The 576,716-nt window shown below is 44.1% G+C and overlaps 1 protein-coding gene across 2 annotated transcripts; it reads right to left on the minus strand.

Annotated features, from left to right (window-relative positions):
• Positions 1–65,860: 65,860 nt before the first annotated feature.
• On the minus strand, positions 65,861–344,349 carry LOC104297025 (follistatin-related protein 4). 2 transcript variants are annotated; one of them, XM_054168333.1, is made up of 16 exons: positions 344,249–344,349; positions 338,176–338,311; positions 322,202–322,235; positions 256,525–256,773; positions 194,124–194,314; positions 188,357–188,477; positions 114,411–114,577; positions 97,969–98,089; positions 88,126–88,287; positions 86,705–86,839; positions 85,063–85,089; positions 80,144–80,262; positions 76,404–76,553; positions 75,651–75,758; positions 71,297–71,406; positions 65,861–67,679 (listed from the first exon to the last, which is right to left on the minus strand). In XM_054168333.1, exons 2-16 carry the CDS (start codon positions 338,302–338,304, stop codon positions 66,977–66,979), a joined length of 2,526 nt encoding a protein of 841 aa, XP_054024308.1. In that variant the 5' UTR covers positions 338,305–338,311; positions 344,249–344,349; the 3' UTR covers positions 65,861–66,976. The 2 variants fall into 2 exon arrangements, with proteins under 2 accessions (XP_054024308.1, XP_054024309.1); XM_054168334.1 differs by lacking the exon at positions 85,063–85,089.
• Positions 344,350–576,716: the final 232,367 nt, after the last annotated feature.

Below are 576,716 nucleotides of genomic sequence, written 5' to 3' on the forward strand. Positions count from 1 at the left end.
TTAGGAAGAGACTGGATGGGGTGCTTGGTGCCATGGTTTAGTTGATTGGGGTAGTGTTGGATGATAGGTTGGACTCAATGATCTCAAAGGTCTCTTCCAACCTGGTTAATTCTAGTCTAGCCTAGTCTAGTCTATCAGCAGAAAACCCTCTTCATGTGCATCACTCTCATTTTATATTTCTTTAGGGCTTGCTCCTGCCCTTTTAAGTATTAAACCTTATTCTGTAGAAATGTTTAGATGGTGGACCTCTTTTAGGGCTCTCACCTTCCTTTTGCACAAAGGAGATCTGACGTAAAACTCATGAATTATCAGTTGTCAGTCCCAAAGGGAACATTCACTGATGAGCCATGCTGGACCAACTATAAGACCATAGAATCATCATAGAATCATGAATGGCATGAATTGGAAGGGACCATCTAGTTCCAATCCCCCTGCCATGGGCAGGGATACCTCCCACTAGACCAGGTTGCTCAAAGTATCACCCAGCCTGGTCTTAAACACTTGAGGGATGAGGCATCCACAACTTCTCTGGGCAGCCTGTTTTCCCACTCTCATAGTAAGGAACTTCTTCCTAATGTCCAATCTAAATCTGCACTGCTCTAGTTTCAAACCATTGCCCCTTGTCCTGTCACCACATGCCCTTACAAAAAGTCCCTCTCCAGGTGTAGGTCAAATGATTATGGGGCCTAATAAGACTGTGAGTGATAAGATGAACAGATAATTAGGAGCTCCCTCCCACACACCCACCTGTGTCTGAAGTGGGTTTCAAGAGCAATAGCTGAAGCTAAATGAGTAAGGTGGAAAGCATGTTTTTCCTTCTCCATTTTCTGCTCAGGATTACATTACCTGCTCACATCTGCTGGAAAATGTTGTTCTCCTCATCTCTGTGCAAGTGCTAAGCAACTTTTGCTGGAGCTGAAAGGCAGCAATCCAACAGTGTACAAAGGAAATGGTTTTCTGACCCCAAATATATCAGAATGAATGTATATAACAATATGAAATGTCTAATCCCCCCATTGGTGCCGAGTTCTTAGTCTAAATGTTAAGTGGGAATGCCACAGCGAGGCATTGAGGCTGAGGACTCCAACCTGATAGAGGGATTAGCCACCTGATATGGCAAAGAAAAATATCCAGAGTGATGAGAGCTAACAGCAACAAAAACTTGCTCATGCTCCTGAATTTAAAGCAGCATTTCCCCAGGCCAGCAAATGCTGTGGGCTTGTCCTCACCAGCTGGTGCAATGAGATGTGGTGCTGTGAGAGGATGAGTTGCCTTGCTCTGTTATGCATGGGCTTTGAACCTGTCTCCTGGAGACTGGAGATCTTTCCTAGGAGAGAAGCATCCCACATTGGCCTTTTTATATCTTGCTTATAAGGAAGGGGTTCTTTTTGTGCTGAGGATAGAATAGAATCATAGAATGCATTGGGTTGGAAGGGGCCCTCAAAGGTCACAGTATCACAGAACATTAGAGGATGGAAGGGACCTCAAGAGATCATCAAGTCCAACCCCCCTGCCAAAGCAGGATCACTTAGGGTAGTCTGCACAGGAATGCATCCAGATGGGGTTTGAAAGTCTCCAGAGAAGGAGACTCCACAACCTCTCTGGGCAGCCTGCTCCAGGGCTCTGTCACCTTCGCTGTGAAGAAGTTTCTCCTCATGTTGAGTTGAAACCTTCTGTGTTCAAGCTTGAACCTGTTGTTCTTTGTCTTATTAGTGCACACCACTGAAAAGAGCTTGGCCCCCTCCACTTGACACTCACCCCTCAGATATTGATAGGCATTGATCAGATCCCCTCTCAGCCTTCTCTTCTCAAGATTAAACAGCCCCAGGGCTGTCAGTCTCTTCATAGGGGAGATGCTCAAGTCCCCTAATCATCCTTGTGGCTCTTTGTTGGATTCTCCCCAGCAGGTCTCTGTCTCTCTTGAACTGGGGAGCCCAAAAATGGAAATGGTATTCCAGGTATGGTCTCACCAGGGCAGAGTAGAGGGGGAGAAGAACCTCCCTAGACCTTCTGGACACACCCATCTGTGTGCATCTGGGGTGCATCTCTTGATGCACTCCAGGTTATCTCATCAGAACTCTCCCCTGCCTCTCAGTGAGCAGAGACATCTTTAACTATAGCAGGTGAATGGATAGCAAATCCCAGACTCCCAGACTCATAGGGATGGAAAGAGACCTCTGGAGATCCTCCAGTCCAGCCCCCTGCCAGAGCAGGGTCACCCAGAGCAGGTTGCACAGGACAGTGTCTAGGCAGTTTGGGAGTGTCTCCAGAGATGGAGCCTCCATCACTTCTCTGGGCAGCCTGTTCCAGTGCTCCATCACCCTTAAATTAAAGAATTTCCTCCTCATGTTTAGGTGGAACTTTCAATGTTCAGGTTTGTGCCTGTTGCCCCTTGTCCTGTCACTGGACACCACTGACTAAAGGCTGGTTCCATCCTCCTGACACCCAACCTTTAAGGATTAATAAGCATTCATAAGTTGCCCTCTAAGTCTTCTCTGGGCTAAAATGCTTCAAGCCCCTCAGCCAGGCCCAGGTTCCCTGCTGGGAAAGGAGGGACTGCCTGATGCTAGGAGTGAATTCCAGATGTGTTTCCATCCACCCACAGGTTTCCATTGCTGCTGGCTGGCTGGAGCCATCAGTACAGGGCTGTGTGCCCTGCCCTGTGTGCTCGCTGCGCTGACCCTTGTGAGCAAATTCTCTGTCTGGCAAAGGCAGGGTGAAGGTAATTTTTCAGCAGTGATTTGGAGCTACCACAGCATCATTACCAGACTGACTGTGACACGTCAAGGCCTCCCATGTGCTAAATGTTTTGCTCTTTTGCTGCCAGAAACAAAGTTAATGTCAAAATACATTTTTTTGATGCTGAGGCACGTTCCAAGCGCCCACCAGCAGCTGACTGCTACATCTTAGCAAACAGAGAAAAGCCATTTATAGAGCTGTAAGCAGAACTGTTTGGGGAACACGTTTTATCTGTTATTTCCTACAACAGAGAGAAGCTTCGCATGCTCTCCACCACACTGCTCTGTTCTGGCCACTCCAGGGCTGCCTGCCCAGGGTTTGGCTGCCTGATCCTGACAAAACCAAGAGGAAATCTGCTTTTAAACCCAAATCTTTATTTATGGCAGCTTTGCAAGAGGCTTTGGGGGGCTGTTCTGTGGTTGGAGGCTTCAAAAAGCCCAGAATCAAAATTATCTTCCATTTACTTCCATTAACATTAATCAAATTATGTGAAGGACATGGTTTAGTGTTGGTTTGGATTTTTATGCTGTAAAGGCTCCATGCAGAAATCTCTAGCAAAGAAACAAATGTTTCAGCTTCTTCTGTAGGTGAACATCTGTTCAGTACCTGCACCAGTACAGGTGAGGGATTGACCTGCTGGAAAGCAGCTCCACAGAGAAGGATCTGGGAGTGCTGGCAGACAAGTTCACCATGAGCCAACCATGTAGCCAGGAAGGCCAGTGGTCTCTTGGGATAAATTAAGAAGAGTGTGGCCAGAACATCAAGGGAGGTTCTCCTTCTCCTCTATGCAGCCCTAGTGAGGCCACATCTGGAGTATTGTGTCCACTTCTGGACCCCTCACTTCAAGAGAGAGACAAGGAACTACTGGAGAGAGTCCAGCAGAGGCTGGATGATGAATGAGTAGCTGCAGGCTGGACCAGGTTGGTGGAAATTGTTTGAAGTGTGCTCAGCAATTGTTTTGCAAGCCTCAGATGTGAGGAAAACCCTCTCCCCTGGTGGGAAAGGTTGTGCAGGGCATCATACATTGGAATAAATATACATATTTTTATGTGGCTCCTGAACACCACTTGACCCCAGGCAGAGTTTGAGCTGAGAACATCTACCATGGATAGTAAGTTTGATCTTATACTTTGGAGATGCATCACAGCACAGCAGGAGCTCAGGTGGACCCAGAAGACCTTTTGCAGCCTCTACCCTCCTTGAGGGCACATTGTATGGGGCAGAGATCTGCATGTAGCCCCCACTCATGTGCTGCAAGGATTGCCTGGGAGCTCTCCTGTCATGCACTCCCCTGCTTCATCCCTGCAAAGGCTGGAGTAAAGTCCTTTAATATCTCAGGCTCAGTTTACTCAGGCACAGGATGTCTCTAATGCCAGTTTGAGGAGGTTAACACCCAGCATCAGGAGTAGCTTCTGCAGCACTCTGAGATGAGAGGTACCGTGCAAGTGCCAAGTATTTCGATTATAAAGCATTAAAAAGTAAATTGTGCCTCTGGGAGGGGAAAAGCCAAGAATAACTCTTTGCAGTGGAGAGGGCACTTGGGGTTTTATTGCACTCACTGCTCACTGAATACCCCAGAGAGGTGTTTGAAATGAGTGTGATGGCTTCCAGGGAGATCCATGTACTTCCAGAGGGATTTTGCTCAGAAACCTATGAAGCTTCTCTTCCTACGACTTTTGATGGCTTATAGCCTCCTCTATTTCTGTCATAATCCTTCATTAGGCTTTGTCAAACTGCTCCAATTGCTATGGCAACTCTAATGAAATCTTGCTCCCTAAATAGCCATGCCAATTTCATCAGGTCAAAATCTGCCCTTTACAGCTAATTCCCTACCTTTGGACTCTACCTTTCTTTCTTTTTTTCTTTTTCCCCTCTGAGCAGAGACTTTGCTAGGAGAAGGAGCCCAAAATTATTAACTCAAATATTTCTTTCTCCTTTTATCAGCTTAAACCAAAGGGCATCTTTTGAAAATCGTGTGTGTATCCAACTAATGTGTGCAGGAAAGACCAACTCTCTGGAGGTGCAAGCTGAAGCCTGCCTCTTGCTCCACTGGATGCTCTTGTTGGCTGACCTGTGTATTTACAGCAAGGTAATGAAAGCTCATCATTGTCACCAAACAACAAGCATGAGATTCCTCTAGACAAGGGGAAATGGCCTCAAGTTGTGCCAGGTGTGGTGGACTATGCCCATCCTGAAAACAGCGGGGGGAGGGCTTGAGAGAGTTTTTGCCCTTCCTGGAGGGTGTTTGCCCACCCTGGGAAACTGACTTGGTCTGTTCCACTCCCCCCCTCCTTGTCCAGCATGGATATAAAAAAGGAGGACATTGCAGCCATTAGCAGGCTTGAACCTACAACCTTGACATTAAGAGTCTCATGCTCTACCAACTGGCCAGAGGGTGCTAACTTTGGAATGCTACCAGAGCAGACAGTGACCTGTGCTGAGGAGGCTCCCCCATATAACAACCTCCCTGACAACGAGAAGGGCTATGCTCTATTTACAGATGGGTCCTGCCGGCTTGTAGGAAGTGAGCGGAGATGGAAGGCAGCTGTCTGGAGCCCGACAAGGCAAGCGGCGGAAGCAAGAGATGGAGAAGGGGAATCCAGTCAGTATGCAGAGGTAAAAGCTGTGCAGCTGGCCCTGGATATAGCAGAACGAGAGAACTGGCCAGTGCTGTACCTCTACACTGACTCCTGGACGGCAGCCAATGCCTTGTGGGGGGACCAGTTAGCTCAGCTGGTAGAGCATGACACTCTTAAGGTCCTGGGTTTAAGCCTGCTAATGGGTGTAGTGTCCTCCTTTTTATACCCCTGCTGGAATAGGTGGGGGGGCGGGAATGGAACAGACCAAGACAGGTTCCCATGGAGGGAAAACACCCTCCAGGAAGGGCAAAAACTCTCACAAGCCCTGCCCCCCTCCTGTTTTCAGGATGGGCATAGCCCACCACACCAGGAAAGGTTGAGGATGGGCATGAAGAACAATTTCTTCCCAAGAAAGGTTGTCAAGCCCTGGAACAGGCTACCAAGGGCAGTGGTGGAGTCCCCATGCCTGAAGGGATTGGAAAACCATGTAGGTGTGGAACTGAGGGTCATAGTTGAGTAGTGGACTTGGTAGAGCTGGGTTAATGGTTGGACTTGATCTTAAAGATCTCTTCCAACCAAAATGATTCTACAATTTTATCATTCTAAATAATGTGTTGGGAGAAAATGGTGTAAAGAAGGCTTGGTCAGAGCTCTGTGGCTGTTCCCATTGGTACTAGAGGGCTCTTCCAAACAGAATGATTCCATGACTTCTTTCAAATGCCCTACAAATCTGGGGAGAGGATGTGGTGTGCATTTTTGTGATAGAATTTCTGCTGCTTCATTGCAGTGAGATCCGATCAGGCTTGAATTCAAGCCCCCAACGAGCCAGTCCATATTATGTTGGCAGCACCCCAAAGCCCTCAATCTCCCCTTTTGCCCAGTGATCCAAGGCTGCATTTTGCAGCCCCTTTGTTGGCGTGTGAGCGGGTCTGCAATTGAATAGTCTCTTCCGCCGCATCCCTTCTGGAATAATATCTTCTCTGCAAGCAGGAAATATTCTTCTGGCTGTTGCCAGTGAATGAGCTCTTTAGGATGGTTATTTTAAAATAATTTGTTTAACTCTCTGTGTTGGAAGGGATTAAGATGAATATCAAAGATGGGTGGCACGCTCTGCCCCGAGTCCCCAGCACCGTTGGATATTCCCCAGCTGGACAGAGATGAAATTATTCTCTTTGGCTGGACAAAGGGGGTTTTTGCTAAATGAATGGCTGAAGTCAAACCTATAAATGACAGTGCTCTAATCATAAAAACACCACATTTCACAAGTTTTGAGCAGAAAGTAGGGAAAAGCAGAACAAATTCAGCAGCTGAAATAGTCTTGCCCTGTGTGTATTAAGGTGCTTTGAAAGGGTATTGTGAAACTTCCATTATATCTTCCTACATTTTACATGAACTCAGACCTTCCTCTTGCCTAGATTGTATATATTCCCCCACAAAAGGAAATGAAAAAAGCATTTTCCTTGCTGTTGGAGAAAAATGGTTAAACCCCCCTCGAGGTAGCACATATGTCCCCAAATCAGAGAACTGCCTCATAAGCACAATGCTGTGGAGGCTGGAAAATGAATATTTCCCTTTTGCTTGCAGATCCTCATCAATTCCAGCACCTCAGTTTCATTAGGGATGGGATTTTTAAAGCTATTTGAGCAGTGGAGAGGAGACAGACGGACAAAAACTGCTAATACTCAGTGCAAGTTTCATGCTTAATGTTATGCTCTGTTGGGTGTCATGCCATGCTCCTGGGAGTCTTCCTCTGGCACCTTTGGTGGTAGGTTGTGTTTCACTGTCCTCTTACCCTCTGTGCTGGGAAACAGCTCTCAGCATGATGGATTTGAGAGTATTGGTAACAACAGATCTTGCAAATAAGATCCAAGTCTCTTGGGACAATGTTTTCTGTGTGAGAAAACTGCTAGAAAGGCAACAGAGGTCTTGCAACCTTCAGTTTGTGCCACCATTTACATTATCTTTGGCTTCTTCACAAGCCCAGAGGGTGGCATAACCCAAAGTTTACTCCCATCCTCTCTAGAGTCTTGCTTTATGCTCCCAAATAGCCATGAGGACTTTGGGAGGCAGGAAGAACACAGGCTTTATAATTACAAAGCAAGATCAGAAAGCAGCAGGGATGTTTCTGTGCTGGACTCTGTAACAAATTCTGTTGGGTATGAGAAGTGTGGGAGTGTCAGTGGCCTGATGGAAATGGGGAATTTCATGGTGTAGCCACTTGATCTATCTGGTCTAGTGGATGGTGTCCCTGTCCATGGCAAGGAGGGGGTGGAACTAGGTGATCTTTATGGCCCCTTCCAATCCAAACCATCCTGTGAATCTTGCCTGACTGGAGGGAAACCCCCAAACTGACCACTCGATAAAGGTGCTCTTGGCAGGGCTCTCACTCACCCACAGCTATTCCCAACTCCTTGCACTGTCTGAGGAGATTTACATCACCTGCCCACAGTCCCATATGGAAATCACAAACTGAACCCACACTTTCTGGAGATGAGGATTTTACCTCTTTGGGGGACACGCCAGGTGAATACTTCACAGAAGCAAAGTCTCACTTCACGCAAGGTGGTGAATTCAGTAGGAAGATGATGCAGGTGAACTCTTTGTGTTTTGTAGAAATCAACAGTGTGAGAATTGCTGGAAACAGTATTATCTTACATGGCAGGCTGGTAGCAGCCACATCAAATGAAATGGGAAGGCTGGAGGCAGGCATGCTGAGAGCTCTTTGAGAGGCAGCGGCTGCAGAGAACAAGGTCTGCAAGGCAAAGTCAGGAGGAGAGTGTTTGAAATCAAAGCAGGGTCTGATTAAAGTGGGAATATTATGATGCCAGGGGAACTGAAGTCTGGTAGATGACAGAAAGTCCAAACACCCTCAGCTATCTCCAGAAGCAATGTAGATTCAAACAGTGATACTTCAGTGGCTGGGAAACAACATCCGCAGTGGAAGAAGAGAGGCTGGTTCCAACCTCGGCAGCATTGCAGTGCAAATAATTATTGGCTTGGTTAAGCCAAATTGAAATTCTTCTCAGAAAGGAAAACACTCTCCTAAATTATTCCCACCCCCTACCCCCCCAATACTCATGTGTTCAATTAAATGCCTGTTCACTTTGTAATAATCACTTTATGATAATCTTGTGTCACCTCTGAGCCTTACAGGAATATTCTGGTACTTAGGAACTCTCCTTCCCCACATTACAGAATTTTGATTCCCTTTATCAGTTGCCTGAGCTCATTATAAATTTAATAAGCTGCTGTGGCCAGCCACATTGTCTCAGTTCTCTGCAGTTAGCAAATGCTGCTTTGCTTTAGCTTCTGCTAATCACGACAACCAACCTACTCACATTACTTAAATCACTAATCCCATGAAATAACTTTAGTGTCACTCTCTGGAGCAGATAAAGAACCAAAACAAAACTCTCATCTCAAAAGGAGTGTCAATCACAGAGAACAGTTACACATTAAATGTTAGCTGCAGGGAAAGCAAAAGCCCAAACCTCTCAGTTTTGTTCATAACAAAAATCTCTTTAGTTTTAGCTTTTCACAAAATCTTGCCTAATTCAGTGCATTCACTAAATCAAATTGCCATTTACCTTTAACTCTCTTACTACCCAGCATAATTAAAGCCACCTCATCTTATGCCAGCCTCAGCTGGAAAGAGGCAGGTAGCAGATCTTGATCTGTCAGCCAGAAAACAATACCTTCTTCCCCCACTGTTTTTTTTTTGTTCTGAGAAAGATACCATAGAAGAATTGAGACATTTCCAGTATTGAAGACTACCTTAAACTAAACATTTTGCCATCTAGAAGAATTCCCTTGATATTTTCCCTTTGCCAAATGCCATTTACATTCCTAGCCCTGTTTACCCATCAACTTTCCCACATCTGTTCTGGGAAATCAAGGGTTCATGTTCTTGAAATTGTACTTCTGGAAGCAGCTTCCAAAATGAGGAACCTCACCAGGCAGGAGGATTCTCCCTGCTGTGCACTACCCTTTCTCTCCAGGACTCCTTTGGGATGTAAAATCTCCCTGGGGACAAGTTTCTCACTAGCAGCATTTCAAGGGACTGGTGTTTAGCTTTTTTCTCCTTAAATGGTAGCAGCTGAGCACAGGTGTCTGGACTGGCAACAATTACGAACCCAATTAACCCAGTTAATGGCACCACAGCCTTTTGTGAAGTGACAGATTATTGCAAGCAGAAGTGGTACAGCCACTCACCCCTGTCGTGTGCCCTTGTGTCACTGAGGAAATGAGTGGAGGTAGGAGCCACCAAGTGATTAGCCCTTCTAATGTTGTTAATTAAGCACCAGTAGGAAGTTTCCATCAAAACAGAACTAATCTTCTTCATCTATTTTCCCTATCCTTTGGCACTGTGTTATTAGATCACATAAAATCATCTTAGTCCAGTATCTGGGTGGCAACTTCAGAAGAAAATGTGAACTTGGAGCAAAGTGAGAGACTCGGGAGGCACAATCCTGCCATGAAGTATTCATTGAAGTGAATGAATGAAGCAAATTTGGATCAAACAACTGAATTTCACTGAGATCACACATTGCTACATCCTTCTGACAAGGCGTAGTGTGTGTCAGGTGATAGAGTAAGAGGGAATGGTTTGAAATTGTGCCAGGGAGGTTTAGGTTGGAGATTAGGAACAATTTCTTTGCTGAAGGAGTGGTCAGGCATTGGAACAGGCTGCCCAGGGTGGTGGTGGAGTCACCATCCCTGGAGGTGTTCAAGAAATGTGTGGCCATGGCACTTTGTGACTTGGTTTAATGGCCATGGTGGACTTAGATTGATGGTTGGACTTGATGAGCTTAGAGGGTATGCTAAGATGCAAGCTTACAGGTACAACCTGCTTGTACAACCTGCTTTTACAGAACAGGCTGGATGAGGCTCTGGCCAGCCTGATCTAATGTGGGGTGTCCCTGCCTATGGCAGGGGGGTTGGAACTGGATGATCCTTGTGGTCCTTTCCAGCCCTGACTGATACTATGATAGATATGTTATGAACATCTTTGGGACTGGACATGGCACTTGGTGCCATGGTTTAGTAGTCATGAGGTCTCGGGTGACAGGTTGGACTTGATGATCTTTGAGGTCTTTTCCAACCTTATTGATTCTATGGTTCTATGATTCTATGGTTAACATGAATGGTTTCTCAGCTTCACAACTGCACAAAGTGAATGCAAATAGCTCATTTTTTAGGTACGTCTTCCTGGGATCTCTTCTGTCTCTTGCCTGGTTAAAAACAACAGCAGCAGCTTGTGTTTGTTACTGGTGAGTGGATTAAGATGGTGTGGTCCAGCAGCTTGAGGGAGGTATTCCTACCCATCGACTCTGCCCTAGTGAGGTCACATCTGCAGTACTGGGTCCAGTTTTAGGCTCCCCGGTTCAAGAGAAACAACTGGAGAGAATCCAGAGAAGGCTATGAAGATGCTGAGGGGGCTGGAGCTTTTCTGTGAGGAGGAAAGGCTGAGTCCTGGGGCTGTTGAGCCTGGAGAAGGGCAGCCTGAGGGGGGATCTGCTCAATACTCAGCAAGAGCTAAAGGGTGGGGGGCAAGAGGATGGGGCCAGACTCTTGTCAGTGGTGCCCAGTGGCAGGACAAGGGACAGTGGGTACAAACTGGAACCCATGAGCTTCCATCTGAACAGGAGGAGAAAACTGTTTGGTTAGAGGGTGCTGGAGCCCTGGAGCAGGCTGTCCAGAGAGGTTGTAGAGTCTCCTTCTCTGGAGAGATTCCAAACCCACTTGGACACTCTGATCTTGTGCAATCTGCTGTAGGTGCCCTGCTTTAGCAGTGGAATTGGATTGGATGACCTCCAGAGGTCCCTTCCAACCCCTACCATGTTGGGATTCTGTGATTTTTGTGGATCTCACAATGTCTTGCACAAGTAGCTCAATTTTCCTCAAGTTAACCAGCTCAGGACTTCTGCCACCCAGTTCACCAGCTCAGTTTCTCCTCTGAACTAAGCTATTTTTGCCTGGGCTCTGTCACAAGCCATTTCTGGAGAGGGTTCAACCAAGCAGCAGAAATGGCACAGCTGGGGGGCAAAGCAGCCAGTGAAGAAGGAAAAACTAAAGCTGTGTTTCAGGGCAGATTTTAAGGAAACCTCAGTTAATATCCTGGGCTGTGTTAGCCATTCAGATTAAATTGAGTATTATCCCTACCCCTATCACTACACCACTAAATGCACTGAAAAATGGAGATTTAATTCCCCGCCTGTTATTCTCCCTTTCTCCTCTCTTGCACTCCATGCTGTTTAGGAGTTCACAAACAAATAGCTTAGCATGAAACTTCTGCACTCTTTGTCATCCCTGGGAAATTTCTGGGCTAATGTTCATTTATTTCAAGTCTGTCTTCCTCCCCACTGCTATTACAATTCAGGACTTCAGGGATCCATTTCGTAGGCAGACTTTAAAGGTTACTCTTTTTAGTACCTTAATACCTCTTACTCTAAGGTTATTCTGCCATTTTTACCCTGAGAAGTCCTCATATTTTGTTTTAAATGACAGATGTCCCTTCCTTTTGAAGACAGCTCCTCATTTTGTGCTGCCCTTCCAGCTCTTTGTCTTAGCCGGTCCCATTTTTGACTGCAAATAACTGCAGCAATTCTCACAAATTCTCTGGTAATTTGCAGCCAGCAGTGAAGTGGTGGCCACAGCCATGGAAACATAGAGCCATAAAATCATAGAGCCATAGAGCCATGGAATCATAGATCCATAGAGCCATAGAATCATAGAATCACCATAGAGCCATACAATCATAGAGCAATAGAACCATAGAATCATAGAGCTATAGAATCATGGAGCAATAGAGCCATACAATCATAGAGCCATAAAATTGTAGAATCATAGATCAATAGATTCATAAAGCAAGGGAGCCATAAAATCATGGAGCCATAGAATCATAGAGCCATAGAATCATGGAATCATAGAGCCATAGAACCACAGAATCATAGATCTATAGATTCATAGAGCAATAGAATCATGGAATCGTAGAGCCATAGAACCACAGAATCATAGATCCATAGATTCATAGAGCAATAGAGTCATAAAATCATGGAGCCATAGAATCACAGAATCATAGAGCCATAGAACCATTGAATCATAGATCCATAGAGCCATAGACTCATAGAATCATCATAGAGCCATAGAATCATAGATCCATAGATTCATAGAGCAATGGAGCCATAAAATCATGGAGCCATAGACTCATTGAATCTTCATAGAGCCATAGGACCACAGAATCATAGAGCCACAGAGCCATAGAATCATAGAGCAATAGAACCACAAAATTATAGAGCCATAGAACCATAGAATCATAGAATTATCACAGAGCCATAGAATCATAGAGCCATAGAGCCATAGAATCATTGAATCACCAAATGGTTTGTGTTGGAAGTGACCTACTATCGAGTTCCAACCCTGCTGCCGTGGGGGTCTTTCTGCATTGTTGTCTGTCTGAATTCAAGAGTGAGTCTAGGCATGACCTCATTCTCGGTGTTCTGAATTATTTTGGGGGAATAGGTGGGAAATTGAGCCTTGCCAGGACAACCGTGCTCATTGTGCAAATTCCAGCTGAGAAGAGGCAGTGTCATTTGGATTTTGAGTTGACATGTTTCTCTGCTTCTTCACTTTCAGGACAACCTGACCCTGTGCTCCTGCTGAGCTGAGCTCTCTGTATCACTTATCACAGTCAAGAGGGCAGGATGTGATGAATTCATTATTTAAATCCATGATTTGTTGCTTAGTTACTTACACCATGAAGGGAAAGCAATAATACGACATGATTTATGTAACTAACTGGCAGTCCAAATTTGAAGGCTTGAGCGCTGAATATTCATACTGTGTTTATGCAGGTTATTATCTACAGGGGAGAAATGTCAGCAATAGACCCAACGTCTTCTCTTGAACATTCTGAAGACAAATAAAAGAAGCATGACAAATAAATTATTGGTTAGGCTGAACACTTGGGTGAGTTTGACAATTGCATCTCTTAAGTAGGGCAGTGCAGAGGACAGCTCTGTCCCCAAAGGTGGACAGATTTTGCTCCTTGCATCCTGCTGTAACACACTGTGTGTCTCCATGAAGGTTTGCACATGCTTCAAGAAGGGAGAGACTTAACTACTGAAGCATAATGCCTCCGGTTCCTCAGGGAAAAGTGAAAATGCATTTCCCCTTGCCTCCACCCTGTACAAAATATCCCTAGGACAGTAAGAGACTTTCTTTTTTTTTTTCTATTCCAGAAGAGGCTATATCTGAATGAGAAATGCCTTCCCCCTGACAAATGTACAGCAGCATTTAAACAGTGCTGTCTAGTGAAATAAGGAGATTTGCAGAGTAAAGAATAAATGCATCCCTCATTACTTCAGATGAAGAGGTACTAAGATTTTCATTTTCAATTGAATGTGATAAATTCCTCCTCTTAAGAAATAATCTATACATTTAAAAGATTTAGACATTTCTCTGAAATGCACTTTGCCATCTGTCCTGCCTTAAGCTGGACCAGAGCTGATTCTGTTCAGTGCTATCACTTCCCAGCTCAGCCTCTGTTCAGGGAGGCACTTGCTGCAGTTCAGGGCAGGTTTGCTCAGCCAGGCGCTGCTTCCAGCAGGGAGCTGATGGGGAGAGTTCCTGCCAAGGGCTGGGCTGCAGAAAGGCTCTGCCTGAGACGTGCTCCTGTGTAAACCAAGGGCACTGCCACAGCATGTGCCACACCTTGGGGTGCAGGAAGCCAGAGAAGGCACTTGCAGGGAGGAGCAGATGGGACAGGTGACCCTCAACTGCCCAACAAGGGATTGCAGCCCATGGATGGCATCTTCAGGAGCAAGCTGAAGGATCCCAGGGTCAAGCTGCTTCTTCAACAGCCAGTGTGCCCGAAGGACTCTCTCTGTTCTGCCTGTGATCCTGATCCATGTGTTGCTAAATCCAGTTCCAGAATGCAGCTTCTGAATCTCATTCCCTTCTGCCACTGAGTCAAATCTGGGACTTCCCCAGTGCCTGCTCCCCAGCGTCCATGGTGGCAATGGTGACATCATTGTCCTTAAGGGTTGGGTCCATATTGGTTTGTATCTCTTTGTACCTATTTCATTGGATTGTTCTTATTTCCACCCCAGCTGATTTAGTTTCTTTTTCAGCCCATTAGTCTCTCTCCTTCCCTTTCATCTTTGGGATGGAAAGGGGCTCACAGTAAGCCTCTGGCACTCATCTGGTGGCCAGGCTAGCCCTGACCCTTGGCTTTAATATGTGTGTTCTGATCAGTAATCAGAGATAGAAGCAATAGTCCAAGGGCATGATCCAACATGTACCAGAACAAAAGGACACAGCTTCAAGGCTTGAGGTGAGGAGAAAGCTCTTCACAGAGAGAGCTGTTGGCCATTGGAATGGGCTGCCCAGGGAGGTGGTGGAGTCACCATCCCTGGAGCTGTTCAAGAGGGGATTGGATGTGGCACTTGGTGCCACAGTTTAGTAGTCATGAGGTGACATGACCTGTCATTGGGTGACAGGTTGGACTTAATGATCTTTGAGGTCTTTTCCAACCTTATTGATTCTATGATTCTATGAAGTTAATTATAACATTCCCATGAAGTCTGTAGCAGGCCTTTAAACACTAAATACAGTCTCTAGAACTTTGGGCATTTCTTTTTAGTAATGTTAAGCTTGTTCTGTCCTGCATATTGAGAAGGGATTTACGCTAATCTGACACGTACTGAGTGATCTGGTTTAAATTATTGGCTTCTGTTGTCAGGGCTGGAAGGAAGACAAACCATGTCAGCATTGTTCTGTCATGGAATTCAAAGTCTGAAATTTAAGCAAAGTCCCACCACTTTTGTTGTGATTCTTCTGTGTTTGCAAAGGAAAATACACCAGTGCCTATCTGCAAATGTAGAGGGATACAGCACAAAAGCTTCTCTGAGCCAGGTCACCAAAGAGATTTACTTCATTTGTATTGCAGGGTGATGCCTTGAGCTTTTTTGTGCATGAACTGGAAAGTGTGTTTTCAGACAAATTTCATTTGAAGAACTAAGAGTTCTACAACAAAACCCAGAACAGGGAGGGAAAGATGGAGGGAGGGAGGGATGGATGGATGGAGCGAGCAATGGTAGTTAGGGAACCATTCGTGGCCTTGAATGGGCACAGCCTCCAAGCCTTGTGGGAGCAGTTCTGATCTTTCATCCAGAGTTCACAGGGAGGCCTGAGGTCAAGTAGCTGCATCAAGGGTGTTTCAGAGATCAATGGCCAACTTGCTTGAAGAGTTAAGACCACAAGAATCAGACTTGATATTGACTTTGTGATAAACAGGACTCTGTCATGGGAGTGTAAACAATCTAGGAGCTGATTTGAACAGATGAGCTCCATCATGGCTCAGCAACAAGAAAATATACTTCACCTGTCAAAATATATCTTTGCACAATTTATGAGCTGAGAGCATTCAGTATGAAGGAAGATAAACTTGTTATAGGGGCAATGATCTGCCCTCTGAGAGCCAGAGGAGCTGGGGCTGGTCTGCACTGCTCAGTCAAGCGGATCTTGAGCATGATCCGTAGCTGGGTTGGAAGGGAACTGGGGAAAGGAGATGGACTCTTTTTACTGGTCTTATGGGACAGGGAGGGAAAGGAGGGGTTGCTTTTGAACAGCAGGAGGTAGGGAGGACAAACACACTTTGGGTGTTATAACTTGTGGTGGCAAGATATAGTGGTAAGCAAAGTCCACCCCAAGATACTCATTCATTCCCTGTCCATCTGAGGGATATTGCTTAAGGCTTTGAATCAATGGAATTTCCTGTGAGGTTTCATTACATGGAACAAGTTTCAGATAGCTAGCCTTGAGCCTAGAATAAAGACATGAAGAAAGTGTAAGTGCACCCAAGATTTCCAGTCTATCCCTAAACCAGCTGAAGTGACTGTCATACAGAAGAATGTTCTGGGCACTGTCAGTCAAACTTTTCAGCCTTGTTCTGTCCTCTCTCAAAATAATTGCTTGCAACATGAAGATTCCTGTTGTGCAGCTATCACCTACTGTATGCTGATGAAGGACTTGTTAGGGTGTCAGGTAATGATAGGACTAGGGGGAATGGAACAAAACTAGAAATGGGTAGATTCAGAATGGACGTTAGGAAGAAGTTCTTCCCCATGAGGGTGGTGAGACACTGGCATAGGTTGCCCAGAGAGGTGGGGGAAGCCTCATCCCTGGAGATTTTTAAGGCCAGGGTGGATGTGGCTCTGAGCAACCTGATGTAGTGTGAGGTGTCCCTGCCCATGGCAAGGGGGGTGGAACTGGATGATCCTTGAGGTCCCTTCCAACCCTAACAATTCTACGATTCTATCTGTGTGCTCTGGATACAAGAGGATGCTTGATGCTGATGTGGTGATGGAGGAAAGCTCTTTAAGGAACATTCATAGTCATAATGTATCATGAAAAACATTTCTTCTTCATCTGGAAGTGAAAGACTAGGCTGGCTTTGCTACACTATTGTGAGATTCTGGGTTTAATTTCTTATGGGGAAATTCACTGTCAGTCATGGGAGATGGAAACTGGCCTCTGTGGGATGTTCCTTAGACAGTTCAGTATGTGTTTTACTCCTGTGAATGAAAAAGCCAAGGTCCAGCTCCACAAAGGAAGTTTGCCATCATGAAGGGCTCCTTCACCTCTTGTGCTGGAGACAGTGTTCAGCTCTATCTCCTCAGGGCTCAATTCTACCTTCTCAGAGCTATCTCAGGGGCACTCTAAACTAAAGGGAAAGAATGCATCTGCTTCTAGAAAATGGTGCCATCTGGATCCCACATTTCTTGGGCTATGTCAATGTGTTAAGTGCAGCACTTTCTTGTGGAGACAATGGAAATCCCTTTAAAGACAGAATTTTTTGGAGCAGAAGCAAGGCAGAAATTCTTCAGGAAGGAAGATCAGAGAAAAGGTTCTTTATTTCACCAGTCTCCTGCCATATCAAAGGTGCTCTTGAGGGAGAATTGGTATTTAAACCACATTTTTGTATTTCAAATAATGTCTTTCCACCTAGGGAAGAAGTCTAACCAGAACACAACAAGACAACAGAAGACAAGGCATTTTAGCATGTAACTTCTGGATGACAGATTGTCAATAGCCATTGATGCATCCAAAATGAGGGGTTTGAATGTGAGTTGGTAGTGGATTTAGTACTTACAAGGTTTCTTCTGTAACCCATTGCTGTTCCAGGAAAGAATTGATCATTTTCATACATTAGAAATAGCTAAAATAGCTCTTGCTTCACACTTCCATTAACAATGAATATATTCAACATACCTGATTTCATGAGGCTTTTCTCAGTAGTATTTCAGCCATCATGAGAGTCTCTGTGATCAAGGTCTCTATTCAGACCATTAGTCTCTAGTCCTTTTAAGGTGACATGGATAGTCTAGACTTTGTCTCCAAAAAGTGACTACTGATATATTTTATTTCTTTTGGCATCTGGGATGTAGAAGGGTGAGGTGGACTAATGGGCTGGCTCGCATTCAGCTGCCTGTCAATTCAAACTCCCAGGTCCCTTTCTGCCAGACATCTCCCCAGCCACACTTCCCCAAGCCTATAGTGTTGCTTGGGGTTGTTGTGACCCAAGTGCAGGACCTGGCATTTGCCCTTGTTGAAGCTGATCCTGCTAACACTGGCCCAGGGATCCAATCTATCCAAGTCCCTCTGCAAAGCCTCCCTACCCTAGTGCAGATCAACACTGCCACCTAACTTGGTGTCATCTGCAAACTTACTGATGACACACTCTAGATCTTCATCAAGGTCATCAATAAAGATGTTAAACAGAAGTGGTTCCAACACTGAGCCCTGAGGAACGCCACTTGTGACTGGCTGCCAGATGGATTGAACTCCACTGACCACTACTCTTTGGGCCCTTTTGTCCAGGCAGTGCTTTATCCAGCAGAGCCTGCGCTCATCGAAGCTGTGAGCAGCCAGTTTGTCCACAAGAATGCTGTGGGAAACACTGTCAAAGGCTTTTCAAAAGTCTAGGTAGACAATATCCACAGTCTTTTTCTCATCCAACAGTTGGGTCATCCTGTCATAGAAGGGATCAAGTTGGTCAGGCAGGACCTGCCCTTCATAAAGCCATGCTGTCTGGGCCTGATCCCCTGGTTGTTCTCTATATGGTGTGTAATAGCACGTGAGACGAACTGTTCCATGACTTTCCCTGGTGCTGAGCTCACACTGACAGGTATACCGTTTCTTGTCCAGAAACCTCCAGAGTTTCCTACAGGGAAGGTTTAGACTGGATGTTAGGAAGAAATTCTTCATAGAGAGAGTGATTGCCCATTGGAATGGGCTGCCCGGGGAGGTAGTGGAGTCACCATCATGGGAGGTGTTTAGGAGGAGACTTGATGGGGTGCTTGGTGCCATGGATTAGTTGATTAGATGGTGTTGGATGATGGGTTGGACGTGATGATCTTGAAGGTGTCTTCCAACCTGGTCTGGTCTATTCTATTCTATTCTATTCTATTCTATTCTATTCTATTCTATTCTATTCTATTCTATTCTATTCTATTCTGTTCTGTTCTGTTCCATTCCGTTCCATTCTGTTCTGTTCTGTTCTACCTCACCAGCTGTACTTTCCATTCCTCATGCCTCACTGCCTTATGCTCTTTGGGCTCCTGTTGAAGCTCCATTCCTTCCTCTCACTCAACCCTTTGCTGCTCTCCCTCTTCCAGTGCTTGATTATCAGGGACTGAATTTGTGAAGTATATTGAAATGGTTAAACCTTTTTTTTAAAGCACCTGACTAACTTCCTTTTCCCCCCACTGTGATTAGGATACAGGCCTAAATGATTAATCTGTCTTCTTGAAGAATGACAAAAACATTGCATCAGCACGAGAGGATCTAACCTTTGACGAATTCCCCCAGGAACATCCTTTTCTGCTGGGGATTTCACTGCCAGTCAGAGCAGTTAATAAAAAAGGGAAAGCCAATAACACTGCCAGAAGTTTTTGCCACATAAAAGTCAGAGAATCAGTCAGTGGCTGTCAGATGTAATGTATGACATTATTAATATGAAGGATTTCAGATCAAAATGGGACTTACTGTCCCAGTTACTGGGTCATGTGGAAGTGGCTGAGGAAAAGGGGAGTCTTCAAGTGGAACATCCAGAGGAGAACACTTGGGCAGACTTTGAAAAGTCATTTATCTTTGTGTTTCAGGAAGATGAGAAGATAAGACAGAGCAGAGGAGATATCCCAGCTGTAGTTGGGTGTGTTTTAGCCTTTGGTCTCAGAGCCCTACAAGATGTGGGAAGCCTTTCCTTCCTGGTAGGCAATGAATGCCTGGACAATGCTGAGACATGAGAAAGGAATTCATCCTGTTGCCCACCAAGTCATCTTGGCTGGTCACAGAGACCTGTTCTGGGCTCCCTAGTTCAAGAGAGACAGTGAACTGATGGAGAGAATCCAGTGGAGACTACAAAGATACTGAGGGGCTTGGAGCATCTCTGTGAGGAGGAAAGGCCAAGAGCCCTGGGGCTGTTAAGCCTGGAGGAAAGCAGCCTGAGAGGGGATCTGCTCAATGCTCAGCAAGAGCTAAAGGGTGGGGGCAAGAGGATGGAGCCAGACTCTTCTCAGTGGCACACAACACCAGGACAAGTGGCAACAGGCACAAGCTAGAACCCAGGAGGTTCCATCTGAACATGAGGAGAAACTTTGGTGTGAGGGTGCTGAATCTCTGGAGCAGGCTGTCCAGAGAGGTTGTGGAGTCTCCTTCTCTGGAGAGACTCCAAGCCTACCTGGACGTGGTGCTCCTGGGCAATCTGCTGTGAGTGCCCTGCTTTAGTAAGGGGGGTGGGCTGATGCCCAGAGGTCCCTTCTAACCCCAACCATGCTGGGATTTAGTGAGGCACTAGCACCAAAAAAGGTAATCTTCTCAGACTTGCCCCAGTGCTTTTTCTCCTCATTTTTAAATGTCACACTCTGCAAACATCAGTTCAAGCCATGCAGGAGCTCGCAGTGCCTGGGAAGAAATGATTATGCAGTCACCATGTTTTCATAAAACCACAGGCTGTTTATTTGTTTAAATATTTGTCTCATTTGTTTCATGTAAATGATCACAACTCTGATTATCTAAACACACTATGCAAATTCCACTCACATCTAGCGGGACGATGAGCTGGTACAGCTGGGTGGAAACCAGGCTGCTTGGAGAAATATTCATAAGGCATCCAGAGCCTACAAATGGTTTGGTAACCAACAGAAGCCTTTTAACAGCTTCTGTTTGAGTGCATGATTTGTTTGACAAATCTCATCTTCCCTATTGCTTGTTAATTATCCATCACAGAATTTGCTGGTTTTAGGCTTCCATTAGATTTAAATGATTCCTCAAAGCTGCATAGACTTTCCCACGGATGCCTCATTAGAAGGCATTTCTTTGAGTGAAGAAAGGAGATGTTGGGCTCCTGGTAAAGCTTCAATCCTCAACTGACCATAAGCGTTGGAAACAAACTTCTACTGCCTCAATGTGGCTGCAGAAATGTCTTTGCATGAAGCTTTCAGCCTAAAATGTCTTTTCTTTGAGCGTATCTGTCAATAAACAACTTTGCTCAAAACCTGACAGGTAATAAAGGCTATGAGGTTGCAGGCGGTGCAGATTGTTGGGAGGCTGTAGAGAGGTGGGGGTTGTTCTCTTCTCGCTAGTATCAAGTGATGGAATGAGAGGAAATATCTTGAAATTGTTCCAGGGGAGGTTTAGGTTGGATATTAGGAAAAATTTCTTTCTTGAAACAGTGGGCTGGCATTTGAACAGGCTGCCCAGCGAGGTGGTGGAGTTACCATTCCTAGAGGTGTTCCAGAACCATGTGGGTGTGACACTTGGGGATGTGGTTTAATGGCTGTGGTGGTCTCTGTTTGACACTTGGATTCAATGATCTTTGAGGTCTTTTCCAATTGAAAAAAATTCTATGAACCTATGGCAGTCCTTGACTGAAAAGCTTCTCAAACAGTGCAACAGGAGGTGGTTGAATCCGGTCCCTGGAGGTGTTTAAAAGAGGCAGAGATGTTGCGCTGGAGGACATGGTTCAGTACCAGCCTTGGTGGAGTTAGAAAATGCTTGTATTGGATGATCTTTAAGATCTCTTCCATCTAAAACAATTCCATGATTCTATGACTTTATGATGTTATATAGACAATCTCTCAGCAACTGATGGGTACTACTATGGCCTGCATGTGTGTCTCAGACCATCTGTCTTAACCCTTTCTTTGCAAGGGATCATTTGTAAGATAAACAAGAAAACTTCCTTCTCCTGTTGGAAGTTTCCCACCTCCTATTGATGAAATTTTTTCCTCATTGCCTATCATAAGCTGTTCATCAGCTCCTGCCTGAGCTGCAGAGTGATCTTGCAATGTCTCAGTGACTTGCAGGCAGCATGCCCTTGTATCAGGGGAAATCAGGGAGTATTTACTTGCTCAGGTACTTTCCCTCAAAATATAAATGTGGAGCTTTTTCAATGAGGATTTAAAACACTTGTTGACACGGCAGAGAAGGGAAGGTCTACTCTGCTTCTCATCCTAGTGGTGTTCACTGTCTTTAGGGACCTCTGTGTTCCTCTAAACTTTCAAGTAGTGTGATTTTAAAGCTCTTTGCACAGATAATATTTGTCTTACAACACTATTAAAAAAGGTGAAGGTGAAACATTGTACATGGGAAAGGTTGTGCCTGGAAGATTGGTTCTGCTAAGCAGCCAAAGTACTGCTGTTCTTCATGGTGTGAGGACACAGAACCAAAGTCTGAGGTGGCATATTACATTAGATTTCCTCATGCAGCAATGCTTTTTGTGATGTCTTCCTTTCAGCAGCATTAGAGCATCACAATATCACTGCCTGCTGATAGTCTGATAGGAAATAACCAAATTGCTTCGAGTGAGAGAATATGGAGTGCATGGAAATGTTCCTGTTTTCAGCAAACTCTGCTCATGATGGAAACACTAATTTGGTTACTTTAAACTTGCCTTGCACTTTTTGATTGCAGTGAGGCTTTGACAGAAGACCTGCAAGGACCAAGACAAGGTGCTTCAGAGGACTTATGCTTATATTAAAATTTATGTCTTGAAGTAATCTTTCTACAGACACCTACCTGTGGCTCAGGTATTTGATTTGCATAGAATTTTGGGTGCAGTATTCTCATAGGCGTGGGTGAGGGAACTGGGGTTGTTCAGCCTGGAGAAAAGGAGGCTGAGGGGAGACCTTCTGGATTTCTACAACTCCCTGAAGGTGGCTGTTGGTCTTTCCTCTCAAGCAACAAGCAACAGGGCAAGAGGAAATGGCCTCAGGTTGCCCCAGGGGAGGCTTAGGTTGGACATGAGGAGCAGTTCTTCCCCAAAAGGGTTAGCATCAGGCTTCCCAGGGCAGTGGTGGGATACTCATGCTTGGAAGGATTTAAAATCCCTGTAGATGTGGTGCTGAGGGATGTGGTTTAGCAGCAGACTTGGTGGTACTTCATTAAAGGTTGGACTCAATGATCTTAAAGGTCTCTTCCAGCCAAAACAGTTCTATGATTTTATGATTCTATGATTCCATGATCTGCTCACAGTCTTTTCAGTTAAAAACAGATCAGGATATTGTACTTCAAAGTGTACTGCACCACATAATAATTGTGTTATCTTCTCCAGAGAAAACATGTGGTGAGGATGATCCATATTCTGAAATCCTCATTCTAGGGAAAAGATTAAAACCTAATTACTGATAGCATTAATAAATGAATACATTTCACTTTTCCTAGTTTAGAAATGCACATTTTGCTTCAGGCTCTGCTGTTTCTTGGTGTGTCTTGGCTCCAGCCAAAGGATGATCACTCTCTGCACAAGATGGCTCTCATGATGTGAGTCCATTCACTTCAAGATCTCCATCTGAGTTTTCACCTGTGACAATGGCTTAGGTGCAGGACTGAGCTCATCTCCCCTGGTTTGGCATCAAAATTATCTAGATGATGTATGAACATGTGAGTCCTCAGGGGCTGCAGACTGGCCTAACTTGCACAGGTGATGTGATAAATGGGGGGGCATCAGGGTCTGCTTGCTCAGCACTGTCCTGATGCTGAGCTGTGTAAGGAGCTCGTGTGGGCCACTGCCACATCAGCAGTGAGATGCAAAAGCCAAGAACTGAGTGGTGGAGAAGCTGCTCTCCACACCTTAGGAGGACGCTGATGGTTGTAAGAGATCTCCACCCATGTGCTGTTTGCTGTGGTGGATGCTTTGTTTTGCTTGCTTCTTCCAAAGCCCTCAAGTTTCATATAGTGGACAATAAGAAACAGATATTTAGGGATGTTGCTGCTGGGACACCATCCCTGGAGGTGTTCAAGATTGGGGATTGGACAGGGCACTTGAAGCCATGGTTTAGTTAGTCAGGAGGTGCTGGGTGACAGGTTGGACCTGATGATCTCTGAGGTCTTTTCCAACCTTATTGATTCTATGATTCTATGATTCTATGATTCTGTGATTCTGTGTTGGGTCAGCTCAGAGCTGTGTGTTAGCCTGGGATGGCAGAAACAAGACCACCCCAGGTGGTGTGAAGAACCATGACTACAGACTGGGTATGTTCAGCCTGCAACTGGTAAGAGCTGTGTTTAAAACAGGGGGGTTGACAACAAGGATTGCTTGAGCTTGAAATAAATATTGGAGCCATGACTGGAGAAATACCTGAAAAAATATCTCTGGTGTGACTTTGTGTAGGTAGAGGATAATGCTCAGAAACAACAGGGATGTCTTTTTTGTTTTCATTGCTGTTCTTCCAGGTGTTGTGGAAAGCAGGACCAAGAAACCCAAGATGGAGCAATTAAGGCTTTTGCAGTTTATGGAGCTCTACAGCAAGGGATGGAGAGAAGCTGTTTTCAATCCTAAGGTAGAATACCCCCCAAAAAGGTAAAACCTGCCCTCTGAGCACAGTGCTGAGGTCTGGATCTGTGCTGTTACAGTCACAGCACTGCCCACCACTGCAGCAGGTCACAGGCATCCTCAGTTTGTTAGGAGAAGAGACAAATTGCAGGATTTTTTCAAATCCTTCCAATATATCTGTGAGAATGAATGGCACTGCCTTTATCTCACTGTGTTAACAGCACTGCCTTGTTTTGGATCTCGTGGTTTTCAACTGCATCTCTTCCTCTGAGCAGAGAAATGTTTCCAACACAAAGGTATGCAGAGATAAACCCTCTGTTTCTCAGGCCTGTATGGATCCTGGAGGTCCTGGTGCTGCTGGGAGCTTTCTCTTCCTTTCTAATGTGCAAGCTCTATTTTGCTCTGAAGGTGACTATTTTGGTTAGATATTAGGAACAACTTCTTGCCCCAAAGGGTTGTCAAGTCCTATGACAGGCTGTCCAGGGCAGTGGTGGAGTCTCATCCCTTAGAGGGCTTTCAAAGCTATGTACGTGGAGACATGGTAGTGACCTGGCAGTTAATGTTTGAACTTGATGATGTTAAAGGACTTTTCCAACCAAAACCATTCTATGATTCTATTTAGAAATCTGAATTAACATGTGCTGTGCAGGCAATCAGCAGAGGAGGGAACAGAGTGGCCAGGAGGGCAATGGTATCCTGGTGTGTATCAGAAGTGTGTCTAGGAGGTCTAGGAAGGTCCTCCTCCCCCTCTACTCTGCCCTGGTGAAACCACACCTGGAATTGTGTATCTAGTTTTGGGCTCCCCAGTTCAAGAGAGACAGGGACCTGCACTAAAGAATCCAGTGGAGAGCTGTAGGGATGATTAAGAGACTTGAACATCTCCCCTGTGAAGAAAGACTGAGAGAACTGGGACTGTTTAGTCTAGGGAAGAGAAGGCTGAGAGGGGGTCTTATCAATGTCTGTATCTGAGGGGTGGGTGTCAGGATGAAGGTGCTACTCTTTTTTTCAGTGGTGCCCAGTGATAGGACAAGGAACAATGGGTACAAGCTGGAACACAGGAAGTTCCACCTCAATATAAAGAGAAACCTCTTTCCTGTGAAGGTGACGGAACACTGGAGCAGATTCTCACAGAGAAGTGGATGCACTTCTGTGTGACCTGCCCTAGGTGACCCAGCTTTGGCAGGAGATTGGGCTGGATGATCTCTGGAGGTCCTTTCCAACCCCTAACATTCTATGATTCTATGATTCTCCTCCTTGGAGGTAATGCTTCAGATTTGGAGAAGGGAGAAGTTACACCCATAGCAATGGAACTGTGACCCAGTGTGGTTCAGCAAAGAGGACTGATGAGGCGGCTGATGTGAGTGGGCAGGGGACAGGAGTAAACAGTCTTCACTGTGGGCAGCTCCAATGCACAGACTTGGTTACAGGCTGGCCTGGTGGTCAACTTCTGATGGCAAAATATCAGGATTAAAAGAGGGAGCAGAATTAACTCCAGATCAAAATACCAGGCAGCAAATTAATCAAGGAAGCAAACGATCTGGATTGATTACACTGAGCATAAATTCCACCTGGCTGGTATTGCTGAAACCAGATGAGGAACTGGGTATGACTGGAATGCTAAACTCATGTTTTTGATGATTTATTTAGCAAGTTCTGAACAGTCCAAAGGAGAGGGGGAGTGACACTGTCAGACATGTCATTCTGTGCTGGAGCTGGTGACAGCTCAGATAGAAGTGACCTTCTGGGACTACAGGTTAAAATATGAGCAGATGAAGTGCAGCATCAGGTACTTGTTAGAGCTGCTACTGACCCCAAATTATACCCTCAGAACAAGAGGAAAAAAAACTAGTCACATCCTCCTGACACCCACCCTTTAAGTATTGATAAGCATTGATGAGATTCTCCCTCTCTCCAGACTAAAAAGCCCCAATTTTCCCAGTCTTTCCTCATAAGACAGATGTTCCAGTCCACTAATCATCTTTGCAGTCCTTTGCTGTACCCTCTGTACTGTGTCCAGTTCTGGGCCCCTCAGTTTAGGAAAGAGGTTGAGTTGCTGGAAGGTGTCCAGAGAAGGGCAACAAATCTGGGGAGGGGTTTGGAGCACAGCCCTGTGAGGAGAGGCTGAGGGAGCTGGGGTTGCTTAGCCTGGAGAAGAGGAGGCTCAGGGGAGACCTCATTGCTCTCTACAGCTACCTGAAGGGAGGTTGTAGTCAGGTGGGGGTTGGTCTCTTCTCTCAGGCAACCAGCACCAGAACAAGAGGACACAGTCTCAAGCTGCACCAGGGAAGGTTTAGGCTGGTTGTTAGGAAGAAGTTCTTCACAGAAAGAGTGATTGGCCATTGGAATGGGCTGCCCAGGGAGGTGGTGGAGTCACCATCACTGAAGGTGTTTAGGAAGAGACTGGATGGGGTGCTTGGTGCCATGGTTTAATTGATTGGATAGTGTTGGTTGATCAGTTGGACTCAATGATCTCAAAGGTCTTTTCCAACCTGGTTAATTCTAATTCTAATAATTCTAATTCTCTCCAAAGATTCCCTGTAATTTTTAACAGACCTGAAGAATTTGATCCCCAAACTGAGATTTACCACTGGCTGAATATAAATTGTGATATTTTTGCTGGATATTTTTGGTCAAAGCTGGAGTTTATGGCATGAACTCAAACCCAGCAGCATACACACATGTGCATTCACAGCACACATCTGTACCATGGATACAGTGACACACAGCACACGTGCACACACACAGAGTGTATTGGCATAGCCAGACTCAAGCTGGAAATGACCAAACCAAATCAATGAGAAGGAATTTAAACCGCTCCAATTGTCATCATTCGCCTGCCTTTGATTTCAAACCCATTAGCAGACACCAGGCAAGTAACAATTAGGTGTTAAAAGACTGAAGGCCAGGTTAATTTAGGAAGAAACAGGTTGATTTTCCAGCCAAAGATATCAATGGAATCTCATTTAATCCAATTCAGACATTTCATTTTATTAGAGGGATATTTGCTGTGGTACAGATCTTCTATTAGCCCTGTCAAAGCCACATTAGGGGCATTTAGCTGTTAAGTCCCTAAGGGAGGATGAAATTGAGACTAAAATCCAGGAATGCCCTCTTGGAGTTGTTTCATAAATCCCAGATGTCAGTTTATATATGCCAGGAAGATTAGTTATTCACGTGGCTATGAGGGATTGGGTTGGACGCAATGATCTTGAAGGTCTCTTCCAACCTGGTTTATTCTATGTATTCTATGTATTCTATGTCCACAATTGCACCTGATGGAGGCAAACACTTAGGGAAGGTTTCAAGCTTTGGTTTTAAGTTAAGAGAAATCAAATGAAAGCCAATAAGAGCAAGGATAGAGTCCTGCATGTGGAGAAGAACAACCCCGTGGACCAGTATACGTTGGGGGCTGAGCACAGCTGGTGGGCAGCTGTGGGCAAAAGGAACTGAAGTCCTGGGGGACAAGATGGCCATGAGCCAGCAATGTGCCCAAGAAGGCAAATGATATCCTGGGGTGCATTAAGAAGAATGTGGCTACCAGGTCGAGGAAGGTTCTCCTCCCCCTCTACTCTGCCCTGTTGAGGCCTCTTTTGGAGTACTGGGTCCAGTTCTGGGCTCCCCAGTTTAGGAATGACATGGAACTGCTTGAGAGGGTATATAGCAAAGGGCTGCAAAGATGGTTAGGGGACTGGAATATCTGTCTTATGAGGAAAGACTGAGAGAATTTGGGCTTTTTAGTATGGAAAAGAGAAGACTGAGGGAGATCTCATCAATGCTTAGAAATACTTAAAGGGTGGAACTCAGGAAGATGGGACCAGGAGGATGGTGCCCAGTGAGAGGACAAGAAGTAATGGGCACATACTTGAATGTAAGTAGGAACTTCTTTCATTTAAGGATGGCAGAGCACTGGAGCAAGCTGCCTGGAGAGGTGATGGAGTCTCCATCTCTGGATACATTCAACCCCCACCTGGATGTGTTCCTGTCTGACCTTCTTTAGGTGAATCTGCCTTGGCGTGGGGGTTGGACTGGATGATCTCCAGAGGTCCCTTCCAAACCCTGCCATTGTGTGTGATTCTCTGTGTGATCAGGAGATCAGGTGGGGAGAATATAGGGAAATATCTGTGTGTCCTCCTGTGGAATTCCTACATCTGGACACTCTCGGGTATTATCTGAAAAAGGGAGTTCTTGGATCTGATCTGAAGATTTCTCTGTGCTGTATCCAGTGGTCTCTCTGCACATTGCCCACACTCAGGACAGAGCAAGCCAGTCTGCTGTGATATACTGCTGGGTCTTGGGCAGGATCTGGGCTTAGGGGCTGATTGCTGGAGGGTGCTGTTGGTCTTGGTGGTACCACTTGGTGATACCACCTTGACTCTCACCATGCAAATCAAGTAGAAAAGGTAATGAGGTTGGTTCTTTTGAACCTACAGAGTGTCATCTCTGGGCTATTTCTACACAGGCAGAACCAGATCTGGAGAGGAAAACATGCTGCAGGGCCAACGGCAAAGGACAGTGCTGAGCTTTACAGTTTCCTACAGGTTTTAGGAGGCTGGGGTTTTTTTTGTTGGGTGTTTTCTTTTTGTTTGTTTGTTTGGCTTCCCAATAACAATATCTTCATTTCCTGAAACATGTTTCTGCTCAGTGATCACAGTCAGCAGTGTGCTGCTGCAGTCAGGCTCTGGCAGCCTTCCCTTCAGGTTATTGTTTCAGCCTGAGCAGGTTTGTGTCGACTCTGCTTGCCTGGCCCAATGGCTTAATTGGATTTCTTATCATGCCTGTATCTGCTGCCAATACATGGGTGAAGATCATTTGTTCCTCAAAGTGGGATATTGTGTGGGAAAAATCTACAATAAACACAGTTGCCTTAGCCTCAGGAAGGGCTATAGAACCATAGAATTATTAAGGTTGGAAAGGATATCTAAGATCATCAAGTCCAACTGTCAGTCACCATGCCCACTAAACTATAACCTGAAGCATTGGGATGGAAGGCAGAAAAAGGAAGAGGCTGAAGATGATGACAAATCCAGGAGCCTCAAGAGTCTGCTGGTAATAACAGTTAATGAGCAATGAGTCTGTAAAAGTATTGTGGTTGGAGGTGGTGAGGAGCAAGGTTCCATCCCCTTTATGCCAAGTGAGGTTGGATGACATGATCCTTGAGGCCCTTTCCAACCTGGTGTTGCATGGTTCTATAATTCTGTGATCTGCTCTGGCCCTTCTCCTGGGCTGGCAAGATCTTAGTTCCTCAGTATCTTTCATGGCTCTGGAAGTTCTTGTTCCCAAGAAAAGTGTCCTAAGAGTAGTCCATGCCTCCCATCATTGTAAGCTGGCATCCTCATTTAAGGATTTCCAGCAGACAGATCTCTCTGAATCACTCTGCAGCCTGTGGAGGTCAGGGGGAGGTGCAGGATCAGACCTTGCCCCAGTTAGACTGTGCTTATGGCTCTTCCATAAGTAAGACTGATGGTAGCAGCTAATTCAAGGGTAGTTTCATGCCAGAAAAGAGTTGTCAAATCAGAATGAAACCAAAGCTGTGTGGATACACAGAAAGGTATATTTACTTTAAAAGGTCATATATAAAAGGGATAGATGGATGGATAGATGGATAGATAGATAGATAGATTAGGTAAATAGATAGATTAGATAGACAGACAGATAGATAGATATGGATAGATGGAGAGGGAGAGAGAGAGAGAAAGAGAAAAGGTTTTGTGATGTTATTGTTATGGTTCTCTGCCCAGTCTTACTCCTCCAGGTCCCACCAGCTCCCTGAGCAAGCTGGGATGTGATTACAGCCCTTGTGCTCAGCTCAGCCCCCCTGGGGCTCAGCCATGGGAAATGTTCTCATGCACTAAAAATTGGATTTTATGTGACATTTATTTCAGTTGTTTGTTCTCCTTGTCCTTATTTTCATTAATGAGACTACACACATGAGCCCATGTACAGTTCTGCATCAAATGTGAGCTGGCAACTTGGGAACATAAAAGACTTTCTAATGTGTTATCAGTTTCTCAAGCTGGCTATTCCTGTTTCTATCTTAAGCTTTAAATATTTGCATTAAGATCCAGATTGCAAGTAACTGCTCTCAGAATAGCATATGAAACAGGAATTTTAAATGGCACTGTGGAATGGAAAATGTGGCATTCCGGAGCTGGGCTTATCTGAGCGCGCAGCACAGATGTGGCAGCTAAAGCAGCTCCCACCACTCAAAAGGACATTCAGCAGGGCAAGTCAGGTGGTTATTATGTTTTTTTCACCTGATGTGAAAATGCAGGCTGCCTTCCTGCCATCATTTTTTTCATAATGCATTTTAATCAAGTCACAGGACAGAGACTTTGCAGTCAATCCAAGCCAGGAATCTCTAATCTCATCCTGAATTACTGTATAAATAGAAGCAGTTTAATACTTTTGTATAAATTTATGTCCACTCTGTGGTTTGGGTTTAATATGAAATGTGTTTTCCGTGCACCTGGATCCAAAGTGCATCAATAAAAGCTGTGGGAATGGTTCAAGTTCTGCTTTCTTGGTCGTGCAGGGTAGGTTAACCCTGTTGATTGCTGCTCGCGGAGAAACCACTTAACAAAGAGTTTTCTCTCACCTTCTCCGCAGCAAAATCACAGGAGTTAAAACAGCTTGCACACACCTAGTGGTGTGTCATAAATAGCGAGGAAAGAGAAGATCAAAGGTGCTGAAGGGTCTGGAGAACAGGGCTGGTAAAGAGCAGATGAAGGAACTGGGGTTGCTCAGCCTGGAAAAGAGGAGGCTGAGGGGAGACCTCATTGCTCTCTACTGCTCCCTGAAAGGAGGTTGGAGTGAGGTGGGGGTTCGTCTCTTCTCCCAAGTATCAGGTGATAGAATGAGAGGAAATGGCCTGAAATTGTGCCATGGGAGGGTTAGGTTGGAGATTAGGAAAAAAATTCTTTCCTGCAGGAGCAGTCAGGCATTGGAGCAGGCTGCCCAGGGAGGTGGTGGAGTCACCATTCCTGGAGGTGTTCAAGAAATGTGTGGACATGGCACCTGGGGACATGGCTTAGTGGCCATGGTGGTTTTAGGTTGATGGTTGGACTCAATGATCTTAGAGATCTTTTCCAACTGAAACAATTCTATGTATTGCAACAGAGGAGGTTTAGGTTGGACAGGAGGAACAATTTCTTCCTTAAAAGGGTTGTCAAGCCCTGGAACATGCTGCCCAGGGCAGTGGTGAGATCCCCATGCCTGAAGGGATTGAAAAGCTGTGTAGATGTGGTGCTGAGGGACAGGATTTAGTGGTGGACATGGCAGTGCTGGGTTAAGGATTGGGCTTGACAATCTTAAAGCTCTCTTCCAACCAAAATGATTCCAAGAACCTATTCTGTGATTCTATTTTGCCTGTGCGATCTGTGTGTTTATGATGCAAGCTGCAAAGTTTTGTGCATGCCCACATTTCCTGGGAGCATTTTCCTGCAGCCTTGCCAGGGGTGATCAGTTGCTCCTGCACACTGGCACTGCTGATGGATGCAGACATGCACAAACCAGATTTGACACAGAGCACATCTGGCCAGGAGCAGCAGGACCTGCTGCCACACAGCACCTTCCACTGCAGCCTCTCAGAGTCAGATAAATTTATGAGGGCTGTGGAAAGCACAGAACATCACCGGTGAGTTAAAGGTCAAAATTAGGGCTGGGGATAAAGGATGGGAAACTCATGGTAAATAAAAGAATTGCTGACAGCAATGGGAAATGAGCAATTTCCTACAGCAGCTATTGCTCAGGGCTCTTCCAAAAGACTTAGGGAATTACTCACTTGATGCTAATTCAAAGTTACCACCCCAAGCCCTGTCAAATACTGATAAGGATAAGATTACCACAACTTGCTTCTTCATGAACACGGTCAAAAGAGATGCAGAACAGCAACGAGATTTAGGACATCCTTGGAGATGTTCAAGGTCAGGCTTGATGGGGCTCAATCTAGGTGGGCATGCTGCTGCTTACTGCAGGGGGGTTGGATTAGATGACTTCTAGAGGCCCTTCCAGCTCAAAGAATTCCATTATTCTCTAATTCCATGATCATTTGATTCTCTGATTCTAACACTGGTTCAAACAGCTGTCGCCCTCCTCAGTGGCAGCACGGTGCTGGGGGTCAGTGGTTTGGTTGTACAGTGTGATCCCTTGGATAGTTCCTTCATGGGTTAAGTCACCTGGCTGGCAACTTCTCTTTGTGCTGCTTTTGGTAATGAAGATCTTCAGAGGAAATGTCCAGCCTGTCATTGCAAACAGCTCCATGTTATCACGCTAGATAATATCTTTAGGTTTTATTTAACTGATGTAGGTATTATTTAACTGGTTTTAGGTTGCATTTAACTGATTTTTTAGGTTGTATTTAACTGATTTGCTTATGTTTTGGCAAGTTTTCCACTGTTCTTTATCAATAGATAAGTAAATTTATCATATCACAGCATCATAGAATGGTAGGGATTGGCAGGGACCTCTGATGACCCCCTGCATGTGTGCATGTATATCTTTATGCATTTGCATGCACACATTTTATGGAAGCTATTTTGAAGTGGTACATAACAGATTTTTTTCCCTGTTATTCATTTTTCTTAACAACACAACTCAGACTGCTACTGCAATCCAGTTGAAGATGTTCCTGCTCACTGCAGGTGGCTTGGACTAGGTGATCTTTAAAGGTCCCTGCCGACTCAAACCATTCTCTGATTCTCTGACTCTGTGTTTCTGTGATTCTGTGATTAAGGAACTTAACAACAGCAGGCAATAGGACAAGAGGAAATGGCCTCAAGTTGCACTAGAGGAGGCTGGGGTTGGATATCAGGGAAAATTTCTTCCCCAGAAGGGTTGCCAAGCCCTGGAACAAGTTGTTCAGGGCAGTGATGGAATCCCCATCCCTGGAGGGGTTTCAAAGCTGTGTAGGTGTGGTGCTGAGGGACATGGTTTGGTGGTGACCTGGCAGTGTTGAGTTAATCATTGCTGCTCTCAAAGGTTTCTTCCAAGCAGAAGGATTCTATGAGTACAGTTCATTCTGCACTCTGGTTCACACTATGTATTAGTAGATACTTTAGTATCATAGTATCAGTCAGGATTGGAAGGGACCACAAGGATTATCTAGTTCCAACCCCCCTGCCATGGGCAGGGACACCCCACACTGGATCAGGCTGGCCAGAGCCTCATCCAGATTGGTCTTAAACACCTCCAGGGACAGCGCCCCAACCACCTCCCTGGACAACCCATTCCAGGGCTTCACCACTCTCATGGTGAAGAACTTCCTCCTCACATCCAGTCTGAATCTCCCCACCTCCCAACTTCATTCCATTCCCCCTAGTCCTATCACTACCTGAGATCCTGAGAAGTCCCTCCCCAGCCTTCTTGTAGCCCCTTTCAGATACTGGAAGGCCACAATTAGGTCCCCTCAGAGCCTTCTCCAGACTGAACAGCCCCAACTCCTTCAGTCTGTCCTCATAGGAGAGGTGCTCCAGCCCTCTGCTCATCCTCGTGGCCCTTCTCTGGACACATTCCAACACCTCCATATCCCTCTTGTAATAGGCGCTCCAGAACTGGAGGCAATACTCCAGGTGGGGTCTCACCAGAGCTGAGTAGAGGGGGAGAATCATCTCCCTTGACCTGCTGGCCACACTTCTCTTGCTGCAGCCCAGGATCTGATTGGCTTTCTGGGCTGCAAGTGCACACTGAGAGCTCCTGTTGAGCCTCTTGTCCACCAGCACCCCCAAGTCTCTCTCCTCAGGGCTGCTCTCCAGCCAGTCTCTGCCCAGCCTGGATTTGTGCCTGGGATTGCCTTGACCCAGATGCAGGACCCTGCACTTGGTCTTGCTGAACCTCATGAGGTTGGCTTGTGCCCACCTCTCCAGCCTGTCCAGGTCCCTCTGGATGGCATCCCTTCCCTCCAGCATGTCTGCTGCACCACACAGCTTGGTGTCATCAGCAAACTTGCTGAGGGTGCACTCAATGCCACTGTCCATGTCACCCACAAGGATGTTGAACAAGACTGGCCCCCTGAGGGCCTCCACTGGGACATGGACCCATGGACAGCCACTCTTTGGGTGTGGCCATCAAGCCAGTCCTTTATCCATCTAGTGGTCCACCCATCAAACCCATGTGTCACCAGTTTGGAGACCAGGATGTGGTGCTGGACAGTGTCGAAGGCTTTGCTCAGGTCCAGGTAAACAACATCAGTTGCTCTCCCCTCAGCTATTAACGTTGTCACGTGTTCATAGGAGGCCACCAGGTTGGTCAGGCAGGATTTGCCCTTGGCGAAGCCATGCTGCCTGTTCCCAATCACCTCTTCACTATTCTTCTGAGTCAGCAGTGCCTCCAGGAGGATCTGCTCCATGATCTTTCCGGGCACAGAGGTGAGATTGGCTGGCCTGTAGTTCCCCAGTTCCTCCTTCTTACCCTTTTTGAAAATGGGGGCAATGTTTCCCCTTTTCCAGTCTGTGGGGACTTCCCCAGACTGCCAGGACTTTTTGAAATATAACAGTAAAATCAGGTATTGTGCTTGCAAAGACAGAGGCTGTCAGAGCATTTTGCAGTTAAAGATGCAGGAAGCCCAGTGTACAAAGGCAGAGCTGCTCTTTCCCTTTCATGTTGTGTGTAGATACTTATTTGCTGAATACAAAGAAAGACGTAGGCAAAGCTGCATTTTGATTTAAAGCAAATACAATAGCAAAAGCTATATTCAGACTAAAAGGCAAGCAAGGAGGAGCATTTCTTTTCATCTGAAACACTATAGAAGCCTGAGGACATCTTTTTGGAGGTTATGTCACCCTCCCCACATTTAATCAAGGATTTATGAAATGGAGCAGGATTGGGGGCAGAGCTTTTGTTTCATGTCTTCGCCCTGGCTCTTTTCATCCTTGTTCATGCTTCAGCAACCTAATTTTTATTTCATTTTCAGAGCAGTCAAAGACAGAACATGGATTAGAGCCCTGAGAGCAACTTTAAATGCAGCTGAAATCTGCACTTGGGCAACTGCACTGAGAGCAGAAGTGTCCTAATTGAGAAGATTAGGTGAAATCTAAGTAGACACCTGTGAAAAAATAACAGCTCTGCAGATGATAAATCAATATTGTAAACGTTGGTTAGTTTTAATTTAGGTTGTTGGCCTTTCAAGGGAACTTTGCCACCTCAAGCTGGATGTTAGTAGGTAGTGCTATGTGGAGGAGGTGTGATTGTGAATGAGGTTTGATTGTATGGGAGTTATTATACAGGAAAATTTGAAAAGCATATCTAAGGTGCACTGATTTTCCTTCTTCTAACCAAAAATTGGTATTCATGGCAAGATGCTGTCATTACTAAAATGATCTTTGTTTACCTCCATTTCCCGTGATGTACTTAAGGATTCTGCAAAGATGATGAAACTGTAGATGCTTTCAAAGACAACATTAATCCCCTGCTCAGTTAAAAGAAACCACCCAAAACAAAAACAAACAAAAAACCCCAACCAAAACAAAAAGAACAAGAACAAATAAAACCCCATAGATAAATAAGAGATGTATATCTTTGTAGTATGGTTAGGTTCTGGCTGGGTGCCTCTAGGCTTTGCTATGGGGAAACACACAGAATCCCAGCACAGTGTGGGTTGATAGGCACCTCTGAAGACCACCCAGTCCAACTCTGCTGCTAAAGCAGGGTCACCAGCAGCAGCCTGTCCAGAACCACAATGTCCAGGTAGGTTTGGAATCTTTCCAGAGAACGAGACTCCACAACATCTCTGGAAAGCATTCTCCAGGGCTCCAGCAGCCTCATTCCAAAGAAGTTTCTCATGTTCAGGTGGAACCTCCTGGATTACCCCTTGTCCTGTCACTGGGCACCACTGGAAATAGTCTGGCCCCATCCCCTTGCCCCCCACCCTTTATCTCTTGCTGATCATTGAGCAGATCTGTTCTGAGGCTGCTCTTCTCCAGGCTCAACAGCCCCAGGGGCTCAGCCTCTCCTCCTCACACATATGCTCCAGGCCCCTCAGCATCTTTGTTGCCTCCATTGGACTCTCTCCACTAGTTTCCTGTCTCTCTTAAAGTGGGGAGCCCAGAACTGTCCCCAGGACTCCAGATGTGGCCTCACTGTGATGGTTTCCCCAGAGCCTGAGCAGATTACCTGCACCCAGGTTTGACAGTGGGTGCGCTTGTCTAGTAAATTAGTTTGGCAAGTCTCTAACCTTCGATTTTTTTTTTTAAGAACACTTCTCTTCATTATCTTCATCACCATCAGACCAACTGCATTTGCATTTTGGCCTGGGAATAAACTCTAGACATTTATTTTCATTAGGAGGATTATGTTGTTCTTGTCCAAAACAACGCAGCAAAACATCACCATTACTCCAAGTGATCATTGCGAGTGTAGCCAATAATTAGTGACTCATTGGGGAAGAGGGGGTGAACAAAACCCCCACCCCACTTGGGAAGCATGGTAATTACCCACATCTTTCTTCGGGGTCAGGCAGTCATGTTCCATCAAATGTTAGCTTTAGTCTTCCATTTATATCATTTTGAAGTAATTAAAAATTGTGTTGTGCATCTGACTGAGCAGATCCCGAGTACCAAATCATACATCTAAATTAGGAGCTGGCTGGAACATTGCTAGCAAACATGGGAAGTGAAATATTTTTCTTCTGAGGAAGAAGAAAGAAAAAAAAAAAAAAAGAGGAGTAAATATGTATTTTCTACATCACCATACTTCAAAATAATTATGTTTTGTTTCCATTTGTTTTTCCTGTCTCTGAAAATGTGCTAAAGGGAAAGGAAAGTGCTAAAATGCAGCTCCAAACAGTATTGGGAAGGTTTCAGCATCTCTAGCTATGCTCAGAGATAATCATTCTGCCAGGCACAGCCTTGACTGACTGTAGCACTGCATGAGGTTTAGGTTATTAATATTAATAGATATAATTTGATATTAATATCAAAGCAAGGCTGGATTCCTATTGAGTGAGAGCTGCCAAATATGTTTGGGCTCATACAGAGCTTCTGTATTACCAGAGAGCATCCAGGCGTTCTTGTGTCACCTCCCTGAGCACGAATTCTTAGGAGTAAAGTTCTATGGGGTCTTATTTCTGTACTTCCAAGGGATAAACCCGTGTTAAACTCAACAAAACATTTTCAACCCAACACCTCCATGACCAGCAGCCCATGTCCCCAGGTGTCACATCTTCTCGTAGTTTGAACACCTGTTGGCATTAATTTGACATCACTCTGGAATGTGTCCCATATTTCCTGCATAAAGAACACCCTCTTTACTATGAGGGTGGTGGAATACTGGAACAGGCTGCCCAGGGAGGTGATGGAGGCACCCTGGAGACATTCAAGATCAGCAACCTGATCTAGTTGGGGAAGTCCCTGCTGTCTGCAGGGGTTTTGGACTAGATGACCTTGAAAGGTCCCTTGCAATCCAAACCATTCTATGATTCTGTGATTTTCTTCTGCATTTTCTTCCCCCTCAATATACAGTGGATCATCAGAAGATGGTTCTGTAAAATATGTATTTTATTGCTGGGTTACATCCAAAGAGCTGGAAGCAGCAGGTTTTTGTTTTGCATTGCCTTCAGTGGAGCTGGTATCAGTAACATTGGCAGCAGAGTGCATGCATAGTGCTTAGGGTGTTGTAGTATTTAATTGTTGTTCAATGATGGTTAAAATCATTGGGATGGAAAAATTAGGGATTTGCAAGTGAATGAAATGGAATGAAAGAAAAGTTGAGAGGAATGTGGTTGCTTAAAAAGTGGCAATTTTGTGCAGAATTTGATGATTTCTCTAAGGATTGAATATGATTTAAATTACTGCTTGTAACGTGTGTGTGTTGACAAGTGCCATTGGTTGCATTCCAGGGCACACTCTGGCTTCTCCCCTCAGTGCACACACAGCTTTAACACTGGAGATCTTTCCATGGAGCACAGGGAAAGGAGGTTTCTGCAGCCCCAGGGGCAGAGTCACCTTGAGGCAGCTTATCACTGGTTTTTCTCCTTTCAGTGAAAAACTGAATAATGAGAGGAGATCCAAACAGTGGTCCAAGAACTGCAATGCTTTAAAGGAGGATGATGAGACCCTAGCTGAGCTATGGGAGAGACAGGGATGGCAGGGTGCTTTATTGTTATTTATTGGCATGGAATTAGACTCACATTAGAACCGTTGAGGTGAGAAAAGATCTCTAAGCATGGTAACCCAAACCATTCTGTAATTCTATGCTTCTATGCAACAATCATTTTTTAAAGTTTATAGAACTCTGTTGATGGGGTTTAAACCATAGTGAATTTTCCTTTGTGTGTGGACCTGAGAGGAAGACAGCATCTCCCTTGGAAAGCTGCAGCACGACTCTGGAGCAGCAGATAAGAGGTCTCCAGGGATAACAGCTGCTGAGGGGGTCTGGGTCTGAGCTCAGTAGCCCCAGCAGCCTCCAAGTCAGGAACCTTAGCAGGACTTTTCTTCAAGACATCTGAGCTATCTTTTTCTACTTTCTGTGCCTGCATGGAAATCTTTTCTGCAGGGCATCAGATCTATTTGCATGAAGGCGGTGGACAGGACTCGCTCTGCAGCACACAAACCTTACTGCTATTCTATTTCATTTCTCCCTTTATGTTTGAGTGAAGCAGATTTACTGCTCACAGAGAAAATATTGGTTCAGCTCACAGAATGTCAGCATCTGGCAAAATATTTGCTGGGAGGTGATGAGAGGGGGCTGTATTGGACAAAGCCAGAAGAATCATAGAATCATACGATGGTGGGGATTGGAAGGAATCTTTGGAGATCATGTAGTCCAACCCCCCTCTTAATGCAGGCACACCTAGGTTGCACAGGAAGGTGTCCAAGGAGGTTTTGAAAGTCTCTAGAGAAGGTGGCTCCACAATCTCGCTAATCAGCCTGCTCCAGGGCTCCAGGATCCTCACAACAAAGAAATTTCTGCTTATGTTTGTGTGGAGGGAACAACTTTAGCCATTATGACCATAAAATCAAACCTATCTTCAGAGCTTTTCTTCAGAACCTATTTTCAGAATTAATTTAAATTAGAGAAGAGTAGATTTAGGTTGGAGGTCAGGAGGGAGTTCTTTGCTGTGAGGGTGGTGGAACACTCTAACAGGTTACCCAGGGAGGTAGTGGAGGTCCCATCCTTGAAGATATTCAAGGTCAGGCTCAATGGGGCTCTGGGCAACGTGATCTAGTGGAGGATGTCCCTGCTCACTACAGATGACCTTTGGAGGTCCCTTCCCTTGTCAATAGACAAGCAAGAATCTAGGCAGAGGGATGGTGTGATGAGAAGCAAAAGCCAGCACACCGCTGCTGGTCACCACAACCAATCTACACGTGTGTCCCCCACCAACGACCTCTGTGCTCCCAGGTCTATCCAGAGAAAGGCACAACACATCCTGCTCCCAGTGGAAGTATTTTGTGGCTTGTTTCCCCCCTTCCCAGTTTCTAGCAATTCCACTGTTCTGCTTCTCCAGGATTTTTTGCTGACAGGACAGAACTGCTGGTAGCAAACACATTATTCATTGTGATTGAGTGCCTAGTAATTACTTGATATATTTTTTCAGTCCTCAAATTAAAACCATTTACTAGTCAGAACAGATGTTAAATTCAGGAATCTTGTTGATTGTTAGTGTGACACACACATGAAATGTTTTAAACGAGAGGGCTGATTGAATTTTAAATGTGCTGATCATACTGGTGGAAATGAAAATAATTGAAACTGGGAATAACTGAAAGGCTTCCAAGAAGAGAAGACAGAGGTGGGGTTTGGCTTTCAAAGCCCTGATTGCATAAATCATGGCAAATTCTGCAGACTAAAGACAATAATTTGCTGTATGTTAGAGCAGCAAACAAGAGACTAGCAGGGTTGTTACTGCAAAACGGCAGGAAAAAAAAGAATTGGGGAAAATGAGGCAAAAATCTGTTCACAAATCCATACTTCAGGTGTTTTCCACACACTTCTGGAGCTTGAATTTATTGTTTGCTTATTGAGTAAAATTACATTTTTCAGGACATCTGACATTGTTGCTTACCAAGGGACCATAAAGGCTGAGCAAATCTCTTGCAGTCCCTTTGCCTGTGGGAAGCTCCATGGCACTTTCCCAAACTGGAGAAGGTGATGGTTTCATTCTGTGGTAAAAAAGAAGTGGGCAGCATGCTGATATTGGGTTGTGATTAGACTCAGTTATCTTGAAGGTCTTTTCCAGTCAAAATGATTCTATGCTAAATGATTCCAAAACACTCAATGGAGGATCCAAATCTCCAGGTTGGAGTTAAGGCAAATGAATCACTGCTGAAATGAGGAAGATTTTTGTGTGTGTGTGTGTGTCTGTGCCCATATTTTGCATAAGAAAATAAAACCTCATCAATGTATTTATGAGAAAAATGTCTGGTTTAATTAAAATAGAAGGCTTTACAGTGCTCCATTTTCTAGTGACCGTGATGACGGCCAGGTGGGCATCTCTGGGATGCTCCCAGGAAGTGCTATGTGAGTTCTGCTCTCTGCTTGCTGTGAAACCATTGGGAGTCTGAAATGAAATCTGCTATGTCAGCTCAACCAGCCTGTAAAGTGGGTTGCTTTCCAGATCTGTGAAGGTGTTGAGAGACTTAATTGCTGTCTGCAGGACACTTTCCTATACTTGAATAAGAGAATATATATATCTTGTAAGTAGAGTGTGCATCTCTCTCTTTCTCTCTCTCTCTCTCATCTCTCTATCTCTAACTCATCTATGTAATCTATATATCATCTATATCTATCTGTATATTTTTAACAACCTGACTTTGCAGGATTTATGGCATACAAAGGATGAAAATTTGCCCTTGGAAAGTAACACAATCACAGCTGCAATTAACCCCCACAGCCTCCAGGTAACCCCCCCGCCAGAGGTTGGGTTTAAATCTTAAGGCTTTTAATTAACTTTAGTGGTCAAGTACTGCTTGTTCTAAACCATTTTACTGGCACTTCTTCTGCGACAAAACTCTTTAAAGCCTGACTGTTGTGCCAGCTTGACCCTGCGTGAACTGATGCCAAAAGGCAACGACGCAGGGACAGGAAAGACAGGTTGGAAAAAGCAGTTTCTGAGCAGGTACAACTTTTATTTGTTATAAAACACTTCGGTGTATATGCACTTTCCTCTTCTGTCTGGTGTAATTTACAGATTTATAACACTGGCTGAACTTCTCAAATTGAGAAAACTCCCACGGAGGCAGTAAATTGTTGTTGCGTTGAGTGATCCTTGACAATCTATTGTCACAATATGTGCCACATGAAAGCAGCTTGGCACCGGGGCTGGAGAAAGCCTCCTGACACACGGCCTCTTCTGGGGCTGTCATGCTTTATTACTCTCATGATCCATGGAGGAAAGGTTGCTAATAGCAGACATTGACCCACACTGGTGGTAATTGCTGTGAAAACATTATTCAAGCTGATTATGTTAATGACAGAAGGATGAGGTGCTTCCTAAGAAGTTAGCGTGGCATCATCCAGAGATGCTATATTTATTTAGCTGATTGATCTTTTAAAGGTTTATAAAATGCCTTCTCTGGATAATAGCACAGAGTAATCATGTACAGACAAATCAAACAAGCCACAAAGCTGAAGGCAGAAGGGCTGTTGCGGAGCTGGTTTTCATGTAAGAACTCAAGATTTTTATGGGCTTATTTACATAACAAGTCATGGTCTGGTCTCCTTTACCAGCCATGGAGTTGGCTTCAGCTGTAAATGTTAATGTTTTGGAGCTAGTGGAATGTAAGAGAATGGTTTGCATATTTTAGTGAGTTAACCTTCCCCCCCCCCCTGCCTTTTTAATGGAAGGAAACAGTGTGGATTTCTTCCAGCAGAATGAGCTCTTCCCTAAAATCTTGCTGTTTGCACACTTTCCCAGGGCAAAGTTAAGAATTTTCTCCTCCCAGTCAGAGCCTGCATCTTGCCCCCTCTGTGTGTGCTCTCCTCTCTACCAGAAACAAATCTGCTGCAGACCTCCAGGCCTAATCCTCTGGAGCTGGGAGAAAGTAGAGCTTATCCTGCTTTCTGACTGGTTAAGACAACATAGATAAAAAGATCTTCACAATGATGAGATGTAGGACAGACTTATCCTACAGCTGGAAAAGTGCAGCAGAAATAATTGAAATGGTATCAATTTCTCCATTTAAATGGTCTAACTAAGGGATCCTGAAGGTCTGTACAAATTTTGATGACAGTGATCTCTAAACCAGCCATGGCTGAGCCAGTGAGGAAATAGCCAAGTGGAAGCTCCAAGACATAGTCTGGAGGCTGATGATGTTCTGTCAGCACAGCAGAAGGAGAGGTGGCCAAGAGCAAAATGATGGCCAAGTCTCCTCTGCTCTTATTTCTGGATCAACCCTCTGTATTTCCTCTAGGCTCAGCCTTCAGGCTCTCAGCTCTCCTCACTTCACAATGACTTGACTTGGACTCAAGGGACAGTGATAGCTATTTCATTTGTGTCATCTTAAACTCATTTGACCACAACCAGAAAAATGGATTAATAGATATTCACATTCAGAAGAGGCCATTTCTCATTTAAGCCATTCATCTGCTGCTGTGGAATGTCACATCTTTGGAATCTGCTTCAAGACTTGGTTTAATGGACATTTTAGTGTTAAGTCAATTGTTGGACTTGAAGATCTCAGAGGTCTTTTCCAATCAAAACAATTCTATGATTCTGTGAAATCTGACAAAATGGCTAAATCCAAAGTCAGCTGAAGAATTCCTTCTCTCTTTCCTACCTTCCTGTGCAGAAAGATGCACTTCTGCTTCCTTTTGCTCTGCAACTTAGGGCAGTTTTTGCGCTTGCAACCCATACCAGGCTGCATAGAGGATGCATCAAAACACAGCCCCATTGGACAAGCTCATTTGTCAGCCTGCATTAAATCAGTCCTGTCTTAGCATTTCTGATTTTGAACCTCTACATGAAACAGAAACACCAGCCCCTAACAGGAGAAACACATAGCTAAATCTTTGCTTACACATCCTTCAGACAAACCAGGGCGTTGCAAAGGGTCCCTGCTCACAATCCTCACTCATGTAGTAGTAAAAAAGGTTAAAAGAAAAGGACAAAGCCAGATGTTTGCTGTGTATTCAATGGCTGGAAGAGAGAGTAGCTTTACTGCCCTGTTTTCCATCTTATTTTTCACTGGGTAATTCAAATTAGGGGCGGGGGGGGAGTAAATAAGAAAAGCCCCAAACCAAACCAGAAGAGAATGTTTGGACATACCTCAATTCTCACCACCTTCCCAGCATCTGTGTTACTTAATTAAAAAGCAATCAGCTGGACTGATAAGTTTCAATGGCTCTTTTTGTTCTACAGCCTGCAGGGGGTAACATCTGTTTCTCCCCACCCTTTTCCCCTCCATGAAAGGGAAATTAAATCCAAATTACAAAATTAAAGTAACCTAAGGAATTAACTTAATTTAAAACAAGGATGTTGAGTCTTGAGTCTCTTCACGCTCGTCCTTTCGAAGGTGATGCTGGAGATGAGCCGGTGAGATGCGGTCCCCTTTGTGACCTCGCTGATACCTGTCATTCTGACTTTGCATCTCCAAAGCTATTCCAGGGCTGTCAGCTGCTGGTGCTTGAGCTGCTTTTGATCTTGCCGGTGGTAGTTGATCGGTGCCAATCAACTTCATTGCTGGCTTTGAAAAGTCACCGGTATGGTTGCAGCTTCCCCAACCAGACCACTGCATGAATACAGATAAAGAACCCTCATCTTAGGCAAGAGTCATTAAAAGAGCAGCTGAAATGTTACTAATTCAGGTATTTCTGGGGAGAATGTGCTGTTCTGAACATCCCCGTGTGAGCTTCTGATATTCAGAGCACACAAATCATCTCACTGGATAGAAATTCAATAGCTCTCTCCAGAACTACCTGTTAAAATTCAGACAGTAGATTAAATATTTACTTGTTCCTTCTTAGGTATTTCTGGTTCACCAGGAGAATTTAAAGTGGTACTAAATGCTGAAGAACAGCAGGAGGGAGTCCGGGACTGGGGCTGTGGGCATGGTGGTAGCGGTGGTCCTCAGCTGAGCACCAAAGGATCAAGGCACCCACATCCATGAAGCCACTGGAGCATCCCCTCATGCACTCTTTGTGCTTAGACATTGTAGATATTGCTTAGACACTTTCCTGGGATTTGACACTACAGCCTGTGGATGTCCAGAAGTTCTGCTAAGAGCAGAATCAAGACAGTGAAGAAGCCTGTATCTAAATTACAGTATCACAGTATCACTAAGGTTGGAAGAGACCTCAAAGATCCTCGAGTCCAACCTGAAATTCTCCTTAAAAATCACTGCAACATGAACGAATGCTTGGTGTTCAGGATATTACAGGACCTCTGTGATGAATGGGTTTAGGTTTGAGCAGGGAGATATACCTTGGTCTGAACTGCTTTGAATCACACCCTGGATAAGTTAGGTTTTTATAGACTTGAGACATGAGGAGTGTGCTGGCAACTGAACTAGCAATTTTGCTATTTAAAGATTAAATGAACCAGGATTCCAGGCTTTCATGCTTTTCCTCACTTTATTCCTAAGTAATCTCTGTGCAGCCATTGGACTTGATGGCCTTAAAGGGTTTTTTTTTTGCAACAAAAATGATTCTGTGATTCTATAATTCTCCCATTCCATGATTCTATTATCCATTATTATATTATTCTATGTTTCCATAATTCCATGATTCCATAATTCTGTGATCCTATAATATTTTGCTTCATTTAATTTCATTAGGAACTGATGCAGCCAAAAGTCTTCTGGTTTTGCTGTTGGTCTCCAGCTGATGTTTCCTTTTAGTTCATCATTCATTCCATTCACTTGGCCTGAAATAGATGCTTGATTGTCATGTAAACTATGTTGCAAAAGCACTTCTGAACTGCAAAGATACAGGAGCAGTGGGGACAATGTATTCCAGGGATGTCAGTCCGGAAGACATGACAGGGTGGTTGTTAATGGGGTAGCCTTCAATGGTAGCCCACTCAAGTGATGCTTTTTCTTTTGTGCAACTTGTAAAGGTGGATTCTAAACACATCCAGCCACAGTTAAAAAAAGCAATTTAGTCACAATGATCTTATTTCACTCAACCATATGGACTTTATCTCTCTCACATCCTTTATTCCACGTACAGTTTTTGTCTCTCCTGAATGGCTGCTTGTTCTAACAGCTGTGCAATAGATGGAAAAGCCTGAAAGCTGAGCTAGGCAGTGCCCTGAAAGTGTATTTCCAAATAGATAGGAGTTTACTGCAGGAGCAAGGGATAATTGTTTTGAGGTTTGGAAATGACTGGCAGAAGGTCAGTGAATATATGGGGAGGTAACAGGAGAGAACTTTGGCAGATCTGCTTTGCAATTTGTACTTTTCACATATTCTATTTCATAAAAGACCAAAAAAAAAAGAAGGGGAAAAAAAGGAGCTTCAGTGCAATTTACTTGGGAAGTTAATTGGAGCAGACATCCAAGTCTTAAGTAAATCAGCTCTATATCATTTGACACACAACATTACTTCAATTAGTATGACTTTCACCATTATCTAGACAGAGGAAAAGATGTACCATGCTAATCAGGATATTAAAGTGACACTAGCATTTATATATTATGAATATTTACTTAACAAATGAATGCATGATAAATGAGATTGGTCCAGAAATCTCTTTCAGTGGAGAAGACATGAATTTTTCCTCCCCCCCAGGAAATTCTTTCTTGTATCTAATCCAGTCGTCAAATTTTCAGTGCATCTTAAACTGATGCCTCCTTCCCCACACAGAACAGTTCGTGCCACAGCTTGCACAGGGTTTGCTGCACATATGGAAATTCTATGCAATTTTCTGAGTGGCCTATGAGGCTGAAAGCTATTTTGAGGAAGTTCTTTGACCTGTGTTCCTATGCCAGTTAACCCAACCACTCATGATAGCTCCAAATCTGGAACAAGAAGCCACATACTCAACCCAGCTGTCACAGCCAAAGCACTGTGATCACAAGGGTCAGAGGTTAATATGTGGACTATCTAAAGCAGAGCAAGTTCCAGGTCTAATGTCAGTACAGATGGCCCTGTGCCCAGGATTATGGAGATACATCTTCTCTAAGACTCTCCCAGTAAGACCCCATGTTCCCTCATGGTTATTTTTGAATCATGCAGGTGAAGCACAGATCAACATCTGTATGTAAGCCTCAGCACACAGCTGAGATGAAGAAAGGCTGAGAGAGTTGGCTCCTGGTAGAACTTACTGTGCACTTTCTGTACTTAAAGGGACTGATAGAAAGCTAAGGACAGAGTTTTGAGCAGTGCCTGTTGTGACAGGACAAGGGGTGATGGTTTAAACTAAAAGAGGGAGATTTAAACTGGATAGAAGGATGAAATTTTTTAGCCTGAGGGTGATGGGCTCCTAGCCCACGTTGCCCAGAGAGGTGGGAGATGCCCTATCCATGGAACTATTCCAAGTCAGGTTGTTCGGGGCTCAGAACAACCGGCTCTAGTTGCAGATGTCCCTGCTGACTGCAGGATGTGGGACTAGATGACCTTGAAAGGTCCTTTCCAACCCAAATGATTCTGTGATTCTATGTGCACTGAACTTTAAACTCATGGTCAGAGTCAAAGTGAATTGTGTAAATGTTCCTCCATCTCCTGTGACTAACTGCCTGGAGAAGAGCATAGAACACACAGACCCTTCCCATCCTCTGGCAAAGGGTAGAGAATATACAGTCCTGAAAGCCCTGGAATTGTTAATATCTCCTCATCTAGGATGGAATAATCTTCAGGAAGTAAGAAAAGAGTCTTTTTAAGACCTCATTGCTGAATATAGCAATGAGGGGCTCTGGTACGTCAGGGCTACACCTTCCAAGGATTCAGAGCCTCTTTCCCTGCTCTTTTGGACATCACAGGGCCTTGTGCTACCTGTTTGAGATGCATTTAGCTCCAAGGCTGGTGTACAGCAATTCTTACAGTAACCTTGTACTTGCATTGTTATGATCATTTCCTGGCCATCCATCATGCCAGTATCTCTATGTCCTTATATAGAGCAAGTGTCACCTTCCAGCAGAGAAGGAACTTTGATTGCATCTTATCTAGAGCTCAGAAAGGAGGATAGCTCTACAACAGCTCTCTCTGGAAGGGTAAAACAGCAGCAGTCCCCTCTTATGAGGGGACTTTGTTGTGTAGGTGACTGTGATGTGGCTCCTGTGTTAATTTACTTTGCTTTATTTCATGATGTTCAAGTTCATTCTCCCCATTCTTCCCTCTTTCTGGAAGGAAGATGTTGAAAGAAGAAGACAAAAGCATTGACACAAACCAACCCTATGCCCAGTGATCCTCACTGAGTCTTGCCCCAGACTCTAAAAAGAAGGAAAGGGTGAGTCTAAGAGCTTACAACTGCTTGTGACAGTGCAGATATGATGCTCTTTCTTCCCAAAGAACCTGCTGTGCGTCTCCCAGCAGTTTCACCCACAGCAAGCACGTGGATGATGCAGCCTTGTGGTGGTGCCAGGAGCTGGCTCTCTTTCTCACCAAGACAGATAAGCTGTGCTTATTACCACACTCCTGCCCATTAATTCTACCTTGTTGACTTCTCCTTAAGCAGAGGAAGTCAGCAACTACAGTAGCAAGCAAGGCTCTTGGAGTGTGTTATGACCATTGACAGGGTTTCTATGTGTGACTGGCATGGTAGATTAATTTACAATAAAAAGCCAACTTCCACCCAAATGACATCAGGAGATATCTTCAGTGTTATGCTCATCTGCCTGCAGGGACAATGTGGTTTTCCATTACTGCTGAGATGCACAATAGCACTGCTCAGCTGGTTTGGTTTGATTTTTATGTTGTGCTGCCAGTTCAATTATGAACACAGAGAAGCTGCATCTGTAGCAAGAGAGCATCCATCTTCCAAAACCCAGGTTCCTCTCCCTGGAGAAGGTTCCTCCACAATGAAGCTATGAGGATGACTAAGGGACTGGAACATCTGTCTTATGGGGCTGTTTAGCCTGGAAAAGAGAAGACTGAGAGGAAATCTTGTTAATTCTTGCAACTATCTGCAGGGTAGGTGTCAAGAAGGGGCCAGTCCCTTTGCAGTGGTGTCCTGTGATATGACAAGGGGAAACAGATGCAAACTGGAACCCAGGAAGTTCCACCTTGATGTGAAGAAAAACTTCTTTACTGTAAGGTTGTTGTTAGCCCTGTAGCAGGCTGCCCAGAGAGGATGTGGAGCCTCCTTCTCAGGAGACTCCCAAGACCTATCTGGATATGTTCCTATGTGAGCTTCCCTAGGTGATCCTGCTTTGGCAGGGTGGTTGGACTCAGTGATATCCGGAGGCCCCTTCCAACCCCATTCCATGATTCTATGAAGCCACCAAACAAATCACTGGTCACTTTGGAAAGTGTGGTTTCACTGTAACTGTGAAGGAGACAGGTGCTTGTGTTGATAGAGTCCCTTAAATATATTATTTTGCCCAGTTGAAATATATTTCTTGAATGTTCATAGCACTCTTCAGGTCTGGAATAGACATGTTGTGGCATAAGTGCTGATTTCTTTACCAAGAAGATCCCTTTCTGTCACTTCTATTTGCCCTCTTTGTCAAGTTTACAGACCTTTTGGAAAACTTTTGCACATACTCAGTTGAGATAGTTGAGCTTTTTTAGAAGCCCTGTTAATTCAGGGTTTGGCTTCCACTGGGCAGCTGTGGCCTGGGACAGCCCCACCAATTGTAGCTCTGCAAACAATTTATACTCATAGAAGGCTGTATGATGAAACTGTTTGATTTGTTTTTAGGGGTTGATAGGACCACAGAATCATAGAATCATAGTTAATAAAGCAGTCTAAGTGCATTGAGTCCAACTGTCAACCTAGCATCACCATGGCATGGCCACTAAGTCATGCCCCAAAGCACCATGTTCACATGTTTCATAAACACCTCCAGGGATGGTAACTCCATCTGGGCAGCCTGTTTCAAAGCCTGACCACTCTTACAGGAAAGAGATTGTTCCTAATCTCCAACCTAAACCTCCCCCGTTGCAGTTTCAGGCCATTTCCTCTCATTCTATCACCTGATACCAGGGAGAAGTGACCTACCCCCCCCCCCCCCACTCCAACCTCCTTTCAGGGAGCTGTAGAGAGCCACGAGGCTTCCCCTCCACCTCTTCTTCTCCAGACTAAATGTTCCCAAGTCCCTAATGACTTTAATGATCCTCTTTCAACACAGCCTCTGCCTTTGGCCGTGCATAGGGCTGAAATGATGTTTCCTTTGCCATATGCAGAAGTGGCCTCACTCCCACACTCCATCTCACCCTTTTTATTAACATTGTCTTGCCACGGGACAGGGGCTGAATGCAAGAGGAGCTGAGCACAGGTTGATTCTCCTGCTCTCTCATTGTCTGCAGTACATAAATCTTGAAAAGTGTGCTTGGAATGGGGAAGGAAACCAACTTAATGATACATTTACTCTAACTACGGCAGGGTGTGCACAGCATCCTAATGCCTGCTGCAGCCCCTGCATGGGAGCAGATGTTGCTCTCTGCTTATGCTGTAAGTTTATTGCATTAGCTGCCCGTAAGCAGTTTTCTCTCTAGAAGATTCATAAAGTAAATTAAAATTATCTAATTATTTGTTATCTAATTTAATAAAGAGATGGTCTTGATCTTCAGATATTACACGTAGATTATTATATTACAAGCCAGGATGGCAGAGGACCCTTTCTGAGCCCTGAACAGCTACTGAACATGAAGACAAACCTCTACTCCCATGCCTGGAGATGGGCTGCAAGAGCTTTACCAAGGACAACTCCCTGGACTATGACTTTTATTTATAGATACTTTCCTAGGGATACTTGTCCCTCTATCTGCTCACCTGTCACCTTGCAGAGTCCTGCTGCTCTCGGCAGCTTGCTCTGTGGTTGAGCTGACAGCTCTGCTGGGATGTCTGTGATTTGTCCTTTCTTGCAAGGTTCATGTTCTGCTAGGTCCCCTGTGGCACAGAGCAAACAGGAATGCTCCAGGAAGACCGCACTACTTTGTAGGCTTAGCTGATAGCTGAAACAGTATCTATTTACTAATCCTTAGTTAATCCTTAGGCTCTTCTCAGTTGCACTCTGTGACAGGACAAGGGGCAATGGATACAAAGTACGGCACAGAAGGTTCTACCTCAACACGAGGAGGAACTTCTTCGCTGTGAGGGTCACAGACCACTGGAACAGGCTCCCCAGGGAGGTTCTGGAGTTTCCTTCTCTGGAGTCTTACAAGACCCATCTGGATTCTATGCTGGATTCTATGGTCCTGCTATGGCAGGGGGGTTGGACTCAAAGATCTCTGGAGGTCCCTTCCAATCCCTAACATCCTGTGATCCTGTAATTGCCCTCTCCACACTTAAATGACCATTTTGCTTCCAAACCTGATGAAATGTTACCTGCCTCCTTCTCTCTGAGCTCCTGGCTTCTTTTTTTCTCACTAACACCTTTGACCTCAGTTGTGTTGACCCTTTTACAAGCTTTACAAACTATGGCTTGGCCCATTGCTTTGTGTTTTATGTTCAGCATGGAATGAGAAGGGCCTGGGTGTGGAGCTTGAAGGGAAGAAGTGAGCCCTGCTTTTATTGCCATACTGATCTGTATATTTGATGCTGTAATTTTATGAGTCATTATGACAAATTGCTCATGCTGATGTCACTCATCTCCCCACAGATCTCTCAACTCCCAGCTCAGCATCTAGCAAGCTGCAAATGGTATTTCAAAATGAAAAATCACAGGTGTTTTCTGGATGTCATCCAAAGAAAAAGGAGTGTGGACTTCAGGCAGAACATAAAGAGAGACCACTTGGAAAGATCTCCTTGAATATCTCAGACAGCAGAATACAGTTGTGATGGTAAGAGGCAATCTTCTCACCTGGGAAACTCATGGCCATGAGCAGCAAAAATATACATTTACATTAACTCTTCTATAAAAAGCTTTCAAATAAGGAAGGGCTGAAGCAGCAGCAATGCCACATCACAGGCCAAGAGCTGGGGGAGATTCATAGAACTGTAACACTGGAAGAGAGCTTTAAGATAATCAAGTCCAACTCCAAGGCCTGTAGGATCGTGACGTTTATGCTGAAGGGCAAGATTCCCCCTCTGCTGTCCCTTTTTCTCTGCAGTGACTGCAGCTGAATTCCTGAGATCTGTGTGTCAGCTGGGAAAGGAGTCACAGGGTGTCCTGGCTTTAATACTCCAAGAAACACAGATCCTACATCTGTAGGAGAACACTTTGTGTTTGAGTTGGCAAAAAATAGCTGCAGGGGAGCTGTGGTGCTGGGTTTTAATGTACCATGTTGGTAATGATAACTACTTAATATTTTACTTGCCTATTCCTTAGGGTTCCGTTAAGCAGCAGCTCTCCTAAGCACTGCAGAAAGATGTAAAATGATAAATTAGGCTGGGTCAAAGAGGAGAAATTATTTTAAATGAGTACAAACATCTAATTTGTCTGGACTTTTAATGAATTGAAACACCAGCATTGCTAGAGATGACAGCCCTGCAAATCCTATTTATCTCTACTAACATTTCCTTATTTTTCCCCACTCTTTCTTCCTGCACTCATCCATCACGTCAACAGAGTGAGGCTTGCTCTACTGAGCTGGAACCACAGGTCACAGTTTCCACTCCACCTTTGGGCAGTGCCTTACTGGGCCATACTGGGATTGTGCAGCCTGTGGCACTGGAGAGTGTGGTTGCCGAAGTGTTCACTGGATTTATTTACATTTATATATGGCTATTTTGAACTGGTGATCCTGGACTGCCTCTCAAAGGGTACCACTCCAAGCAACCCAAAGATGAGCCAAGCAACCATAATCCAATCTTTGTAGCAGTAAAGGTACAAGAGGAATAATTTCTTGAGATTTTAATAATCATAGGATGTTTTCCACACATTCTTAAGAGCATAAATTAATGCATGTGATCCATATGACTTCTCTGGTCCATCAGTACGTGGTAGAGGCTGCTGCAGTGCCCTGCCATCAAATGATTAAATCATGTGATGGTACAATCAATATTGTAGGAACTAAAATCACAGTGTCATAGAATCAGAGAATGGTTTGGGTTGGAAGGCACCTTTAAAGGTACTCCAGTCCAACCCCTTGCAGTCAGCAGGGATGTCTGCAACTAGAGCAGGTTGCTCAACAGCCCAAGACAACATGACCTGGAATGGTTTCAGGGATGAGGCACCTCACACCTCTTGGGCCAATGTCTCACCACCCTCACTGCAAAAAAGTTCTTCTTCTTATCTAGTCTGACTCTCCCCCTTCTAGTTCAAACCATCACTCCTTGTTCTGTCAGGCACTGCTCAAAAGTCTGTCCCCAGCTTTCTGATCAGACCCTTTAAGCACTAGAAGGCCACAATATGGTCTCCAAAATGGGACAAGTGACTAAACAACTAAAAATTTGCCCTGTAAGATGTTTAAAACATCATCAGTTTGTGAATATTTATCATGGGAATGACTAGTTTAATGAGGATTTAGACATCACCTTCACTGAACTGATGCTACTTAGCTGAATTACTTGCTCCTGGAGGAAGATGAAATTACATGCTGCATGTAGTGACCATAAGCCATCTGAACTCATACTGGTTGAAATGGATTGGTTTGCAGTTAGCTACAAAGTGGTGCAGAGCTGATGCTCTTTGGGTTCAGCAGCACATTCCAGGAACTGACTCACCTCTGAACCATCCAGGTCTTGGCTCATGGGGCATTGACACTGTCCAGGAGCAAGATGTTTGCATCACATCTGAGCAGGGGTTTACCTACCCTGCATCAGCTTCTCTTTGAAGAGAATTAAGGGCATCAATCCCCTTATGCTGGATTGAAGCCGTCAGTGCTTAGATCATTAATGTTGCTAACAGCCATCTTAAGGCTTGCAAATAGAAATAGTTTGTCTTTATTCTTCCATGTTGAAAACAGCTTCAACTTTACCAGTACCAGAAACACTGGCACATACAGGATGTCTGTCGACTGCTCCATGTTCAGACCACCTCTGCTCTTTCCCTTGACTTTTTTTTGTGCCAGTGGCCAGTCAGGGCTCTGATCCTTTGTGTTCTGCATGCTGCACAGAGAAGAGAAAGCAGCTTCTTGCCATGAAACATTGCCCAATGAGGCAGAAGGTGGAAGGACCTCTGTGCTTTGTACATGGAGCAGCTGGAGTGGCAGATGCCAATCCTGCAATGAGCATCACTGCTGCTGCTTGTTTCCTGCTTCACTTTTCCCTGTGGCTGTAGCAGGGATTAACAACTCTTGAGCACTTTTGCAGCAGAGGTATGACCTTGTCCCTCCTCCTAGCCCACTGAAGTCCCTCTGTGAGGTGGCATTACTCATGTCAGCTCTCTTGTTGTGGGATCCAGTCCTGAACCCAGTCAGCAAAGGGCTCTGATGGGTGTTTCTCATGTGAAGGGACACCTGCAGTGCTTTGCTGCCTGTGGCAAATTCTCTGCTGCAAGTCCTTTGAGGTTGAAACCTCGATTGTGTGTTGAGTTTCATCCTACAAACTTTCTTGCCTTCCATGAGCCATCTGGCACTTTGACTGAATCTAACTTCAAGAGCAAAAGTTAATAAGGGAACAAAAAAGAGGGGTTGCTGAAGAAGCTTGCTGGAAACCATGAAGTATGGTCTGGTCTATATAATGAGGATTATAATGAGGTTCTATTAGATTCTGATAGGATGAGGGGGCAACAGCCTCAAATTGTGCCACAGGAGCTTTAGGCTGGACATGAGGAAAAATTTTTCCCCTAAAATGGTTGTCCAGCCCTGGAACAGGCTGCCCAGGGCAGTGGTGTAGTTCCCGTCCCTGGAGGGGTTTCAAAGCCATGTAGATGTGGTACTGAGGGACATGGTTTAGTGGTGACCTGCAAGTGTGGAACGATATCTTCTATCCAAAACCATTCTATGACCCTTACAGCTCATCCTCTGTTCAGCACAGCCCTAGCAATCAGATGGTGTCCTGTCCCTGTCCCCTGCACAGTCCCACCCCAGGTGAACAGTGTGGTTCTGGGGTCCCTGGAGAGGCTGTGCTCCCTGGTGACAGTGCTGGGCTCTGGTTCCACCCTTGGTGCTGGAACCACTTCCACAGCAGCCCCGCTGGTGGGTGCTGCCAACATGTTCCACCCCTTCTGCCCACTTCTGCACCAGAAGTCTCTTCCTCACACAGCCAAGCAAACAATGCCAGTAAATAGTGAGCGGAAGGTGTCCACCTGTGATGGAGCACCAGACACAAAGCACAGGGCAGCCCAGGCTGCTGGAGCCTCAGCTGCATGCAGCAGCCTCCAAAATTCCAGCAGCTGAGGCTCCCCTGCTCCTCCAGCTCCCACCTCCAGACCCAGCAGACAGCTCACTACAGCCATCCATCAAGTGCACCTAACAAATGTTTTCCCCTCTGACAAGAGGAAGGACGGCAGGTCCTTGAAGAGGACGTATTCACTTTATTGGAGAGCTGGAAACCAGCAGCCTGCACCCAGGGCTGGGTGACCCAGGGTTGGCAGTGAGTTTTCAGCAATCTTGCAGCACGTTCTGGACCATCCCAGCCTTCCTGAGGAGGTGTGATAGTGACTGTAAATCTTCCCAGCTCTCACTCGCTCATCGATCGCCAGGTGCTTGGCAGCACTCTGAATGGCTTTGTGAACAATACCTGCTACACAACCACCATCCATTACCTGCCTCTCTCCTCCAACACCACAAATACATTATTTGCCCTTAGTGAGCATCTCCTTCCAGCCTTGCATCAACACCGTTGCCACCAGAGCCCCTAATTTATTGGCCAGAGTGTGGTTTCCAAGCATATTTACAGCCTGCCTTCATGGTGTGTCTGGATTTTGTTTGCTGCAGAAGATAATTTAGGGATTTGTTTGGCTGCCTTATAGACACACTTTGAAACAACTGCCAGTGGGGTTGGTGTTATTATTGGAAGGATTTAAATAAACACAAATTTAACTTGTTCTGGATCATCCCTTAATGGTTTATGAAGACTGGATCAGCCTCTATCCTGACAGGAGGTTGTAGTGAGGTGGGTGTTGGACTCTTCTCATTTGCATCAAGTGATAGAATGGGAGGAAATGGCCTCAAATTTTGCCAGGGGAGGTTTAGGTTAAATATTAGGAATTTTTATTTTCTTCCTGCAAGAGTGGTCAGGCACTGGAACAGGCTGCCAAGGGAGATGGTGGAGCCACTATCCCTGGAGGTGTTCAGTAAAGTTGTGGACATGGCACTTCAGAATATGGTCTAATAGTCATAGAGTTGTTGGATGGACTTGATGATCTCAGAGGTCTCTTCAACCTTAATGATTCTGTGATTCTGTGTTTTGAAAGGTTGTTGGGCACAAACCTAGTTATAGCCCCCCAAGGCTGTGACTTATCCAATCCATTTTATCTGATACTGTGGCCATTGGACTCTATGCCAGGAGACCTTTTCCTGGTGTGCTCACTCACAAGGTGTCAGAAGAAATTGCTGATCAGTGTAAGCCAAGTTATAAAAGACCTGACTTGCAGCAGTCTGGCTTGTTGGAGGCTCAGTGGCCAGTTCTGCTTTCAAGAGCACTGTAGTTTCAATGCCAGGTAGGTGCCTCTGCTAATTGTCCTTCCCCCCACCCCCCGTAATGGACAAGTGCACTTCTCTGGTCTTGCCTGAGCAGGTCCTGCAAAGCAGCTGGATTCACACAGCTCCCATTGCACCCTGAGAAACTGTGAGTGAGAAGCAGAAGTTGGGAGTCAGCCTGGAGTCAAATCACAGAATGGTTTGGGTTGAAAGACACCTGTAAGATCATCAGGTCCAACCATTAACCCACCATTCCCAGGTCACCTCTAAACCATGTCCCTCAGCACCATATCTACATCTCTTCTAAACCCCTCCAGGGATGGGGACTCCACCACTGCCCTGGACAGCCTGTTCCAACCCTCTGTTACCCTTATTCTTCCCACACTTCCCCAAACCACCCTGCCTCGATTAAAATGTGTGTCTAGAAACTAGTGGATGACCTGCTGATGGATAAATTGATGTGCCTATTAATATTGACCCTTTTTTGTCCCTGCTGACTTCCAAACATTGTCACATACCAACGAGCAGGAGCTTTAGGGTGTTTATTAGAGCATCCTTCAGTATCCCAGGCTGCTGCACCCCAGGGTCTCCAGCGGTGAAGCTGCTTTTGTTGACTGTAACACAAATTGACTGCTACTTGTGCTGATGTTTTCAGCATAATTCATGGCAGCTTGAACACATTGACTATCTGCATAATTTCTCCTTGACTAATTTTACTGCCTTGTGGGACACTGCAGACCTGGAGCTGCCAGCTCTGTGTGGAATCCCTCCATGCACTAACGAGTCTCACTCAAGGAGTGCTGCACAGCAACCATGAGTCAATGGATTTGTCTTGGCTTAACTAGACCAGAACTAACTGTGCTCAGCCTCTGCTTCAGAACTTTCTGAAGTTCAGGGCAGCTTTGCACAGCCAGGGGCTGCTGCTGACAGTGAGGACACTGATGGGGAAAGTTTCTACCAAGGGCTGGGGTGCAGAAAGGCTCTGCCTTGGACTTGCTCCTGTGCAGATCAAGGGCACTGCCAGAGCTTGTGCTCAAAATTGGGGGGCACAAAGTCAGAGATGGCACCTGCAGGGAGGAGCAGACAGGACAGGTGACACTCAACTGACCAACAAGAGATTGCAACCCATGGATGGCATCTTCAGGAGCAAGCCGAGGGATCACCAGGGTCAAGCTTCTTCTTCTATGGCTGGTGTCCCAGGAAGGAAATGTCCATTCTGCCTTTGAACCTGATCCATGTGTTCCTGAATCCAGTTCCCATCTGCTGCTGAGTCCAGTCTGGGAATTCCCTATTTCCTGCCCCCAGCATCAATGGTGACAGTGGTGATGTCATTGTCATTAGGGCTTGGGCTGTCTGTGTCTCTATTTCATTGGATTGTTCTTCTTTCCATCCCAGCTGGTTCATTCTCTCTCCCACCCCATCAGTCTCTCTCCCTTCTTCCCTTTCTCTTCCCTTTGGGAAGCAGAGGGGTTCACAGAGAGCTCCTGTCACTTGTCTGGTGGCCAGCCCAGCCCTGACCCTAAACAGGTCTCTGCCCATGTCCAGTGCAATACTGTCCGGCTGATACAGTTGCACAAGGGATGACTTGCCAACTCCCATCCTGATTCAAGAAGCACTCAGGAGTGCTGACAGTCCTTGCTGGCACCACAGGCTGCATCACTCCAGGATGTCAGGGCTCTGCACACCTTGGGGCAGAGCACGCAGATCATCTTTTTCTGCTGAAATGAATTTTTAGGGTACAGAGAAGATTTTTAGCCTCCAAAGCTGTCATTTTGATCAGCACTGATCTGAGCTTCTAAAGTAAAACAGTGTTCAAGAAAAATGGCCAGCTTAGCCTTGCTACACAGGAGAACTTCAGAAATTCCTCAGCAACTTCCTGTCCTTTTCCATTTAGCCTTTATGCAAAGCATAACCTCTGGCTGTATGTGCTGCAGTTAATATTGTTGACAAGCTAGGATGTCTTTCAGCCCAGACTTCATGTCTTAATTAAATGGGATTTGTTTCAGCAAATAATGCTTGTCAAAAAGTGGGGTTGGTTTTTTTGCCTTAGGACAATTACAAAGATGCTATTAGACACTTTGATAATCAGCCATCTGTGTCTCAGGGTTACAATAGCTCCATGTAAAGACAGGCTCATATTTCCCAGGTCAAAATTCTAATTATAAATTAAATACACAGCCATGGCAGGCTAATTCTCAGTATGAATCCACAGAGCTGTGCAACACTCTGCAGGAGAAAACCAGATCACCTGTTCAGGAGTCTCAAACACTGGAACAGGTTCCCCTGGGAGGTGGTTGAATCACCATCCCTGGAAGTGTTTCATAGTAACAGAGATGTGGTACTGAGGGCCATGGTTTAGCAGCAGACTTGGCAGAGTTAGAGAACAGTTGGACTTGATGATCTGAAAGGTCTTTTCCAACCAAAATGATTCTGTGATTGTATTCCTGTCTTACTGCTTCTAGGGCAAGGTTTGCCACCACAACACTCTGCAGAGGCGCCAGTGCCACATGCTTGGTTGTGCATCGCTCTCTCTGCAGCGTCAAGGAGAAGGGCTTCTGGAGAAGTGTGTAGTAAGGTGCACAGTCAACCCAGCAAGACAGATTGACATCTTTGAATCAATCAGCAAGGGTGAAAAGCTGCCCTGGTTTGCACTCTTCACAATCCCATAAACTGATGGATTGCACAGGGCTCATGCTGAGTTTTGCAGTGAGAACACCCTAAAATCATAGAATCAATTTGTTTGGAAGAGATGACCATAGAATGGTAGGGGTTGGAAGGGACCTCTCGAGATCATTGCGTTCAACCCCCCTACCGAAGCAGGATCACCTAGGATGGGTCACACAGGAACGCATCCATGGGTCTTGAAAGTCTCCAGAGAAGGAGACTCCACAACCTCTCTGAGCAGCCTGCTCCAGAACCCTCACAGTAAAGAGGGTTTTTTCTCTGTGTTGAGGTGAACTTGCTGGGTTCCAGTTTGTATTTATTGCCCCTCATTCTATCACAGAACACAGGACCCTTGAAAAGAGTCTGGGGCTTTCTTCTTGATACCCACCCTTTAATCTTTCATCAGTTCTTTTCTCAGTCTTATGTTTCCAGACCAAACAGCCCCAGGTCTTTAAGACCATTGAGTCCAGCCATTAATTCAGCACTGCCGGGTCACTGCTGAACCATGTCCCTCAGCACCACAGCCACACATCATTTAAAAGCCTGAGTAACGTGGGGCATGGGACAACGATGGCATCTTGCGTGCCAACGGTTGGCTGCTAGAGCCAGCCAGCTTCAGAGCTGCAGTGGTGATTAACACAGAGCTGACTTTGTGCTGAGCAAGCCTGGGAACTGGAAAGCTGCCGAGGGAGCTGGGCTCACTGGTGCTTGCTGTCTGTGTCAGGATGTGGTGTCTTCCTGGAGGGCTTCAGCTGCGCTCCCCACAGCAGGGAGGTTTATTTGCATTAGGACTAGATGTGATGATGATGTGGATGAGGAGAATGGCCTGAAGCTTAGCTATCAGGTGGGATGTGGACCATTTCTAATCAGCCACTTCAAAGCAAGTGATGCTAGAGAAGGTAATTAATACATATGCCAGTAGTTAGCCACTGTGATCCACCTATATTTTTGACACTATAGTTTAAAGGAATTATCTTGGATTAGATGTAAAAACAAGATAGGAGTCCAATGCTAGGCTCCAAATGGAGGTGAACATAGCTGTTCCTATTGAATTGTCTGCACACCAGGGTGTTCAGGGCTGATCTTAGGAAAACTCTGCAGTCTTAATGCTCAGAAACATCTGACAGCAGCAACAGTAGGTCCTGATCCACAGAGTGCAGCTGTGCTAAGAGATCAGGCCTCCCTGACAGGAAATAATACAGTTGATTGAAAATAAAGGTTACTAGTAGATACCTTAGTACTCCTTTCTAGCCTGGTTGGACCTGCCTAAAGAAAAGTGAGATGAAGTCACAGAATAACAGGGTTGGAAGGGACCCTAAGGATCATCTAGTTCCAACACCCCTGCAATAGGCAGGGACACCCTAGATATAAACTACAGCATGGGAGGTTCTATCTCAACATGAGGAGGAACTTCTTCACTGTAAGGGTCACAGAGCACTGGAACAGGCTCCCCAGAGAGTTTTTGGAGTCTCCTTCTCTGCAGACTTTCAAGCCCTGTCTGGATGCATGCCTGTGTGACCTGTGCTGGATTCTCTGGTCCTGCTCTGGCAGGAGGTTGGACTTGATGATCTTCAGAGGTCCCTTCCAACCCCTAACATCTCGCACACAGTCTCAAGCTGCGCCAGGGGAGGTTTAGACTCAAAGTGAGGAGAAAGTTCTTCACCGAGCGAGTCGTTCGTCATTGGAATGTGCTGCCCAGGGAGGTGGTGGAGTCACCGTCCCTGGAGGTGTTCAAGGGGAGATTGGGCATGGCACTTGGTGCCATGGTCTAGTCATGAGGTCTGTGGAGACAGGTTGGACTCAATGATTCTTGGGGTCTCTTCAACCTTAGTTATACTGTGATACTGTGATCTGTGATCCTATGCTCCTGTGACCCTCCACTGGATGAGGTTGCCAAGTCCAAAGTGTCAGCCTGGTCTCCCTGCCTGATACACTCAGATCAGGCTTTGAAAACCCTTGAAGCAAAACCTCTGCAGAAATGGTGCACTTTGCTATGCAGAGACTTCCTGGAAGTCAATTAACACTGGAGTTTACTATGGCCTTACATAAAACATTAACAGCTCTCCCTCCACAATACTCCTTGTAGTGGAAAAGACTTCAGGTGATGCTCCACTCTCTGCTCTGCTGTGATTCCAGGGTGGTTGAAGTGCCAGCATCATTGCACACTCTTGTTGTAAGTGAAAGGTTAACTGGAAAGCACATCCCTCTTGTGATGGGCATCTGATGGCCAGCAAACCATGCACAGCATCACACACATGCAGCTGTGGGGAGAAACCTTTGCTAGTGCAGGGATTTGAGTTTTATTCCTGGAAATACCAATGCTCTGACCTTTGTAAACTGGGATGGGCTTCTTGTTTTATTTAGTACTTGTCTTGTTCACCAGACACAGCTGGCTGGCTGCTCTCTGCTGCTCTGACTGCCTTTAGCTGATGGCTTTGGACAAGTGTCAAAGGCACCATAGAGCGCCAAGGGTTAGATGCTGAAGCACTTAATTAAACAAGCCCCTAAGCCATGGCAATTTGCATGGGAGAAGCATCACAGCAGGGCTCTTTTTTGTGTGTGCTGTTGTTTAAAGTTAGTATTGGGAACTATCTAAAAACATAATGACTTTAATTTGGTCATGTGTTTTGCACTGCAACTACAAGGGTTTGGAAAGTATGACCCACAATTCATGGGGATGATTAGAGGGCTGGAGCACCTCTCCTATAGAGACAGACTGAGGGAGTTGGGGTTGTTCAGTCTGGAGAGGAGAAGGCTCTGAGAATACCTTCTTGTGGCCTTCCAGTATCTGAGGGGGCTACATGAAAGCTGGTGAGGGACTTTGTAGGGCATCAGGAAGTGATGGGGGAATAGAAAAAAAGCAGAAATGGGTAGATTCAGTTTGGATGTTAGGAAGAAGTTCTTCACTATGAGGGTGGTGAGACACTGGCACAGGTTGCCCAGGGAGGTGGTGGAGGCCTCTTCCCTGGAGGTTTTTAAGGCCAGGGTGAATGTGGCTCTGGACAAGCCGATCTATTGTGAGGTGTCCCTACCCATGGCAGGGGGGGTTTAAACTAGATGATCCTTGAGGTCCCTTCCAACCCTAACAATTCTATGATTCTATGTTTCCCAAATGAAGGTGGTGGAACACTCCCGAGGTTGCCCAGAGAGGTGGGAGATGCCCCATCCCTGGGGCATCAGGTTGTTTGGGGCTCTGAGCAACCTAGTGTAGTTGCAGTAGTCCCTGCTGACTGCAGCAGGTTTGGACTAGATGACCTTTAAAGGTCCCTTCCACCCCCAAACATTCTATGATTCTATGCAATAAAATCCTTGTTCAGCTTTGAGTTTTGTGCCACTAACAGGAGTTTTCATCCCCTTTTCATTTTCCCCCCCCCTCACAGTAAGGGACAAATAAAATTACAAGCAGGAAGGAGATTAAAAAGAAACCAGAGATTCATTATCTGCCAGTGACATCTGTGAGGACTGCAAATCAGCCCAACCTTCATGTGAAGGTGCTGAGGGTTATTACCAGCAGTTTGCAAAGGCACTGGGCCATCTTCCAACTAGGTAGGTTGTGTGGAGCTGGCCTTTGGTACCATACACACCACTGAACTGACTTATGAGCATCAATTCAGCTGATGCAGAGAGTAGACTGGGCCAAGAACACAGCAAGTTGCGCTGGTCATGCTCAAATCATCCTGCCCCATTTGTATGGACTGTAAATTCTACCTCATCACACCAGGCAGCTGTGGGATTGCAGCACCTGAGGTGTTTTAGATGAAATAGGCTGAGCTGCCACAGCCATCTCACGTCCTGTGAAGGCTGAAGCTCTGGATTTGCAGTTTGTGTCATCCCACAGCCCCAGCCTGGGCTGCAGCTCAGTCCCGCCACTCAGCACAAGCCCCGAGCCAGCATCTTTGCATTTTGGCAGCATTCTGGTTTTTACCAGATGTGAGCAGAAGTGAGATTCCTGCCTGCCCCTTTCCCCTATTTTCAGGGTAATTTAGAAAACTCTCATAGCCTTGTGATTCCATTCTTTATTTTCAGATACCAGTGTTAAAAAAGAGCCAACCCCCTTGTTAAAAAAGAAAAAGGTGACATTTCAGGTGTCCTTTTCTTTCTCTAGCAGATGGGAGCATGACATTCCTGGGCTTGCTGAGCCTGGCTGGGAATTTGTCCCATCCTCAGCACCAAGTATCATTGAAGCTTCTCTTACCAAAAAGAAACACAGAAATTATTCCTAGTCTTTACATATATTTCCCTATGTGTTTAATGTTTGGGCTGGAAGGGACCTTTAAAGGTTATCTAGTCCAACCCCCCCCAGCAGTCAGCAGGGACATCTGCAATGAAAGCAGGTTGCTCTGAGCCCAAACCAACCTGACCTGGAAAGGTTCCAGGAATTGGGCATCTCCTGTCTCTCTAGGTGAGCTGGATCAGGGTTTCACCATCCCCAATGGAAAGAATGCCTTCCTCATCTCTAGTAGAAATCTCTCTTTTACATCCTTTCCAGGAATCCCCATTCTCAGTTCCTCCCCTGGGCAGCCTTTCCCAGGTCTTTATAACCCTTTTGAGGAAAACATTGTCCCTAATGTTCAACCTCAACTTCCCCTGGCACAACATGCAAAACAGTGAATTAGGCAACAAATGCAGGTTTCAGATGGAAGGCAGAGTGGGAGCTGTAATCCAGTACGGAAAGCAGGAACTGTGGGATGCTCTTCATTAGAACAAACAGGATTTACCTTCAGGTTTTCTAAGGAAGAAGTGATCCAAGCATGAGGTGGTGAGTCCTAGGGTAGGAAATCCCTGGGGCTGAGTGTCTCATCCCATGGGGTAGATGAAGAGAAGCACCAACTGCACCAGGGACGCTCACTTAAAACAAAGCCCTGATGCGGAGAGACCAAGGTGGTCTTAAGAAAAAACAACCACCCTCTGCAGGTATCATGGCATGCCTGGATCTTTGCTGAAAATCCAGGTTACTGCACTCATGTCAACTCTGACATCTTCTCCAGCCTTCTGTTCCCACTTTCCTGATCATTTTGTTGACCTGCTGGATGGTCATGGGGGGCATTGGCTGTTATCTCTTTACAGAACTGAGACCTTGGCCTTTCTATCTGTTTGATGCAGCACCTAACACACTGCTGGGAACTGCAGCAATTAAGGCCTAATCATGGTATAAATCAAGTAAATAAGTACTTGTCAACAGGTCATCTGGACTCATGTGTCTCCCAGGCAAAGCTACGTTTGTGGAGGTTATGGCACTGAATGGCCCAGCTCCTCTAAGTTGGGTGCAGTGTTTTCTGGTGTTCCCCATTGCCAAGCCCCTTCTGCAAAGGTGACCCAGCAGCCCTGCCAGGTTTCTACCTCCTACCCACCCTCCAGGCAAGACCACACCTGCCTACTGAAATCTCTTAGGATTTGTGTTCACAGAATCCCAGCATGGTGGGTGTTGGATGTGACCTTTGGGGATCAACCAGTCTAACCCCCCTGCTAAAGCAGGGCACCCACAGCAGCTAGCCCAGGCTCACAATGACTGGGGCGTTTGGAATCTCTCCAGAGAAGAAGATTCCACAACCTCTCTGAGCAGCCTGCTCCGGGACTCCAGTTCCCTCCCAGTAAACAAGTTTCTCATCATGTTGAGGTGGAGTTTCCTGTGCTCCAGTTTGCATCCACTGCCCCTTGTCCTATCACAGGGCACCACTAAAAAGAGACTGGCATCATCCTCTTGACACCCACCCTTCAGATCTTTATAAACATTAATAATATCTCCTCTCAGTCTTCTCCAGACTAAACAGCCCCAGGTCCCTCAGCCTTCCTCATAAGACAGATGTTCCAGTCCCTTCATCATCCTCATAGCCCTAACACAAAGGGAGTGGGGAAGAAACTGCAAAGAAGGAAACACTGACAGAGTTGAAAGGCAAAACTGAGTTGAAGCATTTTTTGAGTATCCACAAAATTTCCATGGCAGAAAAGAAGTAAAATCAGAGTAACAAATGTGCAGCACTTTAATGGCAGGTTTGACTGTCATTGGAACTGTTCACAAGGAGTGTGGACAATCTAAGTTGTACTTCCATTGTTCTAAGTATGATATATAACCATTAGGATAATTTAGAAAACACATCACCAGAACTTGGGCTGAAGAGGGAAGAAAGGGAACATCTTTGGAAGGTTCCAAGTGGGGTTCTTCAAGTGAACACTATTCCAATGGTTTGCAACAAAGAGGAAGAAGTGAGGTCTGTTACACATCTTTCACAGCCTATATATAAACCAGCCTCAAGGATATTTACCTGAACAGATATATACACCTCTTTTTAATACCCTTAAAAAAGTAGTATTTGCTTGATCTATGACACAATGAACATCTCTACAGGGAAACTTACCAGAGGCATAATAAAATATTCAAGAAGTCATAAAAGAACACGAGAGCAGTGTTTGGCCTTGGTAAAACACATTTAGGATGGCCGCGATGGATGGACACAGCGTTGTTCAAGAAAGGAGTTGTGCATATTTAAAGGTACTGACAAAGCTGGTCTTCTCCTTTCCTTGACGTGGGTTATGTCTCCTAACCAGATGAGTAGAAAATCATGGACACCATGCATTGCTAAAGGAAGGCTATGCCAATCTGATTTCTATGTCTCTGTTGCAATGATGGGATCGTCTCTTCTAACCCCTATGGCTCATAAGTGAAAGGAGATGGAGGTTTCAGCCTATGGGTGTGGAAGGGCAATTTCAAGGACTCCATGTTTCATGAATTCATAGGATTCAGCTCCCCTTCTTCATCTGTCTGAACAGATCTGTATTATATTTTCGACAGAACCAAAATGGTTTCAGTGACTTCAGGTCTACAGCCGTGGCAAAATGCGACTCTTCTGGTAAAGTTTAGCATTTAAAGCAAAGATTACCAGTGTTAGTCTGCATCCTTCTCTCTCAACATCCCTCTGTGTGCCTTGTGAAAGGGGTGGCTTTGAGCATCCATGCTGGAAAACAATGAACGTGCTATTTCATGTCAGTGGATGCCTCCAGCAGCTGCTGTGATACAAACCTTGGGCAATCAGGTCACTCACAAACAGAACTGGGTCTTCTGAAAGGATGGTGGGTGGCTGGCTCTGAAGTGAGATATTTACCTTCAGAGAGAGTCTTCACCCACATCAAGAATACATTTTCCAAGCAGTGTGTGAGATCCAACTGCCTGGGTGGTGGCAGTGGTGCTCACCTGATTTGCATCAATCTAGGAGTCAAAACTGTTCTTGCCCTGATTCCTTCCTGGTGATGGATGTAGGAAGTTACAACTAGAAAAGTTTTTATCTCTTCCAAATGGGTAAATGCATCTTTGTTGTTTGTTTTGTTTTTTTTTATGGGAACTCAACTCAAATTTCTCCAAGCCAGCTGTTGCATTCTAGGGTAATTCAGCTGGTTTGACATGAATCTCTTTGCTCATAACTAAAAGATAATTGTCTATAAACAAGTGAACTATAAACAGGAAGAAGAAAATGGCAAAGAAAAATTGTTTCCCAGGATGTCTGGAAAGAAATAGGCAAATTAAGGCTATGGCTAGAAAATGAGTTTTCTACTAAAAATACCCTCTGCCATTGTAGCTATTAGTTTATGAAGAACCAAGTGACTTCAGTGCCACTAAATATTTCATGAGAGAAACCAACAGTCTCTAGAAGTGTTGCTGTCTCCTATGGGAATAACCATAACAAATTCTCTGCCCCTGAAGAGCAGATTTTGCATATTGTGCCCAAGCCCAGGGCACTCACAAGCTGCTGAAAGACTCATGCCCCCTTCCCAACAACATTTTTACAAACTCTGAACACCCCTCCAAGTGTTTCCTGGCTTTACCCCCTCTAATGGCCTGGATACTTCACACCAAATTTCTCAGATGCAATCACACAAATATTCAAGAGAAGGGGAGGACGACTCAGAACGTTGCCTTCAGTAGTACCCAGAGCAAAATGAAGCACAGAAGACAGTGAGCTGACAGTTACTATTTCTGCTGTGTCTTCCTCCTGAAACCACATCCCTGAATCCTCCCAAAGCCATCCTGCAGAAAAAAAGGATCAGTTTTCATTACATCACTCTCCTCAGTTTCAGAGGGTTGAAAACTGCTGGCTGATCTTGGTTTCCCTCCTCATCCAAAGGAGGATTTAGCTGCGGTCCCCACTGCTGCAGTCCCTCTGGGTTGGGGTCGGGTAGTAAGCACAGCTAACAGGCAAGGTAAGGACAGCAGAGAAAACTGACGGCTTGAACAGAAAGTAAAAACTCCTCAGGATGGAAACTCGAAATTGGGTTTGTTCTAACAGGGTCACTAGGTTTCGTGGCTTCTACAATATCTCAGTGGAGATATTATTCGCTTCCCAGTGTTTTATTCCCCCTCATATCCACGTATCATCCCCACAAATAAAAAACCTCCCTTCAAAACCACTTCCTATTAGCAGAGCACACCTTAGCTTAAAAAACTTGCAAGTAGACCAGTGTTGTACCATGAAGCCTGTACAGGGGATTTTTGTTTTTGCTTTGCTTTTTTTTTTTTTCCTTTTTTTTTTCCCTTTTTTTTTTTTTGTTTTCTTCTTCTTTTGTTTTGTTCCCAGTGTAAAAATATACAATGCTACTGCTCCTTTGCTGCAGTGGAAAGGTCCGACTGGTACTTGCCTGCTGAAGGCTCTACTGCTCTTGCCTTTTCATACCTCTCCAACCCACACCACTGTGTTACCCCTCCTTATCCCCGAAACCTCACAGCGTAACGTATTTTGCCTCCCATTTATAACAAACAATGAATCTTTAGCTGGTGTAATGAGATACTGTCCAAATAATCCACTGTCCTTCACAATTCTGTTGTAGCTGCTCCAGGGCCAGTCTTTGGATGTGATAGGGTCCTTTAAATTCTTCAGTACATTCATTTTCCCCGTTGACAGCTCTACACAAAGCACATCTGTTTGCAAATCTGAAGTAGCATATATATAGTACTGATTGCCTTCAGTGAAAGAGGGTTGAAATGTCAGATCAGATACGTGTACGTTTGTTTGTAAGTCATAAATCAACTCGATTTCCCCTCGGACAGTCAGAGCCTGCACTTTGATCCTGCCACTGTCTTCATCCGTGCTGACCAAGTAGCGTCCGTCCGGCGAGACGTGAGGTGTGCCTGACACCTCCCCGTTGGGGCCGATGACAGCATCTGTGACACTGTCGATAATCAGCTGTGGGGACACAGCCATTGACCTGCTCCTCCTGCACTGGACAAAGAAGTAACCCCCCAAGTGGGTGTAGGCCATGGTCTGTGGGATGCAGCTATGGTTCTTGAAGTTGATAGTCTTGATGTGGGTCACAGTTTCCAGGTCAATTTTGTGAACTGCAGGTTTCGATTTGTTGAAGATGAAGCCAAACCTGAAATAGAAAACAGGACACTGAAGTCATCTCCAGAGGCACCGTGATGTGCTTGAGAAAAGACAAAAGTCAGCAGAACTGGGGAGCTCCAGCCTGCTGCTTTCAGAAGTGTGTGCAATGATGCTGTCTGCTTTCTGTAAGAAATCTCTCCTTTTACTGCTTCCAAAAGGTGCTAAAAGAGATATAGCTCAAATCAGCAACCTGATCCCGGAAGCTGGAATCATAGAATGGCTTGAGTTGGATGGGACCTTAAAGATTGTCTAGCTCCAGTTCCCACAGGGTGTGCTTGGGTATTTGAATAACATTTTCAAGAGCTGAAGCCTTTTGTCGGGAAGAACAGTTTACAATGGGAATAACACCATTTCTTGGGAAGACCAATTTGCAATGGGAATGCCATCAAGTCTCGGGAAGGTCAATTTACAACAAGAATGCCATCAAGTTTTGGGAAGCTGTGTTTACAATAAGAACACCATAAAATCCTGGGAAGGCCAGTTTACAATAGGAATGACATCGAGGCTTGAGGTGTTCCATAGCCCACTGTTGACCAGTTTGGTATTTAATCTGTTTCATGTCTAGAGAGATGTAATTCAATATTTAATCAAGACTTTTTCAAGTCCAAAATAGAAAACCATTCAAAATAACTCCCTGCCAGGTTGGAGCCAGAGAGCAACGTCAAGCTCTGTGTGTTATAACCACTGAGTGAAGGCCATGTCCAATCTCATCTCTTAAATTCTAGCATCGGGGGGGATGCTAGAAGCTGTGATGTGTGTTTGTTACCCATAGTGCCTGAGGAGCACTGCAGGAGCTGGCAAGGCTGGTGTGGAGAGCAGACTTTGATAAGCACCATGCCACCAGCCCAGGGAAAGTGTAAATCATTTCTTGAGGAACACAACAAGGCAGGATGCTCCAAAAAGGGGTCTTTGTTTTCTGTCTTCAGAGAGGACACACAGTGAGCAGAGCATGAATGTTCTGTAACAGATATTGCAGCACATCTGACCTTTGCTGAAGACAAGAAAAGGTCATGAATAGCCAGGAAAGGTTTCTGCTTAATTTGAGAAGGAGCCCATAGAAGCAGCCTGTTTGCGTTCCCCTGGATTCACAGGTCACTGATACTGACTTAGGAAAACTCATTTCACATCGAGCACCTTTTCATCCATTCAATGCAGCCAGAAGGAAACAAAGGGAGTGCTTAGTTCCGGACCTCTTCCCTGAACGATGCCAAATTGTTTTCTGCAACGCAGAGGACAACCTGCCTGCGTGCAGGTGATAGGTATTTTGCTTAAAACACCAGGGTTATTGCTTTAGCCTTAATTCACCTGTCAATTGGAGACTGAGCAATGATTTCATCCCTAAAGAAGGAGCCAATGTAGTGTGTGATCCTATGAAAATCGCTGGGATAAGCCTTTCATTTTCCCATTACGCTCACATCCATTAGAGACGTGAGGAAATATCTGTAGCGGAGGCTCATAGCATGCCGTGTGTGGGGGAATTGGATATGACACTTGGATTGCTCCTGGATGAATGCATTTTAAGTACACTTTCAAAAATGCTCTTCCTTACAGCATTTTTCTTTTCCCCAAGACTTCCTTAATACTTGGCCAAATGCCTGAGGAAGTTAAAAAAATGGTTCTTATCATCAGTTTAATTGAAAGAAGTGGGTCAGGATGGGCTTTATGTGCACGGGAGCCACAGAAAAGGAGCAGAGCTCGCATGAAATCTGTGATCTGCAATCTCAAAGAAAACCTTGCACTTGGAGAGGCTTTAATGGACAACAATCTACCCTGGGAACCAATAAAAATGGATGTGTTCCTAGATATCCATCTGAAATAACAGGCAGCTGAAATGCATACACGGGGACATTTGCATACAAATATTTTTTGGCTCGAGGAAGAGCTCGCTTAAACATTCCCCTTTCCTGGGCAATGCTGCTGTTGTCAGTTACTGCTTCTGAGTGGAGAATTTCCAACATGATCTCACTAAGCCTCATTAGACTGTGAGCAATTATTTTTCTCTGCTGAGGGTGAGAGAGTACGGACCAAGATCTGGCCCTGAACAAATGAAATCGGAAATTAGGCACAGCACTCTCTGCTCTGCACGGGGGAAACTGGAGGCAATTACCCACATTTAATATTTCTTAGGAAAGATCATCTGTATACAGTCGATTAATCACACTGAAGCAAAAAGACAATAAAACAACAACAAAAGAGTGTAACTGTTCCACCTTCCTGCCTTTGAACCCGGACCAAACCTTCTCACCTCAGCCTTTCACACCCTTGCCTCCTGCCACGACTATTAGTCACAGTGATACTTTGAAAGCAAAGGGGAAAAATGAGGTAGGAAAAAATTAAGAATAACAGCCCTGAAGCATGTCTCATTACTTTGTGTTTCAGGAAGCACAGTTCTTTATTTTGGATCAGACTCAACACCTAATCATTTAAGTGTGACACCCCCCCTCCCCATCCTGGTTGCTCACTGCAGGGAACTTAAGATTAATACAAGGAGTTACATGAAGATTTTTGGAGCGTTTGACTTGGTTAAACTACACCGGGGACAGAAGATGGTTAAAGACTTGTTATGTTGTGGTAAGAATAAAGTGCTGTGCAGTTATCAATTTTGATAATGTTAATGGGAGGCTTCTTGTGCCTGCTGGGAAGCAGCCAGCGTTACTCCGTGTTATTAGTACATTAGTGATACAACCTCATTAACCACTTCATCACATTAACACTCAAACCTGATGGTTCACAAAGGCCATTTTTTTTTAATATACACTGCATCTCATTTTTCTGCTCCAACCATACACCTCACACAGAGATCCAGTCCGTGAACAAGTTGGAAACATGTAGAAGAACCACGTGTTGTTCAGGCAGCATGAACTTTTACCACTTCTGGCAATAAATCTTTGACACAGCATTCTGCCCAGATTCATAAAGAGATTTTGAGGTAGAGAAAGAACTTTCTGGCCATCAAATTCCCAGCACAAAGAATCCAGGCAGCGTGTCATACTTTGCTGACCAAGCTGGGATTGGAATGCCCACGCATGGTCTCAGGCAAGGTTTGTTTCTTTCTGTCTCATTGCTTTGCTGAATGATTTTTGGTAATTTGCTCAATTGACCACTCTTGCAGGAAAGCAATTTTTCCTCATCTCCAACCTAACCCTCCCCTGGCACAATTTCAGGTCATTTCCTCTCATTCTATCACCTGATACTAGGGAGAAGAGACCAAACCCTACCTCGCTCCAACCTCCTTTCAGGGAGTAGTAGAGAGCAATGAGGTCTCCCCTCAACCTTCTCTTTTCCAGACTAAACATTCCCTGTTCCCTCAGCTGCTCCTCAGATGACTGACTCTCTAGATCCTTCACCAGCTCCAGCAAGTCCGTGTCCTCAATTTCTGCATTTCACACACAAAGATGGGGCTAAGAGTAGTTCCCTTGATCATGAATTGATTTATTCACATTTATAACATGCTGGAAGATGACTAGAAGGATGCCCCCTGGAAGAGAGCAGCATGGTCACGGAATCACAATATGGTGGAACTCGGAAGGGACCTCTGGAGATCATGTAGTTCAGCCCTCTTGCCAGAGCAGATCACTCTTGCTATTTATTAAGACAATTTCTTACCTGACATGATTAATAATAAGATTTGTAGGTGGTATAAAAAAATCCTCCACTCCTTGGAAGGGCGTGCGGATCACACGCTGCTCTTCCCCGGTGCTTGCCTCTGGTATTACCTACGACAAATATACACAAGGCTGAGTAGAGGAAGAGCAGTGAGTCAGGCAGAGAGGTAAACACAGATTACACAGTCAGACGTGGCACTGAGTGGCTTCTCCCAGGGATGTGGTAGACTCAGATTGACTGATGTCTACAACATATTGTTTGGTGTAGCTGCCTTGAAGAAGGTGTGCTAATAAATATTGTTTGAGGCTTGACATTTGTAAGGTAAGTACACAACTTGGCTTTCATAAGATGTTTTTATCTCCAGGAACAGCAGTCATGCAGGAGCTGAGGCAGTGTGACAATGCTAACACCATAGTAATTTATTCCTCTCTGTCTAAAACAAACATTTATTTCATGGTCATATTTATTAATCTCACTTAAATGCACAGAGTTAACTTGCCAACTTGAAGGATCAAACACTAACTCACAGCAGTTAATTATCACCTTGAAGGAGAAGAACTCTTCATCCATCCACTGTACCATGGATGTTTCTCAGAAAGAAACAAAGGCAGGCCCCCCAGGTGCTGTCCTCCAGCACAACACAGATCTCCATGTCCATGGAAACTCAGCTCCCAAAAAGGAGAGGTGCAAATTCTCAATAATTAAAATGTTAAAAACTCAATTTTGTTTTGTTGTTCACAGAATCCCAGCACGGGGGACATTGGAAAGGATCTCTGGGGATCATCCAGTCCAACCCCCCTGCTAAAGCAGGGTTACCCACAGCAGTTTGCCCAGGGTCACAAGGTGAGTTTGGAATCATTACAGAGAAGGGGACTCCACAACCTCTCTGGGCAGCCTGCTCCAGCACTCTAGCACCCCCACTACAAAGAATTTTCTCCTCCTTATCTTCATAAGGAACCTCCTGGGTTCCAGTTTGTGTGCATTGCCCCTTGTCCTGTCCACTGGGCACCACTGAGAAGAGTCTGGCCCCATCCTTTTGTCCCCCAGCCTTTGTTCTTGCTGAGCCTTGATCAGATCCCCTCTCAGGCTGCTCTTCTCCAGGCTAACCAGCCCCAGGGCTCGCAGCCTTTTCTCCTCACAGAGACGCTCCAGGCCCCTCAGCATCTTTGTAGCCTCCATTGGATTCTCTCCAGTAGTTCCTTTTCTCTCCTCAACTGGGGAGCCCAGAACTGGTCTCAGTACTCCAGATGTGGCTCTCCAGGGGCTTCCCAGGTGCAGGACTCTGCTCTTGCCCTTGTTGAGCTTCATGAGGTTCACCTCTGCCTGGCTCTCTAGCCTGTCCGGATCTCTCTGAATGGCAGCACGGACGGACAGCCACTCCTCCCAGTACGGTGCCATCAGCAAACTGGCTAAGGGTCCACTCTATCCCTTCACCCAGGTTACTGATGAAGATGCTGAACACGACTGAACTCAGTTCAAAATTACTTTAGTCTATTCATTATAAACTTCTGCTGCTCTAATGTGCAACAGTAGTAGCTTTGAATTTATAGCTACATAATTCATTAAGGAAATGCTAAAAGCCTACAAGGCTCAGTTCAGAGAACTCTTCTGGCTGTGCCATTTAGATTTTTTCCAATTAGATCAGTCAAGAAGGATGTCCACTCTTGCAAGCTGCTTTCATGAGGACAATCATTTGCTTCCCACAAGCCTGTAATGGCTAAACAACAGCACCCCATTAGTTGGCTTCTTGATAAATCCCTGACTTCCAGACAATGGCTGGAAATTCAGCTCAACCTCTGCAGCTGCATCTGTGTTCAAAGAGATATTTTACTGCATATCTGCAACTAACCACCACAGGCTGGAAGAATCAACTGTGCCAAATTAGTCACCGGCCACCTTTCGGGAAGGAGGTCAGAGGAAAACTAAGATCTGCTGATGCTGATGCTAATCTCCCTCCTTACATGTGTAGCTGCACTTCATAAAGATAACAAAAAGGACTATATCTGAGAGCTGGAGCATTACAAGAAGTCTCCAGCTGTGCAGATGGTGTGTTCTTCTTCATAATCACATGCTTGTGCCATCTCTCCTTTAATTACAGAAACCTCTCACAGCTGGAGGGCAGAAATTAAGTCAGAAAGGGTAAAGAGAGCCCATTTAGTCTCCTTATAGCCTGTACAGCAAACTGCTTGTCCCCAGGCGAGACAACCTGCCTCAGGAACCTTTGGTTATTTGCCCCCATTCTGTTTCTGGAATCTATTCCTGAGAACGCCCAGGTTGAGTCGTTGTTTGTTGGTCCATCCCTGATCACTGAGTCTGCAGGCTGAAGCTGTTACCTTGGATGGAGCATATGCCTGGTGTGGATGGCTTGTCCCACCATCACAGGACAGCACCTCCAGTGAAGCCTCGGGCAACCCCATGACTACTGTGGCCTCCAGCTTTGTAGGTTTTTAGATTAGACATCTAAAAGCCATATGGCCACTCTTCCTCTCTTCCTGCTAGGGAATGCTTCAGTGTAAACTTAGAAGCAAACACTTGTGGTAGAAGGAGTACTCACATGACACCTATGTTTCCAGAAAGGCTGGGCAGCAAGTGTCAGAAAATAACTGCTAGAGAAGGCTATATCTGGGTGGATCAAATCAGCTTTGGTGTCAGCTCTGTTGTGTGACATACAACAGCAGCAAAATGCCCAATTAGATGCCTGCACTTACTGTTTCTGTACCATCAACAGAAGAGCAAATCCTGCAGGGCAATCCAGAAATGGAAGCTAATTTAATTGTCCTAACTTTACTGTGCCTTAGAGAGCCCAGTATCACTGGGGGTCTGATGGTGCTGAGCGTGGAAAAGCTCCAGGGACTTCACTGGCAGCCCTCCAGAGAAGTCACTGGCACCTAAAACCAGATTTGTCCCTGAAGTTTTACTTTTTCTGCTTATGTTTTTATCATGCCCTAGAGAGCTTTTTTCTGCATTTTACTATGAAAGGATCATTCTACCACATTATCATAGAATCACAGAATGCTTTAGGTTGGAAGGGACCTTTAAAGCTCATCTAGTCCCACATCCCTGCAGTCAGCAGGGGCATCTGCAACTAGAGCAGGCTGCTCAGAGCCCCAAACAACCTGACCTGGAATGGTTCCAGGGATGGGGCATCTCTGGGCAACCTGGGCCAGTGTCTCACTACTCTCACTGTAAAAAAAATGTCTTCCTCATATCTAGTCTGAATCTCCCCCTTTCAGTTTAGGCCATCACCCCTTAGAATCATAGAATCAATAAGGCTGGAAAAGACCTCATCTCATGACTAAATAAACCATGGCTTCAAGTGCCATGTTCAATCCCTTCTTGAACACCTCCAGGGATGGTGACTCCACCACCTCCCTGGGCTTGTCCTATCACAACAGGACCTGCTAAAAAGACTGTCCTCCATCCATCATCACCCAAAAGGAGGATGAAGGCTTGTGAGACATAAATGACAAAATGGGTTTAAGGACAATAAGCAGCAATTGCTGCACTGGCTGAAAACCTGGACTTCTCCTTCGTGGAAGACAGGGAGAGGTAAATGACTTTACCGAGTTGGAGAACAGGTTGTTTTTGCTTGCTGCACAACAGTAATTGTGACAGTTAGGAATCTTGAGGCACAGCACAATTCATCCACCTTTTAATGTTTCTTTCATAGGCAATGTCAAAGTCTCAGTGTGTCAGTGTCTTGACCCCTCAATGGTTCAGTGCCTCAATGTCTCCAGTTCTTGGCACACAGAACAATTCCCAGGTCATTAACATCTGAGAAGGGTGTGCTGCAGCTCTGCACTGAACACACGCTTAATCCCTGCCTTAGGTTTATCCTTTAGTGTGTTGCTTGGCCTGACTTGCACCTCTGTTGAAACACCACCAAAAACCTGAGGAAGCAAGAGATCTCCACACAGAAAGGATGATCTCTGTGGCTGCCTGGTACCCACTGCTTTGAGCCCTCAATCAAGTTAAAAAGCTCACGCAGGCTGCACAAATGTCCAGGAGCATCCCAGGCTCATCCTGCTCACAGTCAGCTGCCAGCCCTTGCTGTATGACTTTATGGCACTTGGCTCTGACCTCAGCCTTAAAACAAACCAGAGCTTGGCAGCAAAGCAGTCCTGCTGCCTGCCAATGGCACAGTCATTGCTCAAAACCAAATTAAACAGCAGGAAAAATATGTGAGGAGGGATGGAGGAGGGTTGAATAAAACGTGCTGGATACACGAATGGGAAAGCATCTTTATATCCAGACCATTAAATGCTGTTAATTACCTGCAACCAACCAGCCACCAGCTTGCTACTGATGATGCCAAGCTAAGCAAAGGCAGAGGCTCAGGCAGCTAAGGACTTACCTGCAGTGTTGGAGAGGACTTCTGCATGTCACCCCAGCTAAGCACCCAGACTTGGTCGTGGGACTTGTCATAATGTAATTTAGTTGGCAATGGGTCAACATCCAAGGTCTTAAAGAAAAGCAGAGGTGGGTATTTACACAGAGTTCCAAATGCACAGGAAGAATATTGTCTCATTTACTGCAGACATTCCCACCACCACCATCACATCCCTTTGTGCAGTGTTGCACAATAACCTTCAAACAGAATAGAATAGAATAGAATAAACCAGGTTGGAAGAGACCTTCAAGATCATTGTGTAAATCAACTGGACAGCAGCACCAGGACAGAAAAATCTGGCTGCTCACTGCTGTTTCCCAGCTAAAACATCACTCCATCTCATGCTGTTACTTACAACCAGGAGATCAGGGGCCAATTTCTGCTTGAGTTATACCCACACCAGTTCACTCTTCCCAACCTGCTTATAACAGAGGTCAGGCAGCAGGTCAATATGCCTAAGCCAGAAATTTGTTGTAGTTTTATTTTACCACACTGGCTGCAAGCCTGGCTGCAGGTACAGCCCCGAGATGATGATAAACTGGCTGCAACAGAGTTTTTTTCCCTGCCAGTGAGGTTATCAACAGTGTGACCCCACGTGTGAAAGTGACCCAGACCCAGCTTTTTAGTGCTGTCAGCAAATCCACTGGGCAAAGCGCTGTTTTGTCCCAGATCAAAGTCTTTTGCCATCACTGGATAAAGCATTCCCCTTGTCAGTACCTGCATGGCTTTCTGAGTCTGGATATCAATTATCATCACTCTGTTCTGCTTAGGCTGTGTCACATAAATGTACTTGTCTCTGACATTGACCGCTGAAGCCCAGAGGCAGGACTGAGTGCCTTCCCCTTCCAGTCTAGGACAGATCTCTTCCTGAGGGGTAAAAAAAAAAAGGAGAATAAGTTTAATTTCTACAAATCCAGGGTCTGAAGCAGCAAGAAGCTTGGCCTTGGAAATCAGAGAGAAAAAAATTCCAAGGGGATTCTGTTAGGATGATTTCGGCCCTCCTCCCCACTCCCCCTTTTATTCCCTGGAAAACATGAAATCAGTATTTTATCAGGTAGCACACTGCAGCCTGGCTCTAGCCACTGACATTAAACAGCTGGACCTCCTGCACAATCACATGGAATTCAAATAACCACACAGGCTTCAGATCTGTCTTTTGAAGCACGCTGTAGTTCATTACTTGCAGTGCTGTCAGCATTTATTAGTGATAGAAATATCACTCTGTGCTTGGAAAAAACAGAGATTTACACTAATTGAATCACAGCTTTGTATTTTTAATAAAGTCTTCACTTTCAGCTCAGGAGAGCATGCTCCAAGATGCTTGTGCACAGGGGAACAGTACCATCATAGAATTGTTTAGGTTGGAAGAGATCTTTAAGATCACTGAGCCCAACCTTCAACCTCAGACCACCATGGCCATTAAACCATGTCCCCAAGTGCCATGGCCACATGGTTTTTGAACACCTCTATCACCTCCCTGGGTAGCCTGTTCCACTGCCTGACCACCCTTGCAGGAAAGAAATTGTTCCTAATATCCAACCTGAACCTCCCCTGGCACAATTTCAGACCATTTCCTCTTGTTCTATCACTTGATAGTAGGGAGAAGAGACTGACCCCCACATCACTCCAACCTCTTTTTTAGCAAAACAGGTAGGGTCCTACAGTCTACTGTTGCAACACAGAGATTTCCTCCTGTTCCAAAGGAACCAAATCCTGCCTCTTTGCACCAAATTCTGTTTACAACTGTTTGATGCTGTATTTTGCCTCTGATTCTCCACTCCCAGAGTGAACTTAGTGACAAACTGTATTGACTTTAGCAGGATCTCCCTGGTACCCTGAGTTTGAAGAGTCAGACGTGAGCTCACCCGCAAGCCTCTGTGTGTGGGCTACTCTTCATCACTTTTCCTTCTGTCAAGTTTCTTTAAGTGAAAGAGCATTTGTGTGGGACCAGGCTGTGGTGTGGAACAGAGGGGGAAGCTAAATTAACACAGTGAGCAAAACTGGAGTTTGTCCATATAACAGCTGGGACACTTTAAATATCAGTTCAACCTCCCTAAAGGAGGATATCAGTTCAACCTCCCTAAAGGATTCAAGCAGCAGAGGTTGTTCAGGCTAAGAGGAAATACAAGCAAAAGCAATGCCAACACTAGGTCTGCATCAGTGACGGTCATAGATTAAAAGATTTCACCTCTTAGCAGCCCAGCACTTTGGTAGAGACCACATGTAAAGTTTGAAGATACAAGACTGAAGACCTTGGATTAATTTTCCTTTCTGGCCCTTCAGCTAAGATGGGGATCTATGCCACTACTATCTAAAACATGGAATCAGAGAATTGTTTTGGATGGAAGAGACCTTTAAGATCAAGTCCAACTGTTGATCCAGCACTGCCATGTCACCACTAAACCATATCCCTCAGCACTACATCTCCATGGTTTTGAAACTCCCCCAGGGATGGGGACTCCACCACTGCCCTAGGCAGACTGTTCCAGGGCTTGACAACTCTTTTGGGGAAGAAATCGTCCCTTGAACCCAACCTAAGTCTTCCCTGGCACAAATTGAAGCCATTTCCTCTTGTCTGTGCTTGTTCCTTGGGAGAAAAGACTGACCCCCCACCTCACTCCAACCTCCTTTTGGAAAGTTATAGAGAGCAAAGCCTCCTCTTCTCCAGACTAAACAGACCCAGTTCCCTCAGCTGCTCCTCACCAGACCTGTTCTACAGACCCTTCACAAGCTTTGTTTCTCTTCTCTGGACATGCTCTAGTATTTCCAATGCATGGCCCAAAATCCCAGCCTTGGGTTTCCAGCAGCTGACAACCTCCAAACTGCCTTCCTTGTCCTCAGCTCTGTGCTTTCACAACAGCCTTTCACAACATGAAACTACTCAAAGCAAGAAGAGCAGGGAAAGGTCATTGGCCTTTCTGTTACCATGCTCAGTTGTGGCTGCTCAATCTGCTTTTGTGTCCTCTAACAGCAAATAAGGAACCCTTACTGTTGAAACCTTCCTAGACTTGCAGGTGGTATTACTGTATGTGGCAAACATTCCAGGTACTAAAAGGGAAAAAAGGAGGAAAAAAACCAGTCAGTCCTCCCTACACCAAGGCAAAAAGCCCTATGATGTCCATAGGAAACCCTTAAGAGGTCTCCCTGAAAGGCAGCCAAGTTAACAATGTTCAAAATCCCTTTTATGCCCACCACTGTGCTGACATTATTTCCTTAAATGCCCTCTCTCCTTTGTTCTCTTCAAGCTGTTTCTCCAGAACCACCTCTTCAATATTTACAGCTTTTTGGTAAAGAAACACAAGATTTCTGTCTTTGAGTAGCAACAGCTTAAGTGTGGATTAATATTATTAAGTCCCAGCTAAGGACAAGTCCTGGGTTGAGCATCAGTCTGGATTTCTACTGCAGTATATCCACTGGGATAAAAATAGACCCAGAATCAAAGCAAAATTTACTGAGATTTAAAAAATACTGAACACAGACTCATAAGAAGCTCTTGACCCATGGCAGCAGAGCCTAACTCAGCCTTTGGGACTCATGACAGTGATTCTCCCAGTTTAGTCCTCCCCAGACTGAAAGCAAGGCTGAGAAAGAAGCCATGCTCTCAGCTTGCTCTTATTATAAAAGCTAAATAAAGAAGTGACTAAAAAAGCAATTCTGGACGTCTTGCAGAACCTGAGTTTCAAGAGTATATACATGGTGTATGCTACCACTCAGGAGTACACAACACATGCCACTGCAAACCTTGGTTTCACAGGGCCTCCAGGCAAGTGTTATCCCACTTGCCACATTGAGCTTCACCACCTCCAAGCCAGTGCTTTATGTTCACTGACACCTGGACAAATTTTCCTTGTGATTTCCTACAGCCAGGGTTAGGTAAACACAGTGCTGGCAGCAAATGACAGAGAGAAAACAAGGACAATGCGGATCTCCCCTTCAGTGGCAGAAGATGCGGAGGACCAGTATGGCACAACCATCATCCATGCATTCCTATTTGCCTCCCCTGCTGTGGTTTAAACTAGGAAACTATTTCTGAGAAGCAGAAAGTAGCCCACTCCACTGTCTATGAAGCCATCAGTGAAAGGGGCCAGTTAGCACCAGTGAGTGCTGTGAGCACCTCTCTACTGTTGACTGTTGTACTCCCTCCCTACAGCTCCGTTAACTTCTGAGCATGGAAACAGTACCACAGAGAGTACAAGTGGTGATCTTCGCCTTCATTTAGACAGGATAAGTAGTCAGATTCTCTGCAGCATGTCAGTAATCCTCCATATCAGTCTTAGAACTTCTGTATCCCCCTCAGTTTTCAAGAGAAGAAGACGATACACCTCGGGGATGCCACGTGAAGCCCACCAAGCTCTAACATCACTGTGCCAAATGGGTCCTTTAGCAGTAACAACCTTTGAAGAGATTAAGAGAAAGTTTCCCAGCTGTCAGCTATAGCTGCTGGGTTTAGGACTTACATAACTTGTGAAAATCCTCTCTTCAGGCCTGATATGTCTCCGGATTTCACATTCATTTGGCTGAAGGACTGTGATCCCATCATCAGAAAAGACATAGAACATATTCCCAACACTCAAGCCTTGAAGGGGGATAAAGCAAAAGGAGTAGGAGTTTTAGTTGGTATGTATCCAGAGCTGTTAGGGCTTCTTTTAAGAACTCTCCCTCCTCCCCCAGCAAACAACATCTGCCTTACATAAAAGTTGGTCATTTGGATGCAGTCAGTGCATTCACAAAATCAAATCTCATGTCACAACAAGGGCTTCAAGGAGTGAAGAGGTACAAACACGTTCAAAAATGCATTGCCTTGGTGGCAGCAGTTGTGGGCAAATAACTATGTCCAGGTCTTAATTGTTAGCTCCCTAAGATTATGGCTGTGTTTTGTCTGTGATTTCATTAAAGATAATTGAAGAACTGAGAAAGAACTTCAGTGAAAAGTAACCTGAAGGTTGTTGTGTTACAGGTGTCTTGAATTCTTGTAGCTGGGATGCAGAATGGGAGTGTTTCACATCTGTTCCATGAATAAAACTACAAATAATTCTCTATTTTGTTCAAACTAGGGGGGTGAATGAACTATAGCCACCAAAACAAACACATTTTTGAAATCTTGCAAACTGTAATTCACAAATGTGGAGTAGTTTAGCATCGCAACAGCACTCATTTATCCAACTGGGGCATTCCAGGAGATTGGAAAACTGGCTGGCTGGCATTGCTTTGCTGTGAGGAGGTTGTATTTTATCGTTTCTGTCATGCAGAAATGCCTCAAAACGCTGAGAATTTAGTTGTTCTTCAGCTACATGCAATCACAGTAACGAGCGTTGTTAAGAAATGCTCAGGATCTTCTCCAATGCTCTAGTCAGAAAGATCCAAGCATCATTTCATCTTTGTCATACCACCACCAGGACGCGTTTGCAATGACCACTGTCACCCCCAGTAATGCTGATAGTGTACTAATCTGCCAACCACGTGGTGATGTGATAATTTGTAAGCTCTAATTAATGACATTTTACCCATGAAGAAGTAAGGTCCTGGTTCTACAGATCTGAACAATGTTCAGCATGACAGTTCCCTCAGTAGCTGCTGTGGTGGCAGCTAAATGCTGCTCACACCTCAAGCTTCTCACATCTCTTAAGGGTCTAAATCATCACAAGACAATTTCACACTAGAAGCATCCATAATTTGGATAAATGCATTTTGGGAAAAAATTTGTACAATAAAGCATGTTTAGTAAAGCTAGAAGGGGTTTTTTGTGGGTGTGCTAAAAACCCCTCTTTGGGTGCCAAAACAAGTGGCTTCAGAGTACAACGACTCAAGGCATGGTGTTTGCTGCACTGACAATGTTCATGTTGAGTCTCTCTAAACCATAGCACAGAAATACCCCAGTTAGGGCATCAAGTGGGTACAGGAGCAGTGAACCTTAAATGTGATGCCACAGTGAAGGAGATCATGCATGTAGGAAAGAAAAAGCTTCCAAACTCCCATAGGGAACTACATTATCTCTACAGACTAAGGGCTGTTTTGAAGAGTATATTGTGACAACATTTCATTGGGGCACTTTGGACCAAAATCTGCGCTCGCAGCACGCACACAACTCCCACCTGCTCCAGTGGGATTTGAGTGATGACCTCAGAGGGCAGAGTTTGACCCTGGCTGGAATGAGTGCATATATTGTCATGAGGAAAAGGGGTTTAATCCTAAGAAGTGGAAACAGGCAGGCAACAAATTATGACCACTGAGAAGATGCTTACTATTATTTTCATGCACAATAGCAGCGTGATTTTGTCTGATGATCCTACTACAATGAGGGTGTATTTCAAAACTAAAGTCCTTAACTAGTGGTAAAAATACTTGGATAATAATTTTACTCCAGCAGGTTTAGAGCCAGTGACTTGGCAGGTCCCACAGCCTATTTTACACTGAGATGCGTATTTTTCTGCTAACTGGTTAAAATATGATGCAAACAACTAATAGCATTCAGGCACTCTCCTTTTAAAAGCAAAGTTTACCAATTTAAATCAAAATGCTTCTTCAGAGAGTAATCTTCACACTGATTTTTGGACAAAGCAGGTGTTTTTACTAGACAAAGTAGGTGTTTTAATGTGACTTATGAAGTATTTGCAAAGTCTTGATGAGGGCACACCTCTAAACCCCTCATGGGTGTTGGTAAAACAGACTCATTCGTGATTATATTGCTGCAACTCCTCAGTCTGGATATTACTGCAGTGCAGAAGTGCAAATGGGGAATTTTGCTCAGTTGTGTTATTTATATGAGTGAGGCAGGAGCTAGACTGGGAACTGGAGGACTAATGGGGTGTGTGTGTGTGTTTCTTTTTCCCCTTTTTAAGTGAAGACATTTCAGGTTGGATGACACAGCCAGGTCAAAAACTAATTATAAAAGGCAACACACCTCATCTGTGTAACAAAAACCTCTAGTATAACAAAAACTCCATTAGAAATGGGAAGGGTCTCCTAAACATAACAGTTATTAACTGAACCATTTCAGATGAAGGTGATTCTAACATCTTAATTCATTTTTTTCCTAAATCTTCAGGAGGACCCCTGATGACAAGAAGAGTTTTCTTTATTTGAGGAAGACAGTCTCCATCTGAGCATACATTTGTATTTCCCTCCTTGGAGATCAAAGGGCAAACTTTTCATGGTGGAATACTCTGATCTGCTACTTGAATAAATTTCCTCAGTTTAATCTAAATGCCTGGAAGTATTTTAGAACTGGAATTTGATAAAGAAAAGGCTTTTTAAGTGCATACATTCATGTAGCTGATGACTGCCTGCTGGCATGACTTGCTCCCTTTATGCAGATATAAAGAAAGCAACTGGCACAAAACCAAGATCTCTAGCTCACATTTGTGCTACTTGTAGTTGTTCTCTGTGCAAAATTAAGAACTAGTTTGTACATGGAGTAAATATTGCATGTGGTTCCAGTTCATGGTTAACTGGCTGGTCATGCTACGTATACTTATTTCTGGAGGTTCCACTGGAAGGTTTGAAAGGTTTTGAGGAGAGACCGATAGAGTGACTTTTAAAATGACCAGCTACTCGTGTTAAAACTTTGAGTTGTTCTACATAATATTCTGCCAAGGCATTTCCCCAACAGCTTCAGTTACTACAGACTGTGGGCAGCAGGATATGGTCATTTTAAAGGAGCTCAAGTCTACATTTATTGATGTCACTACTCACACATAAACTTTCATTTTAATGGAACTGGAAGAACACATTCAAATACACCCCCCCCAAATACAATTCCTCTCTTCTCCAGCTTTCACTGGGCCAAGACTTCCCAGTCTTAAGTATATTGGATAGATTAGTTGTGTAGAATGAATGTGCTGATCAAACACTATAGAACAGCAGAGGCAGTGGAATAAACCTTCTCTGAAGATATCCAATTGCTTAGGGACATCAATAGTAAATCTGCTTTTCTTGCCCATGTTTTCCCCTGTACGTTGCTCATGCTTTTATTTCAAATGTGCAAGGCTGATAAGCTGTAAGCCCATATAATTTAGCAGAATTAGAAGAAGACTTTCTGCTACCAACTTCTTAGTAGTTCTTTAAATGCTCTACATCTGGTAGGTTTATCCAACTACCTTCTTTAAAAAGGAGCATAAGGGATGAAGCATATAAACAGCCACATAGCATCATGCAGCTGATGCTGGACTGATGCAATGCACTAGAGATTTAACTTCTGAGCAGAAGGGAAATAACAATTCTTAGTGCCCATAATGCCATTTATAGGAACACCAGCAGTAGAGAGGCACTGGCAGGTGGAACTGGGAATAAGTGCAGGAGAACTTTCTTAGGTGGCTGTGAATATCTCATGACCTCCAGCAAGCTGCTCTTGCTGTGTACATGTCTACAGCCAAGAGTGGATACTTTGTATGGTCACAGAGACCTTCTCCATAAGGCTGGAAGGACACTAAGGTCCCAGCTCCCTCATATGCAACTGGTAGCTGTAAGAACTGCTTCATGCCTGGACCTTCCTCCAGTGAGCTCACAGTGCCAGGAGCCCAGAGCTGAGAGGTTCCCTATCCATGCAACCATGTACCTAAAGAAGCTGATGGGCAACCTGCTCAGAAGCTCCCTGGGCCTCTGCACCATGTGTCTTCCTGTGAATCTGGGAAATTGTGACAGAACGAGTGCACACAAAATCAAATTAATTATCATTTCAGGAGCCTCCATAATATCTTCGAGTCATTTCACTCTTTAGGATGGCTTGGGTTTTTGTTTTATTTGGCTATCAGGATACACAGATGCTGACCTTGTGCAGGGCACACTATAAATTTGATCAAACTGGAGATCTTAACTGCCAGTTACAACACAGAGAAATGGGGAAACCTGTACCCTGCATTGATTGAAAGAATTGAGGGAAGCAAAACCTGTTGTGGGTGGGGATTTTTTGCCTAACAGTCAGGAAGACAATTTTTGTTGCTCACCTGGTAAACATCAATATGTGCTGCTGAGGAGGAAGAGCTTGAATTGCTTGCTTAAAAATGCAGCATATTGAATTTATGTCTGACTTGGTCAATTATGGTAATTTGGGAGCACTTCTGACATTTGTTAATGCAGCGTGAGAAGGCTCAGGCTGCTCACACTGGTGGCAGTTTATAGAAAATTCTCATTTTTATACATTTTATGTTCATCTATTATTTCATAGGGGGAAAATGTGAGAAGTTATAGGCACAATTTGTACTACGAGAGTGACATTTCTTATTTGAATAGTTTAGCTTTTAAATGCCTGGTCTGTGCTTAATCAGATAACTGTGAAAGTTGATAGAGTTAGTGGCAAGTCAGTGGAGAATGGCCCATCATGGAGTTATTAAAGCAGACAAGCACATTATCACTACACAAAAGAACTTTACTGCAGTACCTTCCTCTCGCCACAGTATGTTTGCAACTGCAGCATCAGAAAATTGGGGAAGCCAGAAAACACCCAGGAAAGGAAAAAAAAGAAAACAAAACAAACACAACAAAACAATGTCAAAACTTCCATTGCAGCACATCAGTGGATTAGCACTCATGTTTACACGAACTAATTGGTGAAAACCTTGTAACAGTCATTAAAATGAAATATTAGAAAAGATAGATGGTTCTAAACACATTTGCTCCTACTGCAGACCATTCCGAAACACTGACATGGGAAAAGTCCTCCCTAAAATAAAGCAAACTCCAGCCTGTGAAAAGACCAAAGTCTTACTAAAGAGAAGACATTACTTCCAAAGGCAATTTGAGTTATGGGACAGGCTGTGATTTTCTCTCCAGGTTCAATCAGAAGCCTGAGACTTGCAGTTTAGAGCAGCCACAGGTTGTGCTGCATTCCTTCTTGGATTTTCATGTCACTACATTCTCTTTTAGGGTTCCAATCCCCTTTGAAAGTGCATCTACATTTGAATTTCATTTTAAGATACATCCAATTATTTCTCAACACTGTGCAATTTCCCTTGCTGAAGAATTCAAGGGAAAATGACCCATATTAACAAGAGTACATAAATCTGGTTAATGAGGAATAGAATATATTTTCCAAAGAATCTCCATGAGAGCACAGATTTATGGCTAACATCCTTTTCAATTCTTGCTCTATATTAACAGCCAGAAAAGCAGCAAATAGCCCTTTTACACCTAGCCTTTCCCTATCACCATCTACCCATGCAGTCTTCAAGGTAGTTAAGACAGCAAATTTAGGAAGCATCAGGCTTCTGAGAGCTGTTCCACTTGAGAAACTAGTCACCTCCACCATTAATTGTGTTTTGGGGACACTGTGGTCACTGCTGTATCCTACAGGAGGCTGGGAGAATATTTGTCTTGGAAGCCAAAGATAATTTCACACTGAGGGAAACCCATATTGCTAGCTAGTGATGCAAATACTGGTAAAATACTGAATTCAGCCACTATTTTTCAAGCATCTACTTATTTGAGAACTTCACCTCGTAACTGGCTTTAAAAGAAGAAGTCTTGGATAGAAATCAGTGACATTTGTTTCCTAAACCCACATATAATGCTGTGAAATATTAGATTTGGGATTCTTTGTTATCTAAAACTATCACAAAGTTGTAACTTTAGTAAAAATGTTACCTGTACCATATCCAGAACACTTCTGACACATAGAATCATTTTGGTTGGAAAAGACCTTTAAGACCATCGAGTCCAACCATTCTCTAACTCCACCAAGTTTGGCACCAAACCTTGTCCCTCAGCATCACTTCTCTGTGGCTCTTAAAGGCCACCAGGGATGGGGATTCAACCACCTCTCTGGGGAGCCTGTTCCAGTGTTTGAGAACCCTTTCAGTGAAACAGTTTCTTCTAGTGTCCAGCTGAGGAGATTTTACCATCCTCACATGACTCCTTCCCAAAATAGTCAATAACCCTCTGGTTAAAGTGCAGACTAAACTGCCATTTCCTTATGAGTAAGAGCCCAACACACCACATGCAGTGGACTGAGCTACAGAATTCCACACGTACCATCAGATTTAGATTCTCTTCAAAGAAATAAATAGGTGGAGAATGGAACTTACGGGTCTTTCTTGCTGAATCTTCTATGAAAAGTGAAGATATGTCCTCGTCCACTCCCACTTCATTTTTAGCAATGCAGGTGTAGGCACCGGTGTCTTCATACCGCACACTACTGATATGAAGCTCGCTTCCATTTGCTGTAAGAAAGACACCCACAGTGTTCCTCACTGTTGCTAATTGCTTTTCCTGCCCTTAATCACCTTCCATTGCCACAAAAGGGTGGCTTCACCACACACAGTTTCCCCAAACATAACTAGAGGTATATGGGGGACTCTCATGAGAGCTGATGTTTTGTTTCTTTCCATTAGCACGGACATGCTCGGTGCCACAAACAAACAAAGAACAATCCCAAGTGCAAACAATAAATTACATTTCATTTAGTTGTTCTTGTTAAATAAATTGCTTTGGCTTTAGTGGAGAGAAAAATAACTTCGATTTTGCAAACTGTTTCTCATCAGATCACCAAAATCTTTGGGTTGGGAGGGGTCTTTCTACAGTTCCTTCTGTAATTTTATTTCTTCAGCTTTGCTGCTTGAGCCCTTTGGAAGCTTTGGAGATATCATACCCAACTACACAGGGACACCTGTGTGGCCAACTCTGGTTGAGTGCTGCAATGCACCACAGCCAGATTTTGGGGCAGGTGGGGAGGTTTTGAATATTTTTATGCAGAAAATTGCCAAGAAATGTTTTTGCCTTTCATTGTGGCTGCTGCGCCCTCATTGGAACAAGGACCAAGAGAAGTGAAGAGCTTGATTCCCTCTGCAAAGGTGGGTAAGAGGAGAGGGGAATCACAGATTGATTCTTCACTGACCTGCATCCTGTATAGTGCTTAGACCTGAACAAAACAATAATAGAATCATAGAATTGTTTCAGTTGGAAAAGACCTCTAAGATCATAGAGCTCAGCCACCAACCTAAGACCACCACGTCCATGAAACCATGTCCCAAAGTGTCATGTCCACATGGTTCTTGAACACCTCCAGGGATGGTGACTCTACCACCTCCCTGAGATGCCTGTTGCAATGCCTGACCACTCTTGCAGGAAAGAAATTGTTCCTAACATCAAACCTAAACCTCCCCTTGTGCAACTTGAGGCCGCTCCCTTTCATTCTATCACTTGATACCAGGGAGAAGAGACCAACCCCCACCTCACTTCTTTAATACAGCCATACTCAAGAGGCAGTGGAGAACCAGCCACTGCCTGTGTTTTAAGAGAACACCATTACCACGATATCAATCAATACTGTGTTTCCCTAGAAATTCACAGGGGGCAAAAAGATCAGAAGACAGACCAGAGGGTTTAGTAACACGATTTCCAACAACCGCGGCTTAGTGCGAGTACAAGAACTTCTGGTTTAAAGTGCAAAATAATCCCCCTTAATCCCTGACTACAATACTTTAATTAATCAGAATTCTGCTCTTACCTAGCAGTGTGAGTTGTTTGGAGAGTTTTGGCATGATATCAATGCCGTTCTTCAGCCAGCTAATCCGAGGATTAGGGATGCCTTCGGCATGACATTTCAGGCTGGCCGACACACCGGGCTCCTGCGCCTGCGTCTCGGGGTAGACACGAATCACCGGCGGCACTGTGGAAACAAGGAATTGGTGCCTTGCAACTCCCCTGGGAAACAAGGAAGTGGTGTTTAAAATTCCCTGGGAAACAAGGAATTGGTGCCTTGCAACTCCCCTGGGAAACAAGGAAGTGGTGTTTAAAATTCCCTGGGAAACAAGGAATTTGTGCAACTTGAGTATCAACTCCAAACCGTCACTGAATCTAGTACAGAAGGGACTGGCATTCTTGCCCATTAGAAGGAGCAGAATATTCACCATTTTAATTCAGTACCCATCAGGAAATAGCCTGAACATTCACTGCCTGCTGTTCTGAACAATAAACTGTTTATATACTTATCAAGAGCTAAAGGGTGAGGAGCAAGATGATGGGGTCAGATTCTTTTCAGAGGTGCCCAGTGAAAGGACAAAGGGCAACAGGCGCAAACTGAACCCAGCAGGTTTCAACTTATGGAAAAACTTTGGTGTAAGGGTGCTGGAGCCCTGGAGCAGGATGCCCAGAAAAGTTGTGGAGTCTCCTCCGGAGAGATTCCAAACCCACCTGGCCATTATGATCCTGGGCAAGCTGCTGTGGGTGCCCTTCTTTAGCAGGGAGATTGGATTGGATGACCTTCAGAGGTCCCTTTCAGCCCCAACCATGCTGGGATTCTGTTTATAAATTCCTCTTCCATTTTTCTCTGTGGCTTTCAAAACATGACTTACCTTGTTTCAGGAAAGCCCCTCTGAACTATTTAATACACTCAATTGGCAGAACTACTCATTATAGTACATTTACAGACAAGTTAATTGATTTTCAATCATGTTGCCTTCATTACTCAAATCAACAAGGCTTAATATCACCTATTAGCTACTTCCTAAAAATTTACTCACATAACTTAAGAGAAAATTGGCAATATTGCAACATCAGTAAAAATTCCCAGTGGCACCCTCCTTCCTTTCACCTCAAGGTGAAGAGAAAAGAAGATGTCCTCTCAAGGAAAGGACATACATAAACAGAAATGTGAAGGTGTGCTGTATCATGACTGATGGTATTTGAAGGGTGCTCTGTTTCAGAACCAAATGATCAACTTTTCTACCAGATGAGGACATTTTGGGACTCATGATGTAACTGTTGAAAGGTGTAAAGCTTTGTAAGACCATGGTCAGAGTCAAACCTGGATGTGATATGTGGGTGTTCAACTTCCTCCTCAAGTAAAATGAACAACCTCTGCTGTCACTAGTGTAGGACTGAGGAAAATTTGTGGTGTTTTTTCTTTCAAGAAAGTCTGAATGAATTAACAACAAACTTCTACTGGAAATCACTCATTTAAGGTAGCTAATCCACTACTGTGGTTTTATCTAGTATGCCATTAGGTGGGTGCAGTGAGGTGGGGGTTAGACTCTTCTTCCTAGTATCAGGTGATAGGATGGGAGGAAATGGCCTGAAACTGCAACAGGGGAGGTTTAGGTTGGAAATTAGGAACAATTTCTTTCCTACAAGAGTGGTCAGGCACTGGAAGAGGCTGCCCAGAGAGGTGGTGGAGTCACAGTCCCGGGTGGTGTTCAAGAAACCTGTGGACATGGCACTTGGGGACATGGTTTAGTGGCCATGGTGCTGTTAGGTTGACAGTTGGACTTGAAGATCTTAAAGGTCTTTTCCAGCTGAAACAATTCTATTTTTCTGTGACAAGACTGGCAAAATTAAATTTTCTTAACAGTTGCTTTAGAATAAAATGAAATCTGTGTTTGCAGCTTGCTGTCTATAAATCCATATGGGGACAGTTTAAATAATTCCATTCACTAGCACACACTTTCCATCCTTCTATTTCTATTTTTTCATGAGCCTTACCAGAGAGAGCTGGATTTTACTTCTGCTTTACCTAGCAGCTGCCAAGCATTAACCAGAGCTGAGTCATCAGCTTGGAAGGAAATCAGCCACGACACAAAGCCCTCAAGACTCCTTGCTTTTATAGCTTTAAAAGCAAGAGATTGTTCAAGTGTAATCAGAGAGGAAATGCCAGAGGCAACTGGAGAGACAAAGAAATGGGAACTTCTAGCAAAGGAATGGTTTTAAACTACACCTTTGCACTGGACATGTTGTGGATTTATATCCTCATCTTCTATTCCCTTTACTTGAGAAGAAAATGTGTTGTAAGATATTGGAGGAAGTTCACCACTGAGGGTGGTGGAATATTGGAACAGGCTGCCCAGTGAGGTGGTGGAGGCTCCATCCCTGGAGACACACAACAGGGAGGACTAGATGAGCTTTAAAGGTCCCTTCCAACCCAGTGCATTCCATGATTCTATTCTTTGCAGGGCAGCAAGTAAAAAAACATCCAACAGCTTTTTAACCAGGAGATTGCAAAAAGACAAGGTTTGCTTTATTAAATTGAGTTTTCATATTCTCCATAGAAGCATTCACCAGCTTTTTATCTTATCTTCCTTCCATTACTGTTAGGGTTGGTGCTCCTCCTGATTTCAGGAGGTGCCAGATCAAGCAGAAGGCAAGCAAAGGCAGTGATCTGCTGTTGGAAAGGGCTGGCAGCTGTCAGAGCCATCCCTGTATTTATTTAAGAGACAGTGCCCAAGCAATTCGGGGAGTAAGGCTGAGAGTCAGGAGCTTCTCATTCCATCTGCACCTCAGAAAATTCATTTAAATTTCTCTGAATCAGTGTTTCCAGGCACGATAGGATAAAGATAGTAATTTCTGTCCACTTTGACAGAATGCTATGAAGGTCCTGCACTCAGTGCTTGTCTCACCTATGATTTGCTTGCTACTAGTAACATTTTTAGAATGATTTACAAACTGAGGTCCATTGACAGCCTGTGTGATTTATTCTGACTCAGAGATGAGAAGTGGTTTGTCTCCTACAAATACATAGGGAAAAAAGCACAATACCCAAGGAGGTTAGATGCCCAAATCCTGGCAAAATCAGCTGACAGGTAGCACTTAGTGTCATAAAATCACAGAATCTTTTTGTTTGGAAAAGACCTCCAAGATGCCAGGTCAACACTAAACCACATCCCCCAGCACCACATCTACACAGCTGTGAAACCCCCACAGGAATGGGGACTCTACCACTGCCCTGGGCAGTCTGTGCCAGACTTTGACAACCCTTTTGGGGAAGAAATTGTTCCTTGTGTCCAACCTCAACCTTCCTTGGTGCAACTTGAGGCCATTTCCTCTTGTGCTATTGCTTGTTCCTTGTGAGGAGAGATCACCTGGTTCCAGCCTTCTTTCAGGGAGTTGTAGAGAGCCAGAAAGTCTCCCATCAGGCTCCTTTTCTTCAGTCTGCACAACCCGAGTTCCCCCAGCTGCTTCTCAGCAGACTTAAGCTCTGGATCCCTCACCAGCCTTGTTGCTTTTCTTTGGACCCACGCCAGCACCTCAAGGTCCCCAGGCACAACCTGCCATCCCCTTGCTGGACTCAAACCCTTCTCTAACATGTTCTAAACAGACAAAGCTATCAGAGCCATTTTACTCCAAGCTCAGTGGCTTTTTCTCACCCACCATCTCTTAGAGGAGACAAAGCCCATCCCAGACATCCACTTTTTAAGGCTCCCAAAACCAGTGTGAGTTGATATTTTCTTATAATGGTCTCCTTCAGAGTTTTCTTTTCCTGTGGGCACTCATGCTAGCGCTCCCGGTGACTGCCACAATGACCATGTTCCCTAGAACAACTCTAGAGAGCAGAGTGGTCTCTCTCAGCTTTTTGCCTCACCCCATGTTAATCTGCATGTGAGCAATCCCCATATTTTAACTGCAGGGCTGGAAGAACAAAAGATTTATTCTGCAGGAGGTAGCTCAGGGGTCCTAGACACTGAATCAATGTTCTGCATGAAAATTAGCTTAACGTGAAATTATAGCAAGGTGTCTTTTCAAGAGTGATTAATAAGGGATCTGTGTTTTCACCCACAAAAATATGTGTTGCACCTCCACTCCTGCTCTCTTATCATTTTCCTGCTCCTTCCATTTTTAAACTTTTTATTTCTCCTCCCCTGCCTTACATAATTCATCGCACAGGTAAATTATTGCATGCAACTGCCTTGTGATCACAGCAAACCGCAGAATGCATTTTTATTGTCCTTGCTACAAATTAATACATTCCAAGTAAGCACATTTTACTTTACACTTGCAAAGGTTTCAGCTCCAAGACTTTGGAATATATGGATTATCCTTTGCTATTGCCCTTGGTGAATATATATCATTGCTAACCATTAATGTGCCTGCAGCCAAGGGCAATATAAAAATGCTATTATCTTAAGCAAAAGAGGAAAAAAGAGGCATTCAAACAAGTATGAGATGGGGTAGATTGCCTTCCACTGCATACTGAGCAGCACCTTCTTTGTGAGCAGACCAATTCATTCCAATAAACCAGCTCAGGTGATAAAGCACAGATGGTGGAGCCAAGCCCCAAAGACATACATTGCTGCTATAGGACCTATATCCTCCAGAGCTTAGTGATGATTAATAGATTAATCATGTCCTTCAGATGCTTTAATCTTTCCATTTATGAGTTGAAAGCAGCTTGCAGCACTGTACTTTTTCTCTTGAAAAGCCACACTAACATAACATCTGTGTCTAAACCATCTCTCTGTTACTGGGAAATGTGTCCTATTGGACCCTTCTAATTGGGCTGAGGATTGAACAGCTTTTAAACACTGTTTTTAAGGAATACAATATTCTGATTTATGCTGATGTTTTCCAGAGTGCAAGGACCAAGGAAAATGATGTCCTACACTCAGCAGTCTCTTGATTTCCACCTATCAATTTTCATAGTTGATTACGATTTTATGAGATTCTTTATCCTCAGCAACTCTTTTTCCTCTTGAAAGTGACAAATTGCTTTTCCTCCCTACAGTTAGCACATGCTGTACACATTTCCCAAGCAATATCCATAGGTAGGAGAGAACATAATTTTCCTGCTGTTCTTGGCTTCTCCTGATCAAAGATACCAGAAAGATGAATTTTGCATTCTTCAGCTTTGTGCTGCCGTTCAGCACGTTCTTTTTCTCCAAAGACATTAAGGGCCAGCTGTACAAATACACGGACTTAAATTTTATCACAGCTGTGCATCCTAAGGCTGATGAGCTCAACCCAAACCTACCATGTCAAGGGGCTGGAGAACAGGTCTTGCAAGAAGCAGCTGAGGAAACTGGGGTTGTTTGTTCTTTTCCTCTTGTCCTGTCACTTGTTCCTTGGGAACAGAGACTGACATCCCACCTGGCTCCAGCCTCTTTCCAGGGAGTTGTAAAGAGCCAGAAGGTTTCCCCTCAGCCTCCTTTCCTCCAGACTGAACAACCCCAGTCCCCTCAGCTGCTCCTCCAGACCATTCACCAGCTTTGCTGCTCCTCTTTGGACTGTCACCTAATTGATGAGCTGTGAGAAGCCAGTGTCATGGTCTAAAAAGAGACAATGGAGGAAGCAAGATAAAGAGAATATGTTCGATAAAAGTATATAAAGAGAGTGCATATAACTAGCAGCAGATTCTTTTAAGGAGAAAAAGGCAAGAAAAGGGAAATATTTTATAAGCTGGACTGATGGGAACTGTAAACCTTGGCCCACGTTTAGAGGACACTGGAAGAGCTACTGCAGCTTTGAAAACACTGAATTAACTGAAACACAGTCTAAAACTTTGGACCTGCTTGTATGCAAACAGTGAGTCTGGGAAGGGTTGAGGATAAACCTTTTTACTTTCAGTTGGTTCTTTTCTCCCTACTCTTTCCCAGTAGAGAAATTTGGAGGTCTGTCTGTTAAAAAGAAAAGAAAAAAGAAAACCAACACACAATTCTGATTGCTTTCATAGAACAAAGCTCTGTGTTTTTGATGTTAGAAGTGTATCAGTGTCTCTCTGGAGGAGGCAGGTGAGCAGATACATCTGAGTTCTGGCTGACTTGGTTCTGTCACATTCTCTTATCATTTTAGTCCAACACAGAAAGCAAAAGAAACCCTCCCATTCTGAAGATGGAGTTTTCAGTTTTACATAGACAGACAGAGACAATCCCCAGCGCTGAACAGAGCCCATCAACTACACTTGGATTCTCGGCATGCTCACACAATTCAGCTTTCTTCTCTCTATTCCTGTCAAGAGAAATTCCTCAATTTGTCCTTTAAGTTACTAGAAAACAAGAAGGATTTCCTGAGCAGGTGGAACCCCACCATGCAGGTGAGGGTAAGCAATGCTGACTTGTCATGAGTGCTGTAGCCCCAGCATCAGTTGCTGCAGGAAATCATGACACAGGCAGGGAAGAAGAAAATTTTGTGCTGTTTGCAGACAGCCAGCCATGTCAAGAACTGCAAATACCCAGCTGTGCAAAGCCTAATGGCTCACAGGGGAATATCAGATGCTATAAGATGAAGATTTCAAGACCCATCAGTGCTTTCTAGCAGGTCAGGTTTGATACCAGAAGACAGGGAAAGAGGGGGAACTAAAGAGAGTCCATTGGAGGCTACAGAGATGCTGAGGGGCCCTGGAGCCTCCTCAGTGAGGAGGAAAGGCTGAGAGTCTTGGGACTGTTGAGCCTGGAGAAGAGCAGCCCCAGAGGGAATCTGATCAATGCTCAGCAAGAGCTAAAGGGTGGGATGCAAGAAGATAGGGCTAGACTCTTTTCAGTGATGCCCAGCAACAGGACAAGGGATAAAGGACACAAACTGGAACCTACAAGGTTCCATTTGAAGATGAGGAGAAAATTCTTTGGTGTGAGCCTGCTGGAGCAGGCTGCTCAGAGAGGTTGTGGAGTCTCCTTCTATGGAGAGATTCCAAACCCACATGGATGCTGTGGGTGACCCTTCCTTTAGCAGAGGGAGTTGGACTGGATGGTTTCCAGAGGTCCCTTCCAACCCCCACTGTGTTGGGATTTTGGGATTCTATGACATGGCATTTTTTACAGTATTTAGTGACTATGTAGCAACATTAAAAAGCCAACACTGATAGTGAGGGTGTTTTGCACGTTCTCCTATTACTAAGAAAAACCACATACAGCTGTGGTGTGAAACTTCCATTTAAAAAGAAAATGGGATCTTTCAAAAACAAGTTAAATCTAAGTGGCAGGCACGAGTACAAAACAAATCACCCCCCTCTCCACACTCCCTCTCGCTTTGCTTTCATTCTGGGTTTAGTTTCAAAGCCTTTGGGCCTTCTATTCTCAGTGATGATCAAGCCTACATTGCTGTCTGCCAACTAAACTCCATTCAGACCTCATAATATATCACATAATATACACAGGATTAAGTTGTTAGCTCCCTTTTCTTTCAACTGCCATTCATCAAACAAATAGCACTTTGAGGAAGGAAACCTATTTTCCCAGCTGCAGCACACACAATCTAGTTATCCACATTGCTGGGACTTTGCAGTTTACTGTCTCAAAAGATGACAAATTATTATGTAGAAACATTAAGTCACTTTTCCCTCAAATCAGCTGGATGCTTTGTGCTCTCCCCCAGGTACTTGCTGCGGGTGGGGAGCACTTAGGCAAGTCCAGAAGACCTGAGCTGCAGTCAAACCTAAACCCCACATCCACCATGGCACTTCTAAAGTGCATAAATCTCCCTTTTCACTCTTTCTCTTTGTGTCAGCCTCAGTCTGTTCAGCTGTGTGTAGTGATCTGCTCTTGCCAGCTGAAAGCTCTTGTTTGTAGAGGTCGGTGTGAATCAAGAGAGAGAGGTAAACATTCATTTTCCTTATAACACTTTGAAACATGAGCCAGCTTGTGCCCAGGTGGCCAAGAAGGCCAACAGCATCCTGGCTATATCAACAGTCATGTGAGCAGCAGGACCAGGGAAGTGATTTTCCCTCTGTACACAACACTGGTGAGGCTGCATCTTGAGTACTGGGCTCAGTTTTGTGCCCCTCGCTCCAAGAAGGACATTGAGGTGCTGAAGCATGTCCAGAGAAGGGCATCAAAGCTGGTAAAGGGTCTGGAGAATAGGTCTGGTGAGGAGCAGCTGAGGGAACTGGGGTTGTTCAGCCTGGAGAAAAAGAAGGCTGAGAGAAGTCTCCATTACTGCCTACAATTCCCTGAAAGGAGGTTGGAGTTAGGTAGGGGTTGGTCTCTTCTCCCTAGTAACAAGTGACAGGATGAGAGGAAATGGCCTCAAGCTGCACCAGAGGAAGATTAAGTTGGCTATTAGAAGAAATTTCTCCACTGGAGGAGTTCTCAACCACTGGAACAGGCTCCCTGGGGAGGTGGTTGAATTCCCACTGGAGGGACTGAAAAGCTGTGTAGATGTGGTGCTGAGGAACATGGTTTAGCACCAGACTTGGTGGTTGAATATTGGTTGGACTTGATGATTTAAAAAATATTTTCTGATCAAAACAATTCTATGATTCCATGATAATAGATCCCCTGTAATAAAAAATTAAGGAATTTGCCTGTAAACCTAAATATTTTCAGAGCAGGATACATCATAATCTGCCCATAGTGAGCAATGTGTTACCCTGTTCCCTAGTCTGGAGATACTGCTGGTCCTATTAGCATGTGTAAATACGGTCAATTTAAAGCTGGACAATTTGCTGCTGAAGAGGTGGATGCTCTATGGGCTCATTCCTCCATGAAATGCCAGTTTAAGTTAATGCAATTTTGAACTACATCCAGCTGACTGAGTTTGAGGTCAGAAGAAAGATAGCAAACGCCTGAATATAAGTTCCACCAGGTGCAAATGTGGTCCAGAGGACAGAGGTGAATGAGAAGGCTGGAGGCCCATCTGATTCTCTCACCTGTAAAATGGTTTGCCCTCATTTTGCAAACTAGTGGGTCATATCCTCATCCAGTATAAAGAGCCCTCAGCAAACAGAATGGACTACAACTGGGTAATAATCTGATATGCAGCTGGGAGTGGGGGAGCTGCCTTTGGAAACTCTGCTCTGTTTATTTAAATACCTTTGGCTATTTCATGCAACAGATATGATTTCCTGAAGGAAGACATTATTGAAGCAAGACTTCTGTTGACAAAAGTAGTAGTAATTAGTCTAAGAGATGCTTTGAAACACTGCTCTTAACTGGATGGAAATGGTGCTGACAGCTTGGTCTCCAGTTAGGACACTTGCAGAAGCCCAGGTAATTATACACATTCTTTCTTGGGTCCCTTCCTTTTTGGTTGCCTGTGTGATGGAATGTGTGAGCAAACCCTGAGCTCCATTCTCACTCAGTATGGTCCAGTGGAAGATGTCCCTGCCCACGGTGGGAGGGTTGGAACTGGATCTTTAAAGTCCCTTCCAACCTAAACCATTTTACAATTCTACGAATTCTATGGCTCTATGCATCTGTGAATCATATTCTATGATTCTGTGAATCATAAAATCATAGAATGGTAGAGGTTGGAGCTTACCTCTGGAGACCATCCACTCCAACCCCTTGCTGACACAAGTTCGCTTAGATCAGGTTGCAGGGGAACATATCCAGGTGAGTTTGGAATCTCTCCAGAGAAAGAGACTCCACAACCTCTCTGGGCAGCCTGCTGCAGTGCTCCAGCACCCTCACAGCAACAAGTTTCTCCTTAAGATCAAATGAAACCTCTTGTGTTCTAGTTTGTACTCACTGTCCCTCAGCCACCACCAAGAAGAGCCCAGCCCTATCCTAATAACCTCCACCCCTTATATGCACTCATGCAGAGACACTTAGGTGCATGGCTTTTCACATCTCTGCGCAAAAAAGAGGAACACACAGCATTGCTTACAGGAAGGTTTTTACATGGATTGTCACACATGTCATTTACTAACCATTCACCTGAAGGATGTGGGTCTGATACAGCTCTTCATAGCCATAGGCATGACAGGTGTAATTGCCCATGTGAATAGTTGTTACCTTGGTGATGTAGAGGGAATCATCTTCTCCAAAATCCTGTATGCAACAAAAAGACAGGAAAGGTGCCTTATTAGTTAGCAAAGAATCCTTTTAAACACCCACCACATGAAGGGAGGCAACCTGCCCAGTGGTTCTGAGAGCAGTACAGCTTGGGAACACAGCTGGAATTGTGAACAGTCGGTTTTAAAGTGCATAAATCGATGTGTAGGGAGAAAATGAGCAGCAATTGGAGAGTAAAGCAAAGCAACTTGTCTGAGAACAGGAACTTTTGTGCTGGTTGCTAACAAGGTGCTCTTTGCACACACACACACATAAAGATGGCAATTTCCAGCTGTTTAATTTATGGGGGAATTTAATATCTACCAGCTACACTCAGATGAATAAAATGCTAACTTCTGGGTGGGTGATGGCTTCTTTTATCTAACCCAGCTCTCAGAAAATGCACTCTAACCTTCAGACTTGATGGGAAAAAACTGAAACTGTTTGTCACTTATCTCAGACAATATCCAAGGCAGGAGACAAGGAAGAAGACAAAAAGCTTTTTCTCCAAGAAACCTCTTTTGATCTGTAACTGCTTGACAAGTATCTTCCTTCATCTTCCCACATCTGCTCTTGCATTACTTCAATTTTTGATTACAGGTGGGAAGAACAGGACTTAGAGAGGTTTTGGTACTCGAATATGCTGTGCATGTGGCCTGCTTAGGAACTGATTTCAAATTGTAGTTAACAGACCCATAGCACTGATAGGTGCACAAAGCAGCTTCTCTTGCTATTCTGTTAATGTTCAGACTTCTGCAGCTCCAGAATGTTTGTACCTCTATGCAAACTCAGAAGGATGCACATAAAAAAAACCAGTTCATGAACTCAAAGAAGGTTTTTCTTTAATTAGCTCCATGCATGAAGCAAGCTAAACTAAACTCTTTGCAGAACTATGGCAAAATTCAATGTACACTCAGGCTCTCTACAACTATCTGAAGGGAGGTTGTAGACAGGCGGATGTTGGTCTCTTCTCCCAGGCAGCCAGCACCAGAACAAGAGGATAAAGTCTCATGCTGCACCAGGGGAGGTTTAGGTTGGATGTTAGGAAGAAGTTCTATACAGAGAGAGTGATTGCCCATTGGAATGGGCTGCCCGGGGAGGTGGTGGAGTCACCATTATTGGAGGTGCTCAGGAGGAGACTTGATGGGGTGCTTGGTGCCATGGGTTAGTTGTTTAGGTGGGTTGGATTGGTTGAGGGGTTGGACACGATGATCTTGAAGGTTTCTTCCAACCTGGTTGTTTTTTATTATTATTATTATTATTATTATTATTATTATTATTATTATTATTATTATTATTATTATTATTATTATTATTATTGTAATACCCAAGTGCAACAAGGTGAGTTGTTCTGCTCATGAAAACCCAAGGATTTTGTTTCAGATTTCCAATGTGGAGGTAGACAGCCAGGTGTGGAGGAAAAAACCCTTTCACAAAGCCATGCCTCCTGCCAGCCTTGTCCAGCAAGGCTACCAGCAGTAAAACTGGACATGCAGCACTGTAGTGCAGTCAGGAGGTGAAAACTCACAGCCAGGGTCTTCCAGCACAACTTGATTGAACCTATCAGGGTGAATGGGAATCCACACACAGAGGTGCTGCTGCTGCTCCCTTTCCCTGCTGCATCCTGTTACTGCCAACCCCCCTGCCAGGTGCTCAGAAATTACAAGCAGAAGTTGTTTGATCATAGGATGGGCTGCTTTCTAAACTAAAACCATTTGGGGCTCCTTATATCTCACATTCCTGCCTCTTCAGGGTGCATCTGCTTTACAGTTTGAAGCTTTTCTTTCCAGCCACGACACTTTGAACATTTTTTGAAGGAAGCTACGAAACTGAAGCAGACTGGCAATGCCAGCTGGCACCCTTCAAGAAAAGCACAAAGTAGCCCATCTCTTGCAGGATGGGATTGATCTGGCACTACTTTTGCTGGCTCTTAAAACTTCTCCAGTAACTTCTGTCTGGCACCAGAGAAATGTTATCATGTCTCTCCTCTCAGTGGCAGACCAGTACTGTCTGGGGGAAGGGAAGTTTGAGTTCTTGTCTGGGCTTTAGACACATTAAAAGGCAGACTGAGATGAGCAGTGAGAAATACAGAGTTTACAAGCAGGACAATAACCCTTCCCAAAGCATAGATCTTGACCTGGGAAGGTATAAACATAACCACTCTGGTTCTCTCTGCTACTCTAAGGCATGTGCTTCCCCAGCAGCAAATCATAGAATCACAGAATGATTCTGGTTGGGAAAGACCTTAAGGATCAGAGAATTATTGAGGCTGGAATAGAACTCTGAGATCATGAAGTCCAGCCTGTTGCCTAACATCACCACACTGACTAGACTGTGTCACTAAGTACCACATCCAATCTTTCCTTAATCACCTCCAGGGATGGTGACTCCACCACCTCCCTGGGCAGTCCATTCCAGTGTCTAATTACCCTTTCCATGAGGAAGTGCTTCCTAACATCCAACCTAAACCTCCCCTGTTGCAGCTTCAGGCCATGCCGTCTCATCTTGTCTCAAGTTATAGAATCATAGAATCAATAAGGTTGGAAAAGAGCTCAAAGATTACAAAGTCCTGTCACCCAAGACTTCATGATTACTAAACCATGGCACCATGTGCCATGTCCAATCCCCTCTTGAGCACCTCTGGGGATGGTGACTACACCACCTCCCTGGGCAGCACATTCCAATGGCTAACAACTCTCTCAGTGAAGAACTTTCTCCTCACCTCCAGCCTAAACTTCCCCTGGCACAATTTGAGACTGTGTCCTCTGTTGCCTGGGAGAGAAAGTTGCCTGGGAGAAGAGCCTGACCCCCACGTTACTACAACTTCCCTTCAGGTAGTTGTAGAGTGTGATAAGGTCCTCTCCCAAGTCTCCTCTTCACCAGGCTCAACAACCCCAGCTGCCCCAGCCCCTTCTCATAAGACTTTCCCTCCAGTCCCTTCATCAGTCTCGTTGCTCTCCTCTGGACTTGCTCCAGCACCTCAATAACTTTCTTGAAGTGAGTAGCCCAGAACTGCACACAGTGCCTGAGGTGAGGTCTCACCAGTGCTGAGTACAGGGACAGAATTACATCCCTAGTCCTGCTGGCCACATTATTTCTGATACAAGCCAAGATACCATTGGCTTTCCTGACACCTGGGCACACTGCTGGCCCATGTTCAGCTGGGTGTCAACCAGCACTGCCAGGTCCCTCTCTGCTCGGCTGCTCTCCAGCCACTAGTTCCTGCCTCCCTGGCATGGGCAGGGCCACCTTCTACTAGACCCGGATGCTCAAGGCCCCATCCAGTCTGACTTTGAACACTTCCAGGGTGCAAATGTATGAACAATTATAAAGAAGAGTAGTAAATCCATAGATTACACTGAAATGCATTATCTATAATCAAAAGCACCTCTGATAATGCTGTCACCTTGGGCATCAGGCAGATTTGGCATCTACACCATGGGATAAGTTGGTTAAGCTACCCAACACGTGACAAATACCTGCTCAGAAATTCCCATGTCAAGCGTTAGCCTGTTTTCTGGCCAGCTACATCTTTCCTGCCCCAAAGCACAGAGGCATGAGTAACTGCAAATGGAAAAGATATCAACCCTGCTCAAATGATATTTGCATGAGATACAGAAAATGCTTGCAGTGGAAGGGGACTTCATAACAGTTTTTAAAGTTAATCCCAAAGCAACTCAAATTGAGTTTAGATCAATAAAAGCGGGATGGTTACTTTTATGGAATGATTTACAAGGAGCTGTGGAAAAACAGGACAATAAACTCTTCTCTCTTTTAAGTATGATGCTTTCTTTAAGATATCTCAGGGAAAAAAAAATATTATGAATGCTTGGTTTGTGCTCTGTAATTGTCTTTTTATGGGCGATCTGTTTTTTTCCAATGCATACAAATGTATTAATATAAGTGAAGCCCCTTGCAAAACCCAAACTGATGCAAGAGTCTAGGATTATTCTCCCCCCTCTCCTCTTTTCTTGTAAAGAAAAGCTTATATTGGTAGAAGCATGGTTTATGACTTCTGAAAACTATTTTCTGGCTTCTAGCACTTAAAGAAGACTATCCAAGATAATTTAGGTTAACACTGTATCATTTATGTCAGGCATAGAAGGAAATTATCCACCTTGGACTGAAACCTGTGCACACCCAGTAAATTCACATCAGACTACAACATTATTAGGAATGAAGAGTATGGGATGTGGGAAAGAAAAAGGGATGATGACATTTAGACTCAGACTGATCCTTTTGTTGCTAGAGAAAGGATACTGAATTCTCTAACAAATGACTCTTGCTGTGTGTTTACAGCAGCTCATGGCTTACCCCTGTGTTTCCCTGTGGATATAATTAGTACATTAAGATTTCACAGTTACACTTTATCTATATGCATACAGTGTTATACATAAGCACTTTCCCTCTGTATTTTACAGGGGGGTGTTTGGAAGTGCTGTAAACCCCCAAGCCCTAGAGCATTAGGAAATGATGAGTCTTTGATTTCTTGATAGCTTCTAACCCTACATCTTACACAATCCTACCATGGTGGGGGTTGGAAGGGACCTCCGTGGATCATCCAGTCCAACCCCCCTGCTAAAGCAGTGACAGCAGCTTGCCCAAGATCACAACGTCCAGATGGGTTTGGAATCTCTCCAGGGAAAGATCATCCACAAGCTCTCTGGGCAGCCTGCTCCACAGCTTCAGCCCTCTCACACCAAGGAATTTTCATCCCTGGCAAGTGTCCTGCAGCACAGTGGGAAGCACCCTCCTCTGGGAGCTCTTAGGAGTTGCTTCAGTGCATGTCATGCCAAAAACTTTTATCAGGCAAGCGGGGGCTCTTTGAACAAAAGTTCTCAGAAACTGCTTAGTGCAGAACATTTTTAGAGACTCAAATTCTGAGCTCCATCCCTCCATCCAAACAGGCACACATAAGCTTGCTGGAAGAACTGGCAGGTGAGAAGCTGGGCTAGGAAGTGGGAACAGGAGTAATTCACAATGGAAAAGGGCAGAGGGAAACATTTCATGTGTTTGACTTCTTTCAGATGTTTTTGCTTGCAAAGCCAGGTTTCCAAATCATCAAGAGCCTAAAATCAGAGGGAACCATAAACATCAGTAAAACTGATGCAAGGAGAAATCTGTTTGGTGTGAGGGTACTGGAGCCGTGGAGCAGGCTTTCCAGAGAGGCTGTAGAGTCTCCTTCTGAGATTCCAAACCCACCTGGACACTGTGACCATGGGCAAGCTGCTGTGGGTGACCCTGCTTTAGCAGGGGCTTGGACTGGATTAAGGTCCCTCACAACCCATACCATGGGATTCAGTGATTCTGCAATATAATTCCTCTCTGCCCTGAACTATCCCATCTTTAAAGCAGAGATCTAAAGACTATGCAGGACTCCCAGTGAGTGCTGCACCCCACCAGGGACTGCCCTACTCCCCATCAATGGCCAACCATGACCTGGAAAAGGCATTTTTCTTTGGCATCCCATGAAAAAGGACAGGGAGCTGGGATTGTTTAGCCTGGAGAAGAGAAGGATCAGAGGCGACCTCATTGCCCTCTACAACTACCTGAAAGGTGGTCTCTTCTCCCAGGCAACCAGCACCAGAACAAGGGGACACAGTCTCAAGTTGTGCCAGGGGAGGTTTAGACTCGAGGTGAGGAAAAAGTTCTTCACTGAGCGAGTCATTCGTCATTGGAATGGGCTGCCCAGGGAGGTGGTGGAGTCGCCATCCCTGGAGGTGTTCAAGGGGAGATTGGACGTGGCACTTGCTGACATGATCTAGTTGTGAGGTCTGTTGGAACAGGTTGGACTTGATGATCCTTGGGGTCTCTTCCAACCTTAGTTACTGTGATACTGTGATACTGTGAAACCAGAAGAGAGGCAAAAAAAAAAAAAAAAAAGGTAAATCTGAGACATGGTTTTCTTCCATTACCACTGGAGGTGAATTTTCCTGTGAAGAGGAAGCAGGAAAAGTGATGAAAAGGGAGGCAGAAACTTCTCACCCCACAAACTGATGAGCCTCTCATCAAAGATAAGGATAAGGTGTTTATCACCTCTATTTTATATCATTAAAAAATAATGTTATGCTTTTAGGGGGGAAAAAAAAAATCCAGCCAACTATGCTTCTAATTTCCTGTAATTGATAAGGTCAACCAGCAGCAGATGATAAACTGACTTCTCCAACACTTTGTTTCCTCTTTTCGCTCCCTTTTTCAAACCAAAAGTTCTCTGCCCGTCGCGAGCTGTTTTTATGCCTTGCAGTTGCCCTTCAAATAAAGGACTGATTAAGTGACCTCAGTGTTTTAACTTTTCAAGATTGAAATATGCACCACGTTGCATTTTAATTAGAGAACAGCTCAATAGCCCAACAAATAATAATAAAATAAGTTGCCACCGCAGCCTGTCAGCTCCAGAGCATAACAAAGCAGATCCTGGAAAATGGGTATGGACCTTTGTTTTGTGTGCTGTGTCTCCTTTCCATCACTACTGATTACTCAAGGCATTGATCTTTCCAAAGAGCAGATTTTTCATATTTATTTATCCCATTTCTCCCTTTAATGCATTCCCTGGTCGTGCAGTCTGGAAACATCACACTCAGAAACGTGTAAAAAATTGCAGATTGCCTGTAAATCTCTTCCATGTTCTGTCTCAAGTGAAATCCAAGATGTGATAGGAACATCACAAATCTCCTGCACTGACACCCACGGATACAGCTGGTGTGAAGGGAGCCCACAATAACCTGGGGTGATGCTGGATTGTGTGAGGCACCTGCTCCCCCCCCTTTTTTGCCCTTTAATTAGATGGCTGGGGACTAGAACATCTGCCTTATGAAGAAAGTCTGAGGAACTTGGGGCTTTTTAGCTTGGAGAAGAGAAGACTGCACCAGGGGAGGTTTAGGTTGGATGTGAGGAAGAAGTTCTATACAGAAAGAGTGATTGCCCATTGGAATGGGCTGCCTGGGGAAGTGGTGGAGTCACCGTCATTGGTGGTTTTCAGGAAGAGACTTGATGGGGTGCTTGGTGCCATGGGTTAGTTGTTTAGGTGGTGTTGGATTGGTTGAGGGGTTGGACGTGATGATCTTGAAGGTCTCTTCCAACCCGGTCTGGTCTATTCTATTCTATTCTATTCTATTCTATTCTATTCTAAGAGGGGGTCTTCATAATGCTTATAAATACTTAAAGGATGGGTGTCAGGAAGGTGGGGCCAGGCTCCTTGCACTGGTGCTGAGTGACAGGACAAGGGGCAACAGGCACAAACTGGAACACAGAATGTTCCATCTAAACATGAGAAGGAAGGTCTGTACTTTGAGGGTGGCAGAGCACACAAACAGGATGCCCAGAGAGGTGGTGGAGTCTCTATTTCTGGAGTCATTCCAAAGCCACCTGGACACTGCAATTCTGTGCAGCCTGCTTTGGGTGAATCTTCTCTGACAGGTGGGTTGGACTAGATGATCTCCCCTTCCAACACCCATTACGTTGGGATTCTGTCATTTCAGATGGTTTTCCATGAAGCCTTCTAGCACATCTTGTTCCAACACAGATTGGAAACATGTTTAAGATCCTTTAAATATTTGGCAAAGTTTCTTGTTTTCCAGGAATTTTGAAGAGCAATTAGCATCGAGTAGATTCAGGGGGTTTATTTTTCAGGATCACTTCCAATTATGTGAGAAATAAAAGGATTTGCCTTGGAGCTATAAATAGAAAGAAGCAAGTCCCACAGGTGACACAAAACCAGACAAGCTCCATATCTCTCCAGACACCATCAACATGTCACATTGTATTGCGGCATTATGGGGTCTGTGTTCCCCAGGCAGCAGCTAGTGCCCAGCCCATGGGATTTTAAACCTACAGAGTGATTTCAAACACTCCAATTAGGTGCTGGAGGCTCCTCAACTATACTTTTGGTGTGAGTCCCAGAGGTGGTTGAACCCCCTTACTCTGCTGATTTAAAAGCATCCATAGCTGAAAAAATGACAGAGGAAGTGTTGAGGAACAAAAGTTCACCATGAGCCAACAATGTGCTCCCGTGGCCGGGAAAGCAAATGGTCTCCTGGGGTGCATCAAGAAGAGCATCAGGTCAAGGAAGGCTCTCCTCCCTCTCTACTCTGCCCTAGAGACGCCACATTTGGGCCAGTTTTGGGCTCCCCAGTTCAAGAGAGTTAGGAAACTAGTGGAAAGAGTCCAGAAAAGGCTATAAAAGATGCTGATGGGCCTGGAGCATCTCTGTGAGGAGGAAAGGCTGAGAGCCCTGGGACTGTTGAGCCTGGAGAAGAGCAGTCTGAGACGGGAACTTTCCAATGCTCAGCAAGAACTAAAGGGTGGGGGGCAAGACTCTTTTCAGTGGTGCCAGACTCTTTTCAGTGGTGCCCAGTGACAGGAGAAGGGACAATGGGTACAAACTGGAAGCCAGGAGGTTCCATCTAAAGATGAGTTCAAAATTCTTTGGTGTGATAGTGTTGGAGCCCTCGAGCAGGCTGTCTCGAGAGGCTGTGTTGTCTCCTTCTCTGGAGACTTTCAAAACCTGCCTGGATGCATTCCTGTGTGACCTGCTCTAGATGATCCTGTTTTAGCAGGGTGGTTGAACTGAATGATGTCCACAAGTCCCTTCCTAGCCCCACTGTACAGGGATTCTGGGATTCTGTGAATGGAGAAGAAACCACTCTGAAAGAAACCACTTCCCAAGTGTTTTCTTCTCTTGGGAGAATCCTGCTGGTTGCTGGGATGCCTTCCTAAATAATAATAAATGATAATAAAAATAATAACAATAACAACAACAATAATTTGCTGTTGCTGTTATTCATATAATTGTAATAATAACAGCAATAATAACATTATCAACAACAATAACACTATTAATAGTAGTAGTTATTGTTGTTGCTATTATTATTATTTCACCTCACTTTAGGATCCTTTCCTTCCAGCCCTTTCCACCAAGGGCAGCTGGGAGTCTTCCCCATGTTTCAATGCCTACTGCCAAAACCAGTCTCAGCCCTTGGGCTAGCTGGTGTCACTGGTCAGAAAGAAAACCACCATCACAATTTCATAGTTACCAGCACACAAAAATGTATGAAGCAGCCCAGGTTAACAAAGCCTGCCTGGTCCTCAAAGTGGTAGAAATCTTTCTCTGATGATATTTACAGGATTTTAAGACAAAATGTACTCAAGCATTTAATGAGATCATTATTATGCAGAATCTACAACAATGGCTATCACTTTGGAAATGATTTCTCCTCACTAATCAAATGTCTCTGCTCCTTTTTTGTGTTCTTTTTTTCCTTTTTGTTTTACAATAGATTCATGAGTGATTCATATAAAAATAATAAAAACTAAATTAGTCATGGGCTCTTAAATCACTTTCTTTGCTGCTTTTAATAATTCATTTCCAGAGACAAGCTGAGAACTTATGCTTCATTAATATTATTTGTTCTGGGCTTTACACATGCTATCACTTTAGTGATTTACATGGAGGAAAACTCAGCCTTAAGCAAACACAACCTGATGGGGTGTTCATTTATCTTCTTTTTCTACTCAAAGAATTTAGCACAACATTAAGACTTTGCTGGTGAGGGGGGAAAAAAAAAGTTTTGGGGTTGACAATGTGGAAATGAACTTTTTAGATGGTTGTGCCATTATAATATAGATAAAAATGGATGACTTTTGTACCTTGTGCAACTCAAGACACAACACAACAAGGAAAATCGATGGGAGGTCTTTTGCTGGAGCTGTTGGAAGGGAAGAATTGGAATCATAGACTCACAGAATGTATCAGGATGGAAGGGACCCTCAAAGGTCATCTTGTCCAACCCCCCTGCACTGAGCAGGGACATAGAATCATAGAATTGTTAGGGTTGGAAGAGACCTCAAGGATCATCTAGCTCCAACCCCCCTGCCATGGCCAGGGACCCCTCACACTGGAGCAGGCTGCTCAGAGCCCCAACATGTCTCATCTTGAATGTCTCCAGGGATGGGAACTCCACCACCTCTCTGGGCAACCTGTTCAGTAATTCACTAACCTCATTGTAAAGAACTTCCTCCTAATGTCTAATCTTCCTCTTGATGTCCAAGTCAAGATAACACAATGGAGTGAACGAAATGTTTCCATTCCTCGGCTCTAAAGGACAATTCAGAGAAGCACACTGACCATGACTAAACAGGCAAGTACCTATCTTGGGAGGAAATTACATTCATAAACTCCAACTTTCCTCATACAGCACAGAGGGAGGTAGCTGAGGTTGGTCTGCAATTCAATTATCAGTTCCAGCAGTCAGAGCAGGTACAGGAAAATACAGCTGATTTTAGACCCTAATTTACCTCCTTCTCAAGTTCTTTTCTAATGCATTTTTAAGTGTGTCAGTGTACCTGAACACCCCACAGCAGGTGGGCTGACTCCTTTCTTCTTGTCCATTTGAGAAGATCCACACTGCATTCATAGTTCTGCTTTTCTGCTCTAACACCCAGACTGAGCACCTGCAATTCACCTGCATCTAACATAGGTGGGGGTTACATCTGAAGATCTCCAGAGGTCCTTGCCCACCCCTAACTTCTTGTGATTGAATCACAGAATGGTTGGGGTTGGAAGGGACCTGGATGATCATCTCTTTCCAAGGATAACACCTTCCTTCACAAAAACTGGCTGCTTAGGATGATGAAGCCTAACCCCCCAGCAGCTACTTAGGACCAGGTGAACAGAGAGAAGAGCTCACAAATATTTACTGATAGCTAAAGGTTGGGGGGCAACAGGATGGGTCCAGACCATTTTCAGTGCTGCCTGGCAACAGGACAAGGGGAAATGAACACAAACTGAAACCCAGGAGGTTCCATATAGACATGAGAAAAAACCTTTGCTGTGAGGATGCTGGAGCCCTGGAGCAGGCTGCCCAGAGAGGCTGTGGACTCTCCTCTGGAGAGATTCCAAACCCCATTGGCCACTGTGATCCTGGGCAAGCTGCTGTGGCTGCCCTGCTTTAGCAGGGTGGGGCTGGACTGGATGATGTCCAGATATCTTGTCCAACCCCCACTATGCTTGAATTCTGTGATTCCATAATATTTGTCCTCTTATGGTACTATTCCCTGTTGTCTGTGTAGGCTCTCACCACACTTCTGAAGGAATTACTGTTGTTTATATATTTTCCTTATAAATTTATGCACATTTCTCAGGAGATAATGTCAAATCATGTGAAACAACATCCCATAAATATTGTATAAAGACATTTGACTCCATGAGGGGTTTATTCTATCTTCAAACTGAGGAATGTTTTCATAATCACATCTTTGGGAAAACAACCTGCCTGTTCCTAGGGGGCTAAAGTGTATTATTTTGAAAGATGACACATTTTAACCACTCCACTCTTTGTAGTCAGAAATCAATTTAGAGCCATCAGAATCTTGCCAGTTGCAGCTACATTATAGTAATTTTCTGCATGAGAGAAGTTGAGGTGACTTTTGTAACATATAGCTGCCAAGGGACTTGTAATGGAGAAATAATATGGATGGGTAATTTATGGATAAATAATATTTTTATGCTAAAAACCATCTTAAATGTTTGGAAGAAAAATTGTTTAATTACATGTACCATTCAGATGGCTCTTTTGCAGTAGCTATGTGACAACTCATTAACAGAGTCCTTCCCAGACAGGACAAGACAAATTATCACCGTGTCGCTTATGAAGGCGTCTGATTAAGTGAGCAAGGAAAAATTATTAATATTTTGTTGCCAATCAAGATATCACATAAAAATGATTTAAGTAATGCACTCAGACAACCAGGCTTTGTAGTACTCTCCAGCCTTTGAGCTCTGCACAAATTTAGGATTAGCCAGCTTTTTGTTGACCATCTTCGTAAACTTCTTGCGTTAATCTGGGCCACAATCGACCTTCTCGCTGCACATTTGTCAGGACTTTGGAGAGAATAAAGCCAGGAGTGGCTGAGGGAGCTGGGATTGTTCAGTCTGCAGAAGAGAGTGCTGAGGAGAGACCTCACTGCTCTCTACAACTTCACAAAAGGAGGTTAGAGTCAGGTGGGGGGTTGGGCTCTTCTCTCAACTAAGAAGTGATAGGACAAGACCGAATGGCCTCAAGTTGCACCAGGGGAGGTTTAGGTTGGATATTAGGAAAATTTTCTTTACTGGAAGAGTGGTCAGACATTGGAACAGGCTGCCCAGGGAGCTGCTGGAGTCACCATTCCTGGAGGTGTTCAAGAAACATGGAGACGTGGGACTTCAGGACATGGTTTAGTGGTCATGGAAGTGTTGGGTTGACAGTTGGACTTGATGATCTTAGAGAGCTTTTCCAACCTCAATGATTCTATGAATAATTGTGCTGCTCTCATACCTAGTTGGAAGGATTCTGTTTGCCTTCCCCCCACCGCCCCGCCAAGAGCTGGCTTTCTATTTTCATCTGATTCCCTGAATTAGCATTTAGAAGAGAAAGAGTTTAATTGAAATATAATACAAGGATTTTTCCAATCCCGTAGTTTTGTAGGTGATTACCATTGTGCCAGGAGCAGGGAGGATTTTCTTGAAGTTAAAAAGGTACAATTAATCTCCTGTTGCACTTCCAATTAGCCAAATTGCTAACCTTATTGTGAAAAGCAGAAATGCAATCGAGTTCCTGCTCGAGGCGCACAAAAAGAAAACTGAAGTAATTTAATTAACTGACTTCAAGTATATTAAGAATCACACTGCCTTTACTTTCCTGCTGTCAATGTCTTTAAATAGATTATTGGTTAATGTGAGTTTCTGCACACATGAAAAGCTGAGGCTTTGAACTGCCTGCTGCCACCACCCCCACCCCATGCTGTGGAGATACGTGGCTGCATGGATCTCCACACTGCACACCTCAACATGAGTGTTGATGCTGTTTCCATGCTACATGCAAGCATCGATCCCAAACACAAGTGTTCATGTTTCAGGTGACCATGGCTCACACACCAGTACTGCAAGACTTTCAAAACTTGTAAAAAGACTGGCTTGATCAGCTGAAGGACCATCTCTTCCTCCCTGCTACAAACAAGTGTTTCACAGAATCTTAGAATGGGTTGGGTTGAAAGGGACCTTTAAAAGTAATCCAGTCCAACCATGTGCAGTCTGCGGGGACATCTGCAACTACAGCAGGCTGCTCAGAGTCCCAGACAACCTGACCTGGAGTGGTTCTAGGGATGGGGCAGCTCCCACCTCTTTGGGCAACCTAGGCCAGCATCTCACCACCCTTATTGTGAAAATTTTCTCCCTTGTTTCCAGTCTAAATCTCCCTCTTTTAATTTAAACCATCGCCCCTTGTCCTGTCACAACAGGCCCTGCTAAAAGGTCCACTCCCAGCATTCTGATCGGCCCCTTTTAGCACATAAAAGCCACCAGGTCTCCCTGGGACATGCAGTTGCCTGCCCTCAGTAGCCCTAGAGGAGACACTCCTGAGCTCAAGAGTCCTACAGAGTGCCCAGAGTGGAAGAAGGAAAATAAAAAGATGGTAATCCCCAAACTGTGTCACCTCAAGTAACCAGACCAGGATACAGATGGCAGTGATACATCTAGAACATTAATACTTTAGTGTTTAATTAAAGATGAAAAAGGTGTGGAGGTGTTTATTAGATTAAAAAAACAGCTGATGAGTGCTAGTATCATATGACAAGGTGATACAATTCATAAAGTGACATGTGAAACACTGAAACTGAGGCAGAAATCCTGGTTTTCCTCCCTGTAAGAATCTCCTTTGATAGAGTTTCTCAGTGGTATACTAGTTCACACAGATCAAAAAGGGATGACTTTTTTTTCTTGCTGTATTGCATGGTCCTGTCCTAAGGGGTGTTGAATCATTCAGAAACCAGTCAGTCTACGTGCAAGGACATAACTCTTCCTCTTAACATTTAATAGCCAACGAGAAAAGAGAATTACTTATAAGCAAACCAGAAATCCACTTGGGCCAGCACTAAATTAAGGAAGAATTGGAATTTCAGCCTGAAAATGTACTCCTCCAAAAATTCTATTTCAAACAGTAGGAGTGGCAAACAAAGCCTCAGAGCCATGTGGTATATCTGACCTTCAGGGGTGTATTTCTACTCCAACTCACAAAATCACAGAACGATTGGAAAGGACCTCTGGAAATCATCTAGTCCAACCCCCTTGAAATTCCTGGACTGTTTTTCTGTGCCCACTTCACACATGAACTTTGATCAAAAGATGAAGGTGACCCTAAGAAAATTTCATAAAGGCATAAGAAAAATATGGAATTTTCATTATTTTGGGCCCCAGAAAAAAATTCTATGACCATTCTTGAACCTTCAGAGTGTGTGGAAATAAGATTTCAGAAACTCTTTTCTAACCCCACCTCAACACCGAACCCAACAAAACTGATCCTAAAATCAGCATCTTGGGAGTACCCAAGGAGCAGAACTGCCAAAAGAAAAGGTTCTTTCTAGACTCTGGGCACACAAAGCTGTTGAATTTGCTCACTACAGAGAAAGTGTAATGTTTACTAAAATTAATATGAGTCAAGAAATAGAATCCTAGAACCACAGATGCATGGAATTGTTTCAGCTGGAAAAGACCTCTGAGATCATTGAGTACAATCATCAATCCAACACCACCATGCTCAATAAACCAGGCCATAAAGTGCCATATCTACACATTTCTTGAACACCTCCAGGGATGGTGACTCCACCACCTCCCTGAGCAGCCTGTTCCAGTGCCTGGCCACTCTTGCAAGAAAGAATTTTTTCTTAATATCCAACCTAGCCCTCCCCTGGCACAACTTCAGGCCATTTCCTCTCATTCTGTCACTTAATACTAAGGAAAAGAGACCAATCCCCACCTGACTCCAAACTCCTTTCAGGAAGTTGTAGAGAGCAATGAGGTCTCCCCTCAGCCTCCTCCTCTCCAGACTAAAATAGATAGAAGAATACGGAAGAACATTTGCACAAGGTGGTACAGGCAGCAAGCTGCCAGGTCAACCACCTGCCTGGTTCATCTGCCACGCTCCTGCTACAGCAGGGAATGTCTGACTTTGTGCATTGCAGCTTGGCAGCTTTCCCTGGATTTGTAGTGCCAGTGACCTGAAGGTCATTATTCCAACCCTGTCTCTAAGAAATCTGGGCAGGTCCAGCAGCTTCAGGCTGGCTGTGCAATTCTGCACGTCCCCATCACGCTTCCTGTGCCAGTCCTGCAGTGGGGTGTTTGCTGGTGCTGTGTCACATTTCAATGTCATGCTCCAAATGGCAACAAAAAAAAAGCATTTTAAAAGGGTAATGTTGGCTTTGATGGAAAGAGATAAGGGTTTGGATGGTTCTAATTACTGAGTTTGTGCACACAGTCATCACCTATAGACAATGCACACAATTTTCCAGCTATAGTAAGAGTCAACAAATCCCACACTGAGCTGCAGTATGGATTTCTGTCCCATGTGCTGTGATTTTCATGCACTAAGGCAGAGGAGTAAAACAAAGATAATTCACATATCAGCAATCCTGGCTGCACAACAATTTAGGGAGCACCAGTACTGACTGTAACAACCATGAACTGAGTGCTTATCAAATTAACAGGAGCCCAACAGAAAAATAAATCAACTCTTGCTGTAGTGTAATTAAAATAAAACCTGATTTACTGTGTACTTTAATGCAAAGAGAAATGAAATACAGACCATATTTTTGGTACACTATTTCCCACTCTCTCAGTAATTAAATGTTATTAAATCAATGAGTAAGTTTATACTATTATTCAGATATTGTCTTTACTACCAGCTATGAATCACACATCAGAACCAGTGCCGCGAATTAAAAGAGATTCATCTTTCTTCAAGCAAAGGCATCGCCCCACCCTGCTGAACAACCCCATATTTTGCCCTGCTCAGAAACAGCAGCTGAGGAATGAGAGATGAGAAGTGAAACAGGAGGAACTGAGCTTAAAAAAGTATTATTTGATTTAGACAGAGGAGAGATTTCATTGCAAACCGTAAATGCGTTGTTCCATGCTTTCGATGAACTGGCTTCTTTCTACCAGGGAAGAGATCCCTGAGGAATTAGTGGTCCATAGAGCAGCTTTCTCCTGGGTTCCCAGGGCTGTTAGCCATGGACCACAGGATGAACCAAACTGAATGAGCAACAAGGGATGAAGCAGCAGTGCTATTTAAGTGCTGGGGTATTATATCACTGAGTTTTAACTTAATAAGATATTCCAAGTACCTTGCTCTCAGTTGCATGGATGTTGTTTTGCTTTTCCTCCTGAGACATACCCACAGAGACCCAAAATATCACACCAGCTTCCAGTTTTCCATGGAACCATCACCTGTTAAATGAAGCCATATTTGATGCCCTAAAAAGAAAGTGGTGTGAGTAATCCAGGACTTACATTGATGTCCTCCAAGTCAAGGAAGTTGAGGATGACTCCGTTGCGTTTCCAGATGATGGGAGGTCGCAGTGCCCCGCGGATGCTACACGTCAGGACAGTGCTGAGGCCAACAGTGATGGTGGTAACACTGATCTTCTGGTCCTCAGGAAGGCTCAGCTGAACCACCTCTGCAAAGGCAACAACACAGGAATGAAAACAAATACTACAGAGGGAAGCTGTTCCATTGCTCCTCTTCTCCCCTTTCTCCTTTCTTCCTCATTCCAGGAACAACCCTGAAGAATCAATGCTGATCAATACTGATCCCATGATCAGTCTTTTTTTCAGTGGTGCCCAGCAACAGGTCAAGAGTTAAGGGACACAAAGCTGAAAACAAGAAATTCTATCTAAACATGAGGAGGAACTTCATTACATTGAGGGCTGCAGAGCACTGGTACAGGCTGCCCAGAGAGGCTATGGAGTCTCCTTCTCTAGAGACATTCAAAACCTGCCTGCACACAGTCCTGTGCAACTTGCTCTGGGTGAGCCTCCTCTGGCATGGGTGCTGGATCAGAGGATCCAGAGGTCCCTTCCAAACCCTAACATTCTGTGATCCAAACGAGAACATGGATTACCTGTGCTATAAAACTTCCCTAAACAGTAAAGTAAGAGACACAGATGCAGGATCTGCCACAATCACATCTGCTGTATCATTTCCTGAGGAATCCAGCAGTAGCTGTGGCATTAGAAAAATAAAATGGGTCCTCTGGCAAGCAATAGTTAAGTCTACAAAGCAGTCAGCAGCAGAAGGACAAGTAAAAGCTCTCCCTGCTTGACACCATCTGGGTTTGTTTCTCTAGAGGATTCCTGACAAGGTCCTTTGAAAAGACACAAGAATGAGTCAGGTTCTTTCCCTGAAAAAGCAGAATTAAGCTATGACTGCTCTCACTGAAATATAAACAAACCCAATTTTAAGTTGTCTCAATAGTGGAAGTCACCAAGCATGAAAATTCCTTTATGAAATGCAGCTACATATGGCATCTAAGATAGAGATGTTGTAACAAGGACTGAGACTCTTCTCATATTTTATTTAAAGAAAGAAACAAACAAATCAGTTATTTTGTCTTAAACGTACCCCACAGAAGAAACACCTGAGGCAGCAGTCCTTACCAAAAATCACACCCCCATCTCCTTGAGTTCACACCACCATGGCCTGAAGTGGTCTCAAGTTACATGAGAGGAGGTTTAGATTGGATATTAGGAAAAATTTCTTTGCTGCAAGAGTGGTCAGGCGTTGGAACAGGCTGCCCAGGGAGGTGGTGGAGTCACAGTCCCTGGTGGTGTTAGAGAAATGTGTGGTCACGGCACTTTGGGACACAGTTTAATGGGCACGGAGGTGTTAGGTGGATGTTTGGAGTTGATAATCTTAGAGGTCTTTCCAACTGAAATAATTCTATGAGTCTGGTTTCTTCTCTATGTTCCTTCTGACCCATGCTCACAGGATGATGTCTGTGTATCTCATCACATGTGGCCACACAGACAGGTAGGATATTGCGTACCAGAATTACTGTGAGTGCAGGTTGTCATTATGAAGCGTTTCAGCAGCAGTGAGCCAGTGACAGGGCAATCAGGCCACACTGCCAAAGCTCCTGCATTCACCATGTCATCATTCACATGATGGGTTTTGCTCACTCTCGGTCCCAGGCTCTGCAGCAAGAAAGCTCTGAGACTATGTTGTATCTAAATGCTGAAAACTGCTCTGTCAAGGTAATGGTCCTTTGAGATGAATGTTCACAGCACTTTGGTGTTATGTCGCTTCAAACAGCTCAAAACATGGACTGGGGAATGAAACATGATCTCCGGGCCCAATCCCCCTCCTTCCCCATCACCACTGGAAATAACTGAGGTGCTGGAGCATGTGCAAGAAAGGACAATGACACTGGTGAAGGGTCTGGAAAACAGATGTTGAGAGGAGCAGCTGAGGGACTGGAGTTATTCAGCTTGCAAAAAGGGAGGCTGAGGGAAGACCTGGCTCTCTACAACTCCCTCTAAAGAGGTTGGAGCCACGTGGGGGTTGTGTTCTTCTCCCAAGGAAAATATGATAGGACAACTGGAAAGAGACTCAGGTAGCACCAGGAGAGGTTTAGGTTGGACATAAGGAATTGCCCAGGGCAGTGGTGGAGTCTCCATTCCTGGAGGGAATGAAAATCCATGTAGATGTGATGCTTAGAGACATGGCTTAGGGGTGACATGGCAGTGCTGGGTTAACAGTTGGACTTGATGATCTTAAAGGTCTCTTCCAACAAAGTCAATTCTGTGACTCTGCCTGCTGGGGGAAACCAGACAAGACCACTTGGAACCAGAGACAGTGGCCCATAGGAGTGCTGATGTCCCATCCTACTACCCTCACCCAGCTGCCTGAGCATGGAACCAGCACCCAGGGGCTAACAGCAGAGTTATTTTCTGCATAACAGAGAGCTCCTTTTAATGAATAAAATATTTGGAGCGCACTTGACAGGAAGAAGAACTGATAATTACAATAATTTGTAGCATGGAGCAGGGCTAATGAGGACATCTTTTCTTGAGAAGAAGTAAACAAAGATTCAGTCATTTACAAGAGATTTGTTGTGGGATTTTTTTCATCTTTCTGTTGTTTTTCTTAATTCCTTCTTCTGCTGCTCCTCATACAGTCTTCAGCTCCCTGGCTCATGCTGGGCTCCCATTTTTTTGAGTGTCTTGTGGCAGGCTCCCTACTCATCTTCCCAAGGACAGCTAAAGAGGCTTTGGTTTTAACATTTTAGTAGCACACTAATGAAAAATATATTAACTTTTAATTAAGAAGGCACCTTACATAGCTGTCAGTCATGGATGTACAACATCAGGCCAAGAGATGAGTTTTTATGTTAAAGCATGTAATTGGTGCCGACTACCTTAAATGCTCACTCTGCCCCAGTGAGGTCATATCTGGAGTACTGGTCCTGTTTTGGGCTTCCCAGTTCAAGAGAGATAGGGAACTACTGGAGAGAGTCCAAGAGAGGCTATGAAGATGCTGAGGCCCCTGGAGCTTATCTGTGAGGAGGAAAGGCTGGGAGCCCTGGGGCTGTTAAGCCTGGAGAAGAGCAGCCTGAGAGGGGATCTGCCCAATGCTCAGCAAGAGCTAAATGGGATGAGACCAGACTCTTGTCAGTGGTGCCCAGTGGACAGGACAAGGGGCAATAGGCACAGACCTGAACCCTGGAGGTTCCACCTGAATGTAAGGAGGAAAATCCTCAGTGGGGTGAGGGTGCTGGAGCCCTGGAGCAGGATGCCCAGAGGTTGTGGAGTGTCCTCTGCAGAGATTCCAAACCCACCTGGACATTGTGATCCTGGGCAAGCTGCCCCTGCTTTAGCAGGGAGGTTGGACTGGATAGTTGCCAGAGGTCCCTCCCAAATCCTACCATGCTGGGATTCTGTGAACACACTCCTCAGTGTTTCTATGAAGTATATTTGAGGGCATCTTATTAACCTCTAAAAGTCTTTTTACTAGTACAGGATTATTTTCTGTGGCTTTAGCTATTGCTGTATTGTTACCAATAGAAAAGATTTCCTCACACAGCCAGATGCATTGAGGAGGAGACAGAAACTCCCTAAGAGGATGCAAGGTCTGGGCTTTAAAAAAAATCTTACAAATCCCTCAAAATCTTGTAGCTAAGTAATAGAGCTTAGACACAGTGATGCTGCTTGGATTATATGCCCAAATGATTGAAGTCACCAGGATGGTTTTTGTGTAAAGCCTCTATATTCGGTACTGAACCCTTCTCCCTCAAGTTTTAAAAACCTTGAGGAGATGAAAGGATTTTTAGCATCTATGTAAAACTGAACAGAACAAATGGGTAATATTCAAGGCGCACTCACTCCCAGAACACAGCCTGCAAATGGAATCTGGTCCTAAAATTGAGCAATTTGGTGTTCATTTGGAAATTCTGCAGGATGATGCATGCAAAACAGCTTTCTATATTCAGCAGATTCAAGCAGTATCAGTCCTGGCTGATTGTATTTATCAAGTCATGTCAAACCTGGGCCTATTCTTGGGGTTTCAGTGGCACCGACTCCTCAGTCTGTTCCAGCTGGAAAGTAAAAAGGCTTCCTGCCAATTGCTCTATTTTCAGAGAGGTGCTGTCATCAGGTGCTGGACTAGATGACCTCTAGAGGTTCCTTCTAACCCAGCGTATTCTATGAGTCTATAACCCTATAATTCTATGAATGGGATGCCGTCACTGTTGACTCAACTTGTAACTGTTGAAGATGGTGGGGTAAAGCTCCCATCAAGAATATATTATGTGTAACCACCACCTTTAAGGAGGAAAGGGGAGAGACGTGTCTTCCTGTTAGAGGTCCAGGAGCAGAATCATAGAATGCACTGAGTTGGAAAGGACTTTCAAGGTCATCTACTCCAATCCTCCTACAGTATGCATGGACATCTGCAACTAGATCAGGCTGCTCAGAGCTCCATCAAGCCTGACCTTGAATAACTCCAGGGATGGGGCCTCCATCACCTCTTCAGGCAACCTGTTTCACCCTCATAGTGAGGAACTTCTTCCTAATGTCCACAGTAATCTTCCATCAGCTACCTTACCAAATACAAACAAGATCAAGCTCAGCACTGACTCTGGAAACCCTCCTTTGGTGATGGTAGCTCCAGAAAACTGTGTGGCTTTTCAAAGCCAACTCCCCCATCCAGAGAGAGGCCAAGGGGTCACTTCCTGTGTGCAATGCCTGGTGCCAAGAGGTTCTTGAGGGCAAGGATCTTTCTGCCCTGTCTCTCACATCTTTTCTCTCTGCTGTTATATTCAGTCCGAGAGAGATCTGTGGACCTTAGGTGACCCTGGTGTAGCCATTCTGATGTTCTTACATTAAATTTCTTGCAATGCCAGGTCCCACAGTGGCACATTTGAGAACGTAAAGTCTGACTAATTCCTTCTCTTGTTAAAAATGTCAAGATCTTGTTGAACATTTTCCTCAGCCCCTCTGCTCCCATTTTCTCTTCTGAAGGCGCTGAGCTGGCGTTGCTCTGCACCTTTGCAGGCTGTGCATACTAATACCAGCGGGTATTACTTGTTGTGCTGGTTTATCATGGAAATCTTCTCCTCTGCTGTCATTTGCAGCCTGCCAAAGGCAATCATAATTTCCCAATGAAGACATGTATAATTGAGGTCATTACAGGGAGCAACCTGGAATGAGCATCTATGGAGAAAACCTCATTGATTTAGCACTGCATGAAGATAATTTACATAGTAAATGTCGGTGCCTGCCTGCCTTTGCTCATGCTACACTACCTACTGAAACAGATTTCACACCTTAAAAAAGGGCTTAATATCATTAATTAGATCTTTCCCCTTCAGTCTAAAGAAAACATACTTTGCAGCATATTGTTGTTGCCACCCTTAATCATTGTTACATTTCTTCATGGATATCTTGCCTTACTAAAACTGGCTGTATTGCTTAGGTTGTGCTTAGGGGACGAGGCCATACCTTTTTAATCATGGCATAGAACAGAACAGAACAGAACAGAACAGAATAGAATAGAATAGAATAGAATAGAATAGAATAGAATAGAATAGAATAGAATAGAATAGAATAAACCAGGTTGGAAGAGACCTTCAAGATCATCGTGTCCAACCTATCATCCAACACCACCCAATCAACTAAACCTAGCACCCTATCAAGTCTCCTCCTGAACACCTCCAGGGATGGTGACTCCACCACCTCCCCGGGCAGCCCATTCCAATGGGCAATCACTCTCTCTGTGTAAAACTTCCTCCTAACCTCCAGCCTAAACCTCCCCTGGCACAGCCTGAGACTGTGTCCTCTTGTTCTGGTACTGGTTGCTTGGGAGAAGAGACCAACCTCTGCCTGTCTACAACCCCCCTTCAGGTAGTTGTAGGGGGTAGTTGTAGAACTATAGGTTATGGTTGGAAGAGAGCTTTAAGAACATCCAGTCCAACTGCTAACCCAGTACTGCCAGGTCACCACTAAACCATGTCCCTCAGCACCACATCTACACAGCTTCGAAACCCTTCTAGGGATGGAAACTCCACCACTGCCCTGGGCAGCCTCTTCCAGGGTTTGACATTTAGGGGAAGAAATTGTTCCTCTTGTCCGATCTAAATGACCCCTGAGGGCATTTGCCTGTAGCTTGGTCTCTGTGGGGAGACACTGAACCCAAGTAAGCCCTGTTTGAAGCAATGGGAGGAAGGCTTCGAAGAAAGTCTGAAGCACAGATTCTTGTCCTCGAATTAATGTTTCAAGGACTCACTCAGCTCTAGCCCCAAAGAGTATTGCTCACCTAAGCCCAAGGACTGTCCATCACCTACCTCCAAAGACTATTCATTGTCCAGCCACAAAGCTCCATTTTCTGAACACCAAGTCAGAATTACAGGAAAGTCAGTCATGCTATTAAAAATGTTTATGTTATTAATTAACAACATTAGAGCTGTTAATGAACATGATTAAAATTGTTCACAATTAATTAACTCAGAGAATTCCTACAGCTCCCACATCAGCTCAGAGCAGGATATTGGAAGGCTTCTGACTTCATAACCTATGAATAACACCATCAAGAGCTGGCTCTGCCTCAGTCCACCTTTGGTGTCACCCACTGCTGCCCAGCTGTCCTCCATGGGACATCTCAGGAGTCTGGTGTCCCTCAAAGAGAGGTACCACAATGCAGCATTCCTCTAAGGCTTCTAAGCTTAATTAATGTGAATAATAAAACGATTTTTAAAGCTAGGTAGAAATGTTCATCTCTCAGCTTTATTTTGTGACTACAATAATTCAAGTTCTTAATGTAATTTATACATCCTCAGGACCTTGGGCATGCTAGTACAGGAAGTATTTTATTGTAAATTCCCTGCTAAATTAATAATGCTGTTTTCTAAGTCATAAAAAGGCATAATGATATTTCTAGCAGTATGAAAGAATTTAGCACCTCAAGCCTTCTCCTGTCATTACTCTTGAAGGCCACAGGCTATGACTCCCTGAGGTAGGTCCCAACCTTCCAGTGAAAGCAGCTATTAAAATAACTAAAAATTACAATGTCTTTTCTTCAGCAACTGAGACATTTTGTGCATTCATAAGATACTATCACTGCTACACCACTACACAGGTCAGGCTGGAAGGGGCCTTCATGGATCACCTAGTCCAGCTCCCTGCAATGGGCAGGCACATCTTTCACTAGATCAGGTTGTTCAAAGTAGTTGATTATTTAGATCATGAGGATACATAGAATAAATCAAAGCTTAACTTGAAGGGGAAAAAACAAACCACCTCATGTTAGAGTGTGGTCAAGCATCTATGTAAGAGGGATTAGGACTTCAAATGCAGACCAAGCTGCCCTTCGTCCTGTAAACACCTAAGGACTCTCCTGAACTCCCTGGAAGAGTGAAGAATTGCCCTCAGGGAGGGTGTTCTATAGTGAGTGTCTTTCCCGGCTGCTGGATTTGAGAGCAGCCAAGAACATTTCTTTCTCATTTTGTGAGGATGGAATAAGAACTCTTAAATTTCAGAGCTCTGAAGGCTGGTACTACCTCAAAGCTGGTGCCTCAGTCCCCTCCAGAGCCCACACAGCACCCTGGGTCACCATGTTTGTCTTGGCCATGGTGTGGGATGCGGTGATTTAGCCACAGGGAAGACCAGTTCCTCACACTGACTATAGAGAAACTGCAGGTGAGTAGCTCCAACAGAGCCACCTGCATGGAAAACTCCACATCTGGCAAAACAAACTCTGCTCAAACAGCTGCTTAGATTTTTAGCTAAATTATACATAAATTCCACCCAAAAATAATGCAAGAAAAGGAGCCCAGCTTTTCTGTATGAATTTGTCTGCAGAATATTCACATAGCTGATAAAGTTGCTAAAAAATCACTTTTATTGACTTTTAACCAAAGGCTGCTTCTTTATGTACTGGAGTGTAAAGATCAATTTCTTGTCTGTTTTGTTTTGTTTGTTTTTAAAGAAAAGAAGCAACATTTCCCATCACAAAATCCCATCACTGCCCTCCTGTTACTAATCAGGACAACATTGCATTGTGTGTGCAGAAAGGGATAATTCATTCATTCTTGGAAGTACATGAATAAATATAAGTTGTTCAGTGCTTAATTATCTAATCTCCTGAGGGTGATAAGTGATGGATTCATTATGTAAATAGGCATAAGTAGTCTGTTTGAGAGAATAGTTTACATAAATGCATTTGTTTTTATTTTAAGTTCCCATTTCCCACGGATTGAGAGCAATGTTGGTATGATTAATTTCTGATAAAATATTCCCATGTTGTGGCAACAGTGTCCTGCCTGGATTGTGACAGTCACATGTTTTCCCACCCAGCTTACACATTTGTTAAGCAAAATCACTAATGGTCTGATTGGCTTTTGCAATTGCTGCTGGCAGTCACGCCAGTTAAACATGGGACTCAGAAGATTTGTCTCTTTCTCTTAAGACGAGTCAAAACTGTACTCCTATTATCACAGAATCCCAAAATCTCAGCATGGTGGAGTTGGAAGGGAGCTCTGGAGAGCATCCAGTCCAAATCCTCTGCCAAAGCAGGGTCACCCACAGCAGCTTGCCCAGGATCACAATGTCCAGGGGGGTTTGGAATCTCTCCAGAGAAGGAGACTCCACAACTTCTCTGGGCAGCCTGCTCCAGGGCTCCGGCAACCTCACTCCAAATAATTTTCTCCTCATCCTCAACTGGATTTCAGTTTGTGCCCATTGCCCCTTGTCCTGTCACTAGGCACCACTGAGAAGAATCTAGCCCCATCCTCTTGTCTCCCACCCTTTGTCCCTTGCTGAGCATTGATCAGATCCCCCTCAGGCTGCTCTTCTCCAGGTTCAACATCCCCAGCTCTCTCAGCATCTTTGCAGCCTCTCTTGGACTCTCTCCAGTAGTTCCTCGTACCTCTTCAACTAGGGAGCCCAGAAATGGACCCAATACACCAGATATGGCATGACTAGAGCAGGGTAGAGGGGAAGGACAACCTCCCTGAACCTCTTGGCCAGGCTTTGCTTCATGTATCCCATGAGACAATTTGTCTTTTTGACACCAGAGCACGTTGCTGCCTTGTGGTGAACTTGTCCACCAGCACTCCCAAGTTCTGCTCCACAGAGCTGCTTTCCAGAAGGTCATCCCCACACCTGTACTTGTGCAGGGGGCTACTCCTCCCCAGATGCAGGACCCTACACTTGCCCTGGTTGATTTTCATGAGGTTCCCCAGTACCCAACTGTCCAGGCTGTCCAGGTCAATACAAACTATACTATATAGATACTACATATATATACACACTATACTATATAGATACTATATACATATATACACACTATGCTACAGTGTACATTCTTTGCAAATAACTATGGGGGTATCAAAATCTCTTAGTGAATGCACAGAGATGTGAGGTGTTAGAGCTGCTCCCTGTGTTTCCCACTCTATCCTATTGGAATGGCAAGAATTAGTTGTTCCACTGACACAAAAGCAAGAGTTGTCTCTTCCAAAAGCTTTCATTCAGCATTTCTAGGGCTTTAAAAGTTTTTCTGAAGGAAAATACCTTGGCTTTGAAATGGAGAACTCTTCAGCATGGTTCTTTCAAAGCAATGAAACTTTTAAGAACTGTATTTCAAGTACCATATTTCAGAGTTTCTGAAGCTCCCAAATCCATATGAAACCCTAAACTATATATATAAATAAATAAATAAATCTCTATATATAATTTTTTTTCTTGGTAACTCCTGTAAGTTACAGGAGCTGAAGTGATTTATACCTGATTTAAGGCAGAAAAAGATAGCTTCTGGTAGAGGCTCTGGCATGCCAAGTTTCTCCCTGGAGTGAATTTTTATGGCTGCTCTATAAACCCCTAGGGTTTATCATGGAAATACTGTCAGACCATTAAGTCCAGCATGACTTGTGGGAACTGCTGTAATGTGTACGTAAATTACTTCAAAAATAGAGACAAGCCAGGCCATGGGGGTATGTGGGGTTCAAGGAGCATTCACATATAGTTTAAAACCACTGAGACATCAAAAAATGGCTGCATCAAACCACTCCAACCCCTCACTCCCTGTTCATTTCACTTGGAGCTCCGGGCCAGCTTCATGCATTGAATGCAATGCACTGAAAAATGCATGAACCAGGAAACAAGGAGCTGACAAAACAGCCCCACATTGCTTCTAAACCTCAAATGAAGGGGTTGCAAAAGACACAATCCCAAGCACTTAACATCAGGTGTACTTCTTCATTTCATATTCCCACATCTGCTGCGTTCACAACCACCCAGCTGAGGGCCAGCACACCTTCTGAGCTGTAAATAAGCACTAGTAAGGCTTTTCATGGGGCTTTCATTCCTCTTTCCATGGATGACTGAAAATTTAGCTGTGGCAATTATACAGATGTTGCACTTTTTCTGACTGTAGCTACTCTCAAGATACTTAATAAATGGAAGGACTCTGTTTTCCTGCACTCAAACCATCCCAAGCCATGAGCTACTCCATCCTCCACCTTCATCTTCTACTTCAGTCACTTCACAGTTGGGGTTTGCCTTGTTAAAGGAAGAGTTCAGCCTCTCTCCAAGGTTTTTTGGTGATTTTCTTTACAAACAACTTCCTGAGTCCCAGGCCAGCAGTATCAAACCAGATTAGATTTAATTGTAGATTAGAGTTATACAAGCAGGGGAAAAACAATGCAATAAGAAGTGAGTGGCTCTAAGGCAGCTCCAGATACTCCTGCCATGTAACCCTGGCTGCATGTGGGACTTGCATAACATCATTCAGAAATCATGGAATTGCAGAGTGGTTTGGGTTGGAAGGGACCTTTTGAGGTCATCTAGTCCAATGCCCCTGCAGTCAGCAGGGATATCTACAACTAGAAGAGATTGCTCAGAACCCCAAACAAGCTGACCTGGAATGGTTCCAGGGATGGGGCATCTCCCACCTCTCTGGGCAACATGGGCCAGTGTCTCATTGCCCTCAAAGTAAAGGAGTTCTTCCTTCTCTCCAGTCTAAATGTCCCTCTTGGTTTAAACCATCGCTCCCTGTCCTGTCACAACAGGCCCTGCTCAGAAGTCTGTCCCCAGCTTTCTGATTGACCACTGTAAGCAGTGAAGGCCACCAGAAGGTCTCCCTGGAGCCTTCTCTTTTCCAGGCTGAACAAGCCCAACTTTCTGAGCCTGGCCTTACAGCAGAGGGCTTCCAGTCCTTGGATAACTTTTGTGGCCGCCTCTGTACCTGCTCCATATTCTGCCTCCTGGACTACAAAGCAGGATTATCGATATAAATTCCAGTTACAGAATCACAGAATCATAGAAACAGAACTGTTGAGTTTGGAAGAAACCTTTGAAATCATCAAGTCCATCCACTTGCCTAGAGCTCACAATCCCACAACTGCTCAGCTGCTACCATTAAACCATGTCCCTCAGCACCACATCCACACATCTTTAAAATACCTCCAGGGATGATGACTCCACCACCTCCCTGGATGGCCATTTCCAATGCCTGACAACCCTATCTGTGAAGAAATTTTCCCTAATGCTGAGGCTCAGCTGAACATGCATTTTGATGATATATTTCCCAACAGTGCTGCTGGTTCTGCCTTGGAGGGTGAGGCTTTGGACAGATCTGGAAGTGGCGTGGAAGGTGCAAACTTGGCTGGGGCGGGGGGATCACGGACGTCAATATCTTAGAGGTTACAGCAAGGTTGCTCTGCAGCAACGTTTATCCAGATAACATCTTGTATTTTAAAAATACATCAGTTGATAGAAACTTCTGCATCAGCACTCTTGGCCACGTCCTTCCCGTATTCAAAACTACCTAAAGTTTAGGAGAAAGTCAGAAATGTGCCAAGGAGCAGCAGCAGAGAAAGACACAAGTGAACTGCAGCTCTTGCTGGAGAGGGGGGCGAAGTGAAGGCAGAAAGCGAAGAGCACTACCTCAAGCAAATCCCCTGGCTGGTGCTATCAGCACATCAATTGTTGTAGGCAGGTTTTCTGCTGGTTAAACCTTTTCAAGCCCAATCCCCCGCAGTTAAGAGCCTTTTAGCAAGGGTGCAGAAGGCACTGGGTAATTCATCAGCACTCTGGCGTGGTGCCTGGCAGGCAGCTGGCACTTTGGAGTAAAATTTGGGATCAGCACTTCAAAGCTGGCATAGTTTGGTGCTTCTGTGGGTTTAGTCTCAGTGGGGAATTGCAGAATGGACAGCAGAAGGATGGGAAAGAAGGAGCAGGGAAGGGGTAAGTACAGACTTCATATGGCTGCCAAAGCGGCTTCTCTGGTGGACTGGAAACCTCTGCAGAGAACTTCAGAGATAGGGACAAGCAATGGTCACAGCAGGAGAATCCCAGAATCCCAGCATGGTGAGGTTGGAAGGGACCTCTGGAGAACATCTAGTCCAACCCCTCTGCTAAAACAGGGTATTCACAGCAGCTTGCCCAGGATCACAATGGCCAGGTGGGTTTAGAACCTCTTCAGAGAACAAGACTCCACAACCTCTCTGGGCAGCTTGCTCCAGGGCTCCAGCACCCTCACAACAAAGAGATTTCTCCTTAAGCTCAAGTAAAACCTCCTGGTTTTCAGTCTATACCTACTGTCCCTTGTCCTGTCACTGGCCACCACTGACAAGAGTCTGGCTCCATCTTCTTGACCCCCACCCTTTATCTCTTGCTGAGCATTGATCAGATCCCCTCTGGGGCTGTTTTTTTCCAGGCTAAACAGCCCCAGGGCTCTTGGTCTTTCCTCCTCACAGAGATGCTCCAAGCCTCTTCCTCAGCATCTTTGCCACCTCTCTTCAACTCACCCCAGTAGTTTACTGTCTCAAATGGGGGAGCCTAGAACTGGACCCATTCTGTCTTGAACTGGGAAGCAGATTTAAGTCCTCACCCAGAAGGACAGTGACTCCTACTCTGCCTCAGTATCCCTCATGCGAAAAACATGTCCAGGTCATTCCACGAGTAACATGTTTGAAAAGGTTTCTCAGCAGCCATGGAAACAGCAGGCCACACAAACACCCACAGGTGTGCTGTGTCTGTGGATTTCTAATTAGAAGCCCTCAGAGGCTCACAGATAAAATCCAAGTATAAAACCTGAAATTTAATTACACAAACCCACTTTGACGCAGAGATTTGCTGCCACTGCTGTGAGAAACTTAAATTCCAGCCCTACAAGAATGATAAATGCTGCATCCTTGAAAGTAACAGGAAAAACAAATCACCCAGACTATCATATTAAAAAGCATATTGAAAAGCAAGATATGCTGGCAAAATCCAATGGGGCCAGCCGCACTGCGTGTACCTGCCGATGGTCGCTTCTCCAAACTTTTAAATCTGCAGAGCAGCATGATTTATAGAAGCTGTTCTTTATCATTCAGCCTTATAAGTCTTATGTCACAAAAACCCTTTGGCATTAGAAGAACGTTCAGCTTGCCAAGGGAAGCAGGAGAGAAGAGCATAGAGAGCCTGCACCACTTGGGCTGCATGCACGCCCTTCCTCATTCCATCAATGCTGGGCTATTTTTGCACGGAGCAGACAGGACTTATTGAGAGAGCAGCTATCCAATGTTTTGTTTTTCTTATCTTATATCCTCAACCTGCTTTTCAGACAGTCAAATGCAACTCTGAAGGCAGAAATGATTCATTTCCCCTCAATTTTCCTGTAACACCCTTCACCGTTAAATCGGCATCAGAAATGCTAGTGAGCGGAATACAGAATACACAATTAAGCAGGTTGGAAAAGACCTTTGAGATCGTCAAGTCCAACCTATCACCCAACACCATCTAATCAACTAAACCATGGCACTAAGAGCCTCATCCGCTCTTATTTTAAACACTTCCAGTGATGGTGACTCCACCACCTCCCTGGGCAGCCCAGTCCAATGGTCAATCACTCTTTCTGGGAAGAATTCTTCCTAACATCCAGCCTAAACCTCCCCTGGCACAGCTTGAGACTGTGTCCTCTTGTTCTGGTGCTGGTTTCCTGGGAGAAGAGACCAGCCTCCACCTGGCTACAACATCCCTTCAGGTAGTTGCAGATGGCAATAAGGTCTCCCCTGAGCCTCCTCTTCTGCAGGCTAAGCAACCCCAGCTCCCTCAGCCTCTCCTCACAGGGCTGTGCTCCAAACCCCTCACCAACTTTGTTGCCCTTCTCTGGACACGTTCCAGCAAGTCAACCTCCTTCCTAAACTGAGGGGCCCGGAACTGGACACAGGACTTAAGGTGTGCCCTAACCAGTGCTGAGTACAGGGGCACAATGACTTCCCTGCTCCTGCTGGCTACACTATTCCTGATATAGGCCAGGATTCCATTGGCCTTCTTGGCCACCAGGGCACACGTTCAGCCTACTGTCTACCAGTACCCCCAGGTCCCTTTCTGCCTGGCTATTCTCCAGCCACTCTGACTCTGCATGGGGTTGTTGTGGCCAATGTGCAGAACCCTGCACTTGAATGTGTTAAATCTCATGCCCTTGGACTCTGCCAATCTGTCCAGCCTCTCAAGGTCCCTCTGCAGAGCTCTCCTACCCTCTGACATGCCTGCTCAAAGTGAGGTGTATGACCTTGGAGAGGGATTATTTGGCACAAAATACTTCTGAGCCCTTCTGGTCCCAGCTGCAACCTGTCTGAGACCACCTGTCCCTGCCAAGCTCCACTCATTCTATGCAGGGCTGGGCCCAGCCCCCCTTGCCATTAGAACAATAGAGTAATTTTGGTTGGAAAAAGACATTTAAGATTGAGTCCAACCATCAACCCAACACTGTCATGATCATTAAACCATGTCCCAAAGTACCACATCTACACACTTTTTGAACACTTCTAGGGATGGTGGCTCCATCATCTCCCTGGGCAGTCTGTTCCAATGCTTGACCACTATTTCAGGGAAGAATTTGTTCCTAGTATCCAACCTAAACTTCCTGAGGTGCAACTTGAGGCCATTTCCTCTTGTCCTAGCACTAGTTATTTGGGAGACGAGACCACACTTGTCACAGTACAGCTCTTTCCATCACTTACAGACTCAACATCTACCCTCTTTGAACCTCCCAGGTCTGGCAAAGGCTCATGGGGACAAAATGTGGCATGGTCCTGCTTCTGGCTCTGCAGGAATGGCCTCCACCACTGCTCACTATACAGAATCACATAGAATCTAAGCATGGTGGGAGTTGGAAAGGACCGCTGGAGATCACCTAGTCAAAGCCCACCACTAAAGCAGGGTGACCCAGAAAAGGTTGCACAGGAACACATCCAGGTAAATTTTAATAGTCTCTGCCAAAACCTGAGGAATATTTCCCCAAATCTCTGCAAACTGCACCTCAGATTGCATCTTAAGGCTCAGCCCCACTTGAGCTGCTCCTCACCATACAGGTCACCCCACCTCTGCTCTCCTGCCACGCCAACCTGCCGCAATACATCCTCAGTCAACCATTCCAACCAATGGTAATTAAAATAAAGGACACATTTCCATTCCCTCTTCCAGAGAAAATGACCTTTTTCCCTCCCCTACTTTTTTAATTGTTCCCTTCTCAGTTTCCACCATCCCTTTGCACACGATGTTAAACGTCTCCATGCTAGCCTCCGCTGGTGATTACCGATCACATCTCAGAGATTTCTCTTGTGCTAACAGAACACAATCTCAGATATCACCATTTTGGTAATGGCTGTTAAATATTGACTCTTCTGGGGGCTGATTGCAGCAGGTACATGCCCTGTTTACATCTAATGATCACAAATTAAAACCAGCTCAATAAACTGAACATCTGAGGCACGCAGGTTACGCTACAGAGAATGAATTATTGCTGCTCAAGTCTATAACTTAAGCACAATCTTTAAACATATATTTCATTTAAAACAGCTCAGAAATTGAGGGGGGCAAATGAAAGCTTGTTTAAGGCTAAATTATTTGCCAGCATGGCCACCATATGCCAAGTGCCACAAACAACAACATTCATCGCAATGAGAGTCTGGGGATGGTTTCTTTTTAAGATCTTCAGCATGCTGCTCATCACAAATATTATCAAGCAGATGCTGTTTTTCTAACCAGCAGTTCACTCTGAATTGGAACAAAAACTCCACAAATTCCCTCAGACTGCAAGTCCATGTGCACATCACAACCACCTCATCACAGAAATGGATAAAGTCATCTCCCTCCTCAACAGATGGTTCCTCCTTCAACAAAAGCCTTCATCTCCTGCTGCAGGCAGACCTTCCTCCCCCTCAACTTTATGCAGCAGACACAGAAACAACATCCACAATGTATTCATTAACCCACTGAAGGTCAGGTACAAATTAGCACATCATAAAAAGCCACTATTTTGAGCAGAGCATCAGCTCTGATGGCTCAATTGCTACTGCTAATATCTCCCCTAAATAATAACTGTAAGAGGAAACCTGCAGAAAACAGGATGAAAGTGCAGCTATGAGAGCATCTCTGTAAGGAGGGGCTGAGAGACCTGGGGCTGTGGAGCCTGGAGAAGAGCAGCCTCAGAGGGGATTATCTCAATGCTCAGTAAGAGATAAAGGGTGGGGGGCAAGAGGATGAGGCCAGGCTATTTCCAGTGGTGCCAAGTGACAAAGACAAGGGGCAACAGGCACAAGCGAACCCAGGAGGTTCCATCTGAACAGGAGAAGAAAGTTCTTTGGTGTGAGCAGGCTGCCCAGAGAGGTTGTGGATCCTCCTTCTCTGGACAGATTCCAAACCCACCTGGCCATTGTGATCCTGGGCAAGCTGCTATGGGTGACTCTGCTTAGCAGTGGGGTTGGACTGGATGATCTCCAGAACTCCTTTCCAACCTCCTCCATTCTGTGATTTCATGATATTGCCCATGATGATAACACCAAAGTGAAAAGTGTTCAACTTAAAACCTGCAGTCAATGTAAGTAAGATCAGCTGTTGGCTTGTCCAGGCCAGTGTCCACTATCCAGTGTGTAGATCACAGCTTTGATAAGGAAAGGATTCTCACAAACCTAACGTAACAGTCACTCACCAAGATAGAACACATACCTGCAAGGCATTGACTGACAAGCTTCTGCAGTGTTGTAATTGATGCACAGTCCTTTGTGGCTTTCACCCCTTCTAAGGAATCTCAAATTCTACAGTTTTAATTGGCTCAATTGTGTTATTATTAATTTGGGTGAATAATTATAATTTAGTTGGTCCCAACACTGTGGCAGCACAAGACACGATGCCTGACAAGGTTTGGTCTGGATTTTAGTGAGGCAAAAGCCATCAAATGATGGTTCCAGACTCTTCTCAGTGTTCCCTATTGACAAGACAAGAGGTAATGAGCATGAACCTGAACACAGGAAGTCCCTTCTAAACATGAGAAGGAACTTCTGTACTTTGAGGATGACAGAGCACTGGAACAGGCTGCCCAGATAGGTGGTAGAATCTCCATCTCTAAAGACTTTCAAAGCCCACCTGGATGTGTTCCTATGTGATCTGCTATAGGTGACACTGCTCTGGCAGGGGGATTGGGCTTGATGATCTTCAGAGGTCCCTTCCAACCCTAATATTTTGGGATTCTAAGGGATTCATGGGGCAAAGCTTAGTTCAAACATACACTAAAAAACCCAGTTACTGCCCTGGAAAGGTATGGTGGAAATTATTGTGCCAGAAGATGGCATGGGATACCAAAGCATAGTTAGATAACATGACTTGTGTCAAGCAGAGCAAACCTTGTCTCCCTGCTCCTGAGTGGTAGCACCAAACTCCCTCAAGGTGTCATAAATGACTGTGGGAAGAGTAGTTTGCACCTTATCTGTGACTTCTGCTGTCAGATGTTTTCACTAAGGTGACCAGCTCAGCCACAAGTATTTGGGACTTCTCTGTCTCTGGCAAGACCCCAGGTGCATGAGTGAATGTTTCTGGCAGTGATTAATCCTAGGTGGAAGGGATTTAATAAGCATTAGCTAAATGATGCCATTTGACCCAGGTGACATGGAAACTCTTTCATTTCTTTTACAGTTACACTTCACCTTTTGCCAAACCTCTGATTTCTCCAGCTTTTCTCCTGTTTTCTCCTTTCCCTTTACTCAGGCAACATTGAGCAACTCAGCAAAATGCCAGTTTGCAGAATTGAGATTGCCTCTGCTCCTATAAAAAGAGCATTCCACAAATGAAAATGCCTCTAAGCAGTGCCAAAAGCCAGGAGACACCTTTCAGTCCAGGTCAGATCAAGGAGGATGGTAATTTTCCACCTCTGTTGCATTAAGAGCAGAGGACAGCAGTGCTCAGCACTGCCATGAGCGAGGCAAACCTCACCTCCAACCACAGGCAACATGAACTCTGCAAAGTGGTGATGGGTTGGCTCCTTGCATGGGCTTACGGCACAACAAAGGCCATGGGTGATGAACCTCACCAAACAGGCTGAAGCAGAAATATAAGATCAGGTCCTGCAACTATCCAAGCACTCTTTTAACTGAATCCTACATCCATGCTTTGGCTGTCCTGCAGCAAGCCACTGACTGCACCTAAGAACAAAGAACTTCAGTGGTGTTTCAAGGTGGGCACCAAGGACTAACTTGCACAGGCATCTCCATTCTTTGTCCCAATTTAAAGCTACAACTGTAGTCTTTACCTGCCCCCCCTCCTTGAAGAAAGGGCTATCTCATTATACTTCATGCACTGCAAATCATTAACTCTGTTGAAATCAAGAGTGATGCTTATATAGAAATGTCAAGGATGAAGTACTGAAGTCAGGGCCACACTGTGAAAAAAGGCTCTTAATGACTCACGGTAATATATTTCAGATGTTTGAGCAAACAAAGCATTCATAAAGCACTGCAGAACAGCTCCTTTCAGACTGAATGGAGCCTTTATTCCCAAGCTACAGAAGGAAGGAGAAAAGCCAAGGACACAAAACCAGGAAAAGCAGTGCTCCCTAATATGTTGCTACATCCCCAGAGCGTGGGCAGCATAGGCAGGGAGGGGATTTTGTCCTTCTGCTGTGCTCTGCTGAGACCCCACCTGCAGTGCTGGGACTAGCTGTGCCCTCAGCACAGCACAGACAGCGACCTGTTGGAGCAGGGCCAGAGGAGGCCACAGCAATGCTGGGAGGACTGGAAGCCCTCTGCTGTGAGGCCAGGCTGAGAGAGTTCGGTTTGTTCAACCTGGAGAAGAAAAGGCCCTGGGGAGACCTTCTGGTGGCCTTTCAGTGCTCAGAGGGGCTGATCAGAAAGCTCCCCAAAAGGGAGATTTGGACTGGAGAGAAGAAAGAAGTTTTTTCCACTGGGGGTAGTGAGACACTTGCCCAGAGAGGTGGGAGATGCCCCATCCCTGGAAGCATTCCATGTCAGGTCGTTTGGGGCTCTGATCATCCTGCTCCAGTTGCAGAAATGTGCCTGCTGACTGCAGGGGGTTTGGACTAGATGACCTTTAAAGGTCCCTTTCAACCCAAACCATTCAATGATTTTATGATTCTATGATATTTTCAAGCAAGGAGGCACAGAAATATTTCACATTGTTCTGCCCGCTGCAGTGTGAAAGCTTGCTTAAACTCTTTTTTCCTAGCTTCTTCATTTAGTAACACCTGAGGGTATGGACTGCTCCTCAACATTTATGCTACTTGTTGAAGGGAAAAGCATGCTATCTTCTGGAAGGTTACAGATATTGGAAGATAAAAGTCAGGACAGCTCTTCTTTTGAACTACAGCAGGAGAGATTTAGGTTGGACAGAAGGAGGAAGTTCTTCATAAGGAAGTTAGTGGAACACTAGAACAAGTTGCCCAGAGAGGTGATTGAGGCCCCATCCCTGGAGACATTGAAGGTCAAATTTGATGGGGCATTGAGCAACCTGCTCTAGTTGGAGATGTTCCTGCTCACTGCAGGGGGGGTTGGAGTAGATGACCTTCTAGGGTCCCTTCCAACCTGCTGCATTTATGATTTTATGGTACTTCCTAGTCTCCCATGCATACTTGGCAAACCTGCACTTGAGGCAGCAAATGTCCAAGCAAGCAAAAGGTATTTCATGGCAGAGGAGGAAGTGAGTAGTTTACATCTGGTGACCACTCCAGAGTGGGAGAAGCTGGCAATTGTCCAGGATGTCAAGGTTAACAACAACCCCTCTATTACAATAAATGTTATGGGTGAATCTTAAATGACTACAGATGGTCAGGTGTTGATTTTGCATGTCCTTTGAAAGACAGTGCTGTCAGCAAAACAGTGCCTTCTAACCAAATTTTGAAGTTCAATACACTGTCAGCAGGAAGAGTGCTGGCTCTTTAACTGACTCATCAAAATACTGCACTTTTAGTTGCCTCCAGTGACTTTCCATTCAAGCACTGCTCTGTGGCTCCTTCTCCAGGACAAGAATATCTGCACGATTCATAGTTGGTTAGGATTTTTTTCCCCTCCCCAGTAATAGTCCTTTTATGGCAAGGATGTAAAACCCTTTGCTTTACAGATAATAAGCTGAAGCAGAGGCAGAGGCAGAGGTTGTTTAGCTGCAGTTACACAGGCATACCTGAACCAGAACCAGATACATGCCTGCTTTCCCAAGGTTACTCTTCCAGCCTCCTCCAGATTACTTTATAATCCCATTATGGGTGGAATAGCTCCATACACACAGCTGCCTTCTTGGAGCACTGGTCTTAAAATGTGAGCAAAGTTTGAGGTCTCAGTGGTTATCATGCCTTGCTTTGATCTTGGATTCTGCAAGGGTTTGTAGAAGGGCAGAGTGTGGACAGATTCAGATTGGATTGGGTTGGAAGGGACCCTCAAAGGACATCTTATCCAGGAAAAGAAGTTACCTCCTTGTCTGTGCTGGCACTTTCCTTGCCTCTTTTCTACTTCAGCTAGAATCATAGAATGGGTTGGGTTGGAAGGGACCTTAATGATCATCTGTTTCCAATTTCCCTGCCATGAGCTGGAACACCTTCCACTAAACCAGGCTGCTTAAGGCCTCATCCAGCCTGGTATTGAACATCTCCAGGGAGGGACCATCCACAACCTGCCTAGGTAAATTGTTCCAGTGTCTTACCGCCCTTACTGTAAAGAAACTTTTCTTCACCCCCTTTCCTGACAGAGAAGATGGCCCTGTGTCCTAGTCAGGGCTGGGGTGCTGGTAGCGCTGCTGCCAGGTGCTCCCCTCCTCCAAAGCTCCCTCCCAGTCTCATCATCCCAACATTGCTGTCACATTTATCATCAGGCAACGCAGGCAAACAGAAAATACAATAGGCTAACTCATTTATTTCCACTTGTTATTGATGACCTTTCATGACTTTCATAACTCCGCCTCGCTCCACCACTCATGAGTTATGAGGTCATCTGTAACTCAGGGAAATAAATGAAGTTTCCCATCAGCCTATTGTATATCCCCATTTATTACCTTTTTATTACCAACCTTTAAAGTTTTATCCCCCAGTATCTTGTTTTACAGTGGCATAACATTCAGATGCAGGGATGTAGATGAATCAGACCAAAATCGGTTCAGTTTGTCGGGTTTCTCTGGAGGAAGAGCTATGCTGACCCACAGATACAAATGCCATTTTTTTCCAAGTCATCAGACCATGTCTGAGCTTTTACAATAAAATTCTCACAGAATCATAGAATCATAGCATGGTGGGGGTTGGAAAGGATCTCTGGGGAATATCTAGTCCAACCTCCCCGCTAAAGCTTGCCCAGGATCACAATGTGCAGGGGGAGCTGGAATCTGTCCAGACAAGGAGACTCCACAACCTCTCTGAGCAGCCTGCTCCAGGGCTCCAGCACCCTCACAGAGAAGCAGTTTCTCCTCGTGTTCAGGTAGAACCTTCTGGGTTCCAGTTTGTGGCCTTTGTCTCTTGTCCTGTCCCTGGGCACCACTGAGAAGAGACTCAGGATCTTGTGTTTGTACTAAATGAGGTATAGTATTTTCTTCTAATTCATGCTAACACCATTTGCCATAAAAATAAGACTTGACATAAAAATCACTGTCTCAGAGGTCTAGAGAAGCTGTCTGAGGGCCAGTTACTGGAGGGTATGATGGCTGTACAGCCTTGCATATAACAGGCTGAATAATGATCCTTTAAAAACCTTCAGCTGCAGCATTTCTGAGCAAGTGCCGTGCTTAACGGAATCACTTTTGTCTTTGACCTGTCAGTAAAATGCCAGAAGAGTTACATCAGACAGAACAGTGAGCCTCCAGGTAACACTTACATTCCTTGGCTGTATTTATTGTGGGAGCTCCCGAGCTCCAGATGCTTTACTGACTACTTTTGCAGGTCACAGTGGCCCATGCATGCATCTCCACAGTCATGCTGCTTCTCGTGGAACTGCTGCAGCTGCCTTGAGGGCCTCAGCTTCACCAATCATGAAATGACCCACGACCAATACTGCCCTGGGGACACCTCTCTATGGGCAGGGGAGAAATATTGACCTCTATGCTAGGGTTGGGGAAACTGTGGTGCCTCCTCATAGAGTCATAGAATTGTTTTGGTTGGAAAAGACCTCTGTTCAAGTCCAACCACCAACCCAGCACCACCACGGCTGTTAAACCATGTCCCAAAGTGCCATGTCTGCACATTTTTGAACAGGGATGGGGAATCCACCACCAAACTGGACAGCCTGTTCCAATGCCTGACCACCTTTGCAGGAAAGAAATTTTTCCTAATGTCCAATCTAAGCCTCCCCTGGAACAATTTAAGTCCATTTCCTCTCATTCTATCACTTGATACTAGGGAGAAGAGACTGATTCCCACCTCACTGCAACCTCCTTTCAGGTTCCATGCAACAGAAAATCATAAAGAGGCTTCCTGGACTGTAGAAGCAAAGCAAATCATGAAGAAGGCTAGAATTGTCTTCCAGAAGTTTTGTATGACTCAGGAAAATGCAACAGGAGAAATCAGCTGCTGATCAGCATGGACAAACATGACGTAATTATCCCACGAGCAGAGAACTTACCAAGGGAGCAGCTGCTAACTGCTGCAGGCACGTGCAACACTCAGCAGGATGTGAGCATTAATTTATTCATCTATTTATTTTGAACAGAAACCTTTGAGACCACCATATAGTGTGCAGCAAGAAAAACAAAGCAAAGCTATTCTGCCACTAGAAAACAAACAAACCATCATGACTTCTTGCCTTGCTTACTATACCTAGTTGCTTGTGGCAAGGAGTAAAGTGTCACTACCCTGTGAAAGGGCATCCTGCAACCCCAGAACTGGCCCAAGAGCAGAAAGGTTGAGGGCTGGGCATAAAGTCTTCTCTACTTTTAAGAGGAAAATATTGGGATTACTCACTGAAGCTTTCAAAGTGCAAGAGGATGGGAGACCTGATAATAGTGACCTATTGCCACACTTGCATGGAGTAAAAGAGTGGCATGATAAGGAAAAGCAAGCAGGCTGGAGAACTCAGAGCAGCTTCATAATATAGACCAAACAAGTATTCAAAAATACATTTGTCATGTAATTAACTGAAGCCAACAAGCAAAGAACTGCAGAGTCATGGTGCCTTTCCTGAAAGGATGTTCAAACCCATGCAAATCTGCTCTGGACATGGAATAACCTGTTTAAATACCCGCTGCTCTTGGGAAATAAGGAATATGACTCTGCTCTTCACAGAACAGTTTCCCATTGCACATCACACTTGGTTTTATTTTTAATGGGATGCCCAAGTATCCCTTCTTTCCATAACTCTTCCTTGTTTCATGAACCAGCACCTTCTCAAGTAACTTTTCCCTGCAGGTCCTGGTAAGAAGGGCATGGAGGAGCTGAGCAGCAGAGTATACAGCCTGCAGAAGACTTTATTTGCAGTAGGGTAGAAATCTTTCACAATCCTTTACAGGTGAATGGGGAAAACTCAACAATGTTCACTATCATTATTGAGTATAGTTATCAGCTTTGAACGTTTGCTAAAAATAAGCCTGTCATTAAGACAAACATTTTGTTAATGGGAAGAATTTCCCAAATGAAGCATTAAAAAAACTGCAGTGCCTGCATCATTAGCTGCCTCAGAAAGCTCCTCTGCTCACCCCAGCTCCATGTCACAAGGACCAGTGCCACCTTCTGCTTCAGTCAGAAAAGACCCTTCAGACCATCAAGTTCAACCATCAACCCACCACCACCATGGCCACTAAACCATGTCCCCAAGTGCCATGGCCACACACTTCTTGAACACCTCCAGGGATGGTGGCTCTACCACCTCCCTCAGCAGCCTGTTCCAATGCCTGACCACTCTTTCAGGCAATAAATTTTTCCTAATGTCTAATCTAAACCTCCCCTGGTGCAACTTGAGGCCATTTCTTCTTGTCCTGTCACTTGTTCCTTGGTAGAAGAGACCAATCTCCATCTGGCTCCAATCTCTTTTCAGGGCATTTGTAGAGAGCCAGAAGGTCTCCCCTCAGCCTCCTATTCTTCAGGCTGAATGACCTCAATTCCCTCAGTCGCTCCTCACAAGATCTGCGTTCGAGACCCTTCACCAGTTTCATTGCCCACCTCTGGGCATGTTCCAGCAGAGGTATGGCTGAGACTCTGCTCTGACAACAGCATCTGGCACCATCAAAAATCACTCTGCACTTGAAATGACCTTGGCAAAGCGACTTCTATTGGAATAGCTGAGCTTCCCCAGTCCTTCTCAAAATAATAGAAATACATCTTCTGTAATGTAATTTAAGAACCAGCTCCCAGGCTGAGGGCAGTTTTGATTTTATTGATATTAGTTTAGTGAACGCTGTATATTGTAAAACTGATAGAGTGGGAAAATGACTTCACTAGATAGCAAATTTGATGGAGCTGACTGCAAACCTAAGTATGGGAACCATCACCTGTGGAGGTAACTCAGTATTGCACTGTGGATTTTGCAATGTTTCATATTCAGACTTACCTAAAACAGTGGCCCTGAAAACAATAAAATATGCTTGTGCAAGGCTGCCATTTATGTGCTGTTCCACTTCATTATCCCTGTAATCTAACATGGTGGCTCAAAAAGGAGAACACGAACGTTTTCTGAGTGATTTAGCAGGATGCTTTAATGATCTATTGAAAATGAACATTGACCCTATGTAATAGGTGCTAAACTGACACTCTTAAAGCACTCCATCCGTTTCACTCAGGCTGCCTAGCCTTCTTAAATCATCCCTGTGTCACTTTTATGATGCAGACCCATCTATTGAGACTACAGGACTGTGAAATGTCATTAAAAAAAAAAAAAAGAGGCAATAAGAAAAAAAATAAAATTAAGTCACAGGTGGCAAGTATTAGCATTTCAAAACCGTTTGGTTGCATTGCACTGTTGTTCCAGCTCTACCAAGGGGCAACAAGATTCAGTTCTCCCCTTCAAGAGCCTGTGCTGCTGAACACATTAGCTCAGGGTGTAAGGAGCTTCTGTGCAATTGAAGGGCATTTCACAATAAAGATAAAGTATATTTAGACCTAAATTTGATGGGACACAAGGGCCAGCCTGCCCCTCAGATGACAAAGCCACGACTGCTTCTTTTCTTCTCCTTTGAGCTCCTCCACTCCCAGGCTTCTCACAAATTAAGCTGTTGCAACTTTCTGCCCACCAGAGGAGCAGAAATTAAAAGCAGGGAGGTGAGGGAGTTAATTGTAACCCCAAAAGGTCAGGCTCTCTGAGCTGGCAGGGCTCCTCTGAGTGCAGCCTGAGCACATTTTGTTACAGAAACCAGCATGAAAATGGTTCCCTTCAGCTTATTTCTAACTCTAGAGCTTTAGAATCAATCATAGAATGCTGGGTGTTGGAAGGGACAGCTGGGGACACTCTAGTCCAACCCCCTGCTTTAGCAGGTTCAGCTATAGCAGGTTGCACAGGACCATGTCCAGGAGGGTTTTGTGTCCCTCCAGGGAATAAGACTTTGAAAGTGTTTGGGTCATGTCACTTTCTGAGACAAGGATATTTGAGTAGAATTGTGTTTTGGGGTACTGTGTGGGAATTTCTTTGCTTTTAGAAATTGAAGTAGGCTGCTGAGATCCCCTTTCTTCTTCTTCCCAGGGTATAGTAAATACACACTAAAGTTTATGAGGTGGTCATATAGAATCCCAGCATGGTGGGGCTTGAAAGGGAGCTCTGGGAACCAATGTCCGTGTGGGTTTGGAATGTCCCCAGAGAATGAGATTCCACAACCTCTCTGGGCAGCCTGTTCCAGGGCTCCGGCAGAGAAGTTTCTCCTCCTGTTCAGACAGAACCCGCTGGCTTACAGCTTGTGCCCACTGCCCCTTGTCCTGTCACTGGGCACCACTGAGTTCCTGTCTATATGGATGCATATAGAGTTAAATGCCCCTAAAGCACACTCCAGTGTACACGCTTCCCTCCAAACCCATTTCATTCCACAATGAAACTGCACAAGAAATACTTTCTCTCTGCCAAGCCCGATATTTGTGCAGTGAGTGGATTGGGAGTGAATCACCCCTATGGTAAGGAATTTGCAAAACATACTCTAACTGTTTACTGTATCAAACAGTTTAAATGATGGCTGCATTTTATCTTTCTCTTCACAGAAGGCTGGGTTTTTTCTTTACAGGCATCCATCTAATGGAATCCTGCCTGTGCCAGTTTCCCCTGGGACTGGTAGCTGCAGTCTTCACTCAGCAGTTTCCTGCGTGCAATAGGTTTTATTTCAGTGGGTTCTGGCATATGTGTTGCTGGGTAATAAATAAATGCTAACCAAGCCGGGACGATTAAAGATCAATTAAGGCATAATAAATTTTATAATAGATTGTGGCAACAGAAGGTTGTTGTGCTCCTGCATCAAAAGAAGTGTGAGCAGCAGGACAATTGAGGCAATTCTTGCCCTCTACTCTGGTCTCCTGAGACCCCATCTGAAGCACTGTGTCCAGTTCTGGGGGCCCCAGCACAAGGACATAGAAGTGTTAGAGAGGTCCAGAGGAGGCCATGAGAGTGATCAGAGGGCTGGAAAGCCTCCCCCTGTGAAGACAGGCTGAGAGAAAAACCGGGGCTATTCAGTCTAGAGGAAAAAAGGCTCCAGGCAGATCTTAGAGCAGACTTCCAGTACCTAAGAGCTGGGGAGGGACTTTCCACAAGGACTTGTAGTGATAGGATGAGGAGCAATGGATTGAAGTTTGAGGAGGGCAGATTTAGACTGGAGATTAGGAAGAAATTGACAGTGAGGGTGGTGAAACACTGGAACACATTGCTGAAGGGAAGTCATGGATGTCCCCTCCGTGGAAGTATTCAAGACCAGGTTGGATGGGGTTTTGTGTGTCCATATCAGGGGGGCTGGAATGAGATGATCTTTAAGCTCCCTTCCAACCCAAACCATTCTATGATTCTATATAATTCTATGGTTCCCAGCCCAAGGACTGAACTTCATGCCACTGGAAAAGCTAAACGAGGGACAGTTTCCCTGCTTTTCCAGGATTACTCAAGGGAATTTGATCTTTTTGGCTAAAGACTGGAGAGAATAGGGAAAGAAGGAAGATGGAGGGTGGGAAGAAGCTGGGATTCACCATGCCATGTCCCCAGCAGGGCATTGTGTATTGTCCTTGAGTTACTTAAAGGTGGAGCTAAAGTTGTGTTGATTATAAGGGTAATGGTTTGAAACAGGAGCAGGGTAGATTTAGGCTGGACATCAGGAGGAAGTTCTTCACAATGACAGTGGTGAAATACTGGAGCAGGTTGCCCAGAGACGTGGTGGAGGCCCCATCCCTTGACATCAGGTTTGATGGGGATCTAAGCCACCTGTTCTAGTTGGAGATGCCCCTATGCACTGCAGGCTGGTTGGACAAGATGACCTCTGAGGGTCTCTTCCAACCCAAATCATTCTATTCCTATGGAAGCTAAGCAGGACAGTCCATGCAAGACTTCATCTGTATACTTTATATGTACTTGGCTTTGCAGGCTTTGTTGCTTTTCTGCAACAAAAAGCAAGCTGGCAAGTAACTAACACCAAGAAGGCTCCATGGGCCAGTGAGGTATTGTTTCTACCTGCAGCTTTCACAGTGAATGTTTTACTTGCTAGCAATTAACCTGATGGGTGATGGGATTGGATGAGTTCTACAGAAGCATAGGATGGATCTGTTTGTGATTCATCAAATCTCCAGGCCAAACAAAAGTAATTTATATCACACTGGAGTCAACCTGCTCCCTAACCATGCGTCCCATATATGGTGTTTAGGAAAGCCACCCAATCTTCAAGGCACATAAACTAGCTTAACTAATTCACCAGCACCAAAACAAAGCCTCTCACTTGCTCCAGGGGACTTTAGCTCCCACGTCAAGCATCCAGTCCTCTCCCAGAGGAAATGGGGAAGAAGCTAAAGCTTTTACACACAGATATTATCCACATATTCTGACATATGCAAAATAGATTTTAGCTTATGCTTGCACTTAAGGGAGCCCCCTGGTACTGCTCTTGTCAGGATAAAACATTTAAAACTGACAACAAACAGACCTCAAGCACAAATCAGAGAGGAAATCTATGACAGTGCAGAACCAAACTCCATCAAATTACTTGCCTGCTTTTGAGATGCAATGAGCCATCATGTTCAGAGCAGGGCCACGTGAAGAGGACTCAACAAGTGCCATATGAAGAAAGGCTGAGAGAACTGGGTTTGTTCAGCCTTGAGCAGAGAAGGCTTAGGGGAGACCTTTTTATCATGCACCAATATGTGAATGGTGGATACTCTTTTACAAGGAGACCCAGGGAAAAGACAAGGGGTGATGGGGACAAGTTACTGCTGGGGAGATTCCCACTGGACTCCAGAAGAAAATTTTTCATAGAATCAGTAAGGTTGGAAAAGACCTCAGAGATCATCAAGTCCAACCTGTCACCCAACACCTTATGATTCACTGTGAGAATAGCCAGACACTGGAATCATCTCCAAAGGGAAGTGGTAGATTCCCCTACATTGGTCAGTTTTCAGACTCAGCTTGACAGGGTGTATCTCATTTCAACTGTACTATTACCTCGAAAGGCTGGACCAGATGATCCTTGAGGCTCCTTGCAACCTGGCATTCTGTGATTCTATGACCTATACAGCTTGTGCCTCTTACCCAGCATGGCGTGTCAGCACTTCAGTTGGCTCAGGCTTTAAATATATTTTAATCATCCTAATATTCTTATTATTGTAATCTATTACTGGGATATTAGATTGCAATTCAATTAAAAAATGTCATCTGCAGAAAATTTATTCCATGGATTTATTAATTCCATTTATTAATGGAATACTGTAGCCTTCCCATACAGTGACATAACTCGTTGTACTGCTCCAGACAGAGATGAATTATATTCCATCCCTTAACAGCCACTTGAAAAGGGAATTACATCTTCCTTTGCATTTTCTCCCCCTCACTGCTGAGGGTAGCTTTAGACAAGGTTTTGTCTGTAAAACCAGCATCACCTCTTGGCATAACTGGTGATGCACCCAGGATCAGCATAAGGGTAGAAGCAGAGCAGTTTACCTCTGGGCTCTCTGCAGTCAACTCACATCCATAATGACCTGAGGGAACTGTATGTGCAGGCGATAATAAGAATATTAGGATGATTAAAAGGTATTTAAATATTAAATGCTTAAAAGCAGGGTTGGACAAAAAGCCTTCAGCAAGTTATTCCAAGATTTTCACAAGTCTTCTGGGTATAGAGTGGGCTGAGGGACAAAGTCTAAACTGAAGCTAGGCTCCTGCTAGGAGAAGTCTGCTGACAGGTCCAGCAATGATAAGCTACAGCAGCAAATCTGCCTTGTCCAGATGCCATTTATAGGGGCATAAAATGAGCTTTGCTGCTCCAGCTTACACCAGCCCTCAATGAAACACCTGCTCCAGCAAAACCCCTGTGTGCTGAGTCCAACACACTGGGGTCATTTCAGGTATAAAAATATTACAAAAAGCCTTCCACCCCCACAACCTTCTCCAGAGCAGCTCTGTTCTGCTGTGTAGAGCTGCAAAGCAAGGTTCAGTACATGTCTACCTGGCAGGGACATGTCTGAGCTCTGCCTCCCAGCCATGGCTGAGTTTGGCAGCTTCACATGGCAGACAGAAACAAGGATACCCACCACACTCACAAACTACTGCTTATTCCTCACTGGAGTACAGATATGTTGTCAAATGCCCCTTGGCATTGCAGGTGGCCCCCAAAGAGGGGGTTAAAGTGGTGTTTGTAAGGCCTGAAGCCCTCAGCAGTGTGTGTGAGGCTCTCTGCTCTCATCTCACACAGGGATAAGGCCAAGCAAAGCTTAGTGTGAGAGGGGTCCCCCATCTTCCTCATCCCACACCACTCCCTGGGTGGGACATCCATTGGATCCCTCCCTTGCTTCTCCTAAAATAGGGAGTGGTGTCAAAAAGAAGTGCAAGCTTGGCTCATGTCCCACCCCGCTGATCCCTTCAGTGCAGCTGATGTTCAGTTTGCTAAAGCACACCCTTGGGTATTTTTTCTCCTTATAGTTATGTTGGCTGAAATAAATTAACAAATCAAATCCTGTTCCAGGAATCTCTCAAAATATTTAAAACCCTACTGGCTCCTGTGCTTCCTTCCCATCTGAGCATCACTCAAGCCTGCTCTGCTCCTTCCAAATCCAAGTGGACACAGGAGTGCCATTTCAGGAGCTTAGGTTTTGATCCCAGGTAAATGCACAGCTGGGTGCTGGATACACAGGGCTTTAAGGCAGACATTTTAATGCCTTTCTGAATTGAATTCAAAAGCTGTTTCCTTCCATAGTCTCATGGATAACATCTATTTTAAACAGCTGTTAAAACTCCTACTTTGACCTTAGGAAAGGATCTCCAGCAGCACTGCTGCTCTGTTCTGATGTGAAAGCTTCTGCTTCTCTCTACATGGGGAAGTCATTACTGACATGGCTTCACCCACTGAAATGAAAGAATTGGTGGTGAGCCAACCAACACCACGGTAAGCCTCTCTCTGCACACATGAAGCCACAGAATCCCAGCACGGTGAGGGTTGGAAAGGACCTCTGGAGCAGGGGCACTCAGCCGTTCGCCCAGGATCACAATGTCAAGGTGGGCTCGGAATCATTCCAGAGAAGGAGTCTCCACAAACTCTCTGGGCAGCCTGCTCTCTCATGGAAAAGCAGTTTCTCCTTATGTCCAGATGGAAGCAGAAGGCATGTCTGCAATGCAGGACACCATGAAGATGCTTCCATGACAAGATGTTGCATGATGCTGCAGGCCATGCTCGCAGCAAGACACCTGCTCTTACTATCATTCTCACTGCAACAAAAAAACAAACAGAATTAGTTCCTGTACCTAAATGACTGCACAGCAATTACAGGTAGGAAGAAGCAAAGTGCTGTTTCTTATTCTCCTTGCAAGTCAGTGGCATCAAGGTCAGGATGGATGGGGCTCTGAGCAACCTGATCTAGCTGAGGATGTCCCTGATTACTGCAGAAGAGTTGGATTAGATGTCCTCTAGAAGTCCTTCCAACCCAGTGCAATCCATGATTCTGTTGCAGTGTGTCACTCCACGTTGAAGATTAGGAACAGGCTGCCCAGGGAGGTGGTGGAGTTGCCATCCCAGGAGGTGTTCAAGAAACGTCTGGACATGGCACTTGGGGACACAGTTTAATGACCATGGTGGTCTTAGGTTGACTTGACAATGTTAGATGTGTTTTCTAAACAAAGCAATTCTCTGATGCCCTGCTGGTGGACAGAGGGGGACAGAGGGGAATAAAAATGTCTTTTGCCTCCAGGAGAATTTCAACATTACAATCACCCAATATTTCCATTTAGGCAGCAGCAACACAAGCAGCCTCTTGTTCCTGGAGCAAGTACCTCGTGCAACCACTATCTTGCTGGCATCAAAGCCTTGGGGAGGAGCAGAGAGCCTGGATTGTGCCACAGCCCTTATGGAGACTTTTCCAGAGCTTGAGTAACAAGATGCCCACACTTACTGTTTTTAACTGATGAAGAAACTTCATGGTAATTTGCATCAGAAATTTACCAAACTGCATTTTAATGAGTTTCTGTTTGCTAGCAGGTGTCAGGAGAGAGTCATTCAGACTGAGCAGGAAAGTGATATTTCTGCTGGTAGGGTTTATAGGAGAGGTTAACCACCACCACCACCCCCCAGCTCACGGTGGTGATTGAAAGCCATTAGATTCCTTTGCTCTTTCCTAATTAGAGGCAGATAATCACTGTGACAGTGACAAATGATATTGCACACAGTAAATTTAATATTACAAATATTACTGTGCGGTTTTTTTCCTGCGGTGCCAAAGCCCTTTGAAGCAAATTCTCAACACTTAGATTATGAAGGAAGGTTTTAAAGATTTCATATTTTTTTTTTTCCCCCTTGTAAAAACCTCCACAAAACCCCCAGCCAAGGTTACTTCAAGGCTCAGAGATTTAATTAGCAGACTGCTGCTTGGGCAGAGCATGCCCTGAATTTTCTGGTTATGGGTCGTGCATAGTGTTTAAATTCCAGCAATATATGGAAAGCAGCAACCCAGCATTAATGCTCTGCTGGATATTACAGCTTTATTTTCATTTAGTTTGTGTGAGTAGAGAGAATCCCCCAGTCCAGGAAGGAATATTGCACATTGCTTGGTAGGTAAATTACAGATTTTAGACTTCTCCCCCCGCCCCCATTGCAGTCTTGAATAAAATGGTTTTGCAACAGAAAGAGATCTAAGATCCCATAGTGTGAGAGTAGCACTGATGGTGCTGATGGGTTGCACTGGTGTTCTACACCCTGTTTGAGCCTACCAAAAGATAAACTTGAAGCAGACAAGAAGGGCAACAAAGGTAGTGACACAGGGGACTGAGGTTGTTTAGCCCTGGGGAGAAGGAGGCTGAGGGGAGACCTTCTGGCTCTCTACAACTCCCTTAGGTTGGAGTGAAGTGGGTGATAGTCTCTTCTCCTTAGTAAATAGTGATACAAAAAGAAAAAAACCTTCTCCAGGTCCTAGGACACAAAAACAGCCAGGCACAGGATTGCATAACCCAAAGGAGACTGTACAAAGTGCACATCAGAGCAAAATGAAGCAAATCTCCAGAGTAACAGCAGGATATGGCACCATGGGACATGGTTTAGTGGCCGTGGTGTTGCTGGGTTTGATGGTTGGACTCAGTGGTCTTAGAGGTAATTTCCAACCCAAACAATTCTAGAATTCTATGGAATTATCACCAGGCATTGTGCAGTGTGGATGGGAATGGGACATGGGAAATCACATAAGGAAATCATCTCAAACCCCTCCACAGGATACAGAAAACAGGATAAAAAATGGTGTTACTTCTACAGAAGCCTAAGACCCAAACTTGCACAGGAAGGATCACTAATGTTTTGTTAGCTATTCAGCATTAGAACTCCAGAATTATCAGTTGAGGTTTGCCTCTAATTTTGGGCAAAGTCATTCTCACAGGAGTGCAACACTGCACTGCTTGATGTTCCCAGCTTAAATGCTCACACTTAATACTGCTAAATATCCACTTTTCCATTAAAATCACTGGGTACTGTTGGACAAGAAGCTGAGCCAATGGGGTGCACTTGCAAGCCAGAAGGCCAATGGCATCCTGTGCTGCATCAAAAGAAGCGTGGCCAGCAGATGGAGAGAGGTGATTCTGCCACTTTGCTCTGCTCTGGTGAAACCTCACCTGGAGTACTGTGTCCAGCTATGGGGCCCCCAACACAAGAGAGACAAATACCTGTTGGAGAGGGTCCAGAGGAGGCCACGAAAATCATCAGAGGCTGGAGCACCTCCGCTATGGGAACAGGTTGGGAGAGTTGGGGCTGCTCAGTCTGGAGAAGAGAAGGCTCCAGCAAGTCATTAGAGTACCCTTCCAATACCTGAAGGGGATTCACAGGAAGGCTGGGGAGGGACTATTTAGAAGGGCTTATGGTGATAGGATGAGGGGAAACTGGAAGTTTGAAACTGGAGCAGGGGAGATTTAGGTTGGACATCAGGAGAAAGCTCTTCACAATGAGAGGTGTAAAATATTGGAACAGGTTGCCCAGAGATATGGTTGAGGCCCTGTCCCTGAAGACATTCAAGATCAGACTTGATATGACCCTGGACAGTTTGATCTAGTTATAGAGATGTCCCTGCTGGCTGGAGTGGGGTTGGACAAGATGACCATTAAGGGTCCCTTCCAACCCAATGCAACCTGTGAATCTGCAAATTCCACCTAAGCACTGATTAGGGGAACGATGTACTCTTTTTGTACCACGCTGTGCCATGTATTAGACCCTGGGAAGAGCAAGGAAAGTTTGCTCAGCATGTCCTCAGACTCTGCAGATCCTAAATGCAATTTTGATTTCTGAGACCCTGAGCAGTTAATTTCCTCTGTCCAGGACTTTCCACTAGGTTTAGCAGCAGACCCCTGAAAAGGTCTAATGAAGGATCAATAGAAAAACCACATAAAATCTTAATGCTAATTTCCTTTCTCTCTGTAGTTACATGATTAGTGTCACACTCCTTGGAAAGGACCATAGATGCTACTTGAATGGACAAGTAATAAGGTAATGAAATTAAATTAACAGCTCTGTGTGTGGCTCTAATAGATTAGAATAGTCTCATTTTAGATTATTATAATTTAATCTAGATATCAACCAAGCAAGCATCACATTTTATAGGCATCACTTCACCTTCAATTACTGCAAGGTAGCGTGTGGAGATGTTAACCAGATGCTACATATAACAAAACATCTGGATAAAGGGAGGAACAACCCCCTGCAGTGGTACAGTTTAGGGGCTGATCTACTGGAAGGCAGCTCTGTGGAAAAGGACCTAAGATTTCTGGTGGACAACAAATACACCACGAGCCAGTAATGTTGTGCCCTGGTGGCCAGGAAGGCAAATCGTCTCCTAGAGTGCATTACAAAATCTGTGAGACAGTCAAGGGAAGTTCTCCTTCCCCTGTACTCTGCCATAGAGAGGCAACATCCTGGAATAATGGGCCCAGTTCTGGGCTCCCCAGTTCAAGAGAGACAGGGAACTACTGAAGAGAGTCCAGTGGAGGCTACAAAGATGCTGAGGGACCTGGAGCATCTCTGTGAGAAGGAAAGACTGAGTGCCCTGCGGCTGTTGAGCGTGGAGAAGAGCAGCCTGAAAGTGGGGAGCAAGATGATAGGGCCAGATACTTCTCAGTTGTGCCCAGTAACAGAACAATGGGCAATGGGCACAAACTGGAACCCAAGAGGTTCCATCTGAATAGGAGGAGAAACTTCTTTGGTGTGAGGGTGCTGGAACCCTGGGGCAGGCTGCCCAGAGAGGTTGTGGAGTCTCCTCTGGAGAAATTCCAAACCCACCTGGACATGGTGCTCCTGGGCAAGGTGCTGTGGATGACCCTGCTTTTAGCAGGGAAGTTGGACTGGATGCTCTCGAGAGGTCCCTTCCAACCCTTACCATGCTGGGATTCTGGGATTGGAATTATGCTTTGCATTTAAAGATCTAACTCATTTCCCTGTTAAGCCATGCACATTTAAAACACCAAAACCACATGGCTAGACTTTTGGAATGAAAGACAGCAGTGAAACCAAATTGTGGCAAGAAAGCTAATGCAATTAAAAATAATGCCATATAATTACTGGTGGAAATTCAATATTCTATCCATGCCTTCCTTACTCCACTGGAAGTGTTTTGTTTTGTGGTTTTTTTTCTGGTGGTTTTTTTTTTTTTCTTTTCTTGTCTTTTTCATTCAGATCCAGGTGGCAGGTTTGTAAATCAGCCAGAATACCCAGCACTGGTATTTTGTTAAATAGCATGATACTGAAATACTGCTCTGGGACCATTATTAGTGTTGAAACAATCATATTGATGTTGGAGTTTCATTAACTTTTTCTAGATTGTGTTAACAATTTCAAGGTTGTCTGGGGTTTTTGTCTTCCTTTTGGTTTAACTACAGCTGTGCCACAGGGTAGATCATACACCTACCCCTGGTGAAGTCCCTGCCCAGCACAGAAACATGCTGCAGAGTTCATTTAGGATGGAATTTTCCTTCCACTGCAAAAGGAGCAGAATGGCCAGGACCATTCTCAGTCTGAGGCAACCTCAGGACAAGAGGTAATGGGCACAAACCTGAATATGGGAAATTCCATCTGAATGTGAGGAGGAGCTGCTTTATGTTGAAGGTGGTAGAGGACTGGAACAGGCTGCCCAGACAGGTTATGGACTCTCCATTTCTGGGTCATTCAAAATCCACCTGGAGGCTGTCCTGTGCAACCTGCTCTGGGTGAACCTGCTCTGGCAGGGTGGTTGGACTAGATGATCTCCAGAGGTCCCTTCCAACCTCTGCCATTCTGTGATTCTGTGATCTGGACTATCTCAACTCAGAGTGTCATTTTTTATCCCATCACTGACACTGGCAGAAACTCTCTCAAGTTTACCCCATCTATACTGATATAAAGATGATGGATACTGTTCTAACTTCTCTTCTTTCCAATGTTGCTAACTCATACCAATATGATTATTCTAAGACAGTGCAACTCCATCCTTTACTTCAAATATATCCTTGAAGAAGCAGGAGTTTCTAACAAAGCAAATTGCATCCCAAAGATGCATTAGGGCATGATGATATAAACAGCAAGAGAGAAAATAAAGTGTTGTGATGTGATTTGAAGAAGTTTGATTACCTCAAGCCAGATTTTACTCTGGTTTGAAGAGATTTTACAAACTGGATATAGGAACCTTGACATGCTGGAGAAATGGGCCAAGAGGTATGCTGTGAATAAACTGAGCAGAGGGAAATGCCAAAGATGGGCAAAACCATGTTCATTCCCCCAGCTATGGGCTCATGGCAGCTGCCTACCAGCTCTGATGCCTTGTGTTCCTATTCCTGCAGGCAGCTCTGCCCAATATGACCCCTCACTTCACCAGCAGAGAATGATGGTTTTGTCCAGGCTTCTAGTGAGCTGATCTGGTTAAAAAAGAGGGGACTTGTATCTTAATGTCTCTGCACGCATTTCAGATGTGCATTAAATCTCCCATCAGTGACTCCATCCATCTCTCACTTGCCATGGAGCACTGGGGATTGTTTACAGATAAATGAGAATGAAATGTAAACGCTTTCCAGATGAGGAAGATCTAAAGGCCGTGTCACCAGGGCTCTGCAACACACATTTATATCAAACAAGAGCCTGTGTGCTCATGGAAGAGCAGCTACTTCTATTTCATGGGGACACTCATCCCAGTTTGATACAGAACTGTCATTACAGCTGGCCCCAGCTGAAGCCCTTCATAAAGTGCAGGGGTTTATTTCAAGTGCTCCAGTCTAATTTCAGAGATGTACACATGAGTATATGAATTTCTGCAGAGGTGCAGTGTGAGCCTGATGATAGTGTGTTTTATTAAAGAGAGGCTTGGAGATTGCAATTTCATTACTCCCATTTCTGCAGGAATGGCAACAAATTTTATCCACATGGCTGGAATCAGTCAGTTGATCTGCAGGGTTTTTGCCTACTGAAGAATCAGGGAAGAAAATGAAAATGTGCATCCTCACCTCATCTGCTGGGTTATTTGGTCTCCTCTGCTTAGCACCCACTTAGCACCACCAGATGAATGGACTGGGATGTGGGCAGCTCCAGGCACTCCTGGTTTGGGGAAGATAGGTCTGGAAAAACCTGGGGGAGGAGAGCCAAGGCCAGGGAGTTCCTCATCAGAAAACAGGATGCTGGGAGAGCGTCCAAAAAGGAAATGCCAGGATGACCAGAGGGTGTTTCATGGCTGGGCTAAAGAGAATACTCTGAATTCATATAAAATTCATAAGGGGTGAAGACAAGACTGTTCCTACAGTCCCACAGTGTTTGGTTAACCTTACTGCATGCTAACTTGCATGTGTAGAGATTGCCACTGAAACAGCCACTGCCAGGTGGACTCTTCTTCCTTGGATAGGGAGAGTTTAAGCTGGTAATAAATTTTTCAGTCCTATACCTTCCTGCCAACATTATTCTGTTCTTCAAGACAGCTATGGGGGGCACAAAGAAGTGGAGCTCTTGTGGTACATTTTCTCTGATCACAGAGGAAAAATTATACAATGTAATGCTTTAGATTCTGTGGGATCATCCAGTCCCCCCAAGCTCTCTCCTCTGCCACCCAAAGCTTTCACCAGTGCTGACTCTCCATTCAGGCAAGAGGATTTTCAGGCTTTCCAGTAAAGATCAACACTCTGGAGCACAACTCCAATAACCAGCAGTCATGTTCTTCTCAGAACTGCTGAAGAAAGACAGGCAGGGCACTAAATAACCACACTGCCATCTTCCCACTCTTAGAGTTGCAAATTGAGAGCTATCCAAGACAGCCCCATTATTAATGCTATAAATCTGTTACACATTTTATTCAAACATGCAGACAGGGATCCACGACCCTCTGACAGGTAATTTACTTTAAGGGACTTAGAGGAGAAACCTTGTAAATCAGTTTGCCGGTTTTTAAAAGGTAAAACTCTCAGCTTGAGATGAAATAACTTGAATTATTTTTCTTGCTGTGTAGGTTGGGGAAGAACCATGGTTTTAAGAAGAATGTTAAGGTTTTACCTGGGGGTAAAAACAGCTTCTGGCTCTTACTTGAGCGCTTCCTCTGCTTTGTGAAAAAAACGATAGCTGAAATAATTTATCATCTGCACTGTTTACACCAGGCATTTGTTCTCATTGATCCCTCTCTTGCACAAATGAAAAATAAAGATGTGAATGCATTTTTCTGACATGCACATTTTTTTTCCCTCCTACCCCTGAACAAAGAACTCTAATTCCTCTTTTCAGCCTGCAGAATAAGCCCCCTGAACACCCGGATTTCATGTCTGAAGATGACACGGCTCTTTATCACGGGCTGGGTGCAAACGCTGCCCAGCTCTGGGTTTGTTCTCCCAGGACCTGCATTTGATTTGCAAATTCGATCAGTGAACACACAGCCACACCTCTGGGCCCATCTCCAGGTGTGACAAAGCAGAAGATCTCTATATTAAACCCTACGCTGGGTTTTATGAATTTGCCACAATTCATCAATAGCTGAAATATGGGCAGGACTTTGATGAAGAGTTATAAATTAGGAAGCTCTAATCTTTCTTCTGTTCTGGATTTGGTTGCTTATTCTCATTTGGTTATTTATTATTATTTATTTTTCATTTCTTAACATTGGTGGGATTTATAAATATTTGGACAAAAGCCTTCTATGACCTTGAGGGATGGTCAAGCAAATCCTTACCTTTCACTGACAAGCCACTGAAAATCTCTTCTTGTGCTTCTAAACTCTCACACCCCACGCTGATACTGTTCACTGCAAAGTATTTCTGTCCCCCAAACAACTCCCAAACGTGTCATCAGCCAGCACCTAAGGTCAGGATCTGTTGCAACAGGACGAGGGGTGATGGTTTAAACGAAAAGAGGGAGATTTAGACTAGAGAGAAGGAAAAAATTTGTGACACTGAGCGTGGTGAGACCCTGTGGCAGGTTGCCAAGAGAAGTGGGAGATGCCCCATCCCTGGAACCATTCCAGGTCAGGTTGTTTGGGGCTCTGAGCAACCTGTTCTAGTTACAGATGTCCCTGCTAACTGCAGGGGATTGGTCTAGATGAACTTTAAAGGTCCCTTCCAACCCAAAGCATTCCATGTTTCTATGGTATCTTAGTTCAGGCCACTAGAGAGCATCCTTTTTTTGCCCCCGCTACATAAAACAGAAGGGGTAGGTACACTTCAGAATCTCAGCCAGAGAAATGCAAAGCATCTCACAATAAATGAGAATAATTTTCATTTAATTCATTAATTTTGCATGTTTAAATGCAAAATGAAGAAGTGAAACCTGCCCTAAGTTGGTGTGTGCCAGCACACAGCTCTGCTCTCTGCAGTGTCATTTCACATTCATGAAACAAATGAAATATGTAATTGGAAAACTCAAAATTAATTTTAAGCCCATTAGCAACAGCATAGTATTTACCCCCAAATGACAACATTTCTCATGAGATAAGAAAAACACACAGGGTGCTACAGCAGCTGTACTGTCCTAGAATCAATGAGTAGCCTCTCACTATCAGGGCTCGGATGAGAAGGAGAAAAGAGGTTGCAATCTACACCTGGCAAAGAATTCTTACCAAATAAACTAACAATTTCAGCTATGAGCTCTACAGCAGTCAACTTATGACAGTGCCTTCAGACCATCAGAGAGGGCTTTGAGGAGAGTGTTTCAAGTGCACAGTTCTTGCTTCTACAGCCCCAGAGGTTTTCAATGGAGCAGACAGAATCATAGACTTGTTTTTATTGGAAGCAGAAAGCCAGAAAGCATCTTTCCTAAACCTCCAGTCCCATGTTTACTCTCCTACTGAAAGCCACATGATGAAGTTCTCCAAAAGTACTGCATATATACCCTCATCTTCCAACACAGAAGTCTTCTGTGAATGTCCTGTGAGGCATCACCTGGTTCCCTTTGCAGGTCCCAGTGACACACAGGTAACACTGAGTCCTTTCAGTGATGCGCTGAGCATCCAGCTTCCCTTCTTCCCCTTCACACTCATAAATCCCTTCACAGTTTGCAAAGAATATGCTCCTGCTGGGACTTCCACTAACCACCTTTCCTTATTCTTAGGAGATTTCTCACACTATGCAAGTTACTGCCACAGCATTTATCTTCCATAATCATTAAAGTGTAAAAAAGGATGGTGTCATATTGAACGAGCCAGGATTTGAATCTGTATCTGGTTTTCAGGTGCAATATACAAATCCTTCGAAGATGCCTTCCCTGTAGCTTCATAGCCATCTTCTTTCATGTGAAATATTTGCACAAGAACCCCACATGCTGCTTACTAAATATTATCCTCCACTGAATCAAGGCATTCAAATAAGTCTTGTGGTGTGTGCTGCATGGTCGCTGTGATCACCCAGCTCTGAAATAGCTTCCATTGTTGTCATCCAAGGAAGGAACTCACAATCCCACCACAGATTAACTACCTTATCTAAAAATATCCACAGCTAAGTACTGTGGTGTTTTCTTTGATGGTCAGGAGGCCAGATCACCTGGGAAGCAAGGGAGGATATCTTTGCACTTACTGGGAATGCTGGCATCACCTAGCTGGTGCTGAATAATAGAATCATAGAACTGTTTCAATTAGAAGAGACCTCTAAGACCTCTAAGATCCAGTCCAACTGTCAACACAACACCACCATGGCCACTAAACCATGTGCTGAACTGCCATGGCCATACATTTCTTGAATGCCTCCGCAGATGGTGACTCCACCACCTCCCTGGGCAGCCTGTTCCAATGCCTGACCACTTTTGCAGCAAGGAAATTGTTCCTAATCTCAAACCTAAACCTCCCCTGGCACAATTTCAGGCTATTTCCTCTTGTTCTATCATCTGATACTAGGGAGAAGGGACAACTCTGGGAATGGGCTGCCCAGGGAGGTGGTGGAGTCAGCGTCCCTGGAGGTGTTCAAGAGGGGATTGGACGTGGCACTTGGTGCCATGGTTTAGTCATGAGGTCTGTGGTGACATGTTGGACTCGATAATCTTTGAGGTCTCTTCCAACCTTGGTGAAACTGTGATACTGTGAACTCCCACCTGACTCCATCCTCCTTTCAGAGAGCTGTAGAGAGCCAGGTATCCCCTCAGCCTCCTTTTCTCCTAGCTGAACAACCGCAGTTCCCTCATCAGCTCCTCACCAGACCTGCTCTCCAGACCCTCCACCAGCTCTGTTGCCCTTTTCTGGACAAGCTCCATCACCTCAATGTCTTAATAAAACAGGGCACACTTAGAGCATGCCACTGGACCTGCCCCTCAGTATATCTCTCCACACACCATCTCACACCATGAGAGGGAAGGTCTCCAAAAGGTGTGTGAAAGGATGAGTCAGCTCCAGCAATGCCAAATAAATGTTAATTGAGCTGTGAATCACAAACAACCCTGTGCCACCTCATTACCAGCACCCCAACCTGCAACTGGAGGAACGCTCAGCTCTGCCTTACAGAAGTGAAAGGTGGACCAGTCTTTATGTGAGTCTTTAGGTGGCTATTAAGTCATGTAGAAATGACACTTCTCTCTTTTGAAAAGAGCATTGACCTTTTAGAGGAAGTTTGGTTGTTTAGGATGGATGTAGAAATGAGGAGACACTAAGTGTATGTTTGGACTAAGAGCTATGGATAGCAGAGAAAAAGGGAAAGGTTAACAGCCACATTTGTAAAAAGAAATGGTTATTTTAATTAAAATATATATATCTTCATCTTCTAAATTAAATGTTTTATGGGTGATGGGCAGTCAGTGATGTACACCCATAGTAACAAATCGTCCGTGATAATCATGGAATCATTAAGACCTCCAAGATCAGCAAGTCCAACTGTCAATGTAACACCACCATGGCCATTAAATCATGTCCCAAAATGTCACATCTACAAGTTTTTGAACACCTCCATACTCAGTGACTCCACCACCTCCCTGACCACTCTCTCAGGAAAGCAATTGCTCCTAGTATCCAACCTCAACCTCCTCTGGCACAACTTGAAGTCTTATCCTATTGCTAGTTATTAGAGAGAAGAGACCAACCCCCACCTCACTCCCACCTCCTTTCAGGTTCAATGTTTAAAGAGAAGGAGGAACACAGGTGCTCTGTGATTGGATCTGGATTTCTAACATTATTTGAGACCAATTCAGTTGTATGTTTACAGCAATCGACTCTTTCCTGGAGGGACAGAAGTGTTCTGCTAAACTACAGCTGACACACATAATGAACAATCTCATTTCTTGACAATTCAATAAACCATCATCTGAAGGGTGAAGTTCCTTGGTGCTGACAGCTGCCAGGTGAGAAAGGAGATTTGTTTTTATTAAAGACACATAAAGAACCAATAGGTTTTCAGTTTGCTAGGTTGTAAGCAAATATATGCTGACAAGTTCAACAGTTTGGGCTTTTTGTTGCTGTTGTTGTTAGTCTTTGATTATTATTTCTTTCTGTGAGGTTAGAAAATGCCTCTGCTGCTTCTAGTAATGAGCTGCTGTGCACAACAGATCCCACGGCATTCGCTACAGGTGTATGACTTGGATCTGTCATATTTAATATTGTCTTAAAATGGAACTGTAGCCATTTCCACACAGGTAAGCCCATTCCAGGTCTACAGAGAGCACTGCTTTTATACAACCAGGAAACACATGCAAGCAGAATAGTTTTCATATAACTGTTTTGGTTGGAAAAGACCTTGAAGATCGAGTCCAACCATCAACATAACACCGCCATGGCCATTAAACCATGTCCCAAATTGCCACATCCACACAGTTTGTAAATGCCTCCAGAGATGGTGACTTTACCACATCTCTGGGCAGCCTGACCACTCTTTCACTATAGAAATTATTCACAATTTTCAACCTAAACCCCCTGGCACAATTTGAGGCCATTTCTTCTCCTACTATCACTTTATGCCAGGAAGAAGAGACCAAGCCTCACCTTACCCCAGCCTTCCTTCAGGGAACTGTAAAGGGCCAGAAGACCTCCACTCAGCCTTCTCTTCTCCACACTAAACAATCCCAGTTCCCTCAGCAGACCTGTTCTCCCTACCCTTCACCATCTTTGTTGCCCTTCTCTGGACACACTCCAGGAACTCAATGTCCTTCAAAGACTTCCTATCTCTCCATGGCCATTCTGGAGAAGTTCTCCTTCACCTCAAATGGCTGAGCACATCCCTGCTGAGCCAGAGACCTGCCAGCTGTGCTGCTGCCAATACCCACAGCAAAGTAATAAAACACCATGGTGATGGGCAATGTTAAAATCTATTTTGCTGTTATACTAAGTCCATGACAAATCCATGAAGTCCTGTAAAGCTCCATAAATGACTTGCCATGCTGGAAGTAAGAGCTGCTACCTTGTGCAGTAATTTTAGCTCCTATAGAACAGATTTTGTTTTGTCTATGTGCTCAGCCTGCAACTAGAATGATGTAAAACTGGGTGAGAAAATAGTGGATGAGAAAATATACTATGTTCTTCCTATTCCAGAAGGACTAAAAATCATGTTTATAAAGGTGTTCATCTCTAAGAAAGCAGGCAGATCTTTCAGGAGCTCTCCAGCAAAAGCTGCTTCTACAGCAAATGAAAAAAGCCCCACAATCAACCAACCAAACAACCAACACCAAAACACCACATTGAAACTCTAAATATATAAGAGCTGGAAACTGGCCCTTCGTCCTTTTACTCAAGATATTGCTGGATATCTGGAAGTTATTAGGTTCTGTAATAATGTCTACTTTGCCTCCAGCCTGCATTTTCCCTCTGGGCCACTTATGAAACATTTTAAATCCTGTAAAGTAGAAAACTAATTCAAAAAGCATTGATTCCAGGTATTGGATAGGGATAGAGAGCAGTCCTGAGGAGAAGGACTTGGAGTGCTGGTGGGTGAAAACCTGGCCACAAGCCAGCATCGAGCGCTGCCAGCCCGGAGCCAGCCATGTCCTGGGCTGATCCCCAGCAGTGTGGGCAGCAGGGGCAGGGAGGGGAATCTGCCCCTCTCATGCATGCTGCTGAGGCCCCGCCTGCAGTGCTGGGGCCAGCTCTAGAAGCCCAAACATTCTAAGAACATGGAACTATTAGAGCAGGTCAAGAGAAGGCCACAAAGATGATGAGAGGGCTGGCACCTTTCCTATGAAGGTGCTGGAGAAGAGAAGGCTCCAGAGAGACTTTAGAGCAGCCGTCTGAGATTTGAAGTGGACTACAGGAAAGCTGGAGAGGAACTTGTTACAAAGACATGGAGTGATAGGACCAGGGGTAATGGCTTTAAACTGGAAGAATCTGGATTTAGATAAGGCATTAGGAAGAAATTATTTCCTGTAAGGGTGGAACAAGTTGCCCAGAGAATTTGTGGAGGCTCTAATCCTGGAAGTGTTCAAGGTCAGGGGCCTTGAGCAACCTGGTCTATTAGGAGGTGTCCCTGTCCAAAGTTGGAACCAGATGATGTTTAGAATAGAATAGAATAGCATAGAATAGAATAGCATAGAATAGAATAGAATAGACGAGGTTGGAAGAGACCTTCAAGATCATCGTGTCCCACCTATCATCCAACACCACCTAAGGTCCCTTCGAACTCAAACCCATCTATGATTCTATGATCTTTCTATCTTTTGGACTTCAAGCTCCCTCTCAGCTGGGTTGATTGATCTCAGATGCACAAAACATTACCCATTTATACCACCCCAAAAAATTAACTTCTCTGAATTATCACCCCTTAAACAAACATGGAGGTAACCTTTCACAGCCACAGAAATATTTGTTAGAAGGTAAAATTTAAAGGTTGGAGTCACAAAAAAGTCCTATGGCAGTTTGACTGTATCAACAATGAATGAAAGGCAGGACATCATCTTCTGGATGAATGGAGAACTCAGGTAGTTCTCAATCAAGTGTAAATTTTAAAAGTCTCATAAATCTCTTCTCAGTCCAGGTATAAATTATGGCTACTTGGCCAAACTCCAGCTTAGTTAATTACAATCTCACATAAAATAATATCCTGTCCAATTTAATTGGAATATGACATAATAGGGGATTTATATTAATCAGAAGTTTCCTGAATAATAATTCATTTAAGGAGCAATTTTATTACAGACATCTACCTATTAGTGTGAGTTTTCACTACAAACGTTAGCTGTAACCACCAGCTTTAATATATATTTGCAGTGATCTCTCTTAGGGTTGTATATGATTGGCATCATTGTAGTAGGTGAGCATCTCCTGCGTGAAATCAATAGCAATATCAAAGCCCATAACAGGATAATGAAGTCTCTAAATTGACAATGGAGCTGAAATCCTCTTCTCTCCCACTTTTATTCTCCCATGCTGTCATTTTAATTTCAGGGTTCTGCTTGCAGGAATGGTTTTTGATGTTGTTGGGTTTTTTGTTTGTTTTTCTTTACAACCACGCAAACACTTGTAAAAGAACTTGCAGAATCTGACAGCAGATCTGACACCTGGAACAAGTTGGGGTTTTTTGTCACAAGAGCTTTCTACACGTGTATCAGATCTTTAAACCAAGTCTCAGCCACTGAGCCTGAGAACGGAAGATGCTGGAGTAAGAGAAGAACAAATATTGATGACACAATACTGGAAATCAGCTCACAGCAGCAAAACTAATTTGTGCAAGAGGCTGTCTGGCATCACTGCCTGTGACAGTGGTGGCTGTGGGGAGCACAGCAGCCCAGAGTTTCATTTTAGACATACACTGGCTGTACATAGCACTTTTAAGTCATGGTTTAGTGGGCATGGTGGCATTGGGTTAGCAGCTGGACTTGATAATCTTCGAGGTTTTTTCAAAACTCAATGATTCTGTGTTTCTCATGATTCTGCATTAAAAACATTCCACTAACTCCACTAGTGTCACCAGCTTCACTGATGTGAAATGCTCCCTTTGCATTTCACCCTTTCAAAGCAGCATCACTGCACCAGTGGCAACCGATGCTCTTTGGGCTGGAGGTCAAAGAGATGAACACCAGCCTGGCCACAGGGGCAGAGCCTGCCCAGAGTATTTGACTTGCTGACATCAACTCTGCTGCTGATCTGCACATAATGCACCTAACACACACACAACTAGGTCTCCAAGCTTGAACTCTGATGCATGTGAGGTTATTACAATTTAATATACTTGGTTAGGAGGCACTAAGTGCTCTTGGGCAGTTTGGTTCTCGCTGTGCTCAGCACTGGCCATGGCATCCAGTCTGAATGCTGCGCAAGCCACAAGCTGGGTAAGAAAATTGAAAATAGAATAGAATAGAAGAATTGGTTTGGCTGGAAGAGATCTTTAAGATCACGTCCAACCACTAACCCAGCACTCCTGGATCACCACTAAAACACATCCCTCAGCACCTCACCTGCACAGCTTTCAAATACCTCCAGGGACAGTGATTTCTGGGCAGTCTGTTCCACAGCCTAACAGCCCTTTCCATGAAGAAACTGTTCCTCATGCCTAAACTAAACCTCTGCTGGTGCAACTTGAGGTCATTTGCTTTTGTTCTGTTGCTTGGAAGATGGGACCAACCCCCTGCATGGCTCCAACCTCCTTTCAAGGAGTTATAGAGATCCAGAAGGCCTCCCCTCAGCATCTGTTTCTCCAGACTGAGCAAACCCAGTTGCGCAGCTCATACAAATAAATGCAACCCAGAAGAAAATGCTACCCCAGACAGTAATGCAAACATTATGGGAAGGTTAGAGGTGAAAGGATAGCTGGTTGAAGCAGGTGTCAGCAGGGAGCATGCTGGGAGTGGCACATCTCCTGCCCCAGACACCCATCCTCCCCTTTTATGTAATACTGGGAAAATACATTTTATTGTATCAAGAAGTTTAGATAATTTCTTCAGTGAAGGTAGATGCTTCTTTGACTATGCTGACTGCTCCCTCCAGCAATAATGCCTTAAATCTCCCTAGGCAAGGTTTGATGGCACAGTAATAAAAATGTCTGTGCCCTGTTTATACCTTAGATGCTTCTCCTGCAGCAGCCATGATGAACAACGTGCTTGATTTCTCCTACTATGGAAACACCCTTGCCTGTCATCCCTTTTTGCTCTCAGTTTCTCTCCTCCTGTTTATTGCAAGAAAAAACAGATTCCAAGTTTTCCTGGCATCTTTCAGAGGGTTTGCTCATCAGCACTTTTGGGTCACCTCTACAATACTGGTTGCATTTTTGCTCACCTAAGGGCATTCAAATCATGGCTCTCCAGTGAAGAATCCGGCACATCATTTCTCCATCTTGATTACACAGCTCAAATGCCCATCTCATTCACATCAAGTGAGACAAGGGGCTTCTTGCCCACAGGGAGCACAGAGCCTTAATTTCATTTCATTTAGCCTGCAGTCACAAGACTACTTTTTCTGATGAATTATTACTAGATAGCTTTAAGATGTATGGCCTGCCAAATGTGTTTAAATGACTTTTTGGTCCCCATCATCAGCCGGAGAAAGCTAACACGATCTGTCCAATCTATCTAAATAGAGATGGGAGGGAGCTGGGAGGAGAAGGTGGTATTTAATGAAGCAGTAAAAGAACTGAGGCTTTCAAAAGTGATGATAGACCCTAAATAAGGGAATGGAAAATGGTAACAGTGGCTTGATAGCCTGTTTTCACCATATGCCTCTTCAAAAGAGTTGTATCACAGTATCACAGTGTGTATTTATTGTCTCTGGTTTCTAGGCAGATAGAAGCAATCCCTAAATGATGCAATCCTCTGACTAAAACAACAGCAAAAAGGTATTAAAACCATAAAAATCCACAAACAAAGCTGCACAGGCACACAGGCTGCTTGCTATCTGCCATCAGAGCAGAATGGTTCATCTAGGACACATGATGGAGGACCTAGCAAAAGAAATCCCACCTCAGCCTCAGGACATGACACATCTGCAACACATTGCACAGGTTTTCACCATCTTTTTCATCATCTCACGAATCTCACCCTCATGTCCAAAAGCACAACCAGAAGGATTTACTTTATTTTTTGGCAAAATGTATTCCTCAGGTGAGGAGTAAGGGCCAAAAACTTGTTTAGCCTGGAGAAAAGGAAGCTGAGGGAAGACCTCACTCTCATCACCTAAGAGGAGGTTGGGGCAAGGTGGGGATGGTCTTTTCTCCTTAGTAACAGGATGAAAGGAAACAGCCTTAGGTTGCACCAGGAGAAATTTAGGTTGGAACTTCTTCACTGAATGGGTTCTCAAAGATTGGCACAGTCTCCCCAGGGAGCTGTTGAATCCCCATCCCTGGAGGTATTTAAAAGACACAGAGATGTGGAACTGAGGCACATGGTTTAGCACCAGACTTGGCAGAGTTGGAGAATGGTTGGACTTGATGATCTTAAAGGTCTTTTCCAACCAAAATGATTCTGTGATTCTAAAACCTAACTGGGAAAGCTGTTACAGTTTTGGAAGGGATGATTGGAAGAGACACAAAAGATAGAGGAAATACTAATTCCTTAACATCTACCATTGATGGAATTCCTACAAGTGATCTAATGAAGAAGGAATATAGGAAATGCTCTTTTATTTTGATGTGAAACAGTGCTGCAGACTGTTTACACATCCATTTAGACAGACTGAGTGTGTTCTTTACCAAAACATGGGCTGAGACTCTGTTGTTAGAAAAGGCAAGTGGGAATACCTGCAAACGGGAAAGCACAGAGAGCAGGTTTACCTGAAATCATTCCAAATGGCTGGGTTTAGGGGGAAAAAGAGCTTCAAGCTGTGAGGACATCCCACACTCTTACTCAACTATCTCAGGCTGCGTCAGGGGAGGTTTAGGCTGGAGGTTAGGAGGAAGTTTTACGCAGAGAGAGTGATTGCCCACTGGAATGGGCTGCCTGAGGAGGTGGTGGGGTCGCCGTCGCTGGGGGTGTTCAGGGCGAGGCTTGACAGAATGCTTGGTTGCATGGTTTAGTTGATGAGGTGGTGTTGGATGATAGGTTGGACATGATGATCTTGAAGGTCTCTTCCAACCTGGTTTGTTCTATTCTATTCTGTTCTGTTCTATTCTAATATAAGCAAAGCAAATAATTAAATAAGAACTGCATTATAATAATGTAGATGAGTTCTTGCAGCCAGACAAAAATCTACCTGAAAGGTTCAAGGAACCAGATTGTAAATGCATTGCTAGAGACCACAAACAGTGAACAAATTTAGATGACTCAAAAATGCTTTGACTTCCAAGAACACAGGATAGCATCTGATTGCAATGTAGAGTTTATCTGAGCACCACAATATCCAAAAATCAGCAGCTTTTCCTAGGTCCAAACATCCTATACTCTATAGGAACATCTCATAGCACAGTTCTTGCCCCCAGGATCCTATGGTATGAAAGATCTTGCAGCAGTTTAACATGATTCTGTTGGGTTTGATTTTTCTACTGCTGTCTTTGAGGAGAGAAAAATATGGAAAACAGCACCAAGGAAAGAGTCTGAATGGTATTTTTATGCAAATACAGTAAAGATAAACTTTGTGTCCTCTTTTAACATATTTCTGCTTGCCCATAGATGCCATAAAAAGCAGCCTACTGAAAGCTTTTCATCCCTCCAAGAAAAGAATAGTCTACAAGAAAAATGAGTACTGCAAACAATTCTAAGCAGCCAATTTGTTAAGCAACCATGCAAGTTACTTCTGCTTGGAGCAACGAAGCAACACCAACAAGAGTTGCAAGCTGCCACGTGAGCTGCATCAGGATTAATTATTTGATATTGCAGTGTCTGCAAGGAAGGAGAGCAGAAAAATGAAATGAAATTTTGCCTGTTTTCAGCCAGCAAGGAACCTGATTAGGCTTCTTAAAGGCATATCAATCAAGTTGCTTCCCACCTTGCCAGATGCTGATTTAACCTCTTTGAATCTGAACACTTAAGGATGAACACAAAGCAGAGGGGAATGACTCGAAGTTGGTGAGAGAAGTTTAAACGGGGCTGGGTGAATTGCTTCAACTATTACTTTTGAAAAACATTCATGAAATAAGGGATGAACCAGTCCAGGGATGTGATTTCCCCCTCTACTCAGCATTGGGCTCAGTTTGAGGCCCCTTGCTGCAAGAAGGACATTGAGATGAAGAGCAATGAAAGCTGGTGAAGGGCCTTGGCTTGGCTAAGGGAACTGGGGCTGTTTAGTCATCAGAAGAGGAGGCTGAGGGGAGATCTCATCACCCTCCACAAACTACATCAAAGGAGGATGGAGAGAGTTAGGAGTCAGTCTCTTCTCCCATGCAACAAGTGACAGGACAAGAGGAAATGGCCTCAAGTTGTGCCAAGGGAGGATCAGGTTGGATATTAGGAAGAATTTCTTCACAAGAAGGGGTTAACTCTTTAGTGGCTGCAGTCAGCTACCAGATGTGCCTGGAGCAAGTCTCATCCCCAGTTCTCAATGGTATGGTCCAGCTCTGATCCAACACATTCCTGGTCAGCTGTGGAGCCTAGGATCTGCTGCTTTGCCTTCCTCCACACAACCATCCTCTCCATGCTCCTATCCCTGTCTTGCGTATGTCCCTTGCCCTACCCAGAAGGTTGGCTTGGGTTAGAAGAGACCTTTAAAGGTCACAGACTCACAAATTGCATAGGGTTGGAAGGGATCCTCAAAGGTCCTCTTGTCTGATGTCCCTGCAGTGAGCAGGGAGACTTTCAACTATATCAGGCTGCCCAGGACCACATCAACTATGATCTTTAATGTCTCCAGGGATGGGGCCTCAACCACATCTCTGGGCAGCCTCTAATCCGAGCCCCCACAGTGAGCAAGGACATCTTCAACTAGGGCAGGTTGCTCAGATCCCTGTTCAACCTGACCTTGATATTTGAAGGCAGCAGCTCCTCCTCCTTCCCCTCAGCTTTCCTAATCAGAGAGACATGCCCTAACTCTTGGTATCCACCAGCCAGCACCAATCACTCCTTATCTTTTTGCATGCTCAGGAAAATAGTAGTAAGTTTCATCTGTCCCCCCTGCCAGTATCAGAGCTGCTCAAACCCAATACATGGTGAAGAGTCTGTTCTTCACTACAAAAATGAACTTTCTTTCCTGGTCCAGGATCCTCTAATTTTTAAGACCACAATTCAGTTATGTTTCTATATTACAGTGGAATGCTGGGCTTTGAACCATGGGAAAAATGGGGCATCTGTGTCCTACGGTTTCTTTCTCTTTCTGGTGAGAGGAGGGGGACTTTGAATGAAACCACCTACAGCAAACACATCACTTTCAAAATCCAGAGCGTGATCCTTAACACGCTTTGTCAATCACACACTGTTGCAGTCATCTCAGCTTTCAAGTGACTCCAGTCCTTGAGTGTGATACACAAGGGTGGCTGTCTCAGACTGCTACACTTCAGAGAAAGATAAATAGTGGCTAGTGGCAGCGATTCCCCTGGACCTCCAGCTCACAGAACAAGAGCATCGGGTGCTGACGAGAGAGCGGTAATGGCAAGGTCACATTCTGGGGAAAAGCCACCCTGAGGCATGTTGAAAATGAAGCAAAGGTAAAGTTTTCTTCAAAAGTTTCCATTTGAACTAGCAGGCAGTTGGGTTTTTTCCTAAGAGGGGAGAAAAAAAAAGCGATGTTCAGCATGAAAACCCTTTGCAGCAGCAAGCAGCAACGGTGTTGTGTTTGCAAGGGCCATGCCCGGCACTGAGAAGTGTAGGCAAAGCTCTGGCACAAAGCTATCAAGATCTTCAGGCGCTTGTATGGCTGCAGGTGTAATGTGAGGGTCCTAACAACCATCCATCTGATGCTGGCTGTAGGAAAAAGGTCTTAAAAGACATAAAGTACCTAGAAAAGTGCATCTCTGGAGGGTAGACAAAGCAAAAAGCTGATCACTATTAAAAAGCTCCACCCAAGAAATTAAATCTTAAAACCAGAAAGCAATTCTAAGGAAGTCACCCAGGTAGGTCTTGCTTTTTCCAGTTCTTCAAACTCATTTCAATGTATTTGCTCAACAAACTCAGCCTCTGACCAATTTTTTCAGCTGCTGGGTGAAGTCTGAAGAAATTTCCTGTCATTTTGATTTAACTAAACCCAGGGATCCGAGGAGATTATGATGTTGACATTGTAGCATTGTTCAAGCATACGAAATCGTGAATGCTTTTGCTAATCCATGGATGGTTCTCTCCTTTGCCTTGCAAAGGACACACACACGCTCCTGGGGAACACCATTCCTACAGCTACAGCTCAATTAACACCCTGGTAAGAGAGACCTCATTGGCCAGACCCATTTCCACACAGGTACCAGCAGTCCCCAGGCAGCACTGGACACACTACCAAAGTCATGAGCAGTTAAAAACAAAATGGAGACGTGAAATATGGCTCTAGATCTTGATTTATTGCTCACCAACAGGAGAGAAAAGAAACTCCTGAAGCGCTATCACGGCAGGAACATGTTCATCACAGACACCTCCCATCAGCATCCCTTCTTTGGTGTCTAGAGTAAAAGTTCTATGAAGTTTTTCAGCCTGGAGAACAGGAGGCTGAGGGGAGACCTTCTCTACAACTCCAGGAAAGGAGGTTGGAGCCAGATGAGGGTTGGCTTCTTCCCTCAAGTAACAAGCAATGGAACAAGAGGAAATGGCCTCAAGTTGTGCTGGGGGAAATTTAGGCTGGACATGAGGAACAATTCTTCCCCAGAAGGATTGTCAAGGCCTGGAACAGGCTGCCCAGGGCAGTGGTGGAGCCCCCATCCATGAAGGGGTTTCAAAGCTGTGTAGATGTGATGCTGAGTAACATGGTTTAGTGGTGAACTGGAAGTACTGGGTTAATAGTTGGAATCGATGATCTTAAAAGTCTCTTCCAAACAAAATTATTCTATATTCTAAACCAGCAGAGCTTGCAATATCTAATTCACTCAGAATTATACCATTATTTCCACATCTCCACCTGCTACAATAGGAAGAACTAATGGACATGTCTAAGAAGTTTGTAGCACAGGAATGAGTATACCTGCAACCTTTTTCATGCATACTACTAATGCATTTCATCCTGCTCTGGAGAGGACAGGGACATTGGGGACTGCCCATGATGAGAGGAGGAGGAGGATGTGGCAAGTCCTGCAACAGATTGGGTTAAGAAGGGTTTAAATGGTGAAGAAAATGGTTTCTTTCTTACTCTGGCTAGCAACAGATCTGTGAGGGAAAAAAGGCACACATTATTTTTCCAAATTTTCAGTGCCTATGAACTGAAAAAAGATGCTATAGCCCCTGACAGCTGAGACCCATCTGCTATTGACCCAGAATCATTTCTAAGCATCAAAAAAAATTTCTTGGGAACATCTCTTAGACACTGACAGCCAAATTTGTCAAGTGTTATGCAAGGAGGAGGTTTAGAAATCCCTTAATTTGCCAGTGTGGGAATTGCTCATGTTCCTCTGGTGCCTTCATTTGAAAACCTTTCCCTTTACTCCTGCCAGCGTACAAATAGGAAGGTATAAAAAAAATGGACATAAATGAAAAGAAGAAATCAGCAAGTGAGGCATCAAGGTGGAGAGTCAGATCACAGCTGAAGGCAGCCACCTTCCCACACTCCTGGGGCTGCTGGAAACTGGGGAGGCAGCAGCACGGCTGTGGTACGCAGTGGAACGACTCCTTGTTGCTGGACTTCAGTAGGCTGCTGAAAGCAGGGAGGGATTAAAAATAACTAAATTAGTAGCTTCTGTTACTCCTCGTGCTGTTTTCCCTCCCAGGCTGTCACTGGCTTATTTATTTACTTATTAATTTCTAAGGTGGGCTGCCCAGATGAGAGGTGTCTAGGTGATTTTATGGAGCAGGCAGAAGAAATGGATCGAAAAGAGGCTTCTTAGCACCTGAGGCTGCAAATATTTATGGCGAGGTGTGTTGTGACACATGGGCAATTCCACTTAAAGTAAATGAGCTTTTTAAAAAATGATTTAAATTTACAGGCATGTGCAAGGGGAATTGGATAGCCAGAGGCTGTACCAGCTTAAAGCTGGAGCAGGCAAAGACCACTGGAGTATGCAGAATTTGCATTTCACACACAAACTTGATACAAGAGATAGCAGATTTACAAGAAATTACATCCTTTGAAGTTGGACACTGCTGGCTTTGCAGGAGACTGGGTGCTGGGCATGTCACAGAGTCACACAGAATCACAGGATGGTGGGAGCTGGAATGGAGCTCCAGAAATCATCCAGTCCAACCCCAGTGTCAGAGCAGGTGCACCTACATGGGGTTGCACAGGTCAAAGCTGGGCGCAGCAGTGCAGCCCTGCGTAAGCTGGGGCTCACCCTGGCTCCGGGCAGCCAAACAACCTCAACGGCTAATGAAAGAGCACTTCAGCACAGCAAAATCTTGGTTATTTTGATTGATTAGTAGGCAATTCTTCACAAGATGATTGCTAGAGAAGCAGTAAAGCTAGGATACCACTGCTGCTGTCTCCATCCAGCTGTCACAGCTCCTGTAACGTGTACTCAGCTGCAGCACCAGTCACCTCCACCACATCAAATCTAATCTGGTATTGCAAGTGACTTTAAATGGTTCTCATCCGACAACTTTTGAAGGTGGAATTTGAAATTAGCTGGGCCTCTGCAACCAGCTCCTATGGGACACTGTCCACAAAAACTAATAACAACAACAAGAGCAGCAATAATAACTACAGGAAACCAACCCCCCCCACCAGTGGTGTAACTGCTTCATCTGATATTTCTACCTCTTCTATTGTTGTAGTTTGAGCTGGGTGCCCCCCTGGTGCATTCACTTCCTGTGTCCAGAAGTCCAGCCCAGAGGGATGGACACAGGAAATTGTGTATTCCCTACCATAATTCTTTGCACCACTATAAGATCCAGTGCGGGGTCTGGCACTTCCTCTTTCCTTCCCTCTCCGAGACTTGGTAACTGGGGGAGAGATCTCCCGGCCATGGGCCTGATTAGGCCCAAGGCCACAGGGGGATGGGCAGTCTCAGGCCTGGCCAGCTGAGACTAGCCCAGCAGAGGGAGGGGGAAGAAGGAGCCCTGGGGGTTTTGCATGCACCCTCAGGTGGGGATGGGATCTTTCTTTGTCACTGCGCTTTGGGTTTTCTGTAACATTCACTGCTTTCTATTTAAACTTTCATCACTTTTGCAATCCGTTTGCCTGAGTCATTATTTCTGCCTGTGGTGGGGAGGGGATCTGCCCCAACCCATTACATTTTGGCGCCCCAACGTGGGGCCAACTGCAGCTTGGATTGCAAAAGATGGAGAGTTTAAATTTAGTTCTGGGCGTCGGTTTGGGTTTGGAAAGTTGGGGCTCAGGTTTTGTGTTACCGGGGCGACTGTGTGAACTCCTGTGGGCTGCAGAAGGATAGCTGGTGCGTGGCTGATGGCATGGAATTCCCTCCTGTTGTTTGGGAACAGCGAGGGGTGGTTCTTTCTGTGACTTTCTGCCCAGGGTAGCTTAAGAATGCTCGAGTAGCCTAAGAAGGCGAGACCTGCCTTCTCCTCGTTCTCTGCGGAGCGGCAGGGAGCGGAGGAGGGGCAGCGGCAAGCAGAGTGTGGTCGGCCCGCGGCCGCTGCGGGGAGCGGACACCCGCGGCGAGCGGGCAAGCGACTGCTGGAGGTGACTCGGACTCTGCATCGCGGCGACAGAGACGGCGGCGGCACCGCCCGAGCCGGGCTGCGTTCAGGCGGCGGCGGCAGCTGTAAATCTTTCCCTGGCGTTTTCGGACGTGTTCCGAAAATGGCGCCGAGCACCTGGCTCCGCCTCCCTGCTTCTTCAGCGGGCTGTGGCGCAGCTCCTCCCTCTTCCGGGGGTGGAGGTTGTGCAGCCGGATGCTGTCCTGCCTCGGTACGCGAGCGCCCAGCCGGGGGGTGCGGAGTGCCTCTGACATGCATCCGTGTAGCTTTGGTCCGCGTGAAAGCGGTTGGCTGCGGCACCCTGGATGGATTGGAAAAGGCAGTCGTGGAGCCGGATTGTTCCGACTGGCCTGTCCCAGGGGTGGAGAATTTGCCGCTGAATAGGAGAGTAAAGGCTTGGCTGAGAAGTTGTGAGGTATTTCCAGGTGACCAGGATGTCCCAAGGAGTCCACAAGGAATTCACACTGCAGGAGAAGGACTGCGTCGCTGGGAGGTTCCATCACATGAGGAGAAGAACTGGAATGGACTGATGCTTGAGCCTGAATGAGAGACTGTTTGAGTGGACGCCCAGATGAAGATATGGACTCCGCCGGACATGTCATCAGAAGTTTTCTGATCTGATGATGTGTTTGGGTGCAAAGATTATGGTATGAAATACAGGGGTGGCATGTTGTAGTTTGAGCTGGGTGCCCCCCTGGTGCATTCACTTCCTGTGTCCAGAAGTCCAGCCCAGAGGGATGGACACAGGAAATTGTGTATTCCCTACCATAATTCTTTGCACCACTATAAGATCCAGTGCGGGGTCTGGCACTTCCTCTTTCCTTCCCTCTCCGAGACTTGGTAACTGGGGGAGAGATCTCCCGGCCATGGGCCTGATTAGGCCCAAGGCCACAGGGGGATGGGCAGTCTCAGGCCTGGCCAGCTGAGACTAGCCCAGCAGAGGGAGGGGGAAGAAGGAGCCCTGGGGGTTTTGCATGCACCCTCAGGTGGGGATGGGATCTTTCTTTGTCACTGCGCTTTGGGTTTTCTGTAACATTCACTGCTTTCTATTTAAACTTTCATCACTTTTGCAATCCGTTTGCCTGAGTCATTATTTCTGCCTGTGGTGGGGAGGGGATCTGCCCCAACCCATTACATCTATGAGCAACTTGAGTCTAATCCTCAGAGCAAATTACCCAGTGCACCGCCAAGGAACACCTAATTAAATTGCTTTGCCAATGGCCTTGTTGATTTCTTCAAAGTTTCTTTTATTATAGGAAATTAGGGAGATCAATTAACACTTATTGAAGTGCTTGTTGGTGTTTGGGGTGGTGTTTTGTGGGTTTGTGTTGGGTTTTTTTTAATGGGCAGAAGAATGTGTGCAAAGCCTGGTGGAAGATCTGTAACTTGGAGAGTTAAGGTTACAGTTCAGTACCATGTGGCAACAAGTCAGAGAATCACAGCATGGTGTGGGTTGGAAGGGACCTCTGGAGATCATCCAGTCCAACCTCCCCTGCTAAAGCAGGTTGCCCTAGAGCAGGTCACACACGGATGTGTCCAGGCGTGTTTTAAAGTCTTGAGAGGAGACTCCACAACCTCTCTGGCCAGCCTGCTCCAGGGCTCCAGCACATTCAAAGTAAATCAGTTTTCCCTCATGTTAAGGTGGAACTTCCTGGGTTCCAGTTTGTATCCACTGCTCCATGCCCTGTTATGGGCCACTACTGGAAAGGGCTTGGCTCCACCTTCTTGCTCCCCACCCTTTAGCTCTTGCTGATCATTGTGAAGATCCCCTGTCAGGTTGCTCTTCTCCAGGTTCAACAGCCCCAGGGCTCTCAGCCTTTCCTCCTCACAAAGATGTTCAGTTCCTTTAATCATCCTTGTAGCCCTCCACTGGACTCTCTCCAGTAGTTCCCTGTCTCTCTTGAACTGGGGGGTCCAGAACTGAGCACAATACTCCAGATCAGTTCCCCAGATTTCCACTTCCCTTCCATCTTCCTTTCTCCTTAAAGGAAATTACACCTTTCAAGTCTTCCCTTGCCGAATGCTTCACAAAAGAAAAGCTGATCAATGATCACTCAGAGCTGCTGGGCTTCTCCCTGGAGCCAGAAGAACGAAGCTAATCTGCCACTCTTTTTTTTTTTTCTTTAAAAAAAACCCTAAAACTTTTAAAGCTGTTGGACATATGATGCCTATTGCAGGGAAAAAAAATAAATCTTTTATTCTCCAACCTCCTCTGTTAAAGAGCTCTTACAGAGAAGGAATCCAACAGTTCATTACTTCTATCTGCTCCACACACTTTGGACATAATTGTATTAGTGCCTCAGTGCAGGGCTCGAACGGTGAGAGCTGCAAAGCAGCTTTTTGCCATCCCTTTATTTATTTGCTGAAGCATTGGCTCTGTGCTGGAATACAAACCACATTATTTGCACTTCATATAATTTGTTTAATGCTTTATGTTCAAGAGGCCACCTGTGCTAATGCATCACAGGAGTAAGTGGGTTACTCTCACTCCTTTTAAGAAGGGAGAAAGCTCTTTTCTGAGCCAAATCCCCATCAATGTGCTTGGCTTGCACCGAATTAAAGTCATTGAGGGTGTGGGGTAAGGAAAGGTGGAAGGGGAGAGCAGGAGAAGACACCAGCAGTGCTCACCTGGATGGTTCTATGCAGATAAAGGGAGTTTTCTCTCCCCCTCTACTCTGTTCTGGTCAGGTCACAGATGGAGTGTTGTGTCCAGTTCTGGGCCCCCCAGTTCAAAAGAGACAAGGAACTACTGAACAGTCCAGGAGAGGCTACAAAGATGCTGAGAGGCCTGAAGCATTTGTGCGTGGAGGAAAGGCAGAGAACCCTGGGGCTTTTGAGCCTGGAGAAGAACAGCCTGAGAGGGGATCTGATCAATGCTTACAAATATCTAAAGGGTGGAGGTCATAAGGGTGGGGCTGGGCTCTTTTCAGTGGTGGACGTGAGGGACAAGGGTATACAATCACAAGCTAGAATAGAGAGCTGTCACTTGAACTTAAGGAGAAACTTGTTTGGTGTAAGGGTACCGGAGCCCTGGAGCAGGCTGCCCAGAAAGGCCATGGAGTTTCCGTCTCTGGAGAGATTCCAAACCCACCTGGACATTGTGATCCTGAGCAACCTGCTGTGGGTGACCCTGCTTTATTAGGGGATTGGACTATATGACCTTCAGAGGTCCCTTCCAGTCCCTACCATGCTATGATTCCATGATCCCTGTCCTTCCCTGGATCTAGACAACGCTGGAGAGACATGCTTCTTTCTGGAGGAGACACAGCGTTGGCAGCTCCTGCAGCACCCACAGCTTTGTATTTCTACCATGTCCAAACTCCAGCCTGGCAAAGAAAATGCATTTCCATTCTCTTTGAAAGATATTTGACTTGGGTGTCCATGCAGCACTGTGAGATGAATGCCTGCTATGTCCATTACAAATTGCTTTCATCTCCCATTCTGCTGCAGTTGCTGGATGTCAATGTATTAATTGCAACCCCCGCTGCCTGTTCATCACATTACACTGAAGTATTCAATAAATTCCAATTAACAGATTGGAGTCTTTCCATGAATGTATCTTGCCTGACTCGGAGTGAATGGGTTCATAAAAATACATCTTAAAACAAAATAAAGGGGGATAATGGCAATTCTGCATCAAATTTAGATTCATGTACAGCTCATATTTTAGCACAGGATTGGTTAGTAAATGGCATTAAAAGCAAAGCAACTCTATTAGCCCTGCCAGGAGATGCATTGCACCTCACAGCAGACTCCAAACCAGTCTACCTAGCAGAGCATTGCACATTTTTAATGGTTTTGTTGCACTGACTATATACCAACAGTGTTAAAAAACCCCAAACAAACAACAAAAACCCAAACAACAGCCCAGGAATAATTAGTGGTCAAATAAGTGGAGATGTGCTCTCTAAAACTGTCAGAACACAGGTCTGGTTTATAGCTTCTTAAGCCCATAAATTACCACATGGCCTTGTTCCCGGGGCTGGAGATGATTTTGGTGGCTACCACAGTGTTACATGAATTAAAGATGGACAATGCAGTCTTTTACCCTGCTCACTGCAGAAGAATCAGACACAGAGCAATTCTTTTTGTTACAATAAACTGCAGTCCCCTGAAGAGAAGAGACTGAAGGCAACTGCCTCTGGTATCAGCAATGACCAAACACAACCACATGTTATCACTACTTCTGAAACAACTTTGCCTCCAGGTCCTACAGGAATATAAACCCATCAGCTACAGATGTCAGGACTGCCATGCTCTTGTCATTTTTAGGGCAGAAAAAGGAGTTCAGAATCACAGAATAGAGTCACAGAAGGTTGAAGGTCTCTTCCAACTGGAACGATTCTGTGATTCTATGACCTTTAAGATCACCCAGTCCAACCATCAACCCAATACCACCATGTCCATTAAACCAAAGTGCCACATCTCCATGGTTTTTTGAACACCTCCAGGGATGGTGACTCCACCACCTCCCTGGGGAGCCTGTTCCAATGCCTGACCACTACTTCAGCATTAAACTTTTCCTAGTATTCAATCTAAACCTCCTTGGGTGAAATTTGAGGCCACCTTTTGGTTCCATCTGGTTTGGTGTGATCATGAATCTGAGTTGCCCTGCTGCAGGTAGTCATGTAGGATGGGAGGGGCGATGCTTTCCACCCCAGCCAAAATCTCTTCAAGAAGCAACCACAGCCCTTCATTGAAGGACTAGCACCCTCAAAAAAAGATGTAACTATTCCTCAGAAATGAGATGCCAAGAAACACCAAGCTCTGGCAGATGGCTCATTTTTAGCTTCATGGCTGTACATTGCAGGAAACTTTACATGCAGACTTATATCCACAAATCAGTTGTCAGAGATCCCAGGCATGGAAACCACCAGGTTTGGGGGAAGATGCTGAGCAGTAGGCAACACACCATGTCCAATTTCACCATACAACCATTAGATTAGCAACTGCTTGTCCTCCAGCCTCCAGTTTTATTAAGGAAACTCAAGAAGGCCATGCTAATGAAGATAGGTGAGATCCTCAGAACAATATTAAGCCTGGACCACCACAATTAGTGCTGCATTTCCTCTCCTCAGATTGCCAAGGGCTCCATAGGCAGCTCCTGAATTTCCATGGCAGAATTTTTTTTTTAATTTTTTTTTTCTTATTTTACCCCTCCCAGCAACGGGTTCCTCAGATCAATAGCCTTTTGGAGGTGAGCAGAATATAAAAAGGAGACATCTGAGCAGCAAAATTGTTATGAGTCTAGCCGTAAGAGCTGTGAGATTGCGTATGAAAATGTGCACATAGTGACTCTGCCATAGAAGCCAACAGTGCCCTGCCCCTGCCTGAACTTGCTGATATGCTGTCACAGGTGGCAACAGGCTCTTGGGTCTTCACAGAGCAGGGTCACAGAATCATAGAAACCTTGGAAAAATCCTCCAAGATCATGGAGTCTAACTGCTAACACAACAGTGCCAGGTCACCACTAAACCATGTCCCTCAGCACTACATCCACACATTTTCTGAACACTTCCAGGGATGGTGATTCCACTACTGCCCTGGGCAGCCTGTTCTGGGGCTTAAACACTCTTTCAGTGGAGAAATTGTTCTTAATGTCCAACCCAAACCTCTCCTGGTACCTGTAATATGGTTTTTCCCTTGGGAGAAGAGACCAAACCCCACCTGGCTCCAGTCTTCCTTCAGGGAGTTGTAGAGAGCCAGAAGGTCTCCCCCTCAGCCTCCCTTTCTCCAGACTGAACAGCTCCAGATCCCTGCCAGGATGCTGCTGGCCTTCTTGGCTACCTCATCTGTTGACTAACACCCCCAAATCTTTATCTGCTGGGCATCTTTCCAGCCACTGTTCCCAAAGCCTGGAGTGTTCATAGGGTTGTTGTGACCCAAGTGCAGAACCCAACACTCGGCCTTGTTAAACCTCATGCAGCTGACCCCAGCCTATCTATCCAGCCTGTCTGGCTCCCACTGCAGAGCCTTTCTATCCTCAAACAGATCAACACTTCCACCCAACTTGGCATCATCTGCAAACTTACTGAGGGCCAAACTAATCTAGATATTTTCTTTTCTTCCATGCGTGAATGCGGGACAGCAATCCAAGATGCAGGTATGGCTTCAGCCAAGGGGCTGTCAAGGACAATTCTACCTGGTGCTGGCACCAAATGATGGGGAATGCTGAATTTTCCCCACTATTAAAATAAAGCATGAATGACATGGAGAGCCAGACAGAAGAACAAAACCATAGGAAAAGTCACTCTGGGCAGTGTCTTTCAGAAAAAACCTTCAAAATCAGTCTGTAAGATGAAAGCGATTTCAGCAACAGCTCCATCAGGCCATCAGGCCTTGCACTGAAACTACATGAAAGCAGGTGGTGGGAAAACCTGTGAAACACAGTTCATGCCAAAACACAGCCTGAAAGTGCATTTTGAATGTTACCCTCATCTCCCATTTAGTTTCCTATTTAAAAGGTGCATATATATTAAAAGCTGAGGATGTTGTTCTTCTGTCATTTCACTCTTCTCCTCTTTTTTGTGTGTGCTTTGCTATGAAATTCCTGTTATTTCCACTCCTTTTCCTGTCCTTTCCTGCCCTCCATCACTACTCCAGCAGTTTTTGGGGCTGTGATGCACAATGCTGCAAACTGATGCTGGGTTTCAGCTGGACAAAAGAGCAATACAATGCTCCAAGTGTTTGAGGTTCCAGGAGGGTACCCATCACCTTTTCTAACACATTATTGAGGGTTGTATGATGAACAGATAATAGGTAGGACAAATAACAAGAAAAAAAGCTGCATGTATTTAGAATATTTCACAGGATCACAGGAGGTTAGGGGTTGGAAGGGACCTCTGGAGATCATCAAGTCTAAGCCCCTGCCAGAGCAGGGGACCATACAATCCAGCACAGATCACACAGGAACACATCCAGGCAGGTCTTGAAACTCTCCAGAGAAGGAGACTGCCCAGCCTCTCTGGACAGCCTGTTCCAGTGCTCTGTCACCCTCACAGAAGCTTCCCATGGTTTACTTCTCTAAGCAGCAAATTTCTAGTAACACTGCTGGGATGACAGTGCCCAGGCTGTGGGGGAAGTTAAAGGATCTAAGCATGGTTTAAAGCCAGAGTTCAGCAGGACCTGTGCTTATGGTTTGCAGAGAGAGAACCACACATTTCATACACTGCAGAGGGAAAAGCTGAAGGCAGAAGCAGTGTTTTGGAGACACGGCAGGCCTGAGCTAAGAGTTATTTATTTCTGTTGATGGCTCTTGATGTTCTTCCTGAAGTTTTCATCATCAAGAAACTTGAGAATGAGCTTTTTATGATGGTGCTAAAGACAGGATTCGAGTTTCACCTCAAATCCTGGTGCTACTGAAGCATCCCCAAAGGTTTTTATTTTTCTCTATAGACTAGCACCTCTTTTTATTCTTTTTTGGAAGTATTAAAGCAGAACCAACCTTTTTCAGCTTATTTAATTTCCTACTGCTGTCTCTTCTCCCTTCCCCCCCCCCCCCCCCAGTTTCTCTCTGAACATCCTGGATTTGTCAAGGATATTTTCTTTTACGAAGAACATGAAATAAAAACATCTCAGCTATGGCTCTGTATAAATGGTATCATTGCACCAGGGAGATGTCCTGTACTTGGTAATTTTCTGATGGCTGCTCCACTACTTTGATTAAAAAATCAGCACTGGCGGCTCTCTAGTGCTGTACAATGTCGATAAAATACGCGCTAAATGACCTAAGGCCTGGCTGATGGACAGATCTAGAAGAGCATTTCTCAGAAGGGACCACTGAAATTGGGCTGTTTCTAGTGGTGCTGCATGAAGAGTCATCCAGAGCCCAACATCTCCATTGAGATCTGGAATGGACACAGAAATCCCAGCTGACACTATGAGCAGCAGAGAGCGATGGTGTGGAAGGCAGGACTGATGTGCAGAGCTTTTTGGGTTGCATCTGTGCACAATAAAGCATTTTGATATGACCACATATAGAGTTCTATATAAACACATTGACCACATGTCCAGGGGTGAGAAGTGCAGCAGAGAGCTATAAAATGAAAATCAGATGAGGTAACTAATTCTGTTTCCACCATTTGCAGGGGAAACTGTCATTAAGTGACAAAACACACAACAGTGGCCAAAGACCAGCGAGAGATCCCAGCTTGGATGGTGTGGAAGGGTAATATAGGAGAAAGGAGATTTTACCCCCTATGAGTTACACAAGACAAACACAACACAAATCAGGAGCAGTAGCTCTTGAGACAGGTCTTAGATAAAGATTATCTGAAGATACTAAAGGATTATTTTTGGCCTTAAAAGCTACGAATCTGCTCGATGAAGGAAAGATGAAAAGCATGTAGATATGAAGAAGCAGGTCAAAGGGTCCATGAGATACCTGAAAGGGCAAAGAGAGAACATCCACAACAGCTTTCTTTAGATGAAGGCAGATTTCAAAAGAAAAAGAAGCAACTACCCACTGGGAAAAAACAAGCAGAGAAAACAAGGAACTGGAGGAAAACAGCAGCTAAGATGTTCTAGTCTGCATGTAATAAAACAAGATCTAGGAAAGACTGCTCAGGACACTACCATATGGCACCTTTGACTTCACATAGACTCTTGAACTCATTTTAACTATGATCTCTCCCATTTTTAGCAAAAAGAGATTTTTGTTTCATGCCCATGCTGCATTTCTTTCACAAAATTCTCAGAAAAAAGCAGACTTTGGCTGAAAAAGAAAAGGAAATTTAGAAATGTTGGGTCCTTTTTTTCAGAACTGGCTTCTGCTTTTTCAAGACCAGAAGTGAGCCTAAGGAAAGCCTGTGAGTCTTCATTCCCAGCTCACTGAAAATGCAAATTACACTTTTTAGATTGTAGAATCACAGAATTGTTTAGACTGGGGAAAAAACCCTTTGAGATAATTGAATGCAACCATTAAACAATACTACCAAGCCTGCTGCTAAACCATATCCCTCAGCACCATATCTACAAATCTTATAAATCCCTCCAGGGATAGAGATTCCATCAGTACCCTGAGCAGCCTGTTTCAGGGCTTGACAAGCCTTTCAGTGAAGAAATTTTCCCCAAAATCCAATCTAAAGCTTCTCTGGTGCAACTGGAGGCCATTTCCTCTCACCCTGTCACTTCTTACTTGGGAGATGAGATCACCCACGGCCTGCCTCCGGCCTCCTTTCCTCCACAAGCTGAAGGTGCACATTAAATCTAGGACTAGCAGCCATTTTATGACCTCACCAATATTTGTGTTTATTGTTCACTGACGTAATTTTGTGTTTCCAAGCAGCTGAGAATACTGTGATTTGTGCATGGGAAATTGCTTCAGTGAGCATTGCCGGTACAGATCAAATAATTCTTTGAGAACTGGCATTTGCCTGGTTTAATGCACCAGTGAGTCACTCCTAAGTGCTTATAAATATTTAAATATCCCACTCCTGCAAGAGTCTGTGTAGACATGTGATATGGGTTGTACTACATCACCTCTGAAGCACTACTCCACCTTGCAAATTCTTACATTTAAAACCAAGGTTAACAAATCAATGCCCCCTGAGAAGCGATTGTAAAATCGCCAGCACGTTGTAGCCAAGCCAGTTTCCTCTGTAATTTGTAGACAATAGATTTCCAATAACAACTTGTAATTAGTTCATTTTCTCTTACCCAGTTGTTATGTGTTAAGCCTGTTGACATTTTGCAGATGGCATCTTTGGATATCAGAGATCCCAGAATCCCAGCATGGTTGGGGGGGTGAAAGGAACCGCCAGAGATCATCAAGTCCAACCCCCCTCTTCCCCCCTCCAAGGCAGGTTCACTTAGAAGATGTCACACAGGAACACATCCAAGCAGATTTTGAATGCCTCCAGAGATGGAGATTGCACCACTTCTTCGGGCAGCCTGTTATCAGTGCTCCATCACACTTAAAGAATTTGTTCCTCAACTCTTATGTCCAAGTTTGGGCTCATTAGCCCTTGCACTGTCACTGGGCACCACTGAAAAAAGACGAGTCCCATCCTCTTGCTCTCCACCCTTTAAGTAATTTGTAAGCATTTATGAAATATCCCTTAAGTCTTCTCTTTTCCAGTCTTTAAAGCCCAAATTATCTCAGTCTTTCCCTGTAAGAGAGATTGCAGTTTCCTCAGCATCTTTGAAGTTATTTGAATGTGTCCAGAGAAGGGCAATGAGGCTGGTGAGAGGCCATGAGCACAAGCCCTACGAAGAGAGGCTGAGGGAGCTGGGATTGTTTAGCCTGGAGAAGAGGAGGCTCAGGGGAGACTTTATTGCTGTCTACAGCTACCTGAAGGGTCTCTTCTCTCAAGCAACCAGCTAAAGAACAAGAAGACACACTCTCAAACTGCACCAGGGGAAGTTTAGGCTGGAGGTGAGGAGAAAGTTCTTCACTGAGAGAGTTGTTAGCCGTTGGAATGTGCTGAACAGTGAGGTGGTGGAGTCACCATCCCTGGATTGGATGTGGCACTTGGTGCCATGGTTTAGTCATGAGGTCTGTGGTGACAGGTTGGACTTGATGATCTTTGAGGTCTCTTCCAACCTTGGTGATACTGTGATTCTGTGATAAAACACTAGAGCCATGCAATTCACACTCAAGTGCACAGGTTCTGGTGTGCAAATAAAATATGTCAGAAAGAAACAGCAAAACCAGTGTCAGATACAAAACCTGTGTATCCCTGGGCAGCAGTTCTTGACTGAAAAGCAGGAAATCACACTCATTTCAACCGTGTCTACACTTGCCACTAATTCTACCAAAATTTTACTTCAGAAGATTCTTCTATAGAAACTCAGCAGAGTACAAAACTGCAAATCTGATTAGAAGAATTAATAATAAAATCTCAGAATAGCATAGATTGGAAGGAGCTTTAAAGGTCAGCTAATCCAAACTCCCTCTGTAGACAGCAGGGACATCTGCAACTAAAGCAGGTTGCTCAGAGCTCCAAACATCCTGACCTGGAGTGGTTCCAGACATAGGGCATCTCTCAGCTCCCTAGGCAACCTGGGCCAGTGTCTCACCACCCTCACAGTGAAGAACTTCTTCCTTCTCTCCCTTTTTTCAGTTCAAACCATCACTCCTTGTGTCACAACAGGCCCTGCTAAAATCTGTCCCCAGGTTTCTTATAGGTCCCCTTAGGTTTGAAGCTCAGAAGATTTTCACAACGAGAAAACAATCAAAGCAAGAAAATCTTCCATATTCAAAAATCATCTGGCCACTAAGATGGAATAAGGATTAACTCATGTAGGTATCCTCCTCTTAGGCATCCTACCACTCAAACATTGCATTTTCAGGTACAACAGGATCATTCCTACTGCTCAAGCCAGGCATCTTGTGCTCCATTTATGACTAAGGCAAAGAGTTAGGTGCTTCTAAAAAGTCAAAAGATATTGAGCAGGGAGATCCCAAGAGCTGATCAACAGCACCTCCAATTTAGAGCATGTGCTTGGAGCTCAGTCCTGTGCTGTCTCATGGACTTCAGCCCACACAGGGAGTGCCCCTGAGCACTGGTCTCTGTATCTCCAGTTTGCCAAGCTGCTGTGTCTACCTACAACTCATCACTGCTGGCTTGGTCCGAATAAAGCCTGAAAACCGAGTGCAGGACCACGGCTCTGGTGTGGAAAAGCTGCTTACTAAATGCTGCTGCAGTGACCTGGATGCTTTTCCTGTCATCCCTGCTCAGTCAGCCTGTATCTGCTCCAGAAGTCAGGTTGAAGAGTTTTAATTTCTGATTTTTTTTTACCCTTGACTTTTAACTTTTAGTTTAGTTTTTGCTATAAGATTGCACCATTTAATTAATCATTCCAGAAAATGCCCAATACCTTCATTTCATCCTCAGGAACACAGCTGCACATCATTGCTGAAGGCAAGGAGGAATGGGTTGCTTTGGGTAACTGAAGGAAACTTCATTTCTTTCCCCAGTAGTTCACATCACCTCTAACACTGCCTGGAACCAAAAGCAGAGGCTGGTGCTCCCCTGCTAGCTAAGACATTTTTGAAGTTTAGATACTGCATCGCTCACAGGAGGGGCAAATCAATGTTGGTAAGCTAATGAATTATTTCCAAGTTTGTACCAATATCTGCAACAACATGAAAGAAAAATCACGTCCCAGGGAGATTACAGCCGAAGAGGCAGAACACGGTGCAAAAACGGTCAATATTTTAGGGCTATGATTTGATCCTGTAGATAACTGTGGCTACAACATTGCTTAGGAGAACACCTCAAGCAAAAGCATTTTATCTCACAATGTAGTTGTCCAATATAATTAACTGGACTTGACCAATCTAGCTGGAAGGCAGCAGTAACAAACACCCAATCCAACGTGCCATGTCGTCAAGGAGAACAAACAGCTTCATGAAGATGTGAGTAAACACCTCATCTGAACATGGAACTTACAGATGCAATTCCTGCTGGAACAGCTGGCTCAGGAGGTTTTTGAGGAACACATATATTATGGACATATTTTTCCCAACACAGTTATTCATTTACCTCTCACAGAATTTATTTATCACTTTCCTTAAGATGAGACTGAAAACTTCCTTCCTTGCTCAACAGGTCCCTCTCCCACTTGACCCAACAAGCCCCTTTTTAGGTTTCATTCTGTCTTCCTCAAAAAGATGCTTTGCTGTGGCAAGCATAAATCTCTATGATTTTGGGACAAAGTTCTACCCTAAAGAGATTCCAGTGAATCAAAGACATGCACACCTGAAAAATAAACCTGGTTTATACTCCACACTTCCAATAAGCCTCCAGAAGATGCATGGAGTGGTCAGGAGTGGATGACCTGCTCCTCTGCACCATGAAGCTGCATTTTCTGGTGGGGAATATAGATACTAGAGATTGTAGGGTCAACTGCAGTCAATCAGGAGCCAGACCAACAGCTTTCAATGCTGTCTCTCTTGCACTGGCAGTGATTTATCCAACATTCATGCCCAGCCAGGTTCTCTGATGCATTTTTTCACCCAGTTCACTCAAACTCATGTTTTTTTCTGGTTTCCCAGTCCGTAGTTGCAGATGGGAAAGCCTCAAGACTGCATGGGCTGGTACCATCCATCCTCCCTGGCTGCTGTCCAGCATTCCCCTCATCTCCCACTGTGAGTGCACCCATGCCATTTTTGATAAATACTAAGGATAAGCAAAAAAGGAAGATCTGAACTAAAACAGGATCACAGAGGAAAGCAAACTCCTTTTAAAGAGTGTAACAGTATTTACACGCTGCCCAGGGGTCTCCTGATTCCAAAGCCACCTGGACATTGTGATCCTGGGCAGGCTGCTGTGGGTGACCCTGCTATATAGTGAGGGAGTTGGGCTGCATGATCTCCAGAGGTCTCTTCCAACCCCACCAAGCTAGACTTCTGGGAACAGCATTATAAGAGGAAGTTTAAGAGAGGAGCACTTGATCCTGCGTCTCTTTTGCATTCATTCCTGCATGAAATATGCTCTTTCTGAAATATATTTGTGTTCTTTAGATAATAATACATTCAGAGATGACAACATAATCTCTCATCTCAGAGAAACACCAACATTCTGTCTACACATAACATATATGCACAAATGCTTGGGAAATAACAACTGGACTGAAAAATAACAACTCAGTATTTTCCTTTCAAGCCTTTGTGGGTGGTTTCGATCCAGGTATGACATGGAGGATCTCAAAATGTTACTGCAGAGCCACGAGAAACTACGTGACACAGCCACATTGGGGTGCACTGGATATGCAAGGTCACCTCAGGAGGTCATGATGGAATCAAGAAGGGGAATTATTTTGGGGTTTAATTTCTAACCTTCAGGCCTTTTAAGCCACCTCAACCAAATTGGTTTCTAAACCCAGTATGACCTACTGGGAAGAGCTGCTGTGGGGTAGCAAAGTGCCTTCAAAACTGTAATGAAAAGTGAAGGCAAGCTGTAAGAAGATGATGTTGGTTAGGAGAGGGCTCTAATTGGCAACGAGCTAGAATTTAAGGGAACTTTATCACAGGGTTAATAACTTCTTATTAGCTAAACAGTGTTGACAAGATGAAGCCATTATGATGGAGTGCATGTTTTCCCTCTCTTTGACATGTCTGCATTACAAATTGAACTGTCCACATTGATGATGATATAGATCTAGAGGATTACACTGATCTTCCCCCCCCTTTCTTTCACATCTGCCAACTTGCTACTTTCCCATTAGGGAAGACAACAGGAATGCCAAATCTGACAGGCCTAATTCTAATGACCTCCAGTCAGATACAGTTCCAGAAGCTACATCCAAAACTCACTCATGTGAGTGTATTTAAAGTCTGACTCAGCTGGGTGATGTGCTTGCCAATTCAGCAGGCTATCTCCATGCTGATTAATTAGATCCATGCCCTGCTTTAGCAATTTTGACAACTAAGCCTTTAATTTCTTACTCATTTATTGAATCTTTGTGACAATACAAAGAAAAGACAGCAGAGAGATATGCTTGCTAGTACTCTGCATTTGGGATGTGAAAATCTTGAGATCATCATCTCAATAATTATGGTTTTAATTATCAGAGAATCATTTTGGTTGGAAAAGACCTTGAAGAGAATCGAGTCCTGAGACTGCTTATCTAATAAAATCTGTTAGTGAGAAATCAGGAGACACCTATGAGTTGCTCTTGCCAGAGCTGACAGAGGAGAGAATTTCATCCCTCTCATGTGTCACTTATATATGATTAAGGTGATTTGAAAAGTGGTACTTTAATCCAGTGTTAATAGACATTTCTATTCATCCTCAAACACACAAGCAGGCTTCTAAAAGTTATATGAAAGAATTCAGAAACAAAAAAACCACCCTCAAACAACAAAAAACACCCTTTCAGAAAATCAGAAGAGAGATGGTAGGGAGGAGGGAGGCCACTGTTTCTGTCCCTAATCCAAACCTGTGCATTAAGATGTGTATTTGCACAATGAGAAATGATTATTAAAAATAGCACCTAGTAGCTGCTTGTAAGGGTGAAATCGCACTTCAGAAAAGGTAAGAGCTTGTATTCAGCTTGGAGAAAGCTCCAAAGAGACCTAATTGCAGCCTTCCAGTATGTCAAGGGGGCCTACAAAAGGGATGTGGAGGGACTGTTCACAAAGGTCTGCAGTGATAGGGCAAGGGGCAATGGTTCGAAATTAGAGTAGGGGAGATTTAGACTGGATGTTAGGAAAAAGTTCTGCACCATGGGAGTGGTGGAACACTGGAACAGGTTGCTAAGGAAGGTAGTTGAGGCCTCATTCCTGGAGATAATTCAAAGTCAGGCTCAACAAAGCTCTGAGCAACCTGATCCAGTGCAGGATGTCCCTGGTGACTGGAGGGGAGTTGGGTTGGATGACCTTTGGATGCCCTTTCAACCCAAACCATTCCATGATTCTACAATTTTTCTTATCCTCACACTTCTCATTTATTTAGAGCTGATCAACATGGATGGAGATTAAAAATTCCCTTTGAACTTCTGTGGTCTTGGAGGGAGATGACAGGTCAAGAGAAAGCAAGAGACACACATGGAGTGAGAGGAGGAGACCATTTGGTGGTCTGTAAGCTAGAGGAAGGTAATGAGACTCTTTAAAATGAAATGCAACTTCTAAAGCAGCACAGGAATGACAAATTGTAAAGCTCTTCACATTCTCAAGGTAATTTTCAGACCTTTGCAACACTGCAACACTATACCAGAGCACAGTGTACCAAAACCGGATGTAACTGCATTTGAGAAGCTAAATTAGGTTGAGATTTTTGATCTCACTGAATTCTGGTAATGATGTTCCTCAGCCTGCTGATGAGCCATCCCCACACTCTGCTGCCAACAGGCAATAATGAGTGACCTGGGTGAATTTCAAGCAACAAAGGGACCATGCTAACAGCCTAAAAATATGAAAACCATGCAAGGATGTTGCAGTGTGAAGCTATTACTGCAAGTCAAATTCTGGCTCATAACAAAGCAGACATTTCTGAAACACTTAAGAATGGCAAGCCAAAGTGTGTGCTTAAGACCAGTGTTTGAAGTAGTTTTGACATCTCTGCTGAGAAAGGAATGGGACTGTTTAGCCTGGAGAAGAGCAGCCTGAGAGGGGATCTGATCAATGCTCAGCAAGAGCTAAAGGGTGAGGGGCAAAAAGAAGGGGCCAGATGACTCTTAGTGGTTCCCAATGGTAGGACAACAGTGTAACGGCCACATAGTTGATCCCAGGAGGTTCCATCTGAACAAGAGGAGAAAATTCTTTGGTGTCAGGTTGCTGGAGCCCTGGAGAAGGCTGCCCAGAGACGTTGTGGAGTCTTCTCCGGAGAGATTCCAAATTCCACACCCACCTGAGCAAGCTGCTGTGGGTGACCCTGCTTTAGTAGGAGGACTGGACTAGACAATGCCTGGAGGTCCCTTCCAAGCCCCACCATGCTGGGATTCTGTGATTTTGCTCCTACATCATGTACACACTTTCACCAAGTACTGAAGTTCTCTTACAGAGGCCAGGAAACTTGGAAAGTTGCAACAATGAACTTTGTTTTCAACTGAAAAGCTGATGAGCCATTAACTGCCCTTGATAAAAACAGAGATTCAGGGAAAACTGAAAATGGACAAATCAGTCTGATTTTCAGCTTCAGAAGGAGCACAATTCTCTTGATACACAAAACCCTTTTGACAGGCACTCACTGTTATGCCTTGGGTTTTGTTCCAGTATTGTTGCAGTTTATCGATTACTGTCTCTACTCAGTGGCTAATATTTTGTACTTGTCTTATTTTCATTGCCTACTTAAAATTCACTGAACCAAAAACCTCATACAAATGACTCTTGGAACTTAGCTCTGAGTTGCTGTGACTTTGAGAACCTACTGATCCAAATATGCTCCCAACTAACCACGTGTTAAGGCTTTATAGCTGGGTTAATTCACTTTATGGGCTTCTTAATGTATGAGGTTTTATGTTTTACTGTATATCTGCTGGTTTGAGTCTGTTGTGTTGAATTAAATGCATATGTGGTTCAAAAAGGTCCAAGGTGACAACTGGGGCTAATTTTAAAACACTTTAAACATTATTATCCAAAGTTGGGTTTTTCAAATGAGAAGCCAGAAGTCAAGAAAACAGAAATATTCTTCAGAGAAGAGGATATTTGGCAAACATAGAGGTTCTCAATTATCATCACAGCTTGCCAAAGAGCATCAGTGAGGCATGTGCTGGCACAGGGCACACGGTGACTTACATGCACACCAAGTTCTTCCCACTGAGCAGGCACTGACGCAGGGTGCTCTGGTTTAGAAAATTAAATCAGGATTGACTGAAATGATTTGTCTAGAAAAGGCCATATCCAAAGATTTGAGGATCAAGATCAAGAGGTAACCAGCTTGATAACCAGCCTTTTGTCTGCAACTCAACAGCACAATGGTTGAATCCCGCTCTTGTGTAAAGAGTATTAACCACACACAGGTACTCTGTAGCTCACTATCCTGATTATTGAATAAACCCCTCTATTTCCTGCCTTTGTTCCCTGGTATCCCAATGGGACAGGCATCAATAAAACCACCTATCATCCAGGTGAAGGAGACAATGAGGGCCTTTTCCAGGGAAGGACTTCAGTGAATGCTTAACTGCAAGCATGAACATAATGTTATGATGATAAATGGGATAACACAAGCAGTTATTTCTTCACATTGTTTAAGTAGCTCAGTGATCTAGGGATCCTTGCAAATGGTGCTGAGATGTGTACTGTGATTGCACACCATAATCCACTTACTAACAGAGAACCAAAGTGCAGAAAACATCACTCCCAGGAAGAATATTCATGAAAACACCATCCCCACAGCAAACTAACTCACATTCCCATCACAGATTTAGACAAGCCTCAACCCTCTTTCCTCAGGGTTACTCAGAAACCACATACTCAGGGCAACAGACCAGCCAGTTTACCACCATCTTTCCATTGCCATCAACAAGAAGCAGAACAAAATAGACAGGAGGACAACAAGCCCCACACACTTTTACCAACCTAAGTTCACGCTTATGCTTTGGAGCACAGCAACCTTTAGAAAGAAGCCTTTCATTGTATTTTCATGACCTTATCTCTGCTGACCACACCCCAATCCAGCACTGCCATCACAGACATTCAGGTGTTCTCACCACCCAGGACAGACAAAACCATCAGGACTCACGGAAGGCTGTGTAGAGCTCCTGCAGGGTTAAGTGGCCATCGTTGTTGTAATCATCGAAGCGGAGAAGGTCTTCTAGTGTACAATCCAATAAATCATCTTCCAGGTCCTCCTTCTTCATTAGCTGAGGCAAAGAGGACAGGTAATCTTAGACAGAAAGTAAAGCTACAGACTGTGGTCCTGGCTCACCCACCATATTTTCCATTTAATGACCAATAGAATAGAATAGAATAGAATAGAATAGAATAGAATAGAATAAACCAGGTTGGAAGAGACCTTCAAGATCATGGCGTCCAACCCATCATCCAACACCATCTAATCAACTAAACCGTGGCACCAAGCATTTTGGGAGATATACTGAAATATATAGCCTGAAGCTGCACAAGGGGAAGTTTAAGTTGGATATTAGGAAGAATGGCTTTGCTAAAAGAGTGGTCAGGCATTAGAACAGGATGCCCAGGGAGGCTGTGGGTCACCGTCCCTGGAGGTGTTCACAAAACTAGTAGATGTGGTGCTTCAGGACATGGTCTGGTGGTCATGGTGGCATTGGGTAGAAGGTTGGACTTGATCTCAGAGGTCTTTTTCAACCTTGATGATTCTATGATTTTATATACATCTATCAGTCATGTTTGCTTTGCATCAAGATTTAACTGATAATCACATCCTCCAAGCTTCATGGGTTTCCTGGTGAGGGTGGGGAGCCTCTTCCTTCAGCAGCAGCACAGAAATGCATTTTCACTTGTCAAATGTATTGGAAAAAAATATTCAGCAGGGAAAAAGGGAAGAACAAAATCACATTCCTTGCTTTTAGGACCAGAATGGGCAAGAGTGGATGGTGTTTCCATCACTAATGTGTTTTTCCAGCCCCTGACAGTTTGTTCCTTATGGATTCTAAACATTCCACATGTTCTACATTAAAAATGAAGAGAGCCTTAGAAGCCATTCATCCAAGTTAGTAAAGAGCCAAAAATCAGACCTAAGCATAATGAAAATGTTGAATTCCCTGAATTTATTGTAGAACACAAAGAAAAGTGCTGAAATGTTGCATCTTCCAGGCAAGAAGCTTTTTGCTGTAGTCCAGGGACTCTTTTATTTACTATTCTAGCCTTGGTCCATTATATCGGAGCAATTTAAAGTAATAATGCTTAAAAAATGACCCTTCACCTAGAAAGCAAAAATGTTCAATAAAAGGGAGATCAACCATAACTTCCAAGATCAATCTTCTAAAGATGGAAATTTCCTTTTGTGTACCATTGTATTGAAAATTGATTAACTTTTCATAAGACTGACAACTTTTTACTAGTCCTTTTGATTTAATGTCAGGGAAAAAAAACCACAAAGCCCAAACCCAGCACAAAGCACTTCAGCTGCAGCACATTCAGTAGATTTATGAATCTGACTTTAAAAACACATTAAAGTTTTAAATGAAAATAACATTCCAATTACGACCATTGTTAATTGACCTGCGTTCCCATGGCTGTAAAACCACACAGACATTTCATACAGCCAGATCTGGAGGGAAACTATTTACTGAGAGCTGCCAGGAGGCAAAGCAGCTCCAAATAGGGGGTATGGACTACCTGCTGCTACTTCTTTTGCTCAAAGCAATTTTGTTGTGGAGAATACACATGTGGGCAAAGATTCTCACTAACTCTCAGTGCTGGGTGCTGCCATGGTGTAGGACTGTGCTCTCCAGAAGAACTCTACTTGCAGTTTCTTCTTGGGGGTGAATCCCTTTATAATGAGCCTCCTAAAGATCATAGAATCATAGAATGGTTTGGGTTGGAAGGAACCTTAAAGATCATCTAGCTCCAATCCCAATGCCATGGGCAGGGATGCCTCCCACTAGACCAGGTTGCTCAAGGCCTCATCCAACCTGTCCTTCAACACCTCCAGGGAGGGGGCACCCTGGACATCCTGTTCCAGGGTCTCACCAACCTCACTGTCAATAATTCTTCCTAATATTCAGCCTACATCTACCTTAACAGAGCAGTCACAAAACCCATCCTCCTTCTGGTCTTAAAAATGACTTTTTTTTCCTGCAGCAATGCACATTACCTGCCTCAAGTTTTTCCTTGCAGACAAGGTTATAGTGCTCTAGAGACTATTCCTCTCTTAAATAAAACAAAGAACATGCACAGCAGCAGCTCATCCAGCAGCCAGAGAAAACAAGATCCCAGTGCATCACGTCTTCTACCCATGGGCAATGAAATTCTCATCTTTGGGGGAATTTTCAAGTTCCAGAGAACTTCAAATTATAACAGTCAACAGACATCAATCACAAATCTACCTAAGGAGGCAGGACAAGACTATAGTACAAGGAACTAAAAATTGCTCATTACTTAAAGAAAACCAATACCTTGAAAACTGGGTGAATAAACTGGCCATGTAAGAGCACATCTGGTTGTTGGAGCTAAGAAGAAGAATACAGAATTGACATCCTACTTGTAAATTGTGAATCCTGTCACTCTGAAAGCACCAGAGCTGCCCTGCAGACCTGTCTGGGATTTAAGATCAGTGCACCCCACGCCCCCAGCCCAGGATTACAAGTGTTCAAGGATTATCTATATTCTGTATTAACTGGAATTATTTTGTCTTTTGAGAGGCAATTGTGCTGTCAAGTCAGCAAGGCTAATGGCAAGCTTGTGTGGAGGATGTTTGGGTGAGAGGGCTCCTAGCTGAGAGCTGAATTTAGTCTGGTGCATGAAACTGAAGTGGGCTCCAGATGTACAAGCATGTTTACTGACCTTGATAACCTCAGAAGAATTAAAATAACAGTATGATTTTAATACTTATTACAGGTCATAGAATAGAATCACTTTGGTTGGAAGAAATCTTGAAAACCAAGTCCAACTATTAGCCAAACACTCCCATGTCACCACTAAACCATGGCTTTGAAACCCATCCAGTGATGAGGACTCTGTCACTGCTCTGGGCAGCCTGTTCCAGGACTTAACAACCCTGTCCAATCTTGATTGGGTCTATCCTTGCCCATTAGCAAGAAACCTGGGCTCCAAGTGTATCTGCAAACAAAGCCTGCAGTAACTTTGCAGCAGACCTTAAAGCACTGAATTCTGCTCCTTTAGAACACAGGTCACTGTTCCTTCCTAATTATAATGGCTTGCAGGCTGCCAAACCTTTATTTCCATGTGAGCTGAGTTTTAATACCCTTACAGAATAAGCTTCATGTAAAAAGGAGGAAAAAATGGGAGAGCAGAACAGACACTTAGATGTCACTATGCAAAAGGTGGCTTTGAATTCAGATAAAAGTGTTTTCTTATACCTACCATGTCTTTATAAAAAAATCATTGCATTTAGATGAAGTATTGTTGATATTCATAGCCCTGAGATCTGAGGGAATTTACTCTGACACTTTGCATTATGCAGGGAGGATCGTGCGTCATGTCAACAGCCTGAGGATAAAAATGCAGTGCAGACTGTCCTGTAGAGGAGTGAGCCTGGGGAGGAGCGAGCTGGTGTCTGTCCTCCTGCTTGCTCACAGCTTGCACTGACATGCTGGAACTGCAGCGTGCTTCATGTTCACTGAGACATGCGAGCACAGAGGAGATGCTCCTGCAGAGCAAAGGGTGAAGGGCCAGCTCTGGAAACTGGAACATGGCCCAGACAGGTACTGGCTCCCAACAGGCTCTTGGTGTTTGCTTCTAATTCTTCTCACGGATGAGATAGAAAAGATCTTCCCATATCTGGCACAATGTGTTCTCTCAGATATACAGGACCTTACAAATGCTGGCCAAAGGGTGGAGGTCATGAGGTGGCCAGTGATAGGAAAAGGGGCAATGGGTACATGTTTGGTTCACTTCACCCATCAGGTGAATACCACAGCACAGCATGCCCATAATTAGGAAAGGTTTTTTCAGGATTTTGCCTTTTCCCTGAAGTTCTGCGAATCAACATATCGGCATCTGCCTTGTGTTTTGGGAAAAATAAACCTGCTTAAAAATATCCCAACTTTGCTGTCAAGTTACTGCACACTAATGCATGGTCCAGAAGGCAGGGAGGAACTGAAGAGATTTCTCCCCAACTTACATACACCTAAAAAGTCTAGATTAATTCTCCCCCATCATCCAGATGCCCTTCCAGAGAAGAGCAACAAAGCTGGTAAAGGGTCTGGAGAACAGATCTGGTGAGGAGCAGATAAAGGAACTGGGGTGGTTCAGCCTGAAGAAAAGGAGACTGAGGGGATAACACATTGCTCTCTACAACTCCATGAAAGGAGACAGGAGTGAGGTCTCTTCTCTTTAGTATCAGGTGACAGGATGAGAGGAAATGGCCTGAAATTGTGCCAGGGAAGATTTAGTTTGGATGTTAGGAACACTTTCTTTCCTGCAAAAGTGGTCAGGAATTGGAATAGGCTGCCCAGGTAGGTGGGGGAGTCCCCATCCCTAGAAGGGTTCGAGAATCATAGAATCATAGAATTGTTAGGATTGGAAGAGACCTCAAGGGTCATCCAGTTCCAGTCCCCACTGCCATGGGCAGGAACACTTCACACTAGATCTGGTTGCTCAGAACCACATCCAGCCTGGCCTTAAAAACCTCCAGGGAAGAGGCTTCCACCACCTCCCTGGGCAACCTGTGCCAGTGTCTCACCACCCTCATGGTGAAGAATTTCTTCCTAACACCCAATCTGTGACCAGCCCTTCCCTATCATGCGAACAAGGTCCAGCATGGCACCTTTTCTTGTTGGTTCTTCTACCACTGGGAGGAGGAAGTTGTCATCTATGCATTCCAGGAACATTCTGGAATGCTGGTACCTAGCAGTATTGTCCCTGCAGCAGATGTCAGGGTGGTTGAAATCCCCCATGAGGACCAGGACTTATGAACACGAAGCCACTTCTATTTGCCTTTGGAGGGCCTCATCTGCTTGGTTCTGCTGGTCAGGTGGCCTGTAGTGGACCCCTACAGTAACATCACCTTCCCCTGTCTTCCCTTTAATCTTCACCCATATGCCCTCAACCAGCTCATCATCCTTCCCCAGGGGGAGCTCAACTGATTCCAGCTGGTCACTGATACAGAGAGCAACACCTCCTCCTCTCCTACCCTGCCTGTTCTTCCTAAAGAGCTTGTACCCATCTATTCCTACGTTCCAGTCATGGGAACCATCCCACCAAGTTTCTGTAATAGCCACTATGTCATAGCATTCCAGCAGCACAGTGGCCCTTAATTCACCCTATTTGTTGCTCAAGCTGCATGCATTTGCATAGAGGCACTTCAGCTGGGCTGGCCATGCTACCCTCTTAGGTGAATCCCCCCTTGATTCCTTTGTGGTGTCCCAGTGCTTCATCCTTGGCTTGCCTCAGGGTAACAAGTTGAGAGCGCTTGCTAGCAAGAAACATGTGGACATGGTACTTTAGGATCTGGTCTAATGGCCATGGTGGTGTTAGGTTGATGGTTGGACTTGATGATCTTAGAGGGCTTTTCCAACCAAAAGAATTCCATGATTCTATGAAATACTTCTGAAGATGACGGTTATCAGCGAGGATTAGTATTTATCTTCAGAAGCATAGATGGGGCTAGAAATCTGCCACATGTTTTGTTTGTACAGGAGCTTCAAATGCCTGGGAAACCACCATTTCCCCAGAGGTGGAGAAACTCATGTGCTGCAGTAGGTTTTCCTCCTTCACCTGCTGCCAGCTGGACAGTTACAAACGACTGTTCTCACCAGAGTGCTGCTGTGTTACATTCAACTTACACTTCAGATGAAAAATGCAATCCACTTCATAATTCCATTTTCATTGAACAATAAACCCACCTGAGCCAGTTCAGAGCTGCTGAGATGCCCATCACTGTTTAGATCCAAGTGCTTAAACAGATCTTCAACTAAGAAGCGCTTCTGGGATACCCTGTCCTCGGCCAGGCTGCTCGGTGGGCTCCGCCGATGAGCCTGCAGGTCCAGGAGGATGCTTTTGAGCCGACTGTAGTCTGCCATTGTACAAGTGTCACCTAAAAGATAAGAGCATTACTGCACCGTGTACATCTGCCTTGTTTTTTGGTTTTGTTTATTTGTTTGTTTGTTTTTTTTAAGCATTGAGCTCCTAGAGGGAAAAATAAGGCACAGCCAGAGACAGGTTGTCTGCATATACAACACCGCTCGGCCCTGTGCTTGAGGAGCTTCTTAGTTGTTACCTTTTGTAATAGCTGGCAGATTTTCTAAATCCTGCTGTCAAGGATGCCCTTCAGCATGTTACCTCCCAGATTATACAGCTTCAGTTACAGACTTCCACACTCAGCTCTATAATCCCCACCCACATTAAACTGCCTCCACGTTTTCCCAAAGATAAAATGAATTAATCTATAGAAAATACAGCTGGGGAAGCTGATGTTCTGAAAGTGCCACAGCCATAAATAAATGGCACCCCTCACTGTTACCCTGGGCCAAACATGGGGCTGATCTTAAGGAACCTTTAAAGGCAGCCCAAGGTGGTAGGATGGTTAGACGGAGGACATGGAGGAGCCCCTGCCTGTTGCTGGTGCCTTGCACGCTTCACCCTGCTGCAGACTGACATCCATGCTTTCCTCAGTCCCTGATGAGGGAAAAAGCTTCTCAGCCCAGAAAAGCCCGCAAACCACTCACTCTGAAGTGTCACCAGATTGGCTGGAGGAATCAGATCAAACCTTCATGATCCTGAAACCCCCTGCTTTGCTCACAGCAGCCACCTTTTCTGTGGTTCTCCTCCAGGGAAAGCCTTGATGTGATTTAAGCACCTTCTCTAGGATGCTTAAATCCCAGAAGAAAAAACCTTTCCACGTGCCCAAGGTAGATATAAGATGTTATGGCCCTTTTCTGCTCCACTGCTATCTGGCAGAGCTTGGCAGAATGAAGGATGGCACAAATCCATTTGTTTTAATGCAAACCTGGTGCCTTGTGGGAACCCAGCCGACTCTGCCCTGAAGCAGACCCTGGAGTACCCTCATGATGGCCATCAACATCATCTACACATTTATCTACCCCTGCCAGATGCCCCTTTCTCTGTATTGTATTTCCTCTATAAGGTAGATGCCCTTAATCTCTATAATGTGGTTTAAAAACTCCTTCTGAAGTCCCATCACTAATCCTGTTGGACTAAATATAAGGGAACCTGGTCTGAACCCAGTTTAATGGACACCACCACCCTGGGCAGCCTGTTCCAATACCTGACCCCCCATGCAGTAGATCAGCTCCTCAAAGATTCCAAGCACTACTGCTCTAAAAAATATCAGAGGACTCTGGCATCCTGACAACTAGTGTTCCTGCCCTTTTCTTGCTGAACTGCACCACTTTTGGTCTTCTGGTCCCACTCCAACTGGAGCCCAATTAAAACACCAGGTGCAAGGCACTGCTCTGACAGCAAACCCATCTACTGTCAAGATTTGTTTTCACCCTTTCTATTTTGTGCTCACAATTTCAAAAGCACTATGACTTGGGAAGGCGAGAGAGGACGCAGAGGTTGGGCATGACTTCACCAGGCAGGGCAGTGCCCTATTGCTCCACAAGCCATAACTGCAACACAAATTTTATTTTCCATCCTGAACTCAGAGCCTTCCAGTTTGCAGAGTTTCTCACAGCTCAGGGGTATTAAGCAGCTGTTAAATTTTTCTTTCTCTCTAAACAACCTCCTAAAGAGCTCTTGTTCCCACATGGGATCCATTTTTTTTTTATGGAAAAAATAAGGGTACTCAGCTACTCTCAGGCTTGCTTATTATTTCTGATTTTTCTCCCCCCAACCATCTCATTTGATGGCTATTGTGAAGGCAACATGAAGAAATTCCTTTCCCCAATCATGTGCTTATTTAAGAGAAAAATTGATTGCGGTATCCTGTGTAATCAAGTCATTTTGTAATCCTGTTGTAAATACCATTTCAGCTACTGCAACAATAGTTACTCCTGAGCTGGAGTTTTCTCTTCAGTCAAATCTAAATCCCAGGAAAATGCATCTAAGGCTAATGAAGACAGGGAAATTTATTTGACTTCCACCTCTGTTTCTGCTTTGTGGCTTCCATTCATGAGCACAAGCCACACAGGATCCTGGTCCTCTGGAGACCAGGTCTGTGTGCATCACAGCCACCAGATCCGCTCACCCTCACAGCACCCTTTAGCCCTTTTGACTTTTCACTTCTTACTCCCACCAACCTTTACCAAAGCAGCTCTTTCTTTACTCTGCAGACCTTGTCTTTTCTGCAGTTGGGTGGGGTTTTTTCCAGCTATTCCCCAACTGCTGCCTGGGCAGTGCTGTCCCAGCCTTCCTCCCTTGCTGGCCCCATTTGTACCGATTTAACTCTGTACAGAACTGGGACATTCTGTCATTGAGTGGCAGATTTTGACTATCTGTCATAGAATCATAGAAGCTTTTCAGTTGGAAAAGACCTTTAAGATAATTAAGTCCAGCTCTCCCAAGGATGGTGCTAAACCATGTCCTTCAGCACCACATCTCTGCCTATTCTGAACACCTCCAGGGATGGGGATTTAACCACCTCCTTGGGCAGCTTGTTCCAGTGTTTGAGAACCATACTTGGGAGAAGAGACTAGCCCCCATCTGTCTCCAACCTCCTCTCAGGGAGTAGTAGAGAGCAATGAGATCTTTCCTCAGCCTCCCTCTTCTCAAGATTAAAGAAACCCAGTTCCCTCAGCTGCTCCCCATCAGACCTCTTCTCCAGACTCTTTACCAGTTTTGTTGGCCTTCTCTGGACATGTTCCAGCACCTCAATGTCCATCTTGGAGTGAAGGGCCTAAAACTGAGCCCAGTACTCAAGGTGTGGCCTCACCAGTGAGAGTACAGGGGAAATCTCAGCTGAATTTTGTGGTGGCAGATATTGTGCAGGAAGATTAAAATAAGAAAAATCCAACTATTATTTTGCAAACCTTTTTAAGCCCTACAATGGAGCAGTTTTAACCTCATCAAATTCTGGCAGAGTAAGTAAATTATCACTTGTTGTAAATGCTTCTCTTTAATCTGTTGTTGGACCAATTCAAGAGTCTTCTGTATGAAGTTGTTTAGTCTATTTTTACATTAGAAGTACTTTGCCCCTCTTTGTGCATGTTTTCCTCTTTAGAAGTTAACATTTTATAATTACAGTAATGACCTTTAGGGTGTACCTTATGATCCACTAATGAGATGCCTGAGAGCTCTCCTAATGATATCTGAACCACCACCACAGCACATCGTTATTAGACCATTACACATCCTTAACAATAATAAATACTCCTGCTTGCTGTAATCATATTGTCCTTTAGTGCTTAGCAAGAGGACTGAGGAGACTTTGCTGTTCCAGTGCAAGGTGGGGAAGAAATCAGCAGCTGCTTTGCAGCAGGTTACTCTGCAAATGTGTTTGATTGTGAGCATGTGGAAGGACACACAGCCTGGGGAGAATGACGGTGTTTTCTTCCTGCAGTTGTATTGAAAATGTCATGAGAACTCATTTCCAGCACAGAATCATAGAATTGTTTTGGTTGGAAAAGACCTCTAAGATTGAGTCCAACTGTCAACCCGTCTCCACCGTGGCCATTAACCCAAAATGCCATGTCTACATGTATCCTGAATATCTCCAGGGACAGTGACTCCACCACCACTCTGGGCAGCCTGTCCCAATCCCTGACCCCTCTTGCAGGAAAGAAATTGTTCCTAACATCCAATGTTCATCTGAAAATATTTTATAAACAGTCATTTCTTTTGTTCAGTTACAGTTTTTACAGATGCTTTATCAGTTAAAGATCACACTCTCTCCTGAGCTTGATGTACAACCTGATGTAAAAAATACTACACTACTAAGTTTTTAAGCTTCATATAGTTTAAGCATAGATAAATACCTGTTAAAAATGTATTTCAGAGGCTTAACAGTGCTTAGTCTGTAGGTAAAACCTACCTAGAAACTTGGGTCATTTGACTGTGAATGCCTCCTCCCTGGAGATATTTGAGGCCACCCTGGTCTAGTGGGAGGCATCACTGCCATTGGCAGACTGGATGGAACTAGATGATCTTTAAGGTCCCTTCCAACCCAAACCATTCCATTATTGTGATTGTCTAAATCTCCCCTGGCAAAACTTGAGGCCATGCATGTGCATGTGCCCTCTGCTCTTCCTTTCTGCAGAAGGAGGCATAGAGTTCCCACACTTTCTGAGCTGAGCTGTCACTGATATATAGCTTGAGGCAATGGCTAGCTGAGAATTGCTTAAAAACTGACTGTGGTAGAGGATGAAGCTATCCCAGGGCAGATCCTGAAGTCTCATGATAGAAGTGTCTCCAAGCAGGCAGCAGGGAAAACTCTTTTACACAAACACCCAAGAAGAAAATGTCATGTTCTTGAGTCCACCCATCCCCAAGGATGACACACAGTAGCCTTTATCATTCAGACTGCTGGTCCCTCTTGCCATGTGCACTTCATGGTACAATCAAGCAACCAGGCCATAAGCAGCAAAGTACCTTTTACCAGGAAGTCAGATTCCCAGGATCCCTTGTGTGGAGTGATGGGGAAGTGCAGTGCATTGTTTGGAAAGGTGTTCCAGAGCACCAAAGCAACAGTGAAATTTACATAAGTGCCAGAAGACTTTAAAGCTTATTAAAGCTTCCAAATAATACATTTGCTATCTAAAGGTATCCAATCAACCATTTAAAAGTGAGCATTGGTTACTTCCTGAAGGAATCAAAAAAAATTTTGCTTTCTCCAATAGGAATAAAGTAGAGGATTACAAAATGTCAAACAGCAGATTGTGCAGCACCATCAACTGAAGCAGGCAGAAGGAGCAAATGCACCGTTTACCTGACAAAAGCCTGTTTGGTTTTGTTAATTTAAATTACAGGATGGTTGAGTTAAAGTTGTGAAGAGATTTTCCACTCAGAAATGAGCACTGTGAGGTGGCTGCTCTGAGAAGGTAGCCAGGGCTTTCTGGTCACTTGGACCTGTGGACCAAGATTTTTCCTTATGGAAATACTGAAGAGTGAGCTAAGCTAATCATTGCCGTACGAAAAATAACTCTTCCAGTTCAGGCATTGCAACAGGCTGCCCAGGGTGGAGTCACTGTCCCTGAAGGTGTTCAAGAACCATGTGGATGTGGCACTTTGGGACATGGTTTAATGGCCATGGTTTAATGGCCATGGTGGTCTTAGGTTGATGGCTGGAGTTGGGGATCTTAGAGATCTTTTCTAATGGAAACAATTCTATGATTCTACAACAATTGGATGCTGCATAGATGAGGGATAGCAACACCAGAGCATCAGGCCTCTGGGATGGACAATTTGATCCCAGACAGCATAGAATCGTAGAATGGTAGGGATTGGAAGGGACTGATGGAGATGGTCTAGTCCAACCTCTCTGCTAACACAGGTACATCTAGATCAGGTTGAGTGGATCACATGAATGGAGATGTCAGTCCTACACAGCAGGCCTCCCTTTAATTACCTGGAATGAAACAGAAGTCTAAGTCCAGATTTGTGCAGAACATGCCTGTTTGGGGAGCTCTGCCCAACTTGTACTATCCAGCAGCAGGACTTCTCATGAATATTTTCCCTTTTTCTATTGTTGTTTCTTTGTTTTAATTTTCACAGTGGAAGGTGTAATATGACATACCCTTTGTGGGCCAGACTGAGCGTGGCAGAGCCAGGCTTTCATGGGAGGGAAATATCTTGTATTCAAGAAGCAAACACCTGCCTCCAAATCCCATGACAAGCTTTCTGAGGTACTTTGTTTCATGTTGCCTGAGCTCTTTGCCTGCTCTCCAACCTCTTCAGGGAGCAAACAAAAGGAAAGCAGGAAAAGGAGCCTCTCAGAACTCCCAGTTGTGTCTAGACTTGTGTAAGGGTGGAAGTCATGAGGATGGAGCTGGGCTCTTTTCAGTTGGATACAAATTAGAACACAGGAGGTTTCACTTGAACTCAGGGGAAAAAAATCTTTGATGTGAGGGTGCTGGAGCCCTGGAGCAGGCTGCCCAGAGAGGTTGTGGAGAGATTCCAAACACACATGGACATTGTGATCCTGGGCAAGCTGCTCTGGGTGGCCCTGCTTCAGCAGGGGAGTTGGACTAGATGACCCCCAGAGGTCCCTTCAAACCCTTACCATTGTATGATTCTGAGCTAATCAAAACACCTTGCCATGCATTCCTTCTGAAGTGCTACAGAGCAATCCACCCTCAATATCTCAGGGAATTTGCTATTTCAGTCCTGCTGTCACCTTTCTGCATTCCATGTTCCCCAAGGCAGCTGGCAGCCACGCACAATTTGATCCTCTAAGCCCATGCTCTTCAGAAGATGTGCGAGCAACACAGCCGCTTAATTATCCACACAAGTGCTGACTGCTCTGCTCCTGTGTCAAACATCCTGGCTTCCAGTTTGTGCTCATCGTCCCTTGTCCTGTTGCTGAAAAGAGTCTGGCCCCATCCTCCTGCCTCCCTCCCTTCAGTTCATGCTGAGCGTTGAGAAGAGCCCCTGTCAGGATGCTCTTCTCCAGGCTAAACAGACCCAGGGCTCTCAGCCTTTCTTCCTCACAGAGATGCTCCAGGCTCCTCAGCATCTTTCTAGCCTTGACTGGACTCATTCCAGTAGTTCTGTCTCTGTTGAACTGGGGAGCCCAGAACTGACCCAGTACTCCAGAAGTGGCCTCACTATAGGGCAGAGTAAAGGGGGAAGAGAACCTTCCTCAACCTGCTGGCACCTCAGAAGATCATTTGCCTTCTTGGGCACAAGAGCACATTTCCGGCTCCTGGTGAACTCACCAGCACTCCCAGCTCCTTCTCTGCAGAGCTGTTTTCCAGCAGCTCAAGACCTCACCTGTACTGGTGCAGAGGGTAACTTACCAGGTGCAGGATCCTATACTTGCCCTTGTTGAACTTCATGAGTTTCACCTCTGCCCACCTCTCTAGCCTAAGTGTCTCTGAGTGGCAGCACAGCCTAATGGGGTATCAACCACTCCTCCAAATTTGGTATCATCAGTAAACTGGCTGAGTCCACTGTCCCTCCATCCAGATTATTGCTGAAGATACCGAACAAAACCAGACCCAGCACTGACCCCTTGGGGAACACCACAAGCTCCAGGCTTCCTTCTTTCTCTTAACCTTTACAAAAGCCTCACAATCTTCCCAGGCTAGTCCAATAGAATGTTTTTCAAGAATCCAATCAATTAATTATGCTAGGAATTTGTTTGGGGCTGGGATCTGAAGTAATTAGACATTCTTAAGCTGGTTTCGTTGTCACTGTTAACGACAGCTGCGTACGGCGCCTTCTCTTCTCCCGCTCCCCACTCTGCAGCTTAGGCTGCAGCATCGCTCATTTAGCTTAATGGGTTTTGCTAAGGAAAACAATACAGTCTGAAGGCAAAATATGATTTGGAGAGAGTATGCAAGAGGCACAGGGAGCTGCGTGTGTGAGATCATGTCTTGTGTGGAGCGATGGATTTGCAGCAGCGCAGGCTGTGCTGTGAATAAATGAATCATTGGACACAGGCAGCTGTCTGTTTGGGAATCATACATAATTCACCTGTCACTGCTGCTGCTGTAGGTGGTGTGCACACCAAAGCCTTTGAATGAGGAATATAAGGGTTGCTTGTGAGTGGTTTGCCCCTGCCTGCCTGGTGTTCCTTCTTCAGCTGCTTTGATGTTCACTGCATTGTTTCTTCTCTCTGGTTTGACAAATATTTTTAATTTTTTAACATGAAAATAACAGCACTCAGCAGGCAGTGAGCAATAAAGCAGTGGTAGGAACAGCCTTGTTTGCTTGTGGTATGGGGCTGTTTAGTCTGCAGAAGAGAAGCTGGAGAGGAGATCTTCTCGATGTTATGAATAGCTAAAGGGTGGGGGGCAAAAGGATAGGGACAGACTCTTTTCAGCAGTGTCCAGCAACAGGGAAAGGGGCAATGGGCACAAGTTAGAACCCAGGAGGTTCCATGTGAATAGGAGGAGAAACTTTTTTGGTGTGAGGGTGCTGGAGCCCTGGAGCAGGCTGCCCAGAGAGGTTGCAGAGTCTCCTTCTCTGGAGAGATTCCAAACCCAACTGGACATTGTGCTCCTGGGCAAGCAGCTGTGGATGCCCTGCTTTAGAAGGGGCAGTGGACTAGATGATCTCCAGAGGTCCCTTCTAACCCCCAGCATACTGGGATTCTGTGTGGTTCTGTGGTGTGACATACAGAACCTTCCCAGCCCATACACTGCTGTTAGTTATGTCTTTTTTATGCTAAATAATGTGTGGGAATGCTGGCTGAGTGCATCTTTGTGAGACATGTTCTGGTGGGCTAAGAGCAGTAAGATCCCTGTCTTGGGAATGGGTTCAAGGTCTCTGTGGGTGATGGAGAATCAGTTCATAGTACCACAAAGTGTCTGAGCCAGCTCAGGTGGTGGGCACTGAATTATGGTAGAGCCATTGGCTGCCAGCTAGAAGCCAAAGGTTCTTGCAGACATGGCTGGGGTTGTTTTGTTGCTCACTGTGGGATGATAAAATTCCCCAAAATGAGAAAAAAAACCACCCTGTCATTTAGAACAAAAACTGCCTTAGTGAGAGCTGCTCTATCCCACAGCTCATCAGAGAGGACAGGAAATATGAGCAGAGCCTAACCTCAGTGCAAATCTGGGAAGATCATAGAATCACAGAATGGTTTGGATTGGAAGGGACCTTAAAGATAACGTAGTTACAATCCCCCTGCCATGGGCAGGGACACCTTCCACTAGACCAGATTGCTCAAGGCCTTGATCAATGTGGCCTTGAACACCTCCATGAAGGAGCCATCCACAGCCACTCCAGGCAACCTGTTCCAGTGTCTCACTACCCTCACTGGAAAGAATTTCATCCTAACATCCAGTCTAAACCTCCCCTCTTCCAGTTTAAAGCCATCCCCCCTCATCCAATCACTACAAGCCCTTGTAAACAGTCCCCTCCCCAAGATGACATGTGGGATATAAGATTTAGGGTTTGATGTATCAGATAAATGCAAAACAAAATTCAGTAGATGGAAATTGAAGCTAAACAAATTAAAAATAAAATATGTTTGCCCACTGAGACTAAGTAATCATGTGAAAAATTACTCTTCTGTGCTTAAATCAGAGCTGGATGCCTTCCTAGGAGGTGTGCTGTAGAGCAAACAAATTATGGAGCTGCTGCAGGGAAAATCTCATTGAATTCCGAGGAGGTCAGAGCATGCACATGATCCCTCCTGGCTCTAAAAAATCCATAAATCCGTGGCACATTGCCTGGGAGGTGATAGGCACTTGATAAATTACATTGATCATGTGCTTTCCCACCTCAAGCTTCCTCCTGCCTCCCTCCCCTGGGACTCCTCTTACCATCTCCTGCCTGTACATCTGCCTGCTCCTTCACAGGAAGGAAACAAAACTAGAGCTTGGTTTTGGACTTGGTAAACCAAGGCAAAATTCCTGGGCTTCCCTCAAAAAAGGGCTTCAAATACACCCATCTCTTTTCTTCTGCACTTGGGGCTATGGTGGGGGTGGTTCATTGAGGTTTGTGCAGTTTGGAAGGTAATTATTGGAGGAAGAAACACATTTTTTTTATTTCTAGAACAAGGAATTTCTATTCTGTACATTTTTAATATATTTGAAGAGCTTGTAGAATAATAGATAGGGGCTTTTTTTTCCCCTTGTAATAAAATGAAATACTGAAATAAATATCTGCTGAGGCAAGTTTTAACTCTTCCAGGTTGTAAATGTCTGCTGTTTAACAGTATCTACTTTGGAGCATATATTCCATTCCATTTCTGTGATGTATTTGGTGAGCTCCCAGTCACTGCTAAATTATATATGGCTGTCTGACAAATGTACATCTTATTAACTGAAACGTATCCCTAAGATAAGCAAGTTAGCTTGGGCTTTTATTGTTAATTGAATTTTGTCAGCAGCAGCTGCTGAAGGTTTCCTAACATTCGTGAATTTGCATGATGTTCAACATCTGCTCCCCACAGCAGCAACTTTACCGGAGTTTCACTTCACCTGCAAATTCAAATCAGGACTAAAAGAGGTACTCAGCCTTGGAGGGTTTAGCCACGTGTAAGGTAGGGGAGCAGGCAGCACTGCAATGGCAGCACGGTGCAATGAGCCCAGCATTGCCTAAACGTCAGGTCTGCAGCAGGTGGTTTCCTCCATGGACAGCAATGGTGAAAATCATAGAACTACAGAATTGTTTAGGTTGGAAAAGACCTGTAAGATCATTGAGTTCAACCACTAACGCATCACAACCTCATCTGCTGCTAAATTATGTCCCTCAGCACCACATCTACACAGCTTTTTAAATCCCTCCACAGATGGGGACTCCACCACTTCCCTGGGCAGCCTGGGCAAGACCTTGACAACCCTTTTAGGGAAGAAATTGTTCCTCGTGTCCAACCTAAATGTCCCTGGTGCAACCTGAGGCCATTTCCTCTTGTCTGGTTATTTACTACTTGGGCCCAGAAACCAACCCCCACCTAATTCAAACCTTTCAGGCAGTTATACAGAGCCAGGAGATCTCCCCTCAGCCTCCTTTTCTCTCAGCTGAACAAACCCAATTCCTCTGCCATTTCAGACTCTTCACCAGCTTCACCACCCCTCAGTGAACCTGCTCTAGCACCTCAATGTCCTTCTTGGGGTGAGGTGCTGTGGTAGGTTGAGAGAGGGCTTAGCTCTCCCTCCTCCACAGAGTAAGAAACCACAGCTAACTCAGCCAGTGTGTTCCAGCAGTGTTTGTTCTTAAAGGCACAGCCTCAAACGACCACAGGTGCCCAAAACCGAACCTAGCATTCAAGGTGTAATACCCAATGGGAGATGGTCTTCAGTGGTGTTTGGAGACAGTGGGATGTTCCTTCTGTTACCATCAGACACGATAGGTACATTGCAGTACCTGCAGTGCAACTGCTGCCCAGCACTGCTGTTTTACAGGAAGATTTTTCTTTGAGTGATCAAAAGTCAAATGGTTGATACCATGACTTAGAGATTAAGATTTAGGTTAACCTTTCCTCATCCTTAATCAGTTTGTTCAGCCCTAGTTCTTACAGCCTGTAAAAATCAAAGCAGGGCAAAAGAAAACCCCAGACGTCTCTAAATTGCAAGACACCTCTGAATAGCATGAGGCTTTCTCACTATTCCACTCTCTCTTACTACAGCAAGCAGCTATGCTTGCTCAGAGGATTCTGTCCACACAATCTGTTGAGGAAAGCAGGGTTTTTCTGCTCTCTCTTTTTTTTTCCTCCAACCACATAGGAAAAGTGGGTACAAAGTCCACCTAATCTCTCCATGGATATGCAATTAAAGAAGAGGAAGACAGATAGGAAGAGACAGAAAATTTGCATGGAGGGATGGGGATTTATAATGAGACCCCTGAAGAACCAAAGTCATCTTTAATTTTCTCATCCCTATGTAAACCTGCTCTGTCAAGTCAAACGGGCCACAAGGCCAAGGATTATTGTTGTAAAGAGTTCACGTAATCATCTCACTCCAGTTCAGCACCGTCCTGGTTTGAGGCCAGGCAGATCCTCTCTTGCCCTCGAAAGGGGCAAAAGAATGACACACAAATGGATTGCAGAAGTGATGGAAAGTTTAAATGGAAAAGCAGTAAGTGTTTTACAGAAAGCTACAAGCATAGTGACAAAAGAATCCCCAAGCATACGGAGTCCCCTACAGCACACCCAAAAGCCTCCCATCACTTCCCTTCTCCCCACCTGAGGGTATACCCAAACCCCCCAGGGCTCTCTCTTCCCCCCAACTGCTAGGCTGGTCTCAAGACTGGCCAGGTCTGAGACTGCCCTTCCCTCTTCTCCTCCTGGCATTAGGCCTAGCCAGGCCTAAGAGTCCTTGAGATAACTCCCTACCATTACCCGATAGGGAGCATCTCCCATGGGAGCCGAGAGGGAAGAAAGAGGAAGAGAAAGACTTTGCAGATAGATTTATAGGGCGCAGGATATTATGGGTATGAAATAAGCTATTTCCTGTGTCCACCTACTGGGCTGGACACTCAGGACACTGGAGAGGTAGTTTGTGTGGCAGGAACAGGAGGCACCCAGCCTAAACTGCCACAAGCGCTCTGATGCTCTGGGACCACACTTGAGGCACTTGAGGCAAGCCAGAGCTTTCATTCTGCATGCATGGAAGCAGGCTGTTACTGATAGGCAATTTAGCTGCAAACAGCACAAGAATTAAGGAGCAGTGCTCATAAATTTGTATCCTACAACATTTCACTTTAGTCCTTTTCTGATGCTTCCAACAGTACCAGATAGAGCCCAAGAGAAACAGATGAAAGGATAGGCTAGATGAAAGGACAGAACTATAGAATTCCAGAATCCCAGCATGGTTGGGATAGGAAGTGACCTCTGGAGACCATCTAGTCCAAACCCCCTGCTGAAGCAGGGTCACCCACAGCAGCTTGCCCAGGATCACAATGGTCAGGTTGGTTTGGCATCTCTCCAGAGAAGGAGACTCCACAACCTCTTAGGGCAGCCTGCTCGAGGGCTCTGACACCCTCACAGGAAAGAATCAGAGAATTCTTTCAGTTGGAAAAGACCTCCAAGATCATTGAGTCCAACTGCCAGCCTAACACCACCATGGCCATTAAGCCATATCCCCAGTTGCCATGTTCAAACATTACTCGAACGCTTAGGTGATCACCTAGGTGATCCTGCTTTGGCAGAAGGGTTGGACTCAATGGTCTCTGGAGGTTCCTTCCAACCTCTAAGGTTCTATGATTTAACATAAAACTTAGAACACCCAAACAAACTTCCTACTGCACACACTACCTCACCAACTGTAACATTCAGCAAAAATCCTCCAGGGATGGTGAGTCCACCACCTCCCTGGGCAGCCTGCTCCAAAGCCTGACCACTCTTTCAGGAAAGAAATTTTTTCTAGTGTCCAACCTAAACCTCCCCTGGCACAATTTCAGGGGAGACAATTTCACAGTTTCAGCAAAGAAGCTTCTCCTTACATTCAAGCAAAACCTCCTGGGTTGTAATTTATACTCATTGTCCCTTTAGAAAACAAAACCTTCCCCAAATCTGTTCATTTTACCTGGAAATCTTATTTTTGGTAACCATGTCTCTTTTGCCCTGTGGAAAGGGACACAAAGACAAAGCTTACTGCTCCCATCTCCCACACTGAATCTCTTCCTGGAGCTAGAAAACAGCCACAGGAACAGCTGAAAATAAACACCATGGTGTAAGTGGAACTGTCAAATAAAATGACAGCCCTGGTGCCTCCTGTCTTAGAAATGACACTCTTCAGCTGCTCCAAACAGCTCTTTATTACCACATTTGGTAGTGGCTATGGGTTGCCATGAAAATTAGTGCTACTGGAGTTCACCTTTGGTGGTGGTTTATTCATACTGGGTTGTTATTATACCCTCCTGTGGTGGCAGATAGCAGAAGCATGCTCCTGCCACTGCAGATGACTTGTGCCAGCTTGCTGGCAGCTCTGTGTGGGATGCCCAGTGGTGATGTCCTGAAGCCTGAAGTGACAGCACATCAAGTCTAATGATGGGGTGAGATTGTTTGGATTAGCAGCATGACTGCATACTCTCAAGGCTGGACCTCAGAGCGCATGGGCTGCCATGGGTAGCCAAAAGCCCAATGGTCTCCTGGGGTGCATTAAGAAGAGTGTGACTAGCAGGTCAAGAAATATTATCCTGCCCCTCTGGTCTGTCCTTGTGAGGCCAGTCTAGGCTCCCCAGTTCAAGAGAAACAGGGAGTTAGTGGAGAAAGTACAACAGAGACCACACAGATAATTAAGGAAATTGAACATCTCTCTTATGAGGAAAGGCTGAGAGACCTGGGGCTGTTTAGTCTGGAGAAGAGAAGGCTAAAAGACAATCTGATCAATACTTTCAGGTGGTTGTCAAGAAGGGGCCAGTCTCTTTTAACTGGTGCCCAGTGAGAGGACAAGAAGCAACAGGCACACACTGGAAACCAAGAAGTTACATCTGAACAGAAGAAACTCCCTTGGTGTGAGGGTACTGGAGCCCAGATTGGTTGTGGAGTCACCTGTGCAGAGATTCCAAACCCACTTGGACATTGTGATTCTGAGCAACCTGTGATGGGTAACCCTCATTTAACAGGGGGGGTGGACTGGATGATCTCCAGAGCTCCCTTCAACCCCCACCATGCTGGTACTCTGTGATTCTGAGCTGTGCTCAGGCATGAGGAGATGTCACCCAGGTGAACCTCCTCCAGAGCATTTGGAGGGTCACAAGAATTTTGAATCTCTATATACACCTTCTGGTGTGAACAATCACACACTCTGGTACTTAGCCTAGATGCTAGGCACCTCACAGCTTTTGTCATGCAGCTGCATGATGCAGCCCCAGCAGTTGTGGGGAGAAAGCTCTGTAACTATGGGGGCTCAAATCCCCTGAAGACTTCAGTACATGTTTAGGTTCACACCTACTGCCAGGTTAGCTCTACAGTAAGGACTTCAGGACTGGTGCTCTGTAGGTGTTATCAGATCATTTCTGGTATTTAAAGAGATGTAATCCTTGCATTGTAAGGCACTTTGCACAGCAGCATTTTACAGGGAGCGCAGTTTGCCCAGCAAAGCAAGCCCTGCACTTCCTCCCTTGGTTTTATGTTAACTGCAGTCCTTTGAAGGACACTTAATCCCCAGATTTGCTGTTTCTCTGCTATCTGCAAGGGCTCAGAGGTGGGTTGAAGATTGCTCAGGGATGCCACTATAAAAACCTGATACAATTCACAGGAATCAGGAGTAAAATTCTTAAAGAGGGCAATTATTAAGGGAACTGGATTAATGATCTGTCATCACAATTTAGCCACATTCCCCACTGACCTTTCACAAAGAGGATGCTCTTGACAAATGCAGTTCATTACCGAGTTCTGACATGAAAAAGGAATGGCACTCTATGTTTCTTGGCAGGCTGATCAATATTTTAGCTGCCAAAGCATGCAGAAGTGCTAAACAGGTTGGATTCTGCAGCCCCTGCAAAGCAGAGCAAGGACCAGCAGTGCTCAGAGTGAGCTGAGTGTGTGACTGTGACAGTGGCTAGCCACACTTTGGCAATCAGACCTTCATATGCTGCCTTTTTCTTCTTTTCTGTCCTACTGTTTTTCTTTCATAGAAACATTTCAGTTAGAAGAGACCTCTAAGATCACCAAGTCCAACCATCAACCTAACATTACCATGGCCATTAAACCATGTCCCTAGATGCCATGTCCACACATTTCTTGTACACCTCCAGGGATGGCAACTCTGCCACCTCCCTGGGCAGCCTGCTCCACTGCCTGACCACTCTTGCAGGAAAGAAATTGTTCTTAATACAGAACCTAAACCTCCCCTAGCACAATTTCATGCCATTTCCTCTTGTTCTATCACCTGATACTAGGGAGCATCTTTTCCTGTCTGTCAAGGGTGGTTTGTTGGTTTGTTTTTAACTTCAATGGCTTCATTGGTTTTGAAAATGCTGTAAATGGATAAAAAGAGCTCATTCCTGGTATAGAGGGAGAAGTCCTGGGCTTCCCTGGCTGGGATTTTACATCATGGTTCCTCAGTTGGGCTACATCCTTCCTCATATAACGAGGGTCACTGCAGAAGATGAGCTTGGGGATGGAGAACCAATGCAAGCTGCTGCTGGAGGATGTATTTAATTGTCCATTTCTGTTACAGAAATTGGCAGAAATCCCTAGGTTTTGAACATGGCAAGTATATTCAAGTTTCATCCAAAGAGCACAGGAGGGAGCTGCACCTTTCGTGAGGTTTCATAGAAACATGAAATTTACCAGGTTGGAAGGCACCCTCAATGATCATCTTCTTCAATTGCCCCTGCAGTGAGTACAGATACCCTAAACTAGATCAGGCTGCTCAGGGCCATATCAAGTTTGACCTTGCATGTGTCCAGGGCTAGGGCCGCCACCACCTCCTTAGGCAACCTCTTCCAGCATTCCACTACCTTCATTGTAAATAACTTCCTCCTGACATCCAAAACACCACTGACTTTGCTTTGAAAGTCCCCAGAGTTTTCTTCTTAGGCTACAAAGTGAAATGTTGAGGTCACAGGAAGGACACAAGGTGATTTCCAGCAGTGGGATGGAAACAAAGATATCTCTGCTCACAGCGCCCTACCACAGGACAAAACCCCGTGCAGCTTTTCTTGGGGAAGCCTTGTTTTTGTTGTGCAAGGCATTGGTGTCATTAGGTTTGTGTTCAAAAAGTAGAGTGGCCATCAGCAGAAGTGACGGAGAGTCTCTTGAAATGGTGAAAGGGGCACTTTAAATGTGGGGTATTTTATTAAAGCCTAAGACTGAATACAAATATAGTGGAGTTATGTTATTAAAGTTCATATAAAAATCAAATCTCTCCTATAAGGGTAGGCTGAGAGAGCTGGGGTTGTTCAACCCAGAGAAGAGAAGGCTCCAGGGAGATCATCTTGTATTTAAAGGGTTAGGTAAGAAAGATGGGGACAAACTTTTTAGCAGGGCCTGTTGTGACAGGACAAGGGCTGATGGTTTAGACTAAAAGACAGAGATTTAGACTGGATAGAAGAAGAAATTGTTTACACTGAGGGTAGGGAGACCCTGGTCCAGGTTGCCCAGAAAGATAGACCTGTGGCCAGCAGGTCAAGGGAGGTGATTCTCCCCCTCTACTCAGCTCTGGTGAGACCCCACCTGGAGTACTGCCTCCAGTTCTGGAGCCCCTATTACAAGAGGGATATGGACGTGCTGGAACGTGTCCAGAGAAGGGCCACGAGGACGATCAGAGGGCTGGAGCACCTCTCCTATGAGGACAGACTGAAGGAGTTGGGGCTGTTCAGTCTGGAGAAGAGAAGGCTCCAGGATGTCAGGTAGTGATAGGACTAGGGGGAATGGAATGAAGCTGGAGGTGGGGAGATTCAGGCTGGATGTGAGGAAGAAGTTCACCACAAGAGTGGTGAAGCCCTGGAATGGGTTGTCCAGGGAGATGGTTGGGGCACCATCTCTGGAGGTGTTTAAGACCAGGCTGGATGAGGCTCTGGCCAGCCTGATCTAGTGTGGGGTGTCCCTGCCCATGGCAGGGGGGTTGGAACTAGGTGATCCTTGTGGTCCCTTCCAACCCTGACTGATACTATGATACTATGATGATAGAAGATGCCCCATTCCTGGAACCATTCCAGGTCAGGTTGTTGGGACTCTGAGCAACCTGCTCTAGTTGTAGATGTCCCTGCTAACTGCAGGGGGCTGGATTAGATGACCTTTAAAGGTCCCTTTCCACCCAAACCATTCTCTGTTTCTGTTTTCCACTACACATATCTATTTATATGTGTGTATCTGTTACAGTTTTAGTGCATTCTCCTTTCTCTCTTTTCATTCAGCCTTTAAAGTGGCCCAAATTATTACTCACAGCCCTGGGACAGAAGTTCATTGCTTTCACTGGTGGCTTTGCACAGCACGTGCTGCTGAGCAGCTGTAGAGTGCTGTGCTCAGGAGCGGCTGCTGCTGCGTCACTGCAGCCCTCACACATCTCAGATGTCAGGGGACAGTGTGTGAGACCTGTGGAGCCTGTCACATCCACGCTCTGGAGAGATGCTGAGGGATCTGCTTCCAACAAAGCTGAAGAGCATGGTTTTCTCCAGAGGGAAGTGAAAGTAATTAGGTTTTGGAGGAGTTTTGACAGAGGCTGAGAGCACTTTGTGACCTTCTGACTGTGGTGTGTTAGCAGCATGTGAAACTGAACTTAGTTGTTAAACAGGAAATATAATTGTCTCGTTGCTGTTTTGTTTTGCTTTGTTTTTTTTTCCTGTGCTGTGTACATAGTGGAATGCCCTTATCCTGCCATGAAGGATGAGCCTCTGCTGGGTAGATGCTCCCTGACCCTGACCACAGCGGCAGTGTGGTGAGGCAAAACGTACTATGAGTTTACAGCAGGATTTGGGCCTGGCTGCCAGAGGCTGTCACCAGATCTGTCTTTCTGTGGTTTCCTTTATTTCACTCTTCTAGCCTATCATATTTGTCTGGAGCCACAGAACAGCTCTGAGCCTTGGAATGTGCCAAAATGGGGACACCTATCTTGGGCTGTCTTGCCGCTCAGATCAGTGTGGGGAAAAGCAATTTTGTGGTGGCTTTGGTTTAAAAGCATGAAAGAATCAAGGAGGGTTACAATGCAGAGAAAGGAGGTTGCAGCTCCCAGAATCATACCACACAACATGTTGAGAGCTAGGATGTGTCACCAGTAGGTGACCTAGACAAGCCCTACATGTGCAGAAACAGAGATGCAATAGGTTGCTCAGGGAGATGGTGGAGTCACCATCCCTGGAGGTGTTCAAGAAATGTGTGGATGTGGCACTTTGAGATGTGACTTAATGGCCACATTGGTCTTAGGTTGATGGTTGGACTCAATGACTTTAGAGATCTCTTCCAAATGAAACAATTCTATGATTCTATCTGCTCCTTGCACATATTGCTTATATTTTCAGTAACACAGTTCATACTGGAAGTTGTGTTTAAACATGCAGTGGTGCTCCACACACAGCACACTCACAGTGTGAGCTATCACACTCAGCTAATTCCCCCAGCAGGTGCCATGGTCTCAGACTGGTGCCAGAGATAGCTGTTAGCCAAAGGAACTGTAAGTATTAGCTTAATAAAGTGAGAAGGGCTTAGAAGAGATGATGAGGGTTCAGAACTGCTTCAGGTCCTTTCTAGTTCTGCCTTGTGTGGTCAGAAAGGTTAAGGTGAAGGTGAGTCAGAAGGCCATGACTCTGGTTCCTAGTGCACCAACCCAACCATAAAATTCAACCCAGCTAAGTACACCCTGACCTGCCCATACCAAGGCAGTTAAAGGATCACACCTCTCAAGGCTCCAACATAGCAAGAAAAACTCAAATACATCTCCTTTGACTTCCTATTTACAACTCAAACTCAAGACTGCTTTTCTTTCCACCAGAGCCCAAACAAGAAAATCACTTAGATTTGTATTTCTCCTTTAAATCTACAAGGAGCAAATTCAGCACACCAAGAAACAGGAAGAATAAATAAAAGTTTACTGATGCAACAGGCTGGATCTTGGGGATAAATTCCTCCCCTGTTTCTTCATTCCCCTCCCCCCATCCCACCCCCCTAAAGTACTGTAATGATAAATGATGAATGGGGCAGTCATCTAAGCACTGGAAGTGCTTTGGTGCTGACAAAGCAAATAACCTTTCTGCAGTTCAACATAGCAGTTGTGGAGTAGATCTGCTGGAGGCCTGTCAAGATAACAATATCCCCACACTGAACCATCAGCAGTGGGATTTTTCATTATATATGTCACTAAGGTACAGAGAGAAGCTTCTTACTGCAGAAAGAATGTTTTTCCTGAAGATTGTAAGCACTGGGAGTGACAAATATTCCAGGCTATGACAAATCACTGTGTTTTGATCCACAAGAGCACGACACTGAGCCTCTGGAGAGAAGGAATTAGCACAGTTTAAAGGCTGGGATGCATGCAGTGATGGTCCTGAGGGAGCAGCTGCCTGCCCAGGCATGGCTTGTTTGGTGCCAGCACTTTGGTTCTCACCCTGCAAAGCTTCAGCTTATGCTCTGCCCAAAAAGGCTCCTTGAAGACTCCCCTAAAGAAAAAGGCTCCCCAGATTTCCATCTCTCATTTGGATGAGGATTGCCTTCCCCATGGCAAACCACCACACTGCCTGTTTCAGCTGGAACACCCAAATCAAGACTATGATGAAGAGGATGGAGACACCTCAGGGCATCACTGTCCCCAGCAGAGAGTTATTTGGGGGTTTTAAAAAACAAAAAGGAGAAAAGAAAGAAAGAAAGAAAGAAAGATATTATTTACAGTGAGAACAGGTTGCCTAAGGAGGTTGTGAATGTTCTTTCCCCAGAGGTGTTCAAGACCAGGCTGGACAAAACCTTGAGTAAGCTGGTCTAGTGAAAGTTGGAACTAGATGATTTTTGAGGTCCCTTCCAACCCAAACCATTCTGTGATTCTCTGAAGGAAAAGACATCATCACTTGTAGTGGTTTGAGCCTTAACTGGGAGTTAAAAGCTCAGATGGGGGAAAGGCTGAGAATCTCTCCCCCCACTCCCTCCTCCTCCCTCCCAACAGAGAGGGAAAAAAGGGTAAGGAGCAAATCCACTAAACAATAATTTGGAGTCAGCTTGGAAGTAGAGAGGTAAAGAGTTTTCTTTAAACAATATATATATAACAATAACAGGAAAAGTTCACAAGGGCAAGGAACAAGGACGGATGGGAGGGGGACAAAAAAAAGAATAATACAAAACCAGTCTTTCTCTGAAGAGGCATGGAGGTAGCAGGGAGAAGGATCAGGCCTGACCACGTGGCAGAGGAGCAGGAAAGCAGACGCAGTAGCTCTCATCCAGGAGAGGCAGGAGCCAAAAAGGAGAGCTAACAGCTATGATGTTCTGCTTTTTATACCCTAGCTGGGCAGGGAGGGGGGAGTGGAACAGACTCAGCTTCCCAGGGGAAAACGCCCTGCAGGGAGGGTAAAGTACCCGTGAGCCCTCCACCCTGCTTTGGTTTTTTGTTTTCAGAAAAGGGCGTTAACCCACCACAAGACTCTTCCAAAAGAAAGAGTTTAAGCCCTTTATAGCATAGCCTTCAGAACATCTTCACCATCTTAACACCTTCCTGCCAAAACAGCACTAGAACAGAGAGCCCCAACTACAGGGGTGAATTTGTTTCACACACCAAGAAATCTCATTCCATTCTCTGCTCCATATTCACAATGCTCAGTATTTACTTCACATGCATTAGCTACAAGTGACAGTTACAAGCGATGGATCTCTTGGTTCCCAGGGTGCTGCCACCACTCCATGCCCTCCTGCTCACAGCAACCACGAAGTGTCACAAGGGCTGGGGCTTACTCATGATTTACAGCCAGCCCTCATTCCCACAGAAATGTGAGGAGCAGCTGAGGGAACTGGGATTGTTCAACCTGAAGAAAAGGAGGCTCTCTACAAATTCCTGAAAGGAGGTTGGACTCAGGTGCATGTCAGTCTCTTCTCCCAAGGAAAAAGTGATAGGAGGAGAAGAAATGGCCTCAAGTTGCACTAGGGGAGGTTTAGTTTGGACCTTAGAAGAACATTTTTCACTGGAAGTGTTCTTAAGCACTGAACAGGCTCCCTGGGGAATGTTTAAAGGATGCAGAGATGTGATGCCGAGGGACATGGCTTAGCACCAGGCTTAGTAGAGTCAGACTCCATGATCTCAAAGGCCTTTTCCTACCAAAGCAATTCTATGAGTCTATGAAATCCTCGAAATCCCACCTTGCTACATCCAAAAAGCACAGGACACAACTGAAACTCAAAGCAGTGAAGAGGATAAAGCTCTAAGGTTTATTACAGCTGGGAGATTACAATTCAATATTGCAGCAGGAAAGGATGTTACAACGCTGCACAGATTTAGCGTCTCTCCACTCAGAGAGGCACTTTGATAACACTAAGTCTGGTTTAACATAGTTTTATTGACATAAATTCTATTTGTCGAGGGCTCTAAAGGAAGAAGCCACGCTCTTTTCTCATACTCCTAGCAACTAGGTACCCAAAATGATTCTCTTTCTCTGGCACAAACCAGAGGCAGCTTAACCTGCAGCTCAAAGCATGAGCCATTCACCTCCCTGCACATGCTGGGCATTGCAGAGCCGTCGTGTGGGCACTGCAATAAGAGCAAAGGTCTGGATATTGAATGCTCTGAAGGTGGGATGTAATTAAGTTTTATCTATGGAAGTCCTTCCAACACAGCAGGTTCCATAGGATAACAAGACTTGTGGATAACAGACCTGTTTCTTCAGCAAAACCCCTTTCTAATCATTTCAGCATCATTGTAAAGCCCCCTGCAAGCATGCAAAGGCTCTGTGTTAATGAGAGTCAAATCAGTTTATACATGGTCCTGCTTAAAATACTTTTCTCTTTGTTTTCAGCTTCACATAAATTACAACAGCCACAGCAAACAAGTGGAAGTTTGTACTCCAGAAGGCAAGCCAAGGAATTTAACACCATTTATGAGAAGCAGGGTCAGGCCCTCAAGTCATGTCAGGTCTGTCTCGCACGCTGCGTGGTTTTGTGATGAACAAACTAAGGAGGCATCACCACAGGTTTCTGTTAAACCATTTGAAATGTTAAGAAAAAGCAAAAAGGGGATTCAGTGTTCAGGCTTTAATTAAAAATTTAGGCAAACCACGGGGCAGGAGATGAAAATAACTTGTACATCACAGCATCCCAGCAACCTCCTGCAGCCCCAAATGCCACAACATCACAACCAAGCACATCACAACAGCATCAGAAGTCTGATGGGTCTTTATCACCTTAAAAGCAAAAGCAGATTAAAGAGAACATTTTTATGCTGCAATTACAGGGTGACTGCATTTTTCTCTCATGAATTGCCCCTTCTGCAAAGGATTATTCCCATTTACAGAATCATTAAAATTGGGAAAAAACACACCTAAGATCAACAAGTCATCACCCAACACCACCATGCCCACTTAACCATGTCCTCAAGTGCTATGTCTGCATATTTTTTTAACATCTCCAGGGGTGGTGACTCCACTGCCTCCCTGAACAGCATGTGCCAACACTTAACCACTCTGCTCACCCCAGCTTCACAACAGGGGACTATCAATGAGTTTGTAGGATGTAGCCTTCAGCAGTAGCACAGAAAAGAAAGGAAATAAAGATCTGTGCTTATTTAGTTCTGTATCTATTTTTAACCTGCAGCCAACAAACAAATAAATATATAAACAGACAAACAAACAAATAAATTAAATGTATTTCCCGTGTTTAATTTCCCACCCATGGAACATACAAGCTTGGTTCTAGTAGGAAATGTTCCTACCCATAACAAGGGGTGACCTCTAAGATCCCTCCAACCCAAACAATTCTGTAATCACAGAATCCCAGCATGATGGGGGTTAGAAGGGACCTTTGGAAATTATGCCAAGTCCAACCTCCTGCTACAGCAAGCCTAAGCAAGACCCTAAACCAGAGCCTTTCTGCAGCACAGCCCTTGGCAGGAACTCTTCCCATCAGTGTCCTCACTGCAAACCTGCCCTGAGCTGCAGAAAGTGCCTCACTGAGCAGAGACTGAGCTGAGAAGTAACATCCCTGACCAGAAGTAGCTCTGGTCTAGCTCAAACCAGTACATACAGTAGAAACCAAACATCTGAAAACTTTTAAAACTAATATCCTAACATTCTATGCTTCACATGCCAGAAACTGTAACATCACCAAATGTTTGGGGTTGCAGTCAGTCAAGCAGAAAATGTTTCAATGGCTGGCAGATAAATTTATTTTGAGCTGTGAAAAAATTATATTGCTATCAAACATAAGGCAGCATTCTGTCATCCCAAAGATACCAGCCAATGGTCTGCTGGCCTAATTAATGTTTCAGAGATACTGCAAATGACCCAGACACAAAATGTGATGGTGGCAACCCATGAGCAGGTTTGTACCAACAATGGAGCCCTGTTGCTCTTTCAAAATAGAAATCGAGGAAGATTGTGTACTTGGATGTCAGTTATGGGGTGCAGAAGATCAGCAGTGACCTTTAAGATCATCAGTCCAACCATTCTCTGACTCCACCAAGTCCGGTGCGAAAACATGTCCCTCAGCAGCACATCTCTGTGTCTACCCATCTATGAGATACAGAGGAAATAGAGAAATGTGGTTTCACACAGTTGGTTCTTTGCAAATCACTGTGCCCAACATTTCTTATCTCCTGCATCCATGTGGAAAACACAGCATATGCCAAGGCCCTGAGCAAACCACCAGACGTCAGCAGAGCAACATTTTTTTGTGATGCTCATTGAATTTTGATCATCGTTTCCTACAACACATAAAGAACCAAGACTGTTCCCTGGCTGTGCTACTCCCCAGCTCATCTTTAATCCATGGGGTTTAAAACCTTATTTAGTTAGAACTGGCTTCCAGTTCATTCATTCCCTTCCAAAAGATGTTTTTGTTGTTCCCTCCATATATACATGGAATCCAAGAATCCCAGCATGGTGGGGATTGGAAGGAACCTTTGTAGATCATCCTGTCCAACCCCCCTGCTAAATCAGAGAAAAACACTCCACAACCTCTCTGGGCAGCCTGCTCCAGGGCTCCATAACCCTTACAGCAAATAATTTCTGCTGCTGTTCAGATGGAACCTCCTGGGTTCCAGTTTGTGCCTGTTGCTCCTTGTCCTATCACTGGGCACTACTGAGAAGAGTCTGGCCCCATCCTCTTGCCTCCCACCCTTTAGCAGTGGCTAAGCATTGAGAAGAGCCCCTCTCAGATGGCTCTTCTCCAGGCTAAACAGCCCCAGGTCCCCTCAGCATCTTTATAGTCACTTGACTCTCTCCAGTGGTTTCTTGTTTCTCTTGAATTAGAGAGCTCAGAACTGACCACAACACTGCAGATGTGGCCACACCAGGGCAAAATAGAGGGGAAGGGGAACCTCCCTTGACCTGCTGGAGGAAACCATTACAGGAAACCAAGCATTTGAACCTCTGAGAAGCTAACACCAGAGGTTTACTAGCCATGCAGTCCCCCAGGAAAGCTAGGCACGTCCCATCCTGCTAATGGACAGCCCTTCTGTGCAAGGCTGTCTCAGGATCTTTTTGTCTTGTGAGCTCTGTGGCATGTTATGGCAGAACTGCTTTCTTGGAGATATGCAAATGTCAAAACACCTTCTTTGCTTCTATTAATTTAGTCTTACAAAAAAATTACATTTTCATGTCAGGTAGAAGATCTCCACATTTTAAGGAAGCTAAGCCTGAACTTCAAGGGAAAAAAACCCAACCAACAACAACAAAAAACCACCCACATTTGGGTAATGCCATGTTCCCTGGTACTGCACTTCCCACACGGTTCACTTAGCAGTTAGGCTGTGAGGGAGGAACACAACGAAGAGCAGAGGAGAACCTGAGATAAAACACGAACGGCACAGTTCAAGACGGTGATAATGGCACATTTAAAACAACACCTGGCAGAACTGTCTACAGATGGGACTCCTTCAAGTCATAAAAGGAAAGACTGCAGCTATGGCATTTTGTTCAAGGAGTGAAATGCTGAAAAATTACAATTGCAGAAGCCTTGGAGATAAGAAGGTTGACAGATTACAACCATTTCTAAGGAAGGATGCCACCAGCATTGTTCTCCATCATTCCACCATGATGGAACTGCTGTAAGACAGCATCAAACCTTGCAGAGATTGCAGTAGTAAAAAATGGGAGCAGTCCACACATCAAGGCAAGTTTCCCCACACCACTATCCTCACCAAGGCAATCTTCCCCACACCACTATCCTCACCACGGCAAGCTTCCCCACACCACTGTCCTCAAGGCAAGCTTCCCCACACCACTGTCCTCATCAAGGCAAGCTTCCCCACACCACTGTCCTCATCAAGGCAAGCTTCCCCACACTACTATGCTTTCCATGGGTTTGTTAACAGTATCAGTAGGTGCTATTAATGAAACTGTTATCTTGGCTCCAGAGTCAACAGCTATTGCTCATCTGCACTTCTGCTTTTGTAATACACTATGAGCTTGAAATATTTCAAATTAATATCAAGGGCTTTGGGGAAGGAAGAAGAAAGAAAGCTTTGAGGTCACCTTTTAGTAGCATATTTCACAAGCTACTGTTAAAAATTCTTCCTAGTTTCACAATCACAGCCATGAATGCCACTACTCAGAACCACAGAATAGTTCTTCTTTCCCTAGGGAGTGGACATCACTGGCACATCCTCCTCTTCCAACTCACCTCACACTACATAGATTGGAAAACACCATTAGAAGTGCCTTTAGGAGACTGCAGTTGAATGGTTTGATGACTAGCTGTCGTGGTTTGGGAGGCCAATTCTCCCACATGGGCAAAAATAATGACTCAGACAAATGGATTGCAAAAAATGGTGGAAAGTTTAAATGGAAAAACAACGAAAGTTTTACAGAAAACCACAACCACTGTGACAAAAGAGAGAGAGATCCCAAAAAGCATACCCAAGAATGTCCCATCCCCACCTGGGGGTACACCCAACCCCCCCCCCCCCCAGGGCTCTTCCTCCCCCCCAAGGGAGGCAGCTCATGCCATTTTACCTAGGTGGTGGGGGGGACAAAAGAGAAAGTGAAGACCCCCCACGCTGATGTATTACAGGGGAGCAGGGCATTAGGGGAAATGGAATACCTGGTTTCCTGTGACCACCACCCCTGGGCTGGCCCCACCCCTTGGGACCTCCCAGGTGTGGTCTGGGCAGTGACATCCGGGCCAGCACGCAGCCTAAACCACCACACTAGCAGACTTAGAAAAATTAATCAATCAGCTGCATCTGGTGGATGGAACCTGGAGAACACGCTGATCTGAATGGGTAGGATTACTGTTACTCCTTAGAAGTTCAAATACAGAGCTTAATCAGAGGCACTGAAACGTACCTTGTGATTCAGGCTATGAAGACATTAAATAACATCCTTCCTCCTGTCAACTACGGCCAGAAGTGAGTTTGGGGAGAGTTCAAAATCAAGGAATTCTTTAATCTAAACTCTCCTGAACTTGCTGCCTGTAATGGGTTGGGGCAGACCCCCTCCCCACCATGCGCAGAAATAACGACTCAAACAAACTGATTGCAAAAGTAGTGGAGAGTTTAAATAGAGAACAGCGAGTGTGCACAAAAGGAAACATGGTGACAAGGAAGAAACCAAAGTAAACCCAGAAAGACCCCAAACCCCACCTGAGGGTGCATCCAAAACCCCCAGGGCTCCTCCTCCCCCCCACTACTATTAGGCTGGTCTCAGCTGGCCAGATCTGAGCCTGCCCATCCCCAGTGGCCTTGGGCCCAATCAGGCCCATGGCCGGGAGATCTCTCCCCCAGTTACCAAGTCTCGGAGAGGGAAGGAAAGAGGAAGTGCCAGACCCCACCGCAAAATTTATAGTGGTGCAAGGGACTATGGTAGAAATACCTAATTTCCTGCGTCCATCCACTGGGATGGACTTCTGGACACAGGAAACACCCCTGTAGCAGAGGGCAACCAGCCCAAACTACGACACTGCCCAAAATTCAGGCAGGTCAGCAGGGCACATATATGACATTAATACCTTTATATACATTTATGCATGACTGCACATATGAGGATATGGTGCAGCAAGAGTATGGGTCAGACTTTCTGTGGGTCTGAGAGAGGAGGACAGAGAGGAGCTGCTTGCTGGCTAATTTAGTGCTGGCATCCTCACCACCATAAATTATACCCTAAACTGTCTGAGCTGGCTGCTGCATCCCTAACAGGTGTGAAGCTTCAGACATACATCTGTTTTTGCAGTGAACAATCCCTGCATGTCAAAGTTTAAGATCTCAGAAAAATACAATCTAAATCACAAATCCTAGGAATGGAACTGCAATGTGAGGCTATGAATTTCTCTTCCTTTAGTGCTGTAAGTCAGGCTGGGAAGGCAATAATAGTATTTTCTGCAGGAAAAAAAAGAAAAGGCATCTAAAGAGTCAAAGCCAACAGGTTACAAAATACCCTCATCACCTCTTTTGGACTTCCTTGCTTAATTATTTTCTTTTCCTTTTGCAATCTGTATATGGGGTTTTCAGCAGGAATCCATATCTTTCCAGCTCATCCAAGCATGATGCTCTGTCATGCTATGGAGAGCTGATCACACCATCACCCTTCCAGTTTAAAGCCATCCTAACCTGGTCTAGTGACAGGTGTCCCTGCCCATGGCAGGAGCGTTGGAACTAGGTGATCTTTAAGGTCCTTTCCGACCCAAACCATTCTATGGTTCTATGAATATTTAGGTTCAGATCACAGCAGATGGAGCACCCAGATATGGGTGTTGCTTTTCTATGTAGTCACCAGGAAGACCCCCAGACCAAGTGTTGTTGGCTGCTAGCTAGGCTTGTGAAAGTAGGTCCAGGACAGAAAGAGGTGCCTGGGGGCACCTCATACTGGCTTGGGATAACCAACCCATTGCTTAGCATCAAAGGTTCTGTGGCCCTGGGCAGCCTGATCTAGTTGGAGGCATCTCTGGTGACTGCAGGGGAGTTGGACAAGAAGACCTTTGATGGTCCCTTCTGGTCCCCTCCAACCTGATGTGATCTGTGAACCTCAGTGTTTCACTACCTGGAAATGGAAGTATCCTGGCACAAGAACTTTTTACATGTATACCCATTATTTTAATGCATAGCCAAAAGAAGTTTCCTTCCATTAAAACATGTAATTAGGGGTCATGTTTAAATGTTAGGGAGAAAAAGGCTGCCTTGTTTTACATGAAGAGTTTTTGCTGCTTTTGACTTGAATCAAAAAGTATCTCTTTTGGCAATCTCCCACCAGGCTCATACATCAGCTGTTAAAAACATCTTGAAAGGTACAAAATGAAACAAATCACATCTGGCGATGACTTGGACATGTATTTGTTTTCTAAACAGTATTAAATCCAAATCAGTACCTGGAAATGATAATATAAGCATGTTAAATGAGAGAAAAATATTGAGAAATCACCTGACTCACCCTATGCTCACTGTCTGCATATTCTTACCAAAATAACTCTGATCATACCTCCTAAATCACTCCATCAAGCTAACAGATCACTAAATCAGATCTAAATTAAAATTAAATAGAAAAGTAAGTACTTCAGTGACTAGCTACCCAGCCTGCCAGACACCAATGAATCATAGGATTGTTCTGGTTGTAGAAGAGTTCTAAGATCAAGTCCAACCATCAACCCACCACCACCACAGCCACTAAGCTATGTTCCAAAGTGCCATGCCCATGCATTTTTTTTTTAACAGCTACAGGGATGGTGACTCCACCACCTCCATGGGCAGCTTGTTCCAATGTCTGCACTCTTTCAGGAAAGAAATAGTTCTTAATCTCCAATCTAAACTTCACCTGGCACAATTCCAGGCCATTTTCTCTCATTCCATCACCTGATATCTGTCTCCAACCTCCTTTCAGGGAGTTGTGGAGAGTCAGGAGGTCTCCCCTCAACCTCCTTTCCTCCAGACTAAACAACTCCAGTTCCCTCAGCTGCTCCTCACCAGCCCTGTTCTCCAGACCCTTCACCAGCTTCGCTGCCCTTCTCTGGACATGCTCCAGCACCTCAATGTCCTTCTTGGAGTGAGAGGCCCAAAACTGAAACCAGTATTTGAGGCATGGCCTCACGAGTGCCAAGTAGAAGGTTCCAAAGAAGTGCAGTGCCTGTAAGAGGTATGATATCTGAACACCCACCCAAATCATGACTACTTGGACCAGACAGGAAACACACTGTATTGCTGTAAAATCTATAGGTTATTGATATTCCTTAGTGCAATTATTCAGAGACAGCAAACATGCCAGTCTGTAAAATCCACCCTGTGCAGGCAGCCGTAGAGCTGTGCTTGTGGCCACAGGCAGAGCTCTGCTTGCACAGCCCTCAAGCTTCACACATAAAGAGTTGTTTATTTGATGCTGAGGGCAGCACAAAGGCAATGGCTCAGCAGGTGATGCCTGCCAGCACTTCAGCATTACCATTCCCATCTTTGATGCTCTAGTCAGCAAGAATGTACATTGCTCCAGAACAATTCCACTCTCCTCCACACCACCCTTCTCAACTTGCTCATGTGCTGAGAACTAGGAGGATGCAATTGGTGCCACGGTAGAGCACTGAGACACACCACCATGTTTGTGCCCATGCACACAGCCACTGCTTCCTCCAGCTTCAGCCTTGGGGCACCTCCAAATCACCAGAATTCCCTCAGAGAGTTGCTTTTGGTTCAAATCACAGAATAATTTCTGTTGAAAAAGACTTTTAGGATCATCGAATCCAACCATTCTCTAACTCTACCATGTTCCTCAACACCACATCTACACAGCTTTTCAATTCCTCCAGGGATGAGAACTCCACCACTGCCCTGGGCAGCCTGGTCCAGGGCTTGACAATCTTTTTGGGGAAGTTGTTTCTTCTAATGTCCAAACAAAACCTCCCCTTGGTGCAACTTGGGGCTATTTCCTCTTGTCTTATTTCTTGTTACTGTGGAGAAGAGACCAATCCCCACCTTGCTCCAACCTCCTTTCAGGGAATTGTAGAGCACCAGGTCTCCCCTTAGCCTCCTTTTCTCCAGGCTGAACAACTCCAGTTCCCTTAGCTACTCCTCACAAGACCTGCTCTCTAGACCCCAAAAGTAAACCAATAGTAATCTCAAGAAGGGTAAAATTTCAGGTTAAGATAACAAGGTTTTGGAAAAAAATGGCTGAGACTGTAGGAAGAGACTCAACAGAAGGAGCGAGTATCACCAGCGGCACTGTCCAAGTTGACTGGACACCTCAGTGCTTTTTCCTGTTGCTCACAAATAGAATATTAAATTAAAAAGCAGAAAAAGGCACAGTTCAATTAAATATCTGCTCACCTAAATCTGGGTAGTTAGACTCATATGGATTCTAAAGATCTGTGTGGACCAAGACACACTTTTCCCAGCACAGAAGCTGGAATTACATTTATAAAGAGAATGCTCCAGTGTTTCCAGGTTACAAACTTCCAACAGTTTTCCTATTGAGACCTTTTCCTACTAATTTTCCCCCGGGGATGAGAGGCTTTCTCTGGTACAACCAGCCACAATCAAAAGCATACCCCCCAACCTGGCCCAACATCTGCCCACCTCTGTTGGCAGCACATTCCCACTAGAGCAGATAGTTTTACAGATGCCAGAAATGACAGAAAGGTTTTATTGAAGCTAAGCAAGATCAGCAGTATCTAGTCCACTTACAAAAGAAAACTTCAGGAAATTCTGATGGTCTCCCACCATTATTTCAGAGTCAAGAGCATTCTTATTATCTGGACAATGAATAAGGAGCTACAGTAATTTGCAGCTGAAGGAAATCAGCTCTTAGGGAAGATCAGGTGGTGTCATCCAGGGTGCTCACTGGAGGGTGAAGCACAGAAAGGAAAACCCTGAGTGGATAAGTATGGAGGTCCCAGAACCTGGTAAGCTTTGAAACAAGCCCTTCTTGCTGCAAGGAAGGTGCTGGCACTTGCAGCAATCCCCACAGCAGGAGAGCAGAAAGGAGGAACTGATGCAGGCAGTGTCACACACAGGAGTAGATACTCCTGGTACCCCCTTGCCAGCCTCACAGAAACATGCTCCATGCAGTTCTCAGAGGATCTGGAATCTCTTTCCTGGCTTGAAAAAGTATTAGGAATATGGAATCTAAAACCACTTACCCCAACCCAATTCCATCTTCTAAATAAATTACTGAAGTGTGATGAAAGGAATGTTTCTCCAGGGCCCACATTTCTCAAACATGAATCAAGCAGATGACATCTCCCTCACGGGTAGATGAGCTCCTCATCAAAATAAACCCTAAAGAAGAGATCTTCATTTTCAGAGGACGCAGAGCAACATCCTCAATGTCATGAAGAATGAAGAATTGAAAGAGGGCTGAAGGGGAGGTAACATATGCTACTTCTAATGCCTATTCATTGATAGCCAGATGAGCATGAGGCAGTGTGTACCCAGGAGGCCAATAGCATCTTAGCTTTTATCAGGAATAGTGTGGCCAGCAGGTCTAGAGATGTGACTGTTGTCCTCTATTTGGCACTGGTGAGGGCGTACCTCAAATACAGGGTTCAGTTTTGGACACTGAGGTGTTGGAGCAAGTCCAGAGAAGGGCAGCTAAGCTGGTGAAGGGCCTTGAAGTTAAGTCTTGTGAGGAACAGCTGAGTGAACTGGGGCTGTTTAGTCTGGAGTTGGCTGAGGGGACACTTCATTGCTCTCCACAACTCTCTGAAAAGAGATTTGAGCCAGGTTGGGGTAAGTCTGTTCTCACAAGCAACAAGTGACAGAACAAGAGGAAATGCCCTCAAGTTGTGCCAAGGCAGGTTCAGGTTGGATATTCTGAAAAAAATTCTTCAAGAGAGGATTATCAGGCATTGGAACAGTCTGCCCAGGGTCTCATCATGCTGGGATCACCATCTCTGGAGGTATTTAAGGTGGATGTAGTGCTGAGAGATGTGGTTTAGTGGTAGCAGCTTAGCAGCAGTGGTGGGACTGTGAGCTCTAGGGGACTGGATGGATTTGATCAGAAAGGTTTCTTCCAACCTCAACAATTCTATGAATCTAGGACACACATAAAGTAAGGCCAAACACAGCTTTCCATTTGACTTGAGACAGCGAGACTGCCACAGCTCTTTCGCAGCCTCGCTTGAATGCCACCTGTTGCCCAAGGTCCCACCTGGGCCAAGAGCTTCACCTTAGTGGCACTCAGATACTTGCTTTTTTTTACAGGCTGACAAAGCTCTGTGATCCTGGTGAGGGCTGAGATCTCAAGGGTGCACAAAAAATTACAGAGCAGATGGACATGAGAAGGTGCTAAAATGAGCAATAAACTGCAGGAGGGAAACCTGAAAATCTTAAGCGTTTCCTATTAATTAAGGACTGAGAGACACCATAAATCCAAGCTGTACAGATCTCTGATTAAGGTTTGCTGCATGGTATCCTGCAGAAGAACGGAAATGGTGATAGTCTGCAAATGCACTCCAAAGATGATAACACAGTTTTGCTTTCAGAGATAAAGTAGAAAATAATTCAATTTAATGATCCAACAGGAGGTAGGGACCCGCTCTGGGGGTGCTGTGGGGGACAGAGGCACCTGGCATGGGCACTGATGTCTTGGAAAAGAGATAAAATAATAAAAAAGGACCCAGTCCTTATATGGCTTAAAAAAAAAAAGAGAGAGAGTGAAGAAAACATCCATATTTCCTCAGCTATTGCTGCTGAGATGCCAAATCTCTACAGCATCCATAAGTCAGCAGCACAAAGGCTTAGACTTGGCCTCCATCCATCTTTCAAACTTCTCCTAGCCATCACTCCTTGCTGTTTGCAGGGCTGGAAACCTAAGCCTAACCCAACCAAGCAGCTGGCATAAACAATCAGGGGTCAGCACACCTCAAGCGTTCTTCTATAGGGACTTTCAAGAGGAGCAGAGCCACTCCCTCCCTCTGCTTCTAAGCCCTGGCACAAGACTGGGACAGCCCGTCCTGCATAACTGCACAGAGAAGTTGTTTTCAGAGCACTGGGACTTAACTGAGCTAAAAGGTTGGACTTGATGGTCCTTGGGGTCTCTTCCAACCTTGGTTATACTGTGATACTGTAATTTCCAGTATTTTCCACACATAATGGCTCCCTCTTGTGTTGCTTCTCCAGCATCTCCTTCACCAAGTTCGGCTTCAGCCTCAGCCTCTCGTGGCTAACTGCAACAAGGTCTCAAACAGTCATGAAAACCATCGTCTATTGCCAAATTAGGTTGAAATTAATCAGAAAGTTGAAAACACATCTGAGAGAACAGGTAACTAGCAGAGTCATCCAGTTCTGGCAAACCAGCTTCTGGTCCATGATTTAAGAAGAATTACCCTAAACCTGCTCACTGAGAAACTCCACCCCCCAAGGGCAAACCACTCCAAGTCCAACCTAAGGGCACGGAGCAGGACTTATTTTGGCACTATTTCTTCCACACTGTTGCTTGTGCTGGTATCTGCCTGAGAAAGCCAGTGACATGAAAAGCCCACAAGGATATGCTTACTGGTTTCTGTATCAACATGTGCATTACCCTTGTCTGCAAGGAGCCAGCTATTGCTTTGGCCTTCACTTAATCCAGAGATATCATCAATAGCTTCATCTATTTGTAGCATCAGAAAACAACGGAGGGTCAGCCAGGGCTAACACTGAGCCTCTGCCATTGATTATCTATTCATAGGATTGGGAAGAGAAAGCCATGAGGATGGAGAACAAAAAGCACTGCTCTGGGTTTGAGTAGAAAGCCTGTTTTCAAAATGGCTACAAAACTGAGTAGCAAGAGCAGACCTCGATCAAAGAAATAACAGCAATACCTCAGTGGCCATTAGTTCAGTGTTTCAGATCTTATTTTATTCACTAGAGGCCACGGATTCTCCAGGGATTACACAGGCAGGCTTTACACTTGCACAACTCAGATAATCAGACTCACAGAATGGTAGGGGTTGGCAGGGACCTCTGAAGATCATTAAGTCCAACTCTCCTGCCAAAGCAGGATCAGCTAGGGCAGGTCACAGAGGAATGCATCCAATCTAAAAGGTCTGAAGACATCTTTCTTAAAAATAAACCTGACCTGTTTTGTTTTGTTGTTTTTCAAAGCTTTACACCCACTGAAAGCAGCACACCAAAAGCTGCTGCCTCCAACCCACCAGTAACACACTGAAGGCGAAGTTTATGATGCAGCACAGCTGAGTTAAAACTGTGATTCTTGGAAGACAGAATCACTGAGGTTGCAAGAGACCTCTAAGACCATCAGTCATCAACCCAACACCGCCAAGGCCGTTAACACATGTCCTAAAGTGTCATGTCCACAGGTTTCTTGAACACCTCCAGGGATGGTGAATCCACCATCTCCTTGGGCAGCCTGTTCCAACATCTGACCACTCTTGCAGGGAAGAAATTTTCAATGATATCCAACCTAAATCTTCCCTGCCTGCACCCACCTCTCTTTTCACCCAGCATCAGCGCTGGCATTCACTGAATTGATGCACCCAAATCTCCTCAATAAAAATCCAAATGGGTGGTATTTACTTGAGGGGTGTTCTGCCTTTTTCTGAATGTTAATTTGTGTTTAGAAATGTGAGACAGCTCTGAGGCAGAGCACAGCTAGAGACAAGGAGCTGTTCTGAGCACACTTTGAATTTCCAATGAAGCATTTTAATTAACCCATGGGCAGTAATTCTCCTCAGAGTTATTTTCTGTTTTGTTTTGTTCCAAGTGATAGCTTCTTGTGAGCAAGGTTACTATTTAAGAAATAAAGATATAATCAGACTTCTGATATATGCATGGATTTCACTAAACAAAAAGGTGCAAATTAAAAAATATGTATATAAAAATTGGAGGCAAAATCTTTAGCTGTCACAAAATATTTTACAAGGTCAAAGAAACTCTGAGTGCTCCACAATAGAAAACCCTTCTGAACAAAGGCAACACGCTGAAATCATCTCTAGTCACACTGTCAGTAAAACCAGACAAGATTCTACAGTCAAGACAACATGCATTTTTCCTCTTACATGATATTAAAAGCTAGGTTACCTCACTGTTCACAATCACAGAACAAGCCAGCACAATCCACCTTTCTCCACCTTAACAAGTACCAATAAAGGTATTAACAGTTTGGATGATGACTAAAAACAACAAGAGAGAGAAATGATTCAAATTGTCCTGCTTTATAAAAGTCCATATCACAGAATCCCACCATGATGGAGGTTGGAAGGAAACTCTTAGGATCACCCAGCCCAACCTCCCTGCTAAAGCAGGGTCATCCACAGCACTTGCCCAGGATCGCCAACGTCCAGCTGGGTTTGGAATCTCTCCAGAGGAGACTCCACAACCTCTCTGGCCAGCACCCTCACACCAAAGAAGTTTCTCCTCATCTTCACATGGAACCTCCTGGGTTCTAGCTTGTGCCTGCTCACCCTTGTCCTGTTGCTGGGCATGACTGAGAAGAGTCCAGCCCCATCCTTTTGCTCCTCACCCTTTAGCTCTTGCTGAACACTGATCAGATCCCCTCTCAGGCTGCTCTTCTCCAGGCTAAACAGCCCCAGGGCTCTCAGCCTTTCCTCCTCACAGAGATGCTCCAGGCCCCTCAGCATGTTTGTAGCCTCCACTGGACTCTCTCCAGTAGTTCTCTGTGTCTTTTGAACCAGGGAGCCCAGAACTGGGCACAATACTCCAGATGCAGCCTCCCTGAACAGCATTAAGTCTTCTACATACGTGCTGCCTGCATGCTCATGCATGCTGTAGATGCTTCGATGCCAGCTGGGAAGCCCAGGACTGTGTACCAACAAAGAGCAGGGCAGACACCTCCCCACCCAAATCAATTCAGGTATCAATGCATAATTGATCCCCTGCACCACTCCAAAACAACTTCCTAATTCTTTCACTTTGAGGTTATCCTACTTCAAATGACAAAACTCTGCAGCAAGCCAGCCTGCAGGCACTGCCCACAAGTGCAAACCCATTTACTGAAGACACAACATCGATCCTGCCAACAGCTCCCAGTCTGACATTCACAGCAGCTCCACGTGCCCATCTCACAGGGACCAGAGCATCACCGCTGCCCTTTTCATTTGGATAGGCTTTGATTCAATTAGACCTAAGAGCCAAGAAACAACTTTATTTTTTCACTTGGTAATATGATGAACACAGGGTATTTGCTCCAAGGCAGGTTGGAAGCCTTTCCCTGAGCAGAGCAGAGGGTAGGGATTATGTGCTAATTGCAGCTGCTCTCCCAGACGCGCCGCAAGACAAATCTTTGTTACTAAAAGGTTTATTTTTGTTGGCAGCCTTGAGAGGGCTCATTATAAGTGATCACCAGATGTCACCAATTCTTCAGAAAAATACAACAGAAAGAATGTTTTCCCCTGGGAAAAAAAAAACCAAACAAACCCAAAAACCCACTACCATCAAAGTGTACAAGTTATAAATACACTGGTCTGGAGTATTTTTAGCCACAGTGTGGCTCCCCTTCTGCTACCTACTGGAACAGGAATAAGGCATCCTGATAATGCCAGCACTAACAATGAGCTCAGCCCAGCCTCAGGGGAGTGTTAGGGTCAGGCATTGGAAAAGACTGCCCGGAGAGCTGGTGGAGTCACCGTCCCTGGAGGTGTTCAAGAAACCTGTGGACATGGCATTTGGGGACATGGTTTAATAGCCATGGTGTCTGAAGATTGGAGTCAATTATCTTAAGGCTCTCTGCCCCCTTGTGTGGGTTGGAAGAGACCTCTGGAGACCATCCAGTCAGGACTCCCTGCTAAAGCAGGGCACCCACAGCAGGTTGCCCAGGATCACAATGTCCAGGTGAGCTTGACATTTCTCCAGAGAAGGAGACCCCACAGTCTCTCTGGGCAGACTGTTCCAGGGCTCAGCACCCTTACAGGACAGACGTTCAACAGATCTACAGCACAAAATACAGCTGGTTTTCAGCTCAAGCTTCCAGCACTCAAGAAGTCCATGTCCATAGAAAGAACCTGACACTGGAACCTAGCAAGCACGAAGACAGCTGGGACCAGACAATACATTGTCATCTCTCTTTAAACAAAACAGGGGTAGGCTCAAAAAAGGGATGGAAATCAGGTTTGTCACAGAAGGCTGTGAGTTTTACCAGGAGAATTACCCAAGATGAATAAGAGGACACAGTCTCAGGCTGCACCAGGGGAGGTTCAGGTTGGATGCTAGGAAGTTCTACACAGAGAGAATGACTGCCCATTGGAATGGGCTGCCTAGGGAGGTGGTGGAGTTGCCATCATTGGAGGTTTTCAGAAGGAGACTTGATGGGGTGCTTGGTGCCATGGGTTAGTTGTTTAGGTGGGTTGGACTGGTTGATGGGTTGGATGCGATGATCTTGAAGGTCTCTTCCAACCTGGTTTATTCTAGTATTATTCTATTACTGGGGTGAATTAAAGGCTGACTGCCCCTGAACTCTTGTAGGCATGCTCAAAGCTGCAGCCCTGCTAAGATCATAGAATCATTTGGGTTGGAAAAGATCAAGTCCAACTGTTAACTCAGCACTGCCATGTCCACCACAAAGGCCTGCATCTCTCACACAAGGAGGGAGGTTAGAAGACTGGGAGGTGCTTTCTATTGCAGACCTTCCCATGGAAATCCAAGTGAGGAGACTTCCAAAGGTAAACACTACCCTTCAGCTGCCGTGTTGGTTCCCTCATTTTCAAGGCTCAAATCAAATGCACTTTGTTTTCATTATCAGCATAGAGCAGTGTCTGAGTGACTGCCATCCAAAGTGTATTAGGAGGTGTCACTCATCTCTCATGCAGAGACACCCTGGCTTTGCACTGTAACACTCAGAGCATTTCATCTGCTTCTACCTCTGGGTTGCTAGGAATGAGTAATATTCTGTGCACAAACTACACTTTGCAACTTGCAGATCACTTGTCACTTGTATTTATTTCACAAGCAGTTTAAGTCATGACGTGAGCTGAGTTGCTGTAAGATTTTACTACAAGCTATCAAAGTCTTAAGCAGACACCATCTATAACTCTTCACTTTCATCCTTCCACCCATTGACTCATACTCCCAGTGCTGATGGAGAATACACCCCGAGCTTCTAAACTCCCCCACCTCCCTTCAGAGCCATTTTTGGGGCACTCAGAAGAAGCCAGACTCATAAGGAGAAATGTTCAACTCGGGATGTTCAATGGGCAAACCCAGAAGGGAGGCTTTGCTTACACTACACCATGAGACCACACAGAGAACACCTAGACCCAAACCCTCCTCCACACGGCAGCTTTTAATTGGTTTTGGTTTGGGCTTTTTTCAGGCTGTAGGCAACTCAGGGTGCAAAACATGGATGCTTCTCCACAAGCTCCTGACCTGTCCCGTGTGAAGCTTCAACATCATCCACAGCCCTGGCAGGCAGGTTGGTTTGCTACAGCTTTGCTGCAAACCTCAGCAGCTGTTGTCCTGTCCCAAACAGAGGGAAAATCCTTGGTGAATGTGTTTTGACTTAGGTTATGACCCACACCCATTCAAATGACAAGGCATTAGATAGAGTGCATGACACTGTAAAGTCACTTTGTATTAGGAATAGATTTGGCTATGAATATCCAGAAATAAGGATGAATCAATTTAAAATGAAGGCATTTCTGTAGAGAGTGTTTAAAAGCAGCCATTTAACAATGTGAATTTGCCTACAAGACACCAGCACACACTTTACACAAATACATAAAATTTGCATTTTGCTCTCTAAGTTTCATTACAGTCGCTTTTCCAGGTATTTATTACAGTGCAATTGTTGAAAGCCTCAACAATTAAGGCCTCATCCAGCCACCAGAAAAAGAAAAGGCAAGAAATTAAACCTCAACTTCAGCAAAAGTTGTGCAAGGCCCCAAAAGCCCAAGTTCAATGAAAAACTTCCATCGTCACAGAATCCCAGCATGGTGAGGTTGGAAGGGACCTCTGGAGATCATCCGGTCCAACCTCCCTGCTAAAGCAGAAGCACCCACAGCAGGGTGCTCAGAGTCACAATGTGCGGGTGGGTTTGGAACCTCTCCAGAGAAGAAGACTCCACAACCTCTCTGGGCAGCCTGCTCCAGGGCTCCAGAACCCTCACAGCAATGAAGTATTCCTCTGTTTCAGCTTGTGTCCATTGACCACTGCCCTGTTGCTGGGCACCACTGACAAGTCTGGCCCCATTCTATTAACCCTCAATCTTTAGCTCTTGAACAGCACTGAAAAGATCTTAGTCAGCTCTTCTCCAGGCTAAGCCCAGTTTTATTATAGTACATAAAAATACATTTTTCTATATCACCTTGCTTCTCTTACTCACATGCTCAAAAGCAGCACCTGAGATTCCTACAAGTGTTGTACAGATAAAATTTTGGGTGCAATCAGCTTGTGTGTGCTGTAGGAGACGGGTGTAGAAAAGAACCAGTCCTCTGGAAGAATTAAAGCATCATCTTCTATGGGTTAGTGGTGACCTGGCAGTGCTGGGTTAACAGTTGGACTCTTAAAGGTTTCTTCCAACCAAAATAATTCTGTGATAACTCCCTACTCTTGCCCTGTGCATCTCCTCACTTAACTTCAGCTGGCTATGGGAAAATCCTCATCTCCTTCCATCGTGTGGGTCCAGCCAAGACACTTTCCTTCTGTAGAATCATAGAAGACAGTCATAGAATGGTTTGGGTTGGAAGGGACCTCTAGAGGTCATCTAGTCCAACCCCTCTGCAGTCAGCAGGAACATTCCCAACTAGATCAGGTTGCTTAGAGCCCCACCATGCCTGATCCTGAATGTCTCCAGGGATAAGTTCTCCACCACCTGACTGGGCAACTCATTCCAATGTTCCACCACCCTCATAGCATGGAACGTCTTTATAATGTCCAACCTAAATCTACCCTTCTCTAGTTTAAAACCATGACCCCTTGTTTTATTGCTACATACCTTTATAAACAGTCCCTCCCAAGCTTTCTTGCAGGCCCCATTGATGTACAGGATCTCCCATAACACTGGGATTAAACAGACAGATGTGACAAGAAGGAATCCAGCAGCAGCCTCCCCTTCCAGAATTTTGGAGATCTGAGTCTAAGCAAAACCTGTGCACTGTCACCAACACCAGAATGACTCTTCCCACAGCCCCTCTGCAAGAGGCAAGGCACACACCAGCTTCTTTCCACCCTGAGCACACACCTTTGGCAAGACACAGGCAGAGTTTGATTTCTGAGCTTCACAGTCAGCACCCTGCAGATGAGCTCTGGGTTTTCCTCCCTACACTGTTCCAAGCTGCCACCACCCATCTATCCTGAGGCTCCACACAGCCCTGCTCCACTGCTCCCAGCAGCAGTCAAACCTCTTCTGTTGCTTGCTGAGCACTGACAAATTTTGCTGTGGTGAGCTTGGCAAGGAGCTTTGCTTCCAGCTGAGAAGCCTTCAGCTCTTCTTCAGATCACAGATTGGATTTCCTGTTGCTCAAGAGTCAGCAAAGCTCATTGTTAAGCTTCCCAAGAAAAAAATGCAGCCTCTTGAGTTTAACAAAAAAAAGAAAAAAAAAAGAAAAGAAAAAAAAAAGAAATAGAAGGGGCAAACTTTTTCTTTTTCTCTTTTTCTTAAACTTGCACAAAGGATCCTGCTGGCTTCACACTATCTGCTCCAACCAGAAGTTCTATCACATAGCCTCTGCTTCTCTATTTCATCCTCTGTGCTGTTTCTTCATGGCTTTCTGATACAAACCCACCTGAATTCACCACAACTTCACAAGCATCTTCCTGTTCACAGACCTATGTACTCAAACAGTTGCATCAAGGTACGACCAATGCTCTTTCCCATCTCTATGTGCCCCGGCCACAAGAAAAATGAGCTCACTCTTGCACTAATGCCCAAAGAACTTGAAGCTACATTAATCACATTTGGGGTGGGACTATTTCTTTTTGGATGACAGCTTTACCAGCAAAAGCCTGGGACAAAGAGGAAATGCTGCTCTAGGCTGGCTCCTCCAAGCATCTTGGATGAGTCTTCTGGTAGAGTAAATGTTTGATGTAAATCATTTCAGGATGCACAAGTAATCCCTGAGGGAGCCCTTGTACATGGCCTATGGGGCTACATGTGGGTTCGAACCACCTGGAAATTGTGTCCCTCAGTAAGTAGTTGAGTAGTTGCACTCTGTGGCACTACTCTTCACATATTCCCCATATTACCATGGTTTCCTACCTGGAGATGTTTTACAGCCGAGATGTGTTTGTCCTTTTTAAGGCTGTTATCAACAGATGGCAGAAACTTGGGCCAACTGCCAGTATTTTCTTTCCAAAAGCTGGCTACTAAAGCTTCACAGCTACTAGCATCTTTGTTTGCAACTGTGGCATAAAGAAACTGCACAAAAGGTGCATCAAGGTGGTTACTGAAGCAATCAAGCTTTCCATCTGATGGAGAAAGATGTGCTTGCTAAAGAAGTGCTTGCTCATCAGAACAAACTGGACACATCTTGAGCAGCAAAATTCATAGGGGTGGTTTGCAGTGTTCACCTGCAGCCTTTGGAAGGCTTTTCACTGGCATGAAAGGAGATTTTGCATCCTTCTTCCCTGCCAAAAACTCAAGAAAATTTCAATTTCTGCCCCAAGAAGAGGATTAATGCCAAAGGTCCCTGCTGGGCTGTGCATGCTGGAGCTCTTCCACCAAATCACATGATGCTAGGAAATAACCAGTGGGAAAAAAAGAGATAAAACCCCCACGGAGATGGGGAAAAGATGCAGCAAGAGGGCAGGGCTTTTCCATGGTGAGCAGCACACACCTGCCCACCAAGCTGCTGAACACTTGCCACCTGTCTGCTTATATAAAGCTTCTTCTAGTTCTGAACAGCCAGCATGAAAGCTGGTACAGAATATCAAACTCCAAATCAGCACTTCACGCTGACAGACCATATGCCATCGTCTGCTTCCAGAGTCACCAAAAGCCTTAACAGCCATTATTTCAAAAATTATTACAGTTTATCCATGCAGAGAATCCCTTCTTCCATCCACTCAGCTCCTCCAAGCTGAGAATTTCTTTACAGGCTGCATTTCCCCCACTAATTTTCAATCTTCTTTTATGCTCTTCAACACTTTTAATTTTATTTTGTTCTCCAACGACAGCCTTGATTACTGAGGTATTAATTTTACTGTGGTGTTTGGAGGGGAAATTACTTCATGGAACTAAAATTAAAAGGTGTGAGCTACTCTCCTTCATAAACTTTTCTCATTTTTTTATGGCTTAAAAGGGATTTAATACTTTATTGAAATTCTGAACATCAGAACCTCACCTGAACACGGTCTCCCAGCAGTAAATTCTCCTAAATGTTCCCTGTTTAGTTAAGGATTAGACTCCTTGTCTAACAGTAACAGCTCACCACAGCGTGCTTACAACCAACTCATATCAATTATCGATCAGGGCTGGGCTGCTTTCATCATTCCAATGCTAATGCACAGGAGTCAAAGAGCTGGGCCTTTTCCTTACAAAACCAAATAAAATAGCAGAAGACCAGCCAGAAGGATGGACTGAACAAGATAAAATTACTCAAGGAGTGGATGGAAATGTCTGGAGCTGACCGTAGACCTTCAAAATGGGATTGTCTTCTAGATCGCCCCAGGAAACACAGCAGAGAGACCCAGGAAGAAATCACAGAATCACAGAATCATTAGAGTTGGAAGGGACCTCAAGGATCATCTACTTCCAACCCCACTGCCCAGAGCCACATCCAGCCTGGCCTTAAAAACCTCCAGGGATGGGGCCTTCACCACCTCCCTGGGCAACTTGTTCCAGTGCCTCACTACCCTCATGCTGAAGAACTTCTTCCCAAATAGAAGAGATTATGCTCTTGGACACATTCATGGAGAAAATGTGGCCTTTTTGGAGGGAATTTCATCACAACTGTGCAAGAGCCTGCAAAATATGAGAATGAGTGGAGCTGGAAGAGAGCTCCAACAAGAGGAACTGCCAGAATAGGGATGAGGATGAACCCTCTCTCATCTCCTCTGAGACCCCACCAGCACTATTCTGTTCAGCTCTGGGGTCCAGCATCAGTAAGACATGGATCTGATCAAGCATATTCAGAGTAAGCCAAGAAGATGATCCAAAGACTGGAAGTCCTTTGCTGTGAGGACAGACTGAGAGAGTTAGGGTTGCTCAGTGGAGGGAAGGCTCTGGGGAGCCCTTCTGGTGGCCTTTCTGTGCTTAAAAGAAGGATGAGGAGAGACTTTATCAGGGACTGTAGTGATAGGATAAAGGGTAACAGTTTCAAAATGAAAGAGTGGAAATTTAGATTAGACATTAGGAAGGATTTCTTTACTGTGTAAGTGGTGAGGCACTGGAGTAGGTTGACCAGAGGAGGTGGTGAATGTCCCATTCCTGGAAGAGTTCAAGGCCAGATTGGATGGGGCTTTAAGCAACCTGGTCTAGTAGAAGTCCATGGCTGGGGGGTTGGAACTGGATGATCTTGAAGGTACCTTCCAACCCAAAGCATTCTATGACTCTGAGAGATAGCATCATTGGTCATAGAACACTCCTACAATCTGGGGACACTTTCTCATCCAGCTCATCCTTGGGCCCTGTAGAGCAGTCACAATGCAGGGGACTGCAAAACGCAACTTTCAGAGGGAAGTCTGAGCTTTTTTCTTTGTTGTTGTTGTTATTATTGCAGATTTCATCACCCACTGCTGAACTCTGCAATACATAAGCCCATAAAACATATTGAACAGAGTTCAGCTGAAGTGCTCCAAATATCTAAATTAATTTTTCACACTCAGAAGATAACCAGACAAGTTCTGTAACCCCAGTCTTCACTGAGAGCTTTTCCCTTCTCCTGCAGGCTAACATTAACACCTAGAGCTGAGCAGCTGAAGTGCTTTGCACTGTGGGAGTCTGCAGGTGCAACCAAAACTGCTCTGAGATCACTGTTGGTCAGAGATGCCACTTTCTGCCACCTTCTCTACAGTCTCGCCCCAGACTGGATGCCTCTGCCCAGCTTTGCTTTCCAGAACATGCAGCATGGTCTGTCTTGAGGGGGTTGCAGGAAAGGGCACAGCGATATAGTGCTGCTGAGACCACACAGTTTAGTGATGGTTCCCTGTAAGACTAAGAGCTTATGCTCAAAAATGACCTCTGCAACATCCCTCATCCCAGTCTCCAAAACCAATCCCCATTTCATTTGGGCTTGTTTCTCCTGGATCAGCCATTCAAACCCCTCTTGAGGTCAGCTCAAGGTCTTTTAAAACCCAGGATAACTGATGGCTTCTCTCTGAAGAAGAGAGAACCTTCATAGAGCACAAGGTGATCTTAGGAGTGCTACACAAGCTCCTTCTCCTGACCCAGCCTCTGACTGGCTGTCCACCCAAGCATAGCATCTTCTCAGTGTTTCCTTGGTTCAGGAGAACCAAGGACACTCCATCCTGCCTCCTGGTACTAGTGACTGCTTAGAGCACTTGACCACCACACCTGGGAATAGCATCCACAGAAAACCAGTCATGGTACAACAGTCCCTAGGTGCCCTCAGGCCTTTCATCAGAGGACAACATGGACAAAAATCTGCAAAGCAGAGCTGCTTTTAGCTCACTATTAGGCTAAAGCAAGGCAATGCATGAAGGCTTGCAGCACTCAGTTCTGGAAAACTCTTTTTAAGTAGATGCAGATAAGTAGATGCATAAAGAAAAAAAAATAGTTCATAAACCCACACAAAGAGCTGAAAATAAAATTAAGGGAGCAGAAGGGAGAGCCTGTTCCCATGGATTGTCTCCAGTGGTAGATGGAGACCTGGGAGGCTGCAATCAGCACCAACACAGGCTCTCCCTTGGATGAAAAAAGCATAAATAAAGGAAAAGTAATTAATCAAGTAAGAAAATATTAACAGCTAATTAAAATACCAAATTAATCATAACTTCTTCAAAACAGTCTGCTAAAAATGGGCCAGTAATGGCCAGGCAGAAATATTAACAGCCTAGTTTGGGTTTAATTCCTGTCTTCTGCTGCATGGCCAATGCCTCCTGCCAGACTGCTGGATGTCATATCCCTTGAATTGAAATCCAAGACTCCATGGAGCAAAATTGCTGAGAAGTTCCATTGTTGCACAAACAATATATAAAATGTGTATGTCAGCCTGAAAAAAAAGGGCAAGTCAGTTCTCCTCCCTGTTTCACACTAACACATCCACTTCTCTGCACCATTTGCTGTATCCAGCAGCACAGAGCAAAGGCTGGGGCAAAGTGACTTGTTACAGAGTCAGTGTGAGCAGGGAGCTGTGATGTTAAGTGTCACTGGCTTGACAAACACCTGCTAAGGTCATCTGTCATCCTTACAGCTTCTCACTGCTATGGAAATATGGGGAGAATCCATGGTACTAACAGACAAAGGGAGTGAAAACCAAGCTTCTGACTTCTACCTGTTACACATGCTGGATTCCTGCAAACAGCCCTTACTGACAACAGAGTCAGAATCCTTTTGGTTGGAAAAGGCCTTGAAGATGATCAAGTCTAATTATTATCTTACTGTACCGAGTCTGGTGCTAAACTATGACCCTCAGCACCACATCTCTGTCTCTGTGAAACACCTCCAGGGATGGGGATTACACCACTTCCCTGGACAGCCTGTTCCACTCTTTGAGAACCCTTTCAGTGAAGAAGTTTCTTCTAATATCCTATTTAAACCTCCCCTGGTGCAACGTGAAGCTACTTCCTCTTGTTTATAGTTTGTTACTTGGAGGAAGAGGCCAACCCACACCTGGCTTCAACCTCCTTTCAGGGAGTTATAGAGAGCCAGAAGGTCTCCCTCAGCCTCCTTTTCTCCAAACTAACCAACTCCAGTTCCCTCAGCAGCTCCTTGCAAGGCCTGTTTGTTCACCAATTCAAAACTGGAATAATAAATAAATAGGGAAACCCACAGAAGTTGAAAAAAAAAATAAATAGGAATTTCCATAGGAAACTCATACAATGATTTTTTTTTTGTTCCCACATCTAAACACTTCATGAAGCATTTTGCAGACACAGCTCTAGGCTGTTTTCTGATCCAATGAACGTTATGAGCTGATGTGAAGGAAATGTCAGTAAATACGTTAAAGATATTTAGAGAAGCAGTAATTCTACCTGATTACTTTGAAATGTCAGAGATCTCCAGCTCCTTGCTGGGGATGATGGCTTTTTTCTGGAGCCTTTCTGAGGCACAAGGATCCAAGATTTGGGGATTCAAGTCTGCTCCTTTCTTAAGTTAGGTTCCCACTTTCCCTCAACGTCCTGGTCACACTCTTCCTGAATACACCCCCACTGGCCTTCTCTGACAAGAGCACATTGCTGGCTCGTGGGGAACTTCTTGTCCACCAACACTCTCAGGTCTTTCTCCACAGAGCTGCTTTCCAGCAGGTCACCCCCTCACCTGTATTGGTGCAGAGGGTTATTCCTCCCCAGGTGCAGGACCCTACACTTGTTCTTGTTGAACTTCACGAGGTTCCCCTCTGCACAGCTCTTCAGCCTGCGCAGGTCCCTCTGAATGGCAGCACAGTGTGAAGGGGTGTCAGCCACTCCTCCAAATTTCATATCATCAGTTAATTGGCTGAGGGTCTACTTTGTTCCTTTACCCAGGTCAGTGATGGAGATGTTGAACAAGATTAGACACAGTCCTGACTCCTGGGGAACACTGTGAGCTACAAGCCTTCAACTAGACTCTGCACCCCTGATCACAACCCTCTGAGTTCTGTCTTTCAGCCACTTCTCAACCCACCTCACTGTCTGCTAATCTAAGCCACATTTCCTAAGCTTCCCTAGGAGGATAAGCCCAATGTGGAAAATAGGGAAAGAACCAAGGAAGACAGCAATGTTCCTGAAAGCACAAAAAATAACCCTTTGAAGAATTCCTACCCATTAGGAAATTGCTAGCAATTTAGCAAAGTGATGAAAACTGACCTAAATCTGCCCCAAATCCCTTCAGGGCAGAAAGAGGATGCACCTGGGAGGAGGAGGACTCTGGTGCCTGTCCAGAGCCCATTGTGACTGAAGCAGCCCCACGTGCGGCCCATGCCCACACCACCTCTCACAGAGGAAAATTAAACTTTTTAGTTTTAAGAGAGCCAAAAGAATTAGCTATAAGTGATGAGCCCAAAAACTGCAGCCTGCAACCTGTTCCCATTTCAGGAGTGAACCCAAAGTAACTGTACTCTGATTTTCACCACCTCATTATGTAAAATAAAAGCCAGCTGAAAGCCAATGTGGGGCCACAAAATGCCTTCATTATCTTTCAGTCCTGTTCCAGTAAAATTGCAGCCAAAATCTCATGGGTGCAGCAGGGCTGAGGTTTTTGTCTTAATAGCCTTTTCGTTCCTTGACACTGTACAGCTTCAGCAAGATTTTCTGCCAGTTTGTTTGGACCTAACAAGCTGTTTTGCCATTAAAACAAAACACAATCTGTCTGGGACTATCAAACATTCCCCACAAAGGCCTGTTCTACAGCTACTCCAAGAATGACAATGCCAAATTATGGGTCTGAGACAGATGTTTTCCAGATGTGCTGAGCATCTCATGTATGTGTTGGATGTGGAGCTCTTCAAAACGCTACCCAAGTTGTACCTGCTGCGTTCAGATCAGCTGACCTCTGAGTTTCTGCTTCTGGGAAACCATTCTTATTGATACTTTTCTCCAGAAAATGGCCATGTCTTACATGCCTAGAGCAAGGTGAGGAATAAATGCTGATGATAACCACTGAATGGAACAAACCAGAGAGTAAAGGGAAGCTGTGGATGGAGAGGTGCAGCACTGTGAGTGACTTCCCCACCACACACCCCTGGCTCCAGGTCCCAGGCAGCTGAGCCCAATGCATGAAAACCATCCAGCATCAGAAGCCTGCAGATGATGAAGGGCTGTAGCAGCCTCATGGCTTGTGAACACAGATTGCTCCATTCTGGGAACTGCGAGGATATACACAGGAGGGTGATGCCAGCCAAGAGAAGCAGGAGCAGCCCCACAGCACCAGCATGAACCGATCCTTCAAACAAGGGCTGGGCTTGCTGGAGTGGATGAACAAAACCACTTGGCTCTCGTGTATATGATCTCAATAGTAAATATGCCTTAAATCCAACCTTTCTTCCCCTAATCAGTTATCCCAAGAGCTGACTTGCCAATGTCATGAAGCCCATGGAAGAGCTCTCTCACTGTGATACCTCTGTACAGCTTAAATCACAGAGACTTTGGGACAATCTGCTATGCTGACTGACCAAATATCTCTACCCTTATGCAGGAGCACCCTTTAAATCCCTGCCCAAAAGGACCTGAGCATGAAAAGTCCACTCCATGGTACCACACTGCTCCAGCCATTTGCACAGCTCACAGTGAGTTCACAAAATCACAGAAGGTGTTGTTTGGAAAGGTCCTTAAAGATCATCTAGTTCCAGCCCTCCTGCCATGGGCAGGGACACCTCCTATCAGACCAGATTGCTCAAAGCCCTATCCAGCCCAGCTTTGCACAATTCCAGGCTTGGGGCCTCCACAATTTCTCTGGGCAACCTGTTCCAGTGCCTCACCACTCTCATGGGGAAGAATTTCTTCCTCATCTCTATTCTCGATCCAGCTTCTTCCACTTTGAAGCCATCACCCCTCATCCTGTCACTACATAACTTTGTAAAATGCCCTTCTCCAGCTCTCTTGTAGCCCCTTTTCAAAGCCTGGAAGGCTGCTCTAAGGTCTCCCTGGAGCCTTCTCTTCTCCAGGCTGAACAGCAAGTTCCCAGCACTTGGAGTTCTTTAGCTAAGAGGGTTTTCATGGCACTTGATATTTCTTTTTCATGTTATTTTAGAATTCAAGTATAAATACTCCATCACTGGCCATATGAAAATAGCAACATGGCAATGTTCTTTTACACTGCTTTGTAGCTTGAGCCAGAGGAACACAGCAGAGCCCAGAGTGCAGCTATCCTTCAAAAACTTTCATGTTACATGGGACAAGCCAAACAAAAACTCTCTAAATCTTTCCCTCAGAAGAGCCTGGGCACAGCCCTGAACCAAAAAAACTCAGACTAAATATTAGAAGTTCCTGCAAGCTCACAGGAGATTTTGCTATGGCTACCAGTTTACCTGCAAGGCACCCAGGTGCTGTGCTGAGGGGCAGCTTTCCACAGCTGGTCCAGACTTTTGCCAGTCTTTCACTGAGCTGATTCATGGGCAGGTTCTGAGAATCACATTTCCAAACAAGATTTGCTTTAATTTGCCACACTGGTCCTCCCAGAAGAGCACTGAGATGAGGCTTCTGCAGCAAGTAGCTGAAAATACCAGATTAAATCCTAGTTTTTTGTTCCAAATATTCAGGAACATTTGCTTCCTGGCAACATTACTGTTAGGAAACCAATTTGGTAAAATATTCATGAGTAGCAAACTAAAGGGCGATGGATGCAGCCAAAGTGCTCACACACAAATATACAACTGAATGTTCACCACAAATGCTTGTATCACATTTGGCTCGCTCTAGATTTAACAGGAGAAACCCCCAAACCTATAATAACACCTGGCACCACAGCTTCCACTGGAAAACCTCTGGTGTGCAGATCAGGCAGTGCTGGAGAATGGTCCCCAGAAATGATCTGCACCTACATGGCCCTTGCAACATCCTAACCCACCAGCAGAGATTGGGGGTTGACACGCTGGAATGCAGCTCTGTGGAGAAGGACCTTGGAGTCCTGGCGGGCAGTAAGTTACCCATGGGACAGCAATGCACCCTTGTGGCCAAGAAGGCCAGTAGTACCCTGGGGTCAAGGAAAGTTCTGCTCCCCCTCTACTCTGCCTTTGTGAGGCCATCACTGCAGTACTGTGTCCAGTTCTAGGCTCCTGAGTTCAAGAGAAGGTAAGAAATACTGGAGAGAGTCCAGTGGAGGCAATGAAGAGGTTGAAGGGCCTGGGGCATCTCTATCTATGAGGAGGAAAGGCTGAGAGCCGTGGGGATGCTGAGCCTGGAAAAGAGCCGCCTAAGAGGGGAACTGAGCAATGCTCAGCAAGAACTAAAAGGTGAGAGGCAAGAAGATGGGACCAGACTCTTGTCAGTGGTGTCCAGTGACAGGACAATGGGCAGTGGCCTGGAGCACTGGAGCATACTGCCCAGAGAGGTTGTGGTCTCCTCTGTGGAGACTGCAAAACTGCCTGGACATTGTGATCCTCGGCAACCTGCTGTGGGTGCCCCTGCTTTAGCAGGAGGAGTGGACTAGATGATCCCCAGCAGTCCCTCCCAATCCCTACCACACTGGGATTCTCTGGTTTTGGTGGTCATTGTGCAGTCCAGAGCTGGCTCATTAAGTTGCAGGTCCCGACTGCTTGACTACCTGACACTGGCACCTCCCTATGGGGTTTGCTCCGCTGCTGGAGTGTTCATGTAAATCCCATTACCTCTAATTGAGTGGGGATCAATGACAAATTAAGGAGTAAGAGGAAGGTTTCCAGGTGAGATTTAAATGGGAGGCTTTTACTGATAATATTTTGCATTTTCCATCAAAGTGTCCTCGAATGCTTTACAAAGATTAATGAATTAGACCTCACAACACCCCTGCATGCCAGGAAAACGGCAATCCAGCCATTAGAGAGGAGGAATTGCAGTCTAGGAGAGGGCCTGTAACTTTCTCAAGGTCACAGAAATGACTCTCAGAGCTTTTGTTAAACCATCCCAATTCTAGGCTTCATGGCCCGTGAAATCCCCTGAAATGTGCTATTTTACCTGCATGTTTTGGAGGGGTTAAGGAGGGGCACAGCTGGGACTGCTGAATCCAGAATCTCCGACCAAGAAGGTTTGCAACAGGCATTGGTCAGTAAGCATGGAGTTGTGTGTCCCTAGGGCCATACAGGACAGCAGATTTTGAAACCCATCCAGCTGCTGTACTTGCATAAAAGGTTGCCCCATGCTCAGGCTGGGGGCTCTGGGAAGGAAAAGAGAATATTGTAGTTTTGCAAATAAAATTGCAGCCTCCACATCTCATAACAATAAAATCATCAAAGTGTTTTGGTTGGAAAAGAACTTTAAGATCATCTTCCTGAATGAAAAAATTCCCATGGCAATGAACATGACATGATGGAGAAAACCACAGCTCACAGAATCACAGAGTGGCAGGCAGCTGGAAAGGGCACATTGCTGGGTCATGGTGAACCAACACTCCCAGGTCCTTCTCCACAGAGCTGCCTTCCAGCAGGGCAACCCCTTACCTGTACTGATGCAGGGGGTTATTCCTCCCTAGAAGGAATCAACACTAGATAAAGGGATGTGTCACAGGTATTGATGGACATTGCTCGGATCCCCTCTCAGGCTTCTCCTCTCCCGACTGAACAGCCCCAGGGCTCTCAGCCTCTCCTCACTGGGCAGTGCTCCAGTCCTTTCAGCATCCCTGGAGGTGTTGGGTAGAAGGTTGGACTTGATGATCTTAGAGGTTGTTTCCAACCTTAATGATGCTATGCTATGATTCCCCAGGGCTCCTGCTGGCTTCTCTGGGATCGGTTGCATCACTGCACTGGGCGCCTCATGGCACCTGTCTCTACCACTCCAGATTCGGGGATCTGAACCCGACTCCCTTTCGATCGGCTGAGGGCAACGGAGGCCATCGCCCGCCGTTCCAAACGGTGCTCGCCTATTGCTTAGAGGACACAGTCTCAAGCTGCACCAGGGGAAGTTTAGGCTGGAGGTGAGGAGAAAGTTCTTCACAGAGAGAGTCATTCGTCATTGGAATGTGCTGCCCAGGGAGGTGGTGGAGTCACCGTCCCTGGAGGCATTCAAGAGGGGATTGGACGTGGCACTTGGTGCCATGGTCTAGTCATGAGGTCTGTGGTGACAGGTTGGACTCGATGATCTTTGAGGTCTCTTCCAACATTGGTGATACTGTGATTCTAAAGCCCACCACCACTGCAGCATCCATCCCTCACAACAGTTAAGTTTCTAATTAACTGCACTTTATGATTCAATTTTCTCTCTGTGACTCAGCTTTTTATCAAAAAAAAAAAAGGCGAGAAGTTTCTACTCAGAGAGGCTTTGAGTCACCAGCAGACAGACCCAATCTGCAGATCCTTCATTACCTCACCAAGTTTTAAGGTTCGTGGGAAGAGTTTCATTTCACGTGGGCAAGGGAAGGAGATCACCTAACCACCAGAACGTTGTGTGCCTCCAACAGGAAGGCAGCTCCAACACAAGACGCAAAAAAGCAACCAGGGAATCACAAAGGGCTTTATCAGTACCTTGTGCTGTGAAGCTCTGGCACAGTGCTTATTTTAAGCAGTATTCCTCTGACTTCCCAAACCCCCTGATAAGATTCAGCCCTTTCAAGCATATTAGCCAAAAGTGCCTGTGAAATCCTTGAGTGAAAAGGCAGAAAGGAGGAAGCTCTACCAACTTCACTCCTTGCAGCCACTTAATTGAATCTGCAGCATCCAGCCTGTTGGTATTCCCCAGCACTCTGGAATTCAATTTACCCCATGGATTTTTTTTATATACTGAGCACCCAGGAAAATTAGCATTTGTGCTGAATAGCTTTAAATCAACTGTTCTCCAGTGCCAGTCCTTTTTATCTTTAAAGCACTTCTAAATCTCCTTGCCCAAGTCTCCCCACCCCTAACATTTATTCCATACATTTGTTTTCCTCCAGTTTCCAGCATCCTTCACCACAATCTAATCATCTTAATCTTTAATGCTCATCTCTACCTTTTAACCTTCTTAGCTGGCTTTTTAAAGCAATCACTTGGTTTCTCTCAGGGTTTGTTGGGATTTTTGGGTTTTGTTTTCTTTTTTTTCCTTCTGATAAAGGTTTTCCCTGGCTTCTGTATCAGCACAGAGCTGGAGGTGTCCCACAAAGAGTGATCTGGCACCAAACTGCAGGTTACCTCTAAAAAAGATAACTTGTGAGGCCCTTAATTAAATCAGTAATCCTCCTCTGAATAGAATTTATGCAATTTTAGAGAAAATTAGGGCAACTTCAAGTGTCACAAGCACATTGAAGAGCTCATGCATTTGATGTATGAGAAATACTCCAAATTATTGTAGGAGCAACAGAAAAGTCAATAAAGACACAAGGGAAGAGGGGAAAAATCTTGTTGGTTTTGTAGTGTTAGTGCAACCACAGTGGTCTGAGAACTCAAATATGCATGGGGTTTGCAGGAAAAAGCAATACCTTTTATTGATAGAGTCACAGAATCCTATTGGTTGGAAAACATCTTCAAGGTCATCAAGTCCAACTAAGCTCTAGCTCTACCAAGTCTGGTGCTAAACCATGTCCCTCAGCACCACATCTCTGTGACTCTGAAACACTTCCAGGGATGAGGATTCAACCACCTCCCTCAGGAGCCTGTTCCAGTCTCTGAGTACTCTTTCAGTGAAGAAGTTTCTTCCAATATCCAACCTAAACCTCACCTGATGGCTTAGATTAATATTAGACTAACAACATTTGGGAATAAAAACAGGTAAACTTTTGAGCATTCAAGCTCTTTTCAGGACTACAAGAGATTCAGCAATGCAGAGGCTCAGCAAATGTGTCACTTTTTAATCACAACTTCATAATATCATGCCCCACTTTGCTGGCATTTCTTCAGTTTATTCACTACCTGGAGCAGTTTGGAAAATTGCTGATAGAACAGTGAGAGCAAATATTAAATTTAACAAAACAAAAAGAAGCAAAAGGTCTCTTTAATGTTTCCTACATAGGGCTCTTCAATATTTAAGTGTGATTTTAGCTTCCGAATTCATGTAGAGTAACTATTCACCTGATGTGCAAGAGAAGAAAAGCAAGGTGGGCACAGTGGGTCCAGATTGTCTGAAATAGTGACAAGCATAGGTCAGGTGCAAACAGAACACAGAAATAGGTAAAAATGAAAGACAAACATCCCCTGACGTGCTGCAGTACCACCAAAGTTTGCACAGTAACTCCAGCCAGTGAATGCAAGCCACATCCCTGTGTCTCTTCCCACATCCTTCATTTGGATTCTCCACCCTCCTCTGTCCTCTTCCTCTGCTTTCCTCCCCCACTGCATGGAAAGAAGCTTTGCTAGCACCTCTCAGCTCTCCTAAAATGGCTGCAGTGAAGGTATACCAGCACTAGGCTTTGAGCCAGCTGAGCATATGCCTCCCCAAAGAAGGAGCTGTATCTCATTTATCTGCCCTCAACAGCATCAGGCTGAAACTCTGGATGGTTTAAACTGAAAGCGTCTCATCCTACGATTGTCTTCCTCCACGCCATGGAGTTTTAGGCAGAGTTTTTCTATTTTTGATGGATAAACACAGTCCCTTAAACCCCTTTCTTAATCACCTATCATACTTCCCTTTATGTCCATCATGCATATCAGGCATGGTCCTGCAGCAAGGTGCACAGGCTGTATATTTCAACTGTGGGCTTGGGTGACTGCTGTTCAACCAAGTGCACCCTAACTTGTACAGGGGAAGGAAATTAGAAAGAAGAAATCTGGCTTTTCAAGGTATTAACACTGCTGCTGAAATATCCTTTAATTCCTTTGTTCACCAGTTGATACATACTACAGAGGTGTCTGGTTTTATGGGAGATATTATGGCCGTCCACACTAAAGAGCGGCAACTGGAGTAGATAATAGACTGGTCCTTAAATAAGATGAAAGAGATAACAGTCACCAAATAAAAGTGCTCACAGGGGCCCCAGTCATGAGCACTGTAAAACCCAAACTTTACACAATTTGATATTAAAAACAAAAGGCCACATTACAGTTACTCCTGCACTCCCCAGACAGCCATTGCCTCAAACTGGAGCTATAAACCCACCAACAATGCTGGATAGGGATCACTTCAGATAACATCACTTCTTGCACTAGCTTCACAGCCAAGGTATGATTCCCTCTATTTCAGTTTACCAGCCATCTCTGAAAACTGTCACCAGTCTGTGAAGAGGTGTAGCATCAGGGAAACAGATTTGGGTTTGGTGAAGCAGAAGCAGGTGACACCACTGAGTGATGAGTACAGGGGACAACCACATCCACATCCCTAGACCTGCTGGCCACACTATTCCTAATGCAAGCCAGTATGCCATTGGACTTCTTGGCCACCTGAGCATATTCAGCCAGCCAGCAATCAACACCCTGAGGTCTTTCACTGAGAAGCTCTCCAGCTGCCCTGCCCCAAGCCTGTAACATTGCATGGGGTTGTTGTGACCCAAGTGCAGCACTCAACACTTGACCTTGTTGAATGTCATAGTATTGGCCTCAGCCCATCAACCCAACCTGTCCAGATGTCTCTGCAGAGCCTTCCTGCCCTCTTGGCAGATTGACACACTCACCCAACTTGGTGCTGGAATCCCTTCAGTATTCAAATACTTCACTATCCCTGAAGTATTCTGTGTACCAAGAACCGTATCAGCTCTGCTGAGAGCAAACACACCTCCATTACATACAGCACTTATCTCTCTTTGTAACATTGGAAACTGCTAATATATTTACATTGGACACCGAAAGGATCACTACAGGCCAGACCTACAGGCCAAGGATCCCGGCCTCCTTCCCAGTGGGATTAATTGCATGTCTCCCAAGAGCTCCCAATCCATCGCACTGCCACCGAAGCAGCCTGTCAGCACTCCTGCAAAGTTAAATCAGCAAATATTAATTGCCAGCTGGGAAATGTGCCATTAGTTCACACTCAGATTTATTCTTTTCTTGTTTTTTCTTTTTTTCCAGCTGGAGAGAGAGAGAGAGTGTTAAATGGAGCAGATTTCTTTGCACTTTGCAAAGAAGCCGACGGGAACAAGTTTGTCTGTTCTGCAAGCTTTAAATGAGCAAAACATTCAACACCTTCACAGAGATGTTTTGAAATGCTTTTCTCCAGAACAAATTACTTCTGGAAGTAACAAAGCACTAAACTAACACATGGACAACAAATAAAGTACAGAGGAAATAAACCACCACCACCACCTGAGGCTGAATTGATATCTATGGGAGATTACTGCAGTGATACGTTGCCGGTTATTACCCTGCTTGGGTTTTGTTTTTTTCCTCCAGGTTTGCAATTTATTTACATTCATGCATAGAAAATGTTCTGTCAACATACAGAAGATGATTGTTTCCCATAATTAGAAAAACTTTTTCAGAACTGGAAGACAGACAGATGAGAAGTTGAAAATTAATTCAGGCCATGAAATTGTAAAATTTTGATGAGAAGGAGGGTTGGGAGAGTTCTTGGCATTTAAACGTTTAGTTCAGGGTCTGATGAGGTTATTCAGGTCTTGAAAACGCCAGAGATGGAGGTGGCACCGGGGCAGCTTGCCCCACCACTCAGCTACCCATCTCCTTACACCCAGGCTGAACCTCTTGTTTCAGCTTTTCACCTTGTTCCTCATTCTTACCCCATGCAGAGCCAGGCTCCATCCTCTATGCTACATGTGCATGAATGTCAGGAGAAAAGTTCTTCTGGCTCTTTCAACATGCAGACATGCTTGCACACATATGTCTGCATGCAGCACAACCCAGCACATGGGCATGCATGCTCTGGAACACTTTAAGTTTATGGCATGAAATATGGTGAAAGACTCAAGTTCAGCAGTGTGACTGTGTGTGTCATGGAGATGAGAAAGGCAGGTGGCTTTCCATAGGGATTTCTTCCCAAATTCTGTATCTATATCAATATCTACACAAAAATATAGATCAATATCTATACAAAAATACAGAATGAGAATTGGCCTTGTATGAGGAAGAAAACTGCTTTCATGCATTTGACAGAAAGAAATTTAAAAGATAAATATGTTAAGCAATGGGATCAAATTATTGACAAAACTACCAGTGACAGTTTGGGAGAGACTAGAGAAAGGAGAATGGGATTGGAATCACAGAGTATTAGGGGTTGGAAGAAACCTCTGGACATCATCCAGTCCAACCCCCATGATGATGCAGGGGCACCCACAGCAGCTTGCCCAGCATCAAAATATCCAGGGGGGTTTGGTTATCCTTCAGAGAAGGATACTCCACCACCTCTCTGGGTAGCCTGCTCCAGGGCTCCAGCACCCTTACACCACAGCAGTTTTGCTTCATGTTCAGACAGCACCAAATACCAGACATAAATGTGCTTTTATAGCACCCCATCTCTTGTCAGATCTCATAAAACTAGAGCTTTAGGAGACATTGGACTAAATGAACAATATAAGCCAACAAACAAAGTAAGGGGCAGAGCTACAGTGCATTTACATAATGGAAAGGTCAGAAACTCGGTCGGCTAAGTTGGATTGAATTAATGCCAGGGCACAAACTAAATCTGACCAGCTGCAACATAAAGCTCTGACAGAGCCCAGCAAGAAAAGCTGAGCTTTTGATAAAAAACCCAATACACCTGGATAAAGGGAGGATGTCAGAACTGGAGAAAACACAGAATGAGCTCAGGCAAGCAACGCCGCTGCCTTCATCTAGCAGGGGCTTGGCTGATGCAGGGGAGCTTTAGGATTGCTGATCCCACAGAAAAAAGCAGAAAGGGAAGCAAAGAGGGAATAAAATTACTCCTAAATCCTGAAAATGGAAAAGCATAACTCTAAACTGTAAGAGTTTCTTCTCTAATGTATGTATACTGCTAGAGAAATGCATTGCTCTGATGTTTGTGGGGGAAGGCATGAGGGAAGGGAAGAAAAAACTGTTTGGAGTGGTGTGTGCGCAGCTTTTAGTGGCCAAAAATAACGTGAGAAAAATGAGTGAAGAGACTGAGTAGGTGTAAAAAGTCAAAAGGAAAGAAAAATGAACAAAAGTAGGAAAAGAGGGGACTCCTGCATCTGCAAAGCATAGTCCAAATCACTGCACTAAAATGATATAGCTGCAGGATCCCAGGCTTTTATCCAAACAGGGACATTTCCAGACCAACTGCATGTTTCGGACATCTGTGGGACAACTGTCCTTATGAGCACAGATACCTTGCTGGTTCTCATGGATATTGGGAGTGATCTGGGGGAAGACAAACTTCTTTCTTCTCCTCTTAGGCAAAAAGAAAAAGCATTTGAGCCTCATGTATTTTGTCAGTGGGTCACAAATACCAACACTCAAGCCAAATGACTATAGAAACTGAAAAATCAAATATATAAACCCCCCAAATCCTGCCACATAGTAGAGAAAACTTAAATAGCACATTTTCCTATAGGAAACTCAAACTATGTTTCATACCAGTGAAGACAACCAGTTCAGGGAGAATCTGAACAGCTATGAGTAGAAGTGACATTTCTCCTGAGACTTCTGGATGTAGGACTTCTGCTTTACAGTGTTTCCCTTTGGGCTTCGTATTCCAATTGAACTTTTCCACCTATTTGTCATTTCCTTTGTCAGCTGAGAAGAAGGGATGGCATTTGTGGTTTTGTGCATGGCAGCACTGGGGAACAGTGTTGTACCAGCGGGTGCAGAATGAAGCCTGGGGAGATGTCTCCTGCAGGGAATTCTCAATGCTTCACTCACATTTCCATGTGCTCTTATCTTGGATGTAATGTCTAATCACCAGCCCAAGCCTTGGGCATGGTCACAAGCTCTGCACACCAAAATCTGCACAGCAAGGACTTAAACCCTCCATGAAATCTTTCACAGACACAAAGCTGAGGCAATCAACCTACGTTTGCTGACACCAAAGAGCTGATGTCTTCACAAAGCCCACCCTCACCCAGCAAGCCTAAGTGATTTTCCTGACTCTTCTCAGAGACATGTATTAATGTCACAGGGAAATCTGGATGTCTGAAGGCATACAAGTTTGTTTTCACCTTCTTGGGCTCCATGAGGGTGAGGAGTCACTGGAACAGGTTGCCCAAAGAAGTTGTGAAGGCTCCAAACCTGGAAGTGTTCAAAGCCAGGTTGGATGGGCCCTTGAGAAACCTGGTCTAATAGGAGGTGTCCCTGCCCATGGCGGGGAAGTTGGATCTTTTCTATACCTCTCAAGTTTTCAAGGAGCCATTTCATTCTAGGCTGGGCAAAGGAGAAATTGGTCATTCTCTCAAAGCCAAACTCTTTTCTGTTCTTCCCAGTACTGAATGAGATGCTTGTGAGGTACCACAATCAAGCAATGCTTCTTTTCACACATGAGTATTTGCTATACACCAGTATTTACAAAGCACTCCCTTTGATGAACGTATTAAAAGACCAAAAAAAATCCTTTCCCAAAACACACAATCCTCCCTCCACCCCCAAGACCTTTGCTTTATTAGCAGTTTACTGTGGGCAGACCTCATTCAGTCAAAGGGGAATCAGTCTATCTGATCTCTGTCATACTTTAAGGCCTTCCAGTTTGTCACTGATAACTGGGTAAACTGGCAGAACACACAGATGCAATCTGCGGCATCCCTCAGCTCTACACAGGGATTTAAGTCTTAATTGAACAAGTCAACTGGGACAAGAAACCCCACATGAAGCAGCCCACTCATCAGCCTAACTGCACTCAAATAATTAAGCTATCTACTTGACACAAACCAAACAGAAAGCACGTGCCTGCTGGCAGATGGATTGGTTCAGCTGGCTATTAGTGTAAGTTTTACACCTTTAGGATCTTCCTCCATTCATAAAGTCTTATATTTGATGCTACCTTTATAATGTTGCTTACAAACCTGCAACTGAATTGCTTACTACAAACTAAAAAAACATACTACCATTGTCCACTATGGGTGAGGAGTGGCTGGAGAGCAGAAGGACTTGGGGGTGTCAGTTGAAGAAAAACTCAACACGAGCCAGCAATGTGTGCTTGCATCCCAGAGGCCAACTGTGTCATGGGTGGCATCAAAAGCAGTGTGACCAGCTGGATGAGGAAGGCAATTCTCCCCCTCTGCTCTGGTGAGGCTCCACCTGGAGCACTGAGTCCAGTCCTGGGGCCCCCAACACAAGAAGGACATGGAACTGTTGGTTTCTGGATGAAGCCATGAAGCTGGCACACCTTCCCTGCGGGGACAGGCTGGGAAAGTTGGAAAAAAGAAGGTTCTGGGGAGACCTTAGAGTAGTCCTCCAGTACCTGAAGGAGGCTACGAGAAAGGCAGGAAGGGACTTTTGACAAGGGCTTGCAGTGATGTGATGACAGGTGATGGCTTTAAGCTGGAAGAGGAGAGATTTAGACTGGGGTATTACAGTGAGGGTGGTGAGACAATGAAATAGGTTGCCCAGGGACCTTGCGAATGTTCCCTCCATGGCAGTGCTCAAGGCCAGGTTGGACAGGGCCTTGAGCAACCTGGGCTAATGGAAGGTATCCCTGTCCATGGCAGAGTAACTGGAACTAGATGATCTTTAAGGTATTTTCCAGCCCAAACCATTCTATGATTTACAAATAAAATCTGAAGAAGTGAAAAGACACACAGAAGGTTACTCAGGAACTGCATGGCTAAACAAAGGGTGAAGTAAAATACTCCTCTGGAGCCCCCCACTCTGTGGAATTATCTTCCCCTTCAGGTAAAGTCTTTTTCCTATATTTTATCTCTGCAGACAGCGGTGTGAAGCACTTTTTGATTTATTCATGCAGGAAGAGAAGTGAGTTTGTTTCTTTCTCCCCTGCCACAAAGCTGCTATTTTGCCGAAAAGCAGATTTAAGCAGGGCTCTGTGGCAAGAGTTTAGGGGTTACCTTAAACTGGGACACAAAACTACCACTTTCTGACATCATTTCATGGTGTGTTCAGGGAAGTATTCAAGCGTGACATTGTATCATTAGGTATAATACAGCCATTGCAGAAGCACTGATTACTGCAATGAGAATTCATTTTCTTTAACACTATATGTGATAAGGAATGAATAAAACTCAGGCCAGGAGCACCACTGTAAAAAGGGGGGCTACCTACAGCAGGGAAAAAAACTGAAGATGCTTTTTGGCAAACTGGAGGAATAAAACATCAAGTAGGGTTCGGGGGTGCTGAGCATATCTGAAATTAAGATTTGCCCTTTCTTTAGATGTTTCTCATCCAGCAGCCCCATCTACATCCTATTCAAAGATGAAAACAGTTTCCAGCCCTCATCAAACTCAGTACTCAGAGGCAGAAACATCAGCACTAGGAGCAAGGCACATGTATTCTTTTTAGACACTCCTTTTTAAAGTGACAAGCAAAAAACACTTTTCACCTTGATCCGCTCAAAATATGCTTTTAGGTGACCCCTCTCCATGATTAATTTCATACAAGGTTTATTAGTCCTTGATCTAATGAGTTGCTTTGGTAAATTTAGATCACACTTGTGACAAACCCAAGCCCAGCTGGTGCTCACCAAGTCAATCCTTTCCCCAGCTCCCACATCCCATCTACAGCCAGACCTCCAGGACAAATGAGACTTTGCAATGCTACGCCAAGCAGTGCTTAGATAACTCCAGAAATTTTGGGTTCATCTCAGCCTCCAGGCCTCTTCTGAAGCACAAGAACAGTAACTTGATGATATATTAATACAACTCCCCAAATGGGCTCCTCTAGCATCATGTTAGTACAGGAGAACCTGTGATGGATAGCTCTGTACACAGCCAAGCACCTCAGGGGCTCAAGTGCCCACTGAGCTGAAGATAAAGGAATTATTTTCATATTTGATCACATAAATATCACTGGATAGATTTGCACAACCCACTCAAAACTTTCTGCAGGTACATGGAGTCACATCTGACAATCAGGTTTCAAAACATACTCAAGTGAGGCCTTTATAAACTTCTCATTAGAAGTACAACAATTGATGGCTTCTTCCACTCCCTGCCATTTTATCACACGCCTCTGCTTCTGCAGCCTCACTTGATTTGTGACAGGATGCTCTATAGCATACAAAGCATTAATAGCAAAGACACAGGACTCCAGCCCTTTGGTAATTTGGTGCAATGATGATAATAATGAAATTATGCTACTGAGCCAGTAAACCAGCTGAGGATATATGGACACTACTGGCAATCAGAGCTTTCTTTGCAGGTATTTAAAACTCTTCTGCAAGTGCACCTCCTGGTCTTCTTAGTTAATCTAAGCAGCTCCTTTCCTTTGCCCATGTAATTTGCCTAAATAGGTTTTTGTTTCTCATTTTTGCAACAAACTATTTGTAATACCATATACTTTATCTTAATGTCTTTGTCTTGTTCAAAGCCTTCCCAAATGAACTGGGTTGTAAAAAGTTATTACAGTGGCAGCTGGAAGTACTGAGCAGCACAACTACAATGCATACAACAATGTCAATTATTTACCAGTTCCCAGTTTGATTACTTTTTGGGTGATGACGACACTCAGGGGCTTAATAGGCACGTAACACATTTGTTTTATGTTCTACAGGGTCCTAGAATAAATCAGCCTTAAAAAATGCTGTCTGGTAGAAATAGAACATAACATTCAGCAGGATTACAGCAAAATGAGTGATGCAAGTTCTCCAGAAAGATTGATTTGTCATGATCTCCTACCTTTGAAAAAACAGTCCTTGCTATGGATAATGTAGATTTTTTTCCTCTGCAGGCAGGAAGCTTGATGCAGCTGGCAATGATTTTCATAGAATTTGCCATCAGATCCACACACAGGCATGTAGCTAGACTTGCAATTCTCTATGCATCTGCACTCAGGCTGGTTGGTATCCTTGTTCACCACACACTCACTCCCCCGGCCACAGTACTTCTTCTCACACGACGCATGGAGCCCATCCTGCCCATAAAGCACTGGGGAGAGCAGAAAACATCAGAGTGAGCAATACGTGCCTAATGAACCACGCTCATCTGTTAGAGCAACACAGGCGTTACTCAAGCAGGATCTACAATAGCAATAGGACAACAGGAAACAGCCTCAAATTGCACCAGAAGAGGTTTAGATCAGATATTAGGAACAATTCCCATCACAGAAAGGGCTGTCAAGGCCTAGAATAGGCTGCCTAAGGCAGTGGTAGAGTCCCCATCCCTAGAGAAACCTAAAAGCTGTGTAGATGTGGTGCTAAGGAAAATGGTTTAGTGGTGAGCTGGCAGTGTTGGGCTAACATTTGGACTTCATGACCTTAAAAGTTCTTTTCCACCCCAAACACTTGCTATACATGGCTTCTGGGGTGAAAAGTGCATCCTTTGAACAGCAGCAGTTTGAAGAGTGCCTTCGCATCTGTGCTGCCACACCTCCAGCTCTCACTCCTCACAACACTAAGCATGTGCTGCAAACGATCTACTGAAAAACAGTGGATGTATGGCCATTTCTTCATTTAGCCCTTTGCAAAACTAGACCCAGGAATAAAACCTAGTGAGGGTATTTCTGTACCCAAACTTTGCTCATGTGCTACACTTAGGAAGCAATTCTGAAAACTTACACTCCTCCAGACGCAACTCACAAGGAGCTTCATTTTGGGGCAGCAAAACGACCTAAGTACCAGACTTCAGCTTCTGCACCAGCGGTATGCATTCAGAGTCTTCCACCCTCAGAGCCAGAAGTAGAACATCCCCAAAGCTAAAGTTCACAGAGGTTTCACCAAAAGCTCAGAAGGACAGTTGATGAGAGTTTTTGAAAAAATAGCCACCAAGGAAGAGTCTCACTGAAGTCAAGGGAAAGTTATGGGAAGACACCTCTCACTGCAAAATCAACCATCAGCATCACTCCTTACCCTCTGAATAATGACATCTGATGAAAAAGAACTTACTACTACATCCAAGAATTTACTGGATGTTCAGAACATTGTCATGCTGTTTGATGCTATTAAAAGGTTTAGGAAGTTGTGCTTGTGCTGTAACATCTTCTGCTTCTGAAGCTTCCTCACTTAAAACACTTCCACCAGCACATTATAGTAGCTCATACAGGACAAGGTGCTTCCAAACAAGCCACTACTCAGAGCAATAATTACCATTATACTCAGTCAAGAGAGTTCCAGGAAATTAGAGTATTCTCTGCTAATTGGAGTACACGAAATTGAGAATCACTAAGGGATGCTGCAAAAGACATAATTAAAGCAGGAATAAACATTTGGTGGTGCACACCCTGCTGCCTGCTTCGTACAGCCTTCCAACAGTGGCTGCCCCCAGTTGCACCATGCCACGCACTCAGTCTGCACCAGCAAGTCCATGTGGAAGCAAATCCCTGCTGTCTACATTTGCTACATGGAGGTTTGGCTCTCAGAAAAGTTTCCACTTTGTGAAAGAGCTCAAGTAGAAGCACTGCTCCAGGGGTGTTTCAGCACCCAAAGACAAATCCTACAGCAACTGCAGCACCACATTAATCCTCCAAAATGCACACAAGACTCTTCCCTTCAAAGATTGCCTGAAATCATACCAGGGGACATTTAGGTTGGAGATAAGGAAAAATCTATTTCCTGAAAGAGTGGTCAGGCATTAGAACACACTGCCCAGGGATGTGGTAGAGTCACCATCCCTGGAGGCATTCAAGAAACATGTGGACATGGCACTTAGAGATGTGGTTTAGTGGCCATGGTGATGTTAGGTTGATGGTCAGACTCGATCTCAGAAGTCTTTTCCAACCCAAACAAGTCTATGATTTTACAATTGAAGTTTCTAGTTTGGGCTCCAGTCCTGATCTAACCTCTAAACTTCAGCAGTAGAACTGGATGTCCAGCTGCCTGTAGGAACTCACTGTTAGTTGAAGACAAAGTGGCTTTTTACATGTAAATGTAGTAATTCCCATTCCTGCAGTGTAGAAGCAACTTTTTATGAGTAGCAATATGACAAAGCTATTTGGGTTTGGGTTTTGCTCTGTGATGGGTTCATCTGTTTGGTCTTAATTAAAGCCAGTGCTTGTCATGAACCCAATCTACCCTTGGAACTCTTTTGGAGTTTTGATGAAGTATGGAAGAAGGTTGCATTTGGGAGTAAAAAAATAATCTGTGAGCCTTTATCCTATCTGTAACATATTCAGTGGTGTGTAAAAGGTAGAGGAGGTTGCTGTCTTTATAAATTAATGAACAGCCAGAGGACACGTGCTCCAGTATGACAATATCATCTTTATTTTCCTATTAAAGTCTTCCTTTGAGATGAAGGCAGCCTTTTAACAAGCCTTTACATAATTTTATTTTGTTCTCCACTGGAATCCCAAATTTCTCAAGGGTAGCCAGAAATCAGTTTAAGAAGTCAGGTGTTTCCCAGGTGTAACAGTGAGTCCAACTGTTAACCTAACACCACTCTGGGCTCCACCAACCTCACAGGAAATAATTTGCTTCCAGTGTTCAGATAGAACCTCCTGGGTTCCAGTTTGTTCTTCTTACTCCTTGTCCTGTCACTTGGCACCACTGAAAATTGTCTGGCCCTATCCTCTTGTCCCGACCCTGAGCACTGACCCTGGCCCCATCCTCTTGTCCTGACCCTGCTGAGCACTGAGAAGATTCCCCTCTCAGGCTTACCCTTTTACCCAACTTAGATGTGTTTAAATAGGAGTTCTCCATCTGGGAACACAAACCAAAACTGTAACAAAAGGAATGAAGCAAAAAGGCAATCAGGCTTTCTGTGGCTTCTCCACAGTAATCAGAGTGGATCTGGAAAAGATTTTTATAAGCTGGTGCTTAAAAAAAGCTTTGTTATCATTAAAACCTTTAGAATTTCCACAGCAGCAGGCACAGCCTTTGACTCCAGCAATGCCAAATTCATGTTAAAAATCAAAATACCAAAATCTCCTGAGGCTCCATGAGGTTTTTTGTTGCTGCTGGTACTTGTGGTAGGTCACATCTAGGCAGGATGCAGCTGTGGCCCTGTCCAAATATGACTTGAGACATTAAATCAGAGCGGCCCACCACAAACGAAGAGGCAGCACAAAGCTTCCATGAGATGCATGGTGCTGCCCCCAGCTGGTGCTAGCTCTGAGAGATCAATTTTGAGCCATGGAGACAGCACAGGAAGTGCTTTGTTATAGTTGCACTTAAACTACATTTATACAGACAATAGCAGCTCCTGAATCTTGATTTTTTTGGTATGTTTAACATCAACAGCAGCTTTCCAAATAAGATATGTGTGGACATGGCACTTCAGGACATGGTTTAATGGCCATGGTGGTCTTAGGCTGATGGTTGGAGATCTTTTCCAACTGAAACAATTCTATGATTCTGTGTTGTGATGGATAAGCCAAATGCATGCAGAGGTGAAGATCCTGCCACTAAGAGGAGGATGCTTGACCAGGCCTTCCTTAAGCCCTAATCCTTCATGCTTCTCTGATCTACAACAGACATCATAAATGCAGATGGCTTTGGCAGTGACATCTCCCAGAGGCCATATAATGAGCATTCCTAAGAACATTTTCTAGAAATTTGGGAGCAATTAGTAAAGTAAATAAAGAATATTCAGACACTCCTTCCAGGAGCTGCAATTTTTGCACTGCTCAGAGATGCTTTGACCTTCTATTTTATTACAAGTCAGGAAAAGTCAATATTTCTGAGCTTGCCGGGTTGAAGGAATTTTAATGAGTTATTGAGTCAAAGAGTTAATCCACCAATAAAAGACTTCATTTTTTTCCCCCTTTCAGATTTACAGTGATAAAAACAAAAGTTTATCAGGGACCAGGAAAAACGATGTTTTGTAGAGCCTTTTGCTTGACATTGTGCACACACTTTAACCCCCTGAGCACTGGTACATGAAATGTAGCTTCAGCACTGGGACATTTCCTATTGGCATGAAATGCTGGACAGGCAGGGGCTGTGCTGGTGTTAGGAAGAAATGCTAAAAAAGGATTGAAGTAGTGAGCGCTGGAGCTCCTCTCATCTCTATTACATGTTATGAGGGAAAAAGCTTTGGAGGAGATCTGGTCTGTTCTCCTATACTGAACTGTCCTGCTACTTGAAAAATCATAGAAACATAGAACTGTTTCAGTGGAAAAAAACCCTAGGATCATTGAAACCAGCCACCAACACAAGACCACCATGGCCATTAAACCATGTTGCCAAGTAGCATGTCCACACGTCTCCTGAACATTTCCAGGCATGACGACTCCACCACCTCCCTGGGCAGCCTGTTCCAATGCCTGACCATTCTTTCATGAAAGAAACTTTTCCTAATATTCAACCCAAGCCTCCCCATCACAATTTAATGGGGCACTGGGGACAGGCATAACTTGGAGCTCCCGCATCAAGTCCTTCAGAAACACTGTTGCACATTACAAATATTCTAACAAAATGAAAATAACATCAAATCCTCTGAACCATGATAAAAACATTCACTCTCTAAATGTAGCTGTTGCTTCCATCAGGTAAATGGGTGAAGTAAACTGGTCATGAGCCATTCCACCAGCATCCTGACATCAATTTTTCAGCATTCTTCCTTTTCTATATGAAATAATCTTCCATGGTCTAAAATGTCACACCTGTAAGCACTGTTTACTGATGGATAATATATGCTGCTGCCACACACAACACATACACACAGATGTATCTGTCCCAGCATGCATTTACACACATCTACTCATACACAGATGATGCACGTTTGCCATTCCCCACACATTTCACTTGCCATAACTTCACTTTGGCCAAAGATATGAAGTCAGAATTTGCAGCACAGCACCTTAAACCTTCCATCCACAGCACAACTTTAATAAACAAGTCATGGTTGGAAGTAACAAAAGTTCAGAGGCATGACTGCTGCACCTGGCTTCTGCTCGCTAGCAAATTCATGTGCTAGGTACATTGTCAGTATGCAATGAGAAAAGAAACACAAAGCAGGGATTTTATAATCATCTGCTCACCGAGTTCCTCAGTTTTTCATTGCATGCCTGTTATGAATTTGGAGAGGGAGAAAAGCCACAGTAAATCACCTGGAATAGGGGCATGCCACCAGTGCATTCATTATCTCCATTACCAGCCTTTGGAGCTGGCATTTATTTATTTTTATAAAGCAAAAGCATTGACTTATCCTGAAGAAAAACAGAAAGTGAGATCTGCTTCAAGCACAGGTTTTGCTGTGGACACAAGGCATTTTATTTTCAAGGTCCAGAAGAAAACTGTGGCTCTGTATGTGTGTGCACATCTTTGAGCTGGATGGAGAGAGATAAAGCAGCCTTGGAAGAAGAGGCCAGAAAATCAGTCACTTTTACTAATATAGATATTCTACACAAAACAGAGGATGACAACGGAAAGCCTCACAGAATCTCAGCATGATGGAGTTTGGAAAGGACCTCTGGTGACCATTCAGTCCAAAGCCACAGCAGCTTGTCCAGGATTACAATATCCAGCTGCATTTGGAGTCTCTCAAGAAAAGGAGACTCCACAACCTCTGTGGGGACCCTGCTCCAAGACTCTAGAACCTTCATACCAAAGAAGTTTCTTTTCCATCTTGAGATGGAGCATCCTGGGTTCCAGTTTGTGCCCTTTGTCCCTTGTCCTGTTGCTGGGCACCACTGAAGAGTCTGGCCCCACCCTCTTATCCCCCCTCCCTTCAGCTTTTGCAGAGCATTGATCAGATCCGCTCTCTGGCTACTCTTCTGCAGGCTAAACAGCCCCAGGTCTCTCAGCCTTTCCTCCTCACAGAGATGCTCCAGGCCCTTCAGCATCTTCATAGCCTCCATTGCACTCTCACTGGCAGTTCCCTCCCAGGAACAAAAACTAGCAAACCTTTCCAGCTGGCCACATTATGTCAGGAGGACGCTTCCATAGTTTAAAAAACAATATAAAAACTGGAAAAGAAATTAAAATCTGCTCCAGAAAGGAGTCCTGTGACAAACAGTTACATGGACAACACCGTGGGGATGGTTTAATCTGTGTTTGGGTTTTAACAGCAAATACAAAGTGGAACTGCTGAACCAAAGTTCAGCAAGAAATTGTGGTTGCTCTGCAAATATCACCAAGGAAGTACTAAAAAAAAAAAGTCAGGAGAAAATTTTCTACATCATTTTTTACATCTAGAAATGAGGATTAATGTTATTTGCTCTGTTAGGACTATGAAACCCATTAGAGATGATAGCACAAAAAGGCAGTCAAAAATTTCCAGTAGCTATGCTGGCCTAGTGTAATTAGTCTTATTTTAGTCCTGTTTCAAATCCAGTTAACCATTATGAGATCAAAAGTTTCATTAAATATTATTTTTGGATGCTATCATGACATACGTGGGCACTGAATGAAGAAAGAGGCAACAGGCATGCACAAATCAAAAGATCCCAATTAAAGCACCCAGGCAGATTACTGAGAAAGAAATTCCAGACAATATATGAGACATGAAATTCTACCACGAAGAGTTTGCTTGATTGTTCTCTTCTTGGAAGAGCTACTAAAGAGGAGATTCATAAAGTAGCTCTTTACTAAATATTTATCTAATATTACCTATGACAGGTACTATGTAGTAAAGGTAATTTTAGTACATTACACAAAAATGATCCAAGAGCTGGAAGACCTCTGCTGTGAGGGCAGGCTGAGAGAGTTGGGGATGTTCAGCTTGGAGAAGGCTTCAGGAGACTATCTGATGACCTTCCAGTGTTTAAAGGGGCTCTTCAGAAAACTGGGGACAGACTTTTTATCACAACATGTTGTGACAGGACAAGGGGTAAAGGTTTAAACTAAAAGAGGGAGAATTAGACTGGAGAGAAGGAAAAAAATTCTTCACTGTGAGGGTTATTAGGCATTGCAATATTTGCAGTCTTTCAAGAACAAAAGATGCTAAGTTTCTACAGTATCCTACAGTTTCACAGAAACCTCTCCTTTATCTTTGACTCATTAATTTGCAATAAGACCATTTATCAGAAAGTAATTGCATTTGTTTGTTGCAATCCTCTTTTCCTCTTACATGTACACAACTCAAATTTTATCTCAGAATGCACAGAAAGATGCTTGCAGCTTCCTATTTATTTTCTCATCCACTACAGTTTACAAGGCTCATTGAGGAAAACCAACAGAAACAGAAAGCCAGCTCATCATCATGGTTGTCTCCAGGAAAGAACACTATTCTGATTATTTATTTGGGGTTGGAAAGAGGAATAGATAACAAGTTTCTATAATTAATATCCATTCATCTTCCTTATTATATTATTCCTGAATGCCACTCTTCAAAAACCACCAAAACCTGATTTGCATCAAACTGTACAAGTGCCACTACATGAAGTTTGAAGGTGATTGATTGTGGAGACCTCAGCCTCATCACAGTGGTGTCTGGGTCAGCACTTCCATTAGCATTTCCTTTCCAGAGGTGCCCATCGCACGCTTGAGCCTTACAAATTATGTCCTTTGAAAAACACATTTAAAGCTGTGTTTCTCCTCCAGCAGCCAGCAGTGAAGCTCTCAAGCCAGTCTCTTTCCCAGAGAAAAGCTCTCATCCTCAGAAGGAAACAAGCATGAAGATGCAAATCCACCTGCATAAGCCAACTCACTTTTGGGCTGGTAAGAGAAAGTTGCTCACTACAACTCCCTGAAAGGAGGCTGGAGCCAGGTGGGGGTTGGTCTCTTCTCCCAAGCAGCAAGTGACAGGACAAAAGGAAACGGCCTCAAGTACCACCAGGGGAGGATTCATTGGGCATTAGAAGAAACTATTTCTCAAGCACAGGCTCCCCATGGAGGTGGTAGAATACCCATCCCTGGAAGTGTTTAAAAGCTGCAGAGATGTGATGCTGAGGGACATGGTTTAGCCTCAAATTTAGTAAAGTCAAATAATGTTTGGACTGGACGATCCTAATAGTCTTTTCCAACCACAACAATTATCTGACTAATAAGTCTATGGAACCTTTTACTGTCCCTTTTTGCATGTCCTGTCTCCCAACTAGGTTAGTTTTCAAGGATCAAAGTTTCCAGAGGGAATCTGTAGCTGCATATCCGTACAATCTGCACCTCTACCATACAGCACTAGCCATAAATGAAAGCAGACAGCTGGGTGAAAATTAGGGATTGGATTCATTTTGTGAGCCTATTTCCAAGCACTGATGTTTTCCTGTAAAAGCTGCCATGTGCTGGGAATAAATGAAGAGAGGTGGGGGAAAAAAAAAAAAGAAAGTATTAAAGCTCTTTAGTTGTAATGCAGTTTGCGTTAGTGCAGGTGGCTTGTATTTGGGTGTTTTTCACTTCTGCATGCTTGAATCATGGCTCCTTTCCTTGATGGAAGAGGATTAGTGCCATTCCTGCATCACCTCTAAAGCAGCATAAACCTCCAGCTGGAAACTGTTGAGGTTGCAAAGTGTCTTTTCACATTATTTTTTTTTCCACCCCCAAGACATTTCATTTATGTTTCCCAAGTAGATGCCTCAGAGCCTCATAGATTACAAGCACAGGAAGGTTACCGTATCAGGAATTGTGAGGCAAGAGCCAAACAGGTCCATTACAGGGAGAATTACAATCAGGCAACCAGTGTAGAAGGATGTATGGCATCTGTGTTGGGATGCAGAAGAAAGGACATTTTTGTAAATCACTTTTGAGTCATTCTTCAGAAAGGGAAATAACTGGTTGAGGGACCTTCTTACTGACTCTGTGCCACCAAGTTGTTTGTCTGTATGTTCCCTCTTGTCACCTTTAATGAATCATTTCATAGAATCACAGAATGGTAGGGGATGGAAGGAACCTCTAGAGACCAAGTCCAACCCCCCTGCCAGAGCAGGATCCCCTAAGTCAGCTCACACAGGAACACATCCAAGCAGATCTTACTCTCTGGGCAGCATGTTCCAGGGCTCCAGCACCCTCACAATAAAGAAGTTTTTCCTCACGTTCAGGTGGAGCTTCCTGTGTTTCAGTTTGCATCTATTGCCCTGTGTCCTATTACAGGACACTACTGAAAAGAGCCTGGCCCCTTCTACTTGACACCCACCCTTCAGGTATCCATAAGCATTAGTAAGATCTCCTCTCAGTCTTCTCTTTTCCAAACTAAATAGCCCCAGGTCTCTCTGCCTTTCTTCATAAGAGAAAAGTTCCAGTCCCTTCATCATCCTCATGTCCTCTGTGGGACTCTGTCAATATTTCCCTATCCCTCTTGAACTGTGGAGCCCAGAACTGGATGTGATTCTCCAGATATGGTCTCACCAGGGCAGAGTAGAGCAAGAAAACTTCCTTTAACCTGCTGATCACACTTCTTAATGCAACCCATTTGATTTCATTTCAGGGCATCACAAAATTGTAGCATGCAAATGGTCTGGGGAGACAAAAACCACAGAAGGAACCTGCAGTAATGGAGCAGCAGCAGCCCAGCTGCTGCCCTCACATGATCTCCAACTCTTTCTCCTTTGATGGTTCAGCATTGCAAAGAAAATTAGCAGGGAAAAGATGAAGCCCTGAGGAGCATCAGTTTGAAGAGTCATCAGCCAGTACTGTGTAAAAGAAAAGTTTCTTAGATGTTGTCTACAACCCTGCTGTGATCTCCAAGAGCATCAGAGCCAACCTGCTGACCACCCACAGTTCACAGCAGGATATTCTGCATATTTTATGTTTGACCTGGGTGCATGCTGCAGTGGCTGAGCTGGCGAGTAAATTCCTTCTAAGGGAGAAAAGGAATTTTGGTATTGCCCATCTATGGTGGTCCCATGGAAGAAAAACTCATTCTTCTGAAAGGCCAGTGTCGCCTCATTGGGACCGGGAGAAAGCAATGAGCATTTTCCTACCACCAGCTGTGCTGGCACAAGAGAGGGGAGCCAGGACAGTAGATGGGACGCCAGCTACACATCCCACAAAATACCCCAGCTACAATCTAACTATTTTCCAGGTGAATCTTCTTCAAAGCTGCTGGAACCATCTCCTGGAAGAAAACTGTATGTGTTTTACTTTTATTTGAGGTTTTAAAAGACAACTACTGCCAGAAAGACCCAATCATTTCCAATCACAACGTGAAGCAAACCCCTCTCTGAATACAAAAAGTGGTGGAGCAAAGCTCTGCTCAAACCTGCACCCAACCAGGTGGTTTCCACACAGAGCTGAAACTATTTTTTACAGCTGCCCTAAAGCAGAAGAGAAACTTGAACTGCAAAGTGCAAAGTCCCAGCCTCACTCACCCACATCTCCTCTAAACTAGAGGTGAGATCTTTCCTCCTCAACCTTCTTGTCAAGGAGTCATCCTGCCAAAAAAAACCCAAACACTGCAAGAGAGAAATTAAATTTGCTGCATAAACAGGAGCAGAAGGATTTCTGCCTCGCTGCCTGCAACAGGCAGGGATGCACAGGAGACCAAGGCATCCTACATCTCTGTCCCTGCGTCCAGGATTGTGTCCCACCTTGGGAGGGACAAGAACACAAGAGGGGCACAGGCAGAGAGCCAAAGCGTCACAGAGCCAGCATCCACCCCAGCTTATGCCAAACATTTCATTACTTGAAAACCTGCCCAGCTTTTTGAGCCCAAAGGGAAGCTTTCAAAATTAGCCAGTTGCTAGAAACTGCTTTAAAATTAGTGAGAACAGGATGTGTCTTTAAAGTATTATTTTTGTATGTGTTATGCAATGCTTTTCAGACAGGGTTCATAAAATCCCTATCAGGAACAAAGCACATTTGATTTAAAGTGATAGTAAATGAAAACTAAACCAACCCTGCCAGTGAAATAGTCACAAAGGTACACATTGCACTGAGACTGCAAATCATAGAATAACCTAAATGATCAACAAGCACAGAATCCCAGCATGGTAGGTTTGGAAGGGACCTCTGGAGATCATCCAGTCTCAACCACGTGGCTGAAACAGGGTCACCCACAGCAGTTTGCCCAGGATCACAATGTCCAGCTGGGTTTGGAATCTCTCCAGAGAAGGAGACTTCACAATCTCTCTGGGCAGCCTGCTCCAGAACACTCACACTAAAGAAGTTTCTCCTCATCTGCAAATGGATACCATCATACTCCTGCCCTCCTGCATTTTGTGGACACACTACTTTGTGTGTCTGCCTGTTGCATCTGGGGCCAATGTTAACACAGAGAAACCTTCATCTCGTATAGGACAGCATCTTGACATTTTGGTCTCTGGCAGCAAATGCATCCCTATAGTGAAGAACCTGCTGTTCATACCAAGTCTTTGAGGCTCTGTCTTGAGGGCACATCTCTTTCTCACCCCCCTTCTGAGCATTCTGGGCCCCTCAGTTTAGGAAGGATGTTGACTTGCTGGAGCGTGTCCAGAGAAGGGCAACAAAGTTGGTGAGGGGTTTGGAACACAGCCCTATGAGGAGAGGCTGAGGGAGCTGGGGTTGCTTAGCCTGGAGAAGAGAAGACTCAGAGGTGACCTTATTGCTCTCTACAACTACCTGAAGGGAGGTTGTAGACAGGCAGAGGTTGGTCTCTTCTCCTAGGCAACCAGCACCAGAACAAGAGGACACAGTCTCAGGCTGGGCCAGGGGAGGTTTAGGCTGGAGGTTAGGAGGAAGTTCTACACAGAGAGAGTGATTGCCCATTGGAATGGGCTGCCTGAGGAGGTGCTGGAGTCACCATCACTGGAGGTGTTCAGGAGGAGACTTGATAGGGTGCTTGGCTGCATGGTTTAGTTGATTAGGTGGTGTTGGATGATAGGTTGGACATGATCCTGAGGGTCTCTTCCAAACTGGTTTATTCTATTCTATTTCACTTTGCCATCAGTTAAAGAAATTACCCCAACTATGATTGAGGATTTATCTCCTTAGAATGACAGAATTCTTCTGGTTGGAAGAGACCTTTCAGATCAGTGAGTCCACCTACTAACCCAGCACTGCCAGGTCACCACTAAACCATGTCCCTTGTAAGACAGTTCAGTGTTATCTCCTGGAAAGTCACTCCCATCTACTAACAGTTTGATCAACAATTTGGCTTCTGAATATCAGAATTCAAGATCTCTTCCTATTCCTGTATAAATATCCCCAGTACACACCCAGTCCTGCCACATTGCCTCAACCTGCACCAAGCAGAGACATGGTTTAATGGCCATGATGATGTTAGGTCAACAGCTGGTCTCAATCTTAGAGGTCTTCCGCAATTGAAACTACTGTATGATTCTATAAGCAGTTGGAAATATATGCATCCTAAATTAAATATATGCTCCTACATTAATGGCATTTTTTTACCTCCACTTACCCTCCAGCAGTTATTTCTCTCTCTGCTTCTTACACAGAGGACAGAAGAATCAATGCCATTTCTACCGCATTAGAAGCCTTTTACTCCCTCTGTATTTGCTCTGTGCTGAAGGCAGCATTTTAACATGCATTTACCTGATGGAAGAGTTACAGGCTACTGAAAGGATAACACAGTAAAATGAAAAAACCTACTAAAAAGCCACATTCAAAGTGAAAAGCCTTTACACTTCACATGCTGTTAAAACTGGCTCAGAGGGCATCATTGCAGAAATGGAGCATTGGCATTGAAACACCAAAGGCAGCTGATGTTGAGGTTTTTTCATTCTGAGCAGAAATATCATCAGTTTCTCAGGCTGAGAGTCATGACATAAAAAGATAAATCCAGAAGAGGCGAAAATAGATTCATAGAATGGTTTGGGTTGGAAGGGGCCTTAAAGATCATTCAGTTCCAACCCCCCTGAAACGGGCAAAGACTTTCCACTAGACCAGGTTGCTCAAGGCAACCTGGCCTTGAACACCTCCAGGGTGGGGGCCTCCACAACCCCCCTGGGCAGCCTGTTCAAATGTCTCACCACCCTCACTGGAAAGAATTTCTTCCTAATCTTCAGTCTAAATTTGCCCTTCTCAAGCTTCAATCCATCCCCTCTCATCCTATCAATGCAAGTCATTGTAAAAAGCCCCTTGTAAAAAAGATAGAAATCAGTAAGAAAATCAAAGCTTTCTGCAGGGGATGTATTTTTATTTCTAACATTTTAAACATAATTAGAATTTTCTGACTTCTCACGGCTGGGTATCTTGTTTGGCAAAACTGCCCAGTGGGACAGAGCCCTGCAGCAACCCACAAGGAGCTTTAGCCCCTCACATGGCATCACTGCCATCCACAGCCACACAGAGTCCATCCAGGACTTCTCTTGGAGCCTGCATGCAGGGTGGTGGGAGCACACCTCATTCATTCACTCCAGGAACACATGCAGAAACCCAAATCTGAAAGAGAAGATGTGAAATAAGAGGAGATGTATTCAGAACCTCCCTTTGAAAGTGCTTTGTACAAGAGATAAAAACAAGCCAAAGCTGATAAAAATCAGCAAAAGACTGTTTCCTTCCAAGTACAAAGGCACCAAATGAAAACAAGAGGGTCATGTTTAATAGCAGAAGAGGAAATGTTTGGGATAAAAAGCAGGAATAAGCTGCAATCATCAGTCATCAACATCAGAGTATTCTGGGTAAAAGCAGCATTATGGAGCTTTTTTAAGAAAGAGAAGGGAATAAAAAGCATTTTGGCGCAGGCCACACTTCACAAATTTCACTAATCCACACAGATAAGGCAGAACTACACAGAGTATACTACAGGGTGTGCATAGACACCCTTGAGGCCAAGGCAGTGCTTACATCTCAATGCAGGTTAGACCAGCGCCACAAACGCCCCAGAAAACCAGAGCCACCAGTTGAAAAACAAAACATCATATAAAGGTGACCCAGCATGAAGATGGCAGCTTCAGTATTTCAAACTGAAAGCTGGAATTTGGCTTTTCTACCAGCTTTTGTAGTTCAAACTCCTTCCCTGGTCCCTTAGAAAAACTACACAAATCCAGTCATTCTAGAACCATGGGATAATGCAAGAAACTCCCCAGTTTGTCTTCCCAGTCTCAGCAATTCCTTTGGATTAGCACATACAGATCCCTGGCAGTTTTGGACTAGCTGTAATAGCCTGAGGTAATGTTTACTTTCAGAAACATTTGCTTTGCAGACAAGAAATTGGAACAGGCTGCCCAGGGACATCATGGAGTCACCATCCCTGGAGATGTCCAAGAAACCTGTGGACATGGCACTTCAGGATGTGGCTAAATGGCCATGGTTGCGTTAGATTGAGCTCAATCTTAGAGGTTTCTTCCAACCAAACCAGTTCTATGATTCCATAAGAATTGTGTTCATTCACTGCCAGCCCGGCCCCTTACATCACACCATGGCTCAGAAAGGCCTGACTGGTAGCCCTCAGCCATGGCTGAACAGTGCAGCCCTCCTCAGACTTTTGTTTTCTCCACATGTGGTTCCATCTGATCAACTGCAGCACAAACTGACTTCAGCCCACTGGTAATGGGAGAACACATCCAGCAGGCAAAATCCAGCTGGCATTTTGTGCTCACAGTAAATAGGATTACTGGCAGCAGCGAAAAGTGCAGTCCTCTGCTGAACAACACACTGGGGATGGCAGCTGCTTTCCAGCCTTGGACTACAAATACCATCCTGCCAAAGCTTTCTGTACTAATGGGGACTATTTTCTCTATAGGAAGGGAAAAGGCAGGGAAGAATTCAGAGAAAATTCAATTTTTATGCTTCCGAGTCTCCTATTGACGAGTGTGTGTTCAACTGCACCCGTTCCCATTAACGCCCAGCATGGGGAGATCCAAACAGCTTCAGAGCTGCTACAAGCTGGGGCTGTCCAACAGATTGAGGAAATGCTTGAAATTACTTGGAATTTTTCTGTGCTAAATAACATAGCACAGCTTTGTTAAGTCAAGAAAACCTGCACTTCTCCGCAGAAATATTTGTCTCTAGCTAAAACACAAACCAGAGCTGCCAAGTGGTCCAGTTCATAATCCTCCCCAATGCCAATGGGAGCTACATTTGCAGAGCAGGTCTCCACAGGGATCCCAGAGCGTGATTTACTGACTTCAACATGACTTGCAGGCACTAAATGGCTGCCTCCAGGTTACTCAGGTGGAAGAACACGCACAGTGCCCATGTGGGGGGTGGGGGGTGGAAATGGTTCTGAAACTGTCAATGAAAAGAAATCCCTCAGGACTCACCATGAAACGGAGAGAATGACCTGCCAGTAAGGAGGGGAGATGGAAGGAAAAGGGAAAATGAGCAACAAACCAAATTGCTCTCAGTGTGTGACGGCAAGAGTTGTCCTGAACTTAAATAGTTTCCCAAAAGTTCACATTTAAAGTCATGGCTGTCTCAACAGCACCTACTGGAGTGGCAAAAACACATGAAAAATTAAAAATTACAAGATCTCTTCCCATTAACTGCCTCTGCTATAGGAACAGGGCTCATATTCCCAGGGACAGAGTTTAGAGATGAAAACAGGGATAAAAACATGTTTTACTTCCTTATGTGAAAACTCAAAGCATGTCCCTGGATCAGCAATAAAGGTGTGACCACTCAGGTCAGGGGCAGTGTCCCTAAGCTGGCACAGGCAGCTTTGTGAGCTAAAAACCCCTTTAAGGGGGACTCCAAAAGCTGTGTGGGACTTTCTCCTGCTTTATTTGTTCTGCATATGTGTTAGCCACTTCAGTTGATTGGATATTGCAATATTTCTGTGGGATTAGCCAGCATCACATGAGGTGCAGACGTACTGAACACCATTAGCAGCAAACATGCAGTTATTAGACAGAAGAATCATAGAATCTGAATTATTTCAGTTGGAAAGGATCTTCAAGATCAAGTCCAACCATCAACCCTAATCCACCAAGCCCACTAGTAAGCCATATGCCAAAGAACTGCATCTACAGAGCTTTGAAACACCTCCAGAAACAACTCCACCACCTCCCTGGGCAGCCTGTTCCAACGTCGGACAACCCTTTCAGGGATTTTTTTTTTCCACAAATGCGCAGCCTAAATCTGCCCTGATGCAACTCTTGTTCTATCACTAGTTACTTGCCAGAGAGACCAACACCCACCTGCCTCTATTCTCCTTTCAGGGAGCTGTAGAGAGCCAGAAGGTCACCCCTCAGCCTCCTTTTCTCCAGGCTGAACAACCCCAGTTCCTTAAGCTGCACCTCACCAAACCTGTTCTCCATAACCCTCATTAGCTTTCTTGCCCTTTTCTGGACATGATCCAGCACCTCAATGTCCTTCGCAGGAAGGACAAAGAATTTTGTCCCAAGTTCTTTGGAGTCCAGAGAACTGAATATTTTGACAGAATGAGAGGAAATGGCCTGAAATTGTGCCAGGGAAGGATTAGGTTGGAAATTAGGAACAATTTCTTTCCTGAAAGAGTGGTCAGGCATTGAAACAGGCTGCCCAGGGTGGTGGTGGAGTCACTGTCCCTGGAGGTATTCAAGAAATGTGTGGACACAGCACTTGGGGACTTGGTTTAATGGCCACGGTGGTGTTGCATTGACAGTTGGACTCAATCTTGGATCCAAGCTAAACAACTCTACGATTCTGTTTGAGGTGTGGCCTCGAGTGAAAGAATCCTAAGTCATCACTCTTGCTTAAAGAAAATACTGCATTTTGGAAGGGAAAGCAAGGATCTCCTTCCTTCCCTTCCCTTGCATTTTTCCCAGCACAACTACTTCACACGCTCCAACTAAATAAATGCCTGAATGTCTTTGAAGACATAAATTGGGATACAGCAAAGCAAGCTGCTAACACTGAGCTTTGTAGTGCACGGTCCAAAGGGAGTCCACGGCAGGGACAAGGCAGAATGCATTAAATCTCAATTAGATCATAGTACACAACAAAGCACACAACATTATCATCAGATTTGCTCACCCAAGGATTAAGTGCTTGCCTTTAGAGAGGTCTGTGCTTGCAAAGTGTCTTGGGGACTGAGCAGCTCTTTGTGGTTAAGAGCATGCACCAGTCTGCATTCTTGTAATGAACTGCACCCATTAAATGCAGCTCAAAACATGGAATTTTACATGCATGTATCCCATAGACAGGCTTCAGGCTGTGAACAGACACAGCTCAATTTTGGAAGTGCTTCCCAAATATTTTTAGCTAATTTATCTTCCTGATGACTGGCTGGAGATGACTGTCAGCAATAATCAAAACAGACAAACAAAGAAAACCGAAAACAAAGCTTAGATGGCACACTTCAAACCAGCACAACTCTGCTAAGGCAATGCTCTAGGCCTTTTTAAAGCAATGGGAATGTTATTTTTTCATAGAAACATTTTGGTTGGAAAAGACCTCCAAGATCATCCAGTCCAAACCATCCTCTGGCTGTCCCAAGCCTGGTGCTTAACCATGACAGCACCCCATCTCTGCATCTTTTAAACAACTCCAGGGATGAGGATTCAACCACCTCTCTTGGGAGCCTGGTCCAGGGTTTGAGAAATCTTTCATGGAATACGTTTCTTCTGAAGTCCAAATTAAATCTCCTCTAGTGCAACTTGAGGCCATTTCCTTTGTTGCTTGTTACTTGGGAGAGGAGAGCAACCTCCACCTCACTTGAACATCCTTTCAGGAAGACGTAGAAGATCTCCCCATACACTTCTTTTCTCCAGGCTAAACAAACCTCCAGGCCCTCAATGTCCTTCTCGGAGAGAGCACTTGGAGTATTTGAGGTGTGGCTTCATGATTGCTGGGTACAAAGGGACAATCACTTCTCTCATCCTGGCCACACTTGCTGATACAGACCAGGATGATGGCGGCCTTCTTGGCCACCTGGGCACAGGCTGGCTCATATTCAGCTGTCAATCAACATTCCCAGGTCTTTTTCTACAGGGCAGCCTTCCAAACACTCTTCCTCAAGCCTCTTATTAGGCTCCAACCCTGGAAGTGTTCATAGACAGGGTAGATGAGACCTTGAGCAACCTGGTCTAATAGGAGGTGTCCCTACCCCTCTCAGGTGGTTTGGAACTAGGTGATCCTTTCCACCCAAACCATTCCATGATTCTGTGCTTATGAAGTCATTATTTGCAAATGTGTTTGTTATACAATGCTGAGTGTTAATAAGCCTTCATAATTAAGCATGCAAACAGTTTACCTTCAGTATTATCAACACCAGCAGCTGAAGTGCAGCTGACAGCCTGGCATGCAGCCATGGGCAGGCAGGGCAGGCAGGCAGCACCACCCAGCCTGGGTTCTTGCTGACTTCTGTGTGGCAGTTCTGATGCACCAGCTGCTATGTCAGCACCTCCTACCATAGGACCTGCAGGAGAACTTATTTGACCGTTTATAAAGATTTGTTCAACCCATCCTGATCTTCTCTAAGCCAAACTAAGATTCATGGCCATACAACTTCATAGCCCTGAAAGGCTTTTTTAACCAAATGCTGTGTTTATTTCCCTATACCACAACACCTGAGTGTACTCATTTCTTCCACCTAGTCACTTCTCCACTGAAAGAGTGGTCAGGCATTGGAACAGTCTGCCCAGGGAGGCAGTGGAGTCACCATCCCTGAAGGTGTTCAAAAAACAAGTAGATGTGGCACTTTGGGAGATGGTCATTAGACCATGGTCACAAAGATGTTGGGTACAAGGTTGGACCTGATGATCTTATAGGCTTTTCCAACCTTAATGATTCAGGTTAAGGGTTATCCTGTTGGACAGCAGCTCTATGGAGAAAGACCTGGGAGTCCTACTGGACAGCAAGTTATCCACAGGACAGAAATTTGCTCTCGTGGCCAAGAGCACCAAGGGCATCCTGGTGTGCATCAAGAAAAGTATGGCCAGAAGGTCTAAGGAGGTTCTCCTTCCCTTCTACTCTGCCCTGGTCAGAGTACACCTGAAATATTGTATCCAGCCATAGACTCCCCAGCTCAAGAGACAGAGATCTACTGGAGACAGCCCAACAGAGAGTTACAACCATGACTCAGTGACTAGCACATCTCTCCTACGAAGAAAGACTGAGAGAACTGAGGCAGTTTAGCCTTGAGAGAAGACTAAGAGGAGATTTTATTGATTTCTATAAATACCTGAGGGTGGGTGTCAAGATGAAGGTGCCAGTTTCTTTTTGGTGGTGCCCAGTGATAAGACAAGGTTTAATTTGGAGCACAGAATGCTCCCCCTCCACATGGGGATTAACTTCTTTACTGTGAGGGTGCCAGAGCACTGGAGCAGGCTGCCCAGAGAGGTTGTGGAGTCTCCCTGTCTAGAGACTTTCAGAACCTATCTGGATGCATTCCTGAGTGACCTGCCCTGGCTGATCCAGCTCTGGTGGAGGGTTGAAGTCCATGATGTCTGAAGGTCCCTTCCAGCCCCTAACATTCTGTGATTCTATGATTCCACAGCTCTAACCTCTGCTGTCTCCACTCCAAGCACAACTTCTGCCTAAAATCTTCCAGCACTGGGCATTTCAAGTACTATCAGCAAGGACAGACCTCACCAGGACAAACAGTTTGCACTTCACTCACTTAATGAAGTGCAAAACTCCAGGGCTGTTTGATTAAAGAGCTAGCACTTGTAAAATCAATATACTAGAGAGTGAAGCTTGCTTCATATTCAAGCATGGGGGAAAGAAAAAAAAAAAAAAGACAGGAAAAAATCAAGTCTTACATTTTACGTAGGACCCAAAAGCAACAACAGGAGCACAAACAGACCACCAGGGACTGGTTTATATAGTTTATTAACACCTGCACACCTTAAACCGCACATGATTCAGTAAATGCTGCAGAAAGTATCTTCAAAGTGGCAGCACCTTGACTGACTTCTGCCACACACTGCATTAATGTCTTTTAAAAGATTTCCCTTTCTATGGAGCAGCATGAGGAGTCAAAAATTACAGCAACACCAGCAGCTTCAGCAGGAGGCCAGTAGCTCTGGAGCATCAGACTTTAATTTGCACCAGTCAAACCTGTTTCCTCCCCACAGGAGAGTATTCAGTCAGCTAAGTGTGTGGCTTGATGAACACGCTCCACTGCCACACAGACAGGCTGGAGAACATCAAAGCAAGGCAATCATAATATTTTCATTAAAACCAGGAGCTATTATTCCTCCCCACAATAAAGCCTGAAAGACAGGCTCTAATCTCCACAGTGGAGGGCTCTCTTGAAAAGGGACATCACGTCGGCTTTCAAAAGCCCACCTGGGACACAGAGTTCACAGCTACAAACCCTCCCAGCCTTGGTGAGTTGTGAGGGGTTTTTATTGCACAAACCTGGCATCAAAGCATCCACCCTGCCCCAAAACAGCTCTGAGCTTCAGATGTTAGAACTCCCTCAATGGTTAGGATACAAGCTACATGGTCACAGCCCAAGCTCTATTCTGCATCCCCCTGACTGCACATGGTGAGATTATGACTGCTCAGTGCACTCGGCACACACACGCACTCACAAGGGAACACTAAAAGCAAATTCTGGCCCTGTCTATCATCCATAATTCAAGAGAAATCAGGGTTAGAAAAAGTGCATGAGCAATTGACATAATTTATATGCTGCAAGTGGGAGAGAGTTGGCAGGCTCTCGCACCATAAAGTTTAAATAACGGTAGTTTAACACCAGATGTAGCTGCAGCTGTCCTGAGCGGAACACCATTAGCTCCATTACGGCACCGAGTAAACCCTTCCTTAGCCCACACCCCCTGCCTTATCCCACCAGCAGCTTGCATAACACAGGATTTCACCAGGAATAACCAGCCAAGCACACACTACTCAGTACTAACTGCATGACAAAAGAAGGAACCAACAACTAATGCACCTTGAAGAAGTCCTTTACTGTGAGGATGGTGAGACACGAAACATGTTGCCCAGAGAGGTTATGGATGCCTCATCCCTGGAAGTGCTTAAGACCAGGATGGATAATGCATTGAGCAACCTGGTCTAGTGGGAGGTGTCCCTGCCCTTGGCAGGGGGCTTGGAACTAAATGATTTTTAAGGTCCCTACCAGCTCAAGCCATTCTATGATGGTTGGGACTTTTTACAAAGGCTTGTAGCACTAGGACAAGGGACAATGGCTTTGAACTCAAAGAGGAGAGATTTAGATTGGAGATTAGGAAGAAATTAGCATAGTGAGATAGTGGAACTGGTTGCCCAGAGAAGTTGTGGATGCCCCCTCCATGGAGGTGTTCAAGGCCACGCTGGGTGAGGCTTTGAGCAACCTGGGCTAGTGGGAGGTGACCTTGGCCATGGCAGAAGAGTTGCCACTGGATGATCTTTAAGGTCCCTTCCAACCCAAACCATTCTATGATTCTGTGATGCAACTCATTGTGAAACATGAGGAAAGGAAGGATAAAAAGCATTGGCATCTCTCTGCAAATACAACTGGTCTTCCAGCGACAGCACAAAGTTCTGGAGAGGCTGTTGTGAATTTGCATTTTGATCGATATGGTGACATCTACCTTTGGAGGATAGACTTTCTTCCCATTATAAACTAACAAAAATTATTCTTCTTTCCACTGACTTTACACAAGGGATTATCAAATTAATTCATGTGTGCACACACTGAGGAGTATTAATTGATTGTTCAATCTAAACCAGCTTCCAGTCAATATTCCTTACTGAAACAAGAAAGCTGGAACAGGGGCTGCTTCCTTCCACCATACTCAGGCTCATCCACAATATATTATAGAATCACAAAATCACTTAGGGTGGAAAAGACCTTTAAGACTGAGTCCAAACATTAATCTAACACCACCAAGTCTGCTGCTAAAACATGTCCCTCAACACCAGATCCACACAGCATTTAAATCCCTCCAAGGATGGAGACTTCATTTCCTTGGGGAGGCAGTTATCCAAAGCTTTACAACCCTTTTGCAGAAGAAATTATAGCTCATGTTCAACCTAAACCTCCCCTGGCACAAGCTGAAACAGTTTCCTCTTGTTATGTCACTTGCTACTTGGGAGACCAATCCTCACCTGGCTTCAACATCCTTTCAAGGAGTTGCACAGAGCAATGAGGTCTCCCCTCAGGCTCCTTTTCTCCAGGCTGAACTACCCCAGGGTCCCTCAGCTGCTCCTCACCAAACCTATTCTCCAGACCCTTCACCAGTTTCCTTGCCCTTCTGTGAACCTGCTCCAGCACCTCAATGCTCTTCTTGGACTAAGGAGGCCAAAACTGAAGCAAGTATTTCAGGTTTGGCCTCACAAGTGCTGAGTACAGGTGGCCAGCAGAAGTAGAAAGGCGATTGTCTGCACTATTGCTGACACAGGGCAGAATGCTGTTGGCTTCCTTGGCTATCTGCGCCCATGCTGGCTCATAGTCAGACTGCTGTCAATCAACACCTCCAAATCCTTTCCCACTAGGCAGCTTTCCAGCCACTCTTGCCAAGCCTGGAGCTTTCATGGGGTTGTTGTGACTCAGGTGTAGGACCTGCCACTTTGCCTTGTTGAACCTCATACAACTGGCCTTGGCCCACAGATCCAGCCTGTCCAGGCCCCTCTATAAAGCCTTCCTACCCTCAAACAGATTTACAATGGCAAACCTAAACTTCCCAGAAATTAAGGATCTGATGAACCCAAGAATATGCCCAGGCACTGTGAATTGGCTGCCAAAAGTCCCACTTCTAAATTAGCTTTTTCAACTGATTCATTCTCTGCCTCATCAGTCCCTCTGCAATTAGTCATAGGCTGACTCCAAAGAGGCAAAATATAACTGATATCACCCACAAATGTAGAACTATATTTGGTGAATGCCTAGCCTAAAAATCCCAAGCCAAGCCTACAGACTGGCAACGGTTCCTGCTCTGCAGCCAAACTCTTGTAAGCAGAGGAATTCTGCAGAAATCACATGAGAACTCAAAGACAGAGATCTCTTAACCAAAAGAATTAATAAAAACCATTATTATCCCCTTGATTTCACAGCTCCCTCCACTTACCAGGATGCCACCATGCCCGTATCAGCCTAAACACCACTTTTCTGCAGTTAATGCTCTAATACCAGATTTGCAGAGGTTTATTTCCTTCCCTTGTGCTGTGCTCAACTGACAATTAGAGCTAAGCTGTGTTAAACAAAGTCAGCATCAGCACTGAGCCTGAAGCTCTGGTCAAAAAGTCCCTTTTCAACATCTCATGTGCAGATTCAGCACTTCCACAGTAGAAAGATGATGAGACACTTCCCAATCTATTCTTGACGCACCAAGCTTGGTAAGCACACAGCAACAAAAGGTGTTTTTCACCTCCTCTGATTCAGCTAACAAGCCTAAGCAGCAAAGTAGAGCAGGTATGAAGGGAAGTGGAAACACTGGCCTAACTGTTGGCTTTTAGAGGGGAGGTTTAGATTGGACATTAGGAAAAATGTCTTTATTGAGAGCAGTCAGGCATTGGAACAGGCTTCCCAGGGAGTCACTGTCCCCAGAGGCATTCAAAGAACACGGAGACATGTTGGAACATGGTTTAGTGAGCATGGTGGTGGGTTAATGGTGGGACTTGATGATCTTAGAAGTCTTTTCCAACTTATACAGTTCTATAGAAATTTAGCCAAGAGCTGAAGCATCATAAACCAGGGAGATGGTGGAGTCACCATCCCTAGAGATCAAAGAATGTGGACAGATCACACTTCAGGACATGGTGGTCTTAGTTTGAACATTGGACTTAATGATATTAAAGGTCACTTCCAACCAAAATGATTCTATGATCCAATCAAAACAACCCAAAAGGCCTCAATCCCTCTCTTATTTTCAGCCCCAGCAGCTCCAGCACTTTCTAATTGCAGGGCTTCCACGGAGTTGGGTCTCCAGCCCCAGATGTGCTAAGCAGGTCTCCATACTATCTGAGGGAACCAGGGTCCTGGAGCTGTGGGGGCTTTTTTTCCCCTCTGCTTCCTTCTCCTTCTGGGTCATGATCTAATATTCTTATCTGAGCTTGCAGAGCGCCAAGTCTAGACAAACTGCTGGCTCTCTCCCCAAGCTGCACCCAGGAGCACACTTCTGTGTGGAAAATAAAAGGTGGAGGGTTGAAATATGGCCATGAGCATCCCTTTTAAAGCAGCCACATGAGCTGCCAGTGCAAAGCGCTTCACAGGGGATTTACAACGTGCATTTTTCTACCACATGGGAGGGGGGGTGGGGGAGTGGTTGCAGGTAAAACATAATCTAGGTTTATTTATGATTTATTTTCTTTCTTCCAGTAGCTGGAGAAGAATTTAAATTTGGTATTTCCAGCCCCTCTCTGAACAACTGAACCTCCACAAAGTTCATTGAAAGCTCTGGACTAGGTTATCTTCTGACTAACAAACAACAATATATGGCATCCTTGCTGCCACCTTATCCTGACATAGTGTTGAAATTAGTGGCACATCTGGAAGCAGGGAACATTTTGAGCAACTAAATAAGATGAGTGACTTGCTAAAATATCTTTTTCTGAGCTAGATAGCCTACAGCTGAGGAATAAAAACACAGAGGGGAAAAATCCACCATAAAATCCCATACTCTGACCTCAACAGAAAAATGCAGGACTTCTGCAGCTTTATTTCTGCACCAAAAGGCATCTCTGCATGAAGTCTTGTCCCTTTGATTTCTTCCCAAATCATGTGGATGAGCAGAGCAATGGGTGCCTCAAAGAAACAATCAACCTCAGGAAAACTAATCATTAGGGATGTTTTATATTAGGGTCAGTGTAAGCAGCAGTGTCAGAAGGGCTTATCCAGTACAGGCTGCTGCAATGATCTCTGCGTGCTCTTAAGGGACTCTGGATAGTAGAGAGTTATCCAAAAGCATATTCAGCAGGGGACAAAGCCCCCCTGCCACAGAAGTTCTTCTCTACTCATCTGAAGGGGAAGAAGTTCCTTATTGCAAGTCACAATTACTCCTTGAAGTACTTTGATCATGCTTAGATGTGCCCATCTCAAGCATGTGCCTCACTTCCCTGATGAGAGCAGAGGAGCACAGGCCAGGGCATGCAGCTGCTCCTCCAGCAGCTGGAAGTATCCATCACCCAGCATGAACTAGCCCAACGCTTATTTGGTTTTCCTACTTAAGGAGGAGGAAGAATGATGTCTTCTAGCACAGACATCCCACTTCTGTTTTCCTCTGCTGCCATAAGAAGCCTCACACTCTGTCTCCTGGGTCACAGCACCAGCATGCACTCAAGCCTACGCTGCCACACACTCTGGGGGAGCACCAGCCCCCAGAAGGGACTACTTGGGCCACACACCCAGCAAGGCCCTTCAGACGTAATCTGGAAATGGCAGCCAGCACAGAAAGGACATTGCTCCTCAGCAAGCATTGGCCAACTCACTCAACACTTCTCCAAACCACAGAAGCTCAACAGAACTATCTCACAGCACTCATGTCTCAGCTGGCCAAACTCCTCTCTCCCAAAAGCAGACCAGATAGTATCCTCAACAGTAGGAAGGAAGCCTGATGTTGAGGCATGCCAAACATCAAACCACATCAGTTGTCTGGCCATTGCTAGTCTAACACTCCAGAGTTTGCTTACCTGGGACATCTATGTCTGCCTGGCATTTTGCCTCCTGCTCATTATTCCCAGTTCTCTTCCATACTAGTCCTGTATGACTACACCAAGGAACAGCAAGGAAGCAACTGGGTTTATCAGGACTGAAGGCTCTCCCCAGCTGCCTCCAATCAGCACCACCAGGTACAATGTATTATCTCTCACCCCCACCTGAGCGCCATAGTATTCACACACCTGGTTTGTATTGCAAAAAGAGAAAGTGTAATCAGGTTACAGGGCAGAAATGGATTTCTCACTTCAGATGAAGTACCAAAAAAAGAAACCTTAGATGTTTAGAAGCACATGGGGGCAAAATTTCAGACTGTAAGAAGAAGTGCAGGAGAATCATCCACCTCACCCAGAGCAAACACTACAATTCTGACCACTTCCACAGGACTGCATTAATAGCTCCGCTCATCTTCAGCTGCATTTTGCCTCACGTTTAGTATTGCTGAATTTAATGAAAGTGGGGGTCAAAGTGTGAGTGTGGATGGCAAATGCTGTTTTTAACACCTACCACAATTACAGAGAAACTAAAAATCCCTTTTCATTTCCTGGAAGCATCATCAGGGTCCCACCCTAAGAGCAGTGGGTGCCTTGCTGTTGGTATCAGTGGGAACAAGAACTCCTGGTTGCATTTATTCCCTCCAGCCTGCCAAGCTACATTTACATCCCTTTCCCCAATAGGAAGAAACTTAACCAACCTGGAAAACAACAAATCAATGCTACTTGCATTGTTTTTCATGTCTGACTACACATTAATGCTGTGTCAGACACCATCAGCATCAGAACGGGCATCAGATTTTGCCAGAGCTGTAGCATTTTCTGAATGGAAAAGGAAAAGAAGGATGAGGAAAATTATTAATTGCTGAGGATGTTCTTTTGTGCTGAGCCTTCCCTGTGATTTGAGCAGGGCTCCTACCCCTGGAAACAAGAACTGGGAGATTTTCCCTGCTGAGAACAAGGCTTTCCTTACAGCACAACAGGTGGATGGAGAATTGTTTTCTTTATGGGTTAAGATGATCCTGAAGGCCCAGCTGGGTGACCCTGCTCTCTGCACTGAATCAAGAAGTTTCTAAGCAATAACATTGATCTAGAACTCAACATTGTACTGCTAGATAAAACTCTCATTCTTGTAAGTACAGCAGCCACCTTCCTACCACCAACAAACTGACAGCTTCTAGTATTTGCTTGCCACACTTTAATCAGTTATGGTTAGCAGGTGAGAATTGTTTGTAACATTTTCATGTTCAGGTTCACAGAATCATTGAATGCTTCAGGTTGGAAACGACCTTTAAAGCTGATCTAATCTGACCCCCCCTGCACACAGCGGGGACATCTGCAACTGGAGCAGGTTGCTCAGAGCCATAAACCACTTCACCTGGAATGGTTCCAGGGATGGGCCATCTCCCACCTCGCTGGGCAACCTGCAACACAGTCTCACCACACTCAGTGCAAAAAAATTTTCTTCTTTGTATCCAGTCTAAATCACCTTCTTTTAGTTTCAAACATCAGCCCTTGTCCTGTCACAACTGGCCCTGCCAAAAAAATCTGTCCCCAGCCACCTTCTTGGCCACTTCATGCATTGAAAAGCCATCAAAAGGTCTTCCTGGAGCCTTCTCTTCTCCAGGCTGAACAACCCCAACTCTCTCAGCCTGGACTCACAGCAGAGGGATTCCAGTCTTCCCAGCATTGCTGTGGCCTCCTCTAGCTCTGCTCCAACAGGTCCGTGTCTTTCCTGTGCTGAACACTCCAGAGCTGCCCCCAGCACTGCTGGTGAACAATCAGCAAAGCACAGCAGAGGGGCAGAGTCCCCTCCCTCTATGTGCTGCCCACATTGTTGGGGATCAGTCCAAGGCAGTGGTGGAGTCATCATCCTTGGAGATACTCAAGCAGTATGTGGACCTGGCACTAGGGGACACGGTTTAGTGTTGTCCCTTCAGTGTTGGGTTGAGGGTTAGATGATCTTCAAGGTCTCTTCCAACCAGATGTATTCTGTGATTCTGTGACACTGGCTCTGGGCTGGGAATGCATGGTGCAGCTCATGTCCAGCTTTCACCTGTCAGTACCCCCAAGTCCTTCTCCTTAGAGCTGCTCCAGATCACATCCTCCACCAGACTAGGATTGCCCCAACCTAAGTGACCTTGCTCTTGGCCTTGTTGAACCTCCCGAGGGGCACAGAGGCCCACTTCTCATGGTGAACTCATTTCAGAAGAAAACAGCTGCACTTACAAGCAGCCCTCAAGAACATACAGCAAAAATATACAGATTTGTGCCCATCTTTTCCTTGTGCATTTAGCTGCATTTCAAACTGCTTCTAATTCATGATTCTATACAGCTCTGTGTGCTGGTCACTGCTGGGCTCCCCAGGAATCCTTCAAGCCAAAGGGACAAGGCAAAGTGTCACGGTCAAGTATTCAGAGACAGAAACCAAGGAAGCCAGGTCAGTGGAAAGATTTAATTCCTTACCCCTGAATGCAAAATGGATATAGAAAAGGAGAAAATATATACAGCTGTATGCAAAGCAGGCTGAGTATGGAAAGGCTCCAAAACATTTGGGTAGCAAGCCATATCCCACTGAAAGTCAGAAAAGTCAGTAAAATTGGTTTATGTCTTCCCCAATAAAACTTTAGAAGGACTATGGTAGGATATAAGGACTAAAATTAATGTCTCTTTCCTTTCTTTTTTTTTTTTTTTCCAAGAGAATATTTAAATTTATTTTACTACTGGAAATTTGCACAGCTAAGAACTTCCAGCAAACACTGAAAAGACTGTTCACAGAGAGCACTTAACGTTACAGGAGACAATAAAAAGATGGGGGAGATTTGCAGACCAAGGCTGTCTGTCCTATTTAAATTAAAACATAAACCCCAGGTAATGTATCCTCCCTGTTAGCTCTCCTGAAACACTAACTGCGTTATACTGCCCCAGGCTTTGGAGAGGGAAAGGGTCGACATCTTTAAGGAAACAAAAATACACCTCCTCAAGGACAGGAAGCTCATGGCTCTACAAGATCCTTGAGATTCTTAACAAGCTTTCCTGCACATTATAGATCTTAAAAATGCTAATATTTAATAACTCTTAAGGACCAATAATGTCAAAAAATCCTTTATTAAACTCACCAAAATGCCTTTTGGATACCCATAATCAATAAAAAGTCCTTGAGATTCTCACAGGAGCAGTCCCAGAGGTACAGCACATCAGCTTGGCTGTGAGCAAAGGGGAACCCCTCTGGCCATAACACAGAGCCCTATCCCAAAGGGACAGTGTCAAAGTGATGCTCCCAGGTCCTTTTCACAGATTGGATTTGGTTGGAAGGGACACTCAAGGGTAATCTTGTCCAACCCCCCTGCAGTCAGAAGTGAACCTCCAACTAGATCAGGCTGCCCAGGGCCACATCAAGTCTGATCCTGAATGTCTCAAGGGACAGAGCCTCAACCACATCCCTGAGCAACTTGTTTCAGTATTTCACCACCTTCATTGTGAAAAACTTCCTCCTGATGTCCAACTTAAATCTCCCCTGCTCCATTTTCAAAGCATTGGCCCTCACCTAGTCACTAAACATTCCCTCCCCAGCCTTCCTGGAGGTACCCTTCACATGTTGAAATGCAGCTCTAAGGTCACCCTGGAGTCTTCTCCAGGCTGAACAGCCACAATTCTTTCAGCCTGTCCCTGTAGGGGAGGTACTCCCACCCTACGATCATTTTTATAGTTCCCTCTGGACCTGCTCCAGCAGGTCTATGTCCCTCTTTTCCTGGGAGTCCCACAGCTGAAACCAGTGTTCCAAGAGAGGTTTCACCAGAGCAGAGTGTCTCTCAATCTGCTGGCCAACGCATCCTGCTGAACAAGAGACCCAGTAGGAGCTGAATGCTGCAGCAGCAGGTTCACTCATGACACAGCAGGGATGTGTTACAATCTGGCTTGGAGCTGCACTGGCAGGCTGTAGGTCCCCTGGGGTGCCCGGTCCTGCTGGCAGTGACACTGGCATTAGCACCACCCAGTCTGTGCCAAAGCCCAGCTAAATCCAGCAACTGGGAATGTGTTTCAGATGGGTTAAGCTTTAATCATTTCCTTCATCAAAGCTTTGCAGCCCAGTCATGTTACAACAGTTTACAGAATATCAAAGCTCCACATCTGAGCTACAGTATTAGAAGACTGAGAGCAGCCATTTCAGTAATTAATTTATTTTTGGGTGGCTTTTTTTTTTTTACTTCTGCATATTTGAGCAAAGCTATTTTTTTCCATCAGATATGGTTTTCTAGCTGGGAAAAAAAAAAAAACTCAAGTGCATTACAGCATCTTTAATCTTTGTTCACACGCCACACTGAACTTCTTTGAAATATTCAGAGTTCAAGTGATTGATTTTGCTTCGGGCAAGTCTCACTCGCATGTAGCTCTTCTGAGTGCGTAGACTTGGACTCAGAAATCACTCCTCATCTACCTGATCCATTTACAGATCACTGCACCTTGAATACAGAGTTCAGTTTTGAGGCCTTCACTCCAAGAAGGACACTAGGAGGCTGGGGCAGAGCCAGAGAAGGGCAAAGCTGGTGAAGGGTTTGGAGAAGAGGTCTGGTGAGGAGCAGCTGAGGGAACTGGGGTTGGTCAGCCTGACAGGTTGTTTTTCTCCAAGTCCCTAAAAGGAGGTTGGAGACAGGTGGGGTCAGTCTCTTCTCCCAAGAGACAAGTGATAGGACAAGAGGAAATGGCCTCAAGTTGCACCAGGGGAGGTTTAGGTTGGACATGAACAATTTCCTCCCCTGAAGGGCTGTCAAGGCCTGGAACAAGCTGCCAAAGGCACTGATGGAATCCCCATCCCTGGAGGGATTTGAAAGCTGTGTTGATATGCTGCTGAGGGACATGCTTTAGCAGCAGACTTGGCAGTGTTGGGTTAATGGTTGGTCTGGATGATCTTTTCCAGCCTAAAAAAAAATAAATCTGACTCTACCTAAGAATGAACAAACATCTATTAATACAGATCTAAAGCCCAGAAGACAGAGAGCAATCAGTATGAAGTAAAGAACAGCTGACAGGAGGACCAGGGATGGAAAATGCTGAGGCCCATCCCCTTTGTCTTGTTCGTGACTTGTTTCTTTTTTTTTCCCCCTCAAGGATTTCATATTAATTTTATCTCTGCAAATCATATAGGAATTTATCGTCATACTCCTTCAAAATACCATGGAAATATTAACCACCCCTGTTGGTTTTATCACTGCAGGAATTAATGAATGTTATTCTTGATGCAGAGAAGTTTCCATAAGCAACCACAGTGAGCAAATCCTTCTAAAGCCCTTGTATTTTCCTGTCACATCATCATAACTGTTGGACAGGACCATGCCAGAATAAGGTGGAGGAGCAAGATGCAGGCCACAGCAAGGAGTGCTGAATTTTTGAGACAAGAGACTTATCTCCCAGCCTGGTGACTAATGATCTCATCAAAATGCAGTGCTTAATAGCAAATGGAGTCTTTGCACAGCGAGGAGGTTAGAAATCACCATTGGAAGCACTACACTTGGATTGCTTCACCTCATCCCAAACCATTGCAGCACCCAGATTTCATATGCTCTTTACAGACAGAGAAAAGCACTCTTGACCATAAGTGAACTCAATGAAACCCTGTGTTGAAGGCACAGCTCCCCACACCTCATTTTCTCTTAATTCTGTAAGATTCAGCTGTGCTTTTCCTGCCTTCCACTCTGCCCAGTGACAGCAGACAGTATGTGTCATGTAACCGACTCTGCTGGGTCCTGCCACTGCAAAGCAAGATGGTCAGATTAAACCTTCTGCCAAAGGCACACGCAGCTTCCCCACTGAGTTTCTGGGGGATGACTGCCGAGGCAGAGCCTTCCCTGCTGCCTGGAGCTCAATGCACAGCCAGGCCTCCTGTAGCACAGGTGCCATCCATCAGATTCGTGTCAGCAGCCTTGGTGCAAAATCAGGACACGTGTCCACAGAGGGTACCACCGCATCACTGGATGTGGAAACATTCAGAAAGGGAAAAGCATTAAAAAACCCCTAACATAATATTTGTTCTTTTTACTAAGGTCTTCAGAAGAAAAAAATGATAGGGCTTTTTTTTTTTTCCTTAATGAAAACAGATATGCATGAAGACAAGAGGCAAAAGTATTCATACTTATGACACCTTAAACAGACCCTCAAGGTTTCCTGTCTTCAATCTAACTCAGCCTCTAATAACCTATTAGCATGAAAATGACAGTTGAGTCAATGTAAGCTTAGATGTCTTTTCATGATACAATGTCAGTTCACACTGCAGAGAATCTTCACATCAAGTCAAGATAGAAAAAAACAAAGAAATAATCTAAGCCACCCCTTGAAATCTTCTAGAACTTACTAAAACATTTGAATGCTTTCCAAAATAAATCTTGGCACTTCCCTCTGAATGCAATTAATACTTTTCTCCTTAAATTACACATGCTGGTGCATATACTGAAGCATAAAATAACTAATCCTTGCACGGACTGTCCTTTTCTGAACTGTATTGTCCTTGCTCTGTTCCTCTGCCCTCCTTTGTCATGTTAAGCTTGCATTTCTATTAGTGGGAGTTATCCCTCCAGTTTCAGTGACAGCAGTATTTACTTCAACATGGGCACCTCTTCCATCCCAGACTGGGTCCTGGGGGCTCCTGGTTACACTGTGCTTTAGGTCTAACTTCCAGCAGAGTCAGGTTCTGTGGATCCTCCCATCACAGCTTCATCCACTCATCCAGGACTGCTGCTCATCACAAGACAGAACACACGTGGCAGGAGCTGTTCACAAGCCTTTCTGTTGTGCTGGCATGCTCACTTCCTAATTCTCACTATTTTGGTGCAGCTCTCAGAACACAAAAGGAATTGATTCACAGCTCAATATATTGCAAGGTTCACAGCAGCAGTAATTTCTATATCTCCTGAAAGGCTTTGAAATAAACATGGTGCTCAAATGCTGATGGGCATGAATGATCCTAATTTCAGGCAGAATTTGGCTCCACTTTAGTGGTTGAACCAAAAACTTACAGAATTACCTTTTCCACAGCACTCAGCTGGCACTGCTGCAACTTGCCATCCTTTTTGTCCCTGAAAGATGCAGCAGATGGAGTTTATTTAAGCCACACAGAGATGGGTTTTGCCTTCAGGCATTTTGGCAAACTGTAAACCCTCACCAAGAAGCACCTGCTGAAGCTGCTTACAATCTGCCCGAGCTGCAGCTCTGTCAGCACCATGAGCAACAGATCTGCCAGACTTCTGGCATCACAAATACACCTTTCCCTTTCAAGGGCACTGCTTCATATGGCAAACCAAAATGCAGGTTCAGCCCCCAAGTCACCACCTGTATCAGGTACCACTAGGACATCTATCCTAGTTTGAGCTGGACCAGAACTGATTCTGGTCAGTACTGTGCTCAGTTCTGCTGCGGAAAGGCTCTGCTTTAGACTTGCTTCTGGACAGATCAAGGGCAATGCCACAGCTTGTGCCACATCTTGGGAGCAGTAAGTCAGAGGTGGCCCCAGTGGGGAGGAGCAGACAGGACAGGTGACCCTCAGCTGACCCAATAAGGGATTGAGTTCCATGGATGGCATATTCAGGAGAAAGCTAAGGGATCACCAGGGTCAAATTCTCCTCTTCTTCAATGCCCAGCATCTGAGGAAGAAAGAGGGGCTGTCAGAGTGTGTCTATCACTCATTTAGGGACTGGCCCAGCCTCAACCTTTGACAACATGCCAGACAAGTATGGCCCAGAGAGCTTTTTTTCCTCACAGGATGAATCCACACAGTGGGCACAACTTCAGCAGAGCCTTACCTAAGATTTCCTAAGATGCACATCCAGACATCCTGCTACACACACTGCAGTTTGCTGTATCAAGATCCTGGATCTATGCATGAAACTCTTGACACTATTAATGAGCAAGAAAACATCCATGTGCCAGCTTCTCTAATTACTTGAAGAGCTGGTGCTGTCTCTGATGGAGAGTGGAAAAACCCATAAGTATCACCAAAGAGAATAAATGATACGTTTTCAAGCATGACACCATCCCCTATCAGCTCTTTGAATGCATTGCAAATTTAATTGCAATTTCCTCTGTGGTTCTCTGTTTTTGAGATTACAGACAGGTCCTCTGGGCCTGTGAGGAGGCAATGCTGGGTATTTACCTAACAAGAACATTGGAATTCAGGGACTGAAGTAGCTTCATTAGATTACTTCACGCTTTCCAAATGATCAAAGCAGATCTTAATTTTTTATGAAGAGGAAAATTGCACCTTTTTGCATGGTAGAGCAACTGGGTTAATTGTCAACATTAATGTTGTATTTGTTTCTCAAAAAGCCACCAAGCCGTTCTATCATAAGCTAATAAATATGAATCAAGGCATAGTCCCTTCAGAGAGCAAGGAGAGCTACGCTGGGTCCTTCCTTCAAGCATGTTCAGGCACCACGCAACTAGTTTGGAGTTGGTATTCCAGTCCTGCATTTGTATGCTCAATCTCCCACCTGCTCATTTTTGCACGGAGTGGGAAGCCTCAGAGCATCGCAAATATGAGAAGTTTTATTGGGAGGAGGCTGTCGTCTGATTTTCCACATTCAGCTTGAGTTTTTTTTTAGGGAAGAATCAACTGTCTTCCTTTCTAGCTAAAAACATACAGCATGTTTTGAACATTCCTGAAGCCTTCAATGAAGCCTAAATGTTCTCCCAAGAGTCTCCTTAGTAGTTCAGTAGCCTAACGGTCATAGCATTGACGTCCAGATTTGTAAAGACACTACAAGAATCATCAGGTGAAGTTTCACAGACCGGATTTAAGCAACACACGACTAAAAAAGCCTGCCACTGTAAATATGTACTGAATTTAACACCTGCCCTTGATGAGGTGACATCCATGGCTGCTCTCAGTCAAATGGAAGACATGGGTACGGAAGACATGGGTACGGAAGACATGGGTGTTTTGGCTCCACAAAACCCACTATTTCAAGCTCAGCTGCCTGGTATCAGCAAAAATTGCTGATAGCTCTTCACCTGTGGAGTTTTAATCTGGACCTGAATCAACTTCTGCAGTGGGAAGGGACCACCAGACAATTTGCTGATACCACCCATGTCTTTGCGAATCTACAACATCAAGCAATAATGCAACCACCCCATTCCTCCAGACACCCTTCTCACTTGAGCAGAAGTGACAAATTACATCTAAAAAAAGGAACTTTAGTGAACAGAAGTAAATCTCTAATGAAGGCAGTATTGATAAAAGGACAAGTGCAGGGGCTCTGCTCCCAACTCATGTAATTAAAAAAGGAGGCTGAATGGAGACCTTATTGCTCTCTACAGCTACCTGAAAGAAGGTGGGAACCAGGTGGGTGTTGGTCTCTTCTCCCAAGTAACAAGAGTCTGAAAAGAGGAAATAGCCTCAAGTTGCACCAGGAGAAGTTTAAGTTGGTTGGATTCAAGAAGAAACTTCTTCACTGAAAGGGTCTGCAAACACTGGAACCATCCCAGGGAAGTGGCTCAATCCCCATCCCTGAAGGTGTTCAAAAGTCATAGAGATGTAGCGCTGAGGGACATGGACTAGCATCAGGCTTGGCAGAGTTAGAGAAGGGTTAAACTCGATCTCAGAGGTCCATTCCAAACAAAACAATTCCATGATCCTATGAAATACCCATGGACTGCTTCCCAGCTTCCTAAGGGGTGCAGTCTGCATTCCCTCAGCCCAGGGGAACAGCAAGGAGGGAGAGCAGAAAAAAGAAATTAATTGCTGGGCACAAGATCTGTGCTCTGGAGCATGCGAAGTCATGTGGGACAGTTGAAGGTCCCTGAATGGGGACAGTGCAATGCTGCCACCTTCCTGGCAGGGACATCCACCTGGCAGCACCCTGCATGTTTCATGCCCAGAAAAAAAGAAAAAAAGGAAAGACTGGAAAGGATGAGTCTGCCACAGAAGATGTCATGGTGGGAAAAGGCTGATAAAACCGCAAGACTGCAGCAAAACATTGCGTTATTCGCAGCCCCATTAACACTGTTACAGATGGGGACCTGCAGTGAGGGATTTTCATGTACTTCCACCAAAGCACACTTCAAGAGTCTGGGCTCTTAATGGCCTCTGGTTTCATCTGTCTGCACAATGTAACTTGGTGTTCTATTCTCAACTCCTCTTCACCTCATTTTATGAAGAAAGTGCTCCAAAAGCAGAAAGTCTGCACTGAGCAACTTGGTAACTTCCTAACTCCAAAACCTCTCCTATGAAAGCTGACTTCTATGATCCATTTTGCATGCAGTAAGAAATGGGGGGAGAATTTTTCTGAATAACATGGTGCTCCATAGACTGCATATGGGCTTCCCATGAATTAGGCACTGGTCTGGTTTGGAAAGCAGCAAAAAAACATAAAGATGCTGCTTTTGTTTGCACTGGGAAAGGCAAATGCATTCCAGAGTTAGATTCATTAGTGAACCTTGCACAGCTCCCCAGTGGTAACACTGGAACTGACAAGACAACAACAGTTTGTCCAGCAGGAAACTGGAATCTGAGCAGGATAGACTAGATAGCCCTTACAATATACTAAAAATAGGACAGAAAGAGAGGGGGGTCTAAAGGGAGACAACTGAGTAGTTTAGCATGGTGGAGACAAGAAATAAACTACTGCAGCAATGCAGAAGTCTTTGGGCTGAGTTTTACCAGCTATTCAAAAATATACCGCCAACCTGTGTCTTAGAGAAAACTTCCTCCCTGTGACACAGAAGGAATCCTCCTCTATTTCTGGATCCAGCAATTTCAAAATAAAGCAGGCAAATGGAGCAGAACCACATCAGCAAACATGGGAACAAGGCTGAGTGCAAGGCCCTACACCTAGGTTGAAGCAATCCTCAGTATCAGTCCAGGCTGGGGGGGATGAAGGGATAGAAGGAATTCTGCCCCTCTGCTCTGCTGAGACTGCACCTGCAGTGCTGGGTCCAGGTCTGGAGTCCTCAGCACAGAAAAGACATGGACCTATTAGGGTGGGGCCAGGGGATGTCACAGCAATGATGCGAGGGCTGGAAGCCCTCTGCTGTGAGGCCAGAGTCAGGGGGTTTTAGCCTAGAGAAGAAAAGGCTCCAGGGAGACCTTCTGGGGGCCTTTCAGTGCTTAAAGGGGCAAGTCAGAAAGCTGGGGACAGCCTTTTTAGCAGGGCCTGTTGTGACGGGACAAGGAATGATGGTTTAAACTAAAAGAGGGAAATTCAGACTGGAGAGAAGGAAGAAACTGTTTACATTGGGACCCTGCTGCAGGCTGCCCAGAGAGGTGGGAGATGCCCTATCCCTGGAACTACTCTAGGTCAGGTTGGTCGGGCTTCTGAGCAACCTGCTCTACTTGCAAATGTTCCTGCTGACTGCAGGGGAGGTGTTGGACTAGAAGTAACCTTTGAAGGTCACCTTCCAACCCAAATCATTCTATGACTCTATGAAAAGGTATTTTAATGTTTTTACTGAAAAATTCAAAAGGACAAAAGAAGCCATCCACAGAAAAAGATTTACTACCACCAAGATCAGAGCAGTCTGACATGGGTGACAACACGCTCATCAATCCTTCTAATGCAAACTCTGTTTTCATTTTATAGAGCTGTGGGTATTAGCCAGTTTCCTCCTTATGGAATACATTCTTCACTTGCAATGTTTTCACTGAAAATAAGCAGCACAACAGCCCCGACAGAGGCTGGGCGAGGTGTTATGGCACTTGGATGTCCTTGAATCAATCTGAAAGCACTCACAGAGCTACTGAAACATTTATCAAAAGGACATAGTTAGAGATGCATTTTAGAGTCCTAACTGTGGCCTGCCAACACATTAATTTTCTGTTTTCACTGGCAGTGTTGTGATGTTTACAACACTCCTTCATTCAGTTTAATTAAATGTCTCCCATCATATTTACTCCAATCACACCTTATTTAGAGATCAGTAAATAAATAGCTGGATCTGGTTATTTATGACTATGTTTAGTTTTACTCTAACCTCATCCCTGGATGTGTTTTACAGCCTTCTGTCTTACAACTGATCAAACATAACTGCTGCAATATTACAGACCAACTAAAATTAATACCCCCTTTTACTTCTGATCCTTCTTTATTAACCACCAGGTTTTTAAGTTATCATCCAGTCACTGTACAAGTGCACAAATTAACCTGGCTTTAGTCACCTGTTCTGTGCTTTGGGGAAAAAAAAACAACAAACTCCCACACTTTATGCTAGAAACCTAGAATCATAGAATTGTTTTGGTTGGAAGAAACCTCTAAGATCAGTATGCCTAACCATCAACCTAGCATCACCATGGGCATTAAACCACATCCCAAAGTGCCACATCCACACATTTCTTAAACACCTCCAAGGGATGGCGACTGCACCAACTCCCTGGGTAACCTATTTCAGTGTCTGACCACTCTGCAATGTCACTAAGGGCACTGACTTGCCAGGTGAATTTTAAAGCCTGCTTTCCCTTCGCTGCAAAGACTGCCAGATGTACTCATTTCATGCTGCTATTGGCTTTCAAAGCCACTATTTAAATTTCTAGCAACATCCTCATTCCTTCCAGGAGACATTTGGGTGCACAGAGGAGTTTAAGCCATTGATTTCAAATGCTCTTGATGAAGATGCTTAAAAGGGCAGAAAGAGGCATAACAGGAGTTCCTCTGTTTTAAAGAGTGTTAAATCATTGAATCACTTCACACATTGTATGTGCTCGGAAATTTCTAACTTTCAAATGATTTTAAAGGGTTTCTAGAGGAGTGAATGGGCTCCACGTGGAGCTGCAGAGGCAGGTTATGGGCAAGGAGACTCAGCAGCCACGCCGTAAACCCTTCTTTCTCTGCAACTTGGGCATCTCCAAGTCCAAGTGGAGATTTGCAGACAGCACTACGGTGAAGTTCTTACAAAAGAAACTCCCTGCTTCTCCAAGGCTGAACAGATACAGCTGCTCTTGCAGACTGCAAAAGAGTTACTGATGACTAGTGGTTAAACATTTGGGGGAAGAGAATGTTTCAGCCAATTCCACTGCAGGTGTCGATGAAGTCTATTCATTAAGTTTACCCTTGTAAAATAACTAAGTTTTGCAAGTGTACAAAAAACCCTCTACTTTTCTCATTAATTATCTTTTCACAAATAAGAAAAGTTTAAGATACCAAGCTCACAAGTTGGTTGAGCCCCTGTAAAACCAGCAAACCTTAAAAATCTTTCCAATGTGGGCAAAAACCTGAGGTGTCAAATTTACTCAAATTATGAGTTTCTCTTTTCTGTCACTATTTTTGCTTGTGCTGCTATTTCTACACCCACCCCCACCCTCCACACACCCCCAAAAAAGGGACAATAAATCTTAAGAAATCCTCACTATCTGATCTTTTCAAAGGGTTAAGAGGGGACTCATAAAAGACAATGTTCAGGAGGATATGGAATCTCTCCAGAGAAAAAGGTTCCACAACCCCTCTGGCCAGCCTGCTCCAGGGCTCCAGCACCCTCACAACAAACAAGTTTCTCCTCCTGATCAGATGAAATCCTCTGGGTTCCAGTTTGTGCTTGTTGCACCTTGTCCTGTCACTGGGCACCAAGGAGAAGAGACTAGCTTCATCTTCTTGACCCTCACCCTTTAGTTCTTGCTGAGCATTGATCAGATCCCCTCAGGCTGCTCTTCTTCAGGCTAAACAGCCCCAGGTCTCTCAACCTTTGCTCCTCACAGAGATGCTCCAGGCCCCTCAGCACCTTTGCAGCGCTCTGTTCGACTCTCTTCAGTAGTTCCTTGTGTCTCTTGAATAGAGGAATCCAAAACTAGACACAATACTCCATATGTGACCTCACTAGGGCAGAGCAGAAGTGAAGAACTTCCTTTGACCTGCTGGTCACACTCTTAATGCACCCCAGAAGACCACTGGCCTTGGCCATGAGAGCACATTGGTGGTTCATGGTTAACCTCTCATTCAACAAGACTCCCAGTTCCTTCTCATTTATAAGCAAGCACTACACAATCTACACCTTCCTCCGTTTTTTGTGCCTTTATTTATGTTTAATTGCCTTGCTGCTTGTCTAACAACTGCACTTCAAACAACTGTGACAACATCCCTGGGCCACCACATCCAGATCTTCTCCCAGCACTGCTGAAAACAGGAACCTTCTTTATAAAAGTTAGCATCAGAAGGAGAGGGAATTGAGGTTATTGAAAAAATTAGGTCTTCACAAGCTTAAGATTTGGATGCATTGGGTTTGCTTTTCCTGGGTTTTATTCTAATAGCCCAGTTTAAGATCAGTTGTTGTCACAATAGCAAACAGCCCTATACTTTGAAAATCCAAACCAGGATGAGCTGTTCTTATCAGTTATAAACACTCTCACAGCAACTTCTCTCTGTACAATTTATCTTAAAATCCTATTGAGGAAGCCCTTCATGAAGCTAAATTTTCAATCACCAACACCACAGAGACCTTTTCCCCCCCCCCACCTTACCCAAGCAAACGAGAGGTCAGAGCTGCTGGACAGCGTGACCTGCTATCAGGGGCTTAAAAGGGAGTTTGGACAATCCTTTGATGAGAGTATCAGTATATGTTTACTTTTCTATTTCATGCTGAAAGTATCATTGATGCAAATCACTTTCTCAGGTCCTTTTGAGTCAGTGTGGTTATTCCCAAACTGATTGCACAAGCAAGTACTTTGCCGCACCAGTAAACTCCTGCACACATTGTCAGACCATTTTTCAAATCGATCATGGGAAAAACCTGTCATTTTCCAGCCATCTGAAGAGGATCTTCCCAGAACATCACAGGGGAAAGGTAACACAATGCCCCCACGCCCCCCAAAAGGATGCAGAATGAATTAGGTACGTGCATAATTAAACAAACATTTGCAGGAATACACAACGGCAAACAGCGGCAGCTAATCCCACAGAAATCCGCTGAGAGAACAGGAAGGTTTTTCACTCCCTGAAACGTGATAATGAAAAAAACAATTCCCAGCTGCTCCCACCAGATGAAATCATCTTGTTTGAAAGTTTATAATTATATATGTTAAATGCATCAGTCCACTTTCAAGATTAGTGATAATGATCTTACATTTTTAATAGAGCCCTTCATCCCTGAGGATTCGTCAGGAGCTTACTTAGGCACTCCAGGACTGCTGCAGCTACCTCTGGCTTGAGATGTGGCAGCTGTTTAATATCCCTGCACATGCTGTAAACAACACAGCCTAGTACAGAATAAATAAAAGGTATTTGTCAGAAGGAGAAGGTTACAGAAAAGCTTCCCTCAACAGTTCATTTAGAATCATAGAACTGTTGAGGTTCAAGAGACCTTTGAGATGAAGTCCAACCACTTGCCTAGAGCTCACAATCCCACCACTACTGCTAAGATATTAGCTCTAAACCACATCTCTCAGCACCACACCTACACATCTTTCAAATACCTCCAAGGATGATGACTCCACCATCTACCTGGACAGCATGTTCCAGTGCCTGAGAACCCTTCCCATGAAGCAACCTCCCCTGGCACAACTTCAGGCCGTTTCCTCTTGTCTTGTCACTTACTCTACGGTAGAAGAGACTGACCCCTACCCTGCTCCAGCCTCCTCTGAGCTAGTTTTAGAGGGTGATAAGGTCTCCTCTCTCAGCCTCCTCTCCTGAAGACTAAATAGCCCCAGATGCCTGAGCCATTCCTCAAAAGACAGGAGTTCAAGACTTCTCCATAAAAGAGTTCAAAACCAGGAAAAAAGAATGACCTATACCTCCAGAAGGCAGGAGAGCCACAGGGACTTGCAGCATGTTGTATCTGTTGGGAAGCACAGCCTTTGATGCAAAGATGTGAAACTGCAGCTGGCCAGATCCAACACAATAATCACAATGCTGAGCAGAGCCCTTAGTTCTCAACTGGGTGGGTAGCAGCACTCTGGCCACCACAACAGATCAGTCCCAGGACAGGTTTGGGCCTGGCACATGTTAAACTGGCTGAGTGCAAACCCAATGCCATCGCTGTGAGGGCCACCTGACAAGAGTCCCCAGCTTTTCACCATGTCAGCCTTCTTCACGGCTGAAGAGAACTGTGATCAGAAAAGGTACTGTAGGCCAAAGGAACTGGCACTGAAGTCTTCAAGATGATTATATGACTATCTCCTCAACATGGAGTGACCAGCGAAAAGATCACAAACTCCCATCCATAACATGCAATAAGTTAAATGTTTCTGTAATGTAATTCAAGACACAGAAAGACCACCCAGGGGCTCTAACAACAGACCATACCCCACCCATGAGCAACAAACTGCCTGTTTATCTTAAACCCTCTTGCTGATGCTCTCCACCCCACCACTGCTCAGATCAGAGCTGCACCGTGGCAAATCTTCATGCTTTTAAAGACAGGCTCACATCCTCTTCTCTTGAGGCCCTGCTTTACAGGGTCATGACAGGACAGCTCACCAAATCCAGGGCCGTGCTGATGTCAGACAAAATGCAAACTGTGCCACTGGGGTCTGAATGGCAAAGCAGGATCAGCCCCATTCCCTCAAAAAAAACTCTCTTCAAACTGACCTTGAGCTATAATTTACAAACTGAACTTTTGTCTTCCATTCTCAAGTGTAGACCTTGAGTTTTCCTGCAGGTAACCAGAGATGGTGGAAGACAAGCTGTTTAACCTCTGAGTCTTTTAAATCATGAACAGTCAGCAGAATGTAATGTCGCAGGGAAAAGCTAGTAAGCCATTACTGGAGACATGGTATGAAATAAAGCACAAGTGAAAGAGGAAACCTCCCAATTGATTTCAATAGGTTTCAAATTAATCTCTTCAAATTGGAGAGCAGACCTTAAGAGATACACAGCCTTGCAGACCAAATTTCACCACTATGGATGTTATTACTAATCCACAACAAAAAACTCTGTAGTAAAGGGCAAGCCTGAATGCTGTGACTGAGGTACAAAAGCAGGAGGTGGCATTGCAGTTTTCTTCTGCACCCTTTATTCTTTTCTATAAAGAGAAGCTCCAGCCACAGAAATCAAGGGACCTGCAAGTCTTCAACACACATTCCAACTACTCCAAGAAAAATCTACTTTAACTTGCTGCTAACTCTCTGGTCTGAAGGCTTAGCATGGCATCCAGCCACTCTTTCCTCCATGCACAGTTTGAGGCCAAACTAATCAATAACAGGTTGTTAATGCCAATGAATTCCAACCAGCAGTTTGTTTTTAAGATGAAAAGTTACTGAAACAGAACTAAATATTGCCCAAATCAAACCAGCTGCAGGAGTAATAAATAATTAAAGCAATGCACTAGTCCATAAATAGAGAACACAATGCAATTAATTCCCCCACCTCACAGGGTAATATCAATACTGTGGATGGAACATGGGGAGCAAAGGTGCTTCTGCACCCACAGCCACACACAAGCAGCACAATGGCAAAATGATTGTGAATATATATATACACACACACACACAAATCAAATCCTAGCAGTAATAAAATGCTTTGAAAGAACAGGGAGCTGTTGCAAGCCAAATAACGGTTTCAAGCAGGGAGACATGGCATATGTGAAAAACTCATTTTGCAAAGCTTAGGGAGAAGTAGGAAGGACAGAGTAGGATGAGTTATTTGATGTAAAATCTTCACAAGCTCCAGATAAGGAGCTGTGCTCATGATGTATTCCTGTTCTTGCCACCACGTGCCCTTTCCTGTGTTTTCCAGGACCGCAGACAAATCCATAAAGGCTTAACTTTTCTTTCACCTCTTTACAGGTGAGCAACCAAGAACTAAATCCTGTACAGGCAGTATTGGAAATGCTTTCCTCAGGTGGGGTTCTGCCATGTCTTCCTGGCTCAGACATTACTGCACTTACACTAGATGCAGATATGGGTAAGCTCCTGATCCCTGGCACACTGCAGCCTGGCTCCTGCACCCACAGCATTTGGGGTCCTTCAGTTTAATGGAGGAATGGAGGAGCACAGATGCCTTGAAATTATACCATCTTTTTGTATCTGGATCTCCCCTTCATAAGAAAAAAGCAAATGTGCATACCCACGTTGTTCTTTCACAACTTTGGGTCACACTCCTCTGCTTTTCATAGAACCATTTTGGTTGGAAAAGACCTTCAAGATCATCCAGTCCAACCATTACTGAAGTCTACCAGTCTGGTGCTAAACCATGTCCCTCAGTGATGTCTAACAGGCAGAAGGGTGCTGATCCTGATTGAGATACTGAATTTTGTTGCTTTTCCTTTAAGCCTGCCCTTGCTCCAACAGAGCCTCTGTAACACAAACACCACAAAGGCTGCCTCTCAAACCTGGCTTGAGCAAGAACACGAAGTCAGCTCTAAATAATTATTCACTGCACACAACCACATCCTTCTGTATGTTCTGCATGATCTCTCCAGCTGTCAACAAAGCAGGAGTCCAAGCAGCTAAAGGCCAAATTTGCAAACACAGCCAGGCACACAACTCCCACTGCTGTGGCCAGAGAGGCAAGACAGGGCAGCGAGCTGCATGGGCTGGGGGAAGCAGAGGCAGCTCCACCAGCAGGTCTGGCCCACAGCAATGCTGCAGGGTGATGGGAAGGAGGCCAGGGCTTCCAGATGACTTGGGGGCAGAAGGACAGGCTTCCCATGCAGAAGTGAGGCTGGTAATACCCTACAGACCTGAGCACACAGCAGTCTTTCAGCTTTGAAGGGATGCCAACATCTCCCACAGCATGCCCATGCTAATATGCCCTGGGCTGCCCTTTAGATTTGCTCTGAGTGCACCTAAGGATGGCAAGCTTCTTATATCTGCGATAGCCAGAGTTCCTCAACAGGAAACCCACCTGCTCCAAACATGCACATAGAAAAAGCACTGGAAAGTACCAACAAGCACCAGCAGCTGCCCAGTAAATAACTTCTGCAGAGAGCAAATCCATCTCTTAGACTCCTGGCCTCCTGCAGCCACTGCCCTACCTCCATGAATGACTCATTCAATGAAGATTTAAATTGGTAATCCAGACTAGACCTGAGGCTTTCTTTCTGTCAAAGCATTTGGCTCTCTTTTGTTCCACTCCATCCTCCCTCTCACCCTAACTGCCACAGGACAGAAATTTTATCTCCACAGCCCTCCTGCAGCTCCTGTCAGCTTTCCCTTCCCAGCAGCAGAAAGGCTCCCTGGCAGCCTTTCCATTCTGCTGCTGCTCCTCTTCCACAAGTGATCCCACTCAACTTTCCTTCAGCCAGTAAATTTACTTCCAAGAGAAGAAAGCCTTGAAGCTCTTTCTTGAAAGACTTGAACTCTTTCTCTGCCCATCCCCATGTGACTCAATATTGCAGTACAAGCTCAACAGGCACCAGCACTTCAGAAGGGTCAGGCTCTGCAGGAGATGGAGTACAGCTGTGGGCAGACCCTGCAGTGGAGGTCTCTCTGTTCCAGCCTGGGTCAGATCCAAACAACCTCCAGAATCATTGATGGGTGCAATGCAAAGCCAGAAATAAACAACTTCTTTTTTTCATTCTAATTAGGTTGCAAGGACCTAATGTCTCCATGTAATTTTACATATAATGTCTCTCAGTATCAGTCACACTGCAATCAGGAGCTACACCAAGGAAAAGAGCTCTGCTGGGTGAAGGACCAGAGGAGCACAGCAGGTGATTGACCTCACCCCAGTCCCCCAAGTGGAAGGGTCCCTACAGGACAAGGAACCTCTCCAGGCCTCTGATGGGTAAAACATGATCCTACGACATGTACTTCCTTCTGCACTTCCATCAGTGGGGGGCAACAGTTGCAGCAAGAGCCCTTCCAGCCCCTCTTGTTCCCATAACTTAAAATTAAGAGAAGCATCCTCAAGATACCACAAAGGCTGCTGCTGCTGCAGAACATTCAAACCTCACACACGCACATCAGACAAATTCTGGCCCAACCATCCTGGTGGTCCCCAACTCGCCAGTAATTGTAGCAGCTTGCTGCATCTGCCTCTCTCTCTCAGTGACCCACAAAGTGTCATCTGCTGAGCCTGGGCAGAAAGCTGCTGCCTGCCAGAGTGAAGTATGTGGCTGGCACACATGCACATGGTTTCTTTCACAGTTTTATTTTAAAGACACCAAAATACTTCAAGCTCCCCACGCAATGTTTCTAAGTTTACTCACTGTTATCCCCATTTCACACATGAGAAGGAGAAAGGTAATCTGCTGTGATTAAGATAATACAGCAGCTTTCAGGGTCAAAACCCAACAGTCAAAAACACTCAAACACCAAAATCCATGCAAGACCATACATATAAGCAATATAAAGATATAAGAAATACTAATTAATTCCTGCTATTTTCAAAATTGTTTGAAGAGGAGTTAAATTATTTCCAAATCCAAAACATTCAGCTCATCAATAGTCAAGATGTATCTTAAGGTCTTCATTAAGAACAAATGAGAAGTTTTACTGTTTGGTTACAGCTTAACTTGGCACAGCAAAGCTACTTATTGATGAAGCAACTGACAAATCCATTAAACCAATACATTCAGCACAAGTAGAAACTTGGGACCAGAGGAAACGGCCTCAAATTGCACCAGGGGAGGTTTAGGCTGGGCATCAGAAGAAACTTCTTCACTGAAAGGGTTCTCAAAGACTGGCACAGGCTCCCCAGACAGGTGTTTGAATCCCCAGCCCTGGTGTGGTTTAAAAGACACAGAGATACAGCGGGCCATGGTTTAGCACCAGATGTAGTAGAATCAGTAAGTTAGGTTGTACTTGATGATCTTTTCCAACCAAAACAATTCTATAATTCCATGATTCTGAGTAGCGCTGATGCAGGACAAAGCATTGGAGCACCAGCATCCTGGAGGAGCCAGTATCTACAAAGCAGTGCCTGTTTTTCCACCTACAACTTGTATTAGGTCAATTGACGTTACTTTCCTTTTAAACTTGCCTCACTGAAATCATGACAAAGGCACAAAATAGCAACCAAATGAGGTTTGCACACAAAGTAAAGTGTAGCAAATCACTCAGACTAATATAGCTCTGGGAATCAATAGGGGTATTTTTAACTACTCCCATAAATTCCTCCTTTGCTCCTGCAACTGGAAGTACCAGAATAGATGAAGCTGCTCAGGCACCAGTAGAGACTAATTCACAGTATTCTGGTTTGCATCCACAAAATCTCTATGAAGATGGGGACAAGGTCACAGTTTACAGCCTCCAACTTATCTACTGGCTACTTTGCTGTGCCCTGGAGGTGTTTAAGGCCAGGATGGATGAGGCCTTGAGCAACCTGGTCTAGTGAAACATGTCCCTGCCCATGGCAGGGAGCTGGAACCGGATGATCTTTAACATCTGTTCCAACCCAAACCATTCTACGAATCTGTAAATCATCTTCATCTTAAAAAACAAGAGAAAACAAACAACAGGCAAAAATGGCACCAGAAGCTCCTTTCTGTGCATTTTCCACCCCCTGGAGATACACTAAACACACAGTACAGATTAGTCCCACTTAGGTAGAAGAGCTATCTTCACTCCATGTAAGAAGCCTTTCTTTTTTTTTAGGCAAGTAATTACACAATTACACAAATAATTGAGTTGCTGCATCTCCCACTAATACTAGCCTGTCTCCCTCAGAGGCTCGCATCTTTCTTGTAAACTAAATGACTCCGGTTACAGGGGAAAAGAACAAATGCTACACTCCAGTTTTGGGGAATATTCTGCTTTCTGCTACTTAAGTCTCTTCCCTTCTCCTCCCCCCCCCCACCTTAATACACATGTACCATTTTACTCATTTGGAGCTCAGAGTCCATAAGGTTGGATCAGCAATGCCAACAGACTGCCACTGGCAGGCAGTAACAGAAACCCTAACCAAAACCTAAAGGATTCAGTACCACACTCTAAGGAAAAAGTTATGTCATGACTATTGGATTACAGGAGATTGACATTTCTGATTGTACTATGAAGTTAAATATTATGATAATTACATTGGAGTTGACTTTATCTCAGAAATTGTACCAGCTCTGGTGATGTTCACACTCCAGTGAGCTGTATTTCCATGTGATTTTTCCCCATCAAAGGGAAAAATACCCAAGAGCATGACTGCAGATTATTATTTTTTTTTTACTTTTTCTATCAACATTAATTCCTGCTAAAACCTGAATGAGATCTTGGGAGAAGAAACAAGTAGAGAATTGCAGATAAACCACTTTCAGCTTGGTAGTGGCTGGCTGCACCCACCATGTCTGTGGGCAAAGAGCTGGGATCCATGGATGCAGCATCAGCCCCAGACAGACACATTCTGGTCTGAGTATCTGCTCAGTGAATTTTCAGTTCTAACAGCCTAGCTCTCAGATCAAATCTAACTCTGGGTGAAATAACACCCCAGAGTGCTAATGCAGAGGTTGTGCTACATACTGGCTGCTCAGCTGCAGCATTCACAAATGGAGCAGCCCCATTTTGTGTGACAGCAAGAAATCAGCAGCACTTAATGACTCCTTATGGCACACATCACCTACAGACAGATGGGAACCCTACCCCCATGGTCCAGAGAACTTATTCCTCAACCCTAGAGAACTCTTAGGGCTCCTCATGGCACTCATCACCTATAACTAGGTGTGATAGATTCTGTCCCACTACTCTGCTCTCATGAGACCCCCACCTGGAGTACTGTGGCCAGCTCTGGTGTCCCCACCGTAAGAGGGACAGGAAAGTGCTGGAATAAGTCCAGAGAAGGCCACAAAGGTGATCAGATGGGCAGAGTGCTTTCCTTATGGGGACAGGCTGAGACAGTTGAAGCTGTTCAGCCTGGAGAAGAGACAGCTCCAGGGAGACCTTACAGCAGCTCTCTAGTACCTGAAGGGGGCCCACAAGAAAGCCAGGAAAGGGACTTTTTACAAGGGCTTGCAGCACAGGACTGAAGCTCAAGGAGAGGAGATTTAGACTGGATGTTAGGAAGAAATTCATTACAGTGAGGGTGGTGGGACACTGAAACAGGTTGCCCGAGGGGTTTTGTGGAAATCCCCTCCCTGGAACTGTTCAAAGTCAGTTTGGATGAGGCTTTGAACAACCTGGTTTAGTGGGAGGTCTCCCTGCCCACAGCAGGGAGTTGAAACTAGATGACATTTAACATCCCTTCCAAACGAAACTATTCTATGAATCTATAAACCCTGACCCAATGTTCCAGAAGACAATATGAACTTACTCCTTGACCTTAGAGAACACCCATAGCAGGGTGGCCCTGTCCACACCCCCAGAAGAACAAAAATTTTAAAATGCCAAGTCTAAATTCAAAAAATATGAAGTAAATAAACCTGAAACACACCAGCCCCAGACTCCACCGATAGCCCACCATAACAATACACCCCAAAGCTGCTGCTGCCAGATCCCAATCTTATGTCTCTCCACCAAAGTTACATTTTTCACCCCAAAGGATTTTTTGGTTTTTTAAGATCACCAAAAAACCCCAAGAAACAGACAAGGGAGATGAGGATGGGTGACCTGGAAACCATTTGTATCACAATAGCTAGCAAATAGATTTTGGTAAGAAGACCACCACTGTGTTCACAGTAACTTTAAAATCAGCAAATTCTGTTCAAGAACACAGGGAATGAATTGAGCACCTGATGATTGCCATTAACATTCTAGACCTGACCAGCAGCTCCTGTGCTCAAAGGATTCCCAGGATTCCTTCTATCGCAGCTGGCCTAATAAAAGATTCCTTCTACCTACAAACCTTCCGTTTTCATCTTCCAGGGGCTAATAAAACACAGCAGAAAAAACCACAGATTTTTATCTGAATTTAAAAAAGAAAGTCTGTGTGTTCTCTCCCAGGACTAACTGAATCTTGTTAAACAAAACCAAATCCTTTGGCTTTAGAGAACCCTTCCAAAAGTTCCTGGCTATATTGCTGGCTACCTCAGATGTAATTTTTGCCATAGGGCATGCCTGAAAGGAAATTAGGGTGGCAACAGCAATCCTTCTAGTAATTAAAAAGAGTCACAGAATAGTCCAGACTGGAAAAGACCTTTGAGATTACACAGTTCCACTGTTAACCTGACACTACCAAGTCGCCACTAAACTGTGTTCCTCAGCAGCATGTCTACAGACCTTTTAAACCCCTCCCAGAGTGTGGATTCCACTACTGCTCTGGACAGCCTAGTCCCATGTTTGAGAACCCTTTCAGGGAAGTTGTTTTCCCTCATGTCCAACCTAAACCTCTCCTGACACAACCTGAGGCCATTTCCTCTTGTCCTATCACTTGTTCCTTGGGAGAAGAGACCAGGTCTCAGAGCCAGGTCTCTCCTCATCCTCCTTTTCTCCAGGCTGAACTAACCCATATCTCTCAGCTGCTCCTCACAAGACTTGTGCCCTAGACCCTTCACCAGCTTCGCTGACCTTCAATGGACCTGCTCCGACACCTCAATGTTCTTGGAGTGAGGAGCCCAAAACTGAATCCAGTACTCAAGCTGTAGCCCCACCAGAGCCAAGTACAATAGGACACTTCCCTGGTCCTCTGGTCACACTATGGCTGATATAGACTAGGATGCTGTTTGACTTCTTGGCCACCTGGGCACTCACTAGCTCACCTGGGAAATACTCCATTTATTTTTACAGCAGCATATGTAGCTCCAAACAGTGTGGAATTTGTTTCACTATGAATCCAGACAATGCTTAGCTTCATCTCTCTTCATGAAGAAGCAAAATCTCACCCCTTCTCATCAGAAATTAAAAATAACAGAACTTTACAGTATTTAAGTCACCAGGTCTTAGTTCATCTTGATGTTGCTTATATGGACTTCAGCCATAGTAAATCTACAGGGTGCCTCTATACACATTGCAGACTGGATTTTGCATGGATAAGCTAAAAACATCTAGGTTAGGGCTGGGGTTTGGGTTGTTTGCCTTTTTTTCCAATTGAAAAGTTAACAGAGCAGTTCTGACTAACTACCTTTAGCTACATTGTGACCTAAAGCCCTCAGAGCCACCAAGGCCACGCAGCCCCTTCCCCTCAGAAGTGACTTCACAGGTCAGCAGAGCTTCAGGTGCAACCTCACAGAACCATCACCTTCTCCTCAAGAGCCCTCCCCAAGAGAGAAGATTTGCAGACAAAAGCTCTGTCTCCAAAGCTGCAGAGGAAAATTTTAAGCTAGCAAAGGAGTGTTTGTTTGTGCCAAGAAAAAAGATTTAATGTCTAAATTAAATAAGTGCACTATGCTCAGCTCCCAGTGGCAGAGTGGCTGGATATTAATGGCTCTCCTGCTGGAGCTGCCTCTCTCCAGGGAGCACCATTAGCATCAGCCACTTGCTGATGGGCACATCAGCAAAGGGGACACGCACACAGGGAGCCAAGCTCCCCCTCCTCCGCTCCCCGTTAGCTGCTCAGAAGGAACTGCGTTGCTGTTTTGACAGGAATCCTGCTGTCCCGTGGGAAGACGCTGAAAGAATCTGCAACGGCTTTGCTTTAAGGAAGGGCTGAAAATTACTGCTACAAACCCACCAAAGTCAAATGGAAAAACTCCATTAGAGAACCAAGTCAATATTAGTTTCTCCACACAGAGGAAAATAAATGGGATGTTTTTAATTATTTTCATCATGTTCCTATGGTTAAATAGGAAGTTAAGTTCTTTACTGTGAGGGTGATGAGACACTAGAACGGGATGCCCAGAGAAATTGTAAAGGCTATGAACCTGGAAGTGTTTAAGACCAGGCTGGATGAGGCTTTGAGCAACCTGATGCCTGTCCATGGCAGCGGGGTCAATTATAACTCAAGCCATTCTACGATTCTATGAAATGAAGAGGAGGCTCAGGGGTGACCTCATTGCCCTCTACAACTACCTAAAAGGTGGTTGTGGTCAGGAAGGGGCTGGTCTCTTCTGCCAGGTAACCAGCACCAGAACAAGGGGACACAGTCTCAAGCTGCGTCAGGGGAGGTTTAGACTCGAGGTGAGGAGAAAGTTCTTCACCAAGCGAGTCATTCATCATTGGAATGGGCTGCCCAGGGAGGTGGTGGAGTCAACGTCCCTGGAGGTGTTCAAGAGGAGATTGGACGTGGCACTTGGTGCCATGGTCTAGTCATGAGGTCTGTGGAGACAGGTTGGACTTGATGATCCTCGAGGTCTCTTCCAACCTTAGTTATACTGTGATACTGTGATGAAGACAAAAGGTGTTTTGCTTATGTCACTTTCTGCTATCAACAACTGTGTATCCAAATCCCTCAGAGTTCCCAGGGAAAAACCACAACAAAAGTCCATGTTTGAGCACAAGCATTTAGCAAGGCCAGCAGCACTGTCCCCACAACAAGACCATTCTCTTACCCTCCACTGAACAAACATCTTGTGAAATAATCACATTAGATCTTCTGCCTTATGGAAAGACAAAGAGATGAAAGCAAAGATAGAGGGCTGTAATTATTCTTCCAGGTTTGAAATACTAGAAGGTGCTCAGTTAAGGACACCTGAAAGATGATGGTATCATCTAATCAGAGGGAACAGAGCTCAGGTCTAATAAACAAGCCCTGAGGAACTCCCTTCCTTTGAAAAAAAACAACTGCAATGCCTGGCACACAGAGCAGCAAGGATTTGTTCTTCTGATGTTATTTATATTGGGTGAACATTAAAAGGTGACAGAGAGTCCTTTCCAGCACTGTCTCACATTCAAACTGAAATCTTAAAGAAGTTCACTCAAAGCCTGATTACTGCATCACCACACTTCCTAGAGACACATTAATACATTTCAGTGATAATTGCCGACTCTGACTTACTGAAAATGCCTTTAACCTAGCAGATATGTTCCTAACATATTCAGAGGTGTTGTCCAAATGTGGGAAGCATTTATTCAATTTCCAAAAAGACAAGAGAAGGCTTTCTGCTGTCTGTGCTATTTTACTGCTACCTCCATGTGTGATTTCCCTCTAATTAAGATGCCTCGGAGCGTAGAGGAACAGTCAAGGCTTCCAGAATAATTTTAATGTACCTGTAAGGGCTTTGACTTATTCTCCATGCTGTGCCTTACAGTAAGGAGTTGCTCCTTACCGGTTTTGAGATCAACAGACCACTGTAAGCTGTGACAGCACTATAGCCAGCAGATGTTCTGCAGCCCAGGGTGGACAGTTCACTCTGTCACAATGGCAGAAACAATCTTGTTTTTACAAGAGCAGCCTGAGCCTTCTCTCCAGCTTTTCTACGATTTTGGCTGCTCGCTCCAGTTCCCAGTATCAGGAATCCAGCACACCAGTCTAGCCCCACTGAGGAGTGTGTAATGGAGCAGAGAAGAGGCTATAGCCAAGAAGGCTAACAGCATCCTGGGGTGCATTTGTGACCAGCAGGCTCAGGAACACTGGACCAGGCTGCCAAGAGAGATTATGGAGTTTCCTCTGAAGACTTTCAAAACCCACACAGCACTCCTGGGCAACCTGCTGCAGGTGACCCTGCTTTAGCAAGGGGGTTTGGACCAAACGACCCCAGATACCCCTTCCATCTCCCACCATTCTGTGAGCTCTCCCATCAGACCCACTCATGGACCCATGCATTAATTCAGCTCGATTATTGGCTGCTGCAGAGGTTCACTGCTTAAAGAGTGGTTGCATATTTAGAACAAGATAGCTCTTCCTTGATTAGTGATTTTTACAGGTCACAAAGTTACTTAGTTGAGACATAGCCTGGATCCTGACTCCTACACGAGGCAAGTCCCATCACCATCACAGGGTGCAGAGATGGTCACCTCACACATTCTGCACTACATCTGCTCTAATTGCAGCAGCCCTCTGTTTTCACAAATTGTTGTCTTCTGCACAAATGTCTCTGGCAATGGATCATCCCTCATTGACACGGGTGCCAACAGAGTTGGACATGTTGATAACAACAAAGAAGCTGCATAGGGCTGCTTCCAATTTCTGGCTTCACTGACTATTCCCAGAGAACAAGGTTTGCCACAATGATGATTCTGCTAGAAGCAGTTGACGAACGTCTGTATTTAATGGGCAATTGTCCTGGTTGGAGCTTGAAACAGAACTAAATCTGTTCAGTGATGTCAATTCTCAGCTCAGTCACTGCTCAGTGAGGCACTTTTTGAAGTTCAGGGCAGATTTGCACAGCCAGGGATACTTTTAGCAGGGAGAAGCTGATGGGGTGAGTCACTGCCAAAGGCTAGGCTGCAGAAAGGCTCTTTGGTCCTGTGCAGACCAAAGATACTGCCACAGCTTGTGCCCCAACATGGGGGGCATGAAGTCAAAGGTGGCACCTGCAGGGAGGAGCAGCAGGAGGAACCCAACAAAGGATTCCATCCCATGGACAGCATCTTCAGGAGAAAGTTGAGGGATCACCAGGATCAAGCTGCCTCTTCATTGTCCCGTGTCCCAGAAGGACTCTGTCCCTTCTGCCATCTATCCCCATCCCTGCATTTCTGAATCCAGAATCCTTTTCCAGAATCCAGCTTCTGAATCTCATCTGCTGCTGAGTCCAATCTGGGACTGCCCTAATGCCTGCTCCCCGGCATCAGTGGTGACAACAGTGACATTACTGCCATCAGGGGTTGGGTTCCATGTTGGTTTGTGTCTCTTTGTTTCTGTCTCATTGGATTGTTCCTATTTCCATCCCAGACGGTTTAGTTTCTTTGCCACCCCATCTGTCTCTCTTCTTCCCTTTGGGAAGCAAAGAGGCTGGATCAATGTGCTGGATACATTTAAAAGCCAAATTCCAGGTGATAACTTTGGAAGGAAGAAGCTTTAGAGCCTTTAGGTCCAGAAGCACTTTTCACACATTTATTTTATCCTGATAAAAACATGCTACCTGATGAGTTTTGTGTGATCTAGTTGGGAGATGTCCCTGCTTACTGCAGGAGAGTTGGACTACATGACCTCTAGGGGTCCTTTCCAACCCAGTACATTTTATGACTGTGTCCAACAGGTTTACACTCAATTAGAAAAAGCACCTAGGTTGAGATGCAGCCCTACTGAATGTCACCTCTTTGGCGTTACTTCAGCAACCAGGGATCAGAAGTTCAGCAGAAAGAAGCCACATTTTAACCTCACCAAACCTGAAGGAATAAAAGGAGTGACAAAAAGGCATAGTGCCTGTGAGAGCAGAAAGAAGACCGTTGTGCTACATCACAAACACATAACACTTTGCTACACGCAAACCAACAAACTTCTCTGAAATTCTTCAAAAGTTCTCATCAAACAACAAACAAGCAGCACAGCATGGATAACTAACTACTGCCTGGTGACAAACAAGGAAATATTTATGGAAGGCTATTAAACTTGGATTACTTCTCTCAGATACTGGAGCAGTTGCAGAGTCGCCAATCAGCTCGGCTGACTAAATACATATTTATACATGTTTCTAGCTGGTTTATTTACCCAGTGGACCTCAATGGCTTATTCATTCTGCTTCTGGTTTTATTTTGGTCTATCAAGTACAGTAAATGTGCAGTTAGGTGCATAATAAAAACTCCTTTAGAAAAGTAATTACATTACCTTACACACAATAGGTTTTCCTTTCCCAAACAACAACTGGACCATTTCACAGGCTCCTAAGTTCTTATTAAAAAAATATCCTGACACACGCTAATTGCTGAGCTGAGATCTCCTTTGGAAATGTAAAGCCCAAAGGAAACGCAAGCAGAGCAGAATCCCCTGGAAAACCAGTAGTGACAGTGGAGTATTTGCTGTGGCAACATAGGGACATGGGTATGGAACCAACCACCTGAACACAGGATGAGAGGACATGACCTCAGGTTGCACCAGTGTAAGTTTCAATTGTTTATTAGAAGAAATTTTTTTTACTGAAAGGGTTTTCAAACACTAGAACAGGATGCCCAGGGATGTGCTTGAATCACCATCCCTGGAAGTGTTTAAAAAGCTCAGACATGTGGTGCTAAGAGTGGTAGAGTTAGATAATGGTTGGGCTTTATGATCTTAAAGGTTTTTCCTGTGGGGTTTGGTGTGAATTGGACACGGTAGAAACTGGTTGTGGTGTAAGAAGATAACTGACTGCAAGGACCACTGATGGCTGCCTCTTCGCCACCACCCTGGAAAAGTGAGGCACCTCCAGAAGAAGACTAAGGAGCACCATTAGACCTTCCTCTACCTTGAGCAACAATGCTCCAGCTGGGCTGATCCAAGCAGACAGCTCTACGTGGTGTATTTGTCACATGTAGAAACCCAGTTTTAAGTGCCTGAACTAAAAGAGCACAAAGAGGGTAATTTATCTTATTTTATCTCATATTTGGGCAGTCAGTTGAAGCTCTGAAAATATTAACCTAATAGCTCTGCCTTATGGTTAAAGCTCAGCTCAGGAAGAAGTGGCATGTTGAAATCTAATTAGTCTCTAATTGAAAATACACCATGCTCTTACACATCAGGTGGACTTGCAGCACATTCAAAAATCATGCCTTCAAAATCCTGGCTGGGCCCATCAATGATCCTGGACTCTGGGTTTTCTGCTAGCATATGAGCCATGTTGGACGAACTGACTTGTTGAAGAGTATTTGTATATTACATTATCCTGCCATTATCAGAAACATCTGCTGCCAGTTTTTTACTCAGCCTTTACAAATAAGTTTATTTTACAGCTGGTCTCAAAACTCTGGGTTTCCAATGCATTTGGCAGCCCTTCTGACTGAAAAAAAAAAAATCTCTCCTTCCCTAATTCTTAAAGACAGCTTGTCTTAACAGACCATGGAATCATCAAATGCTTCAGGTTAGAAGAGACCTTTAAAGGTCATCTAATCCAATACCCCTGCAATGAGGGACGCCTTTAACTAGAGCAGGTTGCTCAGAGCCCCATTCAACTTGACCTGTATCATAGAATTGTAGGGTTGGAAGGGACCTCAGGGATCATCTAGTTCCAACCCCCCTGCCATGGGCTGGGACACCTCACACTAAATGGCTGCAGGGATGGGGCATCAACCACCTCTCTACAAAACCAGTGTTTGTTTCCAGTGCAAACCAGCCCTGCTTCACTGCTCTGGGTCAGTGGAAACAAGTTCTTTCAGTGGGTGAAGATGCAGTCAAGACAAGGTTTGTAGGACAAAGTGGTTTCTTCCATTGAACGCTCCCATTGAGATGGAAAAAGTAGCTTGTGGAGTCAAGGGATGATGGGAAAGGGAAAAATGTTAAATTGGTTATCTCTTGGGGATAGACAGGTAATTTATAGGCTGTGGAGCACGGAGCGATTAGAGGAAGAAGTGAAAGAGAGAGAGATAGCCCTGTAGGATAAAACTAATCTCTCTATTAAGTCTTCATCAACATTTGGCATTCAAGTTGGCAAAGAGGTCATCCATCTCAGGCAGGAGCAGGCAGCACCACCTGCACGACAGAACCTGTTGGGACTGATCTCCTCCCTGAAAGCAAGGAGAATGCTCTTGATTTGCCATGCTGGGGGATAAAGGCAGGGTGCAGAGACTGCCAGAAGTGCCCCAAGAGGCACAACTCTTGGCCTGAACCAGAAAGGAAAAAAAAAAAAAATCTCACTTGTTAACTCCAGAAAATCTGCTCAATGTCTCCAGATAACATGAAACTGATGAGCAGGAGGAATTTACCTTCTTGGCTGGACACTACATGATTCCTTCTGCCTCCCTCAACATAGCTGTATCTCTTTTTCCCCTATACTTTTGACTTCAAATTCCTGCATAGGCTGAAGCCAGAAGTCTGTTCAGTAAACTCTGCCTTGCTGTTAACTGTTCCAAGAAGCTGAGCTGATGAAGTTGGCTTCATGGTGCGTATTTTGGTCACGAGCTTTAACTCAGCAATTCAAGTGTGATGTAATTGGTTGTGAAAATCCCTGAACATCTCAAGCAATGTAAGTTTCCTAGACATGAAGTAGTTCAAGGAGTCTTCTCGACCATGCCAGCTGTTGCTGCAGGTCAGTGTAAGGTTTAACACTCTGTAAATGAGCATCACTGAAGGACAACATCTTCCACTATCCCACAGTGGAGCTAACTGGATCTTGAGATTTATACTTGTCTGGTTTTAGGATCTGATACTGCTGTGCAATATCTACCCATGGATACCGAATGTAAGGAACACAGAAGATGCCTTGGGGAATATCCAGACTCAGAACTTTGCACTGGGTATACCTATTTATGAAGTATGGTAGCACAGAATACAGTATGTGGTACTTTTGTGCATCCCTTAAAAACAGTGTCTTGAAGTTTTCTGGCTTATCCACATCTTCTACCCCATCCCACTCAGGGAATTGAAGCCTGGCTACTTCTCAAGCTTGCCCACAGGTTCCTTCCTCAGACGTGCTGCTGGTAACAGCTTGCAAGTTTCCTGGTGCACAAGAAGTTTGTGTGTCACCTCCTTCGGGTCCATCAATCTGCTACTCTAATAAAGCCATATATTATTGCTATTTACTGACTAAACATTCATGCCCATTCTGCCATAAACAGAATTCATCCCTCCTCCTGTCCCAAACTACTTAGCTACAGAAACTGATATATCAATTTACAAGAGCCTTAAACCTGAAAAACCTTTCTGCCTCCACCAGTGAGAGCTGCACTGTCTGCTTCCTATGTCAGCTGTTTCCTATGTCTGCTGGCAAAGCTGGGCTAAACCATGGCTGCATTCACGTTTTCAGTAGTAATCCATCTGAATGAAAAAACAGGTATTTGGAAGCCAATGTGACCACCAGGACCACCATTTGGGTTAGAAAACCACTCAGAAACTCCCTGGCTGAGCTGTGATTCACTACTTAGTGTATGCAGCTAATAGTCCTTATCTGGAGTTCCACATGTCTGTGTGATACCAACAGCTTTAGTGAGACTGTCTAGGAACAGTCATATTGATGCTATATTAACTATTTATGTAAGATTTAACACATCCAAATGCCAGGTTCTGCACATTGGCCATAGCAACCCCATGCAGAGCTACAGGCTGGGGTCAGAGTGGCTGGAGAGCAGCCAGGCAGAGAGGGACCTGGGGGTGCTGGTCGACTGTAGACTGAACATGAGCCTGCAGTGTGCCCAGGCAGCCAAGAGGTCCAATGGCATCCTGGCCTGCATCAGGAACAGTGTGGCCAGCAGGAGCAGAGAGGTCATTCTGCCCCTGTACACTGCACTGGTTAGGCCACACCTTGAGTCCTGTGTCCAGTTCTGGGCCCCTCAGTTTAGGAAGGATGTTGACTTGGTGGAACATGTCCAGAGAAGGGCAACAAAGCTGGTGAAGGGTTTGGAACACAAGCCCTATGAGGAGAGGCTGAGGGAGCTGGGGTTGCTTAGCCTGGAGAAGAGGAGGCTTAGGGGAGAGCTTATTGCTTTCTACAACTACCTGAAGGGAGGTTGTAGCCAGGCAGAGGTTGGTCTCTTCTCCCAGGCAACCAGCACCAGAACAAGAGGATAGAGTCTCAAGCTGTGCCAGGGGAGGTTTAGGCTGGAGGTTAGGAAGAAATTCTACACAGGGAGAGAGTGATTACCCAGGGAGGTGGTGGAGTCACCATCATTGGAGGTGTTTAGAAGACCTGATAGGGTGCTTGGTTGCATGGTTTAGTTGATTAGGTGGTGTTGGATAATAGGTTTGATGCGATGATCTCTAAAGTCTCTTCCAACCTGGTTTATTCGGTTCTATTCACTACTGTGCCTAACATTGGCTAAAGAGCTATTTGGGATTCTTCCCCCTCCACATGGTTTTACTTCCTCCGTTAACTTTGGTCACTTCAAACCACAAAATATGTCAAGCTATAGTTAAACAAATTTGCTGATAGATACATGGGAGTGATTCATTTTGCTGCTTTTCCCTCCCCAATTTGAGTTAGCCTGACTCTAAAATAAAATCCAAGCTAAAAAAAAAAAAAAAGTTTAAAAAATTTGCCTTGGGCACCTCCTTGAAAGTATTTTTACCTTCATTATTTCTGCCTAATCCCCTGCTAACACTGCAAAACCAGGCATCCCCACTGCAGCATGTGTTTGAAGAAGAAATGTTCACATAGGACGAGGTACAAAACAAATAAAAATGCAGAAGCTGCAGTTTCCCAAATTCAGAAAAACACTAGGTTAATGTTCTGACCCAAAGATCCTTCTCTAGGTAACAGATCACCATTTGCTGACAACATATGGCCTGTCAAGAAAAAAAAGAGGTAATGTAAATTCCCATGAAAACAAAGCAGCTAAGATGGACATAGGCACAAACCTTGGGTTTAGGTGAAGACTGAGCAATCCAATAAAAATCACTATAGTGAACATAGAAAATATCCCTACTAGTGATCCTACCAAAAAAAAAAAAAAAAGGGTGATTTTTAATATAAAACTTATCCTCTGTACTTGTGAAGCATGCCCTGAGGATACAGCTAGTATGTTTCTGAACATCCAGCCTCATACATACATAGCATATACACACAGAGGATAGAATCATAGAACTGCTGAGGTTGGAAGAGACCTTTGAGATCATCAAGTCCAACCACTCGCCCACAGCTCACAATCCCACCACTACTACTAAGCAACTGCCTCTAAACCACATCCCTTAGCACCACAGCCACACATTCTGAAAATGCCTCCAGGGATGGCGACTCCACCATTGACCTGGAAATGTGCATTTATCTTATACGATAGAGTTGTCACTGGGATAACCACACAAAGATCCTGAAGGCAGAGTTGCTTCTGATGGGCAACAGATACAGCTACTGATTTTTGATGGGGTTTGACAGGGGCATAAGGAACAAAACCACATGTCTTGGAATGTAGCAATAGAAGAATAATTGGAGCAGGTCCAGATGAGGGCCAAGAAGATGATCAAAGGGCTGCAGCACCTTCCTTATGGGGTAGACTATGAGAGTTAGGGTTGTTCAGCCTGGAGGAGAAAAGACCTCATAGCTGTGTTCCAGTACCTGAAGGGGGGCTATAAGAAAGGTGGGGAGGAACTTTTACAAGGGCCTGTAGCCATAGGATGAAGGGCAACAGCTTTAAGCTGGAAGAGGGGTTATTTAGACTTAGTATTAGGAAGAAATTCTTTCCAGTGAGAGTGGTGAGACACTGGAACAGGTTACCCACAGAAGTCATGGATGCCCCCTCCCTGGAGATGTTCAAGGCCAGACTGGATGAGGCCTTGAGCAGTCTGGTCTAGTGGAAGAAGTCAATGCCCACAGCAGGGTTATTGGATCATAGAATCACAGAATTGTCAGGGTTGGAAGGGACCTCAAGGATCATCTAGATAATCTTTAAGGTCCCTTCCAACACAAACCATTCTACACTTACATGAAAATCAACAGGATTTCAGGTGATTTACTATGACAGTAATTACAGCTGATCACTTCATTGTGCTCATGAAGGGTGCGAGGAGAGTAACTTGCCATTCCTGTTCAGTTTTGCAAGCCTTTCATCTTCCATGGATAGGTGAATGTTTCAAACATGCAAAAAGAGCGAATAAAATTTCTAAAGGGCATTATAGCTTTATAACAATCAGTCAGTTTTTCCATCTAGGACATAAGAAATGATAGCAAGTGGCAAGTAATGAACTACTTCTTAGGCTGTTGGCTAAATCCTCCACCACTAACCAATGCAAACCCAGAGGTTTTTTAGTAAAACTGTGGCAAATTGGGAAAGCTCTACATGTGCTGAATTCTAGTGCTCCTCCCTGTGATTAGGAGCACACGGTAACAATCAGGCTTGTGTATCCTTAATAAATACATACAAATATAAACAGGACATCCACAGTGCAGAGCTTGTGAATACTTCAGAGAGGTTTCAGCCTTTTAATGCAAAGCAGACAGCTAAAGTTCATATCTTTGTGGTAGTGTGATGTCATGTGTCTGAATAAATCTGGGGCTGCGTCTCATTTAGTAAGATTATATGGTCAAACAGAGTGGAAGCAATCTGCTCCAACATTTCTTGGCTGAATGGTTTCTAAAGCATCTTTTGACACTAATTTGTTGAATAGATGATTGAGAGCAACATAAAAACAAATTAAAATTTTTAAGTGCTTGGGCTAGATTCTCAACTAGTAAAAAGAAAAGGTGGTCCATTAAATTCATAGAATCCCAGCATGGTGGGGGCTGGAAGGGCTAAAGCAGAGGCACCCACAGCAGCTTGCCCAGCATCACAATGGCCAGGTGAGGAGATTCCACAACCTCTCTGGGGAGCCTGCTCCAGTGCTCCAACACCCTCACACCAAAGAACTTTCTCCTCCTACTCAGATAGCAGGTCCTGAGTTCCAGTTTGTGCTTGTTGCCCTTTGTCCTGCCATTAGGCACCACCAAGAAGATTCTTGCATCATCCTCTTGCCCCCACCCTTTAGCTCTTGCTGAACATTAAGATCTCCTCTCAGACTATTCTTCTCCAGACTCAGCCTAAGGGCTCTTAGCCTTTCCTCCTCACAGAGATCCTCCAGGCCCCTCAGCATCTTTGTAGACTCCATTGGACTCTCTCAAGTATTTGCCTGTCTTTCTTCAACTGGGGAGCCCAGTACTGGACTCAGTACTTCAGATATGGCCTCATTAGGGCAGAGTAAAGAGACAACAACAGGTAAGTGTCACACTGTCAAGCTAAACACTTACAGGTGCTTCCTTCAGAGCCTGGTCCAATACTTCTTCCAATTTACCACAAAATTTTAATTTCCCCATTTTCTGCTGCATCCTATTCTCCATCCTTTTGACTAGATGCCTGTTGCATCTGTCATCTGCACAAACAGCTTCTCCTGGCTCCCTGCTCCTGTTTTGATCTTCCCCATTTTCAATACTTCAGGGTCCTAGGCAGATGATGTAAATATGCAGGTTATGGATAGCTCTGCTCAGTTTCCCTTTCCTGTACACTCAGGGTAAGTAGTGCACAGGAATCAGCAACGATGCCAACACCTGAAGCCATATATAAAAACAGGGAACAAAGAATGGGAAAAGTAGATAGAAATGGGAAAAGAACAAAGATTGGATAAGTGAAAAGGAAAAAAAAATAAAATAAAAAGGTGTGCTTGCTCTATTTTAACCCCAAAATTTAATTTGAAAGAGCAATATAAAGAGAAGGTATTCAAATCCTGTGATTGTTTGCCACATGCTGGTTTTTCTTGAGTATGTTTTGTTTTGAGTTTCGTTTAAAGCTAGCAACAAATTCTGGCACCTCACACCATACTTTCTTTTATTACACAGGCATAATGTGGATTGAAGCTGCAGCAGGTCATATGCATGACCCACTGAGAGCAAAATTTCAATTTCATGGTCATAAACAGTGTGGGAAAATATTCTTCTAGCTTCTAATCAAATGCCATAATGAGTTGGGTTGTTTTGTTTGGGTTTTTTTTTTTGTTTAAAAGATAATTTTTAGCCAAAAAGGGTAGCATTTGAACACCAAAATGGGTCTGCAGCCATTTTCATTTTAATTCAGCAGGAAATCAGTCTTCATACATCACGGTAGAAGGAGGCTGCCAGCTGCAGTCAGGGAAACATCTCCCCTCTGTACCACAGCAATTAAAAGATCATGTAATTATAGTTGATCTAGAGCCCACAGAAGTCAAAGGAAAGCCATTCATCGACTGTAATGGGCTTTGGAAGAGCTTCCAACATTTCTCCAGCATATGTAACCCTGACACTTTGGAAACCAAAAGCCTCCCAAGTCTAACTACACTCATCCACAGCTAAAAAAGGACAGAAGTGTTTTCACGTCTTTCATCTAACAAACACAACCCATCACAACTGACCATCAACTATCTATTAAATGGACTATTTGTTGAAGAAAATAAGTATGGCAAGTCAGGATTGCCCCTGGACTATTTGACAGCAATCAAAGCTTTGTTTCCTTTGAAAGAAAAGCCTCTGATTTCAGTTTAAAGGACTTCAGTGCTTTTGTCCAAAAATAAAGAAATTCTGAAAAGAGTAAGCCAGGATTGCTCCTCCTTTCAGCAAAAGCTCTTTTTTAATTATCCCAGTTCATCCATGAGCCTGGGATAATAAAAGCAGGCACAGAGCAAGTCTGCTGCAGCTCTCAACTTTGTGGTGGCTCCTATTAAATAATTTGAAATTTCAAAGATTTTCAGTTTTTCAACAGAAAGCCAAATCTTCCACCAAGAGACAGGAACAAGCACACACCCTCAATCATTTTCCAGTCATTCAGTTTTCCCCAGTAAAAACCATTATCCACACAAACCCACCACCATTCCAGGGGGTAAAAAAAGGCCTGAATCTTAAAAGTAGATCAGACCACATCACAAAATTTGTAAGAAATTATTTCATGTGCATAACAAACACTTACACCCTCCTGCTATTTTTTTTTCCTTAGCACTGAGTGGTATCTGCTCTGCAAACATTTTAATACTGAAGAGGTTTCTGAAGGAGACTTTTGTTGAATTATTTTATAGGCACTATCAAGGACCAATTCCAGAGAGGAAGATACTTAATCATTGCTGAAAATCCCCAGGTAGCTCAGCAAATCCACAGGCTTTTGTGCCCAATATGTATTTACCATGTTTGTTAGCATGGAGTCTGCAGTTATTTGGACACAAGTTTCCACAGATTGAGCTGCTGGGCACAAGCCAAATTTATCCAAACTGCTGTCCCCTTCTCTCCCCTCCACCTATGGATCTAAGAAGGCTTCTGACAGAAGTTCATGGTATTGAACTCATTTGTGAAAAAAATAAATAAATGAATAAATAAAGGTATGGTTTTACTCATCCAAATGGAAATAAAGTCTCACCCACCCTGTGGAGGAAACAAGAAATCAACACAACTGAGCCTGGAGATTTGATGTCTAGAGGCATGGGTCTCAAAATTCAGTTGCTGTTCTGAGGTAACATTTTCAAACCATCCCTATGATCTGTAAACTCAGTGCTGCTTTCCAAAAGCCCATCCAGAAGCCTTCCACAGTTTGAGATCAACAAAAGAGGAAGTTTTACACAGAGAGAGTGATTGCCCATTGGAATGGGCTGCCCAAGGAGGTGGTAGGGTCGCCATCGCTGGGGGTGTTCAGGATGAGGCTTGACAGGATGCTTGGTTGCATGGTTTAGTTGATTAGGTGGTGTTGGATGATAGGTTGGACACGATCTTGGAGGTCTCTTCCAACCTGGTTTATTCTATTCTATAAAATGGATTTTCTTCCATGATGAATGGCAGCCATATATACACATATGGTGAAGGGCCTTGAACACAAATCTTATGAGGAATGGCTGAGAGAGCTGGGGTTGATAGTCTTCCAAAAAAAGAGGCTGAGGGGAGACCTCATCACCCTCTACAAGTACCTCAAGAGAGGATGGAAGCAGGAGTTTGGTTTCTTCTCATATGTGATAAGTGACAGGACAAGAGGAAATGGCCACAAGCTGTGCCAGGGGAAGTTCGAGTTGGATATTAGGAAAAATTTCTTCACTGGAAGGGTTAAAGGCTGCCCAGGGCAGTGGAGGAGTCATCATCCCTGAAGGTATTTAAAAGATGGGTGGATGCAGTGTTGAGGGACTTGGTTTAGAGATGGTAGTTTAGCAGCAGTGGTGGGAGTGTGAGCTGCAGGTGAGCTGTTGGAGGTTCAAAGGTCTCTTCCAACCTCAACAGTTCTATGATTCTATATTTAATTTATTCAAGTCTTCCTGCTGCCTCAGTCTGACAAAAAAAAGAGATGTGCCCAGATGACAAGTTACCCTTGGACCTGACCTTTCCCATTTATGTAGCAAACCAGTGGTAGATACCACTTCTTCCCTATACGCAGAATGTCTGAAGCAATTAAAGAAGCTGCTGGAAGAGAACAGGGGAATGCATTAAGCTGTGGAACAAAAGAGTACCACCCTCTTCACATTCTACCAAGACAGATGAAGCAAGCAACTGCCTGATCCAGAAAACATCTGCTGAACAAAATCAAAATTAATGATCACCAGAATGAGCTCTTTGATGACCAATTCTCCCCCAGCTGCCGAGAACCATCAAAGAACCACTCACAGCAGCAGCCAATTAGTTACTAACGCAAAAGAGTTTACAGGAGCAGGATCTGAGCTCAGGGCACCATCACAACTCACATTTAATACCTTTGGATGGATTTGCAGTGTGCTGATGCATGGAAAGCCTTGTCTGGACCTTCCAAAATGCTCCAGGGTCAGAGTTGAGAACTTCTGCTGGCACTAAACAAACCTTGACTTGCATGCCCAATACCATCACGCAGTTCTGTGCTGAAAGAGCAACTTTTCAGGGATAAAGACCCAAATAATCTACCATTTGCAACACTGAGAACTGTCAGGCGAGCATGAGGAGGCACTCTGAAATCCCACAGCAGCTCACTCTTTGAAGTGTGCAAATTCATGCTTGTTTTAAACAGTTACTGCAAGAATACTCAACACCAACACGTACATTGAAAGAAAACTATTTTTTCCTACCTTTTCTTCTTGTAACTTCAAACCTTCTGGAGTCCTATAAGGAAAAAGAGAATTTTTTTGTGGTTGGTGGTGTTTTTTTTTTCTCCTTTCCACACAAGAATTGTTCAAAGGCAGCAGGAACAGAAACATCTAAAAACATTAGTCATTGTCCCAGAGAAGCATCTCTGAAGCTCTACACAATAACTGAGCAGTAATTACAAGCATACATTTCAATTTGTCCGCAGATATTTAATGGAACAATATAACACCTAAAATGATTCATCATGCTGTGATAAGTTACATGGTAGAGCACAATATCTCTAAAGTGGATTTTTTTTTCACCCTTCTATTGATGATAAAAGGAGCAGCTAGAAGGGTTATTTTACTATATCAAGGATTTAGGGTTGAGGAGGGAGGAGCCATTACAGATATTTTTAGCAGCAACTTGTTCAAACCACTGAATAATTTCAAAGCCACCATACTACTCATGCTTAGAGCTGAAAGCTCGTTTCAATTGTTGCACAACTACATCATTTGCCCTATTTCTTCCACAGCATCACTATCATCTCTAATAAAGAAACTTCTAAAATAACATTGCATCAAGTCTCAAAGGGTATTGCACTCCCAGACAACACTATCCACTAATGGTGAAGCTCCAGAGGAATAAATTAATTCCAAACAGTAACATTATTTATGAGTTAATTCGATATAATTTCCATCCTTCCAGTTACCCAGAATCAGAGCATCATTTTGATTAGAGGGGACCTTTAAGATCATCAAGTCCAACGGTTAATACAGCACTGTCAAGTCACCACTAAATCACATCCCTCAGCACCACATCTATATAGCTTTTAAATACCTATAGGGATTACCGGTGACCCCGCCATTGCCTTAGGTAGTCTGTTCCAGTACCTCACAACACTTTCAGTGAAGAATTTTTTCCTGATGCCCAACCAGAACCTCTCCTTTTTGCTACCAGTATTAAAAAAAAAATCATAGAAATGGTTAAAGTTCAATGGTGTAAAGTGCCACCAGTCCCCAGCACCAGCTCGGTACACTCCCCCACAGCACAAACACATGGAAGAGGAGCAAGCTCTCCAGCCCCCAGATAAAAGCTCCTAAGGCAGGTATTTATTCTTGTGGATGTGCCTTGTTTAACCTCATTTCATTCCCTTAGTGATCCCTGTCCTCAGATGTTTGTTTAATCAGAGAATGAAACAACAGTAACATTTGTTTCTCTCCTCCCTTTGATAGGAAAACAACACAAGGCCTCCCTAGACAGCTGAGCTTTCTGACCCACCTGATGCTTATTTTAGTTTTACTTGTGCTTTTCCACCTTTTTAAAATAATAAAGTCCCTCCCTGCAGACCACATTTAGACAAAGAAGGATGGTGCTACACATCTAATGAAGTATCTCCACCATTTTCTGCAGTACAGGGGAATTGAAAATACCAAAAGCTGCCGCTGGAGCACATGATGAAAAATACATAGATTTTCAAAATGAAGAAAGATAGGAGTAACAGAAGTGAAAAACCAAATCAGCTTATGGAAGTACCAACAGTATCTGCTCAGCCATTCCTGAAGGCTTTAACACCCTCACCCAAGTACATCAGACAGCATCATGTAATTCAGAAGGTGGTGTTTTATTCAACAGTGTTGCAGTTATTCATCCACTGCCCACAGAAATGCTCCTTTCTGCTCCCATCCTTCTCCCAGTACACCAGTGAGGACTTGGTGTGGGTCAGGGGCTGCTGGTCAACAGCCAGCTGAACATAAGCCAGCACATGCCCAGGTATCCAAGAAGGGCAAGAGCATCCTGCAATAGTGTGGCCAGGCAGTGATTGTCCCCGTGTACTCAGCACCAACAACACCACCACTCAAGTTCTGGCTTCAGTTCTGGGTTCCTCACTCCAAGAAGGACATTGAGGTGCTGGAGTGGGTCCAGAGAAGGGCAAAGCAGCTGGTAGAGAGTCTCAAGAGCAGATCTGGTGAGGAGCAGCTGAGGGAACTGAGCTTGGACAAGAGCCTGAGGGGAGACCTGCTGGCTCTCTACACCTCCCTGAAAGGAAGTTGGAGCCAGATGGCAGCTGGTTTCTGCTCTCTCAAGGAGCAAGTTACAGGACAAGAGGGAACAGCCTCAAGTTGAACCAGATTGGATATTAGGAAAATTTTCTTTACTGTAAGAGTGGTCAAGCATTGGAACAAGCTACTCAGGGAGATGGTGGGGTCACCATCCCTGGAGGTGTTCCAAAAATATGTAACTTTGAGACATGGCTCAGTGGCCACAGGGGTGTTAGGTTTATGGTTGGACTTGATCTTAGAGGTCTTTTCCAACCTTAAATAATTCTGTGATTATGATTATTCCTCCATCCCAGGGCACCACATCACACTACACATTTCCTGGTCCAGCTCCAAACATGGTGTCAGTTTATACTCTGTCCATGGAGAACACTTTTGCAGGCAACAGACACTGCTGCTCCTTCCCGTAAGTGACCAGCAAGCTTTCTCAAAATTAAAGGTTTCACCAAACCCAGAAAGGATCAGAGCACCAGAAATACTCTTCTTGGCACCCTCCAAGGCAGCAGGGGGAATAAACAAAAGAAAGTATTAGCTTTTTAAATATACAAAGTCATTATTCCCTACAGGATGCTACCTCAATGATCTTGAGAAATATGTAAAATGGCATTCAGGATTAGTACAGACTTCAAAGCCTTTATCCTTTTAGGCAGCAAAGCTCTGAGCTGTGCAGACAGTTATACTCCAGAGACCTCTCAGAGGTTTTCAAAATATTAGTTTGAGAGGTGGGCCACGGGATAAAAAAAACCTCCAGATACAGCCTGCTATCATTAAGGCTGTGTTCATGTAATGTATGCAAAAGGGAAGAGTACTTTTAAAGTTCCCCTGGAGTCCCTCACTTTAACAAGCTGTTTGAATTCTCTTCAGTTCAAAAGCTCAGAAACACTAAAACTAATTACAACTATTACATTGATCAAACGAAAAGAAGACAATCACACTCTATTAAAAAAAAAATCCCAGTGTCAGCTCACTTGTATTAAACACCATTTTGGTAGTTCCATGAAAGGACCTGCACAGACATGGTGGAAAAACAAAGGCTGGTCCTCCAAGTTTCCCTTCTTTTACTCTTTTTTCCCCCCTTATAATTATCAGCTCTAATGAATGTAAACTACCACAAAAAAAAAAAGATGCAGGATTCAGAGGAAAAGCTCGTCAGAAACGCAGCACGAGAACACGAGGTCAGGCTGCAAGTCATCGAAGGACATTGAACTGTTGCAGCAGGTCCAGAGGAGGGCCAAGAAGATGATCACAGGGCTTGAGCCTATGGAGGCCCCATCCCCTATGGGTACAGGCTAGGAGAGTTGGGGCTGTCCAGCCTGGAGCATAGAGAGCAGCAGGGAGACCTTATAGCAGCCTTCTAATACCTGAAGCAGGCCTACAAGAAAGCTGAGGAGTAACTTTCTACAAGGGCTTATATATGATAGGATGAGAGGGAGTGGATTTAAGCTGGAAGAGGAGAGATTTAAACTGGAGATTAGGAAGAACTTCTTTACAGTGGGGGTAGGGTGACACTGGAATAAGCTGTCTAGGAATATCATGGTTGACGCCCCCACTGGTGGGGATGTTTAAGGCCAGGCTGGATGAGGCCTTGAGCAACCCAGGCTAGGGGGAGGTATTCCCTACCCATGGCAGCGGGGTTGCATCTAGATGATCTTTAAGGTCCCTTCCAACTCAAACCCTCCTACTATTCATCACTTCAGCAGCTAGGAGAATATCAGCACTTGGTATATTCTCCAAAACATCCCCATCCACAGTGAAAAGACTAATGGCATTGAGAATGCTCGAGGTTTCAAGAGAGGATGTAGAAAAATGGGGAAAACACCGTGGCAGGGCTTAAAAAGCAGCCACATAAAGACACCACCTACAGACAGAGAAAACAGTTGTGTCTCTATCCTTCTGGTAAAGTGAAACTATGGCAAGGACTCATTTTTCTTAGTTTGTCTCAGCCAAATAATTTCTCTTTCCTGCAGCACAGGAAAGAAGAAATGATGCTAATTTTCCTCCAGGAGGGCATGTTGAACGTAAGACCTTTCTATTAGCGATCTAATATAGCACACTAAGAGACATTACCAGCAAGTCTGGCCACAGGCACAGCACCCTGCCACACGCTGTGACTTGGGCAATCTCGTCACAAAAAGAAGCAGTCACCCTTGCTTTGAAGTATAACATACTGCTCTGTAGTAAAAAAGAAAATAAAAGCACACAGAGCTTTTAATAGTTTTCCTGGTAGAAAATCAAACTATTTTGACAAGAATGACACTAAAGTTCTCAGATGCATTGCCTGAGGAATCCTCTTCTGCAGAAGCCATAAAGCAGATGGTTATAAATGAGACTTATTTCATGGGCACCATTTAATGACTGCAAATTCCTTTAACTAAACATCTAATTTTATCAGAGCATAAATCATATCCTTCGAGGGGACAATTCTGTTTCAGATTTCTCCTTCATTCTCTAAAGCTTTTTCACCAATAGCTTTTGCAATACCATTTCATTAATGCAGTGCAACAGTTTTATTTGTCAAGGTTTGCTTTTAGAGCCCGTTTCCCTCCTTTCTAACATCAGTTAATTGAATGCAGAACAAAAGGTCCTTCTGTTCTGTATCTGAAGAGCCTAATCATTATTACGTGGAAATCAGTGTAGCATGTTTGCTCCACTATTGCTTTTCAGCAGACACGTAGGTACTGTAAAACCACATCTCCAAAAGACCAATCAACCCAGTGTTGGTGCATGAGAGCAGACAGTACTCTCAAGTACAATTACTAATCCTTCCTGGATTAGGAAGGACAAAACCAAAAAATCAAAATCAGAGATACAGTTCAGGCCCTGCTGTCACTCCCTGTAGCTGCCGTGTGTTCACCTGCGTGAACCTCACGTGGTTTAACAACTGGTTTGCACAAAGCCCTTTTCTGCTCCTACAAAAAGGGAACACCAGTCTTTCAGCAGACAGCATCTAGATGTCCTGCCAAGGGATAATAGCTGGTTTGTGTTATAAGGCTCCTGATTAACACTGAATCATGGGCCCATGGAGGAGAAAAACACTTCTGGAATGAAGAATCAGATTCCATTCAGAGCCAGCGTGGAGGGAGGGGGAAAACTTCAGTGAGCAGAGTTAAAATACAACTACACAGAGGGAATACACAATGTAGTACAGTGCTTGGTGGCCATCATGCTGCAAATGGATTTACTGACAGTCCTTAGTGACAGATCCAAGCAGTAAAACCACTTGTCAGGTTGTCTGGTAGCAGTGAAAGTAAAATGATGCTGTAAGTACCATTCAGTCTGGTCTTAAACACTTCCAGGGATGGGACATCCACAACTTCTCTGGGCAGCCTATCCCAGAGCCTTACCAACCTCACACTGAAGAATTTATTCCCAATATCTTACTGAATCAACCCTCTCTGTTTGAAACCACTGCTCCTCATCCTATCGCTGCACTCTGATAAAGAGCCTCTTCACATCTTTCCTGTAGCCCCCTGTAGGTACTGGAAGGCCACTGTATGGTATCCCCAGAGCCTTCTCTTCTGCAGGATGAAAATACCACACTCTTCCAGATTGTCCTCACAGCAGCAGTGTTCCAATCCTTTGATCATTTTCCGGCCCTCCTCTGGACCCACTCCAACAGGTCCATGTCTTTCTTACAGCGGGCACCCCAGCCAGCCTACTACTAAACCAGCCCATGGTTTGACAACAATCACAACCATAGATGGTTTGTTACACACGTTTCCCCAGTTCAGGGCTGGATGTACTTGTTCTCCACATGGCAGCTGCAGGACAGCTCCAGTGCTGCAAACCAGGCACAAGAGATAGAGCATGACACAAGGCTCCTTGCCTTAAAAGGCTGCTCTGAAAGGCATGCAGAGTCAAGCACTGTTACAAATTCCAGTAGCTCCATAGCACCTTATACTTGGTTTGTAAGTGACATGTGATGCACACAGACAAGGAGAAGAGAAAAGGGGCTGCTTCCTGATTTTTCTGTAACAGCTGTTCTTCCTTTTGTCCCTGCACATCCACATGTGGCCACATACAATTTCCTGCATTCTAATGTGAAAAGTGAGCACGCCTTGCAAGGCTAGTAATTAAACAGTAGCAATTAAGCTTTTAAACAGAAAAGACAAGTTGTTGTCTGCTATTTCTCCCCAGTTTTTCCTTTGACGAAAGCCAAAGGATGAGCGCTTATAACCCAGACATGCTCAGAAACACATCACAAGCAATAGCTCAGTGTAGTATTTTAAGGTGTAAATCCTCACAGTACAGTGTCTCTTTCCCAACTTCCCTCATTTGCAGTCCAGTATGTAGAGATTTATATATGGCTGTGCACTTGCCATCCTCATTGTTAGCAACCTCTGATCCCACAAGTGTGATGCTTAACACGTGCGATCACCAAGTTTGGTACCAAACAGGTACCAATGGCCTTTAAGCACAGCAATTCACAGGGTAACCTTGCGATGTCTTCAGCTTCCTGCCCTTTAATACTGATGTACATTTAGTCAGCAGGGTTCCCTTTTTTATGGCCATAAGTAAAGATAAATACAGGGGACTTTGCCCAAAACCAATACAGCAGATGGAACAGGGAACACATCTCAGGTGCACAAGCTGCCTGCATTGCTGGACTGTAACAACCCTCTTACAGATACAGTGTGGAGGAGACTGCAGTGCTTGGGCAAAGGGATAAATCAAATTCAGCACATGCAGCTGGGCTCACGCTGGGCCTATCACTAAATTAGATGTTACCTCTGCATACATCAAGTCTCCAGGGACCAGCTCTCAGCCTTGGCCTAACTGCTGTACAATTTCTAAATATTCAGCCCTGACTCCAGCAAATTAATAAAGAAGTGACTGCTGCTATTAATAGATTATCGTCACACAGAATTTGCTCCCCTTCAGAGCATGCTCTTCCTTAGCTCAAGTAAGGGATCAAGAAAATTACACCAGTGCAGGACTGTGGGAACATCCTGCATACGGTCTGGAGCACCACAGAATCATGGAATTCTTTTGAGGAATTGCACAAAGAGCAGCTGAGGGAGCTGCGTTGTTTAGTCTGGAGAAAAGGAGGCTGAGGGGACACTTCACTGCCCTCTACAACTCCCTGAGAGGAGGCTGGAGCCAGGTGGATGTTGGTCTCTTCTTCCTACTATCAGGTGATAGGAGGAGAAGAAATGGCCTGAAATTGTGCCAGAGAAGTTTTAGTTTGGAGATTAGGAAAAATTCCCTTCCTGCAAGAGCAGTCAGGCTGCCCAGGGAGGTGGTGGAGTCACCATCCCTAGAGATGTTCAAGAAATACACAGACATGGCACTTTGAGACATGATTTAATGGCCATAGTGGTGTTAGATTGATGGTTGGGCTCAGTCTTAGAGGCTATTTGCATCAGAGAATTCTGATTCTAGGTTTTGTTTGGAAAAGCCTTTTAAGATCACCAGGTCTGTCAGGCTAAGACCACCATGGCCATTAAACCATTTGCAAGGGTTATGACTAGTACACAGTTCAGCCTGACAATCAGGATTTTCTGTTTACAGGCATGAATAGAGAATACTTTCCCAAAGAGATGCTGTTAATGAGGCACAGCATATTCACTTTGTATTTTGAGCAGGCACAAGGAAAAAATAAAAAATAATAATAAAACCCAGATTTCACACTGGTGTTTAGAGAGAGCTTGCTCTCAGTACTGACACTGGCAACTGAGATTTGTCCTGTCTGCTATAAACACATGGAAGCTCTGATATCTGACATCACAGGGTATCATCTGCTCACCCATACGGCAGCTAATTGAGGTAATTGCTGCATCTCTAATTTCACTCACTACTATTTCTGGACTTCATATGAGGAACCCAGGTATAGCTCCATAAATTTCCACCTTGTCATTAGGAAGCTCATGGGACGCCTGTTTTAGAAGCCCCACATTTGCAGACATGCCCTGTTCCTAATCTCAGCCACTGAGAACTCCCCTGCTTAATGGTAGGAAGTACTTTAAATCAAAGTGTCTTCCTTTAAAAACTACTGCTACAGCCTTTTAAAGAGAGAATGTACTACATTTGGAGGGGTAAAAAACCCAAAACACAACAACAAAAAACAGTCAGTATTTTGTCAATTAGTCAATATTAGTCAATCTTAGACTTTAAAGGCTAAGCAGCTTCTCAACAGATTATCAGAAAGCATAACCCTCTACCACATCACAGCCAACTTAAAATAGCCTTAGATTTCTTTTTATTTGCAAGGTGCTTTACTCTGATCTTATTCTCTGCTTTGGGAACACAGCAGCATTTCCCCACCTGGCTATGATTTTTCACAGCTGCTCAAATGTGACATGAGGAAAACCTACTAAAATTTGATTCCTGCAGCCAGTTTGTCTCACAGCTCAGCACAGAGCCAGGCACCCTGAGCCCATGGTCCATCCACATCATCCAAGCTCTAGCTACCTCCAGCTACACCAAAATTCAAGATCATTAGTATCTGAGGAGCCACTTTTAACTGCAGGGAGGGCAGCCCTGCAGCAGCTGGTGGTCCTGCTTGCCATCAGCTAGAAGGCAACAGCATGCAGCAGGCTGGGCAGTGCAGGACTACCAAGAGGTATCACACATCAGAAATTTAAAGGAAGCAAGATTTTTTTTATCTGTAAGGGACTGCAAACAAGAGGGTTTCATCTTTAATCTGTACTGTGTGTGCATCCTGACAATTCCTGACACTGTCTCATATTGATCATTCTTATCCAGTAGCTCCATGCCTGGAGACTTGCTTGCATCATACACAACAAGGATTTGGGTCTCCTCTCTCTCGGAAAGGATCTTCCAGCCAACTCTTTCCTGTAAGTCCCAAATAATCAGGCTATAAAACACCTTCTGAAGGCAGGACCTTCTTCCAAGTAACTAGTGACAGGATGAAAGGAAATGGCCTCAAGTTGCACTAGGGGAGGTTTAGGCTGGATATCAGGAACAACTTCTTTCATGCAAGAGTGGTCAGGCATTGGAACAGGCTGCCCAGGGAGGTGGTAGAGTCACCGTCCCAGGAGGTGTTCAAGAAACACATTGACATGGCACTTGGGGACATGGTTAATGGCCATGGTGGTGCTGAGATGACAGGTAGACTTGATGACCTTAAAGGTCTTCTCCAGCTGGAACAATTCTATGATTCTATCCCATGATTCTCACTGTTAAATCATAGCCATCCAATTGAAGTAAGAAAGAATCTTCTCATTTTATGCCATTATTTGAGTACACAGCACCTGTCTTGGTTCAAGGAACCCAATATTCACATTCTCTAGTACTTCAAGCATAATAGCAGCTCATAAGATACAGCGTTTATTGAACTGAGTACACAGAAAGGGATAGGTGGGGCTCAGGGTTGCAGAGGAAGGACCCCAACATGTGTATCCAAATACTACAAAAATATTCCACAGCACCTTGAACTCTGATTACCAGCACTCAGACCGAAAGCTTCTCATCTCCAGAGGGATAATGAAACAGGTTAAGATTTAGGATGGTCTACAAAGAGCAATTGCAGCTTGTTAAGGATACCACATAAATGCAGGCAACAAGGAGTGGATTATCAGTGCATAGCAAAGTGATGGAAAAATAAATTTAAGTCTCATTTCCCTTTACCTTCATTAATACTTAAGAGGAGCAGGCTGCAGCTCAGTATAGATTTTAATTCAAATCTGATTCTTTCCTTCCTTTTTCCAAACTGACTTGCAAGCAGAAGGAGCACACTCATGGCAGAGAATACATTACTAACAATAATTCTTAAAATAAATACCAGGATATTAGATCTTCAACTGCATACAAAATTGATACACTGTGCCTGTCTTATTCCAAGCTCATGCTCTGAAATTATGCCTCTATTTGAATTATAAGCAAAAGCTTTTCTCAAAAGCCTTTGCAATTTTGTACCTTACTTCCCCAAGTGCTGCTTTAGTAGTCTGTCAGATGAGGAAATACGACTTTGCTTGGGGAAGGAGCACAAAATCATCCCCATGACTCCTCTGCTGTTTGGAATAACCAACTGTGGTCCTCAGTTGCAGCAGTAAGGGAAACAATACTTAGGAATCTGAGGATAATTAGGAATTTCAGCATTAATTGATACTCCTAGACAAATACATCTGAGGCTGAGTGGACTCACATGGGATGCTTTAACCTGTGCAGGATGGCACTGAAGAGCTGGCATGACACAGTCTTGGTGAAGTTTAAGGTGAACTTCATTGGAGATTTTAAGCTGTTCAAGTGTCATGCAAGTGTAACTAACGAATAAGTCCTATACACTCAATATCTGCCAAGAAAGTTACAGTACCTTAAAGAAATTAGCATGTTTGCTACATTCCTTAGTGCAAAACTAAGTGTGGTACAACTGCATGTGACACTTTCACAGAATCCCAGTATGGTGGGGGGTGGAAGGGACCTCAAGATCATCTAATCCAACTCCACTGCTAAAGCACAGTACCCACAGCATCTTGCCCAGGATCACAATGTCCAGAGAGTGTTGGAATCTCTCCAGAAAAGCAGACTCCACAACCCCCCTGGGCAGTCTGCCATAGGGCTCCAGCACCCTCACACCAAAGAACTTTCTCCTTGCCTTCAGAACCTCCCAGGTTCAAGTTTGTGCCCTTTGAGGCTGGCAATACGATTTAAGAGATAATCCAGACAAGGCAACAAAATAACGGGTGGGAAAAAAAACCCATAAACTATCAAGGAACTGAAATAACATGGGCACAGCTTATCTAGTTTACCCTCAAATTGGTGTCACAGTCCAAATTAGACATACCACTGCACTCCAGTTTCTTGCTCCTTACAGGAAGCAAACAGTTAAAGTGCATCTATGAGGTATGACCACCTTGCAGCATGCAGAGAGGAAAAGAAAATATACCAATGCACAGATCTGCAACAGCCACTGGTACTCATGAGCACTCAGGGCATCACTTGTTAGCTTCACCCTGGAGGAGCCTCCCCAAGGACACAGCTCTTCTCACAGGAGTGTAGGGTGCTGTGCACATGTGTTTCTGGTGTCTCATGAGACTTCTTATTGCTCTCTACAACTACCTGAGAGGAGGTTGTAGACAAGTGGGGGTTGGTCTTTTCTCCCAGGCAACCAGCACCAGAATAAGAGGACACAGACTCAAGCTGTGCCAGGGGAAGTTTGAGGTGAAGAGAAAGTTCTTCACAGAAAGAGTAATTGGCCATTGGAATGTGCTGCCCAGGGAGATGGTGGAGTCGCCATCCCTGGAGGTGTTCAAAAGGGGATTGGACATGGCACTTGAAGCCATGTTTTAGTTAGTCATGAGACGCTGGGTGATAGGTTGGACCTGATGATCTCTGAGGTCTTTTCCAACCTTATTGATTCTATGATTCTGGGATTCTTACAGAGCTGAATAGGTGGCAAAACCAGAGCAGGGCATGAACACCAAATGAAAGCAGTCAAGTACTTCTACAAAACCACAGAGCAGTGCTGGTTCTATTGCCCCAGAACACCTATCAGGATGCCTGACAGTCTATATCGTAACCACTCAGGAGCTATTGGGGACATAGAAATATTTACTTCAACAATCCAGCACAAAATGATACATGTACCACAACACAGGATTATTCTCCACTTTCACACTACCCAGCTAGGACAATATTGCTCAGGCTATCTGCCAGCGGTGCCCCAGAAAACACAACACAGAATTTAATTTCCAAGACACAGTACTATGCCAAACTGTGTTTGAGGAGCTCTGGGCAGCACACAGGAGAACCACCCCTGGAAGAGATGACAACCTGCAGCACTGCTCTGCTGCACCATGGATTAAGAAACTTGCCCCAGGAACCATGGCAAAACCAGGCTGGATTCAGCACATACACAAAAGCAGCCTCTCAGAGAGCAAGGAACAGAAGGAATGCTACCTGTCAAACTTCAACACTTAGTCAGATCCTTTTGTAAAAGTCTCCAGTAGATTGAAAATAAATAAATAGAATTAAAAAACAAACAAACAAACAAAATAATCAGTCTGAGCTACCAGCATGGATTACCTTGTAGAGACTGTGGGGAATACCACCACCAGGTCTCCATCATTCTCCTGGCCAGGTTCTCCTTCATATCTGGACACCAGGGTTATTTCAGGTCCAGGTTATGTCTCTTCTGTTCTGCCCATGCTGGCAACTCCCTTCCCAGCCACTGCCAATGACCTGAGAAGCTATATTTCTGAGAATTCCTTTCAAGACAGGAAAGATGACCCCAGATCATACCATGTGGTGCTTCATGAGCAAATCAAAGTCTTTCTAAGCCAGGACAGAGCTGCCTAGGATATGTGGTCACTTACAGAAGGTCCATCTTTAGCACGGAACTAGCCTTCCTGAAGGCAGAGGCAAAGCTTGTCCAAAACATGAGCCAGAGGAGTAGGCTCTATATATTTAGGTATTTTGGCATATTGCACTCAGTAGAATTTAGTCCCATGATGGTTCAACTGTGGGAAGTTGCACTTCCTAGCTCCAGAGAAGTCCATGTGGAACATTCAGAAGCTTCAAGAGCTTTCCTGTACTAACACTGTCCTTTTTAATCAGTTTTTCCATTTCAGTTCTTCCTACACCCATGGAATTTCAGACTGGAAGCACATGTTTATTAACTACTCAGGATTAAATGTATGTCAGAAGAACTTCTTAGGAACATCACCTATAAATTTGGGAGGTGAAAGCATGAGCATGAAGGAAACACGCACTACGGCTTTGTTAGAGTTGATTCCTCACATAGAAGGCCTGTGCATTGCAGTCTACAGCCTCAAGCCTTATTTTTCCTTTATAAATGCAAAGCATAACTGCAATAATTCTACCACAGACCATGAAGAAATCGATTAAGCAATCTGAACATAAATTAAGCAATGTTTTTGATTCAATAAACTTGTTCCTATGTAGATCAGAACAAGTATTAGTGAGGGTCATTGACCCATACCCAAGTATTTGCTTTGATGAAGTTCATAGGAATTTTAAATCAGAGCACACTTCAAATTATTTGACCTGTAAATCAACCCTTTACACTTTTTAAAAGCAATTTTAGTGAATTGCTGGGAGCATTTCTATTTGTGAGGGACCGGTTTCAACATGTGTTAACAGAATTACGCATCAATCAAACCACAAACTTGGTAACTAACAAACTTCTCATGAATAAGGAGCTCTAAACTGAACAAAGCCCAAGGTCACCAGAAAAGGATTTCAGGTGATTTTTGTTATTCAACAAGTATTGTGGCTAAACTGCTTTCTTGAAGGCAAAATAAACACCTTTGGAGAGGAAACAGCAGTTATCTTAGTTTCCCTGACCTACCTAAAAGCCATGTTCAGGGCTTCCAGATTCAGCTTGGTGTTTGGTGCCACTGTATAAACACTATTTCTTGTGGAGCAAGCGTTCCATGCAATTACTTTTTTAAAGGCTGCATAATAATCAACATCCCTTGAAGCTATTTAACTGCATTCTTCCTACACCCCAAATGTTAATATTTGCTCCTGTTAAATTCTGCCCACATTTGAACAAATGCATCCCGAGCTTAGATCCTTTCACCTCAAGCAAAATCGAGTAATTGGCGCAATAACTTCACGGGTTTTAGAGGAAGATCAAATGAATTAATGTCCTTCAAGTAGTAAAATAGTTCTGAAATTTGCAGCAAAGTAAATCATTTAAGTAATGAATTTAATTCCTCAGAGAAACTTTTTTTCCAAGAACCCCAACTAATGCATTAGCAAGGAATGAGCTTTCTGAATGCAAAAGCCTGCAAAACATTTAATTAGTCTTAATTAAAAAGCAAAAATGATCTAAAATATCACAAGCAGGTATCACCAGAGTGCCAGTGTACTACCCAAGTCCACACAACAACAGAATAACAGTGGATGTGTGGAGGGGAGCTCTTTTTCATCGTTTTCACAGAACAAAGGAAAAAATACACCCAAGACAGAACTCAAAACTGCAGAATCTTGAGTCCTGCTAGGCTTCAAAAAGCATCTTTTGAATTGGCTTCAATTGCTTTATTGAAATCACACATGGGTATTTGTAGATGGGATGTGACTGGGAAAAATGGGATTCTCCAGCTAGAACAAAATCCTGAGGCTTAAATAGATCCAATTTCAGCTCATCATTAGCCTGGCACTGACTAATGTGGCTGCCAGCACATAAGTGTTCCAGGCAATGGCAGTTAAAAAATACCAAAGCCTCCTTCCCCATTCCTCCCCTACCAGCTCCCACTTTCAGGCATTTGAGCAATCATTTAGCAAGCCTGTGATAATCAGGAACTAATTAAATAACTAAAATTGTTTCACCATTCATCATCTGCTTTTCATGAAAGTCACATTTTTAGATTTTTATGGCTTTATTCTTATGCCTCAGACTCCGACGTGAAAATCAGAGCCTACACACAGCCGTGCAGCGAGTCACACTGAAAGCCCCTGTCCCTGCTGGGGAAGCCTGCACCTGATGGCTGTCTGCACCAGCTGGGGATCTGCTTAGAATCATTTTGGTTGGAAGAGGTCTTTCTGATGAAGTCTAGCAATTAACCCAGCACTGCCAGCTCACCACTAAACCATGTCCTTCAGCACCTCATCTCCATGGCTTTTCCATCCCTCCAAGGATGGGGACTCCACCACTGCCCTGGGCAGCCTGGTCCAGTGCTTGATATCCCTTCCAGGGAAGAAATTATTCCTAATGTCCATCCTAAACCCCACCTGCTGCAGCTTGAGGCTGTTTCTTCTTGTCTTATTGCTTGTTCCTTGGGAGAAGAGACCAACCCCTATCGTGCCCCAACCTCCCCTCAGGTAGCTGTAGAGAGACAGGTATCACTTCAGCTTCCTTTTCTGCAGGCTAAACAAACCCAGTTCCCTCAGCCACTCCTCACCAGACCTGTCCTCCAGACCCTTCACCAGCTTCATTGCCCTTCTCTGGACACACTCCAGCATGCCAATGTCCTTAATCCAGTGAAGGGCTCAAAACTGAACCCAGTATTCAAGGTGCAGCCTCACCAGTGCTATGTACAGGGGGATGATCACTGTCCTAGTCCTGCTTAATCCACATCACTGCAATGAAAGCCAACAATGTCACCTTCAGCACTGAGAACAGGTTCATTTGGTCCTCCACTCCCACAAGTCCAGGGACTGAATAGTGTGCTACCATCCTGCATTAATACACAAGTCCCACCTACTCACCAAGCATCAGGGGTCTTCACCAGCTAGAAGAAGATCACCACTCCTCACTACAGCCACCATGATCCATCTTTCCAACTGCTCTGCACGTCACAAAGGTTTTTCATCAGAAAGTCAGGAAGGAATTCACAGAAATAGTAATTGCCCATTGAAATGGACTGCCCAAGGAAGTGGTGGAGTCACCATCCCTGGAGGTGTTCAAAAGAGGATTGGATGTGGCACTTGAAGCGATGGTTTAGTTAGTCAGGAGGTATTAAGTATTAGGTAATAGGTTGGACTTGATGATCTCTGAGGTCTTTCCCAACCTGGTTGATTCTATAAGTCTATCATTCTATGAATTGCTCTGGGCAGTAACTTTGCTGGTTCTCTCAGCACCACCTATGACTAAATCTTCCTTTTTATTTTTTTAAGGCAGCAGGACGACACTTTCAGGTTTCACCTGAAGGTCCAATGATCCAAATGAAGAACCAGGACAAGTTTTGCTTCTTAAATTCAGTTCCATTGGGCCCAGCAGCCCTAGGACACCACATACCATAAGGCCTCTGGGGCAATGCCAGCATCTCCACATTGGCCAGATTCAATTTGACTCCCAGAACATGTCAGTGTACTAAAAGTGTCTGAGATTCTGCTTTACTGGTTTTTCACTGACCTCCTCAGCAAGTGTTTAATACAAATATAGATGGAGAGGCCCCCACTTGTTTTCTGTTTTCACAGTATGGAGAGCCTGAACACAGAACAAAAATAGAAATACAAGAGCTAGTGCAGCAGCTGGTGTACAGTACCTCTTGATGCAACCTCCCCACATCTGAATACAGTCTTCTGCTCCTGTCCACATCCATCCATCCCCTTGTGATGGGTGGGAAAACCCCAAGCAATACGAGAGACAACCAAAAGCTTCTTGATTTCATCATTTCAGGTCTGTGAAAGCAAGAGAACAGTCATGAAGCAATCATTTCACAGCAAAACTCAGCTCAGCTCCAAAACACAGAGGCAGCTTCAGCTGACAACACCCATCCACACTCGGTCAGTGCTGGTGTAGTTTGCAGCTTCCCACAGCATATGGATTACACAGATTGTGCTGCTTTGTCCCATCAGCATGCTGGCAATGAATTCCCACACTGGAGTGGTTTTGGGAAACATTTATCATAAAACTACCCTCCACAGAACATGCTGTTACCAGTCTGCTCCCACACAGCACCTACAGAACCTGGGATTTCTAAGCCTAACTACTGAGGTCAAGAGCAAACCACATCAAAACACAGTTCTATGGTATGACAGAAGCCAAAGAGCGACTTCATCCCATCTCAAAACCCTAGCAGGACAGGGATACTCAGTCACAGACTCACACCTTCAGCACATCTTCAGGAAAGCCCTAGACACCTATGTTCACATCTTTGGCCACTGAAGGCTTCCAGGAACATGACAGAAAAACATTGTTAATCCACATGATTCAGAGGATGGCACTGCCTCAAGCAGGTACATTCACTGCCACCCCCTTGACCTACGATCAGGTTTGGAGGTCTGGCAAGCCAGGGTCTGACAGCTGACACCCAGAACAGTAATTGCTCCCCAAGATGGTCACCAAACCCACTAAAACTTGCAAGAACAGCAACAAATTCTGTGCTGAAGAAGGCTGACATGTTTCTCCAGCCACAGCACAGGTGCGCCCCACTGCTAAGCTATTCCTCCAGTTACTTGCCTCTGACCCAAGCACAGACAATTCCAATCCCTCCCAGATTTACCCTGCTCAACAGCAGCACCATCTTACTTCAGTGCCCCACCACAGCCTCATATCAGCTGTGAAGTGAGAAGATGCAAGCAAGGGTTTCTACCACAACTGCATCCACTTTGAGCTCAGTTCTTGCCTTGTGTGTTTTTTAATGGATTTGGAAATAAAACCAATGCAGTTACTCAAAGCCTTGGCAGACAGAGCTACCAACTGTTTCATGCATGCATAGCCTGGCGCTGGTGCCCTGGAAGCTCAGCTGAGAGCGCTCTGTACCTCAATAGGCACTTTTTTGGGGGGGGGGAACAGGCCACCAAATTGTGTCATTCCTTTTCACAATAAAAACACCAAAGGAGCCTTCAGACCTGGTAGCCTTTCGGTGACAGCTGAGGGAAGCTTTGACCTTTCAGAGGATGCTAACATGGACCTGTAATGAAGCATAACGACCACTTAATGAAGCAAGCAATGGCATTTCTACAGCATGCAAGTGACAGGCTGCTGCTTGGTTGGAGCAATACACATTAACAAGGCGAGATACCTGCTAATGGCAAAATTAAGCCTAGCTGAATTAAGTCCCCATGACATCCCTTGTCATGACTGGACTCATTTTACAGTGTTTTCACGCCATGTATTTGCTGCAGCCTATATCCAAGCCTTGGTGTAGAACTAGGAATTTTGGAGCCATGACCATTTACACCAGCACTGACCTTTGGTCTCAGCTATGTCATCTGGGCTGCATCAAAACAAGTGTGACCAGCAGGATAAGTGAAGTGGTTCTCCCCCTCTATCCTCCTCTTGTGATAACCCGCCTGGAGCACTATGTCTGGTTCTGGTGCCTCCAGCATAAGGACACTGAACTACTGGAGTAGGTCCAGAGGAAGCCACAAAGATCAGAGAGCTGGAGCAGCTCCCAGAGGGACCAGCTGAGACAGTTGCTGTTCAGCCTGGAGAAGAGAAGACTGAGAGACCTTAGAGCAACCTTCTAGTACCTGAGGGTGCCTAAAATAAGGCTGGGACAGAACTTTCTACAAGGGCTTGTAGTGATGGAACAAGGGGCAATGGATTGAAGCTTGAGGAGGACAGATTTAGACTGGAGATTAAGAAGAAACTTCTTATGATGAAGGTGGTGAGACACTGGGACAGGTTGCCTAGCAAAATCATGGATGTCCCCTCCCTGGAGATGTTCAAAGCCAGGTTGGACAAAGCCTTGAGCAACCTGGACGAGTGGGTGGTGTCCCTGTCCATGGCAAGGGGGCTGGAACTAGATGATTTTTAAGGTCCCTTCCAACCAAAACCGTTCTATGAATCTCCCCAAAGATAGCATGCATAGATCAAGCAGAGCCTCCAGCCACCACACCCCACACAGTTCAGGTATTGCTGTTTCTCGGTGCTCATGTAAACACCCTGAATTGAGTGCTCAGGATGAAATCAAAATGTATTAGGCTTTCTAAATTCCAATTAGAAACCTCAGATGTAACATTACTGGGGCTACAAATAAATGTTTAATAAACCCAAGTCACTCTATCAATAAGTGACAAGTACACTGTTACCTTATGAATTGCTCCTGCACAGCAATACTGTTCTTCACATTTAATAGAGGTGCTTTGTATGCTCAGTTGATGCCATCACAGCAAATACAACTACTTCACTTTGCCGTTCTAGAGACCTCTGACTCATATGCTGCTTGAAATTGCAATGCTGGAGCAGAACAGTGGACTAGCCTGTTTAATGCATATTTAGTGAATAACTAACTGCTAGAAGACATGATGGTGTTTGGCTTAGGATGCCTTTAGCACTCCTCCACCTGCTAGAAACTGTTTGTTTTATAAATGCAATTTACAGAACATCTTTCTCTAGTCAGTTCAGAAATTACTTATTTTTATTGCCTGCTGACTGGCAGCACACTAATTGCTTTCACTCACAGCAAGAGAAGGACACACTAATACACATTATATATATTAACAGCCCAAAGCAAACAACAAATACACACCATAAATATCAAGTGAGGGTTAACTCTGAAGATGTACAGAGCACTTTGGTGTCCTAAACCACAGCTCAGCGTTGCCTTACCCCGAGCTGAGTAGAAGGCTCCCTGCAGAATCTAGTTTGCAGTTGCATCATGCAATACAGCTATGGATTGCAGGGTAAAGTTCCCTGAAGTAAACAGAAAAATTTCCATTGACTAAATAGATCTGGACCAGTGCTGTAAACTCAGACAGGTTTTACTACCAATTTCCTTTCCTCACTGTAATGAGGCACAGATTTGCAGGATGTGAGCCTAGAAGTCACCACCCAGAGAAATCAAAATTGGTGTGTGAAAACATCAGCATAAAGCAAGCAATTGCACTCTGAAGAGAAAATATATGAACAACATTTGTGGCTAAACAATTAGAAGTCTCTCAAGTTGAGGGTGGAGTTGAGAGGGTATCACAAGCTTGCTCTTAGCATGACCAGAAAGGGAGATTTCAATCTATTCTCTAATGTAGGAATTAGTGATTGTAATGCAGAGGCTGGAATTAAAGCAGACTGTTTCAGAGTAAACAAAGTTAAGCATCATGTCCATCTGTGAAGCCTTTCCTTTGGTTCCAAGGGAATTCTTTCTGAAGTAAGTTTGGTTCTTTATGTTAAAGATACTATGCAAAGCCTAAAAGTTTACCTAAAGATTGTAGTTGCTCCCTCTGAGCTAAAACAGCATTACAGCTTTCCCTTCCCTGCAGCTGGTCTTGCTTTACCAAGAGGTGATCCTGCTCTGGCAGGGGGGGTTGGACTCCATCTCCAGAGGTCACTTCCATTCTGTGATTCTCTGAGATACCTCCATGAGCAGAACACTATGCACTATTATATGACAAAGCCCAGATATAACAGCTACTGTAATACCTATCCCAAGTTCAAATGGGTTTGTGCAGACCACAGCACAAAGGGCGAACCTCAACTCACATGGACACCTCTGAATGAAGAGGAAGAGCAGCAAGCAGATGCCAGCCAAAGATGCAAGGTACAAGTTTTAGAGTACCAGCTTTAGAATTGCTCAAGCAAAAAGGGTCACCTTGAAAAAGGAAAGAGACTAACCACATTGACCATTTGAGAAGAGAACACTACAAATCATTTAAAGCACTTCTGTGACCTGCAGTATGAGCTGTCAGATTGCTGCCAGAGATCCGACAACTTTTTCCTCCATAACATAGAAGCTTTAAGGATTCGATTTATGGTCACTGTAAAAACATAAAACAATTTGCACAACACAGCTACTGGGTTTATTTTCAGGACTACTTAAATTGTGTAGGGGTTTTGGCACTGAGAAATTAACAATCCACAATATCTTTTAATAATTTCCAATGAGCTTCATATTAGAAACAGAAAGGTTGAATTAATTACCTGAAGCTATGACTGTTGCTATAGCAAAAGGAAAGCATTCAGACCAAACCCTTATGTTGAGATAAACTGTCTCATTTAACACCAGATAAAAATCCAGTCTTCAACTCCTCTACCATCAACCGTTTCAATTGCTTCAGCCTTATCTAAACAGCATTTCTGTGGCTGGCAAAATAATTTTGATGTCCATAATTTCTTAAGTGCTACAAAATTTAGAAGAACTTTCCTTCTACAATGACCTTTCAGGGAGGCATAATGAAGGCAAATAATTTCAGCCACTACCTGCAGTATCTCCCAAGTTTTGATGCATTAAGAACTCCTGGGAATCAGCTGAAATGTTTAAGTACAAACCAGGCATTTCACCTGAGCAGAAGAACACTTCTTTTGTTTGATCTTTAAATTCTCCCAAGATACATCTGCATCCCCAGGAGAAGTCTGAGGAACATAACACCCCAGCAGGGATGAAGGGTTGCCAAGAAGCTCCTAAATCCCACGGGTATTTAACCCTTTTTTTCAACCCTGGTCTAATTTCTTCAGCCTTATCTATACAGCGTTTCTGTGACTGGCAAAATAATTTTGTTACCTGCAGTATCTCCCATAAATACTTAAACTTTTGATGTATTAAGAACGCCTGGGAACCATCTGCAATATTTAGTTACAAACCAGATATTTTACTAGGAAAAAAAACCAACCAAAACACAACAAAATAAACAACCCCCCCCCCCCAAAAACCAAACCAAACCATACCACAAACAACACTTCAGAATATCTTTTAAGTTCTCCAAGGTCTTTCCATTTTGCCAAAAGAAATTTGGGGACAATGACTGCAGCAGGGCTGAAGGGCAGCCAAGAAACTCCTAAACCTCACAGATACTTAACCCTTGTTTTCAAGGCTGACTCCGTGACCCTTTGGTATGTTTCAGTCACAGCTTTGCTCTGAGGTTTATGCTCAGAGAAGTCCCGAATCGCATCTTCCAGCACCCTGCGCTGAGCACCCAACTACTCAGCATCACCAAAGCCGTTTCACTGCCACATGTAGAAGCATTTCGGACAAGTCGGGAACGGAGCTTATCAATAAAACAAACCTCTCACTCCCAGCTGCAAACCCAATAAGCCCTTCACACCCTGATACATCGGAGGTTGCAAGTTCCCCACCCCGCTCCGTTCCCTCCACTGTACGAGAAGCACCATGGACAGCGGCAGGGCCCGACGGACGCTCCGCGGGGCCGGCAGCAGCCGCCGGCGCCACCTAGGGGCCACGGGGGGCAGCACCCACTCGCGATCGCGGCCGCTCCGGCTCCGTTACCCACCGACGGCAGCAGCCCCGAAACTCCGGTCCCACCCGAAGGGAGGGAGTATGCAGCCCACGAGCCCCATCTCTACCTCCTGCTCCCCACATTGTGGAACACGGGTGGGGAGAAACTGACACCATCCATGCCCGTCCCAACGCGCTGCCGGCGCCCACCTGTTACCGCGCCCAAGCCCAGGGCACGGAGCGGGCGGACGAGGGTTCACGGGAGGTGACAACAGCGGCAGCAAGAACCGCAAACTCCCGAGTCCCGCGGAGCGCACGCACGACGGAGGGAGGCAGAGCGGCGGCGATGGCAGCGCGGAGCTGCTCCACAACCGGGAGAGACGCGGGGCAGCGCGGAGCGCAGAGGACCACCACCCCCCCAACGCACATACGCCAAGACACTCACACACAGAGGTACGGGGCGGGGGGGTTACACTGCGGGACGGTCCCCGGCGGCACTCACCTGCGGCGGACCCCGGGGTGAGCTAAGTGGGCCGGACTGGGCCGGGCGCAGCGCTGAACGAGTCCACGGAGCGCGCCGGGCCGCCCCTATTTCTGCTCTCTGGGGCCGGAGCCGCCTGACGTCACCGCTGTATTTGCATATTCCACCAATCGCCGCTACCTGTGCGGGCAGCGCGCCCCGCCCCCCCCGGTCCGACGGGGCCTTGGCGGGGGGCACGAAGCGGGAGGGGCCGCGACACTCCCACGGCGGCACCTACGGCTGTGGGGAGGGGTAGGGGCAGCGGGGACGCCCCCTCGGGCACACCGAGGTGTGAGCGGTGTAAAGATCTGTGGGGCAGCTGCCCTGAGGGGTGGTAGGAGCACGAGGAGGTCTGGAATGAGGGGCAGCACTAGGGTGCTGGGGGTGGTGATTCCCAGAAGGGTTGTCAAGCCCTGGAACAGGCTGCCTAGAGTGATACTGGAGTCTCTATCCCTACAGGGATTGAAAAGATACACAGATGTGGTGCTGAGGGACATGGTTTGGTGGTGACTTGGCAGTGCTGGGTTAGTGGACTTGATGATCTTAAAGGTTCCTTCTAATCAAAACCATTCTATGATTCAATGATCTGCCCCGGTGATTGGGATGCAGCCTGTGCTGGAGCTGAGTGAGATGAAACCACAAAGTCATTGTGATGTGTCTATAAATCAGGGGTGCCCTTATTATTCAGGTGCTCGGTGAAAGGAGGTTGGACCCAGGTGGGGTTTGGTCTGTTCTGCAAGTAACAAGCAATAGGACAAGAGGAAGTGGCCTCAAGTTACACCAGGAGAGGTTTAGGTTGGACATGAGGAACAATTTCTTCCCCAAAATAGGTTGCCAAGCCCCAGAACAGGGAAGTGATGGAGTCCCCATCCCTGAAGGGGTTTCAAAGCCATGTGGTGCTGATGGACATAGTTTAATAGTGACCTGGCAGTTCTTGGTTAAAGGTTGGACTCAATGATCTTAGAAGTCTTTTCCAACTGAAACAATTCTTTGATTCCATGGGGCACCAAATTGCTCTTGGGACTCAGTAACCTACCATGAGCCTGCAGGGCAAAGCACAAGAGCATGGTGGTTTGTGAAGTGCTTCTATTTCCACTCATCCTACAGAAAAGGGAACATTGGAATTCATTCATTCTTCTCTTCACCATCACATCTGGTTTAAAAAAAAAAAAAAAAATCAATAGAACCATTTCTCATTTATTTTTTAAGAAGGGATGGATGTTTACAGGAGAAGGCATAACCAGGCTGCAGAGCAGAGAGGATTTATGGGGTCTGGTTTCAAAGGCTATGAGGAGGATTAGGTGCAAACTGGACACATCGTAACACCTACAATTTACAACAGAAGGAGATGAGCAGTCCAAAAGACCCGATAAAACATGCCAATTTGGGGGGTTCTTCCTATAAAGAATCTTACAGCTGGATCCTTCTGAATTAAATTGGCTTTGTCATTGGCTTTGGTGTGAAAAGGACAGACCCTCTAGTTCAGATATTTAGAAACACACAGGCTACTCCTGAAAACTAAGTTTAAGTCTGGAAAAAATGACTTGCCTACTAAAGAATCATTCTGCAAAATTAGGCATGAGATAGCAGAAGAGGCTCTTTCACCTGTCAGCTTTTAATTTTTAATTTTCATTGCAGGAAATACCAAATGATCAGACAGTTTGGTTTTGCAGATCTTTTCACAGAATCCCATTATGGTGGGGGTGGGAAGAGACCTCTGGGGATCATCCAGTGCAAGCCCCCTGCTAAAGCAGGGGCACCCATAGCAGCTTGCCCAGCATCACAATGTCTAGGTGGGTTTGGAATCTCTGCAGAGAAAGAGACTCCACAACTTCTCTGAGCAGCCTGCTCCAGTGCTCCAGCACCCTCACAGCAAAGAAGTTTCTCCTCCTGTTCAGGTGGAACATCTTGGGTTCCATTTTGTGCCCATTGCCCCTCGTCCTGTCACTGGGCACCACTGAGAGGAATCTGGCCCCATCCTCTTGTGCTCCACCCTTTGCTGTTGATCAGCATTGAAAAGATTTCCTCTCAGGCTGCCCTCGTTCAGGTTAATCAGCCCCAGGTCTTTCAGCCTTGCAGAACACCTTTAGTTCTTGCCTGTTAAGTTCAACATCTCTGAAATATTTTCAGTATTTAGAAAATATGATGCTTATTCCACCCAAAGTGTGCACAAAGGCTTGTGGGGACTCTGTTTGTTTGTTTGTTTTGTTTCCTTCTATACAAATGAAATTATCTGAATTTTCTGGTTTAAGGATTGGATTAGTAAAGAAAACACAAGTTTAATAAAACAAGGAGTATCCACTGTGAATTGTGCATTGGCAATGTAAAAATGGGCTTTTAGAGCATCCTAGGAGAATAAATGAGTGCTTTTCACAGCTGGCCTATAGGTTTAAGAGGTCTGAGGGTTTAAAAAAAAAAGCAAAGCTGAAATCTAATCAGAGACAAATACATTGTCTTCAGAAAGATCTTCTTCTCTTTCCTGAGGGAAAAGAAAATTAGAAATAATATCAGTGGAGACAACTCTTCCCCATTTCCTGAAGGGAAGGAAGAAAAAGGCGTGCTGCTTACCCACATCATTTATTCTGTGGAAACATGTCTGTGCTGCCAATCTGAGGTGTTTAGTGATCTGTCCGTATCTTGTAAAGACAGACATAAACACAAGATGCATTAGCAGACATCTGAAGTACCCGCACAGCCCTGACTTATTTATATCCACACGTGCGACATGCTGGAGGATGCCGAGCAGGGAAGCAGTCGTGATTCCTCAGCACCAACAGCTTGCCTGGGTGATATTTGCCACCACGCACTTGTCGCTGTAGGCACATTTTTGCTCATTTGATATCAGAATGGTTTTGTTTGGGAAAGACCTTTAAGGTCATCGAGTCCAATCATTCTCTAACTCTACCAAGTCTGGTGCTAAACCATACTCACCGGCACCACATCTCTGCCTCTTTTAAACACCTCCAGGGATGGGGATTCAACCACATTGCTGGGGATCCTGTGCAAGTCTTTGAGAAACCTTTCAGTGAAGGATTTTCTATTAATGTCCAACCTAAACCTCCTCTGGTGAAACTAAGGCTACTTTCTCTTGTCCTGTCACTTGTTACTGGGGAGAAGAGATTGATCCCCACCTGGCTGGCTCCAACCTCCTTTCAGGGAGTTGCAGAGACCAAGAATGCACAGGCTGGAGGTTTTCTGTGTGACACTGGTACCAAGACAAAGGGGATAGTATGGTGTGGCAGTGCCATAAGACTGCTGCCACTTTACTGTGCACAGCCACCCCAGACCACAGTGAGGGGCAGCCAGGTCCTTGGTGAGTCCTTAAGGTCACCCACCTCCCACACCATCAACACTGGGTCCTGCTGCTTTCATGCCTGTACCTAAACCCAAGCACCTTGCTCTTGACAGAATGCTCACCCTCTGCACTGGATGTGTTGGGCAGTTTGGCTCATACGAAGTGCCCATTTGCTCCTCCATCAGTTGTCAGGTGCCAAAGATGACCATGTTCCTGATCCAGATATCTTAGAATGCTCAAATTTCTCTTTCCCACCATTGGCACAACAGTCATTTTTAGTGTCTTCTCTTGCACACTTAGGTCTTATGCAATTCTCTCATATTTTGGTTCAAAATCTTTTGATGTTCTCCAGCCTTTTGAAAATATTATTGATGAAAAGCAACTGGCAGACACCCTTCCTTACACCCTCCACCTCCAGCCAGTTCCACCCCCTCTTCTTCAAACACTTTACTTCTGTCCTGAGACCTTCTAAAAGCCCCATGGAAGGCTGGCTGCAACCCAAGGAGTGTTTTGGAAAGGATACTGGGGTAGGAGGTGTGATGTTCCCCTCCCCCAATTCTGGTTTACCCACTCACAAAGGCTAGGCAAAGCAAACAGCTCTTACAGACCTGGAGAAATAAACTGCAGCTTGCTCCAGAGTGATGGAAAACTGATAAATTCCTCATCTTCAGGGCTGGATGAGTTTGAAGAAGAATACTTGTTGGTTTCTTTTGAACTGGGAATTGAAGAGGCCCAAAAAACAGTGATTGGAGTCAGAAGGAAAAGAAAAATGGATGATTTTAGACAGACTTGATGAGGAGAAGATTCTTATGCAGACAAAGGGGAAAACAACTTTGCAGTTTTATTTTTTTCCATGAAAACACAGGATAACCTGAAATGAGAACTAAGCATTCTCTGCTTCCCTCAGTTAAGAAAAGAGAAGTTATAACCAGAAATCTCTGGAAGATTAGAGGAGCTGAAGCTGCAAGCGATAATACATTTAATATGAGATAGGCAAATACAAAGACTGTGAAGAAGGAGAGACTTGCACCAGTCCTGGCCTTGTGTACTTCAGTGAGAGGAGCTGGAAATGTGCAACCTGTTGTCAGCTTTGACTGATGCCACTTCAGGAATCTGATGAGAAATTTTAAACAGCAGATTGGCAAGGCAGAGCTCCGTGTCACTGAAGATACAGTGGCATTCAAGGGTGACCACGGCTGTTAGTTTAAGGGAAAGAGTTTTGAAGAGCAGATGGTCGCCTCTTAGTGAGCTTTTTTTTTTCCATTCCAAAACCCCCACCCCAACAGAGCAATGCACACAGCCAAGACTCCCTGGTTTCTACCAGCAAAGGAATTAACTGGTAACCACCTGAGCCATCTGAAGTACTTCCAAAATCTAACGAGTGAGGTTCAGAAGAGGAAGATAAGGTTTCCTCTTTGAAAACTCCAACTTTGAATGACAGCAGATCACCCACCATCCCCTTTGGCCAGTCTTGCTAGCTAAATGCAGTAATTAAAGATGAGTTTGTGAAAGAACATTGCATTCACTGGAAACAAGATGCTGAGGAGGTAATAAGACAACAAGATTCATGCTCATCACTTCTAGTTATTTGAACCAAGAGCCTAAATCAGTCCTGATTAAACTAGGAACTCAAAGCCCGATTCAAACAAAACTAGAGATATTAAACAAATACAAATGTGACAAGAGTCATGATTCAATTATTAGGAGTCCTTCTTTTAATTGTTTATTAAGATGACAGTGTGTAGCTTTGCCTACATACACTTAGCAAAGCCTTTTCACTTTGACAGTGCATAAAATTATCCATGCCAACTGTATATCTCTTACTTTTTATGTCAACTTCAGAGGTGCCAGTTTTTCATTATCCTCTTGGTCACAAATTAATAAGGAGGAACAAATTTAATAGCAGCCTCAAATCTTCAGAGATTATGTCAGCCTTGTGTATCTGTGCCAGTTAAATTACCATTTATTTCTGCTTAAATTTAATGTGGTCATCTTCATACAAACACACACAGATTTAAAGCCTGCTCTCATGGTACAGCAGGAGAGGAAGGTACAGGGTACAGCTGGAGTAGGGCAGCAAAGCTAGTGAAGGGTCTGGAGAACAGGTGTTATGAGGAGCATCTGAGGGAAAAGGGATCATTTAATCTAGAGAAAAGGAGGCTGAGGGGAGACCTTATTGCCCTCTACAACTACCTGAAAGGAGGTTGGGGTGAGGTGGGGGTTGGCCTCCTCCCTAGTATCAGGAGACAGAATGAGAGGAAATGGCCTGAAATTGTGCCAGGGGAGGCTTGGGTTGGAGATTAGGAATAATTTCTTCACTGAAAGAGAGCTCAGACATCGGAACAGGCTGCCCAGGGAGGTCATGGAGTCACCATCCTTGGAGGTGCTCAAGAAATGTGGGGACATGGCACTTGGGGACATGGCTTAATGGCCATGGTTGTGGTGTGTTGATGGTTGGACTCAGTGAGGGCATTTCCACGTGAAACAATTCTGTTATTCTATGATCAGCACAGCAAGGGGCTGCCCTGAACAGATGATGTGAAGCTCAGACTTGAATTCTTCTATCCACATCACTGCAGTTAAAATGCAGCAAATGGAAAAGATCAAGGTCAAGAGGTGCAAGAGTTTTTTGTGGGCACCATTCTCCCGTGTCATTACCAGCCAATGGATGAGCCTTCGCAGCAGTGGCATGTCCTTTGGGTGGTCAAAAAGGGTCAAGATCCAGATGTAGGGAGGTGTTGCACTTCATGACCATCCTTTTCTGTCCTCATGGGGTTTTTTGTCTGTTTGGAAAGTGCCCTCAGATCACAGAATCCCAGCATGGTGGATATTGGAGAGGACTTCTAGGGATCATCCAGTTCAACCCCCTTGCTAAAGCAGGGTCACCCACAGCAGGTGGCCCAGGTTCACAATGTCCACATGGGGTTTGAAAACTTCCAGAGAAGGAGACTAAGAGAAGGAGATGTCAAGTGCTGGAACCCAGTGCCTTGCCCTTCTTTCAGAGCTGTAGGCCCCAAAATAAGAATACTAATAAAAAAATAAATAAATTGTAAAAGATGTTTTATACCAGAGGAAATCCTAAACGTGGAAACAGTGGCTTGATTCATTTCACAGCTGTAGTCTTTTTTGATTTGTTCGTAATTTTCTACACTACTGCTTCCAATTTGATAGTGTCTGGGGCTTGGATGACAATGAGAATGGGATAACAGATGATGAGCTCAAAATACTGAACACAATCATGCTTGCCCTACGTGTACCCACAATCAATATGTCACTGTGAGGAAGGGACCATCAGCCACTGGGCAAAGTTTGGAATAAGAAATGTCACAGGAACTCAAGGCACATTTCTTATTTCTCAGCAGTCGTCAGAGGAGCTGGCTGTGGAGGGGACATGTGGAGAGTTCGAAGAAATAGCCTCAGATATCTGAACTGAGATTGATGTGGCACCCTTTGGTGACTCCCTCCTCCCTTGCCCTGAGAAACCTAACCCCCAAGGCTAGCTGTAGAAATAGCGGTGAACCAGCAGGACCTTGTCTATGGCCACTGACAGAATGGCATCTGTTTCCCTCGGTTCGTCCAGCCCTGAATATTGTGTGGCTCTCTTCTCCCAGCTCCGCAGGAAAGAAAAGGGAGTGGACAGTGTTTATCATAAGACAAGACAGCACCTTGATCCATAGGCATGGATAATAATCATAGAACAGTTTGGGTTAGAAAGGAGTTTAAAGATCATCCAGTTCCAACCTCTTGGACATCTTCAACTAAGTCAGGCTTTAATACTGACAAGGTGTTTGGCTTTTTTTCCCCAAGCTCCTTGGCTATTCCTATTTACAGTCAAGTCATTGGAAAGTCCTGGCACACATTTTGGGTTGTATGGTGATCTTTCTTCTGAGCTTCTCTTCTAGAGGAGCTCTAGCAGAGCTGGCACACCAGGGGAGTAGGCAGTTGGTCAGAGGTACTGGACTCCTGATATACATCGTGCACGGTCCCCGTGTTGGAAAGAAAGAGGCAGATGAACGAAACAGATGAAGATGAAAGTGTATGCACCAAAGCAAAATACAGAGCGGCAAGAAACATGAGTCTGCCTCATCTGAAACATTCAGAGATGTTTCTTAAGCCATCATAGTGCTTTATCTCATCACCGAATAGTTTTTGCCTGTGCACATCTACGCTGTATGTTTGCGTTCAAGACATGAGCGAGGGTGAATTGGCTACAGATTCCTTCAATTGCCTCTGCAGACAGATAGCCAGCATAGCTGGGAGGAAGAGTACAAGCAAGGAGGATGTTGTTCCTCAGGAAAAATTAAGACATTTAAATGGCCCCGTCAGTGCTAAGAAAGACAAACCCCTGCAAAGCATGAGCTGGGCTTGGTTCAACCAGCAATTCAATGATTTAGAACGAGACTGTGATCATTTACAATTTTTAAAGGTGAAAGGTGTGATTTTGGTAATACCTTAAAATTAAAAGGCCAGCCACTCCATCTTTAAAATGATGGTTTCTCTCCTGGAAGACGTATCTCATTGTCAGTCCATTAGCAGCCAGCCAGAACCCATCCATACAAAAATAATTGGCTATTGATATACGGTAATGCTGAAAAGTTATTCTTTTTTTTGTTCATTGCTACAGAAAGATGTCTTCTCCAGCCTACACTTTCAATCATTATAAACGCTACTGTGAAAAACTAAAAACACTGCTCTGAGGTAGATTAAGATCTACTTCACAAATAAATATATTTCATCACTAAGAGAAGAGGAGAATGTCACTGGTACTGAGTGTTTTATACACAATAGAGACCACTTATACTGGAATTTTCTCCTCACAGGCAATTAATGTCACTGGTTATGCACAGTCCCCTCTGCAAGCGCAGGCTCCAACTCAGGGGTTATAACTTCTGGAGACACATGAAGAATTGTCTCTGAACCACAACAGGAGCCCCTCCTTTTTCCTTGACTTGAGGTCCCATCTTCTTTACTCAGGAAACAGCCCCATAATCCCAGCATGGTGGGCGTTAAAAGGGATCTCTGCAGATCATCCAGTCCAACTTCCCCTACTAAAGCAGGGTCACCCAAAGCAGCTTGCCCAACATCACAATGTCCAGGTGGGTTTGGAATCTCTCCAGAGAAGGAAACTCCACAACCTCTCTGGACAGCCTGCTCCAGGGCTCCATCAATATCACAGCAAAGAATTTTTTCTCCTATTCAAATGGAACCTCTGGGTCCCACTTTGTACCTGTCACCGGGTAGCACTCAGAAGAGTCTGACCCTATCCCCTTGGCCCATTCCCTTTAGCTCTTGCTGACAGTTGTGCAGATCCACTTTCAGACTGCTCTTCTCCAGGCTAAGCAGCCCCAGGGCTCTCAGCCTTTCCTTCTCACAGAGATGTTCCGGACCATTCAGCATCTTTGTAGCCTTCATTGTACTCTCTCCAGTAGTTCCCTGTTTCTCTTGAACTGAGAAACCCAGTATTGGACCCAGTACTCCACACGTGTCTGAGCAGAGAAGGAGGACAACCTCCTCAATCTGCTGGCCACACTCTTCTTCATGCACCCCAGGAGACCATTTGCCTTCTTGGCCATAAGAGCACATTGCTGGCTCAGGGTCACATCCTGTACACTACTGTGGATCCTGAAGGAGCCAGTATCCTGGGAACAGCAAAGCCCACCACCAGCATTAGCTGTTGGGCCCCATAAAATGTTCCTTGTGCACAGACCGGGAAGTTTGTGCTCAGGCCATTAATGCTACAATGAGCCGGTGGCAGATGCTGCACTTGCCAGCTGAGCACCCCTCAACAACAGCTAATAAAAGCAGAGGACATTAGACTTGGTAATGCTGTATTTTAAAGATAAAGAGTCTCTGCTTGGAATCATGCTAAAGTCTGAGTTTTCTAGTGAGCAGCTCTTTGGCTGGACTGTGGCACAGTCTTGAGGTGACCTGATAGAACAGGTTATAAAACCCTGTCTGGGACCATATGCAGGGAGATGTGAATGAAGAAAGTGGGGAAATAAGTGAGTTTGACAGAGAACTTCTGAGATCAGAGTTTGAGCCAGTAGCTGAAATTCCTCACACTGAAGGCTCAAACACACAGCAGTGAGAAATCAAGGTGTTGAATGGCTTCAACAAATCTATCTGGGGCCTTATCCAGGCTGATTTTGGGTTGTTTTGCCTTATTTATGCCATTTACTTGTCAAAGTTGTTGATTAAATGTTGATTAAATGTTTAAAGGAGTAAAAAATTAATTTTACATTTGTTTCATCTGCTTATGGAATAATTTTTCCATATATATGTTTTCTGTATGGTTAAATGCTCAGTGGTCAGACATTGGAACAAGTTGCCCAGGGAGGTGGAGTCATTCCTGGAGGTATTCAAGAAATGTGTGGACATGGCACCTGGGGACATGGTTTAGTGGCCATGGTGGTGTTGGGTTGATGGTTGGACTCAATGATCTTAGAGGGCTTTTCCAACTGAAACAATTCTATGGTTCTATAAATTTCTGCTGTAACTCTTCCAACACAAACAGTTTTGGTTATGTTTATGTTGCTGCTAGAAGATGTCACTTTCAGCAGCTACTCTTCTCAGTCTCTGCTCTCCGCTCTCCCTTTAGCAAGTCTCTCAAGCAGTAAAAGGAAATGTTTTATTTTTCCCCCCTCTTGTCTCTTATTGTCCAGAATTACTCTTGGATATTAGAGTTGTCAATGTTTAGTATTAAATCATTTCCCTGCCAATTCATTGTAATCAAATCTTCCACAAAGTCGATAGCAATAACATTCTTATAAGGCATTGTCTCTCTCAATCTGTCAGGGGGCTTTCACATCTTTGAATTTTCCATTCTGAAAATAAAAAACTGTGACCTGGGAGAAAGCATGAAATCAGTGAAAGTCACACCAGCAACCACATAATTGCTCACAACAACCAAACCTTTGGGTCAGAGCTTTGACTAGTTCCGCAGGTCACTCAGTCACTTGAGGGACTTTTATCTCCTGTAGGGAAAAAATGGGCTACCAGCCCCACTGGAACCAATACCAACATTTCTATGGTGTTTCATGGGAGCAGATGTTGGCTTTGCAGGGTTATGTGCAGTGTTACACTGAGTACATCCGTGCTGCAATGCAAATGCCACCACAGTTTACAGAGAGACACTAAAGGTGGTTTAAAGAGCTGCAAGCACTGCAGACCAGAGCAGTGGGTTGCAAAACCCACCCCAGCCCTGAGAATTTACTTGCACTGTGAACTTATGTGCTGTCCCAGTAAGAGTACCTTTGACACCTGCAGTGTTGGCTTACCTGTGGTGCAGGGACAATTGCACGTCCACAGCTGAGGGTGCTGTAGATTCCTCCTAGATGCACTACCCAAATCAGTGTGTGCTCGCAGCCCATGGCAAGATACTGAGATACATCTTTGAATCACTGAATGGTGTAGGTTGGAATGAGCTTTAAAGTTCATCTGGTCCAACCACACTGTAGTCATCAGGGACATCTGCAACTAGAGCAGGTTACTCAGAGCCACAAACAACCTGAACAGTTCCAGGGATAGGGCATCTCCCACCTCTGGGCAACCTGAGCCAAGGTCTCCCCACTCTCAGTGGAGAAAATGTTTTCCTTCTCTCCATTCTGAATCTCCCCCTTTTAGTTTCAAACCATCAGCCCTTGTCCTATCACAACAGGCCCTGCTAAAGAGCCTGTTTCTGATTTGCCCCTTTAAATACTGAAAGGCCACCAAAAGGTATCCTGAAGCCTTCTCTTCTTCAGGCTGAAGAACCCCAACTCTCAGCCTGGCCTCACTCAGCCCTTGCATCATTTCTGTGGCCTCCTCTGGCCCTGTTCCAACAGGTCCATGAGATAAATCCCACCTCCTTCAGCAGCCTTTCTCTTGAAAAGAGCTTTTACTTGCCTCTTAATCAAGTCCTCATGATAACCTTCAGTTTCATTTTTTTCTGTCTTTAGGGGGGGCAGAGTCACACTACTGTGGGTTTCTGTGGGTTAGAAGGAATTAAAACAGGTCACAGAAAAAGCCAAAACATGACAGGCCACCTTAATTGCAAGTGTACAGCTTGCAGTTTTGTGTGAGAGGAAATGGCACAATTACAGTTTCCTACCATAGCTATTTACAAACACAGATGGAGAAAACAATACAATGACTGAAAAAACTCAGATTTCTCTATAGTTCTGCTGTGCTAATGACACTTGTGCTGTAACTCCTTAAATGAAAGGATAAAGGCTTCTTTAAATGAGTTTGTTGAGCCTTGAGAGGGAAAGTCTCAGGAGGGGACCTTGCTACTCTCCCAGCTACAGAGAGGCAGGGCAGTGAGATGAACCCAGATGATCCTCACGGACACAGAGCACATGTGCATGGCCAGGGGTGCAAGAGAGTGTGTTCTGGTTAGATAGAAGAGTGGGAAAAAAAATCACTCTGAGGGAAGTTAAAGACTGCAGCAGGGGCCAAGAGAGGTTGTGGGATTTTTCTTTCAGGGTATTTAAAATTTGACTGGTTAAAGCTCTGAGCAACCTACCCCAACATACCCTGCCTTGAGTGAGAGGTTGGGTTTGGTAACCTGCAGAGGTCCTGGCCCCCTAAGCTAGTCTACAATTCTGTGTTTTTTATAAATAGCTTTTGACATCAGCTTGCAGAAAAAAGGAGCATCACTCAGTGAAGGCAAACAACTTATCCCAAGATGGCTTTCAGACAGTCAGGCCAGTCTATGGATATTCTAAAGCTACTGAAAGTAACAAGTATCTAGCTGATTTCTAACTGGAACACCCTCACTGGAAAGAATTTCATCCTAATATCCAGTTTAAATCTGCCCTCCTCAAGCTTCAGTCCATTCCCACTCATCCTATCACTCCAAGCTCTTGTCTAAACTCCCTCCCCAGCTCTCCTGGAGCCCCTTCAGGTACTGGAAGGCTGCTCTAAGGTCTCCCTGGAGCCTTCTCTTCTGCAGGCTGAACAGCTCCAACTCCCTCAGTCTGTCCCCATATGTGAGGTGCTCCAGCCCTCCAACCATCTTTGTGGCCTCCTCTGGACACACTTCAGTAGTTCAATGTCCTTCCTGTGTTGGGTGCACCGGAACTGGATGCAGGTGAGATGAAGCATGCAAGTACTCTGCAAGCACTTCTTACCTGCAAGGATGGGTGACAGGGCTACATCTGTGCAAACCACAGCCTGGAGTTCCATTGATTATGATGGATAATTTATTTCTGACTGTGCAAGGCAAACCCATAGAGGCCAGCAGTCAATACCAATAGAAGAGGATTAGCACAATAACACATATTTCTGGGGTCAGTGGGCAGGCAGAATGGTTATTATTCCTATTAGCTCAGAGTCAGGTGGAAAAGGAAAAAGTTAGCATCAACTGCAGGCTGTATATATCTTATTTCTCCTTTTTCTTTGACAGGGCTATAAAATCTTCCCCTATTCCATTTTTTTTTTCCTTTTTCTTTTTTAATATTGATGCATTTTAAACAAGAAGAAATAGAGAACAGGGACATCTCTAGTCCCTATTCTCATCTCACCTTCTTGATGTGTTCTGCAATTCCCTAATGTGTGGGAACCTGTTCAAAACTCCTCAATGTCAGCATGTTCACATCTCGAGGGACAAGCCCCACAGCTAATATTCAAGACAATGTGTTCCTGTCTATGAATAATATGAAGAGCTGAATCTTTTCTTTTTTCTTCCTCTCACATGGCAATGAAGCTTTTGCAATCCTGTCTCCTCGGGGGCACATGGGGACCATTTAATATCTGCATTTAAACATTCCCTCCTGGCCTCAAATCCCAGACTGAAATCTGAAAACCAGGAAATAGTTTGTTCCAGGCTTCCTGAGCAACATACAAACAAGCCTCTTCAAATAAGCAGAGCTTTAAACCTCAAACAACCTTTAAAACCTAAACAGGATAAAGAGGACCAAGTTTAGAGGTCTTTACACTTCTAGGGGTGCTGGAGTCAAAGCATGAGCCTGATGAAACTTGAAATGAAAGTCTTCCGCAACCAGGACAAAACCTATTTTTACAGTGTCATTCCCATGAGAAGTGGATAAAAACCCCATTTTCCTCCTGCCCCATTTTCCTTGCCCCAAATTTCCTTTTGCCTCACATGAGAGATTATTTGCTCCATACTGGATGTATGTGAGCCTCATAGCAAGCTGTGTTAGCTCCATGTGGAGAGGTCCTGGGAAGGGAGGAAAAGCTTTAGATTAGCTCCCTCATTTTGCTCTCATTCATTTAAAGAAGTGACAAGATTACAAAAAATGCAACTCACCTTGAAATAAGTTGACAATCTGGTGACTTCTGTGCTCCAAAGTGCACCTGGAGTCTAGTTCTGAAGTTCTCCCTGGAGAGTATGTGCAGCCCCTGCACCAGCAGTGGTCAATCTCCACATCTTAGAGGGTCAAGTTCTCTCTAAAATGTTTCTGGGCATTTTGATCATTCCTGCATCACCTGAAAAGCAAAGAAGCAGTCTTGCAAGCAGGATGGCTTGCATGGGTGAGTCTTTATGTGGGGCAGCTGGTTTTACTGGTGATGCCATGGGAATTTAGAATCACAGAATGGTTTGGATTGGAAAGGGCCTCTAAAGCTCATCCAGTTCAACCCCCTTGCTGTCAGCAGAGCAGGTTGCTCAGAGCTCCAAGCAACCTGATCCGGAATGGTTCCAGGAATGGGGCATCTACCATCTCTCTGGCCAACCTGTTAATTTGAGTTCTAAATTCTTGTTCAGATAAAAACTCCCAGTTTTTATAGAAGTGAAAATGAACAACTAGAGCAAGATTTGGCTCCTACTTGGACTGGCCAAACTGTGATTCAACACTGAGAGATTGAAGTTGGCTGTAACAGTGATGATGTGTGGTGAAAGGGAAAGTGGGCAAGAATTACAGAGATATGCAGGAATAAATCAATCCTTTTCTCCTGTTGCAAATATTTAGAGTGATCATCAAAAATCTCAAACTGACCAGATGTGAAATATTCTCTCCCACAAGTAGAAATCATAGTCATAGAATTTGTTGGAATCATAGAATCAGTTGGAAAAGCCCTCCAAGATCCAAGGATCCAACCATCAACCTAAGGCCATTGTGGCCATTAAACCATGTCCCAAAGTCCCATATCCACACATTTCTTAAACACCTCCAGGGATAGTGACTCCTCCACCTCCCTGGGCAGCCTGTTCCAGTGCCTGACAACAGCTTCAGTGAAGACATTTTTCCTCATAACCAACCTAAACCTCCCCTGGCAGAAGTTCAGGCCATTTCCTCCCGTTCTATCATCTGATACTAGGGAGAAGAGACTGACCCCAGAGACCAGCCACTGGCGATCTTCAAACCCAGGAGGCACTCAGAATGGGAAGACTATAAAAAACCTAACTTGCTGTCTGACAATTTTTCATCCAAACAACTTGGTGAGCACTTCTAAACAAGAAATACAATAGCACTGTCTGGAGTTGGCTTAAAAATTATCCACAATTAATAAATTGACCCATCCTACTCACTGTGTTATTTTCCCTGACATTTTCTCAAGCTACAAATCTGATAATACAATTACATGACAAGTTCAATCACTTCTTTATTTCATGTATATGTGTATTATAATATTTTATAGCTGTTTCACAGCAAAGACTGTTTACTCACATTGTGTCTTCCCTAGCATAACTCAAGAGCTTTTCTTGCCTAAGAAATTACTTGTCTGCATTTTGATTAAAGAAAAAAAAAAAGGCAAAACCTCATTGTTCCTGTGGCAAAGGGATTCAGTCTTTAAATGAAACTCATTGTCACATCCTTTTTTGTGCAGAAGAAAAAAAAAAAGGCATTCAGCTCCTGGAATGGTTTTAACCTCTAGCACAGCACTTTTGTTTCTGTATCTGATCCAGCCATGATTCATTTTTCTTCCAGAGCTTCGTCAGTTGTTTGGGCTCTGTGCTTAGTTCTCAATGAACTGGCCATAACACAGTAGTTACAGCTCCCTGGAAAATGACACACAAGTAACTCTGTCAGGTTGTTTTTTATTAGCTAGGATAGGTCTTTTATTTTAGCAAGGTCTTTTATTACCTTGGATAGCTTTGAACTGGTTCTGACGGGGGTGAGTGAAGACCCAGAGATCCAATTTTATATCAAGAGCCATTAATTCTTTTTAACCACAGCCCCTTGATTATTGATAGGCTTTTGTTCTGTGCTGTCACCACACAACACATTGTTTGGAGTGAATCAGAGTGCACAAACTTTCACAATTACTTGCTGGAGTTTGGATGGGTCATGGCAACCAGCCAGCAGAAGTCCTTTGACTTTCAGGATGCAGAAAGCACCTGCTCTAGATCACAAACTGATCGAATCATTTTCATTTTTGTTCCATAATAAGTGTCAGGAAGCATCACAAAAATGTCCTGGAGAAAGGAAGCATCTGTCAGTTTCAGGTCGTGGTGACTCTGTTTTCTGTTAACCCATGTGTATACACAAAACCCATCTTAATTTGGAGTACTTCAGCTTTCCACCTCAATAAACACATAAATCAACAGGAACACCATCAAAATAAATGGGCATGGAGGAGGCAGCAAGGCCAGGATCAAGCTGTAGAAGGGCATAGACCTGAAAAAAATTACAAATAAATAGAATATCATTGAAAATGTCAGTCTCAAAAGTGACATTCTTGCCAGAATACCATGTAATTCACCCCAGTCTCCCTTCCTTTGAGTCTAGTCGCCATTCTTTTGCACACTTCGAGTTACCCTTTTATGCCATCAGCAATTGTTAAGTTTGAACTGATCCCATGATCTGGATTCCATGTCGAGAGTGAAATAATAAATTATTTTAATTAATGTAAGTGTCCAGATGTTACTAACAGCTTTCCTTGCTTGGCAGCAAAACTGACTGGTGTTTGGCAGGATTTGCCTCAGAGTGCATAGTACCTGTGACCACAAGACATCCTCCTGGGTTTGCATTTAAATGGCAAGTTTGAGACGTTTCCATTTTCCTTATGGACCCTGTTGTCAGGATCTCACAGACAGATTAGACTGTCCTGCTAAAAAATTCATACCGTAGGGATCAGCTAAAGTTAAATCTAAGAGGAATAGTGCATTACCCTGGGATTAGACTCATATTTCAAACAGATTGTTCACTGAGTAAGATCTCTCAGTGTGAGTACAGACAGCAGAATGGGGACCAAAGGCACGATGCATGCAATGGGATGGAGAGGAGATGAAGAGCATCCCAGGAGTTGCAGATGCCCTGTGGGTGAGACTTTCCAAAGATAGCTCTTCCTCTGCTCCACTTAAAGGAAGAGAGGACAGATTGCTTTGGAAATGTTTTCAACAAAATATCCCTTTGAAAATCTGGAGGGAAATTATAAAATGTGGAAAAATAGTCTGGAGATGGAAAAGTTTCCATAGTTTTTCTGAAATAGGGCATTCTGTATGTGAGTTACAATGTGAAGGAAAAAAAAAATCCTTGTTTAATCCTTGATGATTCTATGGTCATTCTTATATCTTGTCTAAATCTACCCTCTTTTAGTTTCAGATTAGATCTAAGGAAGAAATCTTTTACACTGAAGGTGGTCAGACTCTGGCCCAGACTGCCCAAAGAGGTAGGAGATGCTCCATCCCTGAAACCATTCCAGGTCAGGTTGTTTGGAGCTTTGATCAACCTGCTCTAGTTGCAGGTGTCCCTGCTGACTGCGGAGGGGTTGAACTAGATGAGGTTTAACTGTCCTTTCCAACCCAGACCAGTCTGGGATTTTATGATTCCCCTGGGTTGGGAAGAGAAGAACCAAAAATTCTTCAGTAGATGTTGGTGCTAATTTACTTCTTCCAGTCTCTCTTATGTTTGCCATCTGAAAACACCTAAACACCAGCAGGTTTTGGACTCAGATGAGAAATGTTTGCAATTTATTTCTCAGAACTGCTAATAAGTTTCTTTGCAAAATAACCAACCAACCAAAGAAATAAAAACCCAACCAAACCCAAACAAAACCACAAAGGAACAAACAATGATTCAACAAAACCTTTGGAGAAAGAGAAATACAATGAATTTGTTAAAGTAGAAAAATACCCTCAATACCCATTCACAAAGTTGTGTTTGACCTTCTGCATTTCTCTGCTGAGAGGACAAACTTTTCACTACACCAGCAGGATCTTCTCTGCCAAGAGAAGTGAAAACCCCCCACCACAAAGTTCATGAGACTGTGGTTTATGACACTGTGTAAGATAATGACCATGTCCCCGTGTTTCAGTGATTCCCAGCAACAGGACAAGAGGTAAAAAGTACAAACTTGAACATAAGAAGTTCCATCTAAACGTGAGGAGGAAATTCTTTACTTTGAGGGTGGTGCAGCAATGGAACAGGCTGCCCAGAGAGATGGTGGAGTCTCTGTCTCTGGAGTCACTCAAAACCCACCTGGGTTTTGGAAAAGAAAAAAAAAAAAAAAGAAAGAAAACGAAAAAAACCAATCAAAACTGAGATGATGTCCAATTTTGCAGATGATCCAGACAATTGATGTATAGGTAGGTATGTCACTTTGGCAAGACTTAGAATGGAAATAGTTGAAACAGGTTGTGTTAGTGATAGCAGATAGATTTTTAGATATGACAATTGGATGAATTCTATCTCATCGAGAATTCTGTAAAAGCAGCAGCTAAAAATGGATTGTGTTTGTTTTTAAGGAATTAACCTGGCAAACAAAGTCAGTTTAGTGCCTACAACACTGTGAGAGCTTTACAGTGAGACTCACAGTTTCTCTGTAGCTTGGTAACAGTGATATTAGCAAACAGATGCTCTGAAACTGGTTTGATGTTGCTAAATTAATTATTTTTGTTGGTGTGCTCATCTTAATCCAAAGAGAGCTGGAAGCACAGCAGAGTAAATCAGAAGTGAAATGCAATATTGTAGGAAGACCTCAGTGTACACAACAAACCATTCAAAGACCATCAGCCCACACAAGTGGAGCAGTGAGTTTTATGAGACCTGAAGCAAAGGGCAGAGCAATGGAGAAGGTTTTTCTGTCCCAGAATACCAGCTGCTAATTTAATTTTCCTTGTGACGTTAAGGAGCAAAAAGTCAATCTGATCAGTATGGGGAATTCAGGGGAAGGAACTGGACACTTCATACATCCATCTGTAAAAATAATTACAACACAACCCCTACCCCAATCCCACCAGCTAAATAAAACCAAACCAAACCACTTATTTAGGTTTTATATTTCATAGAATCATAGAATGGTTTGGGTTGGAAGGAACCTTAAAAATCACCTAGTTCAAATCCCCCTGCCATGGACAGGGACATTTTCCACTAGACCTGGCTGCTCAAGGCCCTGTCCAACCTAGCCTTGAACACTTCCAAGGAGAGGGCATCTACAACTTCCCTTTAATATTAGATTAGAGCAGCTTTGCCCTCCTGAGTTTGCCAGAGCCTTTGAGAAAGTGGAGTGGTGACACATGGGGATCTAGCTCCTCAACCCTGCAAGAAGTGTCATAATCCTGCATAATCCCACACCACCCAGCCTGGTGAGAGGCTGCTGTGTGCAACAACTCAAACTTGAGTACAATTCCTTAGTCCACATCATGGGCTCTCCTCAAAGCCCACAATTCATTCCCAGTTAGTTGACCCTCTCTTCCTACCAACATCTTCATTTTTGTGTTCATGCCTCACAACAGAACAAGGGACACAGATATACTAAGAGTGTCCAACAGCGGGCTATGAGGCTGACTAAGGGACTGAAAGACCTCTGTTATGAGGCAAGATTGAGAGACCTGGGGCTGTTTAGCCTAGAAAAGAGAAGTCTGAGAGGGCACCTCATTGATGTTTATCATGGGTGAGACTGAAGAAGAGGCAAGTCTCTTCTCAGTGGTGTCCTGTGAGAGGACAAGGGGCAATGGATACAAACTGGAACACAAGAAGTTCCCACTCAGTATAAAGAAAAACTTCCTTATTGTAAAGGCTGCTGAAGCCCTGGAGCAGGCTTCCTGAAGAGGATGTGAAATCTCCTTCTCTAGAGAATTTCAAGCCCCATCTGGATTTGTTCCTGTGTGACCTGCCCTGGGTGATTTTGCTTTGGCAGGGGAGTTGGACTCAATGATCTCTGGATGTCCCTTCCAACCCCTACCATTCTATGATTCCAAAGCACACAGGCTGGTGGGAGCTGCTAGTATGAAAAATTCATCCAACAACCTGCAATGTCACCAGCACAAGCTGGAGATAAGCATGTCTGGGAAGACAAATTCCTTAACTGCTGGCTGCTGAAGGACAGGGTAGGTAACATTAACTTGGCTAATTGTTTACTTGCTTAGCTAATCTAACATAATCTGCCTTGATTAGATTTTGATTTCATGCTGGATGAGTATACTGCTTCTGTGTGCCGTTGGCTTAATTTGTGGACCGTACCAAAATGTCATTTTTATCACGCATTTAACACTCCAAAGCTACGAGGGAATGGTGGGGAGAGAGAAGGTGGCCAACTCTGCTGGTATTAAAAGGGTCATTAAACTCAGCAGGAGATAAAGGTCTTGTTTCGGGTTGCTTAATTAAAAATGAAGCGTAAGCAAAAGACATTCCAGAAACACTCAGATGCAGTGTAGAGGCTCATGTATGGAACCACATAGTGCTTACAGATGATGCTCCCTGTCTCTTACTCAAGCTCCTTCCACCAGAAGTCTTTCAAGTTCACAAAACCTCAGTTTGTGGGCTACACACTCCAAAGGTTTAAGGGGGAATAAGTTCTAACAAGCATAACGGAACTGCCATGGGCTTGATAAAGTCTAAATGTTCACAAGAGGAGACCAGAGGTAATTTTAAGCCTAATGAAATGTTATAAATACATAATTTTTGGATCACTTTTTAGGGTTTTACTGCCATGAGACCAGAAACTTTCCCCAGAGTTTATTTAAAGCATTTATTGCTTTGATTAGGAGAGGGAGAGGAGAGCAGAATTTGGCCTGAAGAAATTAAGTCTCAGGTTGGATGGAGGTAGTTCCCTGAAATGCAGGATTTAATGCTGTGGTATTTTTGCATGTAAACAATACTTTCTGCAGCATAGGAGTGCAGAAATACTGTTCTAGCTACAGATGAAAAAGCTTGGATGGCTTCATGGGCTTTTAATAGGTAGCAAAGTTCACAGCCTTCACCTTGAAGTCTCCAGTTGAAATTTAGATTGATTGTGACTAAAAGTAATTTCTGTCTGACAGCTCATGTGAAGAGAGTTTCTTTATTTCATAACAAATGTGTGGCCAACAGCCTAAAAATTATTATCACTATTTAACAAATCCACTGGCAGTCCAAGAGGCACCACGGACTGGTGGAAGTCAATCCTGCCTGTCTGGGTCTCAGAGAAGCTGAAGTGGGGTATGGGAAAAAAAATCCAGAAGCAAATTATGAGCATTATAAGTCTTCCGTGGAAGAGTTCACAAATTTAATTGCTTAAGCCTCTCTGTAGGAGCAAAACTCACCTAATTCCTGAGACAGAGCTGCTACCTGGGTAATCTAGGTACAGTTATTTTTTTTCCATAGAGCTGAGAATAGAATAGAATAGAATAGAATAGAATAGAATAGAATAGAATAGAATAGACCAGACCAGGAAGAGACCTTCAAGATCATTGCATCCAACCCATGATCCAACACCACCTAATCAACTACACCATGCAGCTAAGCACCCTATCAAGTCTGCTCCTGAACACCTCCAATGATGGTGACTCCACCACCTCCCTGGGCAGCCCATTCCAATGGGCAATCACTCTCTCTGTGCAGAACTTCCTTCTAACCTCCAGCCTAAACCTCCCCTGGCGCAGCCTGAGACTGTGTCCTCTTGTTCTGGTGCTGGTTGCCTGGGAGAAGAGACCAACCTCTGTCTGTCTACAACCTCCCTTCAGGTAGTTGTAGAGATCAATGAGGTCTCCCCTGAGCCTCCTCCTCTCCAGGCTAAGCAACCCCAGCTCCCTCAGCCACTCCTCATAGGCCTTATGTTCCAAACCCCTCACCAACTTTGTTGTCCTTCTCTGGACACGTTCCAGCAAGTCAAATGGAACATCTTAGGACACAACCACTTGGGAAGGAGATAATTATATGTCATTTTCTGTCCTAGGAGGGAGACACATCACAGGGAGGTTCTGGCAAATGCCAAAACTGATGTTCAGTTGTGTCTCTTAGTTAAATCCCTAAACTAACTCTGCTCTAATGAGGCCAGCCCAGCAATACCAGGTCCAGTTCTGGGCTTCCCAGTTACAGGGAGACAAGGAACTGCTGGAGAGAGTCCAGGAGAGGCTGCAAAGATGCTGAGGGGACTGGATCATCTTTGTGAAGAGGAAAGGCTGAGAGACCCAGGACTGTTTAGACAGAAGAGGGGGTATTCTCAATGCTCAGCAAGAGCTAAAGGATGAAGGGCAAGAAGATGGGGATAGACTCTTGTCAGCCATGCCACAGACAGGGAAAGGGGTAACAGGCACAAACTGGAACTGAAGAAATTCTGTGTGAATAGGAGAAGAAAATTCTTCAGTGTGAGGGTGCTGGAGCCCTGGAGCAGGCTGCCCAGAGGGGTTGTGGAGTCTCCTTCTCTGGAGACATTCCAAACCCACTTGCACACTGTGATGTTGGGCAAGTTGCTGTGGGCAACCCTACTTTAGCAGGGGGGGTGGACTGGATGATCTTCAAAGGTCCATTCCACCCCCCCAGCACACTGGGACTCTGTGAAAATTAGGTGGGATGAGCTAAGGCACATTGACTCAGCTTGCTGTTCTGCATCTGCTGCATGACAAAGACTTTTCAATACAGCTTCTATTACCTAATTCAATATACATTTTTCTATTTCAAATAAAACTGAAGAAGCAATGAAGCAAAGAAACAAGCCTATATTCTTCCAAATTTTAAATTATTTTTGCTCATATCTGAGAAAAGTTCACTGCCTTTCCTGGGGTAATTGATGCGTTTGTAGAAAAGGAATTCAAAGGGTTCAGAAACCATGCTCAGGAAATGTGGGTTTCAATTCTTCCTGCGTAAATGTGCCAGGCAAAACGTTTGCAAACATTCCCATTCAAGGGCCTGAAAGGCAAAGTGATTTCTCTGACCAACCGCAGCTAAAAGTATTCCTACCATTAAGCAATAATAATCAGCCATTAAACTTAAATAATAATAATTAAGAAGTAGTCATTGCCTATTAGTGACAGTCCTAGGAAGAGCAAGTGAGGGTGAATTAAGGCTACTGGCAAAGGATGCGTTCAGCTTTACTGTTTTAGTTAAATCTCATGTTGGCACTGCCTCGTGCATCTGCAGCAAACATACAGAATAGGGGAGTTAATCAAGTGAAGTCACGCTTGAAAACCTGTCTTGTACTGCTTGGGTTATTGTAGATCATATCGTAAAAAGGACCCGACAAGATGACCTTACATGGACAAAACCCAAGTCTTGCTAAATCATAGAATCACTAAGGTTGAGAAAGACCTCTAAGATCACCAAGTGCAACCTTCTACCCACAATATCTCCATGACCACTAGACTGTGTCCTAACGTGGCACATCTACTCATTTCTTGAACATGTTCAGGGATGGGGATTCCACCATCTCCCTGGGCAGTCTGTTCCAGTGCCTGACCACTCTTTCAGTAAAGAAATTCTTCCTAATATCACAGAATCAGAGAATCACAGAATGTTAGGGGTTGGAAGGGACCTCAATCAAACCTAAACTTCCTCTGGTGCAGCTTTCTCTTGCCCTGTTGTTAGTTACTTGGAAGAAGAGGCCAATACTGGCCTCACTCCAACCTCCTTTCAGGTAGATGTAAAGAGCAATAACCTTTCTCCTCAGCCTCCTCTTCAGGCTAAACAATCCCAGCTCCCTCAGCCTCTCCTCATAAGACATGATCTTCAAATCCCTCACCAGTTTTGTTCCCCTTATCTGTACCTGCTCCAGCCACTCAATGTCTGTCTTATACAACGGTGCCCAAAATTAGACACAGGTACGCTCTCACCAGTGCTGAGTACAGGGGCATGATCACTTCCTTATTCCTGATGGCCATGCCATTTCTGATACTGGCTAGGATGCTGCTGGCCTTCCTTCAAAGTAAATCATCACATTGACATGAAGATTTAGATACTGATTTATATATTTTTATATGTATATATATGTATATGTCTATATGATAAGGGTCTAGGACTGATTTTTACCCCAAACCAGAGAAATAGTTTTATGCTAAGGAGAAACTGCATCTAATTGAGGACTGAATTATTTATAATGTCTTGGGGCAGCTTTAAATTATGAACTTTTCACATCCCATTTTTATGGCAGAGGAGATCAACCTTTTTCTCTCTGTGCAAGTCTCATCCTTTCTTCATCAGGTCATTTTTTCCCCCAGGTGGTGCATGGGACAAATTCTGTCCTTAGGTGAGGAAAGCAGCATTTCAGTGACAAATATATACATCCAAGGACTATGTTTTCTTCTGTGTGGAACGGCCACTCCCTGATTTATGCCCTATATTTTCCAGAGTGCAATAACCTCATTGCATCATTTAAATCAGAAACATGTAAATTATCCAAAAAGCTGAGGTATGCAGTTCCTGCAGGAGAGCAGAACACCTTTGATAGGTCAAGAAAAGTGATTATTTCCATGGCTACCAGCAAATCTTAATTGCCATAATAGGCTCTTGTTCAAGGAGAAGTTGTTAGGTTGGAAAATTACAATAAATAAGAATTTTGTCACAAAACCATTCACTACAGAGAGAAGTTTTTGAAGTACAACTGAAACATGGAGCAAAACATGCTTAGCATCACCAAGAGTGATGCACACAGTGCCCTCAGCTATCTATGTCCCCTGCAGTGAAAGCGATGCAAACATCTTGTTAGAAATCTATTAATTCCCATAATCTTCCTTGTCACCAACTCTATGTAAATAGAATTATTAGGCCTCCAGTTCCCTTCCTTTGATTCCTATTGATTTTTTGCTAGTTCACTACAACACTTACAGATTATGAACACCATATTATATAAAACCAAGCCACTGTTGCTGCTGAGACACTCTACTGGGTTTGTCACTACTGGAAAGCTGTTCCATTGGGGACACATCAAAACAACAAATGTCTGAAACTGTGACACTGGAAAGGACGATAGCTGATCTTCATGACAAATAATGCAAAGCACAAACTCATTTGGCCTACCCTAGATGATGATTCATTTGGAACTCTTCCCCTCCCAAGGCTAAAAGTATTGTAACTTTAGGCTAAATGCCTTTTTATTAATTTGTTGTTAGAGTTTTACAGTATTGAAGCATGTTTCCCGAGCAAAGCATTTTGATGGAGGTTTGGTTTTGGTGGTCCCATTCTTCTTGTTGATTGTAATGAACTAAACTGCAGCTACAAAAGTGAGAAATAATCAGAAAGGACTCACACTGAAGAGGACTGCCCCAGCATCCAAGTCAGGGGTAAATTTGTCTCTAAGTTTGGAGAAGAGAAGGCTCTGAGGAGACCTTAGAGCTACCTTCCAGTACCTGAAGGGGCCTGAAAGAAAGCTGGGGAGGGACTTTATACAAGGGCTTTTAGTGATAGGGTGAGAAGGAATGGTTTTCAGTGGGAAGAGGGTAGAATTAGACTGGATATTAGGAAGAAATACTTGACAGTGAGGGTGGCAAGACACTGAAACAGGCTGCCCATGGAGGTTGTGGGTGGTCTCTCCCTGGCAGTGTTCAAAGCCAGGATGGATGAGGCTTGGAGCACCCTGGGCTGGTGGACAGGGTGGGGCTGGAACTAAATGATCTTTAAGGTCTCTTCCAGCCCAAACCTTTCTGTGATTCAGAATGTTAGGGGTTGGAAGGGACCTCAAAACATCATCTAGTCCATTCTGTGAGATCCCTCCATATCCAGTCCCTGCTGAAAGCTTGATAAGACAGATAATATGTAACAAATACTGCAATAGAATCACAGGCTGGTTTGGTTTGGAAAGGATGCTTAGAGGTTTTCTAGTCCAACATCCTGCAGCAAGCAGAGGCAACTAGATAAGGTTGCTCAATAAAAGCATCCGCCTTCTGCAGCTGTAAATATATGGAAAACATGTCATGAAAAGGCCACTCAGTTATGGTAGTAATTTGTGGAGTGATTTAAACCTGTGCTAGAAAGCTCTAGTTTCTTACCATAGGGCCAGCAGCTGAGGACAAGTGGCTGTGGACCAGCCTTGGAAGCTCAGAGGAGAAACAACTTGCTTTAGATAGCAGGACTGTGTGTGTTACTGATTTATTTTTGTCAAGAAAATAGAGTTTTGAAGACTAAGAAGATATTGAGTTGTACAGAGAATCATAACATTTGAAGACTGCATTCCATCATTCTTTTAAAAAATCCATAGGTTTATGTGAGATTATTGAAAAACACAGTTATGCTTCTAGCCTCAGCACAAAGCTGTCTTTTCCTTTTAGCCTGTAGCTCATCAGAGCATCTGCTCTGCCACATCTGGAGGACTGCGTCCAGTTCTGGCTCCCCAGCGCAAGAGAGACAGGGAGAGAGTCTAGCAGGGACTATGCTCTTAGCTGAGAGGCCTGGAGTATCTCTGTGAGGATGAAAGGCTGAGAGCCCTGGGGCTGTTTAACCTGGAGAAGAGCAGCCTGAGAGGGGGACTTCCCAATGCTTAGCCAGAGCTAAAGGGTGGGGGCAAGAGGATGGAGCCAGATTTGTCAGTGGTGCCTGGTGACAGGACAAGGACCAACAGGCACAAACTGGAACCCAGGGTGTTCCACCTGAACAGGAGGAGAAACATCTTTGGTGTGAGGGTACTGGAACTGCCCAGAGAGGGCAGGCTGCCCAGAGAGGTTGTGGAGTCTCCGTCTGGAGAAATTCCAAGCCTGACTGGTCAAATACTGTGCTCCTGGGAAAGCTGCTGTGGGTGACCCTGCTTAGCACTGGGTTGGACTAGATGATCTCTAGAGGTCCCTTCCAACCCCTAGTATTCTGTGATTTAATGTTGTTACTGGTATAACACAGCCTGGTTATTGATAATAACCCAGGTTTTACCGAACTGAATAAATTGATAACTAGCAGCAGTGGGAGTTTTGTCTGTGAGAGTGGAGATTACAGTGAATGTTTCTGAGCTATTTACTTCTTTGGAAGGTCAGCTGCAGGTGGCAATGGCCAACTTGTATGTAACTACAAGTTTAAACTTTACACTTTCTCTATAACAAATTCCACATCACCAAGTGGCTTTAAAGACAGGGAGGGGGGAAAAACCAAAAAAAAACCAACCCAAAAAACCCAACAACAAAACAGAGTAATTTTCATCATTGTGGAACAAAAGCACTAAAGCTCCTTGTGACTGTAATATAGAGAAAAGGTGTTATTAAGTGACACATCTGTCTCCAAGGTCTGGAAAGGAAATAGAATATGCTTTTACTTACCTAGTGCTCACTTCAGGCATTCAATCTAAACAGTCATTTTGAAGTTTTACAGAAGACAATACAAAATGCCATGCAATCATGGACAGCTTTTGATGACAAAAAAGCAAAGAAGCAAGGAATTCTTCCACTGTAGCAAGCAGATAAAAGACCATCTTTGTATTTCTGAATGATACTCAAGGCTCAGGTGTTGCAGACCAAAATAACTCAATATTGCTTCCCTCCAATGCACTTTTACTTCTGGAGTTAGTTCACCTATATTGATTCACTGCTGGTGCTTATTCTCAATCAGCTTCACGCACCCTTTTTGTATGAGGTCAGCACACAATATAAAAATAACCCTAGACCTAGGAGGAAACAAAGTAAGGGTATTTATGAGACTAGAGCTGAAATTGCCTCTGTGCATCAATTAGCCCTTTAACAACAGGAAAGAGGTGTTCTTTCATGCCTTGTTTCCATTGACTGTCCTATCTGAGAACTTTTTCCCAAAGCAAATAAAACCCCACATCTGTTACCTTGACATTCTAATCAAGCACTCTGCATATTGGCTGGGGAAGAGGAGAAAATAGAGGGAAGTAGAAAAAAAGAATAGAATCATAGAATTGTTGTGGTTGGAAGAGACCTTTATGATCATGAAGTCCAACTGTTAACCCAGCACTGCCAGGTCACCAGTAAACCATGTCCCTCATTATCATGTTTACACACCTTTTGAACCCCTCCGGGGATGGGGTCTCTACCACTGCCCTGGGCAGCCTGTTGCACAGCTTGACAACCCTTTGTGGTAAGAAACTGTTTCTAAAATCCAATCCAAAGCTCCACTGACACAAACTGAGTCTGTTTCCTCTTGTCCTATCACTTGTTCCTTGGGAGAAGAGACCAACCCCCACCTCACTCAAAACTCCTTCCAAGATGCTCCTGTCCAAGGAGCCTTGTTTTATCGCTGTTGCCAGATGTATGTCAGCTATTTCATTTCATTGTAAGAAGCTTCTCAGACTGGCTGCTTAGACTGTTTGTGAAGAGCATCTCACAAGACCCATCATCATTCCTTCAACTCAGGCTCTTGGATGTAAGAGAAAGGCATCTTTCAGGAGTGTGAAACAAGAGGATACAAGTATCAGAAAATAGATCTGGTTTATAGAAAGACTTGAGTGGGTAAAGAATGAGACAAATATGCACTCAAAGTGGACCTCAATATTTCATTTTTAACTAAAGGAATGTAAACATACCGCCACAGGGTGACTTCAGCCATCTGATTTTCAGGGGGTTTCCATAGCACTAATGCTACTCTCTTGTTTGTAAATGCTCCTGCTCCTTGGATCTCCAGTGGAAAACAACAGAAGCAGACCAGAAATTCCCCTTGAGCTGGGCACCCTGACACTAACTGGAGATTTTGGTTAAATATCTGCATACAGATGATAGACAAAGAAGTGCCTTGTAGACATTCTGGAGATATGCAAGGTTACTCTTGTTGGGCCTCTGAGCAACCAGAACTAGCTGGGGACATCTCTGCTTACTGTAGGGCAGCTGGACTAGATGACCTCTAGAGTTCCCATTGTATTCTGTGATTGTTCCTTCAGCTTTTCCTCTCTCTTTCTCCTCTAAATGCCCACATTTTATAGGTTCTTTTTTCCTTTTTTATTCTCCACAAAACCACTTTCAGGCCAGCATAATTTTCCAGGCAAATTGCACACTTGTCAGATCACCTGATTAAGAGCCCGGGACTCATTACGATAAAAACCAACATGCTCACTGAATCATTAAAAAGCAGATTGGTCAGTAATAATAATCAGTTTTCTGCTAATAAATACAGCTCAGCATGCCTAATTCTGTGTCCTACTCAAATACCAATGCTGAAGAATTCAACTTTTAAAAAGTACATTACTGACTGTGGTATTAGTGGATTGGTCTTGGTAAGGAGCATTTCTTCTGTCTTTAAAGAGCAGTTAGTTCATGTATTAATTATTTCACTCAATGAGTGCATTGATTTCTTGAAAATCTCTTCATGCATAAAAGCAGTTTGAATATTGTGTATGGTTAAATCCTCTCAATCAACTGGGCTACAAAGAAAGACCCAAGTCATACTTGAATTCAAGAGCTAGCATCAGAAATGGAAGCACAGTTAATCCTCACCACACACCAGTGTGACAAACACCCATGGGGACACAGCAAACCTGACCACTTCTTAGCTGACCAGGAAGAAAGATTTGAAATGGAGAAAGTGTGGGGAACAGAGCAAGACTGCAGAGGGTATTATGTGACAGGAGGATGCATCCAGCTCTGGAGCCCCCAGCACAAGAGGGACATGGTTCTGTTGGAGAGGGGCCAAAGGTGATCAGAGGGCTAGAGCACCTATCCTATGAGGACAGGCTGAGGGAGTTGGGTCTGTTCAGCCTGGAGAAGGTTCCAGGGAGACCTTAGAGCAGCCTTCCAGTACCTGAAGGGAGCTACAGGAGAACTGAAGAGAAACTTTTTAAAAGGGCATGTGGTGATAGGACAAAGGGCAGTGGTTCAAAACCAGACCAGATGTAGTTTGCACATTAGGAAGAAGTTATATACTATGAGGGTGGTGAGACATGGGAACAGGTTGCCCAGAAAAGTTATGGATGCCACATCCCTGGAAGTGTTTATGAGGCTGATGCTCTCAGCAGGGCAGGAATGGGCTTTATACTTGCACCAATGGTTTTTTGTGTTCTCATTTTAGGGACCTGAACACTGAAATGGCCATCAGAGTGAAGTTCAGGACTGTGGGGACTTTATAGTCATAGAATGGTTTGGCTGGAAGGGACCTTTAAAAGTCAGCTAGTCCAACCTCCCTGCAGTAATCAGGGATATATACCAGAGCAACACAGTAACTGAGACTCCACTCAACAGCCATGAAACTACTGCTCTGGCCACCACAGCTCAGCCCCACCAACTCTTTCCACATTGGTAAAGTGTGGTAGTGAGGCCCTTGTCCAGAAAGCTCTTTGTGGTAAGGAAGAACCCAGAGAGGCCTTCAGCTGTTCATTCATATCCCTAATAGGTGCCTGCTGCGTCCCAAAAACCTCCCAGTAGGTGGGTCTAGATGCACAGTAAATGTGGTGCTTAGTGACAACCTAGTGGTGTTAGGTTAACAGCTGGAGTTGATGACCTTAAAGGTCTCTTCTAGCCAAAATGATTCTATGACTCTATCTCCTTTTGTAAGACTGCTCATCCTGGTTTCAGTCTGTGGTCTGAAATTCTTTAGGAGATATTCACTCCTTAGAGGTGGAGATCATGAACCCTCTTTGCTGATATGATGTGGCCGTCTGATCTGGCCTTGCTTCTGCGACATTATCCCTGCACTGCAAGGCAAGACTAAATGCACGACATTAAGCAGCACTAGGAGCTTATGGTATGAATGACAGGAGGCATTAGCAAGTAGGGCCGAAGACCTAACACGAACCAAGTAAACCAACATTTGTAGTAAGGCTGGATTTACTGTTGATTTGCCTTCAACCCTCTTCAATGTACTGTCCTAAAGCCACAGGAGTGCTGTGATTTATGACTTCAGCAGTTTCGAATGAGCCATTCTGAAAATCTGTATTTTTTTGGTAAGTTTTAAAATAGCAAAACCCAAACCAGATACTGAGTTAATTAGAGACTTAAATCAGGGAGCAGAAAGATTGACAAAAACTGTCCTCTCATTAGCAACACTGCACAACTCTTTTGTAGTTCTGATGCTGAGTATTTTTAACAGAACTTCATAAACAAGGTAGATCAGAGAGTTAATTTCCAATTGCATTAATAATATTGAGTAATTTGTTAGAACATTTGCAGTAGGTAATAAATCTCATGTTAGAATCCCATACTTATCTAGACTGTAGTCATCTTTTCGTTGCTTCCTAAACAAAACTCTAGATCTGACTTTTTGATTAACAAGAACTACTGGACATTAATTCTTCTTTCTAGTGCTTTCAACCTGAGTTTTTTTTTAGGACTTAATTTAATTTTCCAGGCACAATCCTCCTGCCCCTGTGCAAGGAAAGCTGTGAATCCCACAAAGATGTGTCCAAGGAAAGAGCTGTATCATCCTCTCCTGCTTTTCTGATAAACTTCTATTTATACCACAATCTCTACAGAGAAATCCATCTAAAATAATTTTAGATGGCACTCGAGGGTCAAGAGAATTTCACATTCTGGAAATAAAGAACTTCACAGTGGCAGAAGTTCAGCTGGAAGTACCTGGAGTTCAGGATTGCTACCAACAATTACTCTGTGGAACAAGCATGCTCTGTGAAAACCCTTTGAAAAGGAAAAAAGGTCAGATAAGCTGTCATTTTTCAAGGGTGATCCTAGTGGTGCATGAAGTAGTTCTTAAAATGGGAACTAACATCTGCTGAAGAAAGCAATAGGGGTATGGTTATTGAAATGCTATCAATGTCTTCAAATTATCACAGAATCATTAAGGTTGGAAAAGACCTCTAAGTCCAACCATCAACCCAACACCACCGTGCTCACTAAACCATGTCCCAAAGTGCTGTGTGTACACATTTGTTTAACAGCTTCAGGGATGGGGACTTCACCAGCTCTCTGGGCCACCTGCTTTGATACCTGACCACTCTTGCAAGAAAGACATTTTTTCCCAATATTCAACCTAAACCTTCCCTGGTGCAACTTGAGGCCATTTCCTCTTGTCCTGTCCCTAGTTACTTGAGAGGAGCCTGACACCCACCTCATCCAACCTCCTTTCAGGTGGTTGTAGAGAGCAATTGCTCATTATTGCCATAATGCAGATTATTTATTCAAAAGAAGAGTGCTTTGTTTGATTTGAAAGGATTAAAATGTTTTGCTCCACACTGTCATGAGTCCTTAACTCACAGGCTGCAAAAATGAAAAGAGAGATTGGAAGAAACTGGAGTTTATGGGTATGTAGGGAAGAGTCTACCAAACATGGATTAGGGGTGAGAGTTCTGAGAGTCTGAAACAGCAACATGGAACTAAATTTGGGCTTGTAAACTAAGCAAAACCACTGAAAAGGAAAAAAAAAACCCTACCAAACTCTTAGTGCCAAAACACATTGCTGCAAGTAAGTACTTAGAGGAGGAATTTAACATTTGAAGCAGTGATTTGTTTGTCCCAGCCCAATTCATTAGCTCTGAGCAAGTGCCAGAGTTAAGAATATAAATTTGGAGCGTTCTTTGTTGGTGATAGGTGCTGCCTGATGGCAGGAAGTCATTTCCCTGCTCAGAAGAAGCTCCTGGTTTCCGTGTGATTTAAAATGCCACCAGAAATAAAGGAATTATCAAGGCTTGGCCTTGATGTACGAGCCTATTTAAATCCCTGGGGTGAGACACTGGAGACTACTCTTCCAAAACAGCCTGAACAGGATCATTAAGCAGTGCAATAATAGCCTGGAATTGGTTCCTGCAGTATAAGGATGAAGCTGTAGCGGGTGTGCTGGAAAGAGCTGCTCAATTACAGGCAGCTGAATAGAAAGGCTAAATAGGACACGGGATACAGCAAACAGCTCAAGCTGCTGAAAGGCTGCAGGTGGAACCCAGTATGCACCAAACACTCCTCCTTACAGACTCAGGTCAGGATGAAAGTTCGACGTGTTGAAGGAATTTGGCTTCCTTTGAGGAGAGGTAAACCTCCTATAGCTGATAGTCATAGAACCATTAAGGTTGGAAAAGACCCCTAAGATCAGTCCAGTCTTCAACCCAACACCATCATGCCCACAAAACCATGTCCCTAAGTACCTTATCTACATGGTTTTTAACACCTCTAGGGATGGCAACTCCACCATTGCCATGGGCAGCCTATTACGGGGTTTGGTCAATCTTTCAGTAAAGGAGTTTTTCCTAATATCCAACCTAAACCTCTTTTGGTACCACCTGAAGACACTTCCTCCTGTCCTATCATTTGTTGCTTGGAAGAAGAGACTGGTCCCCATCTCACTCCAACCTCCTTTCAGGTAGCTGGAGAGAGCAAGAAGGTCTCTCTTCAGCTTCATCTTCTCCAGAGTCCAAATGTGCATGTCCAAAGCCAGGGATTGTGGTCTATGGTTGTTCTGTATCTCTGATTTCCACCTCTGGAAGGTCAGGAAACAGGGCAGGGGTTTTGGTTTGGTTGCTCTTGGGTGGGTTTTTTTTTCTTTGTTCGTTCTTATCTACATGGAAATATAAAAGGAGGAGATTCTAGTTTGAGGGGCTGGGAAAGATGAACAATACTGGTCACTGCTGACTGCAGGGGGGTTGGACTAGATAACCTTTAAAGGTCTCTTCAAACCCAAACCAGTCTGTGTTTCTGTGATTCTATACCATAAAGCAGCTTTGTCCCCTGGAAAGGCCACTGCCTTCTAGGTGCTTGTGTGTGCAGAAGCTGAGTACCAAAAGGCAGAGTGGTGACACTGCTCTTCTAAACACTAGTGCTGACCTACTCCAGAACATTTGAAGACTGACAAATTATTTATCAATCAGCAAAGGAGAGGAAAACCCTTTCTATGTCTATCTGGTTGCTAATTATTTTCAAGCAAGATTCTGCCATTTATTTTCTCAGTTTTTTGAGATTTCTAGTAAAATTCCCAGTATAAACCATGGTAAACTCAGCTTTGTCCTAAAGCATCATAAGAAGGGATTTTCTTTCAACAGTATCTCCTTATGTTCAGACTCAAAGATCTTAGAGGTCTTTTCCAACTGAAACAATTCCATGATTCTATAATTCCTTGGACTTGATCCTATGAGGCTGACACTAATCACCCATATATCATTTGCACGTTTCACTGTACAAATGCTGAAATCCAAGGCCCCATCTTACATACACACACATAGACTTGTTTTTTTATCATAGGTACTGTGTTAATGTGACTGCCCAGGTGAGAAGAGGTGAGCAAGATGATAAAGTATTGCAAAGCCTAGACTTGAATTTAGACAAGCCGATCTGATGAAAGAAACATCCAAAAGAAGGGGTAGAAGCCAAATGGCCACCTTAGTGTAATATTTGTTAGCTAGATTGCTGCTCTCACTGTGTCTGGTCTCAGAGGTGTCCTCTACTTTACTCTGTTCTTCCACTGGACAGCTGAAACCTTTTAATAAAATAAAAAACCTAATAAAAACTTGATAAATAACTAATGGTAAATATTGTACTTCTGTTTTGAATTCTTGGCTCATTTGGTATCCCACTGGTAACACTCATGGACAATTGCCCAAGACCTTGAGAAAACCTCTCCATCCTGCCCCACTAAAGACGGTGGATAACTCAGCCTGGTCTTCAACCATCTCCTCCATTTTATCTCCTAATACATGAAACCCACTGAATACTTTTAAAGAGGTATCTCTTCTGATAGGTCTTTCTCTTCCTGAGCAATTACTGTGTAATAAACCCTTTTACTGGTTTTCCTTACATACTGTATTTCTGAAAACACAACAATAAATGGCTGCAAACCCAATAAAATGTACTAGGCTAGTGTTTTATTACAAACAAGCCAATACCATCCACTGCAGCGTATTTTTCAGCTCAATGCACCAGGATTCTTATTGTCCAGGTGAACGTTCCTGGCTGTAAATCCCAGCACTATGGCTCTTTCCCAGCGCACTCTAAAACTTCTTTAGCTTGATGTGCCTTAAAACACTCCCAGTCCTTGGACAAATTTATGGGGAGGATAAAGCCTGGTGGGTTTATGCCAAGGCGTTTTTAACTTTGCTAGCCACCCTGGAAGCTTTTGAGGGGCTGCATTGGAAGCACAGACTGCAGAGTTCAACTGCATCCTAGTCCTTCAACATCCTAGGTAGACCTTGCAGAAGCAGCCCTGGGCTGTCTGCAGCAAGCTGGCATGGGCAGCAATCCATCAGCTGTTGGACTATTTATTAACTGTAAGTGATGGTTCCCAAAGCAGGAACTCTGCATATCTTCCTGGCAATCATCATGCTTACCACAAATGTGAATAAGACAAATATTGAACAAAAAAAGCCTTCAGTGAGCCTCCTCAGCACGGTTCCTCTAAATTCTACTATTCATTTTCTTCAGTCATCACTCACTGTCCCAGAAACCTCTCTGAGTAGCTATCCTACATATCTAGATGGAGTGCTTCTAATGGGGAACTACATCTTGGTCACAGTCCTCTACACCTGCCAATTTGTCAGAAACAACTTCACAAGGAGGGAGAATCACCTAAGGCTGGTGGTCGAGGGCCTGAAACTCAGCTGAGTTCAGTTCTGCTATGTGAGATTCACAATACAAACCAAAATACGAGGATACAACTGAAATGATTTCTTAAAGATGCCCCCTTTTTTTGTGAAAGGCTAGACCTGGACAAGCTAGAGTGCTGGGCAGAGAGGAACATAAGGAAGCACAACAAAGACAAGTGGAGGGCCCTCCCCCTCCTCAGGAATAACCTCCTCCACCAGTATAGGTCAGGAATTGAATTGTCTGAAAGTAGCTCTGTGGAGAAGGGCCTGGGAGTCCACACATTGTGTGGACAGCACATTCACCATGAGTCAGCAATGTGTTCTCTTGGCCAAGAATAGCCAATAGCCTCCCTTGGTACATGAAGAAGAATGTGATGGGCAAGTCAATAGAGGTTCTATTCCCTCTCTGCTCTGGTGAGATGGCTCCTGGAGTATCTGGCCCTGTTATGGGCTCCCCAGCTCAAGAAAGACAGGGAGCTACTGGAGAGAGTCCAACGAAGGTTACAAAGATGTTGAGGGGCCTGGAGCATCTCTGTGAGCAGGAAAGGCTGAGAGACCTGGGGCTGTTGAGCCTGGAGAAGAGCAGCCCATGAGGGGTGGGGGGCAATAGGATGGGCCCAGACTTTTATCAGTGGTGCCCAATGCCAGGACAAGGGGCAACGGGCACAAACTGGAGGAGAAACTTTGGTGTGAGGGAGCTGGAGCCCTGGAGCAGGCTGCCCAGAGAGGTTGTGGAGTCTCCTTCTCTGGAGAGATTCCAAACACACCTGGACACAGTGATCCTTGGCAACACAAGGTGGACCCTGCTTCAGCAGAGGGATTGGAGCTCCACAGGTCACTTCAGTCCCCTTACCTTGCTGGTGTTCTGTGAACTCAATGTCAGTATCTGTGAAATGGGTAGAATATTAACATGCACACGTACAGAAAGCAGTACATCCATTAATTACAGCCATTTGCTTTTCTGACTGCTGAATGAAGCAAGTGGCTGGGGTTTGATGTCACACAGTATTAATGCAGATGTGATTTTTTTGCTGAAGCAGTCTCCAGTTCTCTGCAGTACACAAGAAGTAGCAGTAGATTACTGGAATACATTTCCTTAGCAAGTGTCGGAATAATTTCATGCCCAGGAGAAAGGAGTTCTCCTAGTACACCCTCAATCTTATCAGCAGCACCTTGAGCCAACAAGAGCTGCCTGTCTCTCTGACAAGAGCAGAAGGGCAAGAAGAAGTTTAAAAGAATCCTATCCAGAACTCTGTGTCACCCTTTATCGTGGTGGGATGCAGCCCATCCTTTTCTTTGTCTGTTTGCCAAAGGGCTGGTTTTTGGGCCCTCACTCCAAGAAGGGCATTGAGGTGCTGGAGCGGGTCCAGAGACAGGCAATGAAGCTGGTGAAGGATCTGGAGAACAGGTCTGGTGAGGAGTGGCTGAAGGAACTGAAGTTAATTTGGAGATAAAGAAGCTGAGAGAGACCTCATTATTTTCTACACCTCCCTGAGAGAGAGTTGGAATGTGGTGGGGGCTGGCCTCTTCTCCTTAGTATCAGGTGATAGAATGAGAAGAAAGGGTCTGAAATTGTGCCAGGGGAGGCTTAGGTTGGAGATTAGGAAAAATTTATTTCCTGCAAGAGCAGTCAGGCATGGGAGGAGAGTGCCCAGGGAGGTGATGGAGTCCCTGGAGGTGTTCTAGAAATGTGTGGACATGGAATTTTGGAACATAGTTTAATGTGGTCTTGATGGTTGGACTCAATGGTCTGAGAGATCTATTCCAACAAAAACAGTTCTATGGTTCTATGAAGAGCTGATCATCTCCAAATAAGGAATTCTATATATTTTCTTCTGACAATTGTCACTCAAAACAACCAATGACTAAAATGAACATTGTGTACAGAAGCCAAAATTACTTCAACGTTAGAGATGACCTCTGAGACCAGATACCAATATGATTTAAATCAATATTATAACCTGTGCTGGAGGTATATTTCTTCATCTTGCACCCTGCTACAAATCACTTCCCAATATATAACTGCTGCTTTGATAGCCCATGGCCAACCCAACCTGTGACGCCCTTGGTGTTCAGTTCCTGCTCCCACAGCATATTACATAAACACCCAACTGGACTCTAGAAAATGGGTTGCACATTTACAGGAAGAAAGTTCCATTAAGAGAAAATATTTCTGGTATGAAATTTAGGCAATAATTTTCTTGATCTTCTCTGAATCTCACCTTTCATTTTGGCTTCCTGTTCAAAAAGGCTTAAGATCAAATCCAACATCATCCTATTATACAGAAATCCATCATGGGCTTGCCAATGATCTCAGCAGAGGGCAATTAGGAAGACATCAATGTGATAATGAAGCTGTTACATCACATCTTTCTCATTTGATGCTCTATAAACTTACTTTACCCATCCATTTAATATGCTTTGATGTATGTCAATGTAGGAAGATGTATTTATTCCTTTCCTTGGACAATGCAGCAGGAATTGCTCCCTTGTCTTTTCTGCTTGTTCCCATCATCCACCATATAGGTAAATCTCCACAGATACCATTCCTGCCAGCATGTCCTGAAAGCCATCAAGGTTTTTGAGATAAACTTATTTCAGAGCTAAAGATTCTTCCCAGTTTCTAGCACTGCCTTAACCTGGAAAGTCTGTCTGACTCCCCTTTGTCAAAAACTGCTGCTGAGCATGAAAAGATGCAATGGACTGTCAGACACAGGAGTCTCAGACTAGCTTGAAGACTCTACAGCTTGACATCAGGTTTTTCTCCTACAAGGACAGGATGAGAATGATGGAGTTGTTCAGGTTGGAGAAGAGAAGACTCCAGAAAGACCTTCTTGTGACCTTTCACTACTTAAAGGGGGCAAATAAGAATGCTGGGGACAGTATTGAGCAGGTCCTGTTTTGACAGACGATGGGGTGATGGTTTAAACTAAAAGAGAAAGATTCAGACTGAGGGTGGTGAGACAAAGGCCTAGGCTGCCCAGAGAGGTGAGAGATGCCTCATCCTTGAAACCATTCGAGGTCAGGTTCTTTGGGGCTTTGAGCAACCTGTGCCAGTTGCAGATGACAGAATCATAAACTCATAGGATCATAGAATCATAGTCTGGGTTGGAAGGGACCTCTGAAGGTCATCTAGTCCAACCCCCAAGATGGCAGGGAGGTTGGGCTAGATGACTCTGAAAGGTCTCTTGCAAGCCAAACCATCCTGTGATTCTATGATCTATTTGCCAGCAGCTCAAATCTTGAGGCACTCGTGACATTTGCTGTCACTGGAAAAGCCCTGCTTGACTGATTCCTGTGCTGCTGGCGGAAATGCAGCCTTGCTGTGGGAAGATCCTCCCTGCATGGTTCTTTACAAAACTTCAATTGAAGTACACATAGTTCTGTAAAGGAGAGAAATCCTCAAGGGCAAAAATGTCACTGAAGTCAACTTAAATCACATGAGTGATAACTCCACTGGGAGAACAGCAGACATCAGTCATCAGAGTGCTTGCTTAATATCCCCTGTTTTGGAATATTTCTCCTGTCAGTCATTTTGTTCATCTACTGGGCAGCCAGGAGGATGAACAGAATTACTCTTAGCAGACTAAAGCTACGGACCATTGCAAACAGTCTGTAACAAGAACACTTCACAAGCACCTGAGAATGATGATTCAGCTTTTCCCCTGCTTTTTATAGATATCCTGGTTAAAGGTGCCAGATTAACCCTCTCAGAGACACGTCCTTCCAATGTTACCTGCTTCAAATCCATGTTAAATCCCATATTCTCATCTTTAAATAGGATACTGTTTATAACTTAATCTTCAGTATAGCCAGCATATGACATCCTGCAGAGACTCCAGGGCCAAACTGACCCACAGGCATCAGCTCTTCTCTCCCACATCCCTAGGATTCCTTCCACTTAACCTCTTACATGTGGGGAGAAACCTCAACAAAACTCCAGCAACATCTGCTTGATCTTCCTTTAAAGTTTGCTCTAATATCTCTGCTATGATGGTTGGAAAGTCTAGTCCTGATCCTAGGTTCACAGTGACAAACTGTACTTCAGACCTATTTAAAAACCAGCAACAAAACCCAACTCCAATATTTGATCTTAGTTTGGTGCTTGGACTTGATGATTTCAGAGGTCTTTTTCAACTGAAAGAGTTCTGTGCTTCTATGGTTTTTCTCTACCTTCACTTCCACCTAAAATGAAGCAAACCAAACCCAGACCAGACCCATGCTACTCAAACAGTGACCAAACCAGGCAGCTCCTCAACAGATTTCTGGTGAAGTATCTGTGAAGTTTGAACCGCTTTCTCTAAGTCCTGGAAAGAACTGCAGTGACTGATATTGATAAAAAGCAAGACCTCAAAACTGGTACTTAATCTGGGTTTGTAGTTGAGCACACGACACAACCATAGCCCAGAAGACACTGCCTGTGCTCTTTCAGGAGCATCCCCCTGAGAGCCCCAGAATGCTGCAGCTGGAAGCTCAGCCAGGTCATAACATCCTGATAAGTATCTGTTACAAAAGGAGGAAAAAAACTGACACACTCCTGAATTAATATTGATTTTGTGTCAATTGCTTTATATTCCCCCTTACCCAGACTGCAGGTCACTGATGGAGAGGATCCTCAGGAAGCAAAATTAAAAGGAACTGTCATCCAGCAGCATTGAAAACAAAAGTTTCCTTAATAAGCAATAATGATTTAGAAGACTGCAGCATCTCTGGTTACTCTGTAGTGTGGTAGAAATATAATTCTGTTTTTCTTTCTCTCAGCAGCTCATAAATCTAGCAGAGGCTACACTTAACTTGAAGATCAAACAATCAGCAGGTACTGGTAAACACTGAAGCATCTTCGAAGTTCATGATAAAAAACAAACCTAAGCTAAAAGAGCCTATTTTTTTTTCCTCCTAGAACAATCAGATGTTTGAAGTCTAATGATAGATCTCCAGATTAGGTGGCTCTCATAATCTTTCAAGCCCCATTTTTCTTATTTTCTTATATCCTGCTATTAGTTGCCAATTGCTCTCTTGAGTACAGCTTCCTCCCTCACACAAACCTGCATCAACCACATCAAAGCTGGGTGTAACCCAGGAGATCATCAAACCCAACACACCAAGAGCACATTCAGCCATGCCTTTGTCTACCTGCACTGAACAAACTAATTTCACAACAAACAGAGCACTCTGAGGTATTTTTTCCTTTATGGTTGCAATTTTCATTATGGTTGTGTTCTCCACCCCTCTTTGGGTCCTCTGTTCTTCTCACCCTGTGTCTCCTCTATTTGTCTTTCTTCCCTACCCTTCTATTTTCCCTGAGCTCTGTCCCTGATTACTTTTACCCAAGAGAGAGTGAGACTGCCTGTCTTGCTGCAGCTCAGATGTGATCTCTCTGCCCTGGTTATAAATCAGATCAAAGTATAGTTTTATAGGTCGCTTTGGCTTCCTTATTTCCAAATCCTCCAAACAGATTTCATTGCATTTATCTTTCTGGCTTTTTTCCCTCCTTACGCCTAAGTTCATTATCTCATCCCTCACCACACTCTCAAGCTAATAACCTGGACAATAGGAGAACAATGAGAAGATGCTTTGAGCATTCAAGTTATACTACAGAGTTTCCTGATAAGCAGCCTTGAGCAAGCCCATGTCTATCCAAAAATCAAAGAGGGGCTCACCTCTCAAAGTCCTTTTGACTAGTTGAGCTCAGCTGCTACTTTCTGAGCACCAGTCTGCACCACTGGAAATCATAGAACCATAGAATCATTAAGGCTGGAAAAGACCTTTAAGATCATCAAATCCAACCAAATATGACCATACTTCATGGGAAACACACAGCAGAGCATGAGGAAATGTCCAGGTAAAGGAGGCATAGCATTTGGGAGTTATTAACATGTTCAGGTTTGATAAAATAATTGACACTAAAATTCAGAGCACTACTATCTGAGGAACCACCCTGTGCATGCAGAGGATAAGAGCACCTTAGCAGGTCCTTTTGAGTGGTAAATCCCTTGACACTTCCAAATCTGGGCTTAGAAATCAAATCCAAATATCAATGTAGTTGAAACCCCGACCACTACACAGCACAGGCGTGTCTTCATATTCTGTTGGAGCAGGAGGGAAGAGGTGAACTGGCCATCATGTTTGCAACCTTCTCCCTTGCCCTCATTAATGTTTTATTAATATTTCATATGACATGAAAGCAGATTTTCCTTTGTGCCTGGCATTAAATGCTGATCAATATTAATGTTTGATTCATGTCTCTGAGAAAAGGACAGCAGAAGAGAGCACAAGTGAGATTGGAGATATAATGTACATGAACTTCAATAAGGCTGTTGGAACAGCAAGGCTAGTGAAATAATCAATTGGACAAGGAACTGGTTAACAAATGGGACCAGGGTTGTGACAGCAGCTGACAAACAAGGCCAGAGCTGCAAGAAGGGGCCAGGAGAGACTTTCCTGCTGCAGCAGCAGAGAGGAAGCCAGCAGAGGAGGGATGGGAAAGAGGCACTGGAAGGCAAGGAAACAGTTTGATTGTACTTCATTTGGAGAGGGGCAGGTGGGGACCAGATCTGGAGAGCTATAAAGACTTCTGCACTGTGAGGCTGGACAGGGCTTGGACAGAAGAAGACCCAGTTAGAGCAAATTACCTATCAAAGGGAGGAGCAGTATAGAGCTGCAGGAAGTAAAAGTGAAGCTGCTGTGCAGGGATGGGACACAAAAGGTATGTGTTGAGCCACACGCACATGTGTTATGCTGGTGGCATAGCTGTAGTAACATACTGGGGCACTGGGATGAAGGTCTGCTACTGCTCTGTAAAAGGGTACCTCCAGCAAGGCTTGCTTGGTGAGGTGATGTGCAAGAAGACCAAGAAGTGTCCATAAGGATAGTTTGGAAAAGCAAAGAAAATTTGTGACACAAGGATGAGGAGGTGATACCTCAAGGAAGCAGTGATACTGCACAGCACTGAAAAACCTCCCAGTCTGACAAATAAATAAAAGGCACCATATTAATTGCTTGATAATAGAACCTGCATTTCAACACAGCAGAAGCAGCAAGAAGCAAAAACCTTCTGCCAGTTGCCATAATGAAAACAGGACCTGGCCAAGGAGAGTAGACATCCAGAGAATTTATGCTCGGAACTTATTCTCAGTTTGCCCCTTTGTTTGCCACTAGCAGTAGCCAAAGGAGGAGCTGTTCAAACAGCTGATACTTCTGGTAAGTACCTTTAGATGTCTCTAACTGTTGCCAAACCCAGGAGTTACACAATCCCTCGAGCTTGAACAAATCAGCATACTCTGTGCAAGCAAAGGGAAATGGATAAACAAGAGTGGGAGGTAAGAAATGTTCTGCAAAGCATTTTGCTCAGATATTACATGCCTGCTTGTTGCCTATAGCATTTTGCAGACTTGGTCTGGGTGATTTACTGGGTCAGACTGATGCCTTGATACCTTTTCTGCTCTGAATACGCATGCTGTGTCCCCAGCTCCCAGATGCCCATTAAAGACAATGGACACAGTAATACTAAAATCTCTCGAAGTTGGTGGCCCTACCCTCCTGACAGCAGATTGGCATTATCTGACAAATGATTAGAGCTCAACTGTCTTGCAAAATGCAAATATGCCTATGCAGAAATGGAAAATTACCATAAAAATCTTTAGGACTGCAGGAAACTTCAAAGCCAATTTGTGCATTCAACTAAAACTTCAGTCTCCCCGTTAGCAGTGTCACGCTGCTCATTAGTTATCCTTCTAATTAGAACAGCATGGACAGGGGCATACTGCAGATAATAGCTCAGATAACAAAATTACACAGGTTAGAGAGCTGGTGTCTACCTGATCTAGGATACCTTTGATTTAGACTCTTCCTTGACTAGGCAAATCTGCTCAGTACTAGGAGAAGCCTTATCTGCTCTGTATCAGGTTATTTTTCAGTTGCTTAACAGTTTGACTCCAGGGTGGGTATAGAATCATAGAATAAATTAAGATGGAAGGGACCTGAAAGAGCATCTAGTTCCAACCCCCCTGCCATGGGCAGGAACACCTCCCATTAGACCAGGATGTTCAAGGCCCCATCCATCCTGTCCTTGAACACCTCCAGGCAGGGTGCATCCATGATCTCCCTGGGCAACCTGTTCCAGTGTCTCACCACCCTCACTGGAAAAAATTTCTTCCTAATCTCCAGTCTAAATCTTTCCTCTTTTCCCTCATCCTACCACTACAAGCCCTTGTAAAAAGTCTCTTCCCACCTTTCTTGTAGTCCCCTTCAGGTACTGGAAGGCTGCTGAAAGTAAGGTCTCACCTGAGCCTTCTCTTCTCCAGGCTGAATAGACCAAAGCCTGTCCTCACTGGGGAGGTGCTTCAGCCCTCTGATCATCTTCATGGCCTCTTATGGACCTGCTCATTTCTGCTCTGGGACTCAGCTTCACTGTTCTCACTTTCAAATTCTAAAGTTCAAGTGTAAAACAGTCGCTTCTCCATGTAGACACTAAGAAAGGGTGCACATGCATTAGCAGAACTTAAACCTTCAGATCAGTGGGAATAGGTTATTTTAGCTGCTTTCTTCCCAAGAACCTTTAATGTAGTGAAGCACTTCACTTTCAAGGTAAGATTCATGAGTCATTTCAGAATAATTTAAAGCCAAGGCAAACGCAACCTTTCCTTTACAGATGAAGAAAACTCTCTTGTCACTGAGAAGCATGCTCTTCTTTTGCAGGAAAGGGTTGAAGGAATTATGTAATGAAAGAGACTTTAAGGAGAGAAATTCAGGTCTGGTTCTTTGCGTGGTGCTATCAGCAATTAGACAAAACCACAATGAACATTTGGTAGCCTCTAGTAAAAGCTGTCCCTCACACAGCACGTATCAGTGCACTTCAGTTAATGTTGGTCTAGCCAAAGCACACTTTTCTGTAAGTAAATGCTTCAGCAATTTTGCTCCTCAAAACCATGGATAGTCAGGATTATTTCCCAAGGTTGTGGAAATTACTGCTCAGCTGACTGGAACTGCTCTAGTTCATACAAGCTGAGATCAAACCCCAAATCTCCAGACTGGTAAGATGGAGTCCCTCATGCTCATCATATTGGATCTTCCCTGACAAAGAATGGCTTTGTTAATGGCTATGAAGGAGTGCCATTTAAGTAAGATCCTCAGTGTTATTTAAAACCCAGACTCACTTAAGATGAAGCTGTTGGACCAATTTTCTGAATCATTAGTTTAGACAACTATCAGTTGCCAGTAATACTCTTCCCATTCTCCTCCAGGAATAGATTTGGCCATCAAAATACGGATGAGTCCCAGTAGCTTCCTGGTCAGGGAGAATGCCACTGCCAAGGCAATCCCAGTCCTGGGGCAACCCCAGCCAATTTTGGTAGGATGATTTTCAGCCTCAGACTGATCTTCTTATGACTCTCTGTGTTCTCTTTGTGCTGCCCCACAGTGTGGGAGCTCTGAGCATCTGCACAGTGTTCACTGGCAGCTCAAAAAGCCAACCATCAAAAGATGTGTGGTCTGCAGGTCAAGGGAAGTGATTCTTCCCCTCTACTCTGATCTTGTGAGACCCCACCTGGAGTACCGCATTGATTTCTGCAGCTCCCAAAACAGGGACATAGGACTGTTGTAGAGGATCTAGAGGAGGGTCACAAAGATGATTAGAGGGCTGAAGCGCCTCTTCTACAAGGACAGGATGAGAGAGTTGAGTCTGTTCATCCTGGAGTCGCAAGGGCTCCAGGGAGACACTATAGTGGCCTTCCAAGACTCGAAGGGGCCTACAGGAGACCTTTATAAAGGTGATAGGAGAAGGGGCAACAGTTTTTAACTAGAGCAGGGGAGACTGAGAATGAACTTTAGGAAGAGATTATTTACCATGAGGGTGGTGAGACACTGGCATGGGTTGCCCAGAGAAGTTGTGGACACTCATCCCTGGAAGGAATAGAATAGAATAGAATAGACCAGACCAGGTTGGAAGAGACCTTCAAGATCATCGCGTCCAACCTATCAACCAATCCAACACCACCTAATCAACTAAACCACGGCACCAAGCACCCCATCAAGTCTCCTCCTGAACACCTCCAATGATGGTGACTCCACCACCTCCCCGGGCAGCCCATTCCAATGGGTAATCACCCTCTCTGTGTAGAACTTCTTCCTAACATCTAGCCTAAACTTCCCCTGGTGCAGCCTGAGACTGTGTCCTCTTGTTCTGGTGCTGGTTGCCTGGGAGAAGAGACCAACATCCACCTGTCTACAACTTCCCTTCAGGTAGTTGTAGAGAGCAATAAGGTCTCCCCCGAGCCTCTTCTTCTCCAGGCTAAGCAACCCCAGCTCCCTCAGCCTCTCCTCATAGGGCTGTGTTCCAAAACCCTCACCAGCTTCGTTGCCCTTCTCTGGACATGCTCCAGCAAGTCAACATCCTTCCTAAACTGAGGGGCCCAGAACTGGACACAGTACTCGAGGTGTGGCCTAACCAGCGCAGCATACAGGGGGAGAATGACCTCCCTGCTCCTGCTGGCCACACCGTTCCTGATGCAGACCAGGATGCCACTGGCCCTCTTGGCTGCCTGGGCACACTGCAGGCTCATGTTCAGCCTACCATCAACCAGCACCCCAAGGTCCCTCTCTACCTGGCTGCTCTCCAGCCACTCTGACCCCAGCCTGTAGCACTGCATGGGGTTGCTGTGGCCAATGTGCAGAACCCGGCACTTGGATGTGTTAAATCTCATGCCGTTGGACTCTGCCCATCTGCCCAGCCTGTCGAGGTCCCTTTGCAGAGCCTCTCTACTCTCCAGCAGATCAAGGCCAGGCTGGATGAGGCCTTGAGCAGCCCGGACTAGTGGGAGGTGTTCTCTGCCCATGGCAGCGGGCTTGGAACTAGATGATCCTTAAGGTCCCTTCCAACTCAAGCCATTCTTTGATTCTATGATCACTGAAAAGAAAAAGGAACATATCCTTCCAAAAGTTATCCCTCTGCTAGCAGACTCAGAGCTGACCATTAATAGCTGCAAAGGCTCCAAATCTGCATTTGCAATTCCTCATTTAGCTCAGTAATTTCAGCTCATCACGTAATCCCTTCTGCTCATTATGTCTGCTGAGAGCAAGGAAAAAAAAATCACACAAAAATTGCTGCCTTATAATCATGGGAGAGATCTGCTAACCTGACAGGCCGCAGTTGAGGAGCTTTATATTCAAACTAGGAAGTAGTAAAATATACAAGTTGTTTGTTTGCAGTTCATGTCATAGCAGGAGGGTCTGGGCTAACCCTTGGAGAGAGGAAAAGAGAGAATAAATAGATCATCAGCCCCTGCAGAAAATGTCCTGCCAGTGATCATGGATTTATGAATTCATGTGGAGGCACATCTCCACACAGAGCTGAATTGTCTAGTCATTTTAAAGATAAATATTGCAGATGGGTGAATAATTCACTCATACAAATGTTCACTGAAAACAAATTAACTGGCTTGTGTGTACAGGTGATGGGAAATCGTAATAGTTATTTCACAGAATGTTTGAGAAGGCAGCTTCTAAAATTCATCCAGCCTTCCTCAACCACAGAATTATAGAATTGCTTAGGTTAGAAAAGATCCTTAAGATCATCAAGTCCAACTACTGACCTAACGCCCACCACAGCCATTAAATCATGTCCCAAAGTGCCATATCTACATGTTGTTTGAACACCTCCAGGGATGGTGACTCCACCACCTCCCTGGGCAGCCTGTTCCAATGCCTGACCACTCTTTCAGGAAAGAAATTGTTCTTAATGTCCAACCTAAACCTCCCCTGATGTAACTTGAGGCCATTTCCTCTTGTACTATCACTTCACACTAGGGAGGAGAGACCAATCCCCAGCTCAGCCCAGCTTCCTTTCAGAGAGCTGTAAAGAGGCAGAAGGTCTCCCCTCAGCTGAACAACCCCAGTTCCCTCATCTGCTCCTTGAAAGAGTTGTGCTCTAGACCCTTCACCATCTTTGTTGCTCTTCTCTGAACCTGCTCAAGCAACTCAATGCACTTCTGGGCAAGAGTTGCCCAAATCTAAACCAAGCTGAACTTGGTGTCTAAGCCACCAAAAATCTCCAAAGCCCAGCTTTAGAGACTTGCCCAGTCACTTACTTACAGGTATCAAAGGGGATGCTAATGAGATCCTGGCTATGTGTGTACAGAAGGCTGCAGCTACGACAACTGGTGGGGATCTTTCCAGAAGTAAACATACAGCTGTATTTCATACAGGGTTGTCAATACCTCTTTAAAGTCAGATTGAAATAGAAGGGATTTGAATATACAGACAGGACAGGTGTTCTCAGCTCACACTGTGCCCTTACCACCAAGAAGATGCTAAACTGACTCCATAAGCATTTTTCACCAGCCAGATTAACTCCATAAAAAGGGGGTTACAGACAGTCCATTTGTAGCACAAAATAGACATAAAACTATGATAAGTTACTGAGACAATGAGGCAGCAGGACACAAAATCTCCTGCATACAAAGAGAGCCTGTGATTTCCAAACCAACAATTCATTTGGAAGCACACCTTCCCCATGAGCACAGCGGAGCAGCTGGTTTCTTCAATTCATTCAGTAGTCTCAGAGGTTAGAAGTGAAAAATATGATTAACTTCTAAGCTGTCTGGGTGTTTTCCCTCAAAAACCCTATTGGCTTTCCTCACAGCAGTCCCAACACCTGCTCAGGATGAGGAGGACCAAATACAGCTCCCTAAAGACAACCTCAACTAACAACCTTGAGGGACACAGACCTCCATAAACTTACGGATAATCATCTGCTCCTCTTAACCCATCTTGGAAAAGCAGCAAAATACATCAAGGAAGGAAAGCTTTACCCAACAAACACACATTCTTGAAGTTTGAGCCTAGTATAAATAATCCTTCAGGAAAATGTGGTTAAAAACATCCTGCATAATGCAGCACAAATTTGATCAAAACAAAATGGGTTGTGTTCTTCAAAAATCTCCCCTCCAAAATGCATTTGCATCAGCCTGCTCCTTGCCGATACCCACAGCCATTAACCTGGCCATTTTATTTTGCCACCCTCCCTTTCTTTCCTTTTCTTTCCCTTTCATGTTGCTCACTGAGTTTTTCTTTGCTCTGCTCCAAAAAGGAAAGTCCTCAATCAAACAACCTGTGCTAAAGGAGTATTTCCAAGGCATACATGTGTAAATATGCAATATCCAAGTTACACTCCAATAACTGTAACAGTTTTGGTTTGAAATGTTGTCTTCCACTTGCCGCCACCCTCCTCTTCATCATGGTGACCCTACAAAAGGCTGCAACCTGTGGATAAGAGGACATTCATTTCAGGACTACAGTAGAGCTGCTATCTGTGATAAACTCCAAATGCCTGTCGGGAATGTTTCATTTTCACACCAGCCAATATATGAGATGCAGCCACAGGGATTTAAATATGATACTCAGGCTCATTAGTAAGGCAAGCATAGATAACAAGGATTTACTGAACGTTACTGTCTGACTTGACCAGCTTTCCCAAAGGGACCTTTAAGATGCTAAGGAAGTTTTTCATTTGTATTTTTGGGGGAATTAAGTCTGCATTCAGGAATTCCTGCAAATTCAGCAAAAACCCCTCAGATGTTTGAGTTTTGCTTGGTCAAGACTCAGAAAAGTAGCACTTTTGTGTGAAAAAGTCTTTAAAACGTTGGCCTGTAAGTACTTTGCCTTTTGTCCAGGCACTGCCAAACTTACTCCATGGCTGGAAGAAGCCCATGGTGCCACCCATGGCATGGATCCAGGACCACCGACTTCCGAGGAAGGGTGAATCACTCCGATTAAATACAGAGTGACAACACTGCTCACCCCAAATGTGGCTTCTTCAGAAACCACAGAATTAGCAAGTGGTCCTACATATTTTCCTTATTGTTATCAACCCACCCCATCATGTTTTGGGTCTCACTGTCTTTGCTGCCCACCACTCATCACTTCACTATCAGTTCATAGCATGGGATATTTTCACATAAGTATCATGCATGAAGGTGGCAATACTGAATTTCGACAACTCACCAATAAGATATGTGGCAGTGCTGGGTGGGACTCAATGCTTTTAAGAGGGTCTTTTCCAACCAAAATGATTCAATGATTCCATGAGATTAACTTGGGGTATAATTTTCTTCTTTTGTTTCAGCACATAAGCGCAGATCTTCTCTATCACTCCAAGCCTAAATTCATTGATCTCTGCAAGGTCCTTTTGAACTGTGCTTTTATCCTGACCCTTCTCCTTCCCCACATTAATATAACATCCAAATGACAGGCACATGAAAGACACTTGTGATACTTCACTAATGGGTCTGCAGCAGATGGAAGGCCCACTGTGTTTTTTTTCCCCCCTCAAGCTCTGGAGGGGCAATGATGGGTTTTTATGTGCTTGAACTGCAATGTGCTTCTCATTGCCTTTAATCTGCCTTTGCAGATCAGTTCAGGAAAGGTTGATATTAAAGAAGTGTTTACTTCAGCTTAATTCGTTAGTGTTTATGAAGTGCTGTCAAAATACAAACTGTTGTATGTTTAGTGAGGGTGACTTTACTATGCCTTCACCTAATACATAAATAATCATGGCACAAAGTGCGGTCCAATAACTCTCATTCTGGCTCTATTGCATCCACTTAGAGCCAATTTTTTGGCTTTTGATTATATTACAGAACTTTGTCTGTGTAGAAGTAAAACATGAACCACTTCTATACATCTTCAGTCTGCCTAATTTTCAAGGTTTTTAAGGTCAACAGCAAGTCATTTTGGACATAGGAGTTTAATTCATGATATAGACAGCAAAGTTTTCACGGAGAGCTACAAGCTTTTATTACACCACTGAATGCAGCAGGAGAATAAAAAAGCTCTGGGACACACAAGCTCTTCTTTGGGTCAGAAATTTTGTATTGTGAAGAGCTACGCAGCACAGCAACAGCTACTGGGGCATTTGTACTGGTGAAACCTTTAGCAAACCCCATTTTATTCCTGAAAAGCAGCCATTTTCTCCCACAACTGCATTAAAAAGAGCAGATTTCTTGATTGCTCTGCTAGGTCAGTGAGGGCACATCATCATGGAGCCATGGAAGATGTTACAGAGAGATCAGAAATAGCATTGACCCAAGGTGGCAAGGACAGCTCAGCACTGTACCAGTATTAGCCTGGGTCCAGAATTATATACCTGCGATGATGCACCAATATCAACTGGTTTTTCATGTGGTCCTTCTGCTCCCAGTTTTAAAATGTTCTTATCCTTTCAGAAGGACAGACATGTCCTAAATTCACTAGCTGGTAAAGCTGGCACAGTGTCAACAAGGTTAGTGAACAGCCCTGTGTTGGAACAGAACATACCAGTTCCATAGGGGCTGTCCATCCAGACTCTGTGCTGTGGTCCTGTCTAAGATAAAAACAGCTGCACTTTTCAGTACTTAAAGGGGACCTGCGTGAAACCTGGAAACAGACTTATAGCAGTGACAGGTCAAGGGGTGATGGGTTTAAACTAAAAGAGGGATATTTAGACTGGAGAGAAGAAAGAAATTCTTCACTGTGTTGGTGGTGAGACCTAGGTCTAAGTTGCCCAGAGAGGTGAGAGATGACCCATCCCTGGAACCTGCTGGTTGTTTGGGCCTCTGAGCAACCTGCTCTAGTTGCAGATGTCCCTGCTGACTGCAGGGGGATTGGATTAGATGATCTTTAAAGGTCCCTTCCAACCAAAACCATTTTATGATTCTATGATTTGGGGTTTCTTCCATCACTACAAACCTTTGAAGATGCAGGAAACCATTTGTTCATTGGTTAAAGGGATCATCAGGAATTTGCACTCCTTATCACTCCCATTACAAACTAAATGGTTCTTCTATTGCAGTCATTTGGGAGAAAAAAAATCAGTTTTCTGCCTTAGCAAGACTTCACATCAATCAGGTTAATAGGAGTGTTAGAACATTTCCTAATTATAACTACAAACATTTGTAGGCTTCCTAGTGATGAAAGCTTATCCTATCCCATCGTGTTAAATCACCTCTGGGCTCTCTGATGAGTGAAACACAAACCCAACAGGATGGCAGCAGCACTTCATCCTGCCCTACATGAGGTGTGACATTAGCAGCATCTACCACAGGGCTCCTCGTCCTCAGGCTGATAATGTGAAGACATAACAGGCATAGGCAGAGAGGTAGTGCCCCTGGGCAGATACACAGGGGTGTCACTCCCATAGAAAGCTCTTTCCTTGTTCTATTTCATAACTTGACACCAGTTCCAGGGCAGCCCCTTGTCAGGCTTTCCCAGCCTCAGGCTATGGTGATGAGCTTACAGGAAGAGCAGGGGAAAAGAGGCTAGAAAAGAAGAGCACTTGCTGGCTTTGAGGTCAGCAAAGAAATAGTATAGAGTCCTAAAACTCTGAAAAACTTTATACTAAAGGCATTTGAAAAAGCAATATGATTAATCTGAGTCCTTCAACTCCAACCAAACACCCAAGTGTATAAAAAGCCATAACATGGTCATAAGCCTGTGCTGATGGTAACAGCACAGACAAATATTCCCCAGCACACTCCCAGTATGCACATACAAAGGTCTCCAGTGGGAGGAAATACAATTATTTCACCCCCAGATTTATTTCAGCATTTGCTTAACCTAACTGAAAAGCGGCACTGCTGATGTCATATATCCTGCTGTACTGCCAAATATGCTGGATGTGTCCACCTGAGAGTCGTGGAATCATTTTGGTTGGAAAGGACACCTAAGAAATTGTTCTTTTTGCTGTTTGACAATCATTTTCCAACACAAAATGGACAACTGCCAAGTATGCCTTTAAGGTATAGGTTCTTGTGTCTTTCTATAGGATTCACCCACTTCTTTCTCATTAATACAAACTGAGCTAAGTCATTAAAATTAATGTATCAGCTCCAAACTGCCCCGTATCCATTAATCTCATAATAGAAGTATCTCAAAGAATACCTGTACTGCATATCTTGAGTTGGGATTTTTAAAGTGCTATTAATAGCAGATACTTATCAAAAAGTAACTAGCTGGCACATGCACTTGCACCTCCTGAAAGTTTAATGACTTCAATAACTTCACTTCAATTTAGCTTTCAAAGCGTTGGAGGAACCTCTCTCATTTGAGCCCTTGCCTGAAGCATGGCACTGGGGATGAATTGGTCTAGCAGGCAAATGCCATCAATAACACCAGAGACACACCAACAGCTCAAGAGGACACTCTTGGTTTGAGTAAGTCCTCAAACAAGCTCACTTGGATTTATTTTTTTTTTTTAACCTCAAAGCTGCTATGATTTCTCTGCAAAGACTTTATCTTGCTGAAGTAATTTGCTTACATGAGACTGTTACAGAATCCCAGCATGATGAGGTTGGAAAGGACCTCTGGAGATCATCTAATCCAACTTCTCTGCTAAAGCAGGGTCACCCACAGCAGCTTGCCCAGCATCACAATGTCCAGGTGGGTTTGGAATCTTTCCAGAGAAGGAGACTCCACAACCTCTCTGGGTAGCCTGTTACAGGGCTCCAGCAATGTCACAGCAAAGAAGTTTTTTCTCATGTTCAAATGGAACCTCCTGGGTTCCAGTTTGCACTTTTCACCCCTAGTCCTATCAGTAGATAGCACTCAGGAGAGTCTGGCCCCATCCCCTTAGTCCATATCCTTCAGCTATTGATCAGCATTGAGAAGATTCCCTCTCAGTATGCTCTTGTCCAGTTCAAAGAACCCCAGGTCTCTCATACTTACCCCCTCTCAGAGATGCTCCAGGCCACTCAGTATCATTGCAGCCTGAGAATTTGAGCCAGTTCTCCATATGTGACTTCATTAAAGCAGAGTAGAGGAGGAGGAGAACTCCCTCAACCTGCCAGTCTCATTTTTCTTAGTGCATCTAAGTATTCCATTGGTTTTCTCAGCCACAAGGACACATTGCTAGCTTACAGTGGATTTGTCCACCAGCACTCCCAGGTCCTCTCCACAGAGCTGTTTTCCAGCAGGTAGATCTCTCTCCTGTACTGGTGCATGGGGTTACTCCCTCCTGTGCAGGTGGAGCACAAATCTGACCATAGCCTCCAGATGAAATGGAGCCCTTGCCTGTATTGGTCTTTCCCCAAGCCAGCCAGGCAAGCAAGCTGCTCTGCTGGCTACCAAAAGGGCAGGATTATCTTTCCAGGTTTTTGGGGGCTGCTTAGGTTCAGATGCTGGAGGTCCTGAGTGATGCATTCCCTGGCACTGAGAGGTGACTGAGCAGGTGAGAGGTGGTGATGGCACTACATGTGCTTTTGTGCTGTAAACACAGCTTGTAGGAAGGTGGAATTTAAGTAGCTGCTTCATACTGACCTCACCATACTTCTGCTAGAGTCAATTCATTTTCATTACTGCAAGCAGTGACACCAGTACCGAGTCCTCCAAAACAGCCCACTCCAGGTGTTCAGAGAAGCCAAGGCAGGCTTTAACTCCAGTCTTTATACAGCTAATGGGAAATGCTCTGCCAAATCTGACTTCTGAATGGCTAATAAATATTACCATTGGGGGTGGTAATCACTTGCAGCCTGCCCCTGCAGCAGCAGCAGCAGGAGGCTCAGGAAAGCTTCTTACATTAGCAAAGGACTGCACATAGCTGTGGGCAAGATAGAAGGATGGAATCAAACATGCTTTTTGCTCAGCTTGGCACAGGTTGCCCAGATTGGTGGTAGATGCCCCATCCCTGGAACCATCCCAGGTCAGAGCAACCTACTCTAGCTGCACATGTCCCTGCCTTGTTGCAGATGTCCTGATGGACAAGATGACCTTCAAAGGTCTCTTCCAACCCAAAGTATTCTATGATTAATGAAATTTAATTACCAGATACAAAAGTTGTTCATGGAATCTGTGGGTATATTCTTGAAAGAAATAACAGGTCAGAAAACACAGGACAGGTCCTTGGGCTACCTCCCAGCAGGAGGGAACAATGGCTCCATTGAGCTCAGTGATCTTCAGCTTCTTCCCAAACCAAAATAATTTGTTTCCTACATTTACCCACAGAGATGCTTGCATTGAAAGTAGGACTTCAAACTCCTGAGATCCCTTCTCTTTCTTACTCCTCAGTAAAAATCAGTTTGACTTGCTTCAGTTGCAGCATGGAGAATGTTGCTTTCAGGAGCAGATGGAGCAGGGAGGGGAAAATAAACATGAAGATCAGCTAAACTCTTAAGAAACAAAGATTCTGTTTTCTTACAAATTCCCTTTAATCAGAAAGGTTGAGAAGAGATCTGAACAGAAGATACTGTACCTGAAGAGCTACTCAACACATAATTACTTGTAAGTGTAATAATACTGAATCCTTTTCAGCAATTATAAACATGTCCTTAAATATTCTCTTTCTTCCCTGCCTTCCCCTTGCAGTATTTCCACTGAGTTAATAAAGTGCCACGAAACCACCTGAGTTTGGGAAACATTTGAACAACAAACAGAAGTTACTGGGAATTGAAAAAAAAAAAAGTTTTTCATTGCTGGCAGGTGTTTCAAAGAGGCTTTTACAAGTTTTATTTGGTAGTTTTTCAGGCTGCTTCACATTTGTGTGTAATAGAGCTATTGCTGATGCTGTTCTCGGTGGTTTACATGTACAGATGCGGATGTGCAAGGGGGAGGTGCCTGCTCACAAAGCTGCATTTTTGCTTCTCAGATGAGAAGAAGAGCTTCTGCATTCGTGAAAAGAAATTGCATTAGCATTATCTCGAAACAACTGAGTCCTCCCCATTTTACTATTTTCTCAGACATACCAAAAATAATATATGGAGACATTAATTGGGAGGGTGCTGGAAATCATCGTATACCTTTTGGTCTTTGGAAGCTAAGAACTAAATTACTGTAATTGGCAGTTTATTAACAGGAAAATTATGCTAAACAGCTTCATGTTGCTGTCAGGAATTATATTGGGTAAGCTATGAAGATGGGGTCCTTGGTGTAACATTTGCATTTTCTCATTTAGCAAGAACAATGATAATAGATGAGTGAAGCATGTACAAATTATAGACCAAAGAATATTTGCATGCTGGTAAAGAAAAGGCTATCTTGATACCAGAGTGATTAAGCCTGTTATTCATCAAGTTACAGTATAAACTAAGGGGGAAGGAGAAGTAGGGGAGATGTTAACTTTATTCAGAGGCATATAGAAAATGAACTCCAGTCCAAACCACTCGAATTCCATGCAGAACTGGATTATAATAGGTTCTGATTATCTTGCATTTATTATGCAGTTCTAGTATCAGGGCTTTGTTCCTGTCTTGGAGGAGGTCTGAAGATACAGTGATGACAAAGATTTGTGTAACAACAGGGATTATTTCAAATGCCACTTCCCCAAACCATTTGCCTGTTCATGATGCCTGGGAAGCGATGAGCCCAGTTGGGGCTGTTCAGCTTGGAGAAGAGATGGCTCTGGAGAGACCTTAGAGCAGCCTTCCAGTACCCAAAAGGGGCTATGAGAAAGCCAGGAAAGGACCTTTTACAAAGGCTTGTAGTGGTAAATTGAGGGGGAAGGGCTTTAAGCTGGTAGAGCAAGGTAGATTTAGACCAGATATTAGAAAGGAATTCTTTCCAGTAAGGGTGGTGAGACACTGGAACAGGTTGCCCAGGGATGCCCCCTCAAAGGAGGTGTTGAAGGCCAGGGCAGATGAGGCCTTGAACAACCTGGCCTAGTGGAAGGTGTCCCTGCCCACAGCAGGGGAGTTGGAACTAGATGATCTTTAAGGTTCCTTCCAACTGAAACATTCTGTGGTTCTATGATCACAACACAGATGTGGGAAAAGCAGACGACCTACAGAATTCTGCATTGAGGGGCTGAGGACTGTGGGGGTTTCTTGGATACTTTTCTCTATCTGCGATTTTCACAATCTGCCCTGACATCTTAGCAGTTGACATTCTGCAAAGGAGGATGACTTTCAAATATCACCAATACCTATAAGCGAGAGAGGGGAATAGCAAAGCAGGAGAAAATTGGGTCATTTGAATACCCTGATGAAAACCAACGGGGACAGCACACCAAGTGACATGGGCTGCTTCTATGAAACCAGGACACAGTGTCCTGCTCTCCATTTGTACATAGCTGTCTTGTCTACCAGGAATCTCTGAAGTGCAGAGAGTTCAAATAAGTTTTTGAGTAACTGCAAAATTTGACTGTTTTGAGGAGAAATTTCTTGGCTGAAATGAAATGTCAGTAGGGTTTGAAAAGTCCCTAGTGAAATGGCAGTTTCAGAGGTTATCATTCTGTAGCACAGCCTGCAGGCAAGACCCACACAAACCTGCCTTCTTAAATCATGGTTATTTATTTATGAAGATGATCTATGGAAAATTTCTTTAAGGACATAGGGATTGTAAAAGGGTGGAAAAGGTGAAGCCACACAGCAGAAGGAGGAGTTGCAGCAGAAAAACTCTTTCCACAGCTGTCACAGGGTTATAGTCTTGTATATAGGTATTTGTCTAACCTACTTTTGAAGCCTTTCAGAATATATTGCATGGAGAGGGTGATGTCTAGTTTTAAAGATCCATTTCCACCTTTTCCTGTCTGTAACACACAAAAAAAGATGTTCCCTAATATCTAAGCTGGTTCTCCTTCAGTGCAAACTTGTTGCCTCTTGACACAAGGGAAAACAAATTATACCCATCGTTTCATACCACCCAAGAAGGCCAATAGCATCCTGGCCTGTATCAGCAATAGTGTGGTCAGCAGAACTGTGGCAGGGATTGTCCCCTGGCAGTCAGTACTGGTGAGGCTGCACCTTGACTACCAGGTTCAGTTCTGGGGCCCTCAGTCCAAGAAGGACATTGAGGTGCTGGAGCATGTCCAGAGAAAGGCAGTGAAGCTGGTGAACAAGTGTTCTGAGAAGCAGCTGAGGGAACTATGGTTGTTTAACCTAGAGAAAATTTGTCTCAGGGGAGTCCTTCTGACTCTACAATTCCCTAAAAGGAGGTTGGAGCCAGGTCAAGGGTGGTCTCTTCTCCCTAGTAACAAGTGCTAGGACAAAAACAAACGGCCTCAAATTGTGCCAGGGCAGGTTTAAGTTGGACCTCAGGAACAATTTCTTCCTCAAAAGGATTGTCAAGGCCTAAAATGGACTGCCCAGGGCAGCAGTGGAATCCCCATCCCTGGAGAAATCAAAAAGCCATGGAGATGTGGTGCTGCGGGACATTGTTTACTGGTGACCTGGCAGTGCTGGATAAGTGGTTGGGCCTGGTGACCTTAAAGGCCTCTTCCAACCAAAACTCTCATTTTTGCAGTGGCCTTTTGCAGCCTCAAAGACAATTTCTATCCTGGCATTCTGTCTGTTGTTTGTTGAGACCTCCACACTAGTGGAACTGGCCACTGGTGTCCACAAGAGCAAGAACAGTTCTTAAATGCTGCTTCTCAGAAAAATTCTGCTGTGGCTTAATATCAGATAGTTGGTGCATTTGTACCACAGCAGCATCACTGAAATACTAATAGCTGTTTTAAAGTGGAGGGAGGGCTGCTGGAAGGAGCCATTTCCATGCTGTGCTGTGGTTTCAGTGCTGGGACCTGAAGCTGGCTGTGTGCTGGAGACTCAGCAGAGGAGCTGCAGGGTACCATCACCTCACAGCTACAGCAGAGTAAATTATTTACAGTGAAAAAGGCATCCAATGAATTTGGCCTCATTCTTCCCTAGTGGAATATCTTTCCATGCTGTGTCCGCAAAAAATAAGTCACTTCTCAATTAGCTTTTACAACTCTGAGCGACTGGTACTGCCTCAGCCCCTCCTCTCCTTACTGCTCATTTCAGGCTGGCTGGTTGGTCTGACTTCAACACAAGTTGTGTATTGTGGATCACGTCTCCTTCCACTGCCTGCACCAACGTGCCTTACCTTTGTGTCCAACAACTTGCACATAATGATGTAGAGCTCACTTTCCCTGCATAATTAGTTTTGAATCCGATACCAACATCTTAATTAGGCCTGACCCCAGGAGTATTTGACTTAACATCATTCACCAGCTCCAAAATATGATTTCATACACACTGCAAATAAGTACCCTCCTAGCAGCTGTAGTCTCTGTGTGACTAATTTCAATGTCATTCTCCTTTGCAGCCAGAGTAGAAATCTCTGGGATGCTGCTGTAAGCTGAACACTCTGACCACAGTTCCATGCACACTCCTGCACTCTCACAGCATCCCTACTTTGGAAGCAAAGCTGTGGTTACACTCACTAAATATATTAGATATTAGGGAAAAATTCTTTACTGAAAGAGTGGTCAGGCATTGGAACAGGCTGCCCAGGAACATGGTGGGGGCACTTTCCCTGAAGGTGTTCAAAAACCATGTTGACATGGCACTTCAGGATATGGTTTAATGGCCATGGTGGTGTTGGGTTAATGGTTGGACTTGATCTTAGAATCATTAAAGTTGGAACAGACTTCTAAGATAACCTATTAGTTAAACAGAGCTGACTGTAGCAGCATGTCACTCACCCTGGACTCACCACCTCATATTCCCAGCAGATTTCCTGAGGAAGATCTCTTGGCCTGGGCTGAGCTCCCTGCAGCCACTACTAACCAAGCTGTGCAACCTCAGAGCTCTGAAAGAACTTCAGTCATACCTTTATCTCTAGAAAAGACACCAAAAGTAGCAGCTGGGGAGCAGTTGAGATCATAGGCTGTGTGGACCACATAAAACATCCCCACATTTATAGACATGAAGCATTTCATCAGGGAGCCACTGAGTGGGTTTGCGAGCAGAGCTGTATCGCTGAGCGGCAGGCAGGAGCTGTTCCCTGAAGCACAAGCACAAAATTTGACTCTGAGGAAAGCAGCCCATACATTATGCAAAGAATTTACTGTTTGGGGTTGGTTTTGGGTTTGTTTTGTTTGTTGTTTTTTTTTTTTTTTTTCGCCTTGAAATACTGCATGATAGGAAGAATAAAACATGTGTCAGATGTTAGCCACCACACTTAAAGCACTACTGGAAGCAATGTAGATAGCACAGCAAGGAAAGCGAGATATGAAAGAGGAGTACTCTGGTATCTATATTTTACAGTCTAAAAGAGAAAATTAAAAGAAACAAAACAAAAAAAAAACCAAAACACAAAAAAAACCCCTAAAAAGGCAGCTTTCAAATGCACTTTGTTTCATTTTGCAGACCTCAAGCCAACTTATAACCAGTTTATATATTATACATATATAGGATAAACAGTACAGCGGATAGGATGCACTGGACATATATAGTATAATGTAGTACCCTCATTTGTGAAGCTAAGGCACATAAAAAACCAAACCCAAGCTCAGCATCCAAAAAAACCTCCCTGGATTGCTTTGGGAACATTAGCATTCAGCCCAGGGAGCAGACACAAGCTGCAGCATGGCTCCTGCTTCCCCCGTGCTCTGGGGAGGCTGAGGAAGAAACTTGCCTTCACCTTCTTGCTGGAGTTAATTTGTTTTTCCCCTCTACAGCAGCTGGGAATCAGGTCCCAACCCTCATGTTGCTCAGTCACTCCCCAGCCAAGGAATTGACTCATTCTGCTGTTTCATCTCAACCTGAAACTCATCCTCTTCCCCCGAATTCCTCCCTATTACTGAGCTGGTAATAAACTCACCTCACTAACCTTCTCTGAAGCAGCAGTGGTAATTTAATGGTGACTGAATTATGGCCAAACTCTCACCACGTTAGAGGCTGTGGGAGTCCTGCCATTACTTTCAACAAGTACTTAGTTGGCATTTCACTCCCGTGGAAATTTCTCCATTTCCTTAATGCGCTGAATTATCTGGGAACGCAGGGGCTGCGCCTCATTTTTATCTCATGTCCTCTCCCTTGACCCCATCGTGTAATGCTTTGTAGCAAAGGCGATGCTGTATGAGAGGAGTTCAATACCCACCTTCAACAGGGAAAAACATTTCTATGCCTGGATGAGAAGAGTGCCCAAGTGAAACAGAGCCCAAAATGTAGCCCAAATGTCAAATGTAGCAGCCAAAGGGGTGGAAACATCACCTGTGTACTAGACCAAAAATGACTGTAAAAGGCATGGTCATTACATTATTGAAAAGGCTGTTTGAACACCTTCCACTTGCCCAAGTCTTTGATTTTCCTTCATTAATTAACTAACATTAAAGCTATTACAAGGCTGAGCTACATACAGAACACACATTCACTACTTGCACACACAAGTACAATTTTAGTCACTGTGAGATTTTAATAGCCCTTTCTGCGTTAGAAAATCTGTGACGAATCACATTTTAATTAACTTTATATTAAAACTTGATGATATAATATCCTGGAAGTGTTCTATGAAGCCTCTTAGCCTCCAGCATAGGACACCCAAAGCTAGCACGACACTAATCTTCTCTAAAAAGACTGACCTTGCCCCCAGTGTGATAGTGGACTAACTCCAATTGCATGCTGGGGCTCTGCCCAGCCCTGCTCTCCTCCAGCTTATGCCAGTCCTATTCTGTGCTCCACCAGCCGGAGGAGTGGATAACTCCCATTGCTTCTCCCATTTTGCCCTGCTGATAGCTTTCCAAGCTGATGCTGGGTTGTCACATACTATGACAGACAGATGCTACCTCACTGAAAGGCAAATCTCCTGTTGACTTAAGGAAGAGGAGGATTAGGACCTGTGGTTTTTCATTTTATTTTGAATGTTTGCAGACCTCTCTTGTTATAGTTACATTATTTGTGCATGTATTAGCCCTGAGACTGGCTCTGTAATTAGTTTCTGTCAATAATGGTAGCTGACAAGCCTGTTCTGGTCCACACTGCCTTGGTCTTAATGCTTCATGTATATACAAACATCCTCTGTCAGCCAAGAGAAAAAAAAAAGAAAATAAAAAAAGAAGTTGGCTCACTCAGAAATTCTTCTAATATATCCAGCCACACACCTCCACCAATTCCCAGCTTGGATTTACACAGGCTTGTAAAGCAAAGGGGGGGAAAAAATAAAACTAGATGAAAATGCTTACACAAGCTGTCCAGGGAAGTGGTAGAGTCACCATCCCTGAAGGCATTCAAAAAACATGTAGATGCGACACGTCAGGACATGGTTTAGTGGGCATGGGTGGTGTTTGGTGGATGGTTGGACTTGATGATCTTAGAGGTCTTTTCCAGCCAAAACAATTTTATGATTCAACCCACATCAGAAAAAGAAAAACTCCCTCCAGCTCCTAGCGCATAAAAAAAGAGCCAGACACAGACTTGCACAGCCTAAAAAAAAGACTGGGAAAAGTGGAAATGGGAGCAAAATGGAGCAAATCTCCAAAGTAACAGCAGGACATGGCACTTTGGGACATGTTTTAATTGTCATGGTAGTGTTGGGTTGATGGTTTGACTTGATGATGTTGGAGGTCTTTTCCTATCTTAATGATTCTGTTTCAATCCCTCTCACTGAAGCTGAGCAGTGTGTTGCCTTTGCAGAGGGAGCCTCAACAACTCTGCAGTGACTTCACCAGCAGATTCCAGGAGCTTGCCACCATCTCGGACCCGGCTAGCCACACTGTCTCAGGTTTGATTTATGACACTGATCAGCCAAGACTATGGAAATGTGGAGTTTGAAAAAACACTCTGGAACTATAAAAAAATTTAACCACGTCCTTAATTTTTACACAGTGTCAGCACAGGAGATTTAAAAAGCCATAAACAAACTTGCTACTGCAATGGAATCGAAGAGGAATCATAAACTCACTAAAGTTACAGAGCTAAAATATGGTGTGGAGAATGGACAATGGCAACATTTATTCAATAAAACTCATTTATATGTAAAAGATTGAATAAAAATATATACTATTATGCAAGCACAACAAATTATGGAAGGGAAAAAAAAAAAGGTCTATGGGCACGATGCTTTATATTATGCATGTGAACATCATAGCTGAGGTGCTAACCACAGCTGCTATCAGGCTCTAAACTGCCAGAGATGTGATGGGAATCATGGTGTTAGCCATACACAGGGTGACATCTTCATAGTTCTCTGCAATAAGCCAACTGGTAGAGCTACTGCTGTTGACTATTTGTCTCTTGAGATGGAAACCTAGGGCTCTCTGCTTATGAAATCTAAATATACAAAGGCATTTCCTTCAAGAAGGATGGAGTATTAATCACAGTATCACTAAGGTTGGAAGAGACCTTGAGGATCATCGAGTCCAACCTGTCTCCACAGACCTCATGACTAGACCATGGCACCAAGTGCAACATCCAATTCCCTCTTGAACACCTCCAGGGATGGGGACTCCACCACCTCCCTGGGCAGCACATTCCAATGATGAACAACTTGCTCGGTGAAGAACTTTCTCCTCACCTTGAGCCTAAACTTCCCCTGGTGCAGCTTGAGACTATGTCCCCTTGTTCTGGTGCTGGTTGCCTGGGAGAAGAGACCAACCCCTTCCTGGCTACAACCACCTTTCAGGTAGTTGTAGAAGGCAATGAGGTTACCCCTGAGCCTCCTCTTCTCCAGGCTAAACAATCCCAGCTCACTCAGCCTCTCCTCATAGGACTTGTGCTCAAGGCCTCTCCCCAGCCTTGTTGCCCTTCTCTGGACACATTCAGGTGTCTCAATGTCCTTCTTAAACTGAGGGGCCCAGAACTGGACACAGTACTCAAGGTGCGGCCTGATGGCTGTATCTGATTTCAGCCTGGGTAGTTGCTTTCTGCTAAGTCATGGTTAAACTTATGGTTTTAATTTAAAGATGCTCCTCTACATTGTAGATAGTCTGGGCTCTGTGCAGATACTCTATATTATCAGTCAATCTCCTCTAAGGGAATCACTATTTCAGCATGCAATGAAACATTCATGCAACATGCATGAAATCAATATTTCAAATATCGTGTCCTGCTAAGGTATGCCTCAACGACTGAGACTTTATTTATTAGAAGCCACTGTGGTCATCATTTGGCCCTACTATTTGTGATATCCAGAAATCATCTCTGGATATTACACTGATGCAGACTAACAGGTAGAAAGATGCTACAGGGTCTTCTATGTCCCTAATGTTGATACTGAGGCTTGGATCAGGGTAACACCACTGCAACAAGTGTTTGGGGAGCACCTGGAGAGGTTTGGCATTGTGTTAACTAACTACCATGTAGCAATTAATCAATTAGCTCAAGGGGAAAAACTAGTAAGGATGAGTCAATAGCTAAAAGTAACCAATCTGAGCTGGACTTGCTGTGGAGAAAGTGAAATTCCATTTCCAGGGCTGTCAAAGGGGTTTAAACCATCACTCAGGAGAAGAGTTTTCTTTATTCCCTTTGTTTTTCTTTTTTCTCCAGGCTGAAAGTTTACATAGATCTTTTCATTGATCTGAAGTGGCTAGGGGCAGAAAAAAGCCAATTTTGGCTGCATTATCCTGTCTCACTTCCACTATAGCTTAACACAAAAAGAAATGCCACCTGCACCCCAGAATGGATCTGTGCCAAAGGCTTGCCTTGGAAAGCAGGATTCAAGCCAGGCACTTCAAATCTGAAAGGCAAATGCTCCCAAAACCAGTGGAGGGAGAGATGCTGAACTGGTACCAGCCCAGGCACTCCCACAGGCAGAGGCTCTAGGTGATGCTCAAGTGCATTGACTGAGGAAGAGCCACATCCATGCATAAATGGATTCAGGGTCTGAATGTTGGGTTTGCCAGCCCCTCCCCGCCCCCTGGCTCGATTTTTTTGATCTGTGAAGACATTTCCCCTCACCATCCAGACTTCTATTCCCTTATTTGATAGAGAAATTGAAAAGAGATTGACATTATATAAAGCACCCTGGAAGGCTGGGGCAGATGGCCCCACCGGTGAGCCAGCAATGATGCACACCAAAGGGATCTTGCATAAAATGTTTAGTTCTCCACTTGTAAAGTCTCTGGGAGCAGCAGCTGAGGGAGCTGCACTTGTCCAATTACATTTAGAAAATGCCTCAAAACCAGAACTTTTTCTTTTTTGGTAAAGAATCTCTCCTTTCTCCCTCCAGCCCTCCCTCCCATGAGCAAAAGAGGACTTTTCCAGGATGGTGGAACTGAATTTGCCTTTGTGGGATGAGTTCAATCATTTTGTGGGCGAGGAGCATTCAGCTGCTGCTTTTCAGCTCCCACCATATCCCAGCAGCAGACACAATATTTTTGCAGGAGAGGATCCCAAACCCACACTGATGATAGGTGGTACCCAATCCCCACTGGAAAGAAGGGCTCAAGCTGCTTCCCTCTGGCCTTCAAATTCAGTGGGAGCTGGAACAAGAAGAGACATTTATAAATCCCTACCTGCTGGTACCCTACCCAGAGCTTATCTAGTTTTCCTTTCTCTGGCTCTGCATACAAGTAACACAAAGTATATCAGGGTAGCCCATACAGTGTCATTTTTGTAATTAAAGCTCCTGACACAGACTTTCCTATTTAACCTGCTGCATTGGAACTGATCTCTGTTCTCCCTTTAATGTACCTGCTGATCCTTCAAAGATCTTGGTTGCGTCTCAAAAGCCAGCTGGAGGTGGGCTCTTCAAACAGAGTCAAAGAAAAAGCAACGTGGAGAAAGTTAACTAAACTTTAACTCAAAGAAAAGTTTTCTCTTAGGTTTGGAACAAATATTGAGACCGGCTTTATTACAAAGCTGCTCTGCCATATTGCCAGGGGCTTCTTTCTCGCTTAACATATACACAGTTAATCTCATGGCCAAAAAGTTGAAACCTGGGAAAAAAAAGAGGAAAAAATGATCATCATAAATGTCATATTGAATCAGAAGGTAAGATGCAAGGCAGATGATGGGATTTTTTTCCCCTGTATCTTTATTTAATCACAGCAACTGCATTCATGCTGTAGACTGCAACACAATGGAGCCATCAGTGTTCAAACAGGAGCCACTGTAAAAATATCAGACCAATCAGATCAAGAGACACTTCAGGAGGAAAGCAAATTCACATGAAATGAAATCTATAGTACGCTTTGCCCGCCGAGTATTCACATGGACATGGCTCCATCCTACATAAATGCCATTGCACAAATGATCTGGGAAATTTCCACCTGGATTGTGATGAAAACACATTCTTGTGCTGATGTGTTTGTAAATGCTGGTGCAATATTGGAACATCTCTCTTATGAGCAAAGGCTATGAGACTTTTAGTCTGGAAAACAGAAGACTGAGAGAAGATCTTAGCAATGTTTGTAAATAGCTGAAGGACGGGTGTGGAGAAAAAGAGGTCGGGATCTTTTCAGTGCTATTGTGATAGGATGAGGGGCAATGGGCATAAATTGGAGCACAGAAAGTTCCACCTCAGCATGAGGTACTGGAACATACTGCCCAGAGAGATGCAGTCTCTACAGACTTTCAAGACCAGTCTGAATGTGTTCCTGTGCGACCTGCCCTAGGTGATCCTGCTTTAGCAGGGTGATTGGGCTCAATCTCCAGACGTCCCTTCCAATTCCTAACATTCTATAATTCCATGCATAGTTGAGCACTGCTAAGTCCTCAGGGCAGGAATTTCCCAAGGTGTGTTGCAGTGTGAGAGAATGTGGGGTCCTGAGGTTTTAGGCCAGATCCAGCAGATTCAGTCCTCTGAGAGCAGCTCTCTACTGGAAATGGTCTGTCTGAGAGTCATATTTAATGACATAAATCTCTAGGTTCTTGCCAAGCCTTGAGACAGAAGATAGCAGAAACAGAACAACCAAAAAATAATTTCTGCAAGCAGAAGCAGCATCTGATAGCTGCAAGATAAGAAAACCCTTGATCTTTGGTCTTGTCAATGTAAGTTACACATCTCCAAGCTGCATGTGTTCATGTAGCTTTAGACAAACAATAAGCACTGTGGGTTGGTTTTCATAGCTCTGTTTGCTTTCACATGTAGAGTAATGAATAAACTCTTGGGCACTAATTCTGGAAACAGGAGACTGCCTTATGAGATTATCTGCAGCTCAATAGTCAGGGGACGAGGGAAATAAAAGGATTCACATTACGAATTTTATAATGACTTACTGCTCACTTATCTGAGAAATAGTTGGAGTCATAATTAGGCAGCCTTTTCAGTGCTTTAAGGTGCAGAGATTTCTATCTGCTGCACACCTTAAAATTTGCATTTTAATGGGCTAAAGATGTATATCAGTAATAGCACCAATGGATGCTTGCTTATCACTACTAATAATACGATATATTGCTTAGGAGACAAACCTATCCACAGTGCAGCAGGCTTGATCAATAAAGAGCAAACACTGACCAAAGCAAGTCAAATCTAAATGTCACTGCACTGACATGCCTCTAAGTAACAAAACCCAGACTGCAGGCTGAGGTAAAAAAAACATATTAATGCCAGGAACACATGGATGGTTCAGCTAGTTGTGGTCAATACAGGGTTTGTTTTCTCTTGTGCACTTGCAACTGTATGGGCAAAAGTGCAGTACCAAATCACAGAATTGTTTCAGTTGGAAAAGATCTGTAAGATAATCAAGTCCAACCATCAACCCAACACCACCACGGCCATTAAACCGTGTCCCACAGTGCCATGTCCACACGTTTCTTGAACGCCTCCAGGGTGGTGACTCCACCACCTCCCTGGGCAGCTTATTCCAGTGCCTGACCACTGTTACAGGAAAGACATTTTTCCCAAAACCCAACTTAAACCTCTTTAATGATTCTATGATTCTCCAGAGGTGAGCTACCTCTGCTAGAGAAATTAATAACAACTCACATGTGGTGGGTTGAAATTTCCCCTCTAACATTTTACTACTTATCTGTTCAAGATCTATGAAAAATTTTAAAGGCATAGCCTAAAACTACCACATCACAACATTATGAACATTTAATCTCCTTAAGACTTAGGCAAAGCCCAGTATGTCCAAAATAGAATAAGTTATAGAGCTTTGTGTGCCATCCTGATGCCAGTTTACCGGGCCTGTCAAAGCAGCTTCTTCCAGCTGGGCATTGACACAAGGAAGAAAAGGTGGCCACAGATGAATGATGTGAAATGTTACAGTAATAGGTGATGGAGCCCTTCTGACATACAAAGGGCTTCATCTCCAGATGATATATTCCCCTGACAAAAAGAAGCAGAGAAAATGACATATTTTGCTCTTTAAGCATCATAAAAAAAAAAAAAAAAAAAAAGCTTGAGAAGATTGGATTAAATGTGGATTAAGTTCACTGTTGAAACTGTCACTTCCATGGCTGGAGGGAACTGGGAGTAGCCTTCTTTTGCTGTGTTTTCAGAAATAACTTCCAGTTTTAGCTCTGCTTAATTGTGCATCCAAATGGTGGGACTGGGAAGGGAGACCACAGCTGCTTTCTGCCTTCCTAAACCTTGGAAAAATCGTGGTGTCAGCAACTGACACAAACTTGAATAAAGGCAAAACTGCAGATAAGGAGTAAATGTAAAGGAAGACAGAAGAGAAAATGGAGAGCTATTTGCGCAAAAATTCAAGTACTCCTAGTGAGTGAAGTCTCTGGAGAAAATCCAAGATGCATCTCCTGTTTTTAGTGAAGGTCTGTGGTAAATGTTTGCAGATCAAGGGCACATAATTCAACAGCAGAAGGATCAGATAAAATTGCTAAAGCCTTTCTCAAGCTTTGCTCTTCCACCGAGTGTAAACGGTGTTTGAAACAACCAGCACTTTGAGGGGTCTTTACAATGTCATTTTAGAGACAATTAAAAGTGCCCCAAAGAGAACAACAGAAACACAACCCAACTTGGGGGTTTGATTATGTCTGAGTGGAAAACATAGACTCATTTCATAAAGTTATTTCAAGGTCTTGGAAATGGCTTTTTCATTTGTGTTATGATGGAAAACAAGACACTTCAAGGGGAGAAGGAAGAACAGAGACAGAAAAGGGGGAAATACCGACAGTCACCTGGTGATTACACTTGCTGCAATACAGGAGGTCTTGGTTCAAGTGCTGCAGTTCGCAAAGCACCAACCCCCTGTCAGTGCAATAAATATTTGCTCTTTCAATAACTACTGAAGTGGGGTACAGTCTGAAGAACTCATATCAAATCACAGAATCATTAAGGTTGGAAAAGGCCTCCAAGATATCAAGTCCAACTGTTAACTCAATGGTACCATGACCACTAAACCATGTTCCAAAGTACTATGTCTGCATGTTTCTTGAACACCTCCAGGGATGGTGACTCCACCACTTCCCTGGGCAGCCTGCTCCAATGCCTGACCACTCTTTCGGTCAAGAAATTTTTGCTAGTATCCAACCTAAACCTCAAGGTCATTTCCTCTTGTCCTATTGCTAGTTGTCGGGCAATTTCTCTATCAGAATACTACTTTGAGCATGTGAATCAAAAGATCTACCACTTCTTCTCATCAACAATTAGCAGCTTCCCAGTCTATTCCCAAAAGGGAGCTTGGATGTCTCTTATTGACAGCTCCAAGACCCTATGTTACTTGATGCTAGTTGTTAGGATAGATTTTCTTGCAAATAGAACTTCCTTGATTTAAAGCCCATTGACATTCTGCAGTAGTCTTCCATCTTTTATAGTTAGAACAGTCCTTCAAACCTGGAATTAGGTCCTGTTGGCAGCAGTGCTATGCTTTATCAACCATGGAGGGAATGACATCATGCCTGAAAATGAAGCATGGGTCTGGGGCTGTGCTGGCCAGGTATCTTCCAGCACATTGAATTCCTTTATCTGCAACGTACAATAAGGGCACTTTTTTCAACAGTGGCCTAGAACAGGGAAATCATCAAATCAAGGCCAAGTAACTTGCTGCTAGGGTTAGGGTTAGAAAAACACAGAATCCCACAATCCCAGCATGGTGGTTTCAGAAGGGACCTCTGCAGATCATCTAATACATCCCCACTGCTAAAGCAGGGGCACCCACAGCAGCTTGCTCAGAATCACAATGTCCAGGTGATTTTGGAATCTCTCCAGAAAAGGAGACTCCACAACCTCTCTGGGCAGCCTGATCCAGTGCTCCAGCACCCTCACACCAAAGAATTTTCTCCTCCTGTTCAGGTAGAACCTCCTGGGTTCCAGTTTGTGCTCATTGCCCCTTGTGTTGTCATTGGGCACCACTGAAAAGAGTCTGGCCATGTTCTCTTGCCCCCCACTCTTTAGCTCTTGTGAAACATTGAGAAGATCCCCTCTCACTGCTCTTCTGCAAGTTAAACAGCCTCAGGTCTCTCAGACCCCAAACATCTCTACACCACTGTGGTATCAGCCTCATCATTCAGGTGTTTTTGAAGAGCACAGCAGGTCATGGGTGTGGGGAAATTCACACTTCTCTGGGGAAAAAAAGATACTCCAGAAGACACCTGGGGGTTTAGTTTGTTTGGGGGTTTGTTGTAGTTGGGGTTTTTTGTTTGTTTGGTGCTTTTGTTTTTTGGTTTTATTTTTCCCCCCTTTGAATATAGGTCTCCAAGTCTTAACAGAAATACACTGAGTTTCTGTTCAGAAATTAATCTCTCTTGTCTTTTAAATTCTGGAGTTTTCCTAGTTTTATATAGAATTAGTTAGGTTGGAAAAGACACTTGAGATAATCAGGTCCAACCATGTGATAGAAGCAATGTAATGAGTTGATACAGAACAATCCATGTCAAATAGATCACCTATATTTACCATCTGACAGACAAACCTACGTACTTGTTGTTTATTAATAATTACTTTAGATGTGTTTTATCTTCTTTGCTTTGGAACACTGCCTGTTTGGAGGCTGAAACAGCTTTGGTATGTTTTGATAACGTAAAACCATGGAATAAATTCTTTAAAGTTCCTCTACTGTTTCATCTTAAATAAATTGCTAAATATAGCAATTGCATTTCAATAGTGCTTAAATGCATATTTAATGATTTAGGTAGAATAATCTCCTTGTTAGGTGGAGTAAATAATAAACAAACTCAAATTTAGGTAGAATAAACTCATATATACTAAATTTTTGCCAGCTAGTATGTGTTCTTTTCAATAAGAATCATCATCCATAAATTTTCCAGAGCAGTTCAGCCTCTCAGGAGCAGGTGGGTCAGGGATGCTACAAGCTGGGGGAGATCCACATGCCGCATTGTCTTTCTTGATCCATTCATAATCAGTGATGATGGACAGGATAACCTGTTAATTAATTTTTTTCAGTTCTATCAGTAAGAGATCCTGGTTATAAACCTTGAGTATCCTGTAGCCTCGTTATACTTCAGTCTCCAGAGATGAAAGGTGTTTCTCCTCCATGTTTAACTGGGAATAAGCATAAAAGGAGACTGCACTGAAATTTAGGAAGGACATTCTCAAAAGACACAAATCCCAGTTCAGAGGATTGCCACAATCTGTACCTTTGAGTACATCCCCCAGCACTTGAAGTTGGGCTCTAAAGGGAAATTCAGTTCCAAAGCAGCTGATCTGGTCTCTTGAGGACCACCACTGCTCCTGCCACCAGTCTGATTCACAGTCAGATGAAAACCCCCTCTGTCTACTCCTCTTGCCCAAAGAGATTACATTTCGAAATGCTGGTTTATGAACCTGTGAAGCCTGCAACTTATCTCAGGAGACAGAAAATCCAAGAAAAAAAATCATCCATCATGCTCCTTTCCACCTTCCTGAGCTGCCCCTTGCCTCTATTTTCATCTTTTCTCCCTTCCATCTTCGTGGGTTTTCTCAGGAATGATACTATTAGATTATCTCATCTTTTATGGTTTGGGTCTTCCTGGCCAGAATGGGAAAGCAGCCCAGGTCAGGCACCTGGCCTCAGCCACCCTTTACTGAGATGCTAGGTCTGGGCCATCTGGTGCATCTCAAGTTCATAAATTATGTGTCAGGGTGTAAAAATGTACAATCTACAGTAAACAGGAAAAAAAAATAAGAATACACAAGTTCAAGAACCATAGAATAGTTTTGGTTGGAAAAGACCTTTAAGATCATCCAGCCCAAACATTTCCTATCTCTACCAAGTTTGGTGCTAAACCATGTCCCTCAGCACCACACCTCTGCCTCTTTGAAACACCTCCAGGATTTGTCAACTTACATAGAAAATGTAACTGCCCAGATAAGGTAAACAACTGGTTGCTCCATGAGGGTGATAGAACAATGGAACAGGTTGCTTAGGGAGGTGGTGGAGGCCTCATTCCTGGCAACATTCAAGGTAAGGCTTGATGGGTCTCTGAGAATCCAGATGTAGTTGGGGATGTTTCTGCTGACTGCAGGGGAGTTAGACTAGATAACACTTAGAAGTCCCTTACAACACAATGCACCCTATCATTCTATGCTGATGTTAAAACATTACCACACAAACAGGTAAAATTAGGGGACAGAAGGACTGGGTCTGAAATGGCACAACAGTAAACAGGAAGATGGTTACAAGTAGCCAACCCACCACTTGCATTAAATCTGCATCTTCTCAGCGTCTGCCACAGTGAAAAGCTCTGTGTGTAAGGTTGATCATGAATTTTAAAGGCAGTTCCTCAGCTATGATTAGTTTTTGTTGTCTCAGCTGTCTTGGTTGAAGATGTACATTCAAAAACTAAACACAAGTGTTTTGTTGTCTGGGAAAACTATGGACTGCTTGGATTTAATTGCACCATTCTTAAGCAAAGCTTTGACTTGTATACATCTTACCAAGAAAATTAAATGTTTTCATCATCCAGCCATACCAAATAGTTAAGACTGCCAGTGCCACTCATTAAATACACAGATGTTTTAATGTTTGATTAGGGAACTGTAACAAACAGCCCAGTTTTCATTAGCATGCAGAAAACAAGGTAGCAGAGTTGAACATGCAAGAAGAGTTACTTAAAGACCAAGAAAAACTCTGAAAAAATAAGAACTTCATGGAGAAAACCTGAAATACTAAACAGAGCCACCCAAGGTTTCCTTTACCTGGCATCAGTTTTCTCCCCAGTAGAAAGGTTTTATTTTTCCCCCCATGTGGTAGGTTGAGAGAGGGCTTAGCTCTCCCTCCTCCACAGAGTAAGAAACCACAGCTAACTCAGTCGAAGAGCAAAAGCTATATATTTACAAGCATACATGGAAAGCAGGTTATATATAACGCAATATATACAGGTATTTACAATATATACACAGAAATACACAGCAAAGAGAAGTAACACAACAAAAATCCCTCCCCAAGGGAGGGATCCCCTCCTTGGAACCCCCTCTCTCCCCCCCTACCTCCCTTTTTCCCCAAAAAGGGGTTAGAGAGAGAGAAAGGCAAGTTACTAAGGAAAAGAGTTGTTAGTAAGCTTCAAAAGCCCATGCAGGATTAGTTTTCGCTTATCTGAAGGCCAACTCCAGCAGTTCGCAGAGAAGCAGGCAGGGAGAACAGGCTGATCACCCAAACTCCCCCAACTCCCAAACCAAAATGAACTGAGGAAAAAAATATTCCAACTGCTTCACAATCTAAAGTTGAATTTTTGTCTATCCACCAAGGAAATTCGTTCAGAATATCAGAATGTTTTGGTTCTACTACCGAAAACATTTAGCCAGTGTGTTCCAGCAGTGTTTGTTCTTAAAGGCACAGTGTCAAACGGTCACACCCCATAGAATTGTTTTGGTTGGAAAAGACTTAAGAGAACCAAGTCCAGCCTAGTACTGCCAGGTCACCATTAAACCATGTCCAACTCAGCACCACATCTATACAATTTTGAAACCCTTCCAGGGATGGGGACTCCACAGCTGTCCTGGGCAGCCTCTTCCAGGCCTTGACAACCCTTCTGGGGAAGAAATTGTTCCTCACATCCAACACAAATTCCCTCTGTGCAGCTTGAGGCTGTTTCTTCTAGGCCTGTCACTTGCTACCTGGGAGAACAGACCACCTGCCTCCAATCCAGAAGGTCTCCCTCCAGCCTCCTTTTCTCCAGGCTGAACAGCCTCAGTGCCCTCAGCTGCTCTTTACAAGACCAGTTTCTCCAGACCCCTCACCAGCTTCATCACTGTTCTTTGGACACTTTCTATATTATGAGGATCTACATGGATGATGTCAAGACCTCAGCAAGCGCTCAGTGTATGGGCAGCCATCAAGATGTTAAATGAGGAATTTCTTACTTGCAGCTCCCACCCTTTGGTTGCAGCTCATTGTATTCAAACCTGCCTCAGCACTGGGAGGGGGGCTTTCTGAACTGCCACTTGTGAGCAGCCCAGCCTGACACAGACAGAGTCTGGAATTCAATTCCTGTCTGTGACAAATGTTATTGCCCAGGTGAAAAAAATACTGTCTGCCAATATTGAGAGCATCAGAAGTGAAAATATTCTGAGTCAGCTCCCCCCACCCCCTTTCCAAAAATTACAAGACTGCATCCAAAGTCATAAGACTGACTTAAAATATTCAGTTCTGGGTTATTTATCTTTGTGATTCAGAGGTGTCAATAATTATTTACATGATTTGGAGCTATTCGCAAAAAGTCAGGATGCTTAAAAACTGTACTTTAAAATGAGCATGTCAGATTTGTTGAACCCTTTTCAATTCCACAGCTTGGATGCACAGAAACTGAAATGATCACTCAATGTGAACCTGGATGCATCTGTGAAATTTTTCTTCTGCCATCGGTGAGCATCAGCAGAACACCTTCCTCAGTCAAGACATCCCTTAAAATGATTCAGCATTCAGTAACTTCTTTTCTCTGACCTGTCACATTCATTGCCTTGCACAAATGCTTACCAAGATTCAAAAATGCACAGAGTGAAATACAAAATTAACCACATGCAAACCAAACAGAAATTAGAGGCAGAAAAGCAATATTATTGTTCTCCTGTCATTCAAATATTCCTTTTCTTTGCATATGGTGAAATTAAAGGAAGCCAAAGAGCAAAAAAATCACCATTTTTCTATCTTCCTAACCCCAACCCTGTGCACACCCCCCTGAACAGCTTCTATTGCCAGCATCTGAGTTATTGGATTGTGTTCTCTTAATACCACTTCTGACAAATGGGGACATCCATCCTATTTTAGCAAAAAGAGAACAGACATCAAACATGAGATGTGTGGTTGAGCTCAAAATTTAATCTACAAATCCTAAGCCGAGACCCGTTCTTTTAAATTATCTTTTCATAGGCTTCAGTCACTTAATTTGGGTCTGAGGAATTTAATCCATACTGAAGCCATCCCACAGATTTCAGTGTTCCAAGAGTGCTCCCAGGTATCTTCAAAATTTGGAAAGAAATACTCTGATAGCCACTGTGAAAAGCTTTAACCTAAACCCTGCAGAGAAGGCAGAAGACATTTTAATGCTTATTAGAGCTGTGACCCTCTGCTGGTCTTTGAGACCTTAATTACAACCATCCTTCCTCTTTTTCTCAGGTTTGCCCTCAGACAGAAGAATATCTTGCAAAACTCATGAAGATCCAGCTGTCAGATCCTTTGATGACTTATTCCATCAAGCAATACCTGTGAAACCCTAGGTCAATTCACTGACTTACTCCCGGAGCTTGAGTACAGTCCCCAGTTCTGGGCCCCTCAGTTTAAGAAGGACATTGAGACACTTGAACGTGTCCAGAGAAGGGCAACAAGGCTGGGGAGAGGCCTTGAGCACAAGCCCTGTGAGGAAAGGCTGAGGGAGCTGGGATTGTTTAGCCTGGAGAAGAGGAGGCTCAGGGGTAACCTCATTGCTCTCTACAGCTACCTGAAGGGTGGTTGTAGCCAGTAAGGGGTTGGTCTCTTCTCCCAGGCAACTAGCACCAGAACAAGGGGACACAGTCTCAAGCTGTGCCAGAGGAGGTTTAGGCTCAAGGTGAGGAGAAAGTTCTTCACCAAGAGTGTCTTTCGTCATTGGAATGTGCTGCCCAGGGAGGTGGTGGAGTCACCATCCCTGGAGGTGTTCAAGAGGGGATTAGATGTGGCACTTGGTGCCATGGTCTAGTCATGAGGTCTGTGGTGACAGGTTGGACTTGATGATGCTCAAGGTCTCTTCCAACCCTAGTGATACTGTGAAAACACTACAGAACTCAGACACAGGGTCCCAATATACAGATTAAATAGTTCTTTCAATTACTATTTCAGTATTAGGGTGCTAAGTGACCCAACCAGAGAAAGGAGGGAAACATCTAAAGGCCATTTAGTCCAGAACTTCTGAAGTAAGCAGAGAAATTAAAGTAGGCTATAATAATCAAAAATTTTAAAACAAATAAACAAACAACCCCTGCAAACCCAACCCAAGCAATAAAAAAACCACCCCAAAACCCAAATAAAACAAAAACAAACCACACAAAAAACCTCACCACAAACCCAAGCAACCAACAAAACCCCCAAAACAATAAACCCACCAAAACCCCATCACACAAAAAACTCTTCAAACAAATCAGAGAAAGGAAGACTCTGCCTCTAAGCTTTTATTGCAGGGAAAATGCCTAAAAACTTGACTTCAAATTGTTCCAAAGTCATGCAACAGAATTAGATGTAGAGGGTTTTTCCTTCAACATTCAACCCAAACAGCTATTCTATTCTTTAAAAAAAAAGCAGTTATTTTTCAGTACTGGCTAGGAAACTGAAGATCAATGAGCACTCTAAGTCTTCCATTGACAAAGTAGCAATGGCATCCCATGTGCTGGGGTCTAGACCCTCACTAGGTCTGCCTAAGATGCACCACTGCTTACTGGAAATAACTGTACTCTGTGCAGGTTTTTGGGTCCTCACATGTTTGTATTTCCTACAAAGTGGGGAATATATCCAGGAAGGTTCCATGGGGTCAGGGTGAGTGGGAGGCTTTTCTTTCTCTAATATTTCTGTTGCTGTGTGTGGGAAAGAGCAAAAGAGAAGAATTCTCACAGAATTATTGAGGTTGGAAGAGAATATTAAAATCATGAAGTTCAACCATTAACTCAGCACTGCCAGGTCACCACTAAACCATGGCCCTCAGCACCACATCTACACATCTTTGAAACCCCTCCAGGGATGGATGGCCTGTCCCAGGTTTTGACAACCCTATTTTTTAGGATGATGTAAGTGGAAGTAGGAGATGAAAACCCCATAAGGCTTTCAAATGTCCATTTATACATATCTCTAAACATAAGTCCTTTGGTTCATTCACATGAGGACTTGAAAATACAGAGAAAGAGGATAAATCAGAATGGTTTCATTTGGAAAAGACCTCTATGGTCATCACATCCAACATTGACCTAACACCATCATGGCCATTAAACCAAATACATGAGTATGTGTGATAATGCTTTATAAAGAAGCTCTTTAAGTGTGCTGTGCCTGAAGCAACTGTTTCTACAGTACTAAGCAGCTGAAGCCCCGCTCAACAGACAGGCAGAGGTTGGTCTCTTCTCCCAGGCAACCAGTACCAGAACAAGAGGACACAGTCTCAGGCTGCGTCAGGGGAGGTTTAGGCTGGAGGTTAGGAGGAAGTTTTACACAGAGAGAGTGATTGCCCACTGGAATGGGCTGCCTGAGGAGGTGGTGGGGTCGCCAACGCTGGGGGTGTTCAGGGCGAGGCTTGACAGGATGCTTGGTTGTATGGTTTAGTTGATTAGGTGGTGTCGGATGATAGGTTGGACATGATGATCTCGAAGGTCTCTTCCGACCTGGTTAATTCTATTCTATTCTATTCTAAAGCAAAGCAAAGCAAAACAAAACAAAACAACACCAGCCAACACTGTGTCTGAATGAGGGGATAACCTGAAAGCTGTGTCTTCCAGCACTGAAGTCATCAAATCCTAAAATGCACTGAGTTGGAAGGAACCTCTAAAGGCCATCTGGTCCAACCCTCTTGCAGTCAACAGAGACATCCCCAACTAGATCAGGCTGCTCAGAGCCCCATCAATCACGACCTTGACTGTCTCCAGGAATGGTGCCTTCACCAGCTCCCTAGCTAACCTATTCCAGTGTCTCACCACCCTCACAGTAAAGAGCTTCTTCCTAATGTTCAATCTAAATACCTATCTGCTGGGGGGTTATGGCAAAGACTGTGGAAAACAAGTGATTCTTATGAAATGGAAAAATACCTACTCAACCACTTAATGCAACAGCTCTGGGGAATACAGAACAAACTCTGCAATCTGGGTTAATGGCCACTGGTCCCTCAGTGAAATAAGGACATTGTGCTACATCTGCGGTCCACTTGGGCTTTCACTCCAAACTATTTTTGCCTCACTGTGTCCTACTGGCATACAGAAACTCCCTCCTCTACTGACTTTATAAGGGTCTTTAAGTACACATAATGCACAACATAATTGTATAGGAAGATGTGCATATTAAATATAATATGTGCTGATGTGTCTTAACGTATGTGACCTGTTAGCTTAATTTTACCTGCCCTAAAAAGAACAGAAATTCAGTATAAAGAGCTATAAAATCCAAGTTCATGTTCTATGGGGATTTTTTGTGGGCTCAAATCTAAAGTAAACTAATGAACAAATGAGCTGGAGAAAATCATGAAAAACACACTCTGTGCTACTTGGGTTGAGCCAGGAGAAATCGGTGACCTGGGAATTAAACTGACGCAGTTTGGTACTTCTTCACAATACACATTCTGTTCAAAGTGAACTGCTTCAGTGCTCAAGGGACTTTTCAGCCCCAGACTTCAGTGGAAGTTATGTTCCAGCTTTTAAATCATATTAAAACCCACAAATTACACATTATAAATATAACATTTCTAACACTGAATTCAGATCAAGTCCCAGATGGGATGGAGATGATATTGCTCAGGCCAAGTGGAGAAGGCATCTGGGGTCTGCTCTGAATTACCTCTTGCGACTTTGGAGCAAGTTGCACCCTCCTTAAACAGCCACATCAAAAGTTCACCTGTACACAAGTGCCACTTGAGTAAGCAGCTACATATCAACTGCCTGAACTCACGCTCCAGAACTTAAAACCCTCTCTTTGATGAATGTCACTTGGAACACCTATCACTCAGCTATAACATTTAGTTCCTCCAAATATGGAGTATGACTCTTACTAATAGCAATAAAGCATTTTTACAACAGACAAGTCTGAGATATTTATTCTCTACCCAAAATATTTACAACTGAGTGTCTCCATCCTTATTCCATTACCTCTTCTAGCAAATCACTTATCTCAATTCTCATCCCGCTCTAAGACCCTCTTGGCACACACATGGGAGAAGATCAGGGTCAGAGAGTTATACGGCTACAATAAGAGGTCATTAACATGCATGATGAAACCATTCTGCATTAAGTCAACTGTTCATAAGCCATCTCCAAAGCTTCAACCTACCACACCCCAACCAATTAGCACACAGCAAACAAGTCTAGAAATTGCAGCTCATGTATGTATCAGGAGCAGAGTCAAGCTGGCTCCCTACTCAGCATGATGAGACCTTTGCCAAGAGTTGCACAGTCCTGGTAAAACCCTTCACTAGTGAAGGAACATACAAGACATAGCCATAAAGGAGGCCTCAGCACACTGCTGCTTCCACCACCACAGCAAGGCACAAAGGAATAAGCACAGCATCATCTGCTCCATCCACAACCCCCAAAGGAAGCCACTTTCCAGCTCCAACCCCAGTTCTTGCTTTTCTGCAGTTTTGGATTTGTGTAGCCTCTCACTGTGTAAAAAACCCCAGGACTCACCTTAACTCCTTCACCTCCAGAAACTGTTCCACCTTCCATGCATCCCAGCGTGGCATACTGTAGTTCTCAAACTACTCCAGACTTAAACAAAATCTCAGCAACCTTCTTTCCCCTCACTTAATACCTTCCACAAAAGATTTCAGATCCCATACAAGCCCCTAAGATTACTTGAACCATCCTACCTCTGCAGATCCCCTTTTAGCAAGGAGGCTCATCTCTTCTCACTGCTCATATCCCTGATGACCTCCCCAGCAGCAGCTGTCTCAAGCCCCTCCAGCCATGAGCTGCTCATTCAGCTGAGTGCCCATTAAGCCAGAGCAGTCAGAAGGACCCAGCTGTGAGAGAGAAAGATATTTGAAAAACCTGTATTTAATTAATTATGTAAAGAAAGGAAAACTTTATAGAACATTTCTAGATATTTTGAGTAACTCTTGTGGTGGGAAGAGCTTCAGGGGATTTAATGTGTGGGTCCAGTACAACTCCTCAAATCTCATGCAGTAAACATAAACACAGCAGTTTCAAAGTTCAGAAGAGCTGGTTGAGCCCTTGTCCTATTTATATATTAATTCAACAAGAAAAGAAAAATAAAATAAAAGATGATATACCCCAAAATACCCACCACAGACATTAATTCTGGCTGAAATTGTGTATTTTGCAGCTTTTGGAGATTATCTTGTACCAATTATCAATCTTACTGGTTAGGAAACCATTCGAGCAAGAGGATCCTTTTAAAGGAACCCCAAAAGCATGTATTTGCAGTAGGGACTATGGAAGCTTGGTAGAGCACTCTAGATTGAACTGAAGGAGACTGTGGAAGAGTCTTTCAGAACCATTGTTTTATTAAGACCTGTGGCTCAGTTGGTAGCACATAAGACCTTTAATGGGGAAGGTCGTGAGTTCAAGCCTGCAGTGGGCACTAGTGTCCTCCCTACTCTAGTCATGAGGTCTGTGGTGACAGGTTGGACTCGATGATCTTTGAGGTCTCTTCCAACCTTAGTGATACTGAATACTGAAAGACATGGGAATAAATCATTCAAAACTAACAGCATAACGTCTGTGTTACTATATCAGGGAAACAGAAGTGCTAGTGTACGTCAGTACTTGAATTATTCAGGTACCTGAAATGCAGCTCATGACTTGGATACACACAAAAAATACAGTAGATTTTTATCTGGAGATAGGAGTTAGAGATGAAAACAAATTGCTGATAGATTCTGTTGGTAAACATGCTGGATAAAGATGTTAGATGAGATCTTCCCATTTAACCTTGCCTATCTCCTCAATCACAGAATCACAAAATGGTAGGGTTGGAGGACGCCTCTGGAGATCATCAAGTCCAACCCCCCTGCCAAGGTAGGTTCCCCTGAAGAAGGTCACAGAGGGACAAGTCTAAGTGGGTTTTGAATGTCTCCAGAAATGGAGAGACTCCACTACGTCTCTGAGCAACTGGTTCCAGTGCTCCATCACCCTTAAAGAAGTTCCTCCTCATATTTAGATGGAACTTCCTGTGTTCAAGTTTGTGCTCATTACCCCTTGTCCTGTCACTGGGTGCCACTGAAAAAAAGCCTGGTCCCATCCTGCTGACACCCACCCTATAAGTATTTGTCAGCATTTATGAGATCCCCCCGCAGTCTTCTCTTTTCCAGACTAAAAAGCCCAAATTCTCACAGTCTTTCCTCATAAGAGAGGTGTTCTAGTCCCCTAATCATGTTTGTACCCCTCTTCTGTATCCTCTCCAGCATGTCCCTGTCCCTTATGAACCAGGGAGCCCAAAACTGGACACTGTATTCCAGGTGTGCCTTCACCAGGGCAGAGTAGAGGGGAAATTGTTTACATCAACAGAGGAAATAATTTAGTAACAGAAGAAATCTCAGAGGTCTGTCTGATGCAAACAGGAAAAAGTCAATATGAAGAATAAACCCAAGCATTCCTAAAATAATTCAGACCTCTGGCCCTCAGGATGTACTGACATGGATTTTATGACCCAGCTGGCAAACCTTCAACCTCATTTTGCCTTGTGAACATCATCACTACAACAGGGTAAAAAAGACAACAAAAAGCTGCCCCTTTTACCAGCCTTAAATCCTCATCAATTTGTTTCCTTTAATTACTTTCTCTTAGTACTCCAGTGGGTCAAGGACACCAGCATGATGCAGCATCTGGGATTCATGCTGTGTTTTCTGAAGAGAGAGAGTAAATGGAAGTAGGTGTTGACATTGCATAAGAAACATGGTATTTCTCAGCAGACCTAATGGGTTATTACACGGGAACAAATGAAAGGTAAACTTTGCTGTGTGAGAACCTTCTGTCAGCAGTGAGGAGCGGAGAAGGGAAATGCTCTGGTTTAATTTAAAATAAAAATAAAAAAATTACTGTCTTGATACAATTTATAAAATCAAATAATAGCTCAAATTGACTGAGGCTGTAACTTGATATCATTTGAGCAGAGCCACGCAGATTTGCAGCAGAGGGAAATTTTCTCAAGCACATTTGCTGTTAATGAAAAACTGCCAATTGAATTCTTCTCTGAGTCTCAGCTGACAGAGCTTTGCATATTGGACAGCCTCAGTGAGTGGACCTGCCCTAAAAATCACCCCAGATGTTAGGACAAGAGGAAAAGGCCCCAAATTGAATCAGGAAATGTTTAGATTGGATATTAGGAAACGTTCCTTTCTTGAGAGAGTGGTCAGGCACTGGAACAGGCTGCCCAGGGAGGTGGTGGAGTCACCATCCCTGGAGGTGTGCAAGAAACGCGTGGACATGGCATTTTGGGACATGATTGAGTGGGCATGGTGGAGCTGGGTTGATGGTCAGACTTTGATATCTTAGAGGTCTTTTCCAACCTTAATGATTCAATGTGTGAGAGGTGGCACAGCACACTGACTCCTACTCCAAAATGCAGTGACCCACCAGGAGCAGTTAAGTATTCAGCTTCATGAGCTCTATTGATGATCATCAAGCAGTGACTGCAATTAATTCTGCTCTGAGCAATGTCCTCTGGCCAGAACAGGGGTGGCAGTGATCACAATGGCCAACCTCTACTTTTCCATCCTTTGGAAAATGATTATATCTGAATATTGCCATCTTTTGACAAATAAAACCATGAACTGGTGGAACTGATAACTCCCATTACTAAGGCTAGTTTGCAGGAAGGTTGTTTTACTTTAATACTAAAGGCTTTGATGAAACACCCATCAGTCCCATCCATGGGCTTGGGATATTCCAATTTCTATCCACAGAAATTTTTACCCACACCATTAAAGGTTTGGGTGGGTAAAACCCAACTACTAAAACCAAAAAGGCAACTGCACTTTTCCCCCTTCCATTTCTCCTCCTCCCAATCCCTCTTTCTGGTTCTGGTGAGGTCCCCTTTATTCTTTTCCTGAAGGACCTTCCCTTCTCCAAAAGTCAAGGAACAGCTCAGTGAAGAAAAACTACCCCTGTCACCATCCCCTGCTCAGGATCCTTCTCAAACACAGCTCAGAGGACTTTCTGTCATTGACATATAGGAAGTAATTTTGTCTCCTGCACTCGGAAAATGCCAGTGGGACAACAGGAGCAGGGATTTGTTTTTCACTTGCTTTGCAGCTGCCTTTGAGGAGCAGAAGCTCTGCCCCACACCTCCCCACCACAAAGGATAAAAAGAACATCTAAGTGAGCAAACAGAAGAAATTACAGTAAATCCAGCCCAGGATGATTTTGGTACCCAAGATGTTTTATGTGTGGTTTATGGTGGCATTCTTTGGAAGAAAGAAGAAATGATAAAAATGCCCACGTTTTCCTTATGCTTTTTCACATCTGGAAGCACACATAACCCTGGAGAAGGGAGTGCTTGACCTTGTCTAACCACCTGAGAAAACACATTTTGTTAAGCCAAGGAGCTCTGTGGGTGATGCCCTAACCCCTGCCCAAGTCCAGCCCTGAAACAGGACCCCTTCCTGTTCAATCAGAGGAGGGTGACCCTGTCCTCTTCAACCTGAGCTCTACTTCCAGGCTACACCTAGAGCCATTAGCAAAGTTAGAGGGAAGCGGCACTGATTTTGCAATTGCAAGCATACTTAACATTTTATCCTTGCTCTTTTTTATCCCAGCCCTTCCAACAGTCATTAAATTTATTAAGTGGCTTCTACAAGTGACTCCTCTCACTTCTAAAAACGACTGGATCATCAGCACAGAATATATATCTAGGTTCAGTCCCTCTTTTCTTATCTTTTCTGACAAACCACTCTCCTTCACAGTTTTATCTCTATAATTGATGAGCCACACACGGCATAATTTACAGCCCTCCCTAGCAACCTTCTAAACTGCACACCAGTCATTCCAGGATCACACTCTCTCAACTCTGCCTCTCTGACCAGCTCCTATAAACTGATTTTATTCCTTTGGTCTGTACAAATCTGCAGTGGAATAACCAAGAACAGAGGCTTACCTATGATTTCAGAACAAATATAGTAGATTACTAAAAAAAAAAAAAGAAAAAGAAGAAAATAAACCAAAAGAAGCTACAGTGACCAGAAATATCTGCATTCATTGTGCACACAAAGGCATGTCTCAGCCCTTTGTGCAGGTGAAAGGAATTGAGGAGCAGTAGACTAATAGAGAGGGCATAGAGGGAAAAGATGCTCCTGCTGCTTTCTTTTCCCTTTCTCTTAATGCATGGAAGACCTTGCATCTATTGCTCTAATTAAGAAAGCAGGATCTGAGTCTCAGGAAGGAAGCCCTTCCATCACATTTTCTAATAGTCCTGTGCCACAGACAAATGAACAATATCAATTCTTCCACAAAGGGCAGAATACAGCAGCAGAGAGAAAGTAGCTGCTGCATAACAGAAGCCATCATTATGGAGATGGCAGGCATGAAAGAGTGCCTTTATGTAAGCTGAGATGGATTGCAAGATCTCTATGAATTGAGGGAAAATAGTGAGAGAAAGATGTCTCTCCCAACAGTTCTAAGAAAAATAAAAGAGTGCACATACATGCAGAGAGAGAAAAAACATAGAGTGTCCTACACAGTGCAAATGCTGGGTCTGGCCCCTCATTCAGGTTGCTTCAAGGATTGATTTTAGTCCTTTTCCATCTTCAGCTTCTGATGTTCAGATGAGCAAAGCTTGCTTTCACCCAGAAAAATGGCATCTCTGCCTCTATGGAGTAACACTGAGCACATAAAGCTTTCCCTTCCCTTCCCATTTCCTTTAGATCATTTTATTAGGAATGTTTTTCTGCCCTGGTAGGCAGGATCCTGGGAAGAGGAGATAAATTCTTTTAATTATTGCAGATCCTGTAGCTCAGCAGTGAGCTGTGGTGGGGCAGGACTACAACCTGCAGACATGAAAGCATCTGCCTTGTGCTGCCTAGAAATGCAGCAGAGATGCTCCCTGCCATCTCCTTAAGCTCTGAGAGACAAAGGCTCAGAGCAGCCTGGGCAAGAAAACTTGGTCTCATGGGGAAGGCCACAATTCTGCTCCTGAAAAATGAGAAAGCAGATCCTGTTATACCTATTTTCCAAGCCTCTGCAGTGTCCCTCAACTTTATCTGCTAGAAACTGTAACACCCATCATTCCCTTCAGACTACCACCCAACATCCTAAAGTATCACTTGAACAAACCCCAAACAACACAACAAGCTGAGAATCCACTTTTGCCCTCCCTTTTCATAGGTATTGCTGAGGAAACATCCCTGCAGTCAAAGGTGTGTGAAGAGAGCTCAGAATAGCAGTGTCATCTGATCTGTTTCTGAACTACACTGGAAAGTGCGTTGTTCTTAGACAAAAAGTCCTTTTATTTTTAGAAGTGATGTATCAAATATGCATGAATGGGCACGTCTTTTCCATTGACTGATTCCAAGCATAGACTTTGGCTCAGACACTGCCACCCCCCCTCATTAGACTTTGAAAACAAGCTTTGAAGCAAGGGGAGAATCTCCATAGAAGGAGCTAGAGAAAGCTCCCAAGAAAAATCTGCTGTCAGGAGGAGTGCCGTGCACTATAAATGGTCAGAAGGGGTAACGATCAGAGAGAGAAATTAATTTTCATGAACTTCCTTTTCCTCCTGCAGAAAAGCCCTAATTGAGGAGTGTTTTCCCTGACCACAATATGAAACCTCTGGTGAATGAGCTCATTATCTGAGTGCCACACTGGGATGAGATTTGCCACATATTAGTTTTTAATAGGCAAATGCTGACTATTTGCAAATAAGTAGCTATCGGAACGTGTGAGAATAGAGCTGCCTGCCTGCATTTTTCTGCTTTTAACTGGGAAGGAAAAGTTGTGCCTGTTTCTTGCTTCTCCCCAGCATCCAGCATCACAAACTGCGTGCCTCTTCCCTGCTCACTTCTTGTTCTTTGCCATCACTTCAGTGGGGGTCTTCTTGGTGCCCCTTATCTTCTACAATAAACCACCATGAGCCTTCAAGGAGAGAGGGAATAGCTTTGAATGCTGCAACTACCAACCTGCCATATTCCGTCATGTCTGGTCCAACCTAGATTGGAAGAAAATTCCTCATGACCATGTCTCTGGATATTAGGTAGAAATTTTAGGGGCTGGGGATTCTTTTACTGTTTAACTTGATGATGCAGAGCAAGTGCACAAGTGCTTGCCTGACAGTTTTAAAGCCGAAATTCCTTGCCGTTTATTAACATAGTTGCTTAACAATCATCTGATTTCCAAATTGCCCTTTCAAGGCTTGCAGCAAAATGTGTGTAATTGTGATGGATTTTTTTTTCACCTTTCCCTTTCCTTTGTCAACAAATGTGTAATCAAGCCTAGAAAACAAACAAACAAATCCCCAAACCACCAGAAAGAAGCTAACAAGTTCTTCCAGTTATTGATCTAATTTGTATTGACATGAAAACTCATTAACTCAATTTAAAAGAATAAATAAGAGTCAGGAACAAGGCATTTAAGTTTGTGTAGCCTTCCTGTTGAACACCAAAACAAGGCTCCTGCAGTGCTGGTCACATGAAAAAGCCATTAAAGGATTTGGTACTGAAGTGGCAAATCTCAGCTCAGTCATGATAAATGTGTTCAAGTTACTTTGAGCAAGATAAAGGAGGAAAGGCCAAAATGACAGGATAAAGAGGGGCTTTCCTGATGCTTAAATGTTTATGTCTGGATGCTTGGGACACCAATATTTATCTCTGGAGCTTAAATATTACCCTGCACTCTTTAAAGTACTCAGTTTAACAGCATGCTGACTTCAGCCACACATTTTGTGCATGCACAGACCAGCAGAGATGCTTCATTCACATCTACACATAGGACTTGGATGAGTGCATGGATATTAAGCCACTCTGGCTTGATTTTTACCACTTAGAGCTACAAATGAAGCTTAGAGGAGCCAGAGATGCTCGACAGTGCTGAAGATCACACCACTTTTTAAGCTGTGCTACTTCCGTCTGTGATGCTGAGCACTGCCTGACTTCTCCATGCCCCAGTTTACCCACGTGTAAAATCTTCATGATAAAACAGAGGCGTTGGGAAATTGATACTGATAGAGTCCTGAGAATCTTGAGAGAGAACAGTGTCAAGAATGTGTAATGGGATCATTAAGCTAAATGCCAGCAGAGGTATTAAAGCAGGGTCACATTTTTCATGCTGTGAGGAAGAGTAGAGGCAGGAGGGCAGAGAGATGAAGACCCCCAGAAGAGGATGAAAGTGGAGAAGAGGCAATGAAACTATCTGTCAGACATCAAGAACAGAGATGGAACAAAGGCCTGAATTATTAAAGCCAATTAGCTACTTAATAAAGAGGCAAGTCTTTAAAAATGAAAGGATTAGACTACGTTGAGAAGGAATGAGAGAGACATCCATCACCTAAGGAGAAAACAAATTATAAAAGAGCAACAGGAAGGCAGATTGACACAGAGCTGGAGATGGGTTGGAAAACATAGGGGCAGCCATGGGGCAAAGGAGATGGATCCTTGCCAGCAGAATGAGGTTCATATTTCATTTATTTTCTCTTGAGACCCTTTGCCTCCTGAACAAATCAAGATCATATCCAAGACTTTCCAGTGGTTTTAGGCTGGTGTATATCCCAGCAGCTTGCAGCCAGATCATTTCAGTCTCCATTGTTCCATAATCTCTGGAAAGAGATCACAGAATCCCAGCATCATAGGGTTTGGAAGAGACCTCTGAATAGAATAGAATAGAATAGAATAGAATAGAATAGAATAGAATAGACCAGACCAGGATGGAAGAGACCTTCAAGATCATCGTGTCCAACCTATCATCCAACACCACCTAATCAACTAAACCATGCAACCAAGCACCCTATCAAGTCTCCTCCTGAACACCTCCAGCGATGGCAACTCCACCACCTCCTTGGGCAGTCCATTCCAATGGGTAATCTCTCTGTGTAGAACTTCCTCCTAACCTCCAGCCTAAACCTCCCCTGGTGCAGCTTGAGACTGTGTTCTCTTGTTCTGGTGCTCATTGCCTGAGAGAAGAGACCAACCTCTGCCTGTCTACAACCTCCCTTCAGGCAGTTGTACAGAGCAATAAGGTCACCCCTGAGTGTCCTCTTCTCCAGACATCTAGTCCAATCCCACTGCTAAAGCAGGCTCACCCACAGCAGCTTGCCCAGGATCACAGTGTTGGACCAGGCAGGTTTGGAATCTCTCTCCAGTCAAGGAGATGCCACAACCTTTCTGTGCAGCTGCTCCAGGGCTCCAGCACCCTTACAGCAAAGAGGGTTCTCCTCATGTTCAGATGGAACCTCCTGGGCTCCAGGTTGTGCCCATTGTCACTTGTCCTGTTGTTGGGCACCACTGAAAAGAGTCTGTCCCCATCCTTCTGTTTCACACCATTTAGCTCTTGCTGAGCTCTGAGAAGATCCCCTCTCAACCTGCTGTTCAGCCAGGCTAAATAGCCCCAGGTGTCTCAGCCTTTTGATCTCCAGATCTTTAGAGATTTCCTTAGGACTGCACTTAGAGCAACCTCTGAGAGTTTCCTTTACATATTTCATTGAATTGTGACATTAGAGATGCTGCTTTGACTCCACCTCCTTGCTCAATACAAACAAAAAAGACAAACAAGAAATCATATTGAATCTTCCTCATGCCTATTTCAGTGTTCAAAAGATAAAACTAGTGGCATAGGGGATCATCAGCTTTTCAAAATGAGAGAAAGAATGGAAAACATAGTGCAAAGACAACCCTAAACTGAGCTTCAGTGTCAAACTATGGGGGAACAGAGAAGAAAATGAGGACAGACACCACTATGACACTGTTATTCAAAAAGCAGCAACCAAGTATATTTTGTCCTGCTCAGCAGGGTATTTCTTGGAAGTCACGTTCTTTCTTTTCATGAACAGTGAGGGAACACAGGTGTACCCTCACATACTCTTTTGCAGATGAGGACACTGTTGCCTGAATATGAGTAGGGCTTTCACAGGGATAGATCTGAATCAGGCACTCGGACATCAAAGAGAGGTGACGGACTGCAGCACCAGCCCACACACCTGAAAGGAAGACATGCTCCTCAGCAGCCATGGAACTTCTCCCTCTCTTCTATCCCTCCCCTCATACAAATATCCACAGAATTTTTCTTGGCCACATAAATAATTTCACTGGTTTGATAATTGCCCTCACAAGAGACACCACAGCATATCTGCAAGTGCTAAACAGAATAAATATGATATTTGTAAAGCAAGAAATCAATGGATCTTTGCTTTCCTTCAGTAACCTTCCTCACGCCTAACAATTTCTAATGGCTCTTTGATCAATACCTGTACAGAGAGAACATATGACCCAAAATAACATTAAGAACACTTTTCACTAGGTTTTCTCCAGTGGTGCTTGACTGTCCTTTCTCAACTCCCCCCAAACCTCAACAGATGGAAAGAATCATATGCAGGCAATATTGCCTCCTAAAGCAACATTAGCCAAGCTGCTGTTCTGTCTCTGGGTTCACACTTCAAGAAGGACATGGGGGCACTTGGAAGAGACTACAAGAACGACTGAGAAACTTCAAGAGGGACCCAGAGACTTCAAGAGTGACACAGAAACTACAAGAAGGATGCAGAGACTTCAAGAAGAACCAAGTGACTACAGTAAGGACACAGAGACTTCAAGAAGGACCCAGAGTTTACAAGAAGGACCCAGAGATTACAAGAAGGACCCAGAAACTACAAGAAGGATGCAGAATGTACCCAGTGGCTGAAAAACAAAAGATACTTTTGAAAGTAAAGCTCATTGAACTGAGATTGCTGAGTTGGCCTAAGGGCAGCACACACTAGCAGCAAACACTCACCCATGGGGGTGTTTGGTATTAGGGAATATTTGACATTAAGGAAAAGGTTTCATGACAGTTTAGTGTTGAAGCTGGACAAATTCAACCTCAGAAGAAAGCATACAGCTTCCTAGAACTGATTAAAGTTTGCAAGCCAAGGCAAATGTTTCATTTTTTTGCCACTCAGAGGTTTTAAGCCGTGCTTCAGAGCAGCAGAGAAGAGCTTTCCTCTCACTTTGATTTTGTGCTGCTTCTTTTTTGCTCAGCACCACCAACCAAGCTGAGGAGGGAGTTCTGCACCCAGCAGACTGGTCATTTGACATCATTCTGAGAGTGGAAGGAGTACATGTAGGTACTTGGCTTTTTGTCCTTGAGAAGTTGGCAAGGGTTGAAGTTCCTTGTTCATTTTTTAAGAACTAAAATAATTGGGTCACTGAAGTATTGAAACGGGTTATTCATGGAAATGCACCAAGGTTGTACAAGGCTTAGGTTTCACATGGATAATCTAATGGCTCCCCCAGAAAACAATTAGAAGTAATTTCTGTCTGACTTCTATGCAGAAATTGATCTGTTCTCATGCAGCAGCCAACTAAGCCAAGCTTGACTGGCAGGTGAGTAGAAAATTATTTACGATGGGAGAACATGACACTAATCCTAAGCGAAAGCTTGTCTATCATGATTCAAAGACCATATAGCTACATCTGAACATGGTGCTGATAGCTTTCTTGAGGAGTTCAGCTAGCTGTACTCACGCCTCTGAGCTGATATTGATGCTGCATTAAGTTGTTTACATCATCATGTTTCTAATGGGAATACAAATCTTCCCCCTCTGTGAATATCAAGGAGCCATATGGTCAGTTACCTATGCCTGATGCTTGCCCAGCACTATTAGAATTTGCAACACAGACATTTGTATTGTAAATTCTTGCTTCCACTCAAATTAGTAGTTGCTCACATTTAAATAAATCACACTCATAGTGAATATACAGCTTTTCTTCAGAAATCCTGGAGGGGTGTCCACTGAGGCTACATCTGGAGCACTGGGTCCAGTTCTGGAATCCCCAGTTCAAGAGGAAAAAAGGAACTACTGGAGAGATTCTGGCAAAGGCTATGAGGATGTTAAGAGGCCTGGAGCATCTCTGTGAGGAGGGAAGGCTGAGACCTGGGGCTGTTGAGCCTGGTCTGAGAGGGGATCTGAGCAATGCTCAGCACAAGCAAAAGGATGGGGGGCGCAAAAGGATGAGGCCAGACTCTTGTCAGTGGTGCCCAGCAACAGGAAGATGGGAAACGGGCACAAACTGGAACTTGGAAAGTTCTGTCTGAAGATGAGGAGAAACCTCATTGGTGTGAGGGTGTTGGAGCAGGCTGCCCAGAGAGGTTGCAGAATCTCCTTCTCTGGATAGATTCCAAACCTGCTTGAGCAAACACTGTGATCCTGGTCAGCCTGCTGTGGATGAGCCTGCTTTAGCAGTGGGGTTGGACTAGGTGATCAGAGGTCACTTCCAACCTTCACCATGCTGTGATTCTGTGAGTAGTATTCACAGACACAGAAAATCAAAATTCACTATGGAATTGAGAAGAAACCCCACAAAGCAGAACTTTTACCTTCATAAGGATGTGTATGTATAGGAACATAAACAGTTTACTGCAAGAAGTACACGTTGTAGATTGCTTGGCATACAAATGTTTTTGTTTAGGACTCATGACTTCTATTAGTATTAATTACTTTTGCTGGCAACTTTAAATGTATAGTGGCCTTAAAGCAAGGGCAATACCTATTAAGTTTAATTACTTTCTCCTTCAGCCTAAGCAATAAAGAAGTATGGTGGAGATCTGGTTATTAACTGAGCGTGGCATCCAAATGAAGACGCAGTGCACAATAATTGTATGTTGGGCCACAAGCTAGTGTCTCATTGGTCTCTCCTACTCCAGAGATGAGACAGAATGTAGGCAGACAGTAAAGATTTTCTTCTCTTGACCTACTTGGGACAAAATCTCCTCCTCAGTCACATTTAAGCCCTCATCACTTTCAGCAGAAAGCCCTTGTGCCAAGGGACAGACAAACAACTCTGCTCCACACTTGAAAAATCCACCCTCAAGCCAAGGATTCAAGCATTTTAAGGGCTTCTCTTCTGTATTTTTTTGGTTGATTGGCTGATTTTAGACAAAAGAGGTATCTGCCTGGATACCAGCATGATACGTGTTTTTCAGAAGAAAAATGATGTTTCTGCTTGCTTTGAAGAATTTCTACCAGCATTTTAATGAAGCTACTGAAATCCGCTCTGAGGATGTGTTTTATCAGTAGGAAATACAATGTTTATGTGTTTTTGTGTATGTGTATCTGTATCTATAGCTTTGAATCTTGTTTGACAGGAGCACAAAATCCCAGAATGGTGGGGGTTGATAGGAACATCTGGAGATCATCCAGTCCACCCCTGCTGCTAAAGCAGGCTCACCCACAGCAGCTTGCCCAAGATCACAATGGCCAGGTTGGTTTGAAATCTCTCCAGAGAAGGAGACTCCACAGTCTCTTTGGACAGCCTGCTCCAGGGATCCAGCACCTTCATAGCAAAGAAGTATCTCCTTATATTTAAGTGGAACCTCCTAGGTTCCAGTTTGTGGCCATTACACTGTTGTCCTGCTATTTGGAACTTTTGAGAAGAGTGGTCCCATTCTCTTGTGCCCCACCCTTGCTGAGCACTGCGTGGATCCCCTGTCAGGCTGCTCTTCTCCAGCCTTTTCTACTCACGGAGGTGCTCCAGGCTTTGTAGCCTCTGCTGAACTCTCTCCAGTAGTTCCCTGTCTCTCTTGAACAGGGGATTACAGAACTGGACCCTGTACTCCACATATGGCCTCACTAGGGCAGAGTATAGAGGGAAAAGCAGCTCCCTTGACCTGCTGGCCACACTCTTCTTAATGCACCCCAGAAGATTATTGGCCTTCTTGGCCATAAGGAGTTTACCATTCACTTTCAAACTCCTCAGGATCTAAGCTGCTTTACTAAATGCAACTGAAAAAAGGACTTGTTTTTAAAAGGAACAAAATAATAACAAGGGCAAAATTCTGCCCCAAAGCCCAATGATTTCTACAGGACGAGGCACAATCTCACCACCACTCTTATCTAAACCCTTCTGTTGTTCCCATCATTACTGTTTCCAGAATGGTTCTCTCTACCATGCCAAGCAATTTCCATACACAATTCTTCTTTTCTCACTTTCCATCCCAGAATAAATACATCCTGTGGATATTTTAGACTAGGATCTCATTGAGTTTCTGGATTACATCCAGCCTATGTTTCTGCTTAACAATGATCCTGGGTCACCCCAACATAGCTACTGTGAGTGATGTACCAAACCTTCACTTCCGAAGTGCTCAAAAAAGATGAAATAAGGAATCCCAAAGTTTGGAATTTTCACAGTGGGCATATTTGGGTTTTGAAACATGAAGCAGATAACACAGCATATAAAAATGCATCTGCCACTATTTGTCTGATCTTCCCACGCAGGTTGAACAATTTGCATGAAATGAGTAGCTTAAAGTATACTAATAAGCATCAAAATATCTAACTGCCCATTTGCATTCACAGGTACCCAGAACAACAATCAAGGAACTATTAATACCAGCTAAAAATAGGAAGGAAATTCCAGCTTGTTTTTTGTGAGTGGCTTTTGACCATTGGAAGCATCTCAGACACATGCTGAATTCACAAAAAGAAGATCCTGGCTCTAGTTCATGGCCAGGGGCCCAACTACAAGCATTTCTTTACAACACTAAAATTCATACAAAAAGAGGCTATGGAAAGAAGGACTATTACACCTTGCCTAATTCAATACATCCAGGAGAGACTCCACTACTGCCATTCACTTGAGGAAGCACCAGAAGAAGGAAAGAAGAAGAAGCACCAGAAGAAGGTCTTTGCATATTCTTCTGCAACATGGACATTATTTGGAATGAAGGAAGTTTACCCCAAACCCAGGAGTAAAACTTATCCTTGAATGGATTTCAGGGATGAACCAAATGTTCATAAAGCAAAACATTTAGAGACAAAAGGACATTTACATGTCATCCTGGTTTGAGGTAGACCAGAATTAATTCTCTGGTCAGTGATGTTACTTTTCTAGGTGACTGCATCTCTAGACACTTGTGGGTTTTGATGTGGGGGAAAAATACTGCACTGGCAGCATTTCTCCTCATACTCAGGAAACCTTTCCTCTCATTGTGTATCTTCCTTGCATGGTTTAATCACATAAGAATCATAAAATAGTTTGGGCTGGAAGAGACCTCTAGAGGAAATCTAGTCCATAGCCCCTGCAGTAAACAGGGACATCCCCAATTAGGGTTGCTCAGAGCCCCATCAAGGCTGACCTTGAGTGTCTCCAGGGATGGGGGCTCCACCATGTTAGTGCATTAGTGGAAAATCAATGCAAAACCCAGTTAATTTCCTTTTTCACCCTGCTCCACAAACTATTGTCTGTTCTGCCATCACTGAGCAGAACAAAGTTCATTTTGTCTGGAAAGATGTTGTGACAGTGGGCATCCCACTGGGACTAGTGTTCTCCTATGCAGTGTTGAGAAGATAGCCCACTGCCTCTCCTCCACAGCAACGTGAAGATCAGAGAAATCTCTGTGAGCTACCACAAGGCAAGCAAACTACATACAGAAAGAAAAAAAAGACAGAAGATGTTACAAATCAAAGAGAGACTGAAAAATGTTATGAATGGGGAAATAACTTACCAGCGAAGAGTTTGTTGTGATTTATGGTAATATTGTGGATAAAACCCTAGCAAAACAGGGAGAGTATTTCAAGAGCATCTTCACAGACCAAACCCAAGGATTAATGGTGGAGATAATGGTGTGCACACAGAAACACCTTCAGTCATACCACCAGCACTGATGCCTCTGGAGGAACCTTCTCCAGGATGGCAAAGGCTGCAGCAGAGGGCATTTGGAGCTGGGCAATGGACTAGGTTGTCCAGAGAGGTTGTGGAATCTCCTTCTGTGGAAAAATTTCAAGCCCACCTGGGCACTGTGATCCTCGGCAACCTGCTATGGATGCGTCTGCTTTAGCAGGGGGGTTCAACTGGATGATTTCCAGAGGTCCCTTCCAACCCCACCATGCTGGGATTCTGTGAAAACAGTACTTAAGGCAAGGAGGTAAGAAAACAGCTGTGTGGCTGTTAAACAAGTAAACCTGAAGAGGCAAGAGAACAGCAAGTAACTGGAAAAAGGCTTTAATTGCCAAACTGCCACATTACTGTGATCTGACAGATTGCACCAATCGGCGTGGCATAGACTTGCTGTCAGCACCAGACAAAACTTCCTAAGAGGATAATTTTATCGCAGATGAAATCAGAGACACACAAGCAGCTAAAAGGAAAACAAGAAGGTTTCAGAGGAGAATTGTGCACCCATCATCATTAACTTTATTGACTTTGAAAGAGCTTTTGATAGTCGCTACAAAAATGCTTCCAGAAAATAAAGGCTAAATGTGGATTATCTTAGGAGATAGCAAGAAGAATAACAAACTTTTATGGTGATCCTGGCTGGTGTAAGCAACTCACAAAACAGCTAGAATCAAGCAGAACTTTTCCACTGCCTGTGCATTTGTTCATTAGAAAATTGCTGGGAGAAGGAAACCAACAACCTACAATTTTGCAGACAACAAGGCAGGCTTCTCATTTTCTGCATACAGGAAGCAAGCTGGCATCAAACATTGGGTGATACAGCAGAGGGTTGAGAGAAGGTGGGAGAAAATATCCATGAAAAGAGAATAGGGTATGTACAAGTGTAAGCATGACAAACAAACCCAACGTGGCTGTTATTCAAAAGGCAATGGAGAATGCTGAAAGGTTTAACTCCCTCTCAAGTCTGGTAGCTGAAGAAATAAAAACATGAATAACAGGAGTAGGTGGAATAATAGACAATGTGTCATTAACAATAGGCTGTTGAGCCCTCCTTTTTCATACCATACCCATAAACTGTGGATATTTTTGCAGGATAAAAAAGATAAATAATGCTGGAAATCCAGAGTGAAGCAAACATCAGAAACAAGTGAGACCAAGACTCACAGGGTTTTTTTTTCCACTTAGGACAGAAAGTGCCTTTAGATTTAGGTGGGATTGTCACTGAAATAATCACTGGTGAAAGAATTGAAATCATGCTGGAATCTGATAGAGGAAGCACTGGTAATCAGTGGAAGATGAGGACCCGTTGTGCTTATTATTTTCCTCCCTAATTTGTGTGTCTGTGGTGAATTCCCCTTCCTTGGAAAGAGTACATGCTTTTATCAGCTGTATTCCTGGCTTTCACATTTCTAATTCACAGGCAACATGTAATTTTGCTTCTCCTGTTTTCCTCATAGCACCATCTTCCCATGCCTCTTTCCCAGCAGTAACAATGTTGATCACCTCCTGCTATTTTCAAATCTCTACCTGAGAACATCTCAAATTACCATGATGATTTACTAGTCTCAATTAAAATTAAGGTACACTGAGACTGGGAAAGAAATTAAATGCTGCAGCAGCCCATCAGGGTACCAAAAACCAACCTGGAAGTTAGATTTATACGTGAAAGTGAGTAGTTCATGTAGTAGTAAGAGTTTTTACACTCCTCTGAAGATGCTTTTGTGGAGTATTGGTCTGAGTGTGAGATTATAAAATATCATTTTGTAAAACTAATTTCTGCTCTTAAATAAAATGTATGGCAAAACCCATTAATACACCTTTAAAAGCCCTTTTGAAGAAATCAATATTTTTAAAGATATGTATTTCTGAGAAGCATATCACAACCCTCCATTTCCAACCACAACAGGAGGCTGTAAAACCTCGTATTAATTTTCCAGTTCATAGACCTAAGAAGCATGATGTGAGTTCCTGCTCTGGAAAGGGGAGCCTTCCCAGTTTACCTTGGCTTGTCAGCATCAACAGCATCATCAATTTAAACAACACAGGGGCTAATTTAGTTCCATCAAGCATTGTCCATCCAGCGCACCACATAGAGCTCCACAGCACATCATCACCAGTTCAGCCCCACAGAGGGAGCATGTCGCTGCTGGGCACACAGGAGGTGATGGACATGCAGGGAGGGCAGTGATGCAGTGCAGCAGAAACAGGCAGTGACAGTGATGTGAACACATGTCACAAGTGGGGCTGAGGCACATTTGTTAGAGATGTTTGTGCTACACTGCTAGCCAAGCTCTTTGGACTTCAGTCTCCGTTTGCATCTGCTGCTGTCCCTCACTGATATACATTTCCTTACAAAAATAAACCACCCACTTCCCTTTCTCTCTTACTCCATTCTTCTACATCTAGCAACCACTGAAAGTGTGCTGCATTTTTACCTCATCCCTTCCCCAAATATTATGGGTCTTATAATAAGTAGGAGCACCTCTCTGCAGTGTGTCCAGAGAAGGGCAATGAAGCTGGTGAAGGGTGTGGAGAACAGGCCTTAACAAAGAGGGGTTGAGTGAACCAGGGTTGTTTAGTCTGAAGAAGAGAAGGCTGAGAGGAGACCTCATTGTTTTCTACAACTCCCTGAAAGAAGGTTGGAGTGAGGTTGGGGTTGGTTTCTTCTTGCTAGTATCAGGTGATAGAATGGGAGGAAATGGCCTGAAATTGTGCCAGGGAAGGTTTAGGTTGAAGATTAGGAAAAACTTGTTTCCTGGCCGGGCATTGGAACAGGCTGCCCAGGGAGGTGATGGAGTCACCATCCCTGGAGGTACACAAGAAACATGTGGACAAGGCCCTTCAGGACATGGTTTAATGGCCATGGTGGTATTAGGTGGATGATTTTACTCAATGCTATTAGAGGTCTTTTCCAACCAAAACAATTCTATGATTCTATGGTTATCATATGAGAAGAAGTGAATGTGCTGGTAGAGGATGTGCTTAACAGCTGAACCAGAGGCCTCCACATCTCACTGAGATGAAAAGCTGCCTTAAATTTCACGTTGTCCATCTGTTCCTTCACAGAAGTGATGAACACAGTGCAGAGGCAATCCATGACATAAAATCTGAACTCAGAGTGGCTTTAATCCCAGTGCCGACACTGAATACCAAAATGGGTCTTCATGTTTGCTGGGAAAGCATTGCTCTCATGGCCATCGAATGCTTTGCTATTCCAGAACAACATTTTAAAAAGCTTTTTTAAAAAGGCTGCATGTAGAAGAACATAATAAGTGCAAGTGCTCTCAAAGGCTGAGAGAGTTGGGGTTGTTCAGCCTCGAGAAGAGAAGGCTCTGGGGAGAACTTCTGGTGGCATTTCAGTGCATAAAAGTGCCAATCAGAAAGCTGGGGACAGACTTTTAAACAGCTCCAGTTGTGACAGGAAAAGGGGTGATGGTTTAATTTAAAAGAGAGAGATGTAGAATTGGGGGAAGGAAGAAATTTTTTCCACTGAGGGTGCTGAGACTCTGGGCCAGATTGCCCAGAGGGGTGGTAGCCACCCCATCCCTGGAACCGTTTCAGGTCAGGTTGTTTGGGACTCTGAGCAGCCTGCTCTAGTTGCAGATGTCCCTGCTGAGTGCAGGGAGGTTGCAGTAGATGATCTTGAAAGGTCCTTTCCAACCCATATCATTCTGTGATTCTACATGAGTTCTGCTGTGCAATGGTCACAAACAAGCATGTTGCCTCAGTTTGCCCCTTCTATATCACACCACAACTCTTCCTGGATGGTGTGGGATGCAGGATGCCTTCCCTGACCACACACTGGGAGGTTTTTTCCAAACCCAGCCCTTTCTGCTCCTTCTTTTGTTGTAGCTGTTGTCAGAGAAATAATCCACAATTCTTTCAAGATATTTACTTATCCTTCAGGCATGAAAGTGTTTCAAAAGCAATACCAACATCTATGTTATTGAACTGCTGCTTGTTTTCATAAATAAAAGCCATACAAGGTGATAGAATGCCCAATTACAACAGTTTGTCATTCCATTATAATCTCGTGCTGCTAAGCTTAGCTCTTGACAAAATAAAAGGTATTCTTTTTAAGTAGATTTTTGTGACTCTGCTTGTCATTCCAAGTAGACATGACTCCAAATGTTAAGAAGTGCACAACTTTGGGGATGCTTGTTTCCATTTATTGCAATAATGATGGTGTGGTTCTTTGGAATAGGCTGGAATCATAATATCATAGAATGGTAGGGATTGGAAAAGACCTCTAAGAGTATTGAGTCCAAAGCCCCTGTCAATGCACAGTCACCTAGGGCAGGCCACGTAGGAACACATCCAGGAGGGTTTTGAATGTCTTCAGAGAAGATGACTCCACAGCCTCTCTGTTAATATATTTACATAGAATAGAAACCTATCAGGAGCTAAAATTAGCCAAGGAATGGAATCCTTTGGGTTGTAGCAGGAGAGGTCCCACATTCTTTCACTGTCTGTGATATCTATGTAAGTCTAGCATTTCCCTGGCATAATGTCCTGGTGTGGGTCCAGGTATGGTGGCTGATTTTACTGCAAGGGCTGAGCCAGCTCCTGCCACTCACCCTCTATCCATCCCATGGCTTTCTGCGCCCATGAAATGAGCATGCAGCAGCTCCCAGGAGTCCACAACTCACAAACTGGCAGATGAAAATTAACGACTGTCTTTATTACGTGGGTGGGGATGGGAGGGAGGGGAGAGCTGTGTTACTTGCTAGTGTATCAGGATAATTCACTCCAGCACTTGAGTGTTTTTGAAACCAATGCTAGGGCAGACCTTTACAAGCATTTATGTGCCAGACTTGCACTGACTTCACACCTCTAAAACAATGACCTCTGAGAATTATGGAGGCTATATCCAAGCAACTCAGGAGGGCACAAGCACAAGATCTTGGCTTGCTCCTGAAAATCTTAGTCCATAGGTGAGTAATAAAAAGCCCTCACAGACAAGGACTATTTGAAGACCATTAAAAGAAGCTTATAGGCTCTATTCAGCTCACTGTGGTCATGCCCTCAACACAAAATGATGGTCAAGGCATCCTCAGCTGTACTCAAGATCCATTGATACCCTCTCACCCAAACTATGATGCTCTGTGGGATCACACCTTCTCTGTGCTTCCAAAAGCATGGACTGTGATCAAGAAAACATCTATGTTGTTCCAAGTAGCAATAAAAACATTTGGTTATGCCATAGAGAATGCACAGCAGGTTTCCCAGGATCACTATGTCCAGGGGAGTTTGGAGAGATGACTCCACAACCTCTCTGGGCAGTCTGCTCCAGGGCTCCAGCACCCTCACAGCAAAGTTTTTCCTCCTGTTCAGATGGAGGTCCCTTGTCCTGCCACTGGGCACCACTGAGAAGAGGCCCTAGCCTCTTGCCCCTCACCCTTTAGCTCTTGCTAAGATCCTCTCTGGAGCTGCTCTTCTCCAGGCTCAACAGCCCCAGGGCTCTTAGCCTTTCCTCTTCACAGAGATGCTCCAGGCCCCTCAGCATCTTTGCAGCCTCCACTGGACTCTCTCTAATAGTTTCCTGTCTCTTTTGAAATGGGGAGCCCAGAACTGGACTGAGTACTTCAAATGAGGCTTTGCTAGGGCAGAGTAGAGGAGGAGGGGAACCTCCTTTGAACTGCTGATCACAAATAATGAATTTGCAGGAGGCCAACAAAAAGCTGATTGGTTTTTTAAAATTGTATAAATATAACCCTTAAAATCTTCTAACAAATTGTACATGAGGGAATCTTTACAGTCAACCACTTTTCTTAATGATAGCTCTTAGGTAAAATCTCTGCAAGATCAAGGTGAGTGGTTTTCATGTTTCCACTTTCTTAAAGCAAATCTGAATAACTTTATCATTAAAACAGGTAAAAAGCAGAAAAATGCTGCCATTTCTGAGGTGGTTTGACCAAATACAGTGACATGTCTGTCCGGTTAGATCAACAGATGTTGTCTTGACATTAATGGAAGTATGTGACCAACATCACTGAATGTGACAAGTCACAGAAGAAGGATGCACAGTCAGAAGAAATGAATTTTGTACAGATGTACCCCATAAAAAAAAAAAGTGATACAGTAGAGAGATCACCCAAAACTTGCACAAATCCTGACACTACCACAGCATCAGTACCTGAGGTTCCCCAAAACTTACAATGGACCATTTCAAACCTCACTTCCACAGTGCAAACTGTCCTTCCAATGAGATACTGCTCTTGCTGCTCTCTGCACCCACAGGACAAGGAGTTTGTGGAGGTATGGGTACCATTCATCGTATCTGTTCATGTATTAAAACTGTGCTCAGGCTTTTAACTGTAGGCTTGGAGTCATGCATACAGAAAAGCCAGGTAGCCGCCGAAGGTGCACACTGGTGGCCAGTCAAACAGTTCACAACTTGCATATGCAAGGAGTGAAGTCACTGAAAACATGGTAACAACATGCAAAGCCTAGCAGAGTAACTGTGCTGGTTTGAGCTACACCAGAACAAATTCTGGTCAGGGATGTCACTTCTCAGCTCACTTTCTTCTAAGTAACTGCACTTTCTGAAGTTCATGGCTTAATTTTGCACTGTCTGCTTCTAGAATAACATTCCATGTTTGGAATAACTATCAAGGGCTGGGCTGCAGAAAGACTCTCTCTTAGACTTGCCCCTGTCTTGGTCTCAAGGGCACTGACACAGTTTGTGTCTCACCTTAGGGAACAGGAAGTCATAGGTGGCACCTGCAGGGAGGATTGGACAGGACAGGTAACCCTCAACTGCCCAACAAGGAATTCCATCACACAGATGGCATCTTCAGGAGAAAGCTGAGGGATCACCAGGGTCAAGCCTCTTCTTTAGTGGCTAGTATCCCAAAAGGACTCTGTCCCTTCTGCCTTTGATCCTGATCTGTGTGTTCCTGAATCGAGATCCCAAATCCAGCTCCTTTTACTGCCGAGTCCAATCTGGGACATTCCATTGCCTGACCCCAGCATCAGTGGTGACAATGGTGATGTCACTGCCATTAGGGCTTGGATATTGTTTTGCACTTCTTTGTCTCTATTTCATTGGGATTTTTCCTCATATCTATCCCAGATGGTTTGGTTTCTTTCCCACCCCATCAATCTTTATCCCTTATTCCCTTTCTCTTCCTTTTGGGAAGCTGAGGGGTTCATAGAGAGCTTTGTCACTCATCTGTTGGCCAGCACAGCCCAGACCCTGGACAGTGACACACAGCCTCCATGTGTTGAGCCTTTCAACGTGCTCTTTTTTAATGCCTCACAGAGCATTTTTATATGATCCTTAAAACTCATAACTTGTTCTTTCAAAACTCATATAGGTTGAGAAGATAAAGCAATGCCTTGACCACAACTGCTTTCTAGAAATTAGCCTGGCCTTCTGCTTCACTGGACTAAATTCTCAAATATTGCTTCTAAAAAAAAAGAAGCATGAGGCAGAGCAAGAATAGCTGGAATAACCACCAGCTGATTCAGGGCAAGGTTCATGGTGCTTCAACATGCATGTCAACAGATGTCCTGCAGGCATCCTCTTGGGCTCTGGGCTCAAGATAAATCATGCCTGTGATGAGGATATTAAGACTGGCCACATATTTAGGGGACTCTCCTGTGTCAAAAGCCCTGTAGAAGCTGGATTTGGGGACAGATTGCCTCAGGTATTTATTATGCTATACATAAAGTAGAATTGGGACAAATATTTGCACCAAATTCCATGTTTTCATGCTAGAGGAGAGTTCTGAAGGTAGAAATGGGACTTCATTAACAGCAACCGATTCCTTTTGAGTGCCAAATGGGAAGTTAATTGCCTTTATGCTTTCAAAATATTAAAAGTGATTGTTTTGTTCTGACTGTTGTAAATAGGAATTGCCAGGCAACAAGGACAGGATTTTTAAATTAACTCAAAGCTCCCCAAGAATCACACCTCTAAGATCATTGAGTCCAACCACCAACCTGACACCACCACAGCCACTAAACCACGTCCCCAAGTGCCACATCCACACATATTTTTTTAACACCTGCAGGGATGGTGACTCCACCAACTCCCTGGGCAGCCTGTTCCAATCCCTGACCCCTCTTGCAGGAAAGAAATTGCTCCTAACCTCCAACCTAAATCTGCCCTGGCACAATTTCAGGCCATTTCCTCTCATTCTATCACCTGATACTGGGGAGAAAAGACCAACCCCCACCTCACTCTAATCTCCTTTTAGGTAGCTGTAGAGAGAAATGAGGTCTCCCCTCAGCCTCTTCTTTGCCAGATCAAACAATCTCTGGATTTTACATTCTGGAGTAATCTGGACAGTTTTGCAAAACCTTATTTCAAAATACAGATTACAGGCAGGAATTCAGGAAAAAAAACTTTAAAAATGCTAAAAAGGCTAGTGGCACAGACACTGTTAATTCTTCTGTCATACATTTAGTAACATCTTGGAGGCTGAGTGGGAGAATTAAACTGAAGACACATAATAACAGATTTTGCACAAATAAGAGTTCAAACTAAACAGGTTTTAGTCGCTGCAGAAGGTCACAGTCTTCAGAAAATGCTGAATGCTTTCCTCTGTAGGGGAAGAAAAAGCCCTCAAATATGCCACAAATTGAACAGCTGAAGTAATTATTCACCTGGGAAACTTTAGGCTGTTATCTCCAATCATACCATTCAAGGATTGGATGCTGATAATTCACAGTCATGGAAATGAAAAGCTCTAGTATGAGACACAAGCAAGAGAGATGAATTACAGACTTCCCTGATAATGGAAAAATGAGCAGCATGTTGATCATAGACACTAAAATTACAAACTTGGTCAGCCTCGCTGCAGTGTCAAACACAGAGCAGGGCATAATAAATTAAAGCACAGCTCTGGGCATCCTGATCTAGTTGAGGATGCCCCTGCTTACTGCAGAGGGGATTGGACTACATGACCTTCAGAGGTCCCTTCCAAGCCAGACCATTCTGATTCTAAATGATGCTGTCATACCCCTACAGGAAGTGAGATGGTTGGAGAGAATACTGCCCTTGTGCTCAGAAGACCTGACTTTGGCTCCTGGCACTGGGTAGCTCTAGACAAGTTGCTTCGCTGCTTGGCTTTGCCTGTCAGGAAGAGTCAGCAGAATCCCAGCATGGTAGAGGTTAGAATGAACCTCTGGAGAGCACCTAGTCTACCCTCCCTGCTAAATCAGGGTCACCTACAGCAGGTTGCCCAGGGTCATAATGTCCAGGTGGGTTTGGAATCTCTCCAGAAAAGGAAACTTCACAGCCTCTCTGGGCAGCCTGCTCCAGGGCTCCAGCACCTTCACAGTACAAAAGTTTTTCCTTATGTTTAGATAGAACTTGCAATTCTGTAAAATTCAATATCTACCCCTCTTAGTTGAGCCACCAGGCTAGGACAGCTCTTTTTATGCATGCACAAGGCCTGATTTGGACATGCAGAAGCTACATACCTTATAAATTTAAAGATTCAACCTTCCAGCCATCCTTGGCCAGTTACCTTATATCAGCAACCTTACATCTGTTATGCACCTTTAGGTTCCTCATAAAGCATGAAGGTTTGGTCAAAACAAAGCATGTTCTTTCAAGACCCTCATCTGAAGAACATGTCCTTTGAGCAGAGCTGCCTAAGCAAGGTTTTGCAGAGTGCTTCTGTGCACATCTGCACCATCAATAATAAATATAGAAAACACATATTTCCACGTGGGATCTGAGACCTCCTTGATGTCATTCCACCAGCAGCAGCAGTCACAGCAGATCTCATATCTTTTTAATTTTGTTCTGTTTTATACAAAATGTCCCCTTTGTGGTTTGTGTAAATCTTTAAGACCTGAGCTCACATGCAACAGACAGAAAGTGTGGAAACATCAGACATGGTGCAGGACAGCAGAAGATGAGCAATGCTGGCAGTGACACATGGGTGGAGGAGACAGCCATGAGCAAAAACAAGCCTGGGAAGCCATCAGACAGTATGTGGGAGGGATTAACCTGCCCATTAATGATCACAGAATGGTGGGGATTCCACTCTAACTATCCTGCCAAAGCAGGGTCACCCACAGCATCTTGCCCACAATCACAATGTCCAGGTGGGTTTGGAGTCACTTTGGAGAAGGAGACTCTGGAACCTTTCTGGGAAGCCTGCTCACTGTAATGTCTCCTCTTGTTCAGATGTAGCCTCTTGGGTTCCAGTTTGTAGCCATCACACTTCTGTCCTACCATTGGGAACTACTTAAAACCAGCCTGGCCCCATGATCTTGCCCCCCACCCTTTAGCTATTTCTGAGCATTGAGAAGATCCCTTCTCAGGCTGCTCTTCTCCACGCTAAATAGCTACAGGTCTCTCAGCCTTTCCTCCTCACAGAGATAGTAAGCATAAAGAATCTGGAGTTAAGCCAAACCAAAATGATCTTGAAGTCTAAAATACTGTGCAATGGTCTGAGTGTTGCAGTCAAAAAGTAGAACAAAGCTCCAGAAGAACAGACAGGAAGGGAAATCTATATCAAGCTGGTTAAGCTGTTACCTAACCAAAAGCAATTAAAAAGCTCTTTGAAGTCCTCAGAGGACTCAAAAGTTCAGAAGAGTTCTGAGGCAGGGAGCTTGGATTTGGGACCTTTGCTAGGAAAACTAAAATTAACATCTTTTTCCTCTCTCTTAAGAAATTAGCTCCTACAAAAATCCGATTGCAAGAAGTAGAGAAATACCTCTCCTGACAGCCAGGCACTTGATACTGCATAGGCACAGTACAGCAAAACCAGGCCACATTTAAATTCACGCTGCAGGACAATTGATTTTCCTTTTAAGATTTACTTTTTCATTGATTTTTTAGATATGCCCAGATACCATCTTGGTCACTTCATCAATAATATTAAAAGAGAAAAGAGAAAGGAATACAGGAAGGAAGGGCAATTGACTTGCTTTATTTCAAAGCCTTCTACTTCAATGTCTCCTCTGCTGCACTGTGGGCCAAAAACCTCCCCTGGGACAACTTCAGGCATTGAAATTACAAAAGCTACTGCTATTTACACTTGGCCTGATTGTGGTGCTTTGCATCCAAACCCCCAGGAAAAGCCATCGTAATCATACCGGGGCTAATTCCAAAAATACCCCACTCAACAATTGCTAATCAGCTCATTGATTTACCTCCCCTCATGCTACATGACAAATTCAGCCTGACAGACCACGACGGGAGGAAACCTTTTAGTTAACCAGCTTTGACAAGGGGATGGGAAGCCTCGTAGCAATGTTGGCCAACCGTTGCCATTGCCACCTTAAGGTATTCCCTCTGGGAAATTGCAATTACCCCTTTCCTCAATGATTTTCTTTTCAGAGTAGTCTTTAAGGAATTAGGAGCAGCTCTAAAGAGGGAGACATCTAAGAGACAGATAGTGTTCTAGAAAGGAAAAGACAGAAGCATAGTTCTGCCCCAAATCCTTTCTGACAAGATGCTTTTAAGATGCCCTGCTTGACATTAGTTGTAACACTGCAGTCTCAGAGGTGGAAGGTGCACGAGGAGGAGAGTAGCCCCCATTTCACATGGTAGTTTCATTTTCTTTATCCTAACCATTTTGGTAGGACAGAAGGAGGCAGATAGCAACATGAGGGCTGAAGCTGAAAAGTTTATCAAAGATCTCAGACTCACTGTAAGTTTTGCTCATGGCCACTCCACGTGAGCAAAAATAAAATCATAAAATCATTTCAGTTGGGAAAAAACCTATGAGCCCATCAAATCCAACCACCAACCCAGGACTGCCAAGTTCACCTCCAAACCATGCCCTTCAGCACCATATCTGGATGGCTTTGAAACCGTTCTGGGAATGGGGATTCTACAAGTGCCCTGGGCAGCCTGTTCTAGGGCTTGACAACCCTTTTGGGGAAGAAATCGTTCCTCACATCCAACCTAAACCTCACCTGATGTAGCCTGAGGCTGTTTCTTCTTGTCCTGTCACTTGTTACTTGCAAATGAAACAGCCAAAAGCCTCAGTCTGTTTAACGAGCTCCCCAAAACTAATTGACAGTCTAGTGCTGCCTCATCTCTGGAGTACCTGGCTCAGAAAGTCCCAGGCTGGATGAATCTCTAAAGCCCTCATGGGTGTTTGTCAGGAATAGCTTACAATGGTTTCATTTAGTGACGTGATTGTGTCAGTGAAAGCCCAACAGACACTCTTAAAACCTCTCCAGAGTCACTGTCCCCTCACCAAAATAGCAAATAGCCTCACTTTTTCTTCTATCACAGAACAATTTTTTTCTCCCTGGGTTGTAAAGATCTGGCTAAGGTCCTGGTGATGATAAGTCAAGAGATACCAAACTCTTGCAGGTATAGGTAACCTTTTGCTTGTCCTCCCCTTGCAATTCAAGTTGCTTCTTCTCTCTCACTAGTGGAGATCAAGCGAGGCTAAGTTACATCTACTAGAACATGGCTCTTGTCTTCTCCTCCAGGTGAGCCAGACTATTTCTCTGCTCTGGTATTTTACCTCAGGCTTCTCCCAATGTGCTTTTTTAAAGGTGTTTGAAAAGCAATCTTGATGTCATGGCTGAGCTGCTGCCTTCCTCAGAGCTCTGAGACCAGGTAATTTGTTTTCCCTCTAGATTTGTGACCTACTCCACAGATACTGGATGACCAGTTGGAAAAAAATAATAGATTTGACAAGTGTCAAGATTGGCTTATGTCATAGTCCCCATCTCCACCCTTCTTCAACTTCTCCAACATCAGTGCTTATAAAGCAATTGAGCTTTCTCTGGAATTATCAAAAAGATTAGTTTCATAGAATCATAGAATACCAGCTTGGAAGAGACCTCAAGGGTCATCTAATCATCTTTCCCTTTCTCTGGAAAAAACACAGTGTAGACAAGTTGGCTCAGCACCAGCTAGATCTTAAAAGTGTCCAGTTTAGGGGAATCCACCAATTCCCTGGAGAGATTATTCCAGTGTCTGATTGTTCTCATTGTGAAACATATGGTCTATAAAGATGTGTTGCAACTCATCTTGGACTATTTAGCCAACTGCTGAAGTTAGTTCAGGGGCTGGCCCGTCTCTCTGCACTACTTACACAAGGTAAATCAAGGATTTCATGGCTTGCTCTGATATCTACAGGAATTTCTGGAGTAGGATTAGATCTGGGATTAGGATAGGGACTCAAGAGTTAGGAGGGCTCAGTGGTTGGACATAGAATCATAGAAACATAGAAAGGTTTGGGTTGGAAAGGATGATAAAGATTACTTAGTTCCACTGCCATTAGGAAAGACAAACTCCACTGGATCAGATTGCCCAAAGCCCCAACCAGCCTGGCTTTGAACACTTCCACAGATGGGACATCTACCACCTCTCTGAACAACTTCTTCCAGTGCCTCACCACCCTCACAGTGAAGAATTTCTTCCTTATGTCTAATCTAAATCTCCCCTCTTTCAGACTAAAACCATTAACCCTCATCCTATCACTATGCTCCCTTGATAAAGAGTCCTTCTTCATCTTGTGCTGAGCCAGAGATAAGTTTGTTAACAGTCCATCACACAGTCACACATCTGTCCACCGAGGTTCTAAACAAAAATGTACTTAGAAATCATAGGAAGAAAAAAAATACAATAATACAACACCTCATGAACATACAGTCTAAACATACATGGCCAGATCACACACCACTGGTTTGCCAGGGCCTCAAAGAAATCAGTATCAAGGTGTTCAGAGGACATGGTGAGGCAGACATGGAGATGAAGGAAGGACAGGCTGTTGATGGTGATGATGTTCTGTATTGGGGAGCAGGAAGCTGGAGAGCTGGACCAGCTTCAACTTTCCCTATTGGAAGTGTCGAGAGTGAAAGGGTAGATCTGATAGAAAACAGCAAAGAGTATCTGGACTCAATCTACAGCTCTAATTAGCGGCTGTAAACTTATGAATATACCAGGGGTTCATACATACATAATTAATGTTAAATTATACAGATATTTGTCTGCCCATATGCAGAAAGCAGGGATAAAGGCTTGTAATGCACATAATTGCCATGTAAGAATGATTAAAGGCACAGAGTGTTTGTGCTGTTTGTAATTAATTAAAATCACCACTAAAGCTAGCTGGAGGCTTTTCTTCTGCTTAATGGTACATTTCCAAGCATTTTTCTACTTACAGCAGTGCCCTGTGTAAGACTGGATGGTAAATGTCCAAAAAGTAAAGAAGAAATACGTGATGTCCAATATATACATCAGGAAGAATTGCCGCCTCTGAGGCATTTGAGCTCATTTGCTACTCATGTGGATTGACTAAAACAAATTACCCACAATAGGAACATGTTTTCCAACTCAAATCGGATAAACGTCAAATAAACAATCGGAAAACACTGGTTTCAACACTCACCAGTTGAAACAAAGAGTTAAACCTACCCAGGGGTAAAGCTTAAAACCATCTAGGAAATATTTCTGAATTGTAAAGGTTCATTCAAAGAGAGAGAAAGAAAAAAAAAAAAGGATTTTCCCTCCTATTTTGTTCAGATGATTTCACTCAATTCACAAGAGAAGAAATGCAGGAAACCTTAATCTCTTTTGTTGACTCACATTATTGTCATTTATGATTATTCAGCAGCTTCCACAGGCTTCAGGACCCCTCATAGACTTAGAAAACCAAGGGGCAAGTGACATCCAGAACCTCTCCCTTTACCCCATCCCACAAACAGTGTATGGCATTACCAGAGCTGAGGCAGCTGGCCACAAGTAACAAGGACAAAGCAGCTTAATTTCACAAAACCTGCTTTTCCAGCCTCTTTCCACCTTTTAAGGAACTCATTTAGTGATGATGCATGGGAAAACCACCACTTTGCAGCATTGCAACCAGGTGAAATCAAATCCTTTCTTCATCTATGTCTTGTAGGACCTTCTGTTCTGGTGAGATGGTGGGATTGTGTCTGGACTGACTTTATCAATGCAGAAAAATTACCAATCTTCCCAGATCCCTTATATGTACTAAATCTGTTTCTACAGTGGACTAGGGGCTCCAGAGCTGCTGCATGGTGCTATTGCAAAGCAGTGAACAGACACTGGAGGTGTAGGAACCGTGGTGTGTCATCAGCATCAGGCAAACCACCCAGCAACTGCAAACAATTTCTGTTAGTGTCAGCTTGTGAGAAATGAGAAAGCAAACAAATACACTCATCTGAAACTCTGCCTGCATAAATTCCTTTAACGTTAGAGATGAAAAGGTCAGTGCCCAAAGGCCACTCATTTAATGGGATGCTGGGATGTAATTGATACTGTCAGCCCCAGATGCACAAAAATCACAGGGCAGATCCCCAAAACATGAAGAAAAGGATTTAATATCACAAGATTAGGCTTTAATATAACTGAAGGCTTAATTTTAGCCCTCCAGCTTTTAATCTTTTGAAAATAACATTTTCAAGCTCTTTTCCCTGGTGCTCTGAAGGTTTGAATTTTACTTCCCTTCCAGAATGGAGATGTGTTTCTATCATTCCATCTGTAATTACAGAGGAAATTAGAGCCATCAAAAAAAAAAAAAAGAAAAAAGAAAAAAAGGGGGTTAACAACTAGTATAATTATTATCAAACAGCATCAAACTAGGCTAAACTGACAAAAGCCACGTAGCAACTGTTGTCAGAAAAGTTAAAAAGAAACAAACACAAAAATATCCTGTCAAGAAACTAACGATGAAATCCCCACAGCTGGCAAAGCTGTCACAGAGCACCAAGCACTAAATGCATTCAAATGTAAGTTGGTGTAGATGTTTCAGTGTGTACAATGCACAGGGAACATTTTTATTCATCAGGGTGCAGGGCTGCACCAGTCCAGGTGAGGGACTGACCTGCTGGAAAGCAGCTTTGGGAGAAGGACCTGGGAGTGCAGGCAGAAAACAAATACACCATGAACTAGAAATGTGCTCTTGTGGCCAAGGCGGCAAATGGTCTTCCGGGGGTGCATTAAGAAGAATGTGGCCAGATCTGGAGTATTTGGTTCAGTTCTGGGATTCCTAGTTCAAGAGAGATGGGGAACTACTGGAGAGAGTCCAGTGGAGGCTACAAAGACGCTGAGGAGGCTGGAGTGTCTCTGCGATGAGAAAAGGCTTAGATCCTTGGGGCTGTTTAGCCTGCAGGAGAGCAGCCTGAGAGGGGATCTCAGTGCTCAGCAACAGTTTAGGTGAGGTGAGTGGCACAAGGGAATGGGGCCAGACTCTTGTTAGTGGTGCTCAACAACAGGACAGTGGCAGTGGGCACAAACTGAAACACAGGAGAAAAAAACTTCTTTACTGCAAGGGTGTGGGAGACTTGGAGCAGGCTGCCCAGAGAGGTTGTGGAGTCTCCTGTCTGTTGTGTCTGCTGTGGCTGACCCTGCTTTAGCAGGGTGGTTGTACTGGGTGATCACCAGAGGTCTTTTCCAACCTCTGCCATGCTGGGATTCTAAAACTGCTTTTTTGTTGACACTAATGCACTGAGAACAGCTGGAGATGGGCAGTAGCATTATTTTTTCATCATTCTCCTCCAAAATTTCTGAAGGCTGAGGATCCAATGATTGAGAATATCTGCACTGGCCACCTTTAAATCCAGACTGTCCCTCATTACTATTTTGTAGCAGTACAAACATCACTGAAATGAATTTTTCATCATCTACCTAGGAGAAAGAAATTAGATAAATATAGTTACAGAAATTAGCCGAAGCATTTCACTCATTGAGATGATAGAGCTTCCATGGTGTTATGTTTAAAATGGCACAGCCCTGCAGTTAAATGGAAAGCACACCAGTGAGAAGTTGCCTCCAAAGGCAACGTTTACAGTCCCCTGCAGCTCGTACAGTGGTAACCAACACATCTCACCACAATGTGAGCCTGGAGTTTTTATAGTTGTCTCTTTTGACATTTAAAACATTTTTCCCTTAAGACTTGGCTAGAATTGGCCTGCTTGGAGACAAGCTCTGGAGTCACTGAGTGCCATCTGAGGTGCTCAGAGTCATTGACCACACTTGGGATCTCAGCAGGATGCCCAAATCATTGACCCTGTCTGGATGATGGTGAGAACAAGCTTCTGATGAGCCCAGCTGGCTGCTGGATCTCTGCCTAGCAAAGCCTGCTCATTTGTGATCCATCCCTGCGCTAATTCAGCTATACCAAAATTACACACATCAGTAAAAAAATAATGTTAGCTACCGCTGAGATGATGATCAAGAAGCAACATTAAAACTTCTCTACATTGACAAAAAGCCACATAGTGGAGTTGCAAAAGTGGCAATTTTTAGTGACTAATGGAAACTTGCAGAGACTTAAAGATTCGACTTCTCAGACACATGGGGAGCTTGAACCACCCAGAGGGATGGTGATTACTGATCCCAGGTTGGGAAAGAGGAATGTGGGAATCTCAGAAAGATTTGAACTGGGGGAAGAAGTACAACTCCCCCACATGTTTCTGCAGGGTTTTTCCTTCCCTAAAATAGCCCAGAAATTAATGATCTGGTTAATGACCAATCCTTACCTAATTTCATTTCTTTCAGAGATACTTCATTTTATCTCTTTCTCTGCTTTTTCACAAGCAGTGCTTCCTCACTGTGCTAACTAGAGAAGTTAGTCCATTTTTCAGCCTCAGTGCCAGAGCACTGATATGGACTTGATCACTACGTTCAACTTAAACAGCAAAGGGTTTTTCAGGTCTTAAAAGTGTCCATGATTCACTACTACTATAGCTCACAAATTAAGTAAGTGCAGTTTCTTCTTCAGATTTCCCCAACAGAATGAACTGGAATCGGTGATTTCATCTTTTATTAGCACTAAAATTCAGCAAGTTGGTAGTGCCAGAATCACACTTCTACAAGTCCCCTAAGTCCCTCCTGCGTGGCCTCGGCTCAGATACTGGGGACTCAGACCACTTGGTGGAGCTTGAGACAATGACCTCTTGCCCCATTCCAGCAGAGAGCAGGCATCAAAGTGCTGCCAATTCTCCAAGAATTTAATTTCAAGGCTATTCCAGTTCTGCTGCTGTGACGTGACACCTAACCATGAAGTTTTTAGGGAAGTCCATGAACAGACTCCAGAGGAAATCCTGATGAGAGAAGGGCTTGGTTACATTACCTCAAAGACATCCTTAAGCTTCGGCTGCATAAGACAAAAGGTAAAATGCGACATAAAGAAAGAAGAGGTAAATTACATAATCACAGAATAACAGGTCTCGAAAGGGACCTTTGGAGATCAAATCCAGCCTCCCTGCCAGAGCAGGTTCACCTAGAGCAAGCTGCACGGGGATCATGTTCAGGTGGGTTTGGAATGACTCCAGAGATGGAGACTCCATCACCTCTCTGGGCAGCCTGTTCTAGTGCTCCACTACCCTCAAAGTAAAGATGCCTAGATGAAAATTCCTATGCTCAAGTTTGGGCTTGTTACCTCTTGTCCTGTCACTGGAAACCACTGAAAAAAAGACTGTCCCCATCCTTCTGACACCCCCCGCTTTAAGTGTTTTTAAGCTCAGGAATTAGGAAGAAAATAAAACATAAGAAAACCAGATAAAAATATGAAGAGATGCTTGGTTTGAAAAGGAAGGACACCGAAGTTTTTGCACAGGAGCCAAGGAAGACCTTTCATGGCAGTGATGGTTTCAAACACATTGCACCATCTCACGGTACTTCAGTGTGTCACCCCTGGACATCTTTCACAAGCCAAACCAGACATTAAAGCCTTTGCCCTTAAAAATTCTAGGCACCTCTTAAGAGAAATATGTTTTGAATGTCAAGAGAGAGAACTATAAAAACGGTGGTTTAAATTACCACCATTTCCCATTTAATGTCACTCATTAAAAAACATCTGCATCAAGAATCAGGGGTGATCATTATTTTCATGCAGTATGCAATTTAGAAGTTTCAGGTGACCATTCCATGAAATGTAATAAATCTTATGTGGCTGTGAGCAGTTGATATGGTTTATTTTAATGGCCACAGTTAAAGGTTTCATGGGATCAGGCCACAACCAAATCTCTTTACAATAATTCTTTAGGCTACTGCATAATTTATAGCCCTTATGCACTTTTCATGACCTAATTTACCTTCCTCTTAAAATATTTTGTAAAACCAGTGTTCCATTTATAATGATATATACCCCATTATAAAACATGCTCACTACTTTGTTACCAGAATAGCATTTTATGTGTGTAAACCAAGGGGCATTAGCATATGCCAGAATTATGCTCCCAACTTGGTGATATACGGAGCAGAATGGAATTATGAGCAATTCAGTTCCCACTGTCAAAAATACAAATGCAGTGAGAGTTTAATAACAAGCCTGCAAATAATGTTTCATAAGAAAAGTGTAGTTTTGTAAATGAGATTCCCAAAAAAGAGGAAAATCTAAAAGTGAGGTGATGGAGGGCAGAGGAAGCAGAGTGTGGATTTAGCTATGGTGTTTGTGATCTTATGCTCAGCGTACTTAACCACTCAGAAGGGAGAAGGAAAAAGGCAAATTCCATGAATTCACCATCAGTACTGCTCTGAGATGTGACAAAAGAAAAACACTGACAAGGCTGGGGTGGAAAGTTGCCATTTCCTGAAGGAAGATTCACCAAGAGCCATCATACTCACAAAACCAATTTGTTTTACTCTGTTTAACTAAAACATCAGCAAGTGTTTCTCTGTAAAGTGATTGCTATGGGCTCATTCAATTTCCTCCTACCCATTTCAACAGTATTTAACCATAGAACTTCCTTCCTGAAAAAATGGTCAGTCATTGGAACAGGCTGCTCAGGGAAGTGGTAGAGCCACCATGCCTGGAGGTGTTCAAGAAATGTGTAGATGTGGCACTCTGGGACATGATCTAGTGGTCATAGAGGTGTTGGGTATGAGGTTGGACTTGATGACCTTAGAGGTGTTTTCCAACCTTAATGATTCTACAATTCCACATACAATTCAAACAGGATTTTCTTCAACCTGACACTAAAACACTTCTTATGCCCAAACCACTAATGTACTCTAAGGGTACATAACGATAATTCAAGAGACAGTCAGTATGTACAGCTCTACAACTCCCTAGAGGGAAGTTGGAGCCATGTGAGGGTTGGTCTGTTCTCCAGGTAGCTAGTGGCAGGACAAGAGGAAATAGCCTCAAGTTGCTTTAGGAAGGAAGCTTTAGGTTGAACTTTAGGAATAACTGCCCCAGAAGGGTTGCCAAGGCCTGGAACAAGCTGCCCAAGGCAGCAGTTGAATCATCATCCCTGGAGGGGTTTCAAAGCCATGGAGAGGTGGTGCTGAGGTTTAGTGGTGACCTTGCAGTGCTGGATAACTAGTTGGCCTTCCATGAAGAAAACCTCTCACTCACTCAATCATGTAATATGCTGTCCTGGTAGGAAAAGTTGTGAGACATCATTTTCTCATGGTGCTGCAATATATAAAATGTTATATCACTTGCCATGTCATAATTCATTAAAACAACAGGGACTAAGTAGTATTTCCTTTTGCAAGATTATGTATACACACACTTACCTATGGTGCTTGCCTTGACGGAGATATCTGTGACAGCACTTTTCCCTTTTTTGGGGGTATAATCAAAATCTTGTTTGTTTCCCCCAAATACTCACACAACTAAGACACTGGAGATCTAGGCTATATTCACCCCCAGAAATGCACACTCTGAGCTATATTACCTAAAATATCTATGGGAAGCAAACATCAGCAACATCTTACAAAGGTGTTATATCTCTTTATTTACTACTTCATTTACTTAGGCTTTACAACACCAATGTTCCCTAGTAAACATACAGTGACATATTCCACCTGCTTCACTAATATCAATGGCTAGCTGTGATGATATTGTCAGTTAATATGTAACATCATACTGAAGAACCTGTGTGCTTACTCCCATTTTATATATCATGAAATGGAAATAAAGGAAATTTTACTGGGGTTCCAATAACTTTCCCATAATTGAATGGTTGGGTCAGAGTCAAGAACAGAATCCAAACTGCTTCATTTCCAATGTTAAATTTCAAGACCAGCCCCATGTTTTATCTTGGAGTGGTCTTTTTGGCAATCATAAGGAGTATAGTCTCTCTTTACCTATTGCAAAGCCAGCAAGGGGAAGATTTTCATTTTAAGGGATGGGAACATATTTATTCCCTCCCCAAAGGTATGTGCCCATCTTCTGACAGCAAGAAGATTCAGCCTGGCTATTCCCTTCCCTCTGAGGATCCCTGAAAAGCCGTCCTCACTTCAATTTACAGTTGCTTGCACCAATTCAATAACCCCATTCAAACTGATGACAGACACTATTATCTGCACACCAACTGCTCTGATACAACCAAAAGGCTGTACAACAGTAATCCAAGGATACATGCTCTGCTAAGTTAGATTTTAGCTCACATAACCTACTGCCTAGAAGCCACATTTCTGCTTCTCCTGAAGCCACATGCACAGAGAAATTCAAATCCCACCTGCAGCTGCACCACCAAGTAATGATTCCAGAATCATAGAATGGTAGGGGTTGGAAGGGATCTCTAGAGATTGTCAAGTCCAAGCCCTCTGCCCAAACAGGATCACCTAGGGCAGGTCACACAGAACACATCCAGATGGGTCTTGAAAGTCTCCAGAGATGGAGACTCCACAATCTCTCTGGGCAGCTTGCTCCAGGGGTCCAGCACCCTCAAAGTAAAGAACTGTTTCTTCCTGGTGGGGTAGGACTTGCTGTCTTCCAGTTTGCATCCATTGTCCCTTGTCCTATCACAGGCCACCATTGAAAAGAGCCTGGCCCCTTCTTCTTGACACTCACCCTTCAGGTATTTGTAAACATTAGTAAGATTCATAGAATAGTTTGGGTTTCCTCTCAGTCTCCAGTTCTACATAAAGCACAACATTTAACAAGCTTTCTGAAAACAAAACCAACGAACCAGCAAAACCCACAAAACCCCATTACCAAACAAAGCCCCAAACAAATAAAAGGAACCAAACAAAAAACCCCAAGCAACCTAAAAAAAAAAAAATCCTTTCCACCTGCACTTAAAATGCATTCTGATTTCTCCAGGCTTATTGAACACCAGGCTGCATATTGCACGTGGCAGTGATAAAATCAAACTGTCATTGCTACTGGAGACTGAGCACAGCTCATATATATCTTACCTTTTAAGCCCATGCTATCGAAGCTGTAGCACAAATAAAGATGAATAGTATCTCTTTCTAAGCCAGCACAAAACCACCCCTCAATCTAGAGGAAATGGCACAATACTTATCACTTTTTCACAGCATCCTGTTTAAGCTTTTAAATACCTTTTTCTTCTTCTCAGATTTCATTCAAGATTTTTTTTAGTTTTGTTAAATCCTTTCTGCCAAACTTGTTGGTTTAACCTCTCCCTATCAGTTTATGATTTCTATCAGCCTCTAACAGAGAAGCTACCTGTAACAGATCTGCTGTCAGCACAGACAGGCTGGAGAGCTGCTGTCACATTTTATATATAGGCAAGAGTTTTGCATTGCTGTGTAGAACAGAAAAGATTTAAACTGCTGAAAATTATTAAGGGCTTAAGTCCACCATCCCACTAAACATTAAACAAAATGAAATCAGTTTGATATATATATATAATTTTTTTCCCCTGTCATTTCAATCTCCTTAAATAAATAATTCTAGCTGTGACAACATGTATCAGTCTTGTAACATCACAGAAGGGATAACTGATCTACCTCCTGGGTCACTCGCTTCGATTCCAGTCCTCAGCACAGGCAAACTGCTGAGGTTTCTTTTACGTGCAAGGTATAGAGCAGGGGAAGAAGTCTTACATCCATTACTGTCAGGTTTTGCTGCTTCTGTACCCAGTTAGATTTTTTTTTTTATCATTTCTTTGGCTTTTCAGCAATGCTATTAAGCAGAATAAAAGCAAAATCCACTGGCAGACAGGAAGATTTGAATGCTTCTGGCATGGTATTTTGCCTTGGGCCAACAGCCGAGAACTATTGGAGTCCTACTTAGGCCCTATTTTGAAGGCTTAGAGAGCACATAAGCTTTGCAAGGGACTTCTGAACATGACAGTCCATGGGCTTTTGCCAAAATAAGATGAGTGGAAAAAAACCAGAGTGGGACAAGCTGAATGACTGCCTTCATCCAGTCTGACCTTCTGGGTCACACCTCTATTTGGTGTAAGGGTAAGCGATATCAAAAGCATCAGAAAATGTTTAGATGTCTGGTCCACCTCAAAATCACATGAAGTTTATCATGCATTTTACAGACCTCAAGTATCCACAAGCTGTAAATAGGTCTCTCCCATGCAGCAGAACCTTTCAAGACATCATGAAAATCTACGCTCTCCAGGGTAGCAGAATCCTTCGAGAGATAATGAAGACCTGAACAAAGCAGAGATGGAAGCACCACAGGTGTCCATTTCTGCTGGGTTTAGGTGAGCTGTTGAAACCTAGACCCACAAGAGTCCATCATACCTTCAGCCTTCTTGAAATCAGAACTTTATGTTTGTTTTTGTACAGATTTTGGTGACCTTCACAGCTGCTGATGGTCCCATTTGTCTAACAGAGCCTTGAGATCATAGAATCATAGAACGCATCAGGTTGGAAGGGATGTTTGAAGGTCATCTTGTCCAACCCTGCCACCTGTCCACAGTGAGCAAGGACATGTTAAACAAGATCAGGTTGCTCAGGGCCCCATCCAGTTTATATTGAATGTCTCCTGGGATGGGACCTCTACCACATCTCAGTGTAAACTGTTCCATTATTTCACTACCCTCATTGTGAAGAACTTCCTCCTTATGCCTAATGCAGCTTTCTTCTCCCTTGTCCACCCTTCAGACTACTCTTTGGCTTTTCAGAAAGCTGATACTCCTTGGAAATGTTGTATTTACCCATAACAGCACAAATTGTTTATCCAAATCTGAATGACAGTCTTAAGCAAACCCTTGGTGTACTTCTTTTTCATGACAGCTCAATGTCAAGAGAACAATGTCCCTACACCTGTCTGCTACATTTGTACTATGCAAAGGAAGCTGCAGGCAGTAGGGTAAATCTACAAGCAATTACTTATTTGCATGAAAATATATTAGATTTGTAAATGTTAACTGTGCCTGGTGGGCTTTGGAGAAGAAGGGGCATAATTCTAAATCAATAGTGAGATTGCATTATGTTTTATGGGGATTTTTTAAATTCTCTTTTGTTGTGTTTTCTATATATACATTTCCAGTCTCTGAACTATGTTATTTATGGTTACAGGTTGTTCGAGGAAAGCATTTCCAGTGGAAACTGAAAATATCAAGAATATGAAATTTCATCTCTTTAGAAACCATATAAAATAGAGGGGGCAGGAGGAAGTAATGTGTGGGAATGCTTTTCTTACCTACCCACCTAGAAAGGTGAGGAACACTTATCTGGCATGGAGGTACAGTGGGTGACAAGGTCAGCTAGACCATGTAGGGACTTCCTGGCTCTAGAAAATGGGTCTAGGAAATGGTGGTCAGCTGAACTTTTACTTTTTGCAAGTTATCATCCAGTTTGAAAAGGCTTCAAGCTGAATATTCTTCTGTTCAGAGTCCAAACAGCACTATTGAACATGACAAAGCCAGACAGAAAACAAGCAGGACCTTTCATAAACATGATTCAACAGGAAGACAAATCCTACCAGTTGTCTACTTCAAGTAAGACAATCAGGTCTGATCACAGCAGAACAAGTATGGGTTAGAAAAGCATTTGGGTTTAGAGACCACATAGAGGGACACAGGGCTACACTTAGATCTTGCCATCTCCAAACTCCTTTGGCTTGTGTATTGACACAACCCACAGTGAGCAGAGACATCTAATATGAACTTTTGGTTTAATGTTGATCTTCCAGCCAGTATTTCTCCCAGAGATTTTAGTGTTGCTTAGTTAACAGTTTGCACCCACAACCATAACTGGAACCACACTCCAGTTAAGCAGGGCACAACTTCAGGACAAATGGAAGAAATCCATGTAAGATAGAGTTTGTCTCCTTTTTCCTGAGGGTGAAGGAGGAGTGGAGAGGGAATGAGAGTGAAAGAGCAGATAGTAGGGAAGTCATAGATGATAGTGGTGGATGAATGCAACCTGTGTATCACAAAAGTTGATTTTAGAGAATGAAAATTACCAATGTGGAAAATCCCCCCTGGTGATGGGATTTCTCCCATTATTTCCTTATCAGGCCACTCTGTTGAGTGCCTGCATCTTCTCTCTGCTTTATTGCTACAAGTTCTACTGCAAAGTTGCCACACCTACTAAAAAAGGCAGGGGGGTAGGGGTGTGGGGGGAATCACAGACTTTTCTCTCTCTTTCTGTCAGTAATTCTGAATGGGTTTGAAACTCATAAAGCAGCAAGTCCTCAGCAGAACCAGCACCACTGAGTGCATGTAGCCCATGCTGCCAGGGATTTGTTCTGATCAGGTAAGAAATAACTTCCCTATCATTCCATTCTTGCTTGTAGACCAGAAGCTGGATGTATTAAAAGCAAAAGTGCCTTTATTACCTGCTCATCTCTCACTCCCATGTGCTTTTGCTTCTCACAGAGGAGAAGATTACTTCTTTCAAGCTGTTCTTCCCCACTTTTGTTCTCTGCTGAGCTACTGCTTGTCAACACATTTATCCGTTTGCTGCTTTCAGCCAACTTATAAACCTCCCCCCAAAAAAATAAAAGGCAGGTTATAAAAAGAGGAGGAGAAGCTTCACTTTTGGCACTCTATTTGTGTAGCTGAAGAAAGAAAAATTATCAACTGCTAAGTGATCTGCTTCTTCAAATAAAGGGATAAATAGAAGCATTGACATGAATCATGGGCAAAGTGACACCTAGAGACATGAAAATTTGGCCCATCTGCTGCCTGCATTGGTTTCAGCTGAGGATGGCTGCACACCTCTATATAAAGGGATTGTCTGTTCTGCAGGATAGACGTCTCCTTAAGTTCAAGGTTTACATTAGGTAAACCACCGAGATCTTGCATGGCTCAGAGAGAACAGTTTCCAACCTCAGGAAGATTCATCTTCATGACCACTACAGCTTAAACTTGTCTGTGCGACATTAGACACCACCAAAACTATAGGGAAAATCACAAAATCCCAGCATAGTGGCACTTGCAAATGACCTCTGGAAATCACCCAGTCCAACACTCCTGCTATAGCAGGGTGACCCACAGCAGCTTGCCCTGGAGCACAATGTCCAGGTGAGTTTGGAGTCTCTCCAGAGGAGGAGACCCTACAACCTCTCTGAACAGCCTGATCCAGGGCTCCAAAGAACTTTCTCCTCTTGTTCAGATGGAACCTCCTAGTTTGTCCTGTCACTGGGCATCACTGAGAAGAGCCTGGACCCATTCTTTTGCCTCACCCCCTGAAAATCCCCACTCAGGCTGCTCTTCTCCAGGGTGAACAGGCCCAGGTCTCCCAGCTTTCCCTTCTCACAGAAATGCTCCAGTCTTCTCAGCATCTTTCCCAAATGACTTTCATTGGTAGTCAGTCTTACAGCATCAGCCTTTGTCTTGAGGTTCTCCAACAGGTTCACTGAGTTTCTCTCTCACTTTCAAAAACCTTTGGCAGTGTTGCTGAGTCAGGCTAAGAAACTTCGGCAAAACCAAGTGTTCATATTTCATAGTCATTAGTTAACACTAATGATAATTTAGCAGTCCCTTGGCAAGACACCCTTCTCCCATAATCTGCAACTTACACCTACAGCTCTCCTCTCACCATCTCCCCTCCTTCTCTCTCTTCCCACACTCAACTGTGTTCCTGCTTCTTTCTCTCGTTGCTGTGTGCTCCTGACAGGCACTATGGATACGCTTGGATTTGTACAGTTTAGACAACCTTGTTAAATCAAAACAAATCACTTCCTACAGTCAAAGACCCACTTCATTGAAATAAACACTGAAGTATTTTCCTGCTATGTAGACTGGTAGCCACAGCACTCTCAATGTCATCATTTGCATTAGGAGCCTCTCTTGATGAGCTTAAGCTTCTCTCTCTCCAGGGCACCATGATGAGATGAAGAGGAGATGTTTTGTAAGTGGGCAAAAAATCCCACCCCTCAGAACCCCAAATGATATTTCCAGGCTTGCAGTAGAGTTTCTAGGAGTTCATATTTTCACTTTAGTTCAGTTGCTCTTATTTGATTTCAGCTGATTTGTTAATCTTTAATTAAGACCTCTTGGGCAAAAGCAATAGAGAGAGCAAGAACACATGTTTAAATAGATAAGAGAAACTAATACAAAGGCTAGAATATTGATTGCTGAAGTTTTAATTAGTTTGATATTGATGGAAATAGTGCTTGGAGAATTGACAAGCAAGTGCTCTTTTCTAGAAGGCTGTTTTGGGCTGCTTTCAGGATGGAACTGTACAGAAGGTGTTATAAAGCAAAGGGTACTCCAGCTTACAGTGATGACTTCACAAGGAGACAAGTCTGAGTCACAACAGCCCCCTGCAATGCCAAAGGTTTGGGGAAGAGTGGTTGGAAAGCTGCCCAGTAGAAAAGGATATGGAGGTGTTGGTTGACAGTTGGCTGAAAATGAGCTGGTGTGTGGCCAGGTGTCCAAGAAGGCCAACAGCATCCTGACTTGGCTCAGCAATAGTGAGGCCAGCAGGGCCAGGGAAGTGATTGTCCCTATGTACTCAGCACTGGTGAGGATGCATCTCAAATACTTGCTTCAATTTTGGGCCCTCAATCCAAGAAGGGCATTGAGAGGCTGGAGCAGGTCCAGAGAAGGGCAGCAAAGCTGGTGAAAGGTCTGGAGAACAGGCCTAGTGAGGAGCAGCTGAGGGAACTGTGGTAATTTAGTCTGGAGAAAAGGGGCTGAAGGGAGACCATATAACCTCTCTACAACTCGCTGAAGGGAGTTAGGAGTGAGGTGGGGGTTAGTCTCTTCTCCCAAGTAAAAGGGATTCACTCCCTAGAGGGACTGAAAATCTGTGTCAATGTGGTGCTGTGGGACATGATTCAGTGGTGATCAAGCAGTGATGGTTGATGGTTGAACTTGATGATTTCAATGCTCTCTTCTATGATTCTACAGACTGAGCTCTAATCAATGTAGCACATCATTTCAATATTGTCTTGCCAGGCTACCCAACACACACTGAGCAGACACCACCATCATCATCTTTAATGCAATATTTATCAAGGAGCTGTATTTTTCAAAGCACAGTATTCACTGATGTCTTGTGTCTGGCTGAACTTCAGCAGGCTGATGTTGTCTATATTTCAAGGAGAATGTCAGCATTATGAAATAGTGCAGAATGTTAATTCTCTCCTTTTAATTAATCTTCGGTTGCTTGCGGTACGTGCTGTTCATCATTTCCAACTGTCACCTCTGAAACTCTTATCAGGAGATGGAGAGCTTCTTTCTCAGGGCTAGATACATTCACTTTCTACTTGGCTTGCTTAGAATAACTCTGAATGTGTAGTTCAAAACTTGTCCTGAGAAACAACCCAGCAAAATGCCGGTATACCGCTTACCTCCTCCAAACACAGCATTTTGAGACATAAATGATGAATAGAGTTTGCAGTGACACTCAGTACCAGGGTGAAACTCACCCCTCATGATGAATTGGCTGGCAGGAGCTCTTGGAAAATTTTCTGTGATGGTTATCATCAAGTGTCCTTCCCTTTCTTGTGCTTTCTGCATCCCAGCATGAATCCTGGCACAGTTACGGGATAAGGTCAAGCAGATTTAAATACCCTTTGGCCTTGAGTTCTGTGTTCCTCCTTACATAAAGTATAGTTATCAGAATAGCTGCTCTAAACCATTTTGTAACCCTGATTATTGCCAAGCAAACCAGACAGAACATGGAACAAACTATATTAGGAATTTCCTCTCTTTCTATGGATTTAAATATTCCCAGCTATTTATCTGTCACAGCACAGAGCTTTAGGGAAGGTCAGGGAGCCCCAGGCAAGTCTGGTGTAGGGCTACTACACTAAAGGCAACATCCTGTGCACGATACAGGCATAGGCATGTTAATGAATCTACCAGGAGGGTTGGTTTCATAGATGGTTGAAGAAATTTGACCAAGTTCTAGGAAGAACACATACTCAACCAAATTTAGGATTGTCACAAAAGTTGTCACAGAACGGCTTGAGTTGGAAGGCACCTTAAAGATCATCTACTTCCAACACCCCTGTCATGGGCAGGGATACCTGCCACTAGATCAGGTTGCTCAAAGCCTCATCCAGACTGGGCTTGAACACCTCCAGGGAGGGCACACCCACAACTTCTCTGGGCAACCAGTTCCAGTGCCTCACCACTCTCATAGTATAGTCCTTTCCAACCTGTATTCTTTGCCTGCATTAATTAACAAAATGTTAATGTGCCAATGTCTATCCTTCTGAGTATGTACTCAAAATGTTAATCATTCACTTACAGTTCTGTGGTTTTAACTTGCTAAATTCCCCAAAGTCTCCTTCTACCCATTGTCTGCTCAAAGAATGTTCTTCCCCTCAGTATTTATGAAACAATATGTGGCAGACAAGGAAAACCAAAAGGGACCAGTGAGAAGTTAAATCAGAATAGGTGAAGGGTGTAGGAGCTGTCAGCAGCAAACTAAAACAGTAATTGAATCTTAAAAGCTCAGTGCTACAGTAATAACTGATAATAAAATGTTCTTTTAGTTGTCTCAGTAGTCTAAATTTTAGCTAATCTAGTTTGATTTCAATAGCCTTAAAAATAGAAACTTAAAATAGAGTTCAGAATAAGCAACATGTTAAACAGCAACATTCATGAACTGCCAAAGAACTGCAGAGGATGGTATGGATTGACATGCACTCAGTAATTTTCAGACAAAAGATTACAGACTACAAACTGCTCATGTTGAGAGCCTCTGAACCTATCACTGAAATGTAATTTGATTTCCTCTTCTTGTGCACGTCTCGCTTTACTTGTAAGCTGGGGACACTGAAAACCTTAACAGGATTTCTTGATGTCTGGTCTTTAAGGAGGATGAGGGCAACTGTGTCTTAGGAACATCATGGGACACCTGGACAATATCTCAGGTGAGACTGAGGGGCTGGAACAGATCCAGAGAAGGGCAACAAAGCTGGTGAAAGGTCTGGAAAAAAAGTCTTGTGAGAAGAGCTGAAGCAGCTGAGGGAACTAGGATTGTTCAGCCTGGAAGAAAGGAGTCTGAGGGGAGACCTTCTGGCTCTCCACAACTCCCTGAAAGGAGGCTGGAGACAGGTGGGGATCTATCTGTTCTCCCAAGGAACAAGCAATATGAAAAGAGGAAATGGCCTCAAGTTGTGCCAGGAGAGGTTTAAGTTGAACATTAAGAAAAATTTCTTCCCTGAAAGGGTTGTCAAACCCTGGCCCAGGCTGCCAAGGGCAGTGGTGGAGTCCCTACCCCTAGAGGGATTAAAGATCTGGTGCTGAGGGACATGGTTTAGTGGTGCCTTGGCAGAGCTGAGTTAACAGTTGGACTCAATTATCTTTAAGGTTTCTTCTAACCAACACAATTGTATGACACAAGCTGTAACACCCATCGCACAGCTACAACTAAAACAGCAGTTAGTCCAGCAGAGAGGGCTTCGCTCTGCCAGTGGGTGGTTGTCTGGCACTTCATGGATGGACTGGCCAGATCTAATTGAACTGCTTGAGTAGACGCACAACATTTTGCAGGATCGATGCCCATGTGCCAAGCTACGAATGCATTGCTGGGTGTTGCTTAGCAACCCTGTCTCTTTGCAGTGTGGGCACGCTGACACGACTAATGGTCACAGTATCTCCTGGCTTCATCACATAAGGCTGCTTTGCAGAAGAATAAACACCATTTTCATCTCTGACTGGGTTTTCAAATATCCATAAAAATTCATAAACCCACACATTCCTATGTGCTGGATTTGACACAGTTGGGGAAGTTTACACTTCTTTGAGTGCGTTCTGAGAAAAAGGAAAACGTGGAACACCACCTCTAAAGGTCTGAGGCATTGCTCTGAAGATAACACCATTCAGTATCCCATAATTACTGCCTTTCAGGAATTTTATGTCAAGGCCCTATGAAAAAACTGCAACCTGAGCAATCCAGAACCTTGACATGGATTCCAAAGATACAGCTCAGTAATTCTTGGCATCAGGCTCATTCCCAGTGAAGAAGGTGCTGCATGGAACTCCCACTCTCATTGCCATCAGCAGGACACTAATGGTTACTCAAGTGCAATCCTGACAGATAAATGCTGTTGCAATTCCAACACAAGGAATGTCTGTCAGTTCTATCCACACAGCTGGAATTCATCAATATCTGTTGCAAAAACAGGTAAGAAAAGGCAATTTATACAAAGTGTGCTTCCTAAACTTGCATTTTAAACTTCATTATACTAATCAAAATGAGGGGGGAGGGAAATGATACAAGTTGCCTTTGGTAAAGATTTAAGGCACCGCACCATCACAACACCTTCTCAGGCTCCACTGGCAGCTGCCATCACCACAATCTCCTCAAAGAGATTTTTTTCCCCCCGTTAAGAGCACAATCTAGGGGTAGTGCATCACAACTAGACTTTGCCAGAGAACAGCTTTCATGTTGCACTCAAACCTGGATGTCTACTACTGAAACAGAAACCTGAGATTAAAGGCTAAACCAACACAGACACCAATGAGGAAAGCCTGACCCCCTTGAGAGAGCTTGAATTAAGGTTCACTTCATAGCCAGGTCCTGCTCCTTTTTGTTTCAAAGGCTTGAAACCAGGTACAGAATGAAATATTTCAGTAGGTACATTTTCTGTCCTCAAAACTCTAAGACAGGTATAATTACATATATAGAATTATATATATATTGTATAACAACATACAGGGCATGATTTTATACATCAAATAAAAAACAGCCACAATGAATTCAAGAAGTTATTGAAATATTATTGGTGGGAAGAGATATATATTTTGGTGTAATAACTTGAATTAAATAGCAGAAAGAGAATGAACTGCACCTCAGTCAACCTTTTGGTTACTGGTTTCTAAGTGTGGTTTGAAGTGTAGTCCCACTCCTAATATCTTGTGAGAACACATGAAGAGAACAAAAGGAAAATGAGGGGGGATAAGGGGGGGGGGGGGGGGGGGTGGGACGGGACCTAGGGCTTTGTTTCTTCTCCCTTCACTCATTAACCACAGCAGCTAAACAGGAACAAGCCCCCAAAACACTGACCCTCAGTTCCACCCTAAGAGGATTAGGCATCAGTTATGAAGGACACTTGGAATACCAGTCATGCAAGAAAACCAAGCACCAAGTGCTGATCCAATTAAAATACCAATGAGAAACCCAATTAATTACAATACCAATTAAAAACTATGAAACAAGTTGCCATTAGATTACCAGTTCCAAGCAGATCACCATTTAAAGTGTGTCTCTCAGAGCAAGGACTTGGAATTCCAGGTAAAACAAAACCACATATTACCAAAACACCAAGGTAAAAAAGGAAATGTGTTAATTTTACTGACATACACAAAAACCCACACCTTGTTTTGGCTGCATGGTATCCAGCTTTGAGCACCATGCCTCCCTTAGTGCAGGCAGTTTCTGAAATTCAGGGAAGGTTTGCACAGCCAGGGGCCGCTTCTAGCAGGGAGAAGCTCATGGGGACAGTTCCTGCCAAGAGATGATATGCACAAAGGCTCTGCCTTAGACTTCTACTGTGCAGACCAAGGTCCTTGCCACAGCTTGTGCCCCACCTTGAGAGGCAGAAAATCAGAGGTGGCACCTATGGGGAGAAGCAGAAAGGACAAGTTACCCTTAACCACCCAAGAAAGAATTGCATCCTGTGGACAGCATTTTCAGGAGAAAGCTGAGGGATCATGAGGGTCACCATTTCTTCCACGGCTGGTGTCACTTCAGGACTCTCTTCTACCTTCAATCCAAATCCATGTGTTCATGAATTCAGCTACAGAATCCAGCTCCTGAATCCATTTCACATCTGCCACTGAGTCCAGTCTGAGAGTTCCCAATTCCTGTCCCCAGCATCAGTGGTGACAATGGCAACATCATTGTCATCAGCGGTTGGGTCTCTATTTTATTAGGTTGATCTCATTTCTATTCCTGATGGTTCAGTTTCTCTCCCAACCAGTCAGTCTCTCTCTTCTTCCCTTTGGGAAGCAAAGGGGTTCATAGAAAGACCCTGTCACTCATATAGTGGCTGGCCCAGCCCTAACCCTTCACATATGAAAATATTTCATTCAATTACATTTGTATTTTCTAATTTCTCATTGAATTTTGAGGTGTCCGTCTTCCAGAGACCAGAAGTGCTACATTTCAGATAGTTCTGAGAACAGATTGTCCATACACATTCCAGTTGATAGTTGGTTGTAAGTGGAAGGTTTGCTGTTTTACTGCTCCTTTATTTCCTCCTTATTTCTTTTATTTTAGTGCAGAATTATATGCAGAGCATCCTGCATCTCTGCAGCACTGAAAACACAGATAACACTGGACAAACAAACAATTCTTCATAGCCATGGCCCTGGATTCAAAAGGTCACTTTTCCAGACATGAACTGAAAGCTCTTGTACCAGTAGAATGCACCCAGTTCATGCCCTCAGTCCCTTACAGAAGGCACAAATAGAAATGTTCAGTGAGCCAGATCATGACATTAGTGTACATGACCCTTGCTTTTTCTCCTCAACCATTTTGGTAGACAGGAATATTTTTCTCCTGTTCCAGGCTACTAGACAGCTCAGGGGCACACAAAGTAGGACAGTGGAACATTTCCATGTTCATGAAACACCCAAAGAAATTATGTTCCATCAAGTCTCTCAGTTTCCATAAGTCCATGAAGCACATTTTTAGAGCCTGGTCACAACATATATTCGCAGGCACGTACGGCCAAGGTCTCCCTAATACCCCACTGCCACTGGGATGCCCATGGCTGAATAACCAAGTTTTCACTTTGTTTGCCATGCTGTAAAAAGACATAGTTAATAAACTGAAACAAGCTTTAAATTTGCTGTGCATGGCACAGTGACAGCTGTACAAAGAAGAAGTTCTATACAGAGACAGTGATTGCCCATTGGAATGAGCTGCCTGGGGAGGTGGTAGAGTCGCCATCATTGGTTGATGGGTTGGACGTGATGATCTTGAAGGTCCCTTCCAACCTGGTTTATTCTATCCTATTCTATTCTAAAACAGTTGTCTTTCAGAAGTTGAAAATTATGTTGATCTCTATTGACAGATTTTGTTCCTTATGCACTTGGGAATATTCTCTGCTGATCCCAATGCAGAGCAGATTCTATTACAATGACAGAAAGAAAGAAAATCACATCCCTACCCTTAGATCCCCAGCGGTACAACTATTAACCTCCGCGACAACTTTTAAAGAGCAGTTCAGTGGATAGAAAACAGCAGATTTTGGCCAGTAATGCAGAGCTGAACGGAAAATGACCTCCTTGTGGCAGAGTCAGATGGGATGGGCAGAGCCCTCAGCTCAGAAAATGGATGAGAACACACTTCCCAGCAGGGCCTGTTGTGACAGGACAAGGGGTGATGGCTTAAACTAAAAGAGGGAGATTTAGACCAGAGAGAAGGAGGAAATATTTTTGATGAGACACTGGCCCAGGTTGCCTGAAGAGGTGGTAAATGCCCCATCCCTGGAACTATTTCACATCAGGTTCCCTGGGGCTCTGAGCAACCTCATCTATTGTCCCTGCTGACTGCAGGAGATAGGACTAGATGACCTTTAAAGATCCCTTTAGACCTAAACCATTTTGTGGAGTTCAGCAAGGGCTTAAAAGGAGTGTCTGCCATGCTCTATTGGATTGCCCAGGGGCCACACTGATTCAGACCTTTCTACACATGATAAGCCATCCCCATCAGGCTAATAAAGCCCTCCTTAGGATACATGCAAGGTCTGCATTTCTCCAAATGAACTGAGATGGGAGATCTTTAAAGCAAAATGAATGTATTAGATTTGCATCTTCTGATTCCTTTCCTCATGGAGATTAAACCTCCATACTTTAATTCATTTTGCAAATATAACATACCAAGGATGTGAGTTTGACCCACACAACAACTGAAGGAGGAAGACTGGAGACCTAAAGTCCTCTTCCTCCTGCAGGCTGAAAGGAAAATAGGCCCATATTGCCCCAGGTTAGAGTGGTTCAGACTAAGAATCAGTTTCATAAAGGGAACTACGGATTATTTTAAAACTTTGTATGTGACATGATCCAAAGAGTTGTTCTCCTCACTGCACAAGCACCAGAAAGGCAGCAGGAGGGATTTCTCCTCACTCAGAAGCATGTGCCCAGTGACGGGGGGAAACTTCACACTGTGGAAACTATTACTTCATATAGAATAGAATAAACCAGGTTGGAAGAGGCCTTCAAGATTATCACATCCAACCCATCAACCAATCCAATCCACCTAAACAACTAAACCATGGCACCAAGCACCCCATCAAGTCTCTTCCTGAACACCTCCAATGATTGTGACTCCACCACCTCCCCAGGCAGCACATTCCAATGGGCAATCACTCTCTCCCTGTGTAGAATTTCTTCCTAACCTCCAGCCTAAACCTCCCCTGGCACACCCTGAGACTGTGTCCTCTTGTTCTGGTGCTGCCTGCCTGGGAGAAGAGACCAACATCCGCTTGTGTACAACCTCCCTTCAGGTAGTTGTAGAAAGCAATAAGGTCACCCCTGAGCCTCCTCCTCTCCTCCAGGATAAGCAACCCCAGCTCCCTCAGCCTCTCCTCATAGGGCTTGTGTTCCAAACCCCTCACCAACTTCGTTGCCCTTCTCTGGACTCATTCCAGCAAGTCAACCTCCTTCCTAAACTGAGGGGCCCAGAACTGGACACAGTACTTGAGGTGCGGCCTAACCAGTGCAGTGTACAGGGGCAGAATGACCTCCCTGCTCCTGCTGGCCACACTGTTCCTGATGCAGACCAGGATGCCATTGGCCCTCTTGGCTGCCTGGGCACACTGCAGGCTCATGTTCAGCCTACCATCAACCAGCACCCCCAGGTCCCTCTCAGCCTGACTGCTCTCCAGCCACTCTGACCCCAGCCTGTAGCACTGCATGGGGTTGTTGTGGCCAATGTGCAGAACCCGGCACTTGGATGTGTTAAATCTCAGGCCCTTGGACTCTGCCCATCTGCCCAGCCTGTCGAGGTCCCTCTGCAGAGCCTCTCTACCCTCCAGCAGATCAACTCCTGCCCCCAGCTTGGTGTCGTCAGCAAATTTACTGATGATGGACTCAATGCCCTCATCCAGATCATCAATAAAGATGTTAAAGAGGATGGAGACCAGCACTGATCCCTGGGGCACACCACTGGTGACTGGCTGCCAGCTGGATGTGGCACCATTCACCACCACCCTCTGGGCTCGGCCCTCCAGCCAGTTCCTAACCCATCGCAGTGTGCTCCCATCCAAGCCATGGGCTGACAGCTTGGCCAGGAGTTTGCTGTGGGGGACGGTGTCAAAGGCCTTGCTGAGGTCCAGGTAGGCTACATCCACAGGCCTCCCCACATCCACCAGGCAGTCACCTGATCATAGAAGGAGATCAGGTTGGTCAGGCAGGACCTGCCCTTCCTGAATCCATGCTGGCTGGGCCTGATCCCTTGGCCATCCTGTACGCGCTGTGTGACTGCACTCAAGATGACCTGTTCCATCATCTTGCCTGGCACTGAGGTCAGGCTAACAGGCCTGTTATTCCCTGGCTCATCCAACCGGCCCTTCTTGTGGATGGGCATCACATTGGCCAGCTTCCAGTCTTCTGGGACCTCTCCAGTGAGCCAGGACTGCTGAAAAATGATGGAGAGTGGCTTGGCCAGCTCATCTGCCAGCTCTCTCAGCACCCTAGGATGGATCCCATCCGGTCCCATGGATTTGTGGGGATCCAAGCGGCTGAGGAGATCTCTAATTATCCCCTCCTCCTGGAACAGAGGTAAACTATGCAGCTTCCTGGCTCCTTCTGCCAGCTCTGCAGGCCAGCTGTCTGCAAGACATTCTGTCCTGCTAGTAAAAATTGAGGTGTTAAGTACCTCTGCCTTTTCCTCATCCTTTATTACAACGTTTCCTTCCGTGTCAACCAAGGAGTGGAGGTTGTCCCTGCCCTTCCTCTTGCTATTCATGTATTTGTAGAAGGACTTTTTGTTGTCCTTCACAGCAGAGGCCAGTTTAAGCTCCAAATATGCTTTTTCCTCCCTAATTTTCTTCCTACAAGACCTAGTAACATCCTTAAAGATTCCGTGGGTTGCCTCACCTTTCTTCCAAAGATGATACACCCTCTTTTTTAGCCTTAGTTCTTTTAGAAGTTCATTGCCCAACCAGGCTGGCTGTCTGCCCCGGCAGCTCATCTTCCAGTGCATTGGCACAGCCTGTTCCTGTGCCTTCAAGAGTTCTTCCTTGAAGCAGGTCCAGCTCTCCTGGACCCCTTTATTTTTAAGGGCTTTATCCCAAGGAACCCTCTGAGTTAGTTCCTTGAGCAACCTGAAGTCTGCCCTCCAGAAGTCCAGAGTGGAGGTCTTCTTGCTGCCCCTCTTAGCTTGACCGAATACCGAGAATTCAATTATCTCATGGTCGCTGGCCCCTAAACAGCCTCCGACCACCACATCACCCACCAGCCCTTCCCTGTTGGTGAAGAAGAGGTCAAGCAAAGCCTTACCCCTGGTAGGCTCACGCAGCACCTGGGATAAGAAGCTGTCTTCCATGCACTCTAAGAACCTCCTGGACTGCCTCCTCTCTGCTGTGTTGAGATCCCAGCAGATGTCAGGCAGGTTGAAGTCGCCCATGAGAACAAGGTCAGGCGATCTTGAGACAGCCTTAAGCTGCCTATAGAATGCTTCATCAACATCTTCCTCCTGGTTGGGTGGTCTATAACAGACTCCAACCAGGATGTCTGCCCTGCCGGTCTTCCCTCTAATTCTTACCCACAAGCACTCAACCTGATCATCCCTGATCTCCAGCTCAATGGCATCTAGTGCCTCCCTGATGTATACATAGAATACATAGAATACATAGAATAAACCAGGTTGGAAGAGACCTTCAAGATCATCGCGTCCAACCCATCAACCAATCCAACACCGCCCAAGCAACTAACCCACGGCACCAAGCACCCTGTCAAGTCTTCTCCTAAAAACCTCCAGTGATGGCGACTCCACCACCTCCCCAGGCAGCCCATTCCAATGGGCAATCACTCTTTCTGTATAGAACTTTTTTCTAACATCCAGCCTGAACCTCCCCTGGCGCAGCCTGAGACTGTGTCCTCTTGTTCTGGTACTGCTTGCCTGGGAGAAGAGACCAACATCCGTCTGTCTACAACCTCCCTTCAGGTAGTTGTAGAGAGGGCCACCCCTCCACCCCTTCTTCCTTGCCTGTCTCTCCTGAAGAGCCTGTAGCCGTCAATTGCAGTGCTCCAGTCATGCGAGTCGTCCCACCATGTCTCTGTGATGGCAACTACATCATAACTTTCCTGCTGCAACAAGGCTTCCAGCTCCTCTTGTTTGTTACCCACGCTTTGTGCATTAGTGTACACACACTGCAGTTGGGCTGCTGGTAGCACCTCTGGCTATAGCTTATCACCCCCAGACTCCTGCCTGAGGGGACTAGTTTCAGCCCCTTCCCCCTTCGAAACTAGTTTAAAGCCCTGTCAATGAGACCTGCCAATTCCCTTCCTAGAATCTCCTTACCTTTGGGAGACAGGCCATTCTCATATACTGTGACCTTTCCCCTCCTCTGGGACAGATGTGCTCCATCTGTTGCCAGCAAAAAAATCCAAGGTTCTGAAATACTGCTGGCTTTGGCTGATCCCAGCATTCTGGAGGCAGAGACTTACCTAAGCCGCTCTTTTGTTAGGAATGTGCTGGGGCTGGCAAGGGGAAGGGATGGATTTATTTTCATCCTGAACTGATGTAAATCTCTAATTAAAATATTAATTGTTTAAGGTTTCCGATCATATATTGGCTAGAGACTGATGAAAGCTGACTTGCTGAGAGCTGAACCTGTGCAAAAAAAGCCACAGGCTGGTGGGCAGACAGCAGTGTGTGAGCACAACTGGTCCCAGCAGCTTGATGAGGTCAAGAAAATGCCTTTATCCATAGCTATAACACATACAGTGCAGCATTGCAGCCACAGCTCCCAAAGATACTGACTCTACCACCATGGAATATGTCACACTGAGTTATCCCCAGCCCAAGGACATGGATACAGCTATATTAAAACAACACAATTCCCATTTCCTCTAGCCTGGTGTTCTCAGCTCCATGCTTCACCGAGCACAGCTCTAATGCTGCACACAATATCCTCCATTGCCTCGTGGATTTCTCCCTCCCTCTTTTTCCCTTTTATTCTTCAGCCTCCCTTCTCTCACTGCCCCCAGTGTCAGTTCCAGGACAGACTTGGCTGCTGAATCAACTCAGCCTCTCCTGGCTTACCTATTCTGAGTGATTCAGTGCCTTCCCCTTATGTGTTGTGTGCATTACTCCCTGTCCCTCCAGTTTTATCACCATGCACTGAATCATACTGCAACATGCAGGGTTAAACTGAGTAAGATAATCAATAGTCAAACAATGCCAGCACCATCCTCAACCCCCTCAAATCACCACAGGTCTTCTCTACTTATCAGAGAAAGAAAAGGCTTGAGTTTTGTCTGAGTTTCTAAGCCATCAAAAAGTTATAAATTAAATATAGTTTTAGCATCTTTCTTCACACAAAGCCAGCCCATCAATAAATACAGATTCATAGAGATGTTTTGATTGAGAAAGACCTCCAGGATCATCGAGTCCAACTGTCAACACCACCACAGCCACTAACCCATACTAATATACACCTGGAGAGGTTCAAAACAATGTATAGACATGGCACTTTGGGGCATAGCTTAGTGGGTATGGTGGTATTGGGTTGATAGTTGTACCTGATGATCTTGAAGTTCTTCTCCAGTCAAAACAATTACCTGATTCTCTGATTCTATACTCATTAAAACTGCATGGTGCAATTTTCTCATTATGTGCAGCAAACATCCTTCATACAATTACTGGAGACTATTACAGCAAATTATTTATTTAATTCTAAAGAGGAGACCTGTGAGTAAAAGGAGACCCCACTCAATAAATAACCAGAGATCATGATTACTTCAAACACATCCTGTGGGACCCATTTAATCATCCTTTCATGACCTCAGAGGAGATAATGCTAAGAAAATGGACCTTGTGTTATCCTAGAGAAACACCACATCCAACTCCTTTCCACTTTCCTCCAATTCCCCTGAGGAAAGCCCTCAAGATACTCAATAATCCAACAAATGCTACTTTATCCTGCCTTATTTCTTCCTGAAGTTGATGGAGAAAATAATTTGAATCCTCAAGGATAAATCCTGGTAGGGAGGTAGTGAACATCTTCATGTAGTGGGAGTAGCTTGGCCAAAACAACTCTCAGTGTGTGGAGCAGTTAAGGGTTAGTCATCAGTGTCCCCACGCACGGTGTAAAATACAACAGTAATGACTGTGTGCAAAAGGTGTGAGTGTGTGTTTAGAATCTGAGAATCATTTTGCTTGGAAGAGATCTTTAACATCATCAAGTCCAGTCATTAACCCAGAACTGCCAGGTCACCACTAAATCATGTCCCTCTACATCTACACACATCTACAGAGCTTTTAAATCCCTCCAGGTATGGGGACTCTACTACTGCCCAAGGCAGCCTGGGCCAGGGCTTGACAATGCTTTTTGGGAAGAAATTGTTCCTGATGTCCAACCTAATCCTCCCCTGGTGCAGCTTGAGGCTGTTTCCTCTTTTTCTGTCACTTGTTACTTGGGAGCAGAAACTGCTTCCCACCTGGCTCCTGCCCCTTTTCAGGAAGCTGTAGAGAGTGAAAAGGTCTCCCCTCAGCCTACTTTTCTCCAGGCTGAACAGTTCCCTGTAGACTTTTCACCAGCTTCATTGCCCAACAATTTCCACCTCAGGATGGAGAATAAAAGCAAACATCAGGGATCAGGGCAGCAACCAAACATTCAAAGGGAAATCTTCACCTTGCACATCAGAAAGAAAAAGTACTTCTAAAGCAAGTGTGAAAATCCAGGCAGAAAACTTTACTCTATGGAAGTGTCAATAATTCCCTTCTTCCCTGACTTCTGGGATTACCAAATCTGACCTCAGAGAGCAAATTTTTGTATGATAGCTTCAGTTTTTGACAGTGTGTGAAAATGTCAAAACGTAGGCAATTATGCAGTCTTACATCAGCAAATCCTTTTTGTCCCAAGGCTGCCCTGAAGGTAAGAAATCAGTGCCACATCCTCACTGGACTGCAGATAAGACTAAAGTCTGTGATTGCTCCAGCTCCTGGCTTTGGAGTACCTCGTCACTATGCCAGTGTGTAGAAGAATAGCTGATGAAAGCTCATGTTGGTCTTCCACCTGGAAATTATGCTCTGAGAGCATCTGAACTAGAATAACCCACATCATGAATGCAAAAGCCACTTCACATTTACAGAGGCGATATCATAGAATCCCAGCAAGGTAGGTGCTGCAGGGGATCTCTGGAGATCACCTAGTCCAAACCACTGCTAAAGCTGGGTTACCCACAGCAGCTTGCCCAGCATCACAGTGTCCTGGTGGGATTTGAAAGTAGAGAGGGACACTCCACAACCTCTCTGGACAGTTTGCTCCAAGACTCCAGCACCCTCACAGCAAAGATCTTTTCTGCTTATGTTCAGACAGAAACAACAGATTCTAGTTTGGGCCCTTTGTCCTGTTCCTGGGAACCTTCCTCTTATAAAGTGGTCTAGATAAAGACACACAAGTGCTCAACACCTCACTAACACATCCACCACACTGTGAATGTCCCTGGCTCCATGACTTACCCTGAGAAACTGGGGATTTTTGTTACAGCCAGTGAACTTCCAAAGGAAACTTCTGTTCTAGGGACTTGGATGTACTTGGTGCCACTGTGCTCTGCAGCACTGGTTGCCTTTGACAACTTATCCAATCTCCAGGTTTGATCCTGCAAGGCTCAGTGATATTTTTAGCTGCCTTCAGAGGGGAGTACCTGCAAAGCAGCTCACCACCTGGCAAGTGACACAGCACCAGTGGCTGTGCTTGTGCTGGAGAAGAGAGAAAGGAAATTAGGCAGATTTTCAGACTCATACTCTGTTAAGCAGCCACCCACATTTGCATTAGCAGAGTGGTGTTTCAGTGTTAGGGACAGGGATCCTTTCACCATCCTTAAGGCACAGAACTGCAGGAGTGCAGCGGTTGCGCATCTTGATGTCATGCAGCAATCTGGCTCCTCTTCATCAACTCTGTTGTTTCCCCTTTATCAGATTAATTGGGGAGACTGAGATTCGATTTTAATTTCAATTTGGTGTTCTAATTTTCCAGAATTACCAGGTTTCCCTTATGTTCAGAATATAAAATATTATCCTTCATTCATGCAGTCCTCTTTTAATCAATGACAAATAAGAAATATCCAGGAGTCTCTTCTCACTCTTAAATTTAAAAGCATGAAGTGTGTAGACAAGGCAAAAGCACAAGTAAAGAAGGAAAATTATAAAGAAAATGAGTTTATATTCCCCAGTCTAGTGATGATATGGGGAGATTTTCAATACAAGGACACACGAAGGGGACTTTGATGCTATATATCTTGTTGAAAAGAAATCCTACACTTGTGCTTCAAGCAGAAATGTTATCTAGAAGGAAATCAAATGGTGTGGCATGTTTTAAGAGCTACCAAGGGACATTTCCAATGTGTGGAAGCAAAACTTTAGGTCTGTGTGCCTTAGTAGTCAGAAGAAATTAAGTAAATGGGCATGGTCCTCGTCATCTCATCATAAAAACAATTCAGGTTCAGCACCAAGCGTGGGAGAGTGAAGTGGAAGTCATACAGCTGGAAGCCCAGATGTTAAGGGACCTCTGTGTGAGATGCTCAGTGTAAAACCAGAGAGGAAAGTTAAACTACACTGCACCAAAGTGAGTACTTCAAGATGACTCTGCAAATACTGGTGGTGAAACTGCAAAAAGCAACTCTGACAACCCAAGAGCAGCAGGACAAAATACAGATGTGCAATCGAGACTTACATATAATGCTTTTAAATGACCAAGGTCCAATTTCAGCCTCACTCTACTCTTCTGCTCTGATTTCAGATAAGGCATCACGCTTCACCTTCTGCCTCACTTCTTCCTCTGTAAAACAATCAGTAACACTTTTTTCCCCCCATATCATGTCTTACCTGGATCTCAGTGCAAATTTATGCCATTCTATCTAACTAGACAACAGAAATCTCATGTATCTGTTGCCCAGAAAGCAAAGAGCTATAATTCCAAATACTGAAACAGGAATTATATATTTATTTGATTTTTTTTGGTACAGACTGCTTGGCTGTCAGCAGCATCCCCGCTAGGGCCAGCTGGAACCGCTGCTTGTTTGTGCCTGGAAAATCTCCATCAGAACACATGAAATGGTTTGTACATTTAAGCGGATGGATTCTCAGTTTCTGATAAAAGTAGCTGAGGATAACAGCATGGAAATCTAACCTTCTAACATCTAACCTGTTTCAGTTTTGGAACACAGTGTTCTCCAAAGGGGCTTCAACTCAGCTCCTTCACAGAATTGCACTGGTTGGAAGAGACCTTTCAGATCATCAAGCCAAACCATTAACCCAGCACTGCAACATCACCACTAAACCATGTCCCTCAGAAACACATCACTCCTTCAGGGGTGGGGACTCCACCACTGCCCTGGGCAACATGTTCCAGGGCTTGACAACCCTTTTGTGGAAGAAGTAGCTCTTCATGTCTAATCTAAAGCTGCTCTGGTAGAATTTGAGGTAATTTCTTACAGAATTAAGCAAGTCTGTCTAATTAAGCTTGACTCACTTCCAAGGAAAGTAATTTTTTTCAGGGAGCAATGACTGATAGAAAATACAAATCTCCAATGTAATTCAGTATAAAAAAAGAAAAAAGGAAAGAAGCATCACAACCTAAACTTCCCCATGTGCAGGCTCATGTAGGAAACTGCTCACTTGTGCATATTGGATCAATCTGGATGTACTGTATATTATTTACAGGACAGGATTGGAATATTTCACTTTGAAAAAGAAGGAAGATAACAAGAAAGAAGTCAAGGAATTCTATTTCTTTTTTCAGTACATTAGTGCCTGCAGCAGTTTTTGTTTCAATGGGGAAAAAAAAGGCAGCTAGCACAGCTCACTGATGCAGAAGTGTACAGGTAAATGTCAGTGCAAATACAGCACAAATCTCTCCTAATATCATACGAAGTAGGAAAAAATATACTGATTTTTCTGGCTTTTATCTTCATCCAAGTCTGTGATTTGGTGCTGATATTTGACTCAGGACATTAAGAGAGCAGATATCTGCATTGAGGGATGGTTAATAGAGTCATCAAAGATAATGCAGAGATGCTGCCAAAACTGTAATAGATGCAGATCATTTAAAATTTGATAGGATCACTTAAGAGTGAAGACAAAACATGTGAAAGACAGCTCAGGGTTTGCCAAGTAAACAAAATAATGATAGATTGGGCTTGTCAGCATAACCCAGGTGGAAGTGCAGTTTAAGGCACATGATGACAGCTCTGTCCAGAAAAGCAATTGTTTGCTTTAGAGGTTTAGTTTATACCATTTAGAATATTTATATTATTATTATTTAAAATATTTATATTATTTATATTTATTTCTATTATGTACAAATACATACAGCAAGGAGAATGGCCATAGGAAAAGCCACAAGTAAGAGGTTTAGGATGAGCTCTCAGAGATGCCCTGGCTGATAGCATTGGGAGACACACCAGGATGTTATCAGGAAGACCATGCTTACACTAAGGTGCTCTTGCCTTCCGAGAAACAACTTCTTTCCATAATTACAGATCCTATCAAAACCACCCACAAAATGAAAAGGAAGACTGCAGTAATATCAGATGCTTCAGAAAACATCACCAGAATAATAAACCACAACACAGCGTTGCATTTCCAGGGACCTGAAGTACCCCCCTGCTCAGCAGCTCTGTCCCTGTCCCTCTGACATTTTGGGCAAGTCGTTATTTTTTACTGCTCAGTAATGACTGAGTTAAAAGGAAAATTAGCCCAGTCTCCAGGCACATCCCACTAAGCCAGGTTTGTGGCACAAAGACTACAGAGCACTTGGATAACATCCCTCACTCCTAAGGTTGGGAAACTCTCTTGGTATTTGCCTATTTTTGCACCTTTTCACTTGTGGAAGAGTCTCCTCATCTCACAGATGGCCATATCCTAATAGGGTTTGTCTCCATCTAAATTACTCCAGCAATTAATTTCACACCTAAGCAGCTTGGAAAAGAACAAGTTGTTCCCAGCCCCACTGAGATTCATCTCTGGGTTTATGTCCTTCATTGAGCCACATGCCAATGTCCTGGGGGTCACAGCCATCATAAACTTGACTGAAGCTAGGAAATTACAGCTCAAGAGGAAGCAGTGACCACGTCTGCCTCATCCTGGGCAGATCACATTGGGGCAAAGCCAGTTATATTTTCCAGAAGGCCTTTTAATCCCCTTTCTAAATGATGGAGCATGAAAAAGCACTTTCCATGAGCATGACTTAGTACAACTGCCCTCTTCACAATCTTCTAAATGAAAATGAGCTTCTCAAGGAAGATCCTCTCAGTTAAGGACAACATAAGAATGGGTAAATTAAACTACATTACAGCTCCAGATAGATAACTTCATAGAATTGTAAAATCTTTTAGGCTGGAAAAGACTGCTAAGACCATCAAGTCCAACCATTAACTAGCACTGCCAGCTCACCACTAAACCCTCAGCATCACATTTACGTGGCTTTGAAACCCTTCCAGGGATGAGGACTGCACCTCTGCCCTGGGCAGCCTGTTCCAGGGCTTGACAATCCTTTGGGGAAGAAATTGTTTCTAATATCCAGTCTAAACCTCTCCTGGTGCGACCTGAGGTCATTTCTTTCAGAATTAAGTCAATCTATTTAATTAAACGTAACGAGCTTCCAAGGAAAATCTTTTTTTTCAAGGAGCAGTGACTGATAGAAAATACAGATCTCCAATATAATAATAATAATTATTATATAATTATGCAGTATAAGGGGAAGAGAAGCAGCAATACAGCCAGTGTTTAATGGCTCAGTTATTGAATCAAACCTGAAAGTTTGGTAAACTTTAGAGAAATATAACAGCATAATAAATATTTTGATTGTATTGCCTATGAAGAAGCAGACTCTCAGGTACTGTGTTTGTCTCAGATGTTTTCTCACATCTATATGATTATTGCTTTACATAAACATTTCCAAATCAGAATTTGATGAGTAATTTTTCTGTCTGCCTCTCATGCAGCAAAGACTTCCTTTCCCCAGGCAGGACACAGGGAAAAGGGAAATCATTGTCACCAATTTTCAGCTGTACAAATAGCTGAAATGCCCATGCATTACTGTGCTCTGAACACAATACTCTAATGAGAGGAAAATCTGAATTTGACATGAAAAATAGTTCTGTGCTTTCACAGCAGCTTCCTTCAGGGTGAAATTCTGGCCACAATGAAGGTAATGACAAAAGCTGCCTTTAACTTCAGCACAGCCAGAATTTCACCCTCTATATCCAAACCTAAAGCTCTGAACTCCATTGAATGACCTGAGCTTATGAAACTTGAATTATGGTTATTTACTTTTAATGCTTATAACTTCAGTTATTTCTTCAATGTATGTTGATTCAAAATCTGAATTTTCTAACTAATGGCCTACTTACTCTCTATGTTTATTTATGTAAACATAAATCCTCTGGTTTTCCATTCAAAGACTGCACTTATTTCTCCAGTAACAGTTTCTCCTCTATCTTTTTGTGAAAATAACAATCCAGTGAAGAGAAAACAGAAAAATATGATTCTGAAAACAACTTCCACCTCTCAACAGAGAATTTAAATCAATTTGATGCTTCACCTGGAGTAAAGTCACAAATCTCATTTCATGACATATGGCAAAACACCTCCAACACAGCTGGGAGCATCCATTCTCACATGACAAATCTGCATAACAGGCTTTGAAAGAGAGCAAACACATGTCAGAAACAGGGAAATCACTGCTCCTGACCTCAGAGAAGGTGCACAGCTCTATAAACTCCATAACCTCTGCAGATATCCTCTGCTCACAAGGGGAACACCCAGGTGCGTTGGAGACATCCGTGGGCTCCAGGGATGACAACTTACTCAAGTGCAAGTGTAGAGTACGTCCCATGCAAGAAAAGTGATACAATACGTATGGAACAGAGGGCTTGGAGTGTCTGGGCTCATGTGAGAAGAACAGGATCTTTGCATGGCCAGCAGGAAAAGTGGGGTCTTAGGAGATGAACAGATATAACCATCAATTCTCTCCACATTTAGTAACAAATGACATAGAATCATAGGTCTTTTCCCACCCAAACCAGTCTCTCAGGCTTGTCTAGTCCAACCCCCTGCAGACAGCAGAGACATCTGCAACTAAAGCAGGTTGCTCATTTCTCCAAACAACCTGACCTGGAATGGCTCCAGGGATGGGACATCTCCCATCCCTCTGGGCAACCTGGGTGAGAGTCTCACCATCCTCAGTCTGAATCTTTCTCTTTTAGTTTAAACCATCACCCCTTGTCACATTGCAAGAGGCTCAGCTACAATGTCTGTCCTTATCATACTTTGCATATTCACATCATGCACCTTTCCTGATCTAAAGATTTCACAGCAAGATATGAGCACCACTTAGACCCTCTAATGAGAAATCATGTTATTTCCTATTCATAGACACACCAAGGCACAGAAGTGCACACTGTGGCTTGCCAAGGCATTGCTATTTTCCAAGGCATTACACACCTCATGATTTAATTACAATAATCAGGTTTCCTCCCTGCTAGGTATGGGTCACAGCTCTGCATTGTGTTGCTTTGTCCCAAGGAGATGTCCCTATCCAGCCCTGGGTAATCATGGCCACAGAACTGAGGTCACTGCAGCTGTAGGCACTGTCTCCTTGAACACAGAGGGGCGTTTGCTAGGTCACACCATGCAGACTTTATGGCACTTACCTGTGACTACATCATTTATATTTTGTTTCAGGGCATAGCTGGCTGTTCTGGCAAAGAGATCACATCTTTCTCTGCCGTGAGAGACACAAGGGCAAGGCAAGGTGCACAGTTAAGATTTCCTTTAATTCTTATAAACTGAATCCACATCAAGCCAAATCTAATAACCTTGCAATGAAAACCTGGTCTTTGCCATTTTACCTCAAGTACCAATCTTGAAGATAAAAACGGCAAGTGTTTTCTAATTTCCTTGTAAATAAAAGATGTGCTAAGTTGTTTGCTTTAGGGTATTTGTTGTTGTTTTTAAACTCTATCCTATATATAAACTGCTATGACTATATACATTTAGAACAAGAACCAACCTTTCAAACAACACTGAAATCATAAACATTTGCATACTCCAGTCCGGTCTTGTTAAATTAGCACAGTCCTAATTGCCCTTTCAAGGTATAGTGACTTCTGCTAAAGCAAAAGCCAGGCCCAGCCCCAGCTCCACAAATAATCCTCTTTCTGAGCAAGATAATTATAGATGTGGTGCTGAGGGACGTGGTTTAGTGGTGACCTGGCAGTGCTGGGTTAATGGTTGGACTTGATGCTCTTAAAGGTCTCTTCCAACCCAAATGATTCTGTGATTCTATCATAGTTTCCATAATCACATCAGCTTAATTACAGGAAAAGTCCTATCAGAAATACTTGTCTCCAATTCTACCTGTGCCTATAAATACAGAAAATATCCCCCTCCAGAAGTAAAAGGCAATAAGAATTTGCCTAAAGCAGCCAACGTAACAACTGCATGAGGACCTTGGGGTTTGAACTGCTAGCAGGCATTTTAATTTGAAGGTAGTGTAAAACATGTAGAGGAGCCAAGATTCCATCCACATGAGAATATTAAAAAGTTTCCCTTTTATTATTCTGCCTGTCAGTATTGTGGTTTAAAATCCACATAGGGATTGCCAGAGCTTGTTAGCTGGCTTTAATAGTTGCATTAATAAATCCTATAAACTAATTGTGCAGTGACTAAGTTAATTACATTCAAATTAGATGGTATATTTTGCTACAAATATGATAAATAATTTATAAAGAGATATGCTCTCTGGAAGCCAAAAAATAATATCCAGCCAGCAACCCAAATCCAGCTGTAACATGTGACAAAACTGATGGCTGTGGGGATAAGCAAAGTGCAGCAAAAGCAAGAGATCATGAGGAAATATTAAACTGAATTATTTACACAACAGAATAATGAATGAAAGTACAGCACAAAGCTCTCCACATGGCCAATGGTTTAACTTTTGGCCAAAGGTGGGAGGCTGATCCATAAAGCTCCATATTTTTTATTTCAATGGGCAGGGACAAGTATATGACCCTATGTAATAAGAACCATTTTTTCCAGTGGTCTTGTGGGCAGACCATGACCTTTAGCTTCCATCAAGCAGAGGCGATGGTTTGTGTGCCAAGTAAAGAAAGCCACTTTGAAGCTGAAGGTGACTTATGGGTCCTATTCTGCCCTGCAGACACCTGCAGGCCCCAGAATCACTCTCCTGGGCCTCCTTTTCTGCTACAACATGTTATGCTTGCTAGACATCAAGTCTCAAACATTCCTTCTCTCCCACACAAAAGTTTTTATTTACTTTGGGCCAGTGGTCATGTTAAAAGAGCTCAGCTAAGAAGCCAGCAGAAAGCAAAGGCACCAAGTAACTACAGGCCACAAGGGTGGTTCACCTCCTCTTTATTGAACCCAGTCATGTTGCCCTCAAATTAATAGAGAAGCTAGGCTTGACACAGTTGTCATCACTAAATTCTTGCTCTAGCCCCTACTTAAAGGCAAAACAAACATTCACCATTACTTGCATAAGCTGAGATGAGGCTCAAGTTATTTTGGACTGTGGGGTGAAACAATGGTCCCTTGCTCAGACCTTTGAGCTCATCAAGTCCAACCTATCCCCCAACACCATCTAATCAACTAAACCATGGCACCAAGTGCCTCATCCAGGCTCTTCCTAAACACCTCCAGTGATAGTGATTCCACCACCTCCCCGGGCAGACTATTCCAATGGGCAATCACACTTTCTATGAAGAACTTCTTCCTAACGTCCAGCCTAAACCTCCCCTGGCGCAGCCTGAGACTGTGTCCTCTTGTTCTGGTGCTGCCTGCCTGGGAGAAGAGACCAACATCCGCTTGTCTACAACCTCCCTTCAGGTAGTTGTAGAGAGCAATAAGGTCTCCCCTGAGCCTCCTCCTCTCCTCCAGGCTAAGCAACCCCAGCTCCCTCAGCCTCTCCTCATAAGGCTTGTGCACCAAACCCCTCCCCAGGCTCGCTGCCCTTCTCTGGACACCTTCCAGCAACTCAACATCTTTCCTAAACTGAGGGGCTCAGAACTGGACTCGGTACTCAGGGTGTGGCCCAACCAGTGTCGAGTACAGGGGCAGAATGATTTCCAGGAGCTGCTAACCCAAGGGTGAAGCTGCAAACTTTTGCTGCAGATGGGGTGAGTACCTCAGCAGATACTCAGCTTGACAAGAACACCAAATATAAAAATACAGGCATGACAAAAACTTGGGTATTGGAAAAAGAAACATGACCTTAAAGTCTTAAATCCATAATTTAGCTCCTAAATAAGTAAGTTGGTGTCAATTCTGCTGAGTATCCAATTAATTGGAGCTAAATGGGTCTTAGCTTTGAGAAAATCAGGTCTTCTATTTAGAGAAGAGCCTGGCTATGATTTAGGAGACTGATTTTGGCTTCTGTTTTTGAAAATTATTGGCTTAGAAGACTTTCATGCCAAGCTCTGCTTGCACAGCACTATTCATAAAGAAAGTGCCAAATTTCAAGGTTTCAAACTTTGTGCTCCAACGCTAGAACACACCTATGGATATGAGAGACAGATGGAGCAGCAGCTGAGGTGGTGGCACTTCTGTGGAATGTGGGCCACCTTGCCCTGGGTACAGATACTGACAACAGTAGTTGTGCCTCTCAGGAATCATGGGATCATTAAGACTGGAAAAGACCTCTAAGATCATCATCAAGTGCAGCCATCAACCCAACACCATGGTCGCTAAATCACGTCCCAAAGTGCCATGTCCACACATTTCTTGAACACCTCCAGGGATGGTGACTCCACCACCTCCCTGGGTATCCTCTTCCAATGCCTGACCACTCTTGCAGGAAAGAAATTTTTCCTAATATCCAACCTAAACCTCCCCTGGTGCAACTTGAGGCAATTTCATTTGCCTCTGAGGAATGAAAAATTATCGCCTCGGCAACTCTACCCCAAAAAATTGATGTCTAAAGAAATTGCTCACTAACCTTCCCTTTTTGCATTTGCAGAAAAATAATTTTTAATTAAAAAAATAGTTATTTGGGATGTGAGCAGAGCCTGCTTCCATGCACACATCTGGTAAATGAAGTTTGACTTCAAACATCTGAGTAGATTAACCCCCTGAAAAATGCATGAAATGAAAATGCTGACAAACCTCTTACTCCAGCAGTATGAATGGGGTTGCTATAATGATAGAAAACTATTGATTGGCAACTACTGTCTCATTCAATTGATCAGGTCCTGCAATTCTCAGATAACACTTGTGTCATTAAAAGCCAGCATTGTGCTCTCAGTGGCTCTGACTGATTGCCGTGCTATCGGAGCTTTGATCGTCTGCTAGTACAAGTGTTGGGGAGCTTTGGTATTGATTTAGAGATAAAAATGTTCTGGTACCTTGAGACCTGCCAGTGAAATTCTTTGGATGGAAAATAGCATTGTACTTTAATGGTAGGTCATTTGCTAATTAAGTTAATTTACAAAGAACTTCTTAGGGGAAGTGCTGTTTCATGCACCTACTGATTTGCCACTAGGATGGTAGCAAAACCTACTGAAAGGCCAGGTCAAAATGCTCTACCCAAGCTAACAGCTCCTTGAACAGACCTGCACATTTCTAACTTCAAGGTTAAACTTACTCTTGGATGATTAGCATATGAAAATCACTCTAAAATCTGGACTAATGGTGCAGGTGATTCTCAAGAGGTGACCTCCAGCTGCAAGGTCAAATCCCTGTAGCTGTTCAGTCCTGTACACCACTGCACACCACCTTCCTTTCAAGCCCTTCCTATGCCTGACCCCTTGTGGGACTTCACTGTTTATACAGTGAAGCTATTTCATCAAAAAGTGTTATCAAATCACCATCCCAAAGCCCATAAATCCAATTATTTTCTTATTCAGGTTCTGTTGGCTTTGCTTAAAAACAATTCTCCTCTGAAGGCCACCGACAGCGTTAGTCTAATTACACAGCTTATTCATCTCCAGCACTTAAGGATGATGAAATTAAGGCTTATTAGTTGGTAGCATTTTAATTTATTTTTTGCTAAGGTGATTGGCACGTTGAAATTGCAGCACTACCTGGGATGCATTCAATCCAGCAGTAGCCCTGCATGGAAGTAACACACATGGTCAGCTGCTGGATGCAAAGTCTCCCAGCAGAAGCCTTTATTCAGAATTGAAAGCCAAGCGTCCCACATCAGATGCATTTTACATTGCACTGCAGTTGTAACACAGAATCACACAGAACCCCAGTATGATGGGGGTTGAAAGGGACTGCTGGAGACCATCTGGTCCAAATCCCTCCTAAAGCAGGGGCACAGCTTGCCCAGGATCACAATATCCAGGGGGGTTTAGAATCTCTCCAGAGAAGATGACTCCACAGCCTCTCTGGGCAGCCTGTTCAAGGGCCCCAGCACCCTCACACCAAAGAAGTTCTTTCTCATCTACACATGAAGCTTCCTGGGTTGCAGCCTGTGCCCATTGCCCCTTGTCCTGTCACTGGGCACCACTGACAAAATCTGGCCCCATCTTATTTTCTCCAACCATTTAGCTCTTGCTGAGCATTGGTCAGATTCCCTCTCAGGTTGCTCTTCTCCAGACTCCAGGCTCAACAGCCCTAGGGCTCTCAGCCTTTCCTCCTCACAGAGATGCTCCTGGCCTCTCAACATCTTTGTAGCCTCCACTAAACTCTCTCTCATCATTCTGTGTCCCTCTTTAACTGGGGACCCCAGAACTGGATACATTACTCCAGACTCACTAGGGCAGAGTGGAAGGAGAGGAGAACCTCTTGTGTGGATCTGCTAGCCCCATTCTTCTTACAATGCACCCACACAAATCCGGATTGTTTTCACCTTCTTGAGATAAACTTAGGACTTCTTTAACCCCATTGTGGAAGGTGTTCAGGAGGAGACTTGATGGGGTGCTTGGTGCCATGGGTTAGTTGTTTAGGTGGGTTGGATTGGTTGATGGGTTGGACGCGATGATCTTGAAGGTCTCTTCCAACCTGGTGTATTCTATGTATTATTCCACTGATATGGAATTTTAGAATTTGCCTTTACTGTCTAGAAGCTGAACATTTCCCAAACTTACCAAACTGTCCATCCAAGGAGACCTTACCTAAGACAGTCTCAAGATAATATTTTTTATTCCGTAGCAGTCAAACTAAAAGACCCAATAAACAAGTTTCTAGAGCATGAAAACATATTTCAGCATCATTATTGTAGCGGAGAATTTGAAGCTTTAAAATAATAGCTGGCATGTGTAGATGACCTCTGTCAGGTTGCCAAAAATGTCTTTTTGGAAAAGATCTACTTTCATGTTACAACATGAATTTCTTTATGTGAAAAATGCACTTTATATACAATGAGATGTAAGACTGAAGCATACAGAGGAGGTCAGAGCAAAGGACTCCTGGTGACCCAAGAAAGGACTCTCTCCAAGTAAGGACATGTTCAGGGGTACTCTGTGTCCCTGGGTTTGGATGTCCCCTCCTCCAAACAGATCAAGCAAACTATTTTTAAGCTGTGCATGCCAAAGCGTGTGTCCTTTGCCTGAATTGAAAGCAAAGACCCAAAGAGCTGTGATGAAGCTTGGCTTCATTAATGGCTGAGAGCATCTCTCAGTAGCCTGCCTTGAGCTATTTTCCTCATAGAGAGGAACCATCTCCTGTCGTCCCACTTCAGCGGGAGAAAATTTGGGTCATGCAGAGTGGCTCTTGCTACTCCATTTAAATTACAAGAATAAAGACAGCAAAATTGTGCTTTCCTGTGCTTTTAGCTTCACCAGCTTCTGGCAGCTCTTGAGCACAGGTTTGTTTAGACAAAACACAATATGGCCAGGCTGTGGGGAGATTCAGCAACACACACTAGCTCCTGATTTTGTTGATTATAACCCATGAAAATGTCTGATATTTCTAAGCAAATATGTCACATGAGAAAAAGCAAAAATATTTCTCAATGGTATTTTACTCATGTAAAAAAAAAAAAAAGAAATGAGGTCTGGCACCATGTTTATACAGCTGATATAAAATAAAACTGGAAAGAAAAAGGAAAATGACTGTAAATTTCAAAAGCAACTTTCTCAGTTTTCAAATTCTCTCATAGCAGATCTTTGACCTCTTTTTCTTTTCACTCTCTCTCTTTTTTTTTTTTTTTTTTTTTTTTTTTTTTTTTTTTTTTTTTTGCATGACATTGGTTGCTTTTAACATTAATGCTGCTAAAAGGCTTGGTGAGGGGCTACGGGATCTCTGCAGATCATCCAGGCCAACCCCACTGCTATGGTAGGGGCACCCATAACCGCTTGCCCAGGATCAAAATGGCCAGGTGAGATAAGTACCTCTCTGGAAAGGACAACACCTCAGCCTCTGTAGGCAGCCTGTATCTTTGGAACTTTGGAGCCCAGAACTGGACCCAGTACTTCAAATGTGGCCTCACTAGGGCAGGGTAGAGGGGAAGGATAAGCACCTTTGACCTGCTGGTTACACTTGTCCTAATGCACCCCCTGATATCAAGTGATCCCTGTCAGCTTTGTCTGAGGCCATGGTTACAGAATGGCAATGTCTCTAAAGTCCATGATCTTTAATAGATTCTTGGGGCAGGACCTTCAGTGATAGGAGGCAAACCGGTCTCGTCCTGCACAACTGTCAATGCCCACCTTTAAAATGAGCAATATCAATAAATTGAGTGCCATCCTCAGGATGAGATCCTGTTCTTTAACCATCCACATTCTTTTCCTCATCCTCTGATCTCATCCTCTTCAGCCTGGCAATGCTTCATCTTTTATTAAAGCTTGATAATATTAGTGTCTATTTTTTTCTTTATTTGAGGTGAATTACTTCCAATTCACTTATTTCCTTTCTCTGGAGAGAAGTTTGGCCTTAAACAGGTGAATTTTGGACTTGGGGCTTTGTGAAAGCGTTTTCAAGATCCTACAGGATGTTTTGGATGGTAAAACAAAGAGCCATGCTTCAAACAGGAAAGCCCTCAAATACAGGAGGGCCCACCGTTCATTAGCTCAAAGTCTTGAAACTTTTGAAGCAAAAGAAGCATTTAATTCAAAGCCCCTAGGGGGCTTTTTTTTTTTTTTTTTTTAACTATATATTGTTAAAGTGGTCTGCTACCTTTAGCAATGAAAAAAGAAATCCCAACCATAAAAGCATTTAGAAACCCCATCCTGTTAACAAAATGCACAGAAATAGCCTCAACAGTGGGCTCCTGCTTTTGGTGTAAAAAGAAAATAATAAAAAGACATTTCTCTGCAGGTACCCCTCCACCCCTTCACTTATGTGACCTTTGCTAAAGTTTAAAACAAATTACAAGGAATTGAGAGCATCAGGACCCTGCTTTGCTTCTCTTAAGTCAGGAATATTGACTCAAACTAAAGGGTATGTTATTTTCTCATCCTTCCAGAGAATTTAGGTGGTGGGGTGGGAGGGAATATTTAGCTGTAGGGCATCTGACAAACGTTTGTGCCCAATTCAGTCCTGGAGTAATAGTGGAAAAAAGAAATGTTACACAGTGCACAGAGACCTGAAGGAAAGATGTCAAGATTTCCTTAATTTGGGAATTTGGTGCATTTCATAGGCTTTGGTAGAGAAGTGCTTAAGTCCAGAAGATGGCTTAAATTCACATTGCAGGGTGATCAAAGCCATGTTATAATTCATCTTCACAGCAGGATCTATGAACTAGGAAGAGGTAAAAAAACCCTTGTGAAAGATGGCCACCAGCAGATTGAGGTCTGCTCTGCCTTCAGACTACATTTTCTTCAAAGACCTACAGGCACACCTGCTCGCTGACCCTAATGCAAAACCCTGGGCTTTTTCCTCACTAAAGGCAAGACTCATATCCCAGGTTCACTGCAAAAAGACAGATGATCATGAAAACATTTCTGGCAACACTGTCTGTACTGCCAGCGTGCATACGTAAGGGAAATTCTGCACAACAAAACAGAAAAGCTTTGCTATTTCTTTCCAGTTAGTTGGGATTCAAGCACACTCCCCATAAGAAGTCCTTCTCTATAAAGCCCTTCGGAGTTTAACCTGGTATGCTCTGTGATATTCCAGCTGTCAAACCACATCTCTGTCAGCTTTTTCTTCTTTACTCTTGACCTGAGTTTCTCTAAAAACACTGCTTTAAATTAGATCCCATGAGAACCAGGACAGTAAATTCTTAGTTTCATGATGGTTATAGAAGTTGCCATTGTTTTCCCATCATTATAGTGATGTTCGAGGCACTGAAGGAGAGGAATCATTTGTTAGTTTCTCTTGTTGTCTGCTTTCAGCTCATGAAAGGAAACAGGTGGAAATTTATTGACACCTCTGACAAATAGTGTGCTGCTTTCTTCTGCAAGAATTAATTTATCCTATTACACTAAGACATCATCATACATTTAGAATCTGATTCCATGCCCGGTTGCACCAATTTTGTGCTGTGGAGAAATCACTTCCCCATGTCACAGAGGAAAGAAGAGAGGCTCAGGATTTCTCCCATAGATTATACCCTTCTATATAGTAATTCTGAGGACATGTCATTAACTTGTGTCATGTAGGAAAAAGATGATGAGGGAGGAGGAAACTTTTGTTCCATAATGCTGTATTTCAGTCAGTTACTCTTATTGGTTTTGTGCAGCAAGGAATGAAAGATGTAACCAGGCTTGTGTTACTCAGGATATAGATGCACTGAGGAAGAAATAAGAACAGAAACCTGGCAAATCTGTAGCAGTGAGATCAGAGCTTAGGACCTACACATTTAAGGCTCCTGAGTTTGCCGACTCAGGGAGGCCCAAAGTTAGTTCCAAATTTTTTCTGCTTTTTGAACCAGACAGGTCTAGAGCATGTTCAAAGAAAGGCAAGAAAGCTGGTGATGGGTGTAGATCACAAGTCTTGTGAGCAGCAGCTGAGGAAACTGGCATTACTTAGCCTGGAGTAAAGGAGTCTCTGGAGAGACTGCCTTGGTCTCTACAACTCCCTGAAAGGTGGTTTGAGCCAGCTTGGGGGGCAGTGTCTTCTCTCAAGGAAGTACTGATAAGACAAGAGGAAACAGCCTCAAGTTGCACCAATGGAGGTTTAAGTTGGACAATTTCTTCCCTGAAAGGGTTGTCAAGACCTGGAACAGGCTGCCCTGGGCAGTGGTGTAGTTCCCATCCCTGGAGGAGTTTCAAAGCCATGTAGATATGGTGCTGAGGGACACGGTCTAGTGGTGACCAGGAAGTGCTGGGTTAAGCTGGACTTGATCATATTAAAAATCTCTTCCAACCAAAAATTTCCACAATTCTATGGTTCTATTAAATTAAAATCTCTCCCTCCCCACTTCCCTCCTCCATTATTCTCATCTGTAGAATTTTCGGAGCAATAATTATATGTCCCTAAATATGTTCTTTTCACCATTCTTCTCCACTCTGTGATCTATGACAGCTGCTTGCTGATTTTTGTGCTAATATATAGAGGTGTTTTGATGCATTTTGGCACAGAAAGGGGAGAAACATTTGGATTCAACAACAGGAATCCAGCCCTAATGCAGTATGGCGGTGACTGATCCTTGCTGAAGTCACTATGCCCATTTCTTCATTACCCAAGATTCACCCTCTCTGTAAACCTGTGATTCAGGGTAATTTCACCCAATCTGCGGACCTTTCACTCTTACTCTTGGCTAAATAACTGCTCCAGTCGTACAGACTATTATGAGCATGATATTTTGCAGCAATAAACCCCCCACTGAAGATTCAGTTATCCCAGCAAGAGACTGTTTACAGAACTGATATAAATAATAACAGTGCCCAAAGCACTCTTTGTTTGACATGAACTGTGGCTACAGCAGGAGCTTGTCACAACTGAACTAAAAGGATATGTTGTCTTAGCCTAAAAATACTCCAGCAAGAGCAAACCACTCCAGTTTTACCACAAATTAACTTGCCATTAGTCAGGGCACTGCAATTAATGTGTCCAGCCTTCAGGATGGCTTCTGTGTTGGCGTCATTCAGATACTTTATATTAAACCTTCACATCATTCAGATATTTTATATTAATCATTCATTTATAAGATTTATTTTTTTTAATCAAAGAGACTTATTTATTCCAGTTATTTTAGCAAAGCTCCCCAGCTCACCAAAAAAAATCCTACAGCCAGTGTGCAGGATTTCCATGGAGCACTGGGTTTGGTGCCTGCAGAGGAATCTCTGACTTGGGATGCTAAAGCCAGGAATCAGAACAATGCTGCCAGCAGGCATCATAGTATTTTGTCAGTAATAAAGCCTATAATACTGCTTTGAATACATAGAATAGTTGTGGTTGGAATGGACCTCTAAATGTCATCTAGTCCACTCCCCTGCAGTCAGAGACATCCCCAACTAGATTAGGTTGCTCAGAGCCCCATCAAACCTGACTGTCTCCAGGTATGCAGCCTCCACCACCTGCCTGAGCAACCTGTTCCTGTGTTCCACCACCCTCACAGTAAAGAATTTCTTCCAAATGTCCAATTAAAACTACACTGCTCTGGTTTAAAACCATTGCGCCTCTTTTCCCATTGCTACATGCCTTTGTAAATAGTCCCTTCCAGCTTCCTTGTAGACCCCCTACAAGGCCCCTGTGTAAGGCACAGTCCTGTGCAATTTTCTCTGAGTGACTCTGCTTTAGCAGGAGGGTTGGACTTCGATGATCTCCAGTGGTCCCTTCCCATCCCTACCATGCTAGGATTCTGAGCATTAGAGATCACTTTTAACAGAGATACCATAGTAGATGTAGCCAAATAAAATACATTACTTATTTTTGAGGAGAAAATAAATTACTTTGATCCTTAAGTTGACCAACCTCACTAGTATAATAAACCTACCATTAATAAGGCTTCATGATAAAGCCATGAAGGATGGGTGGCAAGAAGGGGCAACATCTATTCAGAGGTGCCCTGTGATAGGACAAGGGGCAACTGACACAAACTGGAACCTGGCAAGTTCCATCTGAACATGAGGAATAACTGCTGTGAGGGCGCTGAAGCCCTGGAGGAGGCTGTCCAGAGAGGTTGTGGAGTCTCCTTCTCTGGAGAGATTCCAAACTCACCTGGACATTGCAACCTGCTGTGGATGATCCTGCTTTAGCAGAGAGGTTGAACTGGATGATTTCCAGAGGTCCCTTCCAACTCCCACTACTCTATGAGATCCAGTCTCTGCAGGCAGGGAATGAGGTGTGAGTGAGGTGTAGGTGTGTTTCCCCTCATCATCTGAAAAGCATTTAAACTTTGAAAGGGTCACTGGTACTTTACATTAGTTTTCCACTTTGCTTTTTTCAGTTCACAAATCCAGCACAGGGTTGACCGTTAACTGAAAACAATTTGAGGTTCACAGGAGTGGGAGTGCTCCATGCAAGTGGATGTAATAGCTTTGCCTCATCATTATGTGAGAGCATTTATAGTCAAAGACAACAGCACTAATAGATTCATTCACTTATTCAGAAACAACCCCAGACCCTTCAAGCATGCTATTAAAATCTCTGTCATTTTATATGGAGCAAAGAACTAGTGTTTTACTGTCTAGTCACCGAGGTGTAACGCATCTTATTTGACTGATTACGGCACTGAAATCCTCAAAACAATCAGGATTCATGAATATTTTTGTGGCTATTGAGCAGATATCTGGATTTAATTACTTTGCAAACAGTGACAAAGTCATCCAAATAACAAGTGAAGTTACTTACTACTTGATCAAGTGTAAGAGAGTTAAAAAAAAAAAAAAAAGTAGTCAGAAACACGAGACTGGAAGGACTCTCCTGGGTCACTTTCAGAGATTCATAGACTGCTTTGGGTTGGAACAGACCTTTAAAGCTCATCTAGTCCAGCCTCCTGCAGTCAGCAGGGACACCTGCAAATAGAGCAGGTTGCTTGGTGACCCAAAACAACCTGACCTGGAATGGTTCAGGGATCAGGCTTTGACCACCTCTCTGGGCAAGGGCAACCTCAGAGCAGCCTCTGGGGCAGTGTCTCACCACCTTCAGTGTAAAGCATTTCTTGCTTGTATCTAGTCTAAATCTCCCTCTTTCAGGTTAAAACCATCACCGTTTGCCCTGTCACAAGAAGTCATCTGTAGCAAGCAGGAACATCTCCAGCTAGATAAGGTTGCTCAGAGCCCATTCAGCCTGACCTTGAATGTCTCCAGAGAAACATACTCCAAGTATACAAGCACCAATGTTCAAGAATCTGCTTTCCATCTACCAGATATTGAAAGGAATTGCCAGCGCATCAGATTGCCATCTTGTTAAAGACAAAATAGACACCAGGTTTTTCTCCAGTCAGTACTGTTCCCTGTTCCTTCCATGACACTGGATGGAAGCTAAGCACAGCTCATCTAAGGCAGCCAATGGCATCCTGGTCTGCATCAAGACTAGTGTGGACAGCAGGGGCAGGGAAGTCATTGTGCCCCTGTACTCAGCACTGGTTAGGCCACACCTTGAGTTCTGGGCCCCTCAATTTAAGAAGGACATTGAGACTCTTGAACGTGTCCAGAAAAGGGAACAAGGCTGGTGAGAGGCCTCGAGCACAAGCCCTATGAGGAGAGGCTGAGGGAGCTGGGATTGTTTAGCCTGGAGAAGAGGAGGCTCAGGGGAGACCTTATTGCTGTCTACAACTACCTGAGGGGAGGTTGTAGCCAGGTGGGGGTTGGTCTCTTCTCCCAGGCAACCAGCACCAAAACAAGAGGACACAGTCTTAAGCTGTGCCAGGGGAGGTTTAGTCTTGAGGTGAGGAGAAAGTTCTTCACTGAGAGAGCTGTTAGCTGTTCGAATGGGCTGCCCAGGGGGGTGGTGGAGTCACCATCCCTGGAGGTGTTCAAGAGGGGATAGGACATGGCACTTGGTGCCATGGTCTAGTAGTCATGAGGTCTGTGGTGGCAGGTTGGACTTGATGATCCTTGAGGTCTCTTCCAACCTTATTGATTCTATGTACAGAAGAATAGAAAAGGACAACATGTTAAGCACCACACCTGCTCCTTGCCACAAGCAGCAAATCTCCCCTGTTCCTGCAGCATTTATGAGAGCACTTAGACATATGGATCAGGGACTTTTAGCAGCAGCTGAGGAGCCTGTTAGGATCACTGCATCATTTAGGAGTGCAAGTGAGAATATTAGCATATTAGCATGGGGCCTTTCTCATCAGACAAGGTGGAAGCTGCACTGTCAAAGCTAATGAGCCTGTACACAACTGTAGGAAAATAAAAATATTAATTTTTTAAAAATTTAAAAAAACAAAACAAGAAACAAAAATGAAACAAACAAAAACACTCTGGGAAAATAGATCTACAAGGTTTCCATGTGGTGTGGGCTTCTAACCTTTCATCTCAAGGAAACAAAGAGGGAGAGGGAGAGAATAAAGATAATACTCTCCTATATTCCAAAAGTCTCATAAGACATTTGCAAGGTAACTTATCTGTTATCCAATTGTTGTTATTTGCACCAAATAAGGCAAATTTAAAAGCTAAATTATAAAATCTTTTAACCACTTCATCTCATTTACCTGAACAGCCCCAAGTTCCCTATCTCTTATCAAATTGTTATTTGCGTCAAATTTTAAAGCCAAATACACTTTCAAATACTTAATCTCATTTACTTGCCCCAAGCTTGAGTGCCTGAAGTGATTTTAGCTGTGGAAGAAGGAAAACAAAGCCTTTTGTGGAGTAAAATCTGAAAACCAACATCTCAATGCTGCAACCCAGGTGGAGCACTTTCTGTGAGGACACACTGGTATATTCATGGCTGGATTTACTTAGCAATGGAAGCTATCACGAGTAGGGACATTACTTTATGGTCTGTTTTGCATTGACCATAAAGGCTTCCTAATAGATGGAGCTGCTGGGTATTACTGCAATATAAACAATAAATAATAATATATCATTTTAAATGTAAACAGAGGCATTCTGTATCGAAGTACCTTTTCAAATGTGTTTGAGATGCAGCACTATTATAGTTCACACTTGAGTAGCCTACCCTTGAAGTAACAGAGACATAGATATGAGCTGTGACATTTAAATTAGCAAGAAACATCAAACATAAATAAAAAAGTCATCTTGGGTTGTTTCTGGAAGCTGATCACCCAGCTGCATTTCAGCACCAGGCTTTATGCTCTGGGTAAACTTCTGTGATGTACTGCAGAAACACTCTGATAATTTACATGTTAATGCCTGTTCTCAAAGTTGTTTTGCCTGAGACTATTTTCTACTCTGCTGAATTGTCATCATAGAGAAAAATTGCCCCAAAGTGGGGTAAGTGCTTCTTTTAAGGACCTGCTGAATGCACATCCTTTCACACAAATCTAGACAACAGTGACAATTTTGCCCTTGTGCTTGACAGCTCAAACTTTAACCTTGGAAAGACAAAGCCAAAGAGGGCTGAAGGGAAACTCAGTATTCAGGAGTCTGATGGAGAGAGGTTGTGGAACAATTAAGAGACATTCCATTTCATTGGATTTTCCCTTGCATCAAGTGCTGCTGTGGAAATATTGTTTACATTCCTAGGCACACACAGCCCATAGGCTGCATCTCAAAGATTCATCTCACAAGTAGCTGGGACAGTTCCCACCCTTCATGCCTACCACACTGCCAGCACCACACTGCCTGGTTGCTCTTGGACCTCGGTGGCCTTGTCTAGCAAGAGGAAGAGGTTAAGAGAGAAAAAAATTAGTCTCAGCCCCTTATTGGATGATGACATTTTTTTTTTTCTCTCTGTGAAGAAAAATAAACAAGCATCTTCCTTTGCCTGTCCCCAGCCACAGTCCCCACCTTCCTGGGCAAATCCCTCTGCTGTCCAACAGCTTTTGTCCTTCTGTTTTGCTGTTCCGTGTTTATTTTGGTTTGTTTTGTTTTCTTACCTATCCAGCCTGATAACCCCTCATTTCAATGTAAGTTTAATCTTTCTTATCCACATGAAGACTTCACAGTTGGAAGATCCCTTAGAACTGAAGCATGCTATTTATTCAAACACAACACTTGGTCAGTTTTTGTTCATTAACAGGCTTTTTCATGTCCTCATGACCATCACTCCATCCTGTACAGAGCAGGTTCCTCTTGCAGGGTATATACCAATGCTCAGTTTTCCAGCTGGTTTTGTACTTGCACTGTAAATGTTTGCTTATGATGATGTTATGCAAAACTTGCTTGCTCCCCACAAGGATTATTGCTGCTGTAAATGAAAACTGAACAGGTTTCACATGATTTAGTTTTCCTTCTTGTCATCCTCCCGGTTTTCCTCTACATGCTTAAAAATACCATGGTCAATGCCTGCCTTCAGGCAGCAAAAATCTACACAGTGAGCAAAATGAGGAGTAGCAGGGATAAGTGAAATGTAAATATACTACATATATACTAACTATGGCATATACACATGTGTATACACTCATACTTGCATAGGTCATATATAATTATAGACTCACAGACTGTTTCAGGCAGGAAAAGACATTTTAAATCTCATCTAGTCCAACCCCCCTGCACTTAGCAGGGACATCTGCAACTACAGCAGGTTGCTCAGAGCCCCAGACAACCTGACCTGCAATGGTTCCAGGGATGGGACATCTCCCACTTCTCTGGACAACCTGGGCCAGGGTCTCACCACTCTCAGTGCAAAAAAATTCCTTCTATCTAGACTAAATCTTTCTCTTCTAGTTTAAACCACAAGCCCTTGTCCTGTCACAACAGGCACTTTTTAAATCCTGAAAGGCTACCAGAAGGTCTCCTTGGAGCCTTCTCTTCTCCAGGCTGAACAATCCTGACTCTCAGCCCAGCCTTACAGCAGGACTCCAGCCCTAAGCTTAAATCCTCACAGCATCTTGTTAGATATTTGTGGTATTGAATTTAGTATACAGATCATGTCAACCTGGACCAGCTGGAAATGTCTTGCCTCTGGAAGTGTGTAGTCCAGCCTTACACTGTCAGCTCAGCATACTTAACCTGATAGAAGTCCTCTAACTCAGGTGGGAAATTCAGCCTAGGAAAGGAAGGGCAGATTCTCCTTGATCTCCTCTTCAATTAAAAAATGTAGATTTAAACTGAAATGCTCAGCTGAGGTCTCCATTAGTGCCAAAATGAGGCTGTGAACTTTGTTATTAAGAGCAGAAAATAGTCACAGAAACATTTGTAGAAAAGCGATGGATGTGGCAGTCCAGCCTTAGCCACTGAAGACACCACAGTGGCTTGGAAGCAAACCCCATCTCAGTTCCCAAGAACCAGCTTTCAGGATGGGTGGATGGACATGGAAGAAACCAAACAGACTTGTCCTGATCTCTCCACAGCAACATGAAGTTGTTCATTATGGATCTAAAAACACAGCTCTGGATATCTGTCACAGCCAATTAAACATGAAATAGGTGAAAGAGGTGAACTAGGACTTGCAAAGAGATATTCATTTAGCAAGGTCACCACCCTATCTATTTCTCTGTGTGCTTTTAAAAGGTAGCACATTCCCATGCTGCCTGGAAATCCTTGAAAGGCACACCATGACTGCTGACATTCATGAGCAATCCTTAACTCACAGCTAAGCCTACATCTCCCACTGCCATAAAAACAATAAACACAAGGAAGCCACAACTTTCTTTTTTCCCCACTGCATTAATCAGGAACATTTTTCTTGCTGGTATCAGCTTGCAAGTTTTCTTTCAGCCACTCTCCCTATGCATCATTTTAAAACTCCTGGTTAGAGATACACACAACTTATCACTGTCAGCTCTGCACACTTAGAGCAGCTCTGACATTTCCACAGATTTAAAAAAATGTGAGTCAAGACAAAATTTGGCAGGTCCACTAATAAGTAATATTGTTTTTCTTTGAAAAGGCCCAATTCTAATCAACCCAGAGCTATGTAGTAATTTTTGCATCCATTTGTCCTTGGCAAAAGCTGTCCTTTTCTAGAAGTAACTTTCATCAGCCTCACAGGGAATGAAGCTGCTTTTCCAACATTCACTCCTTCCTTTCTGACCATTTGCATTTTAGCTTTATTGATTTAATGAGGAGCAAAATCAAATAAATAAACTAAAAAAAAAAAATTAGTGGAAAACAAGAGTCAGAGCTTTGATCATGGTTAGCCATTTGGGAAAGGTCATCTTCTGACCTAAAAGAGTTTCTGCTCTTCCCTGCTGCGTTCCACTTGCACCCGGTCCAGAGGTGATGGTGCCCACTTCTTGCATGACAGGGTTTTGTTCCTGTTGTCTGTGAGATGTGGAGCTGACACAAGAAATTTGTATCAGAAGATCATCAGATAAAAGAAGTCATGTGAGACTTGCTAAACAAAAAAAAAAACCAGGAAGAAGAAAGGATATGTCAGCAGGACACAGTGCTTCATAAGAGCCTGGACTTATCTTTATAGTGAATGTTATCTCTAAGATTGATAAATGCATGACAGGCTGGAAGGGGGAGAGAGGACAAACTCATTGTACTGAAAAATTAGGCCTGGCAACAATAAAAAAAACCCACCCTATAAAATAGTTAAAAACCTAATAGCTCACTAGAGCTTTTTTTTACCAGAGCAGATCCACTATAGCTCTCTAAAGGCATTAGAAAATGTAAGGAGTTTTAATGCACCCCTACATTTCTTCTCTTTCTAGTTTTACAAGGGGCAACGTGGCAATCTAATTATAGTGTGTTGTGAACTGGTATTATGTCCTGCAAGCAAAGGTAAGAAGCCTTTTTTTATCCTTCCATTATGCAATTGGTGCCACTTTTTTTTTTCCACTTTTTTTTTTAAACACTTGTTTCAGCTTTGGTGCAATAACTCTGTATTGTAGCCTACATTAATTTTTTCCTCTCTTAACCATTCATTGTTTCACAGTAATAAAATCTGCTGTGCAAACAAAAGCCCAGCACCCAGACAAAGCACGAGCAAGGCGATTCCTTCGTGTCTTGCTTCCTCAAACAGCATGCAAGCCCCAGAAGAACTTAGAGCATGGTGGTGAGGACGTTTTAGGGCATTTGAAGCTACACTTCAAGTATTGACTTCAATTTTGGGCCCCTCACTACAAGGACACTGAGGTGATGAAGAAGGTCCAGAGAAGGCCAAGGAAGCTGGTGAAGGGTCTGGAGAGGAGCAAGCTGGGATTTAGTCTGGAGAAAAGGAAGCTGAAGGGACACCTTCTGTCTCTCTACAAGTACCTGGAAGGAGATGGAAGCCAGGTGAGGGTTGGTCCTTTCTCCCTAGTAGCAAGTGAAAGAATGAGACAAAGTGGCCTCAAGTTGCACCAGGGGAGGTTTAAGTTAGATACTAGCAAAAATTTCTTTCCTGAAGGAGTGGTCAGGCATTGGAACAGGCTGGCCAGGGAGGTGGTGGAATCACCATCCCTGGGGGTGTTCAAAAAAATGTGGACATGGCAATTTGGAACATGGCTTTCTCATCATGGTGGTATTGGACTGACACCCCGACTTCATGATCTTAGAGGTCTTTTCCAGCCTTAATGATTCTGTGATTTTCTCCCAGTCTTAACATTAAGAAAAACAGAAGGTTATGGAACCGATTACAATATTCTCACCTGAACTGAGCACATACCAATGGCCCCAAGAAATGCCCAGGCAAATCCTGACCAATGAAAGAAGCTGCCACTTCTGTAAAACCCTCACCCTTTGTCCTTTTCAATTATGTATGGTCATGTTCTTACAATAGCTTCTGCTGTCACTATGATTTAAAGATAAGGTTTATTTTAAAATATGATTTTTTTCCAGTGCCAGCTTAGCTAGTCCAACCAGATAAGTGCAGAGTTTTGGGGACCTTCCTCACCGGATTTCTTCCTTCCTTCCCCAGAGCCTGTTACCTGAACCTCTTGCTAATCATTTCAGGGCTATTCAGAAGGTAGCCCTTTGCATAATTTTTAGCTTAGCATAAAAAAATATACCTAATTGTTATTCATTTTGCTTGGCGGCTATTATACACCAAAGTGACTTCTGCTTCTCTGTTAATTATAAATAGTTTTGTCTAGTGGATAAATTGAAGTGAATTAGTTCAGTTGTCAGAGCTTATCAATAATTTAAATAGCCATTTCAAACAAAAAATAGGAAACAAACAAAAGAAAAAGACAGACAGCCCCCCCAAAAAAGAAAGAAGAGACAAAACAAAACACAACAACCAACCTTATGTAGAAAACACCAACTCGCAAGAGCAAAACACCAACAATTTGTAGAGTTAGTAGCAAGGGCAGAATTTCAGAACAAGGTAAGTGCAGAAGAGGTTTCCTTTTCCTGTGCACTCAGACTTGCACATTTGCTGTGGAGCAGAAAGAGTTTCAAGGTCTGGTCCCTGCCCAGTACAGCAGCCCATTAGCAGCAGCTGTTGGAGACATCTGCCCAACCTGATTACCATCAAAACCAAGCAGCAAGAACAGCACCATCAGCCCCATCATAACCACCCTTCCCTCCATGCTCAAATGCCACCAAGCAATTGGGCTTCTGCTAGTGTACACTTAAAACAGAGCTCAGAAGTGACTTTATTCCTAAGCAAGGTCATGCTTGGGTGAAATGTATACGCAAGGTTGATGGCATCATCAAGTGTTGAAGAAACCTCTTTCCTTCTGCTAGGAAACATCTGCCAGATATTTTTTTCTGGTGCAAGGTAGGCAACTGCACCTGATGAGATAAGCTCTAGTCATAAAAAATACATACAGCATAAGGTCAGGTTTCATTTTGTTCTGTGATTCATTTTAAGCCTCTGGAGAGAGCATCCACTGTAAAGGCTTCACAGAGAAAATTGCAGGGGGCTACAGCAAAGGGAAGGAGCTGAGCACTGATTTATCTGTGTAATTCTCTTGTAGGCAAAAAGAATGCTCTTTTATTTACAAATAACTTGGTAAAGGTGAGCACCTCCGATAGATTTGCTGTAATACCACTCACCTTGTGAAGCCTTAGTGAAAGCTTCACCAATTTGGTGTCCAACACTGGATGTTAGATGAAATGATAGGTGGGAGCATCACCAGCATTGAATCTTTGCCTTCAGCTCTTCCCTACAGCACAGGGAGGTCATCTCCCACAGTCCCTCCAACAAAGGGAGCTTTTCTTCCAGCTCTTAGCTTTGTTTGGTTTTAATTGCCAACACAGCTTAATGAAAGCCGAAGTCAGTCAACACATGGACCCAACTGCCTGCCTCAAATAAGAGTATGCAACTAATGTCCAAGGTCAGATCCATCTCAGAGAGATACCATTGATTCCCCACAGCCAAGATCACTGACTCTGAGGTCAGAACATATTGAAAGTATCAGTACTTATCGCCGTCGAGTGTCCTCTCCAATAACCTCCAACACCAGTCAATGTTACGAGGAGTCTGCTATATTCCCAAATCCCTCCCAGCGTCATTCTTCAACAAATCCTTGGGGTTTTCTGAAAGTCTGGAGTATTTACTCACAGCTATGACACTTCCCTTATCTCACGGAGCAAACAATTGGACACAAAATGCCAAGAAAAGCCGTGAAAGACAGAAGAGACACAACAGAAAGAGATAATGACTGGTGGCAACAGAACTGATTTTGTTCAAAGCCATTTCTAAGCAGGAGAAAGCTCTCTCTGACCAGAAAATAACAGATTTGAGAACCCTTCTCAAGCATTACATTTCTTTTCATGTATCTTTCATTCACAGAAACACCTTTTGCCTCCTAACATTTGTCATGCCCCAAAGATAAGAAATTAATTCGAAATGCAATAAAGCAGAGTTGTTATAAATGCCTGTTTACTATTTTGGGGGTGGGGGGATCACCTAATATGATACTGCATATAGAGCAAATCTAGACTTCCAAAGTGTAAAAGAGCCTTTCCTCTCCCCCTCCCCCTGCTTTATCAGGACAGGTGGGGCCTCAGTAGAATCAGAAAGGTTGGAAAAGACCTCCAAGATCATCAACTCTGACTATCAACTCAGCACTACCATGCCCACTAAACCATGTCTACATGTTTGAGCACCTCCAGGGATGGTGACTCCATCACTTCCCTGGGCAGCCTGTTCTAATCCTAAAATGTTGCCTCCCAAAAGTACAATAAAAGCAGCAGCTACAAAACTTAATATACACGAGACATTAAAGAACAAAGAAATATCTAAACTATTAGAAATGCAAACAAAGAAAAAGCAGTACTGAGAAAATGTCTAAGCTTTGCTCACTCAAAGAGGCACTGAAAACAAGGAGGACACCCCACGTGTCCCCAAGTCCCAGCATTGCAAACAACTAAGTCTATTGGCAGGGAAAGATCTTCCAAATGTATTTGTTCTCCGCATTTAATATTAATCAAAGAGCATTATGTATTTCATACATCACTTGACTGTCCCAGCTGTAGGGGAAGAAATGCTGTCTTGATGGCAGTAATGCAAGACATCAGACATAAATATGTACACTGATAATGAAATAATAAAAAAAGAGGAATCAGTTGATTAAACAAAGGGGCTTTTGAAGCATGCAACTCGGTTTACATCAGCATAGGGAGCATACATACATCAGCTCTCTGTAGGGGCACAAACCCATGTGCGACATGAAACCAGAAACCCTGGTCCCTAGGAAGAGCTGCTTGCTCTTGGCCCATTCCAAGAGGCAACAAAGCAACCCCAAGTCTGGGGAACCTGCTCCTTGCTGGTGCTGGAAGGTGGAACAGAGCATCCATCCATGAGGATGGGGGGAACAAACAAGCAGATAGGTGATCTAAGAGGGTTTTTCCAGCCTTAATTCTATGATTCTATTAATTGTCCTACTTAGATTACTAGACTAGATGACTAATCTCAGCTGTGCAGATATCCTTGCATGCCCGGTTTAGAAAACATTCAGCAATGCTAAACTTAACAGGAAATAAAAGAGCCGTCAATACTGGAAAAGGTTGCCCAAAGAGGTGGTAGAGGCCCCATCCATGGAGACATTCAAGGTCAAGCTTGATGGGGCCCTGAGCAACCCAATCTAGTTAAAGATGTCCCTGCTCACTGCAGGGAAAATGGGCAAGATGACCTTTGAGGGCTCCTTCCAACCTGACACATTCTATGTTTCTCTGAATTCCATCACTATGCATTTTAGGGCTGAGATCCAGCTGCAGGAGAATCACTTCATTTGTTTCTAACCTTTTATTAGCATTGTCCAGGTTTTGCTTATCAGAGCTTTAGAACTCAATTTGAGATCAACCAAATCCAGAGTTTTCTGGGGCTTATGCTGTAGTACAAGGTATTAAATAGCATCAACACAATGGAAAACACTCAGCTTGCCAAACTAAACACTTCTTGTGTGATATTTGTAAATGTTATTCCTAGATAAGACCTCGTGGTGGTTATTTTTAGATTATACACCGAGTGAGTACACAAAGCATGCTGTATCAAGCTGACTCCACTCCATTTGCCTAAGAACCATGAAGCACTTTGAGGGCTATGAACGTGGGGGTTTTGCTTGCTTTATTATTTTGCTGTTTGTGTGTGGGTTGTTGTTTTGTTTGTTGGTTGGTTTTTTTTCCCCCCAAAGTCTGCTCTTCTGCTAGTCTCACATTGCAATAAAGACACAGCATCCAGTTTCTGTCTCACCTAGAAGATAAGAAATAGGCCCCAGAAAGCAGAACTGGTGTAATTGCCCTCCACCCAGCACTTGTTTATGGCAGGCTTTATGCTCGCATATATACCATGCACGCTGAGGGGAGCCTTTCAGACAAGGACAGTGTAACTCATTTTAAGAAATACCTTCCTCCTTTTTAAGAGTTAGTATAAATTGAAGCTCCTCAAGGAAAAGCAGGTGTGATATTTTTAATTTTCTCAGAATCCATAAGGGTTATAGTTAGATTTAGTCCTTTATTATTATTGATTATACAAGTGCTGAGGATGGAACTGAGCTGGAATCTAAACTTTCCTTATCTTTTGGTTTTTAAGAGTATCGCAGTATCATTAAGGTTGGAAGAGACCTCGAGGATCATCGAGTCCAACCTGTCACCACAAACCTCATGATTAGACCATGGCACCAAGTGCCACGTCCAATCTCCTCTTGAACACCTCCAGGGATGGGGACTCCACCACCTTCCTGGGCAGCACATTCCAATGATGAATGACTCACTCAGGGAAGAACTTTCTCCTCACCTTGAGTCTAAACCTCCCGTGGCGCAGCTTGAGACTGTGTCCCCTTGTTCTGGTGCTGGTTGCCTGGGAGAAGAGACCAACCCCTTCCTGGCTACAACCACCTTTCAGGTAGTTGCAGAGGGCAATGAGGTCACCTCTGAGCATTCTCCATGTTGGTGCTATTGATTTTCCATATAAAAGGGGTGCTGAAACCTGAATTTTTTCAAACAAATTTTGGAGTACAGAATCCAGTGTTCATTTCCCTGGGGTAAGACCTGAACCATAACTCCTTTTTATTCAACTTTCTGTTCGGGCTTCCAGTTTATCTCCTGGCTTCTGCTTGGTCAAACACCATCCAGTGCCCCAGCCAAGAATCACATTTAAAGTAATAAAAATTAAAATCACAAAAAGAGACAAACACTAAAGCAAAACCTGCATCCTTTCTTAACTTTGCAATACCTGAGGATTCTGAAAAACCCCAAAATTTAACTCTCACAGAGGCACTCAAGCTGAGAACAGAAGCAGAAGATATTGCATGAATGGGGGGTAAACAATCAAAGAACAAAGAAACTGAATTAATTTCTCTGCAAGTTTGGGTATGTTTTCAACCATAACATCCTCCAGCTCCTGTTTTTAATCACCTTCAACCAGCCAGGCCAGGCAGGAGTATTTGTAACTGAACAATAATATTGTCATCCATATAAGCAGCATTTGATGCAGAACAAGAGGTACAGTCCATCTACAACATACATCCCTAGGCAGAGCAGAATCTTCGGTGTCAGCATCACATCACCTTTCCTGCAGCCCACAAGCCCATGGTGATGCTTTGGTCACCGCAGTTGGCAGAGAGTCTGAACTGACCCAATTACCTCCATTTGCAGAGCTTTCTGTGGAAATAAATCAACACTTCTCATCTATGACTTTTTTTTTCCTTAAAGTTTTGGATTTTTTTTTTCCCCCCAAACTGTTCTATCTGATGCAGGATGTTGCTTTGGTACAAATTTCAGTTTGACCCTGAGCTGTTTAGTTGTGGTCTCCCCAGTTCAAGAAAGGCAAGGAACTACTAGATGGAGTCCAGCACATACTCTGAAGGTGCTGAAGGGACTGGAGCATCTCTGTGTGAAGGAAAGGCTGAGAGACCTGGGGCTGTCTAGCCTGGAGAAGACCACCCTGAGAGGGGATCTTCTTAAAGATCAACAGGAGCTAAAGGGTGGGGGGCAAGAGGATGGGGCCAGATGCTTTTCAGTGGTACCCAGTGGTAGAACAATGGGGACAAACTGGAACCCAGGAGGTTCCATCTGAACATGAAGAAAAAAATTTTCTGTGAGGGTTCTGGAGCCCTAGAGGAGGCTGCCCAGAAAGGTTGTGGAGTCTCCTCTGGAAAGATTCCAACCCCACCCAGACATTGTAGTGCTGGGCACCCTGCTTTGGGTGACCATGCATTAGCAGGAGGGTTTACTGGGTGATCTCCACAGGTCCCTTCCAACCTCCACCATTCTGTGTAATGCTGTACCACAAGCACAGGCGATTCAGGAAGAAGGAAGTCTCTTCTCATTATGGTGAGAGATAATATGCAGTATGTTTAAAATCAGGCTTGTTCTCCAACAATTACAACCTTTTAATACTCTTCCAGCTTAACTGAAGAGATAAATCATCACTATGAACATTCAATAGCTGGCACTATAAGAGAAAGGGACTTTTTTTTGTTGCCTGGTATGAGCACTTGAGAGCTGTGACGTGATCCTTGGCACAGAGTTGCACATCACCGAGGTCATACACTTCATCTAACATGTGTGTGCATAGTCCTGCTCAGGTTTGGAAAGAGCAGGAGCAGCCATGGAGCTGCTCTCAGGGCTCAGCGATTGAATGGATCACATTGCCCTTCTGACTGATCTCTTCATCACTACACTAAGAACAGCAAAGTCCTAAGCTTTGCATTTCACTCCTCAACTAAACATCTTAGCTAAAACACTACTAACAGAAGAAGAACTATATAGTGACAGAAACCTCCTGTATACCAGCATTGCACCCACTGGGTTACATTTTGAGACTGAGCATCTTCCAACCCATGATGATCATGACTGGAAGTTAATCATTAGAGTTCTACTGATTGCACTTTAAATTATATCAGATGACAGCCATTACTTATTATAGATTAGACTGTTTAGGGTGGGAAGGGACCTTTAAAGGTCATCTAGTCAAGTCCCACTGCAGTCACTAGGGACATCTGCAACTACAGCAGGTTGCCCCAAACAACCTGACCTGGTATGGTGCCAGGGATAGGGCATCTACCACCTCTCTGGGTTTAGTTTAAACCTATCACCACTTGTCCTGTCACAACAGGCCGTGTTTAAAAAAAGAAACAAACAAAAAACAAAACAAAACCCAACCAACCAACAAACCAACAACCAACACAAACCAAATAAACAAAAAAAGTAAACACAAAAAAGTCTCCAGATTCTTTATTAGCCTCTTTAAGTCCTGAAAGACCACCAGAAGGTCTTTCTAGAGCCTTCTGTCCTCCAGGATGAACAATCTCAACTCTCAGCCTGACCTCACAGCAGAGAGCTTCCAGACCTCTCATCACTGCTGTGACCTCCTCTGGCCCCCTCCAACAGGTTGTCATGAAGGAATCAGACAAAACAGGATGCTAACAGCCACTGATTTATTACAGCCAAATCTGCTCTTCTTCCCACACTATAAAATTATAGGTTCAGATGTTGCTTGGGAAAATACTGTTGCACAAATAATTAAACTATTAAAATATTTGGAGAGATGAAGCAAAAACACACACATATCTCACTCATAAACAGAAAAACTCCCACAGATTCCCAGCATATATATATATATTTATATATGTGTGTATGTACTCACCAAGGAGAGAGGGGTATGAAGTTCCTTAGATTCTGTTCTAAAGTGGAGAAGTTCTGAGTTGAAAACCTGTGCCTGTGGAGCAAGACTAGGAGAGTTCTTCCCTCTAGCAGAACTCCATTTATACCCCTCTGGGTTCAGCTGTGGTCAATTGCTCAATTAGTTGGTTCCCCAAGCAAACAAAAGGACCTTATACTCAGGGGTACTAGAGGTAGAAAGCTGATAATGATCAGCTGCTCACAAGCCTTACTTAGAGGTCTGTCCTAAGCTGGTGGGGCAGAATGTAGCAACTGCTGCACAGGTCCTGTTCTTAAGACTTCAGACCTGGCCCCAGTACTTCAGGTGGGGTCTCAGCAGAGGGTCAGAATCCTCTCCCTCCCCCTGCTGCCTGCGGAGAGGGAGAGGAGACGTGGCTGCCTCTGGGCTGTGAGAACACAATTCTGGTTTATGTCCAGCTTTTCACTCACCAAGGATGGAGGGTATAGAGGAAAACTTCTCCATAAAGTTCATTGAAGCACACAGAGCTTTGTCTAAGGTCAGCCAGATGCTGCAGCAGTCATGACATTCATGAAGTCATTGCATATTAATGACAAATTAACACAAACTTTAAGTGAGAAGCAAATTTTCACCTTCAGACCCTTTTAATGAATTCTGCTGTATATATTTTGAAGCCACCAGAAATCTGAGAGACAATATTTTCCAAATATTTCATATACTCCTTTTCTAGCTGCTTTTTTCCTTCCCAACAGCCAAGAGCCCACTGATTCCACCTTCAATTACTGCTCACAGCCACATCTGCTCCTGATATTCAAACAGGGGAAAAAAAAATCAGTTAAACACTACAAAGTAATTTCTCATTTACTTTTTAAACCATTAAGCAATCACCTTTTCAGTTTTAAATAGTCCTATGACCCAGGATGGGGATGAGGGGAATTAAAAAAATTAGAGATGGGTAAATTTAGATTGGACATTAGGAAGAAGTTTCTTACTATGAGTAAAGTGGTGGAACATTGGAACAGGTTGCCCAGGGATGTCATGGAAGCCCCATCCCTGTAGACAATCAGGGTCAGCTTTGATGGGGCTCAGAGCAACCTATTCTAGTTAAAGATGTTCCTGGAAGTTGAACTACATGACCTTTAAAGGACTCTTCCAACCCAAACCATTCTATCACTCTATGATAAGCTGCTTCTGGTTCTGGAAAGTAAGGAATCAAGACAGCGCTTGCCTGTGCTCAAAAAAGCTGGTGGGGAGAGGGGACATTTTAATATCTGCCATGCATGCCTGTATGTCTCTGTGTTCCTATTTTCCTTGGAACAAATGCTGTTATAATTTCTTCAAGGAATCAATAATGTCCATTGCCAGAGCACTGCACTGTTTGAGATGCAGATTGCATAGGGAGACTGGAAATTTATTGCATTGTAAACGTAGGCAGAAGGTGGTAGGTAAGCTGTAATTAAAGTTTTGCTGATAATAAAAAATGGGGGAAAATAAGCAGACTCCATAGTCAGTAAATGTTAGTGCTGCTGCACAATCGCACCATTTCACAGAGAAAACTGCAGCACTAGGCTCTTTTTCTGCACAATTAGCCTAAGAAAGTGTGGTTTACATTTCACCACCCCCCTAAAATGTTGGTATCCCCTGTGCCCTTCATCAACACTGAACATCTCCAGAGCTTCTTGAAACCAACTCACAGCATTTAAATTGCACTGCATTTCTTTGGAAATCACGTCTTAGCCATTATTCTTGGGATCTGCTTTTAGCTGGGAAGCTAAAATTAAGTAAGAACTTCAGCACTGCACAACTGATGTCATTTTTTAATTCTTCATTGTAACAGACCTGGCAGTGCACAGGCTGCTGGGTGGTGAGATGTTTAATGAACAGTCAGCAAGCCTTCCTGCTGGGTTGATCTCCTGGACAGGCAGAGCAATGGGCTGTAGAGGGATACCCACCTGCGTGCCTCTGGAGTGAGGAGCTGCCCTCTACCTGCTCCAGAAAAGTTTTACTCCATGGCTAACTATATAAATGCATCATAGAATTGTTATGGTTGGAGGAGATCTTCAAAATCATCAAGTACAACGATTAATCCAACACTTCCAGGTCACCACTAAACCATATCCCTCAGTACCACATCTACAAGGCTTTGGAACCCCTCCAGGAATGGGGAATTCACCACTGGGAAGCCTGTTCCAGGGCCTGACAACCCTGTGGGGGAAGAAATTGTTCCTTATGTCCAACCTAAAGCTTCCCTGGTGCAATTTGAGGCCATTTCCTCTTGTCCTATCAGTTGTTCCTTGGGAGAAGAGAACAACCCTGACGTGGCTCCAACTTCCTTTTAGAGAGTTGCAGACAGGTGAAAGGTCTCCCCTCAGCCTCCTCTTCTCCAGGCTGAACAATGGCAGGTCTCTCAGCTTCTCCTCACAAGACTTCTTGTCAAGACCTTTCACCAGCTCCACTGCCCTTCTCTGGACACACTCCACACCCTCTCACAGTGAGGGGCCCAAAACTGAACCCAGTGTTCAAGGTGCAGCTTCACCAGTGCTAAATACAGGGGCATGATCACTTTCCTGGTACTGCTGGCCACACTTCTGTGAAACCAGGTCAGGATGCTGTTGGCCTTCTTGGTCACCTGAGCACACACTTGCTCATGTTCATCCATTGTCAACTAACACCCAGGTCCTTCTTCACCAGGCAGTTTTCCAGCCACTCTGCTCATCATGCTATTGTGAACCAAGTGCAGGACCCAGCACTTAACCTTGTTAAACCTCATACCACTGACCTTGATCCATCAATCCAGCCTGAACAGATCCCTCTGTAGAACCTTTTTACCCTCCAGCAGATCAACGTACCCACCTAATCTGGTGTCATTTGCAAACTTACTGAGGATGCATTTGATCCCCTCATCCAGATCATTGATAAAGAATAGAACAGGCCCCAGTACTGAGCTCTGAGGAACACCACTTGTTACCAGCCACCAAGTGAGTTTAACTCCATCGGGAGATACATGACAAAACCCCAAACCTGCTATCTAGTTCATTTTTCTTTCCCCTCCTTTTGTGACTTCTTTGATTTCCAGATTTCTGTCCTTGTCCCAGGGTTGAGAGTGCTCACTGCTAATTATCCAATAAAAATAGAGTTGAAGTATTAAATCTATCCCTGGTTAACCCAATGTCTTTAATAATAAAAAAGATTTTGCACAAGGGATAAATACTGTATCTCATTTTCCCATTCTTACAAGTCTCCTGTCACTCCATACTTATTAATACTGCTGCTAATATACTGCTCCCAGTCAGCCACTAAAATAGTTCTGTTATTCCTATTAATTCACCAATAAAATGTGGCCTCACAATGCAATAAAGAAAGGCTTTGTTGCTTGGGGGCTTTATTGGCAGCATCTATTTGCCCAATTTGTCAAGAGGCTTTCCCGTTTTCTGATACTACAGCCAAAAATCTCTCCCATCATGTAAATATGGTAAGAAAGCAGTATCTGATCCCATGCCAGATGTCACTGGCTTCTCCCTAGGTTTCTGGAAGTGACTGATGGCACAGACAAGTGTCCATCCCTCTAGGTTAATGGTGAGTGGATTCTGTAAGAATCTTTTTCCAGAGGGAAAAGCAACTGTTTTCTGGCTAACATTCAGAACAGCCTCCCAACAGCAGGATTCACCCATGTTCCTAGAAGGTGTGAAACCCCACCACAGTACAGGGGCTGCTGTTCATGCCAAACATAATTTAATTCCTAAATTAGTAATGTAGTGATAATTTATGGGCTCCTCAGCCTATTCTATGCAAGCAAGAAGCTGAAAAGCCCTTTCTCTTGCAAACACCAGCCCTGGCAATCACAACCTTGGAATAGGTGTCTGAATCAGAAGAGTCTACTAAATGTCTACAACATACCTTCCTGGACAAAGACATGAAACAGTTCCCCTCAGTCTATAAAACACCTAAAAGATCAGCCAAGGTGCCCTAGAAGAAGAAGAAGAAGAAGGAGGATGCTTGAGTTCTTTTCAGCAGTAAATTTCATAGGCAAAACACTCAGACTGTAGACAAGAGTTTAAGGTTGTTGCTAGGTCATGCAAGAAAAAAAATAGAGAGGTAAGAGCCCATTTAGAACTTAGACTGGCCACTGCTGTAAAGGAGAATAAAAAATGTTTCTATAAATATATTAATGGCAAAAGAAGAGGCAAAGACAACCTCCACTCTTTATTGGATGCAGAGGGGAATATAGTAACAAAAGATGAGGAAAAGGCAGAGGTACTTAATACTGTCTTTGTCTAAATCTTCAATAGTGGGACAGGTTGTCTTCAGCACTAGTAGCCTCTGAACTGGCAGATGGAGTCAGGGAGCAGTATAGTCCCCCTGTAATACAGGAGGAAGCAGTAAGGGACCTGCTGAGACACTTGGATCCTCACAAGTCCATGGGACCAGATGGGATCCATCCTAGGGTGTTGAGAGAGCTGGCAGATGAGCTGGCCAAGCCACTCTCCATCATTTATCAACAGTCCTGGCTCACTGGAGAGGTCCCAGATGACTGGAAGCTGGCCAGCGTGGTGCCCATCCACAAGAAGGGCTGGAAGGAAGAACCGGGAAATTACAGACCTGTCAACCTGACCTCAGTGCCAGGCAAGATTATGGAACAGGTCATCTCAAGTGCAGTCACAAAGCACTTACAGGATGGCCAAGGGATCAGGCCCAGCCAGCATGGATTTAGGAGGGGCGGGTCCTGTCTGACCAACCTGATCTTCTATGATCAGGTTACCTGCCTGATGGATGTGGGGAAGGCTGTGGATGTAGTCTACCTGGACTTCAGCAAAGCCCTTGACACTGTCTGCCACAATAAACTCCTGGTAAAGCTGGCAGCTCATGGCTTGGACAGATTCACTCTGAAATAGGTCAAGAACTGGCTGGAGGACTGGGCCCAGAGAGTGGTGGTGAGTGGTGCCACATCCAGTTGGCAGCCAGTCACTAGTGCTGTCCCCCAGGGATCAGTGCTGGGACCAATGCTGCTCAATATCTTTATTGATGATCTGGATGAGGTGATTGAGTCCATCATCAGTAAGTTTGCAGATGACACCAAGCTGGGGGCAGGTGTTGATCTGTTTGAGGGTAGGAGGGGCCTGCGGAGTGACCTTGTCAGGCTGGATGGACAGGCAGAGGCCAATGGGATGAGATTTAACAAGGCTAAGTGCAGGGTTCTACACTTTGGCCACAACAACCCCATGCAGTGCTATAGGCTGGGGACAGAGTGGCTGGAGAGCAGCCAGGCAGAAAGGGACCTGGGGGTACTGATTGATAATAGGCTGAACATGAGCCAGCAGTGTGCCCAGGTGGCCAAGAAGGCAAATGGCATCCTGGCCTGTTTCAGGAATAGTGTGGCCAGCAGGACAAGGGAGGTTATTCTGCCCCTGTACCCAGCACTGGCTGGGGCCCTGTCCCTGGAGGCATTTAAGACCAGTCTGGATGAGGCTCTGGTCAGCCTGATCTCCCATGGCAGGAGGGTTGGAACTAGATGATCCTTGTGGTCCCTTCCAACCCTGACTGATACTATGATACTATGATTAGGAAGAAGTTCTTCACAGAGAGAGTGATTTGCCATTGGAATGGTCTGCCCAGGGAGGTGTTGGAGTCGCTGTCCCTGGAGATCTTCAAGAAAAGACTGGATGAGGCACTTAGTGCATTGGTCTGGTTGATTGTATAGGGCTGGGTGGTAGGTTGGACTGGATGATCTTGGAGGTCTCTTCCAACCTGGTTGATTCTACAGTTCTATGAAAATACTCAGTGGACTGTGGTCTATGCTGGTGGGGAATGTGATGACTTCACACCAGGTAACCTCAAAGAGCTTAATGATTATTTAACCTGATCTTCTCACTAGGCTTTGCTGTCCATGACAGGGGTTATCAGGACCTGGAAGACACTGCCCAGGGCATGGGTGGAGTCCACATCCCTGGAGGCTTTTAAAAGCTGTTTGGGTGTGGTGGTGAGGGACACAGTTTAGTGGTGACCTGGCCTATCTGGATTAATGCTTGGACTTAATGATTTTAAAGGTTTCTTCCAAATGAAACAATTCAGTCACTTGCAGCACTTGGGACACTGTTACCTGCTCTGACACATTTTCTTTTCAATTTGGTCTTCCTCCTTCTTAGACAGTTGGATTTGATGAGACCCATCAAAAAAGGCAGAAAACTAGCAGTAGGCAGAGGTGCCAGAACCCCCAGCACAGGTTGCTTCCCACTGAAGGGAAGTGTTGGGGTCAAACACTGCAATGGCAATTAAAAACCAGATCTAAGGCAATTAGTGGGCCAGGAGTTTTAAAATGGGTAATGTTAGGATTCTGAATCCTAATTAATAAGCAGCCAGTGTGACTGTGCAACACTGTCCTCTGTTGGAAACAGCTCACCAGACCACTTGAAGCACTGCCAGACATCCTCTGCCTAAGCCTGTGGGAAAAGCACCCAGTCGTTCGTTAGGACTTAACATCTCACATGATGTGGCTCTGAGGTTGTCTGTGTGGACTTAGCCATATGCATCACCCTCGAGTTGTTCCAAACTCTCACTCTGCTTTGACTTTGTTTTGTGTTTATTCGGTGCTGGCAGCAATAAAAAGGCTTTGCACAAGAGAGCCATTGAATTAATAACAACAGCTTTATCATGCAAGGTTTTATATTCTTTCTTGCACACCAAGCTCAAAAAATCTCCAATGCATATATTAGGAGAAAGGATCATGACATAAACGCTGCAAAGTGCCCTGTAAATATCCCAGAGCCTCTGTAGATGGGGAACCTGGTGACCTTCTGGAAGGGGTGCAATTCTAACTCCGCTTATTCGCAGAGACAGGACCCAGGATAAGGCATCATTTTTAGGGCTACCATCCCTGAAGACTTCTGGCAATTTAAAAAAAAAAAAAAAAGCTGATTCACAGATGCTACAGAAGAAGGATGATGACTTGGCTTGCTGGGAGGAGGTTAATAGCATGCAGTGGCTGGCAGCCATGTACCTCCTGCACCATCTTACCTCTTGCTCTGAAGGGCTGGGTGACAAGTGAGCGGTTGCTGCAGCAGTGAGGAGCAAAATTCCACACTAAAACAAATCAGAATCAGCAGCACAAATACTGTCTGCCTATTGCCTTCTCCTCCAGACCTGTACATGCTTCCCTCCCTTCTCTTTTCCCTCAACATTTTCTGAGTTGAGCACATTGTTTTCCATCCTTCTTCCCCTGTATTGCTTTTATAAAATGCTATTTTCCTATTTTAATTTCTAATTGCTTGTCTTCAAGGACATCTTTCTGTTACAGTGGGAAGAGATGGGAAATGCTTTCCTTGAACTCAGGCTGGTTTACACTTTCAAAAGGTATGGTTTGGTAACACTAGGAGATGTCATGCATCCATGGCCTTTATCCAAATGGCAGCTGGCCCAGTGACACTACAGTAGTATGTGAGACGGAGGAAAATAGCATGACCTCTTTCGGGACCTCATCTTATTGGGAAGATGTCCCTTTACTTATGAGTGACCTGGATTCAGGTACTTTGTCTGAAGAGCAAATGCTGCTCTGCCATCTCTGGGAGTGTAGGGTGGAAACAGAAGCACTTGCCTCCCCAAAAGCGTTGTCCAGACCTGAAACAGGCTGCCCAGGGCAGGGGTGGAGTCCCTATCCCTGGAGGGTTTCAAAGCCATGTAGATGTGGTGCTGAGGGGCATGGTTCAGTGGTGACCTGGCAGTGCTGGCTTAACAGTTGGACCTGATCATCTCAAAGGTCTTTTCCAGCCTAAACAATTTAATGATTCTATGATGCCAGCACTGGTGACACTGCCCTCAGCAAGACTGACTACAGCATTGAGAGTTCACATCTGCTATTGTGAGGGGCCTTGCAGTCATTAGTCTCCTAAATTGATTTCCATGGTGTACAAAAGACATAACAAATGGCTAATTTAATAAAATTATGTCAGCTCATTCAGCCAGACAAGCAAGGATAATTGTAGCCAATTCTGGAAAAAATGGGAAGTTGTGGGTTTGAACTGCTCATAATGGGAACAGTGGTGTCCAGGTTTCAGGGGGTGTCCAGTTTGACACCTCTCCACCCACTGCGCGACCACAGTGGCATGGCCCCAGGATGGTGGGGAGGCAATGCAGCTAAAGAACAGATTGCAGAAGGGATGTTAATCTATTCACAAGTTCCTCTCATCAGGAACACCTCTGTCCTAACAGTAGGGCATCAAGGGCATCTACATCTTGAAATCAATCCCAGCAATCACCCATTCAAGCACCCAGCATCCAACCACTGCTTTCTCCACTATCCCTGATTTAGAGGTGCCAGTCCTAAAGTCAAATGAAACAAACTCTCCCTCCTCAGTCTGACCCCAGCTCTTCATTCCATCAATGAAAGCTCTGCTATAATTTTTTACGAACACAACAGGTCCAGATTCAATGTGGAGGATACAAACAGCTATGGGACTCCTATATCAGAGACCTGAAACAACTCTAACTGCAAGAGTGACCCAAGTTAGAGAAGAAGCAGATCTGGCAGCAGAAAGTATGAGAAGCCCCCATGTAGGTCTGTTGTGCTTCAGACAAGGACACCAAGGTGTTGAATCGAGCACCACATCACAGAAAGGGACACCAGCAGCAGAGCAGATTGAATTTCTTCATTGGATGTTATGGATCCATAATCATCATCATCACCACTGCAATAGCAATCAAAGCTGAATCATCAGCTTCCACATTACCTTAAAGGTGAAATGAAACGTTAAAATAAAAGTCATTGTAAAGGCCTCTTCCACCTCCTTCTACCCAAGTATAAATCTGAATAACTCTGAGAATGAGCAAACAATTTGATCACAGTGTCTTGTGGATGCAAGATCTTTAATAGAGTTTCAAACAGTTCTTCGCCAATGACCTTTAAACAAGTTGTAGTTATCATGTGTAAATTCATTATTTCCTAAAATGTTTTAGTTTTCTAATTAACTGGAATGCATTACTTGCATTCCATCTGGATTCAGAAGGAGGCTGAGCAGAACTGAAGGAAATCATGCAGATGGAGAACATCAGGGTTTTTTTGCTTTATCATTTTGGCTGGATGAGAGAGAGGCTTTTCCCCAGGTGCAGGCAGCTTCTAAAAGCTTCACCCTGCCTGCAATTCTCCTGCCTCTGCAATGCCAGGGCACAACCCAACCTGGCTTGACAACGCTCCCCTCCATCACAACACGCTCCCAGCTGTGCTAAAGGTGCACCCACTCGGCACATCTGCATGAGCTTTCGCCTCCTGATGCCAGCAGAGAAAATGTGTTCCAGGAATAATAAAGGTTTATGATGCCTGCTTGCTTGTAGCACTGCTCCGTGTGGTGCTCATTAGGTCTTCCTCTTCCAGACAACTATTTCTTCTGACAGATATTCCTACAAATTTTAATCCCTGTCAGGATGCACTTGAAAGAAGTCCAAAAGTTGCTGGGGAGATGGAGACAGCCTGGCAGACAGGAGTTTGAACATAGTGCTTTTCTTAGTTCTCTCCTGGGGACTTTTTTGTGGGACCACAAAAGGCCATTGGGATTCCCAGAAAGCCAGCTGCTCAGAGCGCCATTCTTGTTCGTGACCTGCTCCTGTGCCCAGACATGTTTGTAGGATGGATAAATTCTGATCAAGCACATGGAATATCATGAAAAACAGCTGCTCCTCCCTGTAGATTCCTTCCTGCTCTTTCTGGCCAGCTCCCCATATGATGCTGGGGCTCCTTGCTTCTCCCTTAAACCCTCTCCCTTCCCTGCTGCCTTTTCCATCACATCAGGGTCCTTGGTAAGCCCTTGGGGAGCAGCTGAGTAGAAGTTTGTCCTCCCTGAGCACTGCATGGTTTTTAAAGGAATGCAACACTCCAACCAAGAGCAAAGAAGCCAGATAGGCACCATCCATCACTGTCAGCACCAGCAGAAGTCAAGCTGGAGGCATGGGAAACACCCACTGACCACAGCAAGTCCTTTCTATGACCCGATGGCTTTGCAAGAAGGGGCTCTGATGCATCCAGAGAGGCACACACAGAAAGACAGCTTCCAAATACTGAAGAAAAAACCCAGCCTAGTAAAATCTCCTATGCCTGAGTACTTAAACTTCTTAGTAAAAGTCTCAAGTCTTCCCAGCTCCCTGCCAAGCCCTCAGCAGTTGAACACCTGCACATTCCATCTGTCCCTACCTTTGCAGATCACCTCCTGCTTCCATCACTTGCCACCAGCCTGTCTCTCACTGCTTCCTCCAGATTATTTCTTTCCAGACCTGATGGGACAAAAACGTCACAGTCTGCAGCATTCTGATGGAATCTCCTGCAGGATGCAGCCTTGGAAATAAACAAGCACTCGCCAGAAAACTGGGTTGCATACTCTTCATGGGTTTTCTTAACTACAAAAGCTTGTGCTGCCATTGGCTTGGCACTTAGGGGACCTCAATGAAAATTAAAAGCTGCAGCAGCAGCAGCAAAAGCTAGAGAGGGGAAGACCAGTTGTGCTCCTGTAATTCAGTGCTTATTACAAAATACAAGGGTTTGGGAGGCCTAGGCAGGGACAAGATGAATTTGGCAGAGATGGAAAATGTAACCTTTGATGAGTGACAAGTGAGGTTATACGGATGAATACTAATGAGAAAGCTTTGAATAATTCATACTTGGGGTTCAAGGTAAAATGGTTTAACCTGATACCTTAGTAGCTGTGCTATCTTGCTGGCCTCAGGAATATTATCTCAAAGAACAAGATCTGAACATAGCCCAGGCTTTAGATGTTAATTTGTCCAGAGGTATTTAAAAAATCAAAGCTTGCTCACAGCTGCTTAAAAACTGCAGCGCAAGCACTGTAGGCTGGGCGACTTTCCTTCAGCCCTGGCCCTGCTAACCTTGTCCCATGCCCATCAGGGCTTCACCAGAAGAACTTCTCAGCATTATGCTTCAGAGCAAAGCTGGACCATAAATTCTCACAAAGGTGAAGAAAACAAAACCAAAACCGATAAGTTTTGATCACGATTCTCCAAATCACAAAGGAAAACACATTTCCTAGGGGAAGGTTAGTTATCTTACCAAGCTCTTCCCAGGAAGAGCCCAGCTTAGAAACTGGGACAAGTTTCAAGAATTAGGATTATATTTTATCCTGTTTCATCTTCTGCCTTGCCAAGTCCTTCACAGCACTCATTTTAAATCTTGAAATAAACTTATCCCTTCAGACAGAGTCCCAATTAACCAGTCCTCCGAGAGAAAGCCCTCTGTTCTTCCAGTGAACAGAAGGAAACCTGGACAACCACAAAAGTTATTTTTAACTGTACTGCAACATGCTGGTACAAATTCCACTTTCACACGTAGCCTTTCAAGTGATATAAAAAATGACAACAATTGATATAAACTGGGAAGCAGAAGCCATTGAGGGCATTGGGGGAAAAAAGGAACAGGCAGGAGATAAATCCAACATTACAAATTAGCACCATAAATATTCCACACATTTGGGGTGATTTATACACTGATTTTATCTAAGCCAGACATTTTTGCTTTCTAAGGAAGGAGAAGGATAGCAAAAGGATACCCATCCATCCCAGCTGTTGCTGCCTGCACTGGGAACTTTCTGCTCACCTGTTACATTAATGCTACAAAGGTCTCCAGGGTCTGGGATTTTTTTATTCTGTAGGTCACCACATGCTTACACAAATGTAAATAAATTGCAGGTTTGTCCAAAGGGCAAATTGGTCTCATTCAACCTGGTGTTTCAGCACTTCTGCTGCCATTGTACATCAGAATTGTAATGCAGCTGCTATACTGAGACACTGTAAAACCCAGACACATTTGCCTGTGGATTCCTTCTCTTAGTCTTCCTTGTGAACTTCACATCACATTTCATGCTTTATCATCATACTGCATAATCTCTGTCTCTGCAGAACTGCTGGGCTCACTACAGCACCTAATACAACATATAAAATATTGCACTGTGCACCCATGCAAAAGGCCCATTTTCATTAATCAAATATTGAGAAGAGCTGGTGCTTGATTCTAAGAGCTCAGAAGCCAGAGTGTGAGGAAAAATACATAAGATGGAGTTTTCCCCCACAGGACACCCTGAAAATGGTCCCACCAGGAAAATCTCAGCTCATCATTTCAGAGCAGCTATCAACCAGCTCCTGCTACTGGTGGATGTTCACAAATTAAATACAATAACAATGAATATTTGCTTGACTCAGGTAAAACACATCCTTCCTCGCTCTCCTTACCTGCCGGCAGCTGGAACTCTAAAACATTGCACAGGAGATGTTGCAGGGCATTTAGCACTGCTCAATGCAAAACCAACCTGCTGAGGTGAGCTGCTGCAATCACCTATTGCAGAAAAATAGCTTAGAGATACAGCAAATGATACTTTTGGTTTAGTAAACATGGTTTAATCCATCCTTGCAACAGTCAAGAAGGCGAGAACTATCTGTAAATGCTTCCAGACCTCACAGCTGCCAGCCTGGAGGAACCAAGTTGTGCTGACATCTGCTCTAAACAGGGTATTTATTAGATATGCTCATGACACTTGATTTGGGTCTTTTAATTTCTGAAGCTTCCAGTTTGGCACCAGAGGACAGTCAGAATGTAGAGACAGAGAATTCACAATCTCAGATTTGTCAAACACAAGGCAAGATGACCCAAGAAGTTCCCTTGAATTGTTCCTGTTTTAATGATGGGCTTTCCCCAAGGCCACATTCCCAAGTTTCTGCTTACAATATTCTATGCCAGACTCCAGCTAGATAAACTTGCTAGCCCAGGATTATACCATCGCCCTTCCCATCAAAGCCTTCCTGCAAAACAACCCGCTCTACTCCCACCTAAACCTTGAGGTCTCCTCTTCCCAGATGCTCTGTGATGCTCTGGGCAGCTTTTCAGTTCAATTACAGGGCAACACATGCCCCCGCTTCAGCAGCTCCCTCTGACATCAGCAAGAGCTGGGTGCATGAGGAATGGCACATAAAATCCCACCAGTCCCAAATCCACAGGAGAGAGTCCACATACTCAGAAGCATGCTGCTGGCCAAAGGCTGCCACCCCTTCACAACTTCCTTGTCGACTTCTCAAAAAGAAATCATTTCCCCAAACAAGACATTTTCCCAAGCAAAGGCTCTAAGTGAATTCTAAATTTTAATTCCATTTTACGCAATACTGCAGAAAAGTGGACACTGAAAAATTATCTGACTGGGAGCTTAGCAATAGAAAACCATAAATCATTCTGGCAGTTATATAGTTTTCTTGTGAGGTGGTGCTTATGGCAGTAGCTGTTAACTAACAGAGGCACATGCTGGGCACTGGTGCCTTTTAGAGTCTCCAGTCAGTAGGTGCAGTGACTATCGATTTGACTGCAGCATGCAGAACCTGTAGTTACAGCCTCGTCCCAAGAGACAGGGAAGCAAACATAAAGGTCTGTCACTTCCAAAGGTCATTTTGGGGCCCAGAAAAAGATTTAGTAGTTGGATCCTCTGTGAGAAAAATAATTGTGAGGGCTGGAAGGGACTTCTGGAGATCATCCAGTCCAACCCCCACTGCTAAAGCAGCATCATACACAGCAGGTTGCCCAGTATCACAATTTCCAAGCAGGTTTGAAATCTCTCCAGAGGAGACTCCACAACCTCTCTGGGCAGCCTGCTCCAAGGCTCCAGCACCTCTACAGGAAACCCCTGGGTTCCAGTTTGTGCCTCTTACACATTGTCCTGTCATTGGGTACCACTGCAAAGAGCCTGGCCCCATTCACTTGCCCCCCACCCTTTATCTCTTGCTGAGCATTGATCAGATCTCCTCTGGGGCTGCTCTTCTCCAGGCTGAACAGCTCCAGGGCTCTCATCCTTTCTTCCTCACAGAGATGTTTCAGGCCCCTCAGCATCTTTGTAGCTTCCACTGGACTCTCTTCAGTAGTTCTCTGCCTCTCTTGAACTAGGAAGCCCAGAACTGGACACAATACTTCACTGATGGCCTCACTGGGGCAGAGTAGAGGGAAAGGAGAACCTTCCTTGACCTGCTGGTCACACTTCTTAATGCATCCCAGGAGACCACTGGCATTCTTGGCCATGAAGGCACACTGTGAATTTATTTGCCACCAGAACTCACAGGTCCTTCTCTGTGGAGCTGCTTACTTCTACTGGCACATGGGATCTTTCTCCCCAGGTTCAGGACTCTACACTTGCCCTTGTTGAACTTCATGAGGTTCCTCTTTACCCAACTCTTCAGCCTGCCCAGGTCTCACTGAATGGCAGTACAGCCTGATGGGGTATCAGCAATAACACACAAAAAAAATACCACAAACCAGAAGCAAGAAGCATCAACAATACAGAGAAATTGCTTATTGTTAATTAATTCTGCAGTAAGCACAATGACAAGAAAAAAATTATAAATTAATTCATTGTCTATGTAGCAAATGAAACTAATGGATGTCTGGGGAGTTTTTGACAGCCAAGAGAAAAAACAAACCAAAAAACCTAAGTGAAGCAGCAAATTAGACTTCTCCAGACTCTACAAGTCTCCATTAGGCAGAACAATTAGTAAATCTTTTAACAGATAAAAAGAGAAGAGCTCATGGTCACAAAAGCCACTTGTGTGTTATCTGAGTCTCATGGAGGATTTTCCCAACTGGACTAAGCTGATGGAGCTCATTGGAACTGAGACAATTTGTCTGACCTCATTTTTAATGCTACACAGAATTTTTTGATTTATAAAATCATTTTGGTAGGAAGAGTCCTTTAGGATCATCATAGAATCATAGAATGGTTTGGGTTGGAAGGGACCTTAAAGATTTCTAAAGAACCAGATCCTTAAAGATCTAGTTCCAACCCCATCTCCCCAAGGGCAGTGACACCTTCCCCTGGATTTTGAACACTGCCAGGGAGGGGGCATCCACAACCTCCCTGGGCAACCTGTTCCAGTGTCTCACCACTCTCACTGTAAAGAATTTCTTCCTAATATCCAGCCTAAATCCGCCCTTCTCAAGCTCAAAGCTATTCCCTCCCATCCTGTCACAACAAACCCTTGTAAGTCCAAAGTTTATGAACTGATCCCTAAAAGATGAGCTTGTTTCAAACTTGTAAAAGATTTTAAGATCTTCAGCTGTGAGTCAAGAGGAACAAGCAGAGAGTGTTCTGCAAAGCTACCAAAGCCTGATTTAAAAAAGGGAGAGGGGAGATACCTAACTCTCAGTTTAGGGAGTTACTACCTGAAATGTTTATTTTCCCAACAAATCAATAGCTACAAATCCACAAATCCAAATGGGTAAAACTAGAGAGGGAAAAGTAGTTTGCTTTCAAGCCACTAAAAACACTTGAGTTGTGCAGCTTAGATTTAATCCCAAAACATTAAATGCAAGCAGAAACCCATCAATACTGAAATATCTCACGACTACCATCATATAAACCTTGTGTTTGTCAAGTTAACTGGCTTGCTAATTACCTACCATAAAATAAAAAATAAATAAAATAAAAAGACAATAAAAAAAGAAGAGCTAAGCACATGTAGGTGGGAAAATGTTTCAAGAGAGACCTGGGGGGAAAAAAATATTTGAGCATTTTGCATATTAATACTGCCTCTACTGTTCTGACTGCTCTTACATTTAATTGCAGAGGTTTCAACCACATCAGGATAATCAATCATGACTTTAAAATGCAATTAACTCCTGCAAGAAACTGTTCATGAAGGGAATTAAGGAATTTACTGTCTGAAGCTAAATTTGGGGTTACTTATAGGGTTTTTTCTACTTATAGAAATAATCTAGTGTTGGCACATTATCTTCTAGAGCTGCAAGTGTGGCTCAGGTTCTGTTTCTTTTGAGTGTGGGGAGAATTGGATGTTAGAAGGAAACACAGGAGAAAAAGAAGGATGTTTTGTGGGATTTGGGGTTTTTTTTAATCTTTGAGAGAGATATTCTTGAGCGGAGAGAGAGGGGTGAAAGCAGATTGTCATTATTCTCTGGAGATATTAATGATTTATTTTACAGTGTATATTCTGTATCCTCTAAAAGAAAAAGCAGAGGGTACATTTAAGTCAATAATGAAGCTGCTCATGAAGAGGCAGATTTCATCTTTCTGTAAACACAACAGTGTGATTCCTGTCTTGACACTTACATTGCTTGCCAAGCCCAAAGACCCAGCCTTTGCCAATGTCACCAACTTACAGAACCATAGAATTGTCTCAGCTGCAAAAGCCCTCTACGATCATTGAGTCCAACTCTCAACCTAACACCACCATGGCCACTAAACCATGTGCTGAACTGCCATGGCCATACATTTCTTGAATGCCTCCGCAGATAGTGACTCCACTACCTCCCTGAGCAGCCTGTTCCAATGCCTGGCCACTCTTGCAGGAATTAAATTGTACCTAATCTCCAATCTAAACCTCCCTGACACAATTTCAGGCCATTTCCTCTAACTCTATCATCTGATACTAAGGAGAAGAGACCAACTCCAATCTCATCACAACCTCCTTAGAGGCAGTTGTAGAGAGCATCATCCTCCTCTTGGCCAGACTAAACAATCTCAGTTCCCTCAGCTGCTCCTCATCAGACCTGTTCTCCAGACCCTTCACCACCTTCATTGCCGTTCTTTGAACACACTTACTTAATGTGCAGCATCTTCCAGTTGGAAAACTGGGAATCACTTCCCATCCATGGTTATACAACACACCAAGCCAGATGATCTATTTGCAATAAATATCATCTTTTCACCTGTAGATGGACTACAGATTTCATTCTTTACAGATTCCTAAAGCCAAATCAGAAGCTCAGTTTAGTTGTTTGTTTTTTTTTTGTGGGTTTGTTTGTTTGTTTTCCCCAGACAATTAAAACTCACAAGAAATCAGGTACATAAATCATAACAAGATCTCCACTGCAGTGCATTCTCATCAGCTTCCATTGTGCTCTGACATATGATTTCAATGGGAGTTAAAAGATAAATATTTACCAGTTATTTGATTTTATTAAAGAAATCCTAAAAATACACTTGATAGTCACTTTGAATGAAACCATTGCTTTGCAGCTGCCTGAATTTTGTCATTTACCATGCAAATGCAAAAAGGAACTGGCAAAGGGATGGTATATAAACATTCTTGCCTTCCAGATTTGTCTGACTCAGAGGTAGACTACTAAATAAAATACTGTCAATGTATCTACACATCTAAGTGCCGGGTTCTACACATTGGCTACAACAACCCCATGCAGTGCTACAGGCTGGGGTCAGAGTGGCTGGAGAGCAGCCAGGCAGAAAGGGACCTGGGGGCACTGGTTGATAGTAGGCTGAACATGAGCCAGCAGTGTGCCCACATGGCCAAGAAGGCAAATGGCATCCTGGCCTGTATCGGGAATAGTGTGGCCAGCAGGAGCATGGAGGTCATTCTTCCCCTGTACTCAGCACTGGTTAGGTCACACCTTGAGTACTGTGTCCAGCTCTGGGCCCCTCAGTTTAGGAAAGATGTTGACTTGCTGGAAGGTGTCTAAAGAAGGGCAACAAAGCTGGGGAGGGGTTTGGAGCACAGGCCCTATGAGGAGAGGCTAAAGGAGTGGACCTGCTTAGCCTGAAGGAGAGGAGGCTCAGGGCAGACCATATGGCTGTCTACAGCTACCTGAAGGGAGGTTGTAGTCAGGTGGAGGTTGGTCTCTTCTCCCAGACAACCAGCACCAGAACAAGAGGACACAGTCACAAGCTGCACCAGGGCAGGTTTAGGCTGGATGTTAGGAAGAAGTTCTTCACAGAAAGAGTGATTGGCCATTGGAATGTGCTGCCCAGGGCGGTGGTGGAATCACCATCACTGGAGGTGTTTAGGAAGAGACTGGATGGGGTGCTTAGTGCCATGGTTTAGTTGATTAGATAGTGTTGGATGATAGGTTGGACTCGATCTCAAAGGTCTCTTCCAACCTGGTTAATTCTATTCTATTCTACTCTATTCTATTCTATTCTATTCTATTCTATTCTATTCTATTCTATTCTATCCTTGCCTTAAAGAGTTTCAGCAGCTGACTGGAAGCTTTACTTGCTGTCACAACATATTTGGCCCCAGTGACGATGATACCCATGAGAAGTTGTTTCAGGCAAAGAGCACAAGCTCTGGTTTTAGCCACATCCAATGGCCAAAGGAGAGCAGAAAAGAAAAGAAAAGAAAAGAAAAGAAAAGAAAAGAAAAGAAAAGAAAAGAAAAGAAAAGAAAAGAAAAGAAAAGAAAAGAAAAGAAAAGAAAAGAAAAGAAAAGAAAAGAAAAGAAAAGAAAAGAAAAGAAAAGAAAAGAGAAAAAAAAGAAAAGGCCCAACCACACTGTTTTTATTGTTGGCTTACAAATGGCCATGCTCATTACACAGAGATGTTTTAACAGATGGAGCAACCAGCTGGAAGTTCAATACTCCTTTCCCTATAGCTGGACACATACAGAGCTCTATTAAATTTTAAATTTTAATCAGAGAATGTCAAGTTCAAAATTAGAGTTAAGCCTTTGGTTTTAAGGTCTGGAGAGTGAAATATATTATCAGTCATAAATGCCCTTTATTTGAAGGAGAGGGAGTGTCATTGTTGTTTTAAAATATAGGCACACAGGCAAGTCATCTCTCCTCTGACCCTCACCAAACAGAGGAGTTTCACCTAAAAGGGGGATAAACAGCAAAACAGCTCTATACAGAGAAACATGTGGCTATTACTGGCAGTGAGTCACCACCTCAGACCTTGAGTAAACCTTTCCAACAGGCTAAGCCTAGCGTGAGATGTTATTACAGCTGGGATAGACTATGTTGTTTATGATAAAACCAGAAGAGCTATAGCCTGAGTGACATTTTTGGTAGGTTTGTAAAGTCCTAGCTCCACTTAACACATATAAAATCTGTGCCAGATACACAGGTAGCATAGACTAGAAACATTGAGGTTGGAAAAGACCTCTAAGATCATGAAGTCTGAAGATGCCTGACTGCTCTTCCAGGAAAGAATTTTTCCCTAATATTCAATCTAAACCCTCCTTGGTGCAACTTGAGGCCATTTCATCCTGTCCTATCACTAGTTACTTGGACTGACTTATTAGGCATGTGAGAAATCTCTGTGGTCATTACCCAGACAGACACAGCTTTTATAGATAAAATAAATCCAGATATTTACTCATCTGCTAGGTAGGATCAGGGAATCCTGTGAAGACTCTCTCTGTGAAGAAACTCTCAAAACCCCCACTCTGAGCCCTGGCACAGCCCGACTGCACCCTGTCAAGCCCAGGTTCTTCACAATTTGACACAGGGACAAGTTAGATGTGTCCATCCAACAGGGCACATGCTCTGATCATAAACCAACTGGGTGTGAAGCAATCAAAAGCTGTTTTGTACAAGGCAAATGCAGTTGTGTTTTTATTACACATATAAACAGATTGGAAGAGGATCCACCTCAACACTTATTTATGGTTTTATCATAAAAGTTTACAACAAGCACTGGTCTCAATTTACATGGTCTGCCTTCCAGTTTATCAGTGAAGGGCAAGGATGCAAGTTATAATTACTCATATATTACATTTAGTGCTAATAAAACAGTGAGGTTTTTTTCCCCCACATGTCACTTTGTGAAGGCTTTGATGATTAAAAGAATCTTTTACAACAAACCCTGTCATTTAACCTCAAAATACACCTTCCTCATACAAATCCTATTACAAGAGAAACCAAACCAAGGAATGAAGTTAACCTGTCATTTTCCCCTACCCTCCACACCATTAAACAAACAGATAGAGAGGCTTGACTTACTATACCTCTTGGCAGCTCTTTTCTCCAATCCATTTTGTCAGCAATCGTCCTCCTCCAGCACTTGAGCCTGGGGGGCAGCAAGGTTTATTTGAGCACAGCACACGTGCGAGTCCACCTTCCTATTCATCACACCCTGGCATGAAGTCTCCTGGTAGTTTTTGTTCATTTGTCCATAGACTCAAAAAAACCCCATGGAAAGCCTGAAAGCGAGATCAGGAAAGGTTAATTGGTTTCGTGGACCATCTGCTTGTGCTGTGAATAGATGCTGAGAATAATTTGTAACAAATAACATCTACAAGGATTAAATAAATCAATTGTGGGGATTAGAAATAACCTCTGGACTGTGTTAATGGAGCAGGAGGTGTGCAATAAAACCATCCTTACTGTGCTACTGAGTTTGTGACCTTTAGGGAAAAGAGAACCAAGGCTTCCCAGGAAGCCTGAGGTGAAATAGGAAAACACAGCAATTAGTTAGCCAAGCAAAACCTGAGCAAATGTCTCCGAGAGTACACACGGAGGACAGAGACTGGTCCCACCTGATTCCTAAAAGAAGTTAAAAATCTAGTCTCTTCTAGTTTACCTACTTTTTGTCCCACCAGTACTTTAAGGACTTCCATACTGATAAAATCAGTGGGTTTAGATTTTAATACTACACTTCCCCCTCTTTTCTTACCTTTCCAATTCTAAAAGAGTTCAATGAACCTCACTGAATAGACTCCATCCCACTGTAGACCATCATCCTTGTAAACCACAATCACCCAGAGATAACTTGAAACAAATTCTTGATTTGATAATCCATGATGTATTTGAACTACTGGACAATAGAAACATCTAAACACAAGTTCTATGAGGAGAAGCTGAGGGAACTGAGGTTGTTCAGCCTGGAGAAAAAAAGGCTGAGGGGAAACCTTCTGGCTCTCTCCAGCTCCCTGGAAGGACCTTGTAAGGATGTGGCCATCAGCCTCTTCTACCAGTGATAGGACAAGAGGAAATTGTCTCAAGTTGCATCAGGAGAAGTTTAGATTGGATATTAGGAAAAATTTCTTTACTGAAAGAGTGGTCAGGCATTGGAACAGGCTGCCCAGAGAGGACTCACCATCCTTAGAGGTGTTTAAAAGACATTTGGATGAGGACTTTAGGGATATGGTGTAACAGTAGTGGGCAGGGAGATGCTAAGTTATGGCTGAGCTCAATGACCTTAAGATCTTTTCCACAAGGCAATTCTATGACTCTAAGGTCTAAGCTCTGGTAGCTGTGTTCCAGGGTAACTTCCTTGTGGGAGTGGGTATCACTAAAATCTCTTAGCAAATGCAGTATTAAAATTCCCTTCTATTCTAACTACGTGATAATACCACATAGACAGCTGCAATCAGCCCCACTGGACACGACACAAACATAACAGGAAAATTAAGTGAAGTGGAATTTATCTTCAGAGGATGGCACGTCTTTTCTCTTGAGCTTCCTCAGGATTTACAGTTGGCATGAATGGCTGCGGTCTTAGAGTTAAAATTTATTCATACTGAAGAAATCTTATAAAATTAAGAGGAGGAAATAATTCAAGTATATTGGAAAAAGCTGAAGGAAAACCAACAAGCAAAAATCCTAAGGGGAAAGAGAAGAAATTTTATACTGACAGGATTCATATTAGAGAGCTTTCAAAGTCTATTATTTTAGCTCAACTCCCATTGCTAATGCAGATAGAGGAAAGAAGCTCAGCAGAGATGGATGTTCTGCCAGAGCCACAAATGACTTACAACAGGTCTTAAAATACATCCTGTTTCCTTGTAATAGACTGTCTGTTCCTGTACTCAAAACTACCCTGAGTCACAGCACTGGCTTGGGGAGTGCTCCCCTCTGAATTCCATTCTCAAAACCATAAATATCACTCAAAAGAAATAGTATTTTCATATGAATTGAGTAGAATGAGTCATGGAAATTAAAGGGGGGGTTGAAATAAAAGACTTCATTAGGGAAGTCCAAGCATGGCAGGAACTAGATTTAGCATCTTGCTCAAAACCCATAAATGGTAGTGTAAACACAAGATAAGGGAAAAGAAAATTGGTAACATACCATGTCTTCCAAACAAATGAAATCGTGGATTTTGGACCTTTCCCTAAAAGTTTTATGGGCTTAAAAATAAATAAATAAATAAATAAATAAATCCAATCTCAAAAAGGTTTTGTTTAGCTGCATGGATGAAAGCTGTGGCCCTCAGCATGTAGATACAGCAGATAGCAATAGTTACAAATTAAAAAGTAAATAAATTAATATTTCACTCTGGAGACAATTTTCCAGAATGGGCCAGACTTAGTAGGAAGAGATTGTACCAATTTTGGTAGAACTCTGAGGAACCCTTGGATGCCTTTACTCACCAAGAAGGATGGAGGAACATTTGAAACACAATATCCATATGAGAACCTGGTGAGAGAGTCTGGTGCAGCGTCAGATGGCTGATTCAGTTTAGCAGCTTTTGTTTAAAAATAAAGTAAACATTTAGATGTTTTTCTCAATATTTTCATAGGAAATTCCACACCAGTCCTTGAAAAATGTTAACAGGACAAGATGAATTTAATAAAAGCCACTTTACAAGTTAAAGTGACAAGCTCAGCTCTCGGATACAACTGTATCAAGAACCATTAGCTGAGAAATAGGTACAAATACACGGTGAACATGTTCTGAACATCAGCAATGATTGATGATTAATGGTCAGCTTATTAGATGTGACGGCAGCTAATGTAGTGTCTGTAGCTCACAGCATTGCTCAAAACGTTGTAATTCCACTGTAAACACGAGGAAAAAATAGCTGCTAGGTTTCAGGATTTTGCCCTTGAGAGAATTCTACTTGCAGGACATCTCTCAAGCCCTACATGACCTACCAGGGACAGCAGCCCATGGGAAGGCTTTGCTCTACCAGGCCACTTCCATCCTTATGGCCACAAAATTTCCTCTCAACAACCCTTTGGACAAACTTGGCTCAGGCACACACTGCACATAGCCGAGAGCCCTTATTTCACAGATTCATGGATTGCATCAGGTTGGAAGGGACCCTCAAATGTCATCTTGACCAACCTCACTGCAGTCAGCAGGGTCACCTCCAACTAGATCAGGCTGTCCAGGGTCTCATCAAGTCTGATCTTGAATATCTTCAGGGACAGGGCCTCAACCACATCCCTGGGGAAGCTGTGCCAGTATTTTACCACTCTTGTTGTAAAGAACTTTCTCATTATGTTCAACTTAACCTCCCTCGTTATTGCTGGCAGCTCATAATTAACGAAACACCCAAGGCAGTAGCTTCAGAGTAACCTTGATATGAGCACACCATCTTCTCCTGCAAAACTAGAGATCAGTCACATCATGTTCATGCACAGAAACCTCCACTCCATGTCAGAAAGTTGAGATTTACTTATTCCTTGTCCATAGTTGTGCCAGAATTATTGATCCCAGGAGTGACTGTAACCTTTGGAAACTACATTTCTCAACAGAGCACAGCAAAGAGAATCTCAAAGAACTAGAAGCCCAAGAAATCCAGCATGAGGGTAGAGCCTGTTTCCAAGTGCATATAGAAATGCATTGCCTTTTAAAGTAATGACATCCCTTTGCCCCAGAAATGAATCAGTAGAAGCTTTGTCTCTGGAAACAGAGCTGACTTTCTGGTGTTTCAGGGCTGCCTTGAACCACCTACCCAAAGACCATAAGAACACAAGATGCTTATGACTATCTAAAGGGTGAGGGGGCAAGAGAAGGGGGGCAGACTATCCTCAGTGGTGCCAAATGACAGGATGAGGGGCAGTGAGCACAAACTGGAACCCAGAAGGTTCCATCTGAGCATGAGGAAAAACGTTTTTCTTGTGAGGGTGCTGGAACAGGCTGCCCAGAGAGGTGGTGAAATGTCCTTCTCTGGAGAGATTCCAAACTCACCTGGACGTTGTGATGCTGGGCAACCTGCTATGGGTGGCCTTTCTTTAGCAGGGAGGTTGGGCTGGATGATCTTCAGAGGTCCCTTCCAACCCTCGCCACACTGGAATTCTGTGCTTTTACGCACAGGAAATTAAAGTAGTTCCACAATTTAGCCTGGGAAAACCTCTAGCTGTGCATGACACTCCACACAGCCTACTGAAAATAGCTGTCAGTGCAGATCTGTGTTTGAGCTGCAATAAGAAAATGAAATAAACATGCATAACCAAAAGCAATGGGATTTTTTCTTAGGAGTGAATTGAAAGAAATAAACTGTGATAGAAAACACTGTATCTCAGGTGCCTTTAAAACAGATTCTCAAGGATTTATTATTTATTTGTGTTAAAAATGGAACAACCTAGAAAAAGAGCTCATGTTTGATTTTGACACCTGGCAAAGAAAGATGATGTCTGATTACCCCAGTTCAGGTAAAGTGTTGGTGTGAATGATGAGAAGGGTCTAATCTTTTGCAGTTATCTGGAGAACTTAATATTTGGATGCTAACTGTGTTGATGGTCGATGGCACCTCACAAAGGAGTGCTCATCTCCCTCCATCCTGCACTCTGGTTAACTCACTAATTGCTGTCACTTTGACCACTCTTCTCCCTGCTGCTGCAGCTGTCCAGAACATGTAAATTATTCAGTGGCTCCTTAATGCAAAGATAAACTGCCAGCCTTAATATTTGCATCAGATGAAAGAGCAAAACCTCCAAGGATCCCCATTTTCACACAATTCCTGTCTGATTTAATCTTATTTACACATTAGCTTAAAACTCTCTGCCCTCATTGAACTGGATACCTGAGGAGGCCCCAAGGCACATGGTCATCTCTCAAAGCAAAAAACTATTTTTGAGCTGGGTATTTATACTCTGAATAACCACACTTGTGTTTATCCTAGCTGGAATCAACAGTGTTACATGCCACAAAGTCACCATCACCCATTTACTCCATCTATTTTCTTAATTCTGCAACCTCCAGAATTAAAGGTGTGGGTTAATACCTCCCAACCTCACCCTTTTGTGATACAAAGCCTGGGACTACTGCAGCCATACAGGAACAGACCATATTTCCCCTGTGTGCCAATGGAAGCTAAATGCCTTCTTTCCATTTCTGAGTTTCAATTCTTTTTCCCCTCCTGTCTTTTACCCTTTGGAAACATGACCACTCAATAAAAATAATTTTTAAAAGCATTAAAATTACCCACAGGGATTGAGTTAATAAACTAATAAACTGATGTTCCAGGGGTTCAAATGTGGGCTCCCAAGCATTCAGATTTTGCAGCAAAAGGAAACAAACTGATTCTGGAGCGGGAATTACCAGCCCAGTCCTTCCCAGGAGGAATTATTCCAAAAGTTCTCTTCCAAAGTATATTTTCCCCTTTTGGCAAACACACAGTTCCTTTATGTTTTACCTGCAATTTACCAAAGTTAAATGAGGATATAATTTGCATCTGTTGCCTGTATACAGAACTAGTTATGTGTCACTGTTGTGCCATCTGAATTAGTTCTGAAGAGAGTCTACACCACTGAGCCCTTCCCCATTGGCACTCTGGATCCAAGAGAAGCCTTTCTTCCCTGCCAAATCCTAGCAAAATATGTTTAGACCACAAATGGAGTGTGAACAGAGGAACATGTCTCATTTGGCAGACTTCAGTATTCAAACCTGCCAGGTAAAGTCTCCTAACATCCATGAAGGACAGTCCCTGTTAGAAACCCTTTTCTTAGAAACTCTTGGTTCTTAGTCTGCTTCTACACTGGCCTCTAGGATTTTGAGCACATACACAAGAGCAGGCTAAGTTTTACTTAGCAAAAGAAAACATGATGTAATCAGAGTTCTTGTCCACTTTGAATCACTATACAGAGTCACAGGTATGAGAAACAAGCATGTCACCCATGTTTGGCATCCTATTTGTTACCTTTGCCTTAGAAGCCATTTAATTTCATTTTCTGTGAGCCCACCACAGTAAGATCTATTTGGTTTCTTTTCCTGGACCTATTTTTGTTTCATTTCTTTCCATTAGATGAACTCTTTGTTTGCACTTCACATCATTCCCAAATACAGTGCTCCTGTGGTCAGACAAGCAGCCTGCCTTTGGTAAGCTGTGAAGAGTCACTTCTCAATAGTTTCACAAATTTTTTAAGGATGTTAAAGATCAAAAGTAGGTTTGATTCCACAGGAACACTTTGTAAGCTGTGTCAAACCTGTAACCAAATTATCTGAGAGCAGAGTAAAAACAGAAGCTGCAAAACTGCCTGAAAGGAGGTTAGAGCAAGCTGGGTGGTGGTCTTCGCTCCTTAGTGATAGGACAAGAGGAAATGGCCTCAAGTTGCACCAGTGGAGGTTTAGGTTGGATTAGAAGAAACTTCTTCCCTGAAAGGGTTCTCAAACACTGCAACAGGCTCCCCAGAGAGGTAGTTGAATCCCCATCCTTGAAAGTGTTCAAAAGCTGCAGAGATGTGGGGCTGAGTGACATGGTCTAGCACCAGACTTGGTAGGGTTAGAGAATGGTTGGACTGGATGATCTTAAAGGACTTTTCCAACCAAAATAATTCCATCATTATATGAAACCTGTTTCAGCTTCCATCAAGACAAGATGTAACAAGAGACTGAAAGAGTGCACTATAAGACAGAGCAGCAGGTGCATACTCACAGAGATTTGCCCACTACCTAGGACATCCAAACACAGGATCTGAGTTTAAGTTTGCAAAAGAAATACTCTTTTTCTGGAGCAGAGTACAAGGCCAAGGGGAGGGGAATGGGAGATGGCATTGCAGAGAGCTAAGCAAGACCAAAGCTGTGCAACCTGCCCTGGGCAACCCTGATAAAGTAGCAGAGTTGGAGTGGGTGATCTCCAGAGGTCCCCTACAACCTCTACCATTCTGTGAAAGCTCTGCTTATGTAGCTTAAGAATAACAGTAAACCCATATTCTTTAATGCCTGGCTGAAGTACCTGGTGTCCACACAAGGAGTGGGAGATGTTAAAACTTCCAATTTTTAGGTTTCCATAAAATTTCTATTCAAAGGTCCAGGCTAAACTGGATCTCCTGAGGAATCCTCTCAGGGGTATCATTCACAGGATGAAATCAAGTCACGTTTAGGCAGCAATATTTGTTTCAACTCAAGTTTCCAAAGGAATTTCTTCTAATGAAACTTGAATCTGTGTAAAACAAGGATTTAAATATTCTGCCTGCAGATCACATTGTGAAACCCCCCCCCACATTTATCTTGCATAATGAAGTTTTTTAAAATAAAAAAAAAAAATCCATTTCTGTCTCCCATGGAGAAGAGATTTCACACATCCTTTTCACATATGTCAAAAACTGTGAAAGGATGGAGATCTTTTTTCTTTATCCTGTGTATTATTAAACATAATAGTCAGTCACCTCTAGAGCCCATCATTGATTGAGATAAATGAAGCTATTAAGAAAAAAAAAAGAATGAAAAAAAAAAAGAGCCTAATGAAGTCTCTTTGGTGCCTCTGAAACTCGAGCAGTAAAGATAAATGAGAAACAATTCCTTGATATCCATTATTTTAAATTACAGATATCAGCCCTGATGCTGCTCTCAAGGTTTATTGAATTTTCATAGAATATCATCTACTTCTACATTCCACAGGTGTAATTGAAACCCCAAACTGACATGATTTTCTCTGGTGTGAGGTTTAGAAGGTGGAGATCACCTCTGCCACACCAGGGCTACACAGGAAGGTGATGTGATACCACAGCAGAACTGCATGGGGACACCAGATGTCAGAGCTTCACTTCTGCTCTTGCTGTTTATTTGTCACCCTAAGTAACCAGTAATTCTTATTACAGATTGAGCTTTGTCACAGTCTTTCACTGGGGGATTAGTTTAGCCCAGTGCTGGTTTAAGTAGCCAGTGTGGCCAATGATTTTTGGTTAATACTGGAAAAATTAAAATAGGGAAAAATAAAAATAAAGACAAGAAAAAGAAAAACAAAGACAATTCATTTACAAGTCAGGGCTTCAAAATTATGTTACTGGCTTAAAATCCAACCAATTTTCCTTCTGCTTACCCTGCAATTTACCTGGTTCTCATTCTCCTCTCCTCAGAAGACTGTCAATACGATCAAACCACAGGCTTCTCTCCTCAAACTTTGGATCAAACCAGGTGTATTTGGTTCAGACATATCAAATTAAAGGCAAAGATCTCAATATTTCCAGTTGGCCAGGCTCTGCCCATGAAGGAAAGGCATAGGGCGGCAATACCCATCTCACAGGGGCCCAGAGAGATAGAAGCCCATCACTGGGACATGCACAAAATCAATGGCCTTTGTGGGCAGAGCCTCACTCCCACTCATATGTAGAAGTATCATCAAGTATGCAATTCAAATCAGAGGTCTTAATTTAACCCACAAAATCATTCCTGGTCCTCTTTTTCCAAGGATTTTGTTAAAGAGCCAGCAAGCAACATTCAGGACAAGGGGTTCTGCCTCACACCCAGTGGGGTGACAAAACAGACATAGGTAAATCCTTGCCTTGTGATTTCATTGCTTCACTTCTGGCAGCACACAATGTGTCCTGCTGCTGCCCCCAGATTAAAACCACCTTGTCTTTCTTCCTCTGTATTGTAGACAAGGAGCAAGACTGGCAAATATCTCAGCATCTGGGAAAAAACTTAATGACACAGCAGGCTGCTGCTGCTGCTGGATTTGTCTCTTACAGTTTTAGTTTTGCTTTATTACATTGGTATGGGGGGTAGCAGAGCTGCTAGTGAGTAATTTAAATTTAATCATTTATTTTGACACTTTTAACTAGAATGCCAAAAATACCTGCAACTGAGAAGCAGCACTTTATTGTACACTGCCATAAATCTACATTACAAAAAAAATGCTCATCTTTAGTCTGCTTTGATTTATCTTTGAGGAAGAGCTATCCAGAATTGCATAACTAAACATAATACTGCTTACATTTAATATGGTATTTTATCTATAAACTGGAAGGGGATCTAAAACTCATTATTATAATCTCTGTAAATGATGAATTTTTTAACTTCACAGCATTTTATTAGAACCGGAGAAAAAAGAACTTAATCAGGACAAGGCTAAGGCTCAGGACTCTACCATATGGAATCTTTTGGTAGAAAACAAAATGTTGTTCTGTTAAAAGTAACCCATTCCTTAACATTATCCATTATTTTGCTAGGTCTGCCTTAAATCCTTAAAATTATAGTTGAAGCATTACTTTCTTTTCTAATTCTTGCACACTCAGCTGGGTACATGCTGCTTCTTGCATAACCTTCCCAAAGCTCATCTCATTTTGGAAGTTAAACCCTGGATAGAAGTTTCCTTAGTTCCTTAAGCTCCAAAGGCTGGTGTTGTGAACCACCAACATCTGTTTCATCTCCTGTCTTTTAACTGCATAGGCTGCTTAGAGATCTCAAATGAGAGAGAAGCAGGGCGGCACCTTCCAATGCAGTTCCTGCTACAACAGTTGACAGAAGCAGCACACCATGACCATGGAAGTTTCTGTTGTTTCTAGTGTCCTGGAACATATAGACCTGATACTCAGGAGCACTGAGAACACACTGTCATAGCTCTATCAGCTTCCAGTACTGCAGTTAGAGACAAACAGATTTTTCCATCATGCCTATTGGCACACCCAGCCCACATACTTGACCTGGCAGTGCTGGGTTAATGGTTGGACTTGATGATCTTAAAGGTCTTTTCTAACCAAAACAATTCTATGGCTCTATACTGAGGGATTTAAATTAAATTAAAGTTGCACTAGAAGAGCCTGTGTGGGGAAAGAACAAAACAATATTGACAGTTCACTGTGGATATTTGCTCAAGGTCCATTCCTAGAAGGAGCCTTGACAGGGAATTAGCCACTAATGTATTTTATAATAGACTAATCCCTTCAGTGCAGATCTTCAACCTCCCTTTTTAGCAGGTTATTCTTCTACTTCTGCACAGTACTGGGCTGAAAGAACTTGCTGGGGGTGTGTGCTCTCAGATGTGGTGCATGACATCCAGTGTCCTCCATTTCTGCTTCTTATCATAGAATGATTTGGGTTGGAAGGGACTTTTCAAGCCCCAGGGACATCTGCAACTAGAGCAGGTTCCATGAAGCTCCATCTCCCTCACCTTCACTGTCAGCTTCTTCCCCAGAGGCTAGCTTCATGAACGAGTCAAATTTTGACATTTTTTTTCTGGATCTATGTTTCCCTAGATCCCTATCCATGATATATCACTGCTAATCAAGCTGCTGCCTGCCTCCTGTGACTCTTTGGAGAAGTTATTACCCTTCCCATTCATCACTGAGTAGAGTTAATTCAGGCAATCTTCCTGATCCATGGCCCTGCACACTCAATTGCGATATTTCATGTGATATGATATTTCCCTATAATAATAGTTTCAACCTTTGAAGATTCAGATAAAGGACACCAAGACATTTTCAGTAATTAGTGCTACAGTAAGATTCAACATCATTTCTCAGTAGCTAGGAAGAGAAGAAGAGCTGCTCCATCAACACAATCTTTGACACCCAGGGATTGAAGGGGCAGTGTGGAGGGGAAACAAATCAGAATTGATATTTGGCTTTGCTTTTTTTCAAGTGTTTTGAATCTAAGCCAAAATCAGGTTGACTGTTTTATTTTCTGGAAATATTGCCTGTGATGAAAGCAGGGTTGAGGACCCTCTGCAGGAATCTAATCCATCTTTCTGTGCCAGCTGGAGAAGGTCAGTTCACCCTATACATCCTTTGATTTCTCCATGGGTAGGGTGAGGGAGTGATGAAGGAGAGTGTTAAAAACCAAAAAGCTGAACTCTAGCACTTGGTGCTCAAATCCTTTTAAAGCAACCAGAAAGCTCTGTGGTTTTGGGGAGGTGCACAGCATGCTTTAATGTTTGAATTAAAATGCATTTAGGGCAAGAAGTAGCTAATATTCAAATGAATCTTAAAGAAGTTAATGGAAGGAAATGTAGGCTAGGCTTGATCTGCCTAAGAAAAGATAGTCTCCAAATCCATTTACAGTGAGGCAAAATTTTCTACTGCTGACAGTAATGCAGAAGACCAAGGTTTTATGCCTTATGGAAAAATGAACATGCTACAAAAATGCATTTGGAAAAAAACCCCAACAACACAGAGATGTTTTCAACAGCAAGTAAGAGACATAAAAGAATGAGTCATAGTCTTCCAGTAAGCATTTACTCACTTGAATATATATAAAAAAAATCCAACCAGATCACAGAGTCATAGAACAGTCTGGGCTGGAAGGGACCCCCTAAGGTCATCTAGTTCAACCCCCTCCGCAGTAAGATCATAGGATCACAAAGTGATTTGAGTTGGCAAGGACCATTAAAGATCTAGTCCAACTCTCTGCAGTCAGCAGGGACATCTGCAACTGGAGAAGTTTGCTCAGAGCCCCAAGCAACCTGACCTGCAATGATTCCAAGGATGGAGCATCTACCATCCATCTGGGCAACCAGTGTGTCACCACCCTTAGTGCAGACTTCCATCTAGTTTAAATCTCCCTCTTTTAGTTTAAACTACCACCTCTCATGCTGTCATAATAGGTCCTGCAAGTAAGTCTGTCCCCATCAGAGCCTTTAGCAAAAACCAAGAAACAGCTGAGTTTCTGAAAACCATACACCAAAATGAATGGCTGCTGATGGGGTGCCTTCACAAAACATTGTGCCATCATATCTGAGCTTGAATGCACATTGGGGACTACCAGGAATTAAGCTGCATTTCACACAGACATGAAGAGAAACTTCTTTGCACTGAGGGAGCACTAGAGCAGGCTGCTCAGAGAGGTTGTGGAATCTCCTTTGTTGGAGAGATTCCAGACCCACCTGGCCTTTGTGCTCCTGGGCAAGTTGCTGTGGGTGACCCTGCTATAGAATAGAATAGAATAGAATAGAATAGAATAGAATAGAATAGAATAGAATAGAATAGAATAGGTTGGAAGAGACCTTCAAGATCATCATGTCCAACCTATCACCCAACACCACCCAATCAACTAAACCATGCAACCAAGCACCCTGTCAAGTCTCCTCCTGAACACCTCCAGTGATGGCGACTCCACCACCTCCTCAGGCAGCCCATTCCAATGGGCAATCACTCTCGCTGTGTAAAACTTCCTCCTAACCTCCAGCCTTAACCTCCCCTGGCGCAGTCTGAGACTGTGTCTGCTTGTTCTGGCGCTGGTTGCCTGGGAGAAGAGACCAACCTCTGCCTGTCTACAGCCCCCCTTCAGGTAGTTGTAGAGAGCAATAAGGTCACCCCTGAGTCTCCTCTTCTCCAGGCTAAGCAATCCCAGCTCCCTCAGTCTCTCCTCATAAGGCTTGTGTTCCAAGCCCCTCACCATCCTTGTTGCCCTTCTCTGGACACGCTCCAGCAAGTCAACATCCTTCCTAAAGTGAGGAGCCCAGAACTGGACTCAAGGTGTGGCCTAACCAGTGCAGCGTACAGGGGCAGAATGTCCTCCCTGTTCCTGCTGGCCACACTATTCCTGATGCAGGCCAGGATGCCATTGGACCTATAGCAGGGGGCATAGACTAGATGATCTCCAGAGGTCCCTTCCAACTTCCATCATGCTTGGATTCTGAAAATAGTACACAAAGGAATTAGTGGGAGAGGTCATATTTAGGTAGAAATTCAATAAACCAGGGCAACAGGTAAGAGAAGAGATCAGAGGTAAATTACATGCCCATTCATCCAGTTTCCTGCCCTCTGCCCACCCCCAGCATTTCCTCCTTCCTCCAACATCAGCACTTTCCCTCAGTAAGGCTGGAGAAAGAGAGAGAGGCCACTAAACCCAGATTTATATCCAAGCCAGCAAATAAAACAGGCTCTCTGGCACACACTGGAACTGCCAGAACTGGCCCCAGCTCCTCTATTTGCTGTGTTAAGAGTGATGCTGATGGAGGCAATGCAGGAAATCACCTCCTGCATTCCAACACCCAGCATTACTTTTGTAAATTACAAAAGGACACAGTGGCTAATAGGATCAGGACCTGGAGTGCAATAGAAGAAGAGAAAGGACAAATGAGTGATGCTTAATAGAAAGTGCAGTTTTGTTTGCTCTTCACCACCTGAAGGCAGCTAGCTCCTTCACAATATTGCCTGCATTTATAAGGTCACAGGGTTCTCTCCTAACATGGTTACAAGAGTGCAGTTGTCATTAATTTCAATAGAAGTCTCAAACATGCAGCAACAGCAAAATAAGGTCTTAAAATTCCACCTGTCCTGCAAGATATTTATTGTCCTAGAGGGTGAAATTCACTGCAACATGAGGTTATTCTTAAAAGCCAAGACCAGGGGAAGAGGTTCTGCTTTATCTAGCAAAATAGGTAGAAATATGGCTTTCCTGGAGTACAGAATGTGGGTTTTAGTGAGCACCATATAGCCTTCAAATTAACTCAACCTAAAAATCACATTTTTGTCAAGGGTCAGAATTGGGCTGGCCACCGGACAAGCGACAGAGGCTCTCCATGAACCCTCCTGCTTCCCAAAGGGAAGAAGGGAGAGAGACCAATGAGGTGGGAAAGAAACTAGCCCAGCTGGGATGGAAAGAAGAAACAAAACAGAGACAAAGAAATACAAACCAATATCCAACCCAGCCTCTGATGGCAATGATATCACCACTGTCACTCACTGATGCTGGGGGCAGGCACTGGGAAAGTCCCAGACTAGACTCAGCAGCAGATGGGAAATGGATTCAGGAGCTGGATTCTGGTACTCGTTTCAGGAAAACACAAATCAGGATCAAAGGCAGAAGGGACAGAGTCCTCTTGGGACACTGGACAGTGAGGAAAAGATTTGACCCTGGTGATCCCTCAGCTTTCTCCTGAAGATGCCATCCATGGGATGGAATCTCTTGTTGGTCAATTGAGGGTCACCTGTCCTGTCTGCTCCTCCCTGCAAGTGCCTCCTCTGACTTCCTGCCCCACAAGGTGTGGCACAAGTTTTGACAGTGCCCTTGGTCTGCATAGGAGCAAGTCTAAGGCAGATCCTTTCTGCAGCCCAGCCCTTGGCCAGGAACTGTCCCCATCAGCATCTTCACTGCTAGAAGCAGCCCCTGGCTGTGTAAACCTGCCCTGAACTGTAGAAAGCACCTCCCTGAGCAGACAATGATCTGAGAAGTGACATCGCTGAACAAATTTAGTTCTGTTCTGTCTCAATCTGAGACCCCCAGCTGCAACTGGGAAGATGCAATGCACTGGGAAAACCCAACCCAGCCAAAGCAAACCCCAGGCTACGGGTTTGTTGTTGCCAGTGGGGCATCACAGAAGCTGTCATAGACAAAGACAACATGAAATTCAGACAGACTGCCCATTTCCCTATACACAGGAAAATCACTCCAGCTCGGTTATTCATGCACTTGGGCTCATTTGTCAAGACTTACACACACAAAAAAAGAGTTTAAAACCCAAGAAAACCTCCAGCATTTTTATGATAATGCTGGTAAGTCTGTGGGATGGAAGATTAGGCTGCACACTGTGCTTCTTCCCTGAAAACCCTTCCCCACCATTTTTGATTAGTTTAAATCAAAACAAGGAGAGAGAAATGAGCTGTTTAAAATATCAGTAAACAAACAAAGGACTCTTACAAGTGGGCCTTTATCCTCAATTTATGTCGCTTTCATATTTTGTTTCATATGAAAATTTAGTGCCTCTAGCCCTCCAATCTTCTGCTGCTGCTATTAACACTTTTACCCATTCAGACAGGCATTTATTTACCATTTCCTTTTTTGTTTTCAATTCAAGATGAATTCATTCTGTTATCAGTTATTTATTTAGGATTTCAGGAAATTGATTTTTTCCCCTTAGATGTGCACTGCACAGCTAAAACATTCCAAGAGATGAATCTCATCCTGCTCATTGGTTTGATTTTTCTCCCCCTACTCATCTCAGTTTCCAGATTTTCACCTGGCAGCTCTTCTGCAGCATGCCCCAATGCTCCCAGTGTGCCACACAATGCCAATCCAATCATAGAAAGATAGAACGTATTGGGTTGGAAGGGAGCCTTGAAGGTCATCTTGTCCAAACCCACGCCTGAAGCAAGCAGGGCCCTATCAAGTTTGACCTTGAATGTTTCCAGGGATGGGGCCTTGATTGCAATCTTTTAGGTGCCATTCGAATAGCAATAAACTGTAGCGACAGAAAAGGTGGATGAACTTAAACCTGAACATAATAGTGCTGGTGTTTGACCTTATCACACACGGGATGTCCAGAGTGCTCAAACAGCCCCATACAGCCCGTGCACCCAGAAGGATGCCCAGCCCAAGTCTTCCATCTTGTTTTGAAAGCACCCCAAAAGCCCAAAGATCAAAGCACTGAAATGGATTCTCCCCAGACCTCACAAAATCTGCTCTTTGCCATCCCACAGCAAAATAAAGGTGCTATTTTGCAGCCTTTTTTCCTAGCCATTACCAATGCAAATCATATGTGCTCATCTTTCTGCTTTCATCTCCCCAAGCCTGGCACATACCCAGAAGACCATGAGGAGAGATTTGCCTGGCAAGCTGGAGGGGAAGAAATAAGTGCATTAAGAAAAGGGTGTAATAAATCCACACCTGCTAGGGAAAGGTGCCCATGGAAACAAATCACACACGAGCAGACTGTTTCAGTCAGTTTTACAAAACTCGCCCCAAAGTGATAGAAAATATGACAGAGGTGGGCAAATTACAAAGAAAAACTAGGATGCAAATGTCCTGACACAGTTCTGCACCTAAGTTCTCCTCTATGTTTTCTCTACAGCCTCAGAAGTACTTAAGCAGCGCTGTTGCTTTCTTCTGTTTTTATCAACTTCTACACAGGGTAAGGCAAAGAACTTTCCATAACTCATGGTCTGTATGGAGGCACTGAATGATGCAGAGACCTGATGGAAGCCAAAACATGACTTTTAAAATTTATTTCATCACAACTCCCTGAAGAAGGATAGAATCAGGTGGGGTCAATCTGTTCTTCTAAGTAGCAAGTGACAAGATGAGAGGAAACAGCCTCAAGTTGCAGCAGAGGAAGTTTATGTTGGATGTGAGGAGCAATTTCTTCCCCAAAGGGGTTGCCAAAACCCTGGAGCAGGCTGTCCAGGGCAGCAATGGAATCAACATCCCTGCGGGGGATTAGAAGTTGTATAAATGTGCCACTGAAGGTCATGTGTTAGTGTTAACCTGGCAGCGCTGAGTAAATGGTTGGACTTGGTGAACTTGAAGGACTTTTTCAGCCTAAACAACTCTATGATCAAGTTGAAAGCCACAAACTAATCTACATGGCATGCACACACTGCACCAGGTGGAGGTAGCCTTCACATCTCTCATTTCTCCAACACAACAGTTTAAGTAAACACACATCCCTTGGTGAAATCATCACATTCTCCACAGCACTCAGCATCCAGGAAGCCAGCAGCATGTAATGTGCTTGGCAAAATCTTGAAGTCACTGTAAAAATCCTTTTCATAATTTTCCCCATTGAGGAGCTTAAGTCTCTTTGTTCTGTTTTAATGGAGTAATTTATCACCCAATTCCTCTTAAAAGTAACTAATATAGATAGATTAGATAAGTAAGACATTGTACATAAAGAATAATAGTCCATTATTAATAATAAGTTTCCAATATATTATAATTTTGTGTGATTGATTAGAAAGTCCATTGTTTTACTCTAACATCTTTTTAAAGATGTCTCAATATCAGTTCAAGATTAAAAAGTTAAAGGGAACTTAATCATCAGGTCTAAATGTAACTTGGAAGAGTGTTGGTCAGGAGCACTTGAAATTGTCATCTGGCTTCTTGAACAAAGGATGAAGCAGTTTATTCTACTCTCTTCATTTCAGCATCACTGCATCCCAGTTGTTTAGTCAGTGAAACAGCCCTTCCCAAGGAAGTGAAGAAATAAGCAGGTTATGAGTTAAACAGGTAGGACTGATCCAGATGCTTGTGAAATTACAATTTCTTCATTACTCTTTAATAAGCAGCATATCCCCATTAACTTGGGTAGAGATTTGCTCTTACAACAATCTTGTTAACAGGTATTCCTAAAGTACACATTCCATCAACTTCTATGCAGTATTCCTTCCCCAGCACAAAAACATCTTACCATCAGTGAACCACAATCAGGAAGCATGGGGGAAAAGAGGTGAGTCTAGGAAATGGGAAAAGAAAGAGAGAAAAAGAAGACTATTAACAGATTAATTTACACCAAAATACAGTCCCCATGCCTGTCACAGAGGGTACAGTCCAGGTACTGGGTCCAGTTCTGGGCTCCTCAGTTCAAGACAGACAAGGAACTGTTAGAGATAGTCCACTGGAGGCTACAAAGATGCTGAGGTGCCTGAAGCATCTGTGTGAGAAGGAAAGGCTGAAAGGCCTGGGGTTGTTTAGCTTGTAGAGCAGCATGAAAGGAGATCTGATCAATGGTCTGCAAGAGCTAAAGAGTGGGGGAGCAATAGGATGGGGTCACACTTTGCTGCATCCTTTGCTGGTGCCCAGCAATAGGACATGAGGCAACAAGAGCCAACTGGAACCCTTCTCTCAGGAGATTCTAAATCTGCCTGGACAATGTGATCCTGGACAATGTGATCCTTCTTTAGCAGAATGCTTGAACTAGATGACCTCCAGGGGTCACTTCCAATCCCCACCATGCTAGGATTCTGGGATTCTGTGAGTCCAGAGCCACAGTTTTTCAGGGTCCTACAGAAAGTTACTTATTTATTACAGTGCAATAAGTCGGCCTCTGTGATGTGTCATCCCATATACTCGGCATGTGCTGCACATCCATGTGAAGAACACTGCAGCAATTTCTGCTTCCAGACACAGAAATTATGAATAAATTCAGCCGTGCTGTAGTTCTAATGTCCTTGATTAAACCTGAAGGAAATTGGTTCTCCAGTGAAACTAAACATGTATTACAAGAAATACTTTTTTATCTCTATTCTAATTCAGGCACTTTAAAATTTCATCCTGAAAACCATCTCCAAACTCTTTCATGAATGATAATTCAGTGGGATAGCACTGCAAAAACAATCCTGCACCTGGATGTGATTATCCCTCTGAAAAGGACATTTTCAACCAACATCATACAATAAAATCTAAACTGTAAATCATGGAGCAGGCGGTAGTTTAAGGTCAGAAACTTTGGATAAATGGTTTATATAATAAATAGCAGTAGGCTGACTGCAGAGACCTCCTGTCCTCTCCAGTGCAGGACCATCTTGCACCAAATTGCAAACCTCTGGGATTGCTGAGAGGCCAAGAATGGTCTCCAGCCAAAATACCAACAATAATCACTTGTCTGTCTTCCCTTCTCTGCAGGCATGAGGAATTGATCTTCCCAAGTTCCTGGGACCTGCACACGTGTGCACAGAGCCACCACCCAGGGCAACAGCAGAAAATGAGTTCATGCTTCAAACGACAAAAGTAATATACTGGCAATAGAATATGCAATTTCCTTGTTTATTGCCTTTCAAGTCAAACCCACTGCCAGAGGTTGTCATTTTAACAATGGGGAGAAAATTAATTTGACAGAATTTTTAAGTGGCCATGTTAAGACACAGACACCTCTTGGCTCTGCTGCTGACACCCAGGAGAAGGGGAGCCCTTTCCTTTTCCATCCTTGCCTACAGTCTTCTGGGCTGCATCCTCAGAGTATGGGCAGCAGGTGGACAGAGAGGATTCTGTGCCTCTGCCCTGCCCTCCAGTGCTGGGGCCAGCTCTGGAATCCTCAGTACAGCAGAGACATGGACCTGTTGGAGCAGGGCCAGAAGAGGCCACAGCAATGATGTCAGGGCTGGAAACCCTTTGCCGTGTGGCCAGGATGTGAAAGTTGGGGTTATTCAGCCTGGAGAAGAGAAGGCTCAAGAGAGACCTGGTGACCTTTCAGTACTTAAAGTGGCTCATCAGAAAGCTGGGGGCAGACTTTTTAGCAGGGCCTGTTGTGAGAGGACAAGGGGTGATGAACCACTGAGGGTGGCAAAACACTGACTCAGGTAGCCCAGATAGGTAGGAGATGCCCCATCCCTGAAACCATTCAAGGTCAGGCTGTTCTGGGGCTCTGAGCAATCTGCTCTAGATGCAGATGTCCCTGGTGACTGCAGGGGGGTTGAACTAAATGACTTTTAAAAGCCCCTTTTTCCTGTCTCTGGCTGTGGCCCCTTTCCTTGGGACCACGGGCAGCTGTGGCAAAAGTAGGCTTTAAGGCAGGGAAACCCTAATGTGATTTAAAATATTTGGGTTTCAGCCTCATAATAATCTACCAAATGTCTCTTCTGTCAAAGAACAAACAGAAATATAGTTTGCAATCACAATGTCCCTTTTAGTTCCTCTGATTTAAAAGAAAAATCTATACCCTGACTAGCTTTATTCTCAAATCACTCTTGGAGCCAAAGAGAGAAACACTTTGTTTTGGAAATGTCAAAATGAGATGTATATTATTATCATGAGACATATATTATAAATGATATATTAAATATTTCAATAGTCCCCACTTTGGCATTAACTCATAATTTCATCCAAGACTAACTTCACTCTGCAACAGCATAGCGGAGATCTATACAACCTGTCTGCACACATAGATCAGCACGGCAGCACCTCTTTCAATATTAACACCCAATTCAATCAACAGAAAAAAAGTGCTCATTAGCACCAAATAAATCCAAACCACGGCTCAGCTGCTCCCCAGGTTCTGTGTCCTCTTACAGTCCCTATCCCAGGCACCCATCGGCAGCTGTTAGAAGAAGGGCACAGCTGGACCAGAGTGCTGTGTCTCAAATCAATGGCTAGATAAAGAAGTGCCCTTTCTTTTCTGATAAGGGCACAGATTACATTTCCATCTTTCTAATCAGCAAGGAGAAAAGAAAAGGAGTATTTGGACAACAAACACCTGCTGAGGAACAGGATGGGCTTAATCAATAGTGAAGCACAAAATTATCTCAGCAGATTTCAGCTCATTTCCATAGAAAATGCAGATTCTGCAAAACCCAAATAAATAAATAAATAACTAAAGCACACTTCCCTCTGCCAGCTCTGTGGGGAGGGGGCTCTGGACCACCTGGTGTCCTGCCCCAGCACAGTAGCACAGGCAGGCTCTGTTCAAAGCTGCTCAGGCTGGCTATCTGGCTATCCAACATCAAAGCTTCTGTGGGACAAAAAAAAAAAGACCAACCCAAACAACCACAAAACCAAAACCAAACAAACACAAAAACTGAGATGAAACCTTCATCTTGAGGAAAACATCCTGCAACCTTTCTGGCCTGAATTGATCACATTACATCTAGGCTTTATTCTGCTCTGTCACATGTTAGCAATTCAGAACAATTTGGGTAAGTCATTAGCTGCTAAGCAGGGCTTCTTCTCCTGTTGTCCTCTTTCAGCTGGACTTGATAGACACTGGATCAGGTATGTTTGTGACTTCTTTTTTCTGTTTTCTAAACCACTATAGTTTGGTTTAATGTCATTTCCTACACGCAACACAATCCTGTTCAACATTTAATGCTGTTTCCCTATATCTAGAGAAAAAACATGCAAGTGTTTCACAAACTCTGTGATCACTGTTGATAAACACAAGGGAGATCTTCTAGAAACAAACAATGAGTGCAAATCCAGCATTAGGGATGATGAGTTTCCTGACCTGACTGCATTCACTGTACTCAAAGCCTTGGTAGCAGCCATGAACAAGTGCAAAACCCATCCTTTGCTTGCTTCAGTTGCAAACACTTCCCCAGCCCAGCTCCAGGTATTGTCCTGGATCTACACTGTCAGACCTCAGGCTGCTATTCCTTCCTATTTGGATGTTATTCACAGATTGCATTGGGTTGGAAGGGACCCTCAAAGGTCATCTTGGCCTACGCCCTGCAGTCACCTGCAACTAGATCAGGCTCTCCAGGGCTACATCAAGTCTGATCTTGAATGTCTCCAGGGTTGGGTCCTCAACCATATCCCTGGGTAAACTGTCCCAGTATTTCACTACTTTCACTGTAAAGAACTTCCTCCTTATGTCCAACTTACTTCTGCCCTGCTCCAGCTTCAAAACATTGTCCCTTGTCCTATCACTACAAGCCCTTCTAAACAGTCCCTCCCCAGTCTTCCTGTAGATCCCCTTCAGATATTGAAATGTGCCTCAATGTGTCTGCATTTAAAACAGAAAACTGGATCTTGAACATAACTTTAGATACAGGGCAGTATTTTTCCTGTTGGTGATCCTGCTTAGAGTGCATATGTATCAACATATTGCTCTTCATTACAAAAACAATAAAACCCAAACACTGAGAGAGCCAAGAGCAGGGGGTTGCTGTTCCTTATCAAAAGCTGAGCTTGGCCATAATACTATTCATATGAAAACTGATATAAAACCTCCTGGGTATCATGATGTTCTTTATATTACAGTAAGTTCAATATATTAAGGATGCAGAAAAAAATAATCATCTGGGACTGCAAAGCAGCTAGCAGTCCTTGCAGGTTCCCCAGGAACTGGAACATCAGCAAATCACAGCAGCTCTCCCAAGTGGTGCAGAAGTAAAATAACCCTGTGTACCAGTATCAGCATCCATCCAAGGCAGCACAGAGTGCTTTACAAACTCTGATAAGTGTAAACTTCACTAATCTCTCCTGTTTTACAGATGGTTTATCATTACCACTCCTCACAGAGAAGAAGCAAGGCACAGACATCTGCAGTGCTGCACAGCTGGATGTAGCTTCACGCTTTTCCAGCTCTGTCACCCTTCATGGGGATGCAGAAGCACATCCAGGACACAGCCCAGTGTAAAGCTCCTATGCTAGCTCCACAAATCATTCATTACTGCAGGGCCAGTAAGATCTTCAACACAGATAGCACACAGTCCAACAATTTCTTTGCAGAGCAGCTCAAGACCACAGCAACAATTCCACCCCAGGATCCTCTTTGCTAAAGCCAGCACAGCAAGGGTGAGGACATGTAGCCTGTTACCTAGACAAAGAAAAGTGCAGAACTCCATGTTGTAGTTTTCATTTTATCATTCCATAACATTTTGTCATCTGTACACAACAGTCCTGTGAATAACTTCCTGCAGTGCACAAGAGCCTAGGCTGCCTCCATGCAGCCAACCAGAAGCATCTGCTCCTTGTTCCCGGCACCTACATCCCAGAGGAAGAAAGGTAAGGACCTCATCATCCCATTATTCATGCTGCAGAGCTGCTCAACACTCACAAAAGCTCTACTGCTCGAGATTTGTCCATTTTAGCAAGAATTAGGAAGCCCAGACAAGAGGCTTACTGACAGAACAACAAACCTAGGACTGGCTGAGGCAAGTTCCTGCCACAAGATTCCTTAAATCATTTGGCTTTCCTGAGGCTTTGCACATGAGTCAAATGTCAGCCATCTCCTCTTATTATTTCATCCCCAGCAGAGAAGCCGTGTCAGCCTCTCTCCAGGTCTCTGCTGTATCAGTGAGCACTGATGCATGGCTTCTTGCTGCTGGTGGGGAATGGGGGCCCCTCTCCATGGAGCCACTGTGCATGGCTGCCAGAGATGGCTTCAGCTACAGGTTCTTCTTTAATACACTGATTTTTTTTCCCCCCTCCCTTGAAGCATTCAAGACCAAGTTGGACAGGGACTTTAGCAAACTGGTCTAGTGGGAGGTGACCCTGCCCATGGCAGGGGGGTTGGAAATCGATGATCTTTAAGGCCCCTTCCAACCCAAACCATTCTATGATTCTATTAATATCCCTGGGCAGAAGGAGCCCCTGGGAAGAGGATTACCTAGAGAAGATCCCTAGCACACCCCAGCAGGAAGGAGCAGTTCCTTAATGATGTTAGCATGCAGTGTCAGCACTGACGCCAGCATCCTCCTCCACTGCAGGTACCACCCCACTGAACCAGAGAGCTGTTAGGTCTGGCACAAAGAAGGTAGAACAATTCTCTAAGGAGATGTCATGAAATCCCTGGATGCCATTATCATTTTGCTTTAGAATACCAGCACAAAATTTATTTTCCATTCCATTCCAGCAAAGACAGAATATCTATCAGTCACACATTAAACTAGCACCAGGTCATTAGTTACTGCCCACCAGCTACACAAGCTGTGCTAGGAACTTTGTGTGGTAGCAACAGCATCACTTCAGATGCCACACAATACTGACCACATTGTGTACACAGCTGGAGGGGAGAAGGGGAAATATTATTTGTCCAAAAGGCTCTTGCCTAAAAAAAATATGTATGTTTTATTGTATGTTTTCCACTGTTTCCATCCTCAGAAAGAATCCTGACAAAATGGATGAGCCCTCCAAGGACTTGTGGGTCAATGAAACCTGACTCTCTCAGGCAGCTGATAGCACCCCCAAGAGCTATCCACTAAGAATGCTTTGCCTCTGTTTGCCAGACATTCAAAGACACAGAGTGCTGTCAAAAGTATCCCAGCCAAGCACAACTACCATCATATCTACAAGGAGACACACTGGAGGGAGAAAGCTTCTTTGGTTTCTTTGAAGCTTATTTATTGCAGTGAAAATGTTATCAGAAAGGACAAATTTTCAAGCCAGCAAGAGCAGCTCTTTCCCTCCACTTCCACATCTCCCACCACCCTCCCCACCCAGTCTCATACAGAGCTCTTCTCTGGACTATAAAACACTAAGATTCAGAGCAAGATCTTAAACCCTAGCAACCCACAGCTCAAGTGATAGCCAGTTCCTGACTCAGATTCAAGCTGCTCCATCTTTATGTGCTCCAAAGAGAAAGTGATCTTAACACCCCAGTACTCAGACTCACTGGGACACCAGAGCCACACTGTGAGCACAGGTCAGGATCCTATTATGTTCCCATCGAAGTTTTTCTTCCCCTAGGCACAGACTGGAAATCTGAGGAATTAAAGCTTTTCCATTTGTTCTGGCACCGCTCTATACACTGCATAAAATGCTTGGGAGGCAGCCACAGAGCAGCCCCTGCTTCAAATAATGGAAACGAAGTTTGGGATACAGGCTAGAAGTATGAGCACATCCCAAATCTTCACCCTGAAGTCCATCAAGATCTGAGGAATGATCACAGAATCACAGAACTGTTTCTATTGGAAAACACCTCTAAGCTTGAGTCTAACCATCAGTCCAGCACCACAATGGCCATTAAACTGTGTCCCAGATGTTTCTTGAGCACCTCCACGGACAGTGACTTCACCACCTGCCTGGGCAGCCTGTTCCAATGCCTGACCACTCTTTCAGGAAAGAAATTTTTCCTAATATCCAACCTAAACCACCCCTGGCACAGTTTTGGCCATTTGCTTTTGTTCTATCACCTGATACTAGGGAGAAGAGACCACCAACCACTTCATTCTAGCCTTTCAGAGAGTTATAGAGAGCAATGATGACCTGCCTTGAGGGATGGCCATGGGAAGCAGAGCTGCACACTTAGGTGTATTTCCCTCATCCTTAGAGTTATGGTGAAAGTCCAGAACGAACAAACATAAAGAAGTTCTAAAGCTTTACACAAAACAAGTTACCCATGGGATTTTACATAATGTTTTCTACGAATTGGAAGTAAAACTGAGAAATACCTTTTGTCTTGTCCTGTTACTCATTGCAAAGGAATTGATCCTCTCCAGGAGTAAGTCAATAAAGCTCCAACTTCCCCAGGATTGGGACAAATGAGATCTCACCACAGTGGGTCCCAGGGAAAGAGCTGCATCAGATAGCCGCCACCTCCTCATTTAGTGAGCCACTATAGATTTCTCATTTTACTACTATTTTTTTTTTGCCTTTATCAATAAAAGACTAGTCATCTAGAAGCAGAGCATATATTCAGGAACACCCACAAAAAGTTAGCTCAGCCACAAAACCAACAAGCTGTAAAGCGAAGGTGTTAATGACCTAATGAAGAACAAAGCTTGCTGTGTAATAATGCTGTGGATAAATAACAGACTGCAAAGATCATTACAGCAAATCAAAAGTATAGATTAGCTCATAAAATCTCTAATATTCTGATACATGGGAAGAGCAACTCCAGGCAGCAAGTAGATGCAGTAACTGGGCAGCAAAGTTGTGCTTTCAGTGTCTGCACTATAGATGTTTGCTTTCACTGTTACATCAATTTTTCACATGGAAGTCCTTCACAAGAAGAGATGTAGCTGCTGATTGAGGCCATATTTCTGTAATAGGCTCCCAAAGAGGCCAGATCCAGCACAGCTGCTCTTCCAAACATATTCTCAGCACCTCAGTCCCATTCTGTGACTCCACCAGCACATCCTGGCACCTCCATGGTGACCTCACCTACCCCTCCTGGGGTGCATATGGAGCAGCAATGGTTATGGATACACAGCTCTCTCCAAAATTTCCAGGTCACTTGGCTACAGATGCAAAGTTCTCATGATAAAGCAGCCCTTTAGCAAAACTCTTTATAAACAGAGGGGAACAGCAGCTTCTTCTCATGTACTCCACTACAGCCGGCCAAGGGACTACATGCTCCTGAATGGCTGTTCCTAATTAACCAACCCAGACCACATATGATCATTTTTTGCTTTTCATGGAAGTGTTTCACACTTATCTCCCACGCCTCGTGTTTCTGTTTACAATATTTCCTAATTACATTTTATTTACTTAAGTTTGCCTACAAAAACAATTATGTTTTTGCTTTAACTAGCTGCATTTACCATGCCAACATGGCAATACACATGCAAGAAAGACAGATCAGAGGCAAGGAACAACAAACTACACCAGTATTTTGCAAATCCCAGAAACCCATCATGATGGGGTTTGGAAGGGACCTCTAGAGATGATCCAGTCCAAACCCACTGTTAAAATAGTGCAGGTTGTCCAGGATCACATATAGGTGGGGTTTGAATCTCTCCAGAGAAGGAGAATCCCCAGGTGCAGAACTCTACAATTTCCCTAGCTGAGCTTCATGAGGTTCTCTGCCCAATTCTCCAGCCTGTCCAGGTCTCACTGAATGGCAGCACAGCCTCCTACACCCACAAAACCTGCTAATACTACACATTATTTCTGCTGCAGGACAGACATCAAACTCCAACCCGAAGGGTGTGTTTGTGGTCTGATTTCCCATTCATGTGCCTAAAGAGGTTCAGTCTGGATATTAGGAAAAATTTATTCACAGGAAGAGTTGTCAGGTATTGGAACAGACTGCCCAGGGAGGTGGTGGAGTTAAAAAATGTGTGGATGTGGTGCTGAGAGACATGATTTATTCGTAGTAGCTTAACTGTAGTGGTGGGGTTGTGAGCTCTAAGCAAGTGGTTGGACTTGATCTCAAAGGTCACTTCCAACCTCAACAGTTCTATGATTCTATGATTTCACAGCAGAACAAGCTTTAGAGCCCAGCAAGCTATATTCTATATTCATATATTCTCTAGATGTAGAACAGGGTTGACTTGACTACCATCTTTTAGGAGAGATGAACTAGATGAACTCTTCCAGGAAAAACTTCATTTTACCTTGTTGAAGATCAGCCCATTTAAGTCACTTGGTAGATGTTAATAGAAGCAATTCCTTAAGTTGCTCTTTAGTATAAGAGGTGTCTGGTACAGCAAGTAAATTCAGCAATTAATATTAGCCATAACCTTAATGCAACAATTTTTCTTAAAGGATTTTTTTCTTTTAAGGACCACAACTTGTGCTGAAAGCACATTTCCATTTTATTACTCCTGAATGCTCAACTACCATAACTAATGCTTGATTAATAAATAGCTTTCTACTGCTGCTGCTTTAAACCACACACAATTTATATGCAATTCTCTCTTGCTATCAACTATTGCTATTTCTTCTTCATCAGTAACATCAGAAGAAAAGGATCAAAATAAGGAAAAAAAGTTTAATTCATGTTGTCTTGTAAGCCAGTTTATTGTTCCAGCCAAGCTCATTAAATGCTGGGTAAATAGATATAAAGTGTATAGATCTGATTTAAAACTGAAATTGGGGGACAAAAGAAACTTGGGAGGTTCCATTTGTCTAATATTCCACATCTCTGCTGGACACATCCATATCAGAGAAAAAATTAATCATCCCACCTCTAGAACCCCAAATCAGCCTCCAAGAGACAGAGTGTGGGGGAGAGCTGCTTTGGGTTTTTTCCTGCTGTTGGGCTTTGTGTTTTGTCTGGTTTTGAATTCTGGGAAGGTGGCTTACTTGTTTTCTTTCTTTTGTGGTGTGGTTTTTGTTATTGAGGGGTTTTGTGGATTTGGGGTTTGAGGATTTTTGGTTGTTGTGGGTTTGGGGTGGGATTCTGGTTGTTGAGGGATTTGTGGGTTTGGGGCTTGAGGTTTTTGATTGGTTTGGTTTGTGGGTTTGGAGTTTGAGGGGTTTTGGTTGTTGGGTTTTTTTTGTGGGTTGTGGATTTTGTTGGGATTTTTCTTGGGGGTTTTTATTGGGTGATTTTTGTTTGTGGTTTATGGGGGGTTAATTAGTACTCAGACACTATTTTTCCCTCTTTTTATTACTTATATTTTGAACATGCCAGTAACTCACCAACTTTGTAGCTATTGAAGCATGAAGACTTTATGACTAATTTGAATTCAAATGAAACATGGTGGATAATGTTTGTTTGCTTCCAGGCCTTCACAATGGAGCCTTCAGGAAGAAAAAAAATTTGCAAAAGAAAATACAAATTGGACTTCACAGCTATTAAAAACAGACTCTGGCTAGAGACCTTACCTGGGGTGACTGCTTTTTCAAATGCAAATATCTAAGACGTTTAACTGTGGATGAGGCAGACCTCAAGTTTGTTCTCTTGCTTCAAACATTCTCTCCCCAAATCCCATTTCTTAAACTCTTGTGCCTTTCAGGTGGCAGCTGATTTAGCAGCTCCATCTCGTTTTTCTTTGAGATAAGCAATGCTCAGGCTGGGAGCTGCAGCTCCACTCCCCAGAATCACCTTTTTTGCTTTTCAGCTTCATGCTTGTAGTGGTCCACAAAGCCCAAGAAGGTAAATCTTCCTTAGCCCTAATTGTGCACATTGTACCAGAGGTCAAGTTAACAAATTTGGGTTTCAGTTAAAATTATTTCAGCACAGCTGAATAACACAACTGATAACACAATGGCAGAAGCCCAGTAATAGACAGAATAAGAGTCTTCCAATTTGGCTGGTTTTAAAGGACAATAGTGCAGTCAACGGAGATCTGAGTACAGCCAAAGGGAGGAAGGCAGAACTGACAGTGAAAAACCAACTCCTATTCTGGTTTTTCAAGATGTCAGAGGTTAGAACCTGCTGCACAGCAGCTGTGGACCCAGATCTCAATTTGGATTTGATTTTGTAATACCTACTCCTGACTTACGCTTCAAAACTAATTAGGAACAAGCTTTTCTTCTGGAAATGCTTATAACATGAAATGCTTTTTCTCAAGTCATACAGCCTTGTAACCCTTTGGCTAGCTGCAGAGATAGATTAAAAAAAAAAAAAAAAAATCCACCCCCATAATCACAGTCTTTTTATCTTGGCAGGTCCTACCCAAGTGCTCAGCAGTCTGAATTCTCCACTGCTATCAATAGTGCTAACAACTAATAGTCTGTAATTTTTCAGAACTCCTTTCAAGCCTTTCAAGAACTCACTTGTATGAAATATTAACATGTAAAATGTTGTGAAGTACTAACAAATTTGTCTTTCTCCAACCTCTAACAGGAATAAAGAAGCTGTACAGCAAGTTTTCAGATTTCTTTTTTGGTTCTGCTGGTCTCCAGGATATTGGTTGGTAGCAGCATCCCACAAGTCAGCAGCTCAATTACAACAACATGCTGCAAGCAATAGGGTCTGGGCAGACTTTTAGGCATCTCAGGCCACAGGCTTCCTCCATCCCCAATCACAGAATGGTAGGGGTTGGAAGGGACCTCCCAAGATGAAGTCCAACTCCCCTGCCAAAGCAGGATCAGCTAGGGCAGGTCACACAGGAACACATCCAGCCAGGTCTTGAAAGTCTCTAGAGGAGACTCCACAACCTCTCTGGGCGGCCTGCTCCAGGGCTCCAGTACCCTCACGCCAAATAAGTTTTTCCTTATGTTGAGGTGGAACTTCCTGGGGTCCAGTTTGTATCCATTGCCCCTTATCCTATGACAGGACACCACAGAAAAGAGCCTAGCCCCTTCTTCTTAACACCCACTCTCATATTATCTCAGTCTTCTCCAGACTAAAAAGCCCCAGGTCTCTCAACCTTAAGAGAGATGTTCTAGTCTATCAATCATCCTTGTAGCCATAACCCATCCTAGCTTTCACAGAATCACAGTTAGTGGGGGCTGGAGGCAACCTCTGAAGACCATCTAGTCCAACGCCCTGCTAGAGCAGAATCACCTAGAGTGAACCACACAGAAACACGTCCTAGGTGACCCTGCTTTAGCAGAAAGGTTGGACTAGAATATCTCCAGAGATTCCCTCCAACTCCCTTTGTTCCGTGAGTCTGTTTAAGCAGTCAGCCACTTCCCAAAGACAAGCAGTCAAGTTGATAAATGTATTTAGCTGCCTAAAGATGCAGAAAAGCACCCAGGGAGAGCTGCTGAAATCCTTTGAGTAACTCCAATTTAGTCTCTCATCTACAAGCCTCCTGAAAATACTGCACATCTGGCAGCAGGACTGGTCCAAAATCAAGTGAAAGAAAAGAGCATGAGAAAAAAAAAAAAGAGCATTTCTGCTTGTGCAAAGTATTCTCTTTCTACTGCAGGGCACCTTTGCTGAAGGTTAAAAAAGCAGCTCCATATGCAGGCAATGCACCTTCAGTCATAAGCAGGCAAAATAATAGAGACCATCCATTTTCCATCGACAAGTGCACAAAGCTAAGGTGTCTGCACATTTAATTGAGATTATAGTGGGAATTAATTATAAGATTAACAATTCCCTAAAGTGATGTGACAGAACAATACCCATAACTGCAGTACAGGCTTGACAGGACTGTAAGGTAATAAAAAAAAAAAAAAAAAAAAAAAAAAAAGGAGGGAAATTAAAGCACACATGAACAAAAAGAAAGTGACATGTGACACTCCTGGAATGAGATGGCCATCAAACATGTTTCTATCTACCAAAAGTTCTACAATATAAGAGATGCTTCAAACTTTGTACATTAAAAAACAAACAAACAAACAAACAAAAACCCAAACCAACCAAACAAAACACCCCAACAGAGACTAACCCCAGGCAGGCAGAAGCAAGGAAAGGGAAGGACTCATCATGTGGGTGAAGGACTAATCCTACACGAGCTGTAAAATTAACAAGCCACATTGCTCACTGCTTTCTGTAGGTTGCCTGTTGTAATTCAGCATGAGTAATTACATTGCAAAATTTGAGGAGATAAAAATCCATGACAGGTCTTCTGTATATCCTGCTCCAAGGGTTCTTTGTCTAAAAGCACCTTATTTTAATATAATTGCTATATGTTTTCAATACAGCCCTTGTATACAATGTTGTGTTGAGAAAGTCAGATGGAGAGGAGGGTTTGGGCACTAGTTCTACAGTTCATTTCTTCATCTCTTCTGCCTTCACAGATGAGACAGCATGGCAAGGGAAGATAACCCTTCCATACAAAGTGTTAATAAACTTTTAATCATAGAGTGTTCCTCCAGGCATCAAATCTTACCCCACTGAGGACACTGGAGTTTTACCATTAACTTCAGTGTAACCGAGACAAAGCCCCCAGCTATATATTTCATATAAATTACATTGCTATTAGACTTGACTCCCAACAGAAATTACACTCCTACAAGCTCCAATCCAATACTCATGACCTCCAAAACACTTCCAGATATTTTCTTCTTGCTTCCACTCACAAGCACAGAGGGTTTATTCTCTTTAGGTGCTGTAGCAATTAAGACAAATTATTGAGATTATTTTTATTTCCTTTAGGCTTACATCAGGTGTTCCATACAGGGGCTCTATTTTAAAAGCAAATCTTCAATCATTCCAAACTTGGCACCTCCAGACACAAGCCCTGGTGCGTTAAGGTGCGTGAATGTGTGAGCCCAGCAGTCTCATAGCTGCACTGGAGAGTCCAGATTTTAGCCTGTAGCCACCCTTCTTGGAAGCAGCTGAGCACACTATCAACTGGCTTGATATCAAGTGGAGTTAGTTCCTGCTTCAAGAAAAGCACTAAAGAGGGTGTTCTGTGATCAGAAGTGAAGCACATAAATCATACTTCTACCTACATGCCAGGAAGATCTGATTTCCCCTCCCCAACCTGGGGAAGGCAGAGCTCCAGCAAACACTGGGCTTGATACCACCTATAAAACAGTACACAATTCTGTATCATACACACCACACAAGTTCAGCCATGTTAAATGCAGCAGGGATGACTTGTCCAAGGCAATGGCCACCAATACGACCTTCAGTCTAAGCCACCATCCAATACACCTTGCCTTTTAGCACCAGACTTAGTAGTTAGACAACAGTTAGACTCAGTCTTAAAGGACTATTCCAACTGAAATGATGCTATGATTCAGCATAAAAAGCCTTGGATGCCTGGTACCTGTTGAAAGCAACAATGCACAGGCTTTGCAAGACCAAGGAGCATGTCCAGCTAATCTGGACTGAGCTTCAAAGCCCAAAGCTTTTAATTGGATGGAATGCTAGGTATATCCAACAAAGGAAGCCAGGAAACATGACCAAGATCTACCAGGATTGTCTTTCTCATGCTGCCTGGTGAAGTACCAACCCATCCAGCTTGTGATAGAGTAGAATAGAATAGAATAGAACAGAACAGGTTGGAAGAGACCTTCAAGATCATCGTGTCCAACCTATCAACCAATCCAACACACCTAATCAACTAAACCATGGCACCAAGCACCCCATCAAGTCTCCTCCTGAACACCTCTAATGATGGTGACTCCACCACCTCTCCGGGCAGCCCATTCCAATGGGCACAAGTAAGTAGATTTGGGTGATGTATCATTAGAATGTATTTTTCCTGAAGAACTGTTACTTTTGGTGAATCCTACCCTTCTGGCAAGCCCAATATCTCCTTTTACCATAAACCAAAACCACTGGTCTGTTGTCCTGAGTTTATATCCAGCTCACACTAAGATCGGATCTGGAAAAGAATGAAAACCATCTGCCCAGCAACACAGAATTCAGCTCTTTCCATAGGAAATTCAGTTTTCTTTTGCATTTCTAAACCTCACTTTCCTCAACCACCATTCTCCCATAGCTAGCCAAGACCACATTCCAGGTATCTCCAATTCTGAATAATGATTTGTCAAATAACCCAGGGGAAGAAGGGAGTCAGGCAGCATAACTATATTGCAGGATGGTCCAGTTATCCAAAGCAGCTTTAAACAAGAGACCAAGCACTAAAAACAATGAATTAATCTATGTGAGGCTCCCAGTTCTATGAGCTATACAGGTCATTTAAAGTTATTGCAAGCATCTTCACCGTATGCTGCAGACAGCAGAAAGGACATTTTCATAACTCACCCTGTGAAGTCCTACCTATGTTCTAATTAATATTTGTCTTCTGTTTAGGGCTTTACACATCAAGTGGTGGAAAATCAAAGGGGTGCACACAACAGTGAGTTGCTCCTCCAGCTTATGTCACTGTGTCAGTAACTGTGCCAACATAGAAGTGTTTATGTGCCTAACTATTGAAAGAGCATTAAGAAACAGTACTAGATGTTTAGATGCCAGCTAGAGACACTGTGGTCTGCAGACATTTTCCTGTTATTTACAAGCAAGGAGTCATCTCATTTCTTTAGCTTTTTAGCTAACCTGTCCTTCTCCCCAATTATGTGTCCCCATAATTGATGGTTTCTTAGTGCTGTGACTTCTGGCACCTTGGGGCTTTTCTGTCACCCCACAGAATCGCTTTTATTGTGCCACAAGCTGGGTTATGCTGACAGAGGAATCTAAATCATCAGATTGGTCTTTTCCACCCTCTGCCTCTTGACCCTTGCAGATGCAACACTAGCTTGGGAAGTTTCTTGCCTACGCAGCTCAAAGACACCAACTGGGACAACCTGCCGACTCAAACAGAAGTGGAATCCTCGTTTTCCCTCCTGAGGCTGCTTTGCTCTCTCATGCAGGACACACCTTTTTGTGCAATGTGTCCCTGGGGGCTGTGATGATGGGTTAGCCAATTACACAGGGAGAAGAGGAATTTGATGAATGGATCATTTTTGGTGCACTCTGCACTTTTGACTCATAAATTCCACCGAAAACAAGCTAAATGGAGCATAACTTATTAATGAACAGAGCTCTAAATATCAAATGATCTGCTCTGAATCATCAGCTGGAATTGTAGAGCCTTCATATCACGCTAGTTATAGCATGCTGCAGTGGTTCAGCAACGGACAAACTCCCCAGCTCTGTGGCAAGTCTCACAGGATAATCTAGGAAATAACATTCTGCTGTATTTAAAACAACATACAAGGAGAAGCTTGCCAAAGCCTCAAACTGTGACCTCTGGAGAGAGTGATCTTGCAAGCTTCACCTTGCATTGCAAGCCTGAAAGCACCATTAAGCCCATGATGAATCGTGAGCCTTGCAAGAGGCACACGCACCCTAAATCTCACCAGAAAGCTGGGGGAAATTCAGGCAGCTCCAAAGAAAGACTCCAAAATAGGCTCCATACACTGAGGTAACTTGGGAGCAAGAGCTGCATCACTCCTAACCCTTCACTAGTGGGTACAATGGAGAATCCTAGCATGTTAGGGTCTCTGCTAAGACCCAGATTAAGCCTGATGCACAGTATTGACCATTCTGAGAGGGCACCTCAGAGCAAGGTGAAGACCATGACAGACCTCCATTTTCCACCTTTCTAAAAGTTTTATATAGGAGTTGGAAAAGCATGAAGTCTGTTTGCCACACTCTTTTCCATGCCTCATATGACACTGTTGGTGCTCCTGACCATGAAGATACATTGATGGTTCACAAGGAACTTGTTGTCCACCAGCACTCCTAGGTTCTTCTCCCCAGAGCTGCTTTCCAGCAGTTCAGTTCCTCACCTGTATTGGCACAGGTTCCTCCCCAGGAGCAGGACTCTGCACTTGCCCTGGTTGAAGTAAATGAGGTTCTGATCCACCCCAATTCTCCAGCTTGTCCAGGTCTTTACTACCTAATCTATGCTAAAGTGTTCTCAATCGTTTGCCTATGACTTTGTGTCTTGGTACCTAGCTCCACTTAGCTGTGTGCTGCATAAATCTCTTTAAAGAAAATTTTTCTTTCACCTCTTTTGACAGATTAAATAATAATAAAGATTGTCCATTTACATTCTAGCAGCCCTTTCTTCCTACAGGTGTATGAATATGTCATCTTTCAACTGTTGTCCCTCTAAACAGGTTTGAAGTGTTTCCTCTTCAAACCCATCTTCTCCTGCAGCAATACCCTCTGTATTCTCATTTCATTCCTGCCCTTGTGCACATCTTTTTATTTAAATCCACTGCCTGTCAAAATTTTAACCAGCAGGTAGCAACTAGGAAAACAAAATAAAAGCAAAACAAAATACCAGGGCTTGATGCTGTGTCGTAGGCAAGAAAGTCAATAGACATTCTCTTTACCTAAAATTGATATTTCAAATACACTTATTAGAGCATTTTTCTTGAAAATTCTGAGACCACCCTCTTATCAAGCACCCAGAAGGTTTCAACCTCACCTGCCATGTGGAGCAAGTTTCTAGGGGCTGCTTCATAAAACAAAAATAACCAGGCAGGTTATTGCAAACTGATTGAAAAGCCAACAAAAAGAAGAAAATAAATAAAATTGACCACCAAAGTTGGCAGACAGAATAACTTCCTACCAGCAAGACAGGAGGTGGTGGAGCCACTGGCCCTGGAGGTATTCAAGAAAGGTGTGGACATGGTACTTCAGGGCATGGTTTAGAGGCCATAGTGGTCTTTGGTTGATTGTTGGATTCAATGATCTTAGAGGTCTTTTCTAACATAAACAACTCTATGATTATACAATTCTAACTCTCTTCAAAGGGAGCTAGGAAGCATCTTCCCAAGTCAATGAGGGAATGCAGCACCTCATGCAAATCAATATTTCCCTCTTGCTGATATCAGGACCTATTAATAAATAATAATTAAAATTGCAAATTCAGAGGTCAGCAGGAACTAACTGCATCTAGAGGAAACTCTTTACTCGACTTTGCTATTCTTATATAACTCTGACTCCAGGTAGGTCTTCCTAGAGATAGTGTTAACTCCTAAAAGCAAAAAGATCCTACTCATTTTGTCATCTTCAAGTGACCCTTTCATAGGTGCTCTGAGATAACACGCAGTGTTTATTCAGTTAGCACCTAACAGATAGACAAGATTTGCTGCTAATTCCCAGTACTGATGTGCAGAAAGTGTTTTCTGCTGGAGACAGAAGGGAGCAGGATAAGGCTGAAGTTACTCATCTCCTTGAGTAAAATGAATGCTTCACTGTGGTGTTTCCTTCCACAACTGTACCTGCTTCCAGCAGCAGCAGCGCCTTGACAGGAAGGAAAATAGTGTTAGTGCCTTAAATTGAACAGTGAGGTTACATGGGCTGTCTCCTCTAGACAAAGTGTATTAACTACTGATAAATCCCACTTCTCTTCACAATGAGAATTAAAAAGTCAGTAGCCACTACCAGCAGAAAACAAATGACATCCCTAGAGCCATCCAGTACCTGTGCTTTGTCCACAGACACCACTGAGATCCAAAGCCACAAGTGAGAAACTAGATCTCTTGAGCAGCTGTTTCACTTGCAGAAGGGACGCAGAGAGTCAGGGAGACAAAGTACTCCCAACCCTGGCCAAGAAACCTCTGTTACATCGACTATTTTCCTCAAATCCATCCCTCTTCTCACACCTAAGGGAGAAATACACTTGTTCAGTGTTAAGAAGACAAGAGAAAAGGAGACAGAATATCATGAGGAAAACCAAACCAACAAACAAAAAGAAAATACACACCAAAACCAACCAACCAACCAACCACAACCAAAAAAACCCAACCAAAACAACCAAAAAACCCCAACAAAACCAAATTCCCCAAACACAGCTGACCTCATCACAAATGATCAATCATCTTAAAGATCTCTTTGGAGGTGCTAAATTATCAGAGATGGCATCAGGGACAAGTTAACACCTCTCCTTATGTATATTTTGGTGATTTTGGGAGCAGTCAGCTATGCCAAAATAAGTCTTTCTGGTCCACTTCAAGGACTGCCTTCATTCTTCATCTGCTAGGTCATGTCTAACACAGAAAAATGCAGCTTCCCATGGCAGCAGCAGGTGTTACCTGGAGAGATGCAGCCTGGTGAAAGCATTTGTAACACAGGAACATGATGTTCCTCCCCACTTCCTACCAATACCAAAAAAGGTTTTGCACAGCACCACTTGACACTGCTGTGCTGCTACAAACACAACAAATAGACTCTGAAAAAGCACAAATTCTTTTTCTTCCCCTTTTTGTGTTTAGAATAATGGCTCTTCTACAAGCTGAATGGGAAGCTTTGTTAATGTGTTTCCATGGGCAAAGCTGGAGAAGGCTGTAAATTGCCTTGCTTAATGGACTCAGGAATTCAGTTATCCATTTGGAAATTCCAGACCTTTAAGCGAGACCGACTCAAATGGCCCTCAGAAAATATAGGCACACGGTTCCACAGCTCTGTGGGTATCATTATTTATGTCTGTTGAATTTGATGGAGCAAATGCCTTTTGGAACAGAGGAGCACCATCATTCCCCATCACTCTGGCATGAAGGCAACAACAGCCCTCCTCCCACCCAGGCACTCTGCAGCCTCTCCATCCTTCAGGGCTCCACATCATTTCCATCAGCATGGAAAACAGCAGCAATCAAAAGGACCAGCGGGCATCTGCATGTGGCTCTAAATGCAGGGTAATGACCAACAGTTTGAGTGGTTTGGATTTTTTCTAAGATATTTAGAGGGAAATCAACTCATTGGGTTGTTTTCCCTGCCACAGGCAGTGACTGCCCAAAAGAAGGTGAGGGACAGAGCTGTCTACTCCATGCCACCACTTCCCACACCTGCAAAGCCACTGCAGAGCCTGATGAAAGCAGAGGTTGTGCTGGATGTGGAGGATGCAACATTTGCAGGGGAGTGTTCACTGTTATGTGCTACCTCTCACCATGCTCTGAGCTATGTTTACTCAGCAGGTAAAAGCCTAGGCCAGAGCCTGGTCTCCAGATCAGATTAGATCATCTCAGTTGTGGACAGATTAGAAGATAAGGGTAGGAACTGATGTGGGGGCTGCTTTCTAGTCCCATCAACTCACTGTTTTGTATGCTGAGGCACAAAAGGAGACTTAACATCACATAACACCTCTGTCTGACCCTGGGAAAGCAAGGTATGTGCCAATCCCGAATCTCAGCCCTTAAGACCCTGACTGTAAAATAAGTACATCCAAGAGGCATACTGCGTGCCTGCACTAGTGGGAGAAGAGCTGCCTCCACACCAAACAATTTGGACAGGAAGAGGAGATATAAACTAGATCTAACTCTTTTATGCTGATGGTGGTGAAACCTTGGCCCAGGTTGCCCAGAGAGGTGGTAGGTACCCCATCCCCAAACCCATATCCAGTCAGGTTGGCTGGGGCTCTGAGCAAACTGCTCTACCTGAGGATGACCATGCTGATGGGCTTTAAAGGTTCCTACCAACCCAAAGCATTCTGTGACTATGAAACACAGCCCCAGCCCTCTCCCACCAAGATTTTGGGATCCCACAAATGGTGCAGAACAACCATGATTTTTTTGTCCTGAATGTGTGCATCCTATAAGGAAAGGACTATAAATAAATGAGGAAAAAAAACCTTAGGTGAAATAATGTTGTTTGAAGTTTTTGTAAAGTACAGAATATGCCACACAGCACAAGTTCTATGTCTGATTACTGCTAATTTACAGAAATGTGCAGACACACACCCTGATGCCAAAAATAAAATACATATATCCACAGCTGGGACCTAAAGTACATCTTAAACACACTGAAAAGACTTAATGTTTCTCTCTCCTGTGTACCCTAACTGCTCACTGGGATTTTGTTTAATTTTTTCCAGTCAAAATTGAAATGGGGGGGGGGGATCACTTTTAGGATTAGATCCTGAAAACCAGATTCCAGCTGGGAGCTTGGGCACCTGCAGAGCAGCATTTATAAATGAAAGCACTGACATGACTTTAAACACAGTGTCGTCAGAAACTTAATTATGCAGCAGCAAGTCTCTAATTGGAAGTCACGGAGCAATATATTGGCTTTGCTGTGTTGTTTGATGCTCTCTAAACTGCTTTCCCAGGGTTGTTTGTGTTATCTGTCTTGGGTTTGAACAGTGGTGTTTGTTTGCAGGCTGTGGTGGGTTTAGCCCTATTTATCTTCATAGGCTTTGTTTTCTTGAACGCAGTTTCAATTCACATGGATTTGTTGCAGTGTGCCAGGAAAACCCTTTTCACAGCTTCCTCCCAGCCCAGGAGCACATTTGCACTGGGCTAAGCAGTGTACCTTGGGCATCCAAGAAGCCCTACCATGAGCATAGAAACACCAGCTTTCACAGACTCATAGAATGGTTGAGGTTGGAAGAGACCTCTGAGATCGTCAAGTCCAGCTGCTTGCCTACTATTACTACTAAGCTTTGCCCCCACACCCTTTCATGCTCCAAGCTGCAGGGCAGCTGGAAGCACAGGCTGAATAAGCATTGCCAAGAACAAAAGCAGGTTGAAGAGAAATGAGTTGTTTAATATCTCCATTACAGGGCCTGGGGCACTCATTTTTACCTCCCAGTTACCTTTGTGTGTACCCTAACCCCAAATCCTGTATTCATTGTTTTTATTCTACTTCATTGTGGTAGGTTCTTCAGTAGCTTCTCCCCTTTACCTGGATCCTGACCTGAGACACCTTCTGCAAAACCAAGATTTAGAGTGGGGTGCAACTGAGATTTGCTTTTGAGGATTTAACATCCAGCTCCTAATTGCTTAAAGCACACCCAGATTCTATCATCTTTAGTGTGGTACCTTTCATGGTGTACTGTGGAGGATGTCTCCTCCTCTGGTTTCGGACTGATTACATCACACAGCAGCCCTTGTCCTCATCTTTATGTCCTTTAACAGCTGGGACCTCTAAAAACCCATTTTCATAGCTACATATTGTGAGAGGCTTACTCTAAAGAAAGCTGGCATAAAATTAATAGTTTGGAGACTCTTTAAAATATCATAAATTAAACAGTGAGAATTCCAGGTGGATTCACGTAGTGCCATTGAATAGTGATGCTGTAACGGAGAATCCTGTAGGGGTGGAAATAAACCATTTCACTTCCAGTGTGTAGGAACCCATGCAGTGGGCAGGTGGGACGGAGGAGAGGCCTAGGAGTGTACATGAAAAAGAAATGCTTAGAGGGAGAGAAGCCTGTGTTGAAGAAACATCTACCTCTGATAAATCAATTTGAAAGGTTTAAAAGCAGTGTGGTTTCATGCCAGACTATTAAATTAGTTCATGTAATTAGAATTAAATAGTCGGTAAAAATGTCAAGTCTTATTTCAAACTTAAAAATAATAATAAATGCTTCCAAAGAAAAGCTCTGAAGCAACCTGATCTAGCTGAAGACATCCCTACTGACTGCAGGGCAGTTGAACTAGATGACCTTTAAAGGTCCCTTTCAACCCACACCATTTGGTGATTCTATGAAATTAAAGAACTAAGGGTAAATCCTTTTTGTCCTTTGTTTTCCACACAGTCATATTTTCTTTTGACTGAACCTTTGTGGACACAGTGATGCAACCTCCCCCTCCTTGAGGTGCTCTTCTGGCTGCTGAACTGCTCAGTCTTAAAGCACAGACAGCAGCTTGTGAGCAATTACTTCATATAGATCTTCTGATTCATTCTTTAAGCTGAACAAGTGTGCCATAATCATCCATTCTCTTCCCCTGACTTGTGTTTTCTTAATCTAGGTATCCTGTTGGTGCCAATGATAAGAAGAGACGAGTATTTCAGGTTGTGTATCTCCCATTTGAAAACATTTGCACTGCTTTCTTCATCTCTGCCTCATTCACACCACAAGTCTCCAGGGATTCTCAATTAACTGAAGGAAAGTCAGAATAATGTTAATCACCATTGTATTAATCTTGTATCTCATCTTGTAGCTGTTTAGTCTGATGAACCTCCCACCTGGTACATCCTCCCAACATTTCCCCTCTTAGGCCATCCTTCCCCTCCTACCCTGCTCATCCCAGGGCAGATCCAACCCACAAAGATTCAGCTATTCCCATAACATCTGGTATCTACAACAGAAAATTCTGAAGCAGGAGATTACAGAACTCTCATTACTCAAGCTAGAAGCTTCCAGCCCAAATGATTCATCCTGTCATTTAAAAACCTGCTTCTTTCCAAACACAGTTGGGAGAGGTATAAACACACAAACCTTTGGCATGGGTCCAGCCAGTGCCAACGTCGCTGTGCCACACACAGCATTGCAAAAGAGATTTTCCATGGCTTAAAAAAAGATAACAGTGCAATTGATATCACGTCTTAACCCAGGGGTTAGGAAAAGCCAAGACAATAAATCCACTCAATTTCAGATAGCCTGAAGAAATGTGACCTTTTCTCTGCTGTTTATAACCCAGAAGGCTCCAATGGGCACCTGATCCAGTTATGTTATATTTTTTATTTACTTAATCTACCAGCAGACAGCTTTTAAACTTGCCTGATTTTGGAGATCTACTCAGAAGTGGCAGCACAACTCTCATCCCCCCAGGAGGGAAGGGTTTGATGACAGCCCCATGTGAGCCATCACTTGGTTATTGCTTTCCCAGGTCTCTGTTGATCAGACCCTTCCCTTGTAATTAGATACATCTATTTTTTTTGTCTTCCTGTTGAATTATGAGGTGTTTGAGGCAGGCATCATCTTTCTGAGCTATGATTGTTCAGTATCTAACACAACCAGAGCCTAACCCTTGGCTGAAACTCCTAATCACCACAGTAATGGAAATATTTAATTTTCTACTTGCAAATTGAAGCATCAGTTCTCAATTAACTGGGATAACCAAAAGATAAACACCTAAAGAATAGCAAAATATATGGCTAAAAAGGCATGTGCTTTAAACTGAACAAAATATGCTTTTATAGCTTATGTATAAAATTGAATTATTGAATGAAACCATGCTCCTTTCATTGTGTCAGCTCTATTGAGCCCATGGAAATGTTCAGGCTGACAGATCCAATTGGAAAAACTTCCTTTATTTTCCTTTTTTCCAGTTTTTGAGGAACATTTTTGCATGTGATCCCTTCACTTGCTCTGAGACAAAACACTCTCTGCTGCCAAGGAGAGCTCAGATATAGCCCCTCTGCCAGCTGCAGCATCTTGAGCAGCTTAAACCACCTACAGCGTTGTAGCCTCCACTTCATACTGGGCAGAAGATACTAAATACTCAGAAAATGATGAAATATGGCACCAGCATGTGCTCATGATTCACTGAAGTTATTGAAGCTTCATTTTATTAACTGGATATAGAGAAGAAATGCCTGCAGAGACCAAGGATGAACGTTTTCTGTTTAATGGTGGTTACAGCTGAACAAGTCACAAACTCTGTCTCCATTTGCTTCCAACTTAATCTCCTTAGGAAACACTCTCACAAAGTGCATTTGAAAAAGGAAAAACCATCTAACTTGTGGACAGATGGTGGCATAGGAGTATTGCATCTTCCCCCAGAATGCACCGATTTCCTTCACCAGTCCTTCCTGTGTAGAAGAAGCTGAAACACTGACAAAATAAGCGGCCAGAAAACAATCCAAGGAATTGGAAATGAGCAATGCACTGGAAAAGCAACACAGCTCAGAGAAACACAAGATGAAACTAAAGCTCTGAAACCTATTGGCTTGGGGGATTAGGTTTTCTCTCCCCCATTTCTCTCCCTTCCAGGACCTGAAGGGGGCCTACAAGAAAGCTGGCTTGTAATGACAGGACAAGTGGGAGTGGATTTAAACTGGAAGAGGGGAGATTTAGACTAGAGATTAGGAAGAAATTCTTTATTGTGAGAGTGGTGAGACAATGGAACCAGTGACTTTTGCAGGGCTGAATCCTATTGTCATAGCTTAGGGGTCATCTCCTGGGTAAATCTTAAAATTCCCTCCCATCTTCAGGAATAAACCCAAAAAAAAGTTTAAGCAATTTTAGCAGCTCATTTGCTGAAAGAAAACCTGATCTGCAACTGAGATACAAAGGCATTGGTTGTCCTCATCTTTTAGTGCTTTGACAAGCTTCATCTCAGCCCTGTATAAAAGGATTCCCTACATACCCAAATACCTTGGTTCTGGACACTTTTCCCCTTTCTGAGGCAGCCCAAAGTAGAGGTATAATAATCCCTTACATCTGGATTGGAGTCCCCCGGATGTGAAGCAACATCCTTACAGATGTGCCGACGCCTTTCCCATCCCATGAGAGCATAGAGTACAGCCACTCATGGGGGACACCTTCACCCCCCAGCCTGGATTGCATAGCCCAGACATCTCCAGCTCAGCTACACTTCAGAGGATGAGCAGGTCAACCACATTTTCCCCCTTCTCCTCTGCCCAATGGAGAGCCTGACTGAAACAAAGAGCCCTTACAAGTAAAATACACAGACTTCAACAAATCCATATTTGCATAAACCTCTAGTTTTCCTAACCACAAAATGTTATATAAATTACTTGCAGACACTTTCCCCTTTTCCTTGTCTTTTAGCAGGGCAAACTGTAATTTACATTCTGTTTGCAGGCGAATCAAGTGAGATGCTTAATTATAAATAGCACTTGTAAATATAATCCTTTCAGCTGGAGTATTTGTATAGTGAAAATGAGCAAGACCTTAATAATGATTTCAGTTACAAAACTTAATTAGGCTTGTTTCTCATTCTGGTGTAAATTTGCTGGGGCCATGAAACACCCAGGAGCATAGCCTTGGTAGGTACAAGGCATCCAAACTCCACCAGCAACAGTGACAACTAGCACTAGCTAGGGATCTGTGCCCAAAGAGATACAAATGGTCCCTAAAAATGAAAATTAGGCCAATTATTTTTATTTATGGGGATCTGAAATACACACTTTCTAAAGCCAAGTCTATGTTCAGCAGGTGAAACATTTGTATAACTTGCCACCAAGGTTAGGGAAAGGTGGAGGAGAAGGTACATCAATGTTGATAGGATTTTTATTTTATTTTTTCCTAGATATATTTACTAGGATAGATCATCTTCTGCAGGTAATAAGGTACAAGATAATAGGGTACAAGATATTATTTTTATGCTTGGTCCAATTGCTCAGACATCGTGAGGTGCTACCCAGGTGGAAACCACTAACTTTACCAATCACCCTGCAGCCTTGAGGCCACCCAAAACTGAATGATGATACAAAAATGGAACAAGAGATTAAAAAATATGTTTAAGAGGCAATAAGACTACATGACAAAGAGCTGAAAACATTTCAATCAGGAAAGGGTTTTTTTACTACAGTTACTGTGCCAGGGTTAGGTCATCCAAGAGAATTTGAAGTGCAAATGACACAAAGAGGAAAGAAAACATTTTGTGCAGCCAGCTCATTCTTTAAATTACCTTTTGAAGTTTGATTTGTTTTGAGGGTTCATTCCTCCTCTTTGCTCATCAGGTGAAGTCCTCTGCTTGCCAATGCAAGTCTATGTATGATAATGAATGCAATATCATACACAGAATTCTTCTGACATGAGGCTGAGAATAAATCGAACTAGTGTTTGCATGAATTCTCTTAAAAAATAAGAGGCTCTTGTTTTTATGACACGGTTCCTTATCATAAAATATATAAATATAGAAGAAAAAAATAATCTGGGTAGAAGCCAAACTGAATCTTCACAAATCACAGGCTCCAGATAGGAGCTGCTAGAGAGCCTGACTGCCTTAGCTCATTCATGCAAACAAACTTCACCAGGCAAGCAACTACTGTGAGGTCTCACCTGGGTCCCCTCAATGTGGCACAAAAACTCAAAGAACTGGTGAACAGAAATTTCAAAAGGAGTCACTTTTTTAAAAGGATTGGGAATTCAACCAGTTGTAATGTTTACTGCAATTTATTCTCAGGGAGGTTCAAGCACTCCTGAAAATCCAGCTAGGCGAGTGTCTTTAAAGTACCAACTTTCATCCTTTTTGCCAATGAAACCAGTGCAGATGGAAGGCACACCTAGAAAAATATCTCAGGCTACAACTGCGTAATCCAAATGACCTGGGATTACAAAGAGGTTTGTATCCTCCTGGGCAACAAGTGCTATCCTTATCATGCCAAGTCACTGAGCAGGAACTCCCTGAAGGCTCCTCTCCATCTCCTCTGAACTGTCAGAACTGCCAGAACTGCACTTGGCTTCACCATGAGAAGGGAAAGCCTGGTGCTATTTAGAGTCAAAAGCATTAACCTCACTGTAAGGAGTGCCTTGGGAACATCTCCCTTGGTTAAGGTGAGGTATTTTAACTCATACCCAAGAGTGTGCAGATCTTTGCACCCTGCTGAAGCTGTATTATATTCTATAGGACATGAAAGAGTGTTAAAGATGCACTGAATCAAAGATATCTCATGATTTCACAAGACCAAAGACAACTTAAATTGGCAAAGTCATTTACAGCAACACAAATTCACTCCAGACTCAGATGCAACAAACACAGTGAGGGGTTTGTCCTGAAGAGCAGCCTTGAGCACAATCACACAGATAGTTTTACCAAAAGTCTGTGACAAAAAAAGGATCAATATATTGTCTTAAAGCCAACTGCTAAAGTAATTCTCATGAAAGACAAGAGATGCCATAGCTTGGAAGCTTTGCTGAAGCAGGAACTGATAGCCGTTCAACTTGGACAAGCTTTAAACACCTCCTAATAGCCCGCAGTTTTAAATATGCATTTCTGGTTCAGAAAACAGAAAGGATTGGGACAAATGCTATTAAAAAATGTTTTTAAAGTATTGTTTCTGTCCATTAGACCAACATGTTTGTTAAACAGCCACATGAGGAGTGTGACGGTAAACAGAGAGACCTTTGATGTGCTGATTTGTAAATTAGGAAAAAAAATCTACCACACAGCGATTACACAGTTGATTAATTTTCAGGAGAAACTTCATCTTTTTATTAAGAAAAAGGAATGCAATTATAAATTTGGCATGAAACAATTTATCCCATACTCGGCATTTCTTCCCCTTTGTCAGTTTAATGCCTCAAAATTATTTATCTTATTATTTATCTCTCTGTTTGTTTTTGAAGGACATCTTTTTGTGCCTTCGAGCCACTTTATTCATTAGTTCTCCAGAGTTCATGTCCTATTTCATTATGTTTTAATCTTTACAGTTGTTAATTTGCATTTCATTTCCTGTTGCAGAGAAAAAAATTACTAACAAAAAAAAAAGTTATTGTAAATATTAATACAAGTCAACTGATAATCATCCAAGAAAGCTATTTGCAGCAACAATAATTACCTATGTCTAAAGCAGAAAATAGCAATTCAAGCAGTAACAGAGACAAAACACCTTCACAAAAGCACAGACTGGGCAATCACAAAGCAGCACTATAATTAACAATGGCTTGCCTCAGAGAGAAACAGCCTGGAAAAAGAGCAAGGTCTGTTTGGTAACCAGCTGTCCAAAGCTGTGAGAAGCTGGGCTGCTTTATCCTCTCCACAGCACCTGTAAAGTGCAAGCAACTGCTTACACTAATATCATGGCCATGGCACTGACTACAGAAACTTGGAAAACAGTA

The sequence above is a fragment of the Dryobates pubescens genome, chromosome 16 (genome assembly GCF_014839835.1).
Source record: "Dryobates pubescens isolate bDryPub1 chromosome 16, bDryPub1.pri, whole genome shotgun sequence".
In the NCBI taxonomy this organism is placed as follows: domain Eukaryota; kingdom Metazoa; phylum Chordata; class Aves; order Piciformes; family Picidae; genus Dryobates; species Dryobates pubescens.

Excerpts from the sequence above, each read along its gene's own strand:
- LOC104297025 (XM_054168333.1), bottom strand. The coding sequence starts at position 338,304 with ATGATGAAATCAAGAAGCTTTTGGTTGTCTCTCGTATTGCTTGGGGTT. Across the intron at positions 188,478-194,123 it reads GCAGCTCTGAACTGGCTCAG|CTAATGAAGAAGGAGGACCT; the intron begins GTGGGTTTATTG and ends TCTTTGCCTCAG. Across the intron at positions 67,680-71,296 it reads CTTATTATTAATCATGTCAG|GTTTGGCTTCATCTTCAACA; the intron begins GTAAGAAATTGT and ends TTTCTATTTCAG.